General features: G+C 48.6%; 17 protein-coding genes, 6 long non-coding RNA genes and 1 pseudogene across 49 annotated transcripts in view; 12 read left to right on the top strand and 12 right to left on the bottom strand.

The window, feature by feature from the left end:
* Window positions 1-24288: 24288 nt before the first annotated feature.
* On the top strand, window positions 24289-37285 carry LOC310708832 (purine nucleoside phosphorylase-like). Its single transcript, XM_083507704.1, has 6 exons — window positions 24289-24529; window positions 26429-26592; window positions 30561-30664; window positions 30834-31009; window positions 34087-34277; window positions 36428-37285. The coding sequence occupies exons 1-6, from the start codon at window positions 24507-24509 to the stop codon at window positions 36679-36681; spliced, it is 912 nt and encodes a 303-aa protein (XP_083363830.1). The 5' UTR covers window positions 24289-24506; the 3' UTR covers window positions 36682-37285.
* Window positions 37286-39700: 2415 nt separating this feature from the next.
* Window positions 39701-53364, top strand: LOC310708814 (uncharacterized protein C20orf96). Of its 3 annotated transcripts, none has more exons than XM_083507670.1 (11): window positions 39701-39760; window positions 41059-41163; window positions 42044-42182; window positions 42374-42501; window positions 44272-44430; window positions 46602-46701; window positions 47323-47480; window positions 47593-47694; window positions 49425-49511; window positions 50825-50943; window positions 53064-53364. In XM_083507670.1, the coding sequence occupies exons 2-11, from the start codon at window positions 41104-41106 to the stop codon at window positions 53122-53124; spliced, it is 1113 nt and encodes a 370-aa protein (XP_083363796.1). In that variant the 5' UTR covers window positions 39701-39760; window positions 41059-41103; the 3' UTR covers window positions 53125-53364. The 3 variants fall into 3 exon arrangements, with proteins under 3 accessions (XP_083363796.1, XP_083363798.1, XP_083363797.1); XM_083507671.1 differs by having other exon boundaries at window positions 39743-39866; XM_083507672.1 differs by lacking the exon at window positions 44272-44430.
* A 5303-nt stretch (window positions 53365-58667) lies between these two features.
* Window positions 58668-67625, top strand: LCN9 (lipocalin 9). Of its 3 annotated transcripts, none has more exons than XM_083507790.1 (7): window positions 58668-58775; window positions 59550-59690; window positions 60876-61015; window positions 63119-63189; window positions 66282-66374; window positions 66721-66822; window positions 67354-67625. In XM_083507790.1, exons 2-7 carry the CDS (start codon window positions 59592-59594, stop codon window positions 67377-67379), a joined length of 531 nt encoding a protein of 176 aa, XP_083363916.1. In that variant the 5' UTR covers window positions 58668-58775; window positions 59550-59591; the 3' UTR covers window positions 67380-67625. The 3 variants fall into 3 exon arrangements, with proteins under 3 accessions (XP_083363916.1, XP_083363915.1, XP_083363917.1); XM_083507789.1 differs by having other exon boundaries at window positions 58668-58804; XM_083507791.1 differs by lacking the exon at window positions 66282-66374 and having other exon boundaries at window positions 58683-58804; window positions 63119-63193; window positions 66725-66822.
* Window positions 67626-69258: 1633 nt separating this feature from the next.
* Window positions 69259-87039, top strand: REM1 (RRAD and GEM like GTPase 1). 2 transcript variants are annotated; one of them, XM_083507706.1, is made up of 5 exons: window positions 69259-69517; window positions 76727-77069; window positions 77685-77767; window positions 81569-81751; window positions 86301-87039. In XM_083507706.1, the coding sequence occupies exons 2-5, from the start codon at window positions 76730-76732 to the stop codon at window positions 86535-86537; spliced, it is 843 nt and encodes a 280-aa protein (XP_083363832.1). In that variant the 5' UTR covers window positions 69259-69517; window positions 76727-76729; the 3' UTR covers window positions 86538-87039. The 2 variants fall into 2 exon arrangements, with proteins under 2 accessions (XP_083363832.1, XP_083363831.1); XM_083507705.1 differs by having other exon boundaries at window positions 69277-69517; window positions 81569-81779.
* Window positions 87040-103470: 16431 nt separating this feature from the next.
* Window positions 103471-129161, top strand: HM13 (histocompatibility minor 13). 4 transcript variants are annotated; one of them, XM_083507622.1, is made up of 13 exons: window positions 103471-103757; window positions 107938-108036; window positions 110483-110565; window positions 112447-112535; window positions 113302-113387; window positions 114176-114301; window positions 115486-115543; window positions 117328-117411; window positions 118525-118561; window positions 118887-118989; window positions 120546-120631; window positions 125294-125471; window positions 128603-129161. In XM_083507622.1, exons 1-12 carry the CDS (start codon window positions 103575-103577, stop codon window positions 125442-125444), a joined length of 1185 nt encoding a protein of 394 aa, XP_083363748.1. In that variant the 5' UTR covers window positions 103471-103574; the 3' UTR covers window positions 125445-125471; window positions 128603-129161. The 4 variants fall into 4 exon arrangements, with proteins under 4 accessions (XP_083363748.1, XP_083363750.1, XP_083363747.1 ...); XM_083507621.1 differs by having other exon boundaries at window positions 103528-103757; window positions 113260-113387; XM_083507624.1 differs by lacking the exon at window positions 125294-125471.
* Window positions 108240-112517, bottom strand: LOC310708943. 2 transcript variants are annotated; one of them, XR_014527240.1, is made up of 3 exons: window positions 112419-112517; window positions 111817-112089; window positions 108240-109951 (listed from the first exon to the last, which is right to left on the bottom strand). It is a non-coding gene; the product is annotated as an uncharacterized lncRNA (long non-coding RNA). The 2 variants fall into 2 exon arrangements; XR_014527241.1 differs by lacking the exon at window positions 108240-109951 and adding an exon at window positions 110576-110848.
* Window positions 116879-136715, bottom strand: LOC310708938. The gene is made up of 3 exons (XR_014527235.1): window positions 135303-136715; window positions 133298-133403; window positions 116879-120756 (listed from the first exon to the last, which is right to left on the bottom strand). It is a non-coding gene; the product is annotated as an uncharacterized lncRNA (long non-coding RNA).
* LOC310708884 (small ribosomal subunit protein uS8-like) lies at window positions 134385-134819 on the bottom strand. Its single transcript, XM_083507802.1, has one exon. The coding sequence runs from the start codon at window positions 134802-134804 to the stop codon at window positions 134412-134414; it is 393 nt and encodes a 130-aa protein (XP_083363928.1). The 5' UTR covers window positions 134805-134819; the 3' UTR covers window positions 134385-134411.
* Window positions 136716-172279: 35564 nt separating the features above from the next.
* On the top strand, window positions 172280-174682 carry ID1 (inhibitor of DNA binding 1). Its single transcript, XM_083507799.1, has 2 exons — window positions 172280-172784; window positions 174143-174682. Exons 1-2 carry the CDS (start codon window positions 172377-172379, stop codon window positions 174182-174184), a joined length of 450 nt encoding a protein of 149 aa, XP_083363925.1. The 5' UTR covers window positions 172280-172376; the 3' UTR covers window positions 174185-174682.
* A 42611-nt stretch (window positions 174683-217293) lies between these two features.
* On the top strand, window positions 217294-263350 carry LOC310708761 (bactericidal permeability-increasing protein-like). 3 transcript variants are annotated; one of them, XM_083507546.1, is made up of 16 exons: window positions 217294-217689; window positions 239296-239443; window positions 240372-240486; window positions 241143-241271; window positions 242737-242892; window positions 243529-243592; window positions 244938-244998; window positions 245113-245204; window positions 246991-247170; window positions 249068-249127; window positions 251471-251638; window positions 252975-253063; window positions 254372-254414; window positions 256134-256194; window positions 257729-257805; window positions 261238-263350. In XM_083507546.1, exons 1-16 carry the CDS (start codon window positions 217678-217680, stop codon window positions 261289-261291), a joined length of 1509 nt encoding a protein of 502 aa, XP_083363672.1. In that variant the 5' UTR covers window positions 217294-217677; the 3' UTR covers window positions 261292-263350. The 3 variants fall into 3 exon arrangements, with proteins under 3 accessions (XP_083363672.1, XP_083363673.1, XP_083363674.1); XM_083507547.1 differs by lacking the exon at window positions 217294-217689 and adding an exon at window positions 230393-230642; XM_083507548.1 differs by lacking the exon at window positions 217294-217689 and adding an exon at window positions 238970-239070.
* On the bottom strand, window positions 220309-220662 carry LOC310709301 (protein S100-A6-like; the record flags this gene model as incomplete). The annotated part of the gene is made up of 1 exon (XM_083508690.1): window positions 220309-220662. Exon 1 carries the CDS (start codon window positions 220579-220581, stop codon window positions 220309-220311), a length of 273 nt encoding a protein of 90 aa, XP_083364816.1. The 5' UTR covers window positions 220582-220662.
* Window positions 263351-266981: 3631 nt separating the features above from the next.
* Window positions 266982-293778, top strand: COX4I2 (cytochrome c oxidase subunit 4I2). The gene is made up of 5 exons (XM_083507792.1): window positions 266982-267320; window positions 273084-273180; window positions 285391-285552; window positions 287108-287239; window positions 293219-293778. The coding sequence occupies exons 2-5, from the start codon at window positions 273084-273086 to the stop codon at window positions 293353-293355; spliced, it is 528 nt and encodes a 175-aa protein (XP_083363918.1). The 5' UTR covers window positions 266982-267320; the 3' UTR covers window positions 293356-293778.
* LOC310709848 (elongin-C-like) lies at window positions 271793-272292 on the bottom strand (annotated as a pseudogene). The gene has a single exon. The product of its transcript is annotated as an elongin-C-like (transcript).
* A 1806-nt stretch (window positions 293779-295584) lies between the features above and the next one.
* Window positions 295585-346315, bottom strand: BCL2L1 (BCL2 like 1). 3 transcript variants are annotated; one of them, XM_083507748.1, is made up of 3 exons: window positions 346118-346315; window positions 337574-338244; window positions 295585-298466 (listed from the first exon to the last, which is right to left on the bottom strand). In XM_083507748.1, exons 2-3 carry the CDS (start codon window positions 338117-338119, stop codon window positions 298329-298331), a joined length of 684 nt encoding a protein of 227 aa, XP_083363874.1. In that variant the 5' UTR covers window positions 338120-338244; window positions 346118-346315; the 3' UTR covers window positions 295585-298328. The 3 variants fall into 3 exon arrangements, with proteins under 3 accessions (XP_083363874.1, XP_083363873.1, XP_083363875.1); XM_083507747.1 differs by lacking the exon at window positions 346118-346315 and adding an exon at window positions 339735-339883; XM_083507749.1 differs by lacking the exon at window positions 346118-346315 and adding an exon at window positions 338523-338740.
* Window positions 346316-353371: 7056 nt separating this feature from the next.
* On the bottom strand, window positions 353372-357238 carry LOC310708954. 2 transcript variants are annotated; one of them, XR_014527254.1, is made up of 3 exons: window positions 357165-357238; window positions 353925-354865; window positions 353372-353749 (listed from the first exon to the last, which is right to left on the bottom strand). It is a non-coding gene; the product is annotated as an uncharacterized lncRNA (long non-coding RNA). The 2 variants fall into 2 exon arrangements; XR_014527255.1 differs by lacking the exon at window positions 357165-357238 and adding an exon at window positions 356428-356662.
* On the top strand, window positions 356927-386450 carry TPX2 (TPX2 microtubule nucleation factor). 4 transcript variants are annotated; one of them, XM_083507415.1, is made up of 16 exons: window positions 356927-357067; window positions 366218-366358; window positions 368101-368256; window positions 369714-369840; window positions 371325-371447; window positions 372518-372648; window positions 375408-375565; window positions 376323-376494; window positions 377085-377223; window positions 379381-379600; window positions 380581-380682; window positions 381065-381241; window positions 382834-382980; window positions 383914-384025; window positions 385402-385589; window positions 386177-386450. In XM_083507415.1, exons 2-16 carry the CDS (start codon window positions 366262-366264, stop codon window positions 386285-386287), a joined length of 2160 nt encoding a protein of 719 aa, XP_083363541.1. In that variant the 5' UTR covers window positions 356927-357067; window positions 366218-366261; the 3' UTR covers window positions 386288-386450. The 4 variants fall into 4 exon arrangements, with proteins under 4 accessions (XP_083363541.1, XP_083363543.1, XP_083363542.1 ...); XM_083507417.1 differs by having other exon boundaries at window positions 356928-357067; window positions 385423-385589; XM_083507416.1 differs by having other exon boundaries at window positions 357037-357169; window positions 385423-385589.
* Window positions 386451-399311: 12861 nt separating this feature from the next.
* Window positions 399312-445781, top strand: MYLK2 (myosin light chain kinase 2). 7 transcript variants are annotated; one of them, XR_014527164.1, is made up of 13 exons: window positions 399319-399543; window positions 408392-408782; window positions 413188-413558; window positions 423594-423699; window positions 426857-426950; window positions 428137-428246; window positions 429431-429572; window positions 430852-430922; window positions 431609-431737; window positions 434152-434304; window positions 437517-437649; window positions 440621-441420; window positions 445723-445781. XR_014527164.1 is itself a non-coding variant. In XM_083507461.1 (12 exons), the coding sequence occupies exons 2-12, from the start codon at window positions 408487-408489 to the stop codon at window positions 440699-440701; spliced, it is 1686 nt and encodes a 561-aa protein (XP_083363587.1). In that variant the 5' UTR covers window positions 399312-399543; window positions 408392-408486; the 3' UTR covers window positions 440702-442235. The 7 variants fall into 7 exon arrangements, 3 of the variants coding, with proteins under 3 accessions (XP_083363587.1, XP_083363588.1, XP_083363586.1); XR_014527166.1 differs by lacking the exon at window positions 445723-445781 and adding an exon at window positions 441886-442235 and having other exon boundaries at window positions 440621-441822; XR_014527165.1 differs by having other exon boundaries at window positions 399534-399703.
* Window positions 441991-443979, bottom strand: LOC310708912. Its single transcript, XR_014527204.1, has 2 exons — window positions 443125-443979; window positions 441991-443092 (listed from the first exon to the last, which is right to left on the bottom strand). It is a non-coding gene; the product is annotated as an uncharacterized lncRNA (long non-coding RNA).
* A 38480-nt stretch (window positions 445782-484261) lies between the features above and the next one.
* On the bottom strand, window positions 484262-486907 carry FOXS1 (forkhead box S1). The gene has a single exon (XM_083507592.1). The coding sequence runs from the start codon at window positions 485914-485916 to the stop codon at window positions 484543-484545; it is 1374 nt and encodes a 457-aa protein (XP_083363718.1). The 5' UTR covers window positions 485917-486907; the 3' UTR covers window positions 484262-484542.
* Window positions 486908-490583: 3676 nt separating this feature from the next.
* On the bottom strand, window positions 490584-543258 carry LOC310708973. Its single transcript, XR_014527275.1, has 2 exons — window positions 543149-543258; window positions 490584-491824 (listed from the first exon to the last, which is right to left on the bottom strand). It is a non-coding gene; the product is annotated as an uncharacterized lncRNA (long non-coding RNA).
* LOC310708777 (interferon regulatory factor 4-like) lies at window positions 492819-516196 on the bottom strand. The gene is made up of 8 exons (XM_083507581.1): window positions 515764-516196; window positions 515250-515439; window positions 512009-512100; window positions 506974-507088; window positions 505018-505134; window positions 498302-498697; window positions 495842-495960; window positions 492819-493741 (listed from the first exon to the last, which is right to left on the bottom strand). Exons 1-8 carry the CDS (start codon window positions 515983-515985, stop codon window positions 493604-493606), a joined length of 1389 nt encoding a protein of 462 aa, XP_083363707.1. The 5' UTR covers window positions 515986-516196; the 3' UTR covers window positions 492819-493603.
* On the bottom strand, window positions 521678-542214 carry DUSP15 (dual specificity phosphatase 15). Its single transcript, XM_083507771.1, has 8 exons — window positions 541730-542214; window positions 536766-536799; window positions 533362-533444; window positions 531184-531233; window positions 529256-529330; window positions 526996-527170; window positions 523558-524206; window positions 521678-523095 (listed from the first exon to the last, which is right to left on the bottom strand). The coding sequence occupies exons 1-7, from the start codon at window positions 541748-541750 to the stop codon at window positions 523991-523993; spliced, it is 654 nt and encodes a 217-aa protein (XP_083363897.1). The 5' UTR covers window positions 541751-542214; the 3' UTR covers window positions 521678-523095; window positions 523558-523990.
* LOC310708928 lies at window positions 524213-525068 on the top strand. Its single transcript, XR_014527225.1, has 2 exons — window positions 524213-524495; window positions 524785-525068. It is a non-coding gene; the product is annotated as an uncharacterized lncRNA (long non-coding RNA).
* Window positions 543259-546317: 3059 nt separating the features above from the next.
* TTLL9 (tubulin tyrosine ligase like 9) overlaps window positions 546318-566340 on the top strand; it is a 55251-nt gene continuing 35228 nt past the window's right edge. For all 3 annotated transcript variants that reach the window (XM_083507590.1, XM_083507591.1, XM_083507589.1), the window contains exons 1-4: window positions 546318-546420; window positions 551456-551502; window positions 557109-557201; window positions 562748-562859. In XM_083507590.1, coding sequence (XP_083363716.1) covers window positions 546406-546420; window positions 551456-551502; window positions 557109-557201; window positions 562748-562859 — 267 coding nt within the window. In that variant the 5' untranslated portion in view covers window positions 546318-546405. The remainder of the gene's footprint in view (window positions 546421-551455; window positions 551503-557108; window positions 557202-562747; window positions 562860-566340) is intronic.

Raw genomic sequence — 566340 nt, 5'->3', positions numbered from 1 at the left:
CGCCTACCGAGATCTCCACGCCAGGTTTGAAGCATGGGTTAAGCATGGGCAGCCAGGACCCAGACCGGAGGGGGTTGGGTTGGCACGGAGAGCAGGAGGGCTGGTGGCTCACTTCGATGGGAATTTACAACAGTACCCCAACTTTCGAGCAGATGTGATGTGCGCACTGCAACTGCTGGCAAAAGACTTTAGAGATGAGCAAGAGAAAGTGGGGTTTATACTGTCCCATTTGCATGGGGATGCGAAGGCGTGGCTGCGCAATTTGTGGAGGGATAAAGATCCGGCGCTTCAGAGTGCAGATGCCTTTATCAAAGCGATGGATGCATGTTTTTTGTCTACCATTGATGTGGATCTTGCCCGACGGGAGATTCATGGACTGAAACAAGGGAGGGCGAGCGTCCGACAGTACCACGCCCGCTTTTTTGCGCTGGTCAGTGCATTGGAATGGGACCGGGACTCGCCCCCAGTCAGGGACCTGTTCTGGGAGGGTCTCAGCTCTGCTGTGAAGGATGAAATTGCGAGGGGGGAGAGGCCCCGAAGCACGCAGGAGGTGGTCCAAAGGGCGCTGACTGTGGGGGTGAGGCTGGAAGAACGTCCATGGTGCAGAGATGAAGGACGTGGAGGGCGCGAAGCAGCGAGAAGTTTCTCTTTCGTTCCAAGGGAAGCAGCGCGTGCGCAATCCACACCTCCGCCAGGAGGGGGAGTGGAACCTATGGAAGTGGGAGGCGCCAGGGCTCAGTCAGCTAGCAGAGCCTCTGCACCGACAGCAGTCAAGACTAAACCTCCTAGAGGGACCAGGAAGTGTTACATATGCGAGAGCCCTCAACACTTGGCGAAAGAGTGTCCCCAGAGGAGCTCCAAGCACACTGCAGCCTCCGCAACGGTGAAAGTGGCCACACAATGCAGCGAAGCCCAGCAGGGAAACGACGATGTCTGGCTGGAGACAGAGGCACTGGGGCCCAGCCAGACGCATCAGTGAAGCAGTCCCCAGCGATATTGCAACCCACGGACCCCCTCCCACCCAAACCAGTAGTGCAACTCACAGCGTCTCTCCAGCTACCCAATGGAGTCACCATCGAAGTGCCGCTTTCTGTGGATTCTGGAAGCAACGCAGACTTTATAGCACAGGATTTTGTGGAGCAGCACGCTATAAAGCTGCTGCCTGCCACTCTGCCCCTGCAAGTCGTCACAGTGGATGGCAGAGAGTTGCTAGGGGGGCAGGTGGTGAAGCAGACGCCACCAATGGTGATGCAACTTGGTAACCACAGGGAAGTCATCAGTTTTAATGTCACCCGACTGTCGGACACGCCCATTGTGTTGGGCATGAGTTGGCTGGACAGGCACAGTCCAACGCTGGCTTGGTACCAGAGACAGCTGATCTTCGGCTCCTCTTACTGCGCAGAACACTGCATCCTGCCCAGGCAGGAGGGGGAGGAGGAGGACTCACAACTGCAGTTGGGAACGTTGCAAGCAGTTCCCCACAAATACGCGGACTTTCTGGAGGTCTTCTGCGAGAAAGAGGCAGACAAGCTACCACCGCACAGGCAATATGACTGCAAGATTGACCTCCTGCCAGGGGCGACGCTGCCGAAGGGGAAGCTATATTCCATGTCTGAGGACGAACTACAGGAACTCAAACAGTTCATCGATCACAATTTGCAGCGCGGTTTCATCCGGGAGTCCAGCGCAGTAGGGGGCAGTCCTGTTTTCTTCGTGAAGAAAAAGGACACGCCCCAAAAAAGATTGGTCGTGGATTACCGCCTCTTAAACAGAATGACCAAGCCCTCCGATTTCCCTATGCCCAGGATTGACGACCTGCTGGCAACGGTGCGCAAGGGACGCGTGTTCACCAAGTTGGACCTGCGAGGAGCGTACAATCTCATCCGTATGAGGGAGGGCGATGAGTGGAAGACAGCCATGTTCACGCCTCTGGGCACCTACGAATATAGAGTTATGCCTTTTGGATTGCAAAATGGCTCCCACGTTTTTCAAGCTTTTATGCATCACGTGTTGGCGGGACTCCTCTACAAGAAGTGCGTCTGCTTTCTGGATGACATCCTGATATTCTCTGACTCGCAGCAAGCACACGACCAGGACGTTCGGGAGGTGCTGAAGAGGCTGCAGCAGCATAGACTGTACGCCAAACTGGAGAAGTGCCAGTTCGACACGACGGAGGTGGATTTCTTGGGTTACAAGCTGTCGGACAAGGGGCTAGCCATGGACAGCGCCAAGGTTCGTGCGGTGTTGGATTGGAAGAGCCCGCGCAACCGGAAAGAGGTCCAGAGGTTTGTCGGATTCGCCAATTTCTATCGCAAGTTCATCAAGGGGTTCGCGATGCAGACGGCAGCTATTACGGACACGCTAAGCTCCAAGAAAAAGAAATTCATCTGGACGGAGCAGGCGGAGCGGTCCTTTCAGACACTCAAGCGTCTCTTCGCGTCGGAAGAGCAACTGCTGCATATCGACCCCAGCAGACCGCTGAGGGTGGAGACAGACGCGTCCGATAGAGCAGTGGGAGCGGTACTGCTGCAGAAGGACCCGCAGGGGGTCTGGAGGCCGGGGGCGTTCTACTCCAGAAAGCTCAGCAAGTCGGAGCAGAACTACACCATCTGGGATAGGGAGCTGCTTGCCATTCATGCAGCTTTCAAGGCGTGGAGGCACTTCCTGATCGGCGCCAAGCACACGGTGCAGGTCTGCACGGACCACAAGAATCTGGAGCACTGGCGCACGGCTCGGTTCCTGAACCAGAGGCAGATCCGTTGGGCGGAGTTCTTTGCTGACTTCAATTTCCGAATTGAGTACGTCCCGGGCGACACCAACATCATGGCGGATGCCCTGTCCCGAAAACCGCAGTACCTCGAAGAGGCGACGCCAGCGGCGGCCATGCACATCTTCGCGCCAACAGCGTGGGCGTGCGCTTCAGCCACAGTAGACCTGGATGCGGTGCGAAGGGCGTTGACGGACGACTCATTCGCGCAGGCGAAGATGGCAGAGGTGCACAAGGGCACGGCGAAGGGCGACGAGTTCCGGATACGAGACGGCTTGCTCTTACGTAAAGGGGCCGTCTACGTGCCGGGAGACGAACTTCGCGCCCGGGTACTGCAGCAGCTGCACGACGCACCCACAGCCGGGCACTTTGGCACAGAAAAAACGGTGGAATTGGTCGCAAGAGACTTTTGGTGGCCCAGACTGAGGGGGGAAGTCGCGGACTACGTCGCGAGGTGCGACACCTGCCAGAGGGCCAAGCTGGTGCACAAACCACCGGCGGGACTGCTGGAACCGCTGCAAACGCCGTTTGAACCATGGGAGAGGGTGGCCCTGGACTTTGTCACGGATCTACCCAGCTCGAGAGGCAAGACAGCTGTACTAGTGGTGGTGGACTTGTTCACCAAGATGGCACATTTCATACCGTGTGCGAAGGTGGCCACGGCAGAACAAACAGCCAAATTGTTCATAGATCACGTGTTCAAAGTGCACGGGCTGCCACGGTCTATACTGTCCGACCGCGGACGCCAGTTCATCTCGAATTTCTGGCAAAAGCTGATGGGCTTCCTGAACGTCAAGATCAACCTGACATCGGCAAGGCACCCGCAGACCAACGGGCAAGCGGAGAGGGTCAATGCCATCATGCAGCAGTACCTGAGATGCTATGCCAATCAACAGCCGGCGACGTGGGTGGATTACCTGCCGCTCGCCGAATTCGCCTACAACAACACGAAACACGTATCCACAGGGGTGACGCCGTTCTTCGCCAACAATGGGAGGAATCCCAGAACCTTCCCGGGACTGGACAGAGTGGGGGAAGGGGAACCACAGACGGCGGACGCTTTCGCATCTGAGTTGCAAGAGGTCCACGATCAACTCAGACGGCAGCTGGAGCTGGCGAAGCACGCATACAAGGTCCAAGCTGACAAGCACAGGCGAGTTGGCGAGGAGATCCGAGTGGGAGACTGGGTCTGGTTGGCAGCCCACGCGGTGCCGACCCGATCGTTAGCCAAGAGGAAGCTAGGGCACAAGCAACTCGGTCCATACCGAGTCGAAGCGCAGATCAACCCGGTGGCTTTCCGGCTGGTGCTACCAGAGGGTTCCAGGATGCATCCGGTGTTCCACAGGTCGGTGCTCACTCCCTACAGGGCACCGCACAGGTTCCAGGAACCAGGAACGGCACCGAGTCAGTCTCCGGAGCGGACGGAGGTGGGAAGATTGCCACAGCAGGACCCCATCAACGAAGTCACGGAGATTTTGGACTCCAGATGGGGGGAAGACGGAGTAGAATATCTACTAGCAAGGGAGGGCACCCGGGCCAGTACTAATAGCTGGGTGCCGGACTACGCCTTGGAGGAACCCCTGCTCAAGGATGAGTTTCATGCCCTTTTCCCACACAGACCTATGCCAGCGGGCTTCTTCGACGACTGGTTGTTCACGCCCACGCTTTCCTCCAGCACGTTCCATGGCTTCGACTCGGAAGGGGAACCCGCACCGCGCACACGTTCCCCAGAGGGGTCACCGGAGGGTTCGGCGTCCGACAACTCGTATTGGTGGGACGATCGGCCAGAGGAGCAGTGGCGCCGGAAGTGGCAGGAGACACCAGGTCCAGCGACAGACGCAGAGACGGACATGGACGTTTGCGGGGAGGACCTTGGTTTCGAGCACGGCGGCACCGAGATGGAGGCGGAGGAGACCACCGTTGACGAACGCGGGGAGGAAGACTCGGAGGTCTTCAGTTGGCGGCCAGCAACGGGGAGCGAACTGTATCCGACATTCACTCCCGTGATGACGGAGCACCCACCAACCACCCTTGAAAGCGGGGAGGGGGGAAGGGGGGGCTTCGAGGGGGGGATGGATGTCAGGGGTTCAGGAGCAGAGACGCAGAGAAGGGAGGAGACAGAGAGCGAGGGGGAGGAATACGAAGGAAGGATGAGTGGGGATGACGACCCGAGATCACCGAGCCTGTCTAGCGAGTCCGAGGATTCCCAGAAGGGAGCGCCAGCAGCCAGAGCAAGGGGGGAGAGCAGGGGGACACCCCAGGAAGAAGGGTCCAGAGAGGGATCAGAAAGCAGCAGTTGGAGATCGGGACCCACGTTCCCAGCCGGGAGCAGCGGGGAGAAAGGGGACCAGATATCGGGCTCCGGAGACTTTCAGAAGGAGGGAGGGCATGAGTCAGGAGTAGTCACGCCCACCTCGGGGAGCGAGGAAACGATCAAGAGGAAAGTGGAGAGTTGGGCGCGCGCGCCAAGTTCAAATGTAACGGAAGCTGGCGCAGCCAGCAGCCCAGAGAGTGAACCGAGTCCCAAAGCCCGCCGCAAGGAGGCGGAAGGGTCAGGGGGGTCCGCGTCAGAAGAGAGTAGGAAAGGAGAGACCCAGGGGGGCAGGAGGACCCAGAGACGGAAGGAAAGGCGCAGGAGGTGGAGCAAGGCTAGGGTATTAAGCTGGTGCGCTAGAGGCGGAGACTCAGACGGGTCTTCGTCGTTCTGACCTAGAAGAAGTAGGGCTGCACGTTGCAGTTTGGAAATGGAACCTGTAATCCAATAAAGACTCTTTGAAACTGAACGCTGGCTGACTTGGTCCTATGTGAGCTGGGACTGGGCGGCAGCCCTGACAGATATGATTTAGTGAGCATAAAAAACCATAACACAGACCATAATAATAAAATAACAGGCCATAGATTCTTTAATGGTCAAAGGCTTGGGTAAAGAGGGATGTTTTTGCCTGGTGTCTCAAGATTTGTAATGATGGCGCCAGGCGAGCCTTTCTGGGGAGAGCACTGCACAAGCAGGGAGCCACCACAGAAAAGGCCCGTTCTCTTGTTGTCCCCCCCCCCAACCTCTCAGGGAGGGGGACGTATAACAAGTGCAGGGTCTGGGTTGGTTCATATGGGGAGAGGGGGTCCTTAAGTTATTGAGGTCCTGAGCTGTGTAAGGCTTTGTGGGTCAAAACCAGCACTTTGAATTGGGCCCAGAAATTAATTGGCAGCCAATGTAGTCGCGTCAGGATAAACAAATAAGAAGGCAATTGGCCTTGCAGTTCAGGGGCCAAGTCCTAGCATGGTCATTGTGGGCCTTTCTGGGTCATTTCCTCTCTCAGCCTCAGTTTTCCCATCTGCATAATGGGGATAGGAGCTCCCTGCTGCACAGGGTGCTATGAAGCCCAGCACAGTAGAAGGCAACACAGCACACCCTGCAGCTTTTACAGCTCTGTATAACTGATGTCCCACTAGCGTAAAACGAAGGTACAGAAATTGCTCAGGTGTCTCTTTGCCAATTGCCTTCCTCTCGGAACCCCAAGAATACCACACTGCTTTCTTTCTGCCTCCCTTGTGACACAGCTTGATGTATTAAATTCGCCGTCAGAACCACATCCCAAACTTTTTACCAAGCCGGGTTTTGCGTTTTGAACCGGGGCAGATTTCTGGTTTCCGTCGGAAACCACCTCCAGAAGCTGCTAAAACTTGAACCATCCCTTTTTGTCTGCTTGTCTCTCCCACTTTACCAGCCCAACTCCACCAGATGCGATTCAAAAACCCGCTACTCAGTGCATCCGCTGCCTTTGTAGCCTCAAACTCCAAATTACGGTAGCAACGGGGGCATTTTGTCGAACCCGTCTTGGCGGAGGCATGGAGACAAGGGGAAAGAAAACAGCTTGCCGTAATTTGTTCTTTATTATGCTTATTGTTATCTGGGTTTGAGATTCTCCTCCCAGCACCCCACAGGCTTCTTGAAGGAGACAAACAGAGGCAGAGATTACGGAGCACCGTGGAGATAGGAGCAGCAGCAGCAGCAGCGCCAGGACTGACAGATGTGTTAACATTAATCACGCCCAACTTAAAAGAGTTGACTCCTTTTCGGTGATTTGTCTCCGGCTAAATGTGCTGCTGGCTGCAGGGACGCCCAAATGGGGGTGCAGGGAAGGCGCCTGGGTAATGTTGCCTGAGCGACTGGGAGCTTCCTGGGGCAGGTGAGGCTGCCATTGGCTGTTCCGGAGGCGGAGGACTTCCCGGAGCAGGTGAGGTGCTTATTGGTCGCCTGGGCGACTGCAAGGATGCCGGCTCGGGGGCTCCTCTGATTGGCTGCTGGGCTGAGTGATGGGTTATCCGACTGTCTCATCCTGTGGAGGCAGTTTCCGTGGCAACAAGAGTTGCAAAGGAGAACCAGGGGCCTAGGCCGCAATTGGCAGTATTGGAAAGGGGGGGGGGGGGAGAGAAGATAAAGAATATATGGGAAGGGGGAGAGGGAGAGGGAGGAGTTGTAGGACCCTCTCAAGGCTGCTATGCTTCCTTCGTGGATTGCAGATTTACACAGCCTTCCTGGCAGGCCACGGATCAGCCAGACCTCGGATGATTATATTATTTATTGTCATCTAATAAGGTGTCTGAAATATAACACAGATCTGTATTTCTCTCCCCGGATGGTAGCTCTGGTTGAGAGCAGGTGCACAACGGTGCAGCAATAAAACTGCCAGCACATTTGCAAAGCTAAGCAGGGTCCGGAATGGATTCGGATTGGGCGGGGGACCATGTGTTGAGATTCCTGCATTGCAGGGGGTTGGACTAGATGACCCTCGGGTCCCTACGATTCTATGAATGGCAGCATCTGAGATACTTTCTCACACAGGGCTGGGCAGGGCATAGATCCACATCTACTGGCAAATTGCTTGGTGGCTTCCCCTAGCTTTCTGACCACTGGTTGTTTAACAATAGTGATGACAACAACAAAATGTGAGGTCCCTCTCTATCCCCAGCCCACCCACCCCCAAATAGACTGCTGAATTGAAGAGAACTGAGTGGGGTAGAACCAGGGTGTGTGTGTTTATTTATTTAAAACATCAATATGCCAGTGTTCTCGAAGCTACCAGGATGAGTTTGACCAAACTGCGGGAGGCAGTGGAAGACAGGAGTGCCTGGCGTGCTCTGGTACAGGGGGTCACGAAGAGTCGGACACGACTAAACGACTAAACAACAAAATGCCACATTTCAGCACCTCTTCTAAGAATGAAACAATTACTAATAGGTAAATAACTAGCCTGTGGTTTATGTCTGAAAGGACCAGGTGCGCAGCCTGGGAGTCATTTTGGACTCACATTTGTCCATGGAGGCGCAGGTCAATTCCGTGTCCAGGGCAGCTGTTTACCAGCTCCATCTGGTACGCAGGATCAGACCCTCCCTGCCCGCAGACTGTCTCACCAGAGTGGTGCATGCTCTGGTTATCTCCCGCTTGGACTACTGCAATGCGCTCTACGTGGGGCTACCTTTGAAGGTGAGCCAGAAAGTACAACTAATCCAGAATGCGGTAGCTAGACTGGTGACTGGGAGTGGCCGCCGAGACCACATAACACCGGTCTTGAAAGACCTACATTGGCTCCCAGTTTCTGAGCACAATTCAAAGTGTTGGTGCTGACCTTTAAAGCCCTAAACGGTGTCAGTCCAATATACCTGAAGGAGCGTCTCCATCCCCATCGTTCAGCCCGGACACTGAGATCCAGCGCCGAGGGCCTTCTGGTGGTTCCCTCACTGCGAGAAGCCAAGTTACAGGGAACCAGGCAGAGGGCGTTCTCGGTAGTGGTGCCCGCCCTGTGAAACGCCCTGCCACCAGATGTCAAAAACAGCAACAACAACCAGACTTTTAGAAGACATCTGAAGGCAGCCCTGTTTAGGGAAGCTTTTAACGTTTGATGCATTGCAATTTTTTAATATTTTGTTGGAAGCCGCCCAGAGTGGCTGGGGAATCCCAGCCAGATGGGTGGGGTATAAATAATAAATGATGATGATGATGATGAAAGGACAGTGGGTTCATTTCTGGGACCAAAAAACAAATTCTTGGCCGATTATGCTCAGAGGAACTCTTGTCTTTAATTCCTGTGTGCAGCCTGTGGCTCTTACAACCCTGTTTTTTAAAAAAAGCAATACAGATCATGTTATGTGAAGTATAAAGGTAAAGGTAAAGGGACCCCTGACCATTAGGTCCAGTTGCAGACGACTCTGGGGTTGTGGCGCTCATCTCGCGTTACTGGCCGAGGGAGCCAGCGTACAGCTTCCGGGTCATGTGGCCAGCATGACTAAGCCACTTCTGGCAAACCAGAGCAGCGCACGGAAACGCCTTTTGCGTTCCTGCTGGAGTGGTACCTATTTATCTACTTGCACTTTGACGTGCTTTCGAACTGCTAGGTTGGCAGGATATGTGAAGTATGCCCAACCCTTATTTGGTTTGCCTTCTGTACAGAGTAGAAAACTATCTTCTTTGATCTGCTTCTGGGTCTAACCCGTTTTGCTAATACAATTTAAAATATTGTTACATGAAATCATGGCCAGTGTCTATATTGCAGGACAAGCTCCCCATGTCCCATAATCTGCCATTTGGGGATAAGGAAACAGACCTGTCTTGCAGGGGGATAGTAAGGGGATGGGTTGCCAAAAAGAGGCGTGTAAGGCCTAAACCTGCTGTCATATGGGGAGAGATGGACCCACATCGGCCCAGGAGCATTGTGGATGTATTCCTGTGCCCCATCTCTCACCCAGTTCCAGTCAGTGTTCAAGTCTTACAGACCTCCAGCCCGAAGCTCTGGCTGATTGTTTTGACACTGACCCATGTTGGGACATTCAGGACAGAGAAAAGAGAAGCGTTAAACTATGGAACTGCCATAGTTTGCAATAGCTCCCAACTTGGATGGCTCTGAAAGAGGATATCTCTGCTTTTTAAGATACTGTCAAAAAAAAAGCAGAGATATCCTTTTTTGCCAGCAAAGGTCCGTATAGTTAAAGCTATGGTTTTCCCAGTAGTGATGTATGGAAGTGAGAGCTGGACCATAAAGAAGGCTGATCGCCGAAGAATGGATGCTTTTGAATTCTGGTGCTGGAGGAGACTCTTGAGAGTCCCATGGACTGCAAGAAGATCAAACCTCTCCATTCTGAAGGAAATCAGCCCTGAGTGCTCCCTGGAAGGCCAGATCCTGAAGCTGAGGCTCCAAGACTTTGGCCACCTCATGAGAAGAGAAGACTCCCTGGAAAAGACCCTGATGCTGGGAAGGATGGAGGGCACAAGGAGAAGGAGACGACAGAGGACGAGATGGTTGGACAGTGTTCTCGAAGCTACCAACATGAGTTTGACCAAACTGCGGGAGGCAGTGGAAGACAGGAGGGCCTGGTGTGCTCTGGTCCAGGGGGTCACGAAGAGTCGGACACAATTAAATGACTAAATAACAACAAAAGAGGATAAGGCAAATTCAGGCAGGAGGGAGCTACCCAGACCCTGCAATCTTCATCTGACGCCCTTGTCAGAGTGCCCTGTCCAATAAGGCCTCCTAGATGGCAGTCAGTGGCAGGGTCTTGCCAGTGTTGGCACCCCAAATACAGAATGCCCTTGTCACCAGACTGCTGCTACTTGAATATCTTTCTGGCCCCTGGAGAGTTTTCTCATTTCCCCCAAGTAGCACATTGTAACCTTTAATGTTGCTTCAGCTCTGTTGGGCTTTTTTTTTTTGATTCTCTGCTCTATTTATTCGTAGACCTTTTCAAAATTATCTTATTTGGTGTTTTGTTTCTGTTGCATTTGTTGTATTTTTAGCTTGTTATTTTTATTCTGTGAGCTGCCTGGAGAACTTCTTGTTATAGAGAAGCCTATAAATAATGGAAGTAAGGAAGTAAATAAGCAAATAAACAGGCCAACCCCTGCAGCTCTGCCTTTTATATTATTATTTTAAAAAAGCAGTTCCTCAATGTGTAGACGGAAGCAGGACATGCAAAGCTTCACCCCTTCTGCTTTGAATCATAGAATCATAGAATCCTAGAGTTGGAAGAGACCACAAGGGCCATTGAGTCCAACCCCCTGCCAAGCAGGAAACACCATCAGAGCACTCCTGACATATGGTTGTCAAGCCTCTGCTTAAAGACCTCCAAAGCAGGAGACTCCACCACACTCCTTGGCAGCAAATTCCACTGTCAAACAGCTCTTACTGTCAGGAAGTTCTTCCTAATGTTTAGGTGGAATCTTCTTTCTTGTAGTTTGGATCCATTGCTCCGTGTCCGCTTCTCTGGAGCAGCAGAAAACAACCTTTCTCCCTCCTCTATGTGACATCCTTTTATATATTTGAACATGGCTATCAAATCACCCCTTAACCTCCTCTTCTCCAGGCTAAACATGCCCAGCTGTTCCTCATAAGGCATTGTTTCCAGGCCTTTGACCATTTTGGTTGCCCTTATTTCTGTGCATCGGTCATCTTCTGTTAAAGGCACGAGCGCAGGCCAGGCTTTGGTCAGTTGGCAACCGTGCATCAAGGCAGTGTTGGAGGATTTACGCAGACCTTTCATAGAATTGTAGAGTTGGAAGGGACCCCAAGGGTCATCTAGTCCAACCCTCTGCAATGAAGGGATCGTTTCCCCAGTGTGGGGCTCGAACCCAAGACCCAGAGATCTACCAGCCCCCTCCTCATTTAACCCCCACAACAACCCAGTGAGGTAGGTCTGACTGAGAGGCAGTAACTGGCCCAAGGTCACCCCTAGTGGTGAGATTTGAACCCTGGTCTCCCAGGTCCTAGTCTAACCACTATACCACACTGCCTCTTCCTTTTACCAAAGGGTAGACAGGAAGATACTCACCCTGGCCTACAACAAAGCTAGTTTTTCTCCACGATATATAAGGGACTGATCCTGCAACATAAGCTGGAAAGAAGCTTAGCTGTCAGAATTACATGTGAAGGGGGAATTTTTGTTTCTAATCATGCAAAAATGAAAATGAATAGGGGGGGAAAAGAGAAGAAGCCTGGAGCCTCTTCAGCAAAAATGGTACTTATTGCTATGCAGATATATTCTATATTCCTTTCATTACCATGCTAATTAGTGTTCCTGCCATGGTGTGCCCAGGCAGCTTTCACTAGAGCAAATAGCCCAGCTGAGTTAGATAGAGGGGGGAACGAAGAATTAAGATGATGGAGGAAACTGCCACCCGCCCTGTTCTATCCTCCCGCTCTGCCGAAAGAAGAAGCCGGAGTTATTCAGGCTCCTTGCATCTACGACGCAAGTTTAAGGGCAGATAGGTTGGCCGTGGAGCTTCCAGCTTCAAAAGCAGTCTACCTCTGGATTATACTCACCAAGCCACAACCAGGGATGGAAACGTGTTGTGCCCAAATTCTGCAGGCAAGATTTCTGGGGTGTGGGCAGGTGTGTAGAATGCTAGGCTCTGTGGATCTTTGCCAGAAATCTTGGTACATTTTTACGATCCTGGTCAGAGCCAAGTTTAAATGTTTGCATTTCGTGGAAACGCAGAATTGTAGAATTGGAAGGTGATAGGTGCCATCTCACGCCGGAGATTGCAGGTGCCCACAGCTTTGCCCATTGGCAAATATGTTATTGTGTGTGTCGAAGCACCCACGGCCCCCTAGAATTGGCCCCAGCGCCTAGGGCAGGGGTCAGATAACTTTTTCAGCAGGGGGCCAGTCCACTGTCCCTCAGACCTTGTGGGGGGCCAGACTATATTTGGTGGGGGGGGGATGAACGAATTCCTATGCCCCACAAATAACCCAGAGATGCATTTTAAATAAAAGCACACATTCTACTTATGTAAAAACATGCTGATTTCTGAATCGTCCGCGGGCCAGATTTAGAAGGTGATTGGGCCAGATCCAGCCCCCGGGCCTTAGTTTGCCTACTTATGGTCTAGGGCAGGGGTCTGCAACCTTTAAGACAAAAAGAGCCACTTGGACCTGTTTCCGAAGAAAAAACAACAACTGAGAGCCGCAAAACCATTGCGACATTTAAAACAAATATATCTCCGGAGCCACGATCTGAGAGCGGGCGGGAAGGTGACATCGGGACGGTGCGTGACTAACGCACGCACCGCCCCCATGCGACGTCACAGCCAGTACAGCGCCCGCCACAGTGGGGAGTGTCGGGGCGCACAATGCGCCTCCTCCCCTCGCTTGTATCTGCCCCGGAGCCGCAGTAAAGATGTAAAATAGCCACATGCGGCTCCAGAGCCGCGGGTTGCAGACCCCTGGTCTAGGGTCACCTAGTCGTGCTCACAGCTGTCCCTGAGTGGGCTCAAACCACCAACCTGGGATAGGTCAGTCAGGAAAGCATGCGACTCTTTAAGGGTTGTGGGTTCAAGCTCCATGCTGGGCAAAAGATCTCTGCATTGCAGGGGGGTTGGTTTGGATGACCCTTAGGGTCCCTTCCACCTCTACAGTTCTGTTACTTTATCTTTGTAAGGCAGAGTTGGTTTGCCAACAGGCCCGGTGCCGGAATCAGCTCCCCATAGAGAACATCCTTGGGGATCCTTCTCTACTTCTATATCTATTATTTAAATCTATTATAACCAGTGCTATTTTTTCTAGAAAAAGAGGAACTTCTCTTAGAATGACAAAGGCGCCCACCTGAGAGATGCCGGAACTGAGCTCCTGTGAGCTCCGGTTGAAAAAAACGCCCTGATTATAACCCAGAGATGCATTGTAAATAAAAGGATACATTCTACCCATGTAAAAACACGCTGATTCCCGGACCGTCCGCGGGCCGGATTGAGAAGGCGATTGGGCCGGATCCAGCCCATGGGCCTTAGGTTGCCTACCCACGGTTTAGGCGCAGCGGTTCTCAACCTGTGGGTCCCCAGATGTTGTTGGACTACAACTCCCATCATCCCTGAGCTCTGGCCTTGCTAGCTAGGGATGATGGGAGTTGTAGTCCAACAACATCTGGGGACCCACAGGTTGAGAAAGGCTGCTTTAGGGCCTCTCAACCACCCATCCCATTCTTGATGTCTGAAGCCACCCCATGTCCAACTCTATGGGAGACCCCCTCTCCCTCCGAAAACCAGATGCCCCACTTCCTCCAGCTAGAGAGAGGCTCTGCCCTGGCCCTTCCAGGATGAAAACCCGGATGCCACCTTCCTTAACTGCTGCTTGCTGGCTTGTGCTCAGCCCCACACGGACTGCTGGGGACCTGAGCCAATTTGTTCCCAGGCTCCATCCCAGACTCTTTGCCCAGGGCGAACTCTCTGATGGGAAATGGCATTAGGACCCAGGGCCCAGCAGGGCAGCTGCGATTGGCTGCCGGTGATGTCATCCAGGAGCTACCTAGGTTCTGCCCTAGCCTCCCCCTCCCTCCCTCCCACACCCTCCCCTCTTCCTCCCCCCACCCCTCCATTAAACTCCATTTCAAGGGAAAGCAGATTGGCTCAGCTCTGCTGCAAGCTTCAGTTCCCAAGGAGTTAACTTAAAGTGACAGGTGCAGGCGGAGAGAAGCAGATCCCTTCCATGTGGCTCCAAAGGGCTGCCTGAATGTCAAAAGGGATGTTGTGGAGGAGCAGGGATAACCGCAAGCTCGATGCTCGAGAAATGCCGGGCTGCGTCTGCCAGGCTCTCATTGCAAAAAGGACCCTTTTTGCAATGTCAGGCAATGGTCCGTCTCGCCAGGCTTGAGCAGGGATGGCGGGAAAGGGATCCCCTCGATCCGCTGGTTCACTTTGCAGAAGACCCTTCCTTGCACTGCTGCAGCACGGAGTTGAACTGAGGAACTCCCTGCCACTGGAGGTGGTGGCCACCACCAAGTTGACTGGCCACCCGTTTGCACCCCCACAAAAAAATTGCCAGCTTCATAATTAGAAAACAGGTGTGGAAACGATGAAATTCTTCAAATATAAAATATAAATATTATACGATACGATGTGATACTCTTTATTGTCATTGTCCCATACGGAACAACGAAATTGAAAAATCTACATAAGATATTCAAAACCCGACAAGCCTCCTATCCCAGCTATCCCAGCCTGGTTAGCCCCCTAAAAACTCTGATACCCCATTTTTAAATACAGTGGTACCTCGGGTTAAGTACTTAATTCGTTCCGGAGGTCCGTTCTTAACCTGAAACTGTTCTTAACCTGAAGCACCACTTTAGCTAATGGGGCCTCCTGCTGCTGCCGTGCCGCCGGAGCACGATTTCTGTTCTCATCCTGAAGCAAAGTTCTTAACCCGAGGTACTATTTCTGGGTTAGCTGAGTCTGTAACCTGAAGCATATGTAACCTGAAGCGTATGTAACCCGAGGTACTACTGTACAATATACTTCCATACAGACTCCTTACAATGTGTTTAAAACCAAAATCGCATTTGGATAGAAACCGTTTCTCAGGCGGCTAGTCCTGGTCTTTATAACCCTGGACCTTCTTCCAGAAGGCAGAAGCTGAAAGAGATCATTTCCGGGGTGCGCACTATCCTGTGCTATCTCTGCAGCTTTCTTATGGCACCTGGAAGCGTAGATTTGATCCAAGGTGGGAAGAGTGCACCCAATCATTCTCTCTGCAGTCTTTACAACCCTGGATAGCATTGTTTTTTCCCTGACCGTGCAGCTCCCAAACCACACACACAGACCATAAGTTAATACACTCTCAACAGTACAATGGTAAAATGCCATCAACAGGTCCTTTGAGAGATTGTTTTTCCGGAGGATTCTCAGAAAATATAACCTCTGCTGTGCTCTCTTCATCAGGTCTTTGCTGTTTTCTCCCCAGGTTAGGTCATCTCTCAACTCCATTCCTAGAAATCGAAACACCAAGACCTGTTCCACGCACTTCCCCTCAATAATGAGTGACTGAATATTCAATTCACATTTTCTAAAGTCCACAATAATCTCTTTTGTTTTCTTTAAGTTATGGAGTAAGTTGGCAAGTAAAAAGGGGGCATTTTCAAGCTCCTGCCAGGTTGCAGCGGCCAATGATCCTCAGCTCCAGGCTCATGTCTTTAAGGTCTCCCTGGACCCTGTCCTTGTTTCATGGCTCCCTCTGCTGGGTCTGCTGAGGAACTGCCTGTCTCCAGGAATCACAGAATCCCTGCCTGGTCGGAAGGGACCCTGAGGGGTCATCTAGCCCGATTCCCTGCTGGGATCACAGGTGAAGAATCCCCGACAGATGGTCCTCCGACCTCTGTTGAAAAGTCTCCAAGAAAGGAGGGTCTCTTCCACCTTCCCCGGGAGACCGTTCCACTATCAAACAGTTCTTAGCATCAGAAAGTTCCTCCTGATTTTTTGGACAGAACTGCCTTTCTTGTGATTTGAATCCTTTGGCGCGGGTGGCACTGTGGGTTAAACCACAGAGCCTAGGGCTTGCCCATCAGAAGGTCGGCGGTTCGAATCCCTGCGACGGGGTGAACTCCCGTTGCTCGGTCCCTGCTCCTGCCAACCTAGCAGTCTGAAAGCACGTCAAAGTGCAAGTAGATAAATAGGTACCACTCTGGTGGGAAGGTAAACAGCGTTTCCGTGTGCTGCTCTGGTTCGCCAGAAGCGGCTTAGTCATGCTGGCCACATGACCCAGAAGCTGTACACTGGCTCCCTTGGCCAATAAAGCGAAATGAGCGCCACAACCCCAGAGTCGGCCACGACTGGACCTAATGGTCAGGGGTCCCTTTACCTTTACCCTGTGGAACAGCGGAAATTCATGAAGCAAAAGGGCTTCCTTTCCACCGTAGACTCCACTGTCAATCTGCCCCATGTCCCTCCTCCACTCTACCACCCAGGAACACTTTAATTTCCGGACAGCATTTAGGATTTAGGAGTATGTGGGGTGTTAGGTAGTGGGGGTTGTTCCATCTACGGCAGTTTGCCCACCTTTGGTCCCCACCCTGCACTCTGCTCTCACCTGTGGCTCCGAGACTGTAATAGGTCTTGCAGGAAAAGGCAAGGGGTGAGAAGGTGGAAAATGGCTTAGTCATGTATAATGAGATAAGAATCCCTGGAAAGAGAAGCTGCTGAATTGCAACTCATTACCAAACTTAAAACCATGGAGAGACCTGGTCTAAACAAAGACATTGGATTCTTATCTCATTATACATGACTAAGCCATTTTCCACCTTCTCACCCCTTGCCTTTTCCTGCAAGACCTATTACAGTCGTTAAGAGTCATCAACAGGCTCATCTCAGCTATCTGCCAATCTCCCATTCCCACCACCCTTCTGAGTAATACCCCTCCCCACCTTCTCACTATATAGAAGGGTCTGGCAACTTCTGTTTCAGTGTATCTGAAGAAGTGTGCATGCACACAAAAACTCATACCAAGAACTAACTTAGTTGGTCTTTAAGGTGCTACTGGAAGGAATTTTTTTATTTTGGCTGAACCTGGTGAGGGGAGCTGAGGGGAGCCAAATTGCGCTTTGCACATGCGCAGAAACACCAAACTGCAACCCGTGCATGTGCAGACGTGGGTTGCAAAAGCTGCGGGTTGTGAACGTGCATCCCGCATGGTTCACGTTCACAACCTGAGCATCCACTGTATGTAAATCTGGCACTGCCCAAGGAGGTCACTTTGATGCTGCTTATGCTGTGGTTTGACTTCACCCATAGTCTCTTGAGGCAGGTGGGTGCCAACAACAAATTTATTTAAGCGATAGATGGAGACTCCACCCTTCCTGCCTGCCTTTATGACTGTGGGTGGGATGAAGGAAGGTCAAATCTGATCACTCTGTGACTTGACAAAGGAGGCTTAATTTTTCCTAATGGTCCAAGATAGCCGGAGAATGTCTCTTTAAGGGAGCAGTTGTGAGAAAATGGTATCTCTTGAATACATTATGCAATGGGAATCCTATCAGAGCTTGGGTCAGGCGTGATACACCTGGAAGAAAGGATCCATTTGGGAGGGACACTGATGCGAGATCTTAGCTGTGTGATTTCTGCACTGCAAGGAATTGGACTAGATGACTCCTGGGCATAGCTGTCAACTTTTCCCTTTTCTTGTAGTAGATAGGTAGCCGTGTTGCCATAGTCAAAATAAAAAATTCCTTCCAGTAGCACCTTAAAGACCAACTAAGTTAGTTCTTGGTATGAGCTTTCGTGTGTATGCACACTTGGTATCTGAAGAAGTGTGCATACACACGAAAGCTCATACCAAGAACTAACTTAGTTGGTCTTTAAGGTGCTACTGGAAGGAATTTTTTATTTTCCCTTTTCTTGTGAGGAATCCTATTCGGAATAAGGGAATTTCCCTTTAAAAAGGGGAACAGTTGACAGCTATGCTCCTGGGCTCCCTACCAACTCCAAGATTCCTTGATTTTATGATCTCTTGAGACTGCATACGCATCAAACATTGAAAGCACGCTCCTCCACAAAGAATCCTGGGAAATTTAGCGAGTTAAGGATGTTGGGAACTGTTGCTCTGTGAGAGATAAACAACAGTTCCCTGAATTTTATTTTTAGGGTGCTTTAAATGGACTTCAAATGTATGGTGCCCACACAGCCCAGACAGAGCAGTTGGGAGACAGAGAGACAGAGAGAGAAACAGAGATGGATCTGTGAGCTTAAGACTGGAACAGGGGCAGACTTTGGTAATCTTGGGTAATACGGCACCCTCAACAAGCCCAAAATTTGGCACCCTCAAATGGGTCTTCTCGAGTATGGATCTTCTCAGCTGTCTGCCTGCAACTGGCCTCCAAACATCTCGCCTCCCCACAACAATGCCCAATACAGCTTCCCTTCTCAGGACTCATTCTGCCTCAGAAGGTGCTGGAGCTTCATTGGAGGTCCTTAAACAGTGATTGGACGGTAGTCTGCCAGGGAATATTTCACTGCGATTCCTGCATTTCAGGGGGTTGGTCTGGATGACCCTTGGGGTCCCTTTGAACTCTACAATTCTGAGCATCTATGAGTTAAGACAGGAGCAGGCAACGGCAGAAAGCAGCCTTGTTTTCTGAGCTCCTCGGCGGTCTATCCAAACATAGCCCTGCCTTTACTGATTATGGGACTATGGTTACCAGATTTTTTTCCAATGAATCTGGGGACACTTTTTTTTAAAAAAAGTTGCATGCTTTATTATCCCTATTTACATCTATACATCAGCTGTTTTGCTGTCTCGAGAAGTCCGGACGGGGAGAGAAACCTGGGGGGTGCAGTCGGAAGCAGAGCTTGAGAACACGACTGTGGGATGTTCACAGAATCACAGATTTGGAAAGGACCTCTGAGGGACATCTAGGACAACCTTCTGCAGTGGAGGTACCTCAACTCAAGCAGCCTCACCTTAAAAGAACATAAGGCTTCCCTGCTCCAATTTGACTTCTGCAGTTCCGGGCCATCAGGGACACGCTCTTGTTCACGCTCTCTCTCATGCTCAGCTGCCCAGCTCTGCGCCAGCTCCGCTGCTGCTCCAGTTGGCCGAGGGGATCAAAGTCATCTCACCCCTCTGCGCCTTGACCAGCAGAGAAACCACAGCTCTTGCGCCCCTCCTGGACAACTGCCCGCCGCCTGTTCATGACTCCTGAGCCTCCCCCAATCTCCCTTCCAACGCTTCTATGGGGAGAGGTGCTGCTGTGCCCGGGTCCAGCTTGCAGGCTTCCCAGCTGGTCAACTGAGTGGCCAGTGTGAGGACAGGATGCTGGGCGAGATGGACGATGGGCCTCATCCTGCCAGGATCTTCGGGGCTATGCTAGATGGACCAACGGCCTCACTTGGTGTGATGGCCTGGGACTCGGAAGCAGAGGAGACTCAGTCTGCACTGGATCCTTTGCCTTAGGCATCATCTGAACCAAGTCTGGGGCCTGATCCTGAAGAGTCCCAGTCTGCACAGGTTCCCCTGCAACAAACACCAGCTGGGCCGAGTCCGGGGCCTGAGCTTGCCCTGGCTCCAGATGCGGGGATGACCTCGTTGCCTCCAGCTGGGCCATCACTTACAGCTGCTCCACTACTGGTTGGGTCAGGGGAGGCTGAGGCAGGCCCTGGGTCTAGTAACCCACCGACGTCTCCCGGGCTGCAGAGACTGAGGTCTGAGAGAAGGAGAGACCTGAGTACTTGCAGGAGGAGTGCTCGCCTTTGGGCGAGACAGGGAGGTGAGTCACCGGGGGATGAGGACCGGCTGTTACCCTGACAAAGATAAAAGGCTGTCAGACCCCACCTCTGGTTACAGGAGCAACATGCCAGACCCTGCCTGAGATCCTGTACCTGTCCTTGCCTAGTTTCCTGCCTCGTGTCTTGCCTTGGCCCTGTCGGACTGACTCCTAGCGGAACCGTTGGATTCTGGACCGGTCCTGGACTGCGTTGCACGGGTTACCACAGAGAAACCATGCACCTTGCGGCCCTCCTAGGCAACTGTGCACCACCCACCTGTGACTCCCGAGCCTCCCCCGATCTCTGGCCCCCTTCCCCCTTCGTTCTGAGTTTCACAAGGTCCGAAAGAAGAGCTTTACACATTGCCCAGCAGAGAAACTGCACGCCTTGCACCCCTCCTGGGAAATGGCCGCCCGCCTGTGATCTCTCAAAGCAAAGGGGGAAGGGGACAGGAGATGGGGGGGGCTCAGGAGTCACAGGCGGGTGGTGCGCCGTTGCCCAGGAGGGGCGCAAGGCACGCGGTTTCTCTGCCGGGCAAGGTGCAAAGCCCTTCTTTCACACGCTTCGATTCCCCACCCAAGTTTTGCCTGTGCAAAAACTACCTTCCCACCCCTCAAGCTGCATGTTACTCCAGGAAAGAAGGGTGTCCTGTTTCCCGGGGACATTTAATGAAATCCGGGGACATTCCAGGGATGGAATTTGTCCGGGGACAGATTTGCAAATCCGGGGACTGTCCCCGGGAAACGGGGACATCAGGTAACCCTACTTTACTCGCACTGTCAGCAGCCCTGCAGAATCTCTACGGCGAAAGGTTCATCCAGACACTGAAGTCCAGCGCCAAGGACCTTCTGGCGGTTCCCTCACTGCAAGAAGCCAAGTTACAGGGAACCAGGCAGAGGGCCTTCTCGGTAGTGGCCCCCGCCCTGTGGATGTCAAAGAGAACAACAACTACCAGACTTTTAGAAGACATCTGAAGGCAGCCCTGTTCAGGGAAGCTTTTAATGTTTAATAGGTTATTGTATTTTAGTGTTCTGTTGGAAGCTGCCCAGAGTGGCTGGGGAAACCCAGGCAGATGGGCGGGGTATAAATAATAAATTATTATTATTATTATTCATCCCGGAGCTGTTCCTGGAGATCATTTGTGGTGATCATTTGCCAGGGACTGCACTGGGGATCTTCTGTGAGCGAAACAGGCACTTCACCACCAGCAGCTTAGGAGCCCATGTGATAGCCACCATCTCCAGCGCAGGAAAGCTGAATCACAAGGAGCTTCTTAAACCAGCACATGACTATCCCCTGATGGTTGTTACTGCCTTGGCGGAAAGGAGAGGCATGCCGCAGCAGCCAGATGAACTTCCTTTCCGTAATGAGAAGCACCAAGTTTCTAGTCCAGCCTTAGCCAACCTGCTGCCCTCCAGATATAAGCAGCGGTGCAATATCATTGCCCCACAAACTCAGAATTCAGATCTGTTTATTTTCTTTATTCGTAAAAATATTTATCTACGGCAGTATCGTAAAAACATAACACAGTGGTTTATGACATTATACAAGCAAACAGCAACAGCATAACAAGTTAAAAATAGGTTAAAAGCAAAAATAAATTAGAAGCAAACATCAATGGACCATTGTGGGAGAGATGCACCCTGAATTTCCTATGTAGGTCTGGTGCAACAGAGAAGTTTTCTGTAGGCATTTAAAAGCTGGCACAGAAGGTGCCTGCTATGGATCAATGTGAATTTATTTACACGTGTGCACAGGTATCATATAGGTGGTTGCAACAGTGTATTGCTTGACAAGCACTCCAGTCTCACCATAAAAAGAATATAGCGTTAGCTACGCCTCTCAGTTTGGTGTCATCTGCAAATCTGATGATCATCCGCTCAATTCCTTCATCTAAGTTGTTTGCAAAGATGTTGAGCAACAACGGGCCCAGGAACAAAACCCTGTGACATCCCCCAGGATGACAAGGAACCATTAGTGAGCACTCTTTGGGTTCCTCCACTAAACTCACCTAACAGTTAAACTATGGAACTCCCTCCCACAGCAGACAGGGATGGCCACTGTAATAAACGAAAATCTGCCCTTATTCCCTTATGGAAGACACAAGAGCCCTTATAGAGTCCTTTGTAGGTTCTCCATCGGTCGGAGAAAAGAACAGAGGCCAACCAGAGAATATTGAGAAGCAAAGCAGCTCGTAAGCCTGATCTTTGTTGAACTGTTGCAACAGGGTGCTCCCCTCACACGCAGAAAAGGGGGAGGAGCCAGAACCCAGGTGTGCCTGCCCTTATATAGACATTTTAAATTGCCCCCCCTGGAGTCCAAGACCACCCCCAGAAACATCATACGTGCATCACAGAAAAGGCGGTCTACAACAGAAGTTGTTTACCTCCTGGCTAGCAGATTACCTGTTTAATGGTCACTTGACTGGATACCCTGGGGAGCCTTGCCAGTCTTTTTGTAATGCTAAATACTTAGTTCCTGAGCCAGATCACAGGCTCACACCCTATTCATACACAGACATACCCTCAAGACAGGATTCGTGAAAGAAGACAATGAGGAGGCTTTTCAATTTTCCTTTGACTTTGCAGAGAAAACATTTGGTCAGTTTGGGAGCCAAAATCGCTCCAGGACTGCTTTCCTGTGCTGCTTCAGACATGTGGTTTATATATTTATGTATGTGTTTACTTGGTACATTTATGAACATTTATTATATATAAAGGTAAAGGGACCCCTGACCATTAGGTCCAGTCGTGGCTGACTCTGGGGTTGCAGCGCTCATCTCGCTTTACTGGCCAAGGGAACCGGCGTCCAGCTTCCGGGTCATGTGGCCAGCATGACTAAGCAGCTTCTGGCGAACCAGAGCAGCGCACGGAAACGCCGTTTACCTTCCAACCGGAGCGGTACCTATTTATCTACTTGCACTTTGACATGCTTTCGAACTGCTAGGATGGCAGGAGCAGGGAGCGAGCAACGGGAGCTCACCCCGTTGTGGGGATTCGAACCGCCAACCTTCTGATCAGCAAGTCCTAGGCTCTGTGGTTTAACCCACAGCGCCACCCTTATTATATATATAAGACCTTAATTTTTTAATTTCAGCCACATTTCATTTCATTTCAACCTGGATGGCTTTAAAAGAGAACTCGACAAATTTGTGGAGAGAGCTATTGATGGCTACTAGCCAGGATGGCTCTGCTGTGCCTCCACAGCTGGAGGCAGGAACCCCAGGATTGTGTTCGAATCCTGCTTGCTGGTTTCCCATTGGGGCATCTGCTTGGCCACTGTGAGAACAGGCTGCTGGACTAGATGGGCTTTTGGCCTGACCCAACAGCCAGCTCTTATGTTATGCCTTTGCTATGAGTGTCCTGGTGTCCCCGGGACGTGGGTGGCGCTGTGGTCTAAACCAATGAGCCTCTTGGGCTTGCCAATCAGAAGGTCGGCAGTTCGATTCCCTGCTATGGGGTGAGCTCCCGTTGCTCGGTCCCAGCTCCTGCCAACCTAGCAGTTCGATAGCAGGCCAGTGTGTCAGGATTTCGTGCAGCAGCCAGGCCCTGTGACCAATCGGACTTTGCAGGACTGGGGCTTTCCTAAGTTTGTTCTCAAAAGGCAAGGTGCTGCCGCACAGGTGAGACTGATTGGTAACTCACCGCACCTGGTGGCAAGAGCCGGGAAGGGATAAAAGGTCAGAATTTCCCTTTGGCTCTTTGCCACAGCAACACACTTCCTGCCTTGCTGGGTTTGGCTTCTTGCTTCTTGATCGTCGGACTCCTGACTTCTTGACTCCTTGCTTCCTGACCCTCAGCTTCTTCACTCCCTGCTTCCTGATCTTCAGACCCTTGGCTTCTTGGCTCCTTGCTTCCTGACCCTCGGCTTCTTGACTCCTTGCTTCCTGGCCCTCGGACCCTCAGCTTCTTCACTCCCTGCTTCCTGACCATCGAACCCTTGGCTTCTTGACTCCCGGCTCTCTGACCCTCGGACTCTGGGCTTCCTTACTCCTGGCTTCCGGACACTTGTTCTTGTTCCAACCCTGCCATCTTAACCCCTGGTCCCAACGTTCTCTGCCAGGTCTTTGACCTCCCGTAACACAGTGCAAGTAGATAAATAGGTATTGCTGTGGCAGGAAGGTAAACGGCATTTATGTGTGCTCTGGCAATTGTCACAGTCCTCCGTGCACCAGAAGCGGTTTAGTCCTGCTGGCCACTTGACCCGGAAAGCTGTCTGTGGACAAAGGCCGGCTCCCTCGGCCTGAAAGCGAGATGAGCGCCACAACCCCATAGTCACCTTTGACTGGACTTAACCTTTTTTACCTTGCTGGTGTCCCCAACGTGGCATTGGTGGGAAAGGGCTGCAGCACAACGGATTCTCCTGCAGGATACAAGAGAGGGCAGCTAATTCCCCCATCATGGGTTTATCATAGGACCTTCCGTCTGCCTTGGGCCCACGGGACGTCCTGGCTGCATCCCAAAGAGGAGATAAGGCCCTGGGTGGCTTCTGTGAAGGAAAGCCCAAAGGGGGAAAGATCCACGCCTTCCCTTCCAGCTTTCGCTCTGCAGTTCTGCAGCCAATGACCAGCCCCCAGGGGAAAACAAAGCCTTCTCTGTGCATATAAAAAGCTGGCTTCCTGGGCTTTAGAAGCAGTGGGGGAAGGTTGTGGTCAGGTGTCCTGAGGAAAAGCTCTCCAGCGCAAATCTCCATCCTCGCTTCAGAGTCTGCCTTCATCTGCAGTCCAGGATGCAACCCACCGAAAACTTCAGGTAAGCACAAACCAGGAATCTCATCTCCTCTCTAGACTCCTTCACACTTATTGGGATTTTATGCGATCACATTCACTGCTAAAATTTACTTTTCCCACTTTTAAAAAATAAATAAAAAATCTTACCATATGTTCTCTGGGAAGACAAATCCAGATTAAATGGGGAAATATGTGACAGCATCTTGATGAGCGGTGGTGTGGTGTGGGTCCTGCAATAGAAAATCAAGTACAGTATTGCATGCCTGAGAGACTGATCCAGTTTAGCATTTAAATCACTGGAGTGCGTCTCCAGAAGGCCCTCGCTATGTGAGCAACAGCCTTTAAAGATATCCTTTTGTATGGAAACTTTCAGCTGCAAAAAGAAAAATTGAAAATAATATATTTTAAAATGCTTATATTGAAATAAAAAAATTAAGGTCTTATATATATAATAAATGTGCCAGGCAAACACATACATAAATGTATGGGCCACATGTCTGAGGTAGTACAGGAGGGCAGCCCTGGATCCATTTTGGCTCCCAAGCTGACCAAGTGTTTTCTCTGCAAGGTCAAAGGAAAATGGAAAAGCCTCCCCATTGTCTTTTCCTTCACAAATCCTGTCTTAAGGTTACAGATAGGTTGCCGTGTTGGTCTGCCATAGTCAAAATAAAAAAATTCCTTCCAGTAGCACCTTAAAGACCAACTAAGTTAGTTCTTGGTATGAGCTTTCGTGTGCATGCACACTTCTTCAGATACACTGAAACAGAAGTTGCCAGATCCTTCTATATAGTGAGAAGGTGGGGAGGGGTATTACTCAGAAGGGTGGTGGGAATGGGAGATTGGCAGATAGCTGAGATGAGCCTGTTGACGACTCTTAACGACTGCAATAGGTCTTACAGGAAAAGGCAAGGGGTGAGAAGGTGAAAAATGGCTTAGTCATGTATAATGAGATAAGAATCCAATGTCTTTGTTCAGACCAGGTCTCTCCATGGTTTTAAGTTTGGTAATGAGTTGCAATTCAGCAGCTTCTCTTTCCAGTCTATTTCTGAAATTCCTTTGTAGTAAAACAGCTACTTTGAGATCTTGTATAGAATGTCCTGGGAGATTGAAGTGTTCTCCTACTGGTTTCTCTGTTTTGTGATTCTTGATGTCAGAAGAGGGTCTTAAGGGTATGTCTGTGTTTGAATAGGGTGAGCTTGTGACCTGGCTCAGGAACTAAGTATTTATCATCACAAAAGACTGGCATTAAGTGAGCATTAACAGGTAACCTGTCAGGCGAGATAAACAACACAGTCAGATTTCTGCTGTAGACCGCCTTTTCTGTGATGTAGGTATGATGTATAGAGGGGTGGTCTTGAGCTCCAGGACAGGGAATTTAAAATGTCTATATAAGGGCAGGCACACCTTGGTTCTGGGTTCCTCCTCCTTTCCTGTGTGTGAGGGAAGCACCCTGTTGCAACAGATCAATAAAGATCAGGCTTACTAGCTGCCTTGCTTCTCAATATACTCCAGTTGGCCCCTGTTATTTTCTCCTACCAATAGGGAACCTACATAAGGACTCTAAATGGGCTCTTGGACACCCCATAAGGCAACAAGGGCAGATTTTTTTGTTTACAACACCAACAGGTGAGGAAAGGGCCAAAGCCAATTTATAGAGAAAACATTTGTCAGTTTGGGAATCAAAAATGGTTTCAGGTCGGTCTTCCTGTGCTGATCTATGCACGTGCTTGGTTGGTACATTTATGAGCTTTTACTATATATCTAAGACCTTAAAATTCTTATCACATTGGAAACAGATTCCACGGCTGACCATCCCTACCTCTGGGGTTGGGCTAGATGACCCTCAGGGTCCCTTCCAACCCGGCACTCCTATGATTCTGATTCAACCTTGCTGCCCTTCTTTTCCAATCTCTTTTTGCAGCTTTGAGCTCTGCAGAGAGACGGCCGACTGGCTCCTGGTTCGGACCAGGCAGCGCCCCAGAATCGCCATTATCTGTGGCTCTGGACTCGGACCCCTCGCTGACAGTTTGAAGAACCCGGAGTCTTTCAAGTACATGGACATCCCCAACTTCCCGCACAGCACAGGTATGGAGAACATAGCTGCCAACCGTCCCTTATTTGGCGGGAAAGTCTCTTATCCCAGCGCCATGTCCCGCTGCTGTCCCTTATTGATGATGTCCCTTAAATTTCCCGGGTTTCAAAGGAAGCAGCTCCTCTCCCTCCCTCCCTGCTGGCCAGGGAGGAGGGAGGCTCCAACTGTGTTGCTTGGCTGCATTGCTCACCCAATAAGGAGTCTGAGAACGACTGGGGGGTGGAGCTTGCATGCCTTGTGCCGATCAAATCGGCCGCGTTGCCTGGGGACTTGCCTTTGCTCAGCGCTTCCCAGCGGAGAGGTGACGGTGGTTTTCCTTGCTGCATCCCCTTTGCTGGGTTGCTGCGCTGTGGGAACCACCGCTTGAGGCTTCGTTTGGCTGCTGGCTGGGCTTTCTGCCTTTGGCTTGGAGGGGCTCAGAAGTTGAACATACCTGTGCTTGGAAAATCCCTTATTCTGGCTGCTGAGCCCTTATTTTCAAGGTTGCTGGCCCCTTATTTTCAAATCTGTAAGTTGACAGCTATGATGGAGAACTATCCTTGCTGCGTGCCGCTGCTCTGCAATTCCTCCCAGGGTCTTTTCACGCCGTCCTGGGGCCTCGGGTCTGCTTCCTCGCTGGCCAGCCAGAACTGATTGTGCAGGAATTGTGCAGATTGTGATCTGTTTTCTTTCCGCAGGGCCTGTAAGACAGAGTTGTTCCGCCTGGTCTTTGGCTTGGAGTCAATTTGATTCCTTTCCTCTTTCTTTTTTCCTTTCTCCTCCTGTGATGAGGCTGCATTTTAATGTTGTATTTTAATCTTGTTTTTAAGTTGTATTCATTCAACTTGTTTTTATTATTGGTTGTTAGGCGCCCTGAGCCTGGCTTTGGCTGGGGAGGGCGGGGTGTAAATATTATTATTATTATTATTATTATTATTATTATTATTATTATTATTAAGCAGAAAAAACTGCAACAAGAGATCAGCTCCATGTTTTGGGGCCGGGTGGGCTGTCGGCTTAGCTTGAGGGCATTTTCACCCTGGGTGCTAAAATCCCGCTTTGCATTTCTCAAGCCTTGCATGTGAATGGGAAACCCATCATAGCAAGGATCTACCTCTGAGTTAAAAATAGTGGTGTCTGGCTACCCTCTTGTGGCGAAATGGACACATCTGCACTTTTGTGATGATGAATGGCAGAGTGCATGTGAATTTTCCTACCTGGTAGTGCAAAAGCTGTGTAGGTAACTGGAGGGTTTGTGTGTTTAGAGAGAGAGAGAGAGAAGAGTTTGAATTTGATATCCCACTTTATCACTACCCGAAGGAGTCTCAAAGCAGCTAACATTCTCCTTTCCCTTCCTCCCCCACAACAAACACTCTGTGAGGTGAATGGGGCTGAGAGACTTCAAAGAAGTGTGACTGGCCCAAGGTCACCCAGCAGCTGTATGTGGAGGAGCGGAGACACGAACCCGGTTCACCAGATTACGAGTCTACCGCTCTTAACCACTACACCACACACTCTGAGATTCTGTTAGGAACCTAGGCTCATCTTGTGCTTTGATGAATTCATCTGGGTCCAAGAGCTTTCCTTGTCATTCCATAGCTGTGCCTTGTGAAAACCTGATCTAACCCACTGGATTGAAGCTCGGTTAAGCAAATCTTTCTTAGGATTTTCCACGCATAAGATCCAATCCAGTGGGTAAGTTTGGATTTTTGCAAAGCAGAGGCACAGAACAATAGGAAACTCTCTCAGACCCGTAGGAATTAATTGGTGCACAAAACCATTGAAATTTGGGTCAAGCAAAATTGTGGACAAGCCCTTGCACTCCAAGGTGTTGGCATTCTCAGCCCATCCAGGAGACACTGGGAATTCAACCTGGCACTTTCTGCTCTATCCACTGAGCCCTTCGCTCAATGGACTTTGAATAAATGTGCAATTAGTTTTCTTAAAGGGCCTTCTCGGTAGTGGCGCCCGCCCTGTGGAACGCCCTCCCATCAGATGTCAAAGCGATAAATAACTACCTGACATTTAGAAGACATCTTAAGGCAGCCCTGTTCAGGGAAGTTTTTAATCTGTGATATTTTACTGTATTTTTTGTTTCTATGGAAGCCGCCCGGAGTGGCTGGGGAAACCCAGCCAGATGGGCGGGGTACAAATAATAAATTATTATTATTATTATTATTATTATTATTATTATTATTATTATTCCTGAGTGGTTCGTGCAAACCACTGTTCTGAACAATGCTGAATGAAGGGCAGGTGGCCTTAGGGATGAATTTATGGAACCAAGGGGGCGCTGGCCCAACAAAGTTTGGGAACCACTGGTTTAATAAACAATGGCTTAGTTGCATGCAGTGTGCAGGGTCTCTTTTTCTCCTTAATAAATAATAATAATTTTTTTATTGACTTATACAGGCAGCAACACGAAGAAGCCTAAATTAACATTGCCTTCTACCGATAAGAAATAATAATAACTATTACAATAATGAAAATACTAGAAATACATTTACTTCCCCTTTTGAACTTCTGTTCTGGTTACAATATATTACTATTCTATAAGAATCTATTATATCCTTTGCTGTCCCATATATTATTTTATTTCCCAAATTCAACCTAACCCTCCCCTCCTCCCCACTGCTTCCCTTCACCTGTGTAAGATCTTCCCATCATAATATATTTTTTCTAGTTGCTTTAACAAAATAGAACATGAAAACTGTTAACTTATAATTATTTCTTTTGTCCTTACATGCTTAACAATTGCCTATTAGGAGTTCTGCTTTAACACCATATTTCTTCATGTATTCCCCTATGCATTCCCATTCTGTGTAGAATTTTTGCTTGGAGCAGCCCCTGATTGCTGCAGTCATTTTTGCCATCTCTGCAAACTCAAATCTTAACTTGCCATTCTGTCATTTGTGGTACTTTTTCTGTTTTCCAATATTTTGCCATAAGTATTCTTGCGGCTGCGGTTATATACAAGAATATATTCCTTTTGTCCTTGGGTATGTCGTTTGTTAATAAACTCAATAAGTATGAGTCTGGGTTTTTTTTTAAAAAAAGAGCTCCCGGGGGTCTTTTTGATCTCCTCCATGTATCTCGTTCCAAAATTGTCTTACCACCTTACACCCCCACCACATATGGTATAATTTTTTTATTTATACCCCGCCCTTCCTGGTTCAGAAAACCAGGCTCAGGGTGGCTAACAACAAATTTAAAATAAAAAAAATTCCTTCCAGTAGCACCTTAAAGACCAACTAACTGAGATGAGCCTGTTGACGACTCTTAACGACTGTAATGGGTCTTACAGGAAAAGGCAAGGGGTGAGAAGGTGAGAAATGGCTTAGTCATGTATAATGAGATAAGAATCCAATGTCTCTGTTCAGACCAGGTCTCTCCATGGTTTTAAGAATCACAAAACAGAGAAACCAGTAGAACACTTCAATCTCCCAGGACATTCTATACAAGATCTCAAAGCAGCTGTTTTACTACAAAGGAATTTCAGAAATAGACTGGAAAGAGAAGCTGCTGAATTGCAACTCATTACCAAACTTAAAACCTATCTCAGCTATCTGCCAATCACCCATTCCCACCACCCTTCTGAGTAATACCCCTCCCCACCTTCTCACTATATAGAAGGATCTGGCAACTTCTGTTTCAGTGTATCTGAAGAAGTGTGCATGCACACGAAAGCTCATACCAAGAACTAACTTAGTTGGTCTTTAAGGTGCTACTGGAAGGAATTTTTTTATTTTGACTATGGCAGACCAACACGGCTACCTATCTGTAACTGGAACAAATTTAAAGCACTTAATTGTAATACAACAATAGAAGCAGCACCTTGAGGATCTCTAGCCATCGCCGAGATGCGAGTCTCAGTTCTGCTCCTGGTGGACCTCCAAGAAAGGACCACGATTGGGAGAAGGGGCCTCCCAGGACATTTGGGGTGTGTTAACCTTCTCTTTCTGCTCTCTTCCTCTCTCCACAGTGTCGGGCCATGAGGGGCAGCTTCTCTTTGGGGAGCTGCAGGGCAAGCCGTGCGTCTGCATGAAGGGGCGCTTCCACATGTATGAGGGCTACTCGCTTTGGAAGGTAGGTGGAAGGGTTGAGGTGCCCAAAGTGATGGGCGCCAACTTGGATGGGTTTAAAAATGGGCAGCAGGCCTGATCCAGCTGCCGGGCTCTTCTCATCCTCGTACGGAGAGAAGGGATACCTCCCCGCCGCTGATGTAAACGTCCCTCTGCTCTGCGCTCTCTGCCAGGTCACGTTCCCGATCCGCGTTCTCAAACTCTTGGGCGTTGAGACGCTGCTGGTGACCAACGCAGCCGGGGCCTTGGCGGATTCGTACAGCGTCGGCGACCTCATGATTATTCGGGACCACATCAACCTGCTGGGATTGGCCGGGCTAAACCCCTTGCTGGGGCCCAACGAGGAAAGGTGAGTACAGGACTTCCGGTTGGCTGCCCGATTAATGGCAGACAGGAGCTTTTTCGGCTGAAAGAGCCCCGGCGCTTTGAAGATTGGGATGACATGCAGAGGAGCTCTTTACATGAGCATGGGGTTCTGGATAGTCTTTTTCTGGCTCTCAGAACTACCCAAATCACATTCCCTCTTCCCAGGCCACACCTCTCACCAGATCTGCTTCACATTCCCCCAATGTTTCAGGATAGCTGTAATGTCCTTAATCCCCTGATAGTTGTAAGAATGGAATGAACACACAAACACACACACACACACACACACACACACACACACACTGTATTTTAGGCTGTTTTTTGTTCCATCAATTAAGTATTTTAAATTTGTTGCTAGCCGCCCTGAGCCCGGTTTTCTGAACCGGGAAGGGCGGGGTATAAATAAAAAATTATTATATTATTTCTTACACACACCCAATGCAGTTATTAGTGCATTGATAACAAAAATTAAACATTTACTTCCCTTCTATATTTTATTATTTCTATTTATTGAATTTATATACCTCCCTATACTCAGATGTCCCAGGGAGGTTCACAGGATAAAATCGGAATATAAAACCACAAAGTACATAGTCAAAATAAAAACCACAACAACCCAATAGCCCTGCCCCACACATTTTTAAAGGGCATAGTGTTACGGTAAAATCTGGGTGCGAGGCTGCTCTGCCACCCAGCTCGTCGGACTAAGTCCGCGGGTCCCTGCGGAGGAAAATGAGCTCAGCCGGAGACAGGAGCAAGCTGCAGAAGATCCAAGTTTATTGCGCAACAGGTTCAAGGCGAGATTGAACAGCGAGAAAGGGGTGACATGAACTTTTGAAACTTCCCTCCATGTCCCAGAATACAGTGCAGAATACATCACGGTTACATCATGAATACATTAAGAAGAGGTTGGGTCACACAGGATTAACATATGGAGGAGGGAGGGGGGAATATGCAGAGCTGGAGATATGCGCGGATAAGCACATCCTGAGTACCGGTGATGAGAAGACAATGGTCCATGTATGCATGGTCTGCCACCTGGCATTGCCCGGAGGAAAGGCTTGGCAGAGTGATTTGACAGGATTAGAGTCTTCCTGAGAGTACGTGACACCTCACTTGAGGGATTATGGAGGACAGGGGAGGTGTCATGGAGTCCTAAAGAAACTGAGTCGATTGGCACCGAAAGCAAGAAAATCGGTGCTGTGGTTGATTTTATATGAATTTTTAAAGATTTTAGTTCATTTTATATTGATAATTGAGATCGGAAACAAAATGGATACACTGTAGCAAGATTTGACACTTTTATGAGTTCACAAGTTTCGGTTCCATTGTTCTCCCAGCGGGGAGCCGTCAGCAGCTTGTGAAGAGGTTAAATGAGGCGTGCAGGAGCTCGCTGAGCTAGCTCTGCAAGACGAATGCATGGTTCTGATTGGGTAGAACGCACCCATTCAACAGAAAGGGAATCCAACTTTACACGGTCTACCCATAATAGAACTAGAGCGGGAGGGAAGGCATAACATGTTTGGGCTTATTTCGCCTGTAATAGCGGATCATCGTAAGGAAGGGGGGAAGGCACTTTATTTATGGGGCTTGGGGTAAAGTGTGGTGCTTGTGCAACGGTGTGGGGGCTGAGGGGTCCATGTGGGGCTGGGTGCCCTTGAGGTCATCGCCTCGGACCCTCTGGTGGCCGGCGGAAGGGGTGAAGAAGGCATGCCCCCCCTCCGTATCACATAGGCTGTAGGTTAAAAACAGTTAAAACACTAAAAAAGTTTTTAAGATATTAAAGAAAAATGAATTAAAATCCATTTAACAGAAGAAGCAGTATACTCTGCTGGGCTGTTCCATGGTTTCCTCCAAGTTACCAATTACTGCTGCATACTGTAATCAAACCACGCCTTCTTTTTCTCAGTTTACTCAATTTACAGCTCAATTTAAGCCTACTAGCAATTTAACTCGTTTACAGTCATTCTTCATATGCTCTACATTTTCCAATCCTCCTTACATATTGTTTGATCTTGATCTCTGGTTCTGCTGGTTAGATTTCCTAATTCTGCAGACTCCATCAACTCCAGCTGGTCCTTCGTGGGAATTGCTCCTTCCCTCCATTTTTGAGCATATTGGATTCAGGATGCAATAGTTGCATACCAAAACAAATTCTGCTAATTCTTTGGGACAGTAGGGGAGGATATATCATTTCGTTCTTATCCTTCCCCATGAGATCAGCAGTCCTTTCCTGCCTAAACTTGGACATGAGTCACAAAGAGGCTTACAAACTATAATAAAAAAACAATAATATAACAGGACATCACAATTACAACGTAAATCATACAGAAAAATTAACAAATCACCAGCAAAACAATTACAGTAAAACAACCACCTTCTATAAAACACTATTAACGGAACAACAAACAGAAAAGCTAAATAGTATAACCCCAACAAAAGTCCTAAGATTCACAAAGCGCTTCAGCAAAACAATATTAACAGCTCATCTTCCTTTTTCTCTCCCCCCCTTTTTTCTTTTTTCTTCACCCTCCTCCTTTCCTTTTTCCTTTTTCTTTCCCATAATGGCTTATGTTCCATGCCATGTGCTTTGATATTTTTTGTAGTTCCTTAGCTTATTATTATTAAGGAATTTTCTTTGGTGATTTTGGTTGTCTATATTTATTTTTTTGTTTAAAGCAAAATAATAGTATTAAAAAACAACAACAATATTAACAGCATTAACAAACTAACAACCCAAAACAAACTAAGCACTGTTAAATTGGCACACACACTCTCCCCTCTGTGAATCACAGCCTTCCACTCAGTTCATCAAAAGACGCATAGGCATAATGCCCGTGGCAGCAACTCCCTTCCGAAGGCAGGTGGGAAAAGCCATTGCCTGATGCTCAGCATAAATATCCAATTCCCCTCATCACTGCAGCCTCTGGAAGGGATATATCTGGTACATCTGCCTACCTCCTGGCTGGCTGGCACAAATGGCTGCCTATCTGCTTGGCCCTGGCACCAAGCCACCATACCTGTTTCCTCCCTGCTCAGAGCACCCCCTTCTTTCTCCAGGTTTGGACCTCGCTTCCCTGCACTTTCGGATGCGTACGACAGCCAGATCCGCGCTTTGGCCATGGACACAGCCCGGCGCCTTGGCTACAGCTCTTTCGTCAAAGAGGGGGTGTATTGCATGGTTGGGGGCCCCAGTTTCGAATCTATCGCAGAGGCCCGGCTCCTTCACATGCTGGGGGCGGATGCTGTAGGTAAGAGCTGGAAGGAAGCTGTGTCTCTTTGCGTCCGGTAACCCTTGGCCTTGTTCTGCACCTGCTAGATTGCCATCTTCTCTATGGCCAGCCTTTACAAACCAGATACCCTCCAGATGTTCTCGACTACAACTCCCATCAGCCCCAGCCAGAGGCCAAAACCTCTGGAGAGCACCAGGTTGGCAAAGCCTGCCATGGGCTTTATACATCTTGTTTATAGCACTAATTGGGTTGCAAAGTTTTATATTTTGCAGGTAATAATAATAATAAATTGTATTTATACCCCACCCTCCCCGGCCAGAGCTGGGCTCAGGGCGGCTAACACCAATAAAATCACAGTAAAAACATGGGGGGGAGAAGGGGGGGACCAATTTAAAATACAGGTTAAAATGCAATTTAAAATGCAGCCTCATTTTAAAAGTAGCTGATAAATCAAGACCATAAGGGGAGGGAAACATAAGGGTCAGACTGAGTCCAAACCAAAGGCCAGGAGGAACAGCTCCATTTTGCAGGCCCTGTGGAAAGATGTCAAGTCCCGCAGGGCCCTGGTCTCTTGGGACAGAGCATTCCACCAAGTCGGGGCCAGTGCTGAAAAGGCCCTGGCCCTAGTTGAGACCAATCTAACCTCCTTGAGGCTTGGGACCTCCAAAGTGTTGTTTTTTGTGGACCTTAAGGTCCGCCGCAGGGCATACCAGGCGAGGCGGTCCCATAGGTACGTGGGTCCTAGGCCTAGTTGCCATGGAGGGGGGATTTTTTAGCAAGCGCCTGCACTCATTGTTTAATTCTACAGGTTAGCCCCCTGCCCCCACTACATGAATCCCACTTGCATGCAACTGAATTTACACGGGTCACTACGAAATAGAGTGGCATTCCCTTGCTCAGGGCCCGGAATGTAACCCCCACATAACTGGGAGGCAGGGATGCTTGTATTTGCAAAAAAAAAATAACTTCTAGAGAGTACCTGATCTCAGACAAAAGCACCACAGGAAAGATGCATCTGGGTTGCTCGGGGGCAAAGAGAGGGCAAACTAGAGATTCCAAGGACTGCTAGAAAATAAGATAGACATGCACTGAAGGGGAGGAGAAACCAGAAGCTCTATAGGACCTCAGGGATTTTTATTGCCTGGTGTCCAAGCAACTCACTTAACTATCCATCACACCTCTGACTTCACTCATTGGCTAAAATCACTGATCCAGGCTGGCTCATTTCACAAGAATCGCTTAGACATGTACCTGGGCATTTAGCTTCATATCTTTCTTTGCAAGAGAGCTAAATATTTCCTTTAACAAAATATGAAAGTTCTGAGTATGAAGTCTTTGCCGAGGGGGCCAATGGCACCAGGCTGACAACTCCTGAGCCAAACTCTTCTTATGCAGAGGTGTAACTTGTTGTGAGTCCTGCACCAAGCTTACATGAGATTGTGCTGTTGCAGGAATTTATGTATAGGTTGGGGGGGTTGCCCCTCCAGCAGATATCATGCACATGCAGCCCACTACCAAAATCAACACAATCGCTTTTGTGATTTGTCCCCACAAAACACTTCATCGCAATTTCTTCCTATCTATTCAAAGGGCCTTTGCTGCACGATACCAAATGTAAGAATTCACTGATAAATGGATCTATGTACTGGCTCACAGGGAAAACTTCAGAAATTATGTGAGCTCAGCTGCTCAGCAGCCCCTCTGCCTGAGTGATAATCCCTGGCCTCCTGATACCTGAGTGCTAGACAGGTAGCCATTCCAGAAATAACAAACCCAGATGAAGGCAAAAGGGTGTGATTAACTTGGCTGGGAAACAGGGAAATGTAAATATATTTTTTGTTACACTTGATGGGTGTTTGGTGGAGGGCAAGGAGAACCATGGGGCAGGGTCCAGGATGCTCAGATTACTGCCACCAGACCTCCCCTTTCATGATGTAACTGTGATGTAGTTGGGGGGGGGGTAACATGGGGATTAGCAGCTGATAAAGGTTTGGGGGCTCTTTTGTTTGGGGCTCCCATCTTGTTCCACCTGGTGGCAGGTGGGAGTCTTCAATAAAGACCAAGCCTACTGGCTGCTGTTTTGCTCTGGTATTCCTGGCTGGTGTCCTTGTTTTTTGTCCAAGGGAGCCCTCAGATTTCTCCATTAACAGCGCCCTGCTTCCTTTTAGGGATGAGCACGGCAGCAGAAGTCGTTGTGGCCAGGCACTGTGGCTTGCGGGTCTTTGGTATCTCACTGATCACCAACAAGGTGACAAAGGACTACAACACGAAAGAGAACGTCGACCATCACGGGGTGCTCGAAGTGAGCCGGAGAAGAGCTTCCACGCTCCAGGCGCTCATCACAGCCCTGGTGGGCAGGCTGGACTATTGCAGCAGCAGTGGCGGCCAGAAGGACGGCGAGACCTATCAGAATGGAGTCTAAAAACGCCAGGCATCGGCTCTGGACCCAGGAGTGTGCTGGCAGCAAGGGGAGAGCCGCCCGCTCCACATCGTATACTTCAAACAAAATCTGGACTGAGAATCCAAAACTTTGACCAAGCCTGTCTCAATCAAATCACCAGCCTCTGCCAAGCTAGTGCCCTCCAAATGTTTTGGACGGCAACTCCCAGGTCTGACAGTCCAAAACATCTGGTAGGCACCAGCTTGGCAAAGGCAGCTTGACACCAACCCTGCAGGTGTCTTAATTCTTTATTGTAAGCTGGCCTGTCCCTTGTTAGCCCCACTGAGTCTGGGCAAGCCAGCGGTGGTACATTGATGACAGTGTTGGACTAGGACCCGGGACAGACCCAGATTCAAATCCCCACTTGGCCCTGGAGCTCACCGGGTGACCTTGGGCCAGTCACTGCCGTTCAGCCTACCCTACCTTGCAGGGTGGTTGTTGCTGTGAGGGTAAAAGGGGGAGCAACAGCAAACGTATACATCATCTTGAGCTCGCTTGAGAAAAGGTGGGATATAAAAGTAATAAACAAACTGTCCATATCAACTGCTCTGTGCTATCCTGGAGGAATAAATATTGTAAAAATGTACATGGGATTTAAAAGCTAACACAATACACAATGCTAATCTTTGAGTGGAGCAAAGTTCCAGAGGTTCCAGGGGTTTTAGACTGCAACCTTCCCCGGCCTCCCCAGGTCAGTCACAGCCAACTCTGAAACTCTAATTCAAACTCTCCTTTGTCTTCCAAGTGAACTCTGAGTTGAGGAAGGGCCCCTCCTTTTTGCATCTGGCACAAAGTTCCCTCTCTTTGGCTTTCCTAATGGCTCATTATCTTCCCCTTGTCTTTCTTAATAGCTCGTCTCCCAGGCAATTTCCAGGCTGGCCTGGCTATTCCAGCATTAGAATCTGTGCTGGATCCAGGAATTAGAAGCAGGGTCCAAGCATTCATCCTAACCCTGCAAACCTGGGAACTGCCATTCTAGGTGGCATTACAGCTGGGGGGAATCCCTTTATTCTCAGCATCTTATTTTAAAAAATGCATAAGAAATGAGTCTCTTGTTATGGGAGGGCAGGTGGAGGTGGCAACTATGGGAATTAAACCACATTCAATTCAGTGGGCCACCTGAGCCTTGGAAAAAACCAGGAGCCTTGGGGACATATTATTAAGTTTCAATATCACCACCCGAGGATCACAGGGTGTTTTATGATATAAAAAAACACAAATACATAACATAGTAACAAACAAGAGCAATTATCTCCTGAAACACACACAAACACACACACAGTTTAGAAGGCCATAGTTTAATTTGCCAATACAGTGCACTATGTGGGACACGGGCAAGGCCCAAGCAGCTCATTGGGGGAGCCCCGGCCTGGCATGCAGAAGGTCCCAGGTTTAATCGTCAGCATCTTCAGGTGGGTCCGACTTGAACCCTGTGATCTTCATCAGAGGCCTTTCTTCATGTGCTTCCTCCGCAAGAGGTCTGGAGGGCAGCAATAGGAACAGGGCCTTTTCTGCAGTGGCTCCCCATTTCTGGGATGCTCTCCCCAGGGAAACTCACCAGGCACTTTTGTTACATATCTTTAGGCTCCAGGCAAAAACATCCCTCTTCTCCCAGGCATTCAACTTATTAATGTCCTGTGGTTTTTTAAATGTGGTTTTTGGGGGGTGAGGTGATCAGTTTGATTTTGTTTTGTGTTCTCATTTTTTATTTTTATACTGCGAATTGCCCTGTGATCTTAGGATGAAGGGTGGTATACAAATTTAATAAAAAGCAATAATCATGCTGTGCAGGAAAGTCTCCTGTATCACAACGGCAATAAATTAACGCTGAGCAAAAAAACACACTTAATTCAGCATCTCGCACACTCTGCATGGAGCTCCAGGTGCGATGGACAAGGCTCCCTGTCTGTAAATCTGGACGGCTGCTGCCAGTCCGTGCAGGCAATGTTGTTTAGTCATGTCTGACTGTTTGTGACCCCGTGGACCAGAGCACACCAGGCACTCCTGTCTTCCACTGCCTCCCGCAGTTTGGTCAAACTCATGTCAAGAACACTGTCCAACCATCTCGTCCTCTGTCGCCCCCTTCTCCTTGTGCCCTCCATCTTTCCCAGCATCAGGGTCTTTTCCAGGGAGTCTTCTCTTCTCATGAGGTGGCCAAAGTCTTGGAGCCTCAGCTTCAGGATCTGTCCTTCCAGTGAGCACTCAGGGCTGATTTCCTTCAGAATGGAGAGGTTTGATCTTCTTGCGGTCCATGGGACTCTCAAGAGTCTCCTCCAGCACCAGAATTCAAAAGCATCAATTCTTCGGCGATCAGCCTTCTTTATGGTCCATCTCTCACTTCCATACATCACTACTGGGAAAACCATAGCTTTAACTATACGGACCTTTGTTGGCAAGGTGATGTCTCTGCTTTTTAAGATGCTGTCTATACAGCGCTAAATTGAGCAGCAGCCTGACTATACAGCAGCTTCCTACCTAACGGGGTGGGAAATTGCGGGGCTGAAACTCAAGAAGACAAGGCGTTTCCTTCGGTACAATTTGCTTTGCAGAGGAGAGAGCGGGGAAACAGACAAACGAACATACAATAAGACGCTTTTGCTGCGTCTGCAACCGGCCGCACTATCTCAAGAAACGCACGTGTGCGAAAAGGCGATCGCGCATGCGCGGAATGTTGGAGGGCGGAGGCGTGGCCACTGCCGGGGCGGGACTTTCCTTACTTCCAGGGACCGTCCATAAAGTACCCGATCCCGGGAGGCGCAGAATTCTGCGGGGAACGCGAAAGAGGGAAGCCGAAATCTCAGATACAGAATTACATGTTTCCAAAGGGTTGCTGGGAAGGAGGATGAGGATGAGGAGGCGATCCTTTCCACGCCGATGGCTCTTTAGGGTGCGCAACGCTTCCGAGAGCGTGTGGTACTTTGCGGACGGTTCCCCCGCTAGGCTCAGCCACCCCTGCTCGGCTTCCGTACTTCCCTCGGTCGCCATGGAGACGGCGGCCGGCCGCGCCGGTTGCTAGGAGACGCGGGAGGCTGGGCAAAAGCGCGACGGGGAGCGGCAGCAGGTAAAGGCCGCGTGAAGCCTCCCTGGCCAGGGGCAGTCTATCCTTGAGGGGGAGCGGCGCTGGCGGGAGACACGACTGGAGCCCGGCAGGGCAACGGGATCCAAAGGTCCAGGAGAACAAGCGGGGAGGCTGCGCTTGGTCCCGAAAAGGGCCATTCAATGTTTTATTATTATTATTATTGTCATCATCATCATCATCACCATTATTATTATTGTTATTAAAATAATTTTCCATTTAAACATATATAATCACATCGTTATTGAGGTTCACATCAAGTTTGAGGTTGAATTCTAACAAGACAGAAGTACTGTTTTTGGGGGACAGGGGGCGGGTGGGCAGGTGTGGGGGACTCCCTGGTCCTGAATGGGGTGACTGTGCCCCTGAAGGACCAGGTGCGCAGCCTGGGAGTCATTCTGGACTCACAGCTGTCCATGGAGGCGCAGGTTAAATCCGTGTCCAGGGCAGCTGTGTACCAGCTCCATCTGGCACGCAGGCTGAGACCCTACCTGCCCGTGGACTGGCTTGCCAGAGTGGTGCATGCTCTAGAATCATAGAATCATAGAGTTGGAAGAGACCACAAGGGCCATCGAGTCCAACCCCCTGCCAAGCAGGAAACACCATCAGAGCACTTCTGACATATGGTTGTCAAGCCTCTGCTTAAAGACCTCCAAAGAAGGAGACTCCACCACACTCCTCTAGTTATCTCCCGCTTGGACTATTGCAATGCGCTCTGCATGGAGCTACCTTTGAAGGTGACCTGGAAACTGCAATTAATCCAGAATGTGGCAGCTAGACTGGGACTGGGAGTGGCCACCGATACCACATAACACCTGTCTTGAAATACCTACATTGGCTCCTGGTACGTTTCTGAGCACAATTCAAAGTGCTGGTGCTGACCTTGAAAGCCCTAAATGGCCTCGGTCCAGTATACCTAAAGGAGCGTCTCCACCCCCATCATTCTGCCCGGACGCTGAGGTCCAGTGCCGAGGGCCTTCTGGCGGTTCCCTCATTGCGAGAAGCAAAGCTACAGGGAACCAGGCAGAGGGCCTTCTTGGTGGTGGCGCCCGCCCTGTGGAACTCCCTACCACCAGATGTCAAAGAGAACAACAACTACCAGACTTTTAGAAGACATCTGAAGGCAGCCCTGTTTAGGGAAGCTTTTAATGTTTAATAGGATATTGTATTTTAGTGTTTTGTTGGAAGCCGCCCAGAGTGGCTGGGGAAACCCAGTCAGATGGGCAGAGTATAAATAATAAATTCTTCTTATTATTATCCACTTTTCTTCTTTGGCTCTTTAGAGCCCGCCGACTTCCTTCCCTCCCGCCTGGCCACGGGCTCCAAAGATGGCTTTCCAGAGTCCAACTATCTTCCCCAAGAGCCTCATCAGCTCCATAAGACAAACTGTGAGTCCCAGAAAGCGGGGAGGGGGCAATTTTACAAAACGGTACAGCAGCTATATTGTAAGTCACTGTGAGTTTGCATTTTGTAAGCAAAGCGACTAATTAGTTGAATAAAGAATAATAAAACAACTAAATCCAGTTTGCCCACACTTCTTTCTTCCACAAATTTATTTACATATATATTTATAAAAGTACTTGCAGACAAGTTATATCACAGAATACTGTATTAAATGTGTTTGTGGGAGAGCGATTAATGATTTGTTTTATTACGTTTTTTGTTTTACTATGTATTTTGAATTCTCATTTTGTCTTCTGTTATCAACCACCCTAGGATCTTTGGATGAAAGGCGGAATGCAAATTTAATAAGTGCATAAATAAAATAGATATCAAAGCATTTTGCAAGAATATCTATACACGATAAAAAAATAGAATTGGAAAATGCAGAAAGATGATTTCTTAATTGCCTGCATAAGATTGGTGGCATAAAAACATTCAAGGTGTTGATATGAACCTATAAGGTCCTATGTTTGAGAGATCACCTTGTCCCTTATATAACCAGTAGGTCATTGCATGTGTTGGTCTCCCTTGAGCTTTCTCCCAGTTGAATGACTACCAGCTATTTGTGAGAAGCAGCAGAGCCTTTGTGGGTCCCCTGCCATTCTAGGGGAATAGGCTGAGGTGCAGAACACTAGATTACACTCTCTTCAGACAGGCAAGGAACAGTTTGCTTCACAAACAGAAAGGCACTCTGCACATGCCCAGGGATACGTTTGCTTTTAGGGCCTTTTTCCGTTTGGTTTTTTTTGTCTTAAAGGGTGTTCTTCTGCTGAATATTGTCTGCTTCCTCCATATGAGCCTGTCCCTTTCTTGTGTCGCTTTTAGGATTACAGCAAATGGCAAAGAGATAATGTGGCACGGAAGTCCGCACTGAAATTAAACATGCCTCCAATTTCGGCATCAAAGGACTTGAAGAAGAAAGGGGGTGTCAGTTCTCCAGAAAAGCCAAAAGAGAAGAAAATAGGTTGGGAAAGGTTTTGCTTGTGTGCCTGGACTCCGGCCCCTGGGCGGAGGAGGAGGAGTTGGTTGCTACCCCAAACTCTTCCGGGCTGGAGAAACTTTCAGCACATTCTCCCCTTCTCTGCCATGTTGTCCCCAGCAGCTGTAAACTGGGTGTTTTACCCAAAACGAATTCATGCCACTTTTCTGTTTCAGAATGGGCAACGACTGCAAGGACGGTTGTGAGAATGATGCCCTCTATGCGACAGAAGTCCACTTGGAATCTAAATATGACAAAGGAAATGGTCCGGGCCAAGAGACTGGAGAATATCAGAATCATTCAGGTACATAAAGCGATACCCTGCGTTGAACCCTGCGGCATCAGGTGCTGCTGTTACAGACATAGGGATGGTCTAGAAACATAGAATTTTAGAGTTAGAAGGGACCCTAAGCGTCATCTGCTCCAGCCCCCTGCAATGTAGGAAGCACAACTATCGAACCCATAACAAATGGGCATCAAGCCTCTGCTTAGAAATCTCCAGTGATAAAGAGTCCACCACCTTCGAGGGAGTCCATTCCACTGTCAAACAGCGCTAACTTTCCATTTTTCCAAAATAAAGAGAGCCAGTGTGGTGTAGTGGTTAAGAGAGGTAGACTCGTAATCTGGTGAACCGGGTTCGCTTCCCTGCTCCTCCACACGCAGCTGCTGGGTAACCTTGGGCCAGTCACACTTCTCTGAAGTCTCTCAGCCCCACTCACCTCACAGTGTGTTTGTTGTGGGGGAGGAAGGGAAAGGAGAATGTTAGCTGCTTTGAGACTCCTTCGGTTATTGATAAAGCGGGATATCAAAGGCAAACTCTTCTTCTTCTAACCCTCAGAAAGTTCTTTGTAATGTTTTGTTGGAATCTCCTTCCTTATACAGTGGTGCCCCGCAAGACGAATGCCTTGCAAGACGAAAAACTCGCTAGACGAAAGGGTTTTTCGGTTTTGCGTTGCTTCGCTAGACGAATTTCCCTATGGGCTTGCTTCGCAAGATGAAAACGTCTTGCGCTTTTTTCTTAAAGCCGCTTGAAGAGGCGCAGTTGCGACGCACCGTGCGTCGCAAGACGAAAAACATCGCAAGACGAAAAGACTCGCGGAACGAATTATTTTCGTCTTGCGAGGCACCACTGTAATTTTAATCCACTGGTTCAGGGCCTACCCCACCCCCAGAGCAGCAGAAAACAAGCTCGTTCCATCTTCCATGTGGCAGCCCTTCAGATATTTGAAGATGGCTATTCTGTCTCCTCTCAGCCTCCTCTTTTCCAGGCTAAACATACCCAACTCCCTCAATTGTTCCTCATCAGGCTTAGTTTCCAGACCTGTGACCATCTTGGTCACCCTCCTCTGCACACCTTCCAGCTTGTCAATATCCTTCTGAAACTGCGGTCCTGGACACAGGACTCCATGTAGTCAAGTAAAAGCCTTGGGGTGTGCCCAGAATCAGGTGTAGATTTGATTTCTGCATTTTTTACCAGAAACTCCAAATTTGGTGATGGGAACCAGTTGCGCAATTTCCACGACAGTGCAAAAGGGAGGGTTGCAGCATTCTTGGACTGCTGGCATCCTCCGGTTTTGGGTGGCGTTAAGAAGAGGTGAGCTGAAAAGAACAAGGAAAGAACAGTGGCAAGAAAAACTGATGAGCTATGCGGAATTGGCAAAGTTAACTTATACGTAAACTACGAGAGAAGGACAATTGTGACTTTAAGGAAGAATGGGAACTTTTAACAAACTATTTATAAAGACAACAAAAGGTCTTGGGTTCCTTGGCAGGTTTTGAATAAACATTCACAAATATATTAGTAGAACATAGGATAGATAAGGTAACGATATGCACAACTTTTTAACATGCAGAGAATAATATGTGCAAACAAGTCAGAGAGGGGAGCTGAGAGACGTTTTAGGAGGGTGGGAGAGGGAAGGATGGGAGGGAATAAAAAGGGGGAGAAATGTAATTGGATTTATTGATTGATAATTTGTTTTGTTAAAATTGTTCAATAAAAATATATTTTAAAAAAAGAAGAAGAAGAAGAGGTGAGCTGTTTGGTAACCCCTTCCTTCCAAAAATTCCCCAGCGGTTTATCAAGCACAAGACAAACAGCTTGGAAGAAATAAAACGCCATTCCAACTTTCTCCTGGAGAAAAACCGGGCGCTGATGGAGGAGATCAAGGAGATGGATGCAGACACCGTCGTCCAGGCCAGGGGACTTCTCCAGCAGTATGACATGTTTGGGGTAAGGCTGGTGTAGTTAGGAAGTGGGCTTAGGCACCTGAAGCGCTCTGCGTCAGGGCCATGTGGCTGAACGTAAAGGGACCCCTGACCATTAGGTCCAGCCGTGGCCGGCTCTGGGGTTGCGGCGCTCATCTCGCTTTATTGGCCAAGGGAGCCGGCGTACAGCTTCCGGGTCATGTGGCCAGCAGGACTAAGCCGCTTCTGGCGAACCAGAGCAGTGCATGGAAACGCTGTTTACCTTCCCACTGGAGCGGTACCTAATTATCTACTTGCACTTTGACGTGCTTTTGAACTGCTAGGTGGGCAGGAGCAGGGACTGAGGAACGGGAGCTCACCCCATTGTGGGGATTTGAACCGCCGATCTTCTGATCGGCAAGTCCTAGGCTCTGTGGTTTAACCCACAGCGCCACCAGCGTCCCGCCATGTGGCTGTACCTGGCGATAATTGGCATGGAAGGGAAGCTCCTGAATCCCAGCCCTTTGCTTGAACTAAGCAGCTTCTCTGTGCTTCTAGAAACATAGGAAGCTGCCTGATACTGAGTCAGAGAATCATAGTATAGTAAACTTGGAGAGGACACCCAAAGGCCATCTATTCCAGCCCCCTGCAATGGTCCATCTAGCACAGGATTGTCTTAACTAGCGGTGACTTCCCAGGGTTTCAGGTCAGAGTCTTTCCCAGACAGGAGTTCAATATGGAACTTTTTGCAAGTGAAGTGTGTTCTCTGCCACTGACTTAACAGCTCTTCCCATATATCCAGGAGCGGTTGAAGTTCGTACAATTAGATTATAAATTGCCCGCCTGCAATTTATTGGGCAGCCTGCTGTGAAGCATTCTGAGGCAGTGAAACCTATCGCTATGGAAAACAATCTTAGTGCAATCTTATGCACTACGGTTGCAACTGAAATCGTTGGATAAGAAGTCCAACAGTTTTGCTTGCAATCCTTAACACGCTTACTAGGCAGTAATCCCCACTGAGCACAGGGAGTGTTAATCCGGAATCCTGTGCATGTTTTAAATATTTTGTTTTGTGTTATTCGCTCTGAAGTATTATAAAATCCAATTTACGTAGTGCACCACAGATATTGGCATTGTGATATTGGCAGTTTTATTTTCAGTCCCTTTCCCAACAACCCCAACATAGATTTTGACGTTTCCAGAGCTGCTGCAAACTGGGGTTGTCATTTTCATCAAGCTTTCCACTATGACTCCCAGGCACTTTCCCTGGCCAGTCACCACTAGTTCAGACTCCAGGAGTGCCTTTGGGAAGTTAGGATATTTTTCTCCCAGCCTGCATTGCTTGACACTTGCTCACATGGCCATTCTAATTCCCAGCCACCCAGTTTGGAGGGATCCTTTTGGATTTCTTCCCAATTGACTTTTCTGTACAAACTAGCTCCACTGTTTGTCCCTCTCAGTCCTCAAAATTATCTTAATGTGTTGGGGTTCTCCCTTTCACTCCACCGTCTTTGGCTGGGGAAACCCCTTAGAACGTAGCTTGGCACATTTGAGATTACGTCTGCAATGGGGAGGTGGGAGTAAATACTACCAAAGTCTTTCTCTCGTCTATTCCTTTCTGCTTCAATTAAATCTAGTCTCCAAGACGCGATCAGGCTTCACGCTTGTATTCTTTGCTTCATGATACTTGTTACTCGAGAGTAACAAGTATACTCGAGAGCCAGTGTGGTGTAGTGGTTAAGAGCGGTAGTCACGTAATCTGGGGAACCGGGTTCGCGTCCCTGTTCCTCCACATGCAGCTGCTGGGTGACCTTGGGCCAGTCACACTTCTTTGAAGTCTCTCAGCCCCACTCATCTCACAGAGTGTTTGTTGTGGGGGAGGAAGGGAAAGGAGAATGTTAGCTGCTTTGAGACTCCTGAAGGGGAGTGAAAGGCGGGATATCAAATCCAAACTCTTCTTCTTCTTCTTCTTCTTCTTCTTCTTCTTGTTCTTCAGAGTGAGAAATCCGTCTTTTAAAATATTTTCTCCAAGAGCTCTCAGTTTCTGTTCCTTACTCCATCCTACCGCCACTGCAGAGGGCCTTCTCAGTAGTGGCACCCACCCTGTGGAATCCGGATTGACTTTTCTGTACAAACTAGGAGCTGCAAGTGGTTCATGAACTAGCTTTGGTTCTTGGTGGTCCCAAGAACTGGTGCCTTTTGCTCCTGTCTCTGCAGACAATCATCCGATCTCTTCGGGACTCAAGTCAGAACCAAGCTGGTGTAGCAAAAGCAGATCTTGCGGCAGCAGAGAAAACGGTGGAGAAGAATTTGGGAAGTAAGCAGCACGCGATCTCAGATACCCTGCCTGCTCCCAGCTGGGTGGGGCAGAGAAGGAGCCCAAACCAGTAAACCCAAGGAGATCTTTGGATTTAGCTGTAGTGGAAAGTTAGCGGAAAACAGAAAAATACAAATCATAGTAACAAATGCAAACAATGCCCTGCTACACACAGAGTTTTAAATACCATAGATTGTTTTTATTAGCCACAGGCCTGGGAGAAGAGGAATGTTTTATTCTCTTGTTAATTCTGCTGTTTTAAATGTGCATTTTATATTTGACCTCATTTAGCAACGTTTTCTTTCGAAATGTTTAAGGTTTTTTTGTTAACTTTGTTTGTATTAAATATGTATTCTGTAGTTGACCTCCTTTGTAATTTTTATTTTGAAATCTTTAAGACAATATTTTAGTTAATTATGTTGGTTTGACTGTATACTTTATATTTGACTTTCTTCAGTAATGTTTTCTTCTGGGTTGTTTTCCTTGACATTTTAATGTGGTGTAAACTGCTTTGAGATTTTTTCTTAAAAATATAAAGCGGTATAGAAACAACAACAACAGCAACAGCAACATTTGCTTTTATCTTCTTCCTCTTGCCTTGCCCTCTTCCTCCTACTCCAGAACTGGATCAGGAGATGAAACGCATGCAGGCTAAAGTGCACGTCCTCCAGGAGGAGCTCAACATCCTGAGAACCTACATGGACAAGGAGTACCCGGTGAAAGCCGTCCAGATAGCCTCTCTGATGCGCAGCGTCCGAAACCTGAACGAAGAGCAACAGGTGAGCTGAGGGAGCCCTTGCTGGCCTCTGCCTTGTCTTCTTGGGCGCAGGGCTGGCAGCAAAGAGCCCTTGGGTACCGGTTTGATCCCTTTTCCTGCTTTGCCGCCCCCAGGACGAACTGGAGGAGATGGAGGATGTGTTCAAAAAGTGCCTGGACAATATGGCAACGAAGGCGCAAAAGGAGCGGGAGCGCTTTTTGCAGCGCGTTACAGAGGTCCGTGGGGCAGGGCTGGTTGTCTGTGCTTTGCCCAGTGGATGGGTCTGGGTGGGGCTGGTTAGGGTTGTCTACTCTCTGTGCAATGTGTCTGGGCTTTCTCACTTGGCCAGAGATCCAGAGAGATCGTCTCCTGGGCTATAAGCTTGTTACCACGGTGGAAAAAAGCAAAGTTGCGGATTTTACTTGAGGACTTTTTTGTCAATTATTTCCCTACATTGGGAGTTTCCAGTGCAGTGCCCACAGGGTCCAAGACAGGTTAGCGGAGCCAACAGGTGTGGCAGCAGCAAGTGAGAGGGAAGAGAACTCCCTGCGACCCAGTTAGACCATTGGCCCATCTTGCTCATTGTGGTCTTCCTCTGACAGGCAGTTTTCTTGAGGTTTTCAGACCGGGCACAGTCCTACTTGTAGATTGACCTGGGACCTTTCGCACACAGAGCACATGCTCTGTCTTTGAGCGAAGGCTCTCAAACGCTCCCTTCCCCGGTGTTGCTGTTGCAAACAAACCCACAAACCTTGGCAGATGCTTTTAAGTAAAAAGCAGAACAACAGGGGATCTGATCACAGTTTTCTCATGCCAGTTCTGTTTGGGCCGCCACCAGGCCCAGAGATTAGTGGCCTAGATCCACAGATGACTCGATGCAAGATAAGGGAACTGTGTACATGTTGTTGGGATGCATCCAAGGAAACAGGGGCAATTGACAGGCCCCCAGCTGGCTCTAGCCCACCGGCCGGCAGCCGGGCGAACTCCGGTCCTTGGATCAGCATGTAACTGCGACCCGAGCTTCAGAAGCTGAGCACGCAAGCGAGCAGAGATAAGAACTCTTCGCAACAGAAGGGCAGGTTAGGGGCTGTGTAAAGTGTATTTACAGGCATTTTATTCAGCATCACGACAAAGGAGAAACATGTCTGCTCCCCTTCGTGTCCAAGCAAACAGCATAAGCAAAAGCTATATGGGTGGCGCTGTGGGTTAAACCACAGAGCTTAGGACTTGCCGATCAGAAGGTCGGCGGTTCAAATCCCCGCGGCGGGGTGAGCTCCCATTGTTCGGTCCCAGCTCCTGCCAGCCTAGCAGTTCAAAAGCATGTCAAAGTGCAAGTAGATCAATAGGTACTGCTCTGGCAGGAAGGTAAACAGCGTTTCCGTGTACTGCTCTGGTTTGCCATAAGCGGCTTAGTCATGCTGGCCACATGACCCGGAAGCTGTATGCCGGCTCCCTCGGCCAATAAAGCGAGATGAGCACCACAACCCCAGAGTTGGCCGCGACTGGACCTAATGGTTAGGGGTCCCTTTACCTTTTTATACTCAAACGGAAGTTCCCAGCATGCTATGCTGGAATGTAAACAGGCATGTGACACACAACAGCCTGTTCCTCTTAAGGTGGAACGGAATATCTTAACACATATATGCATATATAATTCAAAATATCTGGGAAATGCTCTTCTGTCTACTGGAGCAGAAAGTGCAGGAGGAATAGTCCGCCCCCGTCCGCCCCCCCAATCTCTGACATGGAGATTCATGCCCTCTGAAAAATGATTTGATTTATGATAGTCAAGTGGCAGCTTGAGTGTCAATTGAGCCACAGCGTGCGGCTTGGCAAAGCGATCTGTCAAACTGTCCTCTGGGAACTCGCACCTTCCAGGGGCTCAGGGTACCTACCCCCTTGTTGACTTCCGGGATCCTTTGTCTATCTTTGCTTCTAAATCGCATTTTCCCCTTTCTCTGTGCAGAAGAAACTGATGGAATACCAGGACGGCCTTCACCAGATGGATAAGAACAATTTGGAGCTGAAAAGACAAATAAGCAAACAAAAGGAGGCAAGAGGCTTGGGGACGGCAGCAAATGGCTCGGCGGGGAAATCTGCCAATGTCTGGGCTGGGGTGTCAGGGCTGGAGCCAGATGAAGCAGAGCCAGTTGCCAGCGAAGTTCACTTTTTATTCAAGGAAGTGAACATAAAACTCAGCAACCCTTCCTAATAGGTCTTGCCCCTATAGAGCAGGACTGACGGCCCCTGCTTTCCACCCTTTCTAAGGCTCCTCCTCTCCCAGATGTTTCCCCAGCAGCCCCAAACTGCATCTGCGCAACTTTGGTCTCTGTGTACTCTTGGAAACAGGGCGGGGAGGGGAGTGCTTGGTTCAGCAAGAGAGGGAGGCTCCCTGGATTCTTCAGCAGGCTCTTAATCTCCGCCCCCCTCTGCTTCAGCCTCAGAGTCTGAACTGTTCTCTGTCACCGGCTCTCCCTGCTCACTAAACCCTGTTGCTCCTTCAGCATCCAACCCTTCCTCCTCTGACCTCTCTTCAGTGTCCCACCAGCAATCTCTGGGCTCTGCGCCTTCCTCCTTGGTGGGGTGGGGTGTCTTCCCTGAGTACCAGCTGGTACCTCCCAACACTCCTTGTCATAGAATTGTGACATCGGAAGGGAACTCGAAGGCCATCTTGTCCAGCCCCCTGCAATGCAGGAATCGCAGCTGAAGAATCGCTCACAGATGACCATCCAACCAGTGAAGGGGAGTCCAGCACCTTCTGAGGTGTACTGAGTCCTGAGAAGGGGCTTAGTGTTCCTGGTTACTCCACCCTGACTGGTCCTTACTCCCAACATCCCTGGAGAACTATCTCATAACTGGAGCTGGAATGAGGGGAGGCTGGTTTTTGGCATGGAGGTGCCTTGGGAGGGAGTTCTATCTTTCGCGATGAACGTGAAACGCCACCCCCAGTGGATTGTCGGCTGAGATCCTGAGCCGAGTGTAGTTTGAAGGTGGAGCTAAAATAATTGGATCATCATATGGAGAGAATCTTCCACATCTCCGGCTCGGCCTGATGGTGGTAGCTAAACTCAGGCAGAGGTTTTCTCCACGACTCGGTGGAGGCAGCAATAGGGCACCCTCAGAGTTACCTGTGAGTAAGCGGTGAACTTCTGATCTGGAAGCCCGACGTGTTTAAAACTCCGTGGAGGGCAATTTGGAGCAGGGGAATGGGAAGTGTTTGGGGCTGGACTGTGAGGGCAGGAGTTGTTACAACAGCAGCAAGAAGTCTTGCGCACCTCAGTGACTCGTGGGCTTGTTATGGCGTCACCTTTCGTGGGCTAGAACCCTCTTCACCCATCTCCCTGACTTGCTTCTTTCTCCTTTCAGGTAATTGCTGGACTGGTGAAAGACGTCACCGCGTTGCACAAGAACCTCAACACGCTCCATCACTCCACTGGGGATCCGCGGGAAGTGATCTTTGCAGACGTCCTCCTCCGTAGACCCAAGTAGGTCCCTTAGCCTGTGTCCCAAGCAGTAGCATTTTCTGGGGGCACTTTGGGCCATGCTTTCACGCTGAGCAAGCGTGTGTGTGTGTGTGTGTGATGCGTTGCGTTGGCCAAGGGGCTGCCCCAGGGACTGAAAAGCAGGAAGAAGCAGGGCGGCTTTCTAGCAGGTTACATGGTGGAATAAAGGAGCCTGCAGCTTCATAGTCTCTTGTGGGACCCTGTTTTTAGGCAATGAGAATTGACTGGGCCACTTTGGTTCCTGTCCTCCTTGCCAGCTTCCTGCTGCCAGTCACAAGGACATAAGCAGATCCTAGTCTAGGGCTGGGCAATATCTGGTTTTCAACAACGTGATAGATCACCAGCTAAACATTGCTATAAACAGTGGTTCCTTGGGTTAAGAACTTAATTTGTTCTGGAGGTCCGTTCTTAACCTGAAACTGTTCTTAACCTGAAGCACCACTTTAGCTAGTGGGACCTCCTGCTGCCGCCGCCGCACAATTTCTGTTCTCATCCTGAAGCAAAGTTCTTAACCCGAGGTACTATTTCTGGGTTAGCGGAGTCTGTAACCTGAAGCGTCTGTGACCTGAAGCTTATGTAACCCGAGGTACCACTGTATAACGATATAGCACAATGTCTGAAATAAGGTGGAGCTATGTAGAGACTTTGGCTGCCTTCATGGTTTTTCCTGCGTCTTGATTTTTCCGGCGCCTCCTCTTGTGATTCGCTGCCCCCCTACATGAGGCAGGGGAGAGCTGGGCCGGCAGAGTTGAACAAGGGCTGCAGGAATTGAGATAAGCATTGACTGGATTCACGGTTTTCCCCACATTGTGATTTTGGCATGTGTTGCCAGGTCTGAAATGATGAAACCAGTTTTGGACGCTATATCGATATATCTCCCATCCCTAATCGAGTCCTGCATCCTGTTCTCACAGAGGCCACCCAAATGTGTGTGAGAAACCTGCAAGCAGGATCTGAGCCCCCTCCCCTTGTTACCACGGTGGAAAAAAGCAAAGTTGCGGATTTTCCTTGAGGACTTTTTTGTAAATTATTTCCCCACATTGGGAGTTTCCAGTGCAATGCCAAGACAGGTTGGCAGAGCCAACAGGTATGGCAGCAGGAAGTACCGTATTTTTCGCTCTATAACACGCACCCGACCATAACACGCACGTAGTTTTTAGAGGAGGAAAATCCATAGGCATGCCACCCATAGGCATTCCCTCCATAACACGCACAGACATTTCCCCTTACTTTCTAGGAGGAAAAAAGTGAGTGTTATGGTGCAAAAAATACGGTAACTCCCTGTGACCCAGTTAGACCATTGGCCCATCTTGCTCATTGTGGTCTTCCTCTGACAGGCAGTTTTCTTGAGGTTTTCAGACCGGGCACAGTCCTACTTGTAGATTGACCTGGGACCTTTCGCACGCAGAGCACAGGCTCTGCCTTTGAGCGAAGGCTCTCAAACGCTCCCTTCCCCGGTGTTGCTGTTGCAAACAAACCCACAAACCTTGGCAGATGCTTTTAAGTAAAAAGCAGAACATCAGGGGATCTGATCACAGTTTTCTCATGCCAGTTCTGTCTGGGCCGCCACCAGGCCCAGAGATTAGTGGCCTAGATCCACAGATGACCCGATGCAAGATAAGGGAACTGTGTACATGTTGGGATGCGATCAAGGAAACGGGGGCAATTAGCAGGCCCCCAGCTGGCTCTAGCCCACCAGCCAGCAGCTGGGCGAACTCCGGTCCTTGGATCAGCATGTAACTGCGACCCGAGCTTCAGAAACAGGATCTGAGCCCCCTCCCTTCCTGTGGTTTCCTGCGACTGGCATTCAGAAGCATCACTGCCTCCGAATGTGGAGGCAGAGCTGAGCCATTTTGACTAGTAGCCTTCAAGAGCCCTCTCCTCTTTCACAGTCTTGTCTAATCCTCTTTTAAAGTCACCCAGGCCATCACTGCCTCCTGGGGGAGCGAGTCCCATAGTTTTTACTGCGCTGCATGAAGGCTTCTATTTTGTGAAAGAGACAAGGGACACGGCAGTTTTGCTGCTGCTCTTCTGCCCTTCTTTTCTGCCTCAGACATTTGCGCTTCCTCTCCTCTGATTTGCCCTTTGCTTTTTCCTTCCAGGTGCACCCCAGATATGGATATTGTTCTCAACATCCCCACGGACGAGGATTTCCCCCTGTAGTTGCTGGAAAGGAGATTGGAATTATGCACCTCAATCACGCAACGCCCTCCCTGTAGGCCTCTGGGAGCCAATTTCCCTCTTGCTTTGCTGAGCTGCACCCAAAAGCAACGGCCTGCCTTACTCCCGGCCCGGCGTCTTTATACCTTCCTGCTAAGAACTGCTGCAGGGTCTTTCCTTGGCATCCCTGCCTGCAAATATTCCAGCATTAGATTCTATTAAAGCCAGTCCTATGTGTTCAAAGAGAGTCAGTGTCTCAAATAATCACAACTCCTCCATGGAAGTCGTACTATCCACGCTGCACTGATGGTGCAACATCTGTCTCTTTCATTTTGGTTATTATATTTCTGTGCTGCTCACACAAATCGCAAAGCCGCTCACAAATGATAAATAACAAGAACGTAATGGAAAGCCCCAGATACAACACAAATCTCATAGAATAAAGGAATCATCAGAAAAACAGTTGCAAATAATCAGTCAAACTCTTTGTCTTCTTTGGTGATCACTCATAGCCGAGTAAAATGGTCTTCCATAAACACGGTTTTAACGATGAGTCCGTAAGTGACTGTGGAGGCCAATTCTGGATCCACACATCCTTCCACAGTGGGGACATTGCTTTCCGGGCAGGAGTTGATCACGGTGTGGATTTGCCAAGCATGCCTTCCTCTTAGCGCGTTTCTCCCTTGCGTCCGGAGTTTGAGTGTCTTCAAACCCCATGACACATTTGGTAAAGGCTTGACTTTGGTAAATGGCTTGACTAGCTTCCCATAGAATCACAGGGCTGGAAGGAATCCCCAAAGGCCATCCAGCCCAACCCTCTGCAATGCAGGAATGGCCGCTGATGAACCCCTGCCAGGTGGACGTCCAACCTCTGCTTAAAAGCCTTGGGCGGAAGAGAGTCCACCCCCTTCAGAGGGAGCCCGCTTCGCTATCAAAGCAGGTTCCGTGTTTCTTGTGAAGGAGGTTGGTGCCGTTGGCCGTGGTTAGCTATGGTGGTTAGGCAGAGCCTTTGTGCACAGAGACAGTCTATCCCTGAATAGCAGCACATGGTGAGAGGGAGCAGAGGGACATTACATTCATTGGGCTCTTGTGTTCTTGGACTCCCTAAGGAGGGATTCCACCCCCACCGTTCTGCCTGGACACTGAGTTCGAGCGTCCTGAGTTTGAGTGTCTTCAAAGCCCATGACATCTTTGGAAAAGGCTGTTCTCCCGATATTAAGGGTCTTGTGTATGTTTTTTCCCCATTTGACCTGCTTGCAATCATGATCCATGTTGCAGCTTCCTATACTCTGAGGTCAGATGCCTCAGAAACAACACTCCGTAATTCCGATTCCCAAAGGTGTCCCAGCTGGAAGTTGGATCTTCAACACCGCCTGCTTCCTGTGCACTTGAGGGTCAGCTTTGGGGGTCTTGGGTAGGTGGCGTGACACCCACAGCTTTCCCCCTTCACAGCCACCACCCCACATCTGCTGCCTGAAGTGGTTGCCTCACATTGCCTAGCGCTAGGGTTGCCCCTGGTGAAAATCCCCCCCCCCCCCATATGGCTGTTTATTTCATTCCTCTATCATCTAAGGAGTGCCTGCCTCCCCACAGTTGCATTTTATGTTCACAACAACCCTGTGAGCTAGTTCATGTTGAGAGAAGCGGACTGGCCCAAACAGTGGCGTAGCATGGATTGCCAAGTGCCCGGGGCAAGGAAAGTATTGTGCCTTCTAACCGGTGCCTCCTGAGGCTGGGATGCCACCACGAGTCTCGCCATCTACCCGCCTTCCCACCGATGGGGGTGCCACGCAGCTGTGCGATGCGAGGTCCCATCATCTCCCGGCAGCCCCCCCCCAACACTACTCCTCTGGGCCCAAAGTCATCCCGTGAATGGAATCCAAAACACAGGAAGGAAATAAGGCTCATTCTCTTCCAATTGTCCCATTGCCGCAAGCAATTTCAGCTTTCCTGTTGGGACAGTCTTCCCTGCCCCACAACCGTGTGCTGATCTGGGGGTTCCCCAGATGCCCCTGAGCCTATTCAGAGGGTGGGGGGAGTCCTATTATGCTCGTGTGGCTCCCGGTGGAGTACAGGGTCAGGTTTAAGGTGCTGGTTTTGACCTTCAAAGCCCTATGCGGCCTAGGACCCTCGTACCTACAGAACCGCCTTTCCTGGTATGCCCCACGGAGCACCTTAAGGTCCACAAATGACAACATTTTGGAGGTCCGAGGTCACAAGGTGGTTAGATTGGTCTCAACTAGGGCCAGGGCCTTTTCAGTACTGGCCCCAACTTGGTGGAACGCTCTATCCCAAGAGACTAGGGCCCTGCAGGACTTGACATCTTTCTGCAGGGCCTGGAAGACAGAGCTGTTCTGTCTGGCCTTTGGTTTGGACTCAGTCTGACCCTTATGTTTCCCTCCCCTTATGGTCTTGATCTATCAGCTACTTTTAAAATGAGGCTACATTTTAAATTGCATTTTAACCTGTATTTTAAATTGCCCCCCCCCATTATGTTTTTACTGTGACTTTATTGATGTTAGCCGCCCTGAGCCTGGCTCTGGCCTGGGAGGGAGGGGTATAAATAAAATTCATTATTATTATTATTATTATTATTATTATTATTATTACTACTACTACTACTACTACTACTACTACTACTACTACACTGGCTTCTGCTGGCACACCAGCTTAGCTGGATCCGACCCCTCTGTCTTTGTACTTTCATCCTTCCAGACTGTGGCACTTTATGGTTTAAATTTCTTATTCTTCATTTTCTTTGCTTTTTCATGCTTGCATTTCTTTCTTTTTTTACAAAAGGGAATTTTTAAAAATACCTCTCTCTATCTCTCCTGTCCCCCCATGCACACACACACACACACACACACACACACATCGTACACCTTCTGAATGCGGAGACCCAGGAACGTGTCTGCATTACAGTCGAGATTCTATGGGATATTTTGTGTCTTCCAGCGACGTCTTCTCCATCCTGCACATCTGCCTGCAGCCTCCGAATCTGCCGCTGGGTGGAGACTACCAGTATCCTGTCCATTCAGAGAAATCTGCTGTGCTTTCTCCTTGTCCATTTTAATGACTCAGATGGAGGGTTGCCATGTGTCATATTTCCCCAGGATACACCCTCTTTTTCACGGTTTAACATGAGAGTCGTCACAGCAATCTATTGTTAACAGTAGAAGTTGGCAAATGTGTCCTCTTTTTTTGCTCTTCAAAATATGGCAACCCTACTCAGATGCGTTCTTTTATTGAGGAAAACTTACTTTAAATGCACGAGGGGGGGCGGACCAGTTTTCCCTCAGTCTTTTTGAAAACAGCATTTATTTCTTGTTGAAGCTCCCATGAAACATTTGCATTCATTAAGGAACTCTGACTGGGCATCCTCCTGCTCTCCTTTTTTTTATTGTTCTTATAATGTGATCACTGTACATGGCACCTTAAGAGAGGGAGAGAGGTCCCTGCCCCAAGGAGCTTGCAATCCGATAAGAGGACATAAGCCGAAGTTGAGCCCTGATGAGATGGAATCTCTGCGGCTGAGTGGTTCCTGTGTCTTGAAAATTGGGCAAGTGCCTGTCATGAGTGGGAATGAACTCCCTCTGAAGGAGCAGGATTGCAATTTGGGGCTGCTCGCAGATCCCACTTGGAGAGCTTTCTTGATCAAGCAGTTTATAAATCATCTTAATAAATAAAGAAGGCTGTTGAATCTCTCAGGGTTTGTCTCTTTAAAAAAAGAAAAAAAGATTTTCTTAGGTTACAAAAGTACACGCATTTTCTCTTTTTCCCCAGCTGTAGAGTCTTTTCTCAGATCCTGAAGCTGAGGCTCCAAGACTTTGGCCACCTCATGAGAAGAGAAGACTCCCTGGAAAAGACCCTGATGTTGGGAAAAATCAGGAGAAGGGGACGACAGAGGACGAGATGGTGGGACAGTGTTCTCGAAGCTACCAGCATGAGTTTGACCAAACTGCGGGAGGAAGTGGAAGACAGGAGTCTCACTTTCAATATTGTCTTTAGTTGACTGCAATGAGAGTTGTTTGCATGTGTGAGGCGGAAGGGATTGTTGGGTCAAGTTAGCCGTATTAGGTGGCTTATAAGCTCGTTATAGCATGAGTGAGCATTGCTGTCTTGGAAAGTATTCAATAGGGCCAGTTCTGGGGTGGCTTCCAATACCTGTTTAGTTATTTTGCACATGTTTTTGTAGGACTGCTGTCCAAAAGGGTTGGATTTGGGTGCATTCCCACCACTTGTGGAGGTATGGACCTGTAGAAGTGCAGCCTCGCCAGCATTTTGGTGAGGTTCCTGGCATATCAGCACCAGTTTCCGTGGTGTTAGGTGCCACCTGTAGCTGAGCTTCAGAGTGAGTTCCCTTCTTTTAGCTGAGATGGATTTAAAGGGAGGTTTAGACTGTTGGGATGCGTCTGGGGAGACGGGGGCATTTGGCAGGCCCCCAGCTGGCTCCAGCCGCCGGCTTGGAGCAAGGCGAACTCTGGTTTTCGTAACAGCATCTATCAGTGACTCGAGCCTCAGAAGCCTTCAGAGACTGAGCACGCTCCAATCAGCAGAGTGAATAACTTTTCACAACGGAAGTGGCGGACAGAGACATACGTAAGCATATTTACAGGCGTTTATTCAGCATCAGGAACAAAGGAAAAACATGTCTGCTTCCCTTCGTGTCCCAGCAAACAGCAGCATAGCAAAAGCTACATACAACGGAAGTTCCCAGCAGACTGTGCTGGAAGTAAGCAGACATGTGACATACAACAACTCCACACACCTGTTCTAAAGGTGGAATGGAACTATATCCTAACATAGACCACATTCTGGTCCACTGCGTGGGGTTTATTTCGTAGCCTGTGCTGTGCTCCCATTGTTTTTTGATTGTGTCAAGGGGGGTTGTGGGATTCTGGAGCAGTTTTTTGTATATTGTGGGTGACATCCCCTTGCCATGTCCTTTTGCTGCCAGGAGAAGGTTTCCAAAGGTGGTCGAGGACCTAGTGGCTGCTGAATTTACTACTGCATTGTTTAAGAAGGCATGTCGTTGGTGGTGTGTTAGCCAGGGTATTCGGGTGTCCCTTAGTTTGTCTTGTATTTCTTGTGTCAATAATAATAATAATAATACCCCGCCCTCCCCAGCCAAGACTGGGCTCAGGGTGGCTAACACCAGGTAAAAACAATTGATTAAAATACAACTTAAAAACAAGATTAAGTACAGCATTAAAATGCAGCCTCGTTTCAGTAGGAACTCAAATCAAAAACTTTTTGGGGATGAAAATGATAAGGGTTTGTAATTTTTTATAGGAGTCTGCTAAGCGGCATCAGCCTTTGGCTTGGCAAGTCTTTATTTGGAAGTTTTGTGCTGCATGATGGAATAGTGCGTGATGCGCCAGGGGGGTGAGTGGGGATGGGGACAATTTGCCTATATTTTCCTTCCATGCTTTACGCATGGACTGTGTGAACCTTTTTAGTGTTGTGGGGATTTTCTTTAGTTTGTTTTGGATAAATGGGTATGCTGTGGGTTCGACTGTGTCTCTCTCCACGTGAACCCATTGTTTCATCTTGTCTTCTAGAATGCCTGGGATTATGTGGCGCACCTGGTTGGTGATGTAGTATAATTCTACGTTGATAATTCCCCACCCTCCTTCTAAGGAGGGGTGGTGCAGGTATTTGGGGCTTATTCTTGGCTTTTTGTGTGAGGCCCAGGACAGAACCCTGCGGCACCCCACTGGTCACATTTTTCCAGGATGATGAGGAACCATTAAATGGATACTCTTTGGGTTTGGTTAGCCAACCAGCTACAAATCCACCTAACAGTTATCTCATTCAACCCACAATTTACCAGCTTTCTTGCGAGAATAGTCATGGGGGACTTTGTGATGTTTTAGAAGCTTTTGCTTGCACCATTTGAAGTTTCTCGCAGTGGTATCAGGATACTTGACACTTCACTGCCATTTTGCAGAAAGGCAAACCAATAGGACACCCCAATTTGCATTGGAGAAATGTTGGAGGGGATGTACCCCTACACACTTCTATTCTTCCCCCTCCTTTGTTGGGGGGGGGGGAAATCACAGGTCTTTAAGCCCCTGTGATCTCAGCTCCTACCCAGAACTGGCATGTGTCAGTCATTAACCTCCCTTCTCTGAAAGAACAAGGAGTGTTATACTCCTTTCCTCTGATGCACAAAGAGATCTCCGCAATCTTTGATCAACACCAAACAGCCCCTTGGGCAAGACAGTTCTCCACCCATCTTTGTAAATGAAGGGTAGGATGGAAGGGAGTCAAAAGTGTTGCTATTATTCCTCCATCAACCCACAACATAGCCTGTTGCTCTCACTCTCGCCCCCTACGTTGCTGGGTGGATTCGCTTGGAAGACATTTGGAGGCAAATCTATAAACTAGGCTGCTGCGATGCTGATCCTTCGTTCTCATCTTCCCAGGTTCTCCGTTCATGCTAAAATCAGGTGAAAGACACCTCCAGGATGAGGCCTGCGCTGCTGTTGGTGGTGGGACTGTCTCCTGCCTGCATATTCCCAGTCACTGCGCACATCCCTGTGCAGTCAGACTTCGAGCCCAGAAAGGTACCGTATTTTTCGCTCTATAACACGCACCCGACCATAACACGCATGTAGTTTTTAGAGGAGGAAAATCCGTAGCCATGCCACTCGTAGGCATTCCCTCCATAACACGCACAGACATTTCCCCTTACTTTCTAGGAGGAAAAAAGTGAGTGTAATGGTTCAAAAAATACGGTAGGTGATTTTCAGGTGGGACCTTCAAGCCAGATTGGCATGATGGAGGAGGAGGAGGAGTTTGGCTTTGATATCCCGCTTTATCAATAACCAAAGGAGTCTCAAAGCGGCGAACATTCTCCTTTCCCTTCCTCCCCCACAACAAACACTCTGTGAGGTGAGTGGGGCTGAGAGACTTCAGAGAAGGGTGACTGGCCCAAGGTCACCCAGCAGCTGCAGGTGGAGGAGCAGAGACGCGAACCCAGTTCACCAGATTACGAGTCCATGATGAAAAAGCCCCCAAGAGCTTGGCCCTCAAACGCCTCGTTTAGTGGGCATAGGATGCCCCTGTTTTCATCAGAGAAATTTTGGAGGTGATGGAATAGGATGCCCCTATCTCCATTGGCGGGACGTGGGTGGCGCTGTGGGTTAAACTACAGAGCCTAGGGCTTGCCGATCAGAAGGTCGGCGGTTCGAATCCCCGCAATGGGATGAACTCCCGTTGCTCGGTCCCTGCTCCTGCCAACCTAGCTGTTCTAAAGCACAAAGTGCAAGTAGATAAATAGGTACCACTCCGGCAGGAAGGTAAACGGCGTTTCCGTGCACTGCTCTGGTTCGCCAGAAGCGGCTTAGTCATGCTGGCCACATGACCCGGAAGCTGTACGCCGGCTCCCTCAGCCAGTAAAGCGAGATGAGCGCCGCAACCCCCGAGTTGGCCACGACTGGACCTGATGGTCAGAGGTCCCTTTACCTTTATCTCCACTGGAGAAATGTTGGAGGGGATGATATCAGCAACAGAGAAGGCAGAACCCAGTGGCAGATTCTCCTGGAGATAATGGCGACCCTTTCGCTTACTCCCCTGGTCTTGCCTTTCTTGAGACTCTGGGCAGCCTTCTTCCTCTGAGCAGCTTTGCTCTAGAGTAGAAGCCCTTTTGCTTCTCCTCTCTCGCAGATACAAGAGCACTGCTGCTTTCACCCTCGGTAGGACAATACTCAGGAGGTGTTTGGCTGCTCAGTGAAGTTATTCTGTTTCAGGTTGCAGGCTTATGGCATCCCGTCGCAATGGCTTCCACTACACCTGAGGTGCCGGAACGTGACAATCTGACGGCGCAGATGGACCACCGCGTGACGGTTTCTGATAGCGGCGACTTGAAACTCACTGCTAACGTTATGCTGTTAGTACCCTCAAATTGATCCAATCAGTGCTGGCCTAGGACCCTTTTCCTGAAATCATTGGCTGGTGTTTGGGCCATTGCATGGTCTTGCCAGGTTGCTTAGGCAACGCTGAGCTGGATGGAAGAAGGGTCCGATTTGGTATGATGCTGGTCCCTAGGGAAGGTCATAGGTTCCAGTTCATTATCTTCCTTTATCTTAAGAGGTTATAGAGGGACACAGGTGGTGCTGTGGTCTAAACCACTGAGCCTAGGGCTTGCCGATTGGAAGGTTGGCAGTTCGAATCCCCGCGACAGAGTGAGCTCCCGTTGCTCAGTCCCTGCTCCTGACAACCTAGCAGTTCAAAAGCATGCCAGTGCAAGTAGATAAATAGGTACCATGGCAGTGGGAAGGGAAACAGCACTCTGGCACTCGTCACAGTGTCCCGTTGCACCAGAAGAGGTTTAGTCATGCTGGCCACGTGACCTGGAAAGCTGTCTGTGGGCAAACACCGGTTCCTTCGGCCTGAAAGCAGAGATGAGTGCCACACCCCATAGTCAAATTCGACTGGACTTAACCATCCAGGGGTCCTTATAGAATCATAGAGTTGGAAGGGACCTTGATGGTCATCTAGTCCAGCCCCCTGTAATGCAGGAATCTCAAGCATCCAGGAGAGATGGCCTCCCAACCTCTGCTTTAAAAGGCCTCTGGATTTTTTAATTTTTAAAAAATTATTTCATAAAATGTCTGCCCGGCTTGATTGTAAACAAAAATACAGCGGACCCTCTGGATACGAACTTAATTCATTCTGGGGGTCCGTCCGCAACCTGAAAAGTCCGTATCTGGAGGCGCTGCTTCTGCACACGTGCACAGCGTGATAAGAGCACTTCTGTGCATGTATGAGGTGCGCAGAGCGCATGGCGAAAACCATAAGCATACACTTCTGAAGTTTACGGATCCGGAGGGATATGTAAGTAGAGGTACAACTGTAAATAAATAAAACCTGAAAGTGGTTTATAATAGACCAAACAGTAAAATTAAGAAAGATGTACTACCCTGCTTTAAAATATACAAAAGTTACAATATGAAAACAGATTGAAAGTACAGGGTAAGACTTTCCACCTGGGAACTTTTTAGCAGGCACCACAAAGAGCACAGGAAGTTCCAAAGTGTTGACGCTGCCACACTGAATGACCTAGTCCGCACAACAGCGCAATGGGTCCTATGTGACACTTGTGTCAGTGCCAGTTCTGCTGATCGACATGTTTGAGAGAGCACATGTAGAGGAAGGCAATCTCATAGGTAAACTGGTCCCAAATAGTTAAGGGTTTTATGTGCCAATAGGAACAGAATCATAGAACCATAAGATGGTACAGTTGGGAGGCACTAAGACTCCCCCAAATTTCCGGGTCCAGCAAGAGTTAGAACTGAATCCATGCTTGGAGGGTTAACCTGGGTGCTAGACCAGAAGCAAAGGTTAAAATATAATCCGAGTTATATTTAATCGCCTGGGAGATGAGCCATTGGGAAGAGCGAAAGGAAGGCGACGAGCCATTCAGAAACCCAAATGGATGGCAAATGGAAGGGCTGCCTCCCTTGAGCATAGCTGGTCAACTTTTCCCTTTTCTTGCAAGGAATCCTATTCAGAATAAGGGAATTTCCCTTAAAAAAAGGGAAATGTTGACAGCTATGCCCTTGAGTCTGAAGAAAAGGCAGAGTTGGAGAATTGAGTTTCGGATTGGAGTTGGCTGCAAGGTGACCTGGTCAAGGTGTCCATGGTTCATATCTGTTTGAACCCGCAGCTTCACCTGTGGGAGAAAAAAGACCCTTCTAGGGTGCTGATGCCAGGAACCCCTCCATTGTAGACTCAGCTTGCAACCTAAAGACACCCCCATCTCTGCTGTGCCTCCTTTCCGAAAGGAATCACAAATGCGAGGGAAACACCGCGATCCCTGGGGTATTGCGACACTTGGAGATTGGGGTGGCATGTGACAAGATGGATCACAAATCTGTGGGTTTCTGCGATGCTTATTTCCCGAACCCTAGAAAACACAAGCAGGGGAGGGAGGGCCAAAGAAGGCCGCGTCTCTTGCGTGGAAGTCTTTCAACTGAGCTTTCTTTTCCAGGAATGGCACCTGTACTCAAACAACCAAGACCTTAATGCACACCAACCGACCCGGTGTATTCCAAGTTCCCAGTAGGTATAAGAGCCACGAGTCACCCTCATATCTTGTTGTGGAGGTGCGGCTTGGGTCTGAGATTGGGGGGTGTCAGTGTTGGGATACAGCCAAGGAATCGGGGGCAATTGGCAGGCCCCCAGCTGGCTCCAGCCCACTGGCCGGTGTGTCGGCAATCTCCAGTCCTTCGTTCTGCTCTGGTCAGACCACACCTGGAGTACTGTGTCCAGTTCTGGGCACCACAGTTCAAGAAGGACACTGACAAACTGGAACGTGTCCAGAGGAGGGCAACCAAAATGGTCAAAGGCCTGGAAACCATGCCTTATGAGGAACGGCTAAGGGAGCTGGGCATGTTTAGCCTGGAGAAGAGGAGGTTAAGGGGTGATATGATAGCCATGTTCAAATATATAAAAGGATGTCACATAGAGGAGGGAGAAAGGTTGTTTTCTGCTGCTCCAGAGAAGCGGACACGGAGCAATGGATCCAAACTACAAGAAAGAAGATTCCACCTAAACATTAGGAAGAACTTCCTGACAGTAAGAGCTGTTCGACAGCTTGGAATTTGCTGCCAAGGAGTGTGGTGGAGTCTCCTACTTTGGAGGTCTTTAAGCAGAGGCTTGACAACCATATGTCAGGAGTGCTCTGATGGTGTTTCCTGCTTGGCAGGGGGTTGGACTCGATGGCCCTTGTGGTCTCTTCCAACTCTATGATTCTATGATTCTATGATTAATGCAGCATCAACGACTCGAGCTTCAGAAGCTGGAGCACGCTACTCAGCAGAGTCAACGTTACGCAACAGAAGTGGCAGGAGACGGCTGTGTGAGCATATTTACAAGCAGGACTTGCCGATCAGAAGGTCAGCGGTTCGAATCCCCGCTTGCTCAGGGAGCTCCCGTTGCTCGGTCCCTGCTCCTGCCAACCTAGCAGTTCGAAATCACGTCAAAGTGCAAGTAGATAAATAGGTATCGCTCCAGCAGGAAGGTAAATGGCATTTCCGTGCGCTGCTCTGGTTCATCAGAAGTGGCTTAGTCCTGCTGGCCACATGACCCGGAAGCTGTACGCTGGCTCCCTTGGCCAATAAAGCGAGATGAGCTCCGCAATCCCAGAGTCGGCCACGACTGGACCTAACGGTCAGGGGTCCCTTTTCCTTTACCTTGATTCAGCTGACAAAAGGAAAACATGTCCGATCCCTTTCATGTCCAAAAGCAAGCAGCATAAGCAAAACTATACACAAAGGGAAGTTCCCAGCAAGCTGTGCTGGAGTGTAAACAGGCATGTGACACACAACAGTCTCATGCCTGTCCCTTAAGGTGGAATGGAATATTCTAACATCCAGTGTCGTTTCATGCATGGATGGAGCCCAGTGCCGTGCAGCTTTGATGTCTCAGCCCCTTTCATGGACCACGCCAGCTTGGGCAATTGCAGGAGTAGGAGGAAAGCTGTCCGCTACATGGCTGCTTCTTAGGGGCAAGCTGGAAACTGCCCGCGTCTCCCGCTTGGCCGTGAGCAAACAAGTTTGTGCCCAGGAAGCCCTGCCAACAGCCGAGCCTCACCCCTTCCCTCTCTCCCTCGTCTTGGTGGCACTGCCCCCTGGAGGCAGCTCCCTTCAGCTTCGCTTCGAGCCACGGGCTGCGGATGCAAATGGTGTCCTCGCTAAGCGCCCTGAACCCGAGCCCGGGAGCACACTCGCATTGCCAGTCTGCTGCCAGCTGCAGAGCGAATAATAATACAGTGGTACTGAGGTCCAGCGCCGAGGACCTTCTGGCGGTTCCCTCATTGCGAGAAGCCAAGTTACAGGGAACCAGGCAGAGGGCCTTCTCGGTAGTGGCACCCTCCCTGTGAAACGCCCTCTCACCAGATGTCAAAGAGAACAACTACCAAACTTTTAGAAGACATCTGAAGGCAGTCCTGTTTGGGGAAGCTTTTAATGTTTGATGCATTACTGTATTTTAATATTTGGTTGGAAGCCACCCAGAGTGGCTGGGGAAGCCCAGCCAGATGGGCGGGGTATAAATAATAAATTATTATTATTATTATTATTATTATTATTATTATTATTATTATTACCCCTCTGCAAGGCAGGAATCTCAATTCAAGCATCCCTGACAGATAGCCATCCAACCTCTGCTTCAAAAACTACCAAGAACGGAGAGTTCACCCCCTCCAGAGGGAGTCGAAGTGCTCTTACTTTCACAAAGTTCTTCCTGATGTTGAATCGCAATCTCCTTTCTTGTAACTTGGAGCCATGGGTTCGAGTCCTACCCATGGGAGGAACCCAAGTGAGCCGTTCTGGGAGAGAGAGTCGGCACCTTCGTGGATTTCCGAGGGTTCAATATTAGAATTTACCGTTACTTTTAAGAAACGGCGGTCGGTCGTGGCAAAGGCGGGGGACACTTCTTGGGGCCCAGAGTTTCATCTTTGTAAATCCCCGCCCCCCAAAAAGCTATATCAAATGAGGTGGCAGGAGATCTTGTGAATATTTAAAGTGGCTAAGAGTAATAATAATAATAATAATAATAATAATAATAATAATAATAATAATATTTTATTATTTATACCCCGCCCATCTGGCTGGGATTCCCCAGCCACTCTGGGCGGCTTCCAAAAGAATATTAAAATACTATAATACATCAAACATTAAAAGCTTCCCGAAACAGGGCTGCCTTCAGATGTCTTCTAAAAGCCTGGTAGTTGTTGTTCTCTTTGACATCTGGTGGGAGGGCGTTCCACAGGGCGGGCGCCACTACCGAGAAGGCCCTCTGCCTGGTTCCCTGTAACTTGGCTTCTCGCAACGAGGGAACCGCCAGAAGGCCCTCGACGCTGGACCTCAGTGTCTGGGCAGAACGATGGGGGTGGAGACGCTCCTTCAGGTATACTGGACCAAGGCCGTTTAGGGCTTTAAAGGTCAGCACCAACACTTTGAATTGTGCTCAGAAACGTACTGGGAGCCAATGTAGGTCTTTCAAGACCGGTGTTATGTGGTCTCTGCGGCCGCTCCCAGTCACCAGTCTAGCTGCCGCGTTGCTAGAGTGTTGCTTCTGCCTAGACCTTCGAGCAAAGATACAGGACAAAGTTGTCTTATAGCTAACGTCTTATGGTGTTTCCTGTGCAGACAAATCCACAGTTCGCGTCATGGCTGCTGATTATGATAGATACATAATTTTCCATGTGACGTTGGACACTTACACGGCAATGTATCTGTCTGGTACGTGTTATAATGACGGATGGGGCAGATCTGGGGTTCAGTAGAAAGCTATTTGCTTACTTTGGGCTTATCCACACTTAGCTTTGCTCTGCAAAGCTCCTTGTCCAAGAATTTTTAATTTTATTTTTGCCCCAGCGCTGGGGACAACTGAGCGCCTTTGTAGGCTTTCGGCTCCTTTAGACCCTCCATCAAAGCACTACCTTGGCTCCATGATAGAATCGGTTCCTGACTGTCTGATGGGTCATCCGGGGAGGATGGCAGGAAGAAGATACTTTAGATGGTCTATGTATGTCGAACAGAGATTTGGGCATTTCCAGACTTACCCAACCTTTGCTTCTGTTTAAAGGTAGGAGACTGGACGTTGGAGGCGCCATCGAAGATAAATTCAAGGATTTCGCCTTGGCTCAAGGATTTCCCGAGGGGAACATCAGATTCTTTGAAAGAGCCGGTAAGGCAAGCGGGACTCAGTCAACAGAGCAGGAGACTCTCAATCTCAGGGTTGTGGGTTCGAGAACCACGTTGGGCAAAATATTCATGCATGGGAGGGGGTTCGACTACATGACCTTTGGGGTCCCCTCCAACCCTACAATTCAATTATTACAAACACATACTTATCTCCTGTTCTTTCACGGGCATAATAAGTTTGGAAGTTATTATTTAGTTAGTTAGTTAGCTATTAAATTTGCATACCACTCTTCATCTGAAGAACTCAGGGTGTTTCACAACATAAAAGTACAAGACAAAAATATAAGATAAAAACACAAAGAATAAAAACAAGAACAAAATGAAAAAATAAGCGCCCCCCCCAAACCACAAGATCTACTGTTTCTAAATTAATCAGTTTGTTAAGTATGTTGATTGGCTCAGTTTTGAACTATGATGGCGAGATACTAATATTCCTAATAAATAAATATCAATTGCCCCCGTTTCCTTCCTCCTTACCAATTTTCCTGACCTGCTTTTCTCCTTTCCTCCACAGAACAATGCACTCCACAAGTGGATTAATTCCTAATACCCAGAAATGGCATTTCTTTACTGTGTGTGTAAATATATAATCATTGGTGAATAATCAGAAACACTTGGTAATAGTTACTCTGTCGGGATGATGGCAAGAATGATGATGGATCGATGTCTCCCCCTCCCTGTCTCTGACCTGTAAAAGTTGATGCTGCAACAACAACAAGAACAAACCTTCCTTCAGGTTCTCCCCCAAACTGATTTTAAAATAAATCTATAGCTCAGACTTCGCAAGCGGCTTTCTTGGCCAGAAGCATTATTGTGGGGGGAACAGAAGGGCTATGAAGGGAGGGGGGGTGAACACATATGAACCAGGCAGAGGGCCTTCTCGGTTGTGCCAGCCTCCCTGTGGAATGCCCTCCCATTGGATGTCAAGGAGATAAACAACTATCTGACTTTTAGAAGACATCTTGGAAGGCAGCCCTGTTTAGGCAAGTTTTTAATAACAGTTGTTTTAATGTATTTTTAATATTTTGTTGGCAGCTGCTTACATTGGCTGGGTCAGGGGTCTGCAACCTTTAAGACAAAAAGAGCCACTTGGACCCGTTTCTGAAGGAAAAAACACCTGGGAGCTGCAAAACCATTGCGACATTTAAAACAAATATATCTCCGGAGCCGCGATCTGACAGCGGGCGGGAAGGTGACGTCGGGACGGTGTGTGACTAACGCACGCACCGCCCCCATGCGACGTCACAGCCAGTACAGCGCCCGCCACAGTGGGGAGTGTCGGGGCGCACAATGCGCCTCCTCCCCTCGCTAGTATCCGTCCGGGAGCTGCGGCAAAGGTGTAAAAGAGCCACATGCGGCTCCAGAGCCGCGGGTTGCAGACCCCTGGGCTGGGGAAACCCAGCCAGATGGGCGGAGTATATTATTATCATTATCATTAGCATTAGAAAGGATAAAGGACCCCTGATAGTTAAGTCCAGTCGCGAATGATTCTGGGGTTGCGGCGCTCATCTCACTTTACTGGCCGAGGGAGCTGGCGTCCAGCTTCCGGGTCATGTGGCCAGCAGGACTAAGCCGCTTCTGGCAAACCAGAGCAGCACCAGTTACAGATAGGTAGCTGTGTTGGTCTGCCATAGTCAAAATAAAAAAATTCCTTCCAGTAGCACCTTAAAGACCAACTAAGTTAGTTCTTGGTATAAGCTTTCGTGTGCATGCACACTTCTTCAGATCTATAAGAACAGGCAGGACAGTGCAGGATCCAATCAGAAACCGGGACAACTTCTGTAATTCCTGCCTCCACAGCTGGAGGCAGCCATGCTTCTGAATCCCAGTTGCTGGGAACCCCAGGAAGGGGCCGGGCTCCTGTGTTCGAATCCTGCTTGCTGCTTTCCCGCAGGCATCTGGTCGGCCACTGTGGGAACAAAATGCTGGACTAGATGGGCCATTGGCTGGAAAAGGCTGACCGAGTTCATATTTCTTTGTGATCTTTTTAGCAGGCTGGAAGACAGGGTGGGCAATGTCCTCTTTTTTGGGGGGGGGGGGGAGTATTTCTACCTGTGGTTTCCCCCAAAAAAGCTCAACAGGGGGCGATATCCTTAAAAACCCTCAACAACTTTGGCGAATCCGCTAAAGATGCTCAACAACTTCGGATGCCCCCAACATCGACTTTGTCCGACGGGTCCTGGCAATGTTTATTTACTGCTTATTCCTCGCTTGCTTGCTCTACAGCGGAGATCACCGAGCCGTGTGCCTGAGAAGCGAGGAGTTTTCTAATCTGATAAAAAGGGAATAAACACCGCGCGCCTGCGTTACCCCGCTCCCGCCCGCGTTTTCAAGGACCTTCGGCCTGATCCAGATCCTTTTAGCTTCTCCAGCGGAGGCTCTCGCCAAGGCCACCGACAGTCACGCGCTGGAGAGACGCGGAGCCGTCTGTACGCGCTCAGAAGCGCTCTCGCCGGCCAAGGCCGGGAGGGCGGCTCGCTGGGGTTTGGCAGGGGGTGTGTCCCACCAGGAGCGGCGCGCAGGGACCTCCCCGGGCTTAAAAGTCCCTCCCTCGGCGCGCCGCGGCGCTGCGCAATGGAGCTGGACGCGATGGACGGGGCGCACGGGCGGTGCGCTTTTACGCGCGTGGGGACCCCTTGAGAGCGCCCTGCCGACGGAGCCGCCAGCAACAGGCGGAGGTAAGGAGAACGGGGGGGGGGGGGAGAGACTTTCCACGCGTCCGCAGAAGAGGGCTGGCTGGCTGGCTATCACGGGAGACGGGGCGGACGGCGAGTCGCCTTTCCCGGGCGAGGAGGACCGAGGACCGTCCGCGCTCTCCGCCATCTCCGTCCTCTTTCCAAATCCGGGCGCGGCACCCTTCGCCATCCCGGAGTCTCTCTTCGCAGTGCCCGGCTCTGGAAAGCGCGGCTCTCCCTTGGAAACTTGCGGAGGGCGCCGCTCCGAACTTTGGGGGATAAGAATGCGGGCGAGAGGGCCCCTGAGCGCGCGCAGAGTGCGCTCAGGGCTGATGACTTCTGGACAGCCTCTTTGCCTGCGCCCCTCTTCTTGCTTCAGATAGGACTGTATTCGTCCAGAGCAACCGGGTCCGCTGGAGAAGTTGGATCCCTCCCTCGGGGCTGGGGGGGGGGGGGCTACCGCAGACGCAGCCGTGGCCCCTCAGAGAGAGTTTCCGAATATCCCCCTCCCCAGCCCTAATGCTCTGGGAAGTGCCAAGGCCTGGTGCTGCCTGTTCAGTCCGCTTGCCCTAGCCTGGCGGTGATGGGGCTCAGATCAGCAAAAGGGAAATGTTCTCTGCACATGCCCTGGAGCACTCTTGCCTTTATTCTTCTTATGCCAGGGTCCGGACCCCAGAAGTGAAAACTGGTTGCCAGTTCATAGGGTCTGTGTAGTGTGTGTATGTGTGTAATTTGATGCCACCCCAGCGACGACAATGGCGTCCTTCATTGCAAACATCTTTCCTTCTGAATTTTTAACCATGTTTTGGAATCTGGCAAAACCATGCCATGGCATTGGGTTACTGGTACTGCCATGAAACCAGACCCTGGGTTGGAAAAAAAAGAAAACAACCCCACAGGATATGTTGTTGCTTGTGTTACACACACACACACACACACACACACACTATTTTTGGAGTGAGAAGGGCTCCAGCTATTTTGTTTGTCAGCTGCTAAAAATCCACAACTTCAGCTGTTAAAAAAGGGTCCCCAGCAAAATAGAATGCATAGCCCCCTTGGTGGGATTTATATCCTCAAAGTCAGGACACAGATAATGGTTATAATGAGGAAAAAAGGAAGGCAGTTAATATGGATAAACCTGATTCAGCAGCAGGCAAAAATCTGAAAACAGCCAGGCCATCGGGAACAAAGCAAAACTAAGAGGCAGGAGTAATTCTTGAAAGCCGCCCTAAACGAGACTGTTTGAACTTGCCTCCTCAATGTTCAAAGTGGGGGTGGGTTAGCATGGGGGTTGCTGGTTCTCCCCCAGGACCCTGGAGCCCCCCCCCCCCATCCAGGCTGGCTCTTCCCAGCAATTCAGAGATGTTTTCCATCTGTTTCCAACGGCTAACTTTCACATCCTTTGCCCTTTGCTTCCTTTCCAACTTATAAATAAAGTCCAGCCCCCCCCCTCCGTAAGATACAGGAACTGGGGAAGAGGGGGCTCAGCTCCTGCTAACTGGGAAGTAAGCAAAGCCATATTCCTCCCCAGGGCTTTTTTCAGGCAGAACTCACCAGAACTCAGTTCAGGCCCCCTCTCAGGTGGGTGCCATTGCCGTTATAAGAGAACAAGGGAGGTGTTCGTGATGAACACCTGGTGCCTCTTTTTCTAGAAAAATAGCACAGTTCCTCCCCCTCCTTTACAATACGATAATCTTTATTGTCCCGTACAGAACAACGAAATTGAAAAAACTACATCAGACATTCACAAGCCAACAAGCCTGCTATCCCAGCTATCCCAGCCTGGTTAGCCCCCTAAAAACTCTGATGCCCCATAATTAAATATAATATACTCCCATAGAGACTACCTTACACCGCATTTAAAACCAAAATCACATTTGGATAGAAACTGTTCTAAAGGAAATGGAACTACTCTAACGCTCCATCTCGTCTCCAGCCTTTGTGTGTGGTGTGTGTGGGGGGGGAATCTTGTCTGATGAGATTGAAGAGCTGACACTGAAATTTGGGGAAATTTGGACATTACTCTCCAACCCTGCCATTTCTGGCACCCATTTATGAAGTGTGTCGAGATAACTTTTCCTCTCTGGTCTGCTGTCCCTAAAGGCCAGGGTGTAGGGTGAAATCAGGATCTACTGGCAGATCTCTGCGTGATTTGCGGTAGATCAGGGACGGTTTCTGATCCCCTGTTGTTTTAACAATACCAGCAACAAAACAATGGCAACTCTCACATTCCTAAATTATACTGAACAGTGACCAGGCTTGGATTTTGTGTGTGATCGCTGCTCACTTCGGATGCTCGACAGCAAATTCCTGGGCTCAGTGTTCTTTAATTCTGTCTCAGTGTTCTTTTAATTCTGCACCAGGATTTGGTTGGTGGAGATTGGGGCTCCAGTACCCCCACAAAAAAGCCTGCAATCTGCCCACCTTTTCCCTAAATTGTTCTTAGCATCTGGATTCTGCACCCTGGAAAACTGTGTGATTAGTGACTTTTGGTTACCATATTTTTTGCTCTATAAGACTCACTTTTTCCCTCCTAAAAAGTAAGGGGAAATGTGTGTGCGTCTTATGGAGCGAATGCAGGCTGCGCAGCTATCCCAGAGGCCAGAACAGCAAGAGGGATTGCTGTGCAACGATCCCTCTTGTTGTTCTGGCTTCTGAGATTCAGAATATTTTTTTTCTTGTTTTCCTCCTCCAAAAACTAGGTGCGTCTTATGGTCTGGTGCGTCTTATAGAGCAAAAAAATACGGTAGTTTGCTCTTCTGCGAGCCTTGGGAAATTGCTTTGCAGAGCATGGAATTCTCCCTGCAAACCCGGACCATGCTGATTTTATTGTGCCCCTAATATACAGTATGTTCCTTGTTTTGCTACACTATGACCTGGCAGCAAGAGCTGTGCCCTAACAAGTCACCCACTTTCGATTTTCCTTTAACCTTTTTGAGCAGAGCAAGGCTCCCCTTTGATTTCCTGATATTCCACCCAATTGCATGGTTTCAATCAATCAATTTCCTTTATTCGACCGATAGTCAGAATTAAAACATTACACCATAATTATAAACCTATAACATCATAGGGGGTACATAAATAAGGTAGGGCCACAGAATTGCATGGTTTCAAGTTTCCTTGCGTCCATGAGGGCTAGGAACTTGACTTAGAGAGAAAAGGAGTCTTGCGACAATTGGGGTGTTTCACTTTGTGCCAGGCAGCAAAACTGCTTGCAGGACCTTGATCCCAGATGTGCAGAATGAACCAGTCGAGCCACTGTATTCTGGAAAGGGAAATGCATTCTGCCAACTATAATTTATGGTAGCCAGTGCTTTGTGACAGTCTTCAAAGGTGCCGCAGCAACCTTGCTGGGCAGATCTCTGACAGCCTGTAGTTTTACACCCAAAGGGCTGAAGTTGAGAGCCCAGGCACGCTTGACTTTATTTTTCTTTCTTCTTGGGGTGAAATGCTTGCCATTCCACGCTTGACAACTGCTGCTTCATTCCTGACATGTCAGCGCAAAAACAAACAAACAAACCCCAAAATAAAACAGAAACAAACAAGAAACAGTTTGCTAGTCTTCATTGTAAAACAAATTTGGAATTTTTGTGCTTTTGAGATTGCTTGAAGCATAGCATCCTTACGGTTGCAATGAGTAAAATGGAGTTTGCTTCTGCTGCCCTGATGTGAAACACACCTACTTAGGAATGAGCACCATTTCGTTGTAGAAATGGGTAATAGTGTGGTGTAGTGGTTAGAGCAGGCATAGGCAAACTCGGCCCTTCAGATGTTTTGAGACTACACTTCCCATCATCCCTGACCACTGGTCCTGTTAGCTAGGGATGATGAGAGTTGTAGTCCCAAAACATCTGGAGGGCCAAGTTTGCCTATGCCTGGGTTAGAGTGTCGGACTAGGACCTGGGAGGGCAGGACTCCCATCCACACTTGGCCATGAAACTCACTGGGTGACCTTGGGCCGGTCACTGTCCCTCAGCCTACTCTACCTCACAGGGTTGTTGTGGGGGTTAACCGAGGAGTGGAGAACCAGGTACAGCAGCTTGAGTTCCTTGGAGAAAAATGGGAGCTATAAATGCAATAAAAATGGTGAAGATGAGGATAATCATCATCACAATAACATATTTTTTGTCGTACAGTGAGTTTCTGTGACCATGCACATGGCTGACTGTTAATCATGCTCCCAGAAGCGTCAGCATCATATGGGACTTGCAGCTCAGTTGGTTAGAGCATGATGATGATGATGATGATGATAATAATAATAATAATAATAATAATAATAATAATAATAATAATAATAATAAATTTTATTTATACCCCGCCCTCCCCGGCCAGAGCTAGGCTCAGGGCGGCTAACACCAATAAAATCACAGTAAAAACATAATAAGGGAAAAAGAAGAAGAAGAAGAAACCATTTTAAATACAGGTTAAAATGCAATTTAAAATGCAGCCTCATTTTAAAAGTAGCCAATAGATCAAGACCATAAGGGGAGGGAAACATAAGGGTCAGACTGAGTCCAAACCAAAGGCCAGGCAGAACAGTTCTGTCTTGCAGGCCCTGCGGAAAGATGTCACGTCCCGCAGGGCCCTAATTTCTTGGGACAGAGCGTTCCACCAAGTCGGGGCCAGTACTGAAAAGGCCCTGGCCCTAGTTGAGACCAATCTAACCACCTTGTGACCTGGGACCTCCCAAATGTCATTTGTGGACCTTAAGGTCCTCCGCGGGGCATACCAGGAGAGGCGGTCCCGTAGATACGTGGGTCCTAGGCCGTATAGGGCTTTAAAGGTCAAAACCGGCACCTTAAACCTGACCCTGTACTCCACCAGGAGCCAGTGCAGTTGGTAAAGCACTGGATGAATGTGATGCTGATACTGTAATGTCAAGGTTGCAAGTTCGATTCCCGTATGGGACAGCTGCATCTTCCTGAAGTCTGCAAAAGCTGGTTAGGATGTTCATAGCTGGCATAAGGGTCACCCAGGCAGAGTGGACATCTTGGTCTAGATTGCAGGGTAGCCCAGTGATTGAAAAATGGCATGTGCCATAATAATAAATGGAAATTCAGAGCCAGTGGCGCTGGGCCTGTGTGCATTTTGCCATTGGAACCGCGAAACATTCCATATGCAAGCTTGAAAAAGAAACACTGGTCCCGAAATGAGTCTGGAACTGGAACGGGACATTAAACCCCATGTTCTTCAGCTGGGTAAGTCAGGAGTGATTGCGAGGGGTTGTGCCAAATTGGGTGGCATATGAGGAGGTATCTGGGGAGATGTGGGTGAGGGACCTGAGAAGGGTGTAAGTGGCAGCATAAGGTGGGCAGCATGGGAGAAAGGCTTGTAGGTTCAGGAGATCTTTGGGCAATGGAGGGAGGTGGAGCTACAGGAAGGAAGGGCACAGGTGGGGCATCTGTTGGGGCATGAAACTGGAGAGGTGGAGGGTGGCAAGAGGCAGGCGAGGACAGGGCTGCCTCTTGCACCTTTTTGCCAGCTGAAATGCCATCTTCAGCTCACCTGTTAAACGGGCAGGAGCCTTGCGCTCTTTTTCATTGGGGCACCAGGAGCACCCCCTGGCATGTATCACTCTTTGCAACTGCCGCTAGGAAAATTAGAGCAAATTATATAGCCAAGATAGCCACCAACTGTAAAGGAGATGGATTTATTTGACTCTATCTACATCAAGCTAAAAGAGACGCGGGCGGCGCTGTGGGTTAAACCACAGAGCCTAGGGCTTGCCGATCAGAAGGTCGGCGGTTTGAATCCCCGCTACGGGGTGAGCTCCCGTTGCTCGGTCCCTGCTCCTTCCAACCTAGTAGTTCGAAAGCACGTCAAAAGTGCAAGTAGATAAATAGGTACCGCTCCAGCAGGAAGGTAAATGGTGTTTCTGTGCGCTGCTCTGGTTCGCCAGAAGCGGCTTAGTCATGCTGGCCACATGACCCGGAAGCTGTACGCTGGCTCCCTCGGCCAATAAAGCAAGATGAGCGCCGCAACCCCAGAGTCGGCCACAACTGGACCTAATGGTCAGGGGTCCCTTTACCTTTACATCAAGCTATAGTCTATCTTTATCACCAAACTCCAAATATAATTGCACATTGTATTAATTATTTTTTAATATATTAGTGGCCATGTGACGATTTTAGCCTATAGATTTTATTGTTTAATGTCTTAACCTGTATATTAAGGTACTTTTATAGCTCTGTTGAGAGTAGGTAATGTCTTGATAATATAAATGTTTTAAGTTTTTTGTATTAATCCAGCGTATTTTCTTTTCATTGTTGAATGATTCTGTGTGCACTGCGGCAGCCTTTAGCTATGTGCAATAAAACTGACTGACCAGGAGCAGCCTTTGCCAACCTGGTGCCCTCCAGATGTTGTTGGGCTTCATCAGTGGTAGGATTACCTGGTGGGGGCACTAAGAGGCTGGGGAGGGGGCTCTGGAGGTGACCCTCAGGCTTTGCAAGGCTGGCGTTGCAGGATCATGTTCATCAGTTTGGTTGGATTAATTCAACCAAAGAGTTGGACCTGGATTTTGAATGCAATTAATTGCTGCTGTTTTGAACCCCACTGTGCTTTTCTCTTCCTTAGTGGGTCGTGCAAACTGCTGTTCTGAGGAATGCATTTTATAGGGTAGGGTGGGGTCTGTTTATGGAACTAAGGGGGTGGTGCCCTCCCTCCAAAAGTTTGGGAAAAGTTCATCTTTGGCTAGCTGCTTCTAATTGGAGCCTCCCTCCTGCTGACTCATGTTTATATATGAGATATATATTTATACCCACACATACATATATACACGGTCGGTCGTTCTCAAGGCCGTTTTTGGGTGCTGCCTCGGCATCCCAGATGGACCACGAGATGCTTCTTGGGAGGCTGCCAGAGAGAGACTCCCTCCTTCCCAATCCTGGTCCTACCTTGAAGTTCTGCAAGCAGCCCGCTTGTCCGGCTGGCGTCGAAATCTCCTGCTCCCCGCAGTTTGAAAGTTGTTTGGATGTAACGCAACGTCTTCCGGGACGGTTCCCCCCGGATAGGAAAGATTTATGCCTGTTTGCCTTGGGCTGGTGTCCAAGGCAGATAAACAAGCAGGGCTTCTGAGAGAACGGTTACTTCTCCAACGCAAGTGGACCGGGAACTTTGTGGACCACTCGCTTTGGGAGGAAGCAGCCATTGGCAAAAAAAAGAGCTGATCTCAGATCGATTCCCTCTCTCTTTCTCTCCCTGCTGTTGCAGAAGATGACTCTGAACACCCAGCGAGGAGGCAGCGCCAGCCCTGCCAGGAGGCGTGCCAGCACCCCGCTGCCCATGCCCTATGGGTCTCGCCCGGGGATGCTGAGCGTCCGTCCCAGCCAGGCTGAACCGGGCCACCCGCAGCTGGGGCAGTCATCCTCCTGTGACCCCAAAGTCCACTTGCCTGAGCCCCGTGGCAGCTGGTCGTCCGAGTCCTCCGACTCTGAGGAGTCCTGGGAATCCTTGTACCGCGTGGTGCTGTTGGGCGACCCTGGCGTGGGCAAGACCAGCCTGATGTACCTCTTTGCCGGGGTTCAAGACAAGGATCTGCCGGAGCAGCAGAGAGGTAGGGCTGTCGTGTGATTTGTGGGGGGCTGGGGGGCGGGTTCCAACAGCCTTGTGGAGTTTCAGCGATGTGAACTAGCATCACTCAGTTTATTTCCTTGATGATGATGATGATTTATTTATACCCTGCCCATCTAGCTGGGTTTCCCCAGCCACTCTGGGCGGCTTCCAACAAAGTATTAAAATACAATTGTCTATTAAACATTAAAAGCTTCCCTAAACAGGGCTGTCTTCAGATATCTTCTAAAAGTCTGGTAGTTCTTCTTCTCTTTGACATCTGCTGGGAGGGTGTTTCCGTGCGCTGCTCTGGTTCGCCAGAAGCGGCTTAGTCATGCTGGCCACATGACCTGGAAGCCGTACGACGACTCCCTTGGCCAGTAAAGCGAGATGAACACTGCAACCCCAGAGTCGTCTGCGACTGGACCTAATGGTCAGGGGTCCCTTTACCTTTAGGTTGATGGTGGTCTCTTGTGGGAGGGAGTTCCACAGTCTAACGACGCGCTGCATGAATAAGGTATTAAGCACTGGGCCCAGTGAAGTTTTCTGGGGTAGGTGCAGCTTCTGTTCTTCAGGGTGACCATTCCCGGCTGATCCTGACCTTGTCTGCTCTTTTCAGAGGATACCTACGAGCGCACCTTATCGGTGGACGGCGAGGAGACAACGTTGATGGTGATTGACACATGGGAAGCTGAGAAGCGGGTAGGCCAATGATCTTGATAGATTCCTGCTGAGATCACGACTACATTGCACGACTACCAAGGAGGATTCTTAGAATCGGGGAGACGGAAGGTGCTAAATGAAGCGGCGAGAGCTTCAAGGAGAGGAGGAGCTAAAAGTTGCTGCTCTCTTAAACTAAGCTGATGGAGAAGCGCTTCCCTTTCCTTCCTCTGCTGCAGCCTGATGGAATAGCTGATGCCAGGAGACATTGCAGGGAGGAGCCTGATGGAAGTATGATCCAGGGAACCAGGCAGAGGGCCTTCTGGGTAGTGGCGCCCGCCCTGTGTAACACCCTCCCACCAGATGTCAAAGAGAAAAACAACTACCAGACTTTTAGAAGACATCTGAAGGCAGCCCTGTTTAGGGAAGTTTTTAGTGTTTAATAGGTTATTGTATTTTAGTGTTCTGTTGGAAGCCGCCCAGAGTGGCTGGGGAAACCCAGCCAGATGGGTGGGGTATAAATAATTTCTTCTTCTTCTTCTTCTTCTTCTTCTTCTTCTTCTTCTTCTTCTTCTTCTTCTTCTTCTTCTTCTTCTTCTCCTTCTTCTTCTTCTTCTTCTTCTTCTTCTTCTTCTTCTTCTTCTTCTTCTTTTTCTTCTTCTTCTTCTTCTCCTCCTCCTCCTCCTCCTCCTCCTCCTCCTCCTCCTCCTCCACTCGGAAGGTGCAACACAAAGTGATTATTTTGCATAGGAACATGGGAAGCTTACTAAAAGTGCTGAACAAATGACCTAAATTGAGGAGAGATCTGCGAGGACACGGGTAGGCAAACTAAGACCCGGGGGCCGGATCTGGCCCAATCGCCTTCTAAAACTGGCCCGCAGATGGTCCGGGAATCAGCGTGTTTTTATATGAGTAGAATGTGTCCTTTTATTTAAAATGCATCTCTGGGTTATTTGTGGGGCATAGGAATGTGTTCATATATTTTTTCCAAACTATAGTCGGGCCCCCCACAAGGTCTGAGGGACAGTGGACCGGCCCCCTGCTGAAAAAGTTTGCTGACCCCTGGTTTAGACCACAGGACCAGGCTAGGATCATGGCGGTCCGAGGCAAGAGAACACACATCTCTGGCTTCTGGGTGACTGAATTGTCTGCTCTGCTTCATCCAGCCAGCTCTTGCTGGGAGTGCCATTGTCCTTTTATTTACACACACACACACGCCCTGTCTGTCTGCAGATTAAAAGCTTCTGCCTCTGGGCCCTGTTTGACACAGCCTCCTTGTTGATCCGTCAGTGGCCAATTCTTGCCCAGGGAGCTTCTCCTCCAAACCATCCCGGGCTGCCTGCTCAGCGCAGCAGAAGCAACACCGAACTGACCCAAACAAGATGCTGCCCCGTAGGAACAGGAAAGGCAACAGCAACGTACTGGCCTGATCCTGCAGGTGTGCAACATCTGGGCGGGGAATGGAAGCAGCCTGGCTTTGTCTCTGCAGCTGGGTGCAGGAATAGCAAAAACACTTTTCTGTTTGGAAATGGTTAGGCGGCCCTGCAAAGCTGCAAAATGGAACTAGCTAGGGGATCTAGGGAAGGAAGGAAGTTGCAGCTCATTTATGCTGGCTAAGATACAGTGGTACCTCGGGTTAAGTACTTACCGGTAATTCGTTCCGGAGGTCTGTTCTTAACCTGAAACTGTTTTTAACCTGAAGCACCACTTTAGCTAATGGGGCCTCCTGCTGCTGCCATGCCGCCAGAGCACGATTTCTGTTCTCATCCTGAAGCAAAGTTCTTAACCCAAGGTAGTATTTGTGGGTTAGTGGAGTCTGTAAACTGAAGCATATGTAACCTGAGGTACCACTGTAATAATAATAATAATAATAATAATAATAATAATAATAATAATAATAATAATAATAATTTATTTTTTGCACCCCGCCCATCTGGCTGGGTTTCCCCAGCCACTCTGGGCAGCTTCCAACAAAGATTAAAAATACATCAAAATGTCACACATTAAAAACTTCCCTGAACAGGGCTGCCTTCAGATGTCTTCTAAATGCCAGGTAGTTGTTTATCTCTTTGACATCTGATGGGAGGGTGTTCCACAGGGTGGGTGCCACCACCGAGAAGGCCCTCTGCCTGGCTCCCTGTAACTTGGCTTCTCGCAGTGAGGGAACCGCCAAAAGGCCCTTGGCACTGGACCTCAGTGTCCGGGCAGAACGATGGAGGTGGAGACGCTCCTTCGGGTATAATGGGCTGAGGCCATTTAGGGCTTTAAAGGTCAGCACCAACACTTTGAATTGTGCTCGGAAACTTACTGGGAGCCAGTGTAGGTCTTTCAAGACCGGTGTTATGTGGTCTCGGCAGTCACTCCCAGTCACCAGCCTAGCTGCCGCATTCTGGATTAGTTGCAGTTTCCGGGACACTTGACCTCTCTCTCTGGCCCTTGAGATGCTGCCAGCCACTTCCACTCTCCCAGCCTTACAACAACCCTGTAGGATAGGCCACTCTTATCTCCATGCAACAGAAGCCTGACTAGCGCAATGTCAGGGAACTGACATCGGAGCCAGAGGCGGAAGCGAGGCTCCCAAGTGATGCTGGAGAAGGGCCCAGCAGGGAGAGAGGCAGCTCATCAGGTGGGGAAGGAAATCAGCGTAACACCAGGGATAAAGGGGGGCAGATGGGGGAATCGGCGAGGGGGCTCCAGGACTCCTCGCTGGAGACCAGTGGGGAGAGCACGGGTCCTCTGCTACCCACACCCTCCCTGCGCAGAAGATTTCCACGTAGGGAGAGTAGGAGGAGACTTGGGGTCAAACAGCTTTTATGCTGGAAAAGGTTTAAGAAACGCCCATTGACGGATTCTGCTAGCGACTGAAGCAGCCACGAAGTGAAGGGTTGTCCGGACAGAAAAGGTTTAACCAGGCAACCTAGCCAGGAGTGGCGGCAACTTACGCACGAGCAACCCCTATTATTATTACAGGCAACCTCATGATTCAAGGGAACTGAATTGGGAACACTGTAGTTTCCCCCCCCAGCTGTGTGCCTCTCCGCCCGGCCGACTCTCAATCTAATGGAATGTTTTGCACTTGTTTTTAATTGATTGCTTCCCATCGAAAGCTTTTGGAGATGAAGCAGCCGTGACAAATGTAAAGCGATCAATGGATGCTCCCACATGCAACGTGGGCAGAAACTCACAGCCGGCCCTGCAGCCCGGGGGAAAAACCACAGACAACTTGCCCCACGCTGGATCATCTGGCCCAGATTTCACCAGTCTGGGGTCCTTCCAGATGTTTTGGGCTGGAGGTGATGGGAATGGTAGTCCAAAAAGTTCTGGAGGGCACCAGGTTGGCGAAGGCTGAGAATTCAAAAGCATCAATTCTTTGGCGATCAGCCTTCTTTATGGTCCAGCTCTCACTTCCATACATCACTACTGGGAAAACCAGAGCTTTAACAATATGGACCTTTGTTGGCAAGATCTATCTAAAGATTAACAAACTATATCAAAGCTACCTTCTATCTTTATGACCCAGGATGCCCGATGAAGCAACTGGCCTGTGTATTTAGAACACTGATACGTGCCTGTCAGGTGTAGAGAAATGGCAAATGGCAGAGGTGCAGAGGCTTGTGGGATTTGATCAGAAATTATTGTCAATGAATCAAACCCAGTCAACGCAGTGCTTTCATTGCTGACACAATGGTTTGCTCCATATTTCATAATTCCTCATAGCAATCCCACCTGACCCCCACACTCTGGATATTTGCACCCCTACAGAAACCTCCTCCTGCCGCTTCCCAGAGCCACTGCCGCTGCCCTGGGGAGCCGTGGTAAGTTGCCCTTTTGCCTTTCCCATAGGCCCCGGAGGAAGACAACTGGTTCCACAACTACTGCATGCAGGTGGGCAACGCCTACGTCATCGTCTACTCCATCACCGACCGGGGGAGCTTCGAAAGCGCCTCCGAGCTCCGGATCCAGCTGCGCAGGACCCGTCAGGCAGAGAACATCCCCATCATCCTGGTGGGGAACAAGACAGACCTGGTGCGCTCCCGAGAGGTGTCTGTGGAAGGTGGGTGGAAAAGGGCTTGGGCTGGACCCTCGTGGGGCCCCGGGAGGAATCCTGCTTTATTTCGGGGGGCGGCGGGAGGGAGAAGGAGAAAAGCAGGGAGAAAGGCAATTTGATGGTGTACTGTTTTGTTTCTCAATTTATCCTACGCTGCCTTGTGATGGCAATGTGCCCGGAAAGGTGGTTTTCAAATTGTGGAATACCATGTTTTTCACTCCGTAAAATGCACCTGACCATAAGACACACCTAGTTTTTAGAGGAGGAAAGGGGGGAACCCCCATTTTTGGGGAGACCAGCTCACAGTTGTGCAGCTTCTTTTGCAAAGGGGAAAAGCTCCTTTTTTGAGGATCAGCTCAAAGTTGTTGAGCATACTTTGCAAAGGTCAAAAATCCTGTTTTTATGCGGTTCAACTCACAGTTCTGCAGCTTCTTTAGGAAAGGAAAGGGAGCCATTTCTACAGTTTCCAGACAATCTACCGTATTTTTCGCCCTATAGGACGCACTTTTTCCCCTCCAAAAATGAAGGGGAAATCTGGGTGCGTCCTATGGGGCGAATGCAGGCTTTTGCTGAAGCTTGGAGAGCGAGAGGGGTCGGTGCGCACCGACCCCTCTCGCTCTCCAGGCTTCAGGAAGACATCCGCAGCCTAGGCTGCGGATAGCAGCCTGCTTCCCGGAGCATCGGGCACCCTGAAGCAGAGCGCCCCCCGCGCCAGGCAGACATCCGCAGCGTGGGGAGCCTTGCAGGAGTTCCCCGCAAGGCTCCCCACGCTGCGGATAGCAGCCTGCCGCCCAGCGCGAGGGGCGCCCTGAAGCAGAGTGCCCCCCGCGCCAGGCAGACATCCGCAGCGTGGGGAGCCTTGCAGGAGTTCCCCGCAGGGCTCCCCACACTGCGGATAGCAGCCTGCCGCCCCGCAAGGGGGGCGCCCTGATGCAGAGCGCCCCTTGCGCGGGGCAGACATCGGCCAGCCCCACAAGCTCGGGGGACAGCAGGGAGGCGCAGCGCCGCCACCCCGCTGTTCCTCGACCTGGTTCTGTTTCCCCGACCTGCTTTTGGGGGGGGAATAAAGGGAATTTTTTTCCCTTTATTTGCCCCCCCAAAAACTACGTGCGTCCTATGGGATGGAGCGTCCTATGGGACGAAAAATACGGTAATCAGCCAGTCACATGTCGCTGGGGAAACAAATAGCCTCTGTCTGCAGAACATTCAACAATGGAGACCTAGGCAAGGGGGCTGGGTCGGAAAGGGAGTCCGCGATCAGCCACACATTCGCTCAATAAGACGCGCAGAGATTTCTCCTTACTTTTTAGGAGAAAAAAGTGTATCTTATGGAGCAAAATATACAGTACATACAGTGGGTGCGCGGGTTGCGATTTGGCACTTATGCGCATGCGCAAAGCGCGATTTAGCGCTTCTGCATATGCGCGACCGCCGAACCCTGGAAGTAACCCGTTCCGGTACTTCTGGGTTTCGGCGGCCCGCAACCCAATAAAACACAACCTAAAGCATCTGTAACCCAAGGTATGACTGTACCGTCCTTTTCTGTGTGCAGTCATACCTTGGGTTACAGACGCTTCGGGTTGTGCGATTTGGGGTTGCGCACCGCGCCGAACCCAGAAGTACCAGAACGGGTTACTTTCAGGTTTTGGTGCTTGTGCATGCGCAGAGGTGCTAAATCGCGCTTTGCTCAGAAGCGCCAAATTGCGACCCACAAGTGCGCAGATGCGCGGGTCACGGGTTGCGAACGCTGCGGGTTGCAAACATGCCTTCCGCACGGATCACGTTCGCAACCTGAGCGTCCACTGTATAAGACTAGGTTTATTTCCTTAAATATCATGCTTAAAAGTGGGGGTCGTCTTAGAGATGGATCGGTCGTGTACAGGGTCCGAAGCTGCATCCTTTAGGCGGGCGATTGGCAGCTTCTGCCAACCAGGGGGCAGACATGATGCGGATTTCGCGATGCCTGTGGGTGAGCGATTTTCGGCATTCCCACCTAAAAAAAAGCTCACGAACCCTCGGTAACACCCCCCCACACACAAAAAAGCTTAACAACTTTGTGCCATCTCACTCCATTATTTTAAATTTGAGTCCCCCAAAATAGGGGGCATCTTATACACGAAAAAATATGGTACATAATTTTAAAAGAAATACAGTATCCATAAATGAAAGCTACTTGATAGCACAGTCTCTCCTGAGATGTCTTGGAATGTCTGGAAACAAGCGAAAGTGTGATTCCCCACAGCCCCGCCTGCTCTCCTGGCCAAAAGCAAATGTTTGCACACAGGCTTGATAAAAGCACATTTGATTAATTGACTTTAGATTTCTTTAATCCCTAGAAATAACCGAGGGTGCCTCCAGACTGACAGTATTTTGTGGGAAGGAAGGCACATGTACCAGAACTTAATGCTTTGCATATTTAAAGTGGATTAAAGCCTTCAGTTGCCCAAGTGCAACAAATCATTTTTTTTAAAAAACCCGCGAGATGCATGGAGAAGTTTGGGATGAATGAATTATTAGTGGGAAGATGTGCAAACAGCCCACGACGCTATTAGGATGCACACAGGGTTTCCACCCTATAAAGACCGGATATAATCTAACCCCCTCGTAAACTTTGTGCAAGCAGATTCGGATGAATCCTGAATAAACAGGTCACATGGAGGCATGGGTGTAGCCGGGGGGGGTAGGGAGGTGCAGCTACCCCCCACCAATCAATAAAAAATCAATAAAAATGCATAGCTAACTGAGGTTTTGCCCCACCCACAAAGGCCTGCCCCTCCCAACAAAAATCCTGGCTACGCCCATGCGTGGAGGGGTCCGATTTATGTTTTGTTTTGTTTTCGTTTTTTAATATTTTTTATTAATTTTCCATTTAAACATATATAACCACACCATTATTATCCACTTTACTCCTTTGGCTCTTTAGAGTCTGTCAGCTTCCTTCCCTCCTGCCTCTTGGCTTTCAAAACTAACCTTGATATTGCAGCATTTTATATATTTCCCACTTCTAATATAACTCATTACAAAATACCTCACAATTTAAATATAGAAAGGTAAGAAACTTCTCATGACTAGTCTTCAGATAACCCTACTAGTGTTAATTGCTTACAATGGTCTTTCAAATATTGTGTAAATTTGCTCCAGTCATTTTGGAATACTTGATCGTGCTGGTTTCGGATTTCCCCCGTCAGCTTCGCCAGTTCCGCAAAGTCCCATCGTTTTCATCTGCCCCTCTTCTTTCATTGGTACTTCTTGTGGTTTCCATTTTTGGGCTTAAAGAGTTCTTGCCGCAGTTGTTGCATGCATGAACAGTCTTTTATCTCTTTTTTTGGTATCTCTTCACCTACTTTACCCAGTGAAAAGGCTCCTGGTTTTTAACAAAAGTGTTTTTAAACATTTTCTTTAACTCATTATGTATCATTTCCCAGAAAGCCTTTACAGCTTTACAAGTCCACCACATATGGTAGAAGATACCACAATTTAGGTTTTGTGGCTGGGTTTTCCTGGTGTTGGGTTTGGTCCAGAGATGGAAAGGCCTGCCCTTAAATGTTGAAAAATTCAGGACAGATAAAAGGACGTTCTTCTTCATGCAGCGCATAGTTAAACTTCTGTAATAAACAAAAAACTGCCCTTATTCCCTTATGGGGGACACAAGAGCCCTTATAGAGTCCTTTGTAGGTTCTTCATCGGTCAGAGAAAATAACAGAGGCCAACCAGAGAATATTGAGAAGCAAAGCAGCTAGTAAGCCTGATCTTTATTGATCTGTTGCAACAGGCTGCTCCCCTCACATGCAGAAAAGGAGGAGGACCCAGAACCAAGGTGTGCCTGCCCTTATTTAGACATTTTAAATTCCCTGCCCTGGAGCTCAAGACCACCCCTCTATACATCATACATACTCACAGAAGGGGTGTAACCCAAGACCACCCCCCAGACACATCATACCTACATCACAGAAAAGGCGGTCTACAACAGAAATTTGAGTGTCGTCATTTTTCCTGTCTGGCAGGTTTTCTGATAACGCCTTATCTGACTGCCTTTCCTGGTTGTCTGCCCATTCCTTTGAAATGGTGATTTCCTAATTCCCAAGACAATGGGAAGGTTCCCTCACCCCCTCCCTCCTAGCAGAGAAAACATTTGGTCAGTTTGGGAGTCAAAATGGTTTCAGGAAGGTCTTCCTGTGCTGCTCCAGACATTGATACATTTATGAACATTCATTATATTTTTAAATTTTTTATTTCACTACGGAACTCCCTTCCGCAGGAGGCAATGATAGATTAAGCAGGAGGAGAGGACTAGTGATTGCTACTAGCCAGGATGGCTGTGCTCTGCCTCCATGATTGGAGTTCGAATCCTGCTTGATGCTCTTGAGTTCGAATCCTGCTTGCTGCTTTCCTTCCGGGGCATCTGGTTGGCCACGAGGGGCCTGGGCCTGATCCAGGAGGCTCTTTTGACGCCCTCATGTTCTCTGGGTCTCTCCCTGCCCCTCGCCTGGAGAATCTCCTAACCGGCTGCCCCTTTTCTCTTGGCAGAGGGCCGCGCCTGCGCCGTGGTCTTCGACTGCAAGTTCATTGAGACGTCCGCCGCCCTGCAGCACAACGTGTCTGAGCTCTTTGAGGGGGTGGTGCGGCAGATCCGCCTGCGCCGCGACAGCAAGGAGGCCAACGAGAGGCGCATGTCTCTCTACAAGCGCAAGGAGAGCCTCACCAAGAAGGTGCGCCGCTTCCTCGACCGGCTGGTGGCGCGCAACAACAAGAAGGTGGCGTTGAAAGTCCGCTCCAAGTCCTGCCATGACCTCTCCGTGCTCTGAGCGAACCGGACGCCACTGTCCTTCTCCTCTTCCTCCTCTTCCTCCTCCTGCTCTTGCCTCTGGTTTTTCCAGGGGTTTTTCTGGGCTTCATTCCCACATGTCCCTAGGCATTTGCAAACTCTCTTCTTTGCTAGGTTCTCTTAGGACACGGCCTTCCGATAGGGAGAAGCCAAAAACTGAGGGGGAACCAGAAGGAGATGTGCGGGGTCCTGCCAGAACCATTTTGGGGGATGGAGGAAGGACTTGCAGCGGCACCTCTGACTGCATCGGAAGGCAGCGCATTGAACTGGGACCATAGTGCGGATTCTGGGGGAGATGGCAGGCTCTCGCCCAGGGGTCAGCAACCTTTTTCAGCAGGGGGCCAGTCCACCGTCCCTCAGACCTTGTGGGGGGCCGGACTATATTTTGGAGAGAGAAAAATGAACGGATTCCTCTGCTCCACAATAAAAGCACACATTCTACCCATGTAAAAACACCCTGATTCCCGGACCATCCACGGGCCGGACTTAGAAGGCGATTGGGCCGGATCTGGCCCCCGGGCCTTAGGTTGCCTACTGGCACTTGGTTTTGCATTGGAAGCATCCCAGAATAGGCCGTTATCCTGCTCGATCCTTTCGCCTGCCTTGTTTCTGAAATAGGACAATGGTGCCAGGCTTGGGTTCCTTCTTGTACAGACATGGAGTATGCCTTTCTTTTGACAGCATCTATCTGATTGGACGCGGGTGGCGCTGTGGGTTAAACCACAGAGCCTAGGGCTTGCCGATCAGAAGGTCAGCGGTTCGAATCCCCGTGACAGGGTGAGCTCCTGTTGCTCGGTTCCAGCTCCTGCCCACCTAGCAGTTCGAAAGCACGTCAAAGTGCAAGTAGATAAATAGGTTCTGGCTCCCTTGGCTAATAAAGCGAGATGAGCACTGCAACCCCAGAGTCGGCCATGACTGGACCTAATGGTCCGGGGTCCCTTTCCCTTTCCCTTTACTACCCACAGTGGCTGTGCTCTGCTTCCATCGTCAGAGCCACTATGCCTCTGTATACCAATTTCTAGAGACCACAGGTGAAGCAACTTCTGTTGTGCTCAGATCTTGCTTGCAGGCTTCAGTTGGGGGCATGTGGTCAGCCACTGTGAGAACAGAATGCTGGACTAGATGGGCACTGGCCTGATCCACAAGGTTCTTGCATACCCTCCAACATTTCTCCGATGAAAATAGGGAGGTCCTATTCAATAATAATACGTACAGTGGTACCTCTGGATGTGAAAGGGATCCGTTCCAGAGACTCGTTCGCATCCAGAGCATAGCACAACCCGTGTCACGATTCGCCACTTCTGCACATGTGCCTGACGTCATTTTGAGCGTCTGCGCATGCGCGAGCGACAAAACTTGGAAGTAACGCAGAGTGCAACCTGAAAACGCTTAACCTGAAGCTACTTCAACCCGAGGTATGACTGTAATAACAACAACAACAACAACAACAACAACAATAATAATAATTTTATTATTTATATCCTGCCCATTTGACAGGGTTGCCCCAGCCACTCTGGGCGGCTTCCAACATACAGTGGTGCCTCGCAAGACGAAAAGAATCTGTTCTGTGATTCTCTTCGTCTAGCGGTTTTTTCGTCTTGCGAAGCAAGCCCATTGACGGATTAGCGGATTAGCGCTATTAGCGGCTTTTAGCGGCTTATCTGCTGATCAGATCAGCTGATAAGCAGCTTAGCGGCTTAGAAAAGGGGGGGGGGGGAAACCAGCAGGAACTCGCAAGACATTGTCGTCTTGCGAAGCAAGCCCATAGGAAATTCGTTTTGCAAAGCACCTCCAAAACGGAAAACTCTTTCGTCTAGCGAGTTTTCCGTCTTGCGAGGCATTCGTCTTGCGGGGCACCACTGTATATGAAAACATAATAATACATTAAACATAAAAAACCCCTCTTCTATACGGGGCTGCCTTCAGGTGCCTTCCAAAATATTGTATAACGGGGGGGGGGGGGTCGCACAACTCCATACCCTCCAACGTTTCTCTGCTGAAAACAGGGACGTCCTAAGGACAAGCAGGACATTTTGGGATCAAATCCGAAACCGGGGCGGCTTTTTTAAATTCCTGGAAAGTGGGGACAATTGGAGGGTCTCTTCTTGTGTTCAGAACTGGTGGTGCAAAATTCTGGGAGAGGGTATGTTTGTGTGTATTTAGAACTGTCCAAATGGTTTTCTGGGAATCTACTGCCTTTTTAAAAAAACCGAAAAGGTTTAGTAAGTGTCTGCTTTTTTCCAGTAGGCACTGCTTGTACATTTGTAAATAAAGCAACTACAGCCGAGCCTCCTGGTTTTACTCTTCCAAAAGAAAGCAAAACTGGTGGTCTCAAAACTGGTGGAGCTTCTCCCCCTTGGGAAGGTTAAGCGGGGAATATGTGCTGCCTTCGCAAGGAGAGGTTACGGGTGGCTGAATCGGAAAACCGGGGCCCGGAGCCAGCAGGGCTGATTTCAGCTCAGGGGATCGGCTCCTTCTCAGGGTCAGGTCAGAAGTTTCCATCGCTGGTGGGAGCAGCCAGGCTTTGTTTAAGGAGGCGAGCAGAGCGGAGGAGGCACTCCGGAGACATTAATCTTGTCAGGAGGAGAAAGGCAACTGTGCTCTCACTCTGCGCGTCACCAAAACAGGCAGCTGATCATCCTTGCCATGCCTGGACCAGTTTCTGGTGTGCAGGCCCAATAGACAACAGATTGAGGTTGAATCCTGACAAGACAGAAGTGCTGTTTTGGGGGGACAGGAGGCAGGCAGGTGTGGAGGACTCCCTGGTCCTGAATGGGGTCACTGTGCCCCTGAAGGACCAGGTGTGCAGCCTGGGAGTCATTTTGAACTCACAGCTGTCCATGGAGGCTCAGGTCAATTCTGTGTCCAGGGCAGCTGTTTACCAGCTCCATCTGGTACGCAGGATGAGACCCTACCTGCTCGCAGACTGTCTGGCCAGAGTGGTGCATGCTCCAGTTATCTCTCGCCTGGACTACTGCAATGCGCTCTATGTGGGGCAACCTTTGAAGGTGACCCGGAAACTGCAATTAATCCAGAATGCGGCAGCTAGACTGGTGACTGGGGGCGGCCGCCGAGACCACCGGTCTTGAAAGACCTACATTGGCTCCCAGTACATTTCCGAGCACAATTCAAAGTGTTGGTGCTGACCTTTAAAACCCTAAACAGCCTCAGTCCAGTATACCTGAAGGAGCGTCTCCACCCCCATCGTTCTACCCGGACACTGAGGTCCAGCGCCAAGGGCCTTCCGGCGGTTCCCTCACTGCAAGAAGCCAAGTTACAGGGAACCAGGCAGAGGGCCTTCTCAGTAGTGGCACCCGCCCTGTGGAACACCCTCCCAGCAGATGTCAAAGAGAACAACTACCAGACTTTTAGAAGACATCTGAAGGAAGCCCTATTTAGGGAAGCTTTTAATGTTTGATGCATTACTGTACAGTGGTACCTTGGGTTACATACGCTTCAGGTTACATACGCTTCAGGTTACGGACTCTGTTATCCCAGAAATATTACCTCAGGTTAAGAACTTTGCTTCAGGATGAGAACAGAAATCGTGCTCCGATAGCGCGGCAGCAGCAGAAGGCCCCATTAGCTAAAGTGGTGCTTCAGGTTAAGAACAGTTTCAGGTTAAGAACAGACCTCTGGAATGAATTAAGCTTAACCCGAGGTACCACTGTATTTTAATATTGTGCTGGAAGCCGCCCAGAGTGGCTGGGGAAACCCAGCCAGATGGGCGGGGTATAAATAATAAATTATTATTATTATTATTATTATTATTATTATTATTATTATTATTATTCCTATTCCTAACCCCTGGTGGGCCGTGGTGGTGCCCCGGCTGCTGTGAGGTTGCCAGACCTCCAGGTGTGACCTGAAGTCCCCAGGTTTGGCTGGCCTTCTCCAGGTGGCAGGTGATGGGCTCAAATCTCCAGGGATAAGAATCAGCTATTAAGAAGTTTTGGCCTGGCAGGAGATGACTGCAAATTCTAGCATGGGCACTGAGTGTGGGTTCAGCAGCAGATAATTAAAACTATGGAACTCACTGATGCAGGAGGCAGTGACGGCCACCAACTTGGGTAGCCTTCCTTCCTCGGAGGTTTTACAGCAGAGGCTGTATACAGCAGAGGCTCATTTAAAGGAATGCTTTAAATGAGATTCCCTGCATTGCATGGGGGTGGACTGGATGACCTTTGGAGGGCCCCACCCAATGCTAGGATTCTATTGTTCTGTGATTTCTGGCCCAAACAGAGACTTCTTTTTGGCCTGGCATGTATGGATAGGTCAGCTGTGGTGCTGAGAACGCCAAGGTTGCAGGTTCGATTCCCGAATGGAATTGTTGCATATTCCTACTTTTGGGGGGGGGGTGGACTAGATGGTTTCAGGGGTCTCTTCCAGTTCTATGGGTCTGTGGTTCTGTCCCTGGGACAACCCCAGGCTAACTTTGTCGCCCGCTGGAGAGGGTTTCTGCAAATCGTCAAGCGTCTTGTTATTGTTGGAGAGGAACTGCAGCCTCAGTGCTTCTCTCCAACCAAACGTCGTCACCACCCCCAGCCTTGCAATGCAACAGATGTCTTCATGCACCCCGGGCACGGAAGGGCCTCTCCTCCAAGAGATGCCTGGGCTGCTTGCTTCCCCCCAACCCCACTCCCTCTCCCCCCCCAAAGGAAAATATCCATGTTCTCATCCGGCTGTGGGAGGTGAGAAGGAGGGGGCGGTGGACCGGGAGGAGAGGCGCACGGCTGCCTTGATGGAAAATTGGCAAGAGGAGTCAGGCAGAGTGGAAAGAGTGAGGTCTAGCCCAGAAAAATGCAGGGCCCAAAGGGAGCAAGTCAGGGGGGAGATAGCGGCAGGGCGGGTTAGGGGGGAGGCGAAGCGGATGTGACTGGGGTGGCTAACCTTTTTTGGCCTGAGGTCCGCAAGCCACCTTGGCCAAACTGCTGGGGGCCGCAAGCCAGCAACAGGTCTGAACCAAAGTGTGTGTTGCTTGCATGTACAAACCAGTATAAAGTAAGCAGCACATAAGCGGCTCACAAAACACTACCAAACCATTCTACGTTCTAAATCTCATACTGTGGTACCTAGGGTTAAGTACTTAATTTGTTCCGAGGTCCGTTCTGAACCTGAAATTGTTCTTAACCTGAAGCACAACTTTGGCTAATGGGGCCTCCTGCTGCCACCGTGCTGCCGGAGCACGATTTCTGTTCTTATCCTGAAGCAAAGTTCTTAACCTGAGGTGCTATTTCTGGGTTAGCGGACTCTGTAACCTGAAGCGTATGTAACCCGAGGTACCACTGTATTAATAATCCAAAAATTGAGAGAGCAATGTACAAGATCTGCTACAGAAGCCACAAACAGAAAACTCATTCAAATTGTGTCCAAAAGGAAGATTCAGTCTTTAAAGTTCCTTTAGCTAGGCTCCTGTAGGTAAGGTAACTTACAAAGGTAAGTTTGATCAAATGAAGTGTTGGCAGTGTTACGCTCAAGGGCTAGAATCATAGAATCCTAGAATCATAGAGTTGGAAGAGACCCCAAGGGCCATCGAGTCCAACCCCCTGCCAAGCAGGAAACACCATCAGAGCACTCCTGACATATGGTTGTCAAGCCTCTGCTTAAAGACCTCCAAAGTAGGAGACTCCACCACACTCCTTGGCAGCAAATTCCACTGTCAAACAGCTCTTACTGTCAGGAAGTTCTTCCTAATGTTTAGGTGGAATCTTCTTTCTTGTAGTTTGGATCCATTGCTCCGTGTCCGCTTCTCTGGAGCAGCAGAAAACAACCTTTCTCCCTCCTCTATATGACATCCTTTTATATATTTGAACATGGCTATCATATCACCCCTTAACCTCCTCTTCTCCAGGCTAAACATGCCCAGCTCCCTTAGCCGTTCCTCATGAGGCATCGTTTCCAGGCCTTGGAATATCAACGAAGATATATTTGATCAAACGAAGTGTCGGTGACATCGCTGATATCTACAGGAGCCTGCCTAAAGGAACTTTAAAGACTGAATCTTCCTTTTGGACACAATTTGAATGAGTTTTCTGTTTGTGGCTTCTGTAGTAGATCTTGTACATAGCTCGCTCAATTTTTGGATTATTAATTTAAGATTTCAAACGTAGAATGGTTTGGTAGTGTTTTGTGTGCCGCTTATGTGCTGCTTACTTTATACTGGTCTACTATGAGAATTGGCAGCATAGGTTCATTTCTTCAGCGCATGTACAAACCAGACTGTCTGCATGCGCCCCATACCTTTAAAGCACCCCCACCACACACACACAAAGAAAACCATGTTGCAGCACCCAGTGGTGCTACAGTTCCCAGCACCCTGAACAAGCTGCCGTACTCAGAACTTGCTTGCTCCATCTTCCACGTGACAGCCCGTTGGATATTTGAAGATGGCTATCACACCACCTCAGTTTCCCTTGTGCAAGAGACCTTCCCGGTGGATTTGCAGCCGGGGCTGTTTTGATTTTATCGCATCTGCTTATTGGGGATAAAGCAGGGACGTGTCGAAGCAGCTAAAACAAAGCGCTTGGCAATTGCTGGCAAGTGGCTTGGCGCACCATTTCTTGGGGGTTGGCACCGCTTCAAGCCTCTTCCCCTCTGGTCACAGCGCTCGGCCTGTTGTAAGATCGATTCCCATCTTGCGTGGCTATTGAGGGCAGCAGCTTCAGCCGCAGAGAGAGATAAGCCCAGCTGGGGGCTTCGAAAGGGAGACTGCAGAGAAAAGCAAGTTAGCGCCAGCCTGAGACTCTCACAGAGCTCCTCTTCTCTCTGCAGCTGGGTTGCATACCTTGCAGCAGGCTTGCCTCTTTTCAGTCTGTTCCATCCTTTATGGAGGTAAAATCTACTCGGAGTCGAGAGTGGATTTCATGCTCTTTATTCAGCTCATAGTAGTGAGAAATGAAAGTTCCCCCCAAATATCTGCTTTATATACATTATTTACACAATGGGCTGCACATGATTGGCTAATTCTGGAATTTTCCTGTAGGCCAATCAGGTTGCGGATTCACTTCCACCTGGAGCTGGATTGGGTGGCTCCTGTGAACCAATCAGACTGCTGCATTCTGGACCCTATTTTTCTAGGACCAATCAGACTGCTGCATTCTGGACCCTATTCTAGGACCAATCAGACTGCTGCCTTTTGGATCCGATTCAACTCAGTACATAACAGGGCACGAGGAGTGAATGGAAGTCCCCTCACAGTATCTGCTTTATATACATTATTTACACAATGGGCTGCACATGATTGGCTAATTCCGGAATTCTACTGTAAGCCACTCAGGTTGTGGATTCACTTCTATCTGGAGCAGGATTGGGTGGTTCCTGCCAACCAATCATACTGCTGCATTGTTCTAGGACCAATCAGACTGCTGCATTCTGAATCCTATTGTTCTAGGACCAATCAGACTGCTGCATTTTGGATCCTATTGTTCTAAGACCAATCAGACTGCTGCAGTTTGGATCCTATTCAACTCAGTACATAACACCTCTGGAAATTGGTGGTCCTACAATTTCAAAGCCATATTTCCATTCACCGCCCCATAACTACAGGATGCCAGAACAGGCCATAGCGTTCCTACATCCTCTCAAAGTTCTCCAGTTTGGAAATGGACCGGTCCCCTCTCAATACTCCTGGGACACGGTGCTTTCCATTCCTTGCCTCTTCTTGACTTGTTCTCGTGACCCCATCAAAATTCTGAATGGACGCAGAACTTGGGTGTTGGAGAGGGAGAGTCTTCCGAAAAGCACCCTTAAAAAAAAGAGAGAAAAAGTCCAACGATCTATTTTAAGGCCCTAGAAGGGATGATTCATCATTTCACATTTCAGCCTAAGAGCAGAGATAAAAAGGCTCAAAGGACCGTTGGCTCTGTTTTGTTTATTGAGGTCTGGCCTTTTTCCTGGCTCTTTCCATTGGACAAAAACCGCCCATAAATTCTCTCGCACAAGTCCCACTGAAGTGGAAAGAAGAAGAAGTCGCCTCACACTGAGTCATAGCCTTGCTCCATCTTGCTCAGTAAAAAGCTGGACTTTGGTATTTCAAATCTCAGCGGTGCCCTGGAAGAGGTCAGAATTTGGCACCCCACCCAACTCTCGCCTTGCGTTCTGCTCAAACCACTACGTCACAGTTGCGACGCCCTGCAGCGCCCACTAGGCTTCCGCTGCCCTAAATCCGCCCCTGCTCAGTGTTGTCCTCATTGATGGACCGCAACTCTGCTGCATTTCGGACGGAAGCTAGCGGATGAAATTGCCAGGCTGAAGCTCGTGGAGGGACCTGGGTGTTGTGCTGTCATTCCCCAATTGTCTCTGATAGATATAGATAAACTTTATTCGCATTAGCCAATGGCCATGGCAAGATAAAACAAGCAATATATACAAATAAAAAGACAGCAATAGGTAAGAAGGACAATCAAATGACAAAGCCAATTGTCTCTGTTTTTTGTTTTCTTTTTCTCTTCTGAAGGAGTGTCTCCACCCCCATCGTTCTGCCCGGACACTGAGGTCCAGCTCCGAGGGTCTTCTGGCGGTTCCCTCACTGCGAGAGGCCAAGTTACAGGCAACTAGGCAGAGGGCCTTCTCAGTAGTGGCACCCGCCCTGAGGAACGTCCTCCCACCAGATGTCAAAGAGATAAACAACTATCTTTTAGAAGATATCTGAAGGCAGCCCTGTTTAGGGAAGCTTTTAATGTTTAATAGGTTATTGTATTTTAGTGTTCTGTTGGAAGCCGCCCAGGGTGGCTGGGGAAACCCAGCCAGATGGGCGGGGTATAAATAATTTGTTGTTGTTGTTGTTGTTGTTGTTGTTGTTGTTGTTGTTGTTGTTTTCCATGGATGACTGAGGTTGCTGAGATTGCCTCAAGTCCCCACCTGAATAACAATAATATTATTATTTATACCCCACGACTCTGGACAGCTTCCAACAAAATATAAAAACATAAAAAAATGTCAAACATTAAAAACTTCCCTGAACAGGGCTGCCTTCAGATGTCTTCTAAGAGTTGTGTAGTTCTTTATCTCCTTGACATCAGATGGGAGGCAAAGCTGCGTTCTGGATTAGTTGTAGTTTCAGTCACCTTCAAAGGTAGCCCCGTGTAGAGCGCATTGCAGTAATCCAAGTGGGATATAACCAGTTTTATGTCATTCGGGACCAGGGAGTCTCCCACTAAACCCCCCCCCCCAACAGTACTTCTGCCTTGTTGACAGCAGCGTAGAGAACGGCAGCTTCTAAACAGCAGAATTTCTAAATAAATGACTTTCTAGCTTTGTAGTGCCTGATTGGTTCAAAATTGGGAAAGGAGTACGACAAGGCTGTATATTGTCTCCCTGCTTATTTAACTTGGATGCAGATTCAACATGCGAAAGGCTGGGCTGGATGAATCCCTAGCCGGAATTAAGATTGGCGGAAAAAATATCAACAACCTCAGAAATGCAGATGGCACAACTTTGATGACAGAAAGTGAGGAGGAATTAAATAACTTTTTAATGAGGGTGAAAAAGGAGAGCGCAAAATATGGTCTGAAGCTCAACATCAAAAAAGATCATGGCCACTGGTCCCATCACCTCCTGGCAAATAGAAGGGGAAGAAATGGAGGCAGTGAGAGATTTTACTTTCTTGGGCTCCATGATCACTGCAGATAGTGACATCAGTCACGAAATTAAAAGACGCCTGCTTCTAGGGAGGAAAGCAATGACAAACCTAGACAGCATCTTAAAAAGCAGAGACATCACCTTGCCAACAAAGGTCCGTATAGTAAAAGCTATGGTTTTCCCAGTAGTGATGTATGGAAGTGAGAGCTGGACCATAAAGAAGGCTGATCGCCGGAGAATGGATGCTTTTGAATTCTGGTGCTGGAGGAGACTCTTGAGAGTCCCATGGACTGCAAGAAGATCAAACCCATCCATTCTGAAGGAAATCAGCCCTGAGTCCTCACTGAAAGGACTGAAGCTGAGGCTCCAAGACTTTGGCCCCCTCATGAAAAGAGAAGACTCCCTGGAAAAGACCCTGATGTTGGGAAAGATGGAGGGCACAAGGAGAAGGGGACGGCAGAGGACCAGATGGTTGGACAGTGTTCTCGAAGCTACCCGCATGAGTTTGACCAAACTGCGGGAGGCAGTGGAAGACAGGAGTGCCTGGCGTGCTCTGGTCCAGGGGGTCACGAAGAGTCGGACACGACTAAACAACTAAACAACAACAAAGTCATTTCCCAGCAACTGTATTAAAGCACCTGCTCCACAAGATTTCTGTAGGTTTCCCTCCTCCCTTTTGTCAGCTTGTCTTTGTGAGTTAATGGTCATCACGACCATTTGTGGGAGCCACTGATAGGATCTGGGGAGGGATCTGGCATGCCAAGATGCCTCCGCCTCTCTTAATAAAAGGTTGGCATTCAGGATAGGCAGGCAAACATGGCCTGGGGTGTGAATTGACAAGCTCTCTGCACCTCTGAAGTCGGGTTCATGCAGAGTTGAAGGAAAGGAGCCACTAGGCAAGCAGATGCCGCCCCGATCCGCTGATAGCCACAGACTTCTGAGTAACAGGAGAGGCTAGATTACATTACGCCAAGGAGCACAGAGGGATAGGAAACGGTGACACAGTTTTCGTGCGTGCACACAAACACAACTGGCTTGCCAGCAACCCAGAAGGGGGGGAAGTATTCCGAAAGAAAATACATATTGCAGCCAATCTTCCAGAGCTCCTTGGCTGCCCTCCAGCTATGCGGAACATTTGATTTCATTTACAAGGCAGTTTCACTGGGGACCTGGTCACTTGGTTGTGCCGCAGATGGCACCCAGGTGGATCTAGAGAGGAGAAGGTCCCCGAGAGAGGCGGCTGGAAAGATTCACGTATTGTGGGAATCTGCTGGCGTGAAGCGGCTTTCTGCATAGCCTGGGCTATTTCAGCCACATGGCCGCGACTCCTGGTCTCGTTTTGTAGCGGAGGGAAGGCAGTGATATGCCTGAGAGTGGTTAAACTATGGGAAGCTTCACACAAATAGCTTCTCACGAGGTACAGCACCCAAGGGGTTTAATTGTTCCAGCAGCAATGAGGCATTCCACTCATTCAGCCAAAGGAAGAATCTGTGAAATGGGCTGATGGTTGTGGCGTTGCTCATTCCTGAGGTTGTTCTTTCCACTGAACCCAGATATATATTTCAGTTACAGAGTCCTTCCGACTTTTGGAAGAAATCTGAAGGCAGCCCTGTATCAGGATGTTTTCAGTGTGTGATGTTTTACTGGGGTTTTATAATTTGCTGAAAGCCTCCTAGAGTGGCTGGAGGAACAGCAGCAGCAGCAACAACAACAACAACAACAACAACAACAACAACAACAACAACAACAACAACAACAATAACAACAACAACAATTGCAGCCTGCCACTGAAATCTCTGTCTTTCCTCCCTTGCAATCTGAGGTTAGGGAAGAGAATGTCATTGTCTGGATGTGTGGAGGCTATTGCTCTTTGTGAGCAAAGAGAATTTTAGTAGCTGTGTCCAATAATGTTGGGAACTTGTTCTGCAGCTGTTTCTCCACACACACTTCTATATTATTGTGCAATTATAGACTCTAACCTAAAAAAAGAGAATTAGTTTTATAGCATTGCTTTCTTGTATTTATTTTTTTGGCTTCAGTTTTGCTGTTACTTTATAATCCACACCAAGCCTTCAGAATAGGAGGAAATAAAGTTCTAAATACTCTATGTCACTGGGCAAACTCACTTCTGTTATGTTAGCATTTGCTGATCTTTGGGGCTTGGCAGGAACTCCCAACTTTTTTTTTCTTTCACTCTCAGTTGTTTCCAAAAGGTTGACAAAACAGGAGCCTGCCCCAAAATTAAAATGCCACCAATGGGGAAAAAAGCAGTTAATCATGGGTAGGCAAACTAAGGCCAGGGGGTCGTATCCGGCCCAATCGCCTTCTCAATCCGGCCCGCAGACGGTCCGGGAATCAGTGTGTTTTTACTTTAAAATGCATCTCTGGGTTATTTTGGGGCATAGGAATTCGTTCATTTTTTTCTCTCCAAAATATAGTCCGGCCCCCCCACAAGGTCTGAGGGACAGTGGACCAGCCCCCTGCTCAAAAGGTTTGCTGACCCCTGATCTAACTCCACAGCACCCAAACACATGCAGACCCTCTGAGTGCTCCTATTTTCCAGGGACATCCCTGATTTAGAAAAGCCATCCTGGTTTCTGATTCGATCCCAGAATGTCCCACTTTTCCTTAGGACATCCCTTTTTTCATTGGAGAAATGTTGGAGGGTATGGAGTTAGCCAGCCCCCTGTCTGAAGGCAATCCTGTACAGGGAAGGTTTTTTTTAATGTTTAATATTTTATTATGTTTCTATATATGTTGGGAGTTGCCCAGAGTGGCTGGGGCAACCCTGTAAGATGTGTGGGGTATAAATAGTAAAATTATCATTATGGAATGGGAAATCCCTATTTTCTTTGGAGAAATGTTGGAGGGTATGCACACTCTGAGGTTGGGGTGGTCTCTCTTGGCATCATGACTGACCGGTCCATGCAATGGGTTTCTGCTGCCCTCTGGAGGCTATGAGGATTATCAGAAGATCATCCCAAAGCAGTGAGAGATTTTACATTCTTGGGCTCCATGATCACTGCAGATGGTGACAGCAGTCACGAAATTAAAAGACGCCTGCTTCTTGGGAGAAAGGCGATGACAAACCTAGACAGCATCTTAAAAAGCAGAGACATCACCTTGCCAACAAAGGTCCGTATAGTTAAAGCTATGGTTTTCCCAGTAGTGATGTATGGAAGTGAGAGCTGGACCATAAAGAAGGCTGATCACTGAAGAATTGATGCTTTTGAATTATGATGCTGGAGGAGACACTTGAGAGTCCCATGGACTGCAAGAAGATCCAACCGATCCATTCTGAAGGAAATCAGCCCTGAGTGCTCCCTGGAAGGACAGATCCTGAAGCTGAGACTCCAATACTTTAGCCACCTCATGAGAAGAGAAGACTCCCTGGAAAAGACCCTGATGTTGGGAAAAATGGAGGGCACAAGGAGAAGGGGATGACAGAGGACGAGATGGTGGGACAGTGTTCTCGAAGCTACCAACATGAGTTTGACCAAACTGTGGGAGGCAGTGGAAGACAGGAGTGCCTGGCGTGCTATGGTCCATGGCGTCACGAAGAGTCGGACACGACTAAACGACTAAACAACAACAACTCAGTCTAAAGCAGCTTTTGCCAACCTGGAGCTCTGCAGATCTTTTGGAAAACAACAGCCGTTGGTCCCAGCCAGCCCAGCCACGAACCTGCAGCTTGCCCTGGAGGGAAGCCAGTCATGGCTGGAGAAGTGAGCTGGTTGTCTTGGCCACTGTTTTCTTCTCTGTTTCACATCCTCATTGCTGTCACCTGATTCATCTTGTGTTGGGAGTGGTTCAGCTGGAGACTTCCAAGCCGAGTGGAGCAATCAAAGGCCCTTGGTTGAGACAGGAATGGCAGAAGTAGAACCAAAAGGGAGAAAGTAGGTCCTGGATGACCAAGAAGTGTCCTTTTTCTCCAGCTCCTCCTTTCTCCGTCTCGGTCTTTCTCAGGCTCCAGCAGAGCTGATCAGACACAAGCACAGCCCTGTGTGTGTGTTTGTGTCAAGTGACAGAGGAGAGCAGTTCTTGCTGGGAAAAAAACCACTTCCCTAACCCATCTGCAGCTTGCAGTTTCAGCTACAGATTTTGGACCAAATTTGCTCAGGACACCTACAATTCAGTCCCCCACTGATCGACTGAAAAATGGCGATTAGTGCATTGTAGCACCTTAAAGGCCAGACTAGTGAAGCTTTGCTCGATACATGAAATTTGTGTGCATGTGTAAAAGTAAAAGCCCTACTGGACAAGTCCACCATCCTGTTTCTGGCCAGTCAGAGCCTTCTATAGATATGTAGAACACAAAGTCAGGAACCATCCACCTTTGGCATCCTGCTCGAATATAGAGGTATAGCTATCACAACCAATAGCCATTAGCAGACTGATTCCCCCACAAATTTGACAAATTCCACTTTAAAGCCATCTAGGCTGGCGCTTATGAGCACATCTTGTGAGAGGACATTCCATAAATTAGCCAAACAACATGTGTAGAAGCAACATGCAGAAACACACTAAAACTTAGCTAGGCCAAGAGAAAAATCTTGCTTATTTCTTTGCCTGCACTGAATTTTCTGCATTTTTCTCTCCCTACTCCATGCATAAATTGATACACCTCCATCAACTGCCTTTTTAAAAATTGAAAAACAAAACTAGGAGGTCCCAAGCACACTGTGCTTTCCTTTTATGGAAGATGTTTCAGAGCAGCGGTTCTCAAACTTTTTTCCCCTCTATAGCCCATTTGAAAATTGCTGAAGGTCTCGGCAGACATGTTTTCTGTCTGCTGTAGTAATTCTAATGCACTATGCTACTCCTGGGTGTAATTTTGTTGCTTCTTTCCTATCTTACACATTGCATTTTATTCAATTTGTATTACACAGAACTCAAATTCTGATGCAATAAAATGCAATATAGGAAATAAAAGAAGCAAAGAAAATACAGTAACAAAAAACACACTGAGAATTATTTAATGTGATGAATGCGCCACCTCCGGCCTCCAACACAAAACCAGACACACCACGGACCCCCTGGAATGAAGCTCACAGACCACAGTTTGGGAACCCCACACATGAGCCTACTGAATATTTTGGGGTCACTTTTCCAAATTTTTATAGCTCCACAATACCTTTTTGTGCCTGGGTGGCTAGAACTGTGCACTGTATACAGAATGCAACACAGCCTTCCAAATTCAATTATTAGCGACAGAATTCTTTCTTATTAAAAAAGAAAAAAAAACTAGGCAGTGTGGATGAGTCCTCCTTGCCTTGAATGTTCCCAATTGACTGTTTCGATTGGTGAAACCGGCACTTTTGCAGGTGCCACAGAATACCTGTTTCGCTTTTTATAAGCGAAGTTTAGTGCAGCAGCGCCTGCACTTTGAACTCCCTGCCTCCTGAGATTAAGCCAGCGCCTTCCCTGCTCTCTTTCTGGCACCTGCTAAAAACATAATTGCTTAGACAAGCCTGCCCAGATACTTAGAAAGTCGAGTTTATTTTAATCTGTTTCAATACTTGAACTTTTGCATGTTTTAAAGTAGAGTTGTGAGTTTTGCATGTTTTAAAGTAGAGTTGTTTTTTGGTCTTATCTTTTTGTAAACCGCTTTGAGGTGGTGTTGCGTGTTTTGTTTTTGTTTTTAACAGCCAAGCAACCTATAGCTCTTATGAAACATACAAACAAAAAATACGAAGGCTACGAAACGAGAGAGGTCTCTGGGACGGTTGCTGCAGTTGCTACACTTTGTGTTTTTCTGTGCTTTTATACAGTAAACCGCCCTGTGCTATTGGAATGAAGAGTGCTGTATACATTTAATAAATCATATTAATAATAATGATAGTAACAGTTTCTTTGTTTTTTACAAATTTAATAAATGTATTCAGTGTGTTTTTATACAATTCATCTTGATCTTCTGGCGGTTCCCTCATTGCGAGAAGTGAGGTTACAGGGAACCAGGCAGAAGGCCTTCTCGGTAGTGGTGCCTGCCCTGTGGAACGCCCTCCCTTCAGATGTGAAGGAAATAAGCAGCTATCCTATTTTAAAAAGACATCTGAAGGCAGCCCTGTTCAGGGAAGTGTTTAATATTTCATACTGTTCTGTTTTTAACATTTGATTGGGAGCCACCCAGAGTGGCTAGGGAGACTCAGCCAGATGGGCAGGGTATAAATAAATTATTATTATTATTATTATTATTATTATTGCAGTCCATTCTTCGGCGATCAGCCTTCTTTATGGTCCAGCTCTCACTTCCATACATCGCTACTGGGAAAACCATAGCTTTAACTATACGGACCTTTGTTGGCAAGGTGATGTCTCTGCTTTTTAAGATGTTGTCTAGGGTTGTCATTGCTTTGCTCCCAACCTCAGACCTTAGTTGGCACAAAAGAGTCTTTGAGAAAGAGTATTCTTGCAGAGTATTGCTGCTTTTATTCTTAAAAAGTCTTCTCCAACACGACCAACAGCTTTTACACACACCAAACTCAACCAGCTTCCTACCATCCAGCCAACCCACCACCAAACACAACCATTGACCACTCTATATTGTTGTTGTTGTTTAGTCATTTAGTCGTGTCCGCCTCTTCGTGACCCCCTGGACCAGAGCACGCCAGGCCCTCCTGTCTTCCACTGCCTCCCGCAGTTGGGTCAAACTCATGCTGGTAGCTTCCAGAACACTGTCCCACCATCTTGTCCTCTGGCGTCCCCTTCTCCTTGTGCCCTCCATCTTTCCCAACATCAGGGTCTTTTCCAGGGAGTCTTCTCTTCTCATGAGGTGGCCAAAGTCTTGGAGCCTCAGCTTCAGGATCTGTCCTTCCAGTGAGCGCTCAGGGCTGATTTCCTTCAGAATGGAGAGGTTTGTTCTTCTTGCAGTCCATGGGACTCTCCAGAGTCTCCTCCAGCACCAAAATTCAAAAGCATCCATTCTTTGGCGATCAGCCTTCTTTATGGTCCAGCTCTCACTTCCATACATCACTACTGGGAAAACCATGGCTTTAACTATAGGGCCCTTTGTTGGCAAGATGATGTCTCTACTTTTTAAGATGCTGTCTAGGTTTGTCATTGCTTTTCTCCCAATTCATAAATACTAATTGCAATAATAACAATAATAACTGAGAATAAACCCGAGGATAAACGGAAGACAGGAGGCGAGAGAGGGGTCTCCCTCCGCCTTCACCATCCTTCCCTTCCCCTCCCCCCAAAGCGGGATGCAGGCCCGGGCGCCTGGTTCCCTTAGCAACGGGGAGGCCCTGCGCCGTAACCAAGGGGCGGGGCCTCCGCCCGCCGCACGCGCACGCGCCGCGACGCACTTCCGGCTCCTTAAGGGAACGTGTCCCTGGGCGCCGCCGAGGCCGCCTCCGCCGGGCCGGAAGTGCGGACTGCGTTGGGGACTGGAGACGATGGAGCAGGCCGAGGCGCACAACGGGAGCGGGGCCGGCGACGCCTCCTCGGCCGGGGCGGCCGGGGCTCGGCCTCCCGCCACCCCGGAGGGCATGGCGCTGGCCTACGGCAGCCTGGTGCTCATGGCCCTGCTGCCCATCTTCTTCGGGGCGCTGCGCTCCGTCTCCTGCGCGAAGGGGAAGGTGAGGCGGGGGGAGGGGCGGCCAGGGCGGGACCCCCTCCCGCTCCGAGGTGGGAGGCCGGCGGAACTCCACGAGACATGAGGGGGGCTTGTGGAGCAGGGTGAACCCGAGGGGGGGGGAGACGCAGCTCTTGGGGGGGTAGAGGGTATCTGCCTGGCATGCAAAACGGGCCCCCGGCTCAGGGCACACCGAACACGGTATTTCCAGGTAGGGTTGCGAAGGATCCCCCGCCTGCAGTTCCATCCAGCGGCTGCCAGTCAGTGCAGGCAGTACTGGGCCAGGTGGACCTAATGGCTTGACTTTTTCTTCTCTGGCGATCACTCGTAATTATTATTATTATTATTTATACCCCAGCCACTCTGGGCGGCTTCCAATAAAAATAAAATGCATTCATCCATCAAACATTAAAAGCTTCCCTGAACAGGGCTGCCTTCAGGTGTCTTCTAAAAGTCTGGCAGTTGTTGTTCTTTGACATCTGGTGGGAGTAAGACTGTAGCCGAGTAAGATTGTCTTCCATAAACACGGTTTTAACAATGAGTCCGTAAGTGACTGTGGAGGCCAATTCTGGATCCACACGTCCTTCCACAGTGGGGACATTGGTTTCCAGGCAGGAGTTGATCACGGGGACGGTTTGCCAAGCATGCCTTCCTCTTAGCATGTTTCTCCCTTGCATCCTGAGTTTGAGTGTCTTCAAAGCCCACGACACCTTTGGTAAAGGCTTGACTTTGGTAAATGGCTTGACTAGCTTCCCATAGAATCACAGGACTGGAAGGGATCCCCAAAGGCCATCCAGCCCAACCCTCTGCAATGCAGGAATGGCTGCTGAAGAACCCCTGCCAGGTGGACATCCAACCTCTGCTTAAAATCCTTGGGCGGAAGAGAGTCCACCCCTTCAGAGGGAGCCCGCTTCGCTATCAAAGCAGGACCCGTGTTTCTTGTGAAGGAGGTTCATTCTGCCAGGACCCTGAGATCCAGCACCGAGGGCCTTCTGGCGGTTCCCTCACTGTGAGTAGCCAAGTTACAGGGAACCAGGCAGAGGGCCTTCTCGGTAGTGGCACCCACCCTCTGGAATGCCCTCCCATCAGATGTCAAAGAGAAAAACAACTATCTAGCATTTAGAAGACATCTGAAGGCAGCCCTGTTTAGGGAAGTTTTTAATGACTGATGTTTTAATGTATTTTTAATCTTTTGTTGGAAGCCACCCAGAGTGGCTGGGGAAAACCAGCTAGATGGGTGGGGTATTAATAATAATAATCCCTGACACCCCTCCAGTCTTTCGGCTTGCAGCAGGCGTCCTCCCAGTACCTGAATAGCCCAACTATAGTTCTGTGATTCTGTGTGCCGATGCCTGTGTTAGAAAGCAGGGCCCTCTTTTCATACATGTAGTGTGGTGATGGCGTGTTCTCCCCACATGCTGCAATTAGGTGTCCTGTCTAATGTTTTTCTTTTTACTTCTGGCCATGTGCAGAGCATAGAATCATAGACTTGTTGAATAGGAAGGGAACCTGAAGGCCATCTAGTCCAACCCCCTGCAATGCAGGAATCTCAGCCAAAGCAGCCTGCTCTTGCACCCTTCCCTTGCTGCTTCCTCAGTTTTGCATTAGGCCATTGGCCCTATCTAGCTCTGCATTGTCTACCCCAGCAGTTCTGTCTCCTTTCCTTGGTATCTCCTGGGGCAATGTGTGTGTGTGTGTGTGTGTGTGTGTGTGTGAAAAGCATGCACTCCAGCAAGTGTTTCTTCCTTTCCAAGCTGAAAAAGGATTCACTTTGCTACATGCAGTAGCGTTGGCCTATTTAGCACAGGACTTTTTGTTCCTTTGCTCTTGAGTGTGCACCTTGGGGAGAACTTGGGACGGAAGGAAGGAGGCCAACTGACGTGTTAGCAGGCAAGAGGGCCAAAGTGGAGAGCATGCCCCTCCTCCTTAGATGCTTGAGTGCTTCCTTGGGCAGGCAGTTGTGGCTAGCTGTGTGCTGACGAGCTGCTTCTGTAGAGAATCCATGTTTTGCATATGCTGCATTCGCCCCTTTCTGTACGTTTCCCTTTATGCAATTGTGAATGTTGTGTAGGCTGCAGATAAGAAAGAAAAACCCATGTGGGTATTCTTGGATTCGTGCACTGAGGCTGGCAGGAATCAGTTGTTGTTTTTAAAGAAATACTTCACCTAATACATAATTAACACCAGTTGTTTTAGTGCTGGAAGCTGTGGGGAGGGCACTGGCATAAATAAAGTCATGGAATCGGTTGGTGGCTCCAGCCCAAGATGGTCAGCCCTTTTAATTTCTTTAGGGGTGGTATAATTCAGCCTTGCAAACATACTCACAGAAGTTATGAGCCTGGAAACAAAAGGGGAACCTGTTCTCTTCCAACTTCCTTCAGTTTCCGTTTCTGAATTTTGGAAGGGATGCCGACTGTCCACAGACTATTTCAGGTCTGATATAACAACAGGTTCCCCCAGCCACTCTGAGGAGCAGGTGGATTGAGCCACTATTGTCGTATTAAAAAGTGCCAAAATAATTGCAGGCTGATACCTCATCTGGCCATGTAGTGCTGCATCGAAAGGTACCGTATTTTTTGCTGCATAAGACGCACCCAGACCATAAGACTCACCTAGTTTTTGGAGGAAAACAAGAAAAAAAATATTCTGAATCTCAGAAGCCAGAACAGCAAGAGGGATCGCTGCGCAGTGAAAGCAGCAATCCCTCTTGCTGTTCTGGCTTCTGGGATAGCTGCGCAGCCTGAATTCGCTCCATAAGACGCACACACATTTCCCCTTAGTTTTTAGGAGGGGGAAAGTGAGTCTTATAGAGCAAAAAATACGGTATTTGTCACAAAAATGTCTTCAGAACAAGAAGCTGAAAAACAATGAAAAAGGTGTTTGTGTGAGTGTTTCAGAGCAAGTTTCCATATGATGCATTCCAATAGGGAAACTAATTTGCCTCTGAGTGTGCCTGGCAACCCCATTGCTCAAGTTTCCTGAGGGCTGTAAAAGCAGATGTGGTTAAGTGGATGCAATATCTGCCCTACATTGCAGTTATTCTGCTTCCAGTGGGAAATAGGGAAGAGCACATTGGTCACTGTCCAGGCTGATGGGTTATCTTGTAACACTAGAACTCGGGGACATCCAGTGAAGCTAAATCTCCAAAGATTCAAGACAGGTACAGGAATGTCCTCCTTCATGCAATGCATAGGTAAACAATGGAAATAGCTCCCACAGAAGGCAATGATGGCTACCAATTTAGATGGCTTTTAAAAAAGGATTGGACAAATTCTTGGCAGAGGAGAGGGCTATCAAAGGCTACCAGCCACGACGGCAATGCTGTGCTTCTGAATATCAGTTGCTAGAAACCGCAGAAGGGGTGAAGGCTCTTCTGCTTGAATCCTGCATGCTAGTTTCCCAAAGGCATCTAAGGGAATAATAGGATTCTGGACTAGATGGGCCATTGGCCTGTTCCATCAGGCTCTTCTTGTACAGTCATACCTCGGGTTAAAGTACGTTTCCGAGCACAATTCAAAGTGTTGGTGCTGACCTTTAAAGCCCTAAATGGCCTCGGTCCAGTATACCCGAAGGAGCGTCTCCATCCCCATCGTTCTGCCCGGACACTGAGGTCCAGCGCCGAGGGCCTTCTGGCGGTTCCCTTGCTGCAAGAAGACAAGTTACAGGGAACCAAGCAGAGGGCCTTCTCAGTAGTGGCACCCACCCTGTGGAACGCCCTCCCACCAGATGTCAAAGAGAACAACAACTACCAGACTTTTAGAAGAGATCTGAAGGCAGCCCTGTTTAGGGAAGCTTTTAATGTTTGATGTATTACGGTATTTTAATATTTTGTTGGAAGCCGCCCAGAGTGGCTGGGGAAACCCAACCAGATGGGCGGGGTATAAATATATTATTATTATTATTATTAAAGTAGCTTCAGGTTGAGCGTTTTCAGGTTGCGTTCCCTGGCGACCCAGAAGTAATGGGACAGGTTACTTCCGGGTTTCGCCGCATGCGCAGACTCTCAAAATGACGTCATTCACAGAAGTGGTGAATCACGACGCACAGACGCGGGTTGCGTTCTTCTCAGGATGTGAACGGGGCTCCAGTACCACTTAATATTCTTAATATCTTTGCTTCTAGAGTTCTGAATAACGTATCCTTCCTGCCCTAAGGGGCTAACATTTGACCAACTTTTCCTCTAGAATGCTTCGGATATGCCGGAGACCATTACCAGCCGAGATGCTGCCCGCTTTCCTATCGTTGCCAGCTGCACCCTCTTAGGCCTCTATCTCTTCTTCAAAGTAAGTAAAACCACTGGGGATCTCATTGCAGTCTTCTGCTGGCTGACAGCTAATCCAATAACTCTCCCTTTTGTGGGTGCAGAGGAAGCAGAATCACTCCTGGGGAGGGGGAGGTGGCAGAAACCTTTCTGTCTGAAGTATTCACAATAGTGTGGTGTCTCCATCGGGTCTTTGGGAGTTGTGGGGTGCTGAGCATTTTGCAGGTGGATGCTGTCCGATGCTGGTAGAAGAAGGTCTTTCATTTCCTGGATCTGCCAGCTTTCGAAAAGGGTGGGTATGCCAGTATATTACACTGTTTGTACTAGTAAGAGGAGGTTTTACTTGTATAAACAGTGTAATATATTGGGGGGGACAATTCCAGCTTTTAGCTATTTTATCCAGCCTTTCTATTCAGGATTTCCCAAAACTATGTACATGGTAAAGTGGATGAAACACAAAATCACAGAATTAAAAGCAGTGTAATGGAACGATAAAGGCAGTACCATCGAAATATCAACTGAGACAACAGGATAATGTTTTAAAAGAACTGAAATATCTAAAAGTGGCAGACCAGACCAAAAAAGAAGAAGCTTTATTTAGCCAAAATAAATAAAAAATCCACCCATTGTCTAAAGGCAAAATGGTGCCTGCTGCATCCCTGCTTGGCAGGGTGTGTGTGTGTGTCTTCCATAATCCAGGCTCTACAACAACCAAGATGGCTCCCTTCCTCATGCTCTGGCATAGGCAAACTCAGCCCTCCAGATGTTTTGAGACTACGCTTCCCATCATCCCTGACCACTGGTCCTGTTAGCTAGGGATGATGGGAGTTGTAGTCCCAAAAACATCTGGAGGGCTGAGTTTGCATATGCCTTCTCATGCTCATCAGCTTCACCACCCACAGGATGGGACAGAGCAGGGCCTCCAGTACTAGCTGGAAAGGCTAGAGAGTGGAGCTGATCTGATCTGCTGCATTGCCTGTTTCCCTTCCCCCTCGCACAGTGGTAGATCGTCTGCTTTGCACGCAGCAGGTACCAAGTTGCACTCTGAAAAGTTTAGGTGAAGTGGGAAGACAGATCCATTTAGCTCCAGTAAAAGTCCAGAGTGGATTGCAGCATCAAATGAGTTTTGCAGTGTGCGCCAGGCCTGAGGAGACTTCCCCAGTGCCGTTCTCCTGACTGGCATCCAGGATACCTCGGAGCAAGGCGAGGCCTAGCATGGTTCCCCGGGCCGGTCCAGATTGCCTCCTCTGATCTGGTTGCATGCAGAGTGGGTTCTGTTCTACTTACTTGTTTGGGACATTGGAAACCCCTGGGTGTGGAAGGTGTGCAGAAATGGACATGCTTCCATTCCCACCAGAAGTCTGGATTCTGGTTGGTGCTGAATTCTTCCCCGTCCCTGATCTCTGGTAGTAGGAAGGCTGAGCACCTCTGCTGGAGATCCTGGAGATGTCATGGGTGAGATGGAGCTGTAGAAGGCACCTTCATGTGACCACTTGCCTAAGCCATTTCAAGTGGAAATGGGTGGTGGGATATATAGTTTCATTTCATTCCAACTGTTTGCATACCGCTTAATCACCAGAATTTCTATCGGGTATACAGTTGGATTACAGGAAACATACAGTGGATAAAAGAAATTGAAATTGATCCTGAAGTCATAAAATGCCTGCTGAAATGGAAAGGTCATTGTCATAGACGTGATGGATTGGCCTCGGAGATTGTTAACTTCCTGGATTCCTGCTGCATTTCTGCCAGACGAAGCCAGCCTTGGGCAACTGGCAATCACAGCCTGTACCGGCAGGAAAGGAAATGGAATAATTCTAAGTGGCAATTGGTGTTTCCAGGGTGACTGTTTGTTCATCGCACAGGATTTGTATCTTAGAGATACGCAGATAAGCTGTGTTGGAGGTCAGGAGAATGGAGGCCTTTGTGAGGAACAACTGCAAAAGTGATCAAGGTGACCAAAGAACAGTTGGTTACTGGTTCTAACATTAGAAAGCTTTCATTGTAACTATCATAGAGTTTTTCCAGTCAAGAACTTCTTCCCAACCAGCACGGAATTAACCTTTAGAGGCAGCGCTATTAGAAAATTCATGAAAAAGAACACACACACTTCTCCTAGGGGAGAAGAAAACCATCTGATCTGGGCAATGAGACTGGGCAGAGATGATGCTCAGACCCGTGGTCTGGCATAAGACAGCCTTCTCTAACCTGGTGCCTTCCAGATGTTTCTGACTACAACTCCCATCAGCCCCAGTCAGCACATTCTGATGGGAGTTGTAGTCCTAAACATCTGGAGAGCTGCTCACGTCTGTCAGAAATTAAAAGAAAGCAAAATTACAGCCTTGTGGCTTAGATGTGAAAGTTTAAAAGCAGTAATTATGCTTCCGGGTTGTTCTTCCTCTGTTTTGACACGTTGCATAGTTAGAAAGCAGGTTGTTTTAACCTGACTGGTTTTTCTTGTCTTCTAGATATTCTCTCAAGAATACATCAACCTGTTGCTCTCCATGTATTTCTTTGTCCTGGGGATCCTAGCCCTTTCCCACACCATCAGGTAAAAGAAGGAGAACAGCAGATGGCTTGAATACTGTGTGTTGCGATTCCATTTAAAAGAAAAAGAAATCTGAACCCTGCTGGTTGCAGCAAAACAGCCTAAACTTAGCTGGGATTTTTGTTTAAAGCAAAATTAGAGGGCCTGTGCTGAGGGTGCTGGTGGCTCCTGGGCAATACGGCTTCATCTAGTAGAGTTATCCCTCACTCCTCTCAGCTCTTTCCTGCCATTACAGGGTTCTTCCTTCTCTCCACACGCCTCAATAAATTTCCCTTCATTTCTTGCTCTAGAACAAACAAAGCCAGAGATCTCTTCAGAAATTGCTTTTGGGACATTGGGGCGTTCCCAGTGGACACTGTTAGCTAATACTATTCCAGAGTTGGCTGCTTCCAAAACTGCTCTTCCATTCCTCAGCTATATAATAAATTTTCCTCTGTTTGAACCAACTTACGTTTCAGGATGAGGAGGAGAAGGGATGAGATCAGAGGTTTGTTAGCAGAGCTGGAGGTTGGTAGCATGTCTCTGACTCTGCAGCTCAGGGTTTTTCAGACTTGAGGGCTGCATTTCCACATGCCAGCGGCGGGTGGGACCAAAAGCAAATGGGGGTGGAACAATGAATGCAGAAGCCTAGTTTCTGCTGCCTCTCCGTCCTCCATCCCGGCTGGCAAGGGGCACTATCAGAGTTAAAGGGTGCATTCCAGGCAGGGAAAAGCCATGCAAGCAAAACTAGGAAGTGCTTTTCAAGTGTCTCCTGGGAGTCCCCTTTTCAGGGTGTTCTACTTCCCTCTGACATGGGAGACAGGAAAACAGCACACCTGGCCAATGAATGTCAGCAGTCTGCAGTGCCATTCACTGGGTGAAGAGGCAAATCAAAATGTTTCCTTGGCAAAGGGATCCGCTTAAATCCTTGGCTTTGTATTTTTGCTGAAACGGTCACTGTTCTGCAAAAGCACCACACCCAATAAGCAGGATGGTGTTGGCATCTTATAATGGCATGGCTCAGTCTTCCTAAAATCCTTGCCAAATTGAGCCTTGAAAAAGGAGTTCATACCCACTCTGGGAGCACTATTTTTAATGAGCTGCTGGTGGTCAATTCCAGGGTCTCCGCATCTCGGTACAAAAAAACACAAAAAACCTTAGCTGCCTTTGGGGGCAATAAGGCCCCCCTCATACCTGCCCCCCTGCCTCCCTACCTGGCCCCATCAGGATTCAAATGAAAGATGCACAGTGCAGCTGAAATTGGCTGTTTCTTACCAAATTCAAAATGAAGCTCTCTGGGTCAGCTTAATATTGAGTCTCTCTTTTTAGCTGGTTCTTAGCGTGGGGCTGGTGATGATGCTGGGAACTCTTCATACAGGTAGCAGCTCTTAAACATGACCTCCTCCCGTATTTTGTTGTCGTGAATAAGGACATCCCTGAGGGGGTCATTTGACCTGTCCTTAAAGGCGATGGCAGAGGGTGGTTTAGGCCTTGCAAATAACCTCACACAGGTTATTAGCCCACTTCGTTCAAGTATAAAATGTGTCCCTAAAGGGAAAAAGGAAACCATGGTTTGCAAGACTTCCTTGCCTGGAGCCAATTTTTGTGTGTGCCTCTTTACAAGCTTGGCTCAGTTTCTGCTGCATGTGTGTGCATTAGGCACTTGACTGGGGCGAGCACTCATTGAAGACTTTTGAGCTAAATTTGAGGCCAGCAGGAATGCTTAGTGGGTGACACCCCGCTGCCCTCCTCTCTTAATAATAATAATAATAATTTATTATTTATACCCCACCCATCTGACTGGGCTTCCCCAGCCACTCTGGGCGGCTTCCAACAAAATATTAAAATACAGTAATTCTTGGTTCTTCAGGAGTCACCTTGTCCCTTCTCTGCTCTTGATTTCAGCCCCGTGATGAACAAATTCTTCCCGGTCAATTTTCCCAACAAGCAGTATCAGCTTCTCTTCACTCAGGGCTCTGGGGAAAGTAAAGAAGGTAAGTCCTTCCCTGCCAGCCAGCTCGAACTCCCACCTGAAGCATTTCCTGTGCAAATCCTACATTTCCCCTGGCTTGCCTGTTGCTTCCTGATTTTCCCCGACTTGAAGGCCATCAGCAGGCTTGCCTGCAGTTTTCTGCTTTGGCTAGTGGGCTCTCCCTGGAGTTTCTAATTCTTTCAATATGGCCAATATACCGGGCAAGTGTCCTAGGCACCCTTGTCTTCCAGTCGTCACACCGCTGTTGCTGTTTCTATGCCCACACAGGCAGCAAACACCTGTGGAGTGATGTGCTTTAAATAATAAAAAAATCAGAACTAAGATAAAACAACTACATACAGTCAGAGAATCAGCTGAATATCTAAAACCTCTCTTAAGTGGGTCTTTCTGCTTGCAGAGCTTATGGCCCGTCCCCCAACCCATAGTTCAGTGGCAACATGCATTATTTGCAAGATCCATCATTTCCATTCACTGGATTTTGGAGAGTGGGACTGGATAAGATCTCTCTCTCTCTCTCTCTCTCTCTCTCTCTCTCTCTCTCTCTCTGCCTCTCTCTGTGCCTCTCTCTGCCTGCAAACCTTCAACAGTCTAGGTGGGTCAGCGGTCTGTCTTAAGTCGGGTTTGTGGGCTCATAATCTAGGTGCGAAAACAAGCGTCGCTTCTCTTAGCTCTTTGCCAGGGTGCCTGGGTGCTGCCTATCCCTTACTCTTGCTTTGTATTAAAAGAGGCTGATAGAGGTGAAAACGACGTGGTGGCTTTTGTTGCAGAGATTGTCAACTACGAGTTCGACACCAAGGACCTCGTGTGCCTGGCCATGAGCAGCATCGTTGGAGTCTGGTACCTGTTGAGAAAGGTACGCCCAGCACCTGGCAAAGCCGGGGCACCACTTTCCCTTTGCCTAAAATTCTGGGCATGCCTGTGCTGTGCTAGTGCTGTTTTTATTGTAATTATCTCTATGTTTTTAATAGATTTGAGGGGTGGGGGGTTGAGGGAGAGAAGAGATTTAACCCTAGCAGTGTTTAATTGCTTTTAATGATGGTTTCCACCCCCCTCTGTTTTTATCTTTTTTATTTTTATCTGTAAGCCGCCTTGAGTGCCTGTCAGGGGATAAGGAAGGGCATAAATAAATTATTATTAATAATAGCAATTTTAGTAATTATAATAATTTATAAAATATATAATATAGAAATGTATATAATATTTATATTTATAATATACAGTCATACCTCGGGTTAAAGTTGCTTCAGGTTGAGCATTTTTGGGTTGCGCTCCACGGCAACCCAGAAGTAACGGAACACGTTACTTCGGGTTTCGCCGCATGCGCAGGCACTCAAAATGACGTCGTGCGCAGAAGCGGTGAATCGCGACACGCACAGATGCGGGTTGTGTTCTCTTCAGAGAATCATAGAATCATAGAATCATAGAGTTGGAAGAGACCACAAGGGCCATCGAGTCCAACCCCCTGCCAAGCAGGAAACACCATCAGAGCACTCCTGACATATGGTTGTCAAGCCTCTGCTTAAAGACCTCCAAAGGAGGAGACTCCACCACACTCCTTGGCAGCAAATTCCACTGTATATATAAATTTAATAATAATAATAATAATATGCTGTGTTTTGACCTTCCCTGCCCTTCTCCCAGCACTGGATTGCCAACAACCTCTTTGGCCTGGCCTTCTCTCTCAACGGGGTGGAGCTGCTGCATTTGAACAATGTCAGCACCGGCTGCATCCTCCTCGGGGGTCTCTTCGTCTACGATGTCTTCTGGGTGAGCAATTGCTGGTTTCTCAGGGTGTCTCTAAATACTTTATTTCTGCTTACTGCATTTATAGCCCACTTTCCCTGCAAGGAGCTTGAAGTGTGGGGTTCATAGTTTTCCTCCCCGCTGTTTTATCTTCAAAACAACCCTTTGAGGTAGGATAGGCTGGGAGGCGGTGACTGGACCCCGGGGTCACCCGCTGGGCTTCAGGGCCGAGTGGGGATTGGAGCCCTGGTCCCTGTCAAACCATTACACCGTGCTGGCTCCTCCTTGGGGATCTATGGCAGAGTGAGTTCATGCCACCGTGTGGCTTCTTACATTCTTGTGTTACCAGTCTGTCTTATTTATTTATCGCATTCATATTCAGCCTTTTCCTCCAAGAAGCTCAAGGTGACACACGTGGTTCTCCCCCTCCTTTAATCCCTACAACAATCTTGCGAGTTAGGATAGGTCGAGAGGCGGTGACTGCTCCAAGGTCGCATCCAGTGAGGTTCATGACCAAGTAGGGATTCGAACCCTGGTCTCTGCCAAGCCTTCGTTGAAATAAAAAAAAATTCCTTCCAGTAGCACCTTAAAGACCAACTCAGTTAGTTCTTGGTATGAGCTTTCGTGTGCATGCACACTTCTTCAGATACACTGAAACAGAAGTTGCCAGATCCTTCTATATAGTGAGAAGGTGGGGAGGGGTATTACTCAGAAGGGTGGTGGGAATGGGAGATTGGCAGATAGCTGAGATGAGCCTGTTGACGACTCTTAACGACTGCAATAGGTCTTACAGGAAAAGGCAAGGGGTGAGAAGGTGAGAAATGGCTTAGTCATGTATAATGAGATAAGAATCCAATGTCTCTGTTCAGACCAGGTCTCTCCATGGTTTTAAGCCTTCGTTGGACGCTCTATAACGTTGCAGTGCACCATACTGTGTACAGCAGTATGAATATACTGCCTTGAAAAATGTTAAAATCAGTAAAGCATAATCATTAAAGTAACCAGCTGCTCAACACTGAACAATTGCCTAGGCCTTTCAGCATGGAAAAGTCTTCAAGAGATGCCTGAAAGTTAACAGAGAGGATTCCTTATGAATCTTCTGACAGTTATTCTCCTAAGGAAGGCCTGGTCTCCATTGGGTGACTGCCATGGTGTGAATGCTTAAGCTGCAGTCATCATCCTTATCACCATTCTTCTCTCTTCCCTAGGTCTTTGGCACCAACGTTATGGTGACAGTTGCAAAGTCCTTTGAGGCGCCCATAAAATGTGAGTACTTGGTTTTTGAAACCTTTGGTGGCAGGAGCGGTGGCTAACTGAGCGACGCTGCAGCTTGAGCAACAGAGAAAGCGTTTCTTGTAGAGCAGGGTATGCAAAACCTCCATCCCGAGGGGCTAATTCAACCCAACAGAGGTCCTGAACTGGCCTGCGGTGCCAGTTCCCTCAAAGCCACTCCTTGCTGCCCCAGCCCCGACCTCAGGTGAGAGGCAGGTATAGGCTCACTGCTGTGGCTTTGGAGTTGGTTCACTTTGGTGTCAGGTGACTGCTGGGCAGCCCCGCCCACCTGTCAAAGGTTTGGTGGTGGGATCTGGTCCACCCCTTCCACTGAGCAGTATTAGCCCAGCAAGAAAAGATAGAGCTCATTCCTTCAGCTCTTGCTCTAGGGCCACTGCCTACTTTGGGTGCTCACAATCCCATCCTACCCAACCTTAGGAATCATCATCATCATCATAATTTTTATTTATACCCCGCCCTCCCTGGCCAGGATCAGGCTCATGGCGGCTAACATCAAAGCATGATACGTTAAAAACATAAGCAATTGATTAAAATAAATATTAAAATCAAATTTGGAGCAGAATAAAATAAGACAGCAACCCACAGATTATAACTATAGGGGATGGCAGCATTGAGTGCTCACCAGGCCCAACTGTTTGTGCTCGTAGAATCATAGAATCCTAGAGTTGGAAGAGACCACAAGGGCCATCGAGTCCAACCCCCTGCCAAGCAGGAAACACCATCAGAGCACTCCTGACATATGGTTGTCAAGCCTCTGCTTAAAGACCTCCAAAGTAGGAGACTCCACCACACTCCTTGGCAGCAAATTCCACTGTCAAACAGCTCTTACTGTCAGGAAGTTCTTCCTAATGTTTAGGCGGAATCTTCTTTCTTGTAGTTTGGATCCATTGCTCCGTGTCCGCTTCTCTGGAGCAGCAGAAAACAACCTTTCTCCCTCCTCTATGTGATATCCTTTTATATATTTGAACATGGCTATCATGGCTGATCTTATATGAACTGGTGGGTGGAAAGGGTTAGGGAGGCCACTTACATACTGGGTGCTATAACAAAAAAAGAGGGGGTGGGTCAGACTGGGCCCCGACCAAAGGCTTGTCAGAACAGCTCCGTCTTGCAGGCCCTGTGGAAAGATGCCAAATCCCGCAGGGCCCTGGTCTCTTGCGACAGAGCGTTCCACCAGGCTGGGGCCAGTGTAAAAAAGGCCCTGGCTCTGGTCGAGGCCAGTCTAATCTCCTTGAAGCTCAGGACCTCCTGCACTGGGAGAGGCACCAGTGTGTGTTTAATTTTTTTTAATTTAAATTAATTTTTCAATTTTTTAACCAACAACCAAAACACAGTCAAACCCCCCCAGGCAACATACATTGGGTATACATAATCAATAATAACATATTCAAATCAACCATATGTACAATTCTATATACATTAACGCTCCTCCCTCCACAAGGTTTATTTAACTTTTAACCTTTTAATTGCCCCAAATTGTTCATACCTGCCTAAATAATTCAATATCGTCTCAAACCAACCCTCCTCCTTCTCACTGACCTTAAACCCTTTCATTTTGTGAATCTTCACAGTTAGATATTCTAAAATTATAACAGTTCTCAGTTTTTCTTCAGATCATATAAATCTTTCGCCCTTTTACCGGTGTGTGTTTAAAGCAAACCTGCTGTAGTCTTTGAATGACAAACCTGGACTCTCTCTCTGTCTCCTGCCATGGACTGAACTTGCTTCTCCCCTCTTTCCTCTTTCCTCTCTCCCAGTGGTTTTCCCCCAAGATCTTCTAGAGAAAGGCTTGGAGGCCGACAACTTTGCCATGCTGGGCCTGGGGGACATTGTCATCCCAGGTAAGGGGGTCAGGGAGTGTGTGACTATGCGGCGGTTCTGTGCGATGGAACGGCCCCTCTGGCTCTCGCTTGCTGCTCTTCGTTATCGGCTGGAAAGAAGGAGGCAGCTTCTGCACTCCTGGAGAAAGGGAAGGAGGCTTAGCGGAGAAATGGGAGTGGAGCTAGAAAGTTAATTGGTCGTCCCACATTCCATAGCGCATGGGTGGGGAACTCTTTTAGGCCCAGGGCAGGGCGGGGGGCAGACCATAGGCCAGTTCCCTGGAGGTGGGAGGGGATAATCCACCTGCCAATCACCTGGCCCTGTTTTGACACCAGAAGATTGACAAGTGAGTTATCCTGTCGAAACTTTTCCTTCCAGCCTCTGCTAAAACACAGCCTTTTCCCCAGTTGCCAGAAACTACAAGAGGGGAGACGGGACGCGGGTGGCGCTGTGGGTTAAACCACAGAGCCTAGGGCTTGCCGATCAGAAGGTCGGCGGTTCGAATCCCCGCGACGGGGTGAGCTCCCGTTGCTCGGTCCCTGCTCCTGCCAACCTAGCAGTTCGAAGGCACATCAAAGTGCAAGTAGATAAATAGGTACCGCTCCGGCGGGAAGGTAAAAGGCGTTGCGCTGCTCTGGTTCACCAGAAGCGGCTTAGTCATCCTGGCCACATGACATGGAAGCTGTACGCCGGCTCTCTCGTCCAGTAAAGTGAGATGAGCGCCGCAACCCCAGAGTCGGCCACGACGACCTAATGGTCAGGGGTCCCTTTACCTTTACAAGAGGGGAGGGTGCTCTTGCGCTTGTATTCTACTTGAGGGTTTCCCTGAAGGCACCTGGTTGGCTGCAGTGTGGCATAGGATGTTGGACTAGATGAGCCATGGACCTGATTCATTAAACCTCTTCCTAAGAGCTGTATGACCTGTTGTCTATCCCTGCCAGAGGTCACAGTGAGTCGCCTCGATATTGCTTTCAGCCACAAGGGGGTGCTGCGGCCTCGTGGATCATATTAGGAGCAGGGAGTCTTGAGAAGGGCAGCGTGGCTGAGTGGGTGGGTGCCTGGCACAACTTCCTCCCTGTAGCCCTAACCACGACCCTTCCGCTCTCTCTCTTCTCCCAACCAACCCGAACCAGGAATCTTCATTGCTTTGCTGCTGCGCTTTGACATCAGGTAAGCCCCCTGCGCCCCCCCGGTGAATGTGGGAAAGACCACGACTGGCAATCCTGTATTGCTGAGTGATGGCCTTTTTGTGACAGTCTGCTCTTGGAAAACATTCCAGTTGAGAGCAAGAGTGGCCGTTGTTGGAGGGTAAGGTGGGTTGGGGAACAAGGGCCCAGCAGGTTTTCTCTGGTCATGCCTTTGTGGCCTGATGGTATCTGTCTGCTAATTTGAGACATTTTTCTCACCTGTTCATGGCGTTGGGTGGGCTGTTAGGGAAGCTTTTCCTGCCCCTGGATCACCATAACGCCCATTTCTGCTTCCTTCCCTGACTCAGCCTCAAGAGGAACACGCACACGTACTTCTACACCAGTTTCGTGGCTTATATTTTTGGGCTGGGCCTCACCATCTTCATCATGCACATCTTCAAACACGCCCAGGTGAGCCGCCTTTACCTGCGTCCAAAGGCCACCTACCTGCCTGCAACGGCCGGTTGCCTCTTCTGGGAAAGCAGGAAGTTCTTTGAATTGGAGATGGAAAAGGGGAGGGGGCAGATGAGAAATGAGGAGTTTGGCACTGTTCCAGCAGCCCACCAGCATCAGGATAGCTAGGTGTCCTGCTTGGACACACAGCTGCCCCCTTGTTAAAGGTGCAGACCTCACGGTTTCTAAGCAAACAGCCCCACACAGCAGCGAAGGCTTGCCTCTGGGCATCTCACCAGTGACCCAGCTGGCCAGAAAGAGAGACCCAATCCTAGCTGGCTTGTTGGGTATTCTTTTTAAGAGGGCTCCTGGCTTTCCAGGTGCATGGAAGGTGACCCTCTTCTGGGTTTCATTGCCTGAGGAAGGCAACTGGCGATCTCCCTTCAGCCAAAAACCCTCTGCCAGCCAGGCCAGTAATGACGGAGGTTGATTCAAATCTTGGTTCCCTCAAAGAGCGCTGCATTGGAAAGTTCCCTGGTGCTAGCTGAGATCTGCTTCACAGAAACGTAGAATTGCAGATTTGGAAGGGACACCAAGGGTCATCTAGTCCAACCCCCTGTGATGCAGGAATCTCAGCCCAAGCATCCAGGACATGTGGCCATCCAACCTCTGCTTAAAGACCTCCAGCGAAGGAGAGCCCACCACCTTTTGAGGTAGTCCGTTCCCTTGTCAAACGGCTCCCACCATCCGAATTTTTTTCCTGATGTTTAGTCGGAAGCTTCACCCAGATCTGTTTTACAGATAAGGCGAGTGTTTTGAGAAGAGCGGCTTGCCTGACCCCAGAGGCCAGTGATCTCCCATGGCCTGTTGCGCCAGCGTGAGGCCGGAGCTCTAGCTTCCTGGGTCAGACCAACCTGGCGCCTCCAGGTGGGGCTGGACTCCCACCAACCCAGCCAGAACTGGTGGGAATTGCTGTCCCAAGTACAGTGGTACCTCTGGTTGCAAACGGGATCCGTTCAGGAGGCCCGTTCGCAACCTGAACAGAATGCAACCTGCGGGTCGCAATTCGCCACTTCTGCACATGCGCATGACATCATTTTGCGTGTCTGCGCATGCGCGAGTGGTGAAACCCGGAAGTAAGCTGTTCCGTTACTTCCGGGTCGCCATGGGACACAACCTGAAAATGCTCAACCTGAAGGAAATGTAACATGAGGCATGACTTTATCTGGAGGAAGGCTTGCTTTAGGCCCAGCTCAGGGGTCTGCCTCTGACACTTAAACCACTTGGTGCCTTTGGCTTGGCAACTCTGACCCCACCGCCCCTGCAGGCCCACTGCAATCCCTGTGGTCAATTTGTAATTCTACCCTTGACCTTCCAACTTCCGTAGACTTGTGAGTGTGAAACGGTGAACAGACTTTTGGTGCATCAAGCCTGGCCCTCCACACTAACGCTGTGCCCCTGTAGTTCCACTCTGTGCCCTGTTTTGGCCCAGCCCATGTCTGTCTCCCGAACCCTGTTTCCAGCCCCCTCTCTCCCTTCTAACGCTTCCCACCCCCCTTGATTTCCCCTCTCAGCCTGCCCTGCTCTACCTGGTCCCGGCCTGCATCGGCTTCCCTCTCCTGGTGGCTCTGGTGAAGGGAGAAGTGGCAGAGATGTTCAGGTAAGAGATGCTTTGCGATTCTGCCCGGGCAGATCCAGCCGGGTTGGGGGACTCTGCGGGGAATGGGGCACAGCTGAGTCAGCTCCTGTTTCCTTCCGACAGCCTTCAGAGTCTGAAGTAGGCCTCTGAAAGGAGGTAATAATAATAATAATAATAATAATAATAATAATAATAATAATAATAATAATAAAAAATATACCCTGCCCTCCCCAGCCGAGACCGGGCTCAGGGCAGCTAACAACCAATAATAAAAACAAGTCGATTGAAATACAACTTAAAAAACAAGATTAAAATACAACATTAAAAGGTACAGGTGGGGATGGGTCCAGCCAGCGTTTGGGTCCAGCCAGAAAGCTGAACGCCACCAGTGCCACACCGGAGACGCTCTGTCCTCATCCCATCTGCTGGTTATTGGCGTTTTCATCTGCCATGAGTCAGTGAATTGGCCTTTGCCAGCCTTGTGCCCTCCGGGTGTTTTGGACTACAGTTCCCATCAGCCAGCATGACCATTAAGAACACGAGAAGCACCTGCTGGGTCGTGGCCAGTGATTGGCCCATCTAGTCCAGCATCGTCTTCTCACAGTGGCCAAACAGATGCCCCAAAGGTGAAATCCAAGGGGGGGGGGACCAAAACATCTGCTGCAGCATAAGCAAACTCCTGTGCTCAGTAAAAGCATTTTGAGAGTGGCATGGATGGATGCCAGGAGTGGCCAAGGCACCTGCGGTTTGTGATTCTTCTGGGCAGGAAGTGGGGGGCTTGTGGCTCTGCTTGCCTCTACACGGCGCTGCTCCTTGTTCCCCAGCCCAACAGAATGGGAGGAGGATAAAACCCCAAGGGGCAGGAAGCTGCAGCCTTGAGCTAATAGTGGGGTAGCAGAGCTGATAATAATAGTAATAATAATAATAATAATTTATTTATATCCCGCCCTCCCCAGCCGAAGCCGGGCTCAGAGCGGCTAACAACAATAAAAGTAATACAGCATTCTAAAATTAATTCATTATAAAATCAGTTCAAATCAAATTAATGGCATCCATTGGGCTAGAATTCTATGAGGATTACAGAAAGAGGGAGTCAGACTGTGCCTTGGCCAAAGGCCTGGTGGAACAGCTCTGTCTTGCAGGCCCTGCAGAAAGAGGTCAAGTCCAGCAGGGCCCTAGTCTCTTGGGACAGAGCGTTCCACCAGATTGGAGCCATGGCCGAAAAAGCCCTGGCTCTGGTTGAGGCCAGCCTAACCTCCCTGTGGCCCAGGATCTCCAAGATGTTTTCGTTTGAAGACCGTAAGGTCCTCCCTGGGATATACCAGGAGAGGCGGTCCCGTAGGTATGAGGGTCCTAGGCCATATAGGGCTTTAAAGGTTAAAACCAATAATACCAATCTATTTCACATCTGGCAACCAATGCACCCCTTTGGTTTCAGATAGTTCATGATGAGTCTAAAAAGCCCAGGGCACAAATTTTCACGGCCCTCTAGCAGCTATGATGGCCCATTTACCAGAAGTAATGTATTTAGCGTTAAATCTGGAAGTGTTTACTCGATTCTGACCAAACTAAGCCTCCTGGTGTGTATTTTGCTCCTCCGCAGTGAAGCCGTTGTGCAGACACTGCCCGTGGGGTAGAAAAACTTGTCACTGACGGCCTGAGTGTTGGGGAGGTTACAACAGAGGACCTTGTTAGATCCAGCCTTGTTGAAATACAGAGGAGTGCCTCTGAACATGTGCAGAAAATCCTCCCCCTTAAACTTCAGCTCGCTTTCAAACATGCTGGGTTCGGGGTGAGACGACAAGCCAAGAAACATTCTCTGAGTCAGTTGTTCTCACTTCTTCTTGGGCCAGAGCCACCTAGAATCAGGGTCCCTCTGTGATGGGCAGCCAGCCTCCCACAAATAAATATTCAAATCCCTGGGTCTGCTGCAATTTAGGGGTGTTCCCCCCAAACAACAACTGGGGGGTGAGCAAGTGGGTCAGGCTCCCCATTTCCGCATCAGGTTCACAAAGGGGTCCGAGCGCCTCTGGGGTCCCTGCGTGGCTGGCAGCGAAATCTGCGGATGTGGAAAAGCAGCTATGTGGTTCTGTGCCAGTCCTTGAGTTATTCTCCCCACCCCACCTCCTTGGAAGTGCTGTGGGATTTGGAGGGGGGTGGGAAGGAAGAGGAACTGGTGATGAGAGTGATGAGCGGAAGGGCCCCCACCCCAGGAATCCCGGCAGGTGTCGTGCGGCCTCTCTCGGCCCTCTTCCAGGTGGCTTTGATGAGCAGCCGGTTCCTGGGGGTGCTGACAGGTCTGATGCGGCACAGCAGCTGGCCTCGCACTTCTCGGGGGGCACCCTGACCTTCGCCCCGGGCAAGCTGTGAGGAGGCTACCTGCCCCCTCCAGTCCCCTGGGGGGCCTTTCTTCTGATCAAGCCATTCCTGGAGGATTTCTTGTGTTCCGTTGTTGGGTCTTTTGCCTGCGTCGCTTTGAATGAAACGCTGGGGCAAGCGGGGAGGGTGTCAATGGCAGGAATTTGGGGTCCTGCCTGATATCTTGGACCGAAGGGCCTCGATGAACTGGTGGTGTTTATACCTGGGAGATCACCCACTGAGCCATTTATTTACTTTGTTTGATAGAACCTATATACCGCTTGATTGTTAAAGCGGTTTACCAAAAGGAAAATCGCCCAAAAGAAAAATTAGCAACAATAAGTTACTCAAAGAGTTAAAACAGCAATAGGCTGAAAACAGATTAAAACTTGCATCAGCTGTCTGAACAATTTACCGTATTTTTTGCTGTATAAGATGCACTTTTCCCCTCCTAAAAAGTAAGGGGAAATGTGTATGCGTCTTATGGAGCGAATGCAGGCTGCGCAGCTATCGCTGAAGCCACGCAAAGCCTCTTGAGCGCAGCCGGAGTGCTCCTGCCTCTTCACTCAAGAGGCTTTGCGTTGCTTTCTTCTTTCTTGTTTTCCTCCTCTAAAAACTGGGTGCATCTTATAGAGCGAAAAATATGGTAGCTCTGGCTGCTGGTCCCTGCCAGCTCCACGTGTCCGAGGCACAAGGGACACTTCAGGGCTGGCCTTTGCCTTTCGCCATCGGACAGAAAAACCCAAGCCAAAGTGTTTCTCAGAAGCGCAGAGCACATTTGTACATAGCGGGGCAGGTGGGCACAGAATTGCTTTCAACCCGTTTTCCAGTGAATTTTGAGCTTCCTTGAAGAGAGAAGTTTGGACGTGAATGAAAGTGTTTCTTAGAAACAGGGCCTTGTGGTCACAAAGACCCGGACAGCATCTCGTTGAGGGTTCAGAATACCTTTGCTTCGTGGCTCGGCTGCTTTCAGAGCAAGGCTGCCACGTCCTGCCTTTGGTCCTGGGCTCCTTGCCCTCGCCACTCTGACCTTGTCTCACCTGGGCAGCTGTGGAGCAGTGCCAGCTGCAAGGTTTGGAGGGCCCTCAGGCAAGACACCCTCCCCGCAACCCGGCCTCCTTCCCTGCATCTTCACCACTTGAGCCTGGCGCTCCTCATCTTCCTCTTCCTCCTCGTCTCTCCCACTGCCTGGTTTGCTTCCCAGACAGGGAGCTCCTGAGCCAAGCAGGTTGCTGGCATCTTCTCCTTCCTTCCTTCCGTTCCTCCTTGTGTTTGGGACAGGAGGGTTACAACAGTAGGGGCAGAAAGGGCTCGTCCACCTGGCAAGGTAGCCCATCTAGGAGAAGGAAAACTCTGGTCCTCAACTTCTGCTGCGTTGTGGGACATCTAGAGGGGGAATAAAAGGTTAAGAAGCAAAGCCTACACAAGTGGAATCCCTAAGGTGGCTGGGTGGCGCCTTGTCTGCTGTTGGGGTGCTTCCAAGGGAATGGAGGCAATTTGCAAGCCCACAGCTGGCTTCAGCCCACCGGCTGGTAGCCAAGCGATTTCCGGTCCTTGGCTCAGCATGAAACAGCAACCCACAGCTTCAGAAGCTGGAGCACAGCTCTAATCAGCAGAGTAAATAACACTGCACAAACAGAAGTGGCAGGAGATGGCTGTGAGAGCATATTTACAGGCAGTTTATTCACAAAGGAAAAACATGTCTTCTCCCTTCGTGTCCAAGAGCAAGCAGCAAAAGCAATAGCTATACACACAAACGGGAGGTCCCAGCAAGCTGTGCTGGAGTGTAAACAGACATGTGACGTACAGCAATCCACACATCTGTTTTAAAGTGGAGCGGAATATCAGTATCCTAACATCCTCCCCCTTTCCGTGTAACCCGTATCACCTGCAACTCCTGCAGCCAAGCTGGGGCCAAATGTCTCGTTCTGCTTTCCTTTGGGCTGTATTAGCGAGACTGAGAGGGGGGCCTTGTCATCTGGGCAGCCCAGGACTTCCATCCGCTCTGCCCAGGCTTGCACCCTGGGGATTTGCCAACACAGTGGTTTGACTTCACCCCTGGAGGTGCACTCCATTGTCTGTCAGGACAGATGGATAGCAGCAACGGTGGTGGAAGAGTGGGGGGCTGGGACTGTACTGTTGGGTGGTTCTCCATCTGTCGCCAGGCCATGCTGGCCCTGGCAGTGGAACCAGGTGAGGCGGGGGGAAAGCTGCGTCTCTGTGCCATCTCCCTCTTTGCAGCCGCTCTCCCTGCCGCCCTTCCTAAGCCTTTCCCTTTCTCTCTCTCTCCTCCTCTCTGCCCTGTCTGTGTCTCTCTCCCTGCAGCTACGAATCCTCCGCCGAAATCTTGCCCCATACCCCAAGGCTCACCCATTTCCCTAGCGTCTCCGGGTCTCCGTCCAGCCTCGCTGACTCCATGCAGCAGACACTGTCCTGCTCCCACAGACGCCGGCAGCAAAACCCCAGCGCCATGTAGCTCTCTCAGGCCTGCCTGTGTAGCCAGGTAGGGGGAGATCCAAGATTTAGACCCCAGGGACGGGGGGGGGGCGGCAGAGGAGGGAGGGAGGGTCTCGGTACCTTGAGTTGGCAGCTTCTGCAAATGCATGCCCAGCAGGGACCCATAGGTCCTTTCTCCCCGCTTTCTACACACCAAGAAGTGCACCCACAACCACCCCATAATGTACTGGTTGCACCTAGGTCCTTTGTCTCCTGGTGCTCTCCAGGGGGGCTGGACTACAACTGCCAGTCAGCACAGGCATACAGTGCTAGGGCTTATGGGGGGCATGGCTGAGCTGGCAGGGACTGATGGGAATTGTAGTCCAAAACAGCTGGCTGGTCCGCGGCTGGGGAAGAAGGGTCACGGGTTTAATGCCTGGCAGACAGGGCTGCAGGAAACCCTTCTGGGAATGCGGCAGAGCTGTTGCTAGTCAACATTATATGGGTTTGTAAAAAAGTTATATACCGTAGATTCCATCGTATTAGGTGACTGGGCATATAAGATGACCCCCCAAATTGGCAGCTGCCCAGTCTTATACGCGGCAGCTTCGCTGAGCGGCTTCCTCCCGGCACGAAGCAGAGCCTGCAGCCCACTGCTGCTGCCCAGCGAACCCATACCCGGCATATAAGACGACCCCCGACTTTTTAGAGGATTTTCCAGGGTTAAAAAGCCGTCTTATATGCCGGAATCTGCGGTATATGGAGAGCAGATACATTGAAATGGACTGGAGTTATTCTGTCAGTGGGTCTGCTCTGAGTAGGACTAGCATTGGCTAAAGCCCCCCAGATTTTTGCCCCCAAAACCGGCATGACGACCCAGCAGTGAAATGTGGAGTTGCCAAGGCACCTCTGCAGTAGAACTGTTTCCGCCAGGAGGTGGCGTGGAAATGCGGCGGGCGAGGGCCAGATCGGGAGTGGGGAGCTGGGGCAGGAGACGCCTCGGAAGAAAGGGCCTTAGCTCTGTGGCTGAGCACCTGCTTTTGATGCAGAAGGTTGTAGGTTCGAGCCTCGAGGGCATCTTGCGGAAGGCCTGCCTGGAACCCTGGAGAGCTGCTGTCGGTCAGAGTTGGCACTCAGGAGCGTGAAGGACCAGTGGTTCCTATTGCCTGGCCAGTGGTCCGCATCCTTCTCTCCCTTAGTTCCTGTGATGGGGAGTCTGGACACCAGTAAACTTGTCTTCCTCCAGTGGCCTGGGAAAAGGTTGCGCTTAGGCTCCCAGTCCTGGAATCACAGAATCGTGGAGCTGGGCTCCCCAAAGGTCATCTAGTCCAACCCCCTGCAATCCTCGAGACGGAAGGTGGTGGAAGCGAAGCCACTTCCACCCATCTCGTCTCGGGTCCTCTTGCAACTGACTCTTTGCTCTGGCCGCTCTTCCCGGAGGTTGTCACTGCAGCGGCAGCTTGCATGTCTCCCACAGCGAACTGCCCCAGGCACAACCCAGCAGGGAGTTTCTGCTGCTCCAGAGCTGCCTCGCGCCCTTGCCTGGCCTCGTTGGCTCCAGCGTGGCTCGCACAGGAAAAATGGTGCCCTCGGCCATTGGCATAGCCTGCAGTGGAGCTGGCACAGGGCTGCCTCCACGTGACTTGCCCTTGTCCCACTTGGTGCAGCAGAATGAACACACCCAACCAGGCTGCGTTGAGGGGTTCCTTGGGTTTGCCTCCCCACTCTCGTCCCCTGTTTCCTGTCCCCCACCCCCATAACACAGAGCCAGGGAAGGCCGGGAGAATTTCTTCTCTGCTTCAGGTACCCCATCCGTTCCCGGCTGCTGTTGTTTGAATATCTGCTTTGTTCAGGGGCCTGATTTGCAAAACCTTGCCAGGGCAGTACCTTGGCTTAGAGGCCATGCTTCAACTGCAGGGGAGGGTGCAGAGCTGCGACCTCTCAGAGAGCCCAATGACCAAAGGCTTGGGGGGGGGGGATAGAAGGGCAGGGCTTTCCCTTCTCTGCTTGAAAAATATGATGTCACTGGGGGACTCTAACCCAACACCTCCCGCCGCCCCGGGAAAAAGGTCTGAATTCTGGGACAGTTCAAGCTCCTTAAGCTCCTTTTGCCTTTTCTTGCAAGGCATTGGGGGGGGGGGGAGAGATGAAGGTATTGAATAATGGAGTTGTAAAATTGGAAGGCATCACCGAAGGTCATGTCATCTAGCCTAACCCCCTTGCAATGCAGGCATCACAGTTAAGTAGGTAATAATAATAATAATAATAATAATAATAATAATAATAATAATTATTATTATTATTATTATTATTATATCCCGCCCTCCCCAGCCGAAGCCAGGCTCAGGGCGGCTAACAACAGTAAAAGTAATACAACATTCTAAAATCAATTCAGAATCAAGTTAATGGCAACCATTGGGCTAGAGTTCTGTGAGGATTGCCAAAGGAGGGGGTCAGGCTGTGCCTTGGCCAAAGGCCTGTTGGAACACCTCTGTCTTGCAGGCCCTGTGGAAAGATGTCAAGTCCCACAGGGCCCTGGTCTCTTGTGACAGAGCGTTCCACCAGATTGGGGCCACAGCCGAAAAAACCCTGGCTCTGGTTGAGGCCAGCCGAACCTCCCTGTGGCCCGGGATCTCCAAGATGTTTTTATTTGAAGACCGTAAGGTCCTCTGTGGGACATACCAGAAGAGGTGGTCCCGTAGGTACAAGGGTCCTAGGCTGTATAGGTCTTTAAAGGTTAAAACCAGCACCTTGAACCTGATCCTGTACTCCACCGGGAGCCAGTGCAGTTGGTAGAGCACCGGGTAAATGTGATCCCGTGGCGAGAACCCCGTAAGGAGTCTCCCCGTGGCATTCTGCACCTGCTGGAGTTTCTGGATCAGTCTCAAGGGCAGCCCCACATAGACCCAGTGGAGGTCCTCTCCTAGCACCCAGCTGCACTTCTCTGCACAATCTGCCCACGTATCTTCTATACCTTTCTTCCGAGCCTTAAGGGCTAGAAACATGGCTAATTGTTTTGGTTTCAGAAAAGGAAGAGGCGTCTTTGCCTTTTGTGCTTGGGGACTTCCGCCACTTGCCCCAACTCTGTGCAGTTTTTGTCTCCCAGGGCAGAGCTGAGCTCCCGGCTGGATCTTGTGCCTCTTGCCGAGAAGGCAGCCACCTGACTTCACCCTCTCCCTCTTTCTCGTCTCTCCCCAGCTACGAGGAGAACTCTGCCCCCAAGGAGGTGCCCCCGGGAGATGCCAAAGAAGGGAAGAAGGAGAAATGACCGTGGGACGCTCAGCCGGGCTGGGCTCCGTCTGCTGGCCGCCCGCCCTCCCCGCCTCCCCATCGCAAGTGAATTTCGTTTTTTAAAAGGCAACTGGATCGTGTAACAGCCATGTGTGTTTGTACGTGTGCATCTGTCTGAAGACTGGCGGGGCAGGGGGTGGGTGGAAAGCAGGAGGAGGGGCCCCGTATATTAACCTCCTGCCTGCCTGCCTCCTTGCCTGCCTGCAGCTCCTCCTGTTCCCCCAGGGAGTAAGAGGACGGGGCAGGTGGGGGCAAGAAGGCAGCTTCACCCCTTCCGCCAACTGCCTTTTGACGCCCACTCCCCTGACCGCTGTTCATTGTCTTGGTGGGAAGAAGGAAATATGGGAGGGTGGGGTGGGAGGGGAGAGAAAGGGAGACTATGAGCTGATTTTTAAATTTTGTATTGTGGATTTGCTTCTTCTCATATTAAAATGAAACAAAACAAAAAAAAATTATTGAAGGACCAGGACTGACTCCGCAGTGTCTTTTTCACAAGGTCACCGAATCGGCTGAGACGGTGTGTTGAACGAGTGGATGTTGACTCACAAATGATCTGAGCGGGATCTGCAGGATCTGCTGCAGCTGGCTGGCCCCAGAAGTGGAGGCACGTGACTTTCCTTTTGGAAGTCCATGTCGGGGAACTCCACAACGGGGTACTGTTAAACTATGGAACTCTCTCCCACAGGAGACACAAAACTGTTGTTGTTTAGTCGTGTCCGCCTCTTCGTGACCCCCGGATCAGAGCACGCCAGGCACTCCTGTCTTCCACTGCCTCCCGCAGTTTGGTCAAACTCATGCTGGTAGCTTTGAGAACACTGTCCCACCATCTCGTTCTCTGCCGTCCCCTTCTCCTTGTGCCCTCCATCTTTCCCAACATCAGGGTCTTTTCCAGGGAGTCTTCTCTTCTCATGAGGTGGCCAAAGTCTTGGAGCCTCAGCTTCAGGATCTGTCCTTCCAGGGAGCACTCAGGGCTGATTTCCTTCAGAATGGAGAGGTTTGATCTTCTTGCTGTCCATGGGACTCTCAAGTCTCCTCCAGCACCAGAATTCAAAAGCATCCATTCTTCGGCAATCAGCCTTCTTTACGGTCCAGCTCTCACTTCCATACACCACTACTGGAAAAACCATAGCTTTGACTGTAAGGACCTTTGTCGGCAAGGTGATGTCTCTGCTTTTTAAGATGCTGTCTAGATTGCTTCAAAAGAGAATTGGGCAAATTCCGAGAGGAGGAAGAGAGGGCTATTATTGATGGCTTCTGGCCGGAATGGCTGTTCTCTGCGCTCGACAGCCGGAGGCAGCCCTGCTTCTGAATGCCAGATGCTGGAAAATGCCTGAGGGGGGAGAGGTGCACTTATGTCGAATCCTGCTCTCTGGTTCCCCGGACGTCTTCTGGTTCAGCAGACTTTTATGTTCTTGTGCAAGCAGAGGCTGCCTGAAGGAGCTGCTGGGGCTTCTGCTGGCCATCAGTGACTCACGAAAAGCAGCCTCTCCAACGGATCTCGGATTTGGCAGAGGGAGAGAAGAAAAGGGTGCCCTGCAGGGAACTCCTCCACCTGCCTTTCTGGAATTACTGGGCCATGAAGGGTCTCTCCTGAAGGGTCTCACGTCTGAGAATTTAAAAATCATTCAGCCTGGACACTGAGGTCCAGCGCCGAGGGCCTTCTGGTGTTTCCCTCATTGCGAGAAGTGAGGTTACAGGGAACCAGACAGAGCAAAAACTCATAATTGTAGAGTTGGGAGGGACTCAAAGGGTTATCTAGACCAATATATCTAAACTTCAGTTATATCCCCACGTTTACTTAAATGTGCCTTTTTGGCACCTAGCTGTTCTTCCCTTGTGTTACCAGCGGGGGGAGTTGCTTAACTTCATGGCCTTGAGAATTGTTCAGCAAGCTGCTGCATTGACTGACTGGTCAGTAAGTGATCCTGAGCAAACATCAATCAGCTGTCAGTTTGAAGGAACTTAAATTGCAATTAAATAAAAATAAAAATCAGAGCCGGGCACGGTGGATGCATCAGCCACTGGCTGCATGGTGCCCAGTTCCAAGACTGGGGTTTGAGTCTCTCGTATCTATGCAAGGTTATTTGATTGATTGATTGATTGATTGATTGATTGATTGAATGAATGAATGAATTTATATACTGCCCTATACCTGGAGGTATAGGTGCCACTGTGGTCTAAACCACAGAGCCCAGGGCTTGCCAATCAGAAGGTCGGCAGTTCGAATCCCCGCGACGGGGTGAGCTCCCGTTGCTCGGTCCCTGCTCCTGCCAACCTAGCAGTTTGAAAGCACGTCAAAGTGCAAGTAGATAAATAGGTACTGCTCTGGCGGGAAGGTAAACGGCGTTTCCGTGCGCTGCTCTGGTTCGCCAGAAGCAGCTTAGTCATGCTGGCCACATGACCCGGAAGCTGGACGCCGGCTCCCTCGGCCAGTAAAGTGAGATGAGCACCGCAACCCCAGAGTTGGCCACGACTGGACCTAATGGTCAGGGGTCCCTTTACCTTTATACCCAGAGGTCTCAGGGTAGTTCACAGAAAAGATCAATATATATATATATATATATATATATATATATATATATATATATACACACACACACACACACACACACACACACACACACACACACACCAAGGTTACTCCCATGGGACTTTCAGTCCCTGGACATTCCTTCCATAGGCAAAGAATAAAAAATATAAACCACAAAGAATAAAAGAATAAAAAAATATAAACCACAAAGAATAAAAAATATAAACCACAAAGCATTACAGCCAGAAGGGACGAATGCACAGAGATATAACATAGCTCCAAAGGGATAATAAAGTATTAACTCATCCAAATATTCCCTTTACAAAATAATGAAGATGTATAAAAATAGAGATATTCACCACCTGTGAGCTGCTTCATTATTGAGAGTAAAGGTTCTATATAGTGTTAAATGAGATAGACATTTGCAAAGGTGGGGGGCACCAAGTAACCATGAGCCTCAATATTTGTATAAGAAATAAAAATTCTTGCCTTATTGAGGGGAGGGGAGAAATGTCCTTCGAGCTCGGCCCTTCAGAGACTTTTTGTTCAGGAGGTATCTTTTCAAGATGGGCAACTTGCCAAACCCTTGAATACCAGATATCCAAACGGTTAAGATGAAAGGTCTTCCAGGATTTGGCAATATAGCCCCGGGCTGCTCTTAAGGGATGAGAAACAAAGTCTTTACCTTTCAGATCCTGCTCTGTTCTCATACACAGGTTCATCAAAAGTGCCAGGTGGGGAAATGGGTACAGCTTGTGCCCTCGTGTGCCTCTTGCTCACGCTGTGCTTTTGGCCCCGAGATATTGACAGGAGCCAGGAGATACCGCAGGACTTTTCACAGAGCAAACGGTGGTGGCAAATGCCACACTGAAGAACAAACTGCCCTGGACCAGCCGGTAGGGTTGCATGAGAACGCAGGTGGAAGTTTGGTTCCAAGCAGGTATTGCCAGAAGCATTCGTCCTCGGAGGATGTGAGCCTGCAAAATTGCAAGTTGAGCAAAACGGTGGCCCGTCCGTCTGGCAAATTGCTGCCCATGATGATGATGATGATAAATAATAGCCAGTGGTGGTTAGAGCATTGTAAAACACCTGGGAGAGACTTGGTCATGAAACTTTCCCTGGATGACCTTGGGCCAGTCACGGTCTCTCAGCCAAACCTACCTCACAGGCAAAACAAAAAAATTCCTTCCAGTAGCACCTTAAAGACCAACTAAGTTAGTTCTTGGTATGAGCTTTCGTGTGCAAGCACACTTCTTCAGATACACTGAAACAGAAGTTGCCAGATCCTTCTATATAGTGAGAAAGGTGGGGAGGGGTATTACTCAGAAGGGTGGTGGGAATGGGAGATTGGCAGATAGCTGAGCTGAGTAATACCCCTCCCCACCTTCTCACTATATAGAAGGATCTGGCAACTTCTGTTTCAGTGTATCTGAAGAAGTGTGCATGCACACGAAAGCTCATACCAAGAACTAACTTAGTTGGTCTTTAAGGTGCTACTGGAAGGAATTTTTTTGTTTTGACTATGGCAGACCAACACGGCTACCTATCTGTAACTGGAACTACCTCACAGGGTTGTTGTGGAGTCTGAACGAGGAGCGGAGGACCAATGCGCACCACTTTGGAGAAGCAGTTTGGATATAAATGCAATACATAAATAATTTGTATTATAATTTCAGCAATCAGAGAACTTCATAGGCGCACTTTTCCTGCAACCATTACAACAGCCTGCAAGGCAGATCAGTATGATTGTTACAGTGGTACCTCGGGTTACATACGCTTCAGGTTACATACGCTTCAAGTTACAGACTCCGCTAACCCAGAAATAGTACCTCGGGTTAAGAACTTTGCTTCAGGATGAGAACAGAAATCGCACGGCAGCAGCAGGAGGCCCCATTAGCTAAAGTGGTGCTTCAGGTTAAGAACAGTTTCAGGTTAAGAACGGACCTCCGGAACAAATTAAGTACTTAACCCGAGGTACCACTGTATTCCCATGTAGGATTCAAAAGTTGAGAGTGAGTGGTCAACTTAAGGTTATCTAGTAAATTCACAGCAGACCTGAGAATTAAACATACCGTAGTATCTGTAAGTCAAGTCGCACAGCTCTGGCTAGCTGGCTGGATCAAGTCTGGCTCAGTGCACTGCCGCCTCCTGCCTTCAGAGGAGAATACCTTTAAAGGCCTTTTAAAAAAATAAAAATAAATCCCCTAGAGGTGAGACCTTTTGCACCAGGGAAATACCCAGCCTCTTGTAGTTTGCTAAGAACTTGTGCTATAGTTTTGACGCTGTGCCCAGGACTGCTCCCACAAACCAAAATGCTTGTTCCTCCCCCACTTTCTGTTTCTTTTAAATGTGAACATCTAACCTGCCAAAGCAGTGATTCCCATGTGGGTGGTACTGTCCCCTGGGGGGGGGATTCCCTAGTGGGATACTAAGAAGCAAGGGGGGGCACTGGAGTTGTAAATGACTTGCCAGTCTTTGAAACACTGTTCTCACTGGATTTCCCTGAGTTTGCCCAATTAATTCAACTAAATAGCTTTAGCTGGATTCGGAAGAATCGTGCAGCTAATTGTTACCGTTTCGAATTTTATTGTGCTCTTAACTTCCTTGGTAGGTCATGCAACCTGCTATTCTGAATAATGCTTTTTAATGGGTTGGGAGCACTGGGGATGAGTTTGTGGACCCGAGGGAGCGGGGGGCCTGAAAAAGTTTGGGAACCCCTATGCTAAGCAATTGTGTAGAATTTGAAAGCCGGGGCGTGCCCTGTGAAATTGGGTTGGCTTGATGATGATGATATTTGCTGCCCCCATTATTTTGGGGGTGTTTGTGATTGGTTTTGTTTTTTTCCTATTTGAACAATTTATTAAGGTAAAGGGACCCCTGACCATTAGGTCCAGCCGTGGCCGACTCTGGGGTTGCGGCGCTCATCTCGCTTTACTATTCCGGGTCATGTGGCCAGCATGACTAAGCTGCTTCTGGTGAACCAGAGCAGCGCACGGAAACGCTGTTTACCTTCCCACCGGAGCGGTACCTATTTATCTACTTGCACTTTGACGTGCTTTCACACTGCTAGGTTGGCAGCAGCAGGGACCAAGCAATGGGAGCTCACCCCATCATGGGGATTCGAACCGCCAACCTTCTGATCAGCAAGTCCTAGAACAATTTATTAGTTTGCCTGTTTTTACAAGTTTAGAAAAAGAATCCCAGGATTTTCCCCCCTGCGTGTTTTCGCCTCGCTTCCTTGTAGTCCATGATGCCAGCTGAAGTTGACAGCACAATGCACCCAAACTGACGTGAAGGTAGCAGGTTGTTCTGCCACTTTTCCAAATCCTTCAGTTGGACATCAAATCTGGAGCTGATCACACCACACTTGTTGAATCTGCCTGTGAGATTAACAACAATCGTCCCAGCTCTGTGATCATCAATGATCTCAAATTCACCTATGTAACCATGTTTCATCATCACAGTTAGGAACTGGACAATAACTTTGGAGCACAGTCTGATGAGAACTTGATGTTTCCCACGCTTCTCAGCATTGTTGATGCTTTTAAGAGCATCTGCCAGAACATTCATGCGCACCATGATGCCAGTGCATCAATATGGCGGGGAAAGCTTGCGATTGGTTTTTAATGCCTTTGCAAAGCCTTTGCAAGGGAGCAGGCTCTGATCCTGCACACATAGCAAAAGCAGCGGGTGGCTGTTGAACGTGGACAGTTGGAGGGGATGCTTCGGAAATGGAGTCGTGTGGGAAGGATAATTACAAACCCCAAAATTTGTGATTCCCCTCCAAACCTGCGCCAAAGTTTTGCTGCTGTTCAGCAGCGGAACAAACCCTTGTTTTGCAGCGCCCCGCCAACTGACCAACTGGTGCATCAAACAAAATTTGGGGGTTCGTAGTTAATGGGTCCTCCACCCCCTGTCCGTCACAGTGCCGCCCAGGCAGCTTCAGATCTGCAGCTGGAAGGGGGGGGACCTGCTTTCCAAAGCCAAAACATCTGCAGCCTCTCTCCAGCCCCCACCCACCCATTGTGGCTCAGCAGGATTCCTTCAGCTCCTTCCCCTCATTCTTTCCACACTGACCCTTCTGTTTATCCTGATGCAGGTGGGCTGCTTCTGGCCCCCTATTGAACCGCTCTGCCCTCTGGACAAGACTGCGGCCTGTTCAGATCAATGGCGCCTTCTGTTGCTGGGCTGTTTCCAAGGGACCGTCCCCTGCCGTTTTCGCAAGGGGGGGCAGCCGTCCTCCAAGCCTGGCGATCTTTTGACGGTCTCCGGCCGAGCAGGGCCAAGATTTAACGCGTCCGCCCCGCTGACCTCAGCTGTGCCCTGTGGCCAAGCCGACCTGCCTGCCCTCTGCCACCAAACGCCGAAAACAACTGTGCAAAAAAAGTCAGGGAGTTAACCCAGCGCAGAGCCCTTTTGGGAGTTGACAGCCCTGGAAGTGCCTCTAAAAATAGGTTCACGGGATGCTGCTTCCGGCTGATCCTTGCAATGACGGTCAAATGGTCAGGAAGTGGGAAAGGGTTCTTGTTGCAAAATTTACTTTGCATTAGGGGAATTGGACCCACCCTCGAACTTCCTGCAATTCTGGGCCATCACCCCAAATGGCAAAAATCTGTTTATTTCTGGTATGACAGGAAGGTCATCTCGAACTTTTCCAGGAGGGGAGGTTACAGAATTTGGGGCTTCTAGCTCGAAAATCAGTTAGGGGGGTATGTCAGAGGCATATAAAATTATAAATGGTGCTGTGGACGTGGGTGGAGGGGTGTTGTTCTCCCTCTCAAAATCCCAGAACCTAGGGACATCTGGAGAAGTTGAACATTCAGAGCAGACAAAATGAAGTATTTCTGTGGAATTGTTAAACTGTGGAACTCACTCCCACAAGATCCAGTGGAAGACACCACTTTGGATGACTCTCAAAGTGACTTAACAGCAGTTAGCCTTCATCTTCTCTCTTCTTATACAGTAAATGCTATTATTGGGTTTCTATAACAAACATTCCTTTTTTTAAAAAACACACATCACTTGTCCTCCACAAGTTGGGCTATCCATGGCTGCTATTAATTTATACTTCTATTTATAAAAGTATTTGTTTCCTTCCTATTACTATCTGTCTCGAGGTGGAGTACAAGCGAAGATGGTAAAAGAATAACAGCAAAATTGCAGTAGTATACAGACCAATGCAACCGATGAGGCAAAGGGCACTACTAATTAATTCCTACAGTATTAAAAAGCAGGAAAGGGCAGAGCGTTCCTAATATCCCTGCATCCCAATTTCCCCCATGAATTTGATGGCTTCCTTCTGAATCTGGGGAGGCCTCCTGTCCTTCGAGACATTCTCTGCATGGTTCAGAATCCTGTTTTTCCTCCAGCCCCCTCAACTCGCTGCTAGGTTGGAGAGCAATAGCCAGAGTTTTGGGGTGTCCGCTGAGCTGGAAGCTGGAATCACAGAGACCTGCTTGCTCTGCACTGGATCCAAAGCTGCGACTAACAACGAAGCAAGATTTCATAGAATCATCGAATCATAGAGTTGGAAGAGACCACAAGGGCCATCGAGTCCAACCCCCTGCCAAGCAGGAAACACCATCAGAGCACTCCTGACATATGGTTGTCAAGCCTCTGCTTAAAGACCTCCAAAGTAGGAGACTCCACCACACTCCTTGGCAGCAAATTCCACTGTCGAACAGCTCTTACTGTCAGGAAGTTCTTCCTAATGTTTAGGTGGAATCTTCTTTCTTGTAGTTTGGATCCATTGCTCCGTGTCCGCTTCTCTGGAGCAGCAGAAAACAACCTTTCTCCCTCCTCTATGGGACATCCTTTTATATATTTGAACATGGCTATCATATCACCCCTTAACCTCCTCTTCTCCAGGCTAAACATGCCCAGCTCCCTTAGCCATTCCACATAAGGCATCATTTCCAGGCCTTTGTCGGGGTGTCAGTGCTGTGAGCCCCTCCATCCTGTGCCCAGCTTTTATATTTGTGCAAATAAAACCGTATGCCTTAAAGACACTGCAGTCTCTGCTGACCTCCATTCCAAGGAAACCGAACATAGCTAAGTTCCTGGAGTCCCTTGCTGCTCAGAGATTAGGCTGGTGGGTATCAATAGACACGTGGCAAGCGTGCTGTTCTCCGACGCAGCAGACCTGGACCCAAAGATGAATTTCACAGCATAAACCCAGCCGCCATCACAAACATAACTGGATCCTGGACAGCTCAATTGGCTGTGGGTTCAGTCTCCATATGCGACAGCTGAATATTCCTGCACTTCAGGGGTTTGGACTAGATCAGGGGTCAGCAACCTTTTTCAGCCATGGGCCAGTCCACCGTCCCTCGGACCATGCTGTGGGCCAGACGATTTTTTTTTGGGGGGGGGGGAATGAACGAATTCCTATGCCCCACAAATAACCCAGAGATGCATTTTAAATAAAAGGACACATTCAACTCATAATGATGATGATAATAATAATAATAATAATAATAATAATAATAATAATAATAATAATAATTATTTATTATTTATACCCTGCCCATCTGGCTGAGTTTCCCCAGCCACTCTGGGTGGCTCCCAATCGAGTATTAATACAGCATTAAATATCAAAAACTTCCCTCAACAGGGCTGCCTTCACATGTCTTTTAAAGCTAAGATAGCTGCTTATTTCCTTCACATCTGAAGGGAGGGCGTTCCACAGGACGGGCGACACCACCGAGAAGGCCCTCTGTCTGGTTCCCTGTAACCTCGCAATGAGGGAACCGCCAGAAGGCCCTTGGCACTGGATCTCATGTAAAAACACCAGGCAAGCCCTGCAAATAACCCAGAGATGCATTTTAAATAAAAGGACACATTCTGCTCATGTAAAAACACGCTGATTCCCGGACCGTCCACGGGCCGGATTGAGAAGGCGATTGGGCCGCATCTGGCCCACGGACCTTAGGTTGCCTACCCCTGGACTGGATGATTCTTGGGGTCCCTTCCAACTCTACAAATTTATGATGATTCTAAGACACTTGGTGAAGTGTCGGGTGCGGGGAGGAGAATCTGCCCAGAGACCTTTTCATCATGGGCATAGCCAGGGGAGAAGCTGCCCTTCCCCCAAATAAAGTAAATAAATAAACCAATTGCGCCACAGATAACTCTGTCCTGCCCAGCCCCCAACATAAAGCCTGCCACCCCCAAAAATATATCCTGGCTATGCCCAGATATTGAGCAATTTTCAGCAGCAAGGTTTGCCATGGAGGCAGCTCCTTGCCAGCCAGGTGGGTTCAAGCTGTTTTGCACCGGGGGAGTTGATGCTTTTGAATTCTGGTGCTGGAGGAGACTCTTGAGAGTCCCATGGACTGCAAGAAGATCAAACCGATCCATTCTGAAGGAAATCAGCCCTGAGCGCTCATTGGAAGGACAGATCCTGAAGCTGAGGCTCTGAGACTTTGGCCACCTCATGAGAAGAGAAGACTCCCTGGAAAAGACCCTGATGTTGGGAAAGACGGAGGGCACAAGGAGAAGGGGACGCCAGAGGACGAGATGGTTGGACAGTGTTCTCAAAGCTATGAACATGAGTTTGACCAAGCTGTGGGAGACAGTGGAAGACAGAAGTGCCTGGCATGCTCTGGTCCAGGGGGTCACGAAGAGTCGGACACAACTAAACGACAGCAACATCAGGAGGGCGCCAGGTTGTCAAAGCCTCTAGCCTTGGGTGATGGGGCTCGAATTATGCAGGGGGGCAGAGAGGTCCCGGCCCCCTTCCCGTTGTGGGCGCCTTTCTTGGCTACTGTTTTCCAAAGGGCTTGGCGTGGTTTCTCTGCCCTCGGGATCTGTGGGTGGTGTGAGGTCTCCTCCTGCCTATCCCCCCAAGAATCCAAGCATTGCAAGGGTCTGCCCCCCACATTTGTGGGGGGAGAGGGGAGCCAGGCCCCCAGCTGCAATTCTGCTTCGCTGTTGCTGCTTCCCTCCCCCTGGCAGGCCAGTGCCGGGCTCTCACTTGGGACTATCCCGGCAGCGATGCCCCATGCCAGAATCAACAGGCCGTGTTTTCTGGCTCCGCTGCCCGTCCACAAAAGCCGTATTGAGCCATTATCCCCCCACGGCGGCTGCAAGCAGCAAGGCTGGCGCCTCGCGCCCTGCCATCTAATGACCCTCCGCTGTCTCCTGCAGATGTTTTCGATGACTCGCAGCTACTTTTTCCAGCGCTCGTGTCCGCAAAAACAAGAGAGGCCACTTTAATTCCAATTAAAGACCTCCAGCTAAGCAAACAGTGTGCAGCGGGGAACGGGCAGAACCCAGCAGCCAAACCCGGCCCACCGAGCCACCAAGTCTAGACTCCAGATGTGCCTTTGCCAGTCCCCGCTCGACCCAGGCAAGAGCGACGCTCGCTGGGCGGAGAGGGCAAAGAGCCCAGGGAGCCCCTGCGCATCAGGGAGACGGGAGGGTCTGGGGGGCCACCGGCCGCATGTGACCCCGAGACCAGGTCTGCCTCGGGCCTTGAGGGCCCTGAGGAGGCAAACTCCATGCTAGGGATGCCTGGGAAAGGAACCGAAAACAAGGCTGCCAACGTCGCAACGGCGTTACGCAAATCTCTGGAATCCCGGGTGGGGTTCTGGGTGCCTCTCCTCAAAGGGGAGATTGGAAAGGGCTCAGGAAAGGAATCACAGAAAGATCAAGCAGACAGAGCGACTCCTAGGATAGCTGTCGGTAGAGCAGAAGAATCCTAATCTCGGTGGTTGTGGGTTTGAGCCCCATGTTGGGCAAAAAGGTTCCTGCTTAGCAGGGGTTGGGCTAGATGACCCTCAGGGTCCCGCTTGACAGTCCTATGATTCTAGGTAACTTTGAGGAAAAGTTGCAGAGTTTGGGGCTTCTTACTTTAGAGGAAAGGCGAGGGAGAAGGAACCTGGTAGAAGTTCGTAAAGTTATGTTTTATATACAATGGTATCTTGGTACTTGAATGGCTTGGCTCCCGAGCAAATTGGCTCCCTAACACTGCAAACCCAGAAGTAAACCCAGGGTTTGTGAACGTTTTTCGGAAGCCAAATGTCCAACGCGACTTCTGCTTGAGTGCAGGAACGGATTAAGTTTGAGAACCAAGGTACCGCTGTATTCTGTAAGCCGCCCAGAGTGACTGGGGAAATGTAGACAAATGATTATTATTATTATTATTATTATTATTATTATTAGTTATGCATGTCATTGAGACAGTGGACAGAGAAAAGTATTTCTCCCTCTCTTGTAACACTAGGACATGTGGACATCCGATGCATAGTTAAACTATAGAACTCACCTCCACCAACCTTAATAACAAGAACAATAATAATTTATTTTTGATATGCCACCCTTCTGATTGGGTTGCCCCAGCCTCACCGGACCGCCAAAACCCGGAAGTACCAGAAGGGGTTACTTCCGGGTTTCGGAGGTCGCACATGCACAGAAGTGCTAGATCAAACTTTGCGCATGCGCAGAAGCACCGAGTCGCAACCTGCGCATGCATCCCGCACGGATCACGTTCGCAACCCGATCATCCACCCTATACAATATTTTGGATAACATCTGAAGGCAGCCCTGTATAGGGGAGGTTTTTTTAAAAAATGTTTAATGTTTTATTATGTTTTTATCTATCTTGGAAGCCACTCAGAGTGGCTCGGGCAACGCAGTCAGGTGACCAGCATATCTTTGGTATAGATCTTATTGTGAATGATGTGGGAATTGTTCAGTTTGGTTGAGTACAGCGGACGCTCAGGTTGCGAATGTGATCCGTGCAGGACGCACATTCGCAACCCGCAGTGGTGCATCTGCGCACGTGCGGGTTGCGATTCGGCGCTTCTGCACATGCGCAAAGCACAATTTAGAACTTCTGCACATGCACAACCACCGAAACCGAAAGTAACCCGTTCTGGTGCTTCCTGGTTTCGGCGGTCCATAACCCGAAAAAAACGCAACCTGAAGCATCTGTAACCCGAGGTATGACTGTATTATTATGGACAACCCTATTTTTGGAGGGTATGGGAACTTGGTTGGGCAGGAGGACTTCTCTGCATCCTCTGCGGCTGTGCAGAGTGGGAATATGTCAGGGGTGATCTTTTTATTTCGAGGGATTCCCGCGAGATCGGCTGCTTCCAAGGAGCTCCAGAGTGTGAAATTTGAAAACTACTGGACGGCAGGGAGGGGAACGGAAGCAGCTCCCCTAATTAAAAGTGGACCTCTTACAAAAGGGCCACCTGAACAGGAGTCATAAACCTCCAAAAGAGGACAGCAACTCTCTCCCTCCACCCCCCCACAACCCCCCCCCCTTTCTCCTTTGCCTCTGGCTGTGCTCCAGAACAGGCCAGCACCTGGGTTGTTACAATAACAGGCCTTCCCAGGCTGGGTCGCTGCTCCCCCCCAACTTCTGCAACTCCCCTGCAAGCCTGGCTCCACTCTGTCTGGCCAGCTGTTCGGACCACCTTCCTTCTCTCGGTGGGGTCCCTCCAGATGGGGAAAACTTGGGCTGGTCCTCCCTGCAAGAGGAAACGCCGCCTGTTCTGGCAGGAAATCTACGTTTGTCTTGCAAGGAGCCTCAGGAATGTTTCCAGAGCAGGGGCAGCTGGACGGCAAAGATGCAGCCTGCCCCCGTTTTTATCACTTCCCGTAAAAATCCAGGACGTGCCGCTGGCTCCCCGTCACCCCAGAGCTGTGCCAAACAGCTCCCTTTTTAAAAAAATTGAAGATTTTCTTGATATACAAAAGTGTGTGCAATCTCTCTCTCTCGTATTCCCCCCCCCCCAAGTAACATTTTTACACATCAGTTTCATTTGTTGAGACATTAGGAGGAAAAGGGACATGGGTGGCGCTGTGTGTTAAGCCACAGAGCCTAGGACTTGCCGATCAGAAGGTCGGTGGTTTGAATCCCCGCGATGATGGGGTGAGCTCCCATTGCTCGGTCCCTGCTCCTGCCAACCTAGCAGTTCGAAAGCACGTCAAAGTGCAAGTAGATAAATAGGTACCGCTCTGGTGGGAAAGTAAACGGCGTTTCCGTGCGCGGCTCTGGTTCACCAGAAGCGGCTTAGTCATGCTGGCCACATGACCCGGAAGCTGTACGCCGGCTCCCTTGGCCAATAAAGCAAGATGAGCACCACAACCCCAGAGTCATCCACGACTGGACTTAATGGTCAGGGGTCCCTTTACCTTTAGGAAGAAAAGGGGGAAGGAGATGGAGGGGGGAAAAGATGGGTGGGGTTGGGGTCAGGTGGCGATGTTTCTATTTTACTTACTATATGTAGGGTTTGGTGTCAGCGTTGCTTGCGCAGGTTCTTTGCTGTTCACTTGTGTTCCTCTCACTTGTGGTGAGAGACGTTGGGCTTGGCCTAGGGCAAGAGTCAGAAAACTTTTTCAGCAGGGGACCAGTCCGCTGTCCCTCAGACCTTGTGGGGGGGCTGGGCTATACAGTGGTGCCTCGCAAGATGAAAAGAATCCGTTCTGTGATTCTCTTCGTCTAGCGGTTTTTTCGTCTTGCGAAGCAAGCCCATTGGAGGATTAGCGGATTAGCGCTATTAGCGGCTTTTAGCGGCTTATCTGCTGATCGGATCAGCTGATAAGCGGCTTAGCGGCTTAGAAAAAGGGGGGGAGGGAAAAAAACCAGCAGGAACTCGCAAGACATTGTCGTCTTGCGAAGCAAGCCCATAGGAAATTCGTTTTGCGAAGCACCTCCAAAACGGAAAACTCTTTCGTCTAGCGAGTTTTCCGTCTTGCGAGGCATTCGTCTTGCGGGGCACCACTGTACTTTGGAAAAAAATAATGAACAAATTCCTATGCCCCACAAATAACCCAGAGATGTATTTCAAATAAAAGCACACATTCTACTCATGTAAAAACACGCTGATTCCCGGACCGTCCGCAGGCGATTTAGAAGGCGATTGGGCCAGATCCGGCCCCCGGGCCTTAGTTTGCCTACACATGGCGTAGGGTGTGGTTGTTCGTTTGTGCTTGGCTGTGGTGGTCTTTGTTTTCATGTGTGCGTGGGGTGGGTGGGTGTTTTGGATCAGGTTAGCCATATTGATCAGTATGCTGTTGGTGGATTTTTGTCATTGTCTTGTTGGGCTGTGTATTTGATAAAGGGGAGCCATACCAGGGTGAAGGCGTCTTCTTCTATATGTCCCCGTGTCAGTTTCAGTTTATTGGTTAATTTTTCTAGTAGGGCTGTTTCCCGTACTATTTAGTACCATTAGTCCATGCTTACTCCTAACAGGTCTCTCCAGTGTCTGGCTATGATGCTTCTGGTTGCTGAAAGTAAGTGGGTTATGACCTCTTTGTGGTGTAAGTGAGCATTATTGTCTTGGAAGGGCTAATTCTGGGGTGATTTCTAATACTTGCTTGCCCAGGAACCTCAGCAAAATGCTGGAGAGGGTGCACCTCCACAGGCACATACCTCCACGTATGGTGGGAGTGCCCCAAAATCCAACTAAGTAGCTCCTTTATATATATATAAAACCCCCAGATTTTTCACAAGGGCATCGCAACCAAAGACACGCATGGAACTGTGGTGTTGGAAAGGGACCTGGTGGGTCATCTAGCCTGACCCCCTGCAATGCAGGAATCTCAGCTAAAGCATTCAAGACAGATGGCTGCCCAACATCTGGTAGTCCAGCCTGTGCTTCCCGCCCAACTTCAAGGTGAGGGGAATGAGCCTGGCCAAAGGGAAAGGGCATCGAATGCTTCAGAGAGCCCATTTTCAGCCACGTTGACCCTTGGGGTCCCATCCAGTTCTGTAAGTCTATGATTCTGTGATTGTTCTGTTGCGGGTTTCCCACAGGCATACAGACAGGCAGGCAGACAGACAGACAGACAGACAGACATAATTTTATTTGTATGCCGCCTTTCCATGGTTCAAGCCAAGCTCAAGGCAGCTTACAATATGAAAAAAAATACGTAACTGCAACAAAACAAAAGTTCCCATAAACATACATAAAATATTAAACAAATACAGTCATACCTCAGGTTACAGACGCTTCGGGTTGCGCACTGCGCCAAACCCGGAAGTACCGGAATGAGTTACTTCTGGTTTTCAGTGCTCGCGCATGTGCAGAAGTGCTAAATTATGCTTTGCGCATGTGCAGAAGCACTGAATTGCCGAATCGCAACCCCTGCGTGTGCAGACGCGGCGCTGCGGGTTGCGGGCACTGCGGGTTGCAAACGTGCATCCCGCACGAATCACGTTCGCAACCCGAGCGTCCACTGTACTCAACCAAACTGAACAATTCCCACATCATTCACAATAAGATCTATACCAAAGATACAAAAAAAAAACCCCTCCAACAATACTTCTAAGACACAGAGAGGTCAAGATCCTGCAGCTTCTGCTCTGCAGCCACACATTGGGAGGTTTTCGTTCCCAGGGATAAGAGAGTCTCCCATGTTCTCTGCTGGATGAGAGAGAGCCTCTTCCACTTTTCGTGTTGAGACGCCGGCGAGATCAGAACGCTGGACTAGATGAGTTCATGGCCCCGATCCAGCTCTCGTCTGTGAATTGGCCCTGTGGCAAATTCCCTACGGAACTCCTTGCCCCTGCACCCCCCTTGGCTGAAAGGAGCGGCTTGGCCTTGGGGCGAAAGGGGGGCGGATGGACGGATCCTGCACTGGTCACCAGCCATGCTCCTCTCTCTGCTTTGGCCTGGAGGGGATGGATGACGCCCAGGTCTTGGTGCAGGAGTCGGAAACAGGCATGAAGGCTTGTGCGAGGAGGGGCAGGAAATTGGACTAAATCCCAGGAAACGCCGCTCGGCTCCAGCTGGTCTAGGCCAATGCGGATGGGGGGGGGGATGTGAAAAAGCGGGGGAGAGGGGTTTCTGTGAAGCTGGTTTCCAGGGCTGTCATTCCTGGAGTTTCTGTGAGCAATTGCGGAGGGTTGGCGCATAGGATCACCGAATCATCACATTGGAAGGGAGGCAGAGGGTCATTTAGTCGGGACACACACCCCCCCCCCCGGGATGTGGAAGAGGGCAAACCCATCAGGGATGGAGGTCTGGCAATAGTGGGTCTTTGGCATCCGTCTGTCTAGGGAGACAATGAAGGTTTGTCTCTTTTGGGGGGGTGAAGTCTGCAACAATACAACCATTTCGAAAGACGGTGCACTCCAGGGTGCTGTTTCGGGCTGAAGGTCTGATCCAGATTCCTGCATCTCCCCACAGGGACCTGAACCGTGCAGTGGGGTGTAGGGGTGGGGTGTGGACAGGGCCAGATTCAGATTTGATGAGGCCCTAAGCTACTGAAGGGGACGCGCATGGCGCTGTGGGTTAAACCACAGAGCCTAGGACTTGCCGATCAGAAGGTTGGCGGTTTGAATCCCTGTGATGGGGTGAGCTCCCGTTGCTCGGTCCCTGCTCCTGCCAACCTAGCAGTTCGAAAGCACATCAAAAGTGCAAGTAGATAAATAGGTACTGCTCTGGCGGGAAGGTAGCTGGCGTTTCTCGCAGTGCGGGAACTGCCAGAAGGCCCTCGGCGCTGGACCTCAGTGTCCGGGCAGAGTGGTGGGAGCGGAGACGCTCCTTCAGATATACTGCATTCCTTCATTCCAGGGGTTGGACTAGATGACCCTCAGGACCCTTCCGACTCGACAATTCTGTGATTCTATGCAACATAATCTAACCACTCTGCAAACAAATCAGGTTGAACGCTAACTAAACAGCCTGTGGGGAGATGCACCCCATCCTTTTAAAACCCATCCGTTACATGACATGACTTGGCTTGTTCTTCAGACGTTTGGTGTGGGACCTGCACGTTTCATGGCACCATTATCTCCCTGCAAACAAATCGTTCTGCCCGGACGCTGAGGTCCAGCCCCGAGGGCCTTCTGGAGGTTCCCTCATTGTGAGAAGCCAAGTTACAGGGAACCAGGCAGAGGGCCTTCTCAGTAGTGGCACCCGCCCTGTGGAACGCCCTCCCTTCATGGATCACTGCCTTGCTATGGCAAAGGGGCTGGAATAACTCATAGAAGCTATTAGCTATGCCATGCAGGGCCACCCAAGATGGACAGGTCATAGTGGAGAGTTTTGACCAAACGTGATCCACCTGGAGGAGGAACCGGCAAGCCACTCCAGTATCCCTGCCAAGAAAACTCCATGGACAAAGACAACAGGCATATCAAAGTTATGACGCTGGAAGATGAGCCCCTTAGGTCAGAAGGCGTCCAACATGCTACTGAGGAAGAGCGGAGGACAAGGACAAGTAGATTCAGAGCTGATGAAGCGGCTGGGCCAAAGCCGAAAGGACGCTCAGTTGCGGATATGCCTGGAAGCGAAAGGGAAGTCCAATGCCGTAAAGAAAAATATTGCATAGGAACCTGGAATGTAAGAACCATGAACCTGGGTAAGTTGGACGTGGTCAAAAATGAGATGGCAAGAATAAATATTGACATCCTGGGCATCAGTGAACTAAAATGGACGGGAATGGGCGAATTCAGTTCGGATGACCATCATATCTACTACTGTGGGCAAGAATCCCATAAAAGAAATGGAGTGACCCTCATAGTCAACAAAAGAGTGGCGAAAGCTGTACTGGGATGCAATCTCAAAATTATTATTATTTTTATTAGCATTATTATTATTAGGATGAGTTCTCAATAGACAGGTCCCCTTGGAAGCGCCCTGACTCCCAGGTGAATTTGCAGAGGGCTGCAGGAAGAGAGCCTTGCTGCCAAAAGGAAAGGGAGGAAAAAACTTTTTCGCAACGCTCATCTTGGGTGCCTCTGGTTCAAATTCGACAGAACTGGTTTTTCACACACGCACCACCTCCTTTCCTTATCCCCCACAACTTCCCCGCCTTTCTCAGCCACCACCTAATCCTCCTTCCTCCTTGGAACAGAGGCTCCTCTGGCCACTTCTGGTCCCAGAAGGCAGTGGCTTTGTCATGCTAAAGAGAGCGACCTGCTCAAAAAACGCGCCATCTGCATTTGAAGGACCTGCAAGATCCTTGCAGAATGGGAGACCATCTGGAGCAAAGCTGGCCAGCAACCCATCCTCCCCTCCACGCCCCCCTCCCTCAAAGACCTTCTCAGAGAGTTCCTTGAAAAGAACAAGGGGTGGGCAAGGAAGGGGGGGTGATGGGAATGGGGAGGAACACTAGGAAACTCTGGCCGGACAATTCAGCTCTTGGGCTGCAGCAGCTGTAGCCCCCTTGGCTCCAGACAATGACAGATGCAAAACAGAACCGGAGACCGCTTCCCATCCCCCCTTTTTAAGCCAAAGTGCATCAGATGGTGTGATAGCATGCAAGTTTCGGAATGCCACAGAACTCTTTTCTCACCCGACATCAGTTGGTGCCAAGAGCATGCCAGCTTCAGAATGTCACAGAGCTCTTTCTCATCCAGTCCATTGGGAAGGGAGGTTTCCAGTAATACTGTTGTTGTTTAGTCGTTTAAGTCGTGTCCGACTCTTCGTGACCCCATGGACCAAAGCATGCCAGGCCCTCCTGTCTTCCACTGCCTCCCGCAGTTTGGTCAAACTCATGTTGCTAGCTCCGAGAACACTGTCCCACCATCTCGTCCTCTGTCGTCCTCTTCTCCTTGTGCCCTCCATCTTTCCCAACACCGGGGTCTTTTCCAGGGAGTCTTCCCTTCTCCTGAGGTGGCCAAAGTCTTGGAGCCTCAGCTTCAGGATCTGTCCTTCCAGTGAGCACTCAGGGCTGATTTCCTTCAGAATGGAGAGGTTTGATCTTCTTGCAGTCCATGGGACTCTCAAGAGTCTCCTCCAGCACCAGAATTCAAAAGCATCCATTCTTTGGCGATCAGCCTTCTTTATAGTCCAGCTCTCACTTCCGTACATCACTACTGGGAAAGCCCAGTAATACATCACCCCCTAAATATACTCTTTCTGGGGTAGTTTGTCCACCTGGGGTCCCCATCCTGCCCTCAGCTCTCACCTGTGACTCCTGGAAGCTGCCAGCATGTGACACACCCTGGGAACAACTTCAGGGGAGGGTAGCAGGTGGGTTTCAAGCCCTTAGGGTATGCAAAGACAGGCTCTGGCAGATGTAGGGGATGAGACAAATTGTGGGTCCAATGCACAAGCTGTGAAGCAGGGCTTTTCAAACTGTGTGTCCTTGCACGATGCTGTGGTGTGTCACGAGAACGCTCCCCACACTCCTCCCCTGGCTGGAAAGGGGTCCGCTTAACATCCAGCTTGCTAGTAAAACTGAATTACTGTGTCGTGAAATGATGCGTATCTAAAAAGTGTCTCGCCAACTTCAAAAGTTTGGAAAGCGCTGCTGTCAAGGAAAGTGAGGGGCAGATGGGGCTCGCTCACCTGGGAAGGGAGCAGGAAAACTCTGATCCTAAACTTCCACTGCCTTGCTTATTGTGAGAAAGGCTTTGGGAGAGAAAAATCTGGACCCGCTGCTGCCTTGTGGGACAATTTCGGGAGAAGTCTTGTAAACAGTAAACCCTACTGGTTAGTGGAAGGGCATGCTGTGTAAGTTTGTGCTTTGCAGTCCCCTCTCTCTGGACCTCATCTGCCTGCATATCCTCAGCCAGACGGGCTGAGAGGGTTACCTGCCAAGGCCTGTGCCACGTTTCCCACTTCTGAAGCTCAATAAAGTTGTGGCCAATTTGAACCCATACTCTGGTCTCTTGTCCCATTCTTTGGGGAAAAGGGGTTTAGCGCGTGTGCCCGCAAATCTGGAGCGGAGTTGGATATCACCTTGTATGGCTGCTCCTGGCAATTCCTGCAGCCAGGCTGGTGGCAAAAGTGTTGCTTTCCTTTCCTTTGTACCCCTTCAGCGAGGCCTTGTCCTCTGGGCAGCCCAGGACAGCCATATGCACTGCTCATGGAAAAGCAGTTTGACGCCACCCTCAGAGGCTCACTCCTTTGTCTCTTCAGACAGACAGATGCAAACAACTCAATGTATGTGGAGGTCAGATTGTATCTCTTCCCCACCTGCCCTTCAACAAACACAAGGTGTTGTACGTAGCTCTCCGTCTGTTTTTACCCCACCTGGGTGGTAGGTTAGGGGGCTGAGGTCCGGTGGCTGGCCACTGTCACCCACTGAGCTCTGGGACTGGGTGAGGATTACAACCTGGTCCACCTCTGTTCTGTCCCAGCATTCTTCTAACCACTACACCACACTGCCTGGTACTGTATTTAACAGTATTCAATATGCGCAGGACTGAGCCAGGTCTGAATGGGGAAGCAGCTGTGCCCACTGGGAACTGTGCCAAGCCAAGGTAGGTTGTTTACTGGGTTCTACGCCAGCCTAGCTGGGCAGGTCTTCCTTTCTCCCTGCCTTTTAAAATCTCGTTGTTTCTTGTTAGCTTGCCATTCCACCCCTAGACCAACAGAGGTGTATCACCTTTGACAAAGGTGTTTCAAGGTGATGTAGGTCTCCCCCTGACTTTTTATGCTGTGTTTATTTATGACCTTCCATTCACCATAAAGTCCCAGAGTTACAACTTGGTTGCCTTCCTCTGCACACCTGCTCTTTTTGTATGCAAAACTGCAAGGGACACACACACACACACACACACACACACACACACACACACACACACACAAACACACACACACCAGCCTATATTAGCTGTTAAAATAGGTAGTTAACCCCAAAGCTATTTCTCCTTACCTGATAGGCTTGGACTCATACAGCTCATCTGCTGTGCTTGGGGTTTATTCAGAGTTCATTCTCACCTGTTCAGGTATCCTTGGTAACAAAAAGAGGCCATTTGCACATCCTGTAACTGCTTTTCTCTCTGGGCTGCAAGGTCACCTTTCCTTTGCAAAGAAATCTAAGATTTCCTGTGCGTCACCTCTGACTCACCCTGGCACCTTGCAATAAATATTAGCAGGCTACACTCTGGATTTTGCTCCAGCGGGTAAGAATTTGGCCCACCCGTTGCCTGCTCTGGGTGGGCTCCAAGCTGGGAGGACTGTTTCCTCCGTGCTCTGCCAAGGTGCGATGTTTGCAAAGGAATGCACTGGCAATGCAGGGCCCTGCAGCCTGCAGGATGAGACCCTGTTGGGCAGAGATTCAACCCTGTTGGTTGCACGAGTTTGCTTCACCACTGCATTCCTTGAACACATCCTGGCATGGAAGGAGAACAATCCTGCCCAAACCAGCCATTGGGAGCAGTTGGATGGGACAGAGTTGAAATCCTACAGTGGCCTCCGACTTTTGAGTGGTTTGTGCCTGGAAGTCAGAGAGCGCCAGAGGAACTGTGGGATTGGCACACAGGTGCCCTTGTTTCTGTGCAGCCATGAGTCTGGAGAGGTTTTGTCAAATCGCCGAACCTGTGAGATTTGACAGTAAAGCCGTCGTGAAAGTTGGAGGGCAGTGGGTGAGCTGCCTGCCTTTTCATGCTGCGTTGAAGCTGTTTGTGGTGCAGATGCAAAGCTGCTCTGCTCCTGGGTTAATAATAATAATAATAATAATAATAATAATTTATTTATACCCCGCCCATCTAGCTGGGTTTCCCCAGCCACTCTGGGCGGCTTCCAACACAATATTAAAATACAGTAATGCATCAAACATTAAAAGCTTCCCTAAACAGGGCTGCCTTCAGATGTCATCTAAAAGTCTGGTAGTTGTTTTTCTCTTTGACATCTGGTGGGAGGGTGTTCCACAGGGAGGGTGCCACTACCGAGAAGGCCCTCTGCCTGGTTCCCTGTAACTTGGCTTCTCGCAGTGAGGAAACCACCAGAAGGTCCTCAGCGCTGGACCTCAGTGTCCAGGCAGAACGATGGGGGTGGAGATGCTCCTTCAGGTATACTGGACCGAGGCCATTTAGGGCTTTAAAGGTCAGCACCAACACTTTGAATTGTGCTCGGAAACGTACTGGGTTGAAGCTGCCCATGAGCAGCTGGTCATTTTCAGGAGCTGATGCCCCTTTCAGGCAGTATATGCCCAAGAGACCTGCCAAGTGGTGCTGTGGTGCTACAACGTTGTATCCCAAGAACCAAGATCTCTACCTGCTGGAGAGCCTGCAGGATCAGGCCTCAAGCAGGACCTGAGCACAAGGCCTCCTGGCAGTGTCAGGAAATCTGCTCTTGGGAGTCAGTTTATGCTATAGGAAGTTACGTACTTTAAGCAGACCCTGCTCCTGCCAACCTAGCCATTCTAAAGCACGTCAAAGTGCAAGTAGATAAATAGGTACCACTCCGGCGGGAAGGTAAATGGCGTTTCTGTGCGCTGTTCTGGTTCACCAGAAGCGGCTTAGTCATTCTGGCCACATGACCCGGAAGCTGTACGCCGGCTCCCTCGGCCAGTAAAGCGAGATGAGTGCCCCAACCCCAGAGTTGGTCACAACTGGACTTAATGGTCAGGGGTCCCTTTACCTTTAACCAGGGTTAAAAGCTGAGCCAATCCAGGCAATGGACTCTCTTTAGGTGCATGATTTCTCCTGCTCTGGAGGGTAGGACTCGAACCCATGGCTTCAAGTTACAAGAAAGTAGATTCCGACTAAACATCAGGGAGAAATTTCTGATGGCAAGAGCTGTTTGACAGTGGAACGGTCTCCCTCGGGATGTGGTAGACTCTCCTTCCTTGGAGGTTTCTAAGCAGAGGTTGGATGGCCATCTGTCATAGTTGATTTAGCTGAGATTCCTGCATTGCAGCGGGGTTGGACTAGATGACCCTTGGTGTCCCTTCCAACTCTACAATTCCATGATTCTATTATCTTTGCACAAAACGCACACTCTCTCCCCCTTAGCCTCCATTCCCCTTCTAGAAAGGGCAGATGGGAGACCCCGCTGAAGTGGATCTCAAGTACCACAAAGGATCTCAGGTACCATGTGGGTTCTGTTATGTTTCTGCAATGCTTGAACATGCTAATCCCATTCCTCCTGCTAGGAAACAAGTCAGAATTTTGCACTGGAGGTCTGTGCCCAAGCACGGCAGCTCATGCTCAGCACAGTTGGCCTCCTCTTGTCTTTCAAAGGAGCAGCCCACGTTCTGCGTCGTCTCTTTCCATCTGCTTGGTTGCGAGTCGCTTTAGGTTTCCTTACAAAGCCACCGGCAAATTTAATAAACGAAAACAACAACGACTTGCAGAGGAGCTGAGCTGTCGGGCAAAGTGCCTTGCTTCCATCTGGCAACTTTTCCCTCCTCGCCAGGGAAGTTTTATTGCTGCTCCTGAATGCAAGCGCATCTTACATTTATATGGTAGTCGGAACGAAAGGAAGACTTTAGAGCTCTGCTTCCAAAGCAAGCTGGGAGGAGATGGCGCTTAAAATGGGGTGCTCTTAAAAACAATTCCATCTGTGACCATACGGAGCCAGAGCCGTGGGGACTGGGAGCTGGCGAGGGCTCAGTCTCCCCAAAAGACCCTGCCTGCCTGCCTTGTGTGGTCTCTTCAGAAACCTTGTTGTGAAGTGCCTATACAACTCGGGGCCTTTGATATCCACCGCTGCTGAGCAACCTCTGCCTGGCCCTGAGGGGGCGGGAGCCCCCAGCCATTCCCAGCTTAGCTCAGGGCGAGCGCCATATGGCCAAAGAGGCGGGTAGAGAAGCCCTCTGCGCTTTCCCAGAATTCACATGGTAATGAAGCCGCTCTCATGCGCAGGGATGCAGGCTGGCGCTGCCCACGATGCGGCGAGCGGCAAAGGCGGCCGCTCTGGGAGCTTTCACACGGCAGCCACAACACAGCGCCATCAATGGCCTTTAAACCACCTGTTTGGTTTTCCCACCGTGGGGCATAATGGGGGGGGGAGAGGGGTCTCTGGGAAGCCGCTCCCCTTCCTCCTGGTTCTCCTGTCTCCCCACTCCATGACATCCCAAATCTGCTTGCCATTCTGCCATTCTCTCTTCCGCCCAGCCAGCTCACAACCATGCTGTGCACTGTTCAGTGCACCACTCCCAAATGCCTCTCTCTCTCTCTCTCTCTCTCTCTCTCTCTCTCTGTCTCGTGACTCCTTGCAACAGCTCTGTGAGGTAGGCCGGTGGTGTAATTCCCATGCTGCTGACAGAATTAAAAAAACCCTCAAGGACATTGCCTCCTGTGGCAGGGAGTTCCATAGTTTAACCATGCCCTTCACTTCCTTTCAGCTGTCCAAAATCTTTATTTTACTTATTTATTGCATTTATATTCCACCTTTATCTTCCAAGGATCTCAAGGCGTTTCACGTGGTTCTCCTCCTCCCAATAACCCTGTGAGGTTGGTTTGGCTGAGAGATCATGACTGGCCCAAGGTGAGCTTCATGGCTGTGTGGGGATTCGAACCCTGCTCTCCCAGGCTCAACACTCTGACCATTGCTCAGCATTGGCTCCCTTCCAACATTCAGTTTCCTTAAATGTCCACAAGTTCTAGCGCCATGAAAGAGGGAGGAAAACTTAGGGTTTAATGCATGGGTAGGCAAACTAAGGCCCAGGGGCTGGATCCAGCCCAATCGCCTTCCACATCCGGCCTGCGGACGGTCTGGGAATCAGCATGTTTTTACATGAGCAGAATGTGTCCTTTTATTCAAAATGCATCTCTGGGTTATTTGCGGGGCATAGGACGCGGGTGGCGCTGTGGGTTAAACCACTGAGCCTAGGACTTGCCAATCAGAAGGTCGGCGGTTCAAATCCCCGCGACGTGGTGAGCTCCCGTTGCTCGGTCCCTGCTCCTGCCCACCTAGCAGTTCGAAAGCACGTCAAAGTGCAAGTAGATAAATAGGTACCGCTCCGGCGGGAAGGGAAACAGCGTTTCCGTGCGCTGCTCTGGTTCGCCAGAAGCGGCTTAGTCATGCTGGCCACATGACCCGGAAGCTGTACGCCAGCTCCCTTGGCCAGTAAAGCGAGATGAGCGCCACAACCCCAGAGTCGGCCACGACTGGACCTAATGGTCAGGGGTCCCTTTACCTTTACCTAGGAATTCATTCTCCCCCCTCCAAAAAAATATATAGTCCGGCCCCCCACAAGGTTTGAGGGACAGTGGACCAGCCCCCTGCTAAAAAAACTTGCTGACCCCCGGTTTAATGGCTGGGCTGAGCTTTGGGTTGGGATATCCTAACAGCTCCCAGCCACCCAGTCTGTTCTGTCAAGTTAGGAATGGCAGAATTTGCACCACGATTGACTGATGCTTCTTGATACTGGAAATCCCCAGTGGGGAGAATAGGCTACTTGCTGGTTTCCCACTGAGGCGTCTGGCTGGCCACAGGATACTAGACTAGATGGGCCATTGGCCTGATCCGGAAGCCTCCTGTTCTTAATGCTTCCGTATCCCAGTTTCTGGAAACGGCAGGAGAAGAAAGAGATCCTCTTGTTTCCGGGTCCTGCCAAGTGCCTTGCCACCCACCCACCAGCTAGGCTCTTCTGAGGACCCGACGCCTGGGAAGCACCTTGAATCCTGCTCCCAGGTGATGCCTCCCCTCCTCTCGGCCGGCCTCTGGCTCGGTGACAAGCGCAGGAGTTTTCCCACAGTCGAACACCTGAGCTCGCCAGCTCCCGGTCGCGCACCTGCGATGCCTGAGCGATGCCTATCAGCCGGCCGGCCAGCCAGGCGGGTGGAGATGAGAGGGCCCCCTGGCACGGGGAGAAATGCCCTTGGCGTGATTAGTCCGGCTGCGATGGGAACCGTGGTCTCCGGGACGGGAGGAGGGCGCAGGCTCTGGGGGAGCAGCCGGTACACCTTGTGCCCTGGCCAAATCTAGCCTCTCCAACAGACGGCCGCCTCCCGGGGGGGGGGGGGAGAAGGGAACAGGATTGGCGCCTTTGCAGCTGCAGCTGCTTTGAATGAGCTAATTGCACGCTTTGAAGGAGCCGCCCGCGTCTAGGTGGGAGCCCAGGAAACAGCCCTGCCAATTGCAAGGAAGAAATAAGGAGGATCTGACTGAAGCAAGGCTCGGACCATTAAGTCCGTCTAGCTCAACGCTGTATGCACTGACTGGCAGCATTGTCCACGCTGGCTCCCCAGGGCTTCATTCCTCACCTGTACTGGGGGATGGCAGGAACTGAACCCACGACGTTCTGCAGAAAAGGCAAACGCTTTGCCGCTGAGCCCAAAGGCGTGGCAGAAAGTCGTCTTTGCAGAGATCATTCCATCTCTGAGCTCTGAGCATCCCAATCCCCCTACCCAAAAAAAGTGCTGGATAAGAACGGAACGGCGCTCTGCACAAGTTCAGGAGCACCTGTATTCTCCTCCTTCGTTTATTCTTTTTTTTTAATCATTAGTTTTTATTCAATATTTTCCGCTACAAAATAAACAAACATGGGAAAGTACGTCTTTCATCTCCAATTTCAATTCATAGAGTCTTTTCACAGTTTGTTTGCAGGTAGTTACAGGTAGGTAGCCGTGTTGGTCTGCCATAGTCGAAACAAAATAAAAAAATTCCTTCCAGTAGCACCTTGTCATGTGCATGCATACTTCAGTTACTTCAGATATCTGAAGAAGTGCGCATGCACACAAAAGCTCATACCAGTAACAAACTTAGTTGGTCTCTAAGGTGCTACTGGAAGGAATTTTTTTATTTTGTTTGCAGGTAGTGAGAGAGACTTTTGTCCTTGTCATCTTGTGATTGGGGGGAGAGAGGGAGAGATGGGAAGGGCAGAATGTTGTTCTTTCATTCTGTCAGGGCTGCTCTTGCATCTGGGTCTGAAACCCGTGTTCTCTCCAAATCAATTTTGTAAATACTGTTTGAGTCTCCCTGGATTGGAAATTGGGAGGTAGCAGTGGCGTAGCGTGGGGGGTGCCGGGGGTGCCGACCGCACCGGGCGCAACATCTGGGGGGGGCGCGAGTCCAGAGGGAAGGGACAAGTTCCTTCCTCCGCCGGGCTCCCCGCCGCCACCGCCAGCCTTGCGCCCTAGCGCGCGCGCCCCCCGCCGTCGCTGTGGCTGCGCTTCGCTCACTGCTCGCAGGAGGAGCAGCCGCTGCAGCAGCGCCGACGCCGCCACCGACGCCTGGCCGGGCACGGGCAGCCTCTGCACCCTGCCGCCGCCGCCATCCCCTCGGCCCAGCCACAGGCGGCGGCTGCTTCTGCCTCCATCCTCCTCCGGGCAAGCAGCGTTGTTTGCGCGGCAGCGCCAGCGGGAACTCGCAGGTTAGGGGTTGGGGGGGCGCAAATTACTTGCCTTGCCCCGGGTTAGGGGGCGCAAATTACTTGCGTTGCCCCGGGTGCTGACAACTCACGCTACGCCGCTGGGAGGTAGGCTCCATTCCCACATCTGGGGGCTTGTCGAAAACTTTAGTTTCAGAGTGTGCAATGATTAAAAAGCGGGGAATCATAGAATCATAGAATCATAGAGTTGGAAGAGACCACAAGGGCCATCGAGTCCAACCCCCTGCCAAGCAGGAAACACCATCAGAGTCCTCCTGACATATGGTTGTCAAGCCTCTGCTTAAAGACCTCCAAAGGAGGAGACTCCACCACACTCCTTGGCAGCAAATTCCACTGTCAAACAGCTCTTACTGTCAGGAAGTTCTTCCTAATGTTTAGGTGGAATCTTCTTTCTTGTAGTTTGGATCCATTGCTCCGTGTCCGCTTCTCTGGAGCAGCAGAAAACAACCTTTCTCCCTCCTCTATGTGACATCCTTTGATATATTTGAACATGGCTATCATATCACCCCTTAACCTCCTCTTCTCCAGGCTAAACATGCCCAGCTCCCTTAGCCGTTCCTCATAAGGCATCGTTTCCAGGCCTTGGACCATTTTGGTTGCCCTCCTCTGGACACGTTCCAGTTTGTCAGTGTCCTTCTTGAATTGTGGTGCCCAGAATCAGCAACAAATAATTTTAGTGTATGCACCCCTCAAAAAAAATGTGTGCAAGGTCCAGTTGACCAGCCATACTTTTCTCCTGAATACTATAAGGGGTTCAGGTACCCCCCCTTCCAGCCTCCCCCCTTTGATTCTTCTCACCCCCCCAATTGACACTTTGCATTCCATGCCCACTGAGCATGCTCGGTCATCCTTTGGCTTCTCTTGGCTGGGACTGACCCATTAGGTCATTTATTTATTTAAGTTTCGGAGATCTTGGGGTTCCCCAGCCATGGAGAATGTCCTTCTTCTTTCCTAGCCCCCCAGTTTGGGCTCCATTTCTGCTGCCCCTCACTGTCTGCATGCACTCTTAGAAGGTGTGATGCCCATTCTCAGAGAAGTCCATTCCCCCGGCCCACACAATTTGTCCAGATTTCTTCACTAGAATGAGGCCATTCCAGAACAGCAACTCATGGCAGGGATGCAACAGACCGCCTCCTCCTCCAAAGACAGGTCATCTGCTGCATCGTTGCCCCAAGAATGATGGACTTATCTGATCACACTTGATGCCAAGTCGCGAGAGAATCCCAGAAGAGGCAGCCTGGAGCGAGCCGTGAACATGCAGAGACACGACAGGCAGCCTCGGAGAACTAGCTGAGCCTTGGGGACCCTCAATGGCCCTTAGGGGCCCCTGTCAACTCTACAATCCTATGATTTTATGTACCCCAGCAGAGGCTGACTAGAATGAGCCATGATCATGCAGAGAAGCGACGGTCAGCCTCCTCCACAGGTGTACATTTGCGGCCATTCTCTGCTCCATAAAATACATGCCTTGCCACACCCAACAACAACAACAACAACAACAACAATTTATTATTTATACTCCGCCCATCTGGCTGGGTTTCCCCAGCCACTCTGGGCGGCTTCCAACAGAACACTAAAATACAATAACCTATTAAACGTTAAAAGCTTCCCTAAATAGGGCTGCCTCCAGATGTCTTCTAAAAGTTTGGTACAGTGGTACCTCGGGTTACATACGCTTCAGGTTACATATGCTTCAGATTACATACGCTTCAGGTTACAGACTCCGCTAACCCAGAAATGGTACCTCGGGTTAAGAACTTTGCTTCAGGATGAGAACAGAAATCATGCAGTAGCAGCGGGAGGCCCCATTAGCTAAAGTGGTGCTTCAGGTTAAGAACAGTTTCAGGTTAAGAACGGACCTCCGGAATGAATTAAGTACTTAACCCGAGGTACCACTGTAGTTATTTTTCTCTTTGACACCTGATGGGAGGGCGTTCCATAGGGCGGGTGCCACTACTGAGAAAGCCCTCTGCCTGGTTCACTATAGCTTTGCTTCTCGCAATGAGGGAACTGCCAGAAGCCCCTCGACGCTGGACCTCAGCGTCCAGGCAGAACGATGGAGGTGGAGACGCTCCTTCAGGTATACTGGACCGAAGCCTAGTGTCCCTCCCCGTTCCCCCAGCCCAGGGTTTGGTAACTGCTGCTGTATTCTGAGCCAAGATTGGGTGCCTGGGCACCCAGAGGCGATTGACAACTCGTCTCTCCCCGATGCCTACGCTCGTCCTTTGATTGCTGCTTGCCCGCTTTCTGGCAGACAAAACCTTTCCCAGGGTGGGCGCAGGTTGGATCCTCCATTCAGCGTCCTGCCCGCCCCCAGAGGAGCGCCATGCGGATGCCCTGTTCCCACACGGGCTATCAAAGCCTCTAATTAGCCCCCATCTGCTGCTGGCGGACCCCCTCCGCGCCGCCCCCCCTCCCCGCCACCAGTGGTATGTGAGCCTCTATTGAGTGTCCGGGGCTTGGGGCTTTGTGTGCTGGAATGCCATTCTCTCAGCTGCCGGAGCAGCCCGGGAAAACAATTCGAGGGGGCCTCAGGCGGCCCACCCCCACCTCGCCGACCCCCCCCCCCGGCCAGCCCCGGCTGCCTCCGCTTATATCTGTGGCTGGGTTCTCTGTGCCGATTAGCCCAATGTCAAAGCTCAGGTCCCCCGGGGTCAGAGGTCACGGCACTGAAGGCGCTGCAGAGGTGACGGCCACAGGAAGAGGCCCGGAGCTGACCCTGGAACGCAGAAGGGACCCTGAGGTCATCCAGTCCAACCCGCTACGAGGAGCCCAAACAGCAGTCCCCTCTCATAGCATCCTGAAAAAGCCCGTGCTCAAGGTGTCCAGGATGCAGTTTTCCCGATAGGGAATGCCACCATAAAGCATCTGAGCATGTTCAGAGTTTTTTTCTCTGTGCCTCTGAGCATGTTCAGAGTATTATTTTTTTCTCTCTCTCTTCAAAGCAGCAAGGAACTCCAGACCCTTGACATCTGCGATGAGGAAAGAGCAGGGAATCAGCGGCCATATCGACCGGCGTGGCTTTCGAAAAGGCCTGTTTCTTGGATTTCTGCCAAAGATGGGAAGCTTAGCAGTTTCATGCAGTTGTGGCATAAAGCAAACCTCCCTCAGTCTATTGTTAATGCCCCACAGACAGATTACAGCAAAAGTAATAAAAGGTTTTTCCAGCAACATGTCCTTCTTGCAGCGTTCCAACACAGATTAGGTTCTGGCCAAAGGGCAGAGTCCACGGCAAATCTGCTTCTAACACAAGGCTATTTCTGCTTTATTTTATTTTTTCCACATTTTATTTATAGTTTTCAGTTTTACAACAGATACCGGTACATATTCATAGCTGTCAACTTTTCCCTTTTTTTAAGGGAAATTCCCTTATTCTGAATAGGATTCCTTGCAAGAAAAGGGAAAAGTTGACAGCTATGTATATATTTATTAAAACCATCTCATTATCCCCGACTTCTCTTCGCCACTTTCTGTGGTTCATTCGACTGCATATCCTAAATGCCCCTTTACCTTTTCATTTTCAGTCTTACATCTTTTGATTCCACCTTCTCTGCTCTGATTATTCTAGTCCCGCTTGCACTTTAAGGCGCTTACAATAATTCTTCATATATTCCACAAATCTCCCCTCCCCCTGTTCTTTCTTAAAAACCAAGGGTGTTCCTACTTTCTTTGGTGCTGAGTCACTCTCTGAGGAGTTTGCTGAGTCACCCACAACCAGCTGCAGGTGCAGGGAGAGCCCACCTAAATTAACCCTTCCTTGTCCCTTTCCCCCCACATACACTAACATTCCGACCCACCAGATCCAAAGGGCAGCAGCCAGGGACGTAGCAGGGGTTGCTGGTGCCCGGGAGTCTTTCCTTGCAAACTAGCCGCAACCTGGGAGATGGTTGCTAGAGGAGAGCTAAAGCAGAGAAATGCAAAGCTAGGAATGGAAAAAAAATAAAGACTACTTGCAGAAATACTGTAAAATTAATGAATGTTAAAGGGATGTTGGATTGAAAATAAGCGGTATTGGTAAAAAGATTAACAAGAATATGTAAATATGGATTGATAATGGTGGAAAATATATATTTACAATAGGTTAAGATGCTGAGCAAGGACAAATGATAGAGGGTAAGGACTTGCTGAATTAATTATCTGAACTGGAATACAAAAAGGGAGGTGTGAGGAGGTCAGGAAACTAATAAATGAAGCATAAGATATGAAAATATTGATTTATTTCTTTTTCTTCTTCTTCTTGTTAACTGTTTTCTATTTTGCATTTTTCATGGGTTTTGTTTTTGTATTTGTGTAGTTCTTTTTTCCTTTATTAGGTTTATTCTTTGTTCTTATTTTTTATGTTTAAACTTTGAAACTTTTTATTGTTTGTATAACTTCAATAAATATTACTTTAAAAAAGAAAGGAAGAAATGCAAAGCCAGGAGTCCTTGCAGCAAGGCCCTCTGGGCAATGCAGTGCTTTCCTGCCTTCCTCTTCCTCCCTCCTTCCATGGTGTGGGGGGCAGCAGTGCCCTCTCCCTCTCTCCCTCTTGGCCAGCCCAGGGGTGGGGGCATCAGCCTGGCCAGGGCACAATTTGCCTCCCTGCGGCTCCAGCCTCAACGAGGGAGGCTGTCGTGGGGGTACCTGGTTGCGCCCCCTCCAAAACTGATATACAAATTGCGGGACAAGGACAACTGTGACTTCAAGGAGGAACAGGAACTTTACACAAATTATTTAAAAACACAACAAAATGACCCGGACCCCTTGGCAGGTTTTGAATAAACACACACAAATTTATTGTTGATAACATGATGGAAAGGAGTACGACAAGGCTTTATATTGTCCCCCTGCTTATTTAACTTGTATGCAGAATTCATCATGCGAAAGGCTGGGCTGGATGAATCCCAAGCCAGAATTAAGATTGCTGGAAGAAATATCAACAACCTCAGATATGCAGATGACACAACTTTGATGGCAGAAAGTGAGGAGGAATTAAAGAACCTTTTAATGAGGGTGAAAGAGGAGAGCGCAAAATGTGGTCTGAAGCTTAACATCAAAAAGCCCAAGATCATGGCCACTGGTCCCATCACCTCCTGGCAAATAGAAGGGGAAGAAATGGAGGCAGTGGGAGATTTTACTTTCTTGGGCTCCATGATCACTGCAGATGGTGACAGTAGTCACCAAATTAAAAGACGCCTGCTTTTTGGGAGAAAAGCAATGACAAACCTAGACAGTATCTTTAAAAGCAGAGACATCACCTTGCCAACAAAGGGCCGTATAGTTAAAGCCATGGTTTTCCCAGTAGTGATGTATGGAAGTGAGAGCTGGACCATAATGAAGGCTGATGGCCAAAGAATTGATGCTTTTGAATTCTGGTGCTGGAGGAGACTCTTGAGAGTCCCATGGACTGCCAGAAGATTAAACCCATCCACTCCGAAGGAAATCAGCCCTGAGTGCTCACTGGAAGGACAGATCGTGAAGCTGAGACTCTAGTACTTTGGCCACCTCATGAGAAGAGAAGACTCCCTGGAAAAGACCCTGATGTTGGGAAAGATGGAGGGCATAAGGAGAAGGGGACGACAGAGGACGAGATGGTTGGACAGTGTTCTCGAAGCTACCAGCATGAGTTTGACCAAACTGTGGGAGGCAGTGGAAGACAGGAGTGCCTGGCGTGCTCTGGTCCAGGGGGTCACGAAGAGTCAGACATGACTAAACGACTAAACAACAACAACTACAACATGATGGACAGATATTTAAGGATATATACAATTTACAGTATATACAATATACAGTATATACAATATACAGAGAAAATATGTGCAGCGAAATCAGGGAGAGGAACTGCTGAGGGAAGTCCATGGTTGGGGGGGAGGGGGGAATAAAAGGGGGTGGGAAATTATGTAGGTGATTATATGGTCTGATAATTTGTTATGTGGAAATTGAGCAATAATTTAAAAAAAAAAAATGCACCCGGGGCCACAGCCTCCCACGCTACACCACTGACACCAGTTTCCACTGCTGCTCTTCAGGCACGATGGAGAATAGTGTCCTGTTACCCGTGCAGAAGGGAGATGCAATCTCCAGACTGGCTTGATTCTGCGCATGGAATTGGTGGCGCTGGGTCCACAGGCCAGTCCTTCGCTTCAGCGGAGAAATGTCTTCCCCTGCTCCCTCTTTCTCCACCCAGACCAGCTAGAACAGCCTTTGCAGTGGCTCCTCAGACCATTTCCCCTCTGTGAGGGATGCTGCGCTCGGAATCTGGAAGGCGGATTCCTGTGGGATGACAAATGGATGCCTGTGGTGGGACGTGGATGGGACCTGTGCTGTGCTCCTCGCATTGCACATGCACACGCCTCATCGGTTGAGACCCCTCCGCCATGCAAGGGCAGCCGGTCAGGGCAAGGCAGCCTGAGACCACACTAGACTGGAATCACCTCAGGGCTGCAGCAGGGCATGTTCCACAGAAAGCCCTAATCAAGAGAGTGTCTCTGAGCATGTGCAGAGACCTTGCTCCACTGAATAACCAGAGACGGTTGTCCTATATCATGTCAGGCAGTTGATGATTTCTGACACCTGGGAAGGAACATACTCTCTGATCTGGCAACACATTTTCCCCTACCCGTGTGTGTGTGTGTGTGTGTGTGGAATGTCTGTTAGCTATGTAATCAGGGGATAGGAGAGAAGCATTCTGCTCATGGTCAGACGCACCTTCACCATTATGGTTCCGCTTGCTCAGGAGTGAGTCCTGGCTGTTTGTAGCAATGCAAAAAAATAGAGTTTCAGAAGAAGCAATGGATGAATAACTTTAATAAATGCTGGGACATTGTATGTGATGGACTTTCGATGCAGTGGATGGTGGAAAGGATTGAAAGGTTCAAAAGCATAGCTTAGAGGTCAGCAAACTTTTTCAGCAGGGGGCCGGTCCACTGTCCCTCAGACCTTGTGGGGGGCCGGACTATTTTTTTTTGGGAGGGGAATGAATGAATTCCTATGCCCCACAAATAACCCAGAGATGCGTTTTAAATAAAAGGACACATTCTACTCATGTAAAAACACCAGGCAGACCCCACAAATAACCCAGAGATGCATTTTGAATAAAAGGACACATTCTACTCATGTAAAAACATGCAGATTCCCAGACCGTCTGCGGGCCTGATCATAGCTGTCAAAGTTTCCCTTTTTTAAAGGGAACTTCCTTATTCTGAATATGATTCCTTGCAAGAAAAGGGAAAAGTTGACAGCTATGGGCCGCCTGATTGAGAAGGCAATTGGGCCGGATCCAGCCTGCGGGCCTTAGTTTGCCTACCCATTTTTAAATGGAAGGGAATTTAAAAAGGAAGGAAGGAAGGAAGGAAGGAAGGAAGGAAGGAAGGAAGGAAGGAAGGAAGGAAGGAAGGAAGGGGCAGATGAAGGTGATCGACTACATGGAATTGGCAGAAATGACTGGCAGAATCCGAGACCAGGGAGAAGAGATGGTGAAAGAAGACTGGAAGAAATTTAAAGACTATTTACAGAAATATTGTAAAATTAATGAATGCTAGAAGGATGTTGGATAGAAACTAAGGGGTTTCCAGCTGTAATGCTTTAGGAGATACGAAAAGAAAAAGGTTTACAAATGGGTAAAAGCTTAATGGTAAGGATTTGCTGAACTAACAAATTGAAGTGGAATACAAAGAAGGGAGGTATGAGGAGGTCTGGGGAAATAAGTGTAAGGAAGATATGATGGAAAATTATTTGTTTTTTAACTGTTTTTATGTTGTATTTTGTTTCTTTTTATTTTTCATTTTCATTGTTCTATTTAAAAAAACTTTAATAAATATCTTTTTAAAAAAAGGAAGGAAGGAAGGAAGGAAGGAAGGAAGGAAGGAAGGAAGGAAGGAAGGAAGGAAGGAAGGAAGGATTGTTTTATAAAAGTGTATTTGGATCAGGCATGGGGAACCTGTGCTCCTCCAGATGTTGTTGGGCTCAGCCCTCGAGGCCAGAAGGACCAACTGGACAAGGGGTGGGAGTTGCAGCCCACCAGCATCTGAAGAGCCACATTTTCCGCATCTCTAATAATTCCCATCGGGATGTGTTGACATTGCATTGCATGGCCTGCATAGCCCTGCAATAAGCAAAGCGATTACTCCGTAGGGGTCCAAAACTAGCACCAAACAGCAGCTCATATGTTGACACACCTATTAAAATAGTGCTGTATTTTATTTTCGCTAAGGAACGATAAAGCATGTTTTCTGTATTGCGGATGAAAAACCAGATAGCACTTTGCTCCGGGGCTTAGCAAGGGCAGCTGACCAGCCAGAGCTAGCTATTGATTGATTGATTGATTGATTGATTGATTGATTGCATTTGTATCCCACTTTTTCTCCATGGTGCACATCGTTCTCTCAGTGCGTGATTAACCCCTACAACAGCCCTGTGAAGTCAGTTCGGCTGAGAGGCAGTCCATGGCCCAATTGGGTCCAGTTGGGGTTCAGGACAGCTCAAGCCAAGACGTCTATGGTCACCCAGTGAGAGCTTCATGACTGAGTGGGAATTTGAACCTTGGTCGCCCCCAGTGTTAGAAACTATATAAACTAGGCACCAAGGTTACAGTCGCCAAAATGGAATGCCTAGTTGCCGTTTTTGGGCAAGACTGCTCAGTCTAAAGCAGTGGTTCTCAACCTGTGGGTCCCCAGATGTTCATTATGATTCTATGAGTTGGAAGAGACCACAAGGGCCATTGAGTCCAACCCGCTGCCAAGCAGGAAACACCATCAGAGCACTCCTGACATATGGTTGTCAAGCCTCTGCTTAAAGACCTCCAAAGTAGGAGACTCCACCACACTCCTTGGCAGCAAATTCCACTGTCGAACAGCTCTTACTGTCAGGAAGTTCTTCCTAATGTTTAGGTGGAATCTTCTTTCTTGTAGTTTGGATCCATTGCTCCGTGTCCACTTCTCTGGAGCAGCAGAAAACAACCTTTCTCCCTCCTCTATGTGACATCCTTTTATATATTTGAACATGGCTATCATATCACCCCTTAACCTCCTCTTCTCCAGGCTAAACATGCCCAGCTCCCTTAGCCGTTCCTCATAAGGCATCGTTTCCAGGCCTTTGACCATTTTGGTTGCCCTCCTCTGGACACGTTCCAGTTTGTCAGTGTCCTTCTTGAATTGTGGTGCCCAGAACTGGACACAGTACTCCAGGTGAGGTCTGACCAGAGCAGAATACAGTGGCATTCCCGGGACCATCCACGGGCCGGATTTAGAAGGCGATTGGGCCTTAGTTTGCCTACCCCTGCTCTAACCCTTACACCATGCTGCCTATGTCTTGCTGCTCCTGTGCAACATGAAGCTGAGCACCTGGGTCACGGACTGTGGCTGCTTCTTAGAGAAAAAGGAGGACCTCGTCCCTTGCCCACCCCAGGCTGCCTCGTTGAGCTGGCACTGCTATCCATGGCTCTCTTTGGCACTGAGGGCATGTGAGTCTCGCATGCAGACAGTCCGTGGGGGTAAGCGCCTCCGGACAGTGTCCCCCTCTGCGCCCTTCCCTGGGCTACCTCTGCAGGAGAACAGCAGCACCTTTGAGCCCTCACATCCTGTTGTCTTGGCAGCGGGCACCGTGCAGGTCACTCCTCCGAGAGCCGAGGGCAGGCCAAGAACAATGGGAGATCAGTGCGGGATTGTGGGAGAGAGGCTCTCTGGAGCCACTCTGTCTGAGCTCCCCCTTGCTAACCTCTCCCGGCTTTGTTCGCCTATCAATGCTTCCTGCTGACGCCAACAATAGCCGCGCACAGCTGGGCCCTGTTTCATCTGGCTTCCAGGCCACACAGCCGAGAGAGAGGGGAAGCTGGGAAGAGGAGGAGGAGGAGGAGGAGAGCAGGGCAGCCGAGCCACACTGGCGTGCCATTGAGTGGGCAAGTTGGCAGGTGCAAAAAACAACAACACAGAGGCAGCATTGAGGGTGGGGGGGCAGGGGGGTCTGCCCTAGATCCCCATCATAGAATGGGTTTCTGAAGTGGGCTTCAGGATTTTGAAGCATCCTATCCTAGGCCCCACGGACTTGACTGCGCGCCCCAGAGCCCTCTGCCCAGATGACTCAGGCAAGCGAGCCAAGCCTTGTGCCAACTTCCACTTGGTGCTGAAAGGGCATATAAGAAGACTCTGGCATTTTCCGCTGCAGCAAGCAATCGCCTGAAGCAGTGGCGTCATGGTTAGGGTGCCAGTGTAGGAATGGGGAGACCTGGGTTCAAATCATGCTGCTGCTGTTGTTAACATTGCTGGTTAATCTTGGGCCGGTTGCTACCTCTCAGCCTGGCTGACCTCGCAGGGTTGTTAAGTGTCAGGCGCTCGTCCTACGCTCGAGTAGGACCCTGGCAGAGACACATGCCCAACTGGCATGTTCTCTCCCTCCCGGTCGATCCACTCTATGGAGTCAAAACATACACTGTCATGTGATAGACAACAATCCTGTGACTGCAATCACGGAGCAGGAATTCTAACAGTTAGGAGGATGACACTGAGAATACGAGCAGCAATATATGGACTTCACTCTGTGTTTCCTGGAGAAAGAGTACATATGCCAAGCCTGCCTAATAGTAGAAGGCTGTAGTCTGATCTTTGAAGGGGAATAAAAGGTGATATTTTAGAAGTGGGGGGGGGGGGGTGGCATGGGATGGAGAAATTGAATAGAGAGAAGTTTTCCTCCCTCTCTCTTAACACTGGAACTCGTGGACATCCAATGAATCTGAATGTTGGAAGACTCAGGACAGATAAAAGAAAGTCCTTCACGCAACACATAGTTAACCTGTGGAACTCACGGCCACAGGAAGGGAGTGGTGCCCCCCCCAACCTGGATGGCTTTAAAAGAGGATTAGACAAATTCATGAAGGTGAGGGCTATCCATAGCCACTCTGGGTGGCGTCCAACAAAATATTAAAATACAGTAACGCATCAAACATTAAAAGCTTCCCTGAACAGGGCTGTCTTCAGATGTCTTCTAAAAGTCTGGTAGTTGCTGTTCTCTTTGACATCTGGTGGGAGGGCGTTCCACAGGGTGGGTGCCACCACCGAGAAGGCCCTCTGCCTGGTTCCCTGTAGCTTTGCTTCTCGCAGCAATGGAACTGCCAGAAGGCCCTCAGCGCTGGACCTCTTTGTCTGGGCAGAACGATGGGGGTGGAGACACTCCTTCAGATATACTGGGCAGAGGCCGTTTAGGGCTTTAAAGGTCAGCACCAACACTTTGAATTGTGCTCGGAAACGTACTGGGAGCCAATGCAGGTCTTTCAAGACCGGTGTTATGTGGTCTCGGCAGCCGCTCCCAGTCACCAGTCTGGCTGCTGCGTTCTGGATTAGTTGTAGTTTCCGGGTCACCTTCAAAGGTAGCCCCACATAGAGCATATTGCAGTAGTCCAATTCCCATCATCCCTGACCACTGGTCCTGCTAGCTAGGGATAATGGGAGTTGCAGGCCAAAAACATCTGGAGGGCCGAGGCTGAGGAAGCCTGTTGTAGAAGAAACTGGAAAATGGTCTTGAACAAGTTGCTAGGCAATGGAAAATTTCCTCAGCAACAGGTGTCCTTATCAGGTCATGCAATCAGCTAAATCTGGGTCAGTGTGAATGAGTAGGTGAATGAGTCAGCATTAGGTCTCTGGCTGGATGGCTAAAAAGAGAAAAGGATTATGGGTTTTTTTTTCTTTATTAATGACCAGTGTAAAGTTTTGTAAATAATAAAGACTCTGAAAAACAGAACCAAATGGTGTTTATTCCTATAATGGGAATTTCACTAAGAGAAAGCTGGAATGTTGCTGCTGCTGCTGTAAAGAAGTAAAAGATGCCGGAAAATGTTTCTGTAAAAGGAATTGCAGAAAGAAAGAGGAGTCGTTCACGCACCAACAAAGATTGCTGTCTAGCAGGGAAGCTGGCTCACTTGCAGATGAGTTGTTTGTCCAGCGTTCTCCCAGATTTGTTTGCACAAAGTTTGCAGGGAGGCTAGACGGTGTCCTTGTTTATTTACTGAGTGTGCATCTTGAATTGTTTGCGGAGAGGTGACATTGTGGCCGGGCAAATGTCATCCCAGGACATTTGTACCACCATCACTTTCCTTATCACACACAAAATAAGACTGGTTATTTTCTCCTTGGGGGGGGGGGGGAGTGGGTTTGTTGTGCAAAAGCTCCCAGTAAGCTTCAGTTGCACAAATTTGCCATGTGCTGGAATTTGATTGAATCTGGCCCCTTCCACTAACTTTGACACCAGTTGACAAAACTACCTCCCAACTTCCCAGCGGTGTGAAGCTCACTTCCCTGCGCCTGGCCTGCCATTGGTTGCCCCCCAGCAATACCAGGGTCCCTGAATTCCTTTGTGTCCCCCACCCCACAGCCAACTCCAGAGGCTTCCAGAACTAGAGGAGACCCTAAGAACAAGAGGTGCTATTTTAGTTTTACTTAGTGTGTTTTATTTTCCTTTTGATTGGGAATCCTCGAGGTTTTTACCCTGCTTTCTAAACTCCTCTTAAACAAACTGCTTAATTGGATTTCTTGGCTGAAAAGGTTTCTGAAGGCACAGGGGAGGGGGGGCTCTTTCTCTCCCTCCCCCACCCCATTGCTCAGACATTTGGGCCACTTGTTTAAAGCGCTGGGAGATTTAAAGACTTGGGAGATCAAGAGGGGTGGTGGGCTGAAGCTGAAAGGCAGGAGACTTGGGGTGGGGTCTTCAGGTGAGATTCCATCACATGTCAGCATATTCAGGTTGCTCCATTATAGCTGACTGAGGTTGCATCTACAGCATGGGTAGGCAAATTAAGGCCCGGGGGCTGGATCTGGCCCAATCGCCTTCTAAATCCGGCCCCAGGCGGTCCGGGAATCAGTGTGTTTTCACATGAGTAGACTGAGTCCTTTTATTTAATAATAATAATAATAATATCTTTATTGTCATTGCCCCCTCTCGGGGACAACGAAATTACTTGGCTGCTCCATCCACCCAGGTAGGGCACTCCACACAAAATCAAAACAACTATAAAATTCACCTCTGAGTTGTTTGTGGTGCCTGCCTGGTGTTTTTACATGAGTAGAATGTGTGTTTTTATTTAAAATGCATCTCTGGGTTATCTGGGACATAGAAATTCGTTCATTTTTCTTTCTTTCAAAATATAGTCCGGCCCCCGATAAGGTCTGAGGGACAGTGGACTGGCCCCCTGCTGAAAAAGTTTGCTGATCTACAACTTATGCTTAAAGAACTCCAGTGCAACTTTAACCGTCATAGAATCACAGAACTGTAGAGTTGGAAGGGACCCCAGGGGTCATCTAGTCCAACCCCCTGAAATGCAGGAATATCCTCAGTCCCATATGGGAACCGAACCCGCAACCTTGGCATTACCAGCGCCATGTTCTAACCAACTGTGGTCAGAGTGATCCAGACATACAGCGGTTCCCACAAAATGGTTTCTGGCAAGATCTGCGTACACCGCAAGATTTCAGTGAGATCTCATGGGATCTCACCAGAAATGGGTGCCACTGCCATTGCTGCTTGAGCTCCCCCAGTGCTGGAGGTGGCAGGCAAGACACCACCCCGTGGGTTTCCGCCACCTGAGGCGGCTGCTTCACCCCACCTCATGGACGGTGCTGGGAATTCTAGATCTGTGAGGCCTTAGCAAACTACAGTTTCCAGGATTCTTCAGGGGACTATGACAGTCATCCCCAAAGACCAGAATTATTATTTTTTGACAGTAAGCAAAGAGATGGGGGGAAACATAGGCTGACACTTGCTTGGACGCAACCTCATCTAATGTTGGGTGGGGGCGGTGATGAGATCCCCCCCCCAGCGACCCCTCTCCGTGGAGAAACAGCGTGGAGAGCCGAGAAGAAGCATCTTTCGGGACCTCTGAAAAAGCGCTTGGCATCCCGGCGCAGTTCTCCCGCTGGTTTGCAACCGGCCTGCGGGGGGCGCTGCACCAAACGCCAAGCACAGACCAGGAAAGGGGGCGAGCAAATGCGCGCCCCCTCCCCCGACGCCGCTCTATGGGGCCCCCAACAGCTGGAATCCCAGCTTTAGATCGCGCCGGGGGACGAGGTGTTTGTGTGTGTGTGTGTGGATAACAGCGGAAGGGGGATTACGCCCCCCAAAAAATCCCTGGCACCTGCAAGAGACCCCCATTGTCGGGTGGGGGACGGGACTCGACGGCTTCGAGGTGATAAAAGCTCCGGGCTGGGTTTCTCAGGGCCCTTGGCTTGCAGGTGAATGGAGTTGGGGGGGGAGGCGCGGGGGAGGCTCCCTCCCTCCCCCTTTCCTCCCCCCCCGCCCTTGCGGTCTCCATGGGCACCGGCCGCGAGGCGCCAGGCTGACAGCGCTCAGGGTTTTATGAATGGGTGACATCACAGGCTTTGGCGTCTCGCGGTCTGAGCGGCTTGTTAAGACACAGAAACAGCCCGAGGGGGCGGGCAGGGTTCGAGCTGGGGGGGGGAGAGAGAGCGAGACGGAGCGCTACCGAGGCTGCTTTGGGAACAGCTATAAATGGCAAGGCTCCAGGCCGACTGGAGGAGAGGGAAGGGAGGGAAGGAGGAGAGAGAGAAGGAGCTGGGAGAGATGAATGGGGCGAAAGTGAAAGTGGGAGCCCCCGAAGAAGAGGGCGATTCAGGATCGTGCTGCAAATTAGGAGGGGGTGCCGGCGGCTGGGAGACTTTGCAACGCTGGGATTGCGAGTATGCATTTGCAGAAACACACACACACAGAAATTGTGGTTGTTTTTTTGCTTGCGTTTTGGAAACAAGTTGGGCGCTTGCAAAGCCCCGATTCCAAGCTGCCTGCGAAGCGGCTGGTAGCGGGGGGGGGGGGGCGGGGGAGGGAGCAAGGTCGATCCTCAGCCGCTCTGCTCAGGATCTCATCCTGCGACTCCGAGAAGGGTCGGCTGCAAAAGTTGGGTCGGATTCATTCAGCAAACGCTGAGCGCCAGGGGCAGGATAGGAATATCGACAGGGTCCTTGCTGGGAGAATTTATTGGAATGATGGTTTTGCAGCCTCATGCAGTGAATTCAGTGGTATTTAGCAATGATTCACACCACAACCCACGCATTATATTTATTTTTTTTAAAAAGTTGGTTCCCCCACCACCTCCAGTCGATTTGCAGCTGTGGAGCGTGTGAACGAGCTAACACGTGACCAGACTGGGATTAAACATTCATCCCGGAAACTCTTCAGAAATCGAACTCGTCTCAAACGTGACCGCTTTCATCTCCTTTCTAGAAGGATCCCGGTTTTCACCGCGCATTGATTATTAATCAATCAATTATTCCCGGATTTTTGCAGTCACCGAAACTGGAGGGTATCGAAACTTTAAAAGCCCCCACCCCAGCTTAATCCATTGCATGTCTTGTTTTCTAAAACAGCTTCCAAATCCGCTCTCCCATCGCTCTTCGGCCTTAACGCTTTGGAGCCTAGTTTAAATAAAATTAAATATAGTTTAAATAACTATAGATGGTGCCTGTAGCAGTCGGCGACCGGGGGGGGGGGGAGCAGGAAAATCTTTAATAAAATAAAAAAAACCCGGCTAATTTTCCTCTCTTGAGAAACATCTTAACATCTGCATTAAGGATGGCGAATGAACGCCTTCTGGGAGAAAGTTTGCAAATATATATATTTACATGATATTAAGTGTGTGTTTAATGGGTGGCGGTGATCCGGGGGGGTGGACTTAATACCCCATTTGTTTCCATGTATGGAGGAGGAGGGCGGGGGAGGAGGAGGCGGCGGCGGGGAGGCGAAAGTGTCAAATCTGTCGTTAAAAACTATTTATTTTTCAAGTGCCTGTCACATTCCTTTCATCCTCGTCTTTTTCCGGATAAAATGCCCCCGAGCTCCCTACACCTGCAGCTCTCCCCAGTCTCTCTTTAAAAAAAGAAGAAGAGGGGGCGGGAACTTCTTGCTTCCCATGATATTTGGCTTTGGAAAAAAGAGAAAAAAATCACCCCAAACTCCCTTTTCAATTCCGTCCCATAGAAGAAAAGTTGCTGCGGGAGCCCCGCCCCCTTCCCTCCCTCCGCTCCTGCGATTGGCTCCTCCGCACGGCGCTCGGCCCCGCCCACTCCTCCGGCCCCTATAAATAGCTGGTCCTGCTCGACGGCGCGGCACTTGCAGCGCTTCGTCCGTCTCGCTGCGCGCCTGGATTTCCAATTTTTTTCTCGCTTTCCCTCCGCCGCCGCCTCGACCCTTTGCGCAGCCATGAAGGTGGCCACCGCCGCAGCGCCCGCCGTGTCGCCCGGCCCCAGCTGCGCCCTGAAAGGCGTGCGCCTGGGCTCCGGGGGCGCGGGCGAGCCGGTGTCGCGGTGCCTGTCGGAGCAGAGCGTCTCCTTGTCCCGGGCCGGCAGCCCGCCGCCCCCTCGGGGCTTGCCCCTGTGCCCGGAGCAGGCAGCCGCCGCCGCCTCGCTGCTCATGGACATGAAGGGCTGCTACTCGCGCCTGGCCGGGCTGGTGCCCACCCTGCCCCGCCACCGACGGGTCTCCAAGGTCGAAATTCTCCAGCACGTCATCGATTACATCTGGGACCTCCAGCTGGAGCTGCAGCACCCGCTGGGCGCCGGGCCGACCCCGCAGAGGGCCACGGACGAGCCGGCCGGAGCCGTGCCCGAGGTGAGCCCCGGCCGCTGACCCACCGCGCCGCCGTCTCTCCCTGAGCTACTTGGGGGGGGTACCACGGGGGGCAGCGAGAGGAGGGTTTCACGGTGTCCCTTGCCTGCCCACGGACCCTCCGGCTAGGGGGGCTTTTCCAGCCTTGCGCCCCCACCCCGATGATTTGACTCCCTTTTCCATCCGGACGCCACCTTCCCCTGGTCTCCGTGGCGGAGTCGCTTGGGTGCCATATCATGCGCTTTGGGGGCTGCTGCTGCTGCTTCTGCTTCTACTTCTTCAGGGGGGGGGGTGTTTTCACTCCATCCCAAATCCTGCCACCCTCTCCTGGGGTTGCCCTTCCGCACTGTGGACTCTTAACGACCCGGCACCCTTAGGTGCCGCTGCTGCCTTTGATGTTTTTACTTAATGGACGTCCATTCTTGGGGAGGGGATTCCCACGCCACCCCTCTGTGTGCGCTTTCGTTTTTCAACCTGGAGGCGATGCCCTCTGCCTGGTGTTCCTAGTCGCCCCCACCCCATTTTTTACCTATTTTAGTTATTGCCCCTTCTTTGCCGTTGGGGGGGGTGTTAATCTTCTCCATCCCATAACCATAGTTTCTGTATCCTGACCCTGTATTCCTCTTCCCTGATGCCTCTTGTGACCTCTTCTCCCCCCCCCTCAAAATTCTTCTGATTTCCACCCCCTTTTTTGTCCCCTTTTGGGGGAGATGGGGCATACACCCCCCCAGCCTTTATTGTGGCTTCTCATTGCTGCTGTCAATATTCCGCCCTTGGCTATTGCATTAAAGCACTGTATTCAAATCAAGGCTGGATGGATTCTCTCCCTTTGCAGAAAATACTTTTTGCCCTTGCCCATTCTCCTCCTTCGGTCCTCTCCCACATGCTGTGCCTTTTTGGGGGGGGGGGTTCAGGGCAGCCCCATGGATATTTCCCATCATCCCTGGCCTGTGGCTGCAAGGGCTGATGGGAGATAAGAGTCCCAGTCTCCCCTTCGCTACAGGAAGATGACAGTTGCTGCCTAGGGAAACTGGAATGGCAATGGCTCTTGCTTGCAGTCCGGTGGACTTTGCTCCTGCCATTGATGTTGTTTGTATGTGTGTCTGTGTGTTCTGGGTTAGGCTTGATGGAATCGGGTAGCACTGAACCCAGTCACCCTTACTTTTCAGAAGCTTCACAAGCTTCTGGGTTTCACAGCAGTCTTCAGCAGAGTGCTGGCTTCATCCCTAGGCAAAAAATGGGGAGTTAAGAACCGATGTTGCTGTTGAGGGTCTCAAAACAGCCTTTTGTGGATTTACGAATTGCAGCGCTATTGTTTTTCATCTCCATGCTGATCAATCTTATCTTGTGTTTACTTCCAGCCTGCTTGTGTGAATGCTGATGACCGGATCCTGTGCCGCTGAGGGCCAGTCTGGCCTGCGGAACGTCCTTGGAAGACATGGCTTTCCTGTTGCTCCTCCAATGGCAGGGGAAGGAATTCTCTCCTCTCCCAACGGACTAGGTTCCAGTGGACTTAGACAGAGAGACTGCAAAGGACATTTTTACCGGAGGTGAAGGAGAGTTGAAACCAACAGCCTCTGCCCCACTTTCCCCGTGTCGAAAGGGTGCCACGTGGGTGTCTCTTAGCGAGAAAGAGGAACCAGCGCCGGTGAACTCAAACTGAACTCAAAAGCAGCACCCTCTATGGAAGGGGTTTAATGCTTAAAACAGGCAGTGCTTGTTCTTTGTTTAAGAAAAGAGAAAAGCAGCGTGTTGTAACTCTCTCCAAAATACTTCTCAGATTTCTGAGAATCATTCTTGTATTGTATATTACAATGATAATGTTTCCCCCCTGAGAATATTGTTCTACAATAGTTTGAGGTTTTTGTTATTAAAACAAATGCATATTGCGACAAATGGTCCTTTGGGGTCGTGTGGCTTTTATTGGGTGGAAGGGGATTTTGGGGTATAAATTAGGCCAGTTGTTATCTGGGAAAGAGGTGTTTGGAAGACCATACAAATCAACACCCTGTCTGGGGAAAAGAAAAACCAGTAGCCAACGTCCCCCTCAAATTCTGAATCCTCCTCACACATTCTTGGTCATTCTTAACAGCCCTGCATGGTTGTTGTTGTTTAGTCGTTTAGTCGTGTCCGACTCTTCCTGACCCCCTGGACCAGAGCACACCAAGCACCCCTGTCCTCCACTGCCTCCCGCAGTTTGGCCAGACGCATGTTTGTAGTTTCGAGAACACTGTCCCACCATCTTGTCCTCTGTCCTCCCCTTCTCCTTGTGCCCCCAATCTTTCCCAACATCAGGGTCTTTTCCAGGGAGTCTTCTCTTCTCATGAGGGGGCCAAAGTCTTGGAGCCTCAGCTTCAGGATCTGTCCTTCCAGTGAGCACTCAGGGCTGATTTCCTTCAGAATGGAGAGGTTTGATCTGCTTGCAGTCCATGGGACTCTAAAGAGTCTCCTCCAGCACCAGAATTCAAAAGCATCAATTCTTCGGCAATTAGTCTTCTTTATGGTCCAGCTCTCACTTCCATACATCACTACTGGGAAAACCATAGCTTTAACTATATGGACCCTGCATGGTTGGGCAACATTATTATCTGGCTCACAGGGGGAGGCAGGTCTACTTTCAGATCTCCTGGGAATGTTACTAGAAACTTGCAGTCGGTAGCTTATGCAGCAACCTTTCCCAAGCAAGTCCCCTCCAGATGCTGTAGTTGACATAGAATCACATAGAATCATAAAGTTGTGGAGTTGGTAGTCCAGGCATGTTGAAAGTCCGTTTCGGGGGCCTAATCCGGCCCCCGTGGCAGTATATGTCCTGGGGTAAAATTGTAAAAAAACCCTCAATAACTTCAATCCTAAAAAAAAGCTTTGGTCAGCCCTCACTTCATCGAATCTGGCCCTCTTTAAAAAGTTTGGGCACCCCCTGATCTACAACATCATACCCTCCAGTCCACTTCCCATAATCTCTGGCCATTGGGCTTGCTTGCTGGGGCTGATGGGAGTCCCAGCAGTAGAATCATAGAACTGGAAGGGGCCCTGAGGGTCATCTAGTCCAACTCCATGAATGCAGGAATTTTGTTGCCCAACTTGGGGTTTGGACCAACAACCCTGAGAATAAGAGTCTCGTGATCTACGACTGAGTTATCCCAGGGATGTGTTTGGTGGGCGCCACAAGGGCCAACTCAGCATTGCAGGGGGTTGGGCTAGATGACCTTCGGGGTGTCCCAACTCCACAGTTTTATCATTCTATGACCCTGTTTTGGAGTACAGCACAGCTCCTATCTGCCTGAACCAGTGGAAAAGGCTGATGGCAACAGCTTCTCTCCACAACTGGGGGCTGAGTTCTCTTCACTGTGGAGATGGGAGATGATTGTATTGGAGGAGTAGTTCCTACTTGCACAGCCTGAACTTGTGGGGGCCTGAATATCTGATGATTTCTTCCTCTTCTGACAGTGTGTGGGCAATCGGGGATCTATTGGTCTCCTTCCAGCCCTTCTCTGGAAATGCGTTATCGGTTTTGCAGGATACTTTTCCTGCAAAAAAAAAAAAAAAAAGAGTGTGTCAGAAATGAGCAAGGATGCGAAAGTCTGCAAGCTTGTGCATGACCCCTGCAACATCGTACTGGGGATTCGACTAACCCAGCTTTCCCCAAACTGGTGCCCTCTACTTCTTTTGGGTTACAACTCCAGATCAGCTCCAGTCAGCACAAGGTTGGGGAAGCCTGGGCTAGATTGAGGAACACTTAAATATCTTCTCTCTCTCTCTCTCTCTCTCTCTCTCTCTCTCTCTCTCTCTCTGTGTGTGTGTGTGTGTGTGTGTGTGTGTGTTTGTGTGTGTGTGTGTGTGTGTATACACAGAGGCAGATACAGTGGTACCTTGGGTTAAGTACTTAATTCGTTCTAGAGGTCTGTACTTAACCTGAAACTGTTCTTAACCTGAAGCACCACTTTAGCTAATGGGGCCTCCCCCTGCCGCCGCGCCACCAGAGCACGATTACTGTTCTCATCCTGAAGCAAAGGTCTTAACCTGAAGCACTATTTTTGGGTTAGTGGAGTCTGTAACCTGAAGCGTATGTAACCCGAGGTACCACTGGAATAATAAAAAATACGCTTCTTTTTTTCCAAGGAGCTTAAGCTGAAATAATGATCTGGCCGCTTCTTGCAGCCCCAAAAGCAACCTTTGGTAAGGCTTCTAGGTGACCTCTGAAGTTATCTTCCCACCAGGTTTGGTGGCTTCCTTTTTATTCCCATTTCACAGACTGGAGAACTGAGGCCAAAGGAATAGCCCTGTACAGTGGAAGCCATGCAGCTTTTGCATGGCTTTTACGGAAACAGGATGGGAGAGCGTTTTGCCTGGGCGGGTGAGTAATGCCACTGCTGTGGGCGGGGTTGAAGCGCAGCTTTGCCAGTTTTTTGTGTGACAGAAGAGAGAATGAGGCTGGCCCTAACATAGCTAGCGAGTGACTCCCTAGTGCCTGAAGCAATTGCAGGGAGCACAGCTGGAAGAATGAAAAGCTGCGTCACGCATAAATTGAGCTTGAGGCTGGGTGCCGGAATGCGGTAGGAGTGCCCTTGACCGTGTGCAGAGTGCACAACATTTGAGTAATAGCTGGGAGCAGCGCTGCTAAGCCAAGAGAGGTTTCTGCTCTTGAAATTTCCCTCTTTACAGAAATCCCCATCGAATTTGGCTATTTTGCACACTCTGAGACTGATTTCAGCCCCAACTGGTGGGGCAAATCCTGCCTTCTTGGACTTAAAAGAGGAGGTACACAAAAGTCCTTCCAAAAACCATGCTGCTCCAGGTGGGGCAAAGCTTTTCCAATAGATAAGTAAAGGTAAAGGGACCCCTGACCATTAGGTCCAGTTGCGGCGCTCTGGGGTTGCGGCGCTCATCTCGCTTTATTGGCCAAGGGAGCTGGCGTACAGCTTCCAGGTCATGTGGCCAGCAGGACTAAGCCGCTTCTGGCGAACCAGAGCAGCACATGGAAACTCCGTTTACCTTCCCCCTGGAGCGGTACCTATTGATCTACTTGCACTGTGACGTATTTTCGAACTGCTAGGTTGGCTGGAGCAGGGACCAAGCAACAGGAGCTCACCCCATCACGGGGATTCGAACCACCGACCTTCTGATTAGTAAGTCCTAGGCTCTGTGGTTTAACTCAAAGCGCCACCCGCATCCCTTTTCCAATAGATACCTGCATGTAAAAAAGCAGAACAGTGAAAGTTGCCAACTTCTCCATGATTGCTGCTAGTTTATTGTATGCAGTGAGATATTTCTGCAAGAATTCCATGCGATTCCTCCTTGCGCAGTAGTCCCAGGAAGAGGGAGCCTACCAGCTGATCTTACCTGTATGTAAGCTAGGGCTGCTTTTTGGCACTTGGATTCCTTCTCGAAAATTGCCAAAATCTGTCCCAGGCCCCGCTCAGAGGACTGGCCAAATGTATGTACCACTAGATGGGCACCTTGCAGCCTTTGAGATGATGTCGGGCTCCTCTCAGCCCAGCCAGCATGGCCAAACCCTGTGCATGATGGGAGCTGCAATCCATCCCAAACTCCTCCATCCCAAACCCCTAAGGCTTCTCCCAAAGCTCCATGGGGATTGTAGTCTGTTTTAGAAGCTGCCGCCAGCATCCCTCGCAGCGAGAGGGAAGCTGTGGGCCGGGCAAGCGACTGTTGGCCTTGATGGATCCAACTTCCCAAGGAGATTGCAAGCAGAACCTCCTCTTGGCTTCCTGCCCTCACATCTGCCAGGCGGTATCTGCAGCTGTTTGGCCCGTGGCAGATTTGTGACTAAGCTGCACTGGCAATCCTGTTTGGGAACAGAGCTAAGTCATCAATAACTTTGGAAAAGGAAGGACTGATGTTGCATCCCTCACCACGCCCAGAACTTAAGGAGAACCCAGCTGATGCGTCTGGCCGGTATCCCCTCAAGTCTAGCATCCCCCAGGCCAGATCCCCCAGTGAAAAACCTTCAAACAGGACCTGAGGACAAGATCCCTCTGTCCGTGTTTGAAAAAGAAAGGTTCTGACCTCCTTTTACTCCTTTGCCTAGCTGGCACAAAAGAGTCTTTGAGAAAGAGTATTCTTGCAGAGTATTGCTGCTTTTATTCTTAAAAAGTCTTCTTCTCCAACCATGACCAACAGCTTTTACACACATCAAACGCAACCAGCTTTCTACCATCCAACCAACGCACCACCAAACGCAACCATTGACCACTCTATATTGTTGTTGTCGTTTAGTCGTGTCCGACTCTTCGTGACACCCTGGACCAGAGCACGCCAGGCACTCCTGTCTTCCACTGCCTCCCACAGTTTGGTCAAACTCATGCTGGTAGCTTCAAGAACACTGTCCAACCAACTCATCCTCTGTCATCCCCTTCTCCTTGTGCCCTCCATCTTTCCCAACATCAGGGTCTTTTCCAGAGAGTCTTCTCTTCTCATGAGGTGGCCAAAGTCTTGGGCCTCAGCTTCAGGATTTGTCCTTCCAGTGAGCACTCAGGGCTGGTTTCCTTCAGAATGGAGAGGTTTGATCTTCTTGCAGTCCATGGGACTCTCAAGAGTCTCCTCCAGTACCACAATTCAAAAGCATCAATTCTTTGGCCATAAGCCTTCTTTATGGTCCAGCTCTCACTTCCATACATCACTACTGGGAAAACCACAGCTTTAACTATACGGACCTTTGTCGGCAAGGTGATGTCTCTGCTTTTTAAGATGCTGTCTAGGTTTGTCATTGCTTTTCTCCCAAACTCAGACCTTAATTGGCACAAAAGAGTCTTTGAGAAAGAGTATTCTTGCAGAGTATTCTTAAAAAGTCTTCTTCTCCAGCCACGACCGACAGCTTTTACACACACCAAACACAACCAGCTTTCTACCATCCAACCCGCCCACCACCCAATGCAACCATTGACCACTCTATATATACAGGTAGAATTTGGTGAAAAGTTGCATGAGCCATTGTAGGCCGCTGACTCATGCTGACTTAGTTCTTTTAGCATTAAAGAAACAGTGGCCAATGTTTAGCCATGACACCCTCTCCCCTCCCGCGGTTTCCAGCATCTGATATTGAGAAGCAATGCTTCCTCTGGTCTCGGCTGCAGGAAGCATAGTCACGATGGCTAGTAGCTACTGACAGCCTTCTCCTCCATGAATTCATCAAACTTTCTTTTAAAGTCACCCAGGTTGGTGGGCATCACCAATCCCAAACATGACATCATCTGAAGTTTGTCTAGCCTTAATGAATCCTGCCTTGTAAGAAGGTAAAATCCTATTGGGAAATGATATACAATGAATTGAAGAAACTGTTAAAAATAACTTTTGTAAAAAAAAAACCCCAGAATCCTTTTTATTATTAGGTATTTTAGGTCAAGACATACCAAAAGAAATGAGGACTTTATTTATGTATGCCACTACAGCAGCAAGAATGTTGATTGCACAAAACTGGAAGACTGGAGAAATACCAACTAAAGAACAATGGCAAGAGAATGATGAACTATGCAGAACTGGCAAAAATGACAGACAGACTAAGAGAAAAAGACAACAGAGACTTTCAAAAAGACTGGGAACCATTCATATTATATTTGCAGAAACAAAGAAAGGCAACAGACTTGATGGCAGGATTTAAATAAACATCCACATCATTAGCATCAGAAAATGTTTAGAAGATAGTGACATAGGATGGTGTATTTACTTTTATTTTTATGTTTTTAGGTTTGATGTTATGTTATTAATAACTTTTTCTGTTGAGAGATAGCAAAGTGGGTGAAAATAGAAAAAAACCAGAAACGCAAGTTGGGGGAAGCCTTGGAGGGGAGGGAGGGATGAATATATAGTAAACATTAAGAATTTGAGATGTATGTAATGAATGAAAAGGAAAAATTAATTAAATTCTTTTAAAAAAATGAATCCTGCTTCGTCCCTCATTGTTTTTGGTGACCTCACTTGTTGCTGTTCTTAACCTGAACACTGTTCTTAACCTGAAGTACCACTTTAGCTAATGGAGCCTCCCGCTGCCGCCGCCGCGCAATTTTTGTTCTCATCCTGAAGCAAAGTCCCTAACCCGAGGTACTATTTCTGGGTTAGCAGAGTCTGTAACCTGAAGTGTCTGTAACCTGAAGCATCTGTAACCCAAAGTACCACTGTAAGGTAAAGGTAAAGGGACCCCTGACCATTAGGTCCAGTCGTGGCTGACTCTGGGGTTGCGGCGCTCATCTCGCTTTACTGGCCGAGGGAGCAGGCGTACAGCTTCTGGGTCATGTGGCCAGCATGACTAAGGCGCTTCTGGCGAACCAGGGTAGCGCATGGAAACACCCTTTACCTTCCCACCGGAGCGGTACCTATTTATCTACTTGCACTTTGACATGCTTTTGAACTGCTAGGTGGGAAGGAGCAGGGACCGAGCAACGGGAGCTCACCCCGTCGCAGGGATTCGAACCGCCGACCTTCCGATCGGCAAGTCCTATGGTTTAACCCACAGCGCCACCCACGTCCCATTAGTTACCACCGTACACCCATGCCAAAAAACAAACAAGCAAACAGAAACCTCAAGTCTGGGGGTCTCTGTAGTTCTGGTAAGGTGCAGGACAAATGATCTTTAAAATGAATCCCTATTTTTTAACGCAATGTAATCATGAATGTATCCAAATTTGACTGAGCATCTTTTCCCCATCCCCCTTGAAATGGCACCCCTGCTGGCCCAGGCGGTGGGATACAGGCTATTGAGGGGGGGGGCTGATGGTATGCGCTCTGTAGCATAGCTGCTATGCGCTGATTCCCTTTCTTTTTCTTTCTCTCTCTCTCTCTCTCTCTCTCTCTCTCTCTGCTGGCTTCCACCCAGCCCATCTGGAGCCTGGCTTGGCCTGCCTGTTTGTTAATGTTTCAATCAGCTGTACGCTGTGGTATGTGCACGTTATTTAACCTGAACTTCCCCAGGTGTACGAAGGCGCCGCTCTGTCTGAGGCGCCGAGCCCTTCCCAGGCTGCCTCACCTCCCTTTGGCACCAAACAGTTATACAAACACGCCTCCCCCAGCACACTCGCGCTGACGCACACACAGCCGCGCATAGAGACAGCTGCCTTGTGTGGCTCATGAAATTCCCTCCCTGCCCACAGCTGCAGCCGGGTCCTGAGAACAGTTTGCCTTGCACAAGAGGGAAAGTTTGTGGGGGGGGGGAGAGAGAGCAGGGAAAGGGAGGGGGGAAGGATACAGTGTGCGCATGCACACACACACACATTCCCGCACACTTCCTTTTAACTTCTGCCTGGAAAATAATTAGATTAAACCCTTCTGAGCCAGGCTGATTTGGACTGCTCTTGCGTGCATCCAGGGGTCCGCGCATTTGACCCGAAGAACATCACAAGAGCCTGGTTGCAGGATCAGGCCCATCTAAGGCCCGCATCCTGTTCCCACAGTGGCCAGACGGATGCTTGTGGGAAACCAGCAAGCAGGATTAGAGCATGAGATTGAAGAAGGGTTTTTTTCCCCCAATCTGCCCTGAATCTTACAATATTCAGCTTCGCTGGATGAGAACGAGGTCTAGTGTTTAGCAGGGAGGGAGAAAAAAATTGGGCAAAATAAATCCTGGCTATGTCCATGTTGTGAACCGCCCTGAAATCTACAGGAATAGGGCGGTCTGCAAATTTAATAAGTATAATGATGCTGATTATTTCCATCCATGTGCACTGAAAACACACATCTATTTTATGCTCAGAAATGGACAAGCGCTGCAGTACTGACAGAAGAAGACTGACGGAAGAAAGAGTATGTGGAAGTGGTTAAATTAAGAATAAGAATAAGAAATCAGGAAGAAAATAATTTTAATAGAGAATGGGGAATTTTTTTTGGTAAACGATTTAAAACGTTAGCAGGATTAGAATAAATTGAGCTGTTAAGGTACCATTGGAAGGGGAAATCTGAAAAGAAAATAAATAAGGAATAATTTGGATGTAAGGGGAAAAAATGGAATCAACCACAGGAGGGGGGAAAGGGAAGTCAACCTAATTTGTCTGTTTTATGGGGGGGTTAATTTTAAAAATCATATGTTTGCGGTGAAATTGAAAATGATAAATAATACTTCAATAATATAATATAATATAATATAATATAATATAATATAATATAATATAATATAATATAATATAATATAATATAATATAATATAATATAATATAATATAATATAATATAATATAATATATACAATACAATACAATACAATACAATACAATACAATACAATACAATACAATACAATACAATATAACTTCCAATCCAAGCTAATTGCACTGTGATCAGATACACAGCTTACATCAATATCAGTCTTGAATTTGATGGTACAAGGACACTGATATTAAGAAAAAAAATCCAACCTAAAACCATTTTCACGTACTTGACTATAAAATGTAAATTCCCTTTCATCAGGGTGCCTTAAGCCACCAGATCCAACTCTTGCATGTACTTTTTGAGAGTTTCTCTAAGGAATGAAAGTTTTTAGAAAAGGAGGAAAAAAACAAGAAAACATGCATCTACTTTAGAGCGGGTGAAAAGAAAGGAACGGTGCCCACAAACTAAGGTGTTGAAAAGCAAAATCGGAGAGTGTGTGTTGGTGGAAGAAGGGCAGGGGAGACTGGTTTGAAACCAGCCTGGCGGCAATTCTGAGAAGCAGCCCAGGGCCAGGTCTGCTGCAGCTGGCTTCCCGCAAGGCCTCTTGCTGTGCCCTCTTGCTCAACTGCCCAGCTGGCTTGCCGGAAGCGAAGGGTGCTGTTTCGTGAGGATTGCAAGAGATCTCCCGTTTGAGCCCCGGGTTCAGGCGGGTTTAGCTCTCTGCAGGCTGCACCCACCTCAGCTGGGGGGCAAGGGGCATAGGAGGGTGTCGAGGCGGAGGAGGTCCAGGCGGGTGGCCCTGCTTGCTCACAAACTTTGCCCTCCTCCCCATCGCCCTTCAGAGGGAGGAGAAGGATGAGGCTCCTTTCCCCGCAGGGAGGGTTGTGCTTCTGAGCAGCAGCGCATTGCATCAATGGGGCTTGTGCAACAGCCCAGCTGCAGGCGAGCCTCACAGGGCAGTAAACACTCAGAGCAGAGGGCATCAGGGCAGGCAGCCAAGCCCAGCTCCGGCGCATCCTGTTCGGGGTGACTCAGCCGGCTGCCTCCGCCTTCCTCCCAGGGCCCACGGTGCAACTCGCAGGGAGCCGGAGACAGGGAGAAGCGCCTTCAAAAAGAATATCTCAGAGATGGGAGGCAGAGGGAGGTTAGCAGGATCTGCTCCCTGGCACAGGGGCAAACTCTCTGCACGAAGAATCTCTCTCTCTCTCTCTCTCTCTGCCTCAGTCTCCTGTCTGCAAAATGGGCGTAATAACCAGACCTACATTTAGGGGCCCCTGGAGCTTGAACTGATATGGGGGACCTTTTGCAACCAGCAGCAAGGTCTGAGTAACCACTGGTATAGAATAAGACCACTGAAAAAAAGTAAAAGTTGTTCCATTTCAGATCTCTCTCTCTCTCTCTCTCTCTCACACACACACACACACAATTCATTTTATAACACAAATAAAGAACACACACACACACACACACACAAAAAAAAAACCCAATACGAACAAATTCTTGACATATCCTTATTTTTCTAAACATTGTTAATCGGGCTTCCCCAGGTCCCACCTATCTGATTTTCATTTTACTTCATCTTTAGCAGTTTACATATATCTTAGTTTCTAACCATCTTTTTTTTTAATCACACTTAAAATAACTTCACATTTTATCACTTACAGATAATACTATTTTAAAATGCACTATCTTCTACTTCTAACCCTACAGCCTATATCCGCTTCCAAAGCTATTCTAGGATTTAAATATTAACATATTTTTTTTCAAATATTTTAAAAACTTTTCCCAATCTTCTTCCACCGTCTCTTCTCTCTGGTCTCGGAGTCTCCCGGTCAGTTCTGCAAGTTCCATATAGTCCATCATCTTCATCTGCCATTCTTCGACAGTTGGTAAATCTTGTTTCTTCCAATTCTTCCCTAGCAATATTCTCGCAGCTGTTGTGGCATGCAGAAAAAGTAACACCATTTTTGGGAATTTCACCCCCCACTATACCAAGTAAAAAGGCTTCTGGTTTTTTAATAAATGTGTTTTTCAACACCTTTTTCAATTCATTATAAATCCTTTCCCAGAAGTCTTTTACCTTGGGGCACGTCCACCACATGTGATAAAAGGTTCCTTCTTTTTCCTTACACTTCCAGCATTTATTATCATGAGTATGATAATAATATATATAAAATTAACTACTACATCTCAGATTTTGAATACAGTTTCTGTAATGGGTTATCTCACACATCAAAGTCCCTGGTGTGAATGACAGTTTCCGATGTCTTATAGTTTTCTTCCCTATGCCTTACAGTTTTCAAGTTATTTGAGGAGGGGGGAGTTTGAAAATTTGGGAAATGCTCTACGGATGCCTGATGCGTCGTAGAATGATTTGAGTCGGGCAACTCATGTTGGGTCTGGTGGACCCCAAAATTTTAAGCAATGTGGACTGAAAGTCACTCGTTGGGTCCATTCAGGATTAGGAGCCCTGAAGCTTAAGTTTAATTAGTTTCATGGTAGATCCGTCCCTAATAATAACACCGTCTCACCTCGCAGGGCTGTTGTAAACAGTGTATGTGAATAGCTTATACTGCGATGATTTTGCATAGGTCTGAAATGCCTGACTTGCTCTCCCATCAAAGCCTCTTGGTGTTTCACAAATCATTTTAACATATGCCTGCAAAGACGTCCAAAAGATGATTCAGTCAGAATGACATGGATGTCCCTGCTGCAGGGAACAAGGGAGTGGAAGAACTCTGTGGTAGATCATCTGCTTTGCCTGCAGAAGGTCTTGGATTCAATCCTTCGAGCTGTTTCTGAAACCCTGGAGAGCCACTGCCAGCCAGTGTTGGCACTATTGAACTGGATGGACCAATGAACTCATACCGAGTCAGTTCATTGGTCCATCTCTTAGCCTGGCCTACTTCACAGGGTCGTTGAGCTGCTGAGAGAGAGAGAGAGAGAGAGAGAGAGAGAGAGAGAGAGCGCTCAGGTGGTAGATCTTAGGGTTGTGGGTTCGAGTCCCACGTCTGGCAAAAGATTCCTGCATTACAGGGGTTAAACTGTATGAGCCTTGGTTGTCCCTTCGAATTCTACAATTCTACAATTCCATTCTATGAAAGGATCAGCACCAAAACTTCCCCTGTGTTGCTGAGTCTGCCATGTCTTTTTTTTTTTTTTTTTAAATTGACTTTAGAAAATTATACAGACAGCAAAACGAAGAAGCCTAAACAACAACAACAACAACAACAAATTTATTATTTATACCCTGCCCATCTGGCTGGGCTTCCCCAGCCACTCTGGGCGGCTTCCAAAAAAATATTAAAATACTGTAATACATCAAACATTAAAAGCTTCCCTAAACAGGGCTGCCTTCAGATGTCTTCTAAAAGTCTGGTAGTTGTTTTTCTCTTTGACATCTAGTGGGAGGGTATTCCACAGGGCAGGTGCCACCACCAAGAAGGCCTTCTGCCTGGTTCCCTGTAACTTGGCTTCTCGCAGGGAGGGAACTGCCAGAAGGCCCTCGGAGAACAATGGGGGTGGAGATGCTCCTTCAGGTATACTGGACCGAGGCCTTCTACAGATAAGAAATAATAATAACTATTACAATAATGAAAATGCTAAAAACACATTTACTTCCCCTTTTGAACTTCTGGTTACAATATATTACTATTCTATAAGAATCTAATATATCCTTTGCTGTCCCATATATTATTTCATTTCCCAAATTCAACCTAACCCTCCCCTCCTCCCCACTGCTTCCCTTCACCTGTGTGAGATCTTCCCTTCATAATATATTTTTTCTAGTTGCTTTAACCAAATAGAACATGAAAACCGTTAAATTATAATTATTTCTTTTGTCCTTACACGCTTAACAATTGCCCATTAAGAGTTCTGCTTTAACACCATATTTCTTCATGCATTCCCATTCTGTGTGGAATTTTTGATTGATGCAGAATGGCAAGTTAAGTTTTGTGAGTTTGCCGAGATGGCAAAAATGACTGAGTCTGCCATTTTCTTGCAGCAGAAATATCAACATAGATTCTGCTTCAGGGATGGGAATCCTTCTTCTGACTGAGAGCCACATTCTCTTCTGGGCGCTTTTACTCTTACACAAGAGTAAGGGAGAGGTAAAAACACTCCAGAAATGTGAGAGGCATATCTGAAGAGGTCTGGGAAGGATGCGCAAACTTGGGGGTACAGTCCCGAGTGGCCCAAATTTGCTCACCCCTCTTCTACCCCATGAAACTGCCACCGGATCCTCACAATTTTTGGTGGTTTTGGTAAAGCAAAACAACAACAAACCTCTTGTTACTCGAAACATATTCAATAAACATACAAGACATAAGTGGCTGTACGTTTGAATAAATAAAGTATACTATAAAGGTAAAGGGACCCCTGACCATTAGGTCCAGTTGTGACCGACTCTGGAGTTGCGGCGCTCATCTCGCTTTATTGGCTGAGGGAGCCGGCGTACAGCTTCCGGGTCATGTAGCCAGCATGACTAAGCCGCTTCTGGCAAACCAGAGCAGCACACGAAAATGCCGTTTACCTTCCCGCTGGAGCGGTACCTATTTATCTACTGCTAGGTGGGCAGGAGCAGGGACTGAGCAATGGGAGCTCACCCGGTTGCGGGGATTCGAACCGCCGACCTTCTGATCGGCAAGCCCTAGGCTCAGTGGTTTAACCCACAGCGCCACCCGCGTCCCCCGAAAAGTATACTATACATTGTATTAAATTGTAGATTTCAACAGCAGCTACTACTATGCTATAAGATCCACTGTTCTGTGATATCATATATGCGTTTGTACTACTGATGAAGCCCAGGATGGCGAAACAAGGCTAATATTCCAGAAATCCTTGTCTTAGACTCTGTGGAACTTTAACAATTTTTCGTGTGGATTGTTGGACTCTATGAACAGAGGGGTGGAATGGACACTTACACATATATGGACCTTATGCATGAACTGATTGGAGAATGAACTGAAAAAAGTCTTCCACTTTTTTCGTCGAACTTTGTGAGCTACTTCTGCTGAAATCTACAATTTAATACAATGAATAGTGTCAGGGGTTCAGGAGCAGAGACGCAGAGAAGGGAGGAGACAGAGAGCGAGGGGGAGGAATACGAAGGAAGGATGAGTGGGGATGACGACCCGAGATCACCGAGCCTGTCTAGCGAGTCCGAGGATTCCCAGAAGGGAGTGCCAGCAGCCAGAGCAAGGGGGGAGAGCAGGGGGACACCCCAGGAAGAAGGGTCCAGAGAGGGATCAGAAAGCAGCAGTTGGAGATCGGGACCCACGTGCCCAGCCGGGAGCAGCGGGGAGAAAGGGGACCAGATATCGGGCTCTGGAGACTTTCAGAAGGAGGGAGGGCATGAGTCAGGAGTAGTCACGCCCACCTCGGGGAGCGATGAAACGATCAAGAGGAAAGTGGAGAGTTGGGCGCGCGCGCCAAGTTCAAATGTAGCGGAAGCTGGCGCAGTCAGCAGCCCAGAGAGTGAGCCGGGTCCCAAAGCCCGCCGCAAGGAGGCGGAAGGGTCAGGGGGGTCTGCGTCAGAAGAGAGTAGGAAGGGAGAGACCCAGGGGGGCAGAAGGACCCAGAGACGGAAGGAAAGGCGCAGGAGGTGAAGCAAGGCTAGGGTATTAAGCTGGTGCGCTAGAGGCGGGGACTCAGACGGGTCTTCGTCGTTCTGACCTAGAAGAAGTAGGGCTGCACATTGCAGTTTGGAAATGGAACCTGTAATCCAATAAAGACTCTTTGAAACTGAACGCTGGCTGACTTGGTCCTATGTGAGCTGGGACTGGGTGGCAGCCCTGACAGTAAGACCCGTCTCTAAGCTTCTGACACCTGATACCTCGCAGCGGAGACAGAAGCAGCTGGAGGAGGAGATCGGTGTTTGGGAGCAAGCTCACGACGGTTGGCAGAGATGACGGAAGCAGAGAAAGTTTCAGCGCTGCAACAGGCAGTTACCCAATTGAATGCGGAGGTACTGGCATCCAAGAAAAGGGAGGAGGATGCGGCAGCCGCCTACCGAGATCTCCACGCCAGGTTTGAAGCATGGGTTAAGCACGGGCAGCCAGGACCCAGACCGGAGGGGGTTGGGTTGGCACGGAGAGCAGGAGGGCTGGTGGCTCACTTCGATGGGAATTTACAACAGTACCCCAACTTTCGAGCAGATGTAATGTGCGCACTGCAACTGCTGGCAAAAGACTTTAGAGATGAGGAAGAGAAAGTGGGGTTTATACTATCCCATTTGCATGGGGATGCTAAAGCGTGGCTACGCAATTTGTGGAGGGATAAAGATCCGGCGCTTCAGAGTGCAGATGCCTTCATCAAAGCGATGGATGCGTGTTTTTTGTCTACCATTGATGTGGATCTTGCCCGACGGGAGATTCATGGACTGAAACAAGGGAGGGCGAGCGTCCGGCAGTACCACGCCCGCTTTTTTGCGCTGGTCAGTGCATTGGAATGGGACCGGGATTCGCCCCCAGTCAGGGACCTGTTCTGGGAGGGTCTAAGCTCTGCTGTGAAGGATGAAATTGCGAGGGGGGAGAGGCCCCGAAGCACGCAGGAGGTGGTCCAAAGGGCGCTGACTGTGGGGGTGAGGCTGGAAGAACGTCCATGGTGCAGAGATGAAGGACGCGGAGGGCGCGAAGCAGCGAGAAGTTTCTCTTTCGTTCCAAGGGAAGCAGCGCGTGCGCAGTCCACACCTCCGCCAGGAGGGGGAGTGGAACCTATGGAGGTGGGAGGCGCCAGGGCTCAGTCAGCTACCAGAGCCTCTGCACCGACGGCAGTCAAGACTAAACCTCCTAGAGGGACCAGGAAGTGTTACATATGCGACAGCCCTCAACACTTGGCGAAAGAGTGTCCCCAGAGGAGCTCCAAGCACACTGCAGCCTCCGCAACGGTGAAAGCGACCACGCAATGCAGCGAAGCCCAGCAGGGAAACGACGATGTCTGGCTGGAGACAGAGGCACTGGGGCCCAGCCAGACGCATCAGTGAAGCAGTCCCCAGCGATATTGCAACCCACGGACCCCCTCCCACCCAAACCAGTAGTGCAGCTCACAGCGTCTCTCCAGCTACCCAATGGCGTCACTATCGAAGTGCCGCTTTCTGTGGACTCTGGAAGCAACGCAGACTTTATACCACAGGATTTTGTGGAGCAGCACGCTATAAAGCTACTGCCTGCCACTCTGCCCCTGCAAGTCGTCACAGTGGATGGCAGAGAGTTGCTAGGGGGGCAGGTGGTGAAGCAGACGCCACCAATGGTGATGCAACTTGGTAACCACAGGGAAGTCATCAGTTTTAATGTCACCCGACTGTCGGACACGCCCATTGTGTTGGGCATGAGTTGGCTGGACAGGCACAGTCCAACGCTGGCTTGGTACCAGAGACAGCTGATCTTCGGCTCCTCTTACTGCGCAGAACACTGCATCCTGCCCAGGCAGGAGGGGGAGGAGGAGGACTCACAACTGCAGTTGGGAACGTTGCAAGCAGTTCCCCACAAATACGCGGACTTTCTGGAGGTCTTCTGCGAGAAAGAGGCAGACAAGCTACCACCGCACAGGCAATATGACTGCAAGATTGACCTCCTGCCAGGGGCGACGCTGCCGAAGGGGAAGCTATATTCCATGTCTGAGGACGAACTACAGGAACTCAAACAGTTCATCGATCACAATTTGCAGCGCGGTTTCATCCGGGAGTCCAGCGCAGTAGGGGGCAGTCCTGTTTTCTTCGTGAAGAAGAAGGACACGCCCCAAAAAAGATTGGTCGTGGATTACCGCCTCTTAAACAGAATGACCAAGCCCTCCGATTTCCCCATGCCCAGGATTGACGACCTGCTGGCGACGGTGCGCAAGGGACACGTGTTCACCAAGTTGGACCTGCGAGGAGCCTACAATCTCATCCGCATGAGGGAGGGCGATGAGTGGAAGACAGCCATGTTCACGCCTCTGGGCACCTACGAATACAGAGTGATGCCGTTTGGTTTGCAAAACGGTTCTCACTGTTTTCAAGCTTTCATGCATCACGTGTTGGCGGGACTCCTCTACAAGAAGTGCGTCTGCTTTCTGGATGACATCCTGATATTCTCTGACTCGCAGCAAGCACACGACCAGGACGTTCGGGAGGTGCTGAAGAGGCTGCAGCAGCATAGACTGTACGCCAAACTGGAGAAGTGCCAGTTCGACACGACGGAGGTGGATTTCTTGGGTTACAAGCTGTCGGACAAGGGGCTAGCCATGGACAGCGCCAAGGTTCGTGCGGTGTTGGATTGGAAGAGCCCGCGCAACCGGAAAGAGGTCCAGAGGTTTGTCGGATTCGCCAATTTCTATCGCAAGTTTATCAAGGGGTTCGCAATGCAGACGGCAGCTATTACGGACACGCTAAGCTCCAAGAAAAAGAAATTCATCTGGACGGAGCAGGCGGAGCGGTCCTTTCAGACACTCAAGCGTCTCTTCGCGTCGGAAGAGCAACTGCTGCATATCGACCCCAGCAAACCGCTGCGGGTGGAGACAGACGCGTCCGATAGAGCAGTGGGAGCGGTCCTGCTGCAGAGGGACCCGCAGGGGGTCTGGAGGCCGGGGGCGTTCTACTCCAGAAAGCTCAGCAAGTCGGAGCAGAACTACACCATCTGGGATAGGGAGCTGCTTGCCATTCATGCAGCTTTCAAGGCGTGGAGGCACTTCCTGATCGGCGCCAAGCACACGGTGCAGGTCTGCACGGACCACAAGAATCTGGAGCACTGGCGCACGGCTCGGTTCCTGAACCAGAGGCAGATACGTTGGGCGGAGTTCTTTGCTGACTTCAATTTCCGAATTGAGTACGTCCCGGGCGACACCAACATCATGGCGGATGCACTGTCCCGAAAACCGCAATACCTCGAAGAGGCGACGCCAGCGGCAGCCATGCACATCTTCGCGCCAACAGCGTGGGCGTGCGCTTCAGCCACAGTAGACCTGGATGCGGTGCGACGGGCGTTGAAGGACGACTCATTCGCGCAGGCGAAGATGGCAGAGGTGCACAAGGGCACGGCGAAGGGCGACGAGTTCCAGATACGAGACGGCTTGCTCTTACGTAAAGGGGCCGTCTACGTGCCGGGAGACGAACTTCGCGCCCGGGTACTGCAGCAGCTGCACGACGCACCCACGGCCGGGCACTTTGGCACAGAAAAAACGTTGGAATTGGTCGCAAGAGACTTTTGGTGGCCCAGACAGAGGGGGGAAGTCGCGGACTACGTCGCGAGGTGCGACACCTGCCAGAGGGCCAAGCCGGTGCACAAACCACCGGCGGGACTGCTGGAACCGCTGCAAACGCCGTTTGAACCATGGGAGAGAGTGGCCCTGGACTTTGTCACGGATCTACCCAGCTCGAGAGGCAAGACAGCTGTACTAGTGGTGGTGGACTTGTTCACCAAGATGGCACATTTCATACCGTGTGCGAAGGTGGCCACGGCAGAACAAACAGCCAAACTGTTCATAGATCACGTGTTCAAAGTGCACGGGCTGCCGCGGTCTATACTGTCCGACCGCGGACGCCAGTTCATCTCGAATTTCTGGCAAAAGCTGATGGGCTTCCTGAACGTCAAGATCAACCTGACATCAGCAAGGCACCCGCAGACCAACGGGCAAGCGGAGAGGGTCAATGCCATCATGCAGCAGTACCTGAGATGCTATGCCAATGTACAGCCTGCGACGTGGGTGGATTACCTGCCGCTCGCCGAATTCGCCTACAACAACACGAAACACGTATCCACAGGGGTGACGCCGTTCTTCGCCAACAATGGGAGGAATCCCAGAACCTTCCCGGGACTGGACAGAGTGGGGGAAGGGGAACCACAGCCGGCGGACGCTTTCGCATCTGAGTTGCAAGAGGTCCACGATCAACTCAGACGGCAGCTGGAGCTAGCGAAGCACGCATACAAAGTCCAAGCTGACAAGCACAGGCAAGTGGGCGAGGAGATCCGAGTGGGAGACTGGGTCTGGCTAGCAGCCCACGCGGTGCCGACCCGATCGTTAGCCAAGAGGAAGCTGGGGCACAAGCAACTCGGTCCATACCGAGTCGAAGCGCAGATCAACCCGGTGGCTTTCCGGCTGGTGCTACCGGAGGGTTCCAGGATGCATCCGGTGTTCCACAGGTCGGTGCTCACTCCCTACAGGGCACCGCACAGGTTCCAGGAACCAGGAACGGCACCAAGTCAGTCTCCGGAGCGGACGGAGGCGGGAAGCTTGCCACAGCAGGACCCCATCAACGAGGTCACGGAGATTTTGGACTCCAGATGGGGGGAAGACGGAGTAGAATATCTCCTAGCAAGGGAGGGCACCCGGGCCAGTGCTAATAGCTGGGTGCTGGACTACGCCTTGGAGGAACCCCTGCTCAAGGACGAGTTTCATGCCCTTTTCCCACACAGACCTATGCCAGCGGGCTTCTTCGACGACTGGTTGTTCACGCCCACGCTTTCCTCCACCACGTTCCATGGCTTCGACTCGGAAGGGGAACCCGCACCGAGCACACGTTCCCCAGAGGGGTCACCGGAGGGTTCGGCGTCCGACAACTCGTATTGGTGGGACGATCGGCCAGAGGAGCAGTGGCGCCGGAAGTGGCAGGAGACACCAGGTCCAGCGACAGACGCAGAGACTGACATGGACGTGTGCGGGGAGGACCTTGGTTTCGAGCACGGCGGCACCGAAATGGAGGCGGAGGAGACCACCGTTGACGAACGCGGGGAGGAAGACTCGGAGGTCTTCAGTTGGCGGCCAGCAACGGGGAGCGAACTGTATCCGACATTCACTCCCGTGACGACGGAGCACCCACCAACCACCCCTGAAAGCGGGGAGGGGGGAAGGGGGGGCTTCGAGGGGGGGGATGGATGTCAGGGGTTCAGGAGCAGAGACGCAGAGAAGGGAGGAGACAGAGAGCGAGGGGGAGGAATACGAAGGAAGGATGAGTGGGGATGACGACCCGAGATCACCGAGCCTGTCTAGCGAGTCCGAGGATTCCCAGAAGGGAGCGCCAGCAGCCAGAGCAAGGGGGGAGAGCAGGGGGACACCCCAGGAAGAAGGGTCCAGAGAGGGATCAGAAAGCAGCAGTTGGAGATCGGGACCCACGTGCCCAGCCGGGAGCAGCGGGGAGAAAGGGGACCAGATATCGGGCTCCGGAGACTTTCAGAAGGAGGGAGGGCATGAGTCAGGAGTAGTCACGCCCACCTCGGGGAGCGATGAAACGATCAAGAGGAAAGTGGAGAGTTGGGCGCGCGCGCCAAGTTCAAATGTAGCGGAAGCTGGCGCAGTCAGCAGCCCAGAGAGTGAGCCGGGTCCCAAAGCCCGCCGCAAGGAGGCGGAAGGGTCAGGGGGGTCTGCGTCAGAAGAGAGTAGGAAGGGAGAGACCCAGGGGGGCAGAAGGACCCAGAGACGGAAGGAAAGGCGCAGGAGGTGGAGCAAGGCTAGGGTATTAAGCTGGTGCGCTAGAGGCGGAGACTCAGACGGGTCTTCGTCGTTCTGACCTAGAAGAAGTAGGGCTGCACGTTGCAGTTTGGAAATGGAACCTGTAATCCAATAAAGACTCTTTGAAAATGAACGCTGGCTGACTTGGTCCTATGTGAGCTGGGACTGGGTGGCAGCCCTGACAAATAGTATACTTTATTGATTCAAATGTACAGCCGGTTACGTCTTGTGGGTTTTGGTAAAGCTGCTAAAATGAAACCAGTTGTCCGAAGAGACCTTTTTGCTGTTTCCTCAAAAGCTGACCCTGCCAAACAGGGATGGTGAGACAGTCAGTGGCAAACATGCTGGCTCTGGGTTCAAATGCTGCCGCCCCCACACTCTCTGACGTTATTCAGGCAGTGACATCAGTGAGGCTTGTGCAACTTTTCCAGGAGATGCTGAGATCCCATGAGGCAGTTCCTGCAACAGCTGAGAGGTGGTGGTGGGGGAATCCCCGAAGCATGCCCATTCTCCAGAAATCAGGGCCCCAAGTCTTGACGTAGGGAGGGAAGGAAGGCGAGACTTGAGGGTTCAAGAGGAACTGAGCCGCCCTGTTCAGGGATCCAGCTGAGAAAACGCTTTTGCCCATGGCCCAAAGCATTTCGGTGTCTGAAGCGGAAGCTTAAACGACTCTTTCACAGAGCGGTAAATCATAGAACTGTAGAGTTGGAAGGGCTCCCCAAAGATCATCTAGCCCAACCCCACGCAATGCAGGAATCTCTCACCGAACGTGGAGCTCGAACCCACAGCCCTGAGATCAATTATCTTTGTTTTACAGCATTTATTTATTTCACAACATTTATACACCGCTCAATTGCTAATAAGAAGTACCTCGAAGTGGTTTACAAAATGACAAAACTATAAAATCAGAAGAATTATGACGCGTTAAAATCGAAACGTGGAAAATATGGAAACGACGAGGAGAAGCAGGACTAAAATGTGGAGATCGGCTTCAGAGATCCAGACTGTGGGGAGCTTCGGAAAATTAATAAATATAATTTGGACTATAATTTGGTCTTTTTTATTTTAGGTTTTTTTAAATTTTAATTGAAGTATTGTGATTAGATATATTAATTGGATGTTTTTTTTTATTGGGAAATTAATAAAAATGATTTAAAAACAGCAACAACCATAAAACCGGGAGTGGTGGAGTGATGGAAATGGAAAAGCATTAAAACATACACAAAGTTAAAATACTGACACACACACACACACACACACGTAACACTAGGAAGAACTTTCTGACAGTGGGAGCTGTGGAATGGACTCCCTTGGAAGATGGGGGACTCTCCTTCCTCCCTCCAAGGAGCAAAAGCTGACCTACGTGGTTCTTCTCCTCTTCCTTTAATCCCTACAACAATCCTGTGAGGTTGGCGAGTGGGGATTCGAACCCTGGTCCCAGTGACAGTTCCACAGCTGAGTGGGGATTCGAACCCTGTTCTCCCAGGTCCTAGTCCGACACTCTAACCACTGCACCACGCTAGGGCTTGCTAGGATATAGTCCCGTTCCACCTTAAAAGGGTACAGGCATGACTGTTGTGTGTCACATGCCTGTTTACTTCCAGCACAGTCTGCTGGGAACTTCCGTTTGTATATAGCTTTTGTGTTACTGCTGTTTGGCTGGAGACGAAGGGAAGCAGACATGTTTTCCTCTGTTCCTGAACTTTGCTGAATAAAATGCTGTACATTATGCTTGCACATTTCTCTGTCTGCCTCTTCTGCTGTGAGAAGATTTACACACTCTGCTGATAGAACGTGCACGGGTCTCTAAACATATCTGAGGCTCGTGTCGCTGATTGATGCTGTTCCAAGGGAGACCGGCTGCCGGCCAGTGGCTGGAGCCAACTGGGGGCCAGCCTGATGCCTGCCTGATGCCCCCGTCTTTCCGGAAGTATCCCAACAGGGCTGCCATAGATACTGGCAGACACTAAGTAGGGCAGGGGGTGAGGCTGAGCCCGCGGCTGGTTGTGGGTGGGTGATGCCAGGAAGGGTGCCACACAGACTTCCCCTCTGGCCTCTCCTCTTGTGCAATGCCAGGGCTCAGCTCAGCAAATGGGCTCCTTTGCTTGTCGGGTGGGCTAATAATAATAATAATTTTATTATTTATACCCCACCCATCTGGCTACACAGTTCAAGAGTGCTGAGAAAAGCGGCTCCCGGAAGTTTTTTGTTCTAGAAGACTTTATTGGTCAAGATATGATAATACAACCAATATTCTTTTATTTTAATGTTAACTCTTCTTTGCTTTTTATTTTTATTCTTGTTATTCCTTTTTCATTTTCATTTTTGTGTGAAATTTTGTTGTAACTATTTGTAATGTTTTTTTATGATAGTATTTTAAATCAATAAAGATATATTCTAAAATATATAAAAAGAGAGAGAAGCTGCTCCCGACTATTATTTGTATCATGTTCTTTACCTACTTAGAGACTTTGTACCCAACCCTTAATCCAAAATGGGTTCCAAAATTAAAAAGAGGCCGTCCTTGCCCACGCGCGCACACACAATCCGTAAGACACGACACAAAAGGAAAATCGGATGAGGAGAGAAGAGAAGAGCAAACTCAGACACCGGTTCTTAAAATTAAAGAATGGTTCTTATAATGATGACCATCTGGAATGGGAATAATAAATTAAGTACTTACTGAGTTGATTATTATGATTATTTAGTTAACATATTTTAAATTTTACACAGTCAAATTCATTCTATGCCATATTTGTGCATAAGCAGTTTTGCACAGTTCAGTCCTTTCCATTTAAACACAAAGAATTAATTGAATTAAGATCAGCATATGCTACATTAAGTACCGTATTTTTTGCACCATAACACTCACTTTTTTCCTCCTAGAAAGTAAGGGGAAATGTCTGTGCGTGTTATGGAGGGAATGCCTATGGATACTCCAAACTCACTGTCAGATCACATGTCTGTGACCACAGCATGAACCACAAAAATCATACATCCACTGTTTCGTTTAGAATATTTTTTTCCTTGTTTTCCTCCTCTAAAAACTATGTGCGTGTTATGGTCGGGTGCGTGTTATAGAGCAAAAAATACGGTATTTTCCCCATGTTAAGATACATTTCTAAAATGTTTCATCTCTCTCCCAAGACCACATCAGTCTTCAATGTATCTTGCATTTGTTCATTGCACAGAGTAGGATTCGATCAACTGGTTTCAAGTCTTTCTTGGCAACCCTCACCAGTTGGAAACTGGACCCTTGGGGGCTGTGCGGCAGGCAGTAGTTCAACCGGTGAAGCTCTCTTCAACTCTGGGCTCCATGGATAAAGAAAAATAAATCCTGTTGAACTCCTGACTGTCACACACAACTGTTAAAGGCCAAGAAGACTGTTAAAGGCTGAAGTTGGGTATCTCCATGTCCCTTCAAATCTATGATTCCTGCACTGCCGGGGGTTGGACTAGATGACCCCCGGTCCCTTCCAATGCTACAATCCTGCAATTCTACTGGAACAAGGTCGCGGTGGGATTCTGCTGCCCTCTGGTGTCCCAACGCTAGCATTGCACGCGCTTGTTGATGGGAGCACTAGGCTGGAGAAGGGGAAGGGTTAACGCCAAGCCCCTTGGGAGGCCTGGAAGCGCTTTAATTGCTGCTAATGAAAGCGAGCAGGTGATAATTAGTTAGGGACTCTGCTCCAGCCCTGGAGGCTAAAAGCAACAACAATCCTAATTAACACCAACAGAAAGACCTGTGCTGTCTGATAAACACACACCGGCATCGACACCAGAGGTGGCCCAGTGGATTTCTCTCTGGGGAAGGGGGGGTGTCAGAGCAAACGCCCCCCCTAAACCAGTCTGAACCTGGACCAGGCATGGGGAACGCGTGGATCTCCAGATGTTGTTGGACTCCTCCCAGCTCTTCTTCGCCCTGGCAAACAGCATGAGCAGTGGCAAGGGATGATGGGAGTTGTAGTCTAAAGCTTCTGGATTGGAGTCCTGACTTGTTTGTAGGTCCCCAAGACCCCAGTTTTTGCTGTTGAGGCAGTCAGGGTCTGTCTATCCAGGAAAATTGTGGACCCCATCAGATTGCTGTTGGGGTCTCTCAAGAAGGTTATCCTGGCATAATCTCCTGTCTCGGCCACGTCCACACTGGCTCGGTCATGGGCGCAGAATGGAAGAACCTCAAGGATGTGATCTACGGTGTAATAAACGAAAATCTGCCCTTATTCCCTTATGGGGGACACAAGAGCCCTTATAGAGTCCTTTGTAGTTTCTCCATCGGTCGGAGAAAAGAACAGAGGCCAACCAGAGAATATTGAGAAGCAAAGCATCTCGTAAGCCTGATCTTTATTGAACTGTTGCAACAGGGTGCTCCCCTCACACGCAGGAAAGGAGGAGGACCCAGAACAAAGGTGTGCCTGCCCTTATCTAGACATTTTAAATTGCCCGCCCTGCAGTCCAAGACCACCCCCCAGATACATCATACCTACAGCACAGAAGAGGCGGTCTACAACAGAAATCTGAGTGCGTTGTTTATCTCCTGTCGTGGTTTATCTCCTGTCTGGCAGGTTACCTGTTAATGGTTGGATACCCTGGGGAGCCTGGCCAGTCTTTTGTAATGATAAATACTTAGTTCCTGAGCCAGGTCACAGGCTCACCCTATTCATACACAGACATACCCTTAAGACAGGATTTGTGAACAAAAAGACAATGGGGAGGCTTTTCCATTTTCCTTCAACCTTGCAGAGAAATATTTGAGGTCAATGTGGGAGGGACAAAATGGTTCCAGGACCTTTTCTGTGGGGTTTCAGACATGTGGTTTATATATGCAGTTATGAACATTTATTATATGTATGAGACCTTATATTTTTTATTTCAACAGGGAATTGGTTTCTGGCACCGGGCCTATTAAGAGAACAACTCTGTGCTCCAAAGATGTCTGCAAAGGACACATGAATGCTGGCAGCATCAACCGCACCGTGTGGGAATTCCTTGCAGATTCGAACCCTGCTCTCTCAGGTCCTAGTCCCACACTCGAACCACAACACACCACATTGACTCTTGTTTAAACACCTGAGGTTCCCACCAGTGAAGCCCCAAATATATGTGGATGTAGCTCAGCTGGTTAGAGTGTGGTGCTAATAATGCCAAGGTCACAGGTTCGATTCCCGTATGGGAGGGACAGCTGCATATTCTTGCATTGCACGGGGTTGCAATGCAAGGATGACCCCCAGGGTCCCTTCCAATTCTACAATTCGATGATTCTCTCCCTGCCCCCAAGACAGCAGGGCAAAACAGCATTTTGGAAAGTCGTTCCCCTGACATTTTAGACAAACTCTTCCTTGCTTCCATCGTTTAAATATTTTTAACACTTGATTGCTGCCCAGAAGCCAATATTTGTAGTCTCCCCCCCCCTTTTTTTTAGTTCTTAAGTCAAATCTGAGCATAAAAGGTGATTCTTTCCACTTTGGCAACAAATGAACCTTTCAGGTATCAAAGAGACCTCACCTCTCTGCACAGGAATTCCCTTGCTACACAAAGGAGAAAGAGGAATAGGAATAAGGAGAAATATTATCTGTTCATTCCACAACTGAATATATAAAGCCCGTCTTTCAATGAAATTGGCTTGTTGGTTATTACTGAAAGCTTTCCTTTTGTGCGTTAATTTTGTCATGTGTGTGGTGTCCCAGATTTTTCTCAACCAGTTCCCTCTATCCTCATACAGGATTTTTAATTTTAATTTTATTTTTTGGTGGGGAAGCCTAATCTGGATCAGTTGCGCCCTCTGTGGGATTTCCCAGGTATGGCTTCCCAACGGCTGGTTCAGCCCATCAGCAGCTTCCAGCAAAAATAATGGGGCGGATGGGAATGGGACCCCAAAACATCTGTAGGGCAGCCTGTTGGTGAGGCGGATCTCCATCAGCGAGCGAACATGACTGCTCTTGCAGTGGCCTAGCCAGCTGCAAGCCCAGAGTTAATGCTGGAAGATACTTTCCTTGATTCAGCTGGAGATCATTTCTCTCCTGCAACTTATTTCCAAACACTTGTCTCTATCAGGAGTGCAACACCTATGCACAGGTGTGACACCCTTGCACTCAGGATCCGTGTGTGCGGAGGCCTTTGAAGCCAGCTGGAATCGCACCAGTCAGCAATTTGGCAGCAGGGTGGGTCCTCTGCCTTCCGCCCCCTCCGTGCCAAACAGCTGCTTGGGGGGGGGGGGTCTCGCTTTCTTCAAAGGCTGCCTGCAATTCAGTCGCAGCTGCTGAGCTAGAATGGCATGGAGAGAGAAAAACTCTTCTGCTCTTATGAGAGAACTCGTGGCCATCCAATGAACCTGAACATCATTGGAAGATTCAGGACAGATAGACTTCGTCACGCAGCACAGAGTTAGCCTATGGAACTCCCCTCCACAGGAGCAATAACGCCTATTTATTGATCTGCTTGTGCAAAGTTTAGCTGGAGGTTTGGTCATTATGGAGCCTTCATTCTGATTTGCTTGTGTGCTGCTTACCCAACTTTCTGATCATCATGTGTTCATCCCACTCTTTTTACTGCATTTCCCAACTGCAGAAAGTCCTTTAAAAGAAAAGAAAAAAGGTGGATTTGTTGTGCCAAGGAAGAACAGTGCTTTAGCTCACCTCAGTTGTGCAATGCTCTTTAATCCCTTGGCAAATACTGACAGTGTTTATTTATCCTGATTCCTCCTGATTTACTTGTGCAAAGCTTCCACAGCGGTTAAGCCGCACCATGCCTTTATTGAACAGTCATTGTGAGTTGTTTATGGGACCCTTATAGGAAAAGGAGCATTCGACCTGATCTGATTGCAGCGTGTTTCCATTTCTCCCAATTTTAAAAATGCATTTCCGCCCCCACCACTTTCCAATTCACAAAAACACCTCTCTTTTCTCAAAACGGATTTGCTGTGCTGCAGCAACAGGTCTCTGTGCAAACTGAAAGTTCCAAGATATGCAAAAGAACATGAAAAGAGGCGACTAGGTCAGGCCAATGGTCCATCTATTCCAGCATCATCTTCTCACGGTGGCCAACCAGATGCCTGCAGGAAACCCACGAATGAGACCTGAGCTCAAGAGCCCCCCCCCCCCCGCTCCTCCTGCGGTTTCCAGGCTATTCAGAAGCATTCATTGCTCCAACTGAGGCCTTCTCCTCCATTAATTTGCCTAATCTTCTTTTAAAGCCATATAATATAATAATAATAATAATTTATTACTTATACCCCGCCCATCTGGCTGGGTTTCCCCAGCCACTGTGGGCGGCTTCCAACCGAATGTTAAAACAATACAGCGTCAGACATTAAAAACTTCCCTAAACTTTGAATTGTGCTTGGAAATGTACTGGGAGCCAATGTACTGTAGGTCTTTCAGGACCGGTGTTATATGGTCTCGGCGGCCACTCCCAGTCACCAGTCTGGCTGCCGCATTCTGGATTAATTGCAGTTTCCGGGTCACCTTCAAAGGTAGCCCCACATAGAGCACATTGCTGTAGTCCAAGCGGGAGATAACTAGAGCCATCCAAGTTGGTGGTGATCACTGTCTCCTGTGGAAATGAGTCCCACAGTTTAACAATGCACTGGGTGAAGAAGGATTTTCTTTTATCTGTTGGGAATCTTCTGACATTCAGCTTGTGCCTGTCCACACATTCTAGTGTGATGTGAGAGACGGGGGAAGCTTTTCTCTATGCACTTTGCCATGCCTAAATTTACAAACGTCTATCATGCCACCTCTTAGGGTGGATCTCGACGGAAGTCGTGTTTCAGTTAACGCATTGTAAACTTCATATAGGGAAATCCCGTTGGTGAAAGACGGTACTCCACAGCTCCATCTGGTGCCACACTGTTATAACACACACAAAGTGTTGTTTTTTTACCAGTGTAGCGGAGTCCTTATTACAGCTTTGGTCCAGTATACCTGAAGGAGCGTCTCCACCCCCATCGTTCTGCCTGGACACTGAGGTCCAGCGCCAAGGGCCTTCTGGCAGTTCCCTCACTGCGAAAAGCCAAGCTACAGGGAATCAGGCAGAGAGCCTTCTCGGTGGTGGCGCCCGCCCTGTGGAACGCCCTCCCACCAGATGTCAAAGAGAAAGCCACCATACTTTTAGAAGACATCTGAAGGAAGCCCTGTTTAGAGAAGAATTTAATATTTAATAGACGATTGTCTTTTAATATTCTGTTGGAAGCCACCCAGAGTGTCTGGGGAAACCCAGCCAGATGTGCAGGGTATAAATAAATAAATACATTATTATTATTATTATTATTATTATTATTATTATTATTATTATTATTACTCATTTTTACTCTGAGCTAAAAAGTCCCCACCGCTGTATCCTTTCTTCATAGGGGACTTACTCCACGCCCTTGATAATTTTGGTTACCTTTCTCTGAACCTTTTCCAACTCTAGAATATCCCTCTTGAGATGAGGCCACCAGAACCATCCACACAGGAGTCCAAATGTGGTTGCACCACAGACAGGCCATCTAGAGGGTTCCTAATCTCTAAACTCTGGTTTTGTGTTATTTTAGATGCTGCTATGATCTAGTGTTAACGTTGCTGTATTCTTCCACTGATGCTGCCCAGATAATATATTTTTTTCAGTACAGGAGATGAACCCGACTCGCCCCGATTTCCAATCCAGCATCTTCCTGACTTCACACGGCTTCATCCAAGGTCAAGGCCAGTTCAGGTCTGGGCGGAGGGAAGCTTTCATCTTCCTCCATCTCTCCTCCCGCCCTTCACCCCGAAAGAAAAAACCTTCCTTCCTCCCACCTGCCTTGAATCTGCAAAAACTGGCCTTGCGGGGCGAAGGAACCTTTCATCCCTTTGGGCGCTGCCGATATCAGAGATGGAGAGAGACGGAGGTCTCCGCACCTGGCAGAAAAGGTTTAAAGAGGCTGGTGGTGGTGGCAATTACCGGGCTGCACTTCAAAAGGCGATGTGTGTGTTGGTGTCCATCCCTCCCTTTCCCAGACTTTTCCTTTTCATCAGGCTGTAACTGAGAAACTGGAGACATCAAACGTGTCTCTGGTGTCATCGTCTTTCAAATCATCTCTCCCCCCCCTTCCCCGAGTGTAAACCGCTCCATCTGTCTCAGGCTGGCCTCTGTGCTGAAGGGAGAGGCCCCACAGCTCAGCTCTCCAGGGTGGGAGAGATTCTCCAGCCTGGGTGACCCTCCATTCAGCCTTCCTTCTCATGACGTTTCCGAGCACAATTCAAAGTGTTGGTGCTGACCTTTAAAGCCCTGAACGGCCTCGGCCCAGTAGACCTGAAGGAGCGTCTCCACCCCCATCGTTCTGTCCGGACACTGAGGTCTAGCTCTGAGGGCCTTCTGGCGGTTCCCGCAGTGCGAGAAGCCAAGTTACAGGGAACCAGGCAGAGGGCCTTCTCAGTAGTGGCACTCGCCCTGTGGAACGCCCTCCCATCAGATGTCAAAGCGATAAACAACTACCTGACATTCAGAAGACATCTGAAGGCAGCCCTGTTCAGGAAAGAGTGGCTGGGGAAACCCAGCCAGATGGGTGGGGTACAAATAATAAATTATTATTATTATTATTATTATTATTATTATTATTATTATTATTATTATTATTATTCTGTAGGGCTCAGACCGCCTGGTCTTTAACCAGCATTCACCCCAATTTTTATTTCTGGGGGTGTGGGGGTGGCAATACGAAAACGAGCATTATCCTGCATTCTGTTGCAGGAATTTATGTATAGCTTGGGGGGCGTTGCCCCTCCAGCAGATATCCTGCACATGCAGCCCACTACCAAAATCAGCACAATCGCTTTTGTGACTTATCCCCACAAAACACTTCATCGCAGTTTCTTCCTATCTGTTCAAAGGACCTCTGCTGCACGATACCAAATGTAAGAATTCACTGATAAATGTACCTATGTACTGGCTCACTGGGAAAACTTCAGAAATTCATATAGACATGTGAGCTCAGCTGCTCAGCAGCCCCTCTGCCTGGGTGATAATTCCTGGCATCCTGATACCTGAGTGCCAGACAGGTAGCCATTCCAGAAATAACAAACCCAGATGAAGACAAAAGGGTGGGATTAACTTGGCTGGGAAACAGGGAAATGTACCATAAATATCTTTTTTGTTTCACTTGATGGGTGTGTGGTGGAGGGCAAGGGGAACCATGGGGCAGGGTCCAGGATGCTCAGATTACTGCCACCAGACCTCCCCTTTCATGATGTAACCGTGATGTATAAGTGGTGTAGTTTGGGGGGTGTAACATGGGGATGAGCAGCTAATAAAAGTTGGGGTTCTCTTTTGTTCAGGGCTTCCATCTTGTTCCACCTTGTGGCAGGTGGGAGTCCTGTCGCGACAGTCTTCAACAAAGACCAAGCCGACTGGCTGCTGTTTTGCTCTGGTATTCCTGGCTGGTGTCCTTGTTTTTTGTCCAAGGGAGCCCTCAGATTTCTCCGTTAACAATTCATCCTGCTCCGCTTGTGGGGTGTTTGCACATCTGCCCCCTAAAATCATTCATTCATTCCATGCTACATGGTTCATTGTCTGAACTGCACAAAGGCCAGAGTTGTTGTTGCTTTTAGATGGATTTATTGTGTTCAGGCAGCAGAGAGCGTTTCTCCACTTTAATTGCAGCAACAAATGTTATTATACGGTTGCAGAGCCAGCAAATCTAATTGTGCAACCCGCAGTTTCCAGAACACACTTGAATTTTCCCCTCTTCAAAAAAAGAAAAAGGCTGTCTGAGGCGACCAAAGGTTTCCGAAATATACACGGAGTCGAGAGTGGATTTCATGCTCTTTATTCAGCTCATAGTGGTGAGGAGGAATGGAAGTTTCCCCAGAATGTCTGCTTTATATACATTATTTACACAATGGGCCGATTGGCTAATTCCAGGATTCTCCTGTAGGCCAATCAGGTTGCGGATTCACTTCCACCTGGAGTTGGATTGAGTGGCTCCTGTGGACCAATCAGACTGCTGCATTCTGGGTCCTATTGTTCTAGGACCAATCAGACTGCTGCATTCTGGGTCCTATTGTTCTAGGACCAATCAGACTGCTGCATTCTGAATCCTATTGTTCTAGGACCAATCAGACTGCTGCATTCTGAATCCTATTGTTCTAGGGCCAATCAGACTGCTGCATTTTGGATCCTATTCAATTCAGTACATAACAGTTTCTTTGCAAAAGAGGTGCTTACACACACGGCATGACTGCAGAAGCAACCCATATTGTTAGCAATAAGTTCAGGGGCACTAACAAACCAAGGAGCATCCCATTTGAGAGGCCCTGATCCCCTATACAGCCAGTAGAGTAAAGGTAAAGGTAAAGGGACCCCTGACCATTAGGTTCAGTTGTGGCCGACTCTGGGGTTGCGGCGCTCATCTCGCTTTATTGGCCGAGGGAGCCGGCATACAGCTTCTGGGTCATGTGGCCAGCATGACTAAGCCACTTCTGGCGAACCAGAGCAGCGCATGGAAACGCCGTTTACCTTCCCGCCGGAGCGGTACCTATTTATCTACTTGCACTTTGACGTGTTTTCGAACTGCTAGGTTGGCAGGAGCAGGGACCGAGCAACGGGAGCTCACTCCGTTGTGGGGATTCGAACCACTGACCTTCTGATCGGCAAGTCCTAGGCTTTGTGGTTTAACCCACAGCACCACCCGCGTCCCTAGCCAGTAGAGTAGGTTCACCTTAAAGTCCCTCCAAAGTCCATTCCACCGTAACTCAGAGCATTTTAGTCTAGCTGTCCCATTATCCCTGTTGAGATATGTCTGGTACCCACTTTCCAGAAGCAGCTGAATACATTTTGTTTATTTATTTTTTTAAAGCTAAACAGGGCTTTATTTATTTTTCCCCCAAAGTTTTTATTTATACTTTTCAAGTCTATACATTTCATTAGTTTTACAATCAATTTAATGGATACATTCAGAAAATTACAGCTTAGTGCAGCATTACATTTCGGTAAAGGTACATTCATGGATACATTTCAGTAAGGATGCATTCAGATACATTTTTATACATTTCAGTGATACACTCATATATATCTCAGTGATGGCAAAAGGTAAAGAAGACACAGTGAAATGATACATGAAAAAGACATAGTAGCATACATTCTTACACATTTCAGTGATAGCAAAAGTAAAAAGACACAGCAAAATGATTTATTCTCAAACGATGCATTCTCTGAGACACAGTTCATTTCCTTGTGGGTTTGTTTTAGGTAGAACACTATAATTCTGATATTGGTAGGGTCATTTTCCTTTATTCCCCTCTCTGACACTGACTCTCTTACACCACTTTTCAAAGTTTGACTTCCTTCCCCCTGTTTCTGCGGTTCCTTAAATTGGTTTTTAAAAATATCTTCTGCAAATCTGAATTCCATTAATCTGCGCATTTAATTATCTACTTTAAATTGAATATTTACAGGTAAATTGCAAACAGATAAAAACACTGGCAGGATTACGAAACTTCAGGTTATTACAATAATCCTGCCAATGTTTTAATCTGTTTGCAATTTATCTGTAAATATTCAATAAACCATTTCCATTCTTTTATAAAAAGTTTGTTATCTTGATTTCTTATTCTTCTGGTAAGTTTCACCATTTCTGCATATTCTATAAGTTTTTGTATCCATTCTTCCTTTGCTGAGACTTCTGCTTCTTTCCATTTTTGGGCAAGTAGCATTCTTGCTGCTGTAGTAGCATACATAAATAAATTTCTATACAATTTAGGTCGTTCTGTCCCTATAATTCCCTACATTTTTGTTTTGGAAAGCTTTTCCACCCGGGCAAAAACCTTTCTGTCTTAGGTATTCATTTTGTATTGTTTCCAAACCTATCATCTGTTGTTTCCTGTCCTCTTTTTACCTGCTTTTCCCCAGTAGTGATGTATGGAAGTGAGAGCTAGACCATAAAGAAGGCTGATCGCTGAAGAATTGATGCTTTTGAATTATGGTGCTGGAGGAGACTCTTGAGAGTCCCATGGACTGCAAGAAGATCAAACCTCTCCATTCTGAAGGAAATCGGCCCTGAGTGCTCACTGGAAGGACAGATCCTGAAGCTGAGGCTCCAATACTTTGGCTACCTCATGAGAAGAGAAGACTCCCTGGAAAAGACCCTGATGTTGGGAAAGATGGAGGGCACAAGGAGAAGGGGAAGACAGAGGATGAGGTGGTTGGACAGTGTTCTTGAAGCTACCAGCATGAGTTTGACCAAACTGCAGGAGGCAGTGGAAGACAGGAGTGCCTGGCATGCTCTGGTCCATGGGGTCACAAAGAGTCGGACACGACTAAACAACAACAACAACATGCTGTGTTTGTAAATATGATGGAGACACATGCAAAAAGCAATTGATTAATTAACTTTAAGGATCCTTTGCCATGCTACAGAGGATTATGAGAAGGGAGCTGTATTTCACGTGTCTCTTGACCCTTGCCAAGGGAGTTGCAGTTCAGAACATCTGGAGGCACCAGATTGGCAAAGGCTGCAGTGACAGATTATCTGGGCATCAATCCTTCTCATGTGTTCCTTGTGAACTGTTCACCACCCATGTGATGAATCTCTGCTCTTTTTAGTTTTGTTGATGGGTGAGTTGGCCAAACTCCTGTTGAGTGTCACTGTCACGCATGCACTTTGCAAATGTTTATTTATAGCCCCGGTGTTGTCAAGATAAGGACGGCATGCTAATTTTAATTATTTCCTTCTCACAGACTTTTCTATGAAGTTTGTGGTTGGGTAATCATGGTTTTGGTCTGGTGCATGTAAAGTCAAGAGTCTTAGAGTTCTTAGTAGACCACAAACTGAATGTGAGGCATCAGGGTGATGCAGCAGCAAAAAAAGCTAATGCTATTCTAGGCTGCATCAACAGAAGTCTAGTGTCCAGATCAAGGGAAGTCATAGTCCCACTCTATTCTGCCTTGGTCAGACCACACCTGGAATACTGTGTCCAGTTCTGGGTACCACAATTTAAGGATGTTGACAAGCTGGAAGGTGTGCAGAAGAGGATGACCAAGAATCTGGTAACCAAAACTTATGAGTAGCAGTTGAGGGAGTTGAGTCTGCTTAGCCTGGAGAAGAGAAAACGGAGAGGTGATATGATGGTCATCCTCAAATACCTGAAGGGCTGTCACATGGGAGATGACGTCAGCAATGTCTAGGCAACACGATGACCATGTACATACATAATAGACAATCTTTTATAGAATTCCTTCAAACCATAACAAGTCCGAAATGAAATCTTTAGTCTCAAAGTCTCTGAAAATCTTTAAATGAAGCAAGACTTTGTACGATGAAAGACAAGCTGTGAAGCTTTGTGTATTCAGCAAATATGATGTCCAACACTGAACAGTGATTCCGGATATAGGCTACTGTTTTATAGAATTCTTTGTCAGCGTGGTGGGAAGATATAGAATTGCTTCATAAACCCATCTTATTTTGAATGAATGTATTTAAATGAAAATATCAAATGTTGTGGAACAGTGCTCATGCAATTCCAGTGCTTTTTCCTTAAGAAAAAAGGTTTAGGAGTACTCTCATTTTCCTACTCATATTGAAATTCTGCCCCTCAATGAGGCCAAACTTAGATTCACAAAATGTTTCGGGGTATGCACCCCCCCTGTGTCCCCCCCAGAAATAAGCACTGACTTTAAATATATATACTCTTATGAAGCTGCAGGTTATTGCAATAATCCCGCCAATGTTTTTATCTGTTGGCAACTGTCTCCTAACAACTCTCAGCATCCTTAACACTTCCTATACAGTAAAGGTTCGCTATCTATGCTAGCATTTGATTGACGGTGGAGCATAGCTGTCAACTTTCCCCTTTTCTTGCGAGGAATCCTATTTGGAATAAGGGAATTTCCCTTTAAAAAAGGGAAAAGTTGACAGCTATGCGTTGGAGTGAGACTGAGTTGAGAAATAAGACTAAGAGCACATATTGATATAAGAATGTATATTATAATATACAATAATATATAAGGAATAATATATAAGAATAATATACAAAAAGATAATATATAAGGAAATATACACTAATAAGAGTACATTCATTTGAATGCTTCAAATGCTTCATTTTCTTTCTAGGTATATAAAATTTGTATATAATTTTTGTATACATGTTGGAAATGATATTATAGTAAGTCTGTAATGTAATATGACAACGTTTACCAATGTAATATAAGAATGTTAACAAATAAATTAAATGCAATTTTTTAAAAAAAAGAAATAAGAAATTACACTTCCCAGGATTCTGTGGGGGGAGGCATGACGGATGAAATTGGATTGGTACTGCTTTAAATGTACTGTGCAGTCTCCAAAGCATAACCCTAGACCGCCATCTAGCGTTGGCATGGAAGGTTTCCTTCTGCATCTGAGCCTTGATGGAGGTTTCGCTGCCACCTGCTCTCCTCCTCCTCCTCCTCCTCCTCCTCCTCCTCCTCCTCCTCCTCCTCCTCCTCCTCTTCCCTTGTCACTTGAGGCAGCTGCCAATCTGATGATGCTCCCTGCTAATCCAATGAGGTCAATAGCAAGTTGGGCAACCAAGCAGGAAATCCCTTCTCAGGGTGCAAACGTGAGCCCTGCCACAATTAATCTTGCAAACCAAACAGCGAGGTTGTGAAAGAAAAGAGAACGTCCTTGTGGCTGATTCGTCAGCGGCACAAGTCGGTTTTTGCCAATGTGGCACCCTCCAGACGTTTCGGACATCCCTCCATCCCAGCCAGCACAAGCAACAAGGAAGCAAGCCCTAGCCTGGGAAAAAGGAATTGCTCACTGTTATCTGTATAGTTAAAGCCATGGTTTTCCCAGTAGTGATGTATGGAAGTGAGAGCTGGACCATAAAGAAGGCTGATCGCCGAAGAATGGATGCTTTTGAATTCTGGTGCTGGAGGAGACTCTTGAGAGTCCCATGGACTGCAAGAAGATCCAACCTCTCCATTCTGAAGGAAATCAGCCCTGAGTGCTCACTGGAAGGACAGATCCTGAAGCTGAGGCTCCAAGACTTTGGCCACCTCATGAGAAGAGAAGACTCCCTGGAAAAGACCCTGATGTTGGGAAAGATGGAGGGCACAAGGAGAAGGGGATGACGGAGGACGAGATGGTGGGACAGTGTTCTCAAAGCTACCAGCATGAGTATGACCAAACTGCGGGAGGCAGTGGAAGACAGGAGTGCCTGGCGTGCTCTGGTCCAGGGGGTCACGAAGAGTCGGACATGACTAAACGACTAAACAACAACAACAACAAATAAGAAAAAAACTGCCCCCTTTTCCTTGTGGGCAGGGCCGGATTTAGGTTTGATGTGGCCCTAAGCTACTGAAGGTAATGGGGCCCTTTATATGGCCAGCTGTCCTTTGTCCACAACAAATTGTCACTGTTTTTTCGTGTCGAATATACGCTATATGGCAATTTATGGACTTAATAGGTATCTAAAGCCATTTGCACATAACAAAATATGTACAGTGGACACTCGGGTTGCGAACGTGATCTGTGCGGGAGGCACGTTCGCAACCCGCAGCGTTCGCAACCCACAGCGCCACATCTGTGCACGCGCGGGTTGCAACTCGGAGCTTCTGCACATGTTCAAAGCACAATTTAGTGTTTCTGCGCATGCGCGAGTGCAGAAACCTGGAAGTAACCCATTCCAGTACTTCCAGGTCTGGCGCAGTGCGCAACCCGAAAACATGCAACCTGAAGCATCTGTAACCCGAGGTATGACTGTATTTGATCAAAGTAATTGTTGAACTGAAATACAGTTAAGAAGAAGTATCCAGTTTTTTCCCCTTTAATTTTTTTTGGGCCCCACCCAAGAGAGTGGGGCCCTAAGCTATAGCTTGTTTAGCTTATACATAAATCTGCACTGCTTATGGGGTATCCAAGAGGGTGTATAGAATCCTTAAGTAGGTTCCCTAGCAGAAGGAGAAAATAAGAGAAGCCAGCCAGAGAATATTGAGAAGCAAAGCAGCTCGTAAGCCTGATCTGTTGCAACAGGGTCCCACTCACCACACGCAGGAGGCAAGAGGGATCCAGAACAATGGTGTGCAAGCCCTTATATAGACTTTTGAAATTGCCCACCCTGTAGCCCAAGATCACCCCCCAAAACATCATACATACATCACTGAAGGAGGCGGTCTACAACAGAAATCCTGTTTGTCAGGATACCTGATAATGGTCACTGGTTGCTTTGCCCTAGGCAGCCTGGCCATTCCTTCTGAGATGCTAAATACTTAGTTCCTGAATCCAGGTCACAGGCTCACCCTATTCATACACAAATACGCCCTTAAGAAAAGATTTGTGAGCAAAGAGGCAATGGGGAGGCTTCCTCATTGCAGAGAAACATTTGAGGTCACTGGGAGAGTCAAAATGGCTTCAGGGTTGCTCTCCTGCACTATTCCAGACATGTGGCTCATATACTTATGTATGTGTTTACCTTGTACATTTATGAACATTTAATTTATATATAGGGACACAGGTGGCGCTGTGGGTTAAACCACAGAGCCTAGGGCTTGCCGATCAGAAGGTCGGTGGTTCGAATCCCTGCAACGGGGTGAGCTCCCGTTGCTCGGTCCCAGCTCCTGCCCACCTAGCAGTTCGAAAGCACATCAGTGCATGTAGATAAATAGGTACCACTCCGGCGGGAAGGTAAACTGTGTGTTTCCGTGCGCTGCTCTGGTTCGCCAGAAGCGGCTTAGTCATGCTGGCCACATGACCCAGAAGCTGTACGCCGGCTCCCTCGGCCAATAAAGTGAGATGAGCGCCACAAACCAAGAGTCGGCCACGGCTGGACCTAATGGTCAGGGGTCCCTTTACCTAATTTATATATACTGTATAAAAACTTAGAATTCCTATAACATCACTGCTAGTTCCACCAGCCAGGTGGGTCCTCAGCTTGCAGAGACATCCATCCTGCTCCACCACCAAAGCTGCTGATACACTGTACCAGGGGGGAAAACCCCAGGTGGAAATAATAATAATAATAAATAATAAATTTTATTTATACCCCACCCTTTCTGGCCAGAACCAGGCTCAGGGCGGCTAACACCACTAAAATTACAATAGAAACAAAATTGAGGGCGGACCCAATTTAAAATACAGGTTAAAATGCAATTTAAAATGCAGCCTCATTTTAAAAGTAGCCCATAGATCAAGACCATAAGGGGAGGGCAACATAAGGGTCAGACTGAGTCCAAACCAAAGGCCAGGTGGAACAGCTCTGTCTTGCAGGCCCTGCGGAAAGATGTCAAGTCCCGCAGGGCCCTAGTCTCTTGTGACAGAGTGTTCCACCAAGTCGGGGCCAGTACTGAAAAGGCCCTGGCCCTAGTTGAGACCAATCTAACCTCCTTGGGGCTCAGGATCTCCAAAGTGTTGTCATTTGTGGACCTTAAGGTCCTCCGTGGGGCATAGCAGGAGAGGCGGTCCCGTAGGTACATGGGTCCTAGGCTGCAATCAAATATTGTACCACAATCAAATAGCGTACCACCAAGCGGAGAGGCACTGTCAAGTTTCTTTAGATGCAAATACATTTCAGTTATTCTTAAGTGTAGAGGAAATGAATTTAATTTTATTGGCTTACGTGCGGCATGAATCAATAAAGATTTAGAGACTGGCACACGCAGATTTATTGGAATAAATCAGGAATGCAACTTGTGCGTCCGAGTAATGAAATGGCCTACAAATGCAATATGAAAAAGGCAATTGAAAATGGTAGAAATTAAGGAGGAGGCTTGTCTGACTCTTGTTCCCCACCCTAATTATGCCATAATAAAGATTTGAATGACTTGTCTGACGCACCATCTATCCTTTCCAGACCTCGAGAGGGGCTTCCTTCTTTCCACGTTCAGGATGTTCCACTTGAGGATTAGGGTGTTTTACAAAGTTCTTGGTCTACTCTGCAGAGATTGTGACTGGTTGCATGGGAAGGAAGCGGTTTTCTTAACTTGGACACTTTGTCCCAGGCTAATAAAGGCTTTTGTGTGCAGAGGGGAAAGAACAAACAGGATGTGGTATTTTATGCCGGATTCAGCTTTCTAAGAATTTCACAGCCTTTTTTTTTTTAAAGCCATCTCCCATCACTTAGGTCTGCCAAGATATGCTTTCATTTATGTATTTATTCGGCTTCTATCTGGAGTTTTCCTAAGGACCTCAAAACAGCCAAAGTGAAAGGTTCTCTCCCTCCCCTTTTATACTCACATTGAGCCTTTAAGGAAGGTTGATTCATTAATTTCAAAGATTTATAACCCTCCCTTCGCTGATAGCCAAGCAGGGTGCAACGTGCTGTGAATTATAGCAACCATCAATAAAACAAGAGAGCAGTTTCTAAAAACATGACATCAGCAAAGGCGGGCAAACTCTGTAGGTAAACAGATGACCTGTTCATTGAGCATGCAACCTGATTTGCTTGCACAAAACGTACACAGTGCTTGCACTATGCCTGGTCTTCATTGAGCATGCCATTGAAATTCTACTCAATATTGATCCAGAGCAGATTCCAATGTATGGTTAGCAGAGTAAAAACTTAAACACATTGCAGGATTCCCAAAAAATAGACCGGAGGCAATAGTCCCATGGACTGCAAGAAGACCAAACCTTTCCATTCTTAAGGAAATCAGCCCTGTATAGTTCAAGCTATGGTTTTCCCAATAGTGAGGAATGGATGTGAGAGATGGACCATTAAAAAGGCTGATCACTGAAGAATTGATGGTTTTGCATTGTGGTGCTGGAGGAGACTCTTGAGAGGCCCATGGACAGCAAGAAGATCAAACCTATCCATTCTGAAGGAAATCAGCCCTGAGTGCTGACTGGAAGGACAGATCCTGAAGCTGAGGCTCCAAGACTTTGGCCACCTCATGAGAAGAGAAGACTCCCTGGAAAAGACCCTGATGCTGGGAAAGATGGAGGGCGCAAGGAGAAGGGGACGACAGAGGATGAGATGGTGGGACAGTGTTCTCGAAGCTGCCAGCATGAGTTTGACCAAACTGCGGGAGGCAGTGGAAGACAGGAGTGCCTGGCGTGCTCTGGTCCAGGGGGTCACGAAGAGTCGGACACGACTAAACGACTAAACAAGAAACAAATTAATATTTCATCCAGCAGAGCTTTAGTGCTACTGAAGGCAAATGAGCATAATGGTCACAAATCAAATACATTCAGGATTGGCACTATCCATAAGAAATCCAGTTGCAGCAGACGTCACTTAAACTTACAATAACTTATAATAAGTCTAAACCTTAACACTATATACAGAACACCACACCAGAAGGAAAAAGAGATAGAAAAGAGTGAAACCCAGACTCCTTCTGGCCTTATTATCATAGTCAGCATGACATTGACAGAAAGAGAGAACCAGTTTTAGCCAGCTGTACTCAGCTTCTCTGAAGGAATAACCCAAACATCATGAACCGTCTGCTTGCTTCTTTTGCACAGAGAAGCTTCCAGAACCCTCTTGGATTAATTAGAATAGGAAAGATCTCTACACATCAGATCAGTACTTTTTGCACCAAGAAATGCAAGCTGACAGAGCCTGCAGTCAGATTTGCTTGCAGAGAGGTTATTCCAGGCATAGGCAAACTCGGCCCTCTAAATGTTTTGGGACTACAACTCCCATCATCCCTGACCACTGGTCCTGTTAGCTATGGACGATGGGAGTTGTAGTCCCAAAACATCTGGAGGGCTGAGTTTGCCTATGCCTGAGTTATTTGACAAGGAACATCCATCCTCGTTTGCTTGCAGGGTGCCTACACATCTTCCTGTTAATTGTCCATCCATTCCAAACTTTTTAGGGATTCTGTAGCTGCAATTCCTAGGGGGTTGGACTAGATGATCCCTTGCAGCCCCTTCCGACTCAACAGTTTTAACGACTCTATGACCCCCCCCACCTAATGTAAAATGAAGCTGCCCCGACTGTTGCTGTTGATGGGTGGCACTCAATCATATACTGGCAAATTCAGGTGGAGAAATCACAGTGGATTGAGAGGTCTTGCACAACAAGGACACTTCCCCAAAGGTTTTGCAATGAGGAAAGTCACAGATAGGAGTTGCTTTGATGCAATGTCACCTTACCTCCCTGAAAGCAGTTCAGAACAAATGCTTTTTAGCCAACGTCATCTAATCTCGCTGCAAACAAATCAGGATGAGGGCTCCACCAGCAGCTTGGCTGGAAGCCACCCTTGATAAGGTTTCCAGAATGTCTAGGGAAGAAGTTGTGCTTTTTATTATTATTATTTTAAAAAATTGCAATTTCAAAAACAGGAACAGAGAGCATATTTAACCCCCCTCTCCTTCCCTGTCCTCCTTACAACTTCGTACCAAATGCAACATGTATACAGTGGTACCTCAGGTTATAGACGCTTCAGGTTACAGACTCCGCTAACCCAGAAATAGTACCTCGGGTTAAGAACTTTGCTTCAGGATGAGAACAGAAATCGTGCTCCGGCGGCACGGCAGCAGCAGGAGGCCCCATTAGCTAAATTGGTGCTTCAGGTTAAGAACAGTTTCAGGTTAAGAACGGACCTCTGGAACAAATTAAGTTCTTAACTCGAGGTACCACTGTATATACCGTATGACTTCCCTTCCACATTTTCCCTGGTTCCTTTTGCTTTTCTACTACTCTGCATAATCCACATCTTTTTAATCATCCAATTTGTTATCTTATTAAATGCTCTTATCTATTTCATCCCTGCTGGATTTACATGAGACCTGCCAAGCTGTGTATTTGTCTATGGTGGTTCCTGAAATAGTCAATAAATATTGTCCATTCCTCCTTATATGCCTTATCTCCGTTTTCTCTTATCCTGTTCGGTCAGACCAACCAGTTCAGCATATTCGAACATTTTACACTGCCATTCTTCCTTAGTGGGTACTAGACTTGTTGTCCAGCTTCGTGCCAATAAGGTTCTAGCTGCAGAGGTGGCATATAGTAATAAACTCTTTCGTTTTTTTGGGGGGGACCTCCATTGTTACCATCCCCAAGAGGAAAATCTCAGGTGTTTTGGGGGAAGTTTTTCCCCAGTATCTTTTTTCATTCATTATGTATCGTTTCCCAATATTCCTTAATTATTTGACAGGACCACCACATGCAAATAAAAGATCCCTCAATTTCATTACACTTCCAACATATACCTTTTTCTTATTTTCGCCAATCTGGTGGGTGTTAAATACCATCCATGGGCCATTTTCATCTTACTTTCTTTTATCGCATAACATGCCAGAAAATTCATATTTATTTCCCACAACTTTCCCCATAATTCAGAGAAGAGGCGATTTTGAATTCGGCAGGATATTTTATTTTTTTTAAAAAATGCTTTTTATTGGTGTTTCATTTAATACAATCAAAATACAGTAAAATTCAATAATCATTTACCCACATCCCCCCCCACACACACTCTCTGCTGAGCATTGACTTCCTTCCCTCCCTTCAACAGGTTTTCTTATATCAGTTACTTTTCCACAGTTCCTTATTGTATCCAATATCGCAAGATTTATTTCAGTCCTGCCACCGGCAGGATAAATCCCACAGGGCAGCGTCTGGTGGGATTCACCTTTGAGGTTTATGCTGGCTGGATAGCTCCAGTTTCTCTGGAAAGAACAGCAGAAGATCAGGCCAATGGCCTATCTAGGGCTGCCATATTTCAAAAAGTAAAAATTCCAAAAGTCGTTGAGTTGCAGAGCAAAGCCATCACAACTATCACCCACAATCCAACTGCTCCTCTACAGCTTAAATGACGGGTGTCACCAGCATTGTTGACACTTATTTAGGTTTGGCCCTCTCTTCGTCCCTTGAATACATAAAGAAAACAGATGTTGAAATGGGGTTCTTTGTTACCCAAGGCCTAGGAAAACGTGTCTAAGCAGGCCCAGATGTTATGGAATTAATCCCATTCCCTAATTTCAACCCCTAAACCACCCTGCTCTGTGAGACGCTCTTTACCAGCCACCATCACCCTTTGCTGGAAATCTCTCCCTGAGGCCATGTTTGGTTTGTCAGAGTGCGGCTCTTGACAGGTGAGGAGCCTTTGGGTGGCGGCTGGGAGAGTTTCTCTGGACACAGGAACCGCTGGTACCCACAGCAAAGGCAACTTGCAAAATGCCTGGATGTGGTTCTAGCATCACCTCCCTCTCAAACCAACTTTGGGGTGTCGGTGACTCAGCCGGGGAGGAAATGTCTTTTGGGAAGAAGAGTCAGCACCAATGGAGACTTACTGGTCCAACCAGATTGGGGAAAAGCTTCGCAACCTGTTGGAGAGGTGTGTCCTTGCCAGGATCCTGCCTTGGTTGGGAGCTACTGGTTGGACTCCTTCCTAGTAAGATGCCCTCAGGAAGCAACAGGCAGGTAGGTACCTGAACAGGTGTGCTGACAACTCCTCCCGTTCATCCAAAGGTTTTTGGGGAAGACTGCGATCGCACCTCTGACCATGGGGCTCCAGGTGAGTTCGTGAGCGGTGGGACTTACCAGAATCCGAGGCTTTTTTCATCGTGACTCGAGTCCTGAAATTGCAGCGAGGATCTTTCAGCTCCGGGCTGTTGAGGGCAGCTGGCAGACCAGCCTCCGACAATTACTTAATAGCTGTTGCGGTTGGGAAGGAACATTAATCACCGGCTGCGCTGAGTGTTTCAAGCACAAGGCGAGGGAGAGTTGCGATTCTGCCTTTGGTGTGTTTTAAAGCCCGCTGAAAGAAGTGAGTTCACAGTGCAATAGCCTCTTGGGTGTTTACTCAGAAGTAAGTCCCGCTCTTCTTCATGGAACTTACACCCAGGAAGGTTGGGTGGGACTGCAGCTTCAGTCCATGCCAGGTGGTTTTAAAAGAGGAATAGATAGATTCATGGATGGCACAAAGCTTGACCTATGTCCAAAGACGAGAGAAAAGCCAAGATGTTCTCAGTTAGGGCATCAGTTTAGGATGTGTGTTGTGTGCTTGACTCTATATTTGGCTCTATATTTGTGCTGAATACATTTTAGACTATTTAATTTGGTACCCCTACCCAAGTCTATAAATTTGGGGTGGAGAGAATTGCTGGACCTACCAGATTCTAGGGTCTATCTTCTCGTTCTGTCTTAGCTACAAAGAAGAATCCTGTACCTTGGAAGGACAACAATAACTCAGTGGTGGAGCAATGGGTGACTTTGGAAGCAGGAGGTCACAACTGTTGTTGTTGTTGTTGTTGTTGTTGTTGTTGTTGTTGTTGTTGTTGTTGTTGTGGTACCCCCTGCCTATCTAGCTGGGATGCCCCACTGTCATCTCCAGGGAGAGAACCCTGCTTGAAATTCCAGAGTGCTGCTGCCAGTCCGTGTAGAGAATATTGCAGCAGGATGGGCCAATCATCTGACTCAGTATAAGGCAGATCCCTGTGTTGTTGTCTTTATGCCAGAGACTCAGGAGGTCCACCAACAGACCTCTGAGGGTCATCTAGTCCAACCCCCTGCAATGAAGGAACCACGGCTGAAAAATCCCTGACAGACAGCCACTCAACCTCTGCTTAAAAACCTCCAAAGAAAAAGAGTCCGCCACTCTCTGCAAATCTGTAAGCAGCAAATTGCAATGTCAGAGCAGAGTCGGTCAGTCGGGAAACCGCTTCTTTTCAGCTGACTAGGTTGCTGCAAACTTTGCCAGCCTCTCTCGGTTCCATCTGAGGGAGTCTGGGTGCCTTTTCCCTTTGATCAGCTCAGTTTCCAACAACGAACCCTGACACAGACCAAGATTTCACCACGTCCTTTTCTAATCAGGAGCTGTTTTCTGATTGGTCATTGTCACTTGCATGAACGTATCAGACATCCAGTTTGGTACGTTCCTTGCCACAGCAGCAAAAGCTGGGATTCATTGCTGCCCAAGACTCGAGTGCAGCCCATAGCTGGGGTGGAGATTAACAATTTCTCACAACTTTCTTGCAAAACCATTTTTAAAGAATTGCTTCCCCTACCCACTGAACTCCACGTTGGTACCTGATGTTATTTCCTTCAAAGCCAAATCCAAAATGTTGCCAAATTTCAAATTTGTGCTAAATTTGTTTGCGGCCCTACATCCCCTGCCCTGCAAACAAATAAGACCAGGAGCTCAGCCTTAGCTAACCACAAGTCAAGTAGGAGTTATGAGGAGAGTACTTCTGAGAATGCACAGAATGCTTTGGAGGATGTGTCAGGGCCAGGGCTGTAGCTAGTCATTCTGTGACCAGGGAGATTTAGGCTTTGCCTAGTGGAGTGAACGCTAGGGAACGCTAGGGATGCAGGTGGCGCTGTGGGTTAAATCACAGAGTCTAGGGCTTGCCGATCAGAAGGTTGGCGGTTCGAACCCCTGCAATGGGGTGAGCTCCCGTTGCTCGGTCCCAGCTCCTGCCAACCTAGCAGTTCGAAAGCACGTCAAAGTGCAAGTAGAAAAATAGGTACCACTCCGGAGGGGAAGGTAAACGGCGTTTCCGTGCGCTGCTCTGGTTCGCCAGAAGCGGCTTAGTCATGCTGGCCACATGACCCGGAAGCTGTACGCCGGCTCCCTTGGCCAATAAAGTGAGATGAGTGCCACAACCCCAGACTCGGTCACGACTGGACCTAATGGTCAGGGGTCCCTTTACCTTTACCTAGCGGGGTGAAGCAATGCATACAAATCTGCTTTGTCTGTCTGTGTGTGTTTTACATGCCACACCAATATCTGAGCGGAGAGGCTCCAGCCAGGGTTCAGTTTCCTTGGAATGAAGGCCAACTGAGACTTTAGGATATATGGTTTTATTTGCACACATATACAACCTGAGCATAAGATGGAGGGTGTCACAGCATCAACACCACAACAGATCTTGTGGACGCTTCTCTGATTCCGTCGAACAAGCTCCACTGAACTGCTCCAGAGATCTTGTCGAAGCAAGGTGGAACCACATCACAGAGGCAATCTGCAACACAGCTGGGACTTCTTTTGGCAAAGGAGAGAAACAGACCCCCAACTGGTTTGGGGTCAACCTAAAGGACATGGAACCTGTTTTTGTTTTTTTTACAAACCTTAAATTTTATTGGACTTGAAACCGCCTACAGAGGTATAATTCCGAACCACCAGGGTGTACATTTACAAACTCAAAGCTTCATTGTAAATCATTGCCAGGGCAGCCAGGAAAGTGACGTATTCCTGGAAGTTCACCAGTTGGTCCCCATTGTGGTCCAGATCTTTCATTAATGTCTGTATCTCTGCATCCTGCAGTTTCGGCCCAACAGTGAGCTCTTTCTGTATCAGCTCCTTCAATTCCTTCTTGCTTAGGGTGTTCTTATCGCCATCCTTGCTGGCGTATTTGTGGAAGGTGGCAACCAGCCGGCCAATAGCTTGGTCAAGAGGCGCTGCCATGGCGAGAGATCAGAAGCAAGATGGTCCAGTGCTGAGTGGCAGGAAGTGATGGGGAAAGTGGTCAACATGGAACCTGTTATCGCTGCAAAGTGTGAGGCTCTCCTGAACTTCAAGCTTGCACCCTGCTGAAAGATGCTTGCATTGCTGAGAAAGGCGATGCCCAACAGATTGCCAGATGTTTTGCCAATGACTACTGGCTAGAGCTGCGTGAGAGAATCCAACTCACTGGGGACACTGGCAACTCTTGCAAAATGTACGAAGAAAGCCTTCGGACCAGCAGTTGGGAAAATTGCACCACTGAAAACCTTGTGGGGAGAGATCATCGCAGACTGCAACAAGCACATGTAGCGATGGGCAGAGCACTATTATGAACTGCACTCAGGAAAACACAGCCTCTGACACAGCAATCCGGACGGAATCCCAGCAGAAGTTCTGAAAGCTGTCTTAAATTCCTCCCTCAGGACAACACCTCCACAGCCTCCTCCTTTTGCAGTGTTGGGAACAAGCATCCATACCACAAGACACGCACGACTCCAGCATCGTGACCCTCTACATGAACAAAGGTGACCGCTATGATTGCAACCATGGAATCTCCCTGCTGAGGGGAAAGCTTTGGCCTGGGTAGTTCTCAACAGATTGCAGTCACTCGCAGACAGTCACAATGCAACTTCAGAGCTCAGAGGTCAACAGTCTGCATGATTTTCTCCCTGTGCCAGCTGCGGAAGAAATGTTGAGAGCAGAGACGCCCCTTGTACATCGCCTTCATCAGCCTGACGAAGAAGAAGAAGGAGGAGGAGGAGGAGGAAGAGGAGGAGGAGTTTGGATTTGATATCCTGCTTTATCACTACCCTAAAAGGGGGCGCGGGTGGCGCTGTGGGTTAAACCACAGAGCCTAGGACTTGCTGGTCAGAAGTTCAGCGGTTCGAATCCCCGCGACGGGGTGAGTTCCCATTGCTCGGTCCCTGCTCCTGTCAACCTAGCAGTTCGAAAGCACCTCAAAGTGCAAGTAGATAAATAGGTACCACTCCGGTGGGAAGGTAAACAGCGTTTCCGTGCACTGCTCTGGTTCGCCAGAAGCGGCTTAGTCATGCTGGCCACATGACCCGGAAGCTGTACACCGGCTCCCTCAGCCAGTAAAGCGAGATGAGCGCTGCAACCCCAGAGTCATCCGTGACTGGACCTAATGGTCAGGGGTCCCTTTACCTTTAAGGAGTCTCAAAGCGGCTAACAATCTTCTTTCCCTTCCTCCCCCACAACAAACACTCTGTGAGGTGAGTGGGGCTGAGAGACTTCAGAGAAGTGTGACTGGCCCAAGGTCACCCAGCAGCTGCATGTGGAGGAGCGGGGAAGCGAACCCGGTTCACCAGATTACGAGTCCACCGCTCTTAACCACTACACCACAGTTGTTGACCTTTGACTCAACAAGATAGGATGGCCTCCTTAGCTTCACAAGATGATTGTGTCCTTCCATGTGAACAGCTCATCCTCGGATTTCTTCCGGATAAATAGTGTGAAACAGGGCTGTGTTCTTGCCCCAACTCCCTTTGGCATTTTCCTTTGCCTGTTGCTCTCAAATGTCTTCTGCTCAGCTGAAGAGGGTGTGTACTTTCATTCAGGGAATAACACACGTGCGTGTGGTGTGTGTGTGTGTTCATCCTGGCACATCTCTGCACCAAGACAAAAGTGTTGGGGGTCCTTATCTGAGAGATGTTGTTTGCAGATGAAGCAGCCTTGACAGCGCACTCTGAGGAAGCTCTGCAGAGACTCACCAACCATTTTGCTCAAGCCTGCAGGGATTTCAGCCTTACCACCATCCTGACCAAGACCAACTTCTTGGGTCAGGACCTTGCCATCAGCATTGGTGACCTTGAGGGGCCAGAAGTGTCTTGCCTGCCTGGATTCCACCATAATCTTTTTTCTTTTTTAAAATCATTTTTACTGATTTTCCAATGAGAAACATCCAATTAATACAGTATATCCAATCATAACACTTCAATTAAAATAAAAAACTAAAATAAAAAAGACCAAATTATAATCCAAATTATATTTATTATTTTTTTCGGAGCTCCCCACAGTCTGGATCTCTGAAGCAAATCTCCACATTTTAGTCCTGCCTCTCCTTGTTGTTTCCATATTTTCCACATCTTGATTTTAACGCTTCATAATTCTTTGTCTCTGAGTCCACGATTCTCAGTCATGTCAAACATCATGTACTTTCATCCGTCGAATACAGCCTTGTTAATATATATTTTTCCAACTGTCTTTTTATCAGCACAGCTTCCTCTGAGTCCGGATTCCACCATAATCTGATGGATCCTCCTCAGTGAGCAATTACCCACAAGACAGCCCATGTGGCAGAGTGGTTAGAGTGTCAGACTAGGACCTGGGAGAACTGGGTTCAAATCCCCATTCTCAGAACCATGGAATTGGAAGGGGTCTCAAAGGGTCCTCTGGTCCAACGCCTTGCAGTGTAGGAATTCCTTGCAGTCACAGGAATCAACCTCCTTCACAGGGTTGTTGTGAGGACAAAATGAGGAAAGAGAGAACCATGTATGCCCCCTTTAGCTCCTTGGAGGAAAGCCAGAATAGAAATGCCACAAATAAATAATAAATAAATTCCCACTATGTGAATATAAGGCGTGCCTGAGGGTTGCGTCCAACGTGAGCCACTCTCAGAGCAAGGATGACAAACTTCAGTCCTTGGAGCTCAGAGGCCCTCCTCTGAATATGAGCACAGTGGTGCCTCGGTTATCCAACGCCTTGGAACTCACACAACTTGGAACCCAAACACTGCAAACCCAGAACTAAGTGTTTTCGGAAGCTAAACATGCTCCGTTTTGAGTGTTATGCTTCCGATCTGAGTGCCACGCTTCCGTTTTGAGTGTTACGCTGAGGTCTGTCTGTTTTTTATTTTGTGTTTTTGTGCCTCTTTTTTGTTTTTGTGACTGTGTGGAACCCAGTTCAGCTACTGATTGATTGATTGATTGATTGGGTGACTGTAGTCTATTGTTTATTCCTTTCATTTTATGGATCAATGGACTCGTTAGCAAAATTCATGCTAAACTGCTGTTTTAGGGGTTGTTTTTAAAAGTCTGGAACGGATGAATTCATTTTGCATTACAGTGGTACCTCAGGTTACAGACACTTCAGGTTACATACGCCTCAGGTTACAGACTCCGCTAACCCAGTAATAGTACCTCAGGTTAAGAACTTTGCTTCAGGATGAGAACAGAAATCATGCAGCGGCAGCAGGAGGCCCCATTAGCTAAAGCGGTGCTTCAGGTTAAGAACAGTTTCAGGTTAAGAACAGACCTCCAGAACGAATTAAGTACTTAACCCGAGGTACCACTGTACTTTCTATGGGAAAGCGTGCCTTGGTTTTGGAACGCTTTGGTTTTGGAACGGACTTCTGGAATGGATTAAGTCTGAGAACCAAGGTACCCCTTTAACACTGGATCCAAGCTGGAGTCGTGTTTTTCAAAAACAGAAGCGAAGTGTCTGAAGGAGGAAGCGAGGAATCTCCCCGAAGGGTCCCCTCTGTGGTTCCAGCCTTCCCTTGGGAGAGAGGAAGGGGGGCTTCCCCAGGCTGGTTGCTAAGTCAGCAGCACAACTGACTCCAGAGCAGAAAATGTGCAGCTTGAGTCTGAGACCACACTCCTGCCTGCTGACGGACACATTTCTCTCCTTTTTTAACATATAAAACACATACATATACATTTACACAATTACACAATGCACATACATAACACATTACCTTATTTTCATAACATAAAACACACCTACATTACTCTATATAATACCTACCTATACTATACATATCAACATACCTACACTCCTACTCCACACAAACACCCACCAAGTGACTTGACTTCCAGCCGTTCTTGTTACACTACTTTATTTTTCCAACTAGCTTAAACACATTTCATTATTTCTTTAATCTCTTCTTCTATCTTAACTTTATTCTCCTTTCACTCTATTCATTTTCTGGATTCACTCAATATGTGTCAGAAATTCTACCTTTCCCACATAAATTTTGATGTATTCCTTAAAGATAGCCCATGCTTTATTCACTTTTTATACCATATCTCCTCTTATTCTTCCTTAGTTCAGCAATATGGAAGTATTCCATCATTTTAGATAACCAGTCTGTTTTGGTTGGGACGCTGCTGCTTTCCCAATTTTTGGCAATCAATAACCTTGCCGCCGTAGTTGCATACATAAATATTGGTCTGAACGTTCTTTTTATTTCCTCTGACGTGATATCTAGGAGAAAAGATTCTGGGGGTTTTTCAAATGAAAATCTAAACATCATTTTCAGTTCATTATAGATATTTTCCTAGAATCCCACTATCTCTTTGCACTCCCACCACATATGTAGAAAGATTCCTGCCCCATTGTTGAATCTTCAGCAGATATCACTACAGTTTTTATACTTTTTTCCCAGTCTGACTGGGGTCAGGCACCATCTATATTGCATTTTCATTACATTCTCCTTTAAATTATAGCATGCCGTAAAATTTGATATCTCTTTTCCACAGCCGTTCCCATTGGCGCATCATAATTGCCGTTTAGTCGTTTAGTCGTGTCTGACTCTTCGTGACCCCCTGGACCAGAGCACGCCAGGCACTCCTGTCTTCCACTGCCTCCCATTTGGTCAAACTCAAGCTGGTAGCTTCGAGAACACTGTCCCACCATCACATCCTCTGTCGTCCCCTTCTCCTTGTGCCCTCCATCTTTCCCAACATCAGGGTCTTTTCCAGGGAGTCTTCTCTTCTCATGAGTTGGCCAAAGTCTTGGAGCCTCAGCTTCAGGATCTGTCCTTCCAGTCAGCACTCAGGGCTGATTTCCTTCAGAATGGATAGGTTTGATCTTCTTGCAGTCCATGGGACTCTCAAGAGTCTCCTCCTGCACCAGAATTCAAAAGCATCCATTCTTCGGCCATCAGCCTTCTTTATGGTCCAGCTCTCACTTCCATACATCACTACTGGGAAAACCATAGCTTTAACTAGACAGACCTTTGTTGGCAAGGTGATGTCTGTGCTTTTTAAGATGCTGTCTAGGTTTGTCATTGTTTTCTCTTGCAAAAAATGCTAAAGATCTCTTTTAATAAAAAACCAGAGGCCTATCTCCTGGGAGTTACAGATTTGGACATTCCACAAAAAATGAAGGGTATCTTTTTATACGCCATGGCGGCAGCAAGAGTTCTTATCGTGGCAAAATGGAAGCGTATTGAAATTCCCTCTATACATGAATGGATCCAAAAGCTGACAGAATATGCCAAATTAGATGGTCTGTCAGAAAAAATAAAGAATAAACCAAAACAGGAATTTGTCTCAAAACGGGAGGTTTTCAAAGAATATTTGAAATATAAATATAGTAGTCTAAACTCTGTTGCAGCATTCAAGGAACTTCAGTAGTAGTTGCAAGTTAGGCATAAGAGTTAAGATATATTAAGAAAAAGTTAAATTATGATAAAAAGTGTGTATTGGCAATAAGGAATGTGAAATTGAAATAAGGAATAGACGGGAGGTCAGGTCGATAGTGTAAAGACCATGTTTTATTGTTTGTTAAGAAAATTTTCTGTTTATTGTTATTCCTATGTGTAATTCTGTTTCTGTGTTTTCTCTTTCTCTTTCTTTTCTTGCTGTATCAATAATAATAATAATAATAATAATAATAATAATAATACGATACCCCCTCCTGCCGTTCACCAACCTGGGGCCCAAACCACGGCTGGCCTGAGTGAGCCTCTCTTAGCAGAGCAGCGAGACCAGAGTTCTTTGCAGCAGTGATATTTTGAGCAGCGCCGGTGAATCACAGAATTGTAGCTTGGGAAGGGACCCCAAGGGTCATCTATTTTTTTTATAAGATATATATTAAAGTTTCCAGTTTTATACAAACAAAAAAGAAAAAACAAACATAAAAATATGAAAAACACATACATTTCATAGCTTATTTTCTTGTAGCTTATTTCCCCGACTTCCTCATACCTCCGCTTCTTGCATCCCCAGTTTAAGTTGTTTATACAGCAAATCCTTATCTCAACATCTTAAGTTATTATAACTTCACATTCTTACTTAAAAAACAACAAAACCATTTTATCATAATTACAGCTTAAAACCACTTAATTCCAATCCAACATCATTCAACATTCCTTAATTTTGCAATATTTTTGTAGATAGTCCTTAAAAAAATTTCCAGTCTTCTTCTGCCGACTCTTCTCCCCGGTCACGGATTCTGCCAGTCATTTCCGCCAAGGGTCATCTAGTCCAACCCCCTTGCAATGTGGGAACCACTGCAGGATTCCAAGCGGCTCAGGACCTTTCAGACGACGGGTTTCTTGGGCATTTACCCTGAATCATTTGCAGGGAGGTTAGACAATGCCAGCTGATTCACGAGCATTCGCTCCTGATTTGTTTCAAAGCAAACGCAATCCTGCGCTTCCCAGGGCATTTCAATTTCACTTTCCTCATAGCAAAAAGTCCAGTGATTAGGGAAAGTGGACTTGTTGTGCAAGAACTCCCAATCAGCTGTACAGTAGTTGCACAACCTGGGTTTGCAGGCGTGTGATTGAATCCCACCTGAAGATAGAGACAGTCAGGAAGTGTTTTGCAATTCTGGTACAGTGGTACCTCAGGTTACAGACGCTTCAGGTTACAGACTCCTCTAACCCAGAAATATTACCTTGGGTTAAGAACTTTGCTTCAGGATGACAACAGAAATTGCACAGCGGCAGCAGGAGGCCCCATTAGCTAAACTGGTGCTTCAGGTTAAGAACAGTTTCAGGTTAAGAACGGACCTCCAGAACGAATTAAGTTCTTAACCCAAGGTACCACTGTATTCAGGAGACAAGTCTCTGACTTAGATTGAGACAGAACTCTTGCCTAGGCAGAAATAATGGGATTCTTTCTCACACAAACAATTAAACCTGATGGTGTGCAGTTTCACTTGCTAATTACACAACAGGGCTATGCATATTTGGTGCAATCTCCAGTAACTGGCATCCTGAGAACCCCAGTTTTCATTCTATTTCTCCCCTTTTCTTTTTAAAAAGCAAGTTTCTAATCTTTAGTGCCACTGAAGAAAGCATGAACCTCTGTGAATCAAAGCTTGGTGAATCTGCATTAATTTTGCTGGCCAGTGCTGAGGAGTTGCTAACTTGCAGACCTCTGCATTAACTAAGCCGCTTCTGGCGAACCAGAGCAGCACACGGAAACACTGTTTACCTTCCCGCCAGAGTGGTACCTATTTATCTACTTGCACTTTGACATGCTTTCGAACTGCTAGGTTGGCAGGAGGTGGGACCGAGCAACGGGAGCTCACCCCGTCGCGGAGATTTGAACCGCTGACCTTCTGATTGGCAAGTCCTAGGCTCTGTGGTTTAACCCACAGCGCTACCAGCGTTCCCTAGAGAGGCTACCTTACACTGCATTTAAAACCAGAATTGCATTTGGATAGAAACTGTTTCTCAGGCGGCTAGTCCTAGTCTTTATAACCCTGGACCTTCTTCCAGAAGGCAGAAGCTGAAAGAGACAATTTCCAGGGTGCGCACTATCCTGCGCTATCTCTGCACCTTTCTTATGGCAGCTGGAAGCATAGATTTGATCCAAGGTGAGAAGAGTGCACCCAATTATTCTCTCTCTCTCTTTTTAATAGTATTTATTAAGGTTTTAAGTTTACAAAAAGGCAAAAGAAAAAACACCAAATTAAACAATGACAAAACTACACATCACAATAAAAAAATAGAAAAATAGAAACAATAAAACAAAAACGAATCGAGCCTTCCCATAACTTATCTTTCATTTGCTTGTTTCTCTGACCTCCTCACACCTCCCTTTTTTGTATTCTAAGTCAATTATCCATTTCAGCAAATCCTTTCCCTCTCTTCAAAAATTTTATCCTGAAAATTTATCTTGATCTTAATATAAGTTTACTTTCCCTCCTATCACCAATTAACAGCCTATTTTTCTTAAATCTTTGATACATTTTTGCTAAAGTCACATAGATTCATTCCAACATCATTCTAACATTCATTAATTTTACAATGTTTCTGTAAATAGTCTTTAAATTTCTTCCAATCTTCCTCCACCAACTCTTCTCCCTGGTCTCGGATTCTGCCAGTCATTTCCGCCAGTTCCATATAGTCTATCACCTTCATCTGCCTGCACCCAATTCTTCTCTCCGCAGTCTTTACAACGCTGGACAGCATTTTTTCCCCCCTGACCGTGCAGCTCCCAAACCACACACACAGACCATAAGTTAATACACTCTCCACAGTACAATGGTAAAATGCCATCAACAGGTCCTTTGAGATATTGTTTTCCCGGAGGATTCTCAGAAAATACAACCTATTTTGTGCTCTCTTCATCAGGTCTTTTCTCCCCAAGTTAGGTCATCTTTCAACTCCATTCCCAGAAATTGAAACACCAAGACCTGTTCCCCTCTCAAACTCCCACTCTGCCCCCAGCCTGCTCATCACCTTCCTCAGCTCAGTTTGCTCAAAGGCAAGGCCTGATGCAGAGTGGTCGCTGCCTTCCCCGACTCCTCCTTGGCATCCTGCCATCAAGGGGGAGCGTGGGGTGCCCCTTCCAGTCGCGGCCTACGCTTCTGCAACACAGTGCACTGCATGCAGCTCATGCTGGAAACTTTGAGGGCGCTCGCCCCCCAAAAGATCAACAACTTGCCGCCGCCAATCATCCAGATTTTCACCTCTAGTTTAGGGTTTCATTTTCTTTCTTTTTAAAAAATGTTATTCATTTTTCTTTTTCATTCATTACATACACCTCAAATCCCCCCCCCCCATTTTTAAAATTCATTTTATAACACAAACAGAAAAACAAACAATACAAACAGATTCTTGTCTTATCCTTATTTTTTCTAAACATTGTTAGCTGGGCTTCCCCAAGTCCCCCTATTTGATTTTCATTTTACCTCATCTTTAGCAGTTTACATATATCATAATTTCTAACCATTTTTTAATCACACTTACATTAACCATAAAAGTCTTCACATTTTATCGCTTACAAATAATTCTATTTTGAAATACACTATCTTCTACTTCTAACCCTACTTCCAAAGCTATTCTAAGATTTAAATATTAACATATTTTTTTCAAATATTCCTTAAACTTCTTCCAATCTTCTTCCACCGTCTCTTCTCTCTGGTCTCAGAGTCTCCCGGTCAGTTCGGCAAGTTCCATATAGTCCATACATCTCAAATTCTTAACATTTACTATATATTCCTCCCTATCTCCCCTCCAAGGCTTCCCCCAACTTCCACTTCTAAACATTTTCTAATGCTAATTATGTGAATATTTATTTAAATCCTGCCATCAAGTCTATTGACTTTTGTTGTTTCTGCAAATATAATATGAATGGTTCCCAATCTTTTTCAAAGTCTCTGTTGTCTTTTTCTCTCAGTCTACCTGTCATTTTTGCCAGTTCCACATAGTTCATCAAGTTCCCTTGCCATTGTTCTTTCATTTTCTTAATTTTGGGTTCAAGGAAACAGGGGTCGTCTTATACATGGGGGCGTCTTATACATGGAAAAATACGGTATACTTCCCCCCCCCCAGCTTCTCATCAGGAGTTCAGACCATGTCATTGCATATTTGAACTTAGGATGAATATTATTTTGCCCGAAGGTTCATCTCATTACACTTCCTTGTGCTGAACCTGACATGACATTCAGGCTGCCCACAAACGTCGAATATATTGGGCAACCTTCATCTGTGTCAATATCAAAGACAATCAGCCTTTCGTCATTCCGCCGGAGTTCCTTCGATGATAAATGATGTGGTTGGATTTTCTCACAAGAGAGAGAACACCCCAGGGTACAACACCCAGATAAAACAATCATCACTTCCTTTCTTGTCTCCGGTTGTGAGACTAGAGATTGGGGAACCGTGGGGGCATTCCATGGGCCCCGGACTGACGAATTACTGTCAATCACTTGCAATATAGGGAAGTCTAGGAATGGTGGGGAAGAATTATAAAGGCTCCAGGAGGGTTGATAAGATCATCGGATAGTGTCCAGCTGATCCTTTGGAGCTCAAGACTCTCGTAAGTAATACTTCTTCAAGATTTGCATTCTAGGGTTTCAGGAGGGCTGGTGGCGCAACTGACTGGGTGGCCCACCTGGCTACTTGAGGTGGCAGGACTTCTGAAGGTTTGGTCAAGGGAACAACTCCCCTATGGAGAAAGGTTGCAGAGTTTGGGACCTTCTACAGAAAAGGAAGAGGAGACACGACAACAGTCTCTAAGATGATGCATGGCAGGCAGAAAGTAGACAGAGAAACGTTCTTTTCCCTCTTTCACAACACCAGAATAGTCGTTTTCAACGAGTGTGCCGTGGCACCCTGGGGTGCTTTGAAGGATGGTCAGGGGTGCCACGGGCACCCTCTTCCCTTCCTTCCCTCCTCTTATGCCCTCTTGCGCCTCTACCTCCCAAAGGCTTGCAGGGCTGTTTGTTGCAACAGCCCCAGCTACAAGCTTCGCAGGCAAATGGGGCCTCTGGGACTGGCCAGGGGCTGCTGGTTGCCAGGAGCTGAGGTTGCATTGAGGTATGCAAGCAAGTGGGCGAGGGAGCCCAGTCCGCCAGCCCTTGCTGTTGGGAATAGTGCGACTCACGCAACACATTGGCGATTAATATACACAGAACAGTAATTATACATTCTTTACCAACCTTCGGAGAAAAATACAAAACATCAAACAAAGCCACAGAGACTTGCAAACTACCCAACCTAAGATGAACTTATAATGTCTGATTTCAATAGATTTTTCAAATGCTTAACTCAGTCTTTTAGATAAGTTCATGAAGAGACCAACAAAAGGTAAGTTAGGTGTTATTCACAATACCGAGAGATGCTAGTGGAGTTGTAAAGGTAAGGTAAAGGGACCCCTGACCATTAGGTCCAGTCATGGCTGACTCTGGGGTTGTGGCGCTCATCTTGCTTTATTGTTCTTGCTCCAAATCAATCTTCATCTTCTCAGGTGGTCCATCATAATTTCATGGAATTAGTTGGAATTAGCTGGCTATGTTGGTCAGGTGTGTCTGCTTGGCCTGCAGAGGGCATCGACTTTTAATTTTTTGCACAATGAGAAGGGTCTTGCTGGGTCGTTATAAAATTATAGAAAAGCTGTTTGCACATGAGCTCAGTGGTTGCACAATCCATACGCAGAGCCACACATACTCAGATAGGAAACCTTGTGAGGGGCACGCTTCAGTGGTAACTTTTGCTTTGCCAGTGTTATAAATGGATCCTCACCTGAGACTCTAGAGCAGTGTTACAATGTATCCCTGAATCATGCTTTTGCTATCAGGATGGTAGACTGCACCTGAGAAAGAAGCTCGGCGTCGAGAAGTAAGACAAGAGATTCTGTTGCATTAATTCAGAGAACAATTGCAGCACCACTTGCTAAATCCTTTGTTTTAGCTGCAAATCTTCCCACCCTCCCTTATCGTTTGTAACCATAAAGTTAAAGGAGAGAGCACCAGACTCCTTCTGGAAGTGCAAAGGCAAGAGATGATTACTTCTTCCCTTTCCCTCCACCCCCCATAAAAACCAGTCAAGAGCTTTCAATGGCCTGAGGCTCCCCTCTAGAAGTTACCCAGACATATTGCTTCAGCAGAATTATTGCCTCCTTCCTTTTATAATTAAGAGACATGATAGCAAGGCAGTTTAGGGCAATCTTTATTTCCAGATATGACAGGCACCAGCTATCTGCACTTTCTGGAAACAATTCTGTCAAGAGGAATAGGTCTCTGCCCTTGGGTGTCTGCTCAGTATTGCTTTTAAATTTGCCTACTATTATTTACTGTGTTGCTTTAAACCATTCTTAGCTGTTATTTGCTTATTTCATAAAATTTATATACAGCCGTACCTTGGAAGTCGAACGGAATCCGTTCTGGAAATCCGTTCAACTTCCAAAACGTTTGGAAACCAAAGTGCGGCTTCTGATTGGCTGCAGGAAGCTCCTGCAGCCAATCAGAAGCCTTACTGGATGTCCAGCTTCCGAAAATCATTCAACAACCTGTACACACACTTTCCAGTTTCCGATCGTTCAGGAGCTGAAACGTACGAGTTCCAAGGCGTTTGGCAACCAAAGTAGACTGTACTTTGCTGTTGTTTTTTAGTTGTTTAGTCGTGTCCGCCTCTTCGTGACCCCCTGGGCCAGAGCACGCCAGGCACTCCTGTCTTCCACTGCCTCCTGCAGTTTGGTCAAACTCATGCTGGTAGCTTCGAGAACACTGTCCAACCATCTCGTCCTCTGTCGTCCCCTTCTCCTTGTGCCCTCCATCTTTCCCAACATCAGGGTCTTTTCCAGGGAGTCTTCTCTTCTCCTGAGGTGGCCAAAGTATTGGAGCCTCAGCTTCACGATCTGTCCTTCCAGTGAGCACTCAGGGCTGATTTCCTTCAGAATAGATAGGTAGCCGTGTTGGTCTGCCATAGTGAAAATAAAAAAAATCCTTCCAGTAGCACCTTAAAGACCAAGTTAGTTCTTGGTATGAGCTTTCGTGTGCATGCACACTTCTTCAGATACTCAGATATTCTTCAGATCTGAAGAAGTGTGCATGCACACGAAAGCTCATACCAAGAACTAACTTGGTCTTTAAGGTGCTACTGGAAGGATTTTTTTTTTATTTTTCCTTCAGAATGGATAGGTTTGATCTTCTTGCAGTCCATGGGACTCTCAAGAATCTCCTCCAGCACCAGAATTCAAAAGCCTCCATTCTTCGGCGATCAGCCTTCTTTATGGTCCAGCTCTCACTTCCATACATCGCTACTGGGAAAACCATAGCTTTTACTATACGGACCTTTGTTGGCAAGGTGATTTCCTCAAAGGAGTTTACCAAAAAAGGATAAAACAATAAAATTATCACTCTCCAGGGTGCAAGCCTGGGTGGTGTGTCTGGAGGTCCTGGGCTGGCCAGATGACAAGACTTCCTGGCCTCACTGATGTTGTCCAAAGAAAAGTAGAGCAGTATGTTTGGCGCCAGTTTGGCTGCAGGAGTTGCTGGAAAGAGGCATACAAGGCGCCGTCCAATCATTTTAGGGACTCCACTCTGACCTTGTGTACGGTTTTCTCCTTGGCTGCTTTCCTCTGCCCTTCAGATAAACTGTTCCCAAGCTACTAAGTACAGTACTTTCTTTTTATACTAATACAGTGGTACCTCGGGTTAAGTACTTAATTCGTTCTGGAGGTCCATTCTTAAGCTGAAACTGTTCTTAACCTGAAGCACCACTTTAGCTAATGGGGCCTCCTGCTGCCGCCGGAGCACGATTTCTGTTCTCATCCTGAAGCAAAGTTCTTAACCTGAAGCACTATTTCTGGGTTAGTGGACTCTGTACCCTGAAGCGTATTTAACCTGAAGCGTATGTAACCTGAGGTACCACTGTAGTGGCACCTTGATCTCTGCCTGGTAACAAATCATCATTTGGGGCAGACCTGTACAACCTGACAGGGTCTCACTCCCGTCAGCAATTGTGCTGCAGCATTCTGCATCGCAACGGCAGCTTCTGGGTGAAGCGTCACATGCAGGAAAACAACTTTCAATCTGATGATACTGGGATAGAGGTTGTCCCTTAAAAGGCTTCCTGGAAATGGACAGTCTTCAACAGATGATAGAAGTGGCGCCTTATCTGGTCGGCGTCTACAGACCTCCTGATAACACGGTATCTGCAGGGTGCCTTCTCCTGCAGAGCACAATGGCCAAAGGGCCATATAAGTAGCTGGTTCTTTTTGCAGTGGCATTAACAGGGTAGCAGTAGGAAGCCCCAGTGAGTGGTTGGACCATTGCCTTCTGCATCAAGGGCTGGAGCACCTTCCATCTAAGACACCCTCAGCTCCAACACATCAGCCAGCTGCTTTGCAGAAACACGGACAGGTACTCATTCTATCTCCTCTGGCTACAAGTCCATCAGCTGGCATAATTCTCTCTCTCTCCCCCCCCCACCCTGTCTTCTCCTGTCTTCTGTTTTTGAGCCTGACCAGGCCCCTGTCATCTTGGGGTGACACGACCCCCTCTTTGCTGTGCAAACCCTTCTCCTCCTTCTGCTTTCCTTGGCTGAGGCCACATTCACACCAAACATTTAAACCAGCCATGATGCCACTTCAAAGCACCGTGGCTTCCCCCAGAGAATTCTGGGAGCTGTAGTTTGATAAGGGTGCTGGGAGTTGTCGGGCGGCCTCAGTTCCCCTCAGAGAGAGAGCGTTCCCAGAGTTCCCTGGAAAGAGAGATTGGCTGTTAAACCACTCTGCAAAATACGTCTCTGCTGTGGCATCTGAATATAGACTGCATTTTTAATCAAGACTTATATTGGCTTATATTTTGATCAGATACCTGTATTCTTAAAATGAGCTTAAAATATATTTTAAAAAATCTGTATCTCTCATGCCAGGCAGCATCTCTCATGCCAGGCAGTGAGTGCATCGGCAGATGTGCTCATCTTAAAGAGGGCCCCTTTGGTTTATTGGTTTATTGCGGTCATAAAAAGGCTGAGAAGCAGGTCACTGACCTTGCATGCTGTAGAGTACAACTAAGTTGTAAAAGTGGTAGGTAAACAGTAAAATAAAACCATGTGCCTTAAACTTGAGCCACAGGACAAAAGGCCAAGGGCACATGGAAAACAAAGGCAACTGGCTTGGCTGGGAAAAAAGAAGCTTCTTCCTATTTTATTTTGAGGCTGGAAAGGAGGGTGAAAGGGGGAGGTGTAAACTAAAGAGGCTTCTTTAAAAACTGTTTTTTTACTGAGTTCCTTCCTTTCTACTTTGAGAAGCTTTATTCTTTTAAAAGGTTACCTATGCTAATGTATTAAATATATTGGCTTCAATGTAATTATGCAAAGGATTTAGAAAGTAACAAATTTAGATGTTAGATTCTTATTTCATAGAATCATAGAGTCCTAGAGTTGGAATAGACCACAGGGGCCATTGAGCCCAGCCCCCTGCCAGACAAGAAGACGCCATCCGAGCAGTCCTGATATATATGGTTGTCAGACATTTGTTTGGAAACCTTCAAATGAAGGAGATCTTTCAATGTTGATGTGAAACTCAAGATCCTTGACATATGTTTAAGATAAAAATTTAAGATTAACCATTTGTTTTAGAAGGCAATAGGGCAAGGAGGGCAAGAGGTGAGCTGGTAATTAAGATTCCATGTAAGATATATTATTACTTATTTGTCATTTATATATAGCTCTTTGTCCTCCATATAAGGACAGGAGGATATGGGTGTATCTTTTTGTGATTGGTTCTAGCAATCAGCCAATAGGAAATCCAACCAGGCTGATTGGACAGAGGCAGCCCAAGGAGGAGCAAAGGGGGCTGGATTAAGGGAATATAAGTGCTGGCCATAATGGCAGGAGAGCAGGCCAGAGCTTGGTAACCATATACCACTGTGCCTCTTATTTATTTGTCTGACAAATAAATTATTATTTTAATTTCTCTGTTGCTGCGTTGAACATTTCATTCCAGCTAAGCGTTAACCACAAGCAGGATGCTACACTGCGAGGGCAACAGGCATGTGCTATCTCTGTTTTCAGTGGAGGTTTTCTGTATCCTTGCTTTTTGTTTTAATGTATTTTTCATCTTTGTTGGAAGCTGCTGGGGAAACCCAGCCAGATGGGCAGGGTACCAATAATAAATTATTATTATTATTATTTGTTGGTCTGCGTATTTTAGCCAGATTATATATTTATATAATTGAAATTGCGCACCGCTTGGAGGATTGTTCTGTTTTCTTTTTCTTTTTGAGCAAGGGGTATATAAATTTTCTGATATAAATAAATAAATAAGCAAGCAAGCATGTTGGCACAGATTCACAGAGACTTTGGGGATGCACTTTGCATATGGTCAGAGGTTCCCATGTCACATTTCCAGGAAGGAACTGTAGCTCTGAAAACAAATCAAACAATTCTCTCTTTATGTCACTTTGTGAGGGTATATGCCCTGAAAGACAGAACAAAAAATAATAATATTGTGGTGCTGTTGTTACTTTAGAGGGGAAACTGGTTTGGAGTTTGAGAGGTTGAAGTAATGGAATTTGCCTTTAAAATAAATATCACACCAAGTGTTTCATATGCCTTCTAAAGGAGTGATTTGCTCACTCCTCTTTGGAAAAATAAAATGCATGGGTTTTTAAACACCTTCAGGGGAGGTAAATGTGCCGATTCTGCAAAACCTTTACCTCTGTGGGTGCAGCTTCTGGTGCTACTGGTTTATCACTAGATTCAGGTGTGTGTGGGAAGCTGCAGTCTGACTTGCAGCCCAAATGAATTTCTATATCAGCTGGGTTTTTATAAAAGGCAAAAAAAGCTTCGCACAGCTCATACTTAAACTATGGAACTTGCTCTCCAAAGGGGCAAAAATGGCCACCCACCAAGATGGCTTTAGGAAGATTGGAGAAGAGGGCTATCGATGGCTATTTGCCATGAGGCTTTCCCTCATTTAGAGGCAGCAGTTTCTATTGTTACAAAAATTGGGTGCCTCCCTCTTTCTCTGCCGAATGGTAGCAAGATCTGAGGGGGTTCCTGGCACTCACATGGGGTCTGTGTTCCTTTGGAGAATTGAGACACAGCGGAGACAGTCGTAGCTTTAAGAAATGTGGTTTATTTACATCTTCAGTCTGCCTGGAGGGAGTCCAGATCTTACAGCATGGCCATTTCAAGAGGGGCTTGCCCCACACTGCAGTGCAACACTTGAATCAAAAGCATGTTTCCCAGCCTGCCTTCAGCCAGCCTGCCCAAGATGGATCTCTCCTTTTTCTCTCCCCTCCTTTTTCCCAGAACACCTTGCTAAAGAAACTCTTTCCTGTAGCTTCAAACACATACCTTGGCAACATCTGGCTCCCCAGGCCAAAAGATTCCTCTTTGATGGCCCATCAACCCCTTTTGTCATGTTAACAGATTTGCTCTTCATCAGGCCAGCCAGGCTGGTTTGCATCAGCCAGCCCTGGGGTTCCTTCTCTGGCATGGCTCTGCAGATTGTAAGGTAAAGGTAAAGGGACCCCTGACCATTAGGTCCAGTCGTGACCAACTCTGGGGTTGCGGCACTCATCTCGCTTTACTGGCCGAGGGAGCCGGCGTACAGCTTCTGGGTCATGTGGCCAGCATGACTAAGCTGCTTCTGGGGAACCAGAGCAGCGCACGGAAATGCCGTTTACCTTCCCGCCAGAGTGGTACCTATTTATCTACTTGCACTTTGACGTGCTTTTGAACTGCTAGGTTGGCAGGAGCAGGGACCGAGCAACGGGAGCTCACCCTGCCGCAGGGATTCAAACCTCCGACCTTCTGATTGGCAAGTCCTAGGCTCTGTGGTTTAACCCACAGCACCACCCGTGTCCCTACGGTAACCTTACTCTTTGCTTTACCTGAACTTTCCAGGCTAAACATACCCAGCTCCCTCAACCATTTCTCATAAGGCTTAGTTTCCAGACCCTTGACCATCTTGGTTGCTCTCCTTTGCACACCTCCCAGCTTGTCAACATCCTTCTTAAATTGTGGTGCCCAGAATTGGACAAAGGACTCCAGGTGTGGTCTGACTAAGGCAGAATAGAGTGGTACTATTACTTCCTTTGATCTGGACACTAGACTTCTGTTGATGCAAAATCCTACCATTTATTAATTTCTAGGGTTTAGGGGGAGTCCCCCCCAAATCTGTAACACCATAATACCCGTGTTTCATATAACATATATTGCACCTGTGCTTAGAGACCTGTGCTGGTTGCTGATTTGCTATTGAGCCACATTCAAAGAGTTGCCATTAGTATAAAGTTTGGGGCCAATTTACCTGTAAGATCACCTTAACATAACTCTGAACTTCTTTAATATGTGGAATTGGCCCAGTTCTGTGTTTGTAAGAACTTGATATTCTGGCAGCTGTGCTTTGGAACTCCCTGCCTGTTGACCTCAATCCGGTGCCTTCACTGTACTTCTTTGGTGCCTGCTAAAAACATATTTGTTTAGGTAAGCCGGCCCAGACATGGCTGAAAATAATACAGTGAGGATGCCTGCTTGAGATCAAGAGGCAGGGAGTTCCAGGTGCCGCCACACTAAATATCAACTTCTTACAAATGTGGAAGGGGTGTTTTGCAGCATCTACATTGGTGTCATCAAAAATATTCAGTACTTTGAGATAGTTCTTGCGCAGCTGTGCTCCTTTGCCAAATGCAAGGTGGTTCTTTTAAAAATGGAGACTCAGAAGCAATGCAAAACACAAGCGAGTGGGAAGAAGAAAATTTCATTTCAAAACAGCAAGCAATATATACATACCAAGCATGCACTTCTACCTGCCACTTGGAAGCCCTCAAGAAGCGGCAAAGTGACTCCACCTGGTAGCTTCAGTTTGCACAGCCCTGCGGCCTATCAGTCCATGCAGAAACTTCTGAAAAACTCTGCCCAAACCATCCGATTTTATAGATAGCCACTCACTTTCCCACAATAATTTCCAACATCAAAGAAGCTTTCCAGAACTACTGTATCCTCCACAGGTGATTAAGGCATGGGGGGGGGCTTCACCTCCTCCCAACTGATTAGGACATTAAAGACTGTTCTCACATCATCAAAGAACTTAACAAGAGCGAGGGAGGGGGAAGGAACAGAGGCAGGAAGGGCTCTGTGTTAGATCACTAACTCTCAGCAACATTTTTTCGTCTACCAGGTGCATTTCTCATACAGAATCGTTTTAAGTACCTTTCCCCCCCTTTCTCCTCCAGGTAACGCAGATGACCTTCGCACGCACCTTGGGCCGACAGAGGATGCTCTGGCCAATTTCTATGGCTCTTTTGGCCTCTTGCGTGCAGACAGCCATGGGAGCGGATGGAGGCTTGAAGGTCCAAGTGACCCAGAAGGGGCTGAATTATGGTGCGTGACTTCAAGGCAATCTCCGTACTTGGCCTTGAGCAAAATGGAAGGGGGAGATTAAAAAGAGAGAGAGAGTCTCCCAGAAATGCTCAAATTGAGAACTTGTTGGTGCAGAAAGTACTTTAAAAAATGTGATGTTTGCATTAAGGCAGTGGTTCCCAAAGGGGGGGGGTGGTCCTACCCGCCTGGGGGGCAGGATTACCTAGGGAGACCCTCAGAGGCAAGGCGTGGGGCGCCAGAGGTGCAAACGACAGACTTTTAAAAGCTGCTATCACTGGATCAAGTTCATCAATTCTGTCAAATTAATTAAACTAAATAGTTTTAATTGAATAAATGTGCAATTAATTGTTACTGCTTTGAAGTTTATTGCGCTATTATCTTCCTTAGTGGGCTATGCAAACCGCTATTCTGAAACAAAATATGTTTTTTCTTGGGTACGGCAGTGCTTTTTTAAGAAATCAAATGTTTAGGGGTACTCTCATTTTGACTCAAGAAAATCACCATTTTATAGTTCAAGCCGGGGGAAATAAATACAGGAAATAGACAAAAGTACAACGATTCACAAAATGTTTAGGGGTGTGTGCATAGCTGCCAACTTTTCCCTTTTCTTGCGAAGAATCCTATTCGGAATAAGGGAATTTCCCTTTAAAAAAGGGAAATGTTGACAGCTATGGGTATGTGTCCCCCCAGAAAAAAGGCACTGGGGTTGCGGGGGGGGGGTGGCCCAAAAAAGTTTGGGAACCATTGGATTTTCCTGTGGGGCAAGGGCTGTCGGTCCAGGAGAACCTCAGAACCTAAGATCTCAGGGCCCAAACCTGAGGGGGGATCAGGGGATTCTTCTCAACACTGAGCACTGGAGAGGGAGGTTAATTGGGAGAGAGGAGGAAGGCAGACCTCTCTGATTCCGCCCCTTTCCCCCTCTTTACAGCAAAGGAACTTGGAATCGAGATATTGAAGTCAGCGCTGAAGGAGGAAACGTTCCACAACATAAATGGTTCTTACACTGTTCCGCTTGCTGGGGAAGTGCGGTATTCTGTTTCTGGGTAAGTGAGAGTGTGTGGTTCCCCACCTCCCCTCTTCTTGGCTCCGGACCACCAGAGTGCCCCCAAATACAACCTTCGCCCCCAACTCCTCCTCCTCGTCTTCCCTATCAGAGCTGGATTTGGTTGGCCACTGGCAGCTCACAAGAAGACACAGCAAGAAATCCTGAGTTGGGTTGGCTGGAGGGGAACCCAAAGGACATCTAGACACACCCCCTGACCCCAGTGCCTTACTCCCATGGGGAAAGGCTGTCCCTCTGGGGTAAAGGATGTGCTTCACATGCGGAAGCTCCTGGGTTAAATCTCGGCGCACCTGTGGGGGAGGGAGGTGAAGGGAGTAATTGAAATTGTTAAAAATTGGTATAGGATTTAAGAGATTTAAATGTTTATAAAGATTCTATAAGGAAAGCAGAAAGCAGCAAGAAACATCAAGTAAAGGTATTGGCGAGGAGATCAGTGCAAATGAAAACATGAGACTTATGGTTTTCTTGCATATGATTTTATTTTGGAGTTGTCTGTTTATTTTGGAGTTGTTTGTTGTAAAGTATGTATATTACGTGAATAAAATAATAAAGGATTTGAAAAAAATTTTTAAAAGGAAAAGGAAATGTTCAGCAGGAAAGTGACCCTTCTTCATGTCTCTCTGTTCTACTTTTTAGGATCCAGGTCACCGAATTCCAGGTGAACCAGGCAGGCGCTGAGTTTGCTGCTGGGACGGGTGTCGACCTTTCCGTCCAAGATGCCAAAGTCTTGATGAGCGGTAACTGGAAGTTGGCATCCTTTTTAGGGTAAGAACTGCCTGCTGTCAGGGAGCTGCTTTCGACTTCCAAGCAGCGGAGCTGGGAGGAGGGAGAGTGTTGGCCGCCTGCTGCTGCTGTTGGGGTTTCATCCACACTGTACATTCAGAACACATGGCTCCTCCCTGCAAAGAATTCTGGGAACTGTAGTTTATGGGTTCTGGGAACTGTATTGTTGCTCGTTTTTAAAATTAAAATATTTTATTATTTACAATGCACATACAACCACACAATTTTTGTTGTTGTTGTTTAGTCATTTAGTCATGTCCGCCTCTTCGTGACCCCCTGGACCAGAGCACGCCAGGCACTCCTGTCTTCCACTGCCTCCCACAGTTTGGTCAAACTCATGCTGGTAGCTTCGAGAACACTGTCCCACCATCTCGTCCTCTGTCGTCCCCTTCTCCTTGTGCCCTCCATCTTTGCCAGCATCAGGGTCTTTTCCAGGGAGTCTTCTCTTCACATGAGGTGGCCAAAGTATTGGAGCCTCAGCTTCAGGATCTGGCCTTCCAGTGAGCACTCAGGGCTGCTTTCCTTCAGAATGGAGAGGTTTGATCTTCTTGCAGTCCATGGGACTCAAGAGTCTCCTCCAACATCATACAATTAAAAGGTAAAGGTACCACTCCCCGTACAGGCCAGTCGTGTCAGACTCTAGGGTTGTGCACCCATCTCACTTAAGAGGCCGGGGGCCAGCGCTGTCCGGAGACACTTCCGGTTCACGTGGCCAGTGTGACGAAGCTGCACTGGCGAGCCAGCACCAGCGCAGCACACGGAAACGCCGTTTACCTTCCCGCTATAAAGCGGTACCTATTTATCTACTTGCACTTGGACGTGCTTTCGAACTGCTAGGTTGGCAGGAGCTGGGACCGAAAGACGGGAGCTCACCCCGCCGCGGGGATTCGAACCACCGACCATGTGATCGGCAAGCCCTAGGCACTGAGGTTTTACCCACAGCGCCACCCGCGTCCCTTACAATTACACCAACTCAAATACCGACAATACAAAAACACTTATGTGACTTCCCTCCACCAGTGTTCGTCATTTTTTTTTTTAATATTCTTATTTAGATTGTAATTTGTAACTCTCACCCTTAGTATTATTTCTTAGTTCTGGGAACTGTAGCTCTGTGAGGCGCAAACTCCATTTCCCAGGATTCTTTAGGGGGAAGCTGTGTGCTTTTGTGTGTTTGCAGCTGTCCTGGCTGAAAAAGCATTCAGTTGCTGGTCCAGTCAACGTCTCTACCTGGAAATGGAAGGGGCGGCCATCTTTTCCTTCACATCAGGACGCACATCACATCCCTCTTGCAGGCTTTCTGGTTGGGCATTGTGCTCCATCTACCTGGGGAACAGAGCCAGCCCAGACACCCTTTCAGTTTCTCCATCCCATCTTCAAGGGGCTGCACACCATCACTGGTCTCCTTGCCTCATTCTGATGCAATGACTGCATCTTTCCCCTACAGAGATGACAGTGGCACTGTTGACATCAGCATCGACCGGCTCACCATCTCTACTGTCATGGGAGTGGACAGAGGCGATGAAGGACGGCTTCAGGTGTGGTATGAAAGCTGCCGTTCTGCCATGGGGGACTTCAGGTTGAAATTCTACGGGGGAACCAGGTACCTCTAATTCCTTATTTTCCTAGACACTGAAAGGCAAAGGGCTACAGATCAGTGAGAGAGCACCTCCTTTGCTTGTAGAAGGTCTTGGTTCAGTCTCCAGCATCTTCAAGTAGGGGTGGGATAGACACCTGCTTGAAACCCTAGAGAGCCATGACTGAGCTAATGGACCATTTTTTTAAGAAGAGCTTGTAACTTGAGTGAGTTAGATTGAAATGATCACTTACAGTTTCTGGAGTTCAAAGGCTTTATTCATGCAGGAGCAGATTTATCTTGGTAGGAACTATTTACAGGATCGGTAGAGATGAAAAGAGAGAAAATGGATCAGCTTTTAGGGGTGGAGTTAGCTTAAAAAGAGAGGCTATAAACAAGTGCTGGCTATATTGCTAAACAAACAGTACCCTCATGTGGTTTAAAGTAACACATTGCCGCTGTTGGAATAGCTTAGCCAGTAGTAGAGCATGAGGCTCATAAACCAAAATCTAATCTCTCTTCCCTACCCAAAGCTTGGGCGATGTCCCACAGAGAAGGGGCACCTCTCTTGCTTAAAGCACTGCAAAGCCCTCCTCTAGGTTGGAAGAACAGCAGTGTTAGATTAGCCATCATACTGACATTTGCTGCTTCTTTCTCCCACAGCTGGCTGTACAACATTGCAGCGTCTGCTCTCAGGGACATGCTGAAGTCAGAAGTCAATCAACAAGTAAGATTTTTGAACTTCTTAGTTGAAGGACAAAAGCTGGACCTTATTACTGCTGCCCGTCTCCATTGCCCTGCCCTGCTCTGCGTGTGAAGCCCTGGTACATTAAATCAGAGACAGGGAAACTGTAGCTCTGTGCAGGCAGTTGGACTACAATGCCCATCATCCCTGAGCATTGGCCATGCTGGCTGCAGGGGCTGATGGGAGTTGGAGTCCCTCAACATCTGGGAGACCCACAGGATCCTTTGCCCCCAGCATTAAATGTATATTAAATAATAATATAATAAAAATTTATTATTTATACCCCGCCCATCTGACTGGGTTTCCCCAGCCACTCTCGGCGGCTTCCAATCGAATATTAAAAACACAATAAAACATCAAACATTTAAAACTTCCCTAAACAGGGCTGCCTTCAGATGTCTTCTAAAGGTCATACGGTTGTTTATGTCCTTGACATCTGAAGGGAAGATGTTCCACAGGGCAGGTGCCACTACCGAGAAGGCCCTCTGCCTAGTTCCCTGTAACTTGACTTCTCGCAATGAGGGAACCGCCAGAAGGCCCTCGGCGCTGGACCTCAGCGTCCGGGCTGAACGATGGGGGCAGAGACACTCCTTCAGGTATACTGGACCGAGGCCGTTTAGGGCTTTAAAGGTCAGCACCAACACTTTGAATTGTGCTCGGAAACATACTGGGAGCCAATGCAGGTCTTTCAGGACCGGTGTTATGTGGTCTTGGCAGCTGCTCCCAGTCACCAGTCTGGCTGCCGCATTCTGGATTAGTTGTAGTTTCCAGTCACCTTCAAAGGTAGTCCCACGTAGAGAGCATTGCAGTAGTCCAAGCAGGAAATGATGATGATGATGATGATGATGATGATGATGATGATGATGATGATTTATTTATACCCCACCCATCTGGCTGGGTTTCCCCAGCCACTCTGGGCTGCTTCCACCAGAATATTAAAATACAGTAGTCTATTAAACATTATAAGCTTCCCTAAACAGGGCTGCCTTCAGATGTCTTCTAAAACTAGAGCATGCACAACTCTGGCCAGACCGTCTGTGGTAGAGCATCTGTTCTTCGTGCAGAAGGCTACAGGTTCAATCCCTGGTGCATCCCCGGGTAGGGATGGGGGAGATCCCAAACTGTTTGAAATTATGGAGAGCTGCTGCCAGTTAGTGTAGGCCGTATTCATCTGGATACACCAATAGTCAGACTCACTTCCTACCTTCCTAAGTGTCCCCCCTTTCAGCTGGTTCCAGATTCCCCTCTTCCTTTGTGATGGGAAGAGAACTCCAGGTGACATTCACTGTCCATCCCTCTGAATGTTATGGGCTTTCTCCCCTTCCAGCTCTGTTCAGAGGTCAAGAAAGGAATCGACAAGATTGCAGAAATCCTGAAAACCATGAATGGTAAGCACCTTGTATGCTTGGAGCTACCAGGTCAAAATCACCCTTCTGGGAATAATTTCTGGCACACTGGTCTGCACCTTGCTAAACATTGGCTTTCTCTGTGTCCTTTTCCAGTCTCGGCCCAGTTGGACCCCATTGCAGGGATAGACTACTCCTTGGTGGAAAAGCCCATGATTGATGTGGATCGATGCAATGTGGACCTGAAGGTAATGATAACCTTGCAGGGATGGAGGCAGCAGGGATCCAGCAGATCATTTCAGATTGTCTGTGGATCTGCGAAGCCTTTTTTCAAACCTCTCCATCCCAGCCTTCTGGTGAAGCCTGGTCCCAAAGTAAGTAGAGCTTTGTAGCACTGTGAGATTGAATAGCTGTTGCTCTTTCTGTGCGGCCTTCCCAAGGTGGAATGGGAAGCAATTCCCAGAGTGGTTGTCCAAAACAAGAGCGACTGGAGAGGTGGTTTGATGGAGATGGATTGAGAATTCAATGGGTAAATTTAAATTTTAGCCTCCTGTGTGTGAGAAATACGAGAGTAAACAGGCCGTGAAGCCCTTTTAGCAGAGTAAAAACACTTGCACACTTTTGCAACCTCCTGGAAGCTAGGAATTAGGCAGTTACACCTTTTATCGCTGTTTGCTTGTGATCTGCTGCCCTTTCCCTTCTTTATCCCCGCTGCTAAGAATAAACCACACATTTTAGTAAAAGCGAAAAGATTTACTTACATTTCAATGCAGGCAGCAAATACTTCTAAGTAGTATTTGTCAGTCTGCATTTCCGTGCGCTGCTCTGGTTCGCCAGAAGTGGCTTAGTCATGCTGGGCACATGACCTGGAAGCTGTACACCGGCTCCCTCGGCCAATAAAGTGAGATGAGCGCCGCAACCCCAGAGTCAGCCGCGACTGGACCTAATGGTCAAGGGTCCCTTTACCTTTATGTCACATGTCCACCACATGTAGAAGAAACTGCCTTCTTTCACCCCACACTTCCAACAGGTTTCATACCTGGGATGTGCCTACAAATTCTTCCTTCTTTCTGAGTGTTAACGGAAAATCCGAGGGCTCCCCTGGACAAAAACAAAGACACCAACTAGGATAACTTGGAGCAAAACAGCAGCCTGTAGGCTTGGCCTTTATTGAATACTGTCGCGACAGGACTCCCACCCGCAACAAGATGAAGCAAAATGGAAGCCCAGAACAAAAGAAGACCCCCAACTTTAATTAGTTACTAATCCCCCAAACTACACCCCTAAGACTACATCACAACTACATCACAAAAAGGAGGGGTTGAGGGAGGAGTTGTGGTGGTAACCTGAGTGTCCTGTCACCTGGCTGGTTCCCCCTTTCCCCCTCCCCATGAGTACTTTCCAGGTGACAGAGGGGAGTTTGCAGTTTCCTACCCCCAGAGGGAAGAGCTGGTCATTGTCCTTTGTTCCAGTCCTGCTGAATCCACTCCTATATGCAAGTTCTTTGTGATCTTGATGGTCTTCTAAGTTAGTTCTTGGTATGAGCTTTTGTGTGCATGCACACTTCTTCAGATACCACACGAAAGCTCATACCAAGAACTAACTTAGTTGGTCTTTAAGGTGCTACTGGAAGGAATTTTTTTTATTTTGACTATGGCAGACCAACACGGCTACCTATCTACTACTTGATGGTCTTCTGTCTAGGACCATCAGGGTTGGCATAGCAACTGGGCAGGGTTCCTGTGTATGTGCTGGTATGCTCAAGGGATTATGGCTGTCCTGTATCAAACCTTCCCCATTTTGTAGTCCTTCCTTCATGGGGTAAAATAAAAGTGGAACGGTGCAGATCCAATGTATGGTTGATTTTCTATGAATTTATAACAGAAGCGTAGCGTATGTAGTGTGAGTGTGAGTGTGTGTGAAGTTTGTACAAACTGAATGATTGGGGGGGGGGGTTTCCTGCGATATGAGGCAGGGGGCAATCTGTGGAGCTCCCTCCACAAGTTGACCATCTTCCCTCCTCTTCTCTCCTAGGGTCAGTTCTACATGGTGGGAAAGACCCTCCACAGCAGCCCCTTCCAGCCTGCCCCCTTCCTCTTACCCAACCAGACAGACTCCATGATCCTCCTGGGCATCTCTGAACTCGTCGCCAACTCAGCTGCCTTTGTGTACTACACTGCAGGGGCACTCAGGGTGAACTACACGGATGCCATGGTAAGGAGGTGTGGATGTGCACAGGGCCTGTCAAGGCCATGAGGCACAGGTACACGGTCCCAGTTTCAAATCCTGGCGTCACCAGTTGATAGGCTACGAGGCTGAAAAGTCCCCGGCCCAAATCCTTGGAGACAGAGGCGGAGCTAGCTAGTTAGATTGGTCTCAACTAGGGCCAGGGCCTTTTCAGTAGTGGCCCCGACGTGGTGGAACGCTCTGTCACAAGAGACCAGGGCCCTGCGGGACTTGACATCTTTCTGCAAGGCCTGCAAGACAGAGCTGTTCTGCCTGGCCTTTGGTTTGGACTCAGTCTGACCCTTATGTTGCCCTCTCCTTATGGTTTTGATCTATGGGCTACTATTAAAATGAGGCTGCATTTTAAATTGTATTTTTAACCTGTATTTTAAATTGGTCCCCCCCCCTTATTATGTTTTTATTGTAATTTTACTGGTGTTAGCCGCCCTGGCCAGGGAGGGCAGGGTATAAATAAAGTATTATTATTATTATTATTATTATTATTATTATTATTATTATTATTATGCGTCCCAGGGAGGTGATCGGCACAGCAATCAGCGCCCATTGGGGGTGATCAGTGCAGCGATTGGCACTCAGGGGGGTGATTGGTGTGGTGACTGGCGCCCAGGGGGGGCAGTGTGACGATCTGCCTGGGGGGGTTGTCCCCCCCCCCGGGATGACACTCGGGGTTGGCCACCCCCTCCCCCCCTTCCTACGTCCCTGCTTGGAGAGCTGCTATGAGTGTAGACAATCAGATATACAGACACACAGACATAGAGGGTCAAAGGTAAAAGTAAACTCTCTCGCATTGTTTCATATATGTTTTTATTGCGTTGTGAAAGCTCTTTGAGATGCTTCATATGAAGCGCTCCGTAAATTAATTATAATTATTAATTCTGAGCTAGATGGACTGATGTCCTGACTTGGCAAGAGGCAACTTCTCAGGGTCTGATAGGTCTTGACTTGCCATAGGGTTGCCATATTTCAAAAAGTAAAATTCCTGACTCCCGCCAAAATGTGTGAGCTTTTTTTTTTAGGAAACCAGTTTTTTGGGGGGGAACAAGCCCAAATCCCCCCAAAATAGTGATTTTAAGCTTTTGGAGCTGTTTCGGGTGCTTTTTCCATCGCATTGCCAGGTTTTCACTGACATTTTGCCTATTCAGCTAAATTCCCCCTGGACACCATGCTTACAGCCGAAAACCAGGACATGTCAGGAATTTTCCTGATGTATGGCAAGCCGATCCTTGCCTGAACCCCACTTAGGGCTGATTCAAACCTCTGAAGGTGTGGCTCTAATATGGAACGAATGAAGCTTCTAACTCCCGCAACCATAACTTGAAACTAATAAGGCATAGAAAATGTTTATTCACACCAGTGACTATGGCATGTGAGATAATCCGGTACAGCAATTTTAATCAAAATAAGAGGTGGTGTAGTTAATTTTTTTTTTTTTAATGTGGTGATCTGTCATGGAACAGCCCCACGGAAGATGGTAGCAGTGTTTGCCTAGACCTTGTTGCTGGTTGCAAAGCCCCCCCCCCAAAAAAATGTAGCTCTGCCATTGCACCTCCGATTGCCCTCCCTTCTCCTGGAGAAATGTGATATTTAGCACTGAACAAATGGCAATTGGGTTTTCTGTGGATGGCTGTTTGTTCCAATTTAGCACTAAAGAGCAGCTCATCCAAGTGAAAACTGTGGGGCAAAGGCAAGACCGCACATACCTGGTCCTAGACAACACAGGACAAGTGGAAAACCTTTCTAGGCCCAGGACAAGAAGAAGTGTGGGTGGTCCCTGATCTCCAAAGATTACGGAGAGCAAATCCAGTGCGTCAGCCTGGAAACTGGGGCTGTCCCAATCAAACATTCACACGCGTTGTCGTTTCAGGTTCCCAAAAGTTTGCCTTTGCGTCTGAACACCAAGAATGTGGGGATATTTGTACCAGAGGTGAGTTCAGCCTTGTGAAGGTGGGGGAATTATTGCCAGGGGTGGGGAGGAACAGAGGGCAATGTGATTGCCCCACCCAGCCACAAGAGCCAAATGTAAAGCTGAAAATCTCTTGTGAAATCTTTTCTCTCGTGAAATATTCTCTCTTTTGGAGCAATGGGCCACAAAAAGGTTTTGTTTGTTGTGTCGTAGAATCATAGAATTGCAGAGTTGATCACAAAGGTATCTTAGTCAAACCCCCTGCAGCACAGGAATGACAGCCAAAGTTGATGCTGCATAAAATTTTCATGTCCTAGGTGCACGGGCATCATTTAAATGGCCCATGAGCTGCCCCCGAACCGAGCCACCCGCTCGGCGAGTCCCCGTGCACTGCGCTAAACTGGCGCAGCGCGGAGCGGAGACTCGCTTCCGCTGCAATGGAAATTGCATCTGCGCAGACCCACGGAGCGATTTCCGCGGGAGTGAACCAGCCCAGGCGAGGTAAATCTTGCCAAGCCCTGCTGTAGGCTGGTGATTAATATACACAGAACAATAATTATACATCAACCTTCTGAGAAAAATACAAAACATAAACAAAGCCACAGAGACTTGAGAACTACTCAACCTAAAATGAACTTATAACTACAACTTCATTAACATCTGTCTACATCTCCACTAGCATCTCTCGGTACTGTGAATAACACCAAACTTGCCTTTTGTTGGTATCTTCATGAACTTATCTAAAAGATGGAGTTAAGCCTTTGAAAAATCTGTTGAAACCAGACATTATAAGTTCATCTTAGGCTGGGTAGTTCGCAAGTCTCTGTGGCTTTGTTTATGTTTTGTATTTTTCTCAGAAGGTTGATAAAGAATGTATAAATATTGTTCTGTGTATATTAATCGCCAACGTGTTGCGTGAGTCACACTACTTATATCAGCAGCACAGTTTGCATTTTTCTAGCACAACCCCTGCTGTAGGGGCAATCTTTTCCGGAAGATATTTGTATTTCGAGGAGTTTAGTGATCTGACATGGTCATTTCTTCCTGTCTCTGTTTACTTCCCCTCTCTATCTCTTGTTCTGCTCTTTGACAGCTGTGAACAGCCTTTAATTTGTTGGAAGGAGGTGATGATGCAGCGCACCTTCTGAACTTCTTTGATGTTAGACATTGTTTGGAGGAACGTGCGGTATTGGAAGAGGGGCTAGCTAATTAATAATCTGCACTAGCTAGCTATGCTTGGTATGTCTATACAGTGGTACCTTGGCTTACATACGCTTCAGGTTACAGACTTCGCTAACCCAGAAATAGTAGAATCATAGAATCATAGAGTTGGAAGAGACCACAAGGGCCATCGAGTCCAACCCCGTGCCAAGCAGGAAACACCATCAGAGCACTCCTGACATATGGTTGTCAAGCCTCTGCTTAAAGACCTCCAAAGTAGGAGACTCCACCACACTCCTTGGCAGCAAATTCCACTGTCGAACAGCTCTTACTGTCAGGAAGTTCTTCCTAATGTTTAGGTGGAATCTTCTTTCTTGTAGTTTGGATCCATTGCTCCGTGTCCGCTTCTCTGGAGCAGCAGAAAACAACCTTTCTCCCTCCTCTATGTGACATCCTTTTATATATTTGAACATGGCTATCATATCACCCCTTAACCTCCTCTTCTCCAGGCTAAACATGCCCAGCTCCCTTAGCCGTTCCTCATAAGGCATCGCTTCCAGGCCTTTGACCATTTTGGTTGCCCTCCTCTGGACACATTCAGTACCTCGGGTTAAGAACTTAGCTTCAGGATGAGAACAGAAATCGTGCTCCGGCAATGGGAGGCCCCATTAGCTAAAGTGGTGCTTCAGGTTAAGAACAGTTTCAGGTTAATAACAGACCTCCAGAACAAATTAAGTACTTAACCCGAGGTACCACTGTATTGCTTGCTGTTTAGAAATAAAATCTTCTTCTTCCCACTCACTTGTGTTTTGCATTGCTTCTGAATCTCCTTTCAAAAGAACCACCTTGCATTTGGCCAGACGGGTGCAAAGGAGCACAGCTGCACAAGAGCTATCTCAAAGTACTGAATATTTTTGATGACACCGACGTAGATGCCGCAAAACACCCGTTCCACATTTGTAAGAACTTGATTGTTTAGTGTGGCGGCACCTGGAACTCCCTGCCTCTTGATCTCAAGCCGGCATCCTCACTGAATATCATTAAAAGAACCACCTTGCATTTAGCAAGACGCACCCGTCCCGTAATAATTCTCATGTGGAAGCACCCCCGGGCGCAGAAATATTGATCTCTCCCTGCACCACTGACCCAATCGTAATGAAACACCCGTTCCATCACAGCACCTCTCTTTTCTCTCCTCCGCAGCTGAACGAGCTCTTTCCAAATATGCCCATGGAGTTCCACCTGGCTGCCCAAAAGGAACCTGAGATACGCTTCCAGCCCACTGGAGTGGAGGTCATGCTCTTTGCATCTGCAGAGGCCTTTGTCATCCTCCCAAATGCCAGCCTGGCCTCCGTGTTCCTGCTGAATATTGTAAGCATCTTAACAGGTGGGGGTGGTGGAGGAACAGAGATACCTGCCCTTCTCCAAGATGGTGGGGAGAGGCTGCAATGTGAACCGTCTTAAAGGATGGGAGGTGTGCCTCAACAGGTCTTCTGCTGCTACTAGCACAGCAAAACAGTGCCTGCTTCATACGGGGTTGGACTAGATGACCCTAGGGTCCCTTCCAGCTCTACAATTTTATAAGTGTGCTTCTGGGAGCTGTAAGGGGAAGCTGCCCCTGCTTTCTTACTTAAAGCTAGCCCAGAGAGTGATCTTGCCTGTCGGCTTCTTCCCTCCCCGGCTCAGGGTGGATGGGGACGAAGCCCGAATGAGTCGGCCCTCGCTGCCGTTGGCTCTGGCTTCCTCCATTGTTGGTTTAGCGCCACCTGCTGTTTGGTTCCCAACCTTCTGCCCTACCTGAAGTGAAGGACATGAGGCAGGAGTTGATAATGCAGGTGAGCTGTGCACAAGCAAGCTGCCGGCTAGCTCTGCGAAGGCTCCTTTTATTGGCACAATATGCAAACCCAGGCAGATACATTTTGGGCTGTGACCTTTACGCATCTTCCAGTCCCGAGATCGTGGGGTGGTACAAAGTTACTTTAGCACTGTTTCCACCGCGTCATTTTCCCCTTGCACAATGTATGACGAAAGAGACAAAGGTCACAGACAGGACACGGCAGACTAGTGAGAGTGCAAAAGGTTAGACAGAGGGCAAGATGTTCAGACAGCTGTGGCCTTATCTGTGAGGGGGAGTGTGCTCCACACCCCAAGGTCACGCGTGCAGACAGCTGAGCCTGTCCGCAGGCAAAAGTGTACTCTGTTTGTTTCTGTTTGCAACTGAGCAGCTGCTTAGAGTCACAAGGCTCTGTTTACATTCCCGAGACAGTCCAGGCTATTGGAAGTCTCACGGGAGAAGGGAGACGGATGTGGCGTACTGGTTTCTCTGTTCCTTTGTTCTTTGGTTCAGTTGCTCTCTGCTCTCACAGGGAGAGGATGTATATTTCTTTGCTGTCTGCGTAGCTTAGAAATAAAGCATAGCATGTAGCCATAAATCTCATCACTTCCGCATGCTGTTTTGGATTCTCTGCTGAATGGGGGAACGTGCCTTGGAGCCTCATCAAAGGCTCAGGCCGTTAATTATTCGTCGGGAGGGCGATTCCAGAAGATGAGCTTGGCTGAGCGGAGATCCCGACATGCTCCACAACCCAGCGATTATTCCTACATACCATTCCCCGATGCTCACAGGAAGCATAAACGGCCTTAGATGTACCACCCAACCCAGACTCTGCTCATCCTCTTCTGTCTATTCTCTCACTTTGGCTTACAGGACGCCAACCTCACGGGGCAACCCCTTCTTGAGCCAGGGATGTCTGGGAAGTCCCTTGGCTATGCCGGGGCTTCTGTGGCCCTGAAAAAGTGAGTATTGCTCCTCTTCTATGGCTCCAGGGTCTTCCTCTTATTCCGCACCCCCCTTCCCCAATCCCCAGGATTAGCGCAGGATTCCCTCCTGCTGTTCTCTCACCTTTAATGCGGGCCTCCACGCAATTATTATTATTATTATTATTATTATTATTATTAATATTATTATTATTACACGGGCCTCGGCCCAGTATACCTGATGGAGCATCTCCACCTCCATCATTCTGCCCAGACACTGAGGTCCAGCACCGAGGGCCTTCAGGCGGTTCCCTCATTGCGAGAAGCCAAGTTACAGGGAACCAGGCAGAGGGCCTTCTCAGTGATGGCACCCGCCCTGTGGAACGCCCTCCCACCAGAAATCAAAGAGAAAAATAACCACCAAACTTTTAGAAGACATCTAAAGGCAGCCCTGTTTAGGGAAGCTTTTAATGTTTAATAGGTTATTGTATTTTAGTGTTTTGTTGGAAGCCACCCAGAGTGGCTGGGGAAACCCAGCCAGATGGGCGGGGTATAAATAATATATTATTATTATTATTATTATTATTATTATTATTATTATTATTATTATTATTATTATTATTATTAATTGCCCCTGCCCATCACACCTGCTTTGCATGCAAAAAGCTCTGAGTTTGGTCCCTGGCATCGCTGGGTGCAGATGGAAGGACCTGGGAGACAGGAGTTTAAATCCCAACTTGGCCATTTAGCTCATTGGGTGACCTGAGGGGCCAGTCACAGCCTGTCAGCCTAACCTACCTCACAGGGTTGTTGGGAGGATTAAATGAGAACAATGCATATTTCCCCTTGAGCTTAACCGGAGGGAAAAGGTGGGATATAAGAAATGGAATGAAGAAGCAAATGTTCCCAAGAGCATAAAACAGGAGTCAGCAAACTTACCGTACCTCGGGCCGGTGTCTCCAGCGCCGATCGCGCGGCGGGCCGGAGGGTGGGGGAGTGTGTGCCCATATGCGTGCGCACATTCTCTTTCTGGCTCACTTCCGGGTCGGAGGAGCACCGGAAATAGGTTGTGCGCATGTGCAGGGGCCTCCTCCGACCCAGATGTGCACCAGAAATAATGCTTGCGCATGTGCACAAGCCATTTCCGGTGCTCCTCCGACCTGGAAGTGGGCAGCTGCGCAGTGCAGCGCCGGTAAGAGTGGGCTGTGGCGGCGGGCGGCGGGTGTTGCTGCGGGCCGGAAAAACGAGTCCCTTGGGCCTTATCTGGCCCGTGGGTCTTAGTTTGGGGACCCCTGGCATAAATGAACCCCGACTTGGTGCTTTCTCATCCTTCTGTGTACCCTGCAGGTTGCGCCTGTCCAAGGAATGGTCCAAGGTTGGCGAGATCAAGGTGAGTATAGAGGAGGAGCTCAGGAGGATGAAGGAATGGGTGGGGCTTGGAATCTGGAGACTGGGGTTGTGAGATGCACCTAGCTGTGCACATTAGGGTGGTTCATAAAAAACTTTTTTTTGAAAATGCCTGCTCCAAAGGTCTTATCTTACTACACTAGGGATTATATAGCTATACAGTCATACCTCATGTTACGTCCGCTTCATGTTACGTCCTTTCAGGTTATGTCCCGCGGCGACCCGGAAGTACCAGAAAGGGTTACTTCCGGGTTTCGTCGCTCGTGTATGCGCAGAAGCGCAAAATGACATCGTGCGCATGCGCAGAAGTGGTGAATCGCAACCCGTGCGTGCAGAGATGCGCCGCTGCGGGTTGTGTTCTTTTCACGTTGCGAATGGGCCTCCGGAACGGATCCCGTTCGCAACCAAAGGTACCACTGTATCTGAAATTTCGTGCATATCAGTTAATATCTTGACTGTCCTCCACGAAAATAGCTGTTTACTTGGCTGTTTTCCTATGTCGTGTGAAGGCTGAAATTTCAATTCAGTGGAGCAGGGTCAATATATCAACTGATACGCCTGAAATTTCAGATATAGCCGTATAATCCCAAGTGTAGTAAGAGAAGACCTTTGGAGCAGGCATTTTTTTTAAAAAAAGGTTTTTTAATGAACCGCCCTAGTGCACACACACTCTTCCCTCCTTAAAAACCAGTGCTTTTTTTCTGGGGGGACATAGGGGTACGCATACCCCTCAACTTTTTATGAATCTATGTTTGGCCTCATTGAGGGGCAGTATTTCAATATGAGTAGGAAAATGAGAGTACCCCTAAACATTTTTTTAAGGAAAAAAAGCACTGCTTAAAACTATACGTCCGGGTTCTCAAAAGACATAGAGATAGATAGATAGATAGATAGATAGATAGATAGATAGATAGATAGATAGATAGGAAGGGGCAGATGTCTGGGGAAAACGATTCCCCCCCAATGTTTTTTTTTATTATTTTTCCAAATTATTACAAATCAAACTAAATTCATTTCATTTAATACAGTGGTACCTCTGGATACGAACGGGATCCGTTCTGGAGCCCCGTTTGCATCCAGAGCAGAACACAACTCGCACCTGCGCATGCGCAGGCCATGATTTGCCGCTTCTGCACATGCGCGTGACACCATTTTGACCATCTGCGCATGCGCGAGCGGCGAAACCCAGAAGTAACGCGTTCCATTACTTCCGGGTCGCCACGGAGCGCAACCCAAAAACGCTCAACCTGAAGCAACTTCAACCTGAGGTATGACTGTACAATTCCTAAAAATCAGGTTTCCCGCTCCTGTTCCAAACATATGACCGCCATCATTTCATCGCATAGCCAAATCATTTCTCATGTAGAGTCCAGTTGACAACCTTCACTTGCCGTCAAACCATTCTTCCAGCTGGCTACTTTTTTCACCTTACCAACAGCACCTCAGTTACATCTTATATATAAAAAAAATCCCTTTCACATGTACGTTGTTGTTCCAGGTGCATTTTATGAAATAAAAGAATAAATAAAGTTTGCATTAGTTTAACGGCCTGCTTGGCCTCTGACCCTGCCCAGCATTGCCATGTGGCCCCCAGAAGAAGGGAATGTGGCTCTCGGGCTGAAAAGCTCCCTACATTTCTAGAGTGTCCCCCCCCCCATTTGACTCCTCCACTTGTCAAACCCACTGTCTTTGTGCTACGCAGGTGACTGTTTTGGAGACGCTGCTGAAGGCGGCCAGCAACTTGGGGATGTCAAGGCTCAACGGTGAGTGCAGAACAGTTTTCCCCTCCTGCTTCTGCTGGGGGGGGGTGTCCCCCTTCCACTGCCACCTCCCACCTTATTTGGGATAGAGCTTTGCATGCAAAAGATCTCATTTTCAGTCCCCTGGAATCTCCTGCCTGAAGTCGTGGAGAGATGCTGCCAGCCAGTGTCAACAGTACAGAGCTAGATAATAATAATAATAATAATAATAATAATAATAATAATAATAATAATAATGTAGTATTTATGTATTTATACCCCGCCCATCTGGCTAGGCTTCCCCAGCCACTCTGCGCAGCTTCCAACAAAATATTAAAATACAATAGTCTATTAAACATTAAAAGCTTCCCTAAATAGGGCTGCCTTCAGATGTCTTCTAAAAGTCTGGTAGTTGTTGTTCTCTTTGACATCTGCTGGGAGGGTGTTCCACAGGGCGGGCGCCACCACCGAGAAGGCCCTCTGCCTGGTTTCCCGTAACCTCACTTCTCGCAATGAGGGAACTGCCAGAAGGCCCTCGGAGCTGGACCTCAGTGTCTGGGCAGAACAATGGGGGTGGAGACACTCCTTCAGGTATACTGGACCGAGATGGCCAATGACTCCTGACTTGGAATAAGGCCACTTCTATGGGCTTTAGAATAGGATCCCATGAACCTTTTAGATTAATGGGATCCTATTTTGAGATTCACAGCGAAATAATCCCAGGCAGATGGCCATCCAACCTCTGCTTAAAAACCTCCAAGGAAGGAGAGTTGACCACCTTCCAAGCCATTGATAAGCCTCTTCTCTTCCATGAATTTGTCCAATTCCCTTTTAAAGCCATTGAGGTTGGTGACCACCACTGCCCCTTGCTGTTTACCTGGTGTTGGGCGTCTTGGGACAGCTTTGCCCTGAAAGGCGACATTAAACTTTCAAAATAAAAAAATTCCTTCCAGTAGCACCTTAAAGACCAACTAAGTTAGTTCTTGGTATGAGCTTTCGTGTGCATGCACACTTCTTCAGATACACTGAAACAGAAGTTGCCAGATCCTTCTATATAGTGAGAAGGTGGGGAGGGGTATTACTCAGAAGGGTGGTGGGAATGGCAGAGAAGCTGAATGAGTTGCTGAATTGCAACTCAATACCAAACTTAAAACCATGGAGAGACCTGGTCTGAACAGAGACATTGGATTCTTATCTCATTATACATGACTAAGCCATTTTTCACCTTCTCACCCCTTGCCTTTTCCTGTAAGACCTATTGCAGTCGTTAAGAGTCGTCAACAGGCTCATCTCAGCTATCTGCCAATCTCCCATTCCCACCACCCTTCTGAGTAACACCCCTCCCCACCTTCTCACTATATAGAAGGATCTGGCAACTTCTATTTCAGTGTATCTGAAGAAGTGTGCATGCACATGAAAGCTCATACCAAGAACTAACTTAGTTGGTCTTTAAGGTGCTACTGGAAGGAATTTTTTTTATTTTGACTATGGCAGACCAACACGGCTACCTATCTGTATGTTAAACTTTCAGCTAAACAAATCGTTTGCATTTCTGTAGAACGGCTGAAGCAAGTGATTGCTCTTCCAAACATGTACGGCTCCAGTTTACTGAACGCCACCGTCATAATGAACAAGGTGAGTTCCTAGTGGCGGGACAGGTGTGGCGGCTTCACTTTGCTTGTGAACCAGACTTTGTCAACCCAGAAGATAGGAGCAATCAATAATAATAATAATAATAATAATAATAATAATATTTGTACCCGGCCATCTGGCTGGGTTTCCCCAGCCACTCTGGGCGGCTTCCAACAAAGATTAAGAATACATTAAAATGTCACACATTAAAAACTTCCCTGAACAGGGCTGCCTTCAGGTGTCTTCTAAAAGTCAGATACAGTGGTACCTCAGGTTAAGAACTTAATTCATTCTGGAGGTCTGTTCTTAACCTGAAACTGTTCTTAACCTGAGATACCACTTTAGCTAATGGGGCCTCCCACCGCCACGAGATTTCTGTTCTTATCCTGAAGCAAAGTTCTTAACCCGAGGTACTATTTCTGGGTTAGCGGAGTCTGTAACCTGAAGCGTCTGTAACGCGAGGTACCACTGTAGTTGTTTATTTCCTTGACATCTGGTGGGAGGGTGTTCCACAGGGTGGGTGCCACTACCAAGAAGGCCCTCTGCCTGGTTCCCTGTAGCTTTGCTTCTCGCAGTGAGGGAACCACCAGAAGGCCCTCGGCGCTGGACCTCAGTGTCCAGGCAGAACGATGGGGGTGGAGACTCTCCTTCAGGTATACGCTCCTTAATGCCAGGCAAGCAAGCATGCCATGGCAATGAGGAAGAAGAGGGTGTTTAGCAGGAGCAGCTGGTGAGAATGGAAATGAGGGGCAGAACTCTGCAGGTTGGAGGCTGTCTGGCCCAGGAACAGGAGAATCTGGAACCAGCATGGATTGGGATCAGGGCCCTCCTCCCAGGTAGGTGAGGCAGGGTGCCAAGCAGCGATCTTAGCTCAAGACTGGCTTTATCATCTGGACAAAACAGGGTGTTCTGACCAGGGAAGTGTTCAGTCCAGAGAGGGACTCTGATTTTCCCCAGAGCCAAGAAGGCACAGCTGAAATTCCTTTTTGCACAATGGATCTTGATATTGTCGCTTACAATGGGGTGCAGAGAACAAAGCTTTGCTCTTTTCAGCTCACGGCTTGATCTGATTAAGTTGAAGCAGGTCCGTCGCGTTCAGGCAAAGTCTGAGAAGGCTGCAAATGTCACCAGGCAAAAAATGTCAAAAGGCGGCGCCGTTAATTCCGCTCCAGGAGTCGAGAGAGCTTTGATGGTTCCCTTTGGTCATGCTCAGACCAGGTCATGTTTCTGGGTGATTAAGGTCAATTAGGAAGCAGAATTTTTGACGGCACCGTTCAGGAGCTAAGATGGCACCCGGGATCCAAAATGGAACCCAAGAGAGTTTGGACAAGACAAGGCCCAGTCGCATGCCAAGGTCAGATGTCAACACAAGGCGATGCCTTCTGTGAGGAGAAACCAAGATATGACCAGGCAGAGGGCCTTCTTGGTGGTGGCGCCCACCCTGTGGAACGCACTCCCATCAGATGTCAAGGAAATAAACAACTACCTGACTTTTAGAAAACATCTGAGGGCAGCCCTGTTTAGGGAGGTTTTTAAATGTTTGATGTATTTATCGTGCTTTTAATATTCTATTGAGAGCCACTCAGAGTGGCTGGGGAAACCCAGGCAGATGTGTGGGGTATAAATAAATTATTATTATTATTATTACTTGAGATGCACTTTGAGGACGCCTGAGGGCCTTTTAGGAAGAGTCGGCAGCGAAAATGATAAAAGAATAGAGCAGTTTCCTCCAACTACAACTCCAGCTGTGCTTACTGGGGCTGGTGGGAGTTTCAGCCCAAACACCTGGAAGGCTGTACTGGTTGAGGAAAGCTGGAACAGAGAATTTTGCAAATGTCTCTCTTCCTTGAAGAGGTGAATCCACACAGCCCTCACAAACAATGGGTAGGGATACAGCCCTTGCCGGAGTATTGCGCTCTTTGAAATAAACTGAGGCAGTGTGGGGTAGTGGTTAGTTGTTGTTGTTTAGTCGTTTACTTGTGTCCGCCTCTTCGTGACCCCCTGGACCAGAGCACACCAGGCACTCCTGTCTTCCACTGCCTCCCGCAGTTTGGTCAAACTCATGCTGGTAGCATCGAGAACACTATCCCACCATCTTGTCCTCTGTCATCCCCTTCTCCTTGTGCCCTCCATCTTTCCCAACATCAGGGTCTTTTCCAGGGAGTCTTCTCTTCTCATGAGGCGGCCAAAGTCTTGGAGCCTCAACTTCATGATCTGTCCTTCCCGTGAGCACTCAGGGCTGATTTCCATCAGAATGGAGAGGTTTGATCTTCTTTCAGTCCATGGGACTCTCAAGAGTCTCCTCCAGCACCAGAATTCAAAAGCATCCATTCTTCGGCGATCAGCCTTCTTTATGGTCCAGCTCTCACTTCCCTACATCACTACTGGGAAAACCATAGCTTTCACTATACGGATTTTTGTTGGCAAAGTGATGTCTCTGCTTTTTAAGATGCTGTCTAGAATCATAGAATCATAGAATCATAGAGTTGGAAGAGACCACAAGGGCCATCGAGTCCAACCCCCTGCCAAGCAGGAAACACCATCAGAGCACTCCTGACATATGGTTGTCAAGCCTCTGCTTAAAGACCTCCAAAGAAGAAGACTCCACCAGTTTTAGATTTGTGGTTAGAGTGTTGGACTAAGACCTGAGAGATCAGGGTTCAAATCCCCACACAGCTATCAAGATCTCACTGGGGATGACCTTGGGCCGGTCACTGCCTCTCAGTCTAACCTACCTCACAGGGTTGTTGTGGGGATTAAATGAGGTGGGGGGCGAGAGAACCATCAATGGCACCTTGCTCTCCTTGCAGAAAAAAGTGGGATATAAATGCCCAAAGGTGGCATACAGTAATACCTCTGCGAACGTCCACCTTGTCTAGTGTCCATTCCAGCAAACGTCCGCAGCAAACCCAGAAGTACCGGAATGGGTTACTTCCGGGATTGCCGCTCGCACACTAAATTGCACTCCGCACATGCACAGAAGCACTAAATCATGCTTCTCGCATGCGCAGAAGCACAAACCGCTCTGCGCGCGTGCACAGATGCAGCGCTTTGCCGTACTTAACCTGAAACTGTTCTTAACCTGAAGCACTACTTTAGTTAATGGGGCCTCCTGCTGCCGCTGTGCCGCCGGAGCACAATTTCTCTTCTCATCCTGAAGCAAAGTTCTTAACCTGAGGTACTATTTCTGGGTTAGCGGAGTCTGTAACCTAAAGTGTATGTAACCCAAGGTACCACTGTATTTTAAATTGTTTTTTTCATTTCTTTTTTTTCTTATTATGTTTTTACTGAAATTTTATTGATGTTAGCCGCCCTGAGCCCGGCTCTAGCCAGGGAGGGCAAGGTATAAATAAAATTTATTATTATTATTATTATTATTATTATTATTATTATTATTATTATTATTAGCATTGTTGGTTTTTCCACCCTCTGCAGGGACACATGTTCATCGCCACTGACCTGGTCCACCAGCCCCAGCCTTCTGTATAGCTGCAAGGGGCACCCAGAAGGAAGAGGAAAAGCAGCCGCCCCCTGTTCCTGCTTCAGGGTTTTTCCCAAGATGCTCACCTTGCAAGCTCAGGAGCCATTTGAGGCAGTGATCAAGGACAATGCGGGGCCCTTGGGCCTTTCCTGGGGAAGTCAGGTTTGGGCAGAGATGGGACAGTGCAGAGCCAGCCCAAAACATTTTGCTGCCTGAAGCCAGAGGACAAGATGACCTCCCCCTCCAGTTCCACGTCTAAAAGCCAGCAGGACTGAAAGTTGCATCTTCCTTCAGATACTGGGATGCTACCTTCTGCCCCGCCTGAGCAGAGCAGAATAGCTTAAGGAAATGCAGAACAGAGCCCATTTCACACACAGCCCTGTCCTCCACCTCTTGGTGCAAAAGAAAAATATTGTTACAAAAGCTGGGTACCAACCCCACCCTTTGCTGAGCAATAACAAGACCCCAGGGCGTTCCAGGCACTCGCCCGGAGTATGTGCTCCTTTGGAGAATTGAAGACACGACGGAGACTGCCGTAGCTTTAAGAAATATGGTTTATTCACATGTGGACACATTCAGTCTTCCTGGAGGAAGTCCAGATCTTACAGCATGGACATTTCAGGAGGGGCTTGTCCCCAACGGCATTGCAACACTTGAGTCAAAAGCATTTTTCCCAGACAGCCTTCAGCCAGCCTGCCCAAGATGGATCTCTTCTTTCTCTCTCTCTTCTTCCCAGCACACCTTGCTCTAAAGACTCTCTTGTTCCTGACACTTCACAGCCAGTTATCCTGGCAACCTTCTGTCTCTCCAGGCCCAAGATCAACTCCCTTTGTCCACCATCATCATAATTTATTACAGTCAGAGACCACCCTTTGTCCTGTTAATGCCTCTATCCCAGGTGAGGCCCTGGCTTAGAAGGGAAGCTTAGCTTGTATTTTTCCATTCCCTTCAATACCCCAAATAATCAAAATCCCAGACTTTCTTAATTTCTTAATATATATAATGGGAGAATCCCTAGATGCCAATATCCAAATTTGGGACAAGAACCCGAGCAGAGTTTAAAGCCACAAAAACAAGGCTGTTAAACCTTTCAAGTGAGTTCCAAAAAATGTCTCTTTTAACAGTTAAAAAGTTTCCCTCTTCCCCTAGCATAGGTAAAAGAGTGGTAACTTAAACAATGGTTTACTTACAAACTTTTCAAAGGTCGGGTTCATGGACTTTAGCAAATTTGCACAGGCAGTGAAACTTTGCTTAGTTGGAAAGTGGTAATGGTTCCTAGATTATTGGTATTATAGGAACTCAAGAGAGGCTTGTTAAAGCCATGTGGTTGGAAGGAGCAGCTCAGAGCTCCTCACACTCCAAAGTTCACATGCAATTTGGGGGTGAACAGAGGCTTGATTTCGTAGTTCCTCCTAAGGTGAGGGAAAGAGGACTTAGCTAAGCCTGGCTGGACAGCTTACTCTATGGTATTAACCCCTTCATTTTGGATGTCTGAGGCTGGTTATCCCACAATTGTCATCCTTCAGCAGCTGCTGCCTAAGGCAGCTGCCTCACACTGCCTAACAGTAGGACCGGCTTTGGCACAGCGATTGATCTTACCAAGGCAGGAGAGGTTCCCCTTGGCTAGCACATCTGTTGCTAGGAAATGGCAGCCACTCACCTCTACCTGCCCCCTTGCCTCTTAGCGCCCACCTCTACTAATCCCACAACGCCTTTTGGAAACAACTGGGAAAATTCTACTTGTGGCACCACGCCCTACAGAATATCACAGTGTGGGGTAGCCTGAAAAATTGGCATTTTCCACCACTGCTCCTGTGCCGTGAATGTCCTTAACCTTTGCCCTGTTAATACCAAGTTCCTTTTTAAACTTTGTATTTATAAGACTGCTTTTACTGGTTTCCATGTTGTGTACCTGCTTTTATGATGCTGTTTTTGGTTTTTGCATGTTGCTTTTGTATCTGGCTTAGATGTTTTTAAATGCCAAGTGGTTTTGAAACGCTAATAAAGAAATAAATAAGATTTATCTGACCCCTTCCTCAAGCCACCAGAAATAAAACAATGTTGGAACTAGTTGTTGGCATCTGACTGTCTTGGGAGGCAATGGGAGAGTGCTTCTTTGGGGGAAACGTCAAACTGTTGGAGAGTCACAGCGCCTGCTGTGGCTGTAGAAACTGATATGGGAGAGATGGGCTTTACTGCAGGTGGCACAGGTGAAATAAGTGCACTTTGGTGTTTCTTCTCTCTGCAACTAATTTTGGGGTGACCGATAGAGTCTACTTGCTACAGCCTTCTACCTCCCCACCCAACCCCAAATGTTATTCATGTGCTTATTTAAAACATTGTATCCCACTCTGAAACAGTTCCCATATACAGATTTACATACAATTGGTAAAGAACAGGCATAGGCAAACTCGGCCCTCCAGATGTTTTGAGACTACAACTCCCATCATCCCTGACCACTGATCCTGTTAGCTAGGGATGATAGGAGTTGTAGTCCCAAAACATCTGGAGGGCCAAGTTTGCCTATGTCTGGTAAAGAAGAAGAAAAAAACCCAAAGACAGTCCTTTCTCACAGGCTGAGACATGGCACGAAAGGAAAAAGGCCTGGGAGGAAGGAGGAAAAATGCAAACTCATGCACTGGCTCCTTGTGACAAAGTTCTTGTAAAACACCAGCTGGGATGGAAAACAAGAGGGATGAAAATTCCTTGGTCTCCAAGCTGAGCAGATGGAGTGGCCCTGCTGTCTTTCACTTTCTCCGCTGCAGGTGATGGAAGGAGAGGCTTGGCGGAGCTGGTCTCTCAGCAGAACCAGGGGAGAAGCCGTGCTGGCCTTTCTTGTCCCTCTGATAGAGCCTTACCACATCCCCGCCCAGGATGCATCATATTGTTACAGATTTGGGGTACCATAGTTTTGGGGTGCAAAAGTGCCCATAATTCTAAGAAGCTAGCGAATGGTAAAAATTACTGCTCAGTAACTTTCTGCTCCCAAAAGGGGTGTTGGTAACTGGCTGGTAGTTGAGTAGGTTCTCAGAATTTAGGGGTGGTTGCTTAAGCAGTGGCCTCATCACTCCGCCAAACAGGCAAAAAAACACCCCTCTCATTAATAATAATAATAATAATAATAATAATAATAATAATAATAATTTTTATTTATACCCTGCCCTCCCTAGCCAAGACCGGGCTCAGGGCGGCTAACACCTGATATAAAAATAAATTGATTGAAATACAACTTAAAAACAAGATTAAAATACATTAAAATATTAAAATACAGCCTCATTTCAATGGAAACTCAAATAAAAAACTTTTTTGGGGATAAAAACATCAAGTAAAGAGGCACTGACCACCTCCCTGGCCCAGACAGCTGCCTCCTCCCTGCTGGATTTTATCAGCCATGAGGGACAAAGGTCCAGAGCACAAGTAGTCTCCCAAACCCATCCAAGCGCCTTGTCCATACTGTATATTCAAGAAATTCATCCAATGAAACAGGTCTTGAAAGTGCTCGGAACATCTTACTGGCTGAAGGGGGAGCATCACTCTCTTCTCCTCCCATCAATGATTCAAGATCCTGCTGGGTTCTTTCTCACTGACACGTGGAGAAAAGGGAGAGAAAAAAGTGTTTTTGCAACAGGTGACAGGGAAATTAGCTGGAAAATGTGTGACAGCGCTGGTTTTGATGCACCGCTGTCTAGCCTCCCCACAAACAATTCCAAGCGGATGGTCATTAGACCACCGCTACGTCATCTCCCTGCAAAAAAATCCAAGCGAAGGCATATTAAATCGCCAATCCTGTGTAATCCCCCCGAAAAACAAATCCAGATGAATGCTCAGTAAACAGGCCATCTGGAAGCTCCTGTACCTTTAAAGCACATAGGATGCAGAATTCAAAGAATTAGGGGCACTGGAGTTTGTTAAGGGCTGCTAGGAACTGTGAGGGGCAAACTACATTTGCTCTCTTTGGGCAAATGGGGCCGTGAGCCAACAGGCTCAAATCTGTCATTCAGCAGCGATCGCCAGCCTGCTTTCTCACTTACAACCACCAGTCCCAGGGGTGGCACTGCCCATCATATTCCTCCTCCTCCATCTCTGTGTTGCCCTTGTAAGACGCAGCAGGGAGAAGGACCAGAATTAGTTGGACCTGCCTGTCATTGCCCCTGGCGCCACCTGCTGTTGACCTCCTTGCTTTCCGTCCTACCAGTCCCAATGGGCTATGCTTGACTTGAACATTTCCCCCTTCCCATTTCCTGAATCCCTTCTTCTGTTTACCTTCCAGTCCAGCCGTTCTCAATCTTTGGTCACCAGATGTTGTTAGACTACCATCTCCCATCACTCCTAGCTAGCAGGACCAGTAGTGAGGGATGGTAGTCCAACAATGTCTGGGGACGCAAGGTTGAGAAAGGCTGACTAGCCTGACAAAAAGAGTTCTTCTTTTCCAGCTCTACCTGGACTTGCCCGGAATTGAACCTACCAGGTACTGGGAACAAGGCTTTCTTGGTGGTGGCCCCCACACCTTTGGGATTTCCTCATCTGGCTCCATCACTGCTGAGTTGTTGTTCTTGTCGATACTCCCTCTCCCGCAACACTAAAACCCAGCGGGGTCACCACATGACTTGTTCATTTATCTATTTATTTTATTGAATTTTTTATACTGCCCTTCATCCAAGGATCACAGGGCAGCTTACAACACGAAAACACAAATCATAATGACAAATGAAAGCAGGTGTGATGCAACAGCCTGCCTCTTCTGATAGTCTCAAATAAATAAAACCCTTGGAACAATTATTGATTTGATTGTAATAAACAAAAATCTGCCCTTATTCCCTTATGAGGGACACAAGAGTCCTTTGTAGGTTCCCAATTGGTAGGAGAAAATAACAGAGGCCAACCAGAGAATATTGAGAAGCAAAGCAGCTCGTAAGCCTGATCTTTATTGATCTGTTGCAACAGGGTGCTCCCCTCACACGCAGGAAAGGAGGAGGAACCCAGAACCCAGGTGTGTCTGCCCTTATCTAGACATTTTAAATTCCCTGCCCTGGAGCTCAAGTCCACTCCTCCATACATCATACATACATCACAGAAGGGGTGTAACTGAAGACCACCCTCCACAAACATCATACCTACATCACAGAAAGGGCGGTCTACAGCAGAAATCTGAGTGCGTTGTTTATCTCCTGTCTGGCAGGTTACCTGTTCATGTTCACTTGATTGGATACCCTGGGTTGCCTGGCCAGTCTTTCGTAATGACAAATACTTAGTTCCTGGGCCAAGTCACAGGCTCACCCTATTCATACACAGACATACCCTCAAGACAGGATTAGTGAAGGAAAAGACAATGGGGAGGCTTTTCCATTTTCCTTGACCTTGCATAGAAATCATTTGGTCAGTTTGGAAGTCAAAATGGTTTCAGGGCTGTTTTCCTGTGGGGTTTCAGACATGTGGTTTGTATATGCAGTTATCTTTTAGAGAAGACCTTAATTTTTTAATTTCACGATGCAGTTAAAAAACGGTGACGGCGCCTCGTCCCAAGGCAGCAGCAGGGGGAGTGCAGCTCTTGGAAATGGAGCCTGGGAAAAAACCCTCTCTCCAGCTCTCCCCCTCCTTCTCCAAATGCTGCAGAGGACTCTTAGCTTGGAGTGTGCAGCCGTGTTTGTGTACAGGAAGGGGTGGGGGGGGTGATTGGCCGGCCTCTGGCCTCTGTCCAAGTCCTGCTTTCTTCTCTCCTTGCTCCTCCTAACTGGCCGCCCTTGCAAATTCTCTATACTGGGGGGGGTGTCTGTAGATGAGGAGCCCCCCCCTTGTTGTCCTCCTCCTCTCCTGGAGCCAGGGGGCTGCAGAGGGGAAGGGGCCAGCCAGCCAGGCAGTGGCCTGGTACATCCCTCCATCTGCCTGCCTGCCTGCACCGGGGTCTGTTCTATAATAAGAGTCTTTGGCAGCTGTTTTGTGCCTTGGCTGCTTGCCAGCCTCCCGGCAGTTGCACTTGGAGAAAGCCTGTTGCCTCCATTTCCCACCTCGTCCGCTCCAGCTCCTTGCTTGTCCCACGGTGAGTACCCTCCCGCTCGCCCTCCTCCAAGCTCTACCAGGGGCACAACGGCCTGGCTAGGCTAGGTAGGTGCTGGCACCTCTGAAGCACCAGGCTGGGAGAACTGCCTTCCTGCTCGGCTCCCCGGCACATAACGGGAAAGTCCGCTTGCCATCCGACTCTGGGGAGGCAGATTTGCCCCCTCAATGCCTCCTCTGCCCCAGATTTCTGCCCGCCGGGCCCAAGGTTTCGGCACTGCACTCCCTCGACGCATTTTCCCTTCTGCGTCTCTTGTTTCCTTTCGCCTTGGAAACTTTCTTTGCTCTCCTCCAGGCCGTGAATGGAGGAGGCCAGAATTTCTTCGGGAACGAAGTAACTTTGTAAGAGTTTGGCGTTACAAGGCAAAGCTTGGCTTCCATTCTCCTCCTCCAGCAATGCCAGGGCAACTCTCCTTCTTGTGCCCCCCACGAGTTTCCGCTTGGATCCCCAAAATGTCAAACAGATGGATCCTATCCCTGCTTTAAAAACTGTCTGGAATCCTCCAGAGCAGAAGAAAGTCTCCTCCATGGTGCCCAGCAAGAGATTTGGGGTATCTGTTGCCCAGTGCCAGGGCCACCCTGAACCCTCTCTCTGCCTCGAGTGCCTTTCTCCGTGTCTAGAGGTCAGACAGGACGGGTCCTCCTCAGCGGCCACCTTCTCTGGTGGCTGCCGGCCAGGACCAGGGGCTGCTGGGACGCTGGAGGGCCGGGGTGTGTGTGCCAGGCCACTTTCACTCCTACTGGCCGAGCTACTGCAGGTGTGGCCAGAGAAAGGCGGCTTCAGGTGTTTAGGATAGCCAGATCTCTAGGCCTCTGGCATCGAGGAAGCTGCCATCGGGTGGACCATTTATTCTGCCACCCTCTCTCCCTTCCACCCACCCACTGCCGGTCTGATTTCGGAGACAGGGCTTGTATCTCGGGCAGCTGACACCTTCCAGGAGTCAACAGAAGCTGGGTGGAAAGAGGGCTGTGGTGTGACTTGCAGGATTAGGGATGCTTGACCTATCCAGGGCTGTGCACACACCGTGCATTTAAAGCATGTGACTTCCCCCCAAGGATCCTGGGAACTTTAGTTTGTAAAAGAGGCTGGGAATTGGAGCTCTGTAAGGGGTGCGCTGTGGGTTAAACCACAGAGCCTAGGGCTTGCCGATCAGAAGGTCGGCGGTTCTAATCCCCGCAACGGGGTGAGTTCCCGTTGCTCGGTCCCTGCTCCTGCCCACCTAGCAGTTCGAAAGCACATCAAAGTGCAAGTAGATAAATAGGTTCTGCTCTGGCGGGAAGGTAAACGGCGTTTCCATGCGCTGCTCTGGTTCACCAGAAGCGGCTTAGTCATACTGGCCACATGACCCGGAAGCTGCACACCGGCTCCCTCAGCCAGTAAAGCAAGATGAGCGCCGCAACCCCAGCGTCATCCGCAACTGGAGCTAACGGTCAGGGGTCCCTTTACCTTTAAGGGGTGAACTATAGTTCCAAGGATTCTTAGGAGGTCCAGAGGTTGGGCAACACGAGAACGGGGCCTTTTCAGTGGTGGCTCCCCGCTTGTGGAATGCTTTCTCCAGAAAGGCTCACCTGGCGCCGTCATTACATATCTTTAGGCACCAGGCAAAAGGAACACTTTTTTGTCTTTGGATTGGCTTGGGATGTTTTAATTTTATCAGGGCCATCTTTACCCGAGGGTGCAAGGGGTGCAGGGCACCTGGGTGCTGAATTCTGGGGGGCGCCTGGCGCCCGCTGCTGAAGCCTCCTAAGCTCTTAACTATCTACCTGTTATGAAATAATAAATAATTTTGATCAAGCTAGAAAAACAAAATACGTAGGTATTACCGAAATGTATATCTACTGTTTCACTAAAGGACTTTTGACTTTGTGCGCTCATTTACCAAAGATGTGCCGGTGCTTGTCATTCACAACGGTGGCACTTGTCATTCTCAACGGTGCCATGCACTCGAAATTAACTAAATTTGGGGGCGCTGGGCGGATCTTTGCACCCTGGTGGCGCATATGCTAAAGACGGCCCTGAATGTTGTTCATAAAAAGAGAAAAGATTTTGCCTTTTAGATTTTTTTAAGGCTGGTTTTAATGTGTGCATAAAAAATTGTAAGTCGGAGCTGCCGTGGCAAAAAAGCGACGAAGAAATTTAATAAATATTAATAACAATTTACAGTGGTACCTCAGGTTACAGACGCTTCAGGTTACAGACTCCGCTAACCCAGAAATATTACCTCGGGTTAAGAACTTTGCTTCAGGATGAGAACAGAAATCGTGCTCCGGCAGCGGGAGGCCCCATTAGCTAAAGTCGTGCTTCAGGTTAAGAACAGACCTCCAGAACGAATTAAGTACTTAACCCGAGGTACCACTGTATTGTGGTGATGATGATGATGGAGTGGCAGTGTGCTTTAAATGTGCTTTTAAGGCTTGGCGTGCACATAGCCCTGGATAGCTTAATCTCCCCTGATTGAATGAGTCTCGTAAAGATTAGAAAATTAATGGAGAGGGCTATCGAAGGCTCCTAGCCATGACAGCTCTGCTCTGCTCCACAGCTGGAGGCAGCAATTCTTCTGAATACCAGTTGCTAGAAACTGCATACAGTAGTACCTCGAGTTAAGTACCAAGTAAGATTGTCTTCCATAAACATGGTTTTAACAATGAGTCCGTAAGTGACTGTGGAGGCCAATTCTAGATCCACACGTCCTTCCACAGTGGGGACATTGGTTTCTGGGCAGGAGTTTATCACGGTGAGGGTTTGCCAAGCGTGCCTTCCTCTTAGCACGTTTCTCCCTTTTGTCCTGAGTTCAAGTGTCTTCAAAGTTCATGACACCTGTGGTAAAGGCTGTTCTCCAACTGGAGCGCTCGCAGGCCAGTGTTTCCCAATTGTCGGTGTTTATAGTACATTTTTAAAGATTTGCCTTGAGACAGTCTTTCAACCTCTTTTGTTGACCACCAGCATTAAGCTTTCCATTTTTAAGTTTGGAATAGAGTTGTTGCTTTGGAAGGTGATGGTCCAGCAAGTGCGGATGGATGCAATGATGGAATACTGAATGGTATAGTTTCTGTAAAATATGCAGGGACTTATGATATGTAAAATGAACCATGGAAAGAGAGGAAGGGAAGTCAATGATATATTAAGGATGTAAAAATGAGTACTTTAAATTGTGAAACAGAAAATACAATATACAAAAAAAGAGAAAGAAACTGCAACAAGGGAGAAATGTTCTTGTGCCTGGGTTCTGCTTGCAGGTTTCCCATAACAGGCCCCTGTGAGAACAAGATACTAGCCAAGATGGGCTATTGGGCTAACTCAGCAGAGCCTCTTTCTTATATCCTTCTATTCACAACAACCCTCTTTCTACTTGGCCCCTAAGAAAGCAACTTCTTCTTCTGCCATGTGGTGGATCTTGGAGGGTGTCGGAAGGGTGTCCCTCTGTTCAGGGCATGATGCGCACCCTGCACGAGTGCTCCGCTTGGCTGATTTCCCACACATGTCCCTGGGCCCCCGGGTCCTGTGTCACAAAGTGCTGGACTTTGGAGCATAAAAAGTGCAATTCCCGGAAAGTCCACTTTGCCCCGCATTCCGAGCCCAGACGCAGCCAGAAAGCTCACAAGCGGAGCAAAAGGCTTCTTCTCTCTTGCTATTTATTCCCAGCATCTGGTCACCAGCGGTAGAGATCCCCTGAATATGGAGGTTCGGCTTTGCTGTCCTGTCCTTGCTCTGAAAAGTTTTGGAGTGTGAACTGTATCCAGACGACACGGTTACCAGTCCTTTCCAGATATTTCTTCTTCTTTTTTCTTCCCCCCACTAAATTAGCATGTTTATTTGTCAGTTGGTAAGAAGTCTGTTACTTATGTAAGCAGCCAAACAAAATCAGAGCATGATAATAATAATAATAATAATAATAATAATAATAATAATAATAATAACAACAATAATAATAATTTATTATTTGTACCCCGCCCATCTGGCTGGGTTTCCCCAGCCACTCTGGGTGGCTTCCAACAAAGATGATAAATACACTAAAATGTCACATATTAAAAACTTCCCTGAACAGGGCTGCCTTCAGATGTCTTCTGAATGTCAGGTAGTTGTTTATCGCTTTGACATCTGATGGGAGGGCGTTCCACAGGGCAGGCGCCACTACCGAGAAGGCCCTCTGCCAGCTTCCCTGTAACTTGGCCTCTCGCAGTGAGGGAACCGCCAGAAGGCCCTCGGAGCTGGACCACAGAACGATGGGGGTGGAGATGATCCTTCAGGTATACTGGACCAAGGCCGTTTAGGGCTTTAAAGGTCAGCACCAACACTTTGAATTGTGCTCAGAAACATACTGAATGATTCCTATGCAAAATCACTGTGAGCAATAGCTTCTGCAGTGACCATTACACGTCTTAACCAAACATACAGAATATTGCCATATGAAAAAGTTACTACCTGAACTACATGCATTAAATATTGGGAGGAAAAAAGGTTTACATTTTTATTATAATTTACTTTAACAATCTAAGAGGTTTGCGGCCATCAGCAGTTCCAGTGCAATTTCAGGTGCAATTGGAAATCCAGGGATCTCTGTAGGGCTGTTAGTGTAGCGAACCTTATAGGTGAAATACATGCATACTTTGGATAGGACGTGGGAAGGAATCTCTCTGAAATTCACTTCATTTGTTTAATTTTCTGCAAATTGTCGTGAACCATTCAACATAGCTTTTATTGTTCCCGATGTGAGTGCAGGCTCTCTTTCAACTATGAACTCATGGCCGTCCGAGGATATCAATTTCACATACATAACATCAGGGCCTTCACAGCCCCTATATATCTTCTCTTCTCCATCCATCTCTTCTTATCAGATGCTTGGTTCTTTGCCCCTGGAGCCTTTGCAATAATATCTCTGCCCTGCCGGCGCCCGAAAGATATTCGCCGAGTAGCCTCTCAGGCCCCTCAAGGTTCCAGCCGGGACAATCACCCTCCCTCTGCCCAAAACCCTCCAGATATTTCTTCAGAACATAGATTTAATGTGCACAGGGGTGCGTGCGTGTGTGTCTCTCAGCCTAAACTACCGGTACCTCACAGGGTTGTTGTGAAGATAAAATGGGAAAGGGAGCACCACGTGCACTATCTGGAGCTCCTTGGAGGAAAAGGTGGGATAAGAATGTAAAGAAATCATAGAATTATAGAATCATAGAGTTGGAAGGGACCCAAGGGCCATCTAGTCCAACCCGCTGCAATCTCAGCTGGGTGCATTCCTGGGGGTTGGACTAGATGACCACTGGTGTTCCCTTCCAACCCTAAAACCATGTGATTCTGTGATTATTGCTCTGGTCACTGACTTATGTAGACCACCCTGAGTGAGAAAAGGGTGGGATAAAAATATGATAAATCAATAAGTAATAAATTCCTTTTTTAAAAAAGGCCTTGGTGAAGACTTGACGTTTTCATCCCCAAAAAAGTTTTTGATTTGAGTTCCTACTGAAATGAGGCTGCATTTTAATGTTTCATTTTAATCTTGTTTTTAAGTTGTATTTCAATCAATTGTTTTTATACCGGTGTTAGCCGCCCTGAGCCTGGCCTTGGCTGGGGAGGGCGGGGTATAAATAATTTTTATTTTTATTAAAAATTATTTATGCTTTTCATTTTACAATGAAAACAAAACATAAATTTGAATCCTTCCACATCATATTTCGACTTCCCTCACCCCTTTTCTTCGGTTTCTTACACTTACACTGTTTTTTACTGTAATAAAATCCCTTGGCCTTGCAGATGCTGTCGCTGCCGTCCTTGCGGGTGGGCATCCTGACCGGAAGAAGGGTCCTGGCTGCTGCTGGTGTCCGAGCAGCCCATGGGCATGGCGGACATGGTAAGTGATGCTCCTGCTGTCATCTCTTGCTCCCGTTGTCCTTTGGGGCAAGTGGTCCCCTTCTAAAGGGGGGGGGGCATGGCTTGAGTTCTCTAACAGCTCTCAGCACCCAGAACAAACTTCAGTTCCCACGATTCCTTGGGGGAAGCCAGGACTGTTGAAAGTGGCGTTGTGTTGCTTTAGATGTATGAGGAAGATGTGGCCTACTTTTTAAGGTGCAGGTAAGGACGCGGGTGGCGCTGTGGGTTAAACCACAGAGCCTAGGACTTGCCGATCAGAAGGTCGGCGGTTCGAATCCCCATGACGGGGTGAGCTCCCGTTGCTCGGTCCTTGCTCCTGCCAACCTATCAGTTCGAAAGCACGTCAAGGTGCAAATAGGTCAGCGGTTCGAATCCCCACGATGGGGTGAGCTCCCGTTGCTCAGTCCCTGCTCCTGCCAACCTAGCAGGGGTAGGTATGGTCAGGGGTCCCTTTACCTTAAGTGTGTTGCCCAGCCCTCGGTGTTGTTAGTAGGGATGCGAGTGGCGCTGTGGTCTAAACCACTGAGCCTCTTGGGCTTGCCGATCAGAAGGTTGGCGGTTCGAATCCCCGCGATGGAGTGAGCTCCCGTTGCTCTGTCTGGAATGCGGATCCTACCCAGGGCCGACCCAGGACATTTTGGCGGCTGAGGGAAACCACAAAACGACACCCCTTTCGATCCCCATTGGAGAAAGCTGCATATTCGTGGGTTGCACAGGGTTGGATGAGGGGGCTGGATCCCCAGGGACCTGTCCAAATCTTACCATCGTTATGCCCCATCATTCTCCCCGGACACTGAGGTCCAGCGCCGAGGGCCTTCTGGTGGTTCCTTCGCTGTGAGAAGCCAAGTTACAGGGAACCAGGCAGAGGGCCTTCTCGGTGGTGGCACCCGCCCTGTGGAACACCCTTCCGGCAGCCCTGTTTAGGGAAGCTTTTAATGTTTAATAAGTTATTGTATTTTAATATTCTGTTGGAAGCCGCCCAGAGTGGCTGGGGAAACCCAGCCAGATGGGCGGGGTATAAATAATAAATTATTATTATTGCTATCTATTATTCTAAATTATGAACCTACCCAGATCATCATTAGAGTGCCTTCTTAGTGTGCCTTCTCTATGAGAGGTCCAGAGGGTGACAACATGACAGCGGGCCTTTTCGTTGGAGGTTTCTAAGCAGAGATTGGATGGTCATCTTCCATGGATGCTTTAGCTGAGATCCCTGCATGGGAGGGGGTTGGACTAGATGACCCTTAGAGGTCTCTTGCAACTCTACAATTCTATGAAGACTGCATTAAGCGTCCCAGTGTGATCCAGTTCCAAAACCTTTGCAGCTTGTTGAACCCAAAAAGGAGGCGGAAAAGAAGGAGTCAGCCTCAAGAGATCTTCCCTCCTTGCAACTTGCACTTGAGAGCTAATCGCCGTAATGGCGAAAACAGTAACATTGCGTTGACACAGTATAATTAAGGAAGCAAACTACACTGGTAATAATATATTTGGAAGAACTGCAAAGACAACAGATAAAACATTGACAATGCAGCAGCCACCCAACCATCACACCCCCCCCCAAAAAAAACCTCCCCACAAGCAGAACATATAACTCACCAGCATTTTGCAAACAAAATTAGGGACGTGCTTTTGGCACCCCAGTTTCCATAAAAAGGATCTCTGCTGAGGCCCCCCCAGAAAAAAATCATTACATATTGCGGAAGGCTGAACATGTAGCTTCTGGCTCTCGTTATATTTATTTACTCAGCAGTAGTAAATGCTGATTTCAAAGCCGAGGCGGTATGTTTGTTGAGTTAAAAATACACTAGAATACTAGTCATCCGACAATGGCTTATCAGCAGTTTGAATTGCAAGGTTCTGCAGGAATAATCAGATGCACAAATATAAGCTAGGGGACGTCTGGTTTAGCGGTGCAGGTGAAAAGGATCTAGAGGTTTTAGTAGACCAAAAGCTTAACATGAGTCTACAGCGCGATGCAACAGCAAATAAAGTGAGTGATATTCTAGGCTGCATCTACAGAAGTCTAGTGTTCAGATCAAGGGAACTCATTTTGTTGTTTAGTTGTTTAGTCGTGTCCGACTCTTTGTGACCCCCTGGACCAGAGCACGCCAAGCACTCCTGTCTTCCACTGCCTCCCGCAGTTTGGTCAAACTCATCCTGGTAGCTTCAAGGACACTGTCCAACCATCTCGTCCTCTGTCGTCCCCTTCTCCTTGTGCCCTCCATCTTTCCCAACATCAGGGTCTTTTCCAGGGAGTCTTCTCTTCTCATGAGGTGGCCAAAGTCTTGGAGCCTCAGCTTCAGGATCTGTCCTTTCAGTGAGCACACAGGGCTGATTTCCTTCCGAATGGAGAGGTTTGATCTTCTTGCAGCCCATGGGACTCTCAAGAGTCTCCTCCAGCACCAGAATTCAAAAGCATCCATTCTTTGGCGATCAGCCTTCTTTATGGTCCAGCTCTCACTTCCATACATCACTACTGGGAAAACCATAGCTTTAACTATGCGGACCTTTGTGGGCAAGGTGATGTCTCTGCTTTTTAAGATGCTGTCTAGGTCTGCCATTGCTTTTCTCCCAAGAAGCAGCCTTTTTTAATAGTCCTACTCTATTCTACCTTGGTCAGACCACACTGTCTGGAATACTGGAATACTGTGTCCAGTTCTGGGCATCACAATCTAAGAAGGAGATTGCCAAGCTGGAAGGTGTGCAGACGAGGGCAACCAAGAGGGTTTTGGCAACCAAGCCTTATGAGGAGCAGGAGCAGTTGAGCACAGAGCTATTCCCCTATAGATTGATCTCCACCACAGACAGGCTAAGCGTCACCCATCAGATGGCCTGTGATATAGACAGAATTCTCCTACAGGGAATGTAGAATCCCCTCTGAGCAGTTTAACTCCAGGCTCAAAAGAATACAAGGCTTAAAAGCAATCCTGTTTTGAGCCTGCTGTCGCCGTAGGGATTGTGTTTTGATGACGTCTACGATGCTGTTTTTACTGCCGTTTATTTCACGGTAATATTTGGCTTGCTTGGGTTTCTGCAAGCCTCCCTGAGTTTCATTTTATCAGAGAAAATGGTTACCTTGACATGTGCTCCTTGGAGATGATGGTGCAAAACATCTGGAGGGATGGTTTGGCACAAGGGAAAAGGGCAAAACACCTCTCTCTCTCTCTCTCTCTCTCTCTCTCTCTCTCTCTCTCTCTCACCATGTGGCTCAAAGTTGCATAAAACCCAGTTCAATCCTCAGACAGAGTCAGCTGCAGAGGGGCTGGTGGTCTCTAGCTTGGCCATGTAGCCTGCTTTACAAGCCTCTAATTTGAAGGGGTGTCAAGAGCAGGGGCGTAGGAAGGGCGTAGGGGGTGGGCTGCCCCGGGTGCCACTCTGGGGCCTGCCTCCCCCCAGCTGTAGAGCGGCCGAGTGCGCACGCAGTCTGTATGGGCACCGCTTGCACGGCGTCCATATGGGCTGCTTCTTGCACAGTGACTGTACAGGCTGCCGCGCATGTGCACTCTGTACAGGATGCTGCACATGTGCAGTCCATACAGGATGCCGCACATGCGCACATCATAGAGGATGCCGCTCGTGCAACAGCCCCTACAGTCGCTGTGCAAGTGGCAGCTCATACGGAGTGCTCATGTGCGGCATTCCGTACGGAGTGCGCATGCGCGGCAGCCCATACGGTCACTGCACATATGCACTCCATACGGGATGCCACACATGCACAGTCTGTACAGACGTCACGCGTGCGTCACTGGGCGGTTCGCCCCACTCCAGGTGCCGGAGAGGGTTCCTCGGCCACTGGTCAAGAGTACAGGTCCTCTATTTCAGAGGCTCCCACAGACCACTTGAAAGTGGCTGAGGGTCTTGATTTTTCTGCCCGTTGTAGCAATCATAATGTGCCAGGCTAGATGCAGCAGGCTTTTCAGTCGTAATCTTTATTGCTTCCTTTATTTCTTACATATATATTGCACACTGCTGTATTGCAATTTGCATTCCACAGAATTAAAATTGCAGTACAATAAATAAAAAAAATACATAAGAGACGGAGCCGTAAAAACACAATATAAATCAATTGGGTTCTTTGTTTATTTTGTTTCAGAAACTTTATACATCGATCGATTGGTTTTATAAAATAAAAAAAACCCTCAAAGCAGTTTATAAAAAGATAATGCAATGTTATGTACTGAGTTGAATAGGATCCAAAAGGCAGCAGTCTGATTGGTCCTAGAACAATGCAGCAGTCTGATTGGTCTGCAGGAGCCACCCAATCCAGCTCCAGGTGGAAGTGAATCCACAACCTGATTGGCCTACAGGAGAATTCCTGAATTAGCCAATCACATGCAGCATATTGTGTAAATAATGTATATAAAGCAGATATTGTGAGGGAACTTCCATTCCTCCTCACCACTATGAGCATGAGCATGAAATCCACTCTCGACAACAAGTATATTTCATGCAAGAAAAAACTACAACCATACTGTAAAGCATACAAAAGTTAAAATACTAAAACAGATTAAAATTGCCTCAACTTCCTAAATATCTGGCTTGTCTTGTCTAAGCAAGTATGTTGTTTGAAGCTCTCCGCTATGTTTGCTCAGTTTGAAGCTCTCCCCTATGTATGTGAAAGCCCTGCCAGTACGATTGCGGTTTCAAGATAAAAGACCCCTGAGAAGGGGGACCTGCAGGGCTCTTGCAGGGGTTGCCTACCCAGAGTTTGCAGCACTCAGACAGGTGACTGGGCAGGTTGATGTGTCACCTGGTCACAGCCTCCCCTGCTATTAGCCGAGATTCCAGCATTGCAGGGGGTTAGACTAGATCAGTGTTTTTCAACCACTGTTCTGCGGCACACTAGTGTGCCGCGAGATGTTGCTTGGTGTGCCGCGAGATGTTGCCTGGAGGGAGGCGGGCGAGTCGGGCGACGAGAGGCGGGGCGGCGGCGGCGAGGAGAGGCCGCCCAGCGCGGGGCTCTCGCCGTCTGCCTGCCTGGCTGCCTGCGAGCTCGGCGGGCAGCGCCTCCGTCCGCAGCGCCCGCCTTGCGGCTCTCATTCCCTGCCTGTGCTGGTCCCGGGGGTAAGGTACCGTGAGTGTAGCAGAGTCCACACGAAGAGGGGCGAGGTCCGATGCAGAGAGCCGGGCGGGGAACAGGAACGCTGGAACAGAAGGCCGAGCAGGGAACAGGAGTACCGGATAGTCAGGAACAGGAAGCCGAGCAGGGGACAGGAGTACCGGATAGTCAGGAACAGGAGGCCGAGCAGGGATCAGGAACACAGGAAGGTCCGAAGCCAACAACGACGTTGCTCCCGCAACCCGGGGCCGGGCTGACTGGGCTTTTATCCTCTTCTAAGGCCAGGGGCGGTCCCGGTCCCCAGGAGCCCCACCTCCTCTGGCCTTAAGGCGAGCACTCCTCCTGGGGGCAACCAGTTCCCTTCGCCTCTCTGCCCTAAGCCTCTGCAGATCAGGAGAGGCCGAAGGGTTACTGGGCCCTGGAGGAGGCTCACCTGTGGCCACTGAGTCATCAAGCCCCTCTGGGGCCAGAAGGGCTTCACCTGGGGCCAGCTCCTGATGCACTGCCACAGGTGCAGGCTCTTCAGCATCTAGGCCTTGCCCCAGTTCAGCCGGCCCTGGAGGCGGGGACTCCTGTGCAGGCTGGGATTCCTCTGTTTCATCCTCCGAATCGGAATCCCAGGCCATCACACCATCCCCCCTCCCAGGCCCCCCCCTCAACCGAGGGTCCGGACCCAGCTTGCCGGGGTACGTCGCATGGAACTCTCGGAGGCAGGCAGGTGCGTGGACGTTGGCCGCTGGTTCCCAGGAACGGTCCTCCGGTCCGTACCCCTTCCAGTCAATGAGATACTGCAGCTTTCCCCTGCGGTATCGGGAGTCCAGGATGCGTTCCACCTCGTACTCAGGCTCTCCCCGAACCAACACTGGCTGCGGTCGGGGACGGTTCGGGTGGAACTCGTCGGGTGGGGCCACCGGACTCAAAAGGGACCTGTGGAAGACCGGGTGAACCTTCAGGGTTGCGGGTAACCGGAGACGGAATGCCACAGGAGAGACTTGGTCTACGATAGGGAACGGGCCGGTGAAGCGGGCGTCCAACTTCCGCGAAGGTCGAGAGGGGTGGAGGTGGCGAGTGGAGAGCCAAACCAGGTCACTGACGCGAAGTTCCGGCCCCACCTGGCGGTGGCGGTCGGCCTGGGCTTTGTACGCTTCCTTGGCCTGGTGCAGTTGCTCCACCAAAAGCTGTTGCTGGGACTGGAGCTCTTGAAGCCACTCCGTCACCGCCGGGACCACGGATGCCGGCAGCACCTCTGGAAACAGCCGTGGGTGATAACCATAACTGGCCTGGAACGGGGTCTGCTGGGTGGACGCATTCACCGCGTTGTTATAGGTGAACTCCGCCAATGCCAGGTGGTCGACCCAGTCATCCGCTGGTAGCTGCAGTAACACCGGAGGTACTGCTCCAGCACCGCGTTCGCCCGTTCCGTCTGGCCATCGGTCTGTGGGTGGTAGGCTGACGAGAGGCAGACCTCTGTCCCGAGGGTCTGGGGTAATGCTCGCCAGAACCGGGATGTGAACTGAACGCCCCGGTCGGACACCACGCGCTCAGGTAGTCCATGCAGGTGGAAGACATGCTGAAGGTACAGCTGAGCAGTTTCCTTGGCTGTGGGTACAGATGGACAGGGAGCGCAGTGCACCATCTTGGTGAAATGGTCGGAGAAAACCAGAAGGCAGGTACAGCCACGAGACGAGGGTAAGTCCACTACAAAGTCCAACGAAACTGTGTGCCAAGGGCGCGGTGGAACTGGCAATGGCTGAAGTAGGCCGGGAGGTCGCCCGGTAGGTCCCTTGGCACGCCGGCAGACATCACAACCAGCAACGTAGCGAGCCACGTCGGCCTTCAAACGGGGCCACCAAAACTCACGACTGACCAGATGGGTGGTCCGATACCGTCCAAAGTGCCCCGCTGCTGGGGCATCATGGGCCATCCGGAGAACCTCCAGCCGCAGTGGTCCTGGCGGGATGTACAGACGACCGTGGTGCAGCAGGAGGCCCTGATGCAGGACCAGCCCCGGATACTGTGGGCTGGACCCTTCAGCCAGCTCCCGGAGTCGTTCCTGGGCCCAAGCGTCGACCCGCTGCTGTTCCCGCACCCGAACCTGCAGTGGCTGCGCCTCCTGGGTGGCCAGGAATGCAGCCGGAGGTAGGATCGTGGTGGGTTCTGCTTGCTGTACCGTGTCTGCGTTGTCTTCAGGTTTCCGGGACAGGGCATCCGCCTTCTGATTCTGAGAGCTAGGGATGTAGCGGATCCGAAACTGGAACCGGGAAAAGAACAACGCCCACCGGATCTGTCTTTGGTTCAGCTTGCGGGTGGTCTGGAGGTACTCCAGGTTCCGGTGGTCGGTTCTCACCTCCACCGGATGTCGTGCCCCCTCAAGATGGTGGCGCCAGACCTCAAAGGCTACCTTGATGGCCAGTAGTTCCCGCTCCCACACAGTATAGTTACGCTCCGCTGGTAGGAGCTGGCGGGAATAGAAGGCACAGGGTAAGAGTGGCGCTTCAGGACCAATCTGTTGAGACAAGACGGCACCGAGAGCCGTACTGGAGGCGTCGGTCTCCACCACAAAGGGTCGAGAGGGGTCAGGATGTTGTAAGATTGGTGCCCTCTGGAAACAGGCCTTCAACCCCTGAAACGCCTCCTCTGCCTCCTTGTCCCAGGAAAACGGCGTCTTTGGGCGCAGTAGCCGGGTCAACGGGGTGGTGCGATGAGCATAATCAGCGATGAAGGTCCGGTAGTAATTGGCGAACCACAGGAAACGTTGTAGGTCCTTGCGGTTCCGGGGTGCCACCCATTCTTGAACCGCTGTCACCTTCCCCGGGTCCATTTGCACCCCATCCGGAGAGAGCCGGTGACCAAGGAAGTCCACAGTCCGCTGATGAAACTCGCACTTGCTGAGCTTTGCGTACAAACGGTGCTCACGCAAGCGCTGCAGCACGGTCCGGACATGTCCCTCATGGCGAGCCGGGTCACGGGAGTAAATCAGTATGTCATCCAAATACACCACCACGTACTTGTCTAACAAGTCCTGAAACACGTGGTTGATGTAGCGTTGGAACACAGCAGGCGCGTTGCACAACCCGAAAGGCATAACCAAATATTCGAACTGCCCGTACCGGGTCCCAAACGCTGTCTTCCACTCATCCCCGGCTCGGATCCGAATCAAGTTGTAGGCCCCCCGGAGGTCCAGCTTGGTGAACACCTGTGCCCCTTGCACCCGCTCCAGCAGCTCCGAGATAAGGGGCAAGGGGTACCGGTCTGGGACGGTAATTTTGTTCAGGGCTCGGTAATCATGGCAAGGGCGGAGTTCCCCACATTTCTTCTTAACGAAAAGCACTGGTGCCGCGGTAGGCGAGGTGGAAGGCCTAATGAACCCACGCTCCAGGTTCTTGCGCAAGAAGTCCTGCAAAGCCTCGCGCTCTGGCTCTGTTAGAGAATATAAGCGACTCACTGGTAAAGGCGCTCCGGGTTAGAGGTCTATGCCGCAGTCAAAAGGCCGATGCGGCGGCAGCTGGTCTGCCCCCCGTTCCTCGAACACGTCCTGGTAGTCCTGATACACGGCTGGGAGCGTGGGTGCTGCCTCCTCTGAGGGCGCGGCCGCCAGCGTCCCGGATTGAGCATGGGAACATGGGTCTGGGAAGTGCACGGTCCGTTTGACCCAGTCAATCTGAACGTTGTGGGCTTCCAGCCAGTCCATCCCGAGCACCAGGGGGAAGCGGGGCATAGAGGCAATGTCCAAAGTTCGCAACTCCCGGTGCTGCTGGAAACACAGGACCAGGGGCTGGGTCTCCTGAGTAATGGCACCTGAACACAGAAGTCGTCCGTCAATCGCTTCCACCTGGACCGGTACTGGCTTGTTCCGAAGTGGCACCTGATGATGGGCGGCAAAAGCAGCGTCCATATAGGAGCGGGTTGCCCCTGAATCTACCAAAGCATGGGTGAGGATCCAGGGCCCACCTGGAGGGTATAAACGTACCGAAACCATAAGATGTTGCAAGTCCATTGGTGCAGGCCCATTCTGCGCGGTTTGGGACCCCCGGTAGCTAGGGCCATCAGCTACTGGGGTTGGCGGTTTCCCTGCGGCTGGCGTTTCTCAGGGCAGGACCGAGCGAAGTGTCCACTTCCGCCACAGTAAAGACAGAGATATCCCTCCCGACGCCGCGCCTTCTCTGCGGGGGAAAGGCGTGGCCGCACTGCCCCGAGCTGCATAGGCTCCTCCGTTAAATCAGTTGTGACCGTGGGGCTGCCGGAAAAAGCTGGTGCCGTGAACTGGAAGTGTCGGCGACCCCGGGCCTGACGACGATCCTCCAACCGGTCGTCTATTTGTAGACTCCGTTGAATGAGAGTGTCTAGCGTGGTGGGGCGTTCCATTGTGGCCAACTGGTCCAGTACCTTGTCCGAAAGCCCTTCGAGATACTGATCCCGCAGTGCTGAATCATTCCAGGTCAAGTCCTGTGCCAACAGCCGAAACTCCGTGGTATATGCGGCCACCGTGGACTTGCCCTGTTTCAAACGCCGAATCGCCCTTGTTGGCTTGACTCCCTTTCTGGGGGTTGCCGAACGCGGCCTCCAAACGATTGCAAAACCCCGTATAGTCTGCCAGCAAGGGGGAGTCTTGCCTGAGTAGCGGCAACGCCCACTTGGCCGCCTGGTCCTTTAACAAACTAATCAAAAAGTGCACCTTGGTGCGGTCGTCAGGAAAGTTCCGGGCTCGCCCCTGAATATACAGCTTGGCCTGGGCCAGGAACATGGGAAAGCTGGCCGGGGCTCCATCAAATTTCTCAGGCAAAGCCACTGGGTACTTGCCAGGAGCCGGGGCGTCGGCCCCAGGAGCCGGTAGGGCTTCCAAGCGTTGCTGAAGTGCCACAACCGCGTCACTGAGCTGCTGCACGGTGTGAGTCAAGGCCTGGTTCTCCTGGGCCAAAGCCACCAGTGTAGCCGCCTGGTCAGCCATGGCCTCTGGCTCTTCCCGAACGCACCCCTACGAAGGGGGAGTGCGGGGGTGGCGGGAGCAAACTGTGCTGGTCCCGGGGGTAAGGTACCGTGAGTGTAGCAGAGTCCACACGAAGAGGGGCGAGGTCCGATGCAGAGAGCCGGGCGGGGAACAGGAAAGCTGGAACAGAAGGCCGAGCAGGGAACAGGAGTACCGGATAGTCAGGAACAGGAAGCCGAGCAGGGGACAGGAGTACCGGATAGTCAGGAACAGGAGGCCGAGCAGGGATCAGGAACACAGGAAGGTCCGAAGCCAACAACGACGTTGCTCCCGCAACCCGGGGCCGGGCTGACTGGGCTTTTATCCTCTTCTAAGGCCAGGGGCGGTCCCGGCCCCCAGGAGCCCCGCCTCCTCTGGCCTTAAGGCGAGCACTCCTCCTGGGGGCAACCAGTTCCCTTCGCCTCTCTGCCCTAAGCCTCTGCAGATCAGGAGAGGCCGAAGGGTTACTGGGCCCTGGAGGAGGCTCACCTGTGGCCACTGAGTCATCAAGCCCCTCTGGGGCCAGAAGGGCTTCACCTGGGGCCAGCTCCTGATGCACTGCCACAGGTGCAGGCTCTTCAGCATCTAGGCCTTGCCCCAGTTCAGCCGGCCCTGGAGGCGGGGACTCCTGTGCAGGCTGGGATTCCTCTGTTTCATCCTCCGAATCGGAATCCCAGGCCATCACACTGCCCCTGCCAAAGCTCACCCAGCCAAGCTGCGCTCTCCTTCCTGCCTCGCTTTGCTGCCTCCTCCCCCCCCACCCCCAAAGCTTGGAGGTTCCCCGGCGCCAACCCGCAGGTTTGACCCCCTTCTCACACCTGTTCGCGCTCCTTGCACGGAATGGGGCGGATGGGGAGGAACGGGGCTCGCCGCTGCCTCCGCTCGCCCTCCCCCCTCCGCCGGCGTTCCCGTGATTCTTCACTTTTTGGCGGTTGGCACAGAAGGAAGGCAAGGGGGAGGGGAAAAAATTGAAACTTAGACTTTCGTGCGTCCCTCCCGGCGTGACGCTGCGCGCTGACGTCACAGGGCTGTAATGGTGGTGTGCCTCGAGATTTTTTTCATGAAACAAGTGTGCCTTTGCCCAAAAAAGGTTAGGAAACACTGGACTAGATGATCTCTGGGACCCATCCATCTCTACAATTTTGTGATTCTATGGTGAGACATTGTACTATTTAAATGAGAGGCAGTGCACAAATTAAAAGTGAAATAAAATGAAAAACATTTTAAATTTTTAGTATTTTTTAAAATTCAGTGGTGCCAATCTATTTAGTGTAAAAAATGGTAAAGGTAAAGGACCGCTGGACGGTTATGTCCAGTCAAAGGCGACTATGGGGTTGTGGCACTCATCTCACTTTCAGGCCAAGGGAGCTGGCATTTGTCCACAGAAAGCTTTCTGGGTCATGTGGCCAGCATGACTAAACCGCTTCTGGTGCAATGGGACACTGTGATGGAAACCAGAGCGCACGGAAACGCCATTTCCCTTCCCACCAGAGTGGTACCTATTTATCTACTTGCACTGGCATGCTTTCAAACTGTTAGGTTGGCAGGAGCCGGGATAGATCAATGGGAGCTCACTCCGTTGCGGGGATTCAAACCGCCGACCTTCTGATCGGCAAGCCCAAGAGGCTCAGTGGTTTAGACCACAGCATCACCCGCATAATTAGTATATGCAATTTTAATGCAAAAATGACAACTTTTTAGCTTGGGGGGGGGGAATGTATAAGTGGCCACCCTCATGGCTGGTGTGGGGATTGTTAGGATATTTCCGTTCCACCTTAAAAGGGAGCAGGATGTTTGTGTCACAGCCTGCGCATTTCCTGTTCACAGGATGTTTATGTTTGCTATTGCTTTCGTTTTCTCTCTGTCTGAGACACTGTCGCAGGCAGTCATGTCTTTCTTTGTTCTGATCAACGCTGAATAAAGCTTGTAAATAATGCTCTCCTGCGTGCAACTTTTGGCTGTGCATTATCTGCTGATAGAGTGTGCATGAGCTCTAGAAGAAACTCATGTCGCTAATTGCTGATACTGCGTGACTATGGGAGATCAATGGATCGTCCGGCAAACGGCTTGGGGCCATGATGGACTTTATCTCCCTGGCAGTATCCCAACAGGGATGTGCCCTAGCCATGCTCAGGTTCCTCTCTGCTGTTCCTCTTTCTCCCTAGTTGCGGCCCAAGAAGATCTCTCGGTGCCTATGTATTATGACACGCGCAGCTACCCGCTCCCAGACGTCCCCTTCTGCAAGGAGCTGGACACTTCGCAGAAGGCCCTCAAGGAGAAAGAGAAAGGATCCTGGAAGCAGCTGAGCAACGAGGAGAAAGTGGCCCGTACGTAGCAACAGACTGGCCCATCCAGGGATGACCTGCTGGGCTGGAGGAACCTGGGCATCCCCACAGGGCCAAGGCGATGTTTTGTGAGCAGCCTCTGTAGGGTCAAGCCACAGGCAAGATAGAGGCTGTACCCTAAGTTGCCAGCCTTTTGGGATGTGGGAGTAATTTAACTCCCATTTAAAGGTGAATCACACTTTCTGCCATAAAGGGAGATACGGCCACCCTTGGAAATTCACACTTACCTGAATTTTGCAATGCAACACTTACCTGAATTTTGCAATGCAATTCTCCAAAGGTATTGTTCTGTTTTCCTTTGGACCACTTCAGCAAGGCCAAGAGGGGGTGGTCTTGTGGTCTGGGCAGCCCAGGACCCCCAGACCCCAGGGAGGTCACTCCAGTGCTGCTTATGCAGCGGTTTGACTTCACCCTCGGAGGCACACTCCATTGTCTCTCGAGACAGATGGCTGCCCACTATATTCTCCAGCCATGCCACATGTATAAAAATGCATCCATAAGGGGGAAAGTGAGCGTATCAATGAAAGTTAACATACAAAATGCATCTTATCTGGAGCAATTGCTCACAAAAATGTGCGAGCGAGCAAAAATTGTGAACGAAAATTTGGGAAGCATGTGCTCTAAAGTGCTGAAGAATTTTCATCAGCATGAAAGGAGAGCTTTTAAGCCAGTGAGAATAAGTTTTCTCACCCTGAGATATTACTCAGAGCCAATTAGAGGGAAAGGAGGTGAGTTGGCCACTGAAGATGGGCTCCTGGGGTTACTCTGGAGAAGGTTTGCAGGAAGGACACCAAGGAGTTGTTGTTCTGCCTGCTCCAAAGCTAAGCGTTTAGGAACACTGAAAAGACAAAGCACTTCGTTTTCAAGAGAATGGAGGGCATGTTCTGTTATGTATAAATGTACCTTCAGGGAAAACACACCTTAAGGCGCTCCAAAATATTAGAGCACTCCAAATCATTTGCAGAAAACAGATCTAGCTGGAAGTATCCCTCAGAGATCTGATTCAATTGTTGCACCGCATCTCTTAATTCTTATTACAGTGGTACCTTGGGTTACAAACTTAATTCGTTCCGGAGGTCTGTTCTTAACCCAAAACCGTTCTTAACCTGAGGCGCACTTTCACTAATGGGGCCTCCCGCTGCCGCCGGCACACAATTTCCGTTCTTATCCTTGGACAAAGTTTGTAACCTGAGGTACCACTTCCAGGTTAGCGGAGTTTGTAACCTGCAGTGTTTTATAACCTGAGGGGTTTGTAACCCAAGGTACCACCGTATTGTATAATGATAGGATTGTTGCATCATCTTAGAAGGGGGCATGGCTGTGATGTTCACGAAGGGGTCCCTGCACGTCTGAATTTTCTGTTCCGCTCCTGCCTGGAGCTGCCATCTTTGGCTGCCCATCACACCTGCATGGGAGACAGGGAACAGCCGGGGCCCCCCTGCCAATCATCCGGAGGGGCAGGCAAGTAAAGGCACAGAGAGCCTGAGCAGGGGAGGTGGGTGGTGTGGATCCTGACCCTGCTGTGCTTGCCTTGCAGTGTACCGGCTCAAGTTCCACCAGAGCTATGCAGAGATGAACAGGCCCTCCAGCGAGTGGAAGACGGTCCTTGGAGGAATTTTCTTTTTCATCGGCTTCACGGGATTGATTGTCTGGTGGCAACGGGTCCATGGTACGGAAGTGGGAAGAGGAGGAAGAGGCGGAGGAGGAGGAGGAGGAGGAGGAGGATGGGTGGCTGTGGTGTGGATGAGAATCCCAGTGGTGTTTACAGAGCTCCCACCCTTTCCTGGGCATCTGTGAGTCTTCCAAGGCAGGCAGAAATACAACCGGTGCTGCCTCCTCCAACAGCCGCATTCCTGGGCCAGATGGTGGCTTCACCTGTGGAATTTTGCTCCTACGCACCACTGCTGAAAGCACAGAGCCTCACCTGTGCTGGGGGAAGTACTTTGAATTTAGGGGGGGTTTTGTTTCCAAAGCCACCATATGCTGAGGCAAATCATGGGCTCATCTACGCAAGAGGGCTGGAAGCCTCTCTCACAGGGAAGGACCATAGTTTGAGCATCCGCCTTGCATGACAAAGGCCCAAGGTTCAACCCCCAACATCTCTGGGTAGGGCTGCGGACGCCCCTGCCTGAAATGCTGCAGAGCTGCTGCCAGCCAGAGTTGACAGCACTGAGCTAGGTAGAACAATGGCAGACTCAGTATAAGCTAGCTGGTTGTATTCCTGTGTAAAAATAGCCTAACTCGGAAGGTGCTGGACTCTTTGTTGTTGTTGTTTAGTCATGTCCGACTCTTCCTGACCCCCTGGACCAGAGCACGCCAGGCACTCCTGTCTTCCACTGCCTCCCGCAGTTTGGTCAGACTCATGCTGGTAGCTTCGAGAACACTGTCCCACCATCTCGTCCTCTGTCATCCCCTTCTCTTTGTGCCCTCCATCTTTCCCAACATCAGGGTCTTTTCCAGGGAGTCTTCTCTTCTCATGAGGTGGCCAAAGTCTTGGAGCCTCAGCTTCAGGATCTGTCCTTCCAGTGAGCACTCAGGGCTGATTTCCTTCAGAATGGATAGGTTTGATCTTCTTGCAGTCCATGGGACTCTCAAAAGTCTCCTCCAGCACCAGAATTCAAAAGCATCAATTCTTCCGCAATCAGCCTTCTTTATGGTCCAGCTCTCACTTCCATACATCACTACTGGGAAAACCATAGCTTTGACTATACGGACCTTTGTTGGCGAGGTGATGTCTCTGCTTTTTAAGATGCTGTCTAGGTTTGTCATTGCTTTTCTCCTGAGAAGCAGGCGTCTTTTAATTTCGTGACTGCTGTCACCATCTGCAGTGATGATGGAGCGCAAGAAGGTAAAATCTCTCACTGCCTCCATTTCGTCCCCTTCTAGTTGCCAGGAGGTGATGGGCCCAGTGGCCATGATCTAAAGAGATTCTAAATAAGAGTTTGGATGGCTGCCTGCCAATAATTCTTGTGATTCCAGCATTGCAGGGAGTTAGACTAGATGACACGTGGGGGTCCCTTCCAACTCTACCCTCTTTGATTCTGGGATTCTACTCTGCCTGGCAGCAATTCTCCACCCCAGAGGGCTTTCCCCACGGGAGATGCTAAGGATTGAACCACGGACCTCTGGCATGCAATACATCGACTTTACCACTGAGCTACGCAGCCCCTCCCCAAATTGAAGCCCAAGGTAGACATCTCACTTGGAGCAGCACCTATCCAGATTCCCCTCCCAGGCAAAGCTTCCTTGTACAGGACCTCTTTCGTCCTTTGTGTCTGAACCAGACTGGATTTATCTGTCTCGGTAGGTGAGGCATCGGTGGAAATCCAGCCAATTTGGCTGCTTGAATCCTTCCCCTCCCTTTCTTCTTTCTACCATTATTGGTGGGTGATTTTTCCAGGCTGTCTTAATGCTTCCCCTTCATTTCGTCTGGGTCGTGCTCCCACTGCCTGGCTGCAGACGTAGGCTGTGCTAAGACATAATGGCTTGAGAAAAGAGGTCTTGAGGCAGGCAGCCTTCGCTCCTGGTTCACGCTGCCCGTGATTCTGTAAATGCCATTTCCCCACTTAGGCCAAATCTACGCATGAAGCAGAATGAGGTCAGAATTAGGTGGGTCAATTAGACTGGGCTGCTTCAGATTGCTAGCAGAGGATAATACATCTGAACGCTCATGGGTGTTGAACCAAGCAGAAATGTAGCACACCAGGGAAAGAAAACCAGTAAAAAACCAGCATATCAGTGGAACCTGTCTTGATGTGCTGGATTTCCAAGTGCAGGCAGATTACTATTATTTTACATTTATAACGGAGCGTTCGAAAACAGGGCTCCAACCTCTGCAGCTTGAAGTGGAGCAGTGCATCTGGCCAAGGCAAGACTCCACGGCTTCATTCTGCTCTACTGAACATTCAGCCTCCACCGACTTAAATATAAGTGTGTCAGAGAGTGGGTGGATGTGTAAATTAAAAAGCCTCAAGCTTTCCTTTCTACGGATAATCCGAGCTGCCCTCTTCTGAACCATTCCCAGCTCTGCACAATCCTTTGAGAGACGGGACAACCAGAGCTCTCCTGCTTGCCTGGAGTTTCCAGAAGCGAACCATAAATGTAGCCTGGATGTGGGGAGTTGTGATTTCTTAAGAACGTACGAAGAGGGTCTGGTGGATCAGGCCCATCTGCCCATCTAGTCCACCATCCTCTTCTCACAGTGGCCCACCAGACGCTTGTGGAATCTTCTTCCAATGTTCAGCTTCACTACTGACTCCGACAGGCCTGAGCATTTAGAAGATCGCTTTGCCCCCATGTCAGGCACTGTGCTGGTCCCGTGGGTTACCCGAGAGGCGAGGTCCAAGTCCGGTCTGGGGTCAAAGGTGCAACATGGAGGCAGTCCGTAGTAGCTGAAGCTGGGTGCAGGGCAGGGAGTCGGGTGAAGTCAGGAACAGGCTTGCAAGCCGGGAGCCAGGGCAGGTCGGAAGCTCAGGCAGGAAAGCAGGACAGGGTTCAGGCAGGAACTAGCAACCAACAATGTTGCTCCCGCAACTTGGGACTGGGGCTGGCCGGCTTTTATCTGCCCTGAGGCATAGGGCGGCCCCGAACTTCTGGTGACTAGCCTCTCCTGGCCTGGAGGCGAGCACCTCCTGCGGGTTCCCTCCGCCTCTCTGCCCTGAGCCGCAGCAACTCCGGAGGCTGGGGGGTTACCGGACCCAGAGGCAACCTCCGCTTCCTCTGACGGGGCTGAGAGTGGAGCACCTGCAGGCAATGGGTCCTGCATCACCTCAGGAGCTAGAGCAGACTCAGCTGACGCCTGCACCTGAGGATCCAGCACAGGTGAGGACCCTTCAGGCTCATGCCGCAGCCCCGGCTCAGCTGGTTCTGGAGGCGGGGAATCCTGTGCAGGCTGGGATCCCTCAGGTTCAGCATCCGAGTCCGAATCCCAGGCCATCACAGGCACAAAAGCAAACAACTTGGAAGGTGTCTGCTTCAAGCCTTGCATCCACGGCTGGGAAATGACCTGCCTAAATCAGCCCTGAAAAAGCTTTTTGGTTTCTGCAGCGTTCCTGCTGCTGGAAGATGCTTTCCAGCAGAGGGAGCACATGCGTCTCCTAGCTGCGCACCCCAGCCATTCCCCAGGCCAGGCCTCTCTGCCCACAGCTGATGTTCCTGGACCATTGGGGAGTAAACAACCCACAGCCAGCCATGTCAGCCCTGCGCTCCTGGAAATCAGGGTGGGGAGGAACAAAGGGGCCGCTGTTTTCCTCGCACTGGTCTGATGCCCATGGAGCTGTTTTCCTGGATTTGCAATAACAGCCCATCTGCCAAGTGAGGGGTGTGGAATGGCGGGGGGTGGCGGGCTCGGAAAGGAGGAGAAAGGCCAGTTCTGTTGCCTGCCTTTGCAGCAACAGCAGCTCTGGGCTGTTCCCCTTCATGCGTAGAAAACCTGCAGGGATGGTGGGGCCCAGTTTATGTGCGCAGCCCAGCGGCAAAGGGCGAGGAAATTAGCGCACCCACTTTCTCACTCTGCGTGCTGTGCTGGAGGTTGCAGAAGAGAACTTCACCCCAGGCAGAATTCAGTTTGTTTGGATGCAGAATGGCATTTTTTTTTTTTTAAGTGCACCTAGAAAGCTAAGGGTGGGCCTAATCACTGGCCACAGATTCTCACAGGGCAGGCAAAAAGAAAAAGAAAAAAGGATGTTGCAGAGCTGGAGAAGGGGAATGGATGGAGCAGTTCCCCTGTAGGAACGTAAGAGGAGCCTATTAGACCAGACCAGTGGCCCACCTGGTTCAGCGTCCCGTTCTCAGTGGCCAGCCAGATTCTTGTAGGCACAACAGCATCTCTTCCCTCCTGTGGTTCCCAGGAAGGAACCTGCTTTTTAGTTCAGAGAAAAGGCAGGTGAAAGGGCTCATGATAGGTAAAGGTAAAGTGACCCCTGACGGCGCTCATCTCGCTTTATTGGCCGAGGGAGCTGGCATACAGCTCATGGGTCATGTGGCCAGCATGATTAAGCCGCTTCTGGCGAACCAGAGCAGCGCACGGAAACGCCGTTGACCTTCCCGCCGGAGCGGTACCTATTTATCTACTTGCACTTTGATGTGCTTTCAAACTGCTAGGTTGGCAGGAGAGGGGATCGAGCAACGGGAGCTCACCCCGCCGCGGGGATTCGAACCACCAACCTTCTGATCGGCAAGCCCTAAGCTCTGTGGTTTAACCCACAGCGCCACCCAGAGAAAGGTTTTTTCCTCCCTCTCTCATAACTCTAGAACTCGGGGACATTCCACGGAGCTGAATGCTGGAAGGTGGTGTGATAGCGCCAAGGTCACAGGTTTGATCCTCGTATGCACCTGCGGCATATTCCTGCATTGCAGGGGGTCAGACTAGATGATCCCGGGGTTCCTTCCTATTCTATACTTCTAGGATTCTGATTCTATGCAGGACAGATAAAAGGACTTCACGCAGCACAGTTGAAACTCTGATAGTGACGGCCGCCAAGTTGGATGGCTTTGAAAGAGTAGACAAATTCGTGGAGGAAGCTACTAACCATGACGGCTATGCCCCTCTGTTATTGGAAGACGCAGGCCTCTTGCTGGGAGTCAGAAGTGAGGAGGCGGCTGTGATATTCCAGTCCTTCCCATAGGCATCTCCTGAGCTGCTTTGCGAAAGATGTTGCTGCACTAAGTGGGCCTTTGACCTGATCCAGATTCGGGGCTCTGTTTGTGTTGAAAGAAATCTTAGCAGAAGTGCATTTCACTCCATTAGCCAGTTGACTAAACCTGAACACTTGTCCTGCAAAGCACAAATGCTAACAGAATTGTAGAGTCGGAAGGGACTCCACGAGCCATCTAGTCCACCCCCTGCAAGAATCCCTGACAGATGGCCATCTTGTTTAAAAACCTCAGATGAAATGGCTTTGCTTTTTGTTAAGGTGTGGCTGGGTCTTAAGAGGATTTGTCTTAAAACAGGCTAAGATGGCACCCACAAGCTGCAGGTTTTAGAGGATACTTACCAATTAAAGCTTCCATCCTACACATCCTTATCCCTTGAAGTCTCTGGGACTGACATCTGAGCAGGGATGTGGCCCAGGTTGTAGCCCAACTAGGAACTTTGCTGTGCTCTATTCTGCGTTCCCAAGGCAGGGTGTGTGTTTGTGTGTTTGGGCCCCCGTCCACTTTTTGGTCTTACATATGGAGTAACAACCATACACCGGGGTGGGAACCTATAGACCAGCGGTTCTCAACCTGTGGGTCCCCAGATGTTGTTGGACTACAACTCCCATCATCCCTGAGCTCTGGCCTTGCTAGCTAGGGGTGATGGGAGTTGTAGTTCAACAACATCTGGGGACCCACAGGTTGAGAAAGGCTCCTATAGACCCTCCAGATGTTCCTGGACTACACGTCCCATCATCTCTCGCTGTTGGCCATGCTGGCTGGGTCTGATGGGAGTTGGAGTCCAGCCATATCTGGAGGGCCACAGCTTCCAGTCACCCCACCCCCTCAAAGAAAACAAACTACTTATTGTCTTTCTACCCCTTGACCACCCTGGAACAGGATTTGGGAGGCATCAAGGGTCTCCTAACCAGTGCGGGACAACCTTCCCTGTGACCTGCTTATGATCTTTCTGTTGCCCTCCTCACTCGGCCTTCCCCCGTTGCCTTGACAGTGTTCCCCCCGAAGCCGCACACCTTGACCGACGAGTGGAAGGCCAAGCAAATCAAGCGCATGCTGGACATGCGCATCAACCCTGTGGACGGCTTCTCCTCCAAGTGGGACTACGACAAGAACGAGTGGAAGAAGTAGAGCGTGGAGGCGGAAGTCGGGGAGAGGCAGCCACGGATCCTGCACGTTCAAGGCAGAATTGACCGCCCCGAGGGTGGCAGCTGGGGCGACGCCTCCCACACTGCCCATGCCCCTACCAGCCCCCTTTGGATCACCTCCCCATGGCCTGAGCCTTCCCAAATCCACCCAATGTGCCTTTGCCTTCCTGGAGCTGCAGGAAGGGTCTCCGTTCCACTGCAGAGAGACTGGCCTAGCCTCTGCCAACCTGGTGCCCTCTGGCTGTTCTGGACTACAGCCCCCGGCAGCCCTTGCCAGCACAGCCAAGGTCAGCAGGTCAGCCGAGACTGGATTGGACCCATGCCTCTTTGCGTGGCCTTTCCAGCAGCTCCTCTTAAGCAGCCTTGCTCTTTCCCTCCATGCAATAAAACACTACGTTGTCCATCAGGCTGTGGATTGCATCTCTCTTGGGTAGCCATAGGTAAGAGGAAAGGGGGAACCAACTGGGGTTCTGGCAGGATTGTCACTGCCTTTGGTCAATGGATGCAAAGCTGGCTTATCCCGACTCAGTCCTTGCAGCTTCCAGCAACTTTGGATCCAAAAAGAATCCCCCGCTCCTTTTAGGAGCTCAAGTCGCTGGAAGCACCAGGGATCACATATCAACAGTCTGCTGGATCAGGCCAATGGCCCATCTAGTCCAGCATCCTGGTCTCACAGTGGCCAACCAGAGGTGTGTGGGAAACCCAAAAGCAGGATTTGAGCAGAAGAACATCTTCCCTTCCTGTGGTTTCCAGCAACTGGTATCCAGAAGCACTGCTATCTCCAACTGAGAATAACCATCATGGCCAGTAGCCTTCAATAGGCCTCCTTGTCTAATCCTCTTTTAAAGCTACCTACGCTAGTGGCCGTGGCCATGGCTGCCTCCTGTGGGAGAGAGTTCCAAGGTCTGCACAGTCCTAAGTACGCGATTGTGCATTACTGCTGGTTTAAAGGTAAAGGGACCCCTGACCATTAGGTTCAGTCGTGGCCGACTCTGGGGTTGCGGTGCTCATCTCGCATTCTTGGCTGAGGGAGCCGGCGTACAGCTTCCGGGTCATGTGGCCAGCATGACTAAGCCGCTTCTGGCGAACCAGAGCAGCGCATGGAAACGTTGTTTACTTTCCCGCCGGAGTGGTACCTATTTATCTACTTGCACTTTGACATGCTTTCAAACTGCTAGGTTGGCAGGAGCAGGGACCAAATAACGGGAGCTCACCCCATCGCAGGGATTCGAACCGCCGACCTTCTGATCGGCAAATCCTAGGCTCTGTGGTTTAACCCACAGCGTCACCCGCGTCCCTACTGCTGGTTTAGATGGCCTTTTATCTGATCCAGGTTACTCCTGACCATGAAAGGCAAGACAGTCTTGCCAGGTTCACACAGCTTGCTCATCTTCCCCTTAAAGAGCACACAGAGAGGACAGTGCTTGAAAAGACTACTGGCCTGCCCCGCAGTGCCCAGTTGCCCGAGAGCGGCAAGCCGGAGATCCCAGCCCCCTTTCTCCAGCAGGCTGTGATGCAAACATCTGCCTCCCACTCAGCCTGATACTCCAATGTCCTCTAAGCATGGAGGCTGCAGTCATCACTTCTCCTGCAAGCCAGGCCTTGACAACCCTGTGCCTGCCATGTTTCAGAATACAACTCCCATCAGCCCCAGACAGAACGGTTGCGTTGACATCAACTCTAGCATCCCACAGCCATGCTGGCTGTAGCTGATGGGAGTTGTAGTCCCAAATATCTGGGGACGGCAGTAGGTTAGCAAAGGTGGCTGTTTGTGTTCATTGAATTCTTTGCTAAAGTCTCTCCCTCCCCCCTCCCTTCAACCATCATCTAGAAAAGTGTTCCCCAAATTTGGGTCTCCAGCTATTTTTGGACTACAACTCCCATCGTCCCTAGCTAGCAAGACTAGTGGTGAATTGTAGTCTGAGAACAGCTGGAGACCTCAGTTTGGGAAGCACTGATCTAGATTACCGTAATATCCTAAGATTCTTGGCTTTTGCCTTTCATTTAAGTTCATCTGCCTGCAAAGATGTGCGAAGCCATCAAAGGCAGCAGAATGGGACTTTATGACCTAGCACAGCCTTCCTCAGCCGAGAGGCCTTCTCCAGTCATTTTGGACCACAGCTCCCATCAGCCCCAGCCAGTGCAAGCGGCTCTCAGGGGAAAGGTGATATAAGAGGCAGCAGAATCCCAAAAAGCAAACCGGGCCAGGTAATTCAAACACCACAGTTTTATTGGTGGAACTGAACTTTCATCTTCAAATCAAACTCTTTCTCCTAATAGGGGGTGCAGGTGGGGCCTGAACACAAGAGGGATGGGCGGGCGAGCTCCAGGTTCAACATTCACGCTTTAATTCAAAGGGGCCAGAGAGGGCGAGGTGGGGGGAGGCTCCCGCTGCCACATGGGGGGGGGCCCTGCGCTCCCTTGCCCAGCTCCCGCCACGTCCCGTCCTCGTTGGCCGGTTTTGTGAAAAATGAGGTTAACTGGGAGGAGGGGAAGAGCACAGCCAACACACATAAATACAGACATACAGTTAACAAAAATAGTATTATTGTATTCACAACTGAATAAAAACTACTCTCCGATATATACAGCCGAGCATGTACAGGGTGGCGGGGAAAGGGGGCAGGCAAGCCGCACAAGGGATTCGGACAGGACAGGCGGGCATTGTGAGGTTATGTCATAAGCGGACTTGACGTTAGAGCAACCCAAGGGGTTCAAAATGGTGCGACCCACAGAGGGAGGGACCGGGCATTTTGCGAGGGGCCTCCACCCCACTCCCCCCGAGTCAGAACCAGGAATGGGAGCTTGTGCATACCCCCCCCCAACCAAGCCCACCCCTCCCCAATTCCCTTGGCTGCTGCAGAGACCAAGAGAGAAGCAGACTCCCCATCCCCAAAGGAAACATCGCTTTCTTTTCCTCTCCCTACGGCCATTTCTGAGTGGCCTGCAGAAGCGGCTTCTGAGCACAGCTGGCTTTGAACACCCAAGGCCCCCCCCAGTGCCCCATCCGCCCCCTTCGACCCTGCGGACCAAGGCCCCATGGCCGCAGCCAGGAGAGGGGTGGGCGATGAATGTAAAGCACTGAGGTGGCGCCGTCAGGCAAGGCCCAGCCTTGTGCCTGGGGCTGCCCTGCATCTAGAACACTCACTCCCCCCTCTAAGGAAGCCCACTGTGCCAGACCGGCCGCTGCCCCCCACCCACACAGCTCTCCCACTTGCAGGGAGGGAGAAGAAAAAGTGCTGGCGTGCGCACGCACACCGGCTAAATCTAGGGTGGCAGGCAGTGGGTGGGAGAAGCAATTTCTGCCACTCTCTGCAGAGCCTTGGGGAAGCGGACGCACGCCCAGGCAGGCAGGCAGGCAGGCAGGCAAACACAAACACACAGAGACAGACACAAACCACCTCTTCCCATCAAAAACATAGCCTGGTCCAGCACACGCTGTTGATTTTTGCTCTTACTGGAAGTTCTCTGGGCTGCCGCCAGGGAGAGTCCCCGGAGAGCCAGCCTAGCAATTAGCAGCTGATCATAAACACCTTCCAGAGGCTGCTCCGGCTAACGGACTCTCGTCTCCCTTCCTGGCAGCCGGTCTCTCTCTCTCTCTCCCCCCCCCCCGCCATCTTGCGCCTGCTCTTTCCTTGTAACCGGCAGAGGACGGGCTTCTTCTCATTGCAGAGGACGGGAGGGGAGGCGTCTCTTTCGAGAGAGGGGGGCAGGGCCGGGGAAACGGAGACGTGGGCCAGGACCGTGCCCAAGGGGCCAGCGCAGCCACCCCCCAGCCACACTGGGGACTATCAGCCACCCCAGAAGGTCGAGCAGGACAGACGGGGATGGGGGTCATTAGCTGAGGGCATGGGAGTCTAAAGGGAGTGCTCTGGACTGCAGTCCTCACTGCCAAAAGCTCCTTCCAAAGAAAGAGGCTTGTCCGCCCGTCCGCCCCCCCCCCCCGGCACATGACTGGCCTCCATTTCCTTCAGGTGTGCAAAGCAAACACTGGCCTGCATCCTGTGGGGTGCTGAGGATTAGCACAGGGCTAGGGAGACTCCCTTAGAAATAAGCTCGGAAGGGATGGACACGAGACCCGCGGCAACATTGAGACCCCTCTTGACCGTCCACTGGGAATAAGGGGAGGCGGATAAGTTTGGGAATAAGAGGTTGATAGTGGATCCTGCCTTTGACTGTTCCCATTCCAGGGCTCCCATGCACTTGCCTCATCCTTCCTCCTGCCCAGCCAAGCACTGCCCCACAGAACAAGGGGGTCCCTCAGAGACGGCACCCCCTTCTCCTACGCTCACTGCAGGGTCCCCTCTTTGGTCATGGGAGGGGAACCCTCAATGCACTCCCACATGCATGAGGCTCCCACGCAGGTCAGCACAAAAGGAGTCTCTCTCCATCGGACTTGCTGACCTCGGAAGGCGTTTGCAGTGCTAGAGCTCGCTAACCCAAAACGATCCACGTGGCAGAACACACACACACACACACACACACACACACACTTCCTGGAAGTAAAGCAAACAAGAGCCAGGCCTGCCTTAGGGGGGCTTTTAAAAAAAATAATACTCAACCACCAAACGAAATACCAGGAATGTGAGTAAAAGTGATTAAAAGGAGCAAGGGAAGCCCGCTCCTGGGGGCGGGGTGGGGGGTTTGGAGGCACAGCACCCAAAGGTGAGGTGGGGAGGGATACAGGTCCCTACGCATTGGAACAGTAACCTGGGGTTGGTTGGAGGTGTCTGTGGGGCAGGAGGCACCAGAAAGAGGTCTGTGAGTTGTTGGGGGGAGGGAGAGGATGACACCTGGGGTCAGAGTGGGGGGTTTGCTACACGGAGGCCCACCCCCCGTCTCCACCCCCCCTGGAATGATCGCAAGGCTGAGGGACAGGATGCGCAGCGCGTCCCTCGGCGACGGAGCGCAGGCCGAGGTGGGTGGCGGCGGCAGCAGCGGAGAGTCCGTCTCTGGCTATTTGCGGCTGAGGAGGGAGCCGAGAAGGACGACCCCGGCCACGGTGGCCCCCGTCCACAGCCACTTGTTGAAGCGTTCCTGGCCTTTCCTGCTCTTGGCCGCGGCGTCGTTCCCGTAGAGGTCCACAAACCTCTCCTGGAAAAGAGAGAGAGGGAGGGGGAGAAGAAGAAAAACGAGGGTGAGATGTGAAGCAAGGCAAAAGGTTTCACTGACAGCTGAGATCATGGGTGACAGAATGAGACCGGGAAGGGCAATAGCTCAGGGGCTTCACCTGCAGAATGCCCCAGGCTCAGTTAACAGCAGCACCTCCAGGTAGGGCAGAAAGAGACCCCCTGCCTGAGCCTCAGGAGAGCAGCTGCCGGTCAGTGTAGGCAGTACAGATCTGGAGAGACCAATGGTCTTACTCAGCGCAAGGCAGCTTCCTGTGCCCTGTGTTCCAACATGCATGAAAACAAGGTTCTTCCTACGTGGTCAGGAGGCGAGGAGGACTGCTCTGGCAGCTCAGCAGGGAAGAGCGCCGTGAGCCGGACTGAGCTGAAGCACCACCTCAGGGCTCCAAATGAAGGAGGCTGAAGGATCTGGTGCAATTTAGCATGTGCTCTCAAGTGGGACATGGTGAACAGGAAGCCCAGGTAAGGCTCTGTCACAGCATATCCTCAAGGAACGGATAAGTGGTGCACAAAGTTTTATAGACCACTATTCATTAAAAAAAAGTATCAGAGAGGTTAACGACAATTGTACATGAAAGCATACGGAAAGTTGGAATCAGAAATCAGCAAACTGTTGTGGAAAGATGTATTCTTAATAGCCTGCTTAAGCCTGAGAATCATAGAGAGATGAGACAAGCCTCCGTCCACCCACCCACTTCACATTTCTTCATCAAAAGGTTAAAAGAAGCCATAGTCAAGAGCCTTATTTTCTGGAGTGTGGCTTTAACTTGGGTGCAGCTGACAGTATAAACTGTGTCGTTAGAACTGCACAAAACTCGCAGCAAACAAGTACCGAAGAACAGCCTAAGAGAAGCAGACAAGAGGCTGCAGTGAAGACACCCAAGATCCCGTCTAAGGTGCCCTGGAAATCTCCTGTGCTGACCAAATAAGAGGCATTGATGGCCTGGAGCATCTTGGTCCTGCATTCCCTGATTTGCAAAGTGGCCTCTAACAAGCAAATTGCTTAGGAACGTCAAGAGGACTCTTGAAGGATCCTTCCTCAGTATCTGTAACGATATCAACAGCACTTCTAGCCCCTGATCCTACAATTGCGAATTATCTGAAACCAGGATTCACTCTACTTGCCATATTTTTGTGTGTCTAAGATGCCCCCATGCATAAGACGCCCCCTTTTTGGGGGGACTCCAAGTTAAGTAAACACCCCTCAGCACTACCCGTGTATAAGACGAGCCCCAATTTTAAACCTAATTTTTTGGTAAAAAAACCCTAGTCTTATAAACGGAAAAATACAGCAAGTTTTATTTTTATGTATCACATTTGTCACACTGTGTGTGGTGATGGGAGCATCAGACAAGGGCAGGAGAGAGGAGAGACCTCTCCAGACATTTGGAATACGGTCCACCAAGCCAGGGCCAATTGCATTCCACACATCAATGACTGCATGGCCTAATAAGCACATAATTTCCTCTGACTGCACAACTGAATATCCTGCAGCATCTCAGTTTCCTTTTTTCTGCTTTTTTTTTAAAGCTTCTAGTCCTTAAGCCTGCAGAAATTTGAAAACTTGGGCAGTGCTTAGTGAAAATGCCAGAAGCTAGAGGGAGTTTGAGCAGGGCTTCCAGATCCTTAAAGGTTCTTGGTTGAAACAGATGCAATAGAGATGCAATAAGCCCACGTCCCTTCCCAAAGCCAAGCAGAAATTGTACAACAGAATAAGCAAATATGGGAACATGCAATCTGTACAATATATGTGGGACTGCGGGATTTGGGTTTTGCCCCCACCGTCTTTTGGGTGGGCACAATCCTTTCCCTTAAAGTTCCTGCGCAATCCTTTTCGGCAAAGCCATCCCAGGGGAAGCAGTTTGCTGCGGAAAACGCTTGCAGATTCTTTTGGATCAGCACTGCAGAAGGGTGCTGGGTGGGGAAGAGACAGGGAAGTGACATTAGGCAGTTTCTTAGCAACGGCTCAGAATAGATGCTTTTGGTGCTGACATAGTCTATCTCTTCAGGCCCCTTCTGCCCCGTCATTGGGGAAGGAAATGACTGGGAGTTTGCTCTGCGTTTCGCAGGGGTCTGCTAGGCAGACTTGGCGTCTGAAGGGAACCAAAAACCACCAAGCCCAGCTCACTGCACAAAAACACAGGGCCCCCAAGCCCTGGAAAATCCAGGCTCTTAATATATGATCAGGAGAAGCATGAGGCATGTTTCTGGCCTCCTGGTGGGAGTGGGCGGGTTCACTAACACAAGCGGTACCATGCCCCCCACCTAACAGAAGGATGTAACTGCCTTTTGGGGTGAAGGATGAATTTCTGCCGTTTCCCCTAATGGATATGAATTTGATGACTCTGCATTTTTATACAGAAAGTTTCAAGTGTTCAGAAGACTTTGCATCCCAGTGTTCCTTGCAAGGTTAGCCAAAAAGGGCTTCCTCTGCTGAAACCTGAAGCAGTTGTCTGGAGGAACTTTACGGAGGGAACAAGGGGCTGTTATCATCTGTGGGCAGAGCAATAGGGCTCTCTGGAGTCTGCTGTGAATTGTTTGCAAGACTCTTGAAGGACAAAGTCTTCCGCTTCTGTGGTGACCTTCATGCCGCAGTGACTGCAGAATCGGCTGAGGTGTCCAATGTCCGCTCTGAGCGAGTGCTGCGGCATCAGTTTCAGTTTCTGTGGCACGGCGATGATGTAGCAGCAATGCATCCGCCAACGTGAACGCCTGACCTTTGCCCCTCTTGCCTGACTAAAACTAGCTGGGTGCATGTGTGCTTGGCCGGATGGGCCCAGGATGTGCTTAAGGTGCCATTATGTGAGCCGTCTTCGAAATTCCCGAGGCGCCAGGCACATTTTGCGAGTGGAGCAGGTCCAACTGCAACCATGTGGAGATCTCTGCATGCCAAGTTGGCAACTGACATCTCCATCTAGCCGGCCCTTCCAGCTTTTGTAATCAGGCAAGCAGGAGAGCTTATTTATTGCACTTATATCCCACCTTTCTCTACTAGGACTATTCCTCATAGTTCACTTCCCTTAGTTATTTCCTACAATGACCCTGTGAGGTAGGTTAGGAGGATGTAACTGGCCCAAGGTCACCCACTGAGCTTCATGGCTGTGAGGATTTGAACCCTGATCTCCCAGGTCCTAGTCTGACACTCTTAACCACTGCACCACCCTGGCTTCCTAGAGTACTTCTGCTATGGGGCAGCTACATAAATAAATATGGGGAAAGCAAAATATCACTTAGAGATGGATCTGAAATATTTCCCTTGAAGCTTGAATTTGTTTTATTCTGGATTGTTTTATTTGATGTTTTAATGTGTTGCAAACCACTTTCAGATTTTTTTCTTTAAAATATAAAGCGGTATAGAAATGAAAAGACTAAAAATCACCACAACAATAAATTCAACTAGCGAGGGGAAATGGCACCTAGACATTCCATGGTGGTGACCGCAAACTAGGTTTAAGGTGCATTTGGCAATCAGCTTGTATATCTAAGTTTCTAACACTATCATCTGATGAGCAGGGATTTGGTAATTCTGCTGTTTTGGCTGTGCAATCCTGTTCCCTGTGCAGAAAAAGCAGAATTAAACCCATCAGCTGGTAAAATCAGTGGTGTCAGCTGACAGGTGGGTGGCTATGGTTTGGAGAAAATGGCCTCATGAGCCAAACTGGACTCCCTGGCAGGCCAAGGTTGGACCACAGGGCAGCGATTCCTCACCACTGATGCAAATGGACAATTGCCAAGAAAATCCAACACGGTCACATCTGACTTCCAAAGAGAAAGCTTCCCAAAAGTGAGGGGACTGGTAAGAAGGAAAGTGAAAGGAAAAGGATATATATTTTTATATTACACACACACACACACCATTGTGTGAGTGCTTTGCAAAGAGGGACCTGCAAAGCAAAGTGCTGAAATGACAATCCCTAGTGAGTGACTTCATACAGCATACTATGTACCAGCCTTCCCCAATCTGGTGCCCTTGAGATGTTTTGGACCACAACTCCAATCGACACAAGCCAGCATGTCCCCCGCAAATGTACCTAAATACTCCCCAGTTCATTGTCTGCAAATGGGTGAGAGGAGCATTTTGTTCCGCACTATCAAGATGTCTTGATTTTATGTACGTGCTGCTGTCGTTTTAAATTGTTTTTATGTAGGAAGGATGAAAGTTGAATGTCCAAAGAATGTTTTCTCCCTGAACATTTGGAATATTTGTGAACATTCCAAGCTGTCTAATCAGCTCAGTTGCTCAATATCGCTAAGTGGTATACAGAAAACTGAAGCAACAACAGATAACAAACAAAAAATATTACAAAAATTCACAGGTACATATAAAAATGTCTACATTAATATAAAGTCACTAATACAGTGGTACCCTGGTACTCAAATGACTTGGCTCCTGAACAAACGGCTCTCGAACACTGCAAACCCGGAAGTGATTGCTCCAGCTGTCGAACATTTTTCAGAAGCCGAACGTCTAACGCAGCTTCCAATTGAGTGCAGGAAGCTCCTGCAGCCAATTGGAAGCCGCGCCTTGGTTTCTGAACTGTTTCAGGAATTGAATGGACTCCCAGAACGGATTAAGTTTGAGAACCAAGGTACCACTGTATATATCAGGCTTCCTTAACATCAGCCCTCCAGATATTTGGAGACTACAATTCCCATCATCCCTGACCACTGGTCCTGCTAGCTAGGGATCATGGGAGTTGTAGGCCAAAAACATCTGGAGGGCCGAGGTTGAGGACGCCTATTATATATAAATCAATATCAATTCATTATCCATCTGGCACACCCTCCTTCCCAGCCTCCGTGTTCTTACCCAGGGTGCTAACAAACTCCCAGCTCACCCACAAAACTCTCACAAAGAGAAGAGTTCCTGCAAATAGCGGACATCACCCTAGTTTCTCACGCTAGACTTGTTTTGTACAGGCAGCCCAAGGTGGAGGATACTTCTTCAGGCTGCCCACAGCTGTGTCCCATTCAGCTGCCGTTCCAGGTACAGTAGGTTAGCTGAATTTCCCAAGGGGTCCAATATGTGAATTAACGCCTGCAAATTATTTATTCCACAAACGAGGCACAAAATCGGTACAAACTTTGAAGTGCTTATAGACACAGGCTGGGGAAGCACAGTACAGCCTGGATTTCAGGACGGAGGGTGCAGCTACCGAGAAAAGGCAGAAAGGCTACAGGCCCTTGGAACACAAGACCCATCACGAGTGGGGCAGTGGGAGGAAAAGGCACAAGCTGGAGGCAGGAGACACACCACGAGGCCTGGCCGTGCCGAAAGCAGACAAGCTGTGCTCAGTAGGAGGTTGCAGGGAAGAGAAAGCGGCACTTTGTTCTGGCCGAAAGAAACACCCGCAAGGCATCTGACCCACTTGCCAAGCTGGGGGGCGGGGAAGACCCTGAGGACAAACACCACATGAATCCAGCGCTAGGACAAGTCACCCCTTGGTCCAAGGATTGAAAGAAGTGCCAGGATAGCCCACCAGAAACTGTACTGCACACCCCTGGCCCCACTGAGACGTTCACCACAACCCTGGCTGCCCTACAGGCGCGTCTTTTCGAAAAAGCACAGAGGAATGGGAGAAAGAAGTGCAATATTATCCAATTTAAAATAAAATAAAAACAGCCAATTTACAATCCAATTTGTTGGATTATGATTTGACGGATTTGTTAACTGGATGTTCTTATTGGAAAACTAATAAAAATGATTTATAAAAGAAAGAAAGTGCAATATTATGCAGCCTGCCTATTTCATACATCCCTTGAGCGCTTGATGAAGCCTTCCCTTGGCCTCTGCTACCAAGCGTCTTCAAGCCTTTCTGCTGAGGTTCTGCAACCCTCTCCAATTTGGCAAAATGATTTCTTGAGTCCGGGGCCCCTATGTGAAGGGCTGGTGCAGTCCCAAGGAGGACAAGGCCCATGACTTCATCCCACAGAGGATATGGTACTTCTGCTAACGCAGCCCAAAATAGCCAGGCCTGTCGCCTGTCCCATCCCTCCTTGCCACAAGATCTGTCATATGTCTGGCTCATTCTTAGTTGGTGATCTTTTATAACCCCCAGATGCTGCTCAGCAGCTAAGGTCGCCACTCTCAATCCCCGGTCCCCACCGCTGTTGGCCAGCTGCACATTTGAACATTGCCTTCAAGTTCAACAAACAGTCAAACGACAGCAGAGCGTTATCCCCCTGGCAGCCCAGCGCTGTTATCAGTTCTTCCATGAACCCGGCGGGGAGAACAAAGGAGCCACAGTGCCGTCTCTGGGGCTTTGCCCAGCCTTGGGAAAGTTTCCCAGGATGGCATTGCAGAGAGCAGTGGGGTCGATTTCCTTGGCTTTCGCCAGCTCTCCTGCCGAGGGACGGAATGCAGAAGAAGGTGCAAAACTGGGCGGTTCTGCAAAGCCGCAACAGGCAGTACAACAAGCTGATTTACGGTGCGTTTTCCGGGAACCAGCCTTGGAACAGGGAAAGCAATACCTTAAGGGAGCCATACTTCGCGGAGTATGTGCAATATTGCAAGATCCTCACAGTCAACTAACATAGAGCCTACACTCAAATGTCTGGATCTGGGGAGCGTGCGAACGCATGTGTGTCAAAAGATGTTACTTCTAGTCAGGTCTCATTCGTGACCTGCCATTGGAGAGCTTCACCATCACCCCAGCCTCATATTGCAAGTGAAAGATGGTCAGCAGCCCTGGGCCTTCTTCTCTTCTGAAGCCATGACCACTTGAGGCCAGCTATGGAGCCCCCTCTTTTATGCCCCACCTCCTCATTTAGGAGGGAGCTTGCTTCAGGCTAGTGGCGATGGCTGTTACCTGAGATGGCCCCACTTCTAGGAATTTCCGTGCCTACAGAAAGAGACCTGCCTGACTCCTGCTCTGCAGTCATTTAGCAAAGTGGCTTAGAGCTTCTTGCACTCGGTGAGAGGCTGTTGATTCAGTGAAGCTGTGATTTGGGGCTGTTGGGCTTTTCCAACTAAATCCTATGCTGTTTTCATTTTGGTTTTAAATGGCTTTTATGCCTCCTCTAAGCTGCCTGAAGTGAGTATCTGAAAGACAAAGTGTGACTCATCAGATAGGAAGGTAGGTAGGTAGGTAGCACCCAGGAATATCATTCACACTGACCTCTCACCTGCCCTTAAACAAATTAAAGTTAAGAACATAAGAACATGAAGAGAGCCTCGCTGGATCAGGCCAATGACCCATCTGATTCAGCATCCTGTTCTCACAGTAGCCAACCACATGCCCATTATGGGAAACCTGCAAGCAGGATTTGACCTTGCTTCTTGCAAGCAGAAGCATCGTTGCCTCTAACTGTGGAGGCAGAGCATAGCCATCCTGGCTAGTAGTGACTGACAGCCCTCTCTTCCATGAATCTGTTTAATCCTCTTTTAAAGCCATCCAAGTTGGCAGCCATCTCTGCCTCCTGTGGCAGGGAGTTCCATAGTTTAACTCTGTGCTGCATGAAGAAGTCCTTTCTTTTATCTGCCCTGAATCTTCCAGCTTAGGAGCAGAAGCACCTCTGGCTGGGTCCCTCTCCAGCCTCTGACCTAGGCAGGCATTATTGGGATTGTTCCCTGGACAGATCAAGGGCAGCACCCGTCATTTAACAGATCTGGAAAAGCAGGGATGTGCGCTCCATATCTCCCCCTCCTCTCTCCACCTGCTTTCAGAAACCCGCTCCCCCTTTGCAAAACCTCAGCAGGGTTCCCCGGGCTTCCTGCAGAACTGCCAAAGAACTGTGCCACGCACAGCAAGGCCACCGATGACATCAAGAGCTGCAACCGTTGCTAAGGGTGCTGGGAGGTGTTCCCAGCCTTGAGGTCACAGGGGCGACCGACAGACAGCTAGCTCGCCCAATGGCTTGTGTCCAAGATCCCCACTTCGGAACGCGCAGAACTCCCTCCCTCTTGTTGTCATAGCATCCCTGAAGCATCCCAGCAGGGTCTTCCGCCATCATTTGGTCCCAGCCCACTTTGGCAACCCATGTGAACAAGAGGCTGGAGCCCCTTCCCTGGAAGGAAACGCTTAAAGCATATGGGGCATTGGGGTTTTTAAAAAGATGACTTTAAAGCGCGTGGGCATGGCAGAATTTTATAAAACTAGGCCTGGTGTAGAGTAAGCAGGCACAGTTTTTCTCCCTCTCTAAAATATACCATCAGCATCAGCAACAATTTAGTTATTGCCTTCTACACTGTCATCTCAAGGTCATGCACAATAAAAACAGCAAAAAAAAAAAAGTTTGAAACTCAAATAGTACTAGAACTGGGAGTTATCCAATGAAGCCGACTGACAGGAGATTCAGAATAGTCCAAAGAAATAATTAACTTGTGCACAAGAGGTCATGATGACCAATAACTAGGTGAGGTGGTTTGGGGGGAAAGGCTAGGCCTAAATTCTCCAACCTGGTGTGCTCCAGAGATTTTGGACGACCACTGGTCGCAACGTCCTACACCTGTGCTTGCTGAGACCGACTGGAGTTGTGCTTCAAAACATCTGGAGGGAACTAGCTCTCAGCTAGGAAGGTTTGTGGAAGCCAGGTCTTTCAACAGCTGGTAGCCATGATAGGGAAATGGAGCCTCCACACTCAGAAACTGGCTACCAGATGCTGGGCACAAACCACAGCAGAGGCCTATAGGCTGCTTGCAACGTTTGTGAGCCTGCTAGGGGCACCTGGTTAGCTACTATGAAAAGCAGGATACTGGGGCAGGTAGATGCCTGATGCAACAGGGCTCTTTTGTAGCACTTCTCACCTCCAGTCCAGCTTGCTGTAACCCCCCAGATCCAGTTTGGGCCCTCTTCCACCTCATCACCGGTCACAGCGCCGGTTCCTCAAGCGTTGCCAGGCCAAGTCATGGGGGTCTGCACTTTCAGCAATCTGACTTAAGCAAGAGTGGCTGCAGGGAGCCCCAACTGATGCCAGCCCTGCCTGTGCCCATGTGCTGCTCTGGCCATCTGCCTCAGGTTGCCAGGTCTCCATTTGGCACAAGGAGGTCTGAAAAGAGCCGTGTCTATGGCGTTGCATGACACTCAAAAGCCCCCTAAGCCCAGAACGACCATGGAAATGACAGGACTCTGCGCTTCTCTTTTATCATGTGCATGATGCTTTCAACCTGCTGTTTTAATAAGGCTCCCATTGACAGCAGTTTAGTAAAATAAAGCACTACCATTGCAGTTTTGCTGGTGAGGAGCAGAGGAACAGAAGCTAAGAACTGCTTTGCAGGATAAGAACAAGGGCTTCAACAGTGTGGGCAGATCATAGCCATTCTGGCTAATAGCTATCAATGGCCCTGCCTTACTCCATAAATGTATCTGATCCTCTTTTAAAGCCATCTAGGATTGTGGCTGACACTTGTCTCCTGTGGGAGGGAGTGCCATAGTTTGACTATGCCGTACGAAGAAATATTCCTCTGTCCTGAATCTTCCAACATCCTTGCACTGAAAAGACATCTTAGGTGGATACTTTAAAGGTAAAGGTAAAGGTAAAGGACCCCTGCCAGGTAAGTCCAGTCACAATCGACTCTGGGGTTGCGGCGCTCATCTCGCTTTACTGGCTGAGGGAGCCGGCATTTGTCCACAGACAGTTTTTCCGGGTCATGTGGCCAGCATGACTAAGCCGCTTCTGGCAAAACCAGAGCAGCAGACGGAAACACAATTTACCTTCCCACCAGAGCGGTACCTATTTATCTACTTGTACTTTGACGTGCTTTCAAACTGCTAGGCTGGCAAGAGCTGGGACCGGGCAACTGGAGCTCACCCCATTGCGGGGATTCGTCTAGGGCAAATCATGATCTCTCAGCCTCAGACCTCTAAGGAGAGAGCAGCAAACTACCCCTTTGGGCTGTTGTGAAGATCAGTTCACCATATAGCACTCCTGGGTTCTGATTTAAGAGGAACAATCGGTACCTCCATCTTCTTCTGTAGCTCCAGAGAGCGCTTATAACACAGCTGAGCTGGTATAGGTGCTGCACAGCTGTTTGTGCATCCTGTGATTTTTCAGATCATAAAAGGGGACAAGCAGATGGTCTTCTATGAGTATTCCCCCCACCCTGCCCTTTGCACCTTGGCCAATGTTGCAGGTGCTCCTGTGGGAAGCGAGCTGCAGTAACATGTGAGCATTTGCATCCCACTCTTCAGCCAAAAAGTCTCCCAGAGCAGCTTACATACGATCAGACTGACCACTGAGCAAACCGGGACGGCACTTTTGAAGCAGATATCCTGACTCTTCTCTTCCGATCTTACTCTGCCCACACTCACACAGAGTGTGTACACAGAGTTGAGATACCATTCCCACCCATATAAAGCAGCCTCCCCCCCCACCAGCCTGGTGCCATCCAGATGTTCTGGACTACAACTCCCATCAGTTCTGGTCGGCGCAGCCTTCAAAGGCTAAGAGATGCCTTTTCCCACAAGGCATGCTTGCAACCTGGGGACTCAACCCTGATTGTGTTTACAGTGAGAGCAGAAGCCTCCTCAGCCCCCTAACACCCAAGATGGTGAGGGGTGCAGGTACGGCTCTCGGATCTCCAGCCCGGGACCAGTTTCCAGGCAGGGACCAAAAGCGTGGCATGATGTCTGCAAAGCGGCGAGACATGCAGGGCTGCACGTTTGCAGAGTACAGGCTGGGGAGGGGGGAGGAGAAAGCGGGATGTCAGCAATGCTTAGGTTTCAGGCAGGCAGAGAGATGCTTTCCCTGCAGAAGACAGATGCTGGGGCCGGAGAGCCCTCTGGATAGAATCGCGTTGTGTTGAAGTGGGAAACGGAAAAGCAAGGCAGCCTGTCTTGTGCTGCGCACCAGACAGGGGGGCTGCCCTCGCAACAAGCACCCCAACATCTTGCTCTTGCCCTCCCACTTTCATCTAGAAATACACAAAACCTGTGTGATGTCACTGCATCACACTCGTGGTTCCCCTCTCCGCAGCAGGGGCACAGAAACTCTGGGCAAGGTGGCCAAGGAGAGCCTGGCTGCTGGGTCAGGCCAACGGGGACTCGCCTGGCGCAGCATCCTGCTCTCACAATGGCCAACCAGATGTCCCAAAGAGAAGCCTGCATGCAGGGCCTGAGCACAACAGCACTCTCCCCACTAGTGATTCCCATCAACCGGTATTTGGGGAGCCACCACTGAAAAGTCACCACCCTCCGCACATCCCTTGGAGGGGGCCTACAACAAAGGGGCTCAGATTATGACTGTGGGGCCTGAGTTGCTTCATGTGAGTAGAGGCAGTCCTTGTAGTATCAGGGTCCTGAGCTGCATAAGGTTTAATAGGTCAAAAGCGGCACTTTGAATTGGGACTGGAAACTAAGGAGGCTTTTCCTAATAAATGAAGAACCAATCTGATCATTTCTCAAATATGAGTATTTAAACTCCACCTACCAAATGTAGGCATTCCATCTTCACTCGATGAAAACCAACTGCTCTTGTCCACCTGGCAGCCCTACTTTGAGTTATTTTTTGCAACTTTCTGGTTGAGTGTGTGTGTGTGTGTGTGAGAGAGAGAGAGAGAGAGAGAGAGAGAGAGAGAGAGAAGGTAGGCTGAGAAGCAGTAAGGAGCAATACTGGAAATAAGAATGAAAGACAAAATTGTGCATGTTCCCATATTCTCGTACTTAGGCTGCAGTCCTGTACCTGCTTAACATGGGAAAAGAAGCCCCACTGAACTCAAGGGGACTTACTTTTGAGTAAACATGTATGGGATCCTGCTGTCAACTTTGCAAACTGTCATGGGTGCTGCTTGTTGCTAGCATCCATTTGTCCTGAAAGACAATGGAATGTGCCTCCTCTGCTGATAAAAATAGAATTTAAATATATTCCCTCTACAGGTAATATATATATATATATATATATATATATGGAAAGCAAGTACAACTAAAATAAAGAAGGCCTGGCTATAAGAATAAAACAAGTATAACTACTTTAACATGGCTTAGGGGTCAGATTTGCACTATTATTTCAAGAACAAAGAAGTATTAAAGGAGAACTTGTTTTAAATAAATGATTTAAATTGCCTCTTTTTTCTTGCTGATTTAAACCAATCCACCCTGTCTCTAATTAAGCAATGTGGAGAGTAAATGGAAAATTCTAACGATAAAGTCAGGAATAACACCTATCCTGAAATCATTTGGGGTCAGTTAATGTGACCCATCCTCTCTTACAGATTTTGGGGTGCTGGATCCAGATGTTAATGCCATTTGGCCACCTGACACTGCCTTTTGTGGGAAAGAACTAAGTGCTGTCATATCTTCAGAGAGAAAATAAGATCCACAAATCATCTGGGTTGCAAACACATGTGAGAGAAGTGACTGATAAAGAATGCAATACCTGTTTCTTAGGGTTGGTTTCTTAAAATTTGACATATGCTGACATTCAAACACACACACACACACACACACACACACACACACACACCCCACAATGCATTTATTACATCACAAAGGACTCCAGGATCATATGCAAGTGCTCTCACTGTAGACCTTGTGGCTAAAATTACAAGGAATTGTGAAGTTCCCTGCAACTTCCTCTGACCTCATCACGTTAATTTCTGAAGAAATAGTGGAAGGATGCCAAAAGACTGATGTAACCCTGTCAAAATACATATTAAAGGCACCTGAAAGGAATATATGAAAAATGACCAGTCTACATTCATAGGTTCTCAGAGTAGACTTCTTATGGCATTTCCCAACAGCCACAAATGATATCAACAGGAAGCAAAACGTCTGATGTCATCATAAGTGATGACCTAAACAATGCTTCAGCCAATCAGGAAGGAAGGGAAGTGCATGTTTCATAGTAAAGTGGCTATTTTCCAATAAAAGGAGAAAGCACTTCGCCGAAATCCGGAAGAAGTTGACTCAAGTGTTGTACCATATGCTTTACGTCAGAAGATCATTGTGTATGAGCAGCCAAGGAAACGTTTTTTTGGAAATACCTATGATTAGACAGACATGTGCCCCATGTCAAGTGAGTCTAACATTACACACCCACCTCTCCAAATACCTGTGCAGGCTCTGATGGCTTCCCACAACAGCAAGGATTATTGCTGGCTTTCCTGGACATCATGGATGGAATAAGGATAGGACAGCCAAATGCGGCCAAAACCTGTAACTTTATTATTACGATTTATTAAATTTCTATACCACCCTTCAACCGAGGATCACCGGGTGGGTCTACAGTATAAAAACACAAAAATACATACCATAAAAACAATAACCCTCCATTATTATATATATTTTTTAAAATAAAAATAAGCTTGATGAATGGACAAAGTGACTGGATGGAAATAAATAAACAGCTTCAGAAGACTTATTAACCTTTGATATTTGGGTTCAGAGACCCAAGCATTTTATCAAAACGAGACTGGCCACAACCATTCATGAACCAGGTGAAACTACCCTAAGACTACGGCTGGGCTGGACCAAAAGCCTATCTTTCTCTGGTTCCCATGGGATGAATTTAAAAAGAAAAGGTGTCCATCAACACCACCAACTGCAGCTGTACTATTTCAACCACAGTTTAAGAAAAGTGAGACTATAGAATGATTTGCCAACTGGCATAAAGGAGGTTTGGGGAAATTTGCTGATTGGATTGTTGACAATCAGATAAAGTCCACAAATCAAATGAAGGAAGGTTTAGGCCAGGCATCCCCAAACTTGGCCCTCCGGATGTTTTGGGACTACAGTTCCCATTATCCCTGACAACTGGTCCTGTTAGCTAGGGGTGATGGGAGTTGTAGTCCCAAAACATCTGGAGGGCCGAGTTTGGGGATGCCTGGTTTAGGCAATATGGAATTTATATTATTTTAGTATTTTCGGATTAAAGACTTTTGAAAAATCGCTGGATGTGAATTCAAAAGAAGGATTAAGGCAGTTAAATAATTTTGAAAAATTAATATGGCAAAAAGGGACAAAAAAATCCCAAATATATATGGGCCTAGGACACAGAAAGAGAAAAGATTACTGGGACATTAATCCCAAAGGATATCTGGATTTTTTTCTTTTAAATATAAGGTAAAAGGTAAAGGTACCCCTGCCCATACGGGCCAGTCTTGACAGACTCTAGGGTTGTGCGCCCATCTCACTCTATAGGCCGGGGGCCAGCGCTGTCCGCAGACACTTCCGGGTCACGTGGCCAGCGTGACAAAGCTGCATCTGGCGAGCCAGCGCAGCACACGGAACACCGTTTACCTTCCCGCCAGTAAGCGGTCCCTATTTATCTACTTGCACCCGGAGGTGCTTTCGAACTGCTAGGTTGGCAGGCGCTGGGACCGAGCAACGGGAGCGCACCCCGCCGCGGGGATTCGAACCACCGACCTTTTGATCGGCAAGTCCTAGGCGCTGAGGCTTTAACCCACAGCGCCACCCGCGTCCCTTCTTCTTTTAAATATACTGCATTATTAACATGGAGAGATGCAATTAAACTTTGGGTGGTGTGGTATCTAATGTCATCTCAGATATCTAGAATATATATATGACAGGAAGAAAGGACAAGATGCCTGAAATACGGAACAGATAGAGCAGATTTTATCCACCGTTGGTGGAATTGTTCCGGGGCTAAAAAGTATTGGTTTGAAACTGCATCTGATATAAGCAATAGAGAAGCATCTCCCCTCCTCTGCGTGTTGCAGCCAGGGAAACTGCTGCTATGGAGCAAAACTGTGACCCTGCAGGCGGCTCAAGCTGGGAAGTTTTCTCTGGCTCGAAGCTTTATTTGCGCCAGAGTAGAATTCAGGGGTTTCCAGCGCTTGCCACTCCCCTTCAGAGAAGCATCACCAATCCCCTGAAGCTTATTTCAGGGCCTTAGCCTGGTGAATTTCACTGGCGTCTCCACCAACCCCCTCTGCCCTGCGATGGCCACCTTGCTGTACTTTCAAAGGCAGGGCTTTTCTCCGATGGGAGCGTCCCGCACTGCTAGAATCTGCATCACCACCCAACTGTGACAGACATGCCATTCACGCTATGCTTCAGTGTTTCGTATCCTACCCCATGCCTGTTCCTTTGGCAGGTATGCCCGCATGCACACAAAAAAGATCCCAGGAGTTTTTTTGGGGGGAAACAAAATATCTGTAACAGCTTGGCTACTTGAATTTTGCTTTGTTTGTTTGCTTTCTGCCTCAGGCGTAGTCCACAAAAGAGCTCTGCCTTGTGATACAAATAAAAATCTCCTGCGCGTTCAGGTTAAGCAGTGGGGAAATGAATGGGTCCTCACGTAAAGGCCGTTCCTCGGCATCAGCTGATCCTGCCAGAACAAAGCAGTTTGCCTCCCAGGTGCCCCTCTTTGCCTTTTAGTTGCTGTTGCTACTGACCAAGAGGGTGACTCTTCAAGGACACATCCAGCTCCTCTTTGTAGAGGCACCTTCTTCTCTGTTCCCTGACTGGGCTTGCAAGGCCCTCCTGCATCCCAACAAGCCCCTCCCCACACCAGCTCCCCATACACTGACATCTCTGCTTCCGAGAGGGAAGCTCCAGTCCTTTGTTCTCCGTGGGACCAATAGTCGATAGTCTGTGGGACAAAGGAAGGAAAGGGAGGGAGGGAGGAGGGAGGAGGAGACCCAGGAAAACCCTTCTTTTCTGAAGCAGCTCCTTCAAACAATAGCCCATTGTTCCAGAACCCATCGACCTGCCACACCCCAAATACCCTTTGGCTGCTTGCTCCTGAGGAAGGACACACACACAAAAAGGAATCACTTGAAAGTTCAGGGCCAGAGCTGATGACTCTGGAAAGCAAAGACTATCAGAGCTGCAGTACAAAGCCCTTTGGCATGGCCAACCATGCTTCTTCCCATGAGCTGATTCTTCTGCAAGGAAGCTGTCACTCTACTGCTGCTCCAAGCTAACTTTTTCCAGGCACCCGCCAACTTTGCTGCCATTACTGGGTAACCACTGCCTGGCCGAGGAATCGAAGAGGGGGTTTCTGTATCCACATAGTCAGTAGTAACCTAATGCTGACAAGCTTACTTCAGCGCCTCGTCTCACAAGTACAAAAAATATTGCTTCCATCAGAGAAGTGTTGTAGACCAGTGGAAGAGAACATGCTCTGCATGCAGAAGATTCCAGTTTCAGCCAACGACCTGATTCTGTTTAAGGCAGCTTCCTATATGTTCCTATGCTCCCAGAGGAAGCCAAAGGTGATGGTGCTTAAAGATGGGTTTAACAGTTGGGAAGAGCAAAAGGAATTCCAATTTCAACTAGCTCCTGTGCATGCTCTCAGCCTAAGAATCATTTACAGTGGACTCTTGTGATCATGCTCTGTGTTGCATTGAAAATGTGGCAGTTTGCCTTGCCATGCAATAATCTTCAACAGGAAGAAAGCTCCCATGTGAAGAGATTATTGCCATACCAATGAGTTGTTTACAGGTTATCTGAAACCACAGTTCATTCAGGCACAGAAGTGCAAAGTCTTAGAAGTTTATTTCTTTGGGGGATTTTCGCCATATCAGTAAGACTGTCCCCACCCCATGGCTTACAAGCTAAAAGACATGACACAAAAGGAGGAGGAGGAGAAACTAACTCAGGCACTGGTTCTTAGTTACCAAGTTCTCAAAATGACCAGTTGGAATGGAAAATAATTTCAGGGGAGGAGAAGCCCAAAGTTCTTGATCTCAGCCAAGCCGACAGAGGGGCTGTGTTTTCCTTTGTTGCAGCCTGATGGAATGGAGTTGCCTTCTCAACAGAACTGATGGTGGCCATCACTTCCTCTACTACAGCCTGAGGAACCTGATGCTGAAAAGGACTCCTACTGAACTATCAGTGGTGAGGTGGTCCTAGCGACTGGGGAGTCTAATGAACTTAGCGGAGGCATCCTGTACAAAGTGGGGGAGAGCAAAACCCACTGAAAAGGAGATATGTAGCCAAGCTGAAAGATAGCAAGCATAATGGGCGAGGGTTTGCACAGGGGGCCTTCTTCCTTCATCTTCACACTGCTCCTCTTTCCTCACTCTAGGCAAGTACTGTATTGCTTCCGTGGGTCTGCCCAGCACCTAGCACACAGTTGGCACTAGATAAATGTCAAAAACTTTTAACAGCTTGGGAGGGGAAGAAGAGGGGCGATCAGACGCAGAACACTTCAAGGCACAAGAAAATGCTGGGGAGCAGCCAACCGGCTTGGCTTTGTACAAGTTTTTGATTCTAGATGGTACTCGCGGAAATCAAGTTCCAAGAAAGTTCTCTTTCTGAGAAACAGAGCTCTTGCTGAGTGGGAGATAAACGCCTTCCGCCAAGAGCACTATCAAGAGACGCCAGCTCAAGGGACTGGGGAGGGCAGAGCTGCGCAAATGACACGCCCCCCCCCCCCAGTTTCAAAACTAGGCAACATGCAGGCACCAGGCAACGGCTGCCCCTTGTGCACACCAGACAATGTCCCAATTCTATTTTCTGTGGGTTTGGCGGAAGGGAAGGCCCATTCTTACAACGCCTTTCCCTTGCATCATCACCTCTTTCCTGGATCCGTGCTGATCTTCCCTCCCTTAAGGCTTATGTCCACATAAGGTTGGGCAATGCCAGGGAGGCTGAGCATGGGGGACAGGGCTGGCTTACGTGTCGCACTCCTCGACAGGAAAAGCAACACTCTACTGTCATTCTGCAAAGCAGCACGCACGCTGATGATGCACTGAGGACAACTGCAATAAAGCGGAGTTTGTGCAAAAATAAAAGGCACCCACATGCCAAATTAGGCAGGAGCTGCATAAGGATGCACAGCAGGGGGGCAGCATTTCAGTCCGTGTACATTTTTATAGCACAGAGCCGAGGCAAAGCAATTAGCCCCACTTTCAACTAATGCTACTTTCAACACAGGTAGTAATGCTGTGCCCATGTCGCTTCCCAACAGAGGTGGTTTGTCACGAGACAACCTGGGAAGGCTGCCTCAGGTGGCAGATTTCGGGTGCCAATAAAGGTGCCATCCATGAATTCACCTGGACAAGTTCTAGTGCTCAGCACCTTTCCATAATTGTCCTGCTCTTTGCTTGTGCCACATTTTCTGTGGGGTGTGAATGTTGTGCTGTGTATAATTATTTGCAGAGACTAGCTGGAGGGAAGCTAGCACAGCCATGGGTACCTTTACTGTTCTAGGATTCCAAAGCACATCCACCGCTAATATGTGCTAGAAAGAGCAATAAAATAAAGTCTGGGATAGCTCCCTCAGCAGAGCATGAGAATCTTAATCTCAGGGTAAAAGGTTCGAGCCCCATGTTGGGCAAAGGATTCCTGCATTGCTGGGAGTTGGACTAGATGACCCTCATGGTCCCTTCCAACAATACAATTCTAGGGTTCTATGACGATGCTACAAGTGTTCACAGAAGCTGCTTAGTTCTAAAGACCGGGCAGCGGCATCCCCACATACTGCTGTAGCTGAGCATGCTGGGAGAAAATGATACCTGGCTGCTATCAGCACAACGCTCAGACCTTGCTGTGATCTAGAAAGCAGTTCTGAGGTTCATCACAACTGCAGTTCATTTAAGCCCCAATGAGATGGGGGTGAAGTCCATTTGCCCCCTCCCTGAGTCCACACAAACATCTCAAAACACATTCTGAGTGGGGCTAGCAAGAATAGGTCCTCAAACTGGGCCAGCCTGAAGCCACAGAATCTAGCAGAACCCATGTTTGACCTTTGGATTCTCCAGCCCAGAATTCAGGACCCAAGACTTGTCTGGACAAGTCCAGTTACATCTACCCTTCCCTTTATCTGAAAGGAAATGTTTGGAATTCCTGAGTTACTCAGTCAATGACTCGTGGTAGCAACAGCTTGCCTTGCTACACAGAGGGTGACTAACCCACATGTCAGTTTGCACACTCACTTGCCAAGGGACAGGATGTCCTGCAACAGGCTGCAATTCTAAGTGGGCTCACATGACTGGGCTTTTCACTCCGTGGCAGAGAGCCACATGGATTCTGGCGCAGCAGAGTGCTCCAAGGAGTCTTTCAGTTGCCGGCCTACCTGAGCTCCACAGAATGGAGACGTGCCAATCTCAAGACGGCCTTGCAACTAGAGTGCACAGTGTCGAGACACTTAGTAAGAGTGGGACGCTGCCCAAGCTTTGTGGAGAAAGGGTGGGGTGAAAGTGTCATATTAAAAATGGCTAAGCAGATGAAAGAGAGGGCAAAGTTGGTACAAAACACAAAGCAGCACCTTCCTCCTCCACATCCTGCTGCTCATCACAATCCTCAACTTTCTCCTCCAAGAGCCCAGGTTGAAAAGATGGGATGAAGTTGTGTAAACCACATCTGTGCTGATGTGAGGTCCAGAGGATGGAGAGTTGGCACCAGATGCAGAAGACATGAGTTCAAATCCCAACCACTTTCAGCAAGGACAAGAATTAACTTGCAATCACAGATTTATAAAATGTGGGAGGCAGGATCCTGGGCCTGATCTAGGAGCGCTCTTCTGAAATCCTTCATATACTTATTGTGGGATAGGACAAATTGCTTTTAAAAAAAGATATACTTTGAGGCCAACAATGCAGTGGAAAATCCTCATTTCAGGGAACTGGCACCAATAGGACAAGTGCAATGAGGAGCAGGTAGCTGCCTCTCTGTCTCTGGGCATGTGAGTTGAGTGTGCAGAACAGAGCATGGAGAGATGTGTTGCATTGCAAGGTGTGCGTTGGATGTGTGCCTGCGGCTCGGTCAGCAAGGTGGGTGGGCGTCAGGTAGCATGGAGCAGGTGCCTGCTCTGGTGCGATGGCTTTGTGGAGTGGGTGTGTAGCACAGGAAGAAGAGCCCCTCCCGCAGTGAAGGAAGTGCCAGCAGTTCAGAGCAATCGGGGAGGTTCGCGGATCAATGGAGTTCAAGCTGCAGGAGAGGATGGGACAGAGTCCAAAGGCAAACGCCAAAGGCCTTTCACACAGAACATTCTCTGCCGAGGAGGGAAAACAGGCTGGTCCGAGCACCACGCCTCAGCGTGTCAACACAGACGACACCCCTGCGTCCGCCTCAGACAGCGTGCAGAAGCAAGGCAGCAGCACACACAGGAAGCTTGGGGACTTTCTGCAGCCCCCCTCCTCAAAGACCCAGCAAATGACAGGCAACTCCAAAGCAACTGAGCGCTTGCAAATGCAGGAAGGCTCTTTGCTGCTCTGCAACAGTGTGCTCAAAAGAGAGAAAAATGTGACGATCAAAAGACCCCCTGAACCATCCACGGCTTAGGGAAATGTTTATAACTCTCTTCCTGTCTCTCATAAACACTAACAACTGTTGTCACTATGTGTTTTGATTAAATTGGTATCCCATCCTTCTCACGGTGGCTCCTTTTCAGTGTCCCCTGGTCTCTGACCACAGCTACGGGAGGCATTCTGGTGCCCATCCAACCAGCCATGAGAAGACCTTCCAAAGCCTCACCTGCTCTGGCAAACGTACAATCTGCCAGTCAATGCTGTTTGTTTCAGCACATTCCTGCCCAAAGGAAAAGGTGTGCAATTGGACAGGGGCCAAATTCTTCCAAAGATTTTGCACCTGGCGGCGTGGCCCACGCCTTGTTGAATCTGTCACAAAAGGTTCGATGTACCACGGCGTGGGCCTCCATGCAAGGGGCTTGACCCACAACTGCCCTGAAGATCAAAGGGCCTTGCCCCCTTGGACAGAGATTTGGCTGGGATGGTCTTGGCTGCCCACCAGGCTCCCTCCATACTTCCAGCAGGCCCTGGAATAACCACATGGAAGCTGAAATCATTCCCCGCCCTCCTCATTATCCTTCAAATGTGAACCAATGTGCCTTTGTTAACAAAGAGCTTACCAGCTAGGCGTGGAATCGGAAACCCTGCCAAGGCAAAATCCTGGCAACAAGGGCAGCCCCAGGGGGCAGCCAACTCTGCTTTGGGACAAGCCTGCTGGGTGAAAGAAAGAAAAGACAACAGAGCGCTTCCTGGAACGCCAAAAGACAAGGTATTCTCAGGGCCCACAGCTATATTCTCGTGAAAGTGTCTTGAGAGAGAGGGTTTCCCTTGCCTCTTCCAAATGGTCCCACTCCACCCCTCGCCCAAAACCAAGGGCCAACAGCTACCAATTATCTACAGCTGCAAACGCCTTTTAATGCGGCAGTTACGAGAACAAGCTGGGATATCACCATTTCAAATATTATGTCAGGCACAAATTTTTGGGGAGCCCCCATCTCTTGGCTCCAGGCGTCACCACCTGCAATGACAGGATGGCCAACCTTATAAGGCTGCTGCAAGGAACACTGCAACAAAGTACTTCGGGGAAAGCCAGGAAAAAAGTGCTATGTACGTCTACCATTACATCCTTCCAGCCTATAATCCTCTTTTTCTCTCCCACCCTGGCTGCCCGCCCCATATCATAATGGGGAAAATTCAAGGACTACCACACCTCAACAGGCTCCTCAGCTCAGCTCCTTGCAATGATTTCCTCCCCCCCTTCACATATATACAACAGAAGCAGGATTAAAGGGGAGACACCCCAGTGAGACAGCCCTGCAGGTGCGAATGCTTCTGGGACTCCGTTTAAACTGTTATGCAAATGACTGACCTACATGAGAGCAGCTGGGGCATTTCAATGACAAAAGAGGGAATTCTGGGCTCAGCAACCCACAGAGCAAACAAACCCTGAGTGGCGGCAATTAAGCTGAAAGAGATGCAAAACTACAAAGGGTTAAAACACTAAAAGCTACCCACCCTCCCCCTCCCCACTTTTCTTTTCCTACCACCCCCTGTGCAAGCCACCTAGCAGCTTGGCTCCAGGCGGCAACGTTCAGCCTTTACCATTTGGGGTTAGGGCTCCACACCACTGTGGGTGTTCTAAGGCAGGCATCCCCAACCTTCGGCCCTCCAGATGTTTTGGACTACAATTCCCACCATCCCTGACCACTGGTCCTGTTAGCTAGGGATCATGGGAGTTGTAGGCCAAAACATCTGGAGGGCCGCACATTGGGGATGCCTGTTCTAAGGCACCCAGAAGGAATTTGGGGGAGCCACAGCTACTCCTCTCGTGCCTCCCCACACCAGAGACAAGAGGGCTGCCAGCACAGAGCAGGCTCCCTGTCAAACTGGTTTCCTGAGACAGCACATTCAGGTTGCTCAGAAGCCACTTCAGATGTGCCAAAATGTCTGGTTTGTGTAGGCAAAGACAAGGAATCACACTCTAGGTTTGAGGATCACACAAGCATCTGAAGCAAGGGGTACACTTTGCATGTGAAGGCAGTGTAGGACCCAAACCAACAGATTCAAGACACAAGAAAGCAGATTCCAGCTAAACATCAGGAAGAACTTTCTGTGTAAGAGCTGTTTGACGGTGGAAGGGTCTCACTCAGGAGGTAGCAGACTCTCCTTCCTTGGAGGTTTTTAAGCAGAGGTTGGCTGGCCATCTGTCATGGATGCTTTAGCTGAGATCCCTGCATTGCAGGGGGTTGGACTAGATGACCCCGGGAGTCCCTTCTAACCCTATATTTCTAGGATTCATCGGCTTCCAGTTTGCTCCCTATTTCATCTACGTCCAGAAGGTGATAGATTAATCAGTACACACAATACACTAAAGGTGCCCATGTGCCTCAAAATGTCACATTTCTAAGGTTATAAACTCATTTCTTGGATATTTCAATAAAAAAATTTGACTGGTACCTGCCAGGAATGCTATTGTGATATATTGTGACTGGAGAGGCTCTGCTCCAGCTTCCAACTGCAAGTAGGACCTTTCCTGTGGTGGCCCTGTTTTTATAAAACCGTCTCCCAAAGGAAGTTGACAGTATTCAGAAAGCAAGTTGAAAGGGTGGCGCAGTTTTCAAAAATGGAGCTGTCCTTGGTATGCCCTTACTTTGCTGATGTGAATGTTCATGATATCAGCTGTTTGCGCATAATAAATAATAAAAACATGGAATCAAGCCGCTGTCCGTCCACAAAGCAATATGCCCAGGTATAACTGCCAATACCGCTAAGTAAGAAAAATGCAGTTTGGGGAGATCGATTGTCAGTGAGCTGCACAACAACTGCCCCCAACTTGCAGAGGACATTCTGGGTGCTATGACAATGCAGACACACTGGTAGGTGAGTGAGGGGGTGGGGGTGGCGAGGGAGAGAGAGGCTTCGACACAAAGGCTGAACATGTAGGTCGAGCTGGAGATTAGCACCTGCTGGGGATGGGGTGGTGTTCCCATTTATCATTCCAGTTAATGCCCTTTGGAAAACATTTGCTTTGCCCCTTCTTGCCCCCCCCCCGCCCCTTTTATGGACATATGGCGTCTGAGTCCTCCCCTCTCCCTCACCCGCGACAAGCACAAAAGGGAGAGGCACATTATTCCATAAGCCTACCTGCATGTGACAGGGTGACATGCAAAGCACAGAACCTCCCCTTGTGTAGGCAGAGACACCTTAAGCCTCTTATTATTTCTAATGTCTGGATCCTTTAACACAAAAAAAGTGAGCAGAGTGCTTAACAGCCTTTCTGTTGTAGCAACTCAAAAAACCAAGAGCCCTGCAAGGTTGCTCGCTGCTCCTTCTACCTGACTCTCTGGGAGACCAAAGCCAAGAGGCGGCAGTTTGACAAAACCCACAAATCAGCCCATGGCAGGAGGTTGTACTTGAACCCACATCTCAAAGTCCAATTCCATGTTCAAGGTTCCCCAAAGGGGATCACGACGGGTGGTGAGGAGAAGAGCTGGCAGTTTCCAATGTAAAAGAGGAGAGGGGGCTGGGAGATAGCAGCCCATCCTGTGGGCTGAGGATAGGACAAGAAATTACAGGCTTTGTTTACAGCAAAGGAAGAACTTCCTAACTTTAGGATTCTTTGGATTGCCAAGAAAGTCACTTCTTTGAAGTTTCCAAGAAAAGCATGAACGGGTACCTGCCATGGATTCTGCCATTATAGGATATCCAGCAGAACCAGCGCACTACCAACACCATTTTCTTTTGTGTTTAAAAGTGACAGGAGGAGAGGCAGACAAGAAGACAGGCTGCCTTACAGTGAGTCCAGCTATTGGTCACCCAGCTCAGGACTGTCTATACCAGGCATGGCCAAACGTGGCCCTCCAGCAGTTTTGGGACTACAATTCCCATCATCCTTGACCACTGGTCCTGTTAGCTAGGGGTGATGGAAGTTGTAGTCCCCAAACAGCTGGAGGGCCAAGTTTGGCCATACCTGGTCTACACTACACTCTCCAAAGTTCCAGAGGGGTGACATTCCCAGCCCTTTCTGGGATGCTGAGGAGTGAACCAGGGACCTTCTGCATGTGAAACAAACGGTCTGCCACTGATCTACCACCCTTTCCCTGCGGGAAAAAAATGTACAAGTGGATTCTATCTTGCAGGATGGGCTTACCGCTAAGTCCTGGATTTGAAAAGGCTGGAGACTAGGTGGCCCATGTTGCAAGGACACAGGAGAGAAAGAGAGAGATCTGTAAATCAAAGAACCATAGAATTGTAGAGTTGGGAGGGACCCCCAAAAGTCATTTAGCCTAACCCCCTGCAATGCAGGAATCTCAACTAAAGCATTCATAACAGATGGCCATCCAACCTCTGCTTGAAAATCTCCAAGGAAGGTCGGTCCACAACCTCCACTGTTGAACAGCTCTTTCAGCCAGAAAGTTCTTCCTGATGCTTGGTTGGAATCTCCTTTCTTGTAACCTGAAGCCATTGCTTCAAGTCCTACCCTCCAGAACAGGAGAAAACAAGCTTGCTCCATCTTCCACGTGACAGCCCTTGAGTGCCATGGAATCAACCAATATTAAGCTTTTACAGATGGTGAACATGCCCATTTCCACAATGTGGGCCCACTGCAACTTGTCAGCAGGATGCTCACAGCTGCCATGTTGGAACCAGGACTTGTTAAGTTAGGCATCCCAGCGACACACCATCTGGCCGTGGGAAGGGTGTAGGGAAATCAAGCAGAATCCTCCTCCCCCAGCCATTTTCTTCTCCTTTGGCGCTGCAAAGGAGTGAGTGCAGCTCCTTGGGAAAGCGAGCATGTGGGCACACGGAAGCCGAAAAGGAGCATGAGCAAAATGACTGGCATCTCAGCCTGGCTCTGCCAAGCTCCCCTCGCTCACTCACTCACTCGCACGGCCAGGGCAGCTGCAGTTCAGGGATGGAGCTTTTGCTCTGCCTACAGAAGGTACTGGGTTCAAGGTACACGGGGTGGGGCAATGTCAGAGGAAATCTCAGAAGCAGATGCACGAGGGTGCAGTGGCTGAATGTGTTCCTCAAGGGGTTGGGGGGCAAGGCTTCAATGTCCCTGCCACTACCCACAAATAAGCACACCACAAAACCTTATGCACAATAGGGGACATTTCACCCATTTGGTCAATCTCCACAGTTTAGATGGGTTGGAGAATTCATCATGTCTTGGCGCAGAATCTGGACTGCTGGGGCAGTGAATTTTATTTTCCTCAATGTCAAGTACAGTGTCATTCCTAGAAATCCGATACTTGCATTTCAACAGCAACCCTTGGCAGCTTGCACCGCCTGGGCTCTGGGAACCTTGTAGAGGTGCCTTTGAACAGGAGTCCTTTTTCCGCAGGCTGCTTTGCTTCCCCAGAGGAGGAGGAAGAGACTGATCAGGGTAGGCAGCTCCTACATTTAATTTCCAAGCACAAGAGAAGCTTCTTTTGTTCTGAGCAAGACGTGGGTGCAACTTTTCCACATTTAGGAGCCTTAGATCACCAGGAAGACAAAGATCTCAAAGATCTGGAAAATGTCTTATAGAGTTCTGGGATCAGACCAGGAGTTGGGCTATCTGAGCACAATGCAAGCAGTGCCGAGCTCCCTTTCCTGCCCAGACCAGCTGCTTCAAGGCTGGAGGTAAGTTCACAAGCAGATGGCAAACACTCTCTTCTCTACAATTCAGTGCAAAATGCTGCCTTGTGTGGGTCTGGAAGCTGAGCCCAGAATGCCTAGGGCAGATGCAGGCCTTAACCTAGAGAAGCTGAGAGGAGGGCCAGTGCTGAGCACATTGGGCTCAGAAAGAGCTTTTGGCCTTGGGAATCTTGAGAGGGAGAGGTGTGCGGGATCTTGCCTCCCCCCCCCCCCGACTCCAGCTCTTATGTCTCCTGGTTGTTGCATCTCTAGGGCAGGGGTGGGGAACCATAGCCCTAGGGGCCAAATGCAGCCCACCAGGCTTCTCTTTGGTCCTCAGGACTCTCCCTAGGCCACACCCCTTCAATTACACTGTTGCCTCTTCCTTGCTTGGATGGAGAGCAAGGTGAAGGACCCCTGGACAGTTAAGTCCAGTCAAAGGCGACTATGGGGTGTGGCACTCATCTTGCTTCAGGCCGAGGGAGCTGGCGTTTGTCCACAGACAGCTTCCCAAGGTCATGTCGCCAGCATGATTAAACTAAGGTTACCAGACACTCCCGTTTCCCTGGGACAGTCCCCAGATTTACAAATTAGTCCCCTGACAAAATCCATCTATTTAGCAGGAAGTTGAAAAGTGTCCCCAGATTCATTGAAAAAAATCTGGTAACCTTAGATTAAACCGCTTCTGGCACAATGGAACACCATGACGGAAGCCAGAGCACACGGAAACACCATTTACCTTCCCACCGCAGTGGCACCTATTTATCCACTTGCACTGGTGTGCTTTCGAACTGCTAAGTTGGCAGAAGCTGGAACAGAACAACAGGAGCTCACCACCGTCGTGCGGATTTGAACCGCCAACCTTCTGATAGTCAATCTCAAGAAGCCCGGTGGTTTAGACCACAATGCCACATGTTGGATGGGGAGCAGAGAGATCTGTGTATGTGGGCAGAACAGAGAGAAACCTCTGGCTTGGTGTGACAGGATTGTATCCTACTGTACAGAGGTTAAGAGCCACATCTGTTGCCGTGCTCACCTTCGGCATTTAGTCCTCGGAAAGTTGCAAAGGAAATGTGGCCCTTGGGCTGGAGAAAAAAGAACACCTACAACCCTTCCCTAAAGTGGATGAGGAAACCAAGAAGCTGTCCTAAGAAGGTCAATGGAAATGGGGCTTTGCGAGATCATCCCACCCCTATACAACCCTCTGAAAGGGCTCTTTTTCATTGCAGAAGAACTTGTCCCAAGCACTTCTGGGCAACCATGTGATTTAACTGGACCTCAGAGAGTGATCGGAGTTTAGACCTCACTCTCAGTTCCTGTTAATGCCACATGAAGCCATCACTTCCAGTGTGATTCAGCCCATGAAGTCATCCTCAGCCCACAGAACACTGGTTGGGAAGAAGAGGGGCTTCCCCTTCTAAAGTACATACAAGGCAGGCGCTCTCTCTCTCTCTCTCTCTCTCTCTCTCTCTCTCTGTGTGTGTGTGTGTGTGTGATTTCTCTGCTATGTGTGGCTCACAGATATCTTGGCTGTTCCTTAATATATTCTCCATCACAATCTACTAGGTCAACCAAGAGTGATCACAAGTCTAGAGAGGATGTCTTAATGACTGCTCCACCTGCCCAAAAAACTGGGGAGCACCCTTCCAACAGAGGCTTGCTAAAGCCTAGGCCTGAGACTTAGCTGAACTCTCTGCATCCCAAGGTTTGGGCTGGGAAACCTGTTAAAAACTGCAAGATAAAATGCCTCATTGCCTTACCACACCTGCTTAATCCAGGCCCATAAAATGAACAGATCTGGGTTTATAACAGATGTGCACAAAGTACAATCCTATTCATGCTTACTCAGAAGTAAGCCCTGCTGTGCTCAAGCAGGATTATTATTAGGTAAGTGAGCATACAATCACAGCATTAAGCTCTTAGGGCAGCCTTTGCCAACCTGGAGCCCTCCAATTTTGTTGATCCCAGCATCACAGAGCTGTTCCAGCCATGGCTGCTGGGAACTGTAGTCCAAAAGAACTGGAGGGGCAACTGTCTTTAGGGACAAGGCAAGATTAAATATCGACAAGGAGCTCTGTTGGTGGACCAGATTCAGAATGGAAATAAAGCCACATACAAGGAACTGGCTTTTGCTTGTGGTCCACGATAAGCCGTGCCTGCTGCAGAAGGGATCCAGGCTTGCAAAGGTTAAAGCCAGAGCCAGCTGACACTGAGTCCACAGGGTGCAAAGTGCCACTGAATCCAAGCCACCGCTGCAATTCCCTGCATGCCTCAGAAGGGAAAAACACTGCACTGAACACCCCCCACACCTCCAGGGATCCTTGCGCTGCAGCCTGGTTAACTCCCCTCTGCATCTCATCTGCTTTTCCACACACACACACCCCTTTCTCCGGAGAGGCTACAGCAGAGAGTGGCTCCGGCTCCCCATTACGGGAATCCTAAGAGATGGTGCTGGCGGAGTCCACGTGAGCCGGCTCCCGGGAGCAAGCACGTGTATCTGCACGGATGAGCAGGCAGCGCGCAAGAGCGGCGCTGGGTGTTCCTACCCGGAGGCTGTCCTCCCTTTCCCTAGCCTGCTCTTCTGCTCACTCTAGTTAAAATAAAAAGCAGGGGATAAAAATAAGTCAAACGCCTAAAAATACAAAACACACACACACACACACACACACACACAAAGCACTTCGCTTTCCGCGCAATAACTGGGTCAAGCCAGCTTTGCGGCGTCGCGGGCGAGCAACCCAGCAAGCCTCGTGGGGTTGAGGAGTCACTTCGGTGCTCCCTCCTGAACCACACACCTGCGCCCTATAACCCCCAGCTGGAACCATCTGTCAGCTAACAGCCCTGCCCCACAGCCATCCCCTTTGCGCTTCTCCCCCCCCCCCAGCTGTTTTGCTTGTGCGGCAAAGTGTAACTTTAATGCAAACACACATCCCACCGGCCGGCCCCCTGCTCCAAACCCAAGCAGCACAACAACAAGAAGCACCCAAGAGGGCAAAACCCCAAGGCAGTTCTGCCTGGCGAAGAAGAGACCCACTCACTGCCTCTTTTTTGGAGAAGGCGGCTATTGCTGGGGAGGTGCAAGAGAGCGCAGGCTGAGAAAGGGGCAGGAGGGGAGTTTGCACCAAACAGCATTACCACCAGGCACGTCGTGAGCGGTACAAGACCAAAGGTCCATCAGGAGACCAGACTTGCTTCTGAGACAACCTACAGCATTAAACACCAACCCCAGCAGGAAACCGATACGGAAAGAGCTGCAGAGCTTATGTTCCATCCATCCCTCAGCTGACCCATGTGACTATTGCCAGTCAGATGAGATAGGGATCTTTTAAACATGAGGATTGCTTGTGTGAACACGTGTTTAGTCAAAAACACTGCTGAGCGACTCAGACTTCTCTGACAGCTGATGGAAGGAGCTGCAATAGCAGTGAGGAACATGATCTGAGGAGTCTCTGGCTCAAGTCTAGCATCAGCCGCAAACGCCTTTCTGGAAAGCTTGGACTGCAACTCTCTGCAGCCTTGTCCAGCCTTGCATGGTTCTTGTAAGGATTACTGTGATAATTCTGTACTGTTTTAATGGCCTTTTAAAAATGGGATTTATATTGCTGCACACCAACCTCCTATTCTATGAGAGGATGGTATACAACAAAGAACCCGAGGGCTTCGAGCGCACTCTATAAATGCTGTTATTTGGGACCAACGGCTACTGAGGGTAGCCATTCTGCAAGGAAGGGCACTGACCTTAGCTAGGAACCATGCTGCAATGGTTTACTCATTTATTTGAGGCATTTCTACCCTGCTTTCCAATGTTCAAGGTGGCTCTGCACGTTTGATGGCTTAGAATGCTCTACTCTCTGTAGAGCAGGGAGAGATCAGCCAGGTTAAGTAGGGAAAGGGGCAGAGGCAATGGTTCAGTGACAGAGCATACACTTTGCATGACTTAGAGGGTCCCAAGCTCAGTCCCTTCAGTTAAGAAGGATCTTGGGGATAGCAGGGCTGGGAGAAACCCCTTCTAAAAGGACCTGAAGAGCAGCTGGAAGTGAGACTGGACACTACTGGGCAAGAGTGGTCAATGGCTTGACTCAGGATATGAAGGCTTCATATTCAGGAAGAGAAGCAAAACACTGGGAGCTGCCTTAAAAAGAGTGAGGCCACTAGTCCATCAAACTCAGGTGTGTCTTCACTGGCTGGCAGCTGCTCTCTAGGGTTGCTGAAAAACCATAGAACAGAACTGTAGACTTGGAAGGTACCCTGAGGGTCATCTAGTCCAACCCCCTGCAATGTAGGAATCTGGCCACAAGATGCTGTGGATTGAACCTGCGACCTCCTCCATGCAGAACAGATACTCCACCACTGTGCTACGGCCTTCCCCAAACTGTTTGTCAGGATCCGAAGTCACTTAACCAATTTTGGCCAATGGCTACTATAGAAATGTTGGATCCACCCTTGAGCCACACCTATGAGGTTCTCTTCAGCTGTGGAAAGCTCAGAGCCACACACAGAAAGGCTGAGCGCCAGTCGCTCTCCACTCCCAAGTCTAGCAAGGCCCTATGGACGCTAGGTAACCTTCTGCTTCCTGCTGCTGCGGCAATCTCAGGAGCAGCACGCTCACATTACACAGTTCTCCTGCGTGTTTGCTAAGATTTTTAACCAAATTTGCCCACCCCCATGTAAAAACTCCAGAGCAGTGATCTCAGCGTCTTAGAGAAAAGGTTCTGCTCTAGCAGCTTTCCAGATTTTACTCAATAATTTAGGGCAATGGAGTGGAGAAGAAAAAAGGACAGGGAAAAGAGTGAATCGGCTGCCTCCCACCCCCACCGTGTGCCCCCGGGGCTCACAGAGCATGTTCGCATCCTTGTTATATAACGGTGGGTTACGTCACTTTCTGAGGCACAGCCTGGCGTGCCAGGCACACAGAGCTTCCTGCTCTCTGAATGAAAACCCGGCGCCTGCACACATCAGCCACCCTGTCTCAGCAGCCACGACAAGATGCAGCTCCCCGTTCAGGGGCCCGGATTCTGGGTCCAGGGTCAGCATCATCAGGATGGAGAGGGTCTGTGGCTGCCGAGGGCAGTCAGAAGATGGTGCCCGAAATCCATCTTTAGTCAGGGGTCTCTGGCAGCAGCAATTCTACTCTGCACTGAGCACTTGAGAGACCACCTTATCCCATTAGTCACTGTCTTCTGCGTATTTCCTCCTTAAAGTCCCCAAAATGTCAGAAGCCCACTCCAGAGTGACATGGAGCAAGCCTTTCAGGGTGGCTGCTGCTCTTGTTCTATGGATCAGTATTCCTGTCAAGATAAGATAGGCACCCACTATCTGTATTTTCCGGAAACTACTAAAGACATTCTGTTTCAACAAGTTTTTCCAGCTAGATGAAAGGTCTTTGCCTTAGGTGTTGATTTTGTGTTGCTCTTTAAATCTATACTCTGTTGTTCTTGTGCTGTTTTTTAAAAAATGTTTTAGCTGTTTTTAAGGATATGTCTGTAAACTGCCTTGGGACATATATGTGGAAAACAATTCAGAAATTAATAAATAATATAATAGCAGTGGTTTCCCCCCCCCCCCACACAGACAACACACACAGGGAGAGAGACAGAGAGAGGCCTTCGCAAGGCTCACAGAACTAAATGCATTCTCGTTCATCGAACCCTCCTCTCTGTCCACACAGAAAATAAATTAATTTGTGCAAAAATTCAACAACCTAGCCCAGGAAAATCAGGGGCCCCAAACCAAGGCTAAGAACCAAAGTGAGGGGTTGAAAAGTTAAGGTCTGTAAATGTTCTTTTCCATCCTTCACATTTTCTGAGGCAGGAATGCTATTTGGGAAAGGAAATGGTTGGGGGAAGTCATTCCATTGGCATTTCCTGAAGAGCTCGACAGAAAACCCTCCCACTTCCGAAATCAACTTGGGTGGCTGCCAAACCTGGGAAGAGAGCAGAGACTGAACAATCCCATCTTTCTGCCTGCAATTACCTGCGGCTCGCGACTAAGGCTTCCCACTGTCTCCGTCAGCGGCAAATGGGTTTTCCTGGGAAACCAAACTCAGACTTCCCAAAGAGGCTGATGGGGGGCAAAAGAAAATAATTGCACAGAATTCTGGGGTTCAGTCTCAGTCTACAGAAGAGCTATAGCAAGGGGTGAGTTGGTATGTTCTAAATTTGGAACCCACTGCATGAAAACTGCACTGTCGTCCAGGCACATGATGATTATCAATCAGGACAATTCTGAGTTTGCAGAGAGACCAAAGCTCTGAGCTGCTACTCAGCACCAAAGATCCATGGGACTGAGGGAAGACTTGCAAGAACAGAGCAGATAGCAGTAACAACCTTGCACAGATGGCTAATAGAAGCTTGGACAAACAGTCACTAAGAATGGTTGCAATTGATAGGAGGTTTGCTTCCAAGTCATCTCCTAGTGAGACTATCAGCTCTTGCAAAATCAGACATGTCAGCTGTAAGATGATGCTATTACTGTCCAGGGGTCGACCTGACATCAACAGCAATGTCAGCCCTCAGCCATTGTGCCTACCCCTGGTCCCAGTTTCCAAGCCTTTGCGGAAACAAAATAGTTAACCTTCCCAAAGAGCTGATGAGGTGAACAAGGAAGAAACCGGTAACAGTAAAACTAGGATTCTTTTGCTGCCACGAAGACTACCAAACTGCTGGCCTCTCAGGTCATGAATGTCCAGGATCTTTTCTAGCTAAGACCTGAAAGGAGGAAGCGGAAGGGGGAACCTACTGGACAGGATGCAAAACCCACCTCCAGGAATCTGCACCAAGGCACCACCTTGCAGAGTGCCAGCAACTCTGCCTGGGTTAACAAGCTGATCTGTTCCCAGTAACATCCAAGTGGTGATTCCTCAACCCATAGCATGACCATTGCTGCACATGATGTGTGCAGTTGCCATGTGCCAGAATAGAAGTGGCTGCATTTTATTGGCAAATGAGTCAGCTCTTTGACTTGCAAAATTGTGATGTAAATTGGTGAGTCTTAACGCTACAGGTGTGCCCCGTCAAACAAGTTGCATTCATGCTCCAAACATCCGTGCCAGGCAGACCAACTCCATGGCTGACAAGAGAGACATAAAGGCAAGCAGGCATGCGGATTCTCCCCAAATCGGCATGCCAGGATAAAATGAATTGGTTCTGGTGACAACCTTAAACAAACTGGACGTTCCTGACAGAACAGTCTGAGTTGTGCAGAATATGGTTAGAAGGTGTGAATGTTGGGAGTTCATCTTGCTACAGTGCCTGAAATCACAGACACACCTTGTGCATACCTTCCCACGTACATACCAATGAAAAGGAAACAGAAAAATCACCTATGCACCCAAAAAAAAGACACTCTGCCCACACACCAGTTGCCTTAGAGGACTGAGCTTACAATAGGCGACTGAGTTTTAACTGCACAGATTTAATAATGCATTGTACATTTATATCCTGCCTTTCCTCCAAGCAACTTAAGGCAGCAAATGTGGTTTTCTTCCTATTTCATCTTCATAATGACCAAGAGGCGGCTTGGTATGTTCCAGTTTGAAACCCACTGCATGAAAAATGCACCTTCCAGACCATGGGTGCCAATTTGTCTTGCATCCCTAGTCCAATTCTCTAAACCCAGCCTTTCCTCAAGCTGGTGCCCTCCACATGACAGCTCCCATTACAGATACCGGGGTGGGGTTACTGTTTTTATTTGCTATTATGGTATGTATATTTGTGTTTTTATACCATAAACTGCCCTGTGGTCTTCGGATGAAGGGCAATGTGGAAATTTAATTAAAAATTTAAAAGTTCCTGACGACTGATTGGTCTTGCTGACTGACGGTGTTGGGCGCTGTCGTCCAAAGGTTGTTCTAACCCCTACACCACACTAGTAGTGGCCATGGGCACACTGTTAACACCAGAACTGACCACTGTTCCCTCACCTTCACTTTCCAGTTGCTAGATCTAGGCTTGATCCATCCTCTCAGGCTTTTTAAGCCTGCCAGATAGCTTGCTTTAATGCTCCAATGCCCATGTACTTCTCCAGCCCATCCATGACAACAGACCATACATACCAAAATCCAGCCTTGGGCACAAAAGGGATCCCACCTCCCTCACCTTACTAAGAAGGCCAAAAATGCTTCATGCGACGTCTGCAAAGGCAATGGAGGAGAAAGACCAGGAGAGCGCTGGGGACCCCTTGCTGGCTACCTTACACACACCCCCCTCCCAATGTGCCTCTGTTTATCTACAAAATTTCCAGAGCAACTTTCATCTCCTGAAGACTGATCAAATAAAGGCATTGTCCCACCCGCTTTGAAGTGTGCTGCTCCTCAAGCCCTCTCCAAAGATACTTTCCAAGACATAAAATGCTGAGCGACTCTGGGGAATGCGCACGAACACACGGAGCCTGCTCCCTGCCAGGGGCAGGCCTGCCAGAACATGCAAGCCTCTCTGTGGGTCTTTCTCGCAAGCTACGCCCTTTCCACAACAGCATTGTTTGAAAGGGCCAGGCAGAGGCTGCTCCCCAGGCCCCAAGAGAGCGCTAATCCCATGCTAACAAGGCTACAGCAAGAGCAGGGAGAGAAGTGCACATTGGCTGAAGGCTTACAACAGGGCAGCCTGTTCAGGGCCAGTGTGAAAGGGGGGGGGGGAGACAGAGCTCACCTCTCGAGCCCAGAGATTTTCCAGGCTGCAAGCACCATCAGGAAGTTAGCACACGGCCAATCCAGCCACTTCTATTACTGTTAGCAAAACGCCCCTCATTCAGAGAGGAGGCTTGTGGGTAGGAAAGGGGCTTGTCTACTGCAAAGAAATGAGCAAGTGAGGAAAGCGCACCTGTGTGCAATCTGCACGGAGACACTACTGACCCTTCTGTGAGATCACTGTCAGGGAAAGAATCACAGAACTGTAGAGCTGGAAGGCACCCCAATGGCCATCTAGGCCAACCCCCTGCAAACGCACCCCTCAATAATTAAGACTCAAATCTTCGAACTGCACAGTCTTGCCATCTGTTTCTCGGTCACTCTAGAGCATGACAACTTATTGCTACTGATTGCTACCAGAAAAATGCCTGTCGTGATGACTGGAGGACTGTGTACTTGGCTGCTTACTGGAAGCTCCCAGTCATCACACGGGCCAGCCCACTCAGGGCCAGGGGGGACGGATGCGTTGCTCTCCCTTCAACGGTCTTATTGACTTGCCTTTTTCCCAGGCCAGGGCAAGCAGCCATTTATAAAATTAAGGGGTATATGCTAAGACAACATGAAGTAGGGGACCAAACCTGCTCCCCAGCACAGGTGAACTGAGTTCCTGGCAACCAAGCCCACTACTATCAATATACCATATTTTTCACCCCATAGGGCACACCTAGGTTTTTTGGGGGGGGAAATAAAGAAAAAAAATTATCCCCCCCCCCCGGCACGGGGCTGGGGCAGGGGAAGCCCAAGCTTCCGCCGACCCCAGCCCCCAGAACAGGCTGCTATCCGCAAGCCTTGGGAGCCTGGCAGGAACTCCCGCCGGGCTCCCCAGGCTTGCGGATATCTGCCCGAAGCCCAGGGCGCGCTGCTCAGCGCGCCCCCGGCTTCAAGATGCAGGCTGCTATCCACAAGCCTGGGGAGACTGGCGGGAACTCCCGCGGGCTCCCAAGACCTGCGGATAGCTTCCTGAAGCCTGGAGAGTGAGAGGGGTCATTGTGCACCGACCCCTCTCGCTCTCCAGGCTTCAGCGAAAGCCTGCATTCACCCCATAGGACGCACACACACTTCCCCTTCATTTTTGGAGGGGGAAAAGTGTGTCCTACGGGGCGAAAAATACGATAATCCATCCTGAGTTTGGGTTCCTGGTCAGATTGGAGAGCAACAGCAAGTGGAATAAAATGCTGGGAAATAGGTGCATTTGCATCCTTTCAGGAGTGCCAAGAATAATGCATGGACTTCATAACAAACTCATCAGGGAGAAAAAGAGAGACACCAGCCACATTTCCAAAGATCTGAACCCAGCTCTTCCTGTTCCAAGTGTACCCTCTGCCCACAACATTCACCAGTTCTTAATTTGCCAAATGCCTTCTAGTCACTGCAGCCTCACTTGCAATAATTCTGCGAGGTAGGTAATGAATATTATTCCATTTTTACAGATGAGGAACAGAGGCAAAGAGCAACATGCCCAAGACCACACATGTTATTTTACTTTTCATTTAGTACTTTTCCATCAAAGCTATCTCCAGTTGGTTCATGCTAGGGGTGGGGACTAGAGCTGTCTGTTCTGGATCCAGGTGCAATTATATGATCCACTGGATCTCAGTAATTCCATGATATGTGATGGGAGTCTGACCTTCTTAGCGGTTAGTATGTTAGAGAAACTGGGTAACTCACTGGATGACTCTCTCTCTCTCTCAACTTGACCTACCTCACAGGGTGCTTGTGAGGATAAAATAGGAGGGGACCACATACCGCAACTTAAGCTCCTTGGAGGAAGCATGGAACAAACATCAAAGAAAGAAAGAAAGAAAGAAAGAAAGAAAGAAAGAAAGAAAGAAAGAAAGAAAGAAAGAAAACTATTCTGCAGTACTGAAAAAGTTATCCCCATGGACATGATGGTCCATAACCTTTCTGTGGCCACCATTATCTACTTCCCCACCTTGCACCATTCATTTCCACCAGCAGAACTATGTAACAATACCAGAATAGTGAAGGAGAACCTAGGGAGACAACAATGTTGAGATCTGAGCAGCAGGAACCAGTGGGTGTGCACCCCAGAGCAATTCTGCCCCTCCCACAAATGCTGAACAAATATTTGCCCAAACAATGCATTTGTCCTTAGACATAAAAAAGGGAAGACTCCCAGCAGGCGGTATTAGCTGAGTTGGGGGGGAGGGGAAGGGGGATCTCAGCCTCCCAGCAAGCCAGGGCCAGTGACTTTCCATCAGCGATTTAATCTAAATCCCTCCGGGGAGTTCGTTTACAAAATCAGATTACATTATCGCCTCGGTCTCCAGGATACAGCCCAATCGTCACCAGAGCGACAGGGATATGGAAATCTCCATTGGACCAAGGACTAATCTCGGGAGCTGGAGGGAACCAGGAGAAGAGGAGAGAAGAGAACAAGAGATGGGGCCAGCCACCAAGATGGCCTTAAGAGGAAGAGGAACCAGTCGGGTCAGTTTGGGCAGACACACCCCAGGTTGTGCCCCCAGGACTGCATTCCCAGCATTCCTGAGTAATACCCCCTCCCCATGCTCTCTCTAGCTCTCTCTCAGTTTTCTCAACACTCACTCTATCCAGCCTGCATCCAATACTGGACTTCACTCCATGCGCCCATTAGGTTTTATCCCTTGCTTGCTGCATTTACGTCTGGGTAGCTGAGAGCTGCCACACACAGCCTTGAGTGGTACTTAAAAGTAAATTCCCAAGAAGTGAGCATTAACCCACCAGGAGCTTTGTTTAGGTTCAAACCGAAGGATGTAGACAATTCAGCAGGCGAGACCTTGAGTGAAACAGCCAGCAGCTGATTTTTAACAAGGATGTATTTTCAACTGAGCCAGCAACACCGCCAGATGCAGGGAAAGGGCTCAATGGCCCCCTTGGTGTGAGCAGCCGCGGAGACTGGGTCAAGGGTCTCCCGTTATTCTGCATCACAGCTACTGGGAGTGAGCAGCTGAGAGACGTCACTGGAGGATTCTGCCAACGCGTCTGCTGCTGATCACTCTCCGAGGGGAAGAGGGCATTAAAGTGTCCTTAGCAGATGAGACACAAATAAAGAGGGCTGGGGGAGGGTATGCAAGGGGTCCAGATGGGGAGTCTGACTGAGCCTCCAGTGACCCACCCCTACTTTAACATAATGCAACTGCCCTGGAGTTAAAAGCAGCCTTGCTATTAGCCACTTGCCCATATGCCCAGGCTCCAACTTGGTCACTAATTGCTAGGGCTAGGCCCATTGTTCAGACTGCCCTACTCTATACAGGTACATGGAGGCAGCCTGGTTAGTAAAGGTTTTGGGGGGAACTAGGAAATATGACCCAGAAGCTGTACGCCGGCTCCCTTGGCCAATAAAGCGAGATGAGTGCCACAACCCCAGAGTCGGCAACGACTGGACCTAATGGTCAGGGGTCCCTTTACCTTTACCTTATGAAATAAGGCTGGCCTGTTTACAAGGAAAGATAAAACTAATTTTCCACCCATGATGAATGTCAGGAATTTGTTTTGAGTGTTCCAACAAAGCACGAGCTTCTGGGTGGTATGAGCGCTCCCTACGCCAGAACTGATTTGCAGCAGTTAACCCATGTCTCTCTACCAAATGCACATTCTGGGTGTCACAATCACTGTACAGGGTCTTCCTGTCAAGCAAAGGAAAAACACTAGGGAGTTGCTAGACACTTATGCAAGGCCACACCCAGAGCCAGACTAGCTGCTGGCAAATCCCATGACCTAACCTTTTCCATAGAACATTCATGCTTGGGGCAAGCACATTGGCCATGCACCAAACTGCACTCCCTGGGAAGGTGATTATGTGTGGCAACACAAACAGTCTATTTATCCACAGTTGGGGTTAAAGGAAGAGGAAAAATACAGGTTTGAGTCTAGTCATGACTAGCAGTTGTCTCATCACCCCTTCACTGGGTACCTGTGCCCTGGAAATGCACCTCAATCATGCCAGACAGCAGGGTAGGCAAAATGTCAACCAACCTCTTCCTTAACCTCAAGGCTTACCCCAGGTTCCAAAGATTAGCTTTGACCCCTAAAGATGAAGAAGACCCAGGGTGGTACATTTTATCTGAAAGCAGCCTTTAGCCCCTGTCAGGGTACAGGTGGGATATAAATAGATATATAATAAGGGGATAATAAACTAGAAAAGAAATGGAAAGTACCTTTGAGGCTTTGATTAGTGGGCTATGAAATGCTCTAGTGAACAACGGGATTCAGAGGCAGGCCTGTGGGTGACCTGAAGCAAGCCAGCCTGAACGAGAAAAGGAAAGACAGTGGCTAGTACCTATCCAACTACACAGCTGAGGAAAGAGCCCTTGGTACCATGTGTGTCTACATACTTGGCATTGCAGGGGAGAAAGAACAGGAAACCTAATATCCATCAGGAAGTGTGAAATAGCATGGAACAAAGATACAATATTTCAGCCCTTGGTGGCCATTTCCAGCATCTGGTTATCCAATGTTGTATTGGCACCTTGCCGGAGAAGACACTTGGCACCTTTCCTCTACTGGTGCCCTCCACATGTTTTGGACTACAGCTTCGATTAGCTCCAGCCCATCAGCATCCTCAAGTTCTGCCTCTGATGCTGCTAGAAATATAAACTGGCCTGTTTCATACTCAAAACTACGAAGGTGCCCTTCCCACCACCACCACCACCCTTTGCCAACTGCTTACCCAGCCGCCATTTTCTTGGATCCACGGGTCCAGGTGGTCCGTCAGGTAAGTGGTCATCCAGCTGACAATCCGTCCCACCAGCACTCGCATCTCCTTGTCGACGCTCTCCACACACAGGGCCCCTCCGAAGGAGAAAAATGCCACAATCCTCCCCCAGTTCACCCCGTCCCGGAAAAGTTCATTCACCACCTGCTCAAAGCTCTGGTATGCTGTGCCAGGGGTGATGTGGAGCTGGGATGTGAGGTCACTGAAAGCTCTCCGGTACCTCAGTTCAAACTCATCGCCTGCCTCTCTTAGCGTCTGCCTCACGTCCAACCTCGGGCTGTCTTCAAGATCACTGAGGATGCTCGGATGTCCAGTAGCCCCATTTACGACCGGGCTAGTACTTTGATGCCAAGACGGACTCCCATTGGGGACGCTGTCCATCTCGTCTCTCAACTCAGTCCTGTTCTCGCTGTCCTCCTCCAGCTCATCCCAGCTGTGGCCCCTCTCTGACAGCTTGTAGGAAACAAAGTCTACCACGAGCGCCCTGTTATTGCGTGACATCTTCACACCTGAAGGTGTCTCAGTAAGTCCATGGTCCAGAATGCTAGCCAACCAGCACGTTTACCGAGCGAGGATGCTGCTCCTTTCCATCTTTCTGGCAACCAGAAGAATGCCAAGCAAGAGAGCTTCAAGGGAGAAAGAGCAGAAGGAGAGAAAGAAGGAGACGAAACTGTTAAAAGGACCAAGCTTCCACTCTGTTTTCCTGGCATGCACGTAGCAGCAGTCCCTTACTACTCAGGGAAAGTCAAATATTCATGAGCATCTCTGTGGCTCATCCTCAGACTTAGTCATATGAGCATCTGTACAGACAGCCAACTCCTCCCCTCCCCAGGCCACTTCACTTTTCCACTAAAGCTGGTCCCAAATCTCATGCACAGGGTTCACCCCCCAACAGATGTTTTACCGGGCTCAGGTGCTGCCTGTGAGGTCCTTTCCCCCAAAATTCTTTGCAGCATGGCCAGGACACTCAGTACCCAGGTGGTCTCTCTGCCACATCTGAGATCAATCTTTGGAAGCAAAACCAGCTCTGACCGGAGTGATCCTGCAGCCTGCCAGGCTGGGAAGATGCAGGCAAAGAAGGTTCTGAAAACCCAAGAGGGCTCCCCCTGCCACCTTGATTGAGTGCTGCGGCTCTCCTGCAGCAGCGAAGCATAGAGATCCCTCCCCCTGCATCTCCACCTCCCACCATCCCCGGGATCTAAGCACTTCCTGGTGCTTTTTTTAAAGGGACAAGTACTGGATGAAGCTTCTCGGCTGTATTTGCTTGCTCCCCAACACGGACCCAGGAATTAACAATCAGGACGCCACCTTTTGCCCCTGGTCAGTAATGTCTCTCAACAGCCTAAAACAAAAGCAGAGAGTAAACCGGGGAGAGAAGTTTGGGGCTTTTTTTTAATTAAAAAGCAACTTCAGGGAAGGATTAGAAGCTGCTTTCAGGTTGATCACCTTGACTTAGATTTCAAGACCCTGAAAGGTGTGGGGACTTTGATTACACAGCCTCTCCATTTTACACTGGAAAAGCGGCTCGTTTTTCACCCCCTCCCTGCAGCCTGCTCCGGCAGCAAAGTCAAAGGCAAGAGTTTCCTTCTGCCTTCCTGAAATACTAGCTTAAGTACTCTGCGCTAGCTTAAACGTTAACTGCAAAGGGTTGCAGCTGACGAGCACAGAGGCACAGCAGACCTCAGCCGATAGTGCAGCTCCAAAACAGAATTCTGAGCACAAACTCCCACCACAAACAGACCCACTTATGGGAATGAGTCATGCATGAGACATATCCCCCAAATTGGAAAGCTCAGGCACGCACAAGGCAAATGACTGCGAAGAACCAGGCAGAGGGGGTGATAGCAGGCTGCAGTTGTGCCCGGCATGGCAAAGGATCCAACTTAATATTGAATTTGTATGAACAACCGGTCAGTGGTATTCTCTCTCTCTCTCTCTCTCTCTCTCTCTCTCTCTCCTGCCCACCCCAACCCTATTTCCTCCTTTGCAGGAGCCGGGAGAGGCAGGGCAGTCACAGCAGCATCCCCTTCCTCCATCCCAGAAGGCCAGCTGGGCAACAATAGCCAGGCTATCCCCTACTGGGAGATGTGTCAAAAGGAGCTTGTGCAGTACTCACCCCCTGGAGAGGGAGGACGAGCTCAGTTCTGGGAAGTCTTAGGGGAAGGAGGAACCCAGCCAGCCGCTGTGCAGTGAATGCGGCGGAGGAGGCAGCAGCAGGGATAAGTTCCAGGCACTGGCCAACCCGCCTTGACATCACCATCGCCCCGCCTCCTAAGGGCTGGCCAAACATTCAAGCCAGCCAGCCCCCATTCCCAGATTGCAGGAGGCCTGAAAACATCAAAGCTCAGCAGATTATGAAATCTCCATTCTGTTAATTGAGCCTTCATTCAGGATATTTTTTTGCGCGGGCGTGCGTGGGAGAGGGGATTTTTGTAGTTAAAACCCCAATTTTTCTACCATTCACTCTAGCAGTATGGCACAAGCCTGTGACCAGCACACATCTAGACTCCTTCCGCGTCCATCACAAGGAGGTTATGGGGTCTGAAAACACCCTCTCCCCAATCTTTTATGTTCTTCTCCCGCAGTGCCATCTGAATAAAGGTTAGTCGGAAGCGAGCCCTTCTGAATCCAGCAGGAATTTGCTTCCTGGTAACCCTGAAAGTGCTTTCTGTAGGGTTGTACCGCATGTGGGGAAGTGCGACAGTGGCTTCTTCAAAGGAGAGGTAACTAAATGCCATTTTCACACAACAGACTAAGGAAGAGAAACCTTCATTCTCACCAGGCTAAAGCAAGATTCCCTAACCTGGTGCGCTCCAGATATTTTGAACTACAATAAAAACAACTCCTATCAGCTCTTGGTCAACTTCCCCAGCCTCCTGAGCCCTTATTTCCCAGATCCTTACAGCACACAAGCCACTTCCACTGCTAGGCCCTATGTGGCCTTTTCCCTGGACAAAGTGGGTTTTTTTATTTCCCTCCCAGCAGCTGTACTCTTTTAAGATTTCCGTCTCCCTCTCTCCTTTGCTGGGAAAGCTGCACAGGCAGGCTGAAATAAAAGACTCCTGGAGGGCGCTCAGTACCTGTGGTGCAATCCTGTCAGAGCACTGTAGAGTGGTCCCATGCCTCCGCATCTTTCTTTTCTCTCTCCTCCCCACACATGCACAGAGCAAAGGGTTTGGCTCTGGACACACTCACTTGCAGGATGAACTCCCTGTCTGAGAACTGTCCCATCTTGGGGGAAAGGGAAAAGAAAACCAGGCTGAAAAGTTAACTGCTGGGCCTTCGGTTCCCCTTGTTCTCTGTCAGAGTTCCCCATGTGCCAGAATGACTTCTTGTCTGCAGGGGTGTGAGAAGCCAGAACGTGTTTCCCAAAACTCTAATCAAGAGGTCATGGGTATCTCACTTTCTCTTTTTCTTCTCTTTTCCCACCTCTCTGCTAGTTTCAATGGTGTGCTGTCTTAAAATTAGATTCAGGGTTATTGTTTGGCCTTGGCAACTCTTGCGCTCATGCTGCTTATCTGCACATGAGATGGATAGAAAAGTGCCAATTAGAAGCTTCATACTGTACTTTTAACTGAGCTTTGCAAGCAATCTGGACACTGGTTCCTGTACATGCATACCCCACTCTGTGTGAGGCTCAAGAGGGGGATAAGGCTATCAATGGCTACGAGTGAGCTACCTCCAGGATCAGAAACAGCATGACCCTGAATAGCTGGGGAATAACAGCAAGAGAGAGAGAGCAATTGCCCTCATGTCTTGCTTGTGGACTTCCCAGAGACAACTGGTGGGCCTCTGTGAGAACAAGGTGTTGCACTAAGTAGGTGGTCAGCCTGATCCAGCAGCATAGCTGTCAACGTTTCCCTTTTTTTAAGGGAAATTCCCTTATTCCGAATAGGATTCCTCGCAAGAAAAGGGAAAAGTTGACAGCTATGTCCAGCAGTCAGGCCCTTCTTATGGTCTTAAGAGCAAAGAATGTTGCTAGAGTGAAGGCAGAGTGGATTCATTCAAGAATGATGTACAGTGGTGCCCCGCAAGACGAATGCCTCGCAAGACGGAAAACCCGCTAGACGAAAGAGTTTTCCGTTTTGGAGGTGCTTCGCAAGACAAATTTCCTATGGGCTTGCTTCGCAAGACGAAAATGTCTTGCGAGTTCCTGCGGGTTTTTTTCCCTTCCCCCCCTTTTCTAAGCCGCTTATCAGCTGATCCGATCAGCAGATAAGCCGCTAATAGCGCTAATCCTTCAATGGGCTTGCTTCGCAAGACGAAAAAACCGCTAGACAAAGAGAATCACAGAACGGATTCTTTTCGTCTTGCGAGGCACCACTGTATAATTTCTTTCTAATGCCTTTGTCATGGGTTCATCTAGCATCTCTGATGCATCTAGTGCAAAACATGTGTGCCTCACTAGAATTTCCCTGAAAAAAGGAAGAGCAGTCTCACTGATCAAACCAAGGCCACCTTTCTGATTCTGTGGGCTTTCTTCTCCTTGCTTTCCTTCAGCTCCATCCTGACTATCCCATCCTCAACCCGCAAATCTCCACATTCACCATGTGCTTCTTTTACTGCTCTTTCTAACTTTTTACTTAGAAAAGATGCCACATCTCATCTGTTTTTTTCTGCCCATCCTATGCCTAAATGAATTTAATTTGAAATCACTTTACAGTCATACCTTGGTTCTTGAACGTCTTGGTACTCGGACATTTTGGCTCCCGAACACTGCAAACCCAGAAGTGAGTGTTCTGGTTTGCAAATGTTTTTCGGAAGCTGAACATCCAACGCAGCTTCTGCAGCTTCCAACTGAGTGCAGGAAGCTCCTGCAGCCAATTGGAAGCCGCACCCTGGTTTTTGAACCGTTTCGGGAGTCAAACGGACTCCTGGATCAGATTAAGTTTGACAACTAAGGAATGACTGTATTGATTTGGCATATCAGAGTCTTTCAACAATATGAAAAGTCCTGTTCCACTACCAAAGACAGCTTTCACCAACCTGGTGACCAACATGCTGATGGGATTTGCAGCCCAAAATATCTGGAAGGCACCAAGTTGGCAACGGGTGACTTAAAGCATCATCACCCCGTTAGATATGGTGGAATTCAAAGCCAAGGGGCACAACAAGAAGTGCTCAGATCCCATGTCTGGAACTGGCAATTCTCTGTTGTCCCAACTATAGGATGAGCAACCCTGCCAATGATGTCTCCAATCCCAAATTCAAGCAGTTTCTCCCTGGAATTTTGGTTGGAGAATTGAAAGCTGGGGAAGGGGCGCATGTTCAGTCCCTGGCATCTCCTGTAAAATGATCCTAGATCCTAAGGCTGGGAAAGATGTTGAAGAGCCACTGGCATTTGGAGTAGACATCACAGGGCTGTGTAGTTCCACAGCTAAGCTCAATATAAGGCAGCTTCATAGGTGTACAGGTGCAGATCAGGGAACCTATGCCCTTAGCCCAGTGGTGGTCAAACTTGGCCCTCCAGCTGCTTTGGGACTACAACTCCCATCATCCCTAGCTCCCAGTGGCCAGGGATGATGGGAATTGTAGTCCCAAAACAGCTGGAGGGCCAAGTTTGGCCACCACTGCGCTAAGAAGACTTCGGCAAACCACACTATAGTTCCATGCACACAAATGGCACTATATCAATAGGTCAACAAAATGGGTATAACAGTGACCAACTTTATGGGTTCAAGGTGAAAACCTGCAGTAAATGATTATTGCAGGGCACTCTGTAGATTACAAACGATGTCACCTGGTCCTTTCTCTGTCCTGTTTCTTTCTCTCACATATCCTTGTCTACCCCTTAGCACTATTCTATCCCTAATCACCCCCCTCTCAAGCCACTTCCTCTTCCCACACTGGCACCCCACTCTGCTCTCCACACTGGCACCCCACTCTGCTCTCCACAGATCACAGCTCCTCACACCTTCCTTTTACACACTGTTCCCCAGACAGAGCTGTCTGTATAGGATGATTCCATTCCGATCAGCCTAATCCCTTAACAAAGCAGAGAGCCAGAGGGAGAGGAAACCAGATAGCTTCCCAAGGCTGCCTTCTGGGAGAGCTGTCCAAGACCAGCTCCCTGACCACTGCACACCATTGAACCCTACTGCTGCCTCACATTTACTGAGTTCACATGAGTCAGTATATTGCACTGGCTAAGGCCCAGGCAAGCGGCCTGTGGTCCTCAGGCATAATTTCCAACACCCTCTTGCTCAGGTCAGACCTGTGGCCAGAATGATGTGTCGCAACCTGTTCAGCAAGAACGAAAAGGGTAGCAGTCCCACCAGCTAATAGCTTCTGCCCGGCCAAAGTCAGATTATTTCTGCAGCGTTTCTCAAACTTGGATCCCCAGCTGCGGTTGGACTAAAACTCCCATCATCCCTGGATCCTGATAGTTAGGAATGGTGGAATCTGTACTCCAACAACAGCTGGGGGACCCAAGTCTGAGAAACACTGCCCGACAAGAACGGAGACCTCATCATTAAGAAAGAAAGAAAAAAGTCATTTTTAATTTCTTTCTCTGTAAGTTTTATATTTGCTTTCAGTATCGGGAGTATAAATGATGTTAGTTATATTAATTTTGTTGTTTCTTATATTGTGGTTGTTTGACTTTTCTATTGTTTGTTTGATTGTATGTTTGCTTACTTGTTTATTTGTCTGTTTTCCCATAAATGTATTTATTTTAAATCCATAAAGATATGCTTTAAAACCATGTATCTTAAAGGTAATTTTTTTAAAAAATAAAATAAAATAAAGAAAAAAGCTGTCCGATCTTGGGTGAGACCATCAGACGACAATCCCAAGAGACCAGGACTGAAATCCCAGTCATGAAGATCAGTGGGGAGCCGTGGTTTCTCAGCCTAAATGGAGAGCCTCAAGGTCCATAAATAGCAACACCCTAGAGGTCCTAAGGAAGTTAGATTGGCTTCAACCAGAGCCAGGGCCTTTTCAACACTGGCTCCGGCCTGGTGGAACGCTCTGCCTCATGAGACCAGGGCCCTGCAGGATCTGATCTCTTTCCGCAGGGCCTTCGGCTTGGAATCAACTTGATCCCCTCCCCTTCTTTCTTTTTTCTTTTCCCTTTCTCCTCCTGTGATGAGGCTGCATTTTAATATTTTAATGTTTCAATATTTTAATTGTATCTTAATCTTGTTTTTAAGTTGTATTCACTCAACTTGTTTTTATTACTGCTTGTCAGCTGCCCTGAGCCCGGCCTTGGCTGGGGAGGACAGGGTATAAATAAAAATTCCTATTATTATTATTATTATTAATTTTGTTGTTTCTTATATTGTGGTTGTTTGTTTGACTTTTCTATTATTTGTTTGTATGTATGTATGTATGTATGTTTGTCTGTTTTCCCATAAATGTATTTATTTTAAATCAATAAAGATATACTTTAAAACCATATATTTAAAGGTAAAAAGAAAAAGAAAAGAAATAAAAAAGCTGTCCGATCTTGGGTAAGACCATCAGACAATCCTGATGGGGAGCCATCGTTTCTCAGCCTAAACGACCTCACAGGGTTGTTGTAAGGTATAGAATCATAGAATCATAGAGTTGGAAGAGACCACAAGGGCCATCGAGTCCAACCCCCTACCAAGCAGGAAACACCATCAGAGCACTCCTGACATATGGTTGTCAAGACTCTGCTTAAAGACCTCCAAAGTAGGAGACTCCACCACACTCCTTGGCAGCAAATTCCACTGTCGAACAGCTCTTACTGTCAGGAAGTTCTTTCTAATGTTTAGGTGGAATCTTCTTTCTTGTAGTTTGGATCCATTGCTCCGTGTCCGCTTCTCTGGAGCAGCAGAAAACAACCTTTCTCCCTCCTCTATGTGACATCCTTTTATATATTTGAACATGGCTATCATATCACCCCTTAACCTCCTCTTCTATAGTCAAAATAAAAAAAAATCCTTCCAGTAGCACCTTAAAGACCAACTAAGTTAGTTCTTGGTATGAGCTTTCGTGTGCATGCACACTTCTTCAGATACCATGTGTGCATGCACACGAAAAGCTCATACCAAGAACTTAGTTGGTCTTTAAGGTGCTACTGGAAGGATTTTTTTTTATTTTGACTATGGCAGACCAACACGGCTACCTATCTACTACTCCTCTTCTATAGTTGGGGGTGAATCCTATATGCCCCTTCTCAGCCCCTTGGAGGAAGATGCAAAACTCACAAAAGGTCTCACTTCCCCCTTTTGCAGGGAGCATCGCATCCGCCCTGACCCGTAACCGCATCCACTTCCTTCCCCCGCGCCCCTCCCCCGCCCCCCATTCATCTTTCTCCGATTCAACTAGGACAAAGCGCGGCCCCGCCCCCCTTCCAGGGCTGAGCCAATCACAAAGAAGGGAAGGCGAAGGCGCGCATGCCCGGCACGCACTGCTTCCCCATTGGACGAGCCTCCTGTCACTCCTCTCCCGCTCGCCGCCCTCACCTCAGAAAATGCCAAGGAGCCCCGCCCCCTGCCCCGGTTCCCTTTACCGGCCTCCGTCCCCGGTTACCTCAGGGAAGAAGCGGCCGGCAGGAACCGCCGAGAGGAAGGCGCCGAGAGGGCTGGGCCGCTCCGGCGCCGGCGGAGCTTCCCTGCCACCCGACGAGGCGGCGGCTTTTTCGGCGGTTCTGCCTCGCTCCTTGACCGGCCGGGCGAAAAGAACTGGGCATGCGCGAGCAACCGCTACTTACTACTCGAAGCCGCCTTGCGCATGCGCGACTCGAAGCCGCGGCGGAGGGGGAGGAATGGTCTGGAGTGCGCATGCGGAGGAATGTGACGCGAGCGGGGAGGGGGTGCGCTCTCGCGAGGTGTTAATGCGCCTGCACGAAGAGCGGCGCGCCAGGCAAAGGAAAGGCGTTGGCGCCCTCTCTCGGCCGAAGACCGGCATCGCGTGGGAAAAGAGGTCGGAGGTGCTGATATTGCAACGACTGCGCTCTGCATAGAGAGACGCGCTTGGCAGAGTGGCGTTGCCATGATTTTCTGCAGGGTTTACAGCGAGTAAGATCTAACGTAGTAGCGTAAGAGCCAAAGGCCTATCTAGCCAAGCCTTCCTGTCTCAGAGTGGGCAACCAGATGATGTCCCAACGGCGAGCGGGACATGAATGCTTCAGTGGGAACTCTTCACTTGGGAATCTCAAAGCTCTCACCATCTTATTTAGCTCCAGAAAGACATCTACTTCTGCTTCATTGACTATGCAAAAGCCTTTGACTGTGTCGACCACAGCAAACTATGGCAAGTTCTTAAAGAAATGGGAGTGCCTGATCACCTCATCTGTCTCCTGAGAAATCTCTATGTGGGACAAGAAGCTACAGTTAGAACTGGATATGGAACAACTGATTGGTTCAAAATTGGGAAAGGAGTACGGCAAGGCTGTATATTGTCTCCCTGCTTATTTAACTTATATGCAGAATTCATCATGCGAAAGGCTGGGCTGGATGAATCCCTAGTCGGAATTAAGATTGCCAGAAGAAATATCAACAACCTCAGATATGCAGATGACACAACCTTGATGGCAGAAAGTGAGGAGGAATTAAAGAACCTTTTAATGAGGGTGAAAGAGGAGAGCGCAAAATATGGTCTGAAGCTCAACATCAAAAAAACGAAGATCTTGGCCACTGGGCCCATCACCTCCTGGCAAATAGACAGGGAAGAAATGGAGGCAGTGAGAGATTTTACTTTCTTGGGCTCCATGATCACTGCAGATGGTGACAGCAGTCAGGAAAGGCGATGGGAGAAAGGCGATGGCAAACCTAGACAGCATCTTAAAAAGCAAAGACATCACCTTGCCAACAAAGGTCTGTATAGTTAAAGCCATGGTTTTCCCAGTAGTGATGTATGGAAGTGAGAGATGGACCATAAAGAAGGCTGATCGCCGAAGAATGGATGCTTTTGAATTCTGATGCTGGAGGAGACTCTTGAGAGTCCCATGGACTGCAAGAAGATCAAACCTCTCCATTCTGATTTTGAAAGCCCCCCATTTCAATGCCATTTGAATAAGTACTCTGCTACCAGGTATCTTTAGGTGTTTTCAGAGATGACAAGTGAACTAGTTTGTGAAAAGAGGAAAATGCTGATCCTGACTTCTCTGTGGGAAAATGATTGCTTGTACATATGAGCATGAGCAGAGTTCTTATTATTGCAGAGTGATTTTGCAGCACGAGATATTGTTAAGAGCTTGATGAGCAAGTGAACACCTCATGCTAGACTAATGATTGGCTCACGTAGCATAACACTCTCTTTGTCTGTGGGCAAAAGCAAGGTTACATTCCTTTGATTTGGTACCTTTGAGTACCAGGCAGAGCAAGCGCAGTGCTGGAGGAGGGAGGATGATTTATTTCTTACTGCACACAATAAACATGGCACGGCTGAAGCCAAAGCTTTTTCTTCAAGTCATCTTGGTGTGAGACTGATTTCTTACTGATTTTCTTACTGATGTCGAGCTGGATTCTCGACAATTGGTGCCCCGTGTGACTGCCTTCGGACTTCACGTTGTTTTTCATTATTCAGCACTCACCAACACGTCGTTCATCCACGTAGTGGATCCCTGGTGAGTGCTCCCGTGTGATTTCTTTCGGACTTCATGCTGTTTTACAACGTTCAGCCTCATCCCGCCCGGCAAGGGCTGCAGACGCGTCGTTCATCCACCTAGTGGATCCCTGGTGAGTGCTCCCAACCCCCCCCCCTTTCTTTTGCCATTATGGGGCAGTCTCTCTCTCCACCACAGAAAAAGTTTTTTGAAGACCTTAAATCTCTTTTGGCCAGCAACAGCCTTCTCGTCTCAGATGCTGACCTTCAGTCGCTTATAGAAGCCTTGGATACTCACTGTCCCTGGTTTCCTCAGCATGGGAATTATAGTTTAAAAGACTGGGAAAAGATAGGACAATTTTTCCAAAACCATCCTCAGATTGATGTCAAAGTTTTGCATGCCTGCTGTAAGGTTTATAAGGCTATCTCAAGCCTAACTCCTACAAATCTCCTCCTGGCCACTGCTTCAGCTCCTTTGCCCCCCCTCCCAGTCCTCATGCTGCCTTCAGAAGTACCGTCTTATCAGCCTCCTAAACAGGCAGACATTTTTTCTCCTTCAGCTCCTGTCGTCCCTCCCCTGCATTCTTCGCATTCCACACCCCCCATTTCCACTGCCCTCCAAGAGACTCTTTGTACTGCTGTTCCGTTGCTGCCTTTTGATTCTGATATTCCAAATCTCTTTCCTGTGATTGCTCCTGCACCCCCAGCCCCCGTCATGCTGACCCAAACCGATGTTCTCGATGGGCTGACGGGAGGAGGCAATTTTCTTACTGCTGCCCAACAGCTAACTCTCCATCCTCAGTATTGGGAGGCCACTACAGCCGCTGCCCAAGAGGCTCTGGCCTCTGTCCCTGATGACAGGAATGAGCGCAATGGCCAATTGGACAGCATCAGACAGGGTCCTGCAAAGCCCTATGGACAATTTGTTGATCGCTTGTACACTACCTTCAAGCGGCAAGTTCAGGACCTGGCAGCACAAGAACTGATTGTTCGCCAGCTTGCGTTCGCTAATGGAAATGAGGACTGTAAGCAAGCGCTGCACCCTCTAATGGCAACATCAAATATAGCCATTGCTGATATGCTTAAAGCCTGCCAGTCAGTAGGCACTGCTAGCCACGGCCTGCTAGCCATGGCCTTGTCCTCCGCCGTGTCCCAAAATCCTGCAAAGGATAAAACCTGTTGGCTTGACAATGGCTAAAGAAAAAATCCAGCGGACTTTACCCATTACGTACCTGGGACACAAGCTGACAGCATCTGCAGCCATTCCAGTCACGCCTCAACTACAGTTCCCTGATCATCTTAAACTGGTGGATTTACAACAAATTCTTGGACAGCTGAATTGGATAAAGAGTTATTTGGACCTGCCCACCTCCACTTTGTCTCCACTATTTTCTGCCCTTAAAGGACATAAGGATCCAGCGGACAAGATCACAGTCACCTCTGCAATGGAAGAGGCTCTTCCACAGCTGTTCCAGTGTTTCCTGGCACGCTGAAAGGCCATCTTCATCCCTACTGCATTGGCCCCCCTTTTCCCTGGGAAGCCACTTCAACCACCAAACATCATTACAGTTTTGCTGCCTCCCAATAGCGACCATCCCATCTGTGTCATCACGCTTCATTGGGCTTGGACTTTTGACTCAGCAGTACAAGGAGCAATACATCAGACTTATTTACAGCAAATGGGCTCCTGTATCTGCAGAAATAGTTGTGTGACTTCTTCTGGATTGTGGTTTTTACATGCCAATAATCGAGCCACGAAATATCACACAGGTTGCTCAGAAGTGGCCATTGGAATAATTTACCATTCTCATCCTTATTGGCATCACTTGGATTTTACCCCCCAGATCTCTTCTTTTTTTCTCCTCCCTCAGGAGTCCTGCCTTATGATGTGTTCCCCTGAGCATGTACAGAGGGCTGTCTTGGAACTATTGTGGACTCTTGGCAAGGGAGGGGGTGAAGGGATTTTAGTGTGTTCCAGTTGTTTCATTCTTGTGCTTTGGCATGGTTCCCGGACAGAAAGCAAGTTGCAATATGGTTCTTTAGCACAGTGTTTCCCAAACGTTTTTGGGCAACGGCACACCTGTTTACTGAAAAAAAATCTCGCGGCACACCACCATTAAAGCCCCGCCCCGTGACGTCAGCGCGCAGCGTCACGCCGGGAGGGACGCACGAAAGTGAAAGTTTTTTCCCTCGGCAGCTCCTCTCAGCTGCGCTCAATCCGCCTCGGAGCGCAGGAGCGATGCCTCTCTCTGGCTCTCCCTCCGCGCAGGCTGAGGGAGGGAGGGAGGGGCGCGTGTGACCCGTCTCTGCTGGGAGACCAAACCCAGCGAGGCAGAGTCGCGCGGAGGCGCCCAGGCAGCGCTGCCGGCTGCGAGGAGGAGCGCCAGGCAGCAGCAGGAGGCGCGGCCTCTCCTCGCCGCCGCCGCCCCGCCTCTCGCCGCCCGACTCGCCCGCCTCCCTCCAGGCATCTCGCGGCACACCAGCCGATGTCTCACGGCACACTCGTGTGCCGCGGAACACCGGTTGGGAAACACTGCTTTAGCAAGCCCTGCAAAGACAATGGGCTCTGTTCTCGACCTTGTTGCAATCTTTTTAGTTACAGCAAGCGGAATATGCTTGGCTATTGCCTTTTAGTTGCTGAGAAAAATGATTTTAAAAAGCTTCTCAAAGCTTTGAACCTTTTTTTTTTTTTTTTTTTTTGGTGGTGGTATTCTAGCATTCCAGTAAATGCTTCATTTAAGATTAGCAATAATATGAAGGACAATCGTATAAGTTTATCGCCTGTGTTTTGTTGCTTGCAGAAATAGCGTCTCTTTGTTTTCGTTTCAATCATAATAGAAATAAATTTTTAGGTTATTATCCATATTGTAATTGGACCTATGAGTATTTTGATAGAATTTTTTTGTTTTTTAATTTTTTTTAATTACCACTATGAGTGATAGGCCGAAAGTCTCAGTTAATAATGTCACAACTTACATGACTTATGACCAACAGGCTGCGTGTATAGATTTTTATGTTTGGTTCAACTGGAAGAGAAAGAGCAGTAAATCTACATATTTGCTTCAATCTGATTTATGGTTATTCTCTGGCAAATTGGACCGAAGCTTTGTTTTTAATTCTATCATCTTTGTTTTAAAAATAATCAACAAAAAACAAACAAAAAAGTCAGAAATGAGAGAAGTTGCTTTATAAACTTTTTATGCTTTAAATGTAATCCTTGCCTCTAAAGGTGGAATTTATGCCTTAATTCATTCTCATTATTGTATGTATATAACTGATCAATCAACCTATATTTCCGCTATTATTGATTATATGGAACAAATGATAGCCCATAATCCTTTGAATCCACCTGAAGGTTTTGATCCATGGGATTGGTTATTTTCTTGGTTACTTAATGGATTATGGTTAAGAAATTTATTATTGATTGTAATTGCATGGATTGTTGGTTTTATTATGGTATGTTGTTTTCAATGCTTGCTTTTTTTTGATTTCCCAATATATTGCATGGTGGTTTCGACCAAGGCCCACCACAGGGGTTACAAGGGGAATTTATGTTGCAAAATATAAACGCTTAGGTAATGGGATTGCGATTCTGATTAATGGTCCCTCTTATAATATAAACAAGAAAAGAGGGCATGTGGGAAAATGATTGCTTGTACATATGAGCATGAGCAGAGTTCTTATTATTGCAGAGTGATTTTGCAGCACGAGATATTGTTAAGAGCTTGATGAGCAAGTGAACACCTCATGCTAGACTAATGATTGGCTCACGTAGCATAACACTCTCTTTGTCTGTGGGCAAAAGCAAGGTTACATTCCTTTGTTTTGGTACCTTTGAGTACCAGGCAGAGCAAGCGCAGTGCTGGAGGAGGGAGGATGATTTATTTCTTACTGCACACAATAAACATGGCACGGCTGAAGCCAAAGCTTTTTCTTCAAGTCATCTTGGTGTGAGACTGATTTCTTACTGATTTTCTTACTGATGTCGAGCTGGATTCTCGACACTTCTCGCTTTGCTTTTTTTGCCAGGATCCAATCTGGCACCAAGTCACACTCTTTTCAATGTTACACAAGCACAACGCTTCCTCCCCGGCTCATGTCCTGCTCCTTTTTTAAAAATAGATTTTTTATTAAATTTTCACATTTTTACACATTTTATCTCCAACCAATTCAACCATTAAAATATTAGGTTCACTGAAACTTCAGACTTCTTTCCCTCCCTCCCATGGGTTCTTAAATTAAAATTTTAAGCTTTCTGCATCTTTTACTTTATCCAACTATTGTATATCACTAATTATCATAACCAATTTCACATTACAACGCTACCAGTGATTTTAACTGTTTGCAGTGGTTTTTTTAAAGTAAACTACAAATTTACTCCAATCTCTAACAAATACTTGATCTTCTTGGCTTCTGATCTTCCCCGTCAGTTTTGCCATTTCTGCATATTCCATCAAATTCGCCTGCCATTCTTCCTTTGTGCTCATGTCCTGTTCCTTTCTAGTCTTGGCTACTGTAATCTCCTCTTCTGTGACCTCACATTATCTCATTTTTGACACCTTGAATTTATCCAGCACTCTCTGCCCCACACCACTCACCTCTCTTGTTGCTGTTACTCTGGTTAGAAGGTGCTCCTCCTTAAATACAAGCTCTGGTTTCTTTCCCACAAGCTCCTCATCTAATCCGCGGCCCCTGCTTTACAAAACTGAGCTTGGGCCAAGGAAACCCGTTTGGAAATGTCATAAGAAGAAGACTGTTCCCTTTCCCTTATGGGGTATCTGAGAGCCCATATAGAGTTCTTTGTAGGCAGTGGCGTAGCGTGGGGGGTGCAAGGGGGGCAAGCCGCACCGGGCACAACATCTGGGGGGGCGCGCTCGCTGCCTCCGGAGTCGCCGAAGAGCCTCAGGCGCAGGCTGTAGCAGAGCCGACGAGCTGTGCGCGCACCCGGGCTGAAGGCGCCCGGCAGGCAGCGGCTCTCAGCGCTTGCCGCGGAGGACGCACCAGGCAGCCCCTCCTCACAGCCCCGCCTCCGCCGCTGCTGCTGCAGCTGCTGGGCCGTTGCATTTTTCTCGCCTCTCTGCCCCCCTCCTCCTCCGGGCAAGCGGCGTCGTTTGGGCGGCAGCGCCAGCGGCAACTCGCAGGTTAGGGGTTAGGGGGGGCGCAAATTACTTGCGTTGCCCCGGGTGCTGACAACTCACACTACGCCGCTGTTTGTAGGTTCTCAATCCATAGGAGAAAATAACAGGCCAACCAGAGAATTTTGAGAAGCAAAGCAGCTAGTAAGCCTGATTTTTATTAAACTCTTGCAACAGGGGCCCCCACACAGGGAGGGAGGAGAGGAACCCAGAACATTGGTGTGCAAGCTCTTATATAGACTTTTGAAACCCTGTAGCTCAAGATCACCCCCAAAATATCACACATACATCACAGAAAGAGGTGGTCCCCTGCAGAAATTTGAGTGTGTTGCTTTTCTCCTGTCTGCCAGGATACCTGATAATGCCTCATCTGAGTGCCTTTTCTGGGTAGGCTGGCCATTCCTTGGAGATGGTAAATACTTAGTTCCTGAATCTCTTACACATACTGATAGTTTGCTTAGCTTAATGGATACTTGCCAGACTGTACAGTCCAGTGGCGTAGCGTGGGTTGTCAGCACCCGGGGCAAGGCAAGTAATTTGCGCCCCCTAACCCATGGATTTTAGCGGGGGGCAGAGAGCTGCGAGTGCAAGCGCGCCCCCCCCAGATGTTGCGCCCGGTGCGGCCGGCCCCCCCTGCACCCCCCTTGCTACGCCACTGGTACAGTCATACCTCGAGTTACAGATGCTTCAGGTTGCGTTTTTTGGGGTTACAGACTGCCGAAACCTGGAAGTACCGGAACAGGTTACTTCTGGGTTTCAGCGATCGTGCATGTGCAGAAGCGCTAAATCAGACTTTGCGCATGCGCAGAAGCGCCAAATCGCAACCCGCGCGTGCACAGACGCGCCACTGCGGGCTGCAAACATGCATCCCGCACAGATCACGTTCACAACCTGAGTGTCCAATGTATTTGAAAAGGGAGGTGTAAGCCCCTACAGTCCAAAGAAAATTGGAAAGCTTTCCTCATTTCCTTCCTCCTTGCAGAGAAAATATTTGAGGTCAATTTGGGAGAGTCAAAATGGCTTCAGGATTGTTCTCCTGTACTATTTCAGACGCGTGGTTTATATACTTATGTATGTGTTTGCCTTGTACATTTATGAACATTTATTTTCTATATATAAGACCTTAGAATTCCTATAACAGAAACAACTAGCCTCTAGCATGTGGAATGAGGTTATCTTGATCAAGTGCAAACACCACACAATGATGGGAGGTCTCACATTTTTATTTCCTACAATGTTTGTACAGCTAGGCTGCCCTTCTCTAATGGAGGTAATAAAGTCTGTCTTTGATAAACACAGATAAACATGTTTCTCTGTTCCACAGCCAGGCAGCCAGGATACAACTTGATAAGAGTCAGTTGGGGTGAGGGCTTGCCTTTCCCATGCAGGAAGATGAGAGGAACACCTCTGTAACTGCACAAATTCTTCACACATGCCTTGGGCCTCTTGGGTACAACAAAATGTCTTCATTACGTTAAGAAGTCTGGACTGTTTGCATCTCTTCACACTTCAGTCTTACTGGTCAGCTGTCCAGCCCTCTTTAGCCTTTGTTGACCTTGGAAAACAGTCCCTCTTAGCCTCATCCACTACGGGCTGCCTGTAATAAAAAACCATCCACAGGCCACACAACCTTGGAGTTTGTTAAGTTAAACTCTAATTATTACTTTTAACAAATGAGAAACCACAGAAATGTTTGGCTACCTTCTTTTATCTACTATATAAAACAGATTCTATAAAATGCCTTCTTACATTATGGCTTCATATGTTCAGACTCAGGAAATGTCTTCCTAATAATGTATCCTGTACCTGAAGGATTCCATACAAGGTTACAATTGTTGGTTGCCACAGAATAGTCTTAAGTGGACATGCCAGGACATTTGTATTGGAGTATTGGAGCCTCAGCTTCAGGATCTGACCTTCCGGTGAGCACTCAGGGCTGATTTCCTTCAGGATGGATCAGTCTGATCTTTTTGCAGTCCATGGGACTCTTAATAGTCTCCTGCAGCACCACAATTCAAAAGCATCCATTCTTCGGCGATCAGCCTTTTTAATGGTCCAGCTCTCACTTCCATACATCACTACTGAGAAAACCATAGCTTTAACTATACGGACCTTTGTTGGCAAGGTGATGTCTCTGCTTTTTAAGATGCTGAATAAACTTAAGGTTGCCAAATATCAATTCTGGGCACAGCGCTTCTGTCAACAATGTTACCAGAGAACAAACTGGTCATTGTGTGCCCCACCCTGCAACCTCTGTCAAAGGATTGCAAAATGCTGGCTTGTGAGGGACCATGATGGTGCTGTTACTATCTATTCAATCTCTGTAGCAGGTGCAATAGGATGGTTCATCTGGGCAGGAAAAAGGATAGTGGGATCAGGAGAATATGTGTTGCTCCTGGCAACCACTACCAAACAGGGCTGGAATGTGGGCTGGAGATGAGCGGTTAAGTTATGGAGAAGGAAGAGTGCAAAAACTGGGAGATGAGAGCAGCTTAAGGCAATTTAAATGCTCCCATTCACTTAACCTGGGAGCACCAGCTAATTCATCGTTCTTCTTATATTCTTAGTAGAGTTAAATTAAAAGACGCCTGCTTCTTGGGAGAAAAGCAATGACAAACCTAGACAGCATCTTAAAAAGCAGAGACATCACCTTGCCAACAAAGATCCGTATAGTTAAAGCTATGGTTTTTCCAGTCGTGATGTATGGAAGTGAGAGCTGGACCATAAAGAAGGCTGATCGCCGAAGAATGGACGCTTTTGAATTCTGGTGCTGGAGGAGACTCGAGAGTCCCATGGACTGCAAGAAGATCAAACCTCTCCATTCTGAAGGAAATCAGCCCTCAGTGCTCACTGGAAGGACAGATCCTGAAGCTGAGGCTCCAAGACTTTGGCCACCTCATGAGAAGAGAAGACTCCCTGGAAAAGACCCTGATGTTGGGAAAGATGGAGGGCACAAGGAGAAGGGGACGACAGAGGACGAGATGGTGGGACAGTGTTCTCGAAGCTACCAGCATGAGTTTGATCAAACTGCGGGAGGCAGTGGAGGACAGGAGTGCCTGGCGTGGTCTGGTCCACAGGGTCACGAAGAGGCGGACACGACTAAACGACCAAACAACAATAGAGTTAAGAATGGAGCCCTCATGTTCAGAGGCAGTCTACCTGCATCTGCCATGTGCTTGGGTGCCAAAGAGCAAGCTTTCTTTCTGGCACCTGATTGGCTACTGCGGGGAAACAGGATGCAACTGCCAATTGTTGGGGCTGGCTGGGGGTCAAAAACATCTGGAGGGCACCCCAGTCCTTCAGGCCTCTTTTTGAAATCCTTGAGGACTAGCCACCTCCATCTAATTCACCCTCAGGACCGACCACTTAAAACGCACGGAGGCGCGTTTGCTTTTTATTTATTCCCCCGCGCTACCCTTGCTGGGACTCGTAGTTCATTCGGTGCTCTCCTCCTCGGCTTGCCTTTAATCCATGCCCCTCTTCCCGAACTACGTTTCCCAGGAGGCCGCGCGGCCTGAAGCCGCGAAGGAAGATGGGGCGAGCGCGCCCTCGAGGAGGACGGCGAGAGGGGCGGGGCACCCGAGTCCCAACGCCATCCGGGACTTGTTGTTTTTTTCCCCTTCTCCCCGCCCTCCCGCCCGTCAGTTCCGCCCTCTGCCCCAATCAGCGCGCCATGGGGACCCCGAGGCGGGCGGCGATTGGCCAGTTCGGAAGGGAGGCCGAAGTTTGAAATATTTAAACGGCGGTAACGGCGGAGGGAGCTGAGGCGACGGCGAGACGAGGCCCCGGCGGTTCCGAGGTACGGGAGGAAAAAGACGGGAGGAAAAAAAAAGATTCGGGAGAGCGGCTGCTTTCCCTGCGGTCCGCGACAGGAGGGGGGGGGCCATCCCGTTCACCTGAGGTAAAAACCGCAGGTAGTTCCGCGGGTTCTGAAGGTGCCGAGTCCGAATTCCAGGGCCCTGAGGGGAAGCCCCGACCCCTCCGTTCCTGTCCTGGGTCTGTCGGTTTGGTTCCCCCCCCCGGCCTTTGTTTCCCTATTTGAAGTGGCCTCGGCGGCTCGCTTCCGCGCCGTCTCCCCCCGCTGGGCTTCCCGGTAGAAGAGGGCGCCGTGTCCGAAGCCCCGGAGAGCCGCTTCCAGTCGGGGGAGATTCGTTCGAGCTGGCGAGTCTGAGTCTCCCTTGGGCAGCTTCCTATGGGGGGGATTCTGGGGGTGGAAATGGGCCCTATAGCCTGGGGAGTGGCTCAGGGCCTCCTCCCTCCCTCAACCGCCAAAGACAATATTATTATTATTATTATTATTATTATTATTATTATTATTATTATTATTATTATATTTATACATACATGCATACCCCACCCATCTGGCTGGGTTTCCCCAACCACTCTGGGGTCTTCCAACAAAAGACTTAAAAAGATTAAAAATACATTAAAAAGACAAGAGGCCAAAGGGTGGGTTGTTTTGGGTTTTTTTTTTAAAAATAATTTATTAAATTGTTTCTTTTAGGTTACAAAAAAATATGGGCATTCTCTCCTTTTTCAGGTTGTAGAGCCTATTCTACAGATCAGTTACATTTGATGAGAGATATTACGTAAGGCTGCCGTATTTCAAAAACTGAAAATCCAGACGCAAAAGTTCAGCTTTTTAAAATATATACAAAGTTGCTCAGCTTTTTTGGCAGAATCGCAAAAAACAACAACAAAACGGTTTTTGAGCTATTTTTGAGGGAAATAGGCAAAAGTGACACTGCCAATTGAGATTGCCATACGTCACGATTTCCCCAGATGTTTTACCGTTTTCCGACCCGACGCAGCTTCCAACTGCAGTATTCTCTGTATGTCCGTGAAATTCTGGATGTATGGCAACCACCATTGTATACAGTATAAGGTTGGGGGGCGGAAGAGAGGAAGTGGTGGTAAACAAGAGGCCAGAGTTGAGTGACGTGAGTTACATGCTGGATGCAAAAGCTTAAGGCTAGAAAGTCTGAAAGAGAGACGGACAGACAGGCCTGATTTCCTTTTAGGGTGTTAATGCTGTGAACCACTCCATTGTAGGCTCGGGTTGTATATACAGTGGTAACTCACAAGACGGAAAACTCGCTAGACGAAAGAGTTTTCTGTTTTGGAGGTGCTTCGCAAAACGAATCTCCTATGGACTTGCTTCGCAAGACGACAATGTCTTGCGAGTTCCTGCTGGTTTTTTCCCCCTTCCCCCCTTTTGCTAAGCCGCTTATCAGCTGATCCGATCAGCAGATAAGCCGCTAATAGCGCTAAGCCGCTTATCAGCTGATCCGATCAGCAGAAAAGCCGCTAATAGCGCTAAGCCGCTAATCCTTCAATGGGCTTGCTTCGCAAGACGAAAAAAAGCGCTAGACGAAGAGAATCACAGAACGGATTCTTTTCGTCTTGCAAGGCACCACTGTATGTGTAAATAAACCATGTACCACAAAGGCAGCACCGTCTCTGTTGTACAGGCAGCGACCATTTCTCGTGAAAGTTCTGTTGTCAGCCCGCACACAAGCATGCCCTGTTCTGCCCCCCTTATGCCCTCTTCCAGGTCTAAAAGGACCTGCACGTCGGCGATTGCATGTCAGTTGAATGCACCTTAAAATGTTCACCTGTATCTCGTTCCAAAAAGAAACACAAACCTTGAGTTAGTGCCAGGAACCCCTGCAATCTCACACCGCTTGCAGATTGGGGGTGGGATACAACACTATGTTCCACCCATCTTTCATCATGTGGTCCAAGCATTATTTACATACAGCTCAGTATAAGTAACTGTTAAACAGGATGCATAGTCTGATCTCATCTTTATGTCTCGATCTGGTGGTGTCATGTATGACCCATATATAGGGGCCAACACAAAGAAGACCCCCTCACACATTCCTGCTTATAGAGCTTCATAAGGCAGCAAAGCTTCCAGCAGGACCTCCCCTCCAGATCATAACATCTAGACAGGTTTATATGGGTTCCTCTCTTTTAACCCACTCACCCAGCAGGATGGAAAAAGTGATGGCTGCGAAGCCAAGTATTGAGACAAGTGGCGTTCTGGGCTTCTTAGAGGAATCTGGCTGACTGTTGACTGAAACGGATACTAGTGATTTTGACACTAGATAGATGACCCTTTAATCTGCTAGCAGAGCTGTTCTTGCATTCAGAAGGCAAGTTTGCTTTAGATGAGGTGAGGTATTCTGCAAGTTCTTTATTTCCAATGGTTCTGATAGAGACAGTGATGGTTTAGTTGCTTTCTGTTTAAGAGAGAAACACCAGGCAGATAATGGATGATTAATCATTAGGTTCCCTGTACAACAGCGCCAAAGCAATGAGTAGATAAAAAAATTTGGAATGCCACCAATGCCCTGGTGCATGATGCATATTAACAGAACATTCAAGGCCAATTGCCAGGAGGTTTTAGAATACAGTACTTAAAATTCTTGCTCTTTCCAGTGTGCTTTTTTGCTCAGTTGCAGAGTAAGGCCTGTGTACTTGCTCTGTGTTACACTCTCCTAGTTTTGTGTTGTGGTGGTACAAGTTAGGTATTATAGCCTGCCCTTACTCATAGCTCATAGAGTGGAGAACAAGTTAAAAATGGAGAGCTTTTTGATCACTAAGTAATATGCATCCAATTAAAAACACGGTTCTAGCCATTTCAGATAATAGGAAGAAAATAAATTCACACAACTGGAAGGAATGCTAGGTCTCAAAATAACCAGCCCATTTCCAGCTCCAGTGTGTTGGTTAGGGGGGATTTCATTGGTCTAACGATTCTCCCCCCACCCATGCCTTCCTTTCTCAGGCACTATGGCAAATCTAAACTTAGGGCACCTAGGCAAAAGCTGGCCTGGTATTAAGCAGGAGATTTTGGGTGTCTTAAGAGGCTTTCTGGTTCCCCTTTGCACCAAGTCTAGCACATCAGCCCCAAATCCCCTGCTGTCCCTTTAACGCCTATTTTTAACTTGTCCCATCTTGATGTCTCCTAGAGCTTGTGGGGCCTGAATTACAGGGCATACGATGTCAGGGGCATTTATTTTTGGGTTGCTGGGAAGGGAGACACGGATCTCTAGCTAGGGTGGAGGGGCATAAGAAGTCTGGGAAATACTGGCACAGCTTTTATCTCTCTCACTTGACTCTCCCTGTTCCACAAATGAGTCTGTTGCAACATCAAGCATGATGGATAAGCAGAATTAGCATGGGGATAACATTGCAGATCCACCAAGACTTCCTGGCTGGCACATTACGGTTTGCATCTTGGCCTTAAAGTGCAGGGCCTCCCACATGTTTGTTAGGCCCCAGAGCTCTGTACCAGGAGCTGAGTCAGGTTGTGACCTTGCAGAGCACCCAGAAACAGTTGGAACATCTCTGACACTGGTACCAGCAGGGTACATGGTCTGCATCCGTAAATTCCACCAGAAATGGTGAAGGATAGTTGGGGGAAAACTTGTGGGGGAAGAGAATAACAAGGTTTCTTTTTTTACAACATAGAAACATTAGAAATGGGCTCATTCTGAGAGAAGATGCTAATTGTACAGTGGTGCCCCGCAAGACGAATGCCTCGCAAGACGGAAAACTCACTAGACGAAAGAGTTTTCCGTTTTGGAGGTGCTTCGCAAAACGAATTTCCTATGGGCTTGCTTTGCAAGACGACAATGTCTTGCGAGTTCCTGCAGGTTTTTTTTCCTTCCCCCCTTTTTTCTAAGCCGCTAAGCCGCTTATCAGCTGATCCGATCAGCAGATAAGCCGCTAATAGCGCTAATCTGTCAATGGGCTTGCTTTGCAAGACGAGAAAACCGCTAGAGGAAGAGAATCACAGAACGGATTCTTTTCGTCTTGCGAGGCACCACTGTATCATCAAATAATAAAATAGGGTTGTTCACTTTAAGCTGCTGCTTGACACATTTCCTGCTTCCACATTAGAATGTTGATTTTTCATACTGTTCCTAATCCCAAATAATATAGTCACCTTTCTTTGTTATCATGGGGTCATTGGCTTCTATTTTCAACTTATTTTTTGCTAGCTGAAGGCAGATATTGGGGGGGGTGGGGGTGGGAGAAAAAGATAATGAGGGCTCAGCATTGCAGTTTCCATTTATGGGCAGATTTGAAGTGACCTGAATAGAAACTGCAGAACCTGTGCCCTATTAATATAACAAACATTACCATTCCATGTGCTGAGATTCCTAATGCATTTTTTGTGTTTGACATATAAGGTCCAGTTTAAATGGGCAGTGCATAGAAGTTAAACTCAAAAAATTCCTCAAGGTGTAAAACAGAATTTCTGTGTCTTGCATGTGTGGAGTTGAAAGCATAAAAACAAAAATGCATTTACAAATGGCATACTTACTAGTAAAGACATTACCCGCCCCTCCTGGGTACCTGGGAATTAGCTTTCTAACATGAGGACTGCGCTGTAAGGAAATAGGTACCTATGGCATGAGCAACCTTACTTACATGAGTAAGTTTGGGGTGGGACTTACCAGGCAGTCATCCTTTGATGATGCTGAGACCCTAAAATACTTCAGCTGCTCTGCCTGAAACCTTGATTTGTCCTGGGATTTCCTTAGTGTAATGGAAGCCTTGAACATCTGTAAGTGTTTCTGCAGTGAAGGAATGTGAGCCCTTGGGCACAAGAGGCCTGCAAGTTAGCTGGGGATATGGTCAATGGGGCAAGTGGTCAGCGCAGCACCTGTGCCAGCTTGTTCTGTTTGTAGCATGAGTTGCTCATGTCCTCCAGCCTGGTCTTGCACAATAGTTTCTTAGAAGTGCCTGAGTTTGGAAGCAAAAAGATCTGCATGATTGGGTGGCGGCGGTGGAGGAGTGGGCAGAACGTAATGGCTTCTATCCTTGGGTGTAATTCATATTTCTCTGTGGCTTTACAGCCTCTGCTTGTCTAGCAGGGATTGTTCTTACTCTCCTGATGAAAAGGCCAAAGCTGTGTAGTATCAGTAAAGACTAGATTATGCCCAAGGTTGGATGTGATTAAGTGTGGCTGTTGTGGTGCCTAGCTGGAAAAAGGCATGCTATGCCCTCCATGCTGCTGGTTGACCTTTTCTGCAGAGGTGCAGAAAGTGACACAGCCCTGCCCTGTGATGAAAGAGTTGAGATAAGTGCTAAAAAAAGCCTGCAATCCATAGCCTTGCTGAACTTCACTAGTAAAGCCTATTGAGTACCCCTGTACCAACCAAGTAATGGTGTAAGGTGGCAGAGAGGCAGGCTTATCTGGTAAATTGGCTGTGGGAGGCACCATCTCCCAGAATATTCTTCCTCACAAGCCCTAATGCAGTGAACAGCAGATGTGCAAAAGCATCTGAATCCTGTGTACTTAGGAGAGGATAATCGGGTGGGAGCAGTAGGTTTAGTGCCCTACTTGTGTGATTTCTAGAAACATTTAGTCCAGTAGAGCTGCTCCTCTGTTCTGTTGCTGTTCAGGCATCTAAATGGCTACTTGCTTTCTAACCTGTGCACATGCTTTCCATGCAGAAGGCCCTGGATTAATCTCAGATATTCCTAGGTGGGGCTTGGAAATTCCTCAGCCTGAAGAGTTGATGGCAGTCAGTGGACCAATGGTGTAACATGGAATAAGACAGCTTCCTGTGTTCCAGTGAGGCTTCTTCTAATACGAAGGGTTGCTTCTCAGAGGCCTATTATTACAATAATAAATAAATTGTTGTTGTTGTTGTTTAGTCATGTCCGACTCTTCGTGACCCCATGGACCAGAGCACACCAGGCACTCCTGTCTTCCACTGCCTCCCGCAGTTTGGTCAAACTCATGTCGGTCTCTTCGAGAACACTGTCCCACCATCTTGTCCTCTGTCGTGCCCTTCTCCTTGTGCCCTCCATCTTTCCCAACATCAGGGTCTTTTCCAGGGAGTCTTCTCTTTTCATGAGGTGGCTTCATGATCTATCCTTCCAGTGAGCACTCAGGGCTGATTTCCTTCAGAATGGAGAGATTTGATCTTCTTGCAGTCCATGGGACTCTCCAGTGTCTCCTCCAGCACCAGAATTCAAAAGCATCCATTCTTCGGCCATCAGCCTTCTTGATGGTCCAGCTCTCACTTCCATACATCAAACCTATATTGTCACTACACCACCTGTGTGCAGTGAAATTAAATGAGCCCCCCCCCCATACACTCAGTCTTGTTCGTGCTCTGTGTGCTTGTCATTTAGACCCATTATGGTGGTATCATCTGCAAACTTTATAACTGCAGTGGATGGATCAGAGGAAATGTAGTCATATGTATACAACGAGTACAGGTAGGGATTCAGCACGCATGCCTGTGGAGTGCCAGTGCTGAGCTTCAGAGAGGTAACTGGCCCAATTCTCACTATTTGTGTGCGATCCCTCAGAAAGTCTTTAATCCAGTCGCAGATGGTAGGGGAAAGGTCCAGGTCCATCAGCTTTTTAATAAGAATGCTTGTGTATTGATGTCTAATGCTAGCAGATCTCTTTGGAAGGGCATATTCAGTTATGGGCTGTTAAAGAAAACAAGGCACACGTGTTCCCTGCAAGATCTGTATTTTTCCTTGTTTCCTTAAATGAGGGTGGAGGTCTTTCTACTCAATGCAATCTTTGACAATCTTCTGGCAGCAGATCTTATTAGAGATGAGAATGTACCATTGCTTCCGGTTTGGATGGATGGCTTGAGCTGAAAACAGCAGGATGAGTTTTGGGGAAATTGTGTATTGGATTTTTTTGTCCTGCAGATTATAATAATTCGCTTTGCCTTAGCCACTGTTCAAAGCTGAAAGGTAAAAGGCTCACTTCTCAATAGTGCAGACCTGTCCACCCAAATTGGTGGCTGTAGTACAACCCAAATTGCAGCCCACAGCTGATATCTGAGGAGGTTGAGCTTATGGCTTCCTCCAGTGACCAGACCATTGCTTAACGCTGCCTCGCATGGTCGACCTACCTTTCCCTCCTGCTCTGGAAATGCCCTGGAAACCGGACCCTTCCAGAGGGGGATTCCCTACAAGGGCCTCCAGCACACCACAGCTCCCCTGTGAATGTGTTTCTCTGGCTCCAGCTGCCTCCCCAGCTCCTGCTAATGAAATGGCCGTTGTCACTCTCTTGCAGAATGAGGGGCTGAGGGAGCAGTGGGCTAGCACTGGAGCCAACCATTTCTGAAATGTGATTCCTGCTCCTCCTGCTTGGCAGCTCAACTTGTTGGGTCGTGTGGGCGAAAAGAACGTCAATGACGCACTTCAATATTTTTTTAAAGTTGTTAGTGTTGACAGAAACTTGATCCTGATTAAGGGGGATAAGAAGGGATCTAATTCCAGCCAGGCTTTGGAGCTCTCTCAACTCTCCTTTGGGGCTGTCACTTTCTTCCCTCCATCCATTCCTCCTCTGGGGCATTTTGATCTCTTGTACCAACTTTTCCCTAATCTTGGAGACCACCTTAGTCTTGTCGCGGGACCCTTTCTGCCCTGCCTCTCAGCCGGTCCGTGCTTGGAGACCTCTTGTCTACATTTCAATGTGGCAGCTTTCCATGCCTTGGCAAGGGAAGGCCAAGGGTTATAAATTAGGGTGGCACCTGCTAATGGTGCTGTAATTTATATCTGGGCACCCTTCCCGCATGTGAGTGTAGCCAGCTTTTCTAAAAGCACATAAACCAGCAGTAATCCTGCCCTAGGCCTCAGCTGACTGAAGAGGCCATGCATGCAAAGTCTTCCTTTGGATAAACTTGAAGCCGTTTGGCTTAGCAAAAGCCAGTTGCTTTTGTGGAAGGTTGCTAATAAGGTGGGGCAACATGGCACGGATGGATGTACTGGATATGTTAATGCATGTTCGCAAACCTAGGATGCTGCATAAAAATATGCGCCAGGTTTATGATTCTAGGAAGCCCTGCTCCTTAACATGGAAGTTGCCCTTGCAGTTGTAGAAAGGGTGCTCTGCACAAGCGCAACGTTAACCCATTAAACCAGCCCATCTGCAGCAAGGCCACAACTATGGAGCAATCTGAGTAACTTGAGTTTCAGGGCCCCTTTCTTGGCTTGCTTTGCACCAGGTGTGGTCTGAAAAACATCTCAAGTTCCTAGGCTAGAAAATCCTGTCCTTTTCTTGGCTCCTTGATTCTGTCTCCGCTGACACCTATAATCCCCTTTGCTCCTTCTAACTCAAGCTGGGTCTCTTCCTGCAGTATCATTCTCTGGGTGATCTTAGTACATTGCAATCAATTAAGCTTTGGGAAGGCCCTCAAAATGTTGCAGTGTTGGATGTGAGGCCAGAAGCAACCATGGCGGGGTCAATTGTGAGGCCAGGCTGGTTCTTTTAAGTCTGTAGAAACAGGTTTTGCGGAATGTGGCTTGCTGAAAGCACAAATGGCTCCTTAAACCAGGGTTACAGGCGCCAAAATGGAATGTCAATAGCTGCCGTTTTGGGGCCAGATTGCTTGAAAGTCATATTTTTCAATACAACACTTGGGTTCCTGAAGTTTGTTCTGATTGTGCAGATAAAATATCATGGATAGAATTCTACAGGATCCCCAAGCATTCACCACCAGATGGTAGAGATGTCAGGTGCCATCCTGGCACCTGGGCATCTTCACTTGGTCTTAAGTGGCCAATAGCGTGGTGCCAAAATGTGCCTGGTGAATTTTAAACGCTGGCTGAAGGTCAGGATGAGCACCTGTGTTTCTTCTCTAAAGTGATGAATTCCTTGTTGCACAATGTTGAGGCTTAACCTTCTTTCTTGGCCTTCTATCTTGCATTGCTTTGGGTTGTAGTGTCCTCTAGCTGATAGTCATTGTATCTAGACCTGGGATGGTTGCAAGTTTGCAGTCCCAGTTCAACCTTGGGTCATTGGTTAGATTTAAACATGGGTGGCTTGTGACTGTAGCTTTCAATCTATAAAAGCAGAAATAGACTGACCATCCATAGCTTTGAGAGGCTGAAAAAGATAGCATTTGTAAGTTACTCGCCATGCTAATAGTGCTGTATATTTCTTGATTCTCAGGGGTTTGCTCCAAGATTGCTGGAAAAAGGCTTTGCTCCAGCAAAATGTCTGAGGAACGGTATTCCTTTGATGTCCCCAATGAATACATTGACTTTAAGAACATTAAAGATGGTGAAACAACTGGCATTGATGCCTGGTTTGGTGAGTATCTGCATATTCTGCCAAGTTGGGATGAAAAACTGGTCTTGGTGAGCAGGGGGTTGTCACTTTTTTGGCTAGGGGATTTCACAGGCTTGAGGAGGTGTTTGTTAGCATAAACTGTGGTGTACAGCCAGTATAGGATGCTGTAAGACTCCAACCCCCATCATCCACAGACTGCATGGCCCAGAGATCAAGGATGGCGGGAGCTGTAGTCCAACAACATCTGGAGGGCTGCAGACATCTTATACGCATTGTACAGGAAGTGATGAAACAGCACTATAAAACCAACCCTCTACTCTTTCTGCCACCGTTTGTATCAAAAGGAGTATGGAAGAGGGCTGCCTATATTGTCAACAACTTTCTTCCACGTGCAGGTGTTGGGCAAAGCAACCCACAACTGCTGAGGAGACCCTTGTTGGACTTGGCAATGGTTAAAGATGCATAGGGTTGTCTGAAAGAGAAGAGGGGCCAGCTAGGGGCTATATGAGCTGAGGGAAGCAATGTAAGAGAGAGGAAAGGTCAACATATAATATGCTGTAGGCTACCCCAAGTTGGGATGGCTTAATATTCCAAGAGCCCTTAAATGCACCACACTTGTCCTTCTGCTTGGTTGGAAGCAGATCAGAATAAAACGAATTGCCTGGCCCTCCTGAATTCTTTTAAGGTGATGAAATACAAAGCTTTGGAGAACAGAGATTATTGCCAGTGCTGTCAGCCAAACAGAGTTCCCAGTATTGGCACACTGATTTCTGGACAGATAGACATAATCAGGGACTTGCTTGAGTTCATCTTGGAAACCTTTCCACACTGTCATGCCCTCATGTTTTTGATGGAATTGCTAGGATGCAGACCAGTATTAAGGATGATGGAGTTTTCATGTGAATAAAGAGAAGACTAGAAATGTGTCTCTAAGAGATTCTCAGGACCGCATGTGATCTGGGAGATCATCATCTGATCTTTATTAATCTGTATGTGAGCAAGAGCAAGAGCTTTTTCCAAAAAACAGGAATCTACAAATGCTTTCAGAGTGGTGCCAAGGTGGGTGGGTATTTAACTGTTTTTCCCCAGCCTAAGTTTGTCCTGCCTCAGAAGCTATAATTAGCACTGCAGGGACCCTTTGGAGAGTAAATGACTTCTCTTCACTTGTTTTATGTTTACAAAAACACGTAGAGAGATCCAGTTGTGATCTTCTGTCTCGAATGTGGCTTTTGTGATTCCACACATCTTCCTCTCTGTAGTGGAAGGATGTGACGTACCAAAAACCTCTTGAGAGATCTGCAGTTGCTTCCTTGAACACTCACTTCCCAAATGCTGTGAACCTGCAATATGTTCTAACAATGCACACGGGATCTGCAGCGTCCAGGTTTTTTGTTGTGCTGCGATATGTTTTCAGCCAACTTTAGGAAAGGGGGCGGGAAGCAGTAGCCTCAAGCTTCTACCGCACTACATCTGATGATTTTGAGCTTTGAGAATTTTGAGTCAAGGTGGGAGAAGATTAATCTATCCTCTTGTCAAAAGCTGGACTAGCATACTCGACTGCTCTTGAGTCTAGCTGGCACTTTTTCTCTCTCAAATGTGGGAAAGGAGCAGGGGACCTGAGGTCTTCTCTGTGTTTGCCTGGCCCTCGGACTGGGAGACGAAGGGCCATAAGGGCCACAGCTGGCAGTGGAGATGGCAGTTAGCCTACCAAGCAGCACTGGGAGGTACATTGAATTTAACCAGGTGATTGTTGGTTCTTCCAGATCTCAGAGCTGGTCTTCTGAGCACTCCAAGTTCAGATATGCCAGCCAGTCATCTGAGAACTCCAAGTTCAGACATGCCAGCCGGCATCCTGCAGAAATCCTCAGCATCAAGGGCTAACATTCCACGTGCCATTGTCTCTCCAATGGTGAAATCCAGTAAGTTGTTCAGCTCAGGACAGCAAGTTCTTGTAAACTTACAATGGTAATAGAAGGGTATATGGACCTAGTCCAGTGATGGCCTGTGAACTTGCTCATGTGAGGCTTGGCTTTCTCTGGCAGTGTCAAGACCTGAACGCTTGACACACAAATGTTCATCTGATTATTCCTGCCTAAGGGTTGAACATTACACTTGTCCCTATTGAAATTCCTTTTGTTGGTTTTGGCCCTGTTCTCCAATCTGTTAAGGATGCCTTGAATCTGGACTCTTATTTTCTGCAGCATTAGCTACCCTTCCCAGTTTGGTGTCATCTGCAGATTTGATGAGCGTCCCCTCAATTCCTCCATCCAAGTCCTTTATAAAGATGTTGAACAGTGCCAGGCTCAGGACAATCCTGTGAGTGCAGTACCCAACGTGTCACTTTTTTCCAGGATGTTGAGGAACCATTAGTGAGTACTCTTTGGGTTCTGTCAGTCAACCAGCAGAAGTCATTGCAGTCCACTCGGCTTTTCACCATTCCGAATAATTTGATACTAGCTACAAACAAGGCTACAGTGGTGCCTCGCAAGATGGAAAACTCGCAATATGAAAGGGTTTTTGGTTTTTTGAGTTGCTTCGCAAGACTATTTTCCCTATGGCCTTGCTTCGCAAGACGGAAAGGTCTTGCAAGTTTGTTTCCTTTTTCTTAAAACCGTTAATACAGTTGCGACTTGACTTCAAGGAGCAACTCATAGCACGCGGTGTGGTAGCCTTTTTTGAGGTTTTTGAAGACTTTGGTGATTTTTGAAGCTTTTCCAAAACTTTTCTGACACCGTGCTTCGCAAGATGAAAAAAACTGCAAGACGAAAAAACTCGCGGAACTAATTACTTTCGTCTTGCGAGGCACCACTGTACCGCCTTAACTTGCCACTGACTCAGGATAACTTCTAAGTAAATTAAAAAGCACAATTCCTAATTCAGGTCTCAGTGGGGCTAAGCTAAGGTTTACGTATCCCTCTGAGGGCGCTTTATTGGCCATGCTGGATGCATCAAGCTGTGGAGCTGTGGAAGGATAACGCAGAGCCCCAAATATAGAGTGGAAAGATGAACTACAACCTCAAATACACAAGCAAGCTGTTTACTGCTGAAGCTAGCAAAAGATCTATTTCCTGCTCATTTGTTTTTCTTCTGTGCTGATAGTTCAAAGCTGTGAAGTTTTTAAAGCTCCTTCCCTCACAACCTCACTTGCCGATGACAGGCTCAAGCCTCTGTGCATCTGTTGGTAGTATCCTATCCTGTAGCAGGCTTTTCCTGGGGGGTGTCGGAGGGAGCACTGTAAGGTTTTTATGGATAGCTATTGGGGTCTTTTTGTGAATGTTGTATAAGCTATTAGCTGGCTTTGAGCCCTTGGAGAGGAAGAAGGGGCATATAAATTTTGAGGAATATATTTATAGCTCGTGTTTCTTATTTGCCTTAGCTGAGAATAACAATGAAAATGAGATGGGACTGGCTAACAGGGTGCCACCAAATGTGGTTGGATCCATGTCACAGTGGCGCAGTGCATCAAATGAGGCGGTAGCTGCCCCTGCAAGGGCCCCAGGAAGGTAAGCATTCTAATCTCCAAGTGGGTCAACTTTCCCCTGGGACTTGGTGTTGACACAGCTTGTAAGCTTTGACGTAGACCATGGTTGCCTAACATCTTGATCCTCCCACAAGTGCTTCCCTCTATTTTCTCAAGAAATGGCCTGCTGAGCTTTTCCAGCTGGCCTAGGACTCTCCTTCTCCTTTCGTTGCTCTTAAGCTAACTTCCGGGTCTGCAGTTCTGGGAAGCTGCAAAGTGATCTGAATGTGGGAATAAAGCTGATGCACAACCCTTCCTGCCACAGTGCCCCTTCAGTGGGCTTCTTCTCAGAGAGGCCAGTATAATGAATTCATAAAATAATAAGTTTCTAGTCCTCATGGCTGCCAAGAATCTCCAACATGGCTATTACCGTATTTTTCGCTCTATAAGACACACCAGACCATAAGATGCACCTAGTTTTTGGAAGAGGACAACAAGGAGAGAAAAAAATCTGAATCCCATAAGCCAGGACAGCAAGCGGGATCGCTGCGCTGCAATCCCGCTGGCTGTCCTGGCTTATGGGATAGCCTCTCAGCCTCTCCCGGGCAGGGGATGAAGGCTCCCCTTGCCCAGAAGAGGCTGCGTGTGGCTAAGCCAGAAGCCAGGACAGCCAGCAGGATTGCAGGGCAGCCCTTCTCCCTCCTCGGGAAAAGCCCCCAAGAGCTGCACGCACGCTCCACGCGGCTCTTTAAAGGGAGCGCTGAGCAGAGCCTCCCGCCTGCATTCACTCCATAAGATGCACACACATTTCCCCTTACTTTTTAGGAGGGGGGAAGTGCGTCTTATAGAGCAAAAAATATGGTATATTGTGATCTAATTCTGAAATCAGGTTGTCCTTGAGAACATGACAAACGGTCTCAACATAAACGAGCAAGTGTGTTTTGTGGGCTTGCATCTTTCCAGGATCTAGTACTAAAAGCTTGAGGAGGGATGCCAGCCAGATTTCCTCCCAATAACTGTCAAAAGTCATCATGGGAGGGAGGATCTGGATCAGTGGTTGAGGAGGGAAGACGGATTAGATGCCTTCTTGTGAAAAGATGCTTCAATTTCTCAGCAGATGCTCTACATAAATGAGTCTGTTATCAGCATGACCATGTTCGAAATGCTGCATAAAACAATACTTGCCCAAATCCAAATGGATAAAATATTGCATGTTGCAAACATGGGGAAATTGGGGTACCTGGAGCTATTTCCTGGATGACTGCTTCTGGTGCCTCCAACTGCAGCCTCCGTACCCCAAGCAGACTATGTGCTAAGTGCAAGAGCACATGATGCTCATCCCATGTAAAATATGCAAGAGTCATAATTCGAATGCCCTACTAATCCCCCCTTTTTTCCTCTTTGTTTTGGAATGGCTCCATATTATAGCAGTAGCTGAAACTTGTAAGCTTTGAGGCTGTGTCTCTTCATCTCATTCCACCCCGTTCCTTTACAGTCATCTGGCTTTTCCCTTTTCCTCCCCTGTAGGGTGTCAAAGCAGCTCTTGGAACGGCAGAAGAGTGCTCAGCGCAAGTGTGCTGCCAAAATGCATGCCAAGAGATGTGCCGCCTTGGCCACCAATGAACAGCTGCCGCCACCTGTAAAGAAACAGTAAGTGTAGGCCTGGTGGGTTGAGCAAGGGGAGGCACAAAGGAGTGGCTTGCTATGGTGTTTGAACTGGCTGGTGGTCACGGTGCCATCTTATTTCAAGCCCTCTTCAAGTGCCAAGAACGTATTATCCAACAAAGTTGTCCGCAATAATTTCCTCCAGTACAATGGGACAACCTCTCCCTGTTCCCTCTTCATCTGTTCCATGGGTTCACCCAACTTTCTGGAACAGATTTGGCAGGCACAAGGAGAGGAAGTCCTGTTGCACAGGTGGAAACTGGTTTGGTAACCAGATGACTTCATTGGATACAACCCCAAACTTGGGGTGTTTAAGAGATGTCTGAACTGAGCCCAAATCCACCAGGAACTTGCCCTGCACAGGCCTCATTGATGCAAAGAAAGCTGTACAAAAATGTTGGCTTCATGTTTGGACTTTATTATTATTTTTAAATGTGTATACCATCTTTCATCTATGATATCTGGGTGGTTCACAACATAAAAATACAATATAAAAATAGGAAGTACAGACAAGAACAAAAAAAAATCACACAAACCAATAATCTTCCCTCCCACAAACACATCTAAAAGGTATAAGATGTTAATCAGTTCAAAGCCCGGTTGAAGGGGGTCATTATTTTTGCCTGGCGTCTAAAGGTGTACAAGGAAGGTGCCAGTCGAAGCTCCCTTGGGATAGCATTCCACAATGCTCTGATCTGTGTTGTGATTTTGCCCAAGCATCGGGTGTTATGATGGGCACAGAATGTGATTCCCCTGGAATCTTGCCTTTTCCTGTTACTTTAAAAGCCAATGTGGGGTAATCGGTGGCCCTCCAGGTGTTGCTGGGCTATGGCTCCCTTCACTCCTGACCATCGGCCAGACCAGCTGCAGCTGATGGGAATTGGAATCCCAACAACCTCTGGAGGGTCACAGATTCCCCACCTCTGATTTAAAGGAACTTTCTAAGCTGTGCAGGGGTCAGAAGTAGTAGGCCTGAGGCTGAGGACCTTCAGGCAGCTGCAGCCTTGTGCACTGCTCCCTTTTCTGAAAGGCATCTGTGTCTCTTTATTTTCCAGGAAACGGATTTCATCCAAGGGCAAGTCCACTGAGGACCTGGAGGTAGAGAAAATGCAGCAGCTGCAGCAAGAGGTGGCTGAGCTGCGCAGGAAGAACGAGGACTCCCTCAAAGTGGCCATTGCTGGACCGGGTGAGCTTGAAAGTAACTTACAAAGATTCCTCCCCTCCCACCCCAGCCAACCTATTGCACTAATAAAGTGGGTGCTTTTCTTTAGTGTTTGGATTTGGATTGCAGCTCACCAAAGAATTATTTTAAAATTAATGATTTACAGTTACTTACCTCCAGCCTTTTCCTTCAATGTATGTATTCTCAGGACAGCTTACCAATAAGTGGTACAGTCATACAGCAAACATGATCCGTGCGGGAGGCATGTTTGCAACCCGCAGCGCTGCGTCTGTGCATGTGCGTGACTTGCTTTTGCGCATGCACGTGATGTCATTTTGCGCGAGCGCCAAAACCCAGAAGTAACCCGTTCCAGTACTTCCGGGTTCAGCGCGATCCGCAACCCGAAAACGCACAGCCCGCAGCGTTCGTAACCCGAGGTATGACTATCTCGGTTTACGACCTTATCCATTCCTGAAGTCCGTTCTTAAACCAAATCCGTTCTTAAACTGAGGCACGCTTTCCCTAATGAGGCCTCCCGCCGCCAGTGCCCTTCCACCGTTCGGCTTCCATTCATAGACCGAGGCAAAGTTCACAGTTTTGCGGAGTTCATAAACCAAATAGTTCGTAAACAGGGCTGTTCATAAACCAAGGTACCACTATAATATAAAATAAAATCTGGAACCAGCAGCATTGGGTATAGGGGGTGGAGGGCATTTCAGCTTCATCAATATTTTTTGGCCCTCCAGGCAAACACTGGAGAGTTATCACATGAAGTGTCACATGACAGCAGCCCCCTCAATGTGGGGGCAAGTCGGTGCCCCTGTCTGGAACTGTTATACTGGGTAAAATAGGACGTTTCCAGCAGCGTAAAAACAATAGAGTAGTCAAAGTTAAAAACAGCACAACATCATAGCCTTAGGAGATAGAAAGGCTGTTGGTGTCATAAAAAGGGGGTGGCAAACCTCAGGCCAGGGGCTGAAGGTTGTCCTTAGAATTGCCAGATCCCTCACTGGTCCCATTTCACACCCTGGTTTTTGTTTTGTTTTTTCACCTGGCTGGAATGTGTCCTTTAACTCTGCTCATGACTCCTGTTTGTGTGAATGGCGGATACAAAGAGTGTGTTGTAGAAACTAGCTGCCTGTGAAATTTACGTTTGTTGCTGTGCCCGCTTGTCCTTGTACTGTGGTCTCTGAAAGGGTATTTGGCCCTTAGTGTGAAAAGGGTGTCTCTCACCTGGCGCAGAAGGCTTTCCCCTGGGGAAAGGACCCCACAACTGGGATGCCAGAACTGAGGTCATCTCCAGTTTCACCCATTTTATCTCAGATGGCAGTCAGGAAGGAAGGTTTCTAAAAAGTATTTTCCTGGTGTACAAGCAGGCTGGCATGGGACTTGCTCTCCCCCCCCCCCTTGGACCCTTCTGCTGGCACATTGGCCTTGGGCAAAACAACCTTGTGTGTGGCTATCCTCAACGTGATTGTGCCACGTGATTGTAGTTTGTCTGCAGCTGAATGTTCTGAAATACATTATTCCTAGGAGCTTTCTCACGACTATAGTCATTCACTTCCTAATGCAGGTGTTAGTCCCAGCCTTGAAAGGCCTTGCTTGGGCACAGATAATCTCTGTCTGCCAGGCAGGTATCTGGCACCGTGGGCCACTGGCAGCACTTCTTAAGCTGTAACTTGGAGGGGCTACCAAAAGTTGTGTATTGAGTGCTTCTTTGTCATCTGTCCTGAACCTGCTTCCAACTGGATTCATTGGACACTTCCAAATTCTAGTGTTATGGGAAACCTCTCTGCGAACTGAGTGAAAAGGGAGTCGCTTTACAGGCCTCTCAAGTTGCTCTACTCCCCCCACTCTTGGGTGGCTTTTCTCGTCGTCGTCATGGCTTATTTATAGATGCACCTAAGCCATGCTAGCCACCGTAAATGCATAAAATGCATGGTCCGCTCCTGCCTTTCAGTCTAACAATCTAGATATAAACACAAAGCAAAAAGGGAATTAATTCTCAAAAGTCCCAATATTTCTTGGGACTAGCCACCTTGGAAGGACTATCTTCTACCTCCACTGCCAGAGGCAGCATCCCTCTGAATACCAGTTGCTTGGAATTGCAAGTGAGAAGACTTGTTTCACTCAGGGCCTGCTTTTGAGCTTCCCGTTGGAGCACCTGGCCATACTCACTTTGAGAGCAGGAAGCTGGGCTAGGTGGACCTGTGCTCTGATCCAACAGGGCTCTTCTTATGGAATGTGATTAAGAGCTCGCACTGCATTGTGATGGCCATTGGCTATAAACAGTGAAACCCACTGACTGATTAAGCTTCTTAATCACTTTAGTTAGCCTTTGTGCCATAAAGTCTGCAGAGGTCTTGGCGACTCCCTAAGTGAAAACAGTAGACAAACTGCTTGGCTGTGACTCTCTACAAGATGGGCTTTCACAAATTCTTTCCATGTCCCACTGAGCTCTCACTGGTTCATGTGAATCTGCATGGGTGGTACCTAGAGCAGATTATATGTATGCGAGTGTGGCAGTTTATCTTGATGTGGATGGAAAATGAATGCACCAACTTAATTGGCATACTCCTGCCTAGTGGAGCAAGTGGGAGGCACAACCCATCTGAGGATTCCCTCCATCCCCTGCAGAAAATGAACCTTCATAGTATGCCCAATATTTCATTTATCTTGATTGGATGGAATGTGAGTACATCATATTGAGTTGTTCAAGCTGCCATGTCCTTGACATTGGAATGCTGCTTATTAAATCTCATCCCCCACTTTCTCCCCACCAGGGCAAACTGTCAAGAAGATGGTGACCCATGTCACCAAGCCAGTAGATTTCCACTTCCGCACAGATGAAAGGATTAAACAGCATGGTGAAAATCAGCCTGCCACAGAGTATAAGGAGGTGGATTTCAAAGCTGCTCTGAGGAGGCACCCACCATCTCCGGTGAGAGCAACGAGAATCAAGAAATGAGACTTCTGGCTAGAGAGCCTTCAACTGCCTGTTGTTGCATCTCTTGGGGTGTAAAGATTTGCAGACGAAAAGATTTGCAAGAAATAAATTCTATATAGGGCAAGAAGAAGTAGGTGCCAATTAAAAAAGAATAGAGGCAGATTATTTTGGAGTCTTTTGCTGGGGCCTCGTGTTACCTTGACACAGGCTGCTAATCATCATCATCATTATCATAAATTTATTATTTATACCCCACCCATCTGGTTGAGTTTCCCCAGCCACTCTGGGCGGCTCCCAATCGAGTGTTAAAAACAATACAGCATACAACATTTTCTCATGTATGTAGCCTACTTTGTGGGGTTAATCTCTGCTTAGATGAGACCCTCTCTAACCATTCTATAGTGCCCTTTCCTTATGGTATGTTAAAGAGGCTTCAACTTTAGCCTCTTTCAGAACAATACACCTGTAAACTTGTACTTCAGCATTGCTTCTTTTAAAAAGGAGTGGGCCTTCAAAATGCATATATGCAGATTTCATCCACTGCTGAAATGAATAATTATTTATTCAGTTCACAGGTAAACTCCCAAATGTTCTTTTGAGGAGGTGTGGAGACCATGCACTGCACTAAGAGCTTTAGAATGAGATAGACTTGCAGGCCAAGTAAATTTTGTCAGCAGCTGGTGGGCTAGTGCCCAAGGTGCATCCTGCCTTGAGAACATTCTGCTAACAAACCAGCCCTGTCTCCTTACAGATCCAAGCGTCTAAGGGTATGACAGTCCCGAAACCCTTCAAACTGTCCCAAAGCAACAAAAGGAAGTTTGATGAAGTTTCCACAGAATTTGTATCAATGGCCCAGCAGGTTAGAAACTTCCAGCAACGCACCCCACCACGTTACCACCTGAGGAGCAGGAAGACTGAGGAAGGTAAGGCTGCAAGTGGCTTGGCCAGGAACCCCTTTGGGACAGTGGGAAGACCACTGTGAGCACAGTCCCTCTGAACTTGGTGACATTAATCAGGTGCAATTATTTATGTCTTGGAGACTGCTAAACAGCGGTGCCTCTTCTTTCCTGCTAAGAGGAGTAAAGATAGGTTGGCTATTTTTCAAGTGTGCAGTTCTAGGGGGACTAGACAGTCAGAGATAGGAGGTTGAAGTTGGAATTGAGACTTTTGCTTAATTTTCCTAAGAAAATTCAGTTACTTCCACTAGAGTGCATTCTGTTAAGATCAGAATTTAGGTTTGTGTCGTTGTCTTCCCCTCTCTTTTTATTTGAAGCGTTTGGGCAAGGCTTAAACTTGGAAAAATGTAAAATGGGAACTGTGGATGGCACAAGCAAGGGATGAATATATCAGGACTAACATCAGCCTCACTTTCCATACTTTCCTGTTTTTTTCTAAGGCAATAAGACTTCATATTTGCAATTATGAGAGTTGGCTAAATGCACCTCTTACTTTTTTTAAAGATAACTTGGTAAGCTGGGCTTTTGTTTATGGTCATTTCCCCCCGTTCTTGCAGGCATAAGCCAAACAAAGCCACTTAAGGCCAAGGTAACCAACCCCAAAACTCCCCGCCTTGAAACCAAGACCCGCCAGAGACCTGTCAAATGCAAGAGCACTGCTGAGTTAGAGGCTGAGGAGATTGAGAAGCTTCAACAGTAAGTGCAACTCTTTGCCCAAATGATGCCTCTCTGAACTGAATAGAGTTCAGGGCTCCTGGTGGTGTCCTTGGTGTAGGATCCAGCCAGTGAGCCAGAATTGTGTGAGTGCTTCTCTCTGCATGGATTTCATGATCATCTTGGTATCTGAATAAGCATGCATGCACACGAAAGCTTATACAGTGGTGCCCCGCAAGACGAATGCCTCGCAAGACAGAAAACTCGCTAGACGAAAGAGTTTTCCGTTTTGGAGGTGCTTCGCAAAACGAATCTCCTATGGGCTTGCTTCGCAAGACGAAAATGTCTTGCGAGTTCCTGCGGGGGTTTTTTTCCTCCCCCCCCCTTTTCTAAGCCGGTAAGCCGCTTATCAGCTGATCCGATAAGAAGAAAAAGAAGAAGAGTTTGGATTTGATATCCCGCTTTATCACTACCCGAAGGAGTCTCAAAGCGGCTAACATTCTCCTTTCCCTTCCTCCCCAACAACAAACACTCTGTGAGGTGAGTGGGGCTGAGAGACTTCAGAGAAGTATGACTGGCCAAAGGTCACCCAGCAGCTGCAGGTGGAGGAGCAGGGAAGTGAACCCAGTTCACCAGATTACGAGTCTTCCGCTCTTAACCACTACACCACACTGGACACCACCAATAGCGCTAATAGTGCTAATCCGCTAATCCGTCAATGGGCTTGCTTCGCAAGACGAAAAAACCGCTAGACGAAGAGAGTCACAGAACGGATTCTTTTCGTCTTGCGAGGCACCACTGTACCAATAACAAACTTAGTTGGCCTCTAAGGTGCTACGGGACACTTTTTTAAAGAAATATTATATGTTCAGGCTTGTTCGTCCTGCAGTCCAGTGGGGGCAAGGGAAAGTAGTCAGAGCCCCTTGAAGGGTATGAATATACTTGGGGAGACATGTTGGGTGAGACTGCAGCAAGACCCCCCACCCCCAAGGGCTTCCTTGATTAGAGGCTGGTTTGTGCACTTGCCTGTATCTATTCCATGGCAGATCTTCCAACTGAGATTGTGTCATCTACAAAACTGGGAAGGGATGCCTCTGGAAGAAGGCCCATACCTTAGTGCTTGAGAACAGGTTTGGCCTGTAGGTGCCAGGTTTAATTTATAGCCTCTCCAGCTAAGGATGTCCAGTAGTAGAGCTTTGAGAGACTCTGGAGAGCTGCTGTAAGTAAGCATCGCCCATGACTCATAGAATTGTGGAGTTGTAGGGACCCCAAGGGTCATCTAGTCAAACCCTCTGCAATGCAGGAATCTCAACTAAAGCATCCCTGACAGATGGCCATCCAACTTTAAAATCTCCAACGAAGGAGAGCCCACCACGTTGCACTGTTTAACAGCTTTACTGTTCTTGTGATGTTTAGTTGGAATCTCCTTTCTTTTAATTGGAATCCATTGATACTACCCTCCAGAGCAGAAGAAAACAAGCTTACTCTATCTCCCATGTGATAGCCGTTTAGATATTTGAAGGTGGCTATCTTATCTCCTCTTTCCCAGGCTAAACATACCCAGTGCCCTTGATGATCTCGATCATTGTTCTCTACACCCATTCCAACTTTTTGGATATTGATATCTTAAATTCTGGTGCCCAGAACTGGACATAGTATTCCAGGTGTGTCTGACCAAGACTGAATAGAGCAGTACTATTACTTCCCTTGACCTGGACTCTTTACTTCTGCTGATGCAGCCTAGAATAGCATTAGGTTTTTTGTTTTTTCTGCTGCATCACACTGTTGGCTCTTGTTAAGCTTGTGGTCTGCTAAGACCCCTCAATCATTCTCACATGTACTACTGACAAGCCAGGTGTTTCCCATCTTATATTGGACTCAATGGGACGGCGGTTTGACTTAGGATAGAGCAGCTTTGTACACTCTCATGAATGGGTATGTTAAAGCTGGTCAGCCTCCCTTCTGAGTGGGAGAAGGCATTAGCACTACCCTGTCTGCTCATCAGACAGGAGGAGCCTTGTGGGTTAGTTCAAAACTTATGCAGTCAGAAATGTCAAATTGCAGGCACACGGCCATGGCTTTGAAGTGTCACAGGAATGGGCTAACCTCAGGCAACTTCAGTTGTCTCTACTCAGCCCATGGCATGGAGTAATTTCGACTCCACGTTGGAGTCTCACCGTTTGCTTCATCATCTGGCAGGTACAGGTTCAAAGCTCAAGAGCTCAACCCCCGGATCCTGGAGGGAACACCAGTCTTGCCCAAGAAGCCTCCAGTGAAGGAGCCCACCAAGCCAGTTGGCTTTGATTTGGAAATAGAGAAGCGCATTCAAGAACGGGAGAGCAAGAAGAAGCACCAGGAGGAGGAACACTTCCAGTTCCATTCAAGGCCGTGTCCGACTAAAATCCTGGAGGATGTGGTGGTAATCTTTGCAGCTTGTGTTTTTCAACCTCAAAGGAAAATGGGCTGAAGTTGGTAGTAAGATGGTCTAAATCTATGATTGATTCTCTGCATTCCGCCAGGCCCTCCATTTTGCCTTTTGGATGCCAAGAGCTTCAATCCTTTGTCTGGCTTCAAGTCATCTTGCTCTAGTCTACTGCTTGCTGCTCATACATTTTCACCTATGGACCTTCGGCCTCTTTGCTTGGCTGCTGTGCTCACTGCCTCCTTTTACCCCACATCCATCAGAAACACTCTCACCTTCATCCCTAACCAGATGCTTACCAGCTCCTGTCATAGAGGAGATGCACCTTTGGGGACTCAGTGGCTGCATCCACAGTTGGCTCCCCAACTTAGGGTTGCCTGCCAGTGGGGGGGGGGGGGGCGCAAAGTTGGTGCACAAATGGACTCTCACAATCAGGAGCAGGCAGATATCCAGTCTCCCCGATCCATGCAGCGTGGAGGGTGTGTGTGAAGGTTTATTGCCTCTTGCTGGAAGCTGTCCATCCAGCGCTGCAATGGGATGGAAAGTACTTTTGCTCACCTCTTGGAAAGGTTGAGCAGCTCTGAGCACTCTGGATACAGGAAGGAGCACTCCTTGTTTCCTTAGCGCTCTGACCTGCTAGTAGTGGCAGCATGCAAGAGGGAGAAGAGGTGTCTTTCCAAGGTGAGCAAAATAAAATTAGTCCAGGGGGCAGGGAGGCCACTGAAAATGATTCTAACATTAACAGAACTCTCTCCTGGTTAAGACTTGAGTGAGCAAAGATGAGGGTTTTGTGCAGGGCACACAGAGCCCTATGTAAGCCCTATGTATTTAAGGGCAGAACTGATCATCAGATGGCACTGCTGTGTTTCCACCAGGTTGATTTGTCCCAATGCAAAATGTAGAAGGGGAATTTGTTTTAACACTACTCCATGTTTCCTGACTCACCGGTAGTGCAACTTGCTGTTTTGTTCCTGCAGGGTGTTCCTGAGAAAAAACTGCTCCCTCCCACAGTTCCACAGTCCCCAGCATTTGCTCTGAAGAACAGAGTTGGCATCCTGGCTAAAGAGGAGAAAGTGAAGGTGATTCTTTTTCTGTAGTGCGTGGTAGTTGGGGACCCTAGTGTTGCTTCACTGCTGTAGCCAGCCAGGGCCTGACACAGGGGTTAGGGTTCAAATGAGCCACTCAGCCCTTCTCAGTGAGTGTTTTGCCTGCAACCAGGCAGTTCTGGGCCATCAGCTGACACAACTGGATGGTAAATATCCTAGCGGCTGGGTGATTTTTTAAGAGTCCCTTTTTGAACTGGTTCCTGGATTTGCCACAGCGAGCCTTCCCTAAAGGACAGCCGTTCTGCCCTCTCCAAGTCTCCTTAAGATGCAACTCTTCACACAAGGTCAGGTGGGGGAGTGGAGGCTGCCTTTGTTCCCTTCCCTACTCCATTTCCCATGCTGTTTTTCTCTACAGGAAGAGGAAGTTGTGCCTGTGATCAAAGCCAAGCCAGTGCCGTACTTTGGGGTGCCCTTTAAGCCAAAAGCTGCAGAACCTAGGCAGGTGGAGATGTGCCCTTTCTCCTTTGACTCTCGGGACAAAGAGAGGCTTCTTCAGAAAGAGAAGAAAATTGAAGAATTGCAAAAAGAAGAGGTGGGTGCTTTTCATTTAGGGACACCCTTTTCCCGTTGGGACAGAGGCCATCCTCCTCCTGACACTACTGTCCAAAAGCAAAAGTGGATCTTTGCACAATTCTCAATGTAAATGGGCCACAAAAGACGGAAGCAGATGTTGGCCATTCCCTGGGCTATGTAGGAATCTGCTGGTTATATCTCTAACTCACGGGTGGGCAACCTGGGGTCCTCCAGATGTTGTTGGGCTCTCACTCCCATATTTTAATGTTTTAACAGAATTGTTTTATTGTGTAACTGGTTTTATATTTGTAACCTGCTTAGAGGCCACTTTGGCAATTAAGTGTTATATAAAATAATAAGAAACAGTTCCCGCCAGCCCCTGCCAGCATGGCCAATTCTCAAGGAGCTGTAGTCCATCAACATCTGCAGAGCCATAGGTTCCTCACCCTTGCTTTAATTGTTCACATTTAAGACCAAGCTTCTAAAAGTGTCTTTGGCAGAGAAGGGAAGGCCAGAGGTTCACATCAGTTGTCCAGGCTTCATTGTGGAGGCTCACTTGCCTAAAATAGCTGTAGGGAAGTAGATGGCTGTTGGAGAAAAGTGAATGGCAATCTGTATTATTATTATTATTCTTTCTATTTCTAGACCGCTTTACATTTTTACCCCCCAAAAATCTCAAAGCTGATTACAAACCTACATTAAAACATGAAATAAAGCAATCCAAAATAAAACACTACAGAAGGAAGTCAAAAAAGAAAGTCTACATTCAAAGCAACATAATTAACAGGAAACTAAAATATTATCTTAAAATCTTTCAAAAGATTACAAATGTAAGCTTCACTATTTACACCATTACATTGTACAAAGAATCTCAGTCCTTATTTGCTGCTATTCCACAAGGATTCCCATGTGGGATCTAAGGTCCATGTGAGCATATAATGTACTGACAAAGTATAGGAAGCTCCCTCATATGAAGTCAGGTGGCTGGGTCATCTATCTCAGTATTGTCTGTGCTGACCAGCAGCAGCTACCCAGGATTTCAGGCAGAGGATCATAGAATCATAGAGTTGGAAGGGACCCAACCCCCTGAGTGACAGATGGTCTTCCAACCTCTGCTTAAAAACCTCCAAGGAAGGAGATTCCACAACCTCCCGAGGGAGACCATTCCACTGTTGAACACCTCTTACGGTCAGAAAGTTCTTCCTGATATTTAGTCACAGCCCTGGCACAGTGACTTAAAAGGGCTTTCCCCCAGTCACCATCTGCCTGACCTCAGGTGCCAGGTGGGAACCAGAGGAGAAGTAGTGCCTATTGATCTCTAAATAGCCTCCCCCAATTTGGTGCCCTCCAGCTGTTTTGGACTGCAATTCTTGTCACTCCCAGCCACCATGGGCATGCTGGCTGGGACAGATGGGAATTGTAGCCTATAGCAGCTGGAAGGGCCTCCATCTAAAAGGAGAGAGAAGTTGCACCTGAAAGATTAGGTGAGGGAAGGTGGCCTCCAAGACTTCTCCCAGCTTTCCCCAAGAGCTCTTCACTTGATGTGTTGACTATGTTCCAAGTCTTCATCTCCCCAGCAATGCTGAGCCTTGTTCTGCGTTTCGTTGGCAGGTGCCAAAGTTCAAAGCACTCCCCCTGCCCCACTTTGACCACATCAGCCTTCCGGAAAAGAAGACTAAGAGCCCCACCAAGCTGGAGCCCTTCCAACTGGCTGTTGATATGAGAGGGGCTGTGAAGCAAGAGCAGTGGGAGCAGCAGGTGAGGGGGCTGAGCAGCTGACTGAGCCGGGGGCCCTTCCTGGCCCTCTTTACCATTTCCCTTCCATCGTTTGAAGAGCAGAGAGTCTGAGGCTGCCATCGGAAGCAGCATCCAACACAACCCTGCACTTGTGGGGGCTGATTCCGGTGTTTGGACTGGGAGCGTCCTAGTGGCCTCTTCCTGCAGTCTGGCCAAAGTGGCCTTGTGTGGATAGGGTCATGAGAAACAGATGGGGGAAGCATCCTACTGGGGTGGTTTTCCTGTTATGCATCAAAATTGCTCACCCACACAGGGAAGAATGCAAGATCTGTATCTCTACTCTCCACCCCGCTTTCTCCTACAACAGGGATAGTTAACCGGGAGCCCTCCATATGTTACTGAGTTGCAACTCCCACAAACTCTAGCCCACTTGGCCAGTGGTCAGGGCTAATAAAGGTAGTTGTGGTCCAACAACATCTGGAAGGCCCAAATTAACCACATCTGGCCTAGAGAGAGAGAAGTAGCTATATGGAATAAGCCCTCCTTGTTGAATGAATGCTTTTCAGCCCCGGAACTTGCTGCTTAAAGTACATTGTTTTAAAGAATACTTGGGTGTATAGAGTCAGGTCCCTTCTCATCATCACTGCTTTTAGTGATTTTCAAGCCGCGTGTTGTCGCATGGCTCAAGGGCCACGTGTGTATGACAAGGAGTGTATATGTGTACTTGTGTGCAAGTGCATAGTGTCTGTAAACGCGCTCTTGGATAATGTGTGGTAGAAAGGAAGAAACTGAATCAAATTCTTAAAATCCTAGCCAACCCAGGCGTTACTAGACCACAGTTCCTTATTTTTGCTGACTTGTCAGTCTGCCTTGTGGACTTTGTTTGCCTTGGTGAGGAGTGTCTGGGGTTCTCTTAAATCTCTTTCCCCCCAACTTCCCTCCCTTCCTGAACAGCTCAAGGAAGAGATGAAACAACAGAGGGAAGCTGCCTCTTTCAAGGCTCAGCCAAGCACCGTGTTGCACCAGGAACCTTTTGTGCCCAAGAGGGAGAGCAAAGTCCTTTCAGGTGAGGCTCCCTTGGGCAGCCTTCAGGGCCCAGCCACTTAACTTCAAAGTGGTGCCTTGCGTGATGTTAGCTTGCATCTGTGCCTGGGGGACAGGGAGAAGTCCCATCTCAGTTGCCACAAGAACAGGTGAGGGCAGCAACGCTTGACAACTGTGTGGAGACATGACTGTTGATTGAGTGCTAAGTTAGATCAGGCGTAAGCAGAAGGCATAGAGTCATAATCCTGGCAACTGCTTCCAGCCTTCTCTACATTCCTCAGTTGCTTGAGGACAAAGGGCTCGGCTTATGGCTACTCCAAGGAAGAGGCAAGCTTGCTCTTGGGTGACAGAATATTGTCAGTGCCCTTTGTGGGAATGTTGTAGGTACTAGGAGAGGATATATTGATTTAATAGTATCCTTCCTAACTCACGCTTGTGGGTCGGCAGCAGAGTGACATTCCCCAGTATACAGCAGGAAGCTAGTTGGTAGATTGGTTTGAATCTCTTTACTTAAGCAATCCAATCTGGCTTTGTTCAGATTGGAGCATATTCCTGGTAGGACCCCTTTTATCCCTCCTAAAAAGATTAAAGACACAAGAAGCTTCTTTTAAAAGTAATGAGAAGTTTACTCACATTCAGTTCACGGTTGGATCCCTGAAGGCAGCCTTTAGCTCGTACTGTAGTTACAGATACAGTGTGGCTTACATCCTTATAAGGATGCACCCATGTGCTGCTGGCAGAGAGCCAGCAGTGCAGTCCAAGAGAAGAAAAGGCATCAAAAGAGGAAGGTGGCTGCGTGACTGGACCTTTTGTGGGGTCTGCAAGGGTCACGCCCACCTACCTGGTCACAGCAGGGGGAGGATGCTCCAGATCAGGGGTAACAGGAAGTTCAACTGGCTGGATCAACATCCCCCTGTCTGTGTCCACTCTAGCCAAACAGGAAGTGTTGTACTTGACTGCTTATGTTACATCCCACACCCTGAAGCCTTGGTTGCAATACTTCTGAATTGCTGAAGAGGAGAGGCTCTTGTACTTGAATCCTGCATGTGGGCTTTCCACAGGCCTCTGGTTGGCCCCTGTGGGAACAGGATGCTGGGCTGGATGGCCCACGGCCTGTCTGAGCAGGGAACCAGGTGTCTACGTAAAGCCTTGTACCTTTAATCCTAGCAAATGAAGCTTCAAGAGAAAGCATCCAACCAGTTCTGCAAAGCTCAGTTTTGCAGCTGAAATTCTAGTTGGATCCTGTAGGATGAAGGACTAGCACTAGATGGACCTTTGGTCTGCTCCAGCAGGGCTGCTCTTCCTTTTTGAAAAACAAACATGCAATTGGGGTGCTTTGCATGACAGGCACCACCTTCCCGCATAAAGAGTTGCTCCCCCTTCTATTCCGAAACTCAGATGTCCTTTCTGGTTCCGTAGCTCCAAAAAGCTTTGAGCTGGCCACAGAGCGGCGCGCCCGAGAGCGGCAGGAATTCGAGAGGCGGATGGCGGAACTTGAAGCTGAGAAAGCGCGGCTGCAGGAGACAGCGAGACGTCATGAGGAAGAGCAGAGGAAAGCCGAGTTGGCTGAGCTGAGAGAAGAGCTGGTAAATGAGCCTGGGGCTTGAGGGCATGAATCTGGATCATAGACGCCTAAGCAGCTGGGTCAGCAATGGTTCCCATCTTTGCTTAGCAGTGCAGGCAGCTCAGTAAATAAAATAGCATAACATATAATATTTTTACTGGCAGAAGGTCTTAAAACCAACCAAGCCTGCTCTGTAGCTCAGTGGTAGATCTCTTACCTTGTGTGGGGGATTTTCTGGGAAAACAGGCCCAGCCAGATGTCTACTACACTTTGCAGCAGTTAATTCTGAGCTGGAAAGATGTTGGAGAGCTGCCTTGGTATAAAGTGGCTTCATCTGTTCCTTTGACTTTTAAGGTACCTGCAACCGTTCCTGCGTCTTGGCGGGTCAAGATGTCTTGACCCTTGCTTCTACACATACTGGGAGGTGGTGCAATCGAAGGCACGCTGAAATTGGCTTAACTTGAACTTACAGCTCAATTTTCTCTTGTATGCCTCCAGCTCCGTCCGCAGTCTCTCAGTGGTTGGCCCTCCTTGGGGGGGGGGGGGTGACAACAGCACTTTCTCCTTTGATGACGGTGCTTAGAACCTCCTCCTTCTTTTCCTTCCCAGGTACATAAAGCCAACCCCATCCACAGGTACCAGCCAGTGGAGATCAAGGCCAGCGACCAGCCCCTGACCGTGCCCCACTCTCCAAACTTTTCCAAAAGGTTTCAACGCTGATGCGTAACCAAGAAAGAAAAGACAAGGGGTGCTTTTTTCCCCTTCTTAGTATAGTGGTTTTTTCCCTTTTGTATTTTATTGACTTGTTTATCAATAAACTATTATACTTAAGCAATATAAAACGTTACTACTGGGAGTGCTTTTCCTGCTAAGCCTAGGGGGGGGGGGGAAAGTGTCATTTTTCAGTTTCTCTCCATAACTGAAACCCAACCCTCAAAACATTTTGCACATACCCTCTAGGACTTGAGTTGCTGTGCAGAACTTCCTTGTTCTTGTGTGGCCTTGTTTCCTGGACTGGACCCTCCTGCCTTAATCGCTGGCTCTGGTTGGGAACCTGTACCACAGCATGGGGAACTGAGTACAGTCAAGGGGAGGGGGGGCAGGCTTTCTTTTTCTTTGAGCTGCGGTGGAGATGGCTGCATGCTCTTTCTCCTCCCCATCCCCATTTTGTGCTATTATTTTCACATCCCTATACAGGAAGCAAGAATCGGCATTCAGCCAGAAGCACCACATTTCTCTTTTAATTACATTTAGCTTTCCAGTGATTTTAGCTTTTAAACAAAGGTTGACGTGTGTACCATGACCATAGAACAATGTTGCTTTGATGTTGTATATGTAATAAATGTAACAAAACCCTGCCAGGTTGTTTGAAAATGGGTGGTTTTCTTGTCATTTGGCTCCTTTGCACAGGGGTTGTTAGTTTGTCCATTAATTTTAATTCCCAGAGTTCTGCGATCCAGATCTCAAGCAGGTCTGTGATGAGAGACATCCAATGCATTGCAATGGTAAGCCGTGCTGCAGCCATCAGGTGAGTAACGAGATCCTTGTAGGAAAGCTGTTGAGCGGCTTCTGAGCTGTATGATAGAAGTGCTATTTTAGGATCCAAATTGGATGCATGCTGTTGACCACCTTCCCAGACGCTGGGCTTGCACCTTCCTTGCAGCTGCTGACAAGGCTGGTTAATGTTGCCTCTGCTCTTTGTCTCCTCGGCCAGAGCTCAGGTTTGGATCGCTTGAGTTGGGTCGTGGGGATGCCCCCACATGAGGTTCTGTCAGGGCAGCCCCAGCCTGTCCCTACTTGCCTCCTTTGGGATAATGATGTAACAAGAATCAGTGCTTCCCTCCCTGCTTTCACCTATACAGTGGTGCCCTGCAAGACGAATGCCTCGCAAGACGGAAAACTCGATAAGAGTTTTCCATTTTGGAGGTGCTTCGCAAAACGAATTTCCTATGGGCTTGCTTTGCAAGACGACAATGTCTTGCGAGTTCCTGCTGGTTTTTTTCCCTCCCCCCCCCCTTTTTCTAAGCCGCTAAGCCGCTTATCAGCTGATCCGATCAGTAGATAAGCCGCTAATAGCGCTAATGTGCTAATCCGTCAATGGGCTTGCTTCGCAAGACGAAAAAAACGCTAGACGAAGAGAATCACAGAACGGATTCTTTTCGTCTTGCGAGGCACCACTGTACAGTGGTACCTCAGGTTAAGTACTTAATTCGTTCCAGAGGTCCGTTCTTAACCTGAAACTGCTCTTAACCTGAAGCACCACTTTAGCTAATGGGGCCTCCCGCTGCTGCCGCACGATTTCTGTTCTCATCCTGAAGTAAAGTTCTTAACTCGAGGTACTATTTCTGGGTTAGCGGAGTCTGTAACCTGAAGCATATGTAACCCGAGGTACCACTGTAGTTTCATGGATAAATTCCAACAACTTGGTTTCAGTCATGAAGATTTGCAACTTTACATTCAGAACGTCCCAAGTTCAATGTCCAGCAGTGCCAGGTAAGGCTGGGAAAATCTGCCTGAAAACCTGGAGATCTGCTGCCAGTGCGTGCCAGTGGGCTAGGTGGGCCCAATAGGTCTGGCTTTGCAACACCCATGAGGATCCCAGGACTGGGCTAGTAGTCAAAAGTAGCCTTCCCCCCCCCCCATAATTTTTTATTCATATTTGCACATATATACAGGAAAAACATAAACAAAAAATCCACCACATACCTTATACAAATTATATCCACTTCACAAATCATAAATAAAATATATAACTGAGTTAGTCTCAACTGAGCCTTGGACTTCCCTCCACTCCTTTGGTAAGTATCAAATAAATTCTATAGTCGCGTACTTTTTAACTCTTTTACATAGGCCTTTCCCGCTGTTAGAGTTATTTCAACCCCGCCAGTGTCACCTGAGATTTAGATTCCATATACATTAAATATTTCTTCCAATTGTCATGAAATTTCTGTTCGTCTTGGTCCCTTAAGAGTAGTGAAAAGTAGCCTTTTGCTTCTGGTTTGTTGCAGTTGGGAGTAACGCTCTGAACTTCAGTTTCATAATAATAATAATATTTATACCCCGCCCATCTGGCTGGGTTTCCCCAGCCACACTTGGGCGGCTTCCAGCAAAACACTAAAATACAATAGTCTGTTAAACATTAAAAGCTTCCCTAAACAGGGCTGCCTTCAGATGTCTTCTAAAAGTCAGATAGTTGTTTATTTCCTTGACATCTAATGGGAGGGCGTTCCACAGGGCGGGTGCCACCACTGAGAAGGCCCTCTGCCTGCTTCCCCTGTAACCTCACTTCTCGCAATGAGGGAACCGCCAGAAAGCCCTCGGCACTGGACCTCAAATTTAAAGGTAGATCTGTGCTGTCACTTACAAATGCTTCTGGGACCGCTGACTTGCCTAGCAGAAGCCCCCATGATCTGGATGCCAGCTGACTTTCAGTAAAGACCATCAGTAGAGACTACAGGCAGATTCAGGGCAATAGGTTTTCATTTTGACATTGAGCTAAGGCTGTTTGGTGGGGAGCTGCCAGGGTGTGGTGGACATCCAGCATCTTTTTCCCAGAGCTGGAATGTGCAAACATGAAGCTAAGTTAGCCCTTGTAATCCACTTGTGGCGTATCTCAAAGGCAAAGGCAGGAATCTTTTTTAACTACTACCAGCAGCCCCTTTTTTAAAAAAGGGAATTTGCAACTGGGGTGCCCTGCATGCAAAGCATTTAGCTTATTGCTCAAATTTGGGCCCTTCCACACTACACCCAAGCAAGCAGTTGCCTGTTTTTTGTCCATAGTCTAAATACAGTTGCATGGGTCAATACTGTTCCGTGTGGGCAGGAGCTATCGTTAAAAGAAATAGAATTATGTAATTTTCATCACTGATATTAGTGTGGAAGAAAAACAGCTTTCACAACATGGTTGGAATAAAGTCTGTTCAAGACTCTTGTTTATTAAGACAAGGCAATTGCAATGCAGAAGACTCATGAGCCAGACTTCTCAGCTGATTGATACCCTCTGTACGTAATCAAAACACCCTACACAGTTTTTAAAGTTATCACAATGTGGTTAATAAGAATCCAGAAGAAACTACTGTAGTTTGCAGGGGGGGGGATATGCAAACATTTCTGGTCCAGATCCCTCAAACATTCCATACTTCACTTTTCCTCCCACCTTCGTGTTGATCCTGTTACACTCTAAAGAGAGATGTTTCCTTAAGACAGAAGCAAGCTCATGTCTCCTGTGACAGGCCCAGATCCCTGCAGGGCGCAGAAGCATACATTCTGCTTCCACATTAGGAAAACAGGCAGGTGGGTTCCTTCTCCAGCCTGTGTCTGCTTATAAGTGGGTGCTCCCCGCACTTAATATTTGGGGAAGGACTATGGTGTGTTGCATTATTAATGGAATTTATATACCGCCCTTTACCCGCAGGTCTCAGGGCGGCTCACCAAATAAAAATATAAAACCACAAAATGCATAATCAAAATAAAAACAACCCAATAAGCTCCACATTTGCATGGAAATGGCTCCAGCCTTTGCAGGAAGGGCTGGGGAAGATTCCCTGTCTGACATGTTGGAGAGCTGCTGGTAGTGTAGACATTAGAGCTACATAGATGCATGGTCTGACTCTGTCTAAGCTAACAGTCTACATTCTGCCCATACATCAAATGCAGAACAGCATAATAATAATAATAATAATAATAATAATTTATTATTTGTACCCCGCCCATCTGGCTGGGTTTCCCCAGCCACTCTGGGCGGCTTCCACAGAAACCGAAAAACACTAAATTATCATACATTAAAAGCTTCCCTGAATAGGGCCGCCTTAAGATGTCTTCTGAATGTCAGGTAGTTGTCCATCACCTTGACATCCGATGGGAGGGCATTCCACAGGGCAGGCGCCACCACCGAAAAGGCCTTCTGCCTGGTTCCCTGTAGCTTCGCTTCTCGCAATGAGGGAACCGCCAGAAGGCCCTCGGCGCTGGACCTCAGTGTACGGGCAGAACGATGGGGGTGGAGACGCTCCTTCAGGTATACTGGACTGAGGCCGTTTAGGGCTTTAAAGGTCAACACCAGCACTTTGAATTGTGCTCGGAAACGTACTGGGAGCCAATGTAGGTCTTTCAAGACCGGTGTTATGTGGTCTCGGCGGCCGCCCCCAGTCACCAGTCTAGCTGCCGCATTCTGGATTAGCTGTAGTTTCCGAGTCACCTTCAAAGGTAGCCCCACGTAGAGCGCATTGCAGTAGTCCAAGCGGGAGATAACTAGAGCATGCACCACTCTGGCCAGACAGTCAGCGGGCAGGTAGGGTCTCAGCCTGCGTACCAGGTGGAGTTGGTAGACAGCTGCCCTGGATACAGAATTGACCTGCGCCTCCATGGACAGCTGTTCTAGGCTACATCCAGTGTCCAGATCAAGAAAAGCAAGAGTACTGCTCTATTCAGCCTTGGTCAGACCCGCCCCCCCAGAAGTCCTGTATCCAGTTCTGGGCACCACAATTTAAGAGGAATATTGACATGCTGGGAGGTGTGCAGAGGAGGGTGACCAAGATGAAAAAGGCTCTGGAAACCAAGCCTTATGAGGAACAGTTGAAGGAGCTGGGTATGTTCAGCCTGGAAAAGAGGAGGCCAAGAGGTGATATGACAGCTGTCTTATGAAGACATGGAAGGTGGAGCAACCCTCCTTCTCCAGAGGGTAAGGCCCAAACCAATGGATTCAAACGACAAAGGAGATTCCAACTCAACTAGGAAGAACTTGCACTAAGCTGTTTGACCGTGGAATAGGCTCCTTTGGAATAATAATAATAATAATTTTTATTTATACCCAGCCCACTCTGGGCGGCTTCCAGCAAAATATTAAAATACAATAGTCCGTCAAACACTAAAAGCTTCCCTAAACAGGGCTGCCTTAAGATGTCTTCTGAATGTCAGGTAATTGTTGATCGCTTTGACATCTGGAAGGGAGGGTGTTCCACAGGGCGGGCGCCACTACCGAGAAGGCCCTCTGCCTGGTTCCCTGTAACTTGGCTTCTCGCAGTGAGGGAACCGCCAGAAGGCCCTTGGCGCTGGACCTCAGTGTCCGGGTAGAACGATGGGGGTGGAGATGCTCCTTCAGGTATACAGGACCGAGGCCATTTAGGGCTTCTGAAACATACGTGCCCTGAAACATACTGGAAGCCAACGTAGGTCTTTCAAGACTGGTGAAAGGACTCGCCTTCACTGGAGATTTTTGCACAGATGTTGGATGACCCCCAATCATAGGCACAATTCCTGCACTGCAGGGGGTCAGGCTAGATGACCCTAGGTGTCCCTTCCAGCTATGATTCTGTAACCCGTGATTGCGTTGGCTGCAATTGGCATTTTCTCTGGTACCCCTTCAAAGGGGCAATATGAGCATCGTTGCTCAGGCCCAGGGTTATAGACTTGTCCCCCCACCCTCTTTAAGAGTTGTCAAAGTGTGTTCCTGATCGTTTCCCAATCACCCACCCAGGAAGTTCCCAGTGCTGATGGAAGGCTTTGAGAAGCTGTTGACTACATCACAGACTTGTTCTCCCCGGATTTTCCAGGCTCTCCAGTTACGGAGCAGGGGCTGGGATATTCAGGTAAGGGTTCTCCACCCTGTTCCAACTCCTGTAAGCCAGCTGCCCTGCTGAGTGGCTCGAATTAGCCTGGGGATAGAGTTTCCCTGAGAAGGGGACGGGCCTGACTGCCCGACCAACTTTCTCAGACCCATGGAAAGAGCAGAAAGGTTAAAGTGTCTCCTGCTTGAGGCTGTGACGGCACTGTAGCCAGGGGAACAGGCATGCTTGACCGCTGGCCAACTCTCCCAGGACACTGTGCACTGGCTCGAGCCTCTGGGCTGTGTCCACAGAGCCAAAAACTACCCGGTGGGTGTGCTTGTTTTCTCCAGCCTGGAACAGAACAAACACACACACACACTGACCCCAGCCATGCTCCAAAAGTCAGCCCGGGTGTGTGTGTGCCTTTTGGATCCGTCTTCTATATCAAAACATCTTTTGAGTGCTGCAAGCCTCGCAGGGTGCTTCCAGGCCGTTGCTGTTTTCGGCTGATATTCAATCACATCCCAGCAAATTCAAGTCGCGTAGTTTGAGCTGATGGCCAGGTCTTGCTCAACAGACCCGCTTTCCCCAAAGAACAGATTTTTATATTCTATTTCTGTCGTGCAGGGATTAATCAGCAATATCTAAACCAACACGGTGGCCAGAAACAATTACAATGTGAAAAACTTTATGGAATAATTCAAAACATAAAAACTAATAAACTGAAGTCTCTGAAAGTCCTTAAAGGAATCACGATGCCAGACTGAACTCCGCTGAACAGTGTTTCCGGATAGCAACTACTTCCGGATAGATATAATATACATATAGTCACTACATAATTGCATGAACACTGTTCCAGAGTATTTTTCATTCTCATGTATATCTATTCGGGAAAAAGATTGGTTAATGAAGAAATTACATATCTTTCTACTTACGAGTGTTGAACTAATTGGCTGATGAAGAATTCAACAAAACAGTAGTTGCTATCCGGAAACACTGTTCAGCAGAGTTCAGAGTTGGACATCAGAACTGGACATTTGCTGATTATACAAAGCTTCACAGCTTGCTCTCTGCCGGGTAAAGTCTGGCACCGTGATTCATTTATGGACTTCTAGAGACTTTCAGAGACTTCAGCTTGTTAATTTTGATGTTTTGAATTATTCCATAAAGTTTTTCACATTGTCCTTGTTTCTGGTCATTGTGTTGCTTTTGATATTGCTGACTCATATTTTGCAACACAAAATTTTGTTTACTCATTGTTGTACAGGGATTAACGGCGGGACAACGAAAGTGGGCTTTGCAAGCCCTCGTGGTTCTTAAGAGATTGAGGCCCTGATCTTCACTATGCATTGAAAGCAGGATCGTGCCACTTTAAGCAGGTTTAAAGAATTCAAAGCACAGTGGCGCGGCAAGAGGGGGTCCGGCGTTATTATCTCTGCACACCAGCTGCTCTGAGCAAGCCCTCCAGCTTTGCGTGCAGAAGCTCCTCTCCTCTCCTCACTCTTGTCCCTCCTGCCCGCTGGATCTGGGCCTAGGCATGGAGCTCTGCCACACAAGGAGCCCCCCGCCCATCCTGTCTGGCCTTGCCTGGTGCGGCTTGGGGAGGGGACTGTCAGGAGTTCAGCCTACACTCGAGTAGGACTCTGGCAGAGACACATGCTCAACTGGCATGTTCTCTCCCGCCTGGTCGTTCGTTTGGGAGATTCAAAAGCTTTTCTTCTGCCTGAACATCACAGCGAACGATGCCAACCGACATCAGCACACAGGGATCCACAGAGTGTTCGCAGTTTGCATAACAGACCTCAGCAACTCAGCATTTTGGCTAATCTACTTTATTTACATATAAACACACATGGAGCGCTGCAACATGGCTCCCTCTCTCTCTAGCATCAGACAGAAAAGAGAAAAAGAACAAAGGACAATAGTCCCACTTCGTGGAACACAGTAACACAAACATCCTGTCTCCTTCACTTCCCACTCTGTGGAGTCAAAACATACACCGTCATGTGATAGACAACAATCCCATGACTGCAACCATGGAGCAGGAATTCTAACATCCTCCCCCAATTCATGATCTGTATTGCAGTCATCAGTGTAACTGCAACAACCATACAGATGTCATGGTACAGAATTCTAACAGGGACATCCCTTCGGGTCTTCCTCACCTCTGGCCACCAGTAAGCCCAGTTCAGTCCTAGCCAAGTCCACCTGTCTGCTCCAGCCTTAATGGCAGGGCCATCAATTTCCTGGATGAAAATTTGCACCCCACCCCCAGAAAAAATGCACCCGGGGCGACTGCCCCTCTCGCCCACCCCTCCTCGTACACTACACCACTGGAACTCCCTCCAGCAGAAGCACCTGGCACCTTCCTTGTAAAGTTTCGGGAGATTGCTCAAGGCACACCAATTTAAGCTGAATTTCAACACTTGAGGCTTACGTTTTTTTTGCAATCCACCTTGTAAGCTGCTTTAAATTGCTCTTAGCATTGTGTTTTGATGCTGCGTGAACGGCGGCAATCAAATTAACGAGAGCAATTAATAAATAGATGTGCTTCTTTAGTGCAGAGCAAAACCTTTGTGGGTTTTTTCGTTTTCTGCCTTGGGCAGCAACCAGCCCGGCTGCCTTCTAAGTGCTGTAACGGCACCTCCTTCCGTTGGCCCGGCCTCTGAGGCCTTGCAAAAGCCATTGCTAATGAGACAATCGCTCCTGTGCCGTTGATTGTTTGGCCAGCCCATGGCGGAGGCTGATGAAGGCTAATGAGGTGAATGGCATAGTCGCGGGGTGCTAACTCGCTGCTATGCTGCGGACAACAATGTATGAATCACTGCTCCTTTCTTAGCTTGCTGGAGGGGGGGCGTGAGATGCAGGCAGAGCAGGCAATGAGCTCTTCAGCTCTGGCTGCTAAGGAGAGAATAGCTCCCTGGAGGGGGGCCAGTTTCCTTAAGTGGCTGGGGCAACACCAGGCTGAATATGCAGCAGGTTGGGGGGCTGGGGCAGTGGATTCACAGCTGTTAAAAGGGGAGGCAGTGCATCCCATGCGGTCCTCTTCGAAGTGGCAGTCCGCACATCCCCTCCATTTAATTCTGATTTATCCTGATGGGGGGGGGCGGCGTGGAACCCAACACGCAATTGCATGCTGCCCAGCTGTGGATTTAATTTATTTATTGCATTTATATCCCAATTTCCCCCCCTCTCCAAGGAGCTCAAACTGGCAGACATCGTTCTCCCCCTCCCTCCTTATTTAATCCTGTTGCAGGAATTTATGCATAGGTTGGGGGGGGGTTGCCCCTCCAGCAGATATCATGCGCATGCAGCCCACTGCCAAAATCAGCACAATCACTTTTGTGACTTGTCCCCACAAAATGCTTCATCACAGTTTCTTCCTATCTATTCAAAGGGCCTCTGCTGCACGATACCAAATGTAAGAATTCACTGATCAATGTACCTATGTACTGGCTCACTGGGAAAACTTCAGAAATTCATATAGACATGTGAGCTCAGCTACTCAGCAGCCCCTCTGCCTGAGGGATAATCCCTGGCATCCTGCTACCTGAGTGCCATTCCAGAAATAACAAATCCAGATGAAGACAAAAGGGTGTGATTAACTTGCCTGGGAAACAGGAACATTTAAATATCTCTTTTGTTACACTTGATAGGTGTTTGGTGGAGGGCAAGGGGAACCATGGGGCAGGGTCCAGGATGCTCAGATTACGGCCAGCAGACCTCCCCTTTCATGATGTAACCGTGATGTATGAGTGATGTAGTTGCGGGGGGGGGGGGGATGTAACATGCGGATTAGCAGCTAATAAAAGTTTGGGGGCTCTTTTGTTCGGGGCTTCCATCTTGTTCCACCTGGTGGCAGGTGAGAGTCCTGTCTCGACTGTCTTCAATAAAGACCAAGCCTACTGGCTGCTGGACTAGATGGGCCACTGGCCTGATCCAATCGGATCTTCATCGGTTCCTATATTTTCTCTATGTGCACCATCTATATCTGCAAAGCCCAAAAAATGCCACAGGGCCTCAAGTGCTCTCCTCCGGATAGAAAAGCAAACTCTTCAGCAGCTGCTTCTGGAACTCCCTGCCACTTGACGAAACGGTGAGCTGTGTGCACGGAACAGTACGCTTGTCCCCCGGTTTAAAAGCACCACTTCTCATCCGGATGTTGCCTGCACACTTCTCTTTGGGAGCGGCGCCCCACCAGCTTTTGCACCATTCAGAAGATCCCGGGCCGTGGTTTCTTGGATCCTGCCCTGATTTTATCCATGCCCACCCCACCCCCCTGCCCAAACCCCCCATTGCTTCCCCCCTGCCCCTGGCAGATGCTTGTATCACTTGCACATTTGGGTCTGGCTAAGCAGCTCATTCAAGCCCTTCGCAGCCTCTGATCCTTGGCACGCTTGTTGACTGCGAGAATCTGACTCCCGGCACGAGAGCAAAGGAAGCGGATGGATGACTTGTTTTAATTAGGCCGGAGCTGGCAGCCTGACAGGATGGGATCTCTGGGCCCTTGCCTCGCCCAGCTGAATGCGTGCGCTCAGGGGAATGGGCAAGTATTTGCAGGCGTATCTGGGACCCGCAAGCTCACTTGGTTTTTTACTTAGATGCATCCATTGCTCTCCATATACCTCACCGGTGTCTGCTCCACTTAGGATGGAAAAGAGAGGGACTTTGGATGCATTCACTACTGATCAGCAGCCCCCTTGCCTGGGGATTGTGGCGCTGGGCTCAAGAAGCTGTTTGCTTGCCCGAAAGGGCAAAGCACTTTCCTCCTGCTTTCCGTCACGGTGACTAAGAGTGATTCTTTCCCGAACTGGACCCTGCTAGAGAGAGACCCTCTTAGCCTCCCCTGCCCCAGGCCCTGGGTCCTTTCCAGAATTATTTTGGTCCTCCGCATTTGTGCCAAGAGCAGCGAAAAGATGCCATGCCTGACATTTTGCAAACAAGGAGGAGTTCCTTCCCGGGCAGGCGCTAACTGCCACTCTTCTGCAGGGGAAAGAGAGAGAGAGGCTGCCTAGGGTGGGGTGATAGGTTCAGGACAAACAAACAAGAAAGGATGGGGCATAGCTAAGCTATGGAACTCCCTCCCACAGTAGGAAAATGGAAAAGCCTCCCCATTGTCTTTCCCTTCACAAATCCTGTCTTAAGGGCATGTCTGTCTGTGTTTGAATAGGATGAGCCTGTGACCTGGCTCAGGAACCAAGTATTTGTCATTACAAAAGACTGGCCAGGCTCCCCAGGGTATCCAATCAAGTGAGCATTAACAGGTAACCTGTCAGATGAGATAAACAACGCACTCAGATTTCTGCTGTAGACCGCCTTTTCTGTGTTATGATGTATGTGGTCTTGGGTTACACCCCTTCTGTCATGTATGTATGATGTATGGAGGGGTGGTCTTGAGCTCCAGGGCAGGGAATTTAAAATGTCTAGATAAGGGCAGGCACACCTTGGTTCTGGGTTCCTTCTCCCTCCTGCGTGTGAGGGGAGCACCCTGTTGCAACAGATCAATAAAGATCAGGCTTACTAGCTGCTTTGCTTCTCAATATTCTCTGGTTGGCCTCTGTTATTTGCTCCTACCAATAGGGAATCCACGTAAGGACTCTATATGGGCTCTTGGACACCCCACAAGGGAAGAAGGGCAAATTTTTGTGTACAGCACTTGTGAATGCCTGTTGTTGGAAATGGCAGGAAGGAAGCGTGTTCAAATCCTGCTTGTGGGTTTCCTACCAGCATCTGGGGAAATAGTATTAAAATCACTTTTCTGACCATGCTTCCAGATTGGCCAATCCATGGAGGGACTCTTAACAGAGAAGTGATGTGTACCTGCCATTATCAGGGCAACAGCTATGCCTTTGCTACTGGAACGATGGGCTGGTTGTCTCATGCCAGGTCAGAAGCATCCCAGTCCATGAAATGTCAAGGCCCAGACCTGAGACCTAGAGGTGACCCCCTGGTCATGTCACTCGCCCTGGAGACAGAGGTTAATTGGGAGGGGAGCAGAGGATCCTGCCCCCTCCAGAATGTCTGTGCTATAATGTAATTACTGAGTTGAATAGGATCCAAAAGGCAGCAGTCTGATTGGTCCTCAAACAATAGGCTTCAGAATGCAGCAGTCTGATTGGTCCTAGACCAATAGGGTCCAGAATGCAGCAGTCTGATTGGTCCACAGGAGCCACCCAATCCAGCTCCAGGTGGAAGTGAATCCACAACCTGATTGGCCTACAGGTGAATCCCGGAATTAGCCAATCATGTGGGGCCCCTTGTGTAAATAATGTATATAAAGCTGACATTCTGGGGGAACTTCCATTCCTCCTCACCACTATGAGCTGAATAAGGAGCATGAAATCCACTCTCGACTCCGAGTATATTTCATATAACTTTCAGCCAGCTTCTAATGGGCTGAACACTTGCAAGATGGACGCACAATCTTCTAGATAATTTTTTGAGAAACTCTCTTCTGTCCATAACAGAACTGCTGAAAAAGGGCTCAGAAAACTTTCTTTTCCTCCGCCTTTCAGCCACCTCTGGCTGGTTAACACCTTGAACAGCTGCGCTCCCACTGTGATTATTATTAAAGGTGCACTTGTCCACCTGGAGATTCCAACCTGCCACCTGCCACCTGGAGGCGACCAGGCAAACCTGGAGGCCTCGGGTCAGAGCTTGGGCAACCCCACCTAGCGGGGAATTCTTGGCAGTCCGGAGCAGTGAATCGTTCAGAGTTCCAACAGGGGCTTCCTGGCGCCTTCAATGTATGCCCTGTGACGCACAAGGGTGGGAATTGCCCTCGCCTGAGCTGATCCTCCGTTTCCCCAGTCAAACTGCCTATTTCCTTCCTGGTCTTAATATAGATGGCAACCCCCCTGAGCAGGGAAGGGCCCTGGCACTCTGCTAGTCTGAACAGCCTTTTGGCACTCGGCAAAGGTTAAACAATAGGAGATTCTGCCCGTTGCGTCTGGCCTAATCCCCATCGCCGCTAAACAGCCCCGGGCAACTATGGGACGCCCTCCCTGGACATGTAAACCCAGGAGACCTTGCCTAAGAAAGCCTTCTCTCCCAGCTTGGGTCTTGCTGGGGGTCGGGCGGGCAAGGGAGGGCTTTCTCCTCTGGGCCAGAGCCCCTCCGGCAGGCTCCCCAAGGAGCAGGGAGTTCAGCAAGGGTGGCTGGGTCATCTGATTTCTGTTTGTTTGAATTCCCATCTCCTCTGAGCAGGAGAGAGAGAGCGCCGGGCAGCAGAATGGAGTGTCCTTTGAACGGAAGCCAGAGGGAACAGGTGGCCCCGCAGAGCAGAGCGCAGCAGGCTCATAACTGCCAGAGTTCTGGGGTAAAAGATACTCCTCTCTCCCCACGCTTAATCCAGCTCGGTTACGCAGAGTATAGAAGGCGGGCAGCTCTGTCCCACTTTTAATCCAGCGCTGGCGGCCGTCGGCAACGGCGACGGTAGGTAACGGGTCCCTTGCCTCGTTTCCCCAGGGGTAGAGAGCGGGAGAGGCCTCACTCTGCGCTGGGACTTCCTTGGGCCGGGCAGGGTTCGAGTCTTCCAGCCTGCGGCTTTGCTCCTGGCCTTTCCGTGGGTTTATGTGGAGGGCTACCTGTCCAGGTAAACTCCAACCTTTTGTTCATGGGAGATGGAGAGAGGCGGTTTGGGGATGCTCTTCCCACCAGCATTGCCCGGGCATCTTGCAGGGTAGCCTTGGCATGGTTTAGATGCCCCGCTACTAGCAGTTGAGACATGCCTTGGGCCAAAGAGGTCCTCTTGACCGTCTTGGTGGCTCCTGCTCTGAGAATCGAGCTCTGAGGTGGCTGCTCTTGAGGCTGATGTCTCTGGCAGGTGCCCGGGCAATGGCTCTCTGCAGGCGGTTATTTCCATCTGCTCCCTAGGGTAAGATCAGGCAAATCTTGGCCAGACTTTTGCTGACTTCCTTCGGCCGTCTGGAGTGCCGTTCACGCTGCAAGCTTCTTCCTTGCACAATTCAGGCTTTTGATTCCAGGGCAGCCTTGAGCTTTAGTGTGAGCTGCTGCCCACCTCAACGAGGTGCCTTGGGGTGGCAAAAAAACAGCACACCTTGAAGCAGAGCATGTCGGACTGTGTGCAAAATGAATCCAGAGTCTGCGGAGAACGGTGAAATTTTGTGCAAAGCTGGGGAAATTGTCTGCAAAGTTGGACTGAGTTTGTTTTTAGGCATTGGAGCATCTATTCCTCTGGCCTTTTTTTAGTGTGTGTGTGTGCCTGTGGGGGTATAGTTTGAAATAACAGTCAGGTGCTCTGTGGAATGGGCATGGCTACGGGCCAAGCCAAAGAGGAAAAAATGTGAAAATCAGGGGCATTCCAAACAGGCCTGCAAGTGCTAATTGATCTGATTTATGGATCAATTAGCCAACATGTTAATTGACGCAGGAATTTTTTAACTGGTAGGGATGGAAAGAGAGCATTCTTGTTTATCTTTGGATGTGATTTTGCTTCCGGTATGTTGCTGTAAGAAGGAATTGGGGAAGACTTACCGGTATATTAAAGAGGTGGTTTTGTTCCAATAACGAAGTGATAGCCTTTAGTTGTGAATCTTTGTCACCTCATTTTTTTTCAGGCCTGAGGCTGAGTTTTCTTTTGTAGTAGACAAATCAATTTCACCTAAATGTTGTCATGCGCAATAACTTCAATGTGGCTTTGGTGAAATGTGAATTTACTATTTTTAATTGATTCCTGACCGGTTGTAATTATTGTTGGGCTTTCTTGTATGACCATAAGCCATCACTCATGGTGATGGCTGAGATTTAATTACCAATGTATGCAACGCCACACTGAGCTTTCTTAAACAAAAAGGAAAAAGCCCCTGCCCCTGGGAGCTTACAATCATAATTTCCATAGTGCAGGCAGGTAGCAGGGGGAGGGAGGGAGACTCAGTGTGCAGCCACAAGGGATGATGAATGTGGGCAAATGCCACGAATGTTTGGTTCCAGCGGGGGATGAGTATTAAAGGCCGGCCGGCAACCAATCATCTGATCTTTAATTGGTTCAAACAATTGTCCCTGACCCCTAGGGACACTGGAGAAGCTCTGCTGCAAGACGGAGGACCAGGCGAGGCGGTTGTTTTAATCCCAGTGAACTCGAGCGTCTTGGCTATGTGTCCTTGATGGGTGCAATCGCTATGACTCCAGCCACTTTCTTGATGGGACCCATTTGCAGCTGCCTCCGCAGGGCAGACGGCCGGCATGGTTAGCAGCCCTGCCAAGTCTTCCCTCCCTTGGCACAGAGGGCGTTCTGGTTGGGCTCTGTCCAGGCTGCAGCCCTTGTCCCTCCAGGCTGCTTTCATTGCCTTCTCCTGGCCAGGATAAGGAATGGCTGAACGGCCCAGCTAGCTAATATGGTAGCAGAATTGAACTCTTAACTGTTGGCACTGTAAACTAGCCAAGGGGTGGTTTCCCCATATGTACTGGGAATGCCCAGAGGTAAAGGAATTCCAGAATAAAATCCTAAAGGTTATTTTATTTTATTTTTCCCCAAATTTTTTTATTGATTTTCCACCTTAATCACAAAAATGACATAACAAAACACACAAGAAAAGCACATAAATTAAACACCAAGAAAAATTGTTTCTTCAAATACCTAATTCTTGTTACATTGATTACTGACTTCCTCGAATCCCCTCTAACTGAATTTCATTATATCACCCATATAACAGTTCTCCAATATTTCTAATACAGTAATATTAATTCCTTTCATTTACCAACCTCTTCTCCTAATTAATATATTTTAATCCTTAATATTTACTCTCACATATTCTTATTTTACCCCTAAGCCTATTTACTGTTTCCAAGAATTTTCTGTTTATCCTATATCACTATATTTAGCTAAATATTCTTTACATTTCTTCCAATCCTCATGTATCACCTCTTCCAGTCAGGTCAGCCAGCTCCAAAAAGTCCAACATCTTCATCTGCCATTCTTCTATTGTTGGTATTTCTTGCGATTTCCAGCTTTTGGCTACTAAAAGTCTTGCCGCTGTAGTGGCATACAAAAACAGTCTAACATCTTTTGGGGGCATTTCCAGTCCTATTATTCCAAGTAGAAAGGCTTCTGGTAAAATCCTAAAGGTTATTAATGAACTGTTTAAAGTGAAGCTTTCAATAGACTTTGATTTCATGAGAATGGGTATACTTGGAAACGCGGCTATAGAGAAAGGGAACCAGCTTACCTTCAAAGCTATGATATTAGCAGGAAAGGCAACGATAGCTTTAGGTTGGAAAGATAGAGAAAAATGGACAGTATAGGCATGGAACAGTTATTTGCTTGAACTTATTCAGTCGGACATTGTCGCAGTCACGTCACAGGAAACAATGTGGAAGGTCAAGTCCGCCATGATAAGGAACAGATGGAACCCCTATCTTCCATGGATAAAAACTACTGGAACAAAAGACATTCGGTAGAAACTAATGACGCTATGCCTGTGGCTGAGGATAATTGTTTGAACCCTTCCACTGGATATGGGGGGGGGGGAGGGAGGGGAAGGAAAAACTGTATGGGAAATTTAAAAATTGGAAGGAGATAATATAATGTATGTAAAACTCCCGAAATAAATTAATTTTTAAAAGAAAAAAGAAAAAAAAAGGAAAGGCTGAAAAGGAAATACTCTCTATTCCAATGTGCGAATTAGGGAATTGAATCTACTCTAGCAAACACAGTAGATCATCTTTTGATTGATAGGGTTGATTAAGAGCAGGGATGTCAGAGATTACTTTCCCCCCTATAATAATAATTTGTTCTTTTTTCCATATAGAAAGTTACATTTGTTGCTCAACGATTATATTCCAGTTCAACAAAACTAGTGAGTTCTCACTCAGCCAACAGCGATATTCATAGCCCAAATTACATACAGTTACATTTTAAGGTTCGGTTTTCATTCTCTCCAACCTGTTTCTTAATACGTTCTGCTGTTTTCTATATAATAATAATAATAATAATAATAATAATAATAATAATAATAATAATAAATGCTTCAAACTCCACTGTGGCCTTCGCATATGGGAAAACAACTTTTCATACAGACTAGAAAAGGCTTTTCTAGTTCTTTGAAAGATTCTAAATCTGTTTCCTTCTGTATCTGCATCTTTCATCCACGCTCTCAATTTTGCAATCTCTGCATATTCCAAGGTTTTCACAGCCATCCTCCCTTTGAGGGTGTTCTCCTGCTTCCATTTCTGTGTACAGAGAATCCTCGCCACTCTAGTCACATATAGAAATACTGTTGAGTCTTTCTTTGGGATTTCACTGTCCAATATCCCCAGCAGGATGTCAGATTTCCAATGGAAATGGGAGGGGAAATTGACAATACATTTGCGGAATCAAACTCAGTCCATTGGACATAATTGGTATCCACTGTTGTCACTTCCAGCCTTCGATATGGACAGTGGCGTAGCGTGGGTTGTCAGCACCCGGGGCAAGGCAAGTAATTTGCGCCCCCTAACCCGTGGATTTGCCCCCCTAACCCGTGGATTTGCGCCCCCTAACCCTAACCCCCAGATGTTGCGCCCGGTGCGGCCAGCCCCCCCTGCACCCCCCACGCTACGCCACTGGATATGGAATTGATTTGGCACTGATTCTCGCATTGGGCTCGATGACACTTGCTGTCCCTTCCAACTCTGAGATTCTGTGACTGTGTTTCCTCCCCCCATTTCCACTGTGTTTGCATTGAAATGAATGGGGTGTAATAATGAAACAACGCCAATATAATGCAATTCTACCACCGCGGACAGCAAAACGAATAATGTAGTTTTTGGCGGAGGATGGACTGCAGCAGATGGAAACGTGTGTTGCAGGCAGCAGCGGGGGGAAATGGGAAAAAATGCTATCCTAAATGCAGAATAGCTGGGGATGAACTTGTCTCTGTCGCACCAGAGCCCAGGGGCTGCAGCTCACCAATAATACCAATAATAATAATAATAATAATAATAATAATAATAATAATAATAATAATAATTTTATTTATACCCCACCCTCCCCAGCCAAGACCGGGCTCAGGGCGGCTAACACCAGGTATAAAAACAATTGATTAAAATACAACTTAAAAACAAGATTAAAACACAACATTAAAATGCAGCCTCATTTCAGTAGAAACTCAAATCAAAAACTTTTTGGGGGATGAAAACATCAAGTCTTCACCAAGGCCAATGAAATATACTCGTAGTCGAGAGTGGATTTCATGCTCTTTACAGTGGTGCCTCGCAAGACGAAATTAATTCGTTCCGCGAATTTTTTCATCTCGCGAATTTTTTGTCTTGCGAAGCACGGTTTCCCATAGGAATGCATTGAAAATCAATTAATGCGTTCCTATGGTCAAAAAAAGTCCAAACAAAGCCAAATTTGGTACAACAAGAGTTTATTAAGTGCTCTTTAAAGTCACACATACTGTAAAGAGCATTTCAAAATTCAAACCCAGAATTTTTTTAAAAAAACAGCAGAGTGGCCCAATGGTCACAGAAAATCATAAAAATGCAGGAAAAAACCCCACAAGCTTCCAGATTCTTGCAAACCCCTTCCCAACACCAAGTCCTTGAATTCCAAACACCCCAACCCAAAATCCAACCCCCCCCCAAAAGTTTTAAAAGCTTAACTTACCAAATGGCTGCAAAAGAAGTTTTGGAAAAGCTTCAAAAATCACCAAAGTCTTTAAAAACCTCAAAAAAGGTTGTACACTGCGTTCTATGAGTTGCTCCTCAAAGTCAAGTCGCAACTGTATTAACGGTGTTAAGAAAAAGGAAACAAACTTGCAAGACGTTTTCGTCTTGCGAAGCAAGCCCATAGGGAAAATCGTCTTGCGAAGCAGCTCAAAAACGGAAAACCCTTTCGTCTAGCGAGTTTTCCGTCTTGCGAGGCATTCGTCTTGCGGGGCACCACTGTATTCAGCTCATAGTGGTGAGGAGGAATGGAAGTTCCCCCAGAATGTCTGCTTTATATACATTATTTACATAATGGGCCCCAGGTGATTGGCTAATTCTGGAATTCTCCTGTAGGCCAATCAGGTTGTGGATTCACTTCATTCTGGAGCTGGATTGGGTGGCTCCTGCAGACCAATCATACTGCTGCATTGTTCTAGGACCAATCAGACTGCTGCATTTTGGATCCTATTGTTCTAGGACCGATCAGACAGCTGCATTTTGGATCCTATTCAACTCAGTACATATCACCCAACTATCCAGACTGGTCCTACATGGGCCAGAAAAAAGCCAGGGAAGTCCCCAAATAGGAGTTCCATCACAGAAGGAGAAAGGAAAAAGGAAAGAGGGGAAGGGGATCAAGTTGATTCCAAACCAAAGGCCAGGCGGAATGGATGGGAAAACATCCCTCACTTTGCATCTCCAACAAGGGCTGGGAGAAAGTCCTGCCGGAAAGCCTAGACTGCTGCTGCCAGCCAGTGCAGACAGTACAGTACTGAGGAAGATGGACCAATGGCCAGCCCAAGACAGGTCACTCAACTGTTCCAACAATTCATTCAAAATAATAATAATAATAATAATAATAATAATAATAATAATAATAATAATAATAATAATAGTAATAATAATAGTAATTAGTAATAGTAATAGTAATAATTTCCCCAGCCACTCTGGGCGGCTCCCAATCGAGTGTTAAAAACAATACAGCATTAAATATTAAAAGCTTCCCTAAACAGGGCTGCCTTCAGATGTATTCTAAAAGCCTGGTAGTTATTTTTCTCTTTCACACCTGATGGGAGGGCATTCCACAGGGTGGGTGCCACCACCAAGAAGGCCCTCTGCCTGGTTCCCTGTAACTTGGCTTCTCGCAGTGAGGGAACCGCCAGAAGGCCCTCAGTGCTGGACCTCAGTGTCTGGGTAGAACGATGGGGGTGGAGACGCTCTTTCAGATATACTGGACCGAGGCTGTTTAGGGCTTTAAAGATCAGCACCAACACTTTGAATTGTGCTTGGAAACGTACTGGGAGCCAATGCAGATCTCTCAGGACCGGTGTTATGTGGTCTTGGCAGCCGCTCCCAGTCACCAGTCTAGCTGCCGCATTCTGGATTAGTTGTAGTTTCTGGGTCACCTTCAAAGGTAGTCCCACAGAGAGCACATTGCAGTAGTCCAAACGGGAGATAACCAGAGCATGCACCACTCTGGCGAGACAGTCTGCGGACAGGTAGGGTCTCAGCCTGCGTACCAGGTGGAGCTGATAAACAGCTGCCCTGGACGCAGAATTGACCTGCGCCTCCATGGACAGCTGTGAGTCCAAAATGACTCCCAGGCTGTGCACCTGGTCCTTCAGGGGCACAGTTACCCCATTCAGGACCAGGGAGTCCCCCACATTTGCCCGCCTCCTGTCCCCCAAAAACAGTACTTCTGTCTTGTCAGGATTCAACCTCAATCTGTTAGCCGCCATCCGTCCTCCAACCGCCTCCAGACGAAGGACCTTCACCGCCTTCACCCAACATTGTCTGATCTGACTGGCAGCATCTCTGCCAGAGAGAGGGTCTTTGCTGTCACTTTTAGCAAGAAATGCTATGAGAGATTGCGCCTGGAGCAGGCGGCCACTGAGGGGGCCGGGATACTGAGCCAGAGCAGCTTCCCTTTGGCCTGTGCAAACTCCCCAATGCTCATCCTTGACATGCGCTCTGAGTGGTGCAGGGACATGCCTCCCTATGCTCCCCTTGTTGCGCGTTTGCTTCTCCTGAAGAGGATGAGAAGCTGTGCTTTTAAAGCAGGGAACAAGCGTCCTGTTTCGTGCACACAGCTCACCGTTTCCTCAAGTGGCAGGGAGTTCCAGAGGCAGCTGCTGCAGAGTTTGCTTTTCTCTCCGGAGGAGAGCACTTGAGGCCCTGCGGATTTGCAGGTATAGATGGTACACATAGAGAAAATACAGGAAACTCTCTTGTACCGCCTGAACAGCCAGGACTTTGCCCAAGAGAATCCTGGGAAATGTAGTCCCTATCACTTTCACTACTACAAAAAGTCCATACAGGTACCACTGTAGTTTGAAGAGGTGGGTTTCTTGTGCCAGGGTCCTTCAATCATGCAAAACTTAAATTCTCTTGAGCGCTTTTTTATTCTCTCCTGCAGAATGACAGTGTGGAGGCGTAATAATAATAATAATAATAATAATAATAATAATAATTTATTTATACCCCACCCATCTGGCTGGGCTTCCCCAGCCACTCTGGGCGGCTTCCAAAAAAATATTAAAATACTGTAATACATCAAACATTAAAAGCTTCCCTAAACAGGGCTGCCTTCAGATGTCTTCTAAAAGTTTGGTAGTTATTTTTCTCCTTGACATCTGGTGGGAGGGCATGAGGGTCAGGACTCAGGGAACGAGTTTGCTCTTAATTCAGCAGGGAGCCACAGACTGGGGGGCCGAATGCCTCTCTATCCGGCCCTTGGAACTGCCCGTGAGTGTTTTTGCCTGGCTGGAAAGGACCCTCGAACTCTGATGATGGTTCTTGTTCATCTGGACAGAGAATAGAGGCAGGAGAGAGTGTTTGCGAATGTATGTAGGAACCAGTCTGCTGCTGCACAAAGGTGAAATTAGCATCCATTGCCCCAGCCACTTTGGCCTCTGGCACTGCCCGCCACTGGCACTCCATCTCCCTCACACAGGATCCTTGTTCTGAGAAAAACTTTGGAACTCCCTGCCTATTGACGTCAGCCTTCGCTGAACTCTTTCTGGTGCCTGCTTAAAAACATTCTTTGCTTAAGCAATCCTAGCCAGGTGTATCGAAAGCTAATGCGACCTTTCACCTGTTTTAGTTTATTATTTTAACTTTTTAAATGTCTGAGGTTTTTGTTGTTAATTTTTCATAATGAAATTTTTGTTGTTTTTATCTTTCTTTTGTAAACTACTTTTTTCCTTCCTTCCTTCCTTCCTTCCTTCCTTCCTTCCTTCCTTCCTTCCTTCCTTCCCTCTTTCTTTCTTTCTTTCTTTCTTTCTTTCTTTCTTTCTTTCTTTCTTTCTCTCTCTCTCTCTCTCTCTCTCTTTCTTCCTGCCTTCCTGCCTTCCTGCCTTCTTTCCCTCTTCTTTCTTTCTCTCTCTCTCTCTCTCTCTCTCTCTCTCTCTCTCTCTTTCTTTCTTTCTTTCTTCCTTTCTCTCTCTCTCTCTCTCTGCCTCTCTCTCTCTCTCTCTCTCTCTTTCTTGGAAATGAATGAATAAACCCTGCCTCCTCTTGGCATGTAGGGCAATTTATTGCAATGCCCCAAAACACTTTTTGTCGCTTTAACTTTTGTTATTTGCTGTATCAGGGGGGGAAAGCACTATTCTCCCATATTTTGTGTCTTGTGCAGAAGCTGAGCTGAAGGCCAAGGAGGGAACCCCAGGTGTGGACGCCTCTGCCCAACACCCAGCGTCCGAGGAGGCTCCCCTGGGAGGAGAGCAGAGGATGGAGAAGGAGGGAGGGTCTTGCAGCCCCCCCGGCACAGAAGGGGGAGCAGAGGCGCCTGCCGTGGGCCTGGGGGAGCCGAGGGAAGCAGCGGAAGCCGGGTCTGAAGAGCCAAGCCAGGCGGCGAAAGGGGAAGGGGGAGCAGGGCAGGATGCGGCCAAGGCAGTGGAAGAGAGCCATACGCCAAGCCAAGCCGCCGTGGCAGGAGGGGAAGGGAGCCACGAAAGCCCACCAAGCTCCCAGCAGAAGCACCTAGAACTTCAGCAGAGCCTCAGCTGCCCAGCACACCTGCCCAGGTAACGCTTCTCTCTCGTACAGCCTTTATTAATGCATTGATGTACGAAAATATTTGTTTCTAAAAATATATACAGTGGTGCCTCGCAAGACGAAATTAATTCGTTCCGCAAGTTTTTTCTTCTTGCGAGTTTTTCGTCTTGCGAAGCACGGTTTTCCATAGGAATGCATTGAAAATCAATCAATGCGTTCCTATGGAGACCGTCCGGGGACAGAGGGGAAGGCGCGCAGCGCTTCCCCTCTGTCCCCGGACCTGTTTAAAGCAAGGGGCGGCGGGGAGAAGATTGCTTCTCCCCGTTGCCTGCCCCGCAATCTCCGGGGACAGAGGGGAAGGTGCGTGGCGCTTCCCCTCTGTCCCCGGACCTGTTTTAAAGCAAGGGAAGGGGCAGCGGGGAGAATCGCTTCTCCCTGTTGCCGCCCCTTGGTTCAAAAGGGGTCCCCGGAGATTGCGGGGCTGGCAACGGGGAGAAGCGATCTTCTCCCCGCCGCCCCTTGCTTCAAAAGGGGTCCGGGGAGAGAGGGGAAGACGTGCTGCGCTTCCCCGCTTTCCCCGGAGCTTGCGGGGCAAGCTTCATTTTGCGAAGCAAGCCCATAGGGAAATGCGTCTTGTGAAGCGGCTAAGAAAACGAAAAACTCCTTCGTCTAGCGAGTTTTTCGTCTTCCGAGGCGTTCGTCATGCGGGGCACCACTGTATATCAAAGCGGTTTGCAGCAATGAAGCCATAAAAAAGTTTAAAGCATTGTTAGGTGAGCTTCCCCAAGTCCCCCCTATCTGATTTTCATTTTACCTCATCTTTAGCAGTTTGCATATATCATAATTTCTAACCATTTTTTAAAATCACACTTACTTTAGCCATAAAACTCTTCACTTGCAAATAATACTATTTTAAAATACACTGTCTTCTGCTTCTAACCCTACAGCCTAAATCCACTTCCAAAGCTATTCTAAGATTTAAATATTAACATTTTTTTTCCAAATATTCCTTAAACTTCTTCCAATCTTCTTCCACCGTCTCTTCTCTCTGGTCTCGGAGTCTCCCGGTCAGTTCGGCAAGTTCCATATAGTCCATCATAGGAAAAATAAGGATAAGAATCTGTTTCTATTGTTTGTTTTCCTGTTTGTGCTGTTTATTTGTGTTATAAAATGAATATAAACTTTTGGGGGGGAAAGTTAAAATCAGACATTGTTTTATTTTATTGTTTTCACTTATATGCAAGAAGCAACCATCAATATTCAGCAATGACCAGCAGCAGCAGCAGCTATAAAAGCACCAAAGGTCTATTTAATTTCGTTTAACTTTTAAGTGATTTCGGTTTTTAAGACAAAGGTTGTCCACAAGACAAAGGTATCATTCCACATTCCTCCTTTGTCCTTAAGGTCCACAAATGACAACACTTTGGAGGTCCCAAGTCTCAAGGGGGTTAGATTGGTCTCAACTAGGGCCAGGGCTTTTTCAGTACTGGCCCCAACTTGGTGGAACGCTCTGTCCCAAGAAATTAGGGCCCTGCGGGACTTGACATCTTTCTGCAGGGCCTGCAAGACAGAGCTGTTCTGCCTGGCCTTTGGTTTGGACTCAGGCTGACCCTTATGTTTCCCTCCCCTTATGGTCTTGATCTATGGGCTACTATTAAAATGAGGCTGCATTTTAAATTGCATTTTAACCTGTATTTTAAATTGGTTTTTAAAAAATCCCCCCCCATTATGTTTTTATTGTAATTTTACTGGTGTTAGCCGCCCTGAGCCCGGCTCTGGCTGGGGAGGGCGGGGTATAAATAAATAATAATAATAATTATTATTATTATTATGTTGTTGTTGTTGTTGTTGTTGTTGTTGTCGTCATGTGTGTCCTCAGTTGCCATTAACCATGTTCTATCCATGTTGAATATGTAATAAAACCATCCATGTTGAATAATAATAATAATAATAATAATAATAATAATAATAATAATAATAATTTATTATTTATACCCCGCCCATCTGGCTGGGCTTCCCCAGCCACTCTGGGCGGATTCCAAAAGAATATTAAAATACTATAATACATCAAACATTAAAAGCTTCCCGAAACAGGGCTGCCTTCAGAATATGTAATAAAACCATTCAGAATATGTAATAAAACCATAGGAGTCTCGCTGCAGCATTCTGCACCCGCTGGAGTTTCTGGGTCAGTCTCAAGGGCAGCCCCGCGTAGAGCGAATTACAATAATCCAATACAATAAAAGAGGATTAGACAAGTTTGAGGAGGAGGAGAGGGAACCCACCTACTTTCAGCAGCCAGAGACATCATAGCCAGACACTGGAGAGACCTGTCAAACGTAAGCATGGACCAATGGTATCAAATAGTGCAGTGGTACCTCGGGTTAAGAACTTAATTCATTCTGGAGGTCCGTTCTTAACCTGAAACTGTTCTTAACCTGAGGTACCACTTTAGCTAATGGGGCCTCCCGCTGCCGCCACGCGATTTCTGTTCTCATCCTGAAGCAAAGTTCTGAACCCGAGGTATTATTTCTGGGTTAGCGGAGTCTGTAACCTGAAGCGTCTGTAACCCGAGGAACCACTGTATGGGAAAGAGCCTTACTAGAAAAACGAACCAACAAACTGAAATTGACACGGGGGCAAATAGAAGAAGACGCCTTCACCCCGGTTTGGTTCCCCTTTATCACATACACAGCCCAACAAGACAGCAACAAGAACCCGCCAACAGCGTCCGAATCAGTGTGGCTAACCTGATCCAAAAACACCCACCCACCCACAAAAAACAACAACACAAATTTCACTACAGCCAACCAAAGACAACCAACCACACCCTAAGCCATCCCCAAACTCTCTCTCACCACCAAGGAATCAGTTACAGATAGATAGCCGTGTTGGTCTGCCATAGTCAAAATAAAAAAATTCCTTCCAGTAGCACCTTAAAGACCAACTAAGTTAGTTCTTGGTATGAGCTTTCGTGTGCATTCAGTGTGTATCTGAAGAAGTGTGCATGCACACGAAAGCTCATACCAAGAACTAACTTAGTTGGTCTTTAAGGTGCTACTGGAAGGAATTTTTTTATTTTGACCACCAAGGAATAATACTGTAATAACAATTTAATAATAATTTATTACTTACACCCCACCCCTCTGGCCGGGCTTCCCCAGCCACTCTGGGCAGCTCCCAACAGGATATTAAAAACACAATAAAAGAAAAAACTTCCCTAAACAGGGCTGCCTTCAGATGTCTTCTAAAAGTCTGGTACAGTGGTGCCTCGCAAGACGAAAAGAATCCGTTCTGTGATTCTCTTCGTCTAGCGGTTTTTTTGTCTTGCGAAGCAAGCCCATTGACGGATTAGTGGATTAGCACTATTAGCGGCTTTTAGCGGCTTATCGGATCAGCTGATAAGAGGCTTAGCGACTTAGAAAAAGGGGGGGAAAGGGGGGAAAAACCGCAGGAACTCGCAAGACATTGTCGTCTTGCGAAGCAAGCCCATAGGAGATTTGTTTTGCGAAGCATCTCCAAAACGGAAAACTCTTTCGTCTAGTGAGTTTTCCGTCTTGCGAGGCATTCGTCTTGCGGGGCACCACTGTAGTTGTTTTTTTCTTTGACATCTGAAGGGAAGGCGTTCCACAGGGCGGGCGCCACTACCGAGAAGGCCCTCTGCCTGGTTCCCTGTAGCTTTGCTTCTCACAATGAGGTAACCGCCAGAAGGCCCTCGGCGCTGGACCTCAGTGTCCAGACTGGACGATGAGGGTGGAGACGCTCCTTCAGGTATAATGGACTGAGGCCGTTTAGGGCTTTCAAGGTCATCACCAACACTTTGAATTGTGCTCGGAAACGTACTGGGAGCCAATGTAGGTCTTTCAAGACCGGTGTTATATGGTCTCGGCGGCCGCTCCCAGTCACCAGTCTAGCTGCCGCATTCTGGATTAATTGCAGTTTCCGGGTCACCTTCTAAGGTAGCCCCACGTAGAGCGCATGGCAGTAGTCCAAGCGGGAGATAACCAGAGCATGCACCACTCTGGCAAGACAGTCTGTGGGCAGGTAGGGTCACATACGCTAAGTAGAATAATAGAAACATTGCCACCCCACCCCACTCATCATTCCCCCTCTCCCTCTTTCCCCCTTTTCTTCCTAACCTAACATTGTATGTAACAACAATAATAATAATAATAATAGGAGGAGGAGAGGGCTTTCGAAGGCTGTTAGCCATGCTGCCTGTGCTCTGCATCCACAATCGGAGGCAGCAAATGTTTCTGAATCCCAGTTGCTGGAAACCGCAGGAGGGGAGAGGGGTCTTGTGTTCAAATCCTGCTTGCGGGCTTTCCATAACGGGCATCTAGGTTGGCCCAAGTGAGCACAGGAGGCTGGACTAGGTAGGGCCAGATGCTGTAGCAGCTTCTCCTTTGATGTTCTCCTCTTCTGACATTTCAGCCTAGCAGATATTCCGGAAGAGGCTCCGGCTGATCTCAAGGAGCCGACTCCTCAGGAACTGGTGACTCCCACCCACAAAGCGGACCCGCCACCCCCTGGGGAAGCCAAGGAGGCCCCCCCTGATTCGGCGCAGGCCCCCGCAGCGGCAGAGCAACCGGGCCCAGCGGATCAAGGAGAAAGGACCTTGGCCGAACCCGCTCCCTTAGCCCCAGGGGCCACAACCCAGGATGCCGGTGAGCCCAGCGTTTCCGCAGCGCAGCCGCCGTTGGAAGGAAGCGAGACCGCGGCAACCCCTGCAGAGGTTCCGGATACCCCAACCAGCCCATACCTCACTCCGGACTTTGGCAAAGAGGACCCGTCCCTGATTTTGGGTAAGGCCATCGAGGGCTCTGGCTTTGCGGGGCCAGCTGAACGAGCCTGGTCCAGACGGAGGGAATAGGAGTGAGGGGCAGGGGGCCAGAACAGCTCTCTTTTTTTAAAAAAAGGAAGGAAATATAAGTTGTCCATCCTTTAGGCCCAGGGGTCAGCAAACTTACCGCGCCTCGGGCCGGTGTCTCCAGCGCCGATCGCGTGGCGGGCATTGGAGCGCATGCCCATACGCGTGCGCACACACTATTTCCGGTGCACTTCCGGGTCCTCCGACCAATGTGCACCGGAAATCACGCTTGCGCATGTGCAAATCACGCTTGCGCATGCACACAAGCTATTTCCAGTGCTCCTCCGACCCAGAAGTGGGCAGCAGCGCAGCACCAGTAAGAGTGGGTGTTGGCAGCGGGCGGCGGGGGTCGCCGCGGGCCGGATAAACGAGTCCCTCGGGCCTTATCCGGCCTGCAGGCCTTAGTTTGAGGACCCCTGCTTTAGGCTGTGCCTGGCTTCGTCTCAGGGAGAGGGTGGGATGGAGCAGGGAAGGAATGCAAACATCAGGCATGTTTTCTCAACTGGCGCTATAACAGACATCAGCTGCAGGAAACAGGTTGTCGCTGAAAGTGACAGAGATTGAAGCACATGGTGCGCATCGTTCTGCAGAGGCTGTTCGTTTCTTTGGAGGAGAATGTCTGATGCCTTTCCCTAAGGTGGAGGACAGGAGCGGCCCATCCCGTTTTGCCGCCTGAGGCGAAACAGGAAGGTGCCGCCTCTGCCCGCCGAAGTCTCACTTACTGTGGTCGTTCGGTGACTTCTTCTGGAGAGATCTCATAGAAACTGTCGCCACATGACTCTAGAGGCGGGTGGAGTGCTGCAGGGGGGGGCACCCTGTGGGATTTCACCCCCCCCCCCACACAAGGCTGCGTCTTCAGCCTGCCAAATGGATGGGCCGGCCCTGGTTGTGCAAAGGGATGCCTTTTCAGCACCGTCCTGGTTCCCTGCACCAGTCTGTTGCTTGAAAACAAAGCACTTTGCACAGGTAATAATAATAATAATAATAATAATAATAATAATAATAATAATAATAATAATAATTTATTTATACCCCAGCCACTCTGGGCGGCTTCCAACAAAGTATTCAAATACAGTAATCTGTTAAACATTAAAAACTTCCCTAAACAGGGATGCCTTCAGATGTCTTCTAAAAATCTGGTAGTTGTTGTTCTCTTTGACATCTGGTGGGAGGGTGTTCCACAGGGCGGGCGCCACCACCAAGAAGGTCCTCTGCCTGGTTCCCTGTAGCTTGGCTTCTCGCAGCGAGGGAACCGCCAGAAGGCCCTCGGAGCTGGACCTCAGTGTCTGGGCGGAACAATGGGGGTGGAGATGCTCCTTCAGGTATACTGGACCGAGGCCGTTTAGGATCCAGACTAAAATGGATTAAAACTGGCTTCAACTGGTGGGATGCTTCAGCTCCCTGTTTGCCCAACATGTGGCCCTCGTTTGGTCCAGGGTTGCGCTGTTGCTGACCACCACGGCTTCATAGGATCTCCTGGTGCCTTTGGCTGCGGTTTTGCTGAGCCCCAGAGTTTGGAGATTGCAGGGCAGGAGGAAAATTTGCCTTGTGCCCTGATCCACCTGGCATGCGCTGCCTCCCTCCCTCCCTCCCTCGACTCCCTCTCTGGCATGCGGAGAAAAGCTCCTTTCCATGAGATAAGCAGGCTGGCAGGGCGAGGGACCGGGGCGCATCGCAGCACCAGGTGTTGTTGTGATCGCTCTCCCCGCTGTGACAGATGGGACAGCGTGTCTTGTGGCCGGGTGACCTTGCAGTGGGGTTGGGAGGGAGGGGGTGTGGGGTGTGTGCAAGGCAAAATGTGGCAAGTGGGTGAGGTTAAGGGGCAGAGGCGGGTTGGCAGGGCAGCAATGGAAGTGGAGGACGATTGTGTGTTGTCTGTTGGGGAGGTGATCACCAGGTGGGTTTTGTCCTGGGCTGAGCATTCACTGGGCACCTGCAGTTTTCGTGTGCCAAGGGCAGGATCTGCAGAATCTTCAATCTCCAAGTCAAATGAAACAACAGAATCTCAAGTTTCTAGTCCTTATGAAAAGAAATGTTCGAAGGCCCAATGAAAGTGCAGGGGAGTTCAGGCAGACAGTGCTCTGTTGTCCCCTCCTCCTTTCTTTCTCGTGGAGACCTCAGGACCTGAAGCAGGATGTGCTGTGAGGCCAGTGTCTCAGGGATGGGTCATAACTTAGTGATGGGACATGCACAGAAGGCCGCACTCCCTGGCGTCTCCAGGAAGGCCTGGGGCAACCTCTCGTTGGAGACCCTGGAGAGCCATTGCAAGGCAGGATAGATCTGAGATGGACTGACGTCAAGCTTGCATGATCCGATCAGAAGGTTGGCGGTTCGAATCCCTGCGACGGGGTGAGCTCCCGTTGCTCGGTCCCTGCTCCTGCCAACCTAGCAGTTCGTCAAAGTGTAAGTAGATCAATAGGTACCACTCCAGCGGGAAGGTAAATGGTGTTTCCGTGCGCTGCTCTGGTTCACCAGAAGCGGCTTCGTCATTCTGGCCACATGACCCGGAAGCTGCACGCTGGCTCCCTCGGCCAGTAAAGCGAGATGAGTGCCACAACCCCAGAGTCAGCCACGACTGGACCTAATGGTCAGGGGTCCCTTTACCTTTACCTGGAACTTCTGAGCTCCACCAGTAAGTGCAGAATATTGCCTTGAACTGGTAACAGACGGACACCTAGGATAAAGGAGCAGAGTACATCCGAGCACATTTTCAGCCCAGGAATTAGTTTGCGGCACTAGAACTGAACCCTCAGTCCTTTCTCACACAAAATTAATTCCTAATTTGCCCCCAGAGTTTCTTTGCTGTGGCAGGGGAGGGCAGGCAGCTGTGAGGGATGCTGTTGCTGTTGTTTAACAACCTGGGAAATGAAGGTTGACGGTTGGTTAGTACAGCATTCTGCACTTTGGGGTCCCGAGATGTTGTTGGATTACAAGTCCCATCAGTGGCGTAGCGTGGGTTGTCAGCACCCGGGGCAAGGCAAGTAATTTGCGCCCCCTAACCCGTGGATTTGCGCCCCCTAACCCTAACCCCCAGATGTTGCGCCCGGCGCGGCCGGCCCCCCTGCACCCCCCACGCTACGCCACTGCTTCCTGGCAGTTTTATTCTCTTGGCAAACCGCTTTTGTAGCTGTCAAGCGGTTTATAAATTTTAGGATTTTTTTTTTTAAAGGGCATTTTCAGAAAAAGCTGCTCGTGGCTCTCACTGTTCCCTCTCAGCTGCTCGCTCCTAGTTTGTGGGAGGGTGGATTTAAGGCGTGACGCGGGGGGGGGGGCGGTTGCGTGCGAAGAAGGGCAACCTCTCCCCACTCCGCCGCTTTGCTCCACCCTGGCAGGCAGGCTGGCAGGCTGGCTACACGCGACGCGCTCGGAGAGGGCCTCCGGATCGTCCCCCGGGCTGGGCAAGGGCTCGTTCTCACGCAGCGGCTGTTGCGCAGCCTCGCCGCCGCCGCCGCCCTTGCTCCTTCGCGTGCGGGGAAAGGCCGCCGGCAGCCCTGGGAGCGCCTCCCTCCGCGCCTTCACACGCAGCTGTGCCAGCCCAGCAGGCGGCTCCCATCCTCCCCGAGCCCCGGCCGGGCTAGCGGGGGTTGTGAGCCACCTGCAGGGAGCCGGGGGTCCTAGCAGGCTCCCTCGGAAGGTGGAGCGGGGCCCTCCTTCGCTGGAGGTTGGATGGCCAGCTGCGAGGAATTCTTAGCAGGCTCGCTCCACCTCCTCCTCCTCCCGACTTTGCAAGGAATTAGCAGGCTCGCTCCACCTCCTCCTCCTCCCGACTTTGCTGCTGCTGCTGCTCGGCTTTTTTCCTCTACTGACGGCACGCTGTGCCTTGCTGCTGCTGCTGCGCAGCTTTTTTCCTCTACCAACGGCGCGCTGTGCCTTGGAGAGGTTCCCGCTTCCTTGAGGGGGGCCGGCCAAACGCGCCCCCCAAAATGTTGCGCCCGGTGCGGCTGGCACCCCTGGCACCCCCCACGCTACGCCACTGAGTCCCATAGTCCCTGGCCATTTGCCGAATTGGCTGGAGATGATGGGAGTTGTAGTCCCACAATGTCTGAGGACCCAAGGTTGGAGAACGCAGATCTAGTATGATGCAGATATTGACCAGTAAATCCCAACCTACCTTCTGCCCATGACTGGTGGAGATAATATTGAACTAAGTGGGCCAGTGGCAGGGCCAGATTTAGGTTTGATGCGGCCCTCAGCTACTGAAGGTAATGGGGCCCTTTATATGTCCAGCTGTGCTTTGCCAACAACAAATTGTCGCTGGTTTTTTTGTGTTGAATATATGTTCTATGGTAATTTATGGGCCTAATAGGTATCTAAAGCCATTTACACATAACAAAATATGTATTTTATCAAAGTAACTGTTGAACTGAAATACAATTAAGAAGAAGTATATTAATAGTGAAATAATTATGAAGCTTAACATAAAATGATTGGGGGCCCATTACTTACATCGTAGGAGCCTACACAACACAAAACACTGTTGCTGTATGTAGGTTTTTTGTTTTTTGTTTTTTATCTTTTATTTTGGAAATGTACATCCAGGGTTTTTTTCTTTAAATTTTTTTGGGGGCCAAGGGAGTGCAGCCCTAAGCTATAGCTTGTTTAGCTTATACGTAAATCCAGCACTGGGGACGCAGGTGGCACTGCAGGTTAAACCACAGACCCTAGGACTTGCTGATCAGAAGGTCGGCGGTTCGAATCCCCACGACGGGGTGAGCTCCCGTTGCTCGGTCCCTGCTCCTGCCAACCTAGCAGTTCGAAAGCACCTCAAAGTAGATAAATAGGTACCGCTCCGGTGGGAAGGTAAACGGCGTTTCTGTGTGCTGCTCTGGTTCGCCAGAAGCGGCTTAGTCATGCTGGCCACATGACCCGGAAGCTTTACGCCGGCTCTCTTGGCCAATAAAGCGAGATGAGCACCGCAACCCCAGAGCCGGCCACGACTGGACCTAATGGTCAGGGGTCCCTTTACCTTTAAATCCGGCACTGGCCAGTGGCCTCACTCAGTACAATGCACCTCTTGTGGTTATAACCAGGGCTGTGCTGTGCAGCTGTGGATGTGTGCAGTATCTGGTACAGAGCTTCCTATGCCTAGCACCTTACGCTTTTAAGAAAATTAAAGTTTCTAGCCCTCGTGACTGCAAAGATAGGCTTAGAAGGATGTGGGTCATGTCTCCGGTGTAATCTCACTAATGGAGAGGGACGGGGTGCCTTTTTTTTGCATAAGCACCATGCAGCACATGGTTAACCTATGGAACTCTTTGCCACTGTGATGGCCAGCACCCTAGAGGGCCGAAAAGTAGGTTAGACAAATTCATGAAGGAGAGGGCTGTTGATGACCACTAGCCAATGGCCTTGCTGCACAGTTGGAGCTGGCCATGCTTTGGAAACCCCATGCTGGCTTCCCATCAGAATCACAGAATTCTAGAATCATTTAATCCTCACAACACCCCTGCGAGGTAGGGAAGGCTGAAAGAGGCAGGGGCCAGCTCAAGGTCATGGAGTGAGCCTCATGGCCGAGCGAGGGATTCGAACCCTGGTGTGCTGGTCCCGAGGGTTAACCGTGCGGCGAGGTCCGAGTCCAGTCCGAGGTCGATGGTTCGGTATGGAAGCTGTCCGTCAAGGCTGAAGCTGGGTCTGAGGCAGGGAGTTGGGTGAGTTCAGGAACTCTGGCAGAAGAGCAGGACAGGGTGCAGGCAGGAACTAGCAACCAACAATGTTGCTCTTGGGACTGGGGCTGGCTGGCTTTTATCTGCCCCAAGGCATAGAGAGGCCCCGATCCTCTGGTGACTTGCCTCTCTTGGCCTGGAGGTGAGCACTCCTCCTGCGGGAACTTAGTTCCCTCCGCCTCTCTGCCCTGAGCCTCTGCAGCTCAGTAGAGGCTGGAGGGTTACCGGACCCAGAGGCAACCTCAGCTTCCTCTGATGGGGCTGAAAGTGGAGCACCTGCAGGCAATGGGTCCTCCATCACCTCAGGAGCCAGAGCAGACTCAGCTGACGCCTGCACCTGAGGATCCAGCACAGGTGAGGACCCTTCAGGCTCAGGCCCCAGCCCCGGCTCAGCTGATTCTGGAGGCGGGGAATCCTGCGCAGGCTGGGATCCCTCAGGTTCAGCCTCCAAGTCCGAATCCCAGGCCATCACACCTGGTCTGCCAGGTCCTAGTCAGACAGTCTAGCCACTATGCAACACTGTCTCTCCACTTCAGATTCTAAGTAAATCGTAGAATTGTAGAGTCAGAAGGGAAACACAAAATGTGGACACAAAACGCATGATAAAGCAAAGAGACAGAAGGGAGGGATCCCGGGGTCATCTAGTCCAACCCCCTTTAATGCAGGAAACTCAGCTGAAGCATCCCTGACAGATGAACACCCAACCTCTGCTTAAAAACATTGGTGCATCAGTCTGGCCCAGCAGGCTCTTATATACTTAAAGGTAAAGGTAAAGGGACCCCTGACCATTAGGTCCAGTCGTGGCCGACTCTGAGGTTGCAGCGCTCATCTCGCTTTACTGGCCGAGGGAGCCGGCCTACAACTTCCGGGTCACGTGGCCAGCATGACTAAGCCGCTTCTGGTGAACCAGAGCAGCACACGGAAACGCCGTATACCTTCCTGCCAGAGCGGTACCTATTTATCTACTTGCACTTGGACGTGCTTTCGAACTGCTAGGTTGGCAGGAGCAGGGACCGAGCAATGGGAGCTCACCCCATCACGGGGATTCGAACCGCCAACCTTCTGATCAGCAAGTCCTAGGCTCTGTGGTTTAACCCACAGCGCCATCCATGTCCCCTCTTATATTCTCACTCCCAGCCTAAACACTGGAAATAGAATGATTTTTCTCAGTTTCTGTGCGATTCCAGCCGACCTTCCCCAGAGAGATCTCTTTTTCCTCATTGCCTAATGAGCCGAATCTTGCAATCCTTTTTTCCTGCATGGTTACCATCCATGCATTGGCATATGAATGTGTCTAAATACTAAATGAGGTACCATGTCTGTAGCACAGCTTCCAGCGTTTTTAGGAACATACGAATCTGCCTTCTACTGAGCCAGATCTCCACTCTCATCGTTCTGCCTGGACACTGAGGTCCAGTGCCGAGGGCCTTCTGGCAGTTTCCTCATTGCGAGAAGCAAAGCTACAGGGAACCAGGCAGACGGCCTTCTCGGTAGTGGCACCCGCCCTGTGGAATGCCCTCCCACCAGATGTCAAAGAGAAGAACTACCAAACTTTTAGAAGACATCTGAAGGCAGCCCTGTTTAGGGAAGCTTTGAATGTTTAATAGGCTATTGTATTTCAACATTCTGTTGGAAGCAGCCCAGAGTGGCTGGGGAAACCCAGACAGATGGGTGGGGTATAATTATTATTGTTGTTGTTGTTGTTGTCAGTGCTATCTACAATGAGTCACTGTGGCTCCCCAGGGTTTCATATAGGGGACCACCCCTCCACCAACAGCCCTGCCAGTGATTGAACCCAAAATCTCCTGCAAGAAATGTGGTCCCTCTGCGACTGAGCTTCAGGCGTTCTCCCTGATGAGCACCTGAATTCATAGAATTGTAGAGTTGGGATCCCCAGAGGTCATCTAGTGTAACCCCCTTACAATGCAGAAATGTCAGCTAACGCCCCCAGGGCAGATGATCACCCAACCTCTGCTTAAAGCAGGCATAGGCAAACTCGGCCCTCCAGATGTTTTGAGACTACAATTCCCATCATCCCTGACCGCTGGTCCTGTTAGCTAGGGATGATGGGAGTTGTAGTCCCAAAACATCTGGAGGGCCGAGTTTGCCTATGCCTGGCTTAAAGACCTCCGAGGAAGGAGAGTCCACAACCTGCAGCCCAGCTCAAGCTAAGCAGCATCTTGAGGAAGGGAGCAGTTTCGATTGGGAAAACAGCTAAGACCTTGGGTTGCACCCGTGGCCACGATGGTTTTGGCCCCAGCCTGGATACGTCTTGGAGCAAAGATGAAACCCCTTTAAAGCCCTTCACGGCCTAGGACCCTCGTACCTACGGGACTGCTTCTCCCGGTATGCCCCGCGGAGGACCTTAAGGTCCATAAATAGTAGCACCCTAGAGGTCCTGGGCCCTAAGGAAGTCAGATTAGCCTCAACCAGAGCCAGGGCCTTTTCTACACTGGCTCCTGCCTGGTGGAACGCTCTGTCTCACAAGACCAGGGCCCTGCAGGATCTGATTTCTTTCCACAGGGCCTGTAAGACAGAGTTGTTCCTCCTGGCCTTTGGCTTGGAATCAACTTGATCCCCTCCCCCTCTTTCCTTTTTCCTCTTTCCTTTCTCCTTCTGTGATGGAACTCCTATTTGGGGACTTCCCTGGCTTTTTTCTGGCCCATGTAGGACCAGTCTGGATAGTTGGCCTTGGTGAAGACTTGACGTTTTCATCCCCAAAAAGTTTTTGATTCAGTTCCACTGAAATGAGGCTGCATTTTAATGTTGCATTTTAATCTTGTTTTTAAGTTGTATTTTAATCAATTGTTTTTTACCTGGTGTTAGCCGCCCTGAGCCCAGTCTTGGTTGGGGAGGGCGGGGTATAAATAAAATTTATTATTATTATTATTATTATTATTATTATTATTATTATTATTATTATTGCAACTCGGCAAGGCTGCTGCCCAGACGCACCATCCCTAATTCGCCAGTAGGGGTCGCCCTCTGCACATGCCTTGGGGAAGCACTGCTGCATACAGAATTGTCACCATCAGCTGTGAATCCTGGCCATGGCAATTTCCACTAGCGGCTGGGCTGCGTTTGCAGCACTGAAGTGACCCCCCCCCCGGAGGGGGACAAGCCTGGCCAGGGTGTGTGGAGGTCCTGGGCTTCCCAGAGGACAAGATCCGCTCCCCCTCTCAGCCCCAACGATGTTGCCCTAAGCAAAGCAGAGCAAGATGTTTGGCTGCCGGAGTTGCAGGAAGGAGCAGCCAAGCAGCCTGTGGATTTGTGTAGGGTTTCCTTAACCTTTCCTTCTCCAGAAAATGTCCCACAAGGCAGCGGGTACAGATTTTCCTTGGGGCTTACTTTCATTTTCTTGGGGGGGGGGGTTTACAAATTTATTCACATTCAAAATCACAAATGAAAAAAATTACAAGAAGATTCTTCCGAATCTTTAGACTTCCCTCCTCCCCTCCATGGGTTCTTTAGTTAACTTTTCCAACTGCATATTGTAAATTGTCAAAATGACATGGCTGTCCCTGCAGCAGGGAACAAGGGAGTGGAAGAGCTCGGTGGTAGATCATCTGCTTTGCCTGCAGAAGGTCTTATGTAATAATAATAATAATAATAATAATAATAATAATAATAATAATAATAATTGTTATTTATACCCCGCTCACCTGGCTGGGTTTCCCCAGCCACTCTGAGCGGCTTCCAACAGAATATTAAAATACAATAACCTATTAAACATTAAAAGCTTCCCTAAACAGGGCTGCTAAATCACTCTAGCTTTTAAGTTCTCCATTGTGTCCAAAGTCTATGTCTACATTACAAGAGTTATTTCAAACAGGCTCAAATACTATGCTATAAGATCCACTATCCTGTAATATTACAAATGAGTCTATTCTGCTGATGAAGCCTAGGATGGCGAAACAAGGCTAATATTCTGGAAATCCTTGTCTTAGACTCCGTGAAAGGATTCTGTGGAACTGTGTGGATTATTGGACTCTTTGAACAGACAGGTGGAATAGATACTTACACATGTATGGACCTTATGCATGAACGGACTATAGAATGAACTGATCCACTGGGTCTTCTGTTTTTTCCGTCGAACTTTATGAGACTTCCATTGAAATCAACAATTTGATAGAGTGAATAGTATACCTTATTTATTCAAAAGTACAGCCGGTTACGTCTTGTGTGTTTTTTGAGACAGCTTCTAGGAGCCACGGAGGAGAGCTGGCTGCAGGGCTGGAGCCGCAGGTGGATGAATGAATTAGCCCAGTGGTTTTTCTTTTGTTTTAACCCCTGCCTCTCTCTTCCAGATGACACTCCCCCTCCACCTGCTCCCTTCACCCACCGCATTGTCCAGCTGAGAACGGCGGAGTTCAAAGACACCTACAGCATCAACACCAAGGAGATGCTGGGAGGGTGAGGCCTGGCGGCAGGGGGGTGGGAGGAAGAGGGTGCCAAATCGTTCGCTCTTCCAGTGACATAATTGTGGAATGTTCCGGGTGGCAGGAGAGGATATTTTGTTTATTAATATCCTTCCTAACTTGCGCTAGCAAATTCTATTCCTTAGCAGAGTTTTACAGTTCCCTTTTTAAACGCACAGCAGATAGCTGGTTGCAGGTTTGTGTAAGCCTCTCACTATTAAGTTCCTGGTAAGTTCCCTTAAAAGTAAAGGGACCCCTGACCATTAGGTCCAGTCGTGGCCGACTCTGGGGTTGCAGCGCTCATCTCGCTTTATTGGCCGAAGGAGCCAGCGTACAGCTTCCGGGTCATGTGGCCAGCATGACTAAGCTGCTTCTGGCGAACCAGAGCAGCGCACGGAAACGCCAGAGCGGTACCTATTTATCTATTTGCACTTCATGCTTTCGAACTGCTAGGTTGACAGGAGCAGGGACCGAGCAACAGGAGCTCACCCCGTCGCGGGGATTTGAACTGCCAACCTTCTGAGCAGCAAGCCCTAGGCTCTGTGGTTTAGACCACAGTGCTACCCGCGTCCCATTAAGTTCCCTTATGTCCCTCTTAAAAGAATAAACATGCCACAGTCTTGTTTAAAGTACAGTGGATGCTCAGGTTGCGAACATGATCTGTGCAGGATGCACGTTCACAACCCACAGCATTTGCAACACACATCTGCACATCTGCGCATGCGCGGGTTGCAATCCGGCGCTTCTGCGCATGCGCAAAGTGCAATTTAGCGCTTCTGTGCATGTGCAACCGCTGAAACCTGGAAGTAACCTGTTCTGGTACTTCCAGGTTTCGGCGGTCCACAACCCAAAAAACGCAACCTGAAGCAGCTGTAACCCGAGGTATGACTGTGTATAAAATAAGTTTACTCACATCATCAGTTCAAAGTTGGATCCCTGAAGGCAGACTTAGTTACAAAGTACATACGTGTGGATCTGTGAGATGCTCCAACAATGGAGGGAGCCAAAGAGAGAGGTGGTGCTGCGTGCTTTGTCCCTTTTGTTACCTGGGCAGGTAAGGTCATGCCCACCTCTAGTCACATGCAAAGGAAGGATGTCCCAGCCTAGGAGGAAACAGGAAGTTTTCGACTGGCTGGACCAAACATTCCCCTGCATGTCCACTCTAGGAAAACAAGGAATGTCGTACTTGACTGCTACTTATATATCGCATCCCACAAAAATTATGACTGTTTCCAATTTCCTGATGGTTTTCTGCGATATGGATATTATTTTTGAAATAATACACGTAAAAGAAAATACAGCAGCCATGGTTAAGATTGGCATTTGTAAATGAAAGAAAGAATGCTGCAATGTTTTATAAAGTGCAGAATATTGAAGAAAACACACCCACCCAGCTGCAAACCAAACCCTCTCCAGCAATCAGTAGGCAACAGACCAATAAAGTATTGCCTTAAAGCAGGGGTAGGCAACCTAAGGCCCGGGGGCCGGATCCGCCCCAATCGCCTTCTTAATCCGGCCTTCGGACGGTCCAGGAATCAGTGTGTTTTTACATGAGTAGAATGTGTCCTTTTATTTAAAATGCATCTCTGGGTTATTTGTGGGGCATAGGAATTCGTTCATATTTTTTTCTTCTTCAAAATATCGTCCAGCCCACCACATGGTCTGAGGCACGGTGGACCGGCCCAGGGCTGAAAAAGGTTGCTCACCCCTGCCTTAAAGGAACACTTAGCTCAGTTGGTTAGAGCAGTGTGTTGATAATGCCAAGGTTGCAGGTTCGATCCCTGTATCAGGCAGCTGCATATTCCTGCATTTCAGGGGGTTGGACTTTCAGGGGGTTGGGTCCCTTTCAGTTCTATGATTCGCAACACCATCAAATCTAGAAGTCCGGTCATTCATCATTCAGATCTAGAAATCCCCATTACTTTCTCATGCATGCACTCTAGGGTTGGGGCAACTCGCTGAAATGTTTTAAACGGTTCTAAATTTGATTTCTCTGTTTTGTTTTTGTTGGGCTGATGTTGATTAAATGTTTAGTTGGGGTTGGTGGTTATTATAATTTGGGTATAACTGTAAACTGTTTATTATTGTTGTTATTATTGTTGTTGGTTTCTGTTGATTTATTGGTTTGTTTGTTGCTCGTACAGGATATTTTGTTTCTTAATGTTTGATGCGTTATGTTTTTATATGTGTTGCAAGTTGCCCAGAGCGGCTGGGGAAACCCAGCAAGATGGGTGGTATATAAATTAAAATATTATTATTATTATTATTATTATTATTATTATTATTATTATTATTAGAAAGAACTGTAATGAGAGGTTTGTTGTTACCAAGCCATCATTGCACACAATGCCTGAAAGGCAAAAGGGTCTTTGCCCCAAGGATCAGTTACAGATAGGTAGCCGTGTTGGTCTGCCATAGTCAAAATAAAAAAATTCCTTCCAGTAGCACCTTAAAGACCAACTAAGTTAGTTCTTGGTATGAGCTTTCGTGTGCATGCACACTTCTTCAGATACACTGAAACAGAAGTTGCCAGATCCTTCTATATAGTGAGAAGGTGGGAATGGGAGATTGGCAGATAGCTGAGATGAGCCTGTTGACGACTCTTAACGACTGTAATAGGTCTTACAGGAAAAGGCAAGGGGTGAGAAGGTGAGAAATGGCTTAGTCATGTATAATGAGATAAGAATCCAATGTCTCTGTTCAGACCAGGTCTCTCCATGGTTTTAAGTTTGTTAATGAGTTGCAATTCAGCAACTCATTCAGCTTCTCTCCCATTCCCACCACCCTCCTGAGTAATACCCCTCCCCACCTTCTCACTATATAGAAGGATCTGGCAACTTCTGTTTCAGTGTATCTGAAGAAGTGTGCATGCACACGAAAGCTCATACCAAGAACTAACTTAGTTGGTCTTTAAGGTGCTACTGGAAGGAATTTTTTTATTTTGCCCCAAGGAGTTTACAATCCAGAAAGATAATTGGTGGTGGTGGTGAAACAGAAAGGGGAAAGTGAGGGTGAGGAGGAAGGGATAAACGTCATCCGTTCTTGCAGTTGGGAATGAGGCTTCATGGGGAAAGTGAGCTTTTTAGTGCTTTGGAGGAACTTTGAAAAGAATTCATAATTCTCAGTGCCTGCCTTTCTCTTTCCCTCCACAGGGGGAAGTTTGGAGAAGTCCGTACGTGTGCAGTGAAGGAGACAGGCCTCAAGCTGGCCGTGAAAATTATTAAGAAGCAGGGGCCGAAAGACAGGGTAGGTGCCCTCTGGTGTGCAGTGTGCTGCAACATCTAGCAATGCGCGCAACACCTTTTCTGCGCTGGTCTTTGTGCTGGGTTTTCCTGCACGGCTGCCCTGCTAAGTTCAGTTCAGGTTTGTGAAACTCATTCATTATTTCATCCAGCCAAAACGAGGACCAAAGCGATGGATGTGCAAAATAACATAAGAACAGTGCAAATTTACTAAAAGGTGTTTTGTCAGCGCTTGTGCAACAGAGCCTCCCTTACTCCTCCTCACGCCCTGGGCATTTCCCAAACCTGCTCCGGTGTGCTGGGCCCAGGGGTTAACCCGAGTAACGCGGTCCAGGTCCGGTCCCAAATCCAGGGATTCCACGAGGCATCCGTCCGACAGGGTCAAGGCAGGAAACCAGGCTAGGTCAGGCGCAGGGTCTCAGGCAGGTACTAGCAAACAGCAATGTTGCTCCCGCAACCTGGGGTGGGGTCCGACAGCCTTTTATCTCTGTCAGGGTAATGGCCGGTCCTGATCCCCTGGCGACTCACCTCCCTGTCTCGGCCGAAGGTGAGCACTCCTCCTGCAAGTACTCAGGTCTCTCCTTCTCTCAGACCTCAGTCTCTGCAGCTCAGCAGACGTCGGTGGGCTACTAGACCCAGGGGCCGCCTCAGCCTCCCCTGACCCAACCGGTAGTGGAGCAGCTGTAAGTGATGGCCCAGCTGGAGGCAACGAGGTCATCCCCGCATCTGGAGCCAGGGCAGGCTCAGGCCCCTGACTCGGCCCAGCTGGTGCGTGTTGCAGGGGAACCTGTGCAAACTGGGACTCTTCAGGATCAGGCCCCAGACTTGCCTGAGGCAGAGGATCCGGTGCGGACTGAGACTCTTCTGATTCCGAGTCCGAGTCCCAGGCCATCACATCGGGAGGGTTGGGGGAACCCCTAGAAAAGGTTTGGGGGGAAGAGAGGGGAAACTCTGTTGTGCAATAATAAATCCTTGCACTGACAGGGCATGTTAGTTGGATAGCACCCATGGTCTGCGCATAGGTGGACTGCAACTCCTGTCAGTCTCAGGTAGTGGAAGCTGTGGTGCAAAACTGTGACATTGGTGGGGGCTGATGGGAGTTGTGGTTCAAAATGTCTGGAGGGTACCAGCCTGGCAAAGGCTCCCCTAGCCAGCCTCCGTTCCACACTGACCAGCTTTTGCCCTTCTAGGAAGCGGCCGAGGTGGAAATTGACGTGATGAATCAGCTGAACCACAGGAACCTGATCCAGCTATATGACGCCATCGAGACTCCAAAGGACATCATGCTCTTCATGGAGTTGTGAGTCATGGAGTTGCGAGGCAGGCTCTCGGTCCTCGGGCAGTCGCCGCGCTCAGGCCCGCAGTTTGAAAAGACACGACACATGAGGAAAAACGAATGCGGAGGGAGGAGGAGAAAAGCAAGCTCTGGCGCAAGTTTAGCAGAAAAATCATTGATTCATTCAAATGAGGACATTTCTTTCTTTCTTTCTTTTTTTCCAAATTTTTTAAATTAAATTTTCCACAATTATAACAAATATAACATAAAAAGAAGGAAAAAAACATACAAAAAATATACAGTACTGAAAAAGCAAAAGCAAAGCAACAACAATTTAGTGCCATATCCCTTAAAAACCCAATTTTATTTACATTGTTAATTGACTTCCCCAGATCCCTCCCTTCTGAATTTCATTGTGTCTGTATGTAACAGCTTTCCAATATCATTCTTAAACTAAAAATATTTCCAGCAATTAACTATCTTTTTCTTTTTTCTTATTCTTCTTAATCCAACTGACTTAATTAAATCCTAAATTAATCCTAGGCCTATTTGGTGCTTTCAAGTGACTTCTAATTATTTATATTACAATATTTATTCAAATAGTCCTTAAATTTCTTCCAATCTTCTTGATATTCCTCCTCTTTCTGGTCGTGGATTCTTCCAGTCAGGACATTTGTTTCATTGGGGTGGTGACCAGCCTAAATAGAACCTAAATGTGGGAGGATATGGGATGGCCTTTTGGTGATGTCACATGGACGCTGGGAAAATCCCACATGCATGAGTAGCACCCAGAATGCACTGCCCTGAGCATAGCTGTCAAGCGTCCCTTATTTGGCGGGACAGTCCCTTATCCCAGCGCCATGTCTCGCTGCTGTCCCTTATTGATGATGTCCCTTAAATAAGCTACTGAAGGTAATGGGGCCCTTTCTATGTCCAGCTGTCCTTTGTCAACAACAAATTGTTGCTGGTTTTTTGTGTTGAATATATGCTATGTGGTAATTTATGGACCTAACAGGTACCTAAAGCCATTTGCACACAACAAAATAGGTATTATATCAAAGTAATTGTTGATCCCTTATTTTGGCTGCTGATCCCTTGTTTTCGAGGCTTCTCGTCCCTTATTTTCAAATCTGTAAGTTGACAGCTGTGGCCCTGCGGGGTTTGGGGTTCACCTGATGGTCTAAGGCAGCCCTTGTCTTGCCTTGCAGTGTGGAGGGCGGCGAGCTCTTTGAGCGGATCATCGACGAGGATTACCAGCTGACGGAGGTGGACTGCATGGTCTTTGTGCGCCAGATCTGTGACGGGATCCTCTTCATGCACCACATGAGTGTTCTCCACCTGGACCTCAAGGTAGGAGAACATCTCTGCCCTCCCTCAAGAAGGAGGAGGAGGAGGAGGAGGGGCAAGGCTATTGTGGGGCACAAGACCTTTGGGGCCAAACCAGCGGTTCCCGGACACTGCTTCCATAAATGCATCTGCAGTCGCTCCGACGCAACCTTATAAAAAGCATCACTCTCAGTAGAAGTTTGCATAACCCACTAAGGAAGATAAAATTCAGAAGTGCAGCAATTAATGGCACGTTTATTCAAATGCCAATGAAAATTATTTAGTTGAATTCAGCAAAATGGATATATCTGATCCAGTGATACCAACTTTTCAGAGTCAGACGGGGTACAAATTATTTATTTACCGTATTTTTCGCTCTATAAGACGCACCAGACCACAAGACGCACCTAGTTTTTGGAGGGGGAAAACAAGAAAAAAAATATTCTGAATCTCAGAAGCCAGAACAGCAAGAGGGATCTCTGCGCAGTGAAAGCAGCAATCCCTCTTGCTGTTCTGGCTTCTGGGATAGCTGCGCAGCCTGCATTCGCTCCATAAGATGCACACACATTTCCACTACCTTTTTAGGAGGGAAAAAGTGAGTCTTATGGAGCAAAAAATACGGTAATTATACACTCCCTGCTGCCTCCTTGCCTCTTAGCGGCCCCCGCACCATGTAATCCCACTGCCGCCCAGGGGCTCCTACTACCAACTTTGGTAAGGTAAAGGTAAAGGACCCCTGACTGTTAGGTCCAGTCGTGGATGACTCTGGGGTTGCGGCGCTCATCTCACTTTACTGGCCGAGGGAGCCAGCGTACAGCTTCCGGGTCATGTGGCCAGCAGGACTAAGCCGCTTCTGGCGCACGGAAATGCCGTTTACCTTCCCGCCGGAGCGGTACCTATTTATCTACTTGCACTTTGACGTGCTTTCGAACTGCTAGGTTGGCAGGAGCAGGGACCGAGCAACGGGAGCTCACCCCACCGTGGGGATTCGAACCGCCGACCTTCTGATCGGCAAGCCCTAGGCTCTGTGGTTTAACCCACAGCACCACCTGCGTCCCTACCAACTTTGGTAACCACTGCCAAAAAAAGAGATGGGCATGAAACAGCCGTGGGTCTGCCCAGTTCCTCTGCTGCGCCAGACACAAGATATCTAGTTGCTCTCCAAGGGGCAGAGAGACCTTCCTGCCATCTTCCCCAAACCTTTCCAGACTTCAAGGGGATTATTTGCAGGTTCCCCACAAAGTCACTAACCGGAGGTGGTGTTTTGGGAGTGGGGGGTGTTACCTTTTCTCTCCCTCCGCAGCCAGAGAACATCCTGTGCGTGACCTCGACCGGCCACATGGTGAAGATAATTGATTTTGGACTCGCTCGAAGGTAATGCCCAGAGCAGAGGTCAGCAAACTTACCGCGCATCGGAACGGTGTCTCCAGTGCCGATCGCGTGGTGGGCCGGAGGGCAAGGGAGTGCATGCCCATACTACGCTTGTGCACATACTATTTCCGGCGCACTTCTGGGTCGGAGGAGCACCAGAAATAGCTTGTGCGCATGTGCAGGGGCCTCCTCTGACCGGGATGTGCACCGGAAATAACGCTTGTGCATGCGCAAATAATGCTTGCACATGCATAAATAATGCTTGCACATGTGCTAATAATGCGTGTGCATGCGCAAATAATGCTTGTGCATGCGCAAATAATGCTTGCGCATGCGCACATAATGCTTGCACATGCGTACAAGCTATTTCCGGTGCTTCTCCGACCCGGAAGTGGGCAGCTGCGCAGCGCAGTGCCAGTAAGAGCGGGCGGCGGCAGTGGGTGGCAGGGGTTGCTGCGGGCCAGATAAACGGGTCTCTCAGGCCTTATCCAGCCCACGGACCTTAGTTTGGGGACCCCTGGCCCAGAGCATCGCCAGCCTGCACCAGCCCCCTCTCCCCTTTCCGCACTCCTGACCCCGCTGTGTGCCTCTTCTGGGCACCGGGCGAGGGGAGGGCACAGGACAAAGTCCTTTCCGAAGGGAGCAGGATCCTGGTGCTAGATTCTTCTCTCTCTCTCTCACCTTCCCAGATACAACCCCAGAGAGAAGCTGAAAGTGAACTTTGGCACCCCCGAGTTCCTGTCTCCGGAGGTGGTGAGCTACGAACAAGTCTCCTACACAACGGATATGTGGAGCATGGGGGTGATCACCTACATGCTGTGAGTTGCGGGGAAGGGGTGCCTATGGAATCAGGCATAATAATAATAATAATAATAATAATGCTATTTGTACCCCGCCCATCTGGCTGGATTTCTCCAGCCACTCTGGGTGGCTCACAATAGAATATTAAAAACATGATAAGACATCAAACATTAAAAACTTCCCTGAACAGGGCTGCCTTCAGATGTCTTCTAAAAGTCAGGTAACAGTAGTACCTCGTTTGAGTCCGCCCCGTTTAATGTCCATTTCGTGGAACGTCTTTTATTGAGTTACAGTTTCCATTCTCAAGCTGCTGCGCGCAACTCTACGTCTTAAGGGTTAAACCGGCGAAGCTCCGTCTGAGTCTCCGCCCCCTGTGCACCAGCTTACTAACCTAGCCTTACTCCACCTTTTCTGCCTGACCATTCTTCTCTGGGTCCCTCTGCCCCCCGGGGTCTCTTCCTTCCGGGATTCTTCTGACGCTGACCCCCCGGACCCTCCTGTCTCCTTGCGCCGGGCTTTAGGACCTGGCTCCCTTTCCGGGCTACTTACTGCGCCACCTTCCTGTGCATTTGAACTTGGCGCGCGCGCCCAACCTTCCACTTTCCGCTTAACCGTTTCTTCGCTCCCCGATGGAGGTGTGGCCACTCCTGACTCGTGCCCTCCCTCCTGTTGTGAGCTTCCAGCGCTTGATACCTGGCGCCCTTCCTCTCCCTGCTCTCTGGCGGTGACGCTGGTCCCGATTTCCAACTGCTCCCCTCTGAGTCCCCTCTGGCCCTTTCTTCCTGGGGTGTCCCCCTAGGCTCCCCCCTTGCCCTGGCCACTGGTGCTCCTTCCTGTGAATCTTCTGATTCACTGGAAAGACTCGGAGATCTCGGGTCGTCGTCATCACTCATCTTTTCTTCTGCCTCCTCCCCCTCGCTCTCTGTTTCCTCCCTTGCCCTTGCCTCTGCTCCTGAACCCCTGACACATACGCTTCAGGTTACAGACTCCGCTAACCCAGAAATAGTACCTCAGGTTAAGAACTTTGTTTCAGGATGAGAACAGAAATCGTGTGGTGGCGGCAGTGGGAAGCCCATTAGCTAAAGTGGAACCTCGGGTTAAGAACAGTTTCAGGTTAAGAACGGACCTCCAGAACGAAAAGTTCTTTACCCGAGGTACCACTGTACCAGAACAGGTTACTTCCGGGTTTGCTGCTCGCGCACGTGCAGAAGCGCAAAACCGCTCAAGCACGTGCGCAGAGCGGCGCTTTGTCAAGCATCTGGGGCTCCGGAATGGATCCCAGGCTCAAAACGAGGTACCACTGTAGTCGTTTATTTCCTTGATACCTCATGGGAGGGCGTTCCACAGGGTGGGTGCCACCACCGAGAAGGCCCTCTGCCAGCTTCCCTGTAACTTGGCTTCTCGCAGCGAGGGAACCGCCAGAAGGCCCTCGGCGCTGAACCTCATTGTCTGGGCAGAACGATGGGGGTGGAGATGCTCCTTCAGGTATACTGGACCGAGGCCGTTTAGGGCTTTAAAGGTCAGCACCAACACTTTGAATTGTGCTCGGAAATGTCCTGGGAGCCAATGTAGGTCTTTCAGGACCAGTGTTATGTGGTCTCGGCGGCCACTCCCAGTCACCAGTCTAGCTGACGCATTTGTCATTTATTTTATTTATTAAATTTGCATACCCTCATTCATCTGGAGATCAGAGGGCGCCTCACAAACATAAAAGCACCAAATGAGAAAGCAGAAAGACATAATAAAACAAAGAGGCAGAAGGAGGGACCCTGAGGGAATCTAAGCGTCCCTGACAGTCGGACCTCCAAGCAAGGAGATTCCACAACCTCCTCTGCCGAACAGCTCTTGCTGTCAGAAAGTTTTTCCCGATGTTTAGTTGAAATCTCCTTTCTTCTACAGTCATACCTCATGTTACATTTGCTTCTGGTTGCGCGTTTTCAGGTTGCGTCCCACGGCGACCCGGAAGTATCGGAACAGGTTCCTTCCAGGTTTCGCCGCAGGCACGCAAAATGACGCCACGTGCATGCACAGAAGCGGCAAATCGCGACCCATGGAGACGCGGGTTGCGTTCTTTTCAGGTTGCGAACAGGCCTCCGGAACGGATCCCGTTCGCAACCAGAGGTGCCGCTGTAATTTGAATCCGTCGGTTGCGGTCCTGACCTCTGGGGCAGCGGCAGCAATGTATTTGGCAGAAACAGAACTGCAGCAGAACACCCACGGCGTCGATTGCGGTGGGCAGAGAATGGAAGGGAAATGGGCCCAGCGAGCCGATTTTTTTGTGCTCTGACGTAGCCACGGCGTGTTCTGGAGCAGCCAGGCTCCTGGCCCCGGAGTCACTTGCATTTGCCAAATTTCTGAGCCCCAGGAGAGTTTTCCTTCACTAACGAGCCTTGATTGACGCTCTCTCCTCGTCTCCCCACCCTGTTCTCAGGCTGAGCGGACTCTCCCCTTTCCTGGGCGACAACGACACGGAAACCCTCAACAACGTCCTGGCAGCCAACTGGTATTTTGATGAGGAAGCTTTTGAGGGCATCTCCGAAGAAGCCAAGGACTTTGTCTCCAACTTGATTATCAAGAACAAAAGGTCTGGGACCATTTGGGGCAAAAGGGGGGGGAAGCTTTGCTCTTTTCTGTGTGGGAACCGATTAACCTCCAGGTCAGCCAGGGAGCATATGGAGAGGCACCACACCCTTTAACATTTTCTAGCTGGAGGGAGACCAGTAGAAAATTGCACAGGCTCTTTAGAATCATGGAACCAGAGAGCTGGAAGGGACCACAGGGGTCATCTAGTCCAACCCCCTTTTCGCCCAGTGTGAGACTTGAACCCACAACCCTGAGAGTCTCATGCTCCACCAACTGAGCTATCCCGGTTGAACAAGCGAATCTGGCTTCTGCTGTGATGACAGAGGACGTTTCTGGAAAAGAGGGGAGGTGATAGAGGTTTCTAAAAGGAAGCAGTGCGCTGAGAAAGGGGATAGAGAGACTTTTTCTCTCACTCACATGACACTAGAAGTTGTGGACATCCATAAGGACCTAAAAAGACCTGGTTGCTGGATCAGGCCCATGTCTTTTTTTTAAAAAAATACATTTTTATTGATTTTTTAATATATCTGTTCCAACAGTAATACAACATAACTGCTCATCTTATACAATATTTTTAGACTTCCATCAACACCTCTGATGATTTTCCATTCTCTATCGCTTATTATGCATTTCTTAATTTCTATATTTTTAAAATTTAATTTATTATTTATACCCCACCCATCTGGCTGGGCTTCCCCAGCCACTTTGGGCGGCTTCCAACCAAATATTAAAATGCAGTAATACATCAAACATTAAAAGCTTCCCTAAACAGGGCTGCTTTCAGATGCCTTCTAAAAGTCTGGTAGTTGCTGTTCTCTTTGACATCTGCTGGGAGGGCGTTCCACAGGGCGGGTGCCACCACCGAGAAGGCCCTCTGCCTGGTTCCCTGTAGCTTTGCTTCTCGCAGTGAGGGAACCGCCAGAAGGCCCTCGGCGCTGGACCTCAGTGTCCGGGCAGAACGATGGAGGTGGAGACGCTCCTTCAGGTATACTGGACCGAGGCCGTTTAGGGCTTTAAAGGTCAGCACCAACACTTTGAATTGTGCTCGGAAATGTCCTGGGAGCCAATGGAGGTATTTCAGGACCAGTGTTATGTGGTCTCGGCAGCCGCTCCCAGTCACCAGTCTAGCTGCCGCATTCTGGATTACTTGTAGTTTCCGGGTCACCTTCAAAGGTAGCCCCACATAGAGCGCATTGTAGTAGTCCAAGCGGGAGATAACCAGAGCATGTAAATATTTAAAACATTTAATTATCCTTAACTAATAATTCTCCTCATTATCTTTCTTGCAACATTTCAAATGATTCACCTTACGAAACTTCTTGCAATCCTACTAGCGTAATCTGTTCATCACAATTGCTTTTCAAATAGTTTGTAAATTTACTCCAGTCTTCTGAGAATCTCTGGTCCCGCAGGTTTCGAATCCTTCCTGTTAATTTATCTAACTCTGCATAGTCCAGGATCAGGCCAATGGCTCATCTAGTCCAGATTCCTGTTCTCACAGTGTCCAACCAGATGCCTGTGGGAAATCTGAAGGCAGGATTCGAACACAAGCCCTCTGCCCTCCTAGGGTTTCCATCAACTGGTATTCAGAAGCATTGCTTCCTCCCAGCTGGGCAGGCAAGAAAAGGCCATAACGACTAGTATAGCCATCGGCAACCCTCCATGAATTTGCTTTATCCTCTTTTAAAGGCATCCTTGTCTCCAGTTGCAGGGAGTTCCACAGTTTAACACTCCATTGCATGAAGAAGGACTTCTTTTTATCTGCCCTGACATTCAACTTCCCTGGATGCTCACGAGTCCTCGTGTTCTGAGAGGGGGAAGAAACTCTCCCTTAATAATAATAATAATAATAATAATAATTATTATTTATTTATACCCCGCCCATCTGGCTGGGTTTCTCCAGCCACTCTGGGCGGCTTCCAACAGAATATTAAAATATTAAAATACAATAGTATAGTGAAGATAGCTATTCTTGATTAGAAAAGGAAATAAATTTGAAGAATGTAGCTTTCTCAACGTCTTCCCAAAAGTCTGTATTTTTTTTAAAAAAAACCCCAAAACCCCCCAATTGGAGGTCTGGTATGCGGGTGAAGGGTGGCGATATCTGAGTTTTCCCTCAAGGCTCCCTGCATATTGGATTTCTTGCTGCTCCTGAGATCTTGAGGCTGGGTTTGGGTGGCAGCCGAGATGCTTACGGGTCTCTGGAACGGAGGTCCAGTTAAAGGAGCTGTGCTGCGAGTCATGCCCTTTATGAACCGTACCCCAACCCTGCAGACTAGTTGCTATCACCACGCTCTAGAAAGTTGTGATACGTGGGATATCCAAACCACGTTTTTGAAAGGGGGCCATGCCCATTAAACAACAGCAACACACCCACTAAAGATGAATGGGTAGTCAAATTGTGTGAGTGCTTGGAGCTCCCGAAGCTGACAGATGCAATAAGAGATAAACTTAAAAAGAAGAATGGGGATGTTTAAATAATTATCTAGGGGATAAGGGTTCATCAATAAAGACCTGGCTATGTTTAGAATGATACCGCATAGGGGAATGTTCCCTGATACCAAGATGAAGGATTCTATGGAATACAGCTAGAGAGAATCGATAAGAATAATGATCTGTTGTGACCTTGACGGAAGCGTCCAATAGATGAGCCTTCTTGTGTTTTGGCTCATTTCTCCTTTTCCCCCTCTTTTTTTTCTTTCCCTTTTTCCTTTCTTCCTTCCTTCCTTCCTTCCTTCCTTCCTTCCTTCCTTCCTTCTCCTTTCCCCTTTTGTTCTATGCCATGTGCTTTGATTTTTTTGTAGTTTTTTTTAGCCTTTTCCATTATTATTATTATTATTATTATTAAGGATTTTTCTTTTGTCATGTTGGTTGTGTATATTTATTTGTATTTGTTTAAAAGGTTAAAAAACAACAACCAATAATAACACAGCAGGATAAAAACACCCCATGGGGGGGGGGAGCTGCAGTAACTGGTTGTGTGTGGCACCAACTGGCCAGTGACTGTGCCGTCGACAACTTCCTCCCCTACCGGCAGCAGAAGCTGAGTGCAAATTCTGCAGGGCAGGTTGGAACGCAGACTCTGTTTGATGCGCTTTCTATTTATTGCAGGGTTTTGTACGTTGCAGGATGGGGGGGCTAGGGGTCTGGGATACAGCAGCTGCAGGTGGTGACCCCCCCCCCATAACCTTTGCCTCTCGTCCCCCTCCCCAGCGGACGCCTGAGTGCCGCCCAGTGCCTGCAACACCCCTGGCTCAACAACTTGGGAGAGAAAGCCAAGCGGGTCAACCGGCGGCTGAAATCCCAGGTCCTGCTCCGAAAATACGTGATGAAGAGGCGATGGAAGGTATTTGCTTCTTTAGTACCGTATTTTTCCCGCTATAGGACGCACCGGACGATAAGACACACCTAGTTTTGGGGGGAGGAAAACAAGGGGGGGGAAATATTTTGAATCCCAGAAGCCAGAACAGCAAGAGGGATCTGGCTTCTGGGATACCATGTGGCTGTTTTGGCTTCTGGGACGACCGCGCCAAGCCTCTTCAGGGCAGCAGCATGAAGGCTCCCCCTGCCCGGAAGAGGATGCGCGGGGCTAAGGCAGAAGCCAGGACAGCAAGCGGGATCGCTGCGTAGTGATCCCTCTTGCTGTCCTGGCTTATAGGATAGCCGCACGTAGCCTCTCTCGGGCAGCGGGATGAAGGCTCCCCTTGCCCGAAGAGGCTGCGCGCGGCTAAGGCGGAAGCCAGGACAGACGCGTCGCTGAAGGGGCACTGCGCAGTTCTCCCTATCTGCGCAGAGCCTCTCCTGCGAAGGAGAGGGGTTGCGCAGATAGGGAGAGCTGCGCAGCGCCCCTTCAGCGAAGCGGGAGGAGGAACAGAAGGAGACCCTTCTGTTCCTCCTCTGGCTTCGCAGGAAAGGCGCCTCTCTGAAGGGGCGCTGCGCAGCTCTACCTCTCTGCGCAGTGCCATTCACTCCATAAGACGCACTCACATTTCCCCTTACAGTGGTGCCTTGCAAGACGAAATTAATCCGTTCCGTGAGTCTCTTCATCTAGCGGTTTTTTCGTCTTGCGAAGCAACCCTATTAGCGGCTTAGTGGATTAGCGCTATTAAAGACTTAGCGGCTATTAAAGGCTTAGCAGCTATTAAAGGATTAGTGGATTAGCGGCTAAAAGGCTATTAGCATCTTAGCGGCTTAGAAAAAGGGGGGGGAAGCGGAAAAAAATCGGAACACTCGCAAGACGTTTTCGTCTTGCAAAGCAAGCCCCTAGGGAAAATCGTCTTGTGAAGCAGCTCAAAAACAGAAAACCCTTTCGTCTAGCGGGTTTTTCGTCTTGCGAGGCATTAGTCTTGCGGGGCACCACAGTACTTTATAGCAGGAAAAAAGTGCGTCTTATGGAGCGAAAAATACGGTAAATTTCTGTCCTGAGCTTCCTCACAAAGGAAAGGGACAGCCAGTCGTGGGAGGGAGCTCAGCGTATCCGGAAATGGGGGGACGGCGGCTTTGGTCCATTTTCCCACTCCCCTGTGAGTCATCCCACAAGCTTTGGGCTCAGACTGGGAGGTCGCTCAGTGGCTGCTGGTGGGCCACCCACTGTTTTGGGGTGGGGTTCAATCACATGCCAGCGGAAATCAGGTTGCACAAGTCTAGTTGAGTGGGAGGCTTTGCACAACAAACCTGCTTCCCCCCCAAAAGATAAGACTTTTTGCAGCCAGGAAAGAGGAAGGGAAATGGAGTTGCTTTGATGAACATCTCATATATATATATATATATATATATATATATATATATATATATATTTGTTTTCGTAGATTTTCACGGGTACAGGAATGCAGGTTTTGGTGTCCTCGGGTGTCTTCCCGTGTAAAAGTTGGGGTGTCTAGGCGACGTTTCGACGAGGTCTCACTCGTCATCTTCAGGCTGGTGCTTTCGGCTTCTTGTTACTGGAACAGAGCGGGATCTCAGTGTTTGAGTTCCTATAAATACTGTAGAGGGGTGTGGTGTACTTTTGAGGCAATACACCACACCCCTCTACAGTATTTATAGGAACTCAAACACTGAGATCCCGCTCTGTTCCAGTAACAAGAAGCCGAAAGCACCAGCCTGAAGATGACGAGTGAGACCTCGTCGAAACGTCGCCTAGACACCCCAACTTTTACACGGGAAGACACCCGAGGACACCAAAACCTGCATATATATATATATATATATATATAAAAATTAGTTTTTCAACATATCATTTTCAACAGTAATTAAACATGCTTTCATATCTTACACCTTTTTTTTACTTCCATCAATCATATCTGAAAACTTTCCAATCTATTCACTAAATATACATTTCTTACTTCCACAATTACATTTAATTCATAACTAATATCTCTATTCTTTCTCTGCAGTGCTTCATACATTTCTCCTTACAAAACCTCTTTTGTCCTACTAGTGTAATTTGTGGATTACAGTTGCTCTTCAAATAGTTCGTATATTTGAACATCATCTAACCTCCCTGGAAACAAACCATGATCGGTGCTCAGTGAACCCAATTTTTTTAAAAAAAAAAATTCCCCCTTTTTAAAAACAATATTCTTATACATTTAAATCATTTTCCGTTTTTGCAAATCTGAGATTACTTGAATCCCTGGACTTCCCCCCCCCCCTCGCCTGGTTTCCAATTTTTATCTGTTGCATCAAAAATTACATTTTTTCTAAATCATTTTATATCCTTTTTTAAACTTTAGTCATTACATTAGAAGTCTTATAACAATCCTGTTAACCTTTTAAATATCTATGGTGTTCTTTAAGGTAATCTATAAATTTCTCCCACATTTTGCTAAGAAAATTTATCAGCTTGGTTTCTGATCTCCACCGTCAACTTTGCCATTTCAACATAGTCCATCATCTTGGTTATCCACCCTTGGTTGGGACTTTCTCTTCCTTCCACTTCTGGGCAAAAAGCATTCTTTTTAAGTACTTTCATATTTCATCCCCTATTATTCCCAATAGAAAAGCTTCTGGTTTTTTGATAAAGGCTAAATTGAACATTTTTTTCAATTCATTATATATCATTTCCCAGAATTACTATTTTACATGTCCACCACAGCAAACCCAGAATCTTACCCAGGGCTCCCACAGACCATTTCCCCTTCCTCATAGGTAACAGAAGAAATTCTGCAACAAAAGTTAGAATCACAACCTTGATTTGCATTGTTTTAATTTAATTTTTAATTTATTATAATTTGACCCTGTGATGTGAGCTTTCCAGCCTCAATGCTATTCCCCCCCTTTTTTCACTCTTGTGTGCGTTTTCTTTTCCAACCGCGCAGAAAAACTTCATCGGCGTCTGTGCTGCGAACCGGTTCAAGAAGATCACCAGCTCCGGATCCCTGACCGCGATGGGCGTCTGAGTGGCGGGGCTGGAAGCGGGCAGAATCGAGCGACACGTGGACGGAAAGGGGGCAGGGGGAACTCCCGACGGGAAGCTTGAACTGCGTTGTGCCCCACGTCTCAGGGACTTGCTTGGGCAAGAGGATCGGGGCCTGCCCCAGCGCTGGCTCCTTCCCAGAGAGCTGGGGGCAAGAAGCCGGTGGACGCCAGCCTGGAACTTTTTAGCAGGGAAGCTCCCTCCATGTGTAGGATATTTGCTCTCTCCGATAGCATCCCCATATTCCCGCGCAGTTGCCACTAAGCCAGTCTTCCCTACCTCTCCGTATTGTCTGACTTTAGCACCGTCCTCCTGTTTAGTGGCTATTCTTCTGCCTCTCCCTCTTGGACTCCACGCTCCACACAAACCCGGCTTCCTGGGTGTCATGCTGCTCTTGGACTGCTGCTAAGGACCTCACCCGACAAAAGTCTGACCGTTCGCTGCTTTCAAGGGACCTTCCGAAACCACTGCAGCCAACTGCATCTCCTTACCTTTGCTACGCCTTGTTTTTTGCCTCCGATTCCACCGTGCAAACTTTAAGGGAACTGGTTTCTGGGATGGCTGCGGCTTGCATGAAGTGCAGTTTCTCCGCTGTGACCGTCCTCTCCCCAGCTGCCCAGACTGGTTCTGTAACCTTCCCCAGCGAGCCAAAATCTTGACCCCACAGTGCTGGGGAGAGCACCTTCCCAAGCCCCCAAGATTGTGCATACAGGGCGTGTTGGATCGCCCCCACACCCCTGACTGAGAAATCCCAAACCTTTGCGATAAGGATTTTGCCAGGCTGCCAACCCTGTGCCCGTCTCCTTCTGCAGAACGGCTTCTCAGCTTCCAATCTGCTTGCGCCACCCACAAACCGCTTGCTGCCTTGGCACCCCCGAGACGTCTCTGCTCTGACTTTTTGCACAGACGTTGCACCTCACGACCCTGCTTAGGAAGGCCTTGTCCCCCTGCGTGCTCTTGGAGCATAGCTGTCAACTTTTCCCTTTTCTTGCGAGGAATCCTATTTGGAATAAGGGACTTTCCCTTAAAAAAAGGAAAAAGTTGACAGCTATGTCTTGGAGTTAGCTGAGGTTTGCAGTGTTTCTCAACCTCGGGTCCCCAGATGTTGTTGGACTACAACTCTCATCGTCCCTGAGCTCTGGCCTTGCTAGCTAGGGATGATGGGAGTTGTAGTCCAACAACATCTGGGGACCCACAGGTTGAGAAAGGCTGTGTGATGGTCTAGCGCAAGCAATGCCTCATCCCCACAAGGGCAGCCTTGCAGACCCCCCCCCCAGCAAAAAAACCACACACCAAAAACAACCCCAAGGACTTGAACCCCACTGCGCCAGGGACGGCTGTGGGAAGCTGATAATGTGGACAGGAAACTGCCTTTTCCGGCCTGCGCACTCAGAGATCCTCTAGGCTCTGGGCGGGCAGGAAGCAAACTGCCGGCATTCCAGGAGGAACATCCCCAGATGGGCAGCTGGTCCAGAGGAGGAGGAGGAGGCGAATAAGAAGACAGCATTGTGCAAACCACTTTGTGCTAACCTCTTTGCCCTCCTGCGCTGCCGAAGGGTCTGGAAGGGGAACGAGGAGGAGTGGAAGGGGAAGGGGAGAGCAAGGCTCTTGCATCCCACCCCCAAAGGAAGAGGGGAAGGAGATGGACTAATGAAGACCATCTGGGCTGGGCTGGCCTGGCCACGGCCGCCTCCTCGCCCATCTGAAAGGGCTGCTTCAGAGCCGGCCACCAACAGAGAGGAGTGCTCCAAGTGTGCCTGTTGAGTGTTTGTGCGCACATCGGAGATCTCCTCCATTAGCCCAGGGTCACCCCCCTGTAGATCCCGGGAAACCGGCCTCAAACGGAACTGCAGGCCAAAGCCGAGCGTGTTTTTGCAAAACCTCTTTTATTTAAACTTCCCTCCAACTCCCCGTTAGGTTAATGACCCAGAATAACCCGGGGAAACGTAGCTCCGTGGAAGGGTGTGGGGGAAGCAGGGGTGTTGACAAGAGTTTGATTGTGGTTTTTAGTTCCTGCATCACTTGGTGTGCTTTGGGAATCCTCGCTGCATGTTGTCTTTCCTGCAGCCGAGCCAGGCAGGTCACTCGTGAGCCCATTTTCCTGATGGACAAGCTGAGGCCAGAAGGAACCGGTACAAGGGGATGTGTGGACTGCCACTGAAAGGAGAAACCCAGAGTCTCTCCCATCTCCTGGTAACATGTACAGGCTGCCCCGTGGCGCCTGCCAGATGTTCTGGACTACAACTCCCAACAACATCACCCAGCATGTCTGCTGGCCAGGGATGGGGTTGGAAGGGCAGTAGCCCAGTGGCAGAACACCAGTCCCAGGTTCAAATCCTGGCATTTCCAGGTAGGGCCAGGAAAACCTGAAGCCCTTGGAGGGTTGCTGCAAGTCAGTGTAAACACTGCTCAGCTGAATGGACCCGTGAGTCTGACTTGGAATCATGCGGCATCATATTTTCCGATGTGATGGAAGGGGGTGGACGCTGCTTCCTGGGAGGTTTTAAGCAGAGATTGGATGCCCATCTGCCATGGAATCTCGAGTTGAGATTCCTGGAGCCTTGCGAAATGACCACCAGGGAAACCTTCTCTCTCTACAATAGCATCTAGAATCATAGAATCATAGAGTTGGAAGAGACCACAAGGGCCATCGAGTCCAACCCCCTGCCAAGCAGGAAACACCATCAGAGCACACCTGACATATGGTTGTCAAGCCTCTGCTTAAAGACCTCCAAAGTAGGAGACTCCACCACACTCCTTGGCAGCAAATTCCACTGTCAAACAGCTCTTACTGTCAGGAAGTTCTTCCTAATGTTTAGGTGGAATCTTCTTTCTTGCAGTTTGGATCCATTGCTCCGTGTCCGCTTCTCTGGAGCAGCAGAAAACAACCTTTCTCCCTCTTCTATGTGACATCCTTTTATATATTTGAACATGGCTATCATATCACCCCTTAATCTAGAGGGCAGCAGGTTAGACAAGGCTGATGTAGAAGACAAAGTCTGAGATTGGACAAGTTTCCCCAACTGTGCTGGGCCTGGGGGTTAACCCAAGCAACACGGTTCAGATCCTATCCTGAATCCAAGGATTCCGCGAGGAGTCAGTCCAACAGAGCCAAGGCAGGGCACAAGGCAGGAAACCAGGCTAGGCCAGGCACAAGGTAACAGGCAGCTTCCAGCAAGCAGCAATGTTGCTCCCACAACCTGGGGCAGGGTCTAACAGCCTTTCATCTCTGTCGGGGTAACAGCCGGTCCTGATCCCCCGGTGACTCACCTCCCTGTCTCCCCCGAAGGTGAGCACTCCTCCTATGAGTACTTGGGTCTCTCCTTTTCTCAGACCTCAGTCTCTGCAGCTCGGGAGACGTCGGTGGGTTACTAGACGCAGGGGTCACCTCAGCCTCTCCTGACCCAACTGGTAGTGGAGCAGCTGTAAGTGATGACCCAGCTAGAGGCAACGATGTCATCCCAACATCTGGAACCAGGGCAGGCTCAGGCCCCGGACTCGGCCCAGCTGGTGCCTGCTGCAGGGGAACCTGTGCAGACTGAGACTCTTCAGGATCAGGCCCCAGACTTGGTCCAGATGCCGCCTGAGGCAGAGGATCCAGTGCAGACTGAGACTCCTCTGGTTCTGAGTCTGAGCCCAAGTCCCAGGCCATCACACCGATGACGGAGCAGGGATACACTTGGAGCATGGCGCAATCCCAGCCCCACACTCCCTACTTTTAAGCCAAGGGATCCATCCATCTCTCTCCCTGCCTCATTTTGGCCTCTGCACCGCTGGCAACCCAAGAGGCATTTGGCTGACCAGGGAGTTAAGAGCAGCTCTCTTGGGATCAGGTCCAACACCTCCTCTGCCAGATAACAAAGGATCCTGACCCTCTCTTCTCCGCAGGATGCGCCAAGCTCATTTGGGACAGTTGTTTTCGAACCTTTCCAGGCCACTTCCCCCTTGGTTCCCTAAACTCATCCCTCTGCCATACAAAAAGTGCCATTCGGAATAGCAGCCTGCACAAACCCACAACACAACAAGGGAACACCATAAAATTCCAAGCAGCCGCAGTTAGTTGCACATTTGTTCAAAATCCCGTTAATTTAGTCTTAATTAATTCGACACAATCAGTGGTGTAGCGTGGGTTGTCAGCACCCGGGGCAAGGCAAGTAATTTGCGCCCCCTAACCCTAACCCCCAGATGTTGCGCCCGGTGCGGCCGGCCCCCCCCCTGCACCCCCCACGCTACGCCACTGGACACAATTCATGAACTTGATCTCTTCTCAAAGTCTGACAGACTTGCACCTCTAGTGCCAGCCTGCTGCCTTTGCCTCTTAGCACCCCCCGGAAAACAGGTAAAGGACCCCTGGATGGTTAAGTCCAGTCAAAGGTGACTATGGGGTTGCGGCGCTCATTTCGCTTTTCAGGCCAAGGGAGCCAACGTTTGTCCACAGACAGCTTTCCAGGTCATGTGGCCAGCATGACTAAACCGCTTCTGGTGCAACAGGACACCGTGACAGAAGCTAGAGCGCACAGAAACGCCGTTTACCTTCCCGCCGGAGTGGTACCTATTTATCTACTTGCACTGGCATGCTTTCGAATGGCTAGGTTGGCTGGAGCTGAGACAGAGCAATGGGAGCTCATCCCGTCACGGGGATTCAAACCGCCGACCTTCCGATCGGCAAGCCCAAGAGGCTCCGTGGTTTAGACCACAGTGCCACCCGCGTCCTTCCCAGAGGGGCACTACCTCCTACTTTGGGAACCACTGATTTAGCAATGGAGAGAAAGGCGTGTTTTTCTGCCCATTTTAACTTTGGTCTGAGGCTGGAGGCTGGGTGGGGATTGCGTGTATTTTCTGACAGTTGCGGGAGGGCGGATCCTGTGTCTACTGATTTACTAAGCTTTCCCCCAGTTCCACGAAGGTCTCCAGCTTGAGTTTGTCACGGTGCCTCCCCATGGGAAAAAAGCAGTCCCCCCCCCCCGTTGTGTCTGGCTGAGTGATCTCTTGATGTGCCCCCAGCGCCCCCACCCCTTGCCACTCCTGGCTGAATGTAAATAAATGTACAGATTCAAGTACCAGTCCTTTGTCTTGCGTCCTCCAAAGGAGGGTGGGGAGGGCTGTGTTTTTCTGAGTGCAGCAGGGAGATTCCTGCAGGGTTGGACTAGATGACCCCAGGTTCCCTTCCAGCCTTACAATTCTGGCTTGCTACGTCCTGCGCTAGCAACGGGGAAGGGGCAGTGCAGTCTTAAGGCCCTGGGGACACACTCTTATTACTGAAAAGAAGTGGCACGATTGAAGCTTATAAAATTATGCATTGGGTTTTATAAGATTACGGCATTGAGAATTTCTTCCTCCTTCTCTCACCACGTGAAAACTTGCAGACGTCCAATGAAGCTGAATGTTGGAAGATTCGGGGCAGAGAAACGAAAGGACTCCTTTGCACAGCACACAGTTAAACTACAAAACTTTATCTCACCGGAGGCAGTGATGATGATGATGACGACACATAAATAAATAAATAATTTTATTTATACCCTGCCCTCCCCAGCCAAGACCGGGCTCAGGGTGGCTAACACCAGGTATAAAAACAATTGATTAAAATACAACTTAAAAACAAGATTAAAATACAACATTAAAATGCAGCCTCATTTCAGTAGGAACTCAAATCAAATACTTTTTTGGGGATGAAAACGTCAAGTCTTCACCAAGGCCAACTATCCAGACTGGTCCTATGTGGGCCAGAAAAAAAGCCAGGGAAGTCCCCAAATAGGAGTTCCATCACAGAAGGAGAAAGGAAAGAGGGGAAGTGGATCAAGTTGATTCCAAGCCAAAGGCCAGGCGGAACAACTCTGTCTTACAGGCCCTGTGGAAAGAAATCAGATCCTGCAGGGCCCTGGTCTCATGAGACAGAGCTTTCCACCAGGCTGGGGCCAGTGCTGAAAAGGCCCTGGCTCTGGTTGAGGCTAATCTAACTTCTTTAGGGCCCGGGACCTCTAGGGTGTTGCTATTAAGGTCCTCCGCGGCCTTCAGCCTAGGTGGTTGCTCTTTTTTTTTTTTGACAAAGTAATAATCATAAATAAATAGGAATAAAGTTGTGGACCTCCCCACCGAGACCATTCCATTGTAACTATCCAACCTGCCAAAATTTCAACACCTCTTGCGATGGTTTGACCCCTTTCCGTTTGAACAATACAAATTCTACAAATACCTTCCATATCTCCTCAAAATAATTTCTCCTGCATATTCCCCATCTTACGTTAATGGCTCGTGTTAATTTATCACTAATAGCTATATCCCACATCTCTTTATACCATTCTTCCGTTTTACATTCCGCTTGCCCCTTCCACTTCCTAGATATCATGATTTGTGCAGCTGTCAATAAATTTGTGAGCAAGTCCTCCATAGTCTGCGAATTTCCCACCCCGTCATAAATTGATAATAATGCTACCTCTGAACTTTCGGTCACTAGGTAAAGGTAAAGGACCCCTGACCGTTAAGTCCAGTTGCAGACGACTCGGGGGGTTGTGGCGCTCATCTCGCTTTACTGGCCGAGGGAGCCGGCGTTTTGTCTGCAGACATTTTCCGGGTCATGTGACGAACCAGAGCAGCGCACGGAAACGCCATTTACCTTCCCGCCGGAGTGGTACCTATTTATCTACTTGCACTGGCACGCTTTCGAACTGCCAGGTTGGCAGGAGCAGGGACTGAGCCACGGAAGCTCACCCCATCACAGGGATTCGAACCGGCGACCTTCCGGTCGGCAAGCCCTAGGTTCTGTGGTTTAACCCACAGCGCCACCCGCTTTTTAAAAAGGTGGCTTTAAAAAAAAGATTAGGCAAATCTGTGGAAGAGAGGCCCTGCCGGGATGACTCTGCTCTGTATGCTCTGTGCTATACAGTTGGAGACCACAATGCTTCTGACTCCCAGTTGCTGGAAACTGCAAGAAGGGAGAGGGGTCTTGCGTTCGAATCCTGCTTGCTGGTTTCCTGCAGGCATCTGGTCAACCGCTGTGAGCTGTGCTGGTCCCGGGGGGGGGGGGGAAGGTTACCGTTGGCGTAGTCAAAGTCCGGTCCTGGGTCACTAGCCTGGAAACAGTTCACAAGGAGCGGGGCGAGGTCCGAAGCAGGAAGCCAGGCAGGGACAGGAACACTGGAGGGTCAGGTCTGGGTCAGGGCAGAAGCAGGTACTCAACGAAGACGTTGCTCCCGCAACCTGGGACCGGGCTGACTGGCCTTTATCTTCTCTGAGGCCAGGGGCGGTCCCGGCCCCCAGGAGACCCGCCTCTCCTGGCCTTAAGGAGAGCACTCCTCCTGGGAGAAACCAGTTCCCTTCGCCTCTCTGCCCTGAGCCTCTGCAGCTCAGGAGAGGCTGAAGGGTTACTGGGCCCAGGGGGAGACTCACCTGTAGGCACTGAGTCCTCAACCACCTCTGGAGCCAGAGTGGATTCACCTGGTGCCTGCTCCTGAGGATCCGGCACAGGTGCAGGCGCCTCAGAATCAAGGCCCTGCCCCAGTTCAGCCGGCCCTGGAGGCGGGGACTTTTGTGCAGGCTGGGATTCCTCCGGTTCAGCCTCTGAATCGGATTCCCAGGCCATCACATGAGCAGTAGATGCTGGGCTGGATGAGCCACTGGCGTGATCCAGCAGACTATTATTATGTTCTTATGCCCTGGGTTCCAGGTGTGCACCCCTGGGGCAGCAGGTAAGCGGAGGAGAGCTGTGGCCCTTGATTCTGGGTGCTCCAGGTGGGTGAACTCCCTTTTCTTGCCCGTCTGGTGAGCAGAGGAACCAGTAATATTGTATGTGCCTTTTTGATTGCTGACTGTTTGACAGTGGAACAGTCTCCCACTAGAAGTGGTGGGCTCTCCTTCCTCGGAGGCTTTTAAGCAGAGGTTCGGTGGCCATTGTTGTAAACAATATCTGCCCCTTTCCCCTTTTGGGGTATCCAAGAGCCCGTATAGAGTCCTTACGTAGGTTCCCAACCAGAGAATATTGAGAAGCAAAGCAGCTAGTAAGCCTGATCTTTATTGATCTGTTGCAACAGGGTGCTCCCCTCACCCGCAGGAAAGGAGGAGGAACCCAGAACAAAGGTGTGCCCGCCCTTATATAGACATTTTAAATTCCCTGCCCTGGAGCTCAAGACCACCCCTCCATTCATCATACATACATCACAGAAGGAGTGTAACCCAATACCACCACCCCAGACACATCATACCTACATCACAGAAAGGGCGGTCTACAGCAGAAATCTGAGTGTGTTGTTTATCTCCTGTCTGACAGGTCACCTGTTTAATGCTTACTTGATTGGATACCCTGGGGTGCCTGGCCAGTTTTTTGTAATGATAAATACTTAGTTCCTGAGCCAGGTCACAGGCTCACCCTATTCAAACACAGACATAGCCTAAAGACAAGATTTGTGAAGGAAAAGACAATGGGGAGGCGTTTCCATTTTCCTTTGACCTTGCAGAGATAACATTTGGTCAGTTTGGGAATCAAAAATGGTTTCAGGTCCATCTTCCTGTGCTGATCTATGTACATCCTTGGTTGGTACATTTATTATATATCTAAGACCTTAAAATTCTTATCACACCATCTGTCAGGGGTGATTTATTTGAGATTCCTGCACTGAAAGGGGGTTGGACTAGATGCCTCTTGGTGTCCCTTCCAACTTTGCAGTTCTATGACACCGGCCCAGCTCCTCAGTTCCCTGCAGGCTCCTCCACTCAGGCTTCTGCTGAGCTGCCAGTCAGCAGGCTTGCCAGACCAGCCCCTGCCTAGCTCTCTCTGCCCTGGGATCGGATGATTCTATATATAGAATCTCCTTCACAAGAGGGCATCCAGCTGGCTGCAGCGTCCCAGAATGGCGTTCAGGAGAGGTTGCCCAGGGTGTTTCACAAGCCTGAGATTGCACAACATGGCCCTGTCTGAGTCTGCTGAAGGAGCCCATGGGGGCAAGGCAGGACATGTGCAGAGGAGGGTGACCAAGATGATCTGGAAACCAAACCTGATGAGGAACAGTTCATAGAATCATAGAATCATAGAGTTGGAAGAGACCACAAGGGCCATCGAGTCCAACCCCCTGCCAAGCAGGAAACACCATCAGAGCACTCCTGACATATGGTTGTCAAGCCTCTGCTTAAAGACCTCCAAAGTAGGAGACTCCACCACACTCCTTGGCAGCAAATTCCACTGTCAAACAGCTCTTACTGTCAGGAAGTTCTTCCTAATGTTTAGGTGGAATCTTCTTTCTTGTAGTTTCAATCCATTGCTCCGTGTCCGCTTCTCTGGAGCAGCAGAAAACAACCTTTCTCCCTCCTCTATGTGACATCCTTTGATATATTTGAACATGGCTATCATATCACCCCTTAACCTCCTCTTCTCCAGGCTAAACATGCCCAGCTCCCTTAGCCGTTCCTCATAAGGCATCGTTTCCAGGCCTTTGACCATTTTGGTTGCCCTCCTCTGGACACGTTCCAGTTTGTCAGTGTCCTTCTTGAACTGTGGTGCCCAGAACTGGACACAGTACTCCAGGTGAGGTCTGACCAGAGCAGAATACAGTGGCACTATTACTTCCCTTGATCTAGATGCTATACTCCTATTGATGCAGCCCAGAATTGCATTGGTTTTTTTAGCTGCCGCATCACACTGTTGGCTCATGTCAAGTTTGTGGTCAACCAAGACTCCTAGATCCTTTTCACATGTACTGCTCTCAAGCCAGGTGTCACCCATCTTGTATTTGTGCCTCTCATTTTTTTTGCCCAACAGTTGAAGGAACCGGGTATGTTTTGCCTGGAAAATAATAATAATAATAATGATAATTTTTTTAAAAAATATTTATACCCTCCCCAGCCAAGACCAGGCTCAGGGCAGCTAACACCAGGTATAAAAACAATTGATTAAAATACAATTTAAAAACAAGATTAAAATACAACATTAAAATGCAGCTTCATTTCAGTAGAAACTCAGGGCGGTTAACACCAATAAAATCACAGTAAAATCACATAATAGTGAAAAAGAAAGGTGGAAAAAACCCCCAATTTAAAATACAGGCTAAAATGCAATTTAAAATGCAGCCTCGTTTTAAAATAGCCGATAAATCAAGACCATAAGCGGAGGGAAACATAAGGGTCGGACTGAGTCCAAACCAAAGGCCAGGCGGAACAGCTCTGTCTTGCAGGCCCTGCGGAAAGATGTCAGGTCCCGCAGGGCCCTAGTCTCTTGTGACAGAGCGTTCCACCATGTCGGGGCCAGTGCTGAAAAGGCCCTGGCCCTAGTTGAGACCAATCTAACCTCCTTGAGGCTTGGGACCTCCAAAGTGTTGTCATTTATGGACCTTAAGGTCCTCCGCGGGGCATACCAGGAGAGGCAGTCCCGTAGAAAAGAGGCTGTGAGAAGAGAAACGAAAGCCATCATCAAATATCTGTCACGTGAAAAAGGGAGCAAGCTTGTTTTCTCCAGCTCTGGAGGGCAGGACTCGAACCCACGTTATTCTGCTCTCCGGATAGCAGAAGGCACTTGCTTGGTCAGTCCACAGCAAGTCCAAAGAAATGAGAAATTTCATGCAGTATATATATCCTCCAGGCACCCTCTCCCTCCTTCCCCAGGAATCCAACCACGTCAGCCTATGTACGCAGGTTGACATCACATATGTTCCTGCTCTGGTATTCTTAACCATAAAAGGGAATTCCTTCTTGTACCTCTGACCATAAAAGGATCTTCCTGTTCCTACTCTTATCGTGGAACAAGAGGTCATCATCTCCGAGAACACACACTGGCATTGTTCCCAGACTGGGTCTGTGCGTTTTTTGTGGTCAGGACATAAGATAAGGCACAGACGTGTCTTCTCTGTTCTACTGGTACAGTGAAGGCCATCCTTGCCGTCACAAACTGATAAAGGAGAGGGCTCCGAGCACAGCTCTGTACAGCTGGGTTTCGGCTCAAGAGCTCAAGTTAAAGCATTTTAGCTAAGGGAAAATAGGGATTTTGGTGCAGTTTCAAACTGCCTGCACAGTCAGTTTTGGGGTTTGGGAAACCCATTCCTTCAATGCCAGATCCTGTCCTGCCAGCAAGAGCTGATGGATCCTTTCTCTCTCCCGAACACCCCTATATCCACTGGGCATTCTGTTGCCTTTGCAGTTTGTCAGGTGCTCAGAAAAGGAGCACTTCCTGCTGCTGATGTTGTAAACAAACACATGCCCTTGTTCCCTTATGGGGTGTCCAAGAGCCCATATAGAGTCCTTACGTAGGTTCCCTATTGGTAGGAGAAAATAACAGAGGCCAACCAGAGAATATTGAGAAGCAAAGCAGCTAGTAAGCCTGATATTTATTGATCTGTTGCAACAAGGTCCTCACTCACCACACGCAGGAGGGAGGAGGAACCCAGAACCAAGGTGTGCCTGCCCTTATCTAGACATTTTAAATTCCCTGCCCTGGAGCTCCAGACCACCCCTCCATACATCATACAAACATCACAGAAAGGGTGTAACCCAAGACCACCCCCTAGATACATCGTACCTACATCACGGAAAGGGCGGTCTACAGCAGAAATCTGAGTGCGTTGTTTATCTCGCCTGACAGGTTACCTGTTAATGCTCACTTGACTGGATGCCCTGGGGAGCCTGGCCAGTCTTTTGTAATGATAAATACTTAGTTCCTGAGCCAGGTCACAGGCTCACCCCATTCATACACAGACATACCCTTAAGACAGGATACAGCAAGAAAAGAAAAAAGAGAAAACACAAATACCAAATTACACACAGGAATAACAATAGATACTGAATTTTCTTAACAAACAATAAGACATAAATTGGTCTTAACACTAAAGACCGAACCTCCCGTCTATTACATATTTCGATTTCATATAACTTATTGCCAGTACACACTTTTATCATTAATAAACTTTTTCTTAATAGATCTTAATTCTTACATCTGCCTTTCAGCTATTACTGAAGTTCCTCGAATGCTGCAACCGAGTTTAAACTATTATATTTATATTTCAAATATTCTTTGATAACCTCCCATTTTGAAACAAATTCCTGTTTTGATTTGTTCTTTATTTTTTCTAATAGACCATCTAATTCTGCATATTCTGTCAGCTTTTGGATCCAATCAGAACCCCTCCCCTCTTAATTGTTCTTCACCCAGGCCAGGGGTCAGCAAACATTTTCAGCAGGGGGCCAGTCCACTGTCCCTCAGAACTTGTGGGGGGCCAGACTACGGTATATTCGGGGGGGGGGATGAACGAATTCCTATGCCCCACAAATAACCCAGAGATGCATTTTAAATAAAAGGACACATTCTACTCATGTAAAAACAACATTAAGAAGGCGATTGGGCCGGATCCGGCCCCTGGGCCTTAGGTTGCCTACCCATGACCCAGACGATGACTTCACCAGAACCTAGCCTGGATATTATTTGAACACTTGCTGGAATTCAGGGCTCAGAAGGGTCTCAGCATACAGCTTCCTGCCCACCCCACCTCAAACTCATAACAAAATCTTTTCAGGGAAGCACACAAGTTTTCAAATTTGAAGAACATTGCCTTACTTTTAAAGAAGAGCTATGTGATGGTTTGAAGCTCGCATTCACTCTGCAGATGGGCAGGCTACAAATAATAAAAGTATTGTTGTTATTGTTATTATTTTATTTTATTTATTTTATTGGAGCAATAAAGGGAACATTATTTGGTGATAGATTATTTTTTGGGAAGGTGGGAGGAAGATAGCTTGGAAGTAGCACTGTGGTAGCTGGGGTCTTTGTTTGGATCTTGAAGGAAGGCAACTGCTGCATAAATGCTAAGCAGTACTTGTTATTTAAATGAAAAGTGTTGCTGTTTAGTCGTGTCCGACTCTTCGTGACCCCCTGGACCAGAGCACACCAGGCACTCCTGTCTTCCACTGCCTCTGCAGTCTGGTCAAACTCATGCTGGTAGCTTCGAGAACACTGTCCCACCATTTCGTCCTCTGTCGTCCCCTTCTCCTTGTGCCCTCCATCCTTCCCAACATCAGGATCTTTTCCAGGTGGCCAAAGTCTTGGAGCCTCAACTTCACGATCTGTCCTTCCAGTGAGCACTCAGGGCTGATTTCCTTCAGAATGGATAAGTTTGATCTTCCTGCAGTCCATGGGACTCTCAAGAGTCTCCTCCAGCACCAGAATTCAAAAGCATCCATTCTTCAGCGATCAGCCTTCTTTATGGTCCAGCTCTCACTTCCATACATCACTACTGGAAAAGCCATAGCTTTAACTAGACGGACCTTTGTTGGCAAGGTGATGTCTCTGCTTTTTAAAATGAAAAGTTATTAGGCATATAGGCCTTTTGGAGGATGAGCTGTAGCTGCAGCCCTGACCCAGCCCTTTTGTTCATGCAAAATCCGTTTGCTTCTTCCGCCACCCACTAGGCTCAGTGAGTAATCGGAGATAAGATCAGCAGTCCCAGGGAAGGAAGGGGGGTATCCAGTCCGAGAGGGCAGGAAGGGGGAAAAGTCTTGTTACGGAAATTACAGGGAGGGGGGACATCTTTAAAGTTGTTAAATGTTACAAATATTATGCCTGAATGTATCCTTTCAACTTGACAGCTCAGGGAAGTTACCTAGCTTTAAAAATAATATAAAATCAACCCCTTTGCCAGTTTCCTCCATTCCAAGGCTATTTTCCCCTTGAAAAAGGACTCCAGGAAGTGCCCAGAGGTGACAACTGCTGAGCTGATTGTTGGCCAAGGAAAGCCTACTCCAATCACCAAACTTACCAAGGGGTCCAGACATGCAAAGGAAGTTCTATAGTACTTTTGGTGGTGGGACCTGAGAGGTGATTATACCTGGGTCTTGCCCTGACATGTCTGCTTATGCTAATTTTGAACCAAGGACTTGTCTGGACCTGTTTGCCAAGACTGAACTAGTGTAACCCCTGTCTAAAAAGGTAAAGGGACCCCTGACCATTAGGTCCAGTCGTGACCGACTCTGGGGTTGCGGCGCTCATCTCGCTTTCTTGGCCGAGGGAGCCAGCGTACAGCTTCCGGGTCATGTGGCCAGCATGACTAAGCCGCTTCTGGCGAACCAGAGCAGCGCACGGAAACGCTGTTTACCTTCCCGCCAGAGCTATTTATCTACTTGCACTTTGATGTGCTTTTGAACTGCTAGGTTGGCAGGAGCAGGGACTGAGCAACAGGAGCTCACCCTGTCACGGGGATTCGAACCGCCGACCTTCTGATCAGCAAGTCCAAGGCTCTGTGGTTTAACCCACAGCGCCACCTGAGTCCCTAACCTCTCCTTGTCTACCCCTCCCCTTTTGTGACATGTCAGTGATGTAGCAATGATGTAGCAGTGATGCTGCACGAACTGTATTCTGGGATATGGTGGGGAAGTTTTAAAAGTCCTTGTCTCCCCATCCTCGGGGTTCAAAATTCCTCTTTGAACCTGTTGCGCAATAAACTTTGGTCTACAGCTATTTGCTCCGGTTGGTGGCTGGACTCCTTCCTTTATTCCGCAGGGCTCTGCCTGACGATCTGGGTGACTGAGCAGCCTCGCACATAGATTTTTCCATAACAGTCTGCAATCCCATGAAAGAGGTGAAGGTCTGTCTGGGAAGAAGGAGTGTCCTTGTAGGGCCAAGTGGAGGACTCCATCACTACTGCAAGGGGTTGGCACTGATGTAAACAAAATCTGCTCCTTTTCCCTTACCCAAGAGCCCATATAGAGTCCTTAAGTGGGTTCCCTATTGGTAGGAGGTGTTACGGAAAAATCTGGGTGCAGTGTTACTCTGCCACCCAGCTCATCGGACTAAGTCCGTGGGTCCCTGCGGAAGAAAATGAGCTCAGCCGGACGCAGGAGCAAACTGCAGAAGATCCAAGTTTATTGCGCAACAGGTTCAAGGCGAGATTGAACCCCGAGAAAGGGGTGACATGAACTTTTGAAATTTCCCTCCATATCCCAGAATACAGTGCATGAAACGTCACGAATACATTATGGGAAGGTTGGGTTTCACAAGTTACATCATGAATATACTTTACACGTCATGAATACATTATGAAAAGGTGGGATTACATTAATTAGCATTTTCGGATGAGGGAGGGGGGATATGCGGAGCGGGAAATATACATAGATACACATTTATTGAGTACCGGTGGTGGCAAGACAATGGGTCAGAGATATGCATCGTCTGCCACCTAATATTGCCTAGAGGGAAGGTTTGGCAAATTAAGAAGTTCCTGCGTACGTGACCTGCCGCTTCGGGGATTATGGAAGTAGGGATAGCATCATGGAGTCCACGGGGAACTGAGTTGAATGACACTGAGAGCGAAGAAATTGGAGTTACAGTTGATTTTATATCAATTTTTAAAGATTTCAATGATTTCAAACCCATTCTGTACTATAGGGCAAAAGCAGAAACAGAATGGATACATTGTAACAGGAGGTCTGTGATTGGCTAAAGCGGGGCCATAGGAATAAGCGGGGCCTCGGATGTTCCTAGAAGGAAGGGGGAAAGGAGCCCCCCCCCTTCCGTTCCGTATCAGTCCCCCATTCGGAGATAGATTTGCATTAAAGTTCTGTAAGAACTTGCAAATCTTTTCTCCGCACCCTAAATCTCGGTGAATGGGATGTGTGGCTTATGCAAACCTGAAAGGGACTTGCAAGCCATGCCTCTTACAGTCATTTGCAAGTATAGCAGTGCAGGTAGCTGCATATGGGGTATTATATAAAGAACACCTCTTGTATTTTGTTGCTAAATTAGTTGTGGCATTCTCAATAGTGTTTTATGCTTTACACCTAGCAGGAAGGTCTAATTGACTGAAAAATGCAGTTGGCTTCCCCCCCCCCCGCCATTTGTGTGTTCTCAGGTGTCAAGGTAGCTCTTCTGTGGTCTCACACTGACATAGTGCTACAGCAACACATCCTGTCTGTTGAATCCCCTCAGGGCTTTCATTTAACCATGTCGCCTGGCATTCACCATAGCTGGCACAGGTTTGGGCATCTCGTGAGGGAGAGGTCTTCGCCTTGGCCTTTAGCTATGGGATTCTATTATAGGCTGTGGTTTTGCACGCATGGGGGTTGCTCACTTGCACTTAAAGGACCAAAAGGCTAATTGCAGCCTGGATACACTTGCCCAATTCAAACTGAGTCCAATTTGAATTTATCTTGCCCCATGGTTCTCAACTCTTCAAACCAATCTGTTAAAAGAAAACCATTCTTAACAAGGGCAGTTGTCCAAATAAGTCAATTTAACTCTATAAGGGATCATTCCTGCTAAACCAAAGCATACGCACCTTCATGTACCTGGTGTTTTATGGATCCAGAAGCTTGTCCTTGGCAAAACGAGGTTTAACACATTTTAAAATGGATAGGGAAAGTTGGCGGTGGAACAATTAAATGTGGTTACAAGTTGATCTAAACATTGGACTACACAATAGTGTGAGCTATTAGAAAGTATAAAATGCATGAGAATTCTCCATTGGTGTGTAAGCAATAAGACATTAAACATAAAAACAATTACACACAAAAATTGCCCCCCTTTGTGGAAATCACACTGTCAGACACATTTCAACATTCTTACATAATAACACATAATACAAAACAAACTAATTAAATATCAGTTACATATCTTGACACAATTGTGATCTTTTATGCATGTATCTTTTGAATCCTGGAGCACAGTCTTAAGGTTCAAAAGTGAGAAAATGTCCTTGCAATTCAACTCCTCCCCTTAGCCATGAGGGGTTGTTGCTGCTTTTCATCATTGCACATCTGTAGAAGTGATATCCTGTAAGGGGCAGGGTTTTGGGGCTTAAAGACAGTTAGAAAAGGGAGGGGGCAAAAGGCGAAAAGGATGTGATGTCCTTCGGTTTCTGTTGGAAGTTGCAAATAATAAAATCTTAGCGAATTAAGCGTTTCATTCATTCCAATATTATTATCACATTTTCCTATAACTACTGTTATTATCTGCTAAGTTTGTTTGCTTTTCTTCACTTAGTTTTTGTTGTTGTTGTTCTTTTCATATTATAAAATAAAAAATTACTCCACATGTATAGAAAGAGAACTGTAAAAATACAAAGGTTAAAAAATAAAAAGGAAGCAAAAAAAAATTAGATTACCAGTTAGATGAAAATGGACTTGACACAAAGACATCAGATTCAGAAAATAACTATTATTAAATAGTACAAAGATATTATCAAAATCACACATATTACTACTGGACTGAAAAAAGGGAAAACAATGGGGAAAACTTAAAATTCACCATGTGCTATCCAATAAAAGAACTTCATGAGACTGGCTTTCAACATGTGATGAACATGTCCCCAAAGTAAAACACAAACACACAAAATGAGCTATGAGGAACCAAAAATAAATAAATGCTAAGACACACAATTAATAAGTAATCTGTTTTGGCATTCTAACATCCCAAATGAAAATAAAAATGTTTCTTGATGTGACATCATCAGCTGTAATGTTAATACTGGGAAATGAGTTAATACCAAGAAAAAATGAATGGCAATTTAAAGTTGTGTAAGTACCTTGCACTAGCCAAAATGACAGAATTAATAAGAGATGCTCAGGCCGAAGGTAAACAAGTACCATTCCACAAACAATGTTTGGTTGTGCTTCGATTAACTTCATAGACATCATGGAGAAACGGATTAAATAAATGAAAACAGATTATTTGTAAGTTAAAAAAAAAAGTGTCAAGGCCACAAAGAGATTGGAGTTACTAATATAGCAGGGATTCAGACTTGTTTCACAGAACAGAAAGAAAGTTGCTGTGGGAGGAAAAAGGGACAAACACTTTGTTATCGGGGTTCACATATCCTGTTAAAAGGGAAAATTATTTCATGTGAGAAGCTTGTCAGGAAATGCTGTTCCTAAAATTCCCATTGAGGGGGGGAATGCTTTGATATTTACCTGTGAAAAGAATTTGGCATGTTAAGATTTGGAACCTGGAAAGCTCTTGACTTTCGATGGGCTAGTTTTTTTTGGTTTTTTTTTTCTATTGTGGTTTCTTTTGTGTTTTTTTTTGTTTTTGTTTTTTTTTAGCCTTTTGTCTTGTAGCCCCTGGAGCAAAGACAGATTAAGGGTGATTTCCCTCAATGGTTCCTCAATGGTTCCAAGTTTTCTTTTCTTTCTTTCTTTCTTTCTTTTTTTTTTGGAAGAAACCTCCTCTCCCCCCTTACAGTTCCCCCCTTCCTCTCTCTCTCTTCTTTAGCTGATCTAGCCTCTGTGCATGTGCAGAGTTCATGTCTCAGCAAACCTTTTATACTATTAAAATGTTGCATCCTTTGGCTAAATTACCATTTGAATAAGGGAAGGGAAGGGTAAGGAGTAGATTTTGAAAACAGGGTTTGATTTTAAACAAAAAAAAAGAAACTCAGCAATTTAAGTATTCACCAAAGCTAGCAATTTCAGCCCAAGCAAACTGAGACTGCTTCCTTTATGTACAGGAAAGGGCTAATATCCCTCTGGCCATTCGCGGAACAATCAACCGCTCTCTTATTTATGAGTAAAAATGGCCAGAGTTAGAATTCATAGGATTTATTTTTTTTTTTAACTTCTCAGCCATTTCAGCCTTACCATTTGCAGACAAAAAAATATTATTATTATTATTAATATTATTATTATTTCCTGCCCTTTATTTACAGGAATGGTCAAGGCTAATTCTACTTGATTATTCATTTGTATGTGCTTAAACTTTGAGTAGACTTTTAAGTCTGATTTTTAAATAGTAGACAAAATGATAAACACTGTAATCACTCAAATGCTTGGTATTACCAGTTGGGCTTCACCTCTCACCTTTTAAAACTAAAGAGCAAAGCTAGGCTGAATTTCAACTCCATTACCACACCAGAATTTAAGAATTACCCTCCAATGCTTGCAGACACATGGTCTTCCACACAGCCACAAATTGGGAGAGTTGAAAGGGACCCTGGGGTCATCTAGTCCAACCCTCCAAAATATAGGGTTCACAGCAAGATTTCACAGCAAGATTTGTACTACCAAAGAGGCATACACATTTAAGTACAGATTTACAGCTGGGAAAGGAAACATCTATACTCCTGAGAGGATCTCTTATAAAGCACAGTTAAAGCAGCCCTAGATTTGATTTTTTTAAAGGGAATACACAAGTGTTGCCCCCTCCCCTCTTTGCAGTTTCCTTTAAAGGAAGCTTACTCGGGAGTAAATTTACCTAGCACAGAAGTAAGAAGGGAGAAACCAACTGAAAGAGGCAGAGTGAAACAAGGGGGAGGGGGGGCATTTTCTAACAAAAGAGGCCATGAAGTCTTATAGAGACTGATATCAGGAGCCTTACAATAACTCTTCTGTCCAACCAAATCAAAGTTGAAACTGGACTCAAATATTTTTTCTTAGAATGAACACCATACTTTTATAGGCATACGCTTAATGAAATACATACACTGCATTTTAGCTTGAGCGAGCAGTTGTGCTCAACTAGGCTTTTGCAGCAGAAACATTTGGTTAACTTCTCCTTCCAAAATAAGACTGTAGACTCACAATCTCAAAAGTTGGGGCAAAGCAAGAGGTGGGGTAAACATTTGCACACTTCATTCTCATCTTGTCTTATTTAGGACTGCTAAGATCCAGCATGGCTTCCTTAGATTTAAATTTTGAAGCAAGCTTGCAGTTTAAACTATGCACACTTAAGAAAAGCAGTCTGCCAGAGACAGAAGGAACAGACAACACACATAACAGACAACATGTAAACATACATATTCTCATATATGTATTAACAGACAACACACATAACAGACAACATGTAACATATAAACAGATATATTCTCATCCTTTAGTTGGTTATTGCAAGGAGTTGGGCCACTACCTCTGGCTTCATTAAGTGAAATTAGTAGGAAGGTCCCACATGGTTTTATGAGCCTCCTTGCCTCTTCAAACACACCACCAGTTAATCAAACTGGTAGGGCTCATAACGCTTGGTCGACTGGGTACCCCTTTATAGATGCATGCGTTGCTGTTGTTGCTTTTTTTGCTTTTTGCTTTTTTTGGGGGGGGGTGTCTGGGATAGAGAAGGGGGAAAGAGAGGGGTTGATTAGGATTGGTATGTCTAGGGGTTTGGTATGCTTAGTACAGGGACGTATAGTAAAGAGGAGAAGGGGCTTCTAGTTGCCTGGCAACTTCCTTAGTGGGTTTTAGAGAGCTCTAGCTATCCGGTTCCTTGCGTTCCCTTTCCTATTTCCTTATTTCCTATTTCCTTATTTCCTATAACCTGGGGTCTCTTTCCACTCTGCCGGTCCTGCCCAATTCCTCATGGGCTATCCCTCCTGGCAACCTCCTACCTATCGTCACATCTCAGGAAAAGGGGCCCTACTGGACGCCCGCGCCATGCGGTGCCAGATCGGGTGATCCCTGGATAGAATTTCGAACTGAAAATCCCCCTTGCTTTTGGAAGCGGGCTCACGCACGATACACGTGTTACCGACCAGTGCGGCTGGGATTGGGATAGAAAGCAAGACCACTTCCTGCCCCCTAGCAAGGACGCTCGGGAAGTTCGGAAAGAGAACTCCAACCCCTTGCTTTCAACTGAGATGCCCGTTGCGGAGAGTCGGCTGTCTTTCCAAGCCGGGTCTCACCGTCTTACTTTCGGGCTCCCAATTGGTGCGGCTGGCTGGAGATTTTAAGGAAAAGAGATAGAGCTCAGAACCCCCCTTTCGGGTTGAGCAGCGGTCCACGGTCTCTCTCACTAACCGGACCAAGAGAAAGGCAAGAAGGAGCGATAGAGAGGAGGGCAGAGAATTCAGTTGCCAGGAGATTCCACCCCCTTCCCACCAGTGCACTGGATTTTCCTTTTTCCTTATACTCACGCGTCTTCTATGATGATCCCGGGATCGATGAATAAGCCGGCTGGATCCCTCTTTTGCTCCCCGGCTGAACTCCTAGGGCTTTCGATTACCGCCCAGAAGATGGCTGGGGGTCCAAAAGGATCTTCCCAGGCAAAATGGCCCGGAGCCGGCTGAAGATTTCGGGGCCCCCAGTCAGCAGCTTGGGAGAACCGCAAGCCCCACGTTGGGCGCCAACTGTTACGGAAAAATCTGGGTGCAGTGTTACTCTGCCACCCAGCTCATCGGACTAAGTCCGTGGGTCCCTGCGGAAGAAAATGAGCTCAGCCGGACGCAGGAGCAAACTGCAGAAGATCCAAGTTTATTGCGCAACAGGTTCAAGGCGAGATTGAACCCCGAGAAAGGGGTGACATGAACTTTTGAAATTTCCCTCCATATCCCAGAATACAGTGCATGAAACGTCACGAATACATTATGGGAAGGTTGGGTTTCACAAGTTACATCATGAATATACTTTACACGTCATGAATACATTATGAAAAGGTGGGATTACATTAATTAGCATTTTCGGATGAGGGAGGGGGGATATGCGGAGCGGGAAATATACATAGATACACATTTATTGAGTACCGGTGGTGGCAAGACAATGGGTCAGAGATATGCATCGTCTGCCACCTAATATTGCCTAGAGGGAAGGTTTGGCAAATTAAGAAGTTCCTGCGTACGTGACCTGCCGCTTCGGGGATTATGGAAGTAGGGATAGCATCATGGAGTCCACGGGGAACTGAGTTGAATGACACTGAGAGCGAAGAAATTGGAGTTACGGTTGATTTTATATCAATTTTTAAAGATTTCAATGATTTCAAACCCATTCTGTACTATAGGGCAAAAGCAGAAACAGAATGGATACATTGTAACAGGAGGTCTGTGATTGGCTAAAGCGGGGCCATAGGAATAAGCGGGGCCTCGGATGTTCCTAGAAGGAAGGGGGAAAGGAGCCCCCCCCCTTCCGTTCCGTATCAGAGGAAATAACAGAGGCCAACCAGAGAATACTGAGAAGCCAAGCAGCTAGGAAGCCTGATCTTTATTAACTGTTGCAACAGGGTCCCCACTCACCACACACAGGAGGGAGGAGATATAGACTTTTGAAATTGCCCACCCCATAGCTCAAGACCACCCCAAAAAACATCATACATACGTTACAGAAGGAGGTGGTCTACAGCAGAAATCCTGCCTGCCAGGATACCTGATAATGGACACTGATTGCATTACCTGGGTAGCCTGGCAATTCTTTTGTGACGGTAAATAATTTAATTCCTGAATCCAGGTCACAGGCTCACCCTAAACATGCCCTAAGCAAAAGACAATGGAGAGGCTTTCCCATTTCCTTCCTCCTTGCAGAGAAACTTTTGAGGTCAATTTGGGAGAGTCAAAATGGTTTCAGGATTGTTCTCCTGTACTATTTCAGACACGTGGTTTACATACCTATGTATGTGTTTGCCTTGTAAATTGATGAGCATTTAAATTACAGCCCTTCGAGGGCGGTTTAGCTGAGAGAGAAGCTGGGGGAATGGCCAGTTTTCAATCCTTGTAGCTGTGCAAGGATTTGAACGCAGGTCCTGCTGGCATAAGGCCTGGACTGTCTCCTTCCAAGAGTTTAAAGGTCCCCGGCATTTGGGGGGAGAGTTTTCCTGCTCCACCTACCCCTGTGCCCTTTTCCACATCCTCCCCTTTCCCAGCGCCTTTGCAGAGGAGCAAAACACTTTTCCCAAAAAACAAACAGACCAGCCAACGTCACACAGCTCCACGGTGCCAGCACACTCAGACTTGGCTCGCTGGCCAGGACTGTCACATCCAACCTCTTTCAGACTCCCTTTCACTGACGCTGGCCAAAAGAAAGTCACTCCCTCCCTCCCTCCGTCTGTCTGTCTCTTTTCAACCCCCACCGTCAGATTCCAACTGAGGAAGGAAAGTGAGTCAGGGACCAGTCTGGCGTCGCTGGATGCCTTTTCCAGCCAAAACAGGCTGACCAAGGGATAGACCCAGCCAGATGCCAAGTCTTCGGGTTGACCTCGTGGCAAGGAAGGGCTACCGAGAGGATGCTGACGCTGCCCTGGGACAAACAATGACAACGACAGATGCCTCTGGGTACCTGTGTTAAGAGGTGTTAAGAGGTGTTAAGAGCACTCTTGAAGATAGGGTGGGACAGCAGCAGTGGTGGTGGTTTGACTTCAGGAGAAACATAGAATTGTGGAGTCCTCTTGCGATAGGAATTTTGAGGTCTCAGATATATGTTAAATGTTCATAAGTGTACCAACAAAGCATGTACATAGATCAGCACAGGAAGACCGACCTGAAGCCATTTTGATTCCTAAACTGAGCAAATGTTTTCTCTGCAAGGTCAAAGTGGAAAAGCCTCCCCATTGTCTTTTCCTTCACAAATCCTGTCTTTAGGGTATGTCTGTGTTTGAATAGGGTGAGCCTGTGACCTGGCCCACGAACTAAGTATTTATCATTACAAAAGACTGGCCAGGCTCCCCAGGCAATCCAATCAAGTGACCATTAAACAGGTAACCTGGCAGACAGGAGGTAAACAAAGCACTCAGATTTCTGCTGTAGACCGCCCTTTCTGTGATGTATGTATGATATATGGAGGGGTGGTCTTGAGCTCCAGGGCAGGAAATTTAAAATGTCTAGATAAGGGCAGGCACACCTTGGTTCTGGGTTCCTCCTCCTTTCCTGCGGGTGAGGGGAGCACCCTGTTGCAACAGATCAATAAAGATCAGGCTTACTAGCTGCTTTGCTTCTCAATATTCTCCGGTTGGCCTCTGTTATTTTCTCCTACCAATAGGGAACCTACGTAAGGACTCTATATGGGCTCTTGGATACCCCATAAGGGAACAAGGGCACATTTTTGTTTACGACACTCTAAGGGTCCTCTAGTCCAATGCTCTGCAATGCAGCAATCTCAGCTAAAGTTTCCCATAGGCATCTGGTCAGCCCAGGGCCGGCCCAACCATGAAGCAAGGGAAGGCAACTGCCTCAGGCGGCAGGATCCAGAGGGGCAGCAGATCTCAAAGTCGATTTTGATTGCAGAGGAGAGCTGGGGATGTTTCGGAGACTGAGAGGCGATACGACAGCCATCTACAAATATCTCAAGGGCTGTCCCATGGAAGAGGGAACAAGCTTGTTTCCTCCTGATCTGGAGGGTAGGACTCGAAGCAGTGGCTTCAAGTTGCAAGAAAGGAGATTACCACGAAACATCAGGAAGAACGTTTGGATAGCAAGAGCTATCCAACAGGTGATGGTAGACTCTCCTTCCTTGGGGGTTTTTAAGCAGAGGTTGGATGGCCATCTGTCATGGATGCTTTAGCTGAGATTCCTGCATTGCAAGGGCTGGACTAGATGACTCTCAGGGTCCCTTCCAACTCTACAATTCTATTGCTCTCTTTGTTCCTGGTTTGAATGTTCACTCTCCACTTCCTCCCTGGCAAGGAGGCTGCCAGGTGTGCGTGCAGGAGCCAGGGGCCTGTGACCAATAGGACTTTGCAGGACTGGGGCCTTCCTAAGTTTGTTCTGAGGCAAGGCGCGGCCACACAGGTGAGGCCGATTGGTAACTCACAGCACCTGGTGGCAAGAGCTGGGAAGGGATATAAGGTCAGTATTTCCCTTCAGCTCTTTACCACAGCAACACACTTCCTGCCTTGCTGTGTTTGGCTTCTTGCTTCCTGATCCTCGGACCCCTGACTTCTTGACTCCTGGCTCTCTGACCCTCAGACTCTTGGCTCCTGACTCCTAGCTTCTGGACCCCCTTTCCTGCTCCCACCCCGCCATGTTGCCCCCCGGTCCCAATGCCCCCTGCCGGGACTTCGATCACCCATGAACCAGACCGTGACAAAGGCAGATGCCATTTTGCAGTTCAGAAGCCAAAATGCCTTGGGCCAAACCATGCATTGGCCGATGCGAGAACCGGATGCTGGACTCGATGGGCCATTGGCCTGATCCTGCAGGCCCTTCTTCTGTCCTTACGACACCCAGGTAGTGTCACCATGTCCCACAGCCTCCGGGAAGCGACGTGAGGTTGCTAAGCGAGAGGCCTCCTCCGCGGTGCCAGCGAGCTCCTTCCGCCTTTCATTGAGCCGGGAGAGTTTCCTCCCAGACCGTTTCCTGCAGACAACCCCTGACCAGTCCCTCCCAGTGACCACCCTGCGGCCCTGGCTGGGAACCAGAGCAGCAGCATCTGGTTTGAGTTACCCCGAGAGCTGCTGACGTCTCCTTCCTGTCTGGTTCCCAGGAGTTTGGCTCTACCCGAAATTCGCCCACCTTCAGAGCTGGGCGTGGGGAGAGGAGGGGGGAGGCACAGCCTCAGAACCCAGCGTCCATCCAGGCAGGGGGGAGAGAGATGGCGATGGAGCTGGCTGTCCCTGGCTGACGCCCCTCTGCCCCTTTGCAGAGCTGACCACTCCTTGCGTTATTCTGGGCACGTATTGGGGTTTCTCTCGCTCGCCTCCGTCCCAGCCTACTTCCCCACGGGAGTTTCCCGGCCAGCTAGAAGAGGCTCTTGGTCATTGATTCACATTCCCTCAGACGTGCGGTAACGCTGGGCTGCCAGGCTGGCTCCAGGCTATAAATGGCTCCAGGGTTGGTCGCGGTTGAGGCCAAGGGGCCCTGGAAGACAAGGCAGAGGCCAGGCCCAGGGCACTCGGACGAGATGCTGAAGCACAGCGAGAGAAGCGGAGCGGAGGGGAAACCTCAAAACTGCAAAGGACAGAGAGGGTTGAGAAGCGAGCTGCGGAAAAGACTCTAGGAAGCAAAAATGGAGACACCATATCTTTCTTTCTTTGTTTTGCAGCACAATGACACCTTTAGTAAAAATTACAGTGGTACCTCTGGTTAAGAACTTAATTCGTTCCGGAGGTCCGTTCTTAACCTGAAACTGTTCTGAACTGAGGTACCACTTTGAGAGATAAAACTTTATTTGCATTAGCCAATGGCCATAGCAACAGTAAAACATTACAGTATACGCAGAGAAGGAAACTGAAACTGTTCTTAACCTGAAGCACCACTTTAGCTAATGGGGCCTCCTGCTGCTGCCACGCCGCTGGAGCACGATTTCTGTTCTCATCCTGAAGCAAAGTTCTTAACCCGAGGTACCGCTATTTCTGGGTTAGCGGAGTCTGTAACCTGAAGCGTCTGTAACCCGAGGTACCACTGTACCCTTCTCTTTCCAGGGTCCTGGAGAAACAACAGAGTCCTGCTGGAGCAATTAAAAGCTCAAGATTTCCAGCACCCTGTTCTCTTTTTTTATGACTCTTATAATAATTATAAGTTTTCAGTTACAACAATCCCATAATAGCCTCATGATAACAATGCCAAATTACAATACAGTTATTAATACCAATCATTCAGATGCCAAATTATATAATTTAGGTGCTCCCCGCCATGTGCTAGAATTGATGGTTTGATGGTTTACTTTATTTCTGCGTTTCAAAATCTTATTAATTTCATTTACACTCCAGTCAAAATAACAGTCCCTTATACAACAACTGTAGGGACGCAGGTAGCGCTGTGGGTTAAACCACAGAGCCTAGGACTTGCCAATCAGAAGGTCGGTGGTTCGAATCCCCACGGCGGGGTGAGCTCCCGTTGCTCGGTCCCTGCTCCTGCCAACCTAGCAGTTCGAAAGCACGTCAAAGTGCAAGTAGATAAATAGGTACCGCTTCGGCGGGAAGGTAAATGGCGTTTCCATGCGCTGCTCTGGTTCGCCAGAAGCTGCTTAGTCATTCTGGCCACATGACCCGGAAGTTGTACGCCGGCTCCCTCGGCCAATAAAGCGAGATGAGCACCGCAACCCCAGAGTCGGCCAAGACTGGTCCTAATGGTCAGGGGTCCCTTTACCTTTAAACAACAACTGCAGTATTAACGACTTCAATTCGTATTCGTGCATTAAATGATTTGTAAAGCTACAGGTGATGCCTTCAAACTATATTCTTGTTCTTCCTGTGTGTGGCAATTATTCTGTCCATGATGTTTCTTCCTGTCCTTCCAGCATTCTGGTCTCGCAGCAGCCAACCAGATGTCTCTCGCAAGCCAGGCAGGATTCAGGTAGGTAGCCATGTTGGTCTGACGCTGTTGAAATAAAAAATTAAAAAATACAGTGGTACCTCGGGTTACAGACGCTTCAGGTTACAGACTCCACTAACCAAGAAATAGTACCTCGGGTTAAGAAATTTGCTTCAGGATAAGAACAGAAATCGTGCGGCGGCAGCGGGAGGCCCCATTAGCTAAAGTGGTGCTTCAGGTTAAGAACAGTTTCAGGTTAAGAACGGACATCCAGAACGAATTAAGTTCTTAACCTGAGGTACCACTGTAGTCCAATAGCACCTTAGAGACCAACTAAATTTGTTCTAGGTGTAAGCTTTCGTGTGCATGTACACTTCTTCAGATACACTGAAACAGAAGTCACCAGACCCTTATATAGTGGATGCTCGGGTTGCGATTCGGCGCCTCTGCTCATGCGCAACCGCCAAAACCCGGAAGTAACCCATTATGGTACTTCCAGGTTTCGGTGGTCCGTAACCCGAAAAAACACAACCTGAAGCAGCTGTAACCCGAGGTATTACTGCATATAGTGGGAGGCTGGGGTTTTTCTCAGAAGGGTGGGAGGAGATGGGTGATTGACTCAATGGGTATGGTAAAGCTCTTTAACTCTTGTGATCCCTTGTAGCTGATATTCAGAGGCAGGCTTCATGGAGGAGAGGACTACTGAGGGCTGCTAGCCATGGGGGGGGGCAACAGAAGTATTTAAGTAACTGACCAATCACGTCGGTTCTGACCCCTCCCAACAAAAGTCCTGCTCCCCCACCAAAAAAATCCTGGCTATGCCCATGCTACTAGCCACAATGGTTCTGCCTGCACAGTTTCAGGCAGCAGTGCTTCTGAGTACCAGATGCTGGAAACAGCAGGAGGGAGAGAGATCTTGGGTTCGAGTCGTGCTTGTGGGTTTCCTGTTGGACATCAGGTTTGCCACTGTGAGAGCAGGATCCAGCAGGCTCGTCTTATATTCTTCCCTATGTTCTTGTGGTCCTAGAGGCAATACATAGCCACCTTTGTTCGTCTTCCCAAGAACATGCGCATGTGTGAGGCAGCCCAAAGAGGACCAAGCTAGATTTGATGCGGAAGGCAAGTGCGATGTCTCTTGACATGGGCTCCAAACTTGATTGGAAGCGGAGCATATAAGCTTAGCCCCCAGTCCCACCCGTGGGTCATTTTCCCCCTTAGGAAATCAATCCCTTGTCCCAAGAAAGGGAGGTTAAATGATGCTGGCTATTTAAGGAGCACCCATCCTGATTCCTTTGTGAATCGCCTAGCTGAGGGGTCATCCCACACTTCCCCAGGGCTTTTCCCCATCACTTTCCTTCCTGCAGAACGCAGTTGCTTGGGGGAAGCGACTTGGAATGCCTCCCGTTCGATTGTAACCACGCAGCCTGAATTTCCCCAATGTGCGACAGAATCCCACCCGAAAACAACAACAGCCTGCAGGGGGGAAATGCCGCAGGAAAGAAGGACCCTCCCCAAAGTGGGGGAAGCCACTGGCCGTTCTTCCCCTTGACAACACAGTTCCATTTCTTCCTCCTCTCCCTTTTCTCTGCTCAGGCACATCTTCTCCTGCCACCAGGACTTGTGGGGTCGGAGGGAAGGGAATGGGGTGGGGGCTGAGAGCTGGAGCTTCGACCCTAAATGCCGCTGTCGATCTTGGCTCCAGAGTAGCCGCAAAAGTCCTTCGGCACCCCCAGGATGGAACCAGAGTGGACCCCCTTGCCGGTCTTCATCCCTCGCTTGCTTCCTCCGCCCAGATGCGCGGAGAACTTCTGTGGGATCCTGCTCTGTGCAGGCACTCATCCAGACCACCCACCCAGAGGAAGGAGGAAGAGGTGGGTGGGCAGGAATAGGAGCCAAATATTTCTGGTGCGTTGAAAAGATACTGGGGATTGCATCATGAATATGTGCATTTGTACATAAGGTGTGTGTGTTATTGTTCCCAAAAAACCTTATTTCCCCCCTTCCCCTGGACTTGGGATAATATTAGCATGCCATCAGGCATCAGCCAGGTGACAGGATCCTGGCCAGTAGCTCTGTGGTCTTTTTATGAAGTTTGTTTTATAAATTGAGAAATTGAATAGAGGAGAGCTATTCTTCCTCTCTCAAAACTCTAGAATTAAGGGCTATACAATGAGGCTGCATGTTGGAGGATTCATAGAATCACAGATTTGTGGAGTTGGAAGGGACCCCGAGGGTCATCTAGTCCAGCCACCCGCAAGGCAGGAATCTCAACTCAAGCATCCAGGGCAGATGGCCATCCAAGCTCTGCTTGGAAACCTCCAAGGAAGGAGCTTCCATTCCACAGTCAAATAATTTTTGACAACGGAAAGTTATTCCTGATGATCGGTCGGAATCTCCTTTCTTGTAACTTGAAGCCACTGGTTCAAGTCCTACCATCTGGAGCCGGAGAGGACATACCTGCGGGTTATTGTTGTTTAGTCATTTAGTTGTGTCTGCCTCTTCGTGACCCCATGGACCAGAGCACGCCAGGCACTCCTGTCTTCCACCGCCTCCCACAGCTTGGTCAAACTCACGTTCATAGCTTCGAGAACACTGTCCAACCACCTCATCCTCTGTCGTCCCCGTCTCCTTGTGCCCCCCATCTTTCCCAACATCAGGGTATAGGGTGCTATAAAAAATAAATTGATAACAATAATAATAATAATAAATTAATAATAATTAATAAAGCTTACTCCATCTTCCATGTCACAGCCCTTAGATATTTGAAGGTGGCTCTCATATCTGCCTTTCCCAGTAGTGATGTATGGAAGTGAGAGCTGGACCATAAAGATGGCTGATTGCCGAAGAATTGACGCTTTTGAATTATGGTGCTGGAGGAGACTCTTGAGAGTCCCGTGGACTACAAGAAGACCAAACCTCTCCATTCTGAAGGAAATCAGCCCTGAGTGCTCACTGGAAGGACAGATCCTGGAAGCTGAGGCTCCAAGACTTTGGCCACCTCATGAGAAGAGAAGACTCCCTGGAAAAGACCCTGATGTTGGGAAAGATGGAGGGCACAAGGAGAAGGGGACAACAGAGGACGAGATGGTGGGACAGTGTTCTCAAAGCTACCAACATGAGTTTGACCAAACTGCGGGAGGCAGTGGAAGACAGGAGTGCCTGGCGTGCTCTAGTCCAGGGGGTCACGAAGAGTTGGACACAACTAAACGACTAAACAACAACAACAACAACTCATATCTGCCCTCAGTCTCCTCTTTCCTAGGCTAACCATACCCATCTCCTTCAACCGTCCCTCATCAGATTTGGTTTCCAGACCCTTGGTCATCTTGGTCTCCCTCCTCTGCACATGTTTAAGCTTGTCAATGGAAGGAATGACTTCTTCAGTTGTCTTTCAAAAGTAAAATAGTTGTTTATTGCCTTGACATCTGCTGGGAGGGCGTTTCACAGGGCAGGCACCACTACCGAGAAGGCCCTCTGCCTGGTTCCCTGTAACCTCACTTCTCGCAGTGAGGGAACCACCAGAAAGCCCTCAGCGCTGGACCTCAGGGTCCGGGCAGAATGATGGAGGTGGAGACGCTCCTTCAGATATACTGGGCTGAGGCCGTTTAGGGCTTTAAAGATCAGCATCAAGACTTTGAATTGTGCTCGGAAACGTACTGGGAGCCAGTGTAGGTCTTTCAAGACATGTGTTATATGGTCTTGGCGGCTGCTCCCAGTCAACAGTCTAGCTGCCGCATTCTGGATTAGTTGTAGTAAGAAAATTGGTTTCCAGGTGGAAAAATCAAAATTAGAAACAGAACTGTTAGAACCCAAAACTAAGATTTTGTCAAAAATGTATAACTTGCTGTTGAAATGGAATACTCAGGATGAAACGGTGAAATCTGCTATGATTAAATGGGCACAAGATGTTGGACATAACATTATGTTTGCTGACTGGGAACAGTTGTGGACCACAGGTATGAAGTTTACTGCATGTAATGCCTTGAGAGAGAATATTATGAAAATGATTTACAGGTGGTACATGACCCCAGTCAAGCTTGCAAAAATCTATCATTTGCCCAATAATAAATGTTGGAAATGTAAAGAAACTGAAGGTACATTCTTTCACCTTTGGTGGACGTGCCCAAGGATTAAGGCTTTCTGGGAAATGATATATAATGAACTGAAAAAGGTATTTAAATATACCTTCTTGAAGAAACCAGAGGCCTTAATGGATCCAAATGGTTTCCAGAGAGTGGTAGGGGATGCTTTATCCCATGTTGATGGCCTTTCAGCTGATTCCCTGGTGGCACGCTGGAATGCGGAGTTAACCAGGGCTATTGACTGTTTGGCTCCGAAGTGCCCTCTCCGATTGCATGGAGCCCGGACAACCCCGTGGTTTTCCATGGATCTGAGGGCAATGAAACAATCGTTGAGACGGCTAGAGCGCCGGTGGCGGATGACCCATTCTGAAGCTGACCGGACACCGGTTAGAGCTCAGTGTCGAGCCTACCAAGTGGCGGTAGCGACGGCGAAGAAGGCCTTCTTCGCCGCCTCTATTGCATCTGCAGAAAACAGCAGCAGGAGACTTTTTCAGGTGGTCCGCAATTTAGCGGAACCACCTGCTACATCGGGGCCCAGTACGGGCCACATGATCTCCTGCAATGATTTTGCAAAGTTTTTTGCAGATAAAGTCGCTCAGATTTGGGAAGAGGTAGACGCCACCGTGGGAGCAGGGCCGGGGTGGGAGAGTGCTAGAGTCCTGTCTAGTCAAATTGCGTGGGATCAATTCCAATCTGTTACCTCCGAGGATGTGGACAGGCTGCTTGGACGAGTGAAACCAACCACCTGTCTCCTTGATCCTTGCCCATCCTGGCTTATAAAAGCTAGCCGGGAAGGGCTGGGCGATGGGCTTCGTGGGGTGGTGAATGCTTCCCTCCATGAGGGAGCCTTCCCAGACCCGCTGAAAGAGGCAGTTATTAAACCGCTTCTTAAAAAACCATCTTTAGATGCGGCCACGATGGCCAACTATCGCCCAGTCTCAAATCTTCCATTCTTGGGCAAGGTGATTGAGCGAGTGGTTGCTGAACAACTCCAGGCACGCCTGGAAGAAGCGGACCATTTGGATCCCTTCCAATCAGGATTCAGGCCTCATCACGGGACTGAAACTGCCTTGGTCGCACTGGTTGATGATCTCCGGCGGGCTAGGGACAAAGGTGAGAGCTGTTTCCTAGTTCTGCTGGATCTCTCAGCGGCGTTTGATACCATTGACCAGTGTTTCCCAACCGGTGTTCCGCGGCACACTAGTGTGCCGTGAGACGTTGCCTAGTGTGCCGTGGGAGGGAGGCGGGCGAGTCGGGCGGCGAGAGGCGGGGCGCCGGCGGTGAGCACAGGCGGGGCGGCGAGCAAGCTCCCTCCCACATCCCATCGCCGCGAATGCAGGCTTTTGCTGAAGCCTGGAGAGCGAGAGGGGTCGGTGCGCACCGACCCCTCTTGCTCTCCAGGCTTAAGGAAGCTATCCCCCCAGCCGCGCAAGCTCCCAGAGCGATGCCAAAGCTGCGCGCACCTTTGCCATCGCTCTCCAACCCGTTCGGGGGGCTGGGGTCGGGGGAAGCTCCAGCTTCCCCCGCCCGCAGCCTCCCAAGCCCCGAGAGCGATGGCGAACGTGCGCACACCATCGCCATCGCTCTCTGACCTGTTCGGGGGGCTGGGGAGGGGGGAAGCTCCGGCTTCCCCCGCCCCCAGCCCGCGTAAGGTCCCAGAGCGATGGCGAAGGTGCACACACCTTCGCCATCGTTCTCTGACCTGCTCTGGCGGCTGGGGGCGGGGGAAGCTCCGGCTTCCCCCGCCCCCAGCTCCTGCAAGCTCCGGGAGCAATGGCAAAGGTGCGCTCACCTTCGCCATCGCTCTCGGACCCTTTCTGGGGGCTGGGGGCGGGGGAAGCTCTGGCTTCCCCCACCTCCAGCCCCGCAAGCTCTGGGAGTGATGGCGAAGGTGCGCTCACCTTTGCCATCGCTCTCGGACCCTTTCTGGGGGCTGGGGGCGGGGGAAGCTCGGGCTTCCCCCACCCCCAGTCCCGCAAGCTCCGGGAGCCACTCTGGCTCCCATTCTGGGGGCTGGGGTCGGGGGAAGCTCAGGCTTCTCCCGCCCCAGCCCCGCGTCTGGGGGGGGGGGAAAATAATTTTTTTCCCTTTATTTCCCCCCCAAAATCTAGGTACGTCCTATGGGCCGGTGCGTCCTATAGGGCGAAAAATAGGGTAGTCAATATAGGCACAGAGTTAATTTTTTAAACATTTTCTAATGATGGTGTGCCTTGAGATTTTTTTCATGAAACAAGTGTGCCTTTGCCCAAAAAAGGTTGGGAAACACTGCCATTGACCATAACATCCTTCTGGACCATCTTGAGGGGCTGGGAGCTGGGGGCACTGTCATACAGTGGTTCCGCTCCTTCCTCCTGGGCCGTGTTCAGAAAGTGGTGGGGGGATGAGTGTTCAGACCCCTGGGCTCTCACTTGTGGGGTGCCTCAGGGTTCTGTCCTCTCCCCCATGCTTTTCAACATCTACATGCAGCTGCTGGGAGAGATCATCAGGGGGTTTGGGCTGGGTGTTCATCAGTATGCGGATGATACCCAGCTCTACCTCTCTTTCAAATCAGAACCAGTGAAGGCGGTGACGGTCCTGTGTGAGTGTCTGGAGGCGGTTAGAGGATGGATGGCGGCAAACAGATTGAGATTGAATCCCGACAAGACAGAAGTACTGTTTCTGGGGGACAGGAGGCGGGCAGGTTTGGGGGATTCCCTGGTCCTGAATGGGGTAACCGTGCCCCTGAAGGACCAGGTGCGCAGCCTGGGAGTCATTTTGGACTCACAGCTGTCCATGGAGGCACAGGTTAAATCCGTGTCCAGGGCAGCTGTGTACCAGCTCCATCTGGTACGTAGGCTGAGACCCTATCTGCCCGCGGACTGCCTTGCCAGAGTGGTGCATGCTCTGGTTATCTCCCGCTTGGACTACTGCAATGCGCTCTACGTGGGGCTACTTTTGAAGGTGACCCGGAAACTACAACTAATCCAGAATGCAGCAGCCAGACTGGTGACTGGGAACGGCCGCCGAGACCATATAACACCGGTCTTGAAAGACCTACATTGGCTCCCAGTACGTTTCCGAGCACAATTCAAAGTCTTGATGCTGATCTTTAAAGCCCTAAATGGCCTCGGTCCTGTATACCTGAAGGAGCGTCTCCACCTCCATCGTTCTACCCGGACACTGAGGTCCAGCACCGAGGGCCTTCTGGCAGTTCCCTCACTACGAGAAGCCAAGTTACAGGGAACCAGGCAGAGGGCCTTCTCGGTAGTGGCGCCCTCCCTGTGGAACGCCCTCCCACCAGATGTCAAAGAGAACAACAACTACCAGACTTTTAGAAGACATCTGAAGGCAGCCCTGTTTAGGGAAGCTTTTAATGTTTGATGTATCATTGTATTTTAATATTCTTTTGGAAGCCGCCCAGAGTGGCTGGGGAAACCCAGCCAGATGGGCGGGGTCTAAATAATAAATTATTATTATTATTATTATTATTATTATTATTATTATTATTATTATTATTATTATTTCTCCTGGGCATAGTCGGCCAATTGGTGCCAAAGAAGGATAGAACTTTTTTTATGTACGCTACAACAGCAGCAAGAATACTCATTGCAAAGTATTGGAAGACACAAGATCTACCCACTCTGGAAGAATGGCAGATGAAGCTGATGAACTATATGGAACTGGCAGAAATGACTGGCAGAATCCGAGACCAGGGAGAAGAGTCGGTGGAAGAAGATTGGAAGAAATTTAAAGACTATCTACAGAAATATTGTAAAATTAATGAAGCTAGAATGATGTTGGATAGAAATTATGTGGTTTCCAGCTGTAATGCTTTAAGGGAATATGAAAAATGGGTTGTTAATAGGGAAAAATCTAATGTTACTGTTTTAAGACCAAAGATTAGGATAAACAAAGAGGGTAAGGATTTGCTGAGCCAACAAATTGAACTGGAATACAAAAAAGGGAGGTATGAGGAGGTCCGAGAAACAAGTTAAGGAAAATAAGTAATAGAAAAATGGAGTGGTTTTTAATCATTTTTATTTTGTATTTTTTTTCTTTTTCATTTTGTATTGTAATATTTTTAAAAAATCTTAATAAATATCTTATAAAAAAAAAGTTGTAGTTTCTGTGTCACCTTCAAAGGTAGCCCCACATAGAGCGCATTGCAGTAGTCCAAGCGGGAGATAACTAGAGCATGCACCATTCTGGGAAGACAGCCTGCAGGCAGGGAGGGTCTCAGCCTGCATACCAGATGGAGCTGGTAAACAGTTGGTGAAAGTCTGGTGGTCACAGAATCATAGAATTGTGTAGCTGGAAGGAATCTCATGAGTCACATAGTCTAACCCCCTGCAATGCAGGGATCACTGCTCAAGGATCCCTGATAGGCGGCCATCCCTCATGCCAGGGTGTGTGGGTGGGTGGGTGCATTTGTTTGTTTGTGTACAATCTCCACAACTGCACCTCCTTGTAGAATCCTTGTCATCGAACCCCAGGACGCCCACGTCAGGACAGGGTGGAATTTATATTGCAGCCGTTCTTCCATGCAACCTTTTCCTTATTTGAACTAATGACATCCGTTCACTTATTTTGGAAAAAGCCAAGGAGGAGTCCCCTTTGGGAAAGGAGACCTGTTTCTCTGCGCTGTAAGTCCGCTGAGAATCAAACCTATTCCACTGTGCTCAAAGCTCTTTTGGTAGGATAATAGCCCGGATGGGGGAGTAAAGGTTAGGACCAGCAAAACATCTGGGAATTTGTGTGTGAATGAGAAACCCATCATAGGTTTGTGTGTGAGAGAGAAATCTGCGGTTGGGAACAGACAGAGAGCAAAGCAAATTGAGGACTCACCCAGTAAACTGCTTATTGAGCATTCACCCTGATTTGCTTGTGCAAAGCCTACACAGAGGTTAGATTATATCTGGCATTTACTGAACATTAGTTGTGATTTGTTTGTGGGCGGGTTGTACAACAATGAGCTTTCTCCCTGCATTCATCCTGACTTGCTTGCGGGATATTTACGCAACCTCCCATTAGTCATTCCTACACTCCACACTTTCCAACACATTTCCTTGTCGCTTTCCAAGCCACGAAAAATCCGGGTTCTTTCTTTCTTATTTTTTACAGCTGTGCTAAGGAAGCAGAATGCTTTAATCCACTTTAAATGCACAAACCTAACGCTCTGGTATGTGACTCCCTGGCAGTCCAGAGGCTTCCTGTAAGCAAAGGATTTCTCTCTCCTTTACCCTCTCCTAGTGGGAAGCGGACTCATAGCCTCATAGGAGCACGTGCTGCTTTCCTGCCCCTGTGCTCTGGAGACAGTGTGGTACAGTGGTTAGAGTGTCAGGCTAGGACATGGGAGAGAACAGGGTTCGAATCCCCACTCAGCTATGAAGCTCACTGAGTGACCCTGGGCCTATCCCTGCCTCTCAGCCTAAACCTACATCGCAGGGTTGTTGCGGGGGTTTAATGAGGACTAGGACCTTGGGAGCCCAGGGTTCGAATCCTCACACAGTCATGAAGCTCACGGGATGACCTTGGGCCAGTCATTGCCTCTCTGCTTGGCCTACTTTGCAGGGTGGTTGTGGGGAATAAATGAGGAGGAGATTTATGAATGCTGCCTTGAACAACTTGGAGGAAAAATATGGGCTATAAATGCAATTAAATAGATAACTAAATTGTATTTTGGGGCAAAGTGTGTGTTTGAGGAAGCAAGTATTTAAAAAGCATTCTCACTGCATTCTCCCTCTATACTCCAAAGCAATTGGGTGGGGTATAAATATATTATTATTATTATTATTATTATTATTATTATTATTATTATTAATATCCCACTTTCTTCCCAAAATGGCATGTGCAAATTGAAGAGACACAAGCTAAAAACATATACAAAGATAACAGTTTAAAAGTTGATAAACACTAGTATATTTAAAACAATATAAAATACAAGTTCAACCCGGGAACTTGGGAACGGCGAAGTGACTTGGGTGACACCCGGACTGGTGGTCCAGTGTCCTGGGGTTTAGCGTGAAGAAGACCCGGCCTGAGTCTTCCTTGGAGATGAGTGGCCGGAATCAAGAAAGGCAGTTGACTTGGCAGTCATATATATATATATATATAATCAGTCAATGGCACCTGATTAGCCCCCTGGTGTCACCTGACTCCCCAGGCCATGGGTCATGTGCCTCACTTAGTGTTGCCTGGTTTGCTGTCTCTGGCCAGCAGAAGCCCAGGTCGTTCATGTCTCTTGGCAGGGCCGGCCCAAGACCTTTCGGCAGCTCAGGTGAACCACAAAATGCTTTCCCTCCACCACCTTGCCAGGGGAAAAGGGGTGAGTGAAGATCTCCACCAGGAAGAAGCAAAAAGGGAGATCTCCGTCAGGATCGCCTGCCCCTGTGGAACCTGCCGCCCGAGGCTGTTGTCTCAACTTGCCTCATGGGTGGGCTGGCCCTGTCTCTTCCTTTGCTCACCTCTGGTGCCTGTTGTGGCTGAGAAGTAATCGCCTATGCAGCTTCAAAGAGCTTTACGTCGGAAGTGCAGGAGCGCTTTTTGAAAGAGCTAACTTCCCCCCATTCTTCTGGACCAGATTCCCTCCCCCATCACTGGCTTGCCACCAGAGTTCTGGACCACGGTCCCTCCCTCAGAGCGGGCTTCCCCCCATCCTTCTGGACTTGGGTCCCTCCCTCAGAACGGGCTTCCTCCCATCCTTCTGGACCAGGGTCCCTCCCTCAGAGCAGCTTCCTCCCATTCTTCTGGACCAGGGACCTTCCCTCAGAGCGGGCGTCCTCCCATCCTTCTGGACCAGGGTCCCTCCCTCATCACTGGCTTCCCCCCATCCTTCTGGAACTTTGGGTCCATCCCTCATCACCGGCTTCCCCCCATGGTTCTGGACTCAGGTCCCTCTCTCAGAGCAGGCTTCCTCCCACCCTTCTGGACCCAGGGCCCTCCCTCAGAGCTGGCTTTGTCCCTCCTTCTGGACCTTGGAGTCCCTCTCTGCCACTGCCCCTTCCCCCCTACCAGCACAGCCCTTCTCCCCAAAGATCCGGGGCTGGATTGCGTTCCTTCCCTTTATCTCACGCAGCGTCAGTTCCCTTCCCTGGGAGCAGAGAGGCCGCCGGCAGCTGCGTTCCCAGCCCCGGTTCTGGAGCCTCGGGCGCGGGGCCGGTGGAGGCGCAGGCTGGGTCTGTGGGAACCAGACATCCCTGGGCACAGTTCATCCAGGCTGGCTTCCTCCAGCGCCCCTGGGGACTGTGCGAAGGAGGGGCGCCCAGGCCAAATGTTCCCTGCACAGACGGCTTCTCAGACGCCAGCATGATGTATGTCCCAAAATATTGTTTTCCACTGCCGGCTCAGGCGTGGAGGAGAAGAAGGGAAGAGGGTGCCGAGGGACTGATATCACCAGAACTTGGACCGCAGTCGGGTCCTCGCTCGTCCGAGGACAGATCCAGAAATGTGTGCTGGGGCAGGCAGCGGGGAGTGTGTGGGAAGCAGAGAGGAGATGGAGAGGGAGGGAGAAAACCGAAATGCTTGGGCTTAATTTTGTTTTAAAGAATGAAGCGAGTCAAACAACGCAATGCAATCAAAATGACAGACGTAAAAATGCAAGGATATTCTGAGTCACAAACACGTAAGGAAGAGCCTGTTTGCTGGATCCGGCCAACAGCCCACCTAGTCCAGCATCCTGTTCCCACAAGGCCCAACAGGATAATAATTAATAATAATAATAATAATAATAATAATAATAATAATAATAATAATAATTTATTATTTATATGCCACCCATCTGGCTAAGTTTCCCCAGCCACTCTGGGCAGCTCCCAATCGAGTGTTAAAAACAATACAGCATTAAATATGTCTTTTAAAGATAAGATAACTGTTTATTTCCTTCACATCTTAAGGGAGGGCGTTCCACAGGGTTGGTGCCACCACCAAGAAGGCCCTCTGTCTGGTTCACTGTAACCTCACTTCTCGCAATGAGGGAACTGCCAGAAGGCCCTCGGCGCTGGACCTCAGTGTCCGGGCTGAACGATGGGGGTGGAGACGCTCCTTCAGGTATACAGGACCGAGGCTGTTTAGGGCTTTAAAGATCAGCACCAACACTTTGAATTGTGCTCGGAAATGTACTGGGAGCCAATGTAGGTCTTTCAAGACTGGTGTTATGTGGTCTCGACGGCCGCTCCCAGTCACCAGTCTAGCTGCTGCATTCTGGATTAGTTGCAGTTTCCAGGTCACCTTCAAAGGAACCCCCACGTAGAGTGCATTGCAGTAGTCCAAGCAGGAGATAACTATAGCATTCACCACTCTGGAGAGACAGTCTACGGGCAGGAAGGGTCTCATCTTGCATACCTGATGGAGCTGGTAGACAGCCGCCCTGGACACAGAATTGACCTGCGCCTCCATGGACAGCTGTGAGTCCAAAATGACTCCCAGGCTGTGCACCTGGTCCTTCAGGGGCACAGTTACCCCATTCAGGACCAGGGAGTCACCCACACCCGCCCGCCCGCCCGCCCCCTGTCCCCCCAAAACAGTACTTCTGTCTTGTCAGGATTCAACCTCAATCTGTTAGCCGCCATCCATCCAGGATGACTGTGGGAAGAGGACTGGACAAATTCAGGGAAGAGAGGGCTATCGATGGCTACTGGCCACAGTATCTATGCTCCTAAACTCTAGTTGATGGAACTGGAAACCACAGGAGGGGAGGGTGAATCCAGATCAACCTGGTTGATGCAGACAGTTGTGTTCAGGTATCTGCTTGTGGCCAAATGCTGTAGCCGTGGACGGAAAGCAGCCAAAATGATCAAGGGGATTGGAGCAGTCCCTTAGAGGTAAAGCTTTCAGCCTTTGGGGTGTTCTAGTTTAGTGAAAAGGTGAGTAAGAAATGATAGAAATAAATAGAATGATGGTTGGCTTGGAGGTTTAAAGATTCTCTCAAGGCCAATCTTTTTTTAAAAAAGTAGTATAAACACCAACTGTGAAACACTGGCCTGCGAGCACTCCAGTTGGAGAACAGCCTTTACCAAAGGTGTCCTGGGCTTTGAAGACACACAAACTCAGGATGAAAGGGAGAAATGTGCTAAGTGGAAGGCACATTTGGCAAACCCTCATTGTGATCAACTCCTGCCCAGAAACCTATGTCCCCACTGCGGAAGGATGTGTGGGTCCAGAATTGGCGGGTGCCACTACCGAGAAGGCCCTCTGCCTGGTTCCCTGTAACCTCACTTCTCTCAGCGAGGGAACCACCAGAAGGCCCTCGGCGCTGGACCTCAGTGTCTGGGCTGAACGATGGGGGTGGAGATGCTCCTTCAGGTATACTGGACCGAGGCCGTTTAGGGCTTTCAAGGTCAGCACCAACACTTTGAATTGTGTTTGGAAACGTACTGGGAGCCAGTGTAGGTCTTTCAAGACCAGTGTTATGTGGTCCTGGCGGCCGCTCCCAGTCCCCAGTCTAGCTGCCGGGTTTCCGGGTCACCTTCAAAGGTAGCCCCACATAGAGCGCATTGCAGTAGTCCAAGTGAGAGATAGAGATAGAGACCTATTAGGACAGCAGTTTCCATATAACTGAAGTTCTGTCCTGCAGGAAATGGGAAGGACTAGAACCACACATGGGAATGGCATGGAAGGAGAAGAAAGATAAACATGAGCAGGAAAAGCTTCCTAACTCACAAGCTGCTTTTTGGGGAACAGGTGACCGCAAGCAGGGGGTGGGAAGGGCCTGGAGGTAGGCAGAAACTGGACACACATTGGTCATGGATGTTGGAGGGGATGACATCCAGAGCACCTTAGAAGCACAGAATTATGGAGATGGAAGGACCCAATCTAGTCTAGCCCCGTGCAATGCAGGAATGACAGCGACCTCTCTGATTCCATTTCAGGATTCCCAAAAGGGGCAATAAGACCTGGCTCTTCTCCACGTACAAAAAGGGGCAATAAGATCTGGCTCTTCTCCACGTACAGAAACCCTTTCAGCATAGAAACCTTGCATATATCCCTGGGAAACTGACTCCCCCCCCCCCTTCTTGAGAAGCTGGCTCAAGTGTGGCTGGCTCATGTCTCCCCTGCAAGCTTAGCAGCTGAGCCAGGATTTGAACACAGGCCTTGCCTGGGTTCAAGGCGGCATCCATGCACACTTGTTGTGGACATCGTGAGACAGTGAACCACGGAGCGTCCCATTCTGCCTGCTCTGAGGCTGGGTGGGCTTTTGCATCTCTGAAGGTTGCAATTCTGAGTCTTTGCTTCCAAGGAGCCTTGTCAAACAAAGGCTTCCTTTCACCCAGGCGATGGATGGGCTCGATCAGGATGGCCGAGGCCCATCTGATACCGCTGAACAAACAGCCCCAGGAAATTAGGGGGCCAATTTCGCTTCCTGCCTTTTGCTCCGAACATCTGGCAGTCAAGATGGGCGACAGGACCGAAAATGCAGCATCTTCTGAGACACTCACTCAATTTGGGGAACTTTTGGTGGGAGTTTTCAGCCCCACCACAGGAGCTTGAACCTCAGACATTAAGAAGGCAACCTTTCCCCCTGGCACAGGTATAAGCCGTGAAATTGCCATGTCCTGTCAGTGTGTGGAAAGCGAGGGATCAGGGCCAGAGGAGAGAATGCTGCAGCCCTGAAACCTTTCCCCCTGTTGAGTGCTGCACAACTTAGCTTCAAGGCAAAAGTCAGCCTCACACTGTTTACTCCCATTTCCCCATCGCTCTCCTCATTGCAAAAAGCTCAATCTTTTGGGGAATCGCATTCGTTAGGGAAGAGCTCCAGATCCACTAAGTGTGCAGCCTGGATAGGACAGAATCCCAATAGAAAGGGCACGGTTTGGACATGCCCTTTGCAGTAAGGGAAGTGACTGGGAAAGCGTCTAAACTCCCCAGAAGGAATGAATCCAACATCGTCTAAACTCCCTGCAAACAAATCTGTTAACAAGTCATCTGGGAGCACCCTAGATATTTGCACCAGAACAGGGATAGACCTGCGAAAATGCTTAAAAAAGGGGGTGCAGACAGTGGCGTAGCGTGGGGGGTGCAGGGGGGCCCGGCTGCACTGGGCGCAACATCTGGGGGCTAGGGTTAGGGGGCGCAAATCCACGGGTTAGGGGGCGCAAATTACTTGCCTTGCCCCAGGTGCTGACAACCCACGCTACGCCACTGGGTGCAGAATCCAGATGTGTGGGTTGTTGCTTTTTCGCAGAGACATCCTTCTTAAAAACACCAACACAGCATACAGCTCTAAAACTCCTTCAGTCCGGAGAGTTGGGAGATCTCACTGGGGAGCCTTTGGGGGGGCAGACAGTAGTTGCTGGCCACTGGCCCAAAAACCAACCTATGCCAAGGGGCTGCTGTGCCCTCACCACACACAGAGCGGTGGACCCAAGAGAAAGTGGAATAAGGAGACAGCCAAGGGTGTGTAAAAGGTTGCAGAATTGTCTTTCCAGCATTCTGTATCCTCTGGTGCTTTAGAGCATATACGGAGTGCTTTCCTTCGAGAAAAGCGCTTTTTAAAAACCCCATGAGGCATATTGCAAAGAAAAACTATTCCCCCCCCCCAATGCAGATAAGGAGATCCAGAATTTTTCTGACAGCTAGTGTAGTCATATAATTGTTAAACTGTCGGAACAGGCGTGGAAAAGCGCAGGTTCAATCCTCAATTTGTCACACAGGTGTGACCTTGGACCAGCTGGCCTTTTTTATGCTAACCTACCTCCTTGGAGGAAAGGAGGGATTAGCTGGGATGTAACTGCAATAAATTGTAGCTGTAGGGTGACGCTGTGGTCTAAACCACAGAGCCTAGGGCTTACCGATCAGAAGGTCGGCAGTTCAAATCCCCGCGACGGGGTGAGCTCCGGTTGCTCGGTCCCTGTTCCTGCCAACCTAGCAGTATGAAAGCACACCAGCACAAGTAGATAAATAGGTACCACTGTAGTGGGAATGGAAACGGCATTTCCATGCACTCTGGCTTCCGTCACGGTGTCCTGTTGCACCAGAAGTTGTTTAGTCCTGCTGGCCACATGACCCAGAAAGCTGCCTGTGGACAAACGCCGGCTCCCTAGGCCCATAGAGCGAGATGAGCGCGCAACCCCAGAGTTGTCCGCGACTGGACCTAACGGTCAGGGGTACCTATACCTTTAACTGCAATAAATAAACAGAATGCTCAGAGTGGCTTTTTCCCAATGACATGGGACATTCTTGTTAAATAAGTTGCCACAAGGCAAGGCTACCTATGTGCATGTGCAGAAGGCAGGCTTCTTTATTTTAAAATAAAACTCACAGAAAGGAGGAAAACAACATGAAACCACCTAACATCTTCCACAAGCCCTGGTTTTACTTTTCCCTTGGGTCAAGGGGAAAATTCTGGCCACCTGGCAGCCACATCTGGGTCAAAAGGACCCCCCAGCAGCCCCCTCTGGGCACAGAGACCTTGGGCCACCCCTACACTGAGCACATCTGCTTGCTTAGCGAGCTGCAGACCAGAATGCAACATGGTTAATCGAGGCGAATTCAGAGGATGTTTTGCAAACACCGTTCATGCCCTGGCAAAAACCCACTTCTGAAACCTTCCAGCCCTGTCCTGCCACAAACCACATGCCCAGATGAGTCCCGACCCCTGCCCCCTCCCCTTTGCCCAGTTCCCACCCGGGCCGACAGAGAACGCGAATCTGCATCAAGAAGTGGGGAGTGCATTTATTCCGCTAACCAATTTTTCCTTCTTAAAAAAAAGCAGGTTCCATCCGCCGGCTGGGAGCTGCTGTTGCTGTTTTTATCCGGACGGGACGATAGCGTTGCCAGTCGGAAGCTGGAGGGCTCTGCTATTTTAGAGTCCCTTCTTCGCTCTGCCAGTCAAGAGTCAATAACTTACATGGGGGGGTCGAGCCCTGGTCCCCCGGCGGGGAGGACGCGAGTGCTGTCTGGTCCCGAAACACGCCCCCTGAACCCCTCCATCACTCAAAGAAGAACATCCCAGGGGTCCTGTAGAGACAGTGGGGGAGCCCTAGCTGGTACCCGCTGCCCCCTTGGAGGGAGAAGGGCCCCCCGCCCCAGGCTTCCTGCTCTCCTTGAAGTGGCATGAAGGGGGCTGGCTGGCTGGGGACCGAGGACCCAGGGGCCACGGTGGCTGTCAAAAGGTGCTCCAAGGCTGTGCTGCAGCCACCATGCTCGTTGACGCAGAAGTTCAGGGCCTGCAGGCGGCACTGGTAGTTCCCGCTCAGGGAATCGGCTCCCGAGTAGCCCAGGGAGCCGAAGACGGGCAAGACAGCAGGCTTGGCATAGGCCTCGCCTTCCAAAGGCGACGGCTGGCGGCTGCAGGCCTGGGCACCCTTGCTAGGGCCCAGGAAAGTTGGGGCCAGCTGCCCCAAAACCTTCCCATCCTGCCCGCTCTTGGGAGGCCCCAGAGGTGGTTTGGGGCTGCCCTGAAGGGGCTCCTTAGCCTCTGCGGGTGCCTGCGCCATCCTGTCGCCCGCTTGGCTAAGAGGGCTGGCTTGCATGCCCTCCAGGGCTGGCTCCTTTGCCTGGGAGCAGTCCAGCAGGGCTTGGTAGCAGGCCTGTCGGTCGTACGGGTGAAGTTTGGGCACCAGCTGCGGCGGAGCAAGGCACTGCTGCCCTGGTGGGTAGCTCTTGGCGCAGGCCAGGCCCCTGGAGCCCAGGTGCTCCTGGCAAGGAAGGGCCGGGTCACCGGGGCTTCGGCCTCCAACGACGGGCACCTCTAAGGGCAGCGTTTTCTCTTGGCAGGAACCTTGGAGCAGGCCCACAGCAGCTGACGAAGAACCGGAACCACTTTCTACTTTGATGGCTTTCTCCACAAACAGCGGGCATTTGGCCAGCGGCTTCCTGTGGCCCTCGGTGCCCCTCTTGCGGGTGAAGCGGCGTCTCCGCCGCAGGAAGCTGCCGTTCTCGAACATGTTGTGGCAGTCGGGGTCCAGGGTCCAGAAGTTGCCCTTGCCGGGCTTCTTGTCGTCCCGCGGCACCTTGACGAAGCACTCGTTGAGAGACAAGTTGTGGCGGATGCTGTTCTGCCAGCCCTGCTTGTTCTCCCGGTAGTAGCCGAAACGCGCCGTGATGTAGCGGTAGATGCCGTTGAGAGTGATCCTCTTCTCTGGGGTGCTCTGGATGGCCATGGTGATGAGGGCAATGTAGCTGTACGGAGGCTTGGTCCCTTCGGGGGCCAGCGGCGAACGGGACCCCTGGAACAGCTCTGGGGCTACGTACCTGCCGAAGCCCACGGCCAGCTGGCTGCCTTCTCCTCCTCCTCCAGCCTCGCATAGGGGAGGCAGGCTGGACCGGGAAGCAGCAGCCGGATGGAGATATTCCAGCTGCATCTCTCTCTCCTCCAAGCAGCCGCGAGTCCTGGGGAGACTCCCGTCCTACTGACTTGGTTTGAAACTCTGCTGTGGTCCAGCCTCTCTCCCGCCTGGAAAAGCAGAGCAGAGCGGCTCCACCTCCTGCCCACAGGGACCCAGAGGAGGGGCCGAGAGCAACTCCTGCTCCTTCTCAAGCCGGCCAGCCTCTGAGCATCATCGCCTCCGCGCAAGAGGAAATGCCACCTCAAAGCCTTTCCCAGACGCAGCTGGCAGGAGGCAAGCCCAGGATGGAGGTGGTGAAGGCAGCCTGGAAGCTGCAGCTAGGTCGTTTTGGGTTGTTTCGTTAGTCCAAGGAGAGTTTATAAAATAGAAGGCAGCAGTCCAGGACCAGGAGGCAGGGCGAGATTGGCAATACCCCCAAAATGTTTGGTGTCAGCAACGGCTACATCTGGGCCTGGACGGATAATTGCTGCTCTTCCTCTCTCCTGACAATGAGAACTTTGTAGGCATCCTGTGAAGCTAAGTGCTGGAAGACTCAAGACAGAGGAAAGGAAGGAATTATTCTCCACGCAGCACATAGTTAAACTATGGAACTCCCTGCCACAAGAGGCAGAGATGGCCACCAACTTGGAAAGCAGATTAGACAAGCTATCGATAGCTACAAGCCAAGGTGGTGATGCTCTGCCAGTGTGGTGTAGTGGTTAAGAGCAGTGGACTCGTAATCTGGTGAATCGGGTTCGCTTCCCCGCTCTTCCACATGCAGCTGCTGGGTGACCTTGGGCCAGTCACACTTCTTTGAAGTCTCTCAGCCCCACTCACCTCACAGAGTGTTTGTTGTGGGGGAGGAAGGGAAAAGGAGAATGTTAGCCGCTTTGAGACTCCTTAGGGTAGTGATAAAGCGGGATATCAAAGCCAAAACTCTTTTCTTCTGCCTGCAGTTGGGAGGTAGGAATGGTTCTGAAAACCAGTTTCTGGATACTGCAGGAGGCGAGAGGGCTGTTGGGCTTGATTCCTCCTATGTAGGTTTGCCTAGAAGTCCCACTGAGGTCAGCGGGTCTTACTCTCGACTGAGACCCTCCCTGCCTGCAGACTGTCTTGCCAGAGTGGTGCATGCTCTGGTTATCGCCCGCTTGAACTACCGCAATGCGCTCTATGTGGGGCTACCTTTGAAGGTGACCCGGAAACTGCAACTAATCCAGAATGCGGCAGCCAGACTGGTGACTGGGAGCAGCCTCCGAGACCACATAACACCAGTCTTGAAAGAACTACGTTGGCTCCCAGCGCATTTCTGAGCAGAATTCAAAGTGTTGGTGCTGACCTTGAAAGCCCTAAACGGCCTCGGCCCAGTATACCTGAAGGAGCGTCTCCATCTCCATCGTTCAGCCTGGATGCTGAGGTCCAGCTCCGAGGGCCTTTCGACAATTCCATCACTGCGTTGTTTTATATTCTGCTGGAAGCTGCTCAAAGTTGGTGGGGAAACCCAGTCACATGAGTGGGTAATAAATCATCATTGGAGACAACTCCTAGCAGTTGAGGTCCCTTTGCCCCCAATAAAATATTTGAGGGTGCTGAGCCCCACCCCAGTTGATGGGCATTGCCATTTAAATGGGTTGTGTGTGCCATGTCTTGTGATCAATTATGCGGGGTGAGGCTTACCAGTTCCCCCCAAATATTTTATTCAAGTTGGCACCCCTGATAAGAAGTCTCTAGGATTGCAGCCTGAACAAACCTAGACATCATCTTAAAAAGCAGAGACATCACCTTGCCGACAAAGGTCCGTATAGTTAAAGCTATGGTTTTCCCAGTAGTGATGTATGGAAGTGAGAGCTGGACCATAAAGAAGGCTGATTGCCAAAGAATGGATGCTTTTGAATTACGGTGCTGGAGGAGACTCTTGAGAGTCCCATGGACTGCAAGAAGATCAAACCTCTCCATTCTTAAGGAAATCAGCCCTGAGTGCTCACAGGAAGGACAGATCCTGAAGCTGAGGCTCCAATACTTTGGCCACCTCATGAGAAGAGAAGACTCCCTGGAAAAGACCCTGATGTTGGGAAAGATGGAGGGCACAAGGAGAAGGGGACGACAGAGGACGAGATGGTTGGACAGTGTTCTTGAAGCTACCAGCATGAGTTTGACCAAACTGCGGGAGGCAGTGGAAGACAGGAGTGCCTGGCGTGCTCTGGTCCAGGGGGTCACGAAGAGTCGGACACAACTAAACGACTAAACAACAACAACAGGATTGCAGTCTGAATTAACTGACCACTTGCGGCCTTTCCAATGGCACCCCAGAATCTACTGCTCCATAAGAACGTTAAGAGCCCAGCTGCTGGAACAGTCAGTGGCCATTTAGCCTGCATCCAGGCACTGGTATTCAGGGGCACAGTGCCCCCAACAGTGAGGTTACAGCCACCCTGGCTAGGAGCAAATGAGAGCTTTATCCTTGCTATTGCCTAATGCTAGGGCTGGGTGATGATTGACATGTTGCCTTCACAGAGGGACCTTGCTGTCATTATGCAGAGCGTAAATGTCGTGCTTTATAAATAAGTGACATTAATTGCACCAACATCATTTTAGGAACGTTTGAACAGCTTCTTCTTCTTAAGGTTTAAAATATTTTAACATTACTATTATTTCCTCCAAGATAATTTTTAAAAATGAACATGAGATGCAGCCTTTCAAAAATACCCTTTTAAAGTACAGTGGTACCTCTGGTTACATACTTAATTCATTCCGGAGGTCTGTTCTTAACCTGAAACTGTTCTTAACCTGAAGCACCACTTTAGCTAATGGGGTCTCCTGCTGCCACTGCGCCACCGCTGCACAATTTCTGTTCTCATCCTGAAGCAAAATTCTTAACCTGAAGCACTATTTCTGGGTTAGCGGAGTCTGTAACCTGAAGCATATGTAACCCGAGGTACCACTGTACTGAACCCCCCAGCACAGCAAACATGCCCCCTAGTGGCCGCCTGCCTCGTCGTTTTCTACCTTCTCTCATCTTTCGCTAGGTCTTTGCAAAACTATGAAGTTCACCGAATCAAAGCGAGAAACATGCGCAGACCATGCAAACATGCAAAATACAAATTATTTCAATAAGTGCATACAATTTTTGTAGAAAGATCTCATGATCATAGATAAAATGCAATTAGAACTATATTGGCGAAGGCACAGTATAAGCAAAAAAAGCGATATAGAGGCTCGATAGGAAGCTGGTTTCAGGAGTTCTTATTCAGGTTCCTTTTGGGATGGGAAGTTTAAGAAATCCACATTATGAGCACTAGAAGTCCTGTAGCTTCACAGTCCTGGCTGAGTGCTTTTTCAGAGTCACAAGACGTAACTTGCAGCAAACCTCTTATTAAATCCAGTGGGCATGAAATATACTCAGAGTCGCAAAGTGATTTCATGCTCTTTATTCAGCTCATAGTGGTGAGGAGGAATGAATGAAAGTCCCCTCACAGTATCTGCTTTATATACATTATTTACACAATGGGCTGCACATGATTGGCTAATTCCGGAATTCTACTGTAAGCCAATCAGGTTGTGGATTCACTTCTATCTGGAGCAGGATTGGGTAGTTCCTGCCAACCAATCATACTGCTGCATTGTTCTAGGACCAATCAGACTGCTGCATTCTGAATCCTATTGCTCTAGGACCAATCAGACTGCTGCATTTTGGATCCTATTGCTCTAGGACCAATCAGACTGCTGCATTTTGGATCCTATTGCTCTAGGACCAATCAGACTGCTGCATTTTGGATCCTATTGCTCTAGGACCAATCAGACTGCTGCAGTTTGGATCCTATTCAACTCAGTCCATAACAGGGCAGCTTCCTCAAAGAAGAGTTTTCAACAAGTTCACATGCGTAAGTTTCAGCAGCTGACTCTCCCCGAGAAGGCCTGGACCTTGCCCAAGCTGCTCATCTGCGTTACAAATGCCTCTCTGCTCTCTCCTGCACATGCACCACCACTAGCAGAAAAGCACCCAGCGATTTAAACTTCGGGTGCAATTCCCTTGCTATCCTTCTTGTCTGACATGTACCATACGCGGAAGGGATAACCGGATGTTGCTTCTGAACTGGGGTTCAGCCCACTGGGAGGTTTCTGTGTATCACTTTGTTTTTAAACTAAATTGGGAATCTCTTGAGAGCTCCAGGTAAGCACTGGGAATGAAAACAGCGGTGTCTTGTAAAATGGGATCCTGCTTCCCCCTAGCGGCAAATGCAAGAAAAGATCTTCTCCAAAGTCTGCTGCAGGGGTCAGCAAACTTTTTCAGCAGGGAGCCGGTCCACTGTCCATTAGACCTTGTGGGGGGGGGGGCGGACTATATTTTGGAGGGGGTGTGTGTGAAATGAACAAATTCCTATGCCCCACAAATAACCCAGAGATGCATTTTAAATAAAAGCCACTCTACTTATGTAAAAACACCAGGCAGGCCCCACAAATAACCCAGAGGTGCATTTTAAATAAAAGGATACATTCTACTCATGTAAAAACACGCTGGTTCCCGGACCGTCCGCGGGCTGGATTGAGAAGGCGATTGGCTCGGATCGGGCCCCCAGGCCTTAGTTTGCCTACCCATGGTCTACTGTTTGTTTACAATGACCCTTGACAATCTGGTGCAATAGTAGTAGTAGTAGTAGTAGTAGTAGTAGTAGTAGTAATAGTAGTAGTAGTAGTAGTAATAATAATAATAATAATAATAATAATTTTATTATTTATATGCCACCTGTCTGATTGGGTTGCTCTAGCCACTCTGTGCGGCTCCCAACAAAATATTATAAAACACAATAAAACATTGAAAACTTCTCTACAGTTGCTGTTGTGTACTACAACTCTTATCAGTCGCAGCCCACTTTGGACTACAACTCCCATCATCCCTTGCCAGCATGGCTGTGTATCAAGCTGCAGTCAGAAGCTCCAAGAGCAGGCTGGGAAGTACTCATCTGTGGCTGCACAGGTCTGAATTTTCGCCGCATTACAACAACCCTGTCTCTGCCTGTCTCTCTTGCACAGGCCTGCAGTCCTGGGGGGAGGAAATGTGTTTGCTCAGGACCTCAGCGAAGGTCAGCAGGGGGCTTGCAGAGATTTGTCCAGGGCGCTTCATCCTGATCTATTTGCAGAGAGGTTAAGACGACAAGCTATTTAAAGAAGATTCATTCTGTTATTTTTTGGGGGGTGGGGGGGAGGTCACACAATGTTGCGTCAAGTGTGTCCTCCCACACTTCCGAGTGCACTTTCCCAACTGCAAAAAGTCCAGCCTTTGGGGGAAGTGAGATTGTTGCACAACACATCCAAAGCAACTGCAATTGCGCAACCTGAATTTGACGGAATCCCCCGCGGAAATAGTGGCAGTCTGGAAGTGCCCCAGTCTCTAAAAAACTAGGGATGAAACCGGACTGACACACCAATCGCAGGTGGGTTCTTGCTGCCCATTCCCCTCTCCCATCCCAGAGTGCCTAGATACAGAAGATGACAGGGTTCCTCTGCCTTTAATAGTCCTAGGCTGCAGCTGCTGAAATTCTCTCTTGTTGTTTAGTCATTTAGTCGTGTCCGCCTCTTCGTGACCCCCTGGATCAGAGCATGCCAGGCACTCCTGTCTTCCACTGCCTCCCACAGTTTGGTCAAACTCATGCTGGTAGCTTCGAGAACCCTATCCAACCATCTTGTCCTCTGTCATCCCCTTCTCCTTGTGCCCTTCATCTTTCCCAGCATCAGGGTCTTTTCCAGGGAGTCTTCTCTTCTCATGAGGTGGCCAAAGTCTTGGAGCCTCAGCTTCAGGATCTGTCCTTCCAGTGAGCACTCAGGGCTGATTTCCTTCAGAATGGAGAGGTTTGATCTTCTTGCAGTCCATGGGACTCTCAAGAGTCTCCTCCAGCGCCAGAATTCAAAAGCATCCATTCTTCGGCAATCAGCCTTCTTTATGGTCCAGCTCTCACTTCCATACATCACTACTGGGAAAACCATAGCGTTAACTATACGGACCTTTGTTGGCAAGGTGATGTCTCTGCTTTTTAAGATGCTGTCTAGGTTTGTCATTGCATTTCTCCCAAGAAGCAGGCGTCCTTTAATTTCGTGGCTGCTGTCACCATCTACAGTGATCATGGAGCCCAAGAAAGTAAAATCTCTCACTGCCTCCATTTCTTCCCCTTCTATTTGCCAGGAGGTGATGGGCCCAGTGGCCATGATCTTAGTTTTTTTGATGTTGAGCTTCAGACCATATTTTGTGCTCTCCTCTTTCACCCTCATTAAAAGGTTCTTTAATTCCTCCTCACTTTCTGCCATCACTTTCTGCCATGTTGCTTCTACACAACTATAATTAAAGGCACAGTAGTCCAATTTTTGCCTTTCCTTCCTCCACCATCTCTAAAGTGATGTTCCTGTGGCTCTTGCATCTTTAATTGCCGTATCTGCTAAACTTTCCTCTTCTACCCAACTATTAAAGGTGTAGGAGCCCCATTGGTTTTTTCCACCTACACAGCTGGCATTTTGGGTAGACAAAAAGGACTGCAGAAAGCAACATAATTCTCAGCTGCTTTCCCATCTCTTTAAGCAAGGAAGGACGGAGCAAATCTCACACTTCAAAGCAAATAAATAAATGCTCGCTGGATTGCTTGAAAGGCCGCTCCAAACCAAACCACACTGAGATTTGCTCAATGTATTTCAAGAGGACAAAAGCACAGAGAGAATGTGCCTTAGAGAAGGCTAGGGTTGGTTGACTGAATTTGCAAATCGCTTCCCAGGACAAGAACTCCCTAGCCAATTTATGACAAGAATAAAAGACTGCAATAAGAGTGCATAAAGACATTAAAAGCACACCCAGAGTGAAAATATCCAGTTGTTGGTGCTGCCTGAATGCTTGGGGGAAACAAAGAGGACATTGGTTTGCATATTGAGACAGCTGAAGGCAGCCCTGTACAGGCCAATTTTTAATGGTGGATGTTTTATTGTGTTTTTAAGATTTTGTCGGGAGCAGCCCAGTCAAGCATATAAATAACAAAAATATTATGATGGTAATTTTGTGGCTATAGCATGAAATGTAGAAATGATGGCTGTAATTTAAATAGAAATACAGTGTGTCTCACCATGATGGGGTATCGACTGCCCAGGTAACTTCTGTCTTGCCTGCTCAGGGTGCTGGCAAGGTGGGCAAATTCAAGCCCCCCCTTAGGGTTCCTGACCTTTAAACCAGACTTGGACTGGGCGACCCTCAAACAGAGGACACCTCAAAACAGCGGACTGTCCTTCCAAACTGAGGATTTGCATCTGAGCTGTACCACTTCAGGCTCTGTGTGCACAAGATGCTATGCAGGAAAAAAAATTTCCAACCAGAAGTGTTGCAGTGTGAAAACTAAGCTAGAACCCTGTTATGTGTGCATTTCAGATGTGAGCTTCTGAAATGGGACAGTCAAGAAACATCATCTGGGCTTGTGAAAAATAAACTCCTCTATTCAAACAAGCTTTTTAGTGCATGCCAGTCAGGCACTCTAGATAGCATAGCAGGGGCAGATCAGCCAGGTGACTAAACCAGGACAGTCATCAGGAGAGGCGCCAAACTTTCTCCTTGGCCAGATTCCTACATCGCAGAGGGTTGGGCCAGATGACCTTTGGTGTCCCCTCCAACTCTCCAATTCTACGATTCTATGAACCCTAAGGCCCGCAAGTCCTTTGTCCTTCAGCCACCAAGCCAAGGATGCCACTTCCGGCAGATTCAAGGCGGGCACAGCTGTTTCAGGATCTGGATGATGTTCTTGGGAACGTCGGGAATGCCCGTGTGAGAGTCCTGCAGGAACCGAGGCCCCAGCTGCTGGGCATGGAGGCAGAGATCGTGAGCAAACACCGGTTCAACCTGGGGGCGGGGGGTGAGAAATGGAAGGTCACAACTAGGCGGGAAGTGGGCTGTTTGGCCACAAACAGGAAGTGGGTCACTTGTATCGTGGGAGACACTTCCACAGCTGCATTTTCTGCCCCCCAGCCTTGATCACATTTTGCATGGGGGAGGAGAGGAGGTGGCGGGCAGACCAGCAACAGCGCTTGGCAGCATTTTCCTGTGTCCAGATTCCCACTTTTTGAGATACAGCAACCGTAGTTCATCATTTATTGTTGAATTGAAGTAAACAGTTTTGATTGGATTTTGGAAGGAAGCTATGCTCACCACTATACCATTTTGAATACATGTGCAATTAATTGTTACTGATCTGAATTTTATTGTCTTACTAGTTGGTCATGCAAACTGCTATTCTGAATACAGTGGTGCCCCGCAAGACGAATGCCTCGCAAGACGGAAAACTCGCTAGACGAAAGAGCTTTCCGTTTTGGAGGTGCTTCGCAAAACGAATTTCCTATGGGCTTGCTTCGCAAGACGACAATGTCTTGCGAGTTCCTGCTGGTTTTTTCCCCCTCCCCCCCTTTTCTAAGCCGCTAAGCCGCTTACCAGCTGATCCGATCAGCAGATAAGCCGCTAATAGCCGCTAATAGCACTAATCCGCTAATCCGTCAATGGGCTTGCTTCGCAAGACGAAAAAACCGCTAGACGAAGAGAATCACAGAACGGATTCTTTTTGTCTTGCGAGGCACCACTGTAATGCTTTTTATTGGGCAAGGGGCTGCCGCCAACTGCGAGGGAGGAGGAAGAGGCAGTGGTGAGGTTGCCATGGGGCAAACATACCAGCGGGAGCGCTGGATTGGCTCCCTCAGAGTAGTTGCACCACGCTGGCCTCACTGCCCCTCCTGGTGAGCAGAGGAGAAACTGTGAATGGGAGGTCAGGCAAATTCCACTGCCCCGCCACCACCTCAAGATATTTAGTCCCTGCCCTTCCACTAATCCATCTCCTTTCCCCAGTCCCCAAACCAATGCTATCTTGGGTACAGGAAGTGAGACAGGCCACTGTCTTCATCCTGACATCCATCTTCTAGTTTCACGACCAGGACGTTTTTGACTGGGCGATATCGGGTTTTCAACACTGCGATATATCACCAGCTGAAGATCGTGAAATACAGTGGTACCTCGGGTTAAGAACTTAATTTGTTCTGGAGGTCTGTTCTTAACCTGAAACTGTTCTTAACCTGAGGTACCACTTTAGCTAATGGGGTCTCCGCTGCCGCCGCGCCACTGCAGCACGATTTCTGTTCTTATCCTGAAGCAAAGTTCTTAACCCGAGGTACTATTTCTGGGTTAGTGGAGTCTGTAACCTGAAGCGTCTGTAACCCGAGGTACCACTGTACCGATTATTGCAGAGTCTGAAACAAGGATGCAGCCAGGTAGAGGCACTGGCCGGTTTCACGGTTTTACCTGCATTGTGATTTTGGCACACCCTCCCAACTCATGATTCGTGATATAAAGGTAAAAAGGTAAAGGGACCCCTGGCCATTAGGTCCAGTCGTGGCCGAGTCTGGGGTTGCGGCGCTCATCTCGCTTTATTGGCTGAGGGAGCTGGCATACAGCTTCCGGGTCATGTGGCCAGCAGGACTAAGCCGCTTCTGGCAAACCGGAGCAGCACACGGAAACGCCATTTACCTTCCCGCTGGAGCGGTACCTATTTATCTACTTGCACTATGACGTGCTTTCGAACTGCTAGGTTGGCAGGAGCAGGGACCGAGCAACGGGAGCTCTCCCCATCGCGGGGATTCGAACTGCCGACCTTCTGATCGGCAAGTCCTAGGCTCTTTGGTTTAACCCACAGTGCCACCCACGTCCCTGATTGTGATATACTGTCACATTATGAAACCGGTATCACAATATGGACTTCAAACTGGTTTTGGACAATATATCTCCCAACCCGAACACACACATCATGATTTGCCAATATATGGGCCAGGTCAAAAATTATGAAACCAGTATCACGATATGGGCAATGCATCAATATATCACCCATCCCTATTTGGCACCCACCACTCCCTTGGTCCACATCCTGAGTTTGCCACTCTGTGGCTGCTGGCCAATACCTACCTGCGCCATGATGAGCTTGTGGGGTTTCTGGTCGGGAGCTGTAGGGTATTCCTCCCCAAAGCAGAAGCAGATCTGATATTGTGGCGGCGCATGTCCGTGGATCAGGAAGCCCCGTAATTCTGAATGGCACACAAAAGATCGCAGTTAGGACCCGAGGCTCTCTCTTTATTTTTAAAAAAGTCATTTTTATTTGATTTTGCAGATATAAATTTATAACAACGGCAAATACATATCCATATAAAGAGATTTCTCTGAATCTTGAGACTTCCCCCCATCCCCTCCATCATAGCTGTCAACGTTTCCCTTTTTCTAAAGGGAAATTCCCTTATTCCGAATAGGATTCCTCGCAAGAAAAGGGAAAAGTTGACAGCTATGTCCTCCATGGGTCCTAACGTCCACATTTTCAACTGCATATTATATCATAATCTGTATTTTAAAACTATCCATATTGTCCATAGTACTTGTTACATTACAAGTGAGGTTAAAATCCTGCTGATGTTTTCATCTGCTTACAGCGGTCTCCTAAGTAAATTATAATTTCCCCTCCATTCTTTCTTGAATTTCTTGTCTTCTTGGTCCCTGAGCTTTCCAATCAGTTTTGTCATTTTGGCATAGTCTAACAGCTTGGTTTGCCATTCCTCTCCGGCAGGGAATTCTTTCCATCTCTGGGTCAGTAGCATCTGTGCTGCTGTTGTCGCATACATAAAAAGTATTTTCTTTTCCTTTGGGATGTTGGTACCTACAATTCCTAATAAGAAGGCTTCTGGTTTTTGAACAAAAGTTATTTTAAACATTTTTTTCGGTTCATTATATATCATTTCCCCAAAAAGCTTTTAGTACTTTACATGACCACTTCTTTTTCCTTACATTTCCATATATAAATATATACCTAGGTTTTTTAAACATATCATTTCCAACAATCATATAACATAACTTCTTATCTTATACAATATTTTAGACTTCTGTCAACACCTCTGATGATTTTTCGTTCTTTATCACTTATTCTGCATTTCTTAAAATAAAAAATTCCTTCCAGTAGCACCTTAAAGACCAACTAAGTTAGTTCTTGGTATGAGCTTTCGTGTGCATGCACACTTCTTCAGATACACTGAAATAGAAGTTGCCAGATCCTTCTATATAGTGAGAAGGTGGGGAGGGGTGTTACTCAGAAGGATGGTGGGAATGGGAGATAGGCAGATAATTTCTCTATTACTCTTTATTACCATTAACTAATAATTTTCCTCATAGGCTTTCTTGCAATATTTCAGATAGTCCTCCTTACAAAACTTGCATCTTTCCCCTTACATTTCCAGTAGGTTTTTGTACTTGTCCTATACATTTTTGCTAGCTTACTAGGAGTCAAATACCACTGGCACATCATTTTCATACAATTCTCTCTTAGCGTACAACATGCTGTTTCAGATTCGATTTCTATAACCTTTCCCAATCTGCCATCTGAATGTTATGCCCAGTGTATCATTACAGATTTAACCTGTATATTTAACTAACGTTCTGATCGGCAAGTCCTAGGCTCTGTAGTTTAACCCACAGCGCCACCCTCATCCCTCCGTCACAGGAGGAGAAAGGAAAAAAGGAAAAAATAAATTTAATAAACAATAATAATACTAGCTACAGATAGGTAGCCGTGTTGGTCTGCCATAGTCAAAATAAAAAAATTCCTTCCAGTAGCACCTTAAAGACCAACTAAGTTAGTTCTTGGTATGAGCTTTCGTGTGCATGCACACTTCTTCAGATACACTGAAACAGAAGTTGCCAGATCCTTCTATATAGTGAGAAGGTGGGGAGGGGTATTACTCAGAAGGGTGGTGGGAATGGGAGATTGGCAGATAGCTGAGATGAGCCTGTTGACAACTCTTAATGACTGCAATAGGTCTTACAGGAAAAGGCAAGGGGTGAGAAGGTGAAAAATGGTTTAGTCATGTATAATGAGATAAGAATCCAATGTCTCTGTTCAGACCAGGTCTCTCCATGGTTTTGAGTTTGGTAATGAGTTGCAATTCAGCAGCTTCTCTTTTCAGTCTATTTCTACTACAAAGGAATTTCAGAAATAGACTGGAAAGAGAAGCTGCTGAATTGCAACTCATTACCAAACTTAAAACCATGGAGAGACCTGGTCTGAACAAAGACATTGGATTCTTATCTCATACATGACTAAGCCATTTTTCACCTTCTCACCCCTTGCCTTTTCCTGTAAGACATATTGCAGTCGTTAAGAGTCGTCAACAGGCTCATCTCAGCTACCTGCCAATCTCCCATTCCCACCACCCTTCTGAGTAATACCCCTCCCCACCTTCTCACTATATAGAAGGATCTGGCAACTTCTGTTTCAGTGTATCTGAAGAAGTGTGCATGCACACGAAAGCTCATACCAAGAACTAACTTAGTTGGTCTTTAAGGTGCTACTGGAAGGAATTTTTTTATTTTAATAATAATACTCACGCTGCAGGAACTGCTGGGTGTCTAGGAGTTTGTAGGTTTTCTCCCTCTCCAGTTTGTTGGGCTGGTTTTCGTGGGGGGCCAGCGGTCCTTTCCAATACACCCTGCCCTGGCACTGCCGTTTCATGAAGACCCCTTCGGGGGCCACCCAGAGCAGGATTCCCCGGTGCAGGTGGGGAAGAAGCCTCTGCAAGGCCCCGGTTAATCTGCCGCACTGGCTGCTCCCGGCCAAGGCATCCAGAGACGGGAACAGCACCTGCTCCAGGCCGCTCGAACCATAAAGGCACACGTTGTCCGCCGGAACCGGGCGATAGGTGATCCGGCAGCCCTCCGCCGTTTTGGTGGTGACCTCCTTTACCAATGTGTCGCAGTAGTAGAGGCGGACGCGGAGCCAGCAGTCTGGGGGGCAGAAGGAGGCAGAGGTGAGGATCTGGACGCAGTTAAAAGTCTCCATGTTCTGGGAACTTCCAGACTGGACTACTGCAATGCGCTCTACATGGGGCAGCCCTTGAAGACCACTTGAAAACGTCAGCTGGCCCAAAAGGCAGCAGCCAGATTGCTGGCTGGAGATCTGTCTAGATCTCACGTAAACCCGGTTTTAAAAAGAGCCAATTAACTCCAAAGGAAAAACCCTCTCTAAAATGTATAGACTCCTCCTTGACTAGGAAGTCAAGGAGGAGGAGGTAAAATCAGTACAGTCATACCTCGGGTTACAGAAGCTTCAGGTTGTGTTTTTTCCTATTTTTATTTTTTTAAAATAATATTTATTAATTGTTCAACAGTTTAAACACAACACTACAGAAAACAAAACAAAAACAATACAACAATTCAATACAATACAATACAAAAAACACTACAAAACACTAACATACAAACAACTAACAAAACAAAACAAAAACCATTTAAAACACAATCCAATTTCAATATCTTATCTTTCATTCACTTATTTCCACGACCTCCTCACACCTCCCTTTTTGTATTCCACTTCTATTAATTGTTTCAGCAATTCCTTTCCATCTTTCTCTGTTTTCTATCCTATAATTATCTTAACACATTCTAACCTTATTTTTCCCTTTAATACTCTATTAATCTATCTATACTTAATTCCTTATAACATTTCTACTAAAGCCATATAACTTCATTCCAACATTTTTCTAACATTCATTAATTTTACAGCGTTTTTTCCTATTTTTAAAAGACATCTGAAGGCAGCCCTGTTTAGGGAAGTTTTTAATATGTAATGCTGCACAGTGGTACCTCGGGTTAAGAACTTAATTCGTTCTGGAGGTCCGTTCTTAACCTGAAACTGTTCTTAACCTGAGGTACCACTTAACTAATGGGGCCTCCCGTTGCCACACCACGATTTCTGTTCTCATCCTGAAGCAAAGTTCTTAACCCGAGGTACTATTTCTGGGTTACACTGAGAGCCAGTGTGGTGTAGTGGTTAAGAGCGATAGACTCGTAATCTGGTGAACCGGGTTCGCGTCTCTGCTCCTCCACATGCAGCTGCTGGATGACCTTGGGCCAGTCACACTTCTCTGAAGTCTCTCAGCCCCACTCACCTCACAGAGTGTTTGTTGTGGGGGAGGAAGGGAAAGGAGATTGTTAGAAGAAGAAGAAGAAGAGTTTGGATTTGATATCCCACCTTTCACTCCCCTTCAGGAGTCTCAAAGCGGCTAACATTCTCCTTTCCCTTCCTGCCCCACAACAAACACTCTGTGAGGTGAGTGGGGCTGAGAGACTTCAGAGAAGTGTGACTGGCCCAAGGTCATCCAGGAGCTGCATGTGGAGGAGTGGAGACGCGAACCCGGTTCCCCAGATTACGAGTCCACCGCTCTTAACCACTACACCACACTGGCTCTCACTTAGCCGCTCGCTATGAGACTCCTTAAAGGGAGTGAAAGGCGGGATATCAAATCCAAAATCTTCTTCTTCTTAGCAGAATCTGTAACCTGAAGCATCTGTAACCCAAGGTACCACTGTATTTTTAACACTCGACTGTGAGCCGCCAAGAGTGGCTGGGGAAACTCAGCCAGATGGGCGGGGTATAAAAAAATATTATTGTTATTGTTGTTGTTGTTGTTGTTGTTGTCATCGTCGTCAGTAAATCAGGACGAATGCTCAAGGAGCAGGTTGCTTGGAGAAGCCCCAAAAGACCAATGCAGAGAAAGTTTGGAACTGGCTGAAACTCTTGTTCTTTGGGAAACCATTGGCTGCTCTTAGAAGCCAGGTTCCTTCCAAAAGACTGTGTTTGCAAATAAAGCAAAAGCGACCAAGGTAACCTTAAAAGTGCAATCCTAACCCGCTTACAAGGGACTGAATGCCGTAGGAGTTGTGTCCGAGTATCATGTGGTTTGAGCTGCACCGGGAGTTTCCACAAAGTCAAACCCTGCAATTCTGCTCCTGAACTTGGCACAGCTTGAGGAAAGGGAGTCAGGGCAACCTCTGTTTCACCCACAATCCCCGCATTGCAAAGTGACATTAAACAATGACTGAACGCAGACCGGAATCAAGAAAGACCATGCATCAACTGATGTAAACAAGATTAATCACAAAAGGGGTCACGAAACAGCTGGAGGGCTGTTGTTTAGTCATGTCCGACTCTTCGTGACCCCCTGGACCAGAGTACACCAGGCCCTCCTGTCTTCCACTTTCTCCTGCATTTGGGTCAAACTCATGCTGGTAGCTTTGGGAACACTGTCCCACCATCTCGTCCTCCGTCGTCCCCTTCTCCTTGTGCCCTCCATCTTTCCCAACATCAGGGTCTTTTCCAGAGACTCTTCTCTTCTCATGAGGTGGCCAAAGTCTTGGAGCCTCAGCTTCAGGATCTGTCCTTCCAGTGCGCACTCAGGGCTGATTTCTTTAAGAATGGATAGGTTTGATCTTCTTGCAGTCCATGGGACTCTCCAGAGTCTCCTCCAGCACCAGAATTCAAAAGCGTCCATTCTTCGGCAATCAGCCTTCTTGATGGTCCAGCTCTCACTTCCATACATCGCTACTGGGAAAACCATAGCTTTAACTATACGGACCTTTGTCGGCAAGGTGATGTCTCTGCTTTTTAAGATACTGTCTAGGTTTGTCATTGCTTTTCTCCCAAGAAGCAGACATCTTTTAATTTCGTGACTGCTGTCACCATGTGCAGTGATCATGGAGCCCAAGAAAGTAACATCTCTCACTGCTGGAGGGCTGTTGAGCGGGGTTCAATTCTGCACCGGCTGCGTGTGCCTGCTCCCAGCAAACACAGCAGAATTTAACCCCCACCTGACAGCAGACAAGCAGGGAGTTAAATCTTGCCCAGTTTGCAAAGAGCAGGCTTTGTAAGGGAACCTGAGGGTCATCTAGTCCAGCCCTCGGCATTGTTGGACTATGCAGTTGTCCCACACGGGGATTGAACTCGTGACCTTGGCATGATCAGCACCACACTCCAACCAACTCAGCTATCCAATTAAAATCTCACGGTGTCTTTTTTATCATATGTGGTGGACCTGCCCCAAGGTAAAAGACTTCTGGGAGAAGATTTATAATGAATTTTTTAAAATGTTGAAATATACATTTATTAAGAAACCAGAGGCCTTTCTTCTTGGAATAACAGGTTTGGAATCGCCCAAGAAAGATGTTAGACTGTTTTTGTACGCCACAACTGCAGCTAAGAATTGGAAAACACAAGAAGTCCCAACAGTGGAGGAATGGCAGATGAAGATGATGGACTTTTCGGAGCTAGCCGACCCGAGTGGAAGAGTCCGCAATCAGGAGGAGGAGGAGTACCAGGAGGAATGGAGGAAATTCAAAGACTACTTAGTTAAATATGTTAAGAAAACTTAATTGGAAAAACTTGCAAATACCAGATAGGCTTAGGATTTAAATATGTATTGTTAGAGAATAACATGTTAAAATGAAAAGAAAGATGTAAAGTGATTAAGTTAATTTTATGAGAAAAATGGTTTTGGAAAACTGTTACAATGATATACACTGAAATTCAGCCAGGGGGATTTGAGGAAGTCACTTAATAATGTTACTAAGATTGGATTAAGTACAAATAAGATGTATGTTTGTTTAAAAATTTTGGAAAACCAATAAAAAAATTGGGGGGGGGATGTCACTGTGTCTTATTTCTGCATTGCAGAGGATTGGACTAGAAGACCTTTCGGGCCCCTTCCAAAACTACAATTCTATGATGCAATGGAGGCGGAGAAGGAGGATAATAGAAATCGCAGAATGGCCGCTTTGGAAAGGCCCTTAAATTCATGCCCTAAAAGAGAGGAAGCTGAAAAGGGGAATTGCAAAATGGAAAAGGAATGGCTCCTGCCAATTAATCACAACTTCCTTAAATGTGGGAGAGAAACCCGTTTCAGTGCAAAGCCTGCTTTTAATTTCATCTTCCTCTAGGCTTGGCATAAGACTGAATTTATTATTTCGGTCACAGACCAGTTCCAGCCCACATACAATATCAAAGAAGTCATAAAACACGATAGGGACACATTTGAATTTGCAATTAGGTATAACAGGGACACTACAGATATAGCAACAGTTAAAAATATATATAAGTTAAAACGTAGCTTGGCATAAGATGTATTTTTATTTTTATTATTACTGGCCCTTCAACCTAAGTTATCCCCTTCTCCCTGCTTTGTGTAGACAGGTGACTGGGAGCGGCCACCGAGACCACATAACACGGTCTTGAAAGAACTACATTGGCTCCCAGTATGTTTCTGAGCACAATTCAAAGTGTTGGTGCTGACCTTTAAAGCCCTAAACGGCCTCGGTCCAGTATACCTGAAGGAGCGTCTCCACCCCCATCGTTCTGCCCGGACACTGAGGTCCAGCACCGAGGGCCTTCTGGTGGTTCCCTCCCTGCGAGAAGCCAAGTTACAGGGAACCAGGCAGAGGGCCTTCTCGGTGGTGGCACCCGCCCTGTGGAACGCCCTCCCACCAGATGTCAAAGAGAACAACAACTACCAGACTTTTAAAAGACATCTGAAGGCAGCCCTGTTTAGGGAAGCTTTGAATGTTTAATAGATTATTGTATTTTACTATTCTGTTGGAAGCCGCCCAGAGTGGCTGGGGAAACCCAGTCAGATGGGTGGGGCATAAATAAATTGTTGTTGTTGTTATTTCTGGCCTGCAGAGGGTGAAATTTGGGTTCATCAAGTTCTAGCCCGGTTACAGATTTTGGCATTCCTGCGCAGAGCAGCGTGGCCAACCTTTGCTCTTTTTCATTTTCTTCTTGCTTTCTGCACTGAATTGAGCTCTGGGTGGGTACAATGCAATGGGATTTTCTGCCTCTTGAAAAGCGCGGCGGGGGAAACAAAAGATTTTAAAAGCCTCCAACTCCCCTGCCCATGGAAGTTTCATTTCCCTGTACAGTGGTGCCTCGCAAGACGAAAAGAATCCGTTCTGTGATTCTCTTCGTCTAGCAGTTTTTTCGTCTTGCGAAGCAAGCGCATTGAAGGATTAGCGGATTAGCGCTATTAGCGGCTTATCTGCTGATCGGATCAGCTGATAAGCAGCTTAGCGGCTTAGAAAAAGGGGGGAAGGGGAAAAAACCCGCAGGAACTCGCAAGACATTGTCGTCTTGCGAAGCAAGCCCATAGGAAATTCGTTTTGTGAAGCACCTCCAAAACGGAAAACTCTTTCGTCTAGCAAGTTTTCCGTCTTGCAAGGCATTCATCTTGCGGGGCACCACTGTACTGGCTAACAGCCACGGACACAGCCCTTCTCTGCTCCCAGAATCCAAGGCAGCCTCCCGCTGTGGCGCAATGGGTCAGTGGGTCTGGCTGTTAACCATAAGCTTGGGGGCTTGAGCCCACCCAGGGACAGCTGTGAGCAAGACTCCAGCATTGCAGAGGGTTGGACTAGATGACCCTCAGAATCCCTTCCAACTCCTTAATTCTCTGGTTCCATCAACACAAGAGCAGGAGGCGGCTTTCCCTTCCCAGAATAGAAATCTGGTTGGCCTGTGTGAGAAACTGGAACCTCAGAACTACTACTACTACTACTACTAATAATAATAAATACCCCGCTCTCCCCGGCTCAAACATAATAGGGGGAAAAGACAGGGGGGAAACCCAATTTAAAATACAGGTTAAAATGCAATTTAAAATGCAGCCTCATTTTAAAAGTAGCTGATAAATCAAGACCATAAGGGGAGGGAAACATATGGGTCAGACTGAGTCCAAACCAAAGGCCAGACAGAACAGCTCTGTCTTGCAGGCCCTGCAGAAAGATGTCAGGTCCCGCAGGGGCTTATGACAAAGCATTCCACCACATCGGGGCCAGTGCTGAAAAGGCCCTGGCCCTAGTTGAGACCAATCTAACCTCCTTGAGGCTCAGGACCTCCAAAGTGTTGTTATTTGTGGACCTTAAGGTCCTCCACGGGGCAGACCAGGAGAGGCCTTTGTTGTCCTTTATTGTCTTCTCCCATTCCTTTTAAAGGCATCTGAGCTAGCGCTCATTGTTTTAAAAATTATTTATGGCATTTCTATCCCAGCGTTTTCCTCCAAGGAGCTCAAGGGTCTCCTCCGCCTCCTCACGTCACCCCCCAACACACAACAACCTTGTGAGGCTAGGCACAAAGAGGCAGTGACTGGCCCCAGGTTACCCCCAGCAAGAGCTTTGTGGCCGAGCGGGGATTCAAACCCCGGTCTCTCCCCGGTCCCAGTCCCGATGCTCTAACCGCTATTGGCTGTCTTCGAACAGAGACCCTTTCTTCCTCTCCTTACCCGAGTTGATGTTTTGATTGTCAGCGTACTGGGGATTGGGACCGGCAGCGGTGGGGCTCGGATGGCAGTGGAAGTGTGCCAGGTTACAGCTGTAGAAAAAACCTTTCACCTGGTACCCTGGAAAAGGAAGCGCAACACAGGAGAGCTTTAAACTTGGTTCGTTTGTCCCTGCAGCTTGGACAAAGCCATCTCTTTCCCCAGGTACATATTCTCCAGAGGCTTCACACTGCAACTCTTAAGAGCCCCAGACAACACATATGGCAGATCTCCTTAAGGAAGGGACGTAGCTCATGGAAAGAGCGTTTGCTTTGCATGCAGAAGGTCACAGGTTCGATTCCTGACATCCCCAGGTAGGGCTGTGAAAGACTGCCTGCGTGAAGCTCTGGAGAGCAGCTGCCAAACAGTGTGGATGACCACGTGTTATTGCAGGGGGTTGGAATAGATGACTTTAGGGGTCCCCTCCAACCATACAATTCTATGAGTCTATTTATTTCAGAAAATCTGAAATAAATAAAATCTATTTATTTATTTCAGAACTTAAAAATGGAAAGCGTAATGCTGGTGGTCAACAAAAGAGGTTTAAAGACTGTCTCAAGGCAAATCTAAAAAAAAAAAAGTAGTATAAACACAGACAACTGGGAAACACTGGCCTGTGAGCGCTCCAGTTGGAGAACAGCCTTGACCAAAGGTGTCATGGCCTTTGAAGACACTTGAACTCAGGACTCAAGGGAGAAACGTGCTAAGAGGAAGGCACGCTTGGCAAATCCACACCGTGATCAACTCCCGCCTGGGAACCAATGTCCCCACTGTGGAAGGACGTGTGGATCCAGAATTGGCCTCCACAGTCACTTATGGACTCACTGTTAAAACTGTGTTTGTGGAAGACAATTTTACTCGGCTACAAGGGATCGCCAAAGAAGAAGAAGAAGATACCACTAGGTAGTAAAACACACATTCTCTCTCTCACCTCAAAGCAGCTTACAAAAAGAAGGAAGCAGTGAAACTCCAGTTTAGAACAACTATTTAAAACATCCAAGAAGGATAACAACAGGCTAACAACCTGACATATATTCTTTATATCTGGTGAAAGGTAAAGGTAAAGGGACCCCTGACCATTAGGTCCAGTCATGACCGACTCTGGGGTTGTGGCGCTCATCTCGCTTTATTGGCCGAGGGAGCCGGCATACAGCTTCTGGCCAGCATGACTAAGCCGCTTCTGGCGAACCAGAGCAGCGCACGGAAACGCCGTTTACCTTCCCGCTGGAGCGGTACCTATTTATCTACTTGCACCACATGCTTTCGAACTGCTAGGTTGGCAGGAGCAGGGAGCGAGCAACGGGAGTTCACTCCGTCTTGGGGATTCGAACCGCCGACCTTCTGATCGGCAAGTCCTAGGCTCTGTGGTTTAACCCACAGCGCCACCCGCGTCCCTATATCTGGATAGGTTTGCCTAAACAGAAACGTTCTCATCAGACACCAAGAGCAGTTAAGTGGAAGGCGGCTGCCTGGTGTCAAGAGGCAGGGAATTCCCAAAGGCAGATGCTGCTATTCTGCAAGATGGCTGTCTTACAATTGCAGTATGATTATTACGTGGCCCCTTGATGGACCAATGCTCTGACTCAGAGAAGGCAGCTTCCTGGGTCCACGTGGGCCACTGGAAGGATACGGCCAACAGGGCATTGGGAATGGGCATTGGCACTTTAATAATCACCATCACAACCTTATTATTTATACCCTGCCCATCTGGCTGGGTGGCAGACTTTTCGTCTTGCAGAACCTTTCAGAGGCACAGCAGACAGGCTCCCTTCGAAAGACTGACTAGGATGTTGAATCAGGTCCCTAGAGATTTCTCCCAGGTAGCAGATGAAATAGATCCAATAGTCAAGGGGAAGCAGGGACCCAGAGCAGCAGGGCCAACTCAAAATGGAGCCAAAGGCCCCTGGTCTTCTTCCTTACCCTGGCGCTCTCCAAGGCTTGGCTGGTGGGGGGCCTGGGGTGTCCCTGGGGCGCTCTGTAGAGTCACCAGCTGCTCATCCTTGCTGGCCTGGCCTGACTCTGAAGGTGTTCTGACCTGGGAAGAAAGAAAACACAGCAGGTGTAATTCTGAGCGAGGCACCATCACCCAGGGCTAAGGACAGGAAATAGACTCAGATTGCGGCTGCATTTGGGCTTATAGTGCCCCCTAACTTTGTAATAAATAAATAATAAATATTTATATATATATATACCCTGCCCTTCCCGGTTCAGGAAACCAGGCTCAGGGCAGCTAACAACAAATTTAAAACACTTAATTGATGCTACAAAAAAACAGGATAAAATATGGTATAAAGTGTAAATAACAATAAAATCAATTTACGGGGGAAATCTATCCAATAAACACTGGATGATCACCAGGACTAGCTGGCTAAATTAGTCCCACTTGGGCCAGCGAGGAGACCAGGGGAGAATTAGCTGTGGGACCCCAGTGCGGGTAATCTTCACAAAAAGGGGAGGGGGAGGGAAGGAAGGGGGATAAAAGATCCAGCTAAGTTCAAGTTGAAAGGCAGGCGGAATAGCTCTGTCTTCCAGGCCTGATGCAAGGAGGTTAAATCCTGCAGGGCCCTGGTCTCATGGGACAGAGTATTCCACCAGATCGGAGCCATCACTGAGAAGGCCCTGGCCCTGGTAGAGGATAATAATAATAATGTAAGATATAAGGAGAGCCTGCAGGATCAGGCCAATGGCCCATCTTGTCAAGAACCCTGTTCTCACAGCAGCCAACCAGATGCCCCAATGTCAAACTTGCAAGCAGGATCCAAGCACAAGAGCTCGCTCTCCCTTCTTGTGGTTTCCAGCAACTGGTTTTCAGAAACATTATTCCCTCCAACTGTGTCCCTGAAGCAAAAAGCCTAGTTTTGGGTTCCTTGTTTTTAGACAGAAGCACAGATTTGTCATAGCAGGAGTCGTTCTAGGAGCATGCATTTCCTCCAGGGTGCGAGAAAAGGGAAAACGCCTCTTTTAAGTGCCATGAACCAGGAGCACCCTTTGAGTCGATTAAATGTTTCCAATTAATCACTCTAACTGATTAATAGTTCAGGCATTGCAGCCAGGAGATAGAGCGGCCTCAAGGCACGAAGCCAGGTCAAACTGCTCAGGAGGAGGAAAAGAAGGGAATTTCTAAGCGTTGACAGATTTACCACATCCTGACCTTCAAACTGTAAAGGTAGGCTCAGTGCATCTCCGCAGAAAACTTTTCCATCGCGACATCTCTCGCTTCAAAAGCTCCCATCTGAGCAATGCAAGAGGTATGTGTGCAATTTGCAGCTGCTGCGTGGCTGTTCCGACTGCTAGAAGCGAGTTCTCAAAGATGTCTGCTTCTGGCAGCACCAGGAAAGCTGCCTCAGGAACTTGGGTGTGTTTGCTGTTCCAGGTGGCACCGGGGTCTGGCACCACAAACAGAGAGCATGTGCCCACAATGCCAGGTACGTTGCAGCAGTGGCGTAGCGTGGGTTGTCAGCACCCGGGGCAAGGCAAGCAATTTGCACCCCCTAACCCGTGGATTTGCGCCCCCTAACCCGTGGATTTGCGCCCCCAACCCATGGATTTGCGCCCCCTAACCATAACCCCCAGATGTTGCGTTGCAGGCAAGGTCAGTTGCAAGCTGCCACGGACATGGCTGGTGACTTTGGAACTGCAGAAATTTGGTGGGTTAAATGGTGTATGTGCTTGAACCAGCCCCGCTGATCAGAGGCTATGGGGGGCCCCAAGGCAGTCACCAGTTCTTAGGAAAGTTCGCCATAGAGGAGAGGACTATGACACTTGCAGTGATGTCATGATGTGTGGGATGTACTGCTAGAGCAGTCAAGTATTGTTATTAAATTTTATTTATACCCCGCCCTCCCAAGCCAAGACCGGGCTCAGGGAAGCTAACACCAGTATAAAAACAATTGATTGGAAATGACTGGCAGAATCCGAGACCAGGGAGAAGAGCTTGTGGAAGAAGATTGGAGGAAATTTAAAATTTATTTACAGAAACATTGTAAAAATTTTGAATGCTGATGACGTTGAAATGAACTGAAGGGGTTCTAGCAACAAGGTAAAATGTAAGATGGGATCGATAATAGATAAGTTAAATTGGATATGAATTTGCTGAACCAATTTTTAAAAGGGATACAAAAAAGGGAGGCGTGGGGAAGTCAGGAAAATAAGTTAACTAAAGATGAGAAATAAAAAAAAGAGGGAGTTTTGTTTTCTTTTATATGTGTTTTTTCTTTTTCTATTTTGTGTTTAATGTCTGTATCTTTGTATTTTGTAATTTTGTATTTTTCTGTTTTTGTAATTTTCTGAACTTTTCTATTGATAAAACTTAATATAAGATTATAAAAAAATTGATTGAAATACAACTTAAAAACAAGATTAAAATACAATATTAAAATGCAGCCTCATTTCAGTAGGAACTCAAATCAAAAACTTTTTGGGGATGAAAACGTCAAGTCTTCACCAAGGCCAACTATCCAGACTGGTCCTACGTGGACCAGAAAAAAGCCAGGGAAGTCCCCAAATAGGAGTTCCATCACAGGAGAAAGGAAAACGGAAAGAGGGGAAGGGGATCAAGTTGATTCCAAGCCAAAGGCTAGGCGGAACAACTCTGTCTTACAGGCCCTGCGGAAAGAAATCAGATCCTGCAGAGCCCTGGTCTCATGAGACAGAGCGTTCCACCAGGCCGGGGCCAGTGCTGAAAAGGCCCTGGCTCTGGTTGAGGCTAATCTGACTTCCTTAGGGCCTGGGACCTCTAGGGTGCTACTATTTATGGACCTTAAGGTCCTCCACGGGGCATAACGGAAGAGGCAGCCCCATAGGTACGAGGGTCCTACGTACAACGTTTTCTTGTTGCCCAGAGTGGACACACAGGGGAATGTGGCTCCAGACAGGGAGGATTTCCTTTCACACCTGCTCTGGAGCTTCCTCCCCTTGTGTGTGGCCAGGTAGATGAGCAGGACCCTAGCAGACCCTGTAAAAGGGCTAGCCACGCAGACATCTTCCCCTTTTAGACTTCTCTCTTGGACCTCCTCTTCTGGCTTAGCCAGCACATGGCTCATCTTTGCAGAAAGATGTTATTATGGGAGGGAAATAAAGGGGAAACTCACCAGGAACAAGCCAGACTGGATCGCTTAATTAAAGGATTCTAACAAATCATCAACTTGCTTCCAATTAAGTAGCAAAGGGAACGTGCTCTGCTGTTTGCACTCTAGCGTGAGTGAGGAGGGATCATATCAGAACAATACAGTCATACCTCGTGTTGCGTTAGGTCCACGTTGCGTCTTTTCAGCTTGCAAACGCACCCAACCCGGAAGTGTATACTTCGGGGTTTCGCCCTGCGCGTACATGCAGAAGCGTTCTGCATGCTTTGCGCATGTGCAAAAGCGATCAGCGTGCTTTGCGCATGTGCAAAAGTAATATGCATGCTTCACTCATGTGCAAAAGTGATCTGCGCATTCCACGCATGTGCAAAAGCAATTTGCGTGCTTTGCGCATGCATGCTCAATTGTGCCGCGCACATGCGTGGAAGAGGCACTCCAGTTGCTGGCTTTTCGGGGTGCAAACAGCACCCCGGAACGGATCGTGTCCACAACTAGAGGTACCACTGCATATCCTTCCTTAACATTCCCACATGATGGCAATGCGCTGCCTCCACAGAGCTGTTTGACGGTGGAACAGTCTCCCTCGGAAGGCGGTGAACTCTCCTTCCTTGGAGGTTTCTGAGGTTGGGTGGCCGTATGCCATGGATGCTTTAGCTGAGATTCCTGCATCGCAGGGGGTTGGACTAGATGGCCTTTGGGAGACCCTTCCAACTCTACAAGTCTAGGGTTCCAGGGTTGGAGGCAGCAATGCTTCTGAGTACCAGTTGCTGAAAACCACAGGAAGGCAGAGGGCTCTGGTGCTGGAATCCTGCTTGTGTGCTTTCCATAGACATCTGGTTGGCCCCATGGGAACAGAATGCTGGCCTAGACAGGCCCTGGCCTGAACCAGCAGGCGCTTCTTATATTATGTCTGCTTCATAAACCCATTCTTCCCCTTTCTTCCTCTTCTTTTTTTAAAAAAAACCCCACAGCACATTGCAGATATAATTATTATAATTCCTACTGCCAACACCCAAACCCTGACATGAATAGTATTTTAGTATTTGCTGCCTGGGTTTTGATTGATAGCGTGCATTTTCATTTTACAGTGGTACCTCGGGTTAAGTACTTAATTCGTTCCGGAGGTCCGTACTTAGCCTGAAACTGTTCTTAGCCTGAAGCGCCACTTTAGCTAATGGGGCCTCCTGCTGCTGCCGCACCCCCGGAGCACGATTTCTGTTCTCATCCTGAAGCAAAGTTCTTAACCTGAAGCACTATTTCTGGGTTAGCGGAGTCTGTAACCTGAAGCATATGTAACCCAAAGCATATGTAACCTGAGGTACCACTGTATTCATATTTCACATTCTGATTCTATGGTTTTCACTTTGCAAACAGCTTAGAGGGGTTGCTTCTATGCATTAAGACGCCTATTTATTGGTTATACGAATGAAGGAAATCGCTGGGATGGATTTCCAATGGAGCAGCAAGATGACAGGTAAGGAGACACAGAATACTATAGATGCGCTGCGTTGCCTGCCAAGAGGCTTTCCCAACCTGGTGCCCTCCAGCTGATTTGAACCACAACTCTCATCAGCCCCGGCCAAAACAGCTGGACGGTGTCAGGTTCAGGGAAGCCTAGCCTGCAATGTTAAAAGTAACCGAAAACAAACCCGAAAATTATATTTAAGAAAGAAAAAGGGAAACATTTGCAAAACACAGGAACCAAGTTCTGCTGCAAAACTTGATCCGTCTGGGTTGGCAGCAACAGTGGCATGCAGCTTGAAAGCTAAGGCGGTTGGATTCCTGAATGGCATCAAATTAACTGGGTTTATTTATTTTTATATGCATGACAGTGTCCAAGCCCCAGGATTGTGCCAGCAACACCCTTATACCTCGTTTGGCTTTCCATTTTCTCTGGTCTCTTGGTGTGCCGACGTTGGGGGCTGCCTTGCCTGCAAAAGGGGCTCTTTGCTATTTTCCTTATCTGAAAGGCAGAGAGAGAAAATCTGTTTAATCCCAGATAACATTTATTTGAGTCCCAGCTGCCCCTTATGCACTACTCATGTTAGCACTGCCACCTATATCTGCTCCTTGATCAGTTGGTAATTCTGACCAGTTGCTTTAATTCAGTTTCACTTTCCTTTCTCCCCGTTAATAGCTGTGCTACTCAGATAACCCTGCTGTGCTCGGGCAAAAAATGTTGACGTAGCTCTAAATGAGATCTCAGTGCCTGGTCTACTGGATATTTCTGGAATTATTACAGCACAGATTGTGGAAACTGTGCCATACCTGCGCAAATCGCCACGAGGCCTCCATTCCTCTCTGCTGTCACTACTTAAGATTGTAAGGTCCTCAGGGCAGGGACCTAGTCTCTCTCCCTTTTTTGTTCCACCTACACAGATGTCACTGATCTATCTGTGTGAATAGATATAGCAGATCCAGCAAAGATTGACCAATGGGGACCCAATAACAATATGTATTCAGCTGAGGCTACAGAGGGACAGAACCTTTCTTAAGGAAACTCTCTTGGGAATCCCAGTTGCAGGAAACCCCAGGAGGGGAGAGGGCTCTTGTGCACAGATCCTGCTTGTAGGTTTCCCATTGGGAGAACAGGATGCTGGATGGGCCTGATCCAGCAGAGCACTGCTTGGGTTCTTAGGGTCTGTCTCCAGGGCAATTTCCCCCCAATGGCTGATCGCCAAGGCACGCTTTCTTTCTTGCATTAAAACTGGAGGCGCAAAGCATTCACTTTTGCAGTATAAAAAGAGTGACCATCTCCCCTTTGAGGAGTGCGCTCTGTCCCATTTCTTCATGAGCCGCTGTAGCCCCAGGACCAAAAACGTTGCTGACCCCTGATCTAGCCTAACAGTGTTATCTTGGCTGGCAGCAGAAGCAGGCTCTCTGGAGAGCAAAGTCCACACCAGCACCTGCTACCTTTTAAAATGCGTTTGCAAAGGACGGAGCCCAGAAGGTTTTGCGAGCAAATCAACCAGGGCCTCAATTATTGAGCTATGTGAAGAGGCACTGGCACAGCAGGTTTAGGAGGGCAAGGGTCTCCGCTCCCTACTTTGCCCTCCAGATGGTTTGGCAGGAGCGGAGGAGTGTGGCAGTCCAAGGGGGAATTGCCTCACAAGCCTGAATCCTCTGCACATCGCTTCTCCCCAAAAGTCCTGGCTCAGATGCACCAGGAGAATATCAGGAGAGGTTTAGCATGTGGTCATGTTGCCTTGCACAGAAAATCGCCTTTTGACCAGGTGGAGGAATCTTGCAGAGATCAGCCTCTGGGCAGCTGGGGGGTGAGATAGCCTGGGTGCCCAAATGGGCACAGCCAGGATTTATTTTAGTGGGGGCCAGACACCCAACTGTCATCATCCTCTGTCCGGCTCTGGTCCAGTAGATTCAGAACAAAATGTCTCAACAACAGTTGCTTTAAATAACTTCCTTTTGACTCCAAGAGCTCAGAAAAACCTGTCAAAACCTTTCTACAATTTCTACTTGCAGTTAAGTATTTGTATTTATTTACTTGATTTCGGGGGCAGTTGTCCCCCTTGCCTACGCCTATGGGTGCCCCCAAATTTGTCTGGGGAGCACAGAGGGGACCAAAGTTAGGTTGCTTCTTTGGGCTTTAAGGAATGGGACCCAAGAACCAAATTCAGGTGCTGGGAGAAAGGAACGGGAAATGCAAAGCCACCTGCACGGAAAACAATGACAAGGTTTAGGACCCCATCCAGACCTTGTGGGAGCTGCTGCCTGAGCCCTCTCCCTGCCCCACGAGTTGAGATTCCTGCATTGCAGGGGGTTGGGTGAAGGAGTGTCTCCACCCCCATCATTCTGCCCGGACGCTGAGATCCAGCACCGAGGGCCTTCTGGCGGTTCCCTCACTGTGAGAAGCAAAGCTACAGGGAACCAGGCAGAGGGCCTTCTTGGTGGTGGCACCTGCCCTGTGGAACATCCTCCCATCAGATGTCAAAGAGATAAACAACTACCTGACATTCAGAAGACATCTGAAGGCAGCCCTGTTTAGGGAAGCTTTTAATGTGTGACATTTTAATGTATTTTTAATGGAGTCTCCTACTTTGGAGGTCTTTAAGCAGAGGCTTGACAACCATATGTCAGGAGTGCTCTGATGGTGTTTCCTGCTTGGCAGGGGGTTGGACTCGATGGCCCTTGTGGTCTCTTCCAACTCTATGATTCTATTCTATTCTAATCTTTGTTGGAAGCCGCACAGAGTGGCTGGGGAAGCCCAGCCAGATGGGCTGGGTACAAATAATAAATTATTATTATAGGATGAAATGACCCATCTCTATGATTTTATGATTCTATCAGCTGATGAAAGCAGGAGAAACCAAAAGGAAGGAACTGTGGCTCCAGAGCAGAGCATGTGTGTCACATGCAGAAGGTCACAGGTTCAATCTTTGCCGGCATCACCAGGCAGGGCTGAGAGAGTCCCCTGCCTGAGCCACTGGAGATCCACTGTGGATCAGGGCAGTCTACCTTTTCATACCAAGTGGGCCGCAAGAGTACTTTGACGTGGAACCCACAGGCCATACTGCCTTGTCGCACAGGACAGGGGCGGGGGGAGGACAAAAATGGAACACCCCCCCCCCCTGCAGCCCTCGTGCTGCCTTCCCAAAGCCTGCTGATGAGCGAGGCGCTGGGCTTTGGGAAAGCAGCACAAGAACAGTGAGGTTAGGAAGGCGTCAAATGTTGCCCAGCAGGGCTCCGCGCTGGACCACCCTGATGTAGACAACACTGAGCTTTCTGGACCAGCAGTTTGAATCCGTGCAAAGTTGCATTGTATACGAACCTGGAGTGCTTGTGAAGAGAGAGATAGATCAGGAGAGGCTTAAAATCAGGGGCGGCCAGTGGAAGTGGCAGTGGAACCACTGGGAACACTTCCCTAGCCCTCTGCATAGCTGTCAACTTTTCCCTTTTCTTGCGAGGAATCCTATTCGGAATAAGGGGATTTCCCTTTAAAAAAGGGAAACGTTGACAGCTATGGCCCTCTGTCTGGTAGGATTTGGTCCTGGACTGGTGACAAGGGTTAAGGGGATTGAGGAAGGGGTCTGTTTTTCACAGCAAGAGAGGACCACCTCTCCACCAACTCCTGGGGCTTCAGGCCGCCAGACACACCTGTTTCTTGGGACGCATCCGAGAGGATCTGGTACACCTTGTAGGGCTCCGAGATGTCCAGATGGCTCCTCTCGGGGACCTCCTTGAAGTCGGTGCTTTTGTTCAAGGCGCAGCGCAGGCGGGTCTTCCAGGCGGAGGGGTCGGCTTTGTCCAGCCCTTCGTGGTACTTGCCTTTGTAGACGGCCCAGGCCTGCAACGAGGAAGAGCGGGGAGACGGGTCACCACGAAACTAACGAGGGCGCGGGATTCCCAAGGGCGTTCAAGGGCGCGCCCCTGGAGCCGAGTCCCAAGAAACTCCCCAGCATCGCAGGGCGCAGAGCCCGCTTGCCAGGAGCGCGTCGGGGAGGTTGGAACGGGGCGCGACGCGCAAAGAACTCGGGGTGACGGCGAGGGCGCAAAGCGAGAGCTGCAAGAGGCAGGAGCCGGCCAGGGTCCCGCAAGAATTTGGGAATGGGGTAAAGTGATGCTTGGGAAGGCGCACCCGCGGGAGGCTGCCCTTCGAGGGCGCCCATACCTTGAAAAGCGCCGCGTCTTCTTGCTGCCGGTAGTCCTGCTTGGCCGCGTGTTTCCAGGGGATGCGGAACAGCGTCTTCTCGCCGTTCTCCCAGCGCAGCCCCGGGTAGCGGCCGCTGTCCACCTGCGCGACGAGCCACTCCTTCAGGCGCATCGGGGGCGGCCTCGGCTCCGCCATGTGCTGCTGCGCCCGGGCTTCGGGGAGCTGCGCTCTCCCCACCATGCGCGCCTCCTGCGACGCCGCTCGTGCGCTCCAGCCGGCAAGAGCCGCCGCCGCACCGTCGGGGCTGCTCACCCCGATCCCCCCCTCGACCCTGCTCTCTGTTCCCTGATTCTTTTCCCCCAGAGCCGGTGGAGAGAGAGCCCTGTGCAAGAATCACGGACGGATCTGCGCGGACGGCTGCTGCGCCACGCCGAGCTGCGCGGGCGACGGGAAAGCGAAACTGTGCCGCGTCGGTTTCACTTTCGCTCCGGCCCGGCTGCCAAAAGGGAGCGATCCCTCCCTCGGAGAGGCGGAGAAGGATGGCAAAGCGGGGTGGGGTGTCGTCGACCTAGAATTTGGGTGCGCCGAAAGCGGTGGCCTTCCCCATATTCCTTTTCTGTGAAGATCACCCAGGGGGAAACCATTTCCAGGCTCCCCTAAATAGGTTCGGATTCGTGGCAAGCCACGCGGGGCGCTTCCAGAGGCCCCTATTGCACGAGTATCCGGCCTCATCCGGAAGGTTAGATGGTGCTGCGTCGTCGAGCAAACGTGGACCCCGCGCATTCTCCGTTCGCTGTCCTTACAGCAAGCCCGATAAAGCTTCCAAATCAGTGCCGGTTTTACGTATAAGCTAAACAAGCTATAGCTTAGGGCCACACTCTCTTGGGGCCCCCAGAAAAATTTAAAGGGAAAAAAAGCCGTAATGTACATTACCATAATATAAGATAACAAACAAATAAAATAAAACCTATATACAGCAACAGTGTTTTGTGTTGTGTAGGCTCATATTTGTTATGTGCAAATGGTTTTAGATACATTTTAGGTCCATAAATTAGGAACGTGGGTGGTGCTGTGGGTTAAACCACAGAGCCTAGGACTTGCCGATCAGAAGGTCTGCGGTTCGAATCCCCGCGACGGGGTGAGCTCCTGTTGCTCGGTCCCTGTTCCTGCCAACCTAGCAGTTCAAAAGCACATCAAAGTGCAAGTAGATAAATAGGTACCGCTCCAGTGGGAAGGTAAACGGCGTTTCCATGCACTTCTCAGGTTCGCCAGAAGCGGCTTAGTCCTGCTGGCCACATGACCCGGAAGCTGTACGCCGGCTCCCTTGGCCAGTAAAGCGAGATGAGCGCCACAACCCCAGAGTCGGCCATGACTGGACCTAATGGTCAGGGGTCCCTTTACCTTTTATTGTGCAGATACTTTGCCATTGGGAATCACCCTTAAAAGCACTGACTGCTCTCCTAAACCTCCTTGGGTTCTTTTGTGTGGGTGTCAGAAGTAGAAGCTCAAGAAAAAAGCACACCAAGAACTCAGGCCAATATAAGTTTCAGTCATGGGAGTGGTCCCTACTCACAAATCAATAGTCAATTTTAGCAAAAACTAATCCATTCAAAAGTATTCTGACAAGGATTGCAAACGCAAATAGAGATTACAAACTCAAACTCATAAGGATATGTATAACAATAATTCGTTATTGGCCTGAGTTCTTGGTGTTCTTTTTTCTTGGTATATTTAATAACAAGAACTCCAATTTATTTAACATTAGAGGTACAGTAGAAGCTCAGTTGCTGCAAGATCAGGACAGGTGAGGGGAGAACCAATTTGCGGAGCCTCGTCAAAGGGATGACCTCATCTAACGGCTCTCAGGCTGATGAGGCGATTAATGTGCATTTCAGGCTCCGCGCGGCAATTAGCCGGAATGAATAATTGAACACTTTTTGCATGATGACTTTGGAATACAAATGTCTCCGACTCTCCCGCCCGGATCGCAGGGAGGAAAAAGGCTCCTCTACGCTTGGGGGGGGGGGGGATAGATTGCATGGCTGTTGATGTGGGCCTTGTCGTAGTGGCCTGGTGGTCAGAATCCTGCCTTAGGCTATGGGACGGCCTGTGTATTGATCAGCCATCCTGACTGGCTTGCCAAATCTGACGTGGAGGCTAGATCCTGCTCAGTCTGTGTGGAGCTTTCTTTGAGCCCCGGCGCTTTGCAAGGAGGTTGCATGACTGTGCATTCATTCCGATTTGCTTGCACATTGACACGTCTTCCTGGCAATCGTTCGTTCATCCCACATTTTGGGGGCGTGTGTGTGTTCAAATATTATATTTCAGTGTTTCAAAATAAGGAACGCTCTGTGACTTTCAGTGCAATCAAAGTACTTTGTCAGTTATCCATCTGCCAGAGGGTGAAAACCACGCTGTGCATTAGATAAGTCTGTACTTTTGACTGATCTGCCTTTTGAAAAAAATTAAAAGGAACAGATTTGTACGTTCATAGACTCATAGAACTGTCATCTAGTTCAACCCCCTGCAATGCAGGAATCACAGCTAAAGCGTCGTCATTACAGAACCACAATTTGTGCTTACATCTTTAAAATAAGACAAGCCAATAGTGTTGCCAGTACCCAGACCCTGTTTGAACCAAAAGACGTGGGTGGCACTGTGGTCTAAACTACTGAGCCTCCTGGGCTTGCCAATCAGAAGGTTGGCGGTTCGAATCCCCGCGATGGGGTGAGCTCCCGTTGCTCTGTCCCAGCTCCTGCCAGCCTAGCAGTTCGAAAGCACACCAGCGCAAGTAGATAAATAGGTACCACTGTAGTGGGAAGGGAAACAGCATTTCTGTGTGCTCTGGCTTCCATCACAGTGTCCGATTGCACCAGAAGTGGTTGAATCCTGCTGGCCACATGACACAGAAAGCTGTCTGTGGACAAATGCCGGCTCCCTTGGTCTGAAAGTGAAATGAGCGCCGCAACCCCATAGTCGCCTTTGACTGGACTTAATGATCCAGGGGCCCTTTACCTTTACCTTTTTTACCTGTTTGAACAGGCCAATTGCCCACCTAGCCCCAAATCCTGTTCTCACAGTGGCCAGCCCAGTACCCCCAGGAATCCTGCAAGTAGAATCCAGACACAACAACACTCTTCCCTCTAGTGATTCCCACAGGTTGGTACTCTGATACATGTGGCCTCTGATAAAGGTAAAGGGATCCCTGAGCATTAGGTCCAGTCGTGGCTGACTCTGGGGTTGTGGCGCTCATCTCGCTTTATTGGCCGAGGGAGCCGGCGTACAGCTTCCGGGTCATGTGGCCAGTATGACAAAGCCGCTTCTGGCGAACCAGAGCAGCGCATGGAAACACCGTTTACCTTCCCGCCGGAGTGGTACCTATTTATCTACTTGCACTTTGATGTGCTTTCGAACTGCTAGGTGGGCAGGAGCAGGGACCGAGCAACGGGAGCTCACCCTGTCGCGGGGATTCGAACCGCCAACCTTCTGATCGGCAAGTCCTAGGCTTTGGGGTTTAACCCACAGCGCCATCTGCATCCCTCTGTGGTCTCTGATACTGGACCTTTTTTTAATATCCCTTACCTTCATTTATTGCTAAACAGCGGGGGGCGCACATGCACACACAGAGCTGTCATTCCTGCTTTCCCTGGGGTTGGACTAGATGACTCTGTGGGCCCCTTCCAACTCTACAATTATCTGATTCTATGCTCTTCTTCAACAGAGAGAGCATTTAATGGAGCAGCATAGAAAAATTTGCAAACAAATAATTGACGCATTATTGTTTTTTACACCATGGCATTGTGCTCTTTCTTAAGATGCCTTGACTGCAGTTTGTAGATAGGTGGTGTACAAGCCATGGCGAATAAATTCATACGGAGGGCTGGTTCTCATCGAAGTTGTGGGCCCCTGAGCAAAGCACAATTTTATTTTGATTACACACACAAGTATCTAATTTTGCAGCATCTCCTTACCTCCTTTTTTCCCCTTAAGGGAGACAGCGAGACTTCAGTCTGGATCAGGGACCCATTCCAGTTTCCCACTGAAAACCTCCTGTGCAACCCATTTGTTGTACATGCTGTGCTTCTGGTCATGTCTTCCAAAGTTAATGGTAAAGGGACCCCTGACCATTAGGTCCAGTAGTGACCGACTCTGGGGTTGCAGCGCTCATTTTGCTTTCTTGGCCAAGGGAGCCAGCGTACAGCTTCCGGGTCATGTGGTCAGCATGACTAAGCCACTTCTGGCGAACCAGAGCAGCGCACGGAAACGCCGTTTCCCTTCCCGCCAGAGCGGTACCTATTTATCTACTTGCACTTTGACGTGCTTTCGAACTGCTAGGTTGGCAGGAGCAGGGACTGAGCAACGGGAGCTCACCCCGTCGCGGGGATTCAAACCGCCGACCTTCTGATCGGCAAGTCCTAGGCTCTGTGGTTTAGCCCACAGCGTCACCTGCAAAGGTAGCAGGATAATAATGAGCCTGAAATCAGAGCTCAGAGAGTGATCGCTGAAACTCCCATGCAGATCTCCTTAGGGGAGCATTTGCCAATGAGGACAGAATTTCCCACTAGGGGGTGCCCATGCCATTCTAGGCTTTTTGCATAGTGCTAAGGAAAAAACCACAGAACCCTAGAGTTGGGACCCGAGGGTCATCTAGTCCAACCCCCTGCATTGCAGGAATCTTTTGCCCAACATAGATCTTGAACCCACAGCAACCCTGACCTGAGATTAAGATTAAGAATCTCATACCCCCTTCCTTTTTTTGCTATGTATCCGTTCAACCGCTTTTGCTGCAGCAGATCAGAAAGGCTTGGTGTTGCGCATGAAAAGCCCAAGAGGCCTCTGGGAGATGAACGCATTGCTTCCATTCCAGGGTTTGAAGTAGGAGCATCAAACAGGATCTCAAGTTTCATCTCTGGAAGCGAAACATAGCCGGAAAGATGGTGCCTCTCCCTGGATCCTCACAGGTTGACTACCGACTGACTGTGGAAGGAGTTTAAGCACAGCTCCAGTTTGGACGGCACGCTGAGCCAAACCTTGGCTTGGCTGTCATGCCACACTTAGCTAAAAGGACCAGAGGGGAGCAAAAGTCACTGTGCTCTACTCTCCAGAAAGGAGCCAGCAAATTTCTGTGGCTGGACTTATTGTTAAGTGCAGACATGTCCATTGTCACTTGATTGCCTCTTATTTTGCCATGGCCAAACACTCAAATATTCTAGGAAGCACAGGGTCCCTTTATTTGTAAATAAAGGGGACTAATATATATGTTTAACCTTGTTTTAAAAAAATATTTACATGTGTGTGAGATCGTGTATCTATAACCTTTAAGTTAGATTACTGCAGTGCATTATATGTGGGTTCCAGTTTCCAGTTGCTTTCTGGGCCCAACTCAAAGTGCTGCTTTTGATCTATAAAACCTTAAACGGCCCAGGACCGCAATACCTCAAGGACCGCCTCTTTCCATATGACTCTACCCGGACCCGGAGATCATCTTCTGAGGCCCTTCTTCGTGTGCCTCCTCCACAAGAGCTCTGGAGGGTGGCGACATGGGAGCAGGGCCTTTTCAGTGGTAGCTCCCCGTTTGTGGAATGCTCTCCCCAGGGAGGCTCACATGGCGCCATCATTAGGCTCCACCAGGCAAAAACATTCCTCTTCTCCCAGGCCTTTGGCTGATTTAACAATTGATGCCCTTTCAAATGTGTCTGTCGGGGTTATTTTATCAGTAGTAGTATTATGTTAGGTATTTTGTGTTTTTATTTTGTAAAACACAAAATACCCTTTGAATGAAGGGCAATATATCAATTTTAATAATAATGTGCTTGTGTGCACACATGCGAAGAGAACATGAGGGTTTCTAGGCTGAGGTCTCTGTTTGCATATATGCACACATATAACACAATGTCGTTCCCCTCCACGTCAAATAAATAAACACAGAACATTGTTTTTAAATACTGATGTATGTTTTATTTAATTTATTATTATTACTAGAAAGGTATAACTGTTTGGTTATCCCTGGGATAACAAATGCCAGAATAAACTGTTCCCTTACTCTACCCATACTCATCCGTGTGTGTGTGTGTGTGTACAATTTCAATCTCTCCGCTAAACAAAAATTAAAGGAAGTTTGCCAGCCCTTAAGAAAAAATTCCAACATCCACAACTGGGGCTCGCCTTTATTAGGACTCAGCCAAGTGTCACAATAGGAAGCAAGCCTTCAAGTTTCCCAGAACTTTTCCTAAGTTGCAATGTTAAAAAGGAGGAGGAGGAGGAGGTTTGGGTGAGCACAGAAAAAAACTGTCTTGATGTTGCGGCCACAAATATCTGATGTTGAGCAAGCAAACTTCTGCCTGCGTGCTGATGTGACTTATCCTTCCTCTGTGCCCCCTTGCAGCCCCCCTGCCCAGCGAGATCTGCTCCAGAGGGTCCCCCAGCCCCCAGTGCACAGGAAGGGATTTAGTAGCCTGAGAGAATGGGGCTTAGCAGGCTGGTGGGGTTGGGGTGTGTGTGTGTGTGTGTGGCTGCATTGCAAGGCGTGAACGGCATCATTTTTTACCCTGATCATTAGTGCGGCGTATCCTTTACGATCGCTCCCATGGGGAGTGCAATTTGGACTGCTGAGTCGCTGGCAAATTCATCATTTCTGTCCCACTGGGGATGGTGATGATGATGGCGGTGATGGTGCGATGCCTGCCTTTTTGCATTCTGCCAAACCTTCGCTAAGAAGCATCTTGAAAGCTCACAGTCCCCCAGCTGGCGGGCAGGAAATAATCACAGCGCATCAGCTCTCTGGCCTGGGGGATTGCGCCAGCTCTGACTCTCCTCCTCAGTCTGGAAAGCTGTTTGGTCTAAGAGCGCAGCAGAGGGCAGGCTTAGGTCAAAGGGCGGGGAGGGGGGAGAGAAAACCCACCCACCTCTGTTTATCGCTGGCAGCCAGCTTCCTGCGCTGTCGGGAAAGAGGCCACTGGGTGTAACGTTCATTCGGTAAAGGAAGTTCTTGCAAAGCCCCTCTGTGCTCCTGCTGCAATAGTAGTTGTGCAGAAGAGAATTTTGGCAAAGCGCAGCTTCTCTCGTCGTCGTCTGGGAGCAACGGGACAAACTGCGCCGGCCAAAACCCTTCCTTCGGTCCAACTGTTGGCGTCAATGCTCATCTACAAACGACTGCTTTGTTCCACTCCATCCTGCTATTTTCGCTTCTCTCGATAGCACCCACCTACACTCACAACTGAGAGACCTGGCGCGCCATCTGGGCAAGGAAGCCATTTGTTGTGCAAGAACCGCCTCCATTTGGCTAAAAAATAAAGAAAAAGGCAACCACTTGGTTGTGATTTCTGGAACGGCTGAAGTCCCTGAATTGTTCTTCCTTGTTGTTTAGTCGTTTAGTCGTGTCCGACTCTTCGTGACCCCCTGGACCAGAGCACGCCAGGCACTCCTGTCTTCCACTGCCTCCCGCAGTTTGGTCAAACTCATGCTGGTAGCTTCGAGAACACTGTCCCACCATCTCGTCCTCTGTCATCCCCTTCTCCTTGTGCCCTCCATCTTTCCCAACATCAGGGTCTTTTCCAGGGAGTCTTCTCTTCTCATGAGGTGGCCAAAGTCTTGGAGCCTCAGCTTCAGGATCTGTCCTTCCAGTGAGCACTCAGGGCTGATTTCCTTAAGAATGGATCGGTTTGATCTTCCTGCAGTCCATGGGACTCTCAAGAGTCTCCTCCAGCACCAGAATTCAAAAGCATCAATTCTTCAGCAATCAGCCTTCTTTATGGTCCAGCTCTCACTTCCATACATCACTACTGGGAAAACCATGGCTTTAACTATATGGACCTTCCTTGGGATAATAGAATCATAGAAATGTAGGGTTGGAAGAGATCCTAAAGGGTCATCTAGTTGAACCCCGTGCAATGGGAAAAAAATATCCCCAAAGAATAATCTGTTTCTGGGAAGCCCTGGCTCTTATTTCTCAGCCGGACACTGGAGCTGGCGACCTCTGTGCCTGGCATTTTTTACCATCTGAACCTGCAGAGAAGTCCCTTGGGGCCTGCTCTCCTAACACTTTCCTCCGTTTCAGCGAGTGGAAGGGACTGAGGTGGGTGGACCACATGGATCTGGGTAGCTACTCGTGGGTGCTGCAGGTTTCTCAGCTGAGCGCATTTCGTGATGCCAGGAGATTGGAACAGCCCTTGCCAGGTTTTGACTCCAACCAGTCCGATGTGCTAAGCTTCTGTGCTTTCCCCCCAAAAAACACCTGGAAGAGGGGTCATTTCAAACACCCCGGGAGGCAGGAGAAGGTCTGCTTCATCCGCAGCAGAAAGGGGTCCGTGTGCTTGGCTCCTCTCTCCTTTGGCACCAGGGTCTGCGGAGCCCCCTCTCTCCTGGGGACCAGGTGCCTTTTCCCAGGTGGCAGCAGGGCTCTGATGTCCTCTTCGTCACTAAAAGGCGATGCTCCATACTTGCGCTCAAGTCTCCGGTGGATCTGTCAACGAGAAAAAGGGACGGGGAGTGGTGAGCGAGTGTTCCTCCCAAAGGAACCAGGGCCAGCAAACAACAGAGTAGTAAAACAATACTAATAAAAATAAAAATAAAAATAAAAACCTATTTAAAAACAGGACAGTTTGCAAGACTCCCTTTGCCATTCTGGCCACAGATGCATGTCTTGCAAAAAGAAGGCAGTGAGGATGCTTGCAATTACAATTACACCATGCAAACATAGAATTTGCCTTTCGAAAAAGCCCAGCAAGTTACTAGCCCTTATGACTACAAAGGTGAAATATACTCAGAGTCGAGGGTGGATTTCATGCTCTCTATTCAGCTCATAGTGGTGAGGGAACGGAAGTCCCCTCAAAGTATCTGTTTTATATACATTATCTACACAATGGGCCCCACGTGACTGGCTAGTTCCGGAATTCTCCTGTAGGCCAATCAGGTTGTGGATTCACTTCTATCTGGAGCTGGATTGGGTGGCTCCTGCAGACCAATCATACTGCTGCATTGTTCTAGGACCAATCAGACTGCTGCAGTTTGGATCCTATTCAACTCAGCACATAACAGAAGGTAATCTTGGAACACATGTCAGTTAATCACCGGGTATCGCCTGGCATTGTATAGGTGACCACAAGGGAACCCCATCTGTGCCACCTTGACAGAAGAAAGGTGGGGTACAAAGGTAAGCAGTCCAACTCCGAGGGCCTTCTGGTGGTTCCCTCATTGCAAGAAGTGAAGCTACAGAGAACCAGGCAGAGGGCCTTCTCAGTGGTGGCACCCTCCCTGTGGAACGCCCTCCCTTCAGATTCAGGTTGGTAGCCGAGTTGATCTGATGCAGTAGAAATACATATAAATGTCTTAAAAATTGTCTAGTAGCACCTTAGAGACCAACTAAGTCTAAGACCAACATCCCTTCAGATGTCAAGGAAATAAACAACTATCTGACTTTAGGCAGCCCTGTATAAGGAATTTTTAAAGGTTTGATGTTTTATTATGTTTTTGTATTTTGATGGAAGCTGCCCAGAGCGGCTGGGGCAGCCCAGTCAGATGGGCAGAATATGAATTAAAAAATTATTATTATTATTGACAATAAATAAGCAGACCCATCAGTCATGGCTCTATAATAAAAGCAGGAAGAACGACAACATCGACAACGGCCACCAACATTGCAGAGACGGAGAGGCGAGGGCTTTGCGTAATGACAAGTCAGAGATATGACATCATCATGCAAACTTTGTAAGCAAGCGTGAACCGGACCGCTGTCCACCCCTGTCATCTGTCTTTTTCTGTCTCCAGCACACAAGACAAAAAGCTGATGATTGCAAGCATCCTATTTCCGTCTCCCGCTCAGAATCCTTTATTTCCAACATGCCCTTCCCCAGCATAAGGCTGTCCTTGCCCATTCAGCGGGATGCAGGCCGGTGGCACGGCACCTGCTTGGCCCACACAAGGTTCCAGGTTCAAATCCCCGGCATGAAGGGCAGAGACACCACCCGAGTGCCCAGGGAGCCAGTCGGCTGGATGGAGCAATGATCTGACCTGGTACGAAGCAGGTTCCTATGTCTTAAGGGAAAGGTCGCAGCGCAGAGGTAGAACACCTGGTAGCTTTGCATGCAGAAGGTGCCAGGTTAAATCCCTGGCAGTATGTCCAGCTTCACCTGGGAGAAACCCCTGACCTGGACTCCTTGAGCCTGACTCAAATGCTGGGCTCCTATTCGCTGCGCTCTGTACAGTGGTACCTTACTGAACAGCTTAGTTCACGAGCAACTTGGAACCTGAACGCTGCAAAACTGGAAGTTGGTGTTCTGGTTTCCGAACATTTTTTCAGAAGCCGAGTGTGCTGTGTTTCCTGTTGCGCTGCTAATTTGCATCCCCCTGTGTTTCCTGTTGTGCTGCCAATTTGCGTCGCCCCATTCTAATTCAAGCCATCCGTTTCCGATTGCAGTGCTCTAAGGTGATATTTGGAGCTTATATTTGGTGCTTTTGTTTTTGCTATTTATTTAGCATTGTTTTGTTTTTAGGCTTTTTCAGTTAACTTGTTTTTGTTTTTTGTTTTTTGCTGATAAATTTTTATTGGTATTATACATATATACATATAAACTTATACAAAATCCAATATCAGTTAACTTGTTTTTGTGACTGTGTAGATCCCAGTTCAGCTACTTATTGATTGATTGAGTGACTGCAGAAATGGATAAAAGCCACCCCCATCCAAACAATGACTATCATCAGTGCAGGTAAGGAAAAAATAATAATTTTAATTTTTATCATCTACCACATTGTTTTATTTATTTTATAGTACAGTACATTGGTTATCGCTTTCATTTTATGGATGAATGGTCTCGTTAGATAGTAAATTCATGTTAAATTGCTGTTTTAGGGGTTGTTTTTAAAAGTCTGGAACGGATTAATCAGTTTTGCATTACTTTCTTGGTTTTGGAATGCTTTGGTTTTGGAACAGACTTCCAGAATGGATTAAGTTTGAGAACCAAGGTACCACTGTATTCTCATCCCTCCCATCACCGCCACCTGCCAATCAGCACAGACAGCTCCAAGTCAGATGCACTAAGAGCTTGACGAGGCAACAGGCAAACTGTATTAGAAGGATTGATGGCATGCTTGGACCACCCTTCATTCTATAGGATCCCAGGGTTTGTGCAAATGACAGGTGCAAAACCATCAAAATATAAAGATTAACGCAGCATCCAAATGTTAAACCATCTCTGTCTATGCCCAAACCCTTCGCAGGCATACCACATCACACGTGTCTCCTGCTCTCACCTTCTTCACAGACCGGCTGCCCCCGTACTCCTCCAGCTGCTGACGGAAACCCGGGTTGGGGTTGGCGACTGGCCGGGCTGCCTTGACGGCCTCCAGGGCGTCGTGCCAGTTCAGCTGTGTCACGGCCATGACGTACGCAAGGACGATGGTGGTGCTGCGGGAGATCCCTGCGAGGCTGGAGGCAGACGGAGAAGCCATCAGAAACCTCTGCCTCCCCTCCTGGCCTGTCGCAAGGCCCTCTGCCTGCATTCCCACCCACCAACAAACGTGAAGCCACGCTTGGGACCTTCTCGTGGGGTTGTTACTGGGGGACAACCAACTTCCTAGAACCAACATGCTTAAGTCTGATCAATGCATGAAGGGGTTAAAGCCATAGAGTCAGGTGTCCTGCCAGGCTTAGCTAGGCTACTCCCCCACTCCTTGGGAGGAAAGTAATCAAGCCTGTTGTTCTCCTTCCCATCTACCTGAGAAGCTCAGCGTGTGAAGAGGCTAAAGCTGGTTGCTGCAGCTCAGCCGCATGTCTCTTACAAGCCATCCTTGCGTTCCTATACCAATAATTTAGGGACTTTCACCACTGTAACAAAGCCAAGTTTTTTCACCTGTGTTTTCTGACTGCTGTGTGGGAAAGCACATGAACCTGACCTTTGGAGAGTTTGTAAGTAAACCGTTTTTAACTTACCAAACGTCTGGTCTTTTCCTACGATGGGGGAAGAGGGGACTGTCTTGGAAGTCACATATTTTAATGGTCTGACAGCCTAGATTTCCACACTTTACTTCCTGCATGATTTGAGATTTTAAATCTCTGCTGGGGTTCTCTGGTCAAAGAGTACTTCCCTAAAGCCTGGATCTTGGCGTCCAGGCTTTTAAAACTACAGTGGTGCCTCGCAAGACGAAATTAATCCGTTCCGCGAGTCTCTTCGTCTTGCGGTTTTTTCGTCTTGCGAAGCACGGCTATTAGCGGCTTAGCGGCTTTAAGAAAAAGGAAACAAACTCGCAAGAACTCGCAAGACGTTTCGTCTTCCGAAGCAAGCCCATAGGGAAATTTGTCTTGCGGAACAACTCAAAAAACGGAAAACTCTTTCGTCTAGCGAGTTTTTCGTCTTGCGAGGCATTCGTCTTGCGGGGCACCACTGTATTTTTCCTTGCCAACCAAAAATCATGGAGCATGAACCTCACTTCTAGAAAAGCCCTGGACCTCGAGGCAACACTAGAGGATCCCTGGCAGGGATATGGCTCAGTGTGACAGGAAGGCAAATGGTGAGAGACACCCTTTCTGAAGAACATAGGAAGAGACCCAGTGGGACAGAAAGGGGTGGGGCAGGGAAGCAGAAGGGCAAGGACCGGTACATGTGCTGCAGGGGAGCAAGACAGAATGGCTCTGTTACCTGCCCCCCCCCCCCAGCAGCCTTCATCCTCTTGGTGCCTTCCAGGCGAGCAAAAACATCAATTTTGCTTTCTCATCTTTTGGGACAAGTTACATTTCCATATCGGTTTGTACAGTGGACGCTCGGGTTGTGAACATGATCCATGCGGGATGCACATTCGCAACCCACAGCATTTGCAGCCTGCAGCGCTGCATCTGCGCATGCACGGCTTGCGATTCAGCGCGCATGCGCAAAGCGCAATTTAGCGCATCTGCACATGCGCGACCACTGAAACCCAGAAGTAACCCGTTCCAGCACTTCCGGGTTTTGGCGGGTCCGTAACCCAAAAAAACGCAACCTGAAGCATCTCTAACCTGAGGTATGGCTGTAATTCTTTCTTTATTTTTATTTTTTTAATCCTCATGGAAATTCTCCAGCATTTTAATGCAAATTCTTCTAATATGCAGTTTTTAAATGCAATTTTCCCCAACATGCTTTTTTTTTTTTTGCAAATAAAATTTCCCCAATATGCATTCTTGTATTATATTTTTTCACTAATATATGCAGTTATATGCACCATTTACTGTATGTGCAATTAGTACACATCGCTGAAATGTGCAAAATCTGGAGAAGTGTCCATTTCAAAGGATGGCTATTATTCCCATTTGCCAAACGTTTCAAAAAGTGCATAAAGTGCTGAGTTGGACTCCAACTCCCATCAGCCCCAGCCAACATAACCCAGTGCCCAGGGATGATGGGAGTTGTAGTCCAGCAACATCAGGCAGATCATAGTAGGCTGTGCAGGCGCCCTGTTTCTCCCAGGTGCCCCCCAAGTGCCCCCCGCCAGAAAGCCCACAACAGCCGAGTGAAACAACCCTAAAAAAAAGTCAACATACCAGTGAACGAGGCAGTTCCCTCCATGCAGGCGACAGGAATGGATGAAATGGATACATTTCTTGAAGTGCTTCTTGCTGGAAGGACGAAAACAAAGCCAAAACAGGGTTCAGTGCCAGGGAGCCAGATTTCAAGAGCAGACTCTGCACAACCTTAGCCCCAAAAGACCATGGGATGGAATAGAATCAGAGACTTGTCCCCATGGATCATCTAGTCCAACTTCCTGCAGTGCAGGAATAACTCGGACTAGTTCTCAAAAGTTCAAGCTGTGGTTTTCCCAGTAGTGATGTATGGAAGTGAGAGCTGGACCATCAAGAAGGCTGATCGCCGAAGAATGGATACTTTTGAATTCTGGTGCTGGAGGAGACTCTTGAGAGTCCCATGGACTGCAAGAAGATCAAACCTCTCCATTCTGAAGGAAATCAGCCCTGAGTGCTCACTGGAAGGACAGATCCTGAAGCTGAGGCTCCAAGAGAAGAAAAGACTCCCTGGAAAAGACCCTGATGTTGGGAAAGATGAAGGGCACAAGGAGAAGGGGACGACGGAGGACGAGATGGTGGGACAGTGTTCTTGAAGCTACGAACATAGAATCATAGAATCATAGAGTTGGAAGAGACCACAAGGGCCATCGAGTCCAACCCCCTGCCAAGCAGGAAACACCATCAGAGCACTCCTGACATATGGTTGTCAAGCCTCTGCTTAAAGACCTCCAAAAAAGGAGACTCCACCACACTCCTTGGCAGCAAATTCCACTGTTGAACAGCTCTTACTGTCAGGAAGTTCTTCCTAATGTTTAGGTGGAATCTTCTTTCTTGCAGTTTGGATCCATTGCTCCGTGTCCGCTTCTCTGGAGCAGCAGAAAACAACCTTTCTCCCTCCTCTATGTGACATCCTTTTATATATTTGAACATGGCTATCATATCACCCCTTAACCTCCTCTTCTCCGGGCTAAACATGCCCAGCTCCCTTAGCCGTTCCTCATAAGGCATCGTTTCCAGGCCTTTGACCATTTTGGTTGCCCTCCTCTGGACACGTTCCAGTTTGTCAGTGTCCTTCTTGAACTGTGGTGCCCAGAACTGGACACATGAGTTTGACCAAACTGCAGGAGGCAGTGGAAGACAGGAGGGCCTGGCGTGCTCTTGTCCATGGGGTCACGACGAGTCGGACACGACTAAACGACTAAACAACAACAAGCTCTCAAAAAATAACTCTTACTATGCCCCATACCCCACATGGAACTTCTTCTCTGCCCCTCTCCTTCCCTCAAGGTTTGGAGCTGAAGCGTTTCAGCTTGAAGCCGCACTTTCAGTCAAAACAGAACCAAAACTTCCTGACCTGGTTTTTGCTTCTTGCGCAAACTCAAAAGTTGCAGGACTGGAGTGAAGCGATACCGTCGAGATCTTCCTCCAGGCCATGGGATTATATAAGTGATCGTGTTTACTGGGACTCTGCACGTGGCTGAGCGACAGGTCTGCGGTGTGTTAACATGCGCGTTCCTCAGTGCACCAGTTTCAGTTTTGCAATTCGTGGCAGAGGAGAGAACACAAGCCTGGCTGCGATTGTGCAAAACATGTGGCAGACCCCAACCCAGATTCCCAACATCTCTGACTTCTGTCTCGTCAGGATTCAGTTTCAGTTTATTAATTCGTTTGCTGAAACACCTTTTCTCCCCTTCTTTTCTCAACGGTGGTGCCCTCCCTGAGGAACACCCTCCCATCAGATGTCAAGGAGATAAGTAACTATACAACTTTTAGAAGAGATCTGTTTAGGGAAGTTTTTAAATGTCTGATGTTCTATTATGTTTTACATGTGCTGGACGCTGCCCAGAGTGGCTGGGACAACCCAGCCAGGTGGGTGGGGTATAAATAGCAACATTATTATTATTATTATTATTATTATTATTATTATTATTATTATTACCGTTACTTACATGTTGGCCTCTGGTGTGTCTGGCAGAGCAATGCGGAGGTAGATGATTCCCTGGAAAAACAAACACCCAATGACTGAGATGAGGCTCCCAGGAGGAAAGGCAGAAGTTCAACAGGTGCAGCGCCTGCCATAAAGTCCCGGGTTCAATCCCCCAAGGCATCTCCAGGTAGGACTGGGAAAGTCCCCTCCCTGAAAGCCTGGGGAGCTGCTGCCAGTCCGTGCAGACAATACTGACCTGAATAGACCAATGACTTGACTCATTAAAAGACACTTTCCTGTGTTCCCTTGTATCTGGGCTGAGTTCAGGAGGAATTCCAAACATTTTCTTTATATCTCGCTGTGCGGAGCAGGTGGTGATCTAAGGCGGGTTAAACTTTGGGTCTTTTGCATTGCACCCCAGATCTCCTTCTGCCCAATTTAACTGTTCTTTCTTTTTTCTTATAAGGCTGATTGGGAGTGGCCATAGATCCATGGTAGAGGTACACAGAAACAGCAGAAGTTGAGTTATACAAAGTCAGCTCATTGGTCCACTTGGCTCTATATTGTCTACACTGACAATATAGGATTTCTTTCCCCCCCTTTTTTAATTATTAATTTTATTAGTATTCTCCACACAACAACAACATGAAAAATAACAATGCACAAAAACAAGCATACAAAAATATATATCCAAATCTTACAAAATAATAATATAAACACTAAAAGAAAAACAAACATTGACTTCCACCAATCCCACAACACCTCCTTTACCTCTCATTATGTCTTCCTGTTTTCCTTATCGTCTGTATCCTAGCATCTAGATATAAACCCCTCTTTCTTATCCTTTCACTTTCCAAGGTTATTCCAGACACAGCCAGATTTCTGTCCTCGAACCTTGGCCTTTAAGGTAATCATTTAGGCACTCCCATTCCTTTTTCACTTCACTTTTGGGTTTTTGTTTTATTATATCTGTCAATTTGGCTAATTCTGAATATTCTGAAAGCTTACATAACCACTCTCCCCTAGTGGGTAGCTGATTCCCTTTCCAATACTTAGCCACCAGGATTCTTGCTGCAGACGTCGCGTATATGAAAAATTTAGTTTTATCTTTTGGAATATCATCATTTAAAATTCCTAAGAGGATTTCAGACAGGGAATCTGTCTGGAGATTCCGGGAAATGAATTTGGGACCTTTCTGCTTTCAAGGCAGAAACTTTACCACATGCTATAACTCCAGCCCTAGCAGCTGGATTGAGCCTGGGTAAGAGGAGACTGAGAGGAGATATGATAGCCATCTGCAAATATCTGAAGGGCTGTCACATGCAAGAGGGAACAAGCTTGCTTTCTGCTCTCGAGGTTAAAACCTAGACCAAAGGATTCATGTTACATGAAAGGAGATTCTGGCTAAAGAGCAGGAAGAGCTTTCTGATGGTAAGGGCTGCTCAACAGTGGGACTGTCTCCCTCAGGAGGTTGTGGGCTCTCTTTCCTTGAAATGCAGATTAAAACTCACACCAACTTTCTAAACTTTAAAGCCCTAGGCTCTGTGGTTTAGACCACCCGCACCCCAAATTCTAAACTTTAGGCTTGTCTAAATAAGAATGTTTTTAGCAGGTGCCAAAAAGAGTACAGGGAACGTGCCTGTTTGATCTCAATAGTGTGCTCCCATACAGCTCCCATGGGACGCGGGTGGCGCTGTGGGTTAAACTGACTTGCCGATCAGAAGGTTGGCGGTTCGAATCCCCGCAACGGGGTGAGCTCCTGTTGCTCGGTCCCTGCTCCTGCCAACCTAGCAGTTTGAAAGCACATCAAAGTGCAAGTAGATAAATAGGTACCGCTCCAGCAGGAAGGTAAACGGTGTTTCCGTGCGCTGCTCTGGTTCGCCAGAAGCAGCTTAGTCATGCTGGCCACATGACCCGGAAGCTGTACGCCGGCTCCCTCGGCCAATAAAGCGAGATGAGCGCCGCAACCCCAGAGTCGGTCAGACTGGACCTAATGGTCAGGGGTCCCTTTACCTTTATACAGCTCCCAAAGGAGGGGGAATTTCCAGCGGATTGGGACCCAAGGATTAGATCTGCCTGCTGCTTTACCACCCCCAGTGATGTCCAAAATCCACTGTCGGAGGCCACTGCCTCGCATTGTCTTAGAGTAGCGCACTGAAACCCCCTCCCTGCCTCCAATAAAAACCCAACTCACTCATACCGGAATATATGGCTGTGCGGATTCATGGATGGAGACGATGTGGGTGATATTGTGCCTGCTCAGCTGGTCGAAGTCTTTGGCATCTAGGAGAAAGAGGAGGAGGAACACAGTGTGATTGTTTCAGTCGTCCTTATTTATTACCCAAGCAACTTAGGGATGTGAATGCACAAACTGCTGATTGCCTGGCAAACCAGAATATGCAGAATCGCATGCTGAAATCATGTGCCCTCGCTTCACTGCCAGACGACAGCAAAAGAACAAATGCTCAGTCTAACAAATTCTTGGATCCTGAAACAAGGAGAACATTCATGGCAACCTCTAAACCCGTTCATGCTCTGGGACGATGTGAGCTGTAGTCCAGCAACACCTGAGAGATAGCACAGTCTGTAGAGCACAAGATTCTTCATCTCAGGGTCGTGGGTTTGAGCCCCACGTTGGGCAAAAGATTCCTGAATTGCAGTGGGTTAGACTAGATGACCCTCAGGGTCCCTTCCAAGTGGAAGTCCAAATATCCCCACACCTCCTCTGAACAATGGCCATCTATTGCTTTTGCCAGAAATAATCTCAGAGCATTAAACATGCAGTTATGTTTAGGCAGGCCTCTCAAGTGGACGCCATTGCCATTCTAAGAGAACAAGGGAGATATTCACAGTGAAGTCCAGCACCTCTTTTTCTAGAAAAATAGCACTGTGTTTAAGGGCTTCTCCAAACTTTGCTTTCCTCTGCTCTTTCCAGGCATGGGCTGAACACACCTTTTTTTTGGCTCCGGAACTTTCCCCACAAGAACCTGCTCTTTAAAGCCCAATTGGTGCAAACACCAGTCTGTGGAAAACCTGAACTGACGTTTGCTCCGATGCAGCTTTAAAGAGCGGGAAGAGTCGGTGGAAGAAGATTGGAAGAAATTTAAAGACTATTTACAGAAATATTGTAAAATTAATGAATGTTAGAATGAAGTTGGATAGAAATTAAGGGGTTTTCAGCTGTAATACTATAAAGGAATATGAAAAATGGATTATTAAGTAGGTAAAAAATTAATGTTACAATAGCTTAAGATTAAAGACTAGGATAAATAAAGAGGGTAAGGATTTGCTGAACCAACAAACTGAACTGGAATACAAAAAAGGGAGGCGTGAGGAGGTCCGGGAAATAAGCTAATGAAAAATAAGTAATGGAAAGAATGAGTTGTTTTTAACTATTTTTATTCTGTATTTTCTTACTTTTTTATTTTTATTTTGTAACACTTTGAAAAATCTTAATAAATATCTTATTAAAAAAAATAAAGAGCGGGTTTTGTGGGGAAATTTCAGGCAAAAGCTTGGACACGGAGCACTAAAAAGCGCAGGCATCTGCTGGAAAGAGTGAAACATAAGTGTGGATAAGCCCTAACATGAGACAATGGGGATACTGAAAAGCTGGAAGGTGGGCAGAGGAGGGTGACCAAGATGATCAAGGAAGACAAGCCTTAGCAGGAACGGCTGAGGGAGCTGGGTATGTTTAGCCTGCAGAGTAGAATGACAGAATCATAGAATTGGAGGGGACCCCAAGAATCCTGTAGTCTAACCCCCCCCCGCAACACAGGAATCTCATCTAAAGTATCCATGATGGTTGGCCACCTGAAGACCGAGAGCTGATATGATAGACATCTTCAGATATCTGGAAGGCTGTTGCATGGAAGATGGAGAAAGCTTGTTTTTCTGCTGCTCTAAAGGGGAGGACCTGAAGCAATAGATTCAAAGGACAAGCAAGGAGATTCTGAAAGGTGCATATAGTATTCTGCTAGAATGGGAAACAAAAGATGAGGAGGTGAAATCGGTCATGATCAAATGGGCACAAGATATAGGACATAATATATGGAGATTAGATTTAAAATTTACAAACTGTAAGGATTTGCTGAACCAATAAATTGAAGTGGAATACAAAAAAGGGAGGTATGAGGAGGTCCGGGAAATAAGTTAAAAGAAAATAAGTAAAAGAAAAAATTCTTTTGTTTCAATAAATATCATAAAAAAATAATAAATGAAATTGCAGAGTTTTGAGAAACTAAAAGATAAAGTGCGAGACTGGCTTCACTATTACCAAATAAGAGAGACCTATAATTCAGATTAAAAAATTGGCTTCCAGGTGGAAAAATCAAAGTTGGAAACAGAACTGTTAGATCCTAAAACAAAGATACTTTCAAGAATGTATAACTTGCTGTTAAAATGGAACACTCAGGATGAGACGGTTAAATCTGCTATGATTAAATGGGCACAAGATGTTGGACATAACATTATGTTTGCTGACTGGGAAGAGTTGTGGACCACAGGTATAAAATTTACGGCATGTAAAGAGAGAATATTATGAAAATGATTTATAGGTCGTACATGACCCCAGTCAAGCTTGCAAAAATCTATCATTTGACCGATAATAAATGTTGGAAATGTAGAGAAACTGAAGGTACATTCTTTCACCTTTGGTGGACATGCCCAAAGATTAAGGCCTTCTGGGAGATTATCTATAATGAAATGAAAAAGGTATTTAAATATACCTTCCTGAAGAAACTAGAGGCCTTCTTCTTGGGCATAGTCGGCCAATTGGTGCCAAAGAAGGACAGAACTTTCTTTATGTATGCCACAACAGCAGCAAGAATACTCATCGCAAAGTATTGGAAGACACAAGATCTACCCACTCTGGAAGAATGGCAGATGAAGGTGATGGACTACATGGAACTGGCAGAAATGACTGGCAGAATCCAAGATCAGGGAGAAGAGGTGGTCGAAGAAGATTGGAAGAAATTTAAAGACTACTTGCAGAAATACTGTAAAATTAATGAATGTTAAAGGGATGTTGGATTGAAAATAAGCGGTATTGGTAAAAAGATTAACAAGAATATGTAAATACGGATTGAAATGGTTGAAAATATATAGTTATGATAGGTTAAGATATTGAGTAAAGATAAATGATAGAGGGTAAGGATTTGCTGAACTAACCATGTGAACTGGAATACAAAAAAGGGGTGTGTGAAGAGGTCAGGAAACAAGTAAATGAAATATAAGACATGAAAATATTGATTTCTTTTTAATTTCTTTTTTTACTTTTTATGTATTTTGTCGTTGTATTTTTGTATCTCTTTTTCTTTTATTATTGTTACTGTTTTCTATTTTCTATTTTTTATTTTGTAACTTTTTATTGTCTGTAAAATTTCAATAAATATCATTTTTAAAAAAAACAAAGGTCAGGACAACAGGCAGAGATGCAAATGGCGAAGTCTTCCCCGCCCTGAAAATGCAGCCACAGGGAAAGCCGCAGATGGCCTCTTGGGCTAAGACAGGCACAGGATCCCCGCCAAGCAGAATCCAAAAGAAACACAGGCCTCTATTATTCCTCCCAGGATCTGCAGCACGCCCATTTCTCAGACGACTCACCTATGAAGTTGCCGAGGAAAAGCCCAGGGAGAATCTGTTGGACACAAAAAGGAAAGTCGCTGTCAGTTGCAGCAGCTCTGAAGGATTTCTGGCAGGAGTTTCTCCCAACCCTTCCTGGAGGGGGTTGAACCGGAGAGCTTCAGCTTGCAAGGGAAGGGCTCTGAGTGCGCGCCATAAACATTTATTAATTTAAATACTTTTATTTTGCTTCAAACAAATACACATAAATATAGACAACCAAAATGACAAAAGAAAATTCCTTAATAATAATAATGAAAAAAGCTAAAAAAAAACCTACACAAAATATCAAAGTACATGGCATAAAACATAAGCCATTATGGAAAAGGAAAAAAGGAAAGAAGAAGAAGGATGGGGGCAAAAGGAAAGGAAAAGGAAAAGGGGGGGAGAAGGAGGGGGAAAGGGGGGGGAGTAAGATGAGCCAAAACACAGGAAGACTCATTTCTTGTACCATAAACATTTAAAGCACGTGACTTCCCCTATGGACTCCTGGGGCGATAGTTTGTTAAGGGTGCTGGGAACTGTAGCTCTGTGATGGGTAAATTACAGTGCCCATAGGCAAAGTGAAACACAGAACAACTTCTTCTTCATATTCTTTTTATTTCTTTTCATGGCACAGAGGCTCTCCCCAGGCAGTTGGAGGTTTCTCTGAATTCTGACTAGGGTTGCCAGACCTTCGGGTCCGACCTGAAGTTCCGGTTAACCTGGCCCTCTCCAGCTGGCAGGTGAAGGACTTGAACATCCGTGTCAGCAAGTGTGCTTTTAATTTAAAAAGAAACTTATTAACTTTGCATGCAACTTTGAAGCTTTAGCCTAGGAGCTGGCTGCAAAATATAGCATAGACACTTGGGGGGGGGGGGTCCCGCGTTCCTCCCCTCCCCTGTCCCAATTAACTTCCATCTCTAGGGGCCACCCCTGTGACATCGCCAGAACCCGCCCTTAAGTCTCAGGTTTGAGCCCTGAAATTTCAGTGCCTGGGATGCTCTGGATGTGGCAACTCTGACAACATTCAGGCTCTGTGGGGCTTCATTCAGTGTGTGAGTGCCCTGAAACATAAGCACACATGCCTCTTCCTTTTCCTTTCTCTGTGGTTCAAAGGCACCTGCTCTCTCCAGGGCTGTTGGTTTCACACATCTCTGCATAGCTGTCAACTTACAGATTTGAAAATAAGGGACCAGCAGCCTCGAAAATAAGAGATCAGCAGCCAAAATAAGGGATTTTCCAAGCACAGGTATGTTCACCTTCTGAGCTCCTCCAAGCCAAAGCCAGAAAGCCCAGCCAGCAGCCAAACGAAGCCTCAAGTGGTGGTTCCCACAGCGCAGCAACCCGGCAAAGGGGAAGCAGCAAAGAAAACCACCGTCACCTCTTCGCTGGGAAGCGCTGAGCAAAGGCGAGTTCCCAGGCAAGGCGGCCGATTTGATCGGCACAAGGCATGCAAGCCCCACCCCACCCCCAGTCGTTCTTAGACTCCTTATTGGGTGAGCAACACAGCCAAGCAACACAGTTGGAGCCTCCCTCCTCCCTGGCCAGCAGGGAGGAAGGGAGAGGAGCTGCTTCCTTTGAAACCCGGGAAATTTAAGGGACATCATCAATAAGGGACAGCAGCGGGGATAAGGGAGTTTCTCGCCAAATAAGGGACGGTTGACAGATATGCATCTCTGTTTGCTATGCTGCCAAAGTGCTGAACTGAGATTTGAGGAAAGCTGCAGGGACTGGCAAGCTCTTAGGAAGTGTGATGGGTTGAAAGATCTGAGAAATCGGGAGCCTCCTATCGGCTCCGCTGGAATAATTCTGATTTCCTGGTGTTTGCTGGGTTTGGCCAACGCCCCTTTGCAAACTTGCCACAGCTGCTACCTCCATCACCATTGACCACAGACCAAGACCACCACTGATGGGCAGCGAACGCCAAAGCACACTGCAGGATCCTTTGCAAGCTGTGGGCGGCCCTTCGACGTCCCAATTTTGGGACGTCAAAGCACAAAGTAGCTTGACATTGTGACACCAGGTGGTTGGAAAAGGAGCAGCCTCGCCCACCATTCAAATAAGGTCCAGGAGGATAGGATCTAGCTTACAGAAATGGTTTCCCACCCCTGCACTACAGCATACAAAATAGGCACCATGTGCCCCCTATTCTGTAAGCTCCAGCACCTCTTTGAAGAAAAGAGTCATCTATAACACCATCTATTCCTCTTGGCCAATAATGGCATTAAGGGGAAATGCCCTTTGAGGGAAACCTCAAAGCTATATTGGTTTCATACCTGCCCACAGACTGTCTCGCCTGAGTCGTGCATGCTCTAGTTATCTCCCGCTTGGACTACTGCAATGCGCTCTACGTGGGGCTACCTTTGAAGGTGACCCAGAAACTACAACAAATCCAGAATGCGGCAGCTAGACTGGTGAGTGGGAGCGGCCGCTGAGACCATATAACTCATGTCTTGAAAGACCTACACTGGCTCCCAGTACGTTTCCGAGCACAATTCAAAGTGTTGGTGCTGAGCTTTAAAGCCCTAAACGGCCTCGGTCCAGTATATCTGAAGGAGCGTCCCCACCCCCATTGTTCTGCCCAGACACTGAGGTCCAGTGCCGAGGGCCTTCTGGCAGTTCCCTCCTTGCGAGAAGTAAGATTACAGGGAACCAGGCAAGGGGCCTTCTCAGTGGTGGCACCCACCCTGTGGAACGCCCTGCCACCAGATGTCAAAGAGAAGAATAACTACCACACTTTTAGAAGACATCTGAAGGCAGCCCTGCTTAGGGAAGCTTTCAATGCTTAAAAGGTTATTGTATTTTAATATTCTGTTGGAAGCCGCCCAGAGTGGCTGGGGAAACATAGCCAGATGGGCGGTGTATAAATAATAAATTTATTATTATTATTATTATTATTATTATTATTATTATACCCGTTCTCCATGAATCCTGGGAGGAAGGACTGTGGAATCACCCCACTAAGGCTCCTTGTGGGATGTCGGCTTCCTGGAGAGCAGGAAGGCATATCCGTTGAACTAGTTTAGTTCTGCAACGGAGGCAGAATTCTGTCGCATTCTCAAGACAGAGATGGTTGGCAAGCTGGGTGGTTGCGGGTGAAGGTGGTTGCCTGCTTTAGACAGAAGCACAAAAAAGAACATAAGAAGAGCCCGCAGGATCAGGCCAATGGCCCTTCAAGTCCATCATCCTGGTCTCACGGTGGCTGGCTGAGCAGTTGCCTGTGGGAAACTGGCATGCAGGATTCGAACACAAGAGCAGCTCTCTGCTCCTGCAGTTTCCAACTGCTGGCATTCAGAGGCATTGCTGGCCAGCAGCCATCAACAGCCCCCTCCTCCCTGAAGGAAACAGTGGCAAAAGACACCTGGTGAGCAGTTTGGGCTTGTGAGCTGACTGCAACCTTTCCACACATCCTTGCTACCGTCACCTGTGCACTGGTAACTTTGTATCAGTAGAGCAGTTGCTGGTCCCGGCCCTACCATTGGACAATGTGAGGGGATCACAGCTGCAGCCCCTAGCTGCCCCTCCTAAGCCCCCTGGCCATTGTCTTTCTGGGGGGCAGAGCTGTGCAGGCGACACAGCCTACTGTGCCTTCCCCCAAACTAACGTGTAAACAGGTACTATTATAGCCACCACCTAAGACCACGTACCTACGGGACCGCCTCTCCCGATATACCCCGCGGAGGACCTTAATGTCCACAAATGACAACATTTTGGAGGTCCCAGGTCGCAAGGTGGTTAGATTGGTCTCAACTAGGGCCAGGGCCTTTTCGGCTGTGGCCCCGATCTGGGCCCTGCAGGACTTGACATCTTTCCGCAGGGCCTGCAAGGCAGAGCTGTTCCACCTGGCCTTTGGTTTGGACTCAGTCTGACCCTTATGTTTCCCTCCCCTTATGGTTTTGATCTATGGGCTACTTTTAAAATGAGGCTGCATTTTAAACTGCATTTTAACCTGTATTTTAAATTGGTTCCCCCCCCATTATGTTTTTACTGTAATTTTACTGGTGTTAGCCGCCCTGAGCCCAGCTCTGGCGTGGGAGGGCTGGGTATAAATAAAATGTATTATTTTTATTTTTTATTATTATGTTTAATAAATTAATTCTGCCTACACTTTGGAACTCCCTGCCTCATGACACCAATCAGGCACCTACTCTGCACTCTTTCCAGTGCCTGATAAAAACATTCTTGCTTAGCTAAGCCTACGCAGACATGAAGGTGTATGTTTTAATCTACTTTTAGTTTATTGCTGTTTTTATCTTTTGACTGTTTCTGCTGATAAGTTTATTGTTTCATTCGCTTTGTGAATCGCTTTGAGGGTTTCCCCCTCTAATCACGCGGCGGGAGAGAGCTGCACCATCGCTAGGTGTGTCAAATTCAAAGATCCAACTGCTAGTCCAGCTGGCATCTGTGTCTGCTGTGGGGAGGGGTGACCATTTTGTCCTGCCTCTCAAGTGGCAAAAATGTCTGGGTCCCACCCTGAGGGCTGCGGTGTGTCCCTTAAATCAGAGGAGGTTCATTGTGGCAATAATAATAATAATAATAATAATAATAATATGCCGCTCATCTGACTGGGTGACCCCTGTCACTTTGGGTGGCTTCCAATAAATTAAAAGCTTTGTGAAACATCTCTGGGACTTGGAGCTGGTGGCCCTATGGATATTGCTGAACTCTTAATTATCATCCCTGACAGGGGCTGGTAAGAGATAGACCCCAGCTATACTTGTTTATTCCATTTCCCAAGATTTATAAACCCCTTACGTACAAAATCTCAAAGTGGTTTACAAAAATAATAAAATTATCTGTTTTACCCTCCCCCCCCCCGCTTGAAACAAACCCTCTTTCTCTGCCTTGCCCCTCCAGAGCCTAGAACCCCCATCAGGCCTTGCCAGCCACAAATGTACACTCCGTAGCAGCTTTGCCCAATCGCATTCACAGATAAAGTTTCCTCTGCACATCATTAGTCATACCTTGTTCATGCCATTGCCCATGGTCCAAAGCACACTCTAGGCAGAGAGCAGAAGTTGTCCTGGTGTGTGTGTGTGTGTGATTCTCTTCCACAAAATCCCCAGCAATAGGTATGGAGCAGGGGGCGAGGTTTTTCTCTCGCTAGGCCTGGCAGAGTTCCCCACTGCCTCCCTTCACTTCTTAGGACCAGGCAGGAGGTGGAAAGGATCTCTCCAAGGTGGCAGTTCTGCTTGCCCCTTGGGGAGCCGATAAATCAGCTGCAGACCTGCTGCAAACGCCCGGCCTCTTTCTCCTGATCCGGAGAAAGCTCCTTTCCTCCAAGATGGCAAAGACGCTACTCCTGGAAATGCCCTTTTCCTGGCCGCCTCCTGCAGCTGGCACGCTGACAGTAGAGGATAAACTCCACCTCTTTCGTAATCGTGGGGGGGGGGGTGTATGTGCCAAGGGCAGGCGGTGCTGCTGCTGCTGCTGCTGCTGCTCCACCGCCGGGACAAAGCTCCAGTGTTCAGAGAGAACAAAACCTTTAGTCTTCCTGGCTCGGTGACAAGCCAGGGCTGTTGGGGCATGCAAGGGAGATGCGCCTCCCTGCCTCGGAAGAACGGTGCGCAATTACGCAGCAGCCGGCCCCTTCTCTGCTCAGTTCCCGGGACATCCCTGCAAAAAAACAACAACGCTTTCTGGGGAGCTGTCCCAGCAGCACACAGGCCTCTGGATCGTGGGTGAACATGGCAGGCCTCCTCTAGTGTAATGTTGCGCAGTTAAGGCAGGCAGAAGGCTGCTTGGGATCTACAACTCGAAATCTGTGATTCACTCCAGCAGCAGAGAGTGTGGGAGGCCGGCAGAATGCAATGTTCCCGGCGCGGAATGTACGAGCGCAGGGCCGCCTGCCTGCCGCAGATCGAGTTACATGTCCCTTTACGAAAATAGAGTCGGCAAAGCACGAGGCCACCTTAGCTGGGCGGAGAGAGAGACCTCTCTGGAGCGATCGCCGGGGTTTCCTATTGGTTTAGGAGGAGGAAGAGCAGCAACGGAGTAAAATGGGATCGCGTGTGGCTGGCTCTGCCTTTATTTTTATTTTTTTAATTCTATCTTTATTAATTTAAAATAAATACATTTATGAAAAACAGACGTACATACAGTTACAGATAGGTAGCCGTGTTGGTCTGCCATAGTCAAAATAAAAAGAAGACGTACATACAAGTAAACAAACATACAATCAAACAAATAACAGAAAAATCAAACCACCACACTATAAGATTTAAGAAGATTAATATAATTATCACCATATACACTCCTGGTATTGAACACAATTATAAAATTTATAGGGGGGAAATTAAAACTGACTTCCAATTAATCTCACTGTACTTTATCCATTACTTTATACCGCACAGTTACATATTTCTTATATAATTTCTTTTTACCTCCCTACAAACTTATATTTATACAATACAGGGATCAGTCTAATTCTGCCAAGATGTTTCCTTTTATTCCATAGTTTTCTAAATATTCTTTAAAGATTCTCCAATCCTTATAGGCTGGCTGGCTCTGCCTTTAAAGCTGCAGAACGACACCATCCTCACGAACTGTATTGATGGGAGCGAGTGTGTATCTGAAGAAGTGTGCATGCACACGAAAGCTCATGCCAAGAACTAACTTAGTTGGCCTTTAAGGTGCTACTGAAAGGAATATTTTTATTTTGTATTGATGGGAGCGAGTAAGCGCATCAGAGGGGCTTGCTGCCCCAAAGTTAGCTCAGGTGGTTAGAGGGTGGTGCTGATAATGCCAAGGTCTAGGGTTCAGTTCCTATGCGGGCCACCTGCATATTCCTACCTTGCAGGGGGTTGGGCTGGATGACCCTCTGGGTCCCTTCCAACTCTACAACTCTGTGATTCTATTTTCACAGTGGTTGAAACCAGATGTCCTCAAATGGGAAGCCTGCAGACAGGACCGGAGTGCAACAGCAGCATAATGCTGCTGTCCATTATGTCCATAAGTCCAGTGTCCAGTCCAAGGGAAGTACTGTAATAGCATCATTCCATTCAGCCATGGTCAGACCACACAGGGAGCCCTGTGTCCAGTTCGGTGCAAATCCACAATCTGCTCTGGTTTGTGAACAAGCTGAAAGTTTGGGTGTCTGAAGATGACAGGGTGTGGCTTCTCCTCTGCCCTAACCCAGAAATCTTGATCTTGCTGACCTGGTGTTTACATGGGTGCCTCCCTTGGCAATTGCCTCACCAAGGAGCTATGCAAGGAGCCAACATCTTCACTGTCAGAGGCCCTGGAGACCGGTTCTTGCCCTTGTCTGGCTGCCTGACCCAGCCAAGCCTCATCCATTCCCGCTTTTCCAGCTTGGATTGTTGGATAACTCTGCCATTTGTTGTTCCTCTCTCCAGCACCCATCTTTTGGTTTCTAGGTTTCCTTGATCATCCCTGGCACACAAAGGCTGAAAACCCCAGTGGTTCACTTGGAAGGCCTTGCCGAGTCAAAACTTTTTTTTTTAAAAAAATAATTTTATAAGTTGTGTGCCCTTGTTTCTCAGTCTGATCCTTTTACAGTACATGGTTTTGTACGTTTTGTGGTATTTTATGCATTGTGATTTGTTGTTATTTTTATTGATTATAGATTAACAATTCTTTATTGTAATTGATAAGTGTTTAATTGTTATCTGCTGGTGTTTAATTTTACTGTTTACTATTGGGTTCTAATGGATTATTGCTTTATTTGATATAAATTGTTTATTTTGAAATTTTTGTGACTTTTTACATTGGATTAGATGGTTACTATTAATGTGTGAAGTTTTTATTTTTTGTGTGTGTGTTCGAAGCTGCCCAGATGCGTGGGATATAAATATAATAATAATAATAATAATAATAATAATAATAATAATAATAATAATAATAATAATATTAGTCATGAACTGCCATCTCCAATATGCAGCTGACAATACTGACCTACTTTACAGGGCTCTTTTAAGGAGTTGCCAAGGTTGTGGTTGTCAGCGCTTGTGGGTTTTCAGATACTTGGCGCACAAGCATCCAAATTAAGCGCTCCTTAACTTTTCCTCATAGCTCAGTCGGTAGAGCAGGGGACTCATAATCTCAGGGTCCTCGAATCGAGCCCCATGTTGGGCAAAAGATTCCTGCATTTCAGGGGGTTGCACATCTCTGTGATTTTAAGTGCAACCTGACGCTCTGCCTGTTTACTCAGAAGCAAGCCCTATCAAGGAAGTAGAGCTTCCTCTCAGGTAAGTTTGTGTAGACATTGTTAACGGAGAAATCCGAGGGCTCCTTTGGACAAAAAGGAAAAAAACACCAACCAGGAATATTAGAGCAAAACAGCAGCCAGAAGGCTTGGTCTTTATTGAAGACTGTCGCAACAGGACTCCCACCTGCCACAAGGTGGAACAAGATGGAAGCCCCGAACAAAAAAGCCCCCAAACTTTTATTAGCTGCTCATCCCCATGTTATACCCCCCAAACTACATCACTAATACATCACGGTTACATCAGGAAAGGGGAGGTCTGGTGGCAGGAATCTGAGCATCCTGGACCCTGCCCCATGGTTCTCCTTGCCCTCCACCAAACACCCATCAAGTGTAACAAAAAAGATATTTACATTTCCCTGTTTCCCAGCCAAGTTTATCACACCCTTTTGTCTTCATCTGGGTTTGTTATTTCTGGAATGGCTACCTGTCTGGCACTCAGGTATCAGGAGGCCAGGGATTATTGCTCAGGCAGAGGGGCTGCTGAGTAGCTGAGCTCACATGTCTATATGAATTTCTGAAGTTTTCCCTGTGAGCCAGTACAGAGATACATTTATCAGTGAATTCTTACATTTGGTATCGTGCAGCAGAGGCCCTTTGAATAGATAGGAAGAAACTGTGATGAAGTGTTTTGTGGGGACAAATCACAAAAGTCACCAAAGTGATTGTGCTGATTTTGGCAGTGGGCTGCATGTGCAGGATATCTGCTGGAGGGGCAACCCCCCCCAACCTATACATAAATTCCTACAACAACTTCCAGGAGCCTAAAGGTGCCCAACTTGCTTGGCATTTATTCATTGCATATTATCTCGGAGCGTACATCCTATTTTGTCCCCAGTCAGTCAGGCTGAGAAACGGTGACTAAGGTACCTTGTCTCCAGCGGTGGCTTTTAGGCACTCTTCCAATGCAAACCCCTTGTGTTTCGGCAAACCGCTTAGGGATTTCATTTCCAGCTCGGCAATATGCAAAACAACAGCAATAACCTAAAAACAATAAGGAGGAGGAGGAACAGATGCCTTGCTCGGGGCTCAATCCTGCCTCCATCCCGTCGCCTCTCTGATCTCCCTAAGGTATGCCGCGTAGGCGGGCGGGGTGGCTGCAGCGCCGGGGCGAAAAGCACTCCAGGCACGCTCAGAGGCACTCTTGCCCCGCTGCGCTCCAGCAGGTGCCGAGCTCTGCCCAGTTTCAAGGCACGTTCCGGGGCTCAACCCTGCCTGCGATTAGTAGTCCGCCCCCCCCCCCAAAGCAAGGACTCCGCGCCTCCCCCTCCTCTCCATTCATGCCTTGCCCGTCCCAGCTCAGGCCCCGCCCCCAGCCTCGAGCCCCGCCCCGGTTGCCGTGGGAACGGGACGCGCCGGATGGCGGCGGAGGCGGCTCTGGGCTGATTCCCCCTCCGGAGCAGAAAGAGGAGCGCCATGGCCAAGAACAAGGTGGGCGGCGGGAGGGATGAATGGGTTGGTGCTGGGGGGGGGGACACGCTAGGTGGGGAGGGGGGCACTGGGTGGGAGGGAGCATTAAGGTGGGGAGGGGAGTAGATGGTTAGGGTACCTCCATATGGTCTTGTGACATTTCCAAGGAAGTAACTTTTCACGTTTAGGTATGCGCCCTCCAGCTTTGCACAGGTGTAAATCGGGACCTGACTCTGACACCCCAGTTGTCACATATAAGAGCATATTGTGGAGCCCAGTGCTTTGCTGTAGGCTCTCCTCCTGCACGATTAAAGGTAAAGGGACCCCTGACTGTTAGGTCCAGTCATGGCTGACTCTGGGGTTGCGGCGCTCATCTCGCTTTATTGGCCGAGGGAGCCAGCGTACAGCTTCTGGGTCATGTGGCCAGCATGACTAAGCTACTTCTGGTGAACCAGAGCAGCGCACGGAAACGCCGTTTACCTTCCGCGGAAGCGGTACCTATTTATCTACTTGCACTTTGATGTGCTTTCGAACTGCTAGGTTGGCAGGAGCAGGGACCGAGCAACAGGAGCTCACCCCATCGTGGGGATTCGAACCGCCGACCTTCTGATCGGCAAGTCCTAGGCTCTGTGGTTTAACTCACAGCATCACCCGCGTCCCTGCACGATTATTTTAGCGCAAATACCCTTTAGTCTAAAGTTACCAGATGTCCCTGTTTCCCGGGCACAGTCCCCGTATTTACAGCTTTCTCAGCATTCACATGCACATAGCAAACAATAAGTGTCCCTGGATTCATTGAAAAAAGTCTGGTAACCTTACTTTAGTCCACTTCTTTAACAGCTACAAGAGAAAAACCTCCTGGGAAAAGCAGGGGTGGCCTACAATATCCCATAATAATGTGTTCTCAGGGGTTCTCATAGAATATGCCTTGGCAGTAGCTGTAGTATCCAAAACAGCAGGCTGCCTGCTGCGTGGCGCCTTCTTAGCAGCAAATCAGACAAGCCATGGGAGGCCGGTGGTCAGGACCTCCTGCAGTTTTTCTTAAAATATTAATGGCAGCCACACAGAGCAGAGGGTGGGGGCGGGTGGGCGAGGAGCCATGCTTCTCCTATGCTCTTTTCTCAGCTCAGATTACACTACCACCCCCAACCTGCTGTTTGCCCCAAAATATTCCTGCAAGTTTCCCCCCACAGGCCAGACAGTATATCTGAGGGGGAGGGTAGTTTGCAAACAGAAAATGGTTTAGTGGGGAAAGTTGAATCCCTTCTTCACCAGCATTGTGGCTCTGGGGTCCCTTCCAGCTCTTGTAGTTGTTGTTTAGTCGTGTCCGACTCTTCGTGACCCCCTGGATCAGAGCACGCCAGGCACTTCTGTCTTCCACTGCCTCCCCCAGTTGGGTCAAACTCATGCTGGTAGCCTCGAGAACACTGTCCCACCATCTCGTCCTCCGTCGTCCCCTTCTCCTTGTGCCCTCCATCTTTCCCAACATCAGAGTCTTTTCCAGGGAGTCTTCTCTTCTCATGAGGTGGCCAAAGTCTTGGAGCCTCAGCTTCAGGATCTGTCCTTCCAGTGAGCACTCAGGGCTAATTTCCTTCAGAATGGATAGGTTTGATCTTCTTGCAGTCCATGGGACTCTCAAGAGTTTCCTCCAGCACCAGAATTTAAAAGCATCCATTCCTCGGCGATCAGCCTTCTTTATGGTCCATCTCTCACTTCCATACATCACTACTGGGAAAACCATAGCTTTAACTATACGGACCTTTGTTGGCAAGGTGATGTCTCTGCTTTTTAAGATGCTGTCTAGGTTTGCCATCGCCTTTCTCCCAAGGAGCAGGCGTCTTCTAATTTTGTGACTGCTGTCACCATCTGCGGTGATCATGGAGCCCAAGAAAGTAAAATCTCTCACTGCCTCCATTTCTTCCCCTTCTGTTTGTCAGGAGGTGATGGGACCGGTGGCCATGATCTTCGTTTTTTTGATGTTGACCATACATACTTCAGACCATATTTCAAACTCTCCTCTTTCACCCTCATTAAGAGATTCTTTAATTCCTCCTCACTTTCTGCCATCAAGGTTGTGTCATCTCCATATCTGAGGTTGTTGATATTTCTTCTGGCAATCTTAATTCTGGCTTGTGGGATTCATCCAGCCCAACCTTTCGCATGATGAATTCTGCATATAAGTTAAATAAGCAGGGAGACAATATACAGCCTTTTCGTACTCCTTTCCCAATTTTGAACCAATCAGTTGTTCCACATCCAGTTCTAACTGTAGCTTCTTGTCCCACATAGAGATTTCTCTGGAGACAGATGAGGTGATCAGCTCTACCAATCTCTGATTCTATGATCCATACGATCCCCATGGCTTCTATTAATACTGTATTTCAAAACTTGTGGCAGTGAAGAGCAAAGACTTTCTGTGTACGGTTTGGCCCTTAATTGTTCACGTGCAGCCATTGACCTTCGCTAGAGCCAAGATTTAGCGCACTCTGTGATTTCGCCACTGGAGACCTGGGGAGGGAGCTTAACCCTGCAACATGGCAGCAGCTCTTATCCACTTGCGCAAAGAAATTTTTACCATGGCATCCAACCCACCCTAAAAAAACTGGGGCAGTGCTTTGACCAGGAACTGTCGCTGGTAAACAAGGACAGCTGGGGCGTCTGTGGATGTCATCCGTCTCATTGGATCTTTTTTGTCAGCCTCAGAATTATTCAGTACAATATTTCAAAATGCTGTCCATATGAGCAAACAAACACTGAGTGGGTGTCTGTGACAATCACGTCTCATTCAGCAGTCTCAATTGCAGCGAATGCGCGATCTGGCGGAGAAAGAGGTATCATATGTTCCCCAACCACAGAGTATCGCAGCTTCAGTACTCAGAGAATGTGGTATCGTCAGCACAACGAAAACATTACCAGGAGGGAAGAGAAGTATGGGCTGTGCATGACAAACAGGAAGACAAATACGTGTTCAGAATGTGATCTTAGAGATGCGCTCAGTTGCCTTGATGCGATGCGACGGCCTGATCCACATAACAGTCAAGGCAGTCAGGTACCCGACAACTCAAGGAATCTTCTTCTTTGGTGATCACTCATAACCCAATAAGATTGTCTTCCATGAACACGGTCTTAACAGTGTGTCCATAAGTGACTGTGGAGGCCAATTCTAGATCCATATGTCCTACCACAGTGGGGACATAGGTTTCCGGGTAGAAGTTGATTATGGTGAGGGTTTGCCAAACATGCCTTCCTCTTAGCATGTTCCTCCCTTTTGTCCTGAGTTCAAGTGTCTTCAAAGTCCATGACACCTTTGGTAAAGGCTGTTCTCCAATTGGAGCGCTTGCAGGCCAGTGTTTCCCAGTTGTCGGTGTTTATACTACATTTTTAAAGATTTGCCTTGAGACAGTCTTTCAACCTCTTTTGTTGACCACCGGCATTACGCTTTCCATTTTTAAGTTCGGAATAGAGTAGTTGCCTTGAAAGACGATCATCAGGCATCTGCACAACATGACCAGTCCAACAAGACTGATGTTGAAGAATCATTGCTTCGACACTGGTGATCTTTGCTTCTTCCAGTAACTGGTATTAGTTCGCCTGTCTTCCCAAGTGATGTGTAAAATTTTTTGGAGACACCGTTGATGGAATCTTTCAAGGCATACCTGGGAGCTGGCTTGCTACCTTGTGATCCAGACGCCTTGCAGTCACGGGGAGTAGCGCCCTGTTCCTTCTTCCCAGACGAGACGTTGACTGCTCAGACCATTAAGCAGCCCATGCTAGCGCTGGGGACGAGCATTGGGTTCTTATTGTGCAAAAGTGGTCCTGCAAGAAGACTCCTGTTGATGTTCATGGCACACAATGGTTGCGCTTCCCGCTATTAAAATGACTGTGTCTTGTTCAGCTCTGCTGGAGCAGAATATCCCTGTTCTTAAGGGCAAAACAAGGGCCTGGTAAAATTACGTGTGTGCCAAGGGCAGAATGTAGAGATGGTGGGACTTTCCCCTTTTTCTTATTTTTCCTTGGCATGTCTCGTCTAGTATCCCCTACCCCCACAGTGGCCAACCCAATGCCTTATGGGAATCCCACAAGCCAGGTCCTCACCCACTTTTGTGCCATAGTGACTGGTACTCAAAGAAGGCGCCTCTGATTCTGGAGGTATCTTAAAGGCATCATTTTATTGGCATAGATAGACCAAACTGTGCTGATCGGAAGGTCAGAAGGTTTGAATCCCCGTGGCTGGGTGAACTCCCATTGCTCAGTTCTAGCTCCTGCCAACCTAGCAGTTCGAAAGCACGTCAAAGTGTAAGTAGGTAAATAGGTATCACTCCGGCAGGAAGGTAAACGGTGTTTCCATGCACTGCACTGGTTCGCCAGAAGTGGCTTAGTCATGCTGGCCACATGACCTGGAAGCTGTACGCCGGCTCCCTCGGCCAGTAAAGCGAGATGAGCGCTGCAACCCCAAAGTCATTCGCAACTGGACCTAACGGTTAGGGGTCCCTTTTCCCTTACCTTTAGCTAATTGGTAAATTAACTGATTAAAGTTATTAGCTGCTTTTTTTGAGGCCACCCAAATGAAGATGGCAATATGCACGTTGTAATTTACAATTTACTGTAAAACAATTTATCCCTTCACTCCATGTCCCCACCCCACCCAACACCATTTTATCTTCCACAAGGGAGGGAGGGAGAAAAGCAAAAACAAGCCGTTTTGCAAGAATTTGCAGCAGGCCTTGCCAGACCCCTGGCTTCTTTTGGAAGGAGAGAGAAAGTGTAAAATATTGTATCACTAATATACCGTACTTTCTTTTATAGACTGAGTGATATAAGAGACAGAGCCAAACAGAATATTTCAAATTTCTGGGTCATGGTATCACGTTTTTAGGAACTATCATCTCATTTTTAGTCGCCATTTCCTCGTAAAATGGAAGAAAAAAATATTTCTGATGTCTTGCATTATATTTGAGAGTACCTCATCATAACAGAGGAGTTTTTTTTTGTTTTTTTAGGATACTCATTATTTCACATTCCAATTTAATTTGCTTTTCTTTTTATCTCGTTGCAGAACGTAAACTACAAAGGGCCTTATGGTTACCAAAAACTGAAAGAACGGTGAGTGGTTGGTTGTCCCCCAATCCCACATCTGATCAAATAATTTAAAAATTGTTTCCTCTGGGGCCTGGTGTATTTTTGTGGACTCTCTGCTGTAATAGGCAGAGTGCAGGGAGTTGTATTCCAAACATAAACCAACGTTAAGATTTTTGATGCAAGAAAAGTGTAGATTTTCGCTTTGAAAAGCCGAAACGCGTGCTGGGGTGATTTTTAGGCATTTCTCCACAATGGAGGATGGATGGCAGCTAACAGATTGAGGTTGAATCCTGACAAGACAGAAGTACTGTTCTTGGGGGACAGGGGGCGGGCGGGTGTGGAGGACTCCCTGATCCTGAATGGGGTAACTGTGCCCCTGAAGGACCAGGTGCGCAGCCTGGGAGTCATTTTGGACTCACAGCTGTCCATGGACGTGCAGGTCAATTCTGTGTCCAGGGCAGCTGTTTACCAGCTCCATCTGGTACGTAGGCTGAGACCCTACCTGCCCGCTGACTGTCTGGCCAGAGTGGTGCATGCTCTGGTTATCTCCCCCTTAGACTACTGCAATGCGCTCTACATGGGGCTGCCTTTGAAGGTGACTCGGAAACTGCAATTAATCCAGAATATGGCAGACTGGTGACTGGGAGCGGCCGTCGAGACCACATAACACCGGTCTTGAAAGATCTGCATTGGCTCCCAGTACGTTTCCAAGCACAATTCAAAGTGTTGGTGCTGACCTTTAAAGTCCTAAACGGCCTCAGTCCTGTATACCTGAAGGAGCATCTCCACCCCCATTATTCTGCCCAGACACTGAGGTCCAGCGCCGAGGGCCTTCTGGCGGTTCCCTCCCTGCGAGAAGCGAAGTTACAGGGAACCAGGCAGAGGGCCTTCTCGGTGGTGGCACCCACCGTGTAGAACGCCCTCCCAGCAACCCAGCCAGATGGGCAGGGTATAAATAATAAATTATTATTATATTATGTCAGGTATTTCTCAGGGGTAAACCGCAAACACGTCTGCAACAAACTCCGCTAAAGTTATAATCCCACAAAACTACGACTTGCCTATCTTGCCTGTGGAGATCTCTATGTTAACCAGAAGGTTGGTGGTTCGAGGCCACTCTGGGACGGCTGTGGGCAGGATTCAAGCATTGCATGGGGTTGGACTGGATGACCCTTGGGGTCCCTTTGAACTCTACAATTCTATGATTCCATCTTCCTGCACACACAGTGGAGGCTAGTTCCCTGCCCCACCAACCTCGGCCTGCTCTCAGCCAGCCCCTACCTGCCTGCTTTCTGTCAGAATCCCCGTTCGACTGAGCTACTCCTCCAGTTGAGTCTTCAGAATCCATCAGGCTCTCCTCCTCGGACGTGTGATTAATGACCTAAGCCTTTGATGAGGCTTCAGGCACGTTCCTATTACGCAGAGTATCCAGGCAGCAGAAGGAGATGGAAATGTGCTACATTGCTACATTTGTTCTAACTAGGACAGAAGAGAATATGCATCTGCTCTCTGTGAGAGTCAGTGAACAACACTGGAACAAAAAACCAGGATATCAGTAACATCAACATCCGTCTCCCGTGAGACTTCCAACAGTCTGGAATGTAAACAGAGTCTTGTGACTCCATGCACTGCACAGTGGCATAACAGAAACCTAACACTTTCTTCTTACTTATAGCTAATTCCAGGGAGCTGTCAGCTTCCTTCTATTTAGTCTCCGTTTTGTCTTTGTAGAAGTCAACAGGGAGGAGGAAGAGAATGAAACCAGAATTAGTTGGCTCTTCCTCACGTTGGCTCTGGCGCCACCTACTGTTGGCCTCCCTGCCTTCTGCCCTACCAATCCCAAGGCACACCAGTTGCCACTGTGTACGCAAACCTATCCTGGCAAGTTGTGTTACCTAAAAGAGGGACACACACACAAACAGGAGACAGTTTTCACCTGCCAACCGGATGTACTGACAAGTCTGGCAGTAAAACGAAGGACATCTGTCAACAGAAATGCTGTGGAAGGCCGGCAGACACTGAAAAACAGGGGATAGGAATCTGCCTTAAACCAAGTCCGGCCATGGCTGCCTCTTGATTAGCGCTGCCTACTTGCCATTCATGGCCTCAAACCCAGGCAGCTGGAATCTGCATTGAAATGCATTTCAGGTAGGCGGCGGCGTATAATTTGAGCTGGGACTCCTCCAAACATGCCCCATATGACGAGGCTCAGTCGTGTCGCATTATTTTGATAACAATTGTGAAAGTCCCTCCTGCCAGGGATAGTTTGTCATGTTCAAAATGAAAGGATGGTTATGCAAAAGGAAGGAGATGCCTTATAATTAGCAGATATTGCCTGGATCCAAAGAGCTTCTCTGTTCCCACAGCTGTGGCGTTCATCAAATCTTCTCACAGTAAAAGGTAAAGGTAAAGGGACCCCTGACCATTAGGTCCAGTCGTGGCCGACTCTGGGGTTGGGGCACTCATCTCGCTTTATTGGTCGAGGGAACCGGTGTACAGCTTCCAGGTCATGTGGCCAGCACGACTAAGCCGCTTCTGGCGAACTAGAGCAGCACACGGAAACGCCGTTTCCCTTCCTACCAGAGCAGTACCTATTTATCTACTTGCACTTTGATGTGCTTTCGAACTGCTAGGTTGGCAGGAGCTGGGCTCGAGCAATGGGAGCTCACCCTGTTGCGGGGATTCGAACCGCCGACCTTCTGATCGGCAAGCCCTAGGCTGAGTGGTATAACCCACAGAGCCACCCCGTCCCTTTTTCGAGACAGAGAGGCGACTTAAAAGCAGGGGTCAGGGTGGGGGCTTTGCAATTCACTGCCCAACCTGAAGGAATGTCCAGTCTCTCAGCTGTGTGGCTGCTTTGGCTCCTGAGCCTAGTGCTTTACCAACTGCACTGGCTATCAGTGGAGTACAGGGTCAGGTTTAAGGTGCTGGTTTTGACCTTTAAAGCCCTAAGCGGCCTAGGACCCTCGTACCTACGGGACCCCCTCTCCTGGTATGCCCTGCGGAGCACCTTAAGGTCCACAAAGGACAACACTTTGGAGGTCCCAAGCCTCAAGGTGGTTTGATTGGTCTCAACTAGGGCCAGGGCCTTTTCAGTACTGGCCCCGACTTGGTGGAACGCTCTGTCACAAGAGACTAGGGCCCTGCGGGACTTGACATCTTTCTGCAGGGCCTGCAAGACAGAGCTGTTCCGCCTGGCCTTTGGTTTGGACTCAGTCTGACCCTTATGTTTCCCTCCCCTTCTGGTTTTGATCTATGGGCTACTTTTAAAATGAGGCTGCATTTTAAATTGCATTTTAACTTGCATTTTAAATTGGGGGTCCCCCCCTTGTGTTTTTACTGTGATTTTATTGGTGTTAGCTGCCCTGAGCCTGGCTCTGGTCAGGGAGGGCGGGGATATAAATAAAATTATTATTATTATTATTATTATTATTATTATTATTATTATTATTATTATATCACACAAGCCCTTTTTCTGCCACATGGAGTGGAAAACTCACCTTTCCTATTTCCATTTGGGTCTCATGTGCCTTGCAAACAAGCCACAAGGGTGTGACAGAGTACGTTCAGGATGGAGTTTGAGAAATGAGAAGAACTAGCAAAAGAAGAATGGATACAAAAACTTATGGAACATCATCATCATCATCATTTTATATGTATGCCGCCTTTCCATTGTTGAAGCTACGTTCAAGGCGGCTTACAACACGACAAGATTTACATAACTACAAACATAACAGAAGTCATAAGCAATAAATAAAACACAACAAAACGTACACAACCAGATGGAAACAATTTCCACGTAAATCATAAGATCTAAAACTAAAGATACAACAATGATATCAATAACAACAACAGCTCTCTCAATCCTCCATGAACAATTCTTCAGCCCAAGAATCTGTTCAACAGCCTCCACTTTTGTAGCTGGAGTCAGAATATACAGAAATGGTGAAACTTACCAGAAAAATAAGAAATCAAGATAACAAACTTTTTATAAAAGAATGGAAACGGTTTATTGAATATTTACAAACAAACTGTAAACAGATAAGGACATAGGCAGGATTATTGTAATGACCTGCGGTTTTGTAAGAGCATATATTTAAAGCAGATGAATAAGAGAATAAGTTAGGTTAATGGGTAAAAATAATAATTTAAGGGACCACAGAAAGAGGAGGAAGGAAGTCGAGTTTTGATATGTTAGAATGATTGTAAAACTATTGAAAACCGTGAGTAAAAATTAAAAGAAATAAATAAAAATAAACGAGAAGCGGATTCATAAACAATACATGGCAGGTTTTTGTAGGAGTCCAATAATTCTTTGGCGGAAGTTCTGTGACAGGTAAATTGCTATTGCTACAGGCTAGTAGTGTGTTTTATTTATTTATTTATTTCATGGCATTTATATACTGCTTAATAGTCATGGAACTACTAAGCAACTTACGAAAAAAAACTGACTTAGAAGTGCCTTTACAGTTCTGCTGCAGAAGAAGAAGAAGAAGAAGAGTTTGGATTTGATATCCCGCCTTTCACTCCCCTTCAGGAGTCTCAAAGCGGCTAACATTCTCCTTTCCCTTCCTCCCCCACAACAAACACTCTGTGAGGTGAGTGGGGCTGAGAGACTTCAGAGAAGTGTGACTGGCCCAAGGTCACCCAGCAGCTGCAGGTGGAGGAGCGGACACGCGAACCCGGTTCACCAGATTACGAGACTACCGCTCTTAACCACTACACCACACTGGCTCTTAGACTTAGAAAGCCCACGACCCTCATCCATCGTGGCCAAGCTGGCAGGGGCTGATGGGAGATGTAGTCCAAAAAATCTGCCGCGCTGCAGGCTGGGGAACGCTGCTCTAAGGTCTGGAGAGTGAGCGTTTTGCATCTTCCTCCCTGCCAGAGCATCTTAATTGCATTTGTTGTGTACAGTGGTGCCCCGCAAGACGAATGCCTCGCAAGACGGAAAACCCGCTAGACGAAAGGATTTTCCATTTTGGAGGTGCTTCGCAAAACAAATTTCCTATGGGCTTGCTTCGCAAGACGACAATGTCTTGCAAGTTCCTGCGGGGGTTTTTTCCTCCCCCCCTTTTTTCCCCAAGCTGCTAAACCGCTTATCAGCTGATCTGCTAAGCCCGCTAAGCCGCTAATAGCGCTAATCCGCTAATGGGCTTGCTTCGCAAGACGAAAAAACCGCAAGACGAAGAGACTCGCAGAACGGATTCTTTTCGTTTTGTGAGGGACCACTGTAATTTGCTAGGTTAGAGAGAGAGAGAGAGAGAGAGAGAGATTAACAGATGACTAATTTGCAATGCAATTCACCGCTGCCCTGGAGCTGGGTCAAGACAGCAACTAGAACTGTTAATAGGTTGTATGAATACGCCCACAATATATATACACAAAAAGAAAACTATAGCTTAAACCTTAAAATGCCAACAGATTTTATTATAACATAATGTTTTATTGAATTGAATGCATTCCAATTAATTGATTGTGATTTTATGTAAACTGTGTTACTTTTATTGTTGTTAGCTGCTCTGAGCCCGGCTTCAGCTGGGGAGGGTGGGATATAAATACAATTTTATTATCATCATCATCATCATCATCATCATCTAACGGGATCCATGTGTCTTGCTTATACACAGAGAACCCCGAGCTTGCATTCGGTTCAAGTGTGCCCTTACAAACACCATTTTAGACGTCCTTCGACAGCGACCAGGATGGGTTGAAGTGAAAGAGTAAGGCTTGCGGTTTTCTTCTTAATGGCATGATGGGTGGCAAAAGGTCTGCAGGTCTTCCAGGACTCCGCTATACAGCTGCAAATAAAACGTTTTAAGTGGGTTGTAATGCGCATTATTCAAACGTTACACTAGATGGCGACGGTGAGCTACGGTAAATTCAATATATTTTTCAAAACATTTTTTAAAAAGCATTTTCACAACTTTTTTTTTAATATGTGTGTTAATTTCACCCCAGCCAAGATGAAGCTTCCTCCTCTTTTTTGTGTGCTGGGGGGAAAATGGATTCTGAAATTCCTACCAGGGATAGCTTTCAAGAAGGAGATTGCACACAAACACACAGTTTTCAGACACTTGCACATGCTCAGAGAACAATGCACACAGTCAGCACTAAACAAAAGAGTCCTAGTTCACTGGGATTCTCTCATCGCTCCCAGCAGCCCCTTCTTCTGGCTTCAGTCCCAGAGAAATACATTGTCTTCTCTGCACACTGTTACTAAGGGCAGGGAGCGCAACCACCTCTGGGCTCATGCAGAGATTTGAGTACGTGGAAGGAAGAAATGGGAATGATGGGGATCCCAAATTGTGGAGTTTGGAGTTAATTTTGCTTCCTCTGTCTGCCTGCTGCAGCTTAGAGGTCAGCCGGCGGGACAGATTCATTCTGTATTGTCCATCAAAGCAGCTGCAGGTGATCATCCTATATAGATGTTTGCAAGGGGTTTGTATTCCCAACAGTTCCAGATTTGCGTATAAGCTAAACAAGCTGTAGCTTAGGGCCCACTCTCTTAAAGGTAAAGGTAAAGGGACCCCTGACCATTAGGTCCAGTCCTGACCGACTCTGGGCTTGCGGCGCTCATCTCGCTTTATTGGCCGAGGGAGCCGGCGTACAGCTTCCGGGTCATGTGGTCAGCATGACTAAGCCGCTTCTGGCGAACCAGAGCAGCGCACGGAAACGCTGTTTGCCTTCCCGCCGGAGCGGTACCTATTTATCTACTTGCACTTTGACATGCTTTCAAACTGCTAGGTTGGCAGGAGCAGGGACCGAGCAACGGGAGCTCACCCCATCGCGGGGATTCGAACCGCCGACCTTCTGATCGGCAAGTCCTAGGCTCTGTGGTTTAACCCACAGCGCCACCCGCGTCCCTTCCCCACTCTCTTGGGGGGCCCCCAAAAAAAATTAAAGGAAAAAAAACCTGGATGTACATTTCCAAAATATATGATAAAAAACAAAACAAAACCTACATACAGTAGTACCTCAGGTTACATACGCTTCAGGTTACATATGCTTCAGGTTACAGACTCCGCTAGCCCAGAAATAATGCTTAAGGTTAAGAACTTTGCTTCAGGATGAGAACAGAAATTGTGCTCCAGCGGTGCGGCGGCAGCAGGAGGCTCCATTAGCTAAAGAGGTGCTTCAGGTTAAGAACAGTTTTAGGTTAAGAACGGACCTCTGGAACGGATTAAGTACTTAACCCGAGGTACCACTGTACAGCAACAGTGTTTTGTGTTGTGTAGGCTCCTATGATGTAAGTCATGGGCTCCGCCTGCTCGCCTGCTCCCTAAAATATCACTGATTTGCTCATTTCTATATATAGGGTGCCTACATTCTGCATGGACTGGTTGCACGGCAACATGTGCAAATGGCTTTAGATACCTATTAGGTCCATCAATTACCATATAGCAGGGGTGCCCAAACTTTTTTCAAAGAGGGCCAGATTTGATGATGTGAACATTTTTAGGACTGAAGTTGTTGCGCTGAAGTTTTTAGGATTTGACCCCAATAAATAAACCGCCCCCAAAATGGACTTTGGACATGCCTGCCATAGAGCATATATTCCACAAAGGACAGCTGGGCATACAGTGGTACCTCAGGTTACATACACTTCAGGTTACATATGCTTCAGGTTACAGACTCCGCTAACCCAGAAATAGTGCTTCAGATTAAGAACTTTGCTTCAGGTTGAGAACAGAAATCATGCTCTGGCGGTGTGGCGGCAGCAGGAGGCCCCATTAGCTAAAGTGGTGCTTCAGGTTAAGAACAGTTTCAGCTTAAGAACGGACCTCTGGAACGGATTAAGTACTTAACCTGAGGTACCACTGCATAGAGGCTCCCATTACCTTTGGTGGCTTAGGGCCTCATCAGACCTAAATCCGGCCCTGATTCCCAGCAAGGCAGGGGCTTTTCTTTTCAAACCTCTGTGTTCTCCATATCTTTCCTCAAAGCCCCACATTCAAAGCTGCATCTCCTTTCCTCACTAAACACACCCGATTTCTCCTCAAGTCCTGGATATACCGTATTTTTCGCTCCATAAGGCACACCAGACCATAGGGTGCACCTAGTTTTTAGAGGGGGAAATCAAGAAGCTGCTGGGGCTGCCGGGGGAAGCCCGCCCCCCCCAGCCCCAAAGAGCAACGAAGCAAAGACAGTGAGCGGGATGGATCCTGCTAACTGTCTTGGCTTCCTCTTTAGCTGCGCTCAACCTCTCCAGCTGGGAGAGGCTGCGCGGGGCTAAAGAAGCCATAGCCGCGTGCAGCCTCTCCCTGCCAGAGGGGTTGCGCGCGGCTATCCCTGAAGCCTTCGGAGCGCAGTGCGAGTTCCCGCTGCGCTCCACAGGCTTCGGGTTCCTTTTGCTGAAGCCAGGAGAGTCTTGCTCTCCCGGTTTCAGCAAAAGGAACTTGAAGCCTGCGGAGCGCAGCGGGAACTCGCGCTGTGCTCCGAAGGCTTCAGGCGACTATCCCTGAAGCCTGGAGAGCGAGAGGGGTCGTTGCGCACCGACGCCTCTCGCTCTCCAGGCTTCAGCGAAAGCAACGCGAAGCCTCCGGAGCGCAGAGGGAGCCAAGGAGCCTGCATTTGCTCCATAGGATGCACACACATTTCCCCTTAATTTTTGGAGGGGACAAAGTGCGTCCTATAGAGCGAAAAATACGGTAAATGCAATCATGCTTCTCTATTCCTGCTCTCTGGCCTTTCCCAAACATCAGTTGCTAGCCATATTTTTCTCTAGTCCCAAAATCCCTGTTTACTCCTCGGAAATGAAAAATGTGTGGGATCCATTCAGGCTGGAGATCATACATGCCTGAGCAGCGATGCCTCCCTAGGCGCAGATAAATGGATGTCTTTGTGCTGCGTACGCGTGCTGTATTTACATTTCCAGAATGGAGTCCTGGAACAGCCGTGTAAAGAGGGACTTTCGTCTCCCCCAGCAAATGATCCTTTCTGCAGAACTACTTAAAATCAAACCACCTGTGATTGGGTGGTGGGTGAAGAGACCTGTGGCCATTTCCTTTTTTAAAAAGAGAAACTATGGTGGAATCTACACACGTAAAAAAACCACAACGCTGTGAAAACGCTTTTATAATACAGTCATACCTCGGGTTGAATACGCTTCGAGTTGAGCGCATTCGAGTTGCGCTTCTCGTCAACCCGGAAGTAGTGGAGCGCGTTACTTCCAGGTTTCGCTGCTTGCGCATGCGCAGACGCTCAAAATGACGTCACGCGCATGCGCAGAAGCGCCGAAAAGCGACGCAAGCGTGCGCAGACATGCCGTTGCTACTTACGTTTACTTCTAGATGCGAACGGGGCTCAGGAACGGATCTTGTTCATATCTAAAGGTACCACTGTAAATTTTTTGAAAAATATATTGAATTTGCCATAGTTCACCATCGCCGTCTAGTGTCATATTTGCATATTGCACTTTACAACACTTAAATCGTTTTATTTGCAGCTGTATAGAGAACTTGCAGAGTCGGCACAGCAGAGGAACACCCTTTTGCTAGGTGTAATTTCCGCAATGATGATTTCAACTATTGCTGCTTGTTACTATTATTATTTCATCCGCTTTTGCACACACAATCTGCTTGCTTAAATATGTGGAGAACCTGATTCTGGCCTTGTTGGGGTCTGGGGTTTGAATGATGGGGCGTAAAGGTTCTCAGTAGGTAGATGGGTCAACTTTTTTTCTACCCACACCTGTTGAGAGTGTTGGGATGCTGCTGGGAGTCAGGGGCAATTGGCAGGCCCCCAGCTGGCTCCAGCCACCGGCTGGTAGCCGGGCGAGCCTTCTAGCCTCGGCCAGGACGATCAGCTTCACATACCTCTGTCTCTGCCAGGATCTCGCAGCAGCCTTACATTCCTGTAAGCGCCATGGATCTGGGCCCAAACCCCTGTTGTTGGGATGCTGTCAGGGGCAATTGGCAGGCCCCCAGCTGGCTCCAGCCAGTAGCCGGGCAATACTCCAATTCTCAGAACAGCATCAAAACTGCGACTTAAGCCTCAGATACCTTTAGAGACTCTGAGCACACAAACCAGCAGAGATAAGACCTCTTTTGCATCAGAAGAGGCGGTCAGAGAAATGTGTAAGCATAATGTACAGCATTTTATTTAGTATAGTTCAGGAACAAAGGAAAACATGTCTGCTTCCCTTCGTCTCCAGCAAAACAGCACAAAGCAAAAGCTATATACAAACGGAAGTTCCCAGCAAGACTGTGCTGGAAGTAAACAGGCACAACAGTCATGCCTGTACCCTTTTAAGGTGGAACAGAACTATGTCCTAACAGAAAGTGGGTGCTTTGTTTCTGCAGGGGACCATTTCCTGTTGGTCTTTGAGGCCATAAAAGTCAGCTCTGGGGTCCACAGCTCACCTTGAAGCCCTCCCATTGATTTCTAGTGCTGCTCTCCATGTTAATCCTATGCTTCATATTGCATTGACATTTTTTCGTTATTTATTTGAAATGTTTATACCCCGCTCTTTAGTGGGAAAGGCTCCCCCAGCAACTTAACAATCATCCGTAATAAGATAGTTCCCTGCCCTCAGGCATACAATCTAAAAATACATGACACATGAGGAAAAGCAGAGGAGAGGGGAAAAAGGAAGCTCAGGCATCAGTTCTTCAGAGTTATAGTTCTTATAAAACGAGATGAGAATTGGCAAAGCTTTTGCTAAAATTGTTCCTGTCAGTGAGATGTCCCCTAAGAACGATCTTCAGAGGGCCATTCCATAATATGCTTTTGCTGCCAGTTAAAAATGAGGAGAGTTGCTCTAACAGAGATGCTTGGACGTGCTTTTCCTGGGCAGGAAGATGAGAAGTTTTCTGGGACTCCTTGTTTCCATTGCAATTCCTGGGAGATGAAACAGTGCGGAATATCAGAAACGCAACATGTTACCTGACAGCCGCTTCATTTGGCAGTCAAGGAAGCCACGTCGAGTCTTTATTTAACATATATTAAAAGGGCTCAGGTTGCACCTTTAAGTCTTAACTGAAATGATTTTGTTCCAAGAGCGACTGATAGGCTCTCATGTGACAGTTTGCAATAAACACACTGACATAAAATGCCTCTTTATTCATAGTTCTAGGAAATTGATATGCTCGGATGAAAGCAGTCCTGGGAGCGACATATGCTCTTAAATTAAAGGCCCAGGATGTTTATGGCATTTTAAGCCAGCCAGTTAACGGATCCATAAAAGCGGCGCAGCGAAGGAGCGAAAGGGACCTTGATGTGCTGTTTTTTGTGCCCAACTCGATGTTCTTTGACCTTTTCCCGACAGCGAAGGGGAGTGGGACTTCTACTGGTGCGACGTCCGCTGGCTCCAGGAGAACTTTGACCACACGTATATGGATGAGCATGTGCGCATCAGCCACTTCCGCAACCACTACGAGGTGAGAGGAACTTGGTGCCTTGGTGCCAGCCGGGTCACACTAGAACGGAGTAGGGCTGGGCGATACCTGGTTTTCAACATCGCAATATATCGCCAGCTGAACATAGCGATAAAGGTAAAGGTAAAGGGACCCCTGACCATTAGGTCCAGTCGTGACCGACTCTGGGGTCGCGGCGCTCATCTCGCTTTATTGGGCGAGGGAGCCGGCGTACAGCTTCCGGGTCATGTGGTCAGCATGACTAAGCCGCTTCTGGCGAACCAGAGCAACGCACGGAAACGTCGTTTACCTTCCCGCCAGAGTGGTACCTATTTATCTACTTGCACTTTGACGTGCTTTCGAACTGCTAGGTTGGCAGGAGCAGGGACCGAGCAACAGGAGCTCACCCCATCACGGGGGTTCAAACCGCCGACCTTCTGATCGGCAAGTCCTAGACTCTGTGGTTTAACCCACAGCGCCACCCGCATCCCTAAACATCGTGATATATATCGTGAAATAAGGATGGACTATGCAAAAGCTAAAGGACGCGGGTGGCGCTGTGGGTTAAACCACAGAGCCTAGAACTTGATGATCAGAAGGTTCGCGGTTCGAATCAACACGCCGGGGTGAGCTCCCGTTGCTTGGTCCCTGCTCCTGCCCACCTAGCAGTTCGAAAACACATCAAAGTGCAAGTAGATAAAGAGGTACCGCTCCGGTGGGAAGGTAAACGGCATTTCCGTGCACTGCTCTGGTTCGCCAGAAACGGCTTAGTCATGCTGGCCACATGACCCAGAAGCTGTACACAGGCTCCCTCGGCCAGTAAAGTGAGATGAGCGCCGCAACCCCAGAGTCGGCCACGACTGGACCTAATGGCCAGGGGTCCCTTTACCTTTATGCAATGGCTGGCTTCACGGTTTCACCCACATTGGGATTTTTTTGCATAGAACATACAGACCACAATTCACAATATATCGCCAGGTCAAAAACTATGAAAGCGATATCACAATACGGACTTCAAACCGGTTTGGGTTGATGTATCAATATATCACCCAACCCTGGTTTGAATTGAAAGCAACTTGGATAACTTGGTCCCCCATGGAATCACCAGGTTTGGGGCTCTGCTCACAACCTCTTCCTCAAAACCCATCCATCGTTCTGAGAATCAGAGTGTCTTCCTTAAAAACAAGAGTAATAATAATAATAATAATAATAATAATAATAATAATAATAATGTATACCCCGCCCATCTGGCTGGGTTTGCCCAGCCACTCTGGGCGGGTCTCAACAGAATTAAAAGCACAATAAACCATCAAACATTAAAAGCTTCCCTAAACAGGGCTGCCTTCAGATGTCTTCTAAAAGTCAGATAGTTGTTTATTTCCTTGACATCTTATGGGAGGGCGTTCTACAGGGCAGGTGCCACCACCGAGAAGGCCGTCTGCCGTGAGTTTGGCCTTCACGGTTGTAGAGATGGGGGCAGCAGTGGCGGAGCTTCATACTCCAGCACCGGGGGGGGGGCAGAGAACAGGTGGGGCTGCGATGGCACCCTGCCTGGATTGTGCTCCCACGGGCGGTCTGCTCCCCCGCACTCCTCTTCCTCCTCCAGTAGGGGGCAGTGTCTCTTGTGTCAAATTAACCATTTTATGCAAACAGCCTTGAGCTGTGCATCTTCATAAGAACATAAGAAGGGCCTGCTGGGATCAGGCCATCAGTCCACTTAGTCTCTCGGTGACCTACCAGATCCCCCAGTGGGAAGCCTGCAACGCAACAGGAGCTCACCCCGTCGCGCTGATTCGAACTGCTGACCTCAAGATCGGCAAGCCCAAGAGGCTCGGTGGTTTAGACCAGAGCCACATGTGTTAAGTTGTGGGTGAACATATCAGACGACACAGCGATTCTTCAAACAGCTCTTGTTTATTCACAGGCCAGAACAGAACTGAACTGAAGGGTTCAGCCAGCCTGCTTATATAGAGCTCCAGTACAACGCAACAGTAACCACTTTCTTTAACTATCCAATCAATGAACGTCACTTTCAGTCCCTTATTTGCATATGTGGACCTGAGTGAAAACTATCCACAGTATCCAAGTACATTGATCGCTTATTTATTGTAACTCGCTCTACGCGGGGCTGCCCTTGAAGCTGACCCAGAAACTCCAGCGGGTGCAGAATGCCGCGGCAAGACTCTTTACGGGATCCTTCCCACGGGATCACATTCATCCAGTGCTTTACCAACTGCACTAGCTCCCGGTGGAGTACAGGGTCAGGTTTAAGGTGCTGGTTTTGATCTGTAAAGCCCTATGTAGCCTAGGACCCTCGTACCTACGGGACCGCCTCTCCTGGTATGCCCCGCGGAGCACCTTAAGGTCCACAAATGACAACACTTTGGAGGTCCTGAGTCGCATGGTGGTTAGATTGGTCTCAACCAGGGCCAGGGCCTTTTCAGTACTGGCCCCAACTTGGTGGAACGCTCTGTCACAACAGACTAGGGCCCTGCGGGACTTGACATCTTTCCGCAGGGCCTGCAAGACAGAGCTGTTCCGCCTGGCCTTTGGTTCGGACTCAGTCTGACCCTTATGTTTCCCTCCCCTTATGGTTTTGATCTATGGGCTACTTTTAAAATGAGGCTGCATTTTAAATTGCATTTTAACCTGTATTTTATATTGGGTTTTTTTTTCTTATTATTTTTTTCCGGAATTTTACTGGTGTTAGCCGCCCTGAGCCCAGCTCTGGCTGGGGAGGGCGGGGTATAAATAACATTTATTACTACTATTATTATTGTTGTTGTTGTTATTTGAAGTTGACAAGGTTAGAGCAAAACCCCTTCACATTTTCAGCTCTCATTGATTTCAAACCTATTTCCTTTGGACACTTTTTTCCCCTTTTACTATTCTGAGTTGTCACAAGCTGAAGGATAGCCAATTATTAGTAATAGCTATTTCTTTTCTTATAAATTACTTACAGTACATCTGCGATAGGTGAAGGTCTGTGCATGTTTGGTAAGTCGTTCTATATAAACAGGCTTTCTCTCGCCCTTCTGTTTTCATTAGGAAGAAGGCATAAAAACATTTTTCACGCAGTGTCTGTGATCAGTGAATCATCAGTTTTGCTGAATTAATCAAACAAAGTGGTTTTAATTGGGTTTTGAATAAATGCGCAGCTAATTGTTACTGTTTTGAACTGTGTTGTGTTGCTGTCTTCCTCAGCGGGTTGTGCAAACGGCTGTTCTGAACGATGCAAAGTAAATTAGTTTTTTACTTTTAAAAGACAACTGAAGGCGGCCCTGTTTAGGGAAGTTTTTAATGTCTGATGCTGTATTGTTTTTAATATTCAGTTGGAAGCCGCCCAGAGTGGCTGGGAAAACCCAGCCAGATGGGCAAGGTATAAATAAAAAATTATTATTATTATTATTATTATTATTATTATTATTATTATTATTATTATTATTATTATAGGGCAGGGTAGTGGGAACTGCTCTTGGGACGCGGGTGGCGCTCTGGGTTAAAC

The sequence above is a fragment of the Podarcis liolepis genome (assembly GCF_965112155.1).
Source record: "Podarcis liolepis genome assembly, chromosome: 6".
In the NCBI taxonomy this organism is placed as follows: Eukaryota; Metazoa; Chordata; class Lepidosauria; order Squamata; family Lacertidae; genus Podarcis; species Podarcis liolepis.
Note: the sequence above shows the minus strand (reverse complement) of the source record. Positions and strands in the feature narration are given on the sequence as shown.

Coding starts and splice junctions, on each gene's coding strand:
- LOC310708832 (XM_083507704.1), top strand. CDS start 24,507: ATGCAACCCACCGAAAACTTCAG. Junction 24,530..26,428: donor CAACCCACCGAAAACTTCAG/GTAAGCACAAAC, acceptor CTCTTTTTGCAG/CTTTGAGCTCTGCAGAGAGA. Junction 34,278..36,427: donor GCTGGGGGCGGATGCTGTAG/GTAAGAGCTGGA, acceptor GCTTCCTTTTAG/GGATGAGCACGGCAGCAGAA.
- LOC310708814 (XM_083507670.1), top strand. CDS start 41,104: ATGGCTTTCCAGAGTCCAACTATCTTCCCCAAGAGCCTCATCAGCTCC. Junction 42,183..42,373: donor GCCAAAAGAGAAGAAAATAG/GTTGGGAAAGGT, acceptor TTTCTGTTTCAG/AATGGGCAACGACTGCAAGG. Junction 44,431..46,601: donor AGCAGTATGACATGTTTGGG/GTAAGGCTGGTG, acceptor CTGTCTCTGCAG/ACAATCATCCGATCTCTTCG.
- LCN9 (XM_083507790.1), top strand. CDS start 59,592: ATGAGGCCTGCGCTGCTGTTGGTGGTGGGACTGTCTCCTGCCTGCATA. Junction 59,691..60,875: donor CAGACTTCGAGCCCAGAAAG/GTACCGTATTTT, acceptor ATTCTGTTTCAG/GTTGCAGGCTTATGGCATCC. Junction 66,375..66,720: donor CACGGCAATGTATCTGTCTG/GTACGTGTTATA, acceptor TTCTGTTTAAAG/GTAGGAGACTGGACGTTGGA.
- REM1 (XM_083507705.1), top strand. CDS start 76,730: ATGACTCTGAACACCCAGCGAGGAGGCAGCGCCAGCCCTGCCAGGAGG. Junction 77,070..77,684: donor TCTGCCGGAGCAGCAGAGAG/GTAGGGCTGTCG, acceptor TGCTCTTTTCAG/AGGATACCTACGAGCGCACC. Junction 81,780..86,300: donor CCGAGAGGTGTCTGTGGAAG/GTGGGTGGAAAA, acceptor TTCTCTTGGCAG/AGGGCCGCGCCTGCGCCGTG.
- HM13 (XM_083507621.1), top strand. CDS start 103,575: ATGGAGCAGGCCGAGGCGCACAACGGGAGCGGGGCCGGCGACGCCTCC. Junction 108,037..110,482: donor GCCTCTATCTCTTCTTCAAA/GTAAGTAAAACC, acceptor CTTGTCTTCTAG/ATATTCTCTCAAGAATACAT. Junction 117,412..118,524: donor GGGGGACATTGTCATCCCAG/GTAAGGGGGTCA, acceptor AACCCGAACCAG/GAATCTTCATTGCTTTGCTG.
- LOC310708884 (XM_083507802.1), bottom strand. CDS start 134,804: ATGGTGCGCATGAATGTTCTGGCAGATGCTCTTAAAAGCATCAACAAT.
- ID1 (XM_083507799.1), top strand. CDS start 172,377: ATGAAGGTGGCCACCGCCGCAGCGCCCGCCGTGTCGCCCGGCCCCAGC. Junction 172,785..174,142: donor CGGCCGGAGCCGTGCCCGAG/GTGAGCCCCGGC, acceptor GTTTACTTCCAG/CCTGCTTGTGTGAATGCTGA.
- LOC310708761 (XM_083507546.1), top strand. Junction 241,272..242,736: donor AAGTTGGCATCCTTTTTAGG/GTAAGAACTGCC, acceptor TTTCCCCTACAG/AGATGACAGTGGCACTGTTG. Junction 243,593..244,937: donor AGTCAGAAGTCAATCAACAA/GTAAGATTTTTG, acceptor CTCCCCTTCCAG/CTCTGTTCAGAGGTCAAGAA.
- COX4I2 (XM_083507792.1), top strand. CDS start 273,084: ATGCTGTCGCTGCCGTCCTTGCGGGTGGGCATCCTGACCGGAAGAAGG. Junction 273,181..285,390: donor CCATGGGCATGGCGGACATG/GTAAGTGATGCT, acceptor CTTTCTCCCTAG/TTGCGGCCCAAGAAGATCTC. Junction 287,240..293,218: donor CTGGTGGCAACGGGTCCATG/GTACGGAAGTGG, acceptor TTGCCTTGACAG/TGTTCCCCCCGAAGCCGCAC.
- BCL2L1 (XM_083507748.1), bottom strand. CDS start 338,119: ATGTCACGCAATAACAGGGCGCTCGTGGTAGACTTTGTTTCCTACAAG. Junction 298,467..337,573: donor TCCAAGAAAATGGCGGCTGG/GTAAGCAGTTGG, acceptor TCTCTTTTCCAG/GAGAGGTTTGTGGACCTCTA.
- TPX2 (XM_083507415.1), top strand. CDS start 366,262: ATGTCTGAGGAACGGTATTCCTTTGATGTCCCCAATGAATACATTGAC. Junction 368,257..369,713: donor CTCTCCAATGGTGAAATCCA/GTAAGTTGTTCA, acceptor TATTTGCCTTAG/CTGAGAATAACAATGAAAAT. Junction 372,649..375,407: donor AGTGGCCATTGCTGGACCGG/GTGAGCTTGAAA, acceptor TCTCCCCACCAG/GGCAAACTGTCAAGAAGATG.
- MYLK2 (XM_083507460.1), top strand. CDS start 399,682: ATGTGGAGGGCTACCTGTCCAG. Junction 408,783..413,187: donor TGCCCAGCACACCTGCCCAG/GTAACGCTTCTC, acceptor CTGACATTTCAG/CCTAGCAGATATTCCGGAAG. Junction 426,951..428,136: donor AGCAGGGGCCGAAAGACAGG/GTAGGTGCCCTC, acceptor TTGCCCTTCTAG/GAAGCGGCCGAGGTGGAAAT.
- FOXS1 (XM_083507592.1), bottom strand. CDS start 485,916: ATGCAGCTGGAATATCTCCATCCGGCTGCTGCTTCCCGGTCCAGCCTG.
- LOC310708777 (XM_083507581.1), bottom strand. CDS start 515,985: ATGGTGGGGAGAGCGCAGCTCCCCGAAGCCCGGGCGCAGCAGCACATG. Junction 515,440..515,763: donor AAGACGCGGCGCTTTTCAAG/GTATGGGCGCCC, acceptor TCCTCGTTGCAG/GCCTGGGCCGTCTACAAAGG. Junction 495,961..498,301: donor CACCCAGCAGTTCCTGCAGC/GTGAGTATTATT, acceptor TGTGCCATTCAG/AATTACGGGGCTTCCTGATC.
- DUSP15 (XM_083507771.1), bottom strand. CDS start 541,750: ATGGGCAATGGCATGAACAAG. Junction 536,800..541,729: donor TGGGCAATGGCATGAACAAG/GTATGACTAATG, acceptor TGTGTCCAACAG/ATTCTCCCTGGGCTTTTCCT. Junction 529,331..531,183: donor GACACACCAGAGGCCAACAT/GTAAGTAACGGT, acceptor TCGTCCTTCCAG/CAAGAAGCACTTCAAGAAAT.